Source organism: Protomyctophum parallelum (assembly GCF_964188405.1).
Source record: "Protomyctophum parallelum genome assembly, chromosome: 10".
In the NCBI taxonomy this organism is placed as follows: domain Eukaryota; kingdom Metazoa; phylum Chordata; class Actinopteri; order Myctophiformes; family Myctophidae; genus Protomyctophum; species Protomyctophum parallelum.
Genome location: NC_139704.1, coordinates 42563873 through 43067298, shown reverse-complemented (window position 1 = coordinate 43067298; position 503426 = coordinate 42563873). Strand labels below are relative to the sequence as shown.

The 503426-nt window shown below is 42.6% G+C and overlaps 1 protein-coding gene across 2 annotated transcripts; it reads left to right on the top strand.

Moving 5' to 3' along the window:
* Positions 1 to 139082: 139082 nt before the first annotated feature.
* grid1a (glutamate receptor, ionotropic, delta 1a) lies at positions 139083 to 467109 on the top strand. 2 transcript variants are annotated; one of them, XM_083775212.1, is made up of 15 exons: positions 139083 to 139136; positions 301813 to 302097; positions 333739 to 333944; positions 390550 to 390603; positions 404486 to 404659; positions 409230 to 409391; positions 410694 to 410816; positions 427199 to 427300; positions 428798 to 428995; positions 430623 to 430947; positions 433520 to 433658; positions 444641 to 444836; positions 451694 to 451860; positions 463626 to 463866; positions 466348 to 467109. In XM_083775212.1, exons 2-15 carry the CDS (start codon positions 301824 to 301826, stop codon positions 466783 to 466785), a joined length of 2799 nt encoding a protein of 932 aa, XP_083631338.1. In that variant the 5' UTR covers positions 139083 to 139136; positions 301813 to 301823; the 3' UTR covers positions 466786 to 467109. The 2 variants fall into 2 exon arrangements, with proteins under 2 accessions (XP_083631338.1, XP_083631337.1); XM_083775211.1 differs by having other exon boundaries at positions 433517 to 433658.
* The last annotated feature ends 36317 nt before the right edge of the window (positions 467110 to 503426 follow it).

Sequence of the window (503426 nt, the reverse complement as noted above, 5' to 3'; positions counted from 1 at the left end):
GTAGGGACAAGGGTACTACTGGCCAATTCTTTTATTTGTCTTTAAATCTATAAATGGTCTGGCTCCTCTTTATCTGTCTGACCTTATTGAGGTTTATACTCCTGCTAGATCACTGCGGTCTGAGGGCCAGCTAAACCTCAGGGTCACAAAGAAGACCCGCTTAAAGTCCAGAGGTGACCGAGCCTTTTCTGTTGTAGCCCCTAAACTATGGAACGCACTCCCCTCCCACGTCAAATTGGCCCCCTCCATCGAGACCTTTAAATCCCGCCTGAAGACCCACCTCTTTACCTTGGCTTTTAACCCCGCCTGAGTTCCTTTGGTCCTTGTATATGTTTCGTCTCACTGTGATGCTGTTGTTTTTCTGTTGTTTTCTGTAATGTGTCTCAGTTGTTGTCACTGTTTGTACTTTGTTTTCTCGCTGTTGTTTTTCTGTGTGGTAGCTTTAGTGCACTTGTTTTTATTTTATTTTATTCTCCTGTACAGCACTTTGTAAACTCTGAGTTTTAAAACGTGCTATATAAATAAAGTGGATTGGATTGGATTGGAGGGGCACAAAATCTAATCTGCTGCCATGTTGCATTATTCTGGGCTCTTTTGGTGTCAGCTGATGAACACGACCAGTAAATTCCCTTTGAGAGCTTCAACAGTTGACGGACGAGGCGAGTTTTCAGACCGATATCTCATTGTATTTTATTACGCCCTAGGTTTACCGACCTGCCTCTTACATAGTACTAGGACAACATTCCCCTCTGCATGGCTGTGTGTGGGCCCAGTATTGTGACTTAATTCAAATTCCTGAACATCTCTGAAAACCTTGCCTGTTCTTCTTTCCCCTCACAGCCCCAGTTAAACCTACAGACAGGTGAACAGCTGGGAATAGAGCTGATTACACTGGGGAAATGTCAGTTTACTTTTTGTGTTAAAGTAAGGGGTATTAATTGTATGCTTAAGATAATGTTCTGAATTGTAAATGTTGCCATAGGCACATTGCTCACAAACAGTTATAGACCATTTATCATATCTCATTTTGTAGCTCATTATGAGAAAGTCTTCAACCCTTTCCTGGTTTTATCCTCGTAGCAGTTTTTGCATTGGCCTTCACTTTCGTTGAACTGTACCGCCCTATGCGGTCTTCATCAGATTCAGCACCAAAACGTTAGTCGTTCTGTGTACTAGCCTAATAAAAGGCTCAAAATGTCCTCTCCTCCTTCTGCATTGTCCTTGTTCCTGTGATGCACCGGACCATCCGTTCCAGGCTTGAGGCGCATTGGTAGACTCTCATTTGTTATGAATCAATAGAAGTCAGTAAGTTTCTCACCTAAAATGTTAGCAAAAACTATTTTGTACTACTGGTATGTTAAATTGAGATTGCTTCCAGACTGCTATTGCTATTGCTCTTTTGTTTTGTTTTTGTTTTTTATTACGTATATCATATATTCACATTTATATCTCTGCTCTAGTGCTGCCCTGCACTGGTCAAGATTCCCACACAAAGGTTATCAAAAAACGAATAGACTAATTGCCATGAAACTTGCTAGTGCATGCCTTCTCCCTGGACGATAACGCCTACTGATTTTGTTGACCCTTGGCCTTTCCTTAGGCCAAACTTTCCAATTGCACTCAAGGTAGGCCTATCTCAAACACGAATCGTCACGTTGCCACTCAAACTTGCTGAGTGCATTCGTGCTTCCTGGAAGATGACCCTAACTATACTCTAGCGTCATTTTCACACAAGTTGAAAACTTATCTTATAAGCAGATTCTAGGATGAACCTATACTGATTTTGGTGATTATATGGCTTTCCTTCCAGTTGGCCACCTTTTGGCCAATTTACAGTTGGGTTGGGTGTGAGGAGCAGTACTGCTTGCAGTGATTTAGGAGAATAATAATTCTCATTGCAAAGTTTAACCTACAGAATAGCCTTCCACAAAGTCAATAACAGCCCTATGGATGGCCATGTTCCATGTAGAAGCTGTCAGACATGTAACTGATTGAACCCTTGAACCATGTAGCTTTGAGTGGTTTTCAAGTTATTTTAGTGTGGAGGGAATCTTAAATCAATAACTCACATCACATAACATGTCACGGCAAGGCATCTGAAATGAAACATGCAACACATCATGCGACACATCATGGGATGAGTAGCCTTGCACGTAAGTTGAATAGAATCTAGAAACAGTCAGACAAGTAGTTTGACAAGTTGACAACTGTACAACCAAACAGGCGTTATGTGCCCTTCCACACATAGCCGGCTATTTTTATAAACGTAGGTTTTAAAATCTCCGGCCACAGTGTAGATTTTAAAAAACACAACCCTGTGTGGAAAAGATAAACTGAGGTTTTGGTTGTCTCTGCCAGATACTGCTGGCTAAAGTAAAGTATTCTGGGGTTTGATTAGAGCACAGAAGTCCTGACGTGACTCGCTCATCCCCTGGTTCCCGGAAGTATTTTCTCTATGGAGAATTACATTGAGTTTCTTAAAATCGTCTCATATAAGCGTTGTGGTCCAAAAATAAACAAGGCGATGTCTCTGCGATATTGTCGGGGTGGTGTCTATGTATCGTTTACGATAGTCAGTTAGTCATATTTGATACAATATGTTTATAACGATTTCTTTTACTAATTCGGCGGCAGTCACATTAGCGATATTTCTCAGTCAGTTGATTCTTCATATCCATATGAGTAAAACCGACAGGATAATTTGTTTATTTTTTTGGAACATATACAGTTCTTATTGGCGCAATATAAGAAAAGTCTATGGGAATTCAGAATGGGGGGAAAAAAACGACACTCAGGTACGATGTGTAAATTACGTCAGACTTCGGTGCTCTATAAACCTATAATAGATGATGGGCCCATTGAGGGAACTGATGAAACCACAAAGATCTTTCAAGGTAGAGGAAGTTGGAATGATGTCACCGTTGGGATGAACAGTGGAGCTGAGAATAAATGTTATTTATCTTTTCAAGAATATCAACTTTTAAAGTAGTGTAGCATATCCCCACCCGATCAAGGTAAGCGAATATAATAGAAGCTGACACTCGATTGTTGTACCTATTGAAATAAGAGGTGAGGCATCTGGGCATAGAAAGAGTTTTTTATACAGAGGTTGCGAGTCTTAAAATGGCTTTTCTATGCATGACTAAAAATATTTGCATGGTGAATCCTAAACAACAATGTGTGACTCCCTAGTGCTTGCTAAGCTCTTGGTTGTATTAAATGCGCTTGGTAAAATATGGAAAGTTCACTTAGAGTTTCCCGCATTTCTGTCTGGTCCAATTTACATTCTTCCTTCAGGCGCAGCCAGACCTGAGACACAGAATTGCCTCTTGCACAAAGGAATTAGCCATAGGGGAGGAGAATGCACTTTATTCTCCTCATAACTATTGCTTTTATTCCTGTCTTTCTGTCTTTCTGTCTGTATTCTCAGTCATTCGCTTACTGACCCTGTCTGTGCCCTTCTGTCCTCGTTCTTAGTTCTTAGTGTTTACACAGACTTTACACTAACAGACGTAGACTGCTGAAATAGAAGCTTCTTGTTAAAAGAGTACAGTAGTTCACCCAAAAAATGCCTTATTTTCTTTTAATTATGCACCCTACGAAACCTTGAATTCACGGATATTGGACATCAATAACTTGATGACCGATGGAGTCTCCGGTAGAATGTTTTGTGCAGACTGCAGATCAAATCATTATAAAGAAGAAAAAAAGGCAGGGTGCAACACTTTTTGATTTGTTTTTCTTCTTACTAATTATTTGATTTGATTTGATTTGACCAAAACATTGTGTTTGTTGTCATGATTTGTCACAACTCGAGTTGGCTTTGTACGAGACTAAGGGTCTTTAAATAAATACTTTTTGAAATGTCTATGGTGAAAATGAATGGGGAATTATTTCCTGGGTCCTTGTCATTCTGAAAGGGGGCGGGACTGCGACACTCTATTGGCTGCCGGACTATTGGTTGTCGGGCTATGTAGTCTGTAGTGCACTGTACTGCCTCATCATCAGTCTCATCATGCACCTGTGCATGTGCTACACCGTAGTACACCAGTGCAAGCAGAGGAAAACTACAGCTGAGCCAGTCATAATAGAACTTCTGAACACAATATACCGGGTGCCACATTTTGAGTCACTCAAAGGAGGCTGGAGTCATTCAAGGACTTCAAAGTGTACTTTTTAAATTTCAAATCAGCATGAGTGTGTCGATTGTCAGTAACTGGGGCGAACAGTGTGAGTCAGGGGGTGTTCTAGTAGAATCAACTTTACTCCATCCCCTAGGCTTCCTCCATGCAACGCCTTCTCATACACTATTAATAGAACACGCTCTTCTATTTTAATTACCCTATCCATCAGAGCAGTGACGGCCTATCAGCACAGCAATCAGCTTAGGGATCACGTACCTCTGGGGCGTCTATAGCTGCATGGCATTGGCCAGCGGTGCACCCTGGGAGGATGCTGCTTCTAATTTTAGGCTGTCGGGGAGAGGCAGCAGTGACAGTGTGTTGTGGCCCAGTGTGGAGGTGAGGCACAGCAATAATACACCTGGCCAATGGATGGTGCTCTGACCCCAGGAAATCAGGTCCCTGTAGTTTTGATGCATCATGGAAAAAAAAGAATAAGCGAGAGCGAATTGGGTTTTAAATATGAGTCAGTACCAGGGGAACTATTATTCATGAAGGCCTTTCATTTGGCACAGCAGTCGATTCATTAGTCCCTTTTAACGAGACAGAAACAGAAAATGCACTATAGCCTATTTCATGAGTATCACTAATCAAGCGGCTAATTTCCCCAAAGTTTGCCATAATAACTTCCTGATCCAAGTGGAAAATTGAATCGGATCACTGTTGTTTCCTGGGAGTGGAATTTAATGGGGTTTACTGTAAACTAAAGACTTCCCTTTATGTCGAGACCTGACATGTTTCAATCCGCAAAACCACTTGACATGGAGGCCAACGTTAATCACTAAGAAAGAACCCGGCACGTGTAATTCAGCAGAGTCTCCCAGTGAGCCATGCTGCTGGTGTAAAAGATTAATTCACTTCAAGGGATTTGAAGCAATACAATCAAGTGAACACAGATTATTGTAAAGATAGTTTTCCCACCATGGCCCATTATTTTTGAAAGTGTAATCCCGGCCAGTGGCCACAAAGCCTGTATAACAAGTAGGATTTTACCAAAAATCTGAACAATCTATAGACTAGTAGCTGTGGCCCACTGGAAGTGGGTGGTGTCTGAATCTGCCTATAGACGAATTCAGAAACGGGTATAAAGTACAGCAGACTTGTGTTCATAAAACAGAAAGATTGGGTATTGAGTAAGGGCCGATTCATACTCCTATTTTACCGCTGTTTCGGCGCTGTAGTGCCGAAATGATTTCGGCTCATCAGAAATTTTCAGTAGCACCGAAGAGCCGACTTTAGGATGGTACCAGCCCCCCCCCCGAACCTCAAATGACGTCACATTGTAGGCTCTACAGCGCCGAACCGACTTTTATTCGGCTCTAAAATAGGAGTATGAATCGGCCCTTAGACTGTGTCTTTCAGGACCTTTCACTGCTTCGTCTCAACCATTACTCTATGGCTCTGGTCTCAGCCACCGCGGTGGATATTTTTGACATTCCGTTTTTTTACTACTACTGTTGGAGCAGCCATAAACTACACAGGTTCATCCCGATGTTCTGGGCATCTTTGTAATGTTAGGTTAGTGTTAGTAAAAAGCAGGTAAAAGAGTAACATTTGAGGCAGACTGACATCAGTCAATTTACCATTCACTGTAGTAGAAGAAGTGCAGGTTTACCCCACAGCTATGTCGACTCCGCCTACAGGAAATATGTAAGCTGTGACCATGAGACCAGTTTCTGAATTCGTCTATAGTCTTGTGTTGCCAGATGATTGGACTGGATATGAACGCCTATATCGAGAAAACACTGACCTGTATAGTCTAATATCTGCCTGTATTTAAATATTTGGAGCGTTTCTAGGCATCAACCTTTGGGCAGTACGTGCACCTTTTGGTGCACGTACTAGGAGGCTAGGTAGGGGCGAGCTGTGGTGGTAGAATGAGATGGCCACACACACACACACACACGGCAGCTACATCTTGTTGTGCATTCTAGCCCCTATGATTATAGCACCTGGTGCAAGTTGAGGTCATGGGATGTTGAGTATATTATTGATCCACCATGCAGTGTTAACAATGAATTTTCCTTGTTGCCATGGAATCAGAAAAGCTAAAGAAAAAAAGAAGTAAACTTGATTGCTATGGAGAAGTGGATAGTTTCGGTTGGCAAACTTTTAATTCTCACACATTCATATCATCCCATCACTCCCCCCTCACTAATTCTCAATTTGTATGATTCCTCTCTCGCTGTCTCTTTGTATTCCTGTGCTCTGCTCTGGAGCTCTCTCAGTATGCCTATCACAACACTGCTTGTGGTATCTAGTCCATACCTGAAGCCAGAACAAAGAAAGGGATCTCTTCAACCTGGTCTTCAGCCATGCATGCTCTTTGAAATGCAATGTGCAATGTGCATAACAAAAAAAAATCGAGCATGAAAGGAGAAAAAAAAGAATTCTTTTTCATGTTGATAGTTCAGAGACAGTGATTGTAATTTCCAGCCACTGGTAAACTGGGATTTGATTGTAAAGAAGAAGGCACTCTCCGTTGTATTTGATATATAGTAGAGAGAATCAGGTTTGCTGTGATCAAGATGCTTTGGAGTCAAATCAAACATGCCAACTCCAACCTTTGTCATGGAATTCATTGGGATGCTCAGGACCCTTTGATTCAGGGATTTTATAGTCTCACTATAGAGCAATTATTTGCTTACAAACATTGGGACTGGGCGCACGGGTGACCGTTTCATGTAATCAATTCCCAAAAGATCTCCAAACCTGTTGATTTAGGGAGCGCTGCTTTCAGTTCATTCAACCTCCTCTCGTGTGTTGGCTAGTGAGATGCACTCTAGGAGACATTTATACTTCAAAGCGCAACAGTATTGCGCACAATGAGATGACCACCGTTTCAAACAGTGGTCACCTAATGAGATGACCACCGTTTCGGTCGTCACCTCATCACCAAATACTGGAGTATGAATAAGCCTAATAATCAAGACTCCCTTGATCGATTAGTCGACTAATCAAGGTCAGCCCTGGTTCATCATAGCCAATATGAAGTGCTGAATTAATGCAATGGTAAAATTATGTGAAAATGTACTTTGCAAAAGAGTTCTTTGTTCAGGCTGGCACCCCTTCATTCCATTTGTAACACTGTATTTGTAATTTAATTATTCTAAAGGGAATATTTCTCTACATTTATAAATGGTCTTGGCAACAGTCATGTGCATGAGGCTGAAACAAATGGTCAAAATTCTGGTCTGTTTCTTCTTTGTACATAATTATGGCAACGTTGGAGCCACTGTATTCCAAATATGTGGTTAATTATATATTTGCAACACCATTGGTTTGTTTGTCTGTCTGTCTGTCTGTGAGCAGCTAATACCGGGCACTGCCAGTCCAATTGGCGTGAAACGTTGCATGCACACTCACTCCCAGTAGGTCAAACTACCACTACACCTAATCTTTCAAATCTGTTTGATTGCCATATAACAGGCTGCTTCATGTTTTGGCCTATAACTCTTGAATTGTAGGTCTTACAATCAAAACTTATGACTGTAAGAACACTGCCACATACAGTATGTGTGAAGAAATGTATTTCCTGTATAGGCCTACAGTAGTATTGAAATAAAATTAAACATAACATACTGAGTGATAAGGGAATATATTGGTTAAAATATGGTTGAATATTTAACAAATGTTTTGTTTTGTGTAGTTGAATATGGTCATAATATATATAACACGTTATTTTAGGCTGTCTTATTTTTTTATGTGCATACTACTTAATGTGATTTATTTTTTCAAAGAGCAGAGAGCAGCCCAGGCAGAAAACTTACTATGTGCTCTTCTATAAATACCTCAATAGAAATAAATAGTTATTAAGTCGAAAAACAACCACTCGGAAAAAACGTGTGATATCACTTATGTCTTCTTTCATATTCCTGAACCAATTATATGACAAAGCTCGCAATCGTTCATGTATAATGTTTGTTATGAGCTGGTTCAGCCGGCTCCATTCACTGCCATGTATTCATTGCACTACTGGTGTGAGTTTGGCTCCCATGAAAGTGTCCATGAAAGTGTCATGGCGCAGCCCAGTCACGTGACCACTTCACTTCCTTCTAAGAGCTTCCTTGATAAGTACAAGGAAGCTCGTATAAGTACAGGAAGTGAGGCAGCCGGGGGTTCCATTTTAGGTATAAAAAAAAAGAGTGTTTGGTCTTTGGTGGTGGTTTGTCAACCAAGGCCAATACTAAACCATAATCAGAAAATGATAAACCACAGAGTAGTGGGGTGGCTGGGGAATAGGGATGGAAAACTTTGAGATCTGAAGATGAAATGTTTGGTCAAGGACATTTCTGAGGGTTTAGCTATATATCTTTTGGACAAAGGGGAGTACCTGCTGTGGCCTCCTGACTTGAAGTTTGGGTGAGGAATATATTTTTTCCCCCTTTTTGAGCAATGCTTTGCCTTTTTATTTGTTGACTTTATGGGTAACTTGATTTTTGGAAAATAGAAGATCTACGATTTATGGTTTGATTACTTTTGTATTACTTTTGGGATAACTTTTTCATACTTTGTAACTTAACTCATTGGAGACATTTAAAGGAACTTTGTGGCGGACTTAAAAAATCTGATTTTGAACATTAACATTTGTGTTTTGAAATCTTGATTCTTAATTTAAATATTATTATTTTGTTTGATCCAGTCAGATAAAGTTATTCAATTTTAAACGGAACAGTTTTGTGTTTTCTTGTTGGTCTGCAATACAGTTTGGTTACAGTATAAATAATTACTGATGCAGGTACAGGACCTTTATTTCTTTACTATAATGGAGGTTTGCATTTCATTTTATAGTAAAAACTGAAAACATCCGATTTATTCGTGCACTGATTTCCTGCCTCGGATAGCTCTGTCAACACACTCAAATGCATCATTTGCAAGTATGATGTAAACACTGGAGGCCTACGCATTGCCTGTGTGAATTGTAAATAAAAGATTCGTATAGAGAAATCCAATTGAAATGCTCTCATGTCATTGGCATAATATTTCAAATACATTTTAGCTGCTGGTGACGGTGACGGCTGAGAGAGTAGGTTGTTCAGATAACTGCTTTGTGTTGCTACTGGTTTTGAATGCACATGAGGGGATAGCAAAGCTTGGAGAAGCAGCCAGCCATATCCCTCTCCTAAAATGTCTGTTTGTTTTGCTTCCCATTCCCCCCACCACCTCCACCTCCCTCTTTCTCCCTCAGATCATCTCAGGCTGCCAAAATGAAAGGGGCACGCCAATCTCTGGGCTCATTGGCTGCAGGGCCTGAGGGGTTTCGCGGTAAAAGTCTAAGCACGTATTAGCTCTGCGGTGTTGGCTGACCCAGGCCACTCCGTCGTCATCTCATGCCTACTCAGAGGGCCTCTGTGGCGGAGTGTGTGGGCAAGGCGCCTGGCCCCTCGAGACCTGCATCCATGGAACACTCAGAGCTGGCAGGCTGTCAGGCAGCCCAGGTATGTAAGCACAAGGTGTCTGGAAGACTGCCAAACTGCACTGAAGAGGTCCTTGAGAGGATCCGTTTGGCTCTGTCAGCATCTCTTTTCCATTTAGTTTGACCACGTTTCTGCATGTGTGAACTTCTCTTCCTCTTTAGGTTGTCTTCCTGTGTATCCATCTCTTCCCTCAACGTTCCCAAATTTTCCCCCTCTCTGTCCCCCTCCCGCTTTCCTTCTCTGCTTCGCCCCTGATGATCAGTTCTCCTCATGCATAATTAATAAGTCCCTGATCCACTTCTTGCCTTCCCTCCTTCCGACTCACACCCCCTCTTCATCTACCTCTTCTTCTGCTTCCTCTTCAATCCAAACCCCAGTTTGTGTACGTCTCTCCACTTCCCTCAGTAACCCTCCTCTCAGCCCACCCCCTACTCCAAGTGTTGTGCCGTTTCCTGGCCTAATTAGGACTCCCTGTAGGTTTTGGTTACACAGCATAAACTTTACTGCGAGCAGTTCAGCTGTGGGTTTCTGGGTCATGCAAGGGGGGATGAATTATATCTGCTCACATGGTGAGACCTTTGTCACATTGATTTTTGGTTTTCTGTCTGCAGAAAAGTGTTCCAACTTCAAAAGCTGCAGCCCTGAGCACCAAGAAATGCAAATGTCATCACCAGCATCCTGTGCCTGGGAGAGAGAGCCATAATAATTGTATTCAAGTGTGTGTGCCCTGCCACTGATTGCCTGTCACCATATCCAAGGTAAGATGTTTACGAGTTAATGAGAAAGCTTACAGTAGGCTACACTGGTTTAGCATTGTGTTATTCTTTTTTTATTGGACACCTTTTTGTTTGTGGATGACTGGCAGGCAGCAGGGGTAAAGCACAGTGAAATTAATTTGAAAAAGAAAAAACACTCATCTCATCAAAAGGGATCAGAACATGCTGTGACCACTGAGTGGCATAATTAAAGAACCCCCAGTGAATGGGCCACCTGATGTGCAGAATACAGTTTCTGACAACTGCTCAGGAAGCAAAGGGTCTTAACAAAGTGGACCAGCTATGAGAACCAAATATATTTTTCATGGCAGGGACATGCTCCAACCTCAGTGTTTAATGAAAGCCCTGGGTCCATCCCTGTGTCCGAGCACCGAAGTAGCATATTGTCACCAGTAAGTGTCACTGTTGTGCAGCCTAACACACAGACAGAGGCCAGGGAGGAGAGCAGTACAGTACAGTACAGTACAAAACAAAATAATCTGACCCGTCTGAAGTGAGTGGTACTGTACTGTACTGTACTGTACTGTACTGTACTGTACTGTACAGCACCACTCACTTCAGACAGGTCTGATTTTGTTGTTTTAAAGTTGAATTTCATATGACCTTAAACGACGTTACACTTTACTTGGTAATGTCTACAAATATGCAACAAGAACTTACTTAGCGCAAGTAACCGTGTGAGCAAAACAAGCATGGTTATTTCAGATACAGTTTTTGTTTTATATATATATTTTTTTAATTTATTCCATGTCCCTGTTCTGGGCTCTGACAGCCACAGGGGAAAAAAACACTATCTAAGCATTGAGCCCCAGGCTGAGTCATCCCTAGCGCCAACACCCACTTCAGGCTGTTGTTGATGGAGATCTACAGGAAGTTGAATGACTCGTTGATTTGCAAGTGGGTGTAGACAGTTTGTGGGCGATGCAATTTTACCGACCTCTTTTCAGTGGTGGGTTACAGCTACAGTAGCTGGGTTTGCTTGTTGTTTAGTGTGTTGTGTGTTTGTGTTGAGTAGTGTTGAAAGCAGTGCTAAAATCCACTATTCTGACAAATACAAATATTTCATTCATTTATGACTGTGGCCCTAATGCTGACTGTTTGTGAGACTGTGGTTAATTGGGGAGGCATACTATCATCCGACAGAGCATTGCTCCGAAGGAGCAATGCTCCGAGGTGCGCTGCGGGTCGGGAGAGGGTTGCGGTTAGGTTTAGGTGTCTGCCCCGGGGGAGGTTAGGGTTAGGGTGAGGGAGGAGGTAGGTTGTCGTTCGGACCAATGCTCCGTCGGATGAAAGTACTGCACTCGGTTAATTGTGGTTGTATGCCTACACAGCTGTAGTCGGCACCTCACCAACACAAGGTGTGCATTCTGTTTTGCCTTCCTTCGTACAACACAACAGCTGATTTGAATTAGAGATCAAACTGAGCTGAGGAGGGGGAGTAAGCGCTGGAAGGAAAATATGTTGAAGGGAATTGTTCAGTCCCTACTCGGCACAGGAGGGGATCTTTTGTGGCTATTAATTCTCTCTTGAATGCACCGTGGATTGATCAGTCATTTGCTTGTAATGAGGAGGATTTGGAATGGGGAGTGACATTGCTTGTGTGAACATTGGGAGTTGTCAGAGGCTGACTGCTGTTTAGGGCAACCATTGACTTTGCCGCTAGCTTACATGCTGTTGAATATTTCCCCCAAAGCAATATTAGTCTGTACTCTGTATCAGCCCACTGAGCCCAGCAACAGTCCAACCCTACACAGGCAATAGTTTCTTATTCAGCTGTGCCGTGGCCACATCTTGGTTCCCAGCAGTTGCCAGGCCTGTTATTTTTACCACAAACTTCTGCCACCCCCGCAATAGCGATTGTTCAATGCTAGATTATTAGTAACTGTTGCAATTCGCCATAGACTTCGATGACATTCCCATTCATACCATAGAAGTGGCACACATACAGTATAGACATACTGATGATGATGTTGATAAAACATCTCCCCAACTAAAAACGGCGCTGACAAATATAGTCTGTGGCTGTGTTGTCAAACACATATTGTTTCCACAAACAGAAAGTTTGGGATTCCAGGATCCAGTGCACACAAATACTCCAGCTGACTGTTGCGTTCGCACCCTGATTAACCCAATTTGTGGACGTCTCCAGACGTCCTAGGAATTATCCCATGGTGTGCCCAAGACGTCTGTACACATCTTAGGGGGAAATCGGATGGGCACCCCACATTGCTATTTTGAAAGAATACAAGGGTACACAACTGTGTACAATGTTCTGCTCAAACATCTTTGCTTAGGAGTCAGGGTTTCTCTGCTTTGCCTGCAATATGCATAGTTCAAATAAATACAGTGGATTCGTTTTTACGTCCGGATACCCCATCCAGGACAGGCTTCAGAATCAGACGTGCCTCCTCAAGAGATTTAATTACTCAGATCTGAACCGATTCGATTTGGCCCATTCCGACCGCATGCCCTTGCTGACGACGACCCTAGGCAGGGTTCGAACCCACAACTTTCCGCATGAAAGGCATATGCTCCGAGTCTAACGACTACACTAGGGTGGCCCTAGTTCAAATAAATAGTGTCATTGTCTCCACCAGGCCGAAGGCATGGGGGGAGAGTATGTTTAGTATGTTTTGCACTCCGTCCGTCCGTCCGTCCGTCCGTGTGTCCGTCCGTCCGTGTGTCCGTGAGCAGCTAATCTCGGCCACCGTTAACCCGGTCGATGCCAAATTTTGCACACACACTCCCTGGATGCCAACGATGAACCTCTGCCCCAAACTTTCCAGAACGGCCTGTTATAGCGCCACCAGGAGGCCGCTTTGTGCAAAACAAGTTTTTGCACAGTACACCTACAGATTTTGTCCAAACATCACGCAAATTGGTACACAGTCTCTCTAGAGCCATTCAACGAAACAGGTCTTTCAGATTTCTCAGACTCCATCCTGATTGGTTAAGATTGGCTTCCAAAGTTCACAGGAGTGCTCATTTTCAAACAAAATGCTGCAAATCATGAACACATCGCGTGATTTCCGTGAAATTGTGCACCCACATTCCCACTAGGCCGAGGACGAAATGCCACATGAACAATTTCAACTCAGCCTCAAGGTGGCGCTATAACTGGCCGAAAAGTGTTTTTACCTCTAACTGCACGGATCTGTGGATAACTTTGTATGCCAACTCCCTAGAGGCCAAGGAAAAACCTTTGCCTGGAATTTTTCACATCTGCTCTTTATAGCGCCACCAGGAGGCCGACATATGTAAAACACATTTTCTATTATTACTCCTTCAGATTTTATCCAAATTTCACGCAAATCGGTACACATGATCTCCATAGTCATGTGATAAAGACAGGTTTGTTTGATTTCTCATATTCCATCCTGATTGGCCACGATTGGCTCCTACAGTTTTCAGGAGTAGCCCGCTTTGTACAAATCGCCACAACTCCTCAACGCAGCGTCCGATTGCGATGAAACTGTGCACGCATATTCCCACTAGGCTGAGGAAGAAATGCCACTTGACAGTTTTCAACAGCCTGATGGTGGCGCTACAACAAGCCAAGTCGCGTCATGCACACACACACACACACACACACACACACACACACACACACACACACACACACACACACACACACACACACACACACACACACACACGCCAGGGAGCAGGGCTAACTAGACCCCCCACTGGTCAAAAACTGTGCTTGAACAACCTTTGGCAATTCTCATTTTAAATCTATACATTTACACTTACATTCCTATCCTGGTGGAGACCTGTGCCCAGAAGGGCACTTTTTCTAGTTTTGAAATGTACTGTAGGTGCTCCAAATTACTTTGATGCCAGTGTGCAGGTCTGTGAGGCTTGAAGGAGCTTTTTGGAGTTTAGAAGCCCTAAAGCTATGTTCTGTCTGAGCCATATGATTATTTTTAAATGGGATTTTGTACAGTCAAAGGTCCATGTCTGGTCCAGTAATCCTTTCAGTATGTCACCTACATGTATATTGTGCAGTGGGCTTTCTCACAAATCTGCACATGCAATTGTAATTGTACACACAAGTCCCCAATTGCATCTTTTAAAGCATGGTCCAGATGCAGCTTGTGGTTAAGAAGTGAATATATACATACTTGTTGTAGGGCACCTCTCATTTCAACAGTTACTGCAAAAGCTCTTGTACACCTACATCTTTCTCGACGCTTCCCACATTGTAACACATTGTTCCCACATTGAGTGAATTGTTGCTGTGCTAAGCAAGCCCTGCATTGTAAGCTCTGTAATGACTACATTTGTAAGTCGTATACTGCAGAGGATCCCAATCACTGGTACATGTCCCTTGGACCAGTGCCGGTCCACGGGACATGTGTTCCACGTTTTCCTGGCCGTGCGTAAATCTATATCCTTCCGTCAGCCATTGTCATGTCAGCGTGGAGCCAGAAACGCAGAATATTTTAAGTCACTAACTGAATGTCATTGGGGAAAAAAACAACACGGTGACAATGAATGATTTTAGACCAGTGGCACTGACCTGAGTGGCAATGAAGTGCATGGAAAAGCAGGTTCTACAGTCTGTGAACCCCCTACAGTTTTCCTACCGCAAAAATAGGTCTGTGGACGACGAGGTGGCACTGCCACTGGCACTTCATTCCACACTGGAACACCTGGACAAAAGCAAGACATATGCACTTATGCTCTTTCTGGATTACAGCTCGGCTTTTAAGTTACAATACGGCCTGAAATTGGAAAACCTTGGTGTATATCAACACCCACCTGCAACTGGATATTGGACTTCCTAATAGACAGGCCACAAGTGGTGAGAATGGGAAGTAAGACCTCAGCCGAGCTCACAGTTAGTACTGGAACACCCCAGGGCTGCTGCTTACAGTAAGTCCTAGACTCTACTCCCTGTACACGCATGACTGCGTTTCCACCCAGAAGAGTAACATCATAATAAAGTATGCCGAAAACACTGTTGCTACAGTGAAAAAAGCACAGCAGCGGCTGTACTTTATTAGGATGCTGAAGAAGGCCGGACTTGGTCCTCTGACAGCCCCTTACCCTGGCCTACAGAGGACTCGTTGAAAGCATCCTCACCAGCGGCATCACAGTGTGGTTTGGAAACACTACCCAAGCTGAGAGGAAATCTTTGCAACGAGTTGTCAAAAGTGCGGAGAGAATTATTGGATTAAATCTCCCTGCCATGGACACAATCTACACGCAGCGCTGTAGGAGGAGAGCACAGAGCATCCTTAAGGATCCACCACCATCCTGCTCACTCTCTGTTCGTGTGGAGGGACTCAGGACACAACCTGAGACACCACCGGCCAGAGAGCATCTCCACCCACACAACACGCTTTCTCCAACAGTTTTTTCCCTGCTAAATACTGTGCGACTATAGTAGCCCAGGACATTAGGGACGGAAATCGATATGATGGATGAACTGAATCAAGAAAGATGAATTGTATTATGCAGATTTTAGGCAGATTTATGAAGCACTTTATTTGATAGATGAACTGAATATGCATTGTTTTTAGGTAGACTATGAAGCACTTATTTATTCTAGGATTGTATTTTCTGTTTCTTTTCTCACCTGACCCTCCCTTTTTTAATGCTGACCCTGGGAGCTGCGCTCCAAGATTTCCTATGCACTTGTGCAAATGGCAAATAAAGTCTATTCTATTCGATATAGTCATTCTCAAATGTACCAATAAGCCTCCCTGAGGGCGTGCACGCATCCGCCTGGGTGACGGCAGACTGCTGGCGCTTTGGCATGGGGGCCAGCTCCACATATGGAATGAGGTCAGATGTAGAGTTGCTGGCCAATATTGATGACATCATGGATCTCCATCTTTGACGATGTCATGTGATGTCACGTGATGTCACGAGGCATGACCATATATGGAGGCATGGGGTGACGGACGGACAGACAGACTGACTGACGGGAAATGCACGTTTTTCTCAACCGTTTCGGACCCGGGGCGGCTCGCCGGAACCGGGCCAGCCCCCTGGACACGTTCCTGGTGGTCTGGATGTTCCCGGGGACCCCCAAGGACCCCCCGGGGACCCCCATATGGTAACTGTCATTTCTCGACGGTTTCAGACACGGGGCGGCTCGCCTCAAACGGCCTGGCCCCCTGCCCGCATTTCTGGGGGTCTGGATGTTCCAGGGACCCCCAGAGACCCCTACACGTTAACTCTGTCATTTCTCGACCGTTTCGGACACGAGGTGGCTCACCAGAACCAGGCCAGCCCCCTGGGCACGTTCCTGGTGGTCTGGATGTTCCAGGGACCCCCCCGGGGACCCCCAAGAACCCCCTGGGGACCCCCACATGGTAACTGTCATTTCTCGACCATTTCGGACACGGGGCGGCTCGCCGGAACTGGGCCAGCACCCTTCCGCGGACCCCCGGGGACCCTCACACGGAGTTGCACCACTCACTTAACACGGGTGTGATTTTCTTTGAAACAATATGTTCTTTTGTGGCATTAACGGTCAGTGGAAGTGCTCCTAGGCTGCAAATACAGTATGAATATTGAATCGGTGCCCACTTGGGTTGGAGAGGGAAATTAATGCAATAATATTTCTTGGTTGACAGGGCAGGGAGAGATGAGGAATAGGTGTGGCTGTCTTACAATAGGTCAGATTTAGGTAGGTCTGATTTTTCATGTTATTCACCAAACCCCACCTTGTGAATAATGCAGCGCCTTTGGTTGAAATACAGCCTTGGGCATTTCTTGCTTCCAGCATGAGTATCCTGGGAATTTGCATTTCAGCCAGTTATTTTGAGTGGAATTGTGGCGCAGAGTGGAATAAACAAGTGTTTGTGTAGCTACTATAGTGTACAACTGCACGTTTTACAGTTTTTCCTTAAAGACAGATCTGTTATGATAAGGCATTGCTTCGGTAGCAGGCGACGTGTTGCTACACGACACACAACATGAGGTTTCTAGAAGTACACAGATAAAGTCATGATTTATGACAATATACTGACATTAAATTCATATTGAGGCAAAACGCATGCATACACACAGACACACACACACACACACACACACACACACACACACACACACTCTATTCTGCATTATGCTGGCCATTTGTGGTCAGGTGTTGTTTCTTTTTTCTTTTTTCAATAGCACACTTCTGATTCAATTAAGAACATGCTCTCAGCACTTCCTCAGAATTCAGGAGAGATTTCCGCTGAGCATCTCGACCTCTCGACCTAATCACCAGATCTAAAACTCAAGCAGAGCTACGGGCCCCACTGATAGGGATAACACCCCCCCCCCCCCCCCCCCACTGCATCTTCCTCTGCCCCCCACATGCCAGGATACAATTACCACTGCCTGCCTCTGCTGTCTCAATAGCACTACTTGCAGCCGTTGCACTCATTTTCCGTTCGTATTTGCATAATATCAATTTGGTTTGTAATGCATAAGCAGGAGTGTTGGGGGGGGGGGGGCACAGAAAGACTTCAGTGCACTGTGCCTTTCGGTCGCAACATGTGTGTAGGCACAATGCAAGGAATGAATGCATTCGCCATGTATCCGAAGGAAGTCTGATCCAATCACTTTTAGATTTACTCCAGTTTAATCCTGAGTTTAACTTTTGTTGTATTCAAGATCTGATTTTAGGCATGTTTAAGCCTCCAGGAAAATCCGTGTTGAGGTTCTTAATCCAATGTTTTTCATTAAAACGTCTTTGTCCTACTGTCCAGTTGGGATTGTGTTGAAGTCCAGCGCCTTTTAGGGCTTCAATGCCGTGAGCCATGAAATGTTGAACCAACCTTGTGGTTGTCTTTTTTGCATTGTTAATATTGTATCTGTGTTGTCCCAGCCTTGTAGCTATTGTTTTACCCGTTTCTCCGACATATTGTAAACCACATTTTTCACGTTCTGGCTGTTATTTGTTGTTTAATCTCCAACACGCGTTTTGTAGTTCTATTTTTGACTAATTGTTTGGGTTTGAAGTATTCTGGTCCCTGGCGTGCTGGTGTGTTTTCTTTTAGGGGGGGTTCACAGGCCGTTAATGCAAAGTTGTGAGGTATAAACTCGCATCTGCAAACGGTACTACTGCGGTAACGTGGTGGGTGAAGGACAGAGTAGATTCCCACCAAACTGTTTTGTGTGTGCACTGTGTGCATTTCGAACTGTGGGGGAGAGGGACCTCATAGGAGACTATAGCGAGTTGTTGTTGAATGTAATCATAGGTAGGTCAAACCGGCCTGTGTGCTGAAGCGAGCGGAAGCTCACTGTGTTTCCTTGGATAAATAATCATATTGTGCACTGCTGGACCCGCTGGTACACTTAGTACTCTGTTGGCTGCTGAAGAGGAGCGCCAGAGAGAGAGAGAGAGAGAGAGAGAGAGAGAGAGAGAGAGACAGACGGGAAGGAACAATGAAGGAAAGGGTCCAAAATAGAAGTAAGAAGAGATTCACATCTCCCCCGACAGGCTTTGACAGTGAGCCAGATGAATATAAATAAACCTTCTGAGAGTACGATTGGTGATTTAAGATTACTAGATGACGGAAGCATCTGGAGCAATGTATAGAACATCAGATCATTTGGGCTATTTTATCTATAGATAGATGGACTATATGCACAACTGGTTACAGTGGGAGAGACGAGAGGCAGTGATTGCCTTTGATTTCCTCTGCACCCCCCCCCCCCCCCCTCCCCCTCCCCTACACTATTGGGTATCTCTGTGTACTGAGCCGGGTATTTGGATCTGCAGATGAAAAGTACCCCATGGGAATAACCCCTAGAGGAGGAATAATAAAGGGAGCAGAGTGTGACTGATCCATGTCCTCAAACACACACACGCACGCACGCACGCACGCACCCACACTCGGGCACACACACAGACCAAGTGGGGGCCCTGATCTTATCCCCCATGGAAAAGCTTGTCTCCTCGCCCGATCAACGATCCGACTCCCATTCGAATACATCGTTATGAAAGCCAGTTATGGCAGAACATCATCCATTTCACAGTTTACGGTGAAGGTGATTGTTTCAATGTCTCCGTCACATTATCCACATGGCCGAGATCCATAAAGCAGGTGACTGAGTTTAACACCGTGCCCTAAGCAGTAAGCAGCGTCCTGTCAAAGTGCATATAACCGCCGACATTGACATTTTATGGCACTAATGCATGCAGGCTAATGTGGATTGCTGTGGGAGTGGTGCATTGTAAGCATTTAGAAGTAGCATTCTTCTTTCAGGTACTCCAGTCATGGGTATTGGGTTATATGACCTCATCTTCACCTGAATCTTTGCTATGCCACTGTGCGCCACTATCGATGCAAAATAACACACTTTTCCTATAAAGCACCAGGCAGGTTTGAATGACACACTCCAATATGTTAAACAGACATTTGTAGCGGCTTACTGATGCACAAGTTCCAATTGAGGCTGTGATTACTTGCGCTAATTATGTAAATAGTAGCACGATGTTTCTCCATCTCAATATGAGACTTCTGATGGGGTAAATCGGTTATGGTATAGTGTGTCTGTGCACATACTTGTGAGCTGGTTTGGTCAGATAATATAAAATGGTATTATGCACATAATGATGGCTATTTTCAAAAGGACGATAATCAGCATTACCACAGTATTCTTTTGTCCTTGACCTTGCTAAATATCTCCATCCTTGTTACGTAACGTCAGGCAGGATGAGTATATCCTGTATACAGTGTCTTCTTGCTGTGCACCAGGCAGGATATGATTGTATATGTATACCTTTATTAATAATTGTTTGAGGGTGTGATTATTGTGATGTTATTCTTTTGTACTACTAGAGGGCAGGAGAAACATGACCATATATACATTTGATTCTGTGTGAATATTATATTGAAAACCAAAAGAAGGTATTTATTCATTAAATGTATCAAATATTTATTTTTACATCAAATGTTATATGGTCATGATTCACCAGTAACCAGATTCACCAATAAATTATATAAATATAAGTATAAATCTTTATGGGGTTTCTATCTGTGGCACCACAACTGCTATTCCCTACTGTCTCTGCGTCCTGAATTCCCCCCGTGGGATTTTGGTGACCTTTCGTCTAGCATCATCAATTTCCACTTTCACACAAGACATTCTTAAAATCTAATTGGTGGATTAACATTAAACTTGTTGAGTGCACAGCACTCATGCTCTCCGGAGGATGAACCTGAACCATTTGAGTCGCCCCATGAAGTTTCCCCCCGTGACACCCTCGAGATAAAATTATTCTTTGCACACACTATCTCCCAATCTGATTGAAGGAGGACCTCTACAGATTTTGAGGACCCCAATTGGCCCCTCGGAGAGGCATACATGAGTACAATATCAAGGCAGAGGTGAGTTAAAAATCACTCACTTATTCCCTACTCCATCCCTACCCCAATATAAGTAGTTCTGTAGGGAACTACTGTATTAGCCTGGCTAATAAGCCAGACCGAATCAGCCGTTGGCAAAAAAGAATTGCCTGCCGGCAGTGTTGTGTGATATTAGTCTGGCTTATTAGCCAGGCTACTACTGTATATCTGCCCATAAATAAGGCCAGACCAGCCAGTAATTGGCTTTACATAATGTTGCCTGTTTTTAGGTCTAGTAGTGGTGGGTTCTTTCTTTAGCGGGATCTGTTACTGAAATGAATATTATATATATATATATATATATATATATATATATATATATATATATATATATATATATATATATATGCAAAACAGTACAGTAGTTTATCAATAATGTTCAGGAATGCCAAGCAGTGTACCATGCTGTGTATGGATGGATCTCTTTGATGTGCTGCAGCACACTAGAAACGTTGTAGCAACTCATAATGTAATAGCAACTCATAATGTAATAAGGGCTCAAAAAGGCTCATAATGTAATAAGTTAAATGTAATAAAAACGCATAATGTAATAATCAGCTCATAATGTAATAAAATCATGAGCGCATAACGTAATAACAGATTTTTCAAAAAAGACGTGTTACATTATGAGTTGCCTTAATAGGCAGCCCATAATGTAATAAAAGTTCATAATGTAATAATGGCCCATATTGGTGAGAAAAGTCTTACACTGTCATTGTTATTACCTCTGTTGACAAATGTAGACTTTCATATGGCCCATATAGTCTTACACTGTCATTGTTATTACCCATGTTGACAAATGTAGACTTTCATATGGCCCATATAGTCTTACACTGTCATTGTTATTACCTCTGTTGACATTTCTTTTTGGCCTAAATCACCACCTGGTGATGCTGGCCACCTCTGGTAAAATCGCCCTAGCCCTAATGTAATAGGCCTTCCTGTTACACCCTATTAAAACAATGGCCTATGACGTCAAGAGGGAGATATTATTTTGCCTAAGTCATAATAAAATGTGACTTAGGCCATTTTAACACACCTTTCAAAATGGGACTGAATGGGACTGAATGGGAGGTACTGTTACTATGGGACTGATAGAATGGGAGTGAATGGGACTGAATGGGAGTGAAAGGGAGGTACTGTTACTATGGGACTGATACTATGGGAGTGCATGGGACCGAATGGGAGTGAATGGGAGGTACTGTTACTATGGGACTGATATAATGGGACTGAATGGGAGTGAAAGGGAGGTACTGTTACTATGGGACTGATACTATGGGAGTGAATGGGACTGAATGGGAGTGAAAGGGAGGTACTTTTACTATGGGACTGATAGAATGGGAGTGAATGGAACTGAATGGGAGGTACTGTTACTATGGGACTGATAGAATGGGAGTGAATGGGACTGAATGGGAGTGAAAGGGAGGTACTGTTACTATGGGACTGATACTATGGGAGTGAATAGGACTGAATGGGAGTGAATGGGACTGAATGGGAGTGAAAGGGAGGTACTGTTACTATGGGTAACAGTACCCGGCCAGGAGACAACCCACAGAGACTAGTCCCTCCATGTGCCAGAAGTGTACCTCCCAGCCTTGGCAGAGTAGTTCTGGAGTAGTTCCAACATATTGTGTGCCCCTGGTTTTTCCCTAGTGGGACTGATTGAGGGTAGCTACCATACCATGGGACTGATACTATGGGAGTGAATGGGAGTTACTGATACTATGGGACTGAATGGGATTGAATGGGAGTGAACGGGAGGTACTGTTACTATGGGACTGATACTATGGGAGTGAATGGGAGGTATTGTTACTATGAGACTGATACTATGGGAGTGAATGGGACTGAATGGGAGTGAATGGGAGGGAATGTGACTGAATGGGAGGTACTGTTACTATGGGACTGACACGATAGGAGTGAATGGGACTGAATGGTAGTCAATGGGGTGTACTGTTACTATGTGACTGAATGGGAGTGAATGGGGGAGTGAATGGGAGTGAATGGGAGGTACTGTTACTATGGGACTGTCACTCCCATTCAGAGTGAATGGGAGTGAATGGTAGGTACTGTTACTATGGGTCTGTCACTCCCATTCAGAGTGAAAGGGAGTGAATGGGACTGAATGGGACTGAATGGGAGTGAGGGAGTGAATGGGAGGTACTGTTACTATGGGACTGTCACTCCCATTCAGTCCCATTCACTCCCATAGTATCAGTCCCATAGTAACAGTACCTACCATTCAGTCCCATTCAGTCCCATAGTATCAGTCCCATAGTAACAGTACCTCCCATTCAGTCCCATTCAGTACCATTCACTCCCATTCAGTCCATTCAGTCCCATAGTAACAGTACCTCCCATTCAGTCCCATTCACTCCAAATTCACTCCCATTCACTCCCCTTCAGTGTCAAATGTCTTTGTTCTCTGATATTATTTTAAACACTGTGGCTGACCCTAAACCATAGTTTATTAAAAATAATTGGAATAAAACATTTTGCCTAAGTCACTTACTGCATAAGTAATTTGGCCTAAATAACGTTTATAATTGCCTAAGTTAAAATGGCATGTTCAGATATTGGCCCAAGTCATTTAATCCTTACATGTTACATGATTGACATACACCTTTATTTGTATGTCAATAGTCATATTTATTCATATTTTTAGTTTAATTGGTTTAATAAGGTGACAATATGAAAGTCTACATTTGTCAACAGAGGTAATACAAATGACAGTGTAAGACTATATGGGCCATATGAAAGTCTACATTTGTCAACAGAGGTAATACAAATGACAGTGTAAGACTATATGGGCCATATGGAAGTCTACATTTGTCAACAGAGGTAATAACAATGACTGTGTAAGACTATATGGGCCATATGAAAGTCTACATTTGTCAACAGAGGTAATAACAATGACAGTGTAAGACTATATGGGCCATATGAAAGTCTACATTTGTCAACAGAGGTAATAACAATGACAGTGTAAGACTATATGGGCCATATGAAAGTCTACATTTGTCAACAGAGGTAATAACAATGACAGTGTAAGACTATATGGGCCATATGAAAGTCTACATTTGTCAACAGAGGTAATAACAATGACAGTGTAAGACTATATGGGCCATATGAAAGTCTACATTTGTCAACAGAGGTAATAACAATGACAGTGTAAGACTTTTCTCACCAATATGGGCCATTATTACATTATGAACTTATTACATTATGAGCTGCCTATTAAGGCAACTCATAATGTAACACGTCTTTTTTTTTTTAATTTGTTATTACGTTATGCGCTCATGATTTTATTACATTATGAGCTGATTATTACATTGTGAGTTTTTATTACATTTAACTTATTACATTATGAGCCTTTTTGAGCCCTTATTACATTATGAGTTGCTATTACATTATGAGTTGCTACAAACGTGACTTTACATACTATTGCCTGTTTTTAGTTCTAGGGGGTTCTATTACTAAAGAATCTTTATATATATATATATATATATATAAAAAACATATATGAAATCATGAAAGCCACACCTTTGTACTTTGTGTATATAAAGTTGTCATTTCATGTTTCTTGTTCATACTTGAAAAAGATAGAAAGGTCGAAACGTTGTTTATTGCTGCTGTGCTGTGAATACAATTGGAGCATTTTAAAGTGAGTTGCGAGCCCCCAATTTGTTTATAGCGAACACATCAAAAAAATAAAAAGTTAAATACATGATGCTATACTGTATGTATGTAGGGTTTGCAATAGTGCCCATTAGTTGTACCCTACTTTTCATGTTTTGTGGGATATACAATTTATGATTTCACTATATTATAGGGTATAATTATCACTATACTTTTGGACACCACTACAAAATGCTGTAATCACTATATAGAGCACTATGTAGTGAGTAGAGCGTGATTTCAGACACAGCCCAAGGCTTTTATAGCCTTATTTATACCGTCATCAATCTGGTGCCTCCCCTCACAAGTTCCTTTTACTCTAAGCTGCTTTTGAACAACACAATTTCCAATCTAAGTGGTGATGATGATGATAAACACATGTGAACGCCCCAGAGTTAGTTAAACTGAGCGTGGGACTCGACCGCTGGAGGCCACAGACTCTCCTCTCCGTCCGCTGATGTTTATAGGGTATGGCGAAGACCCAGCCAGTCGGCACACAGTGGCAGTGGAAGAAAATGTCATCATGGCTGGCCTTAGGGGTGAAGAAAGACATACAGAGCACATAAATCCCTCATGCAGGTTTGACTTCATAGAGCAAATGGGAACGTCTGAGGACAAAGATGACACAAAAGACTTGCTGATCAAATCCCGGAGGCTGCTTGACACTGCAGCGATGGAATATGAGTCCTCAGAAGGACATCGTCTGCTTCAGGGTGTATGGACTTCCACAGCGCTACGTAATTGTGTTCAACATCAGAAGGGTCTGTAAATGGAGAACGAGAACACCATTCGAAACCAAATTGAACATGGTAGCCCTTTGAGTTCAATAATGGAGTGAAGTGGCACCCTGTTCTATTTGGTTCCTCAAGCTAGGTGGCAATTATAAATGAAAGGAGGTGACTTTATTCAACTGATCCTCAAGGGACATTTTACTATCAGACTGTGATACAGACAAGCAGGGCGGAGTTCTGCTTGAACAACGGTTGCTTTCCTGCCATGCTGCCATTTATCCACCAGTTTGGATTAATATGAATATGCCTTTGTTTAGATATGCAAAAGGAATGATTGAGATTCGGAAAATCTGCAACATTGGTGAAAGTCTGTTGTGGGAGAAATGTTAATATTACGGGGAGAAACGGATGGGGCCATGAAAATGATTGACAGTCACCTTCCTTCTAACCTGATTACAGTCTGTAAACTGACAGCGCACACACACCCGCAGACACTAGTGTATTAGATGGCCAACGTTTGAGCTGCTGCAGCTTGTTTCATACGTATGTTACATACATGTATACTCACCCTTCCTAATGGACACTGCAAGTGGGAATGAGAATTCCCACTTGATGAATTATGCATTAAGTTTGATGTGTAAACATACAGTCCCTCTCTCTCTCACTCTCTCTCAGACTGCCTGTCTGTCTGTACTGTACACGTACACATACACGCACGTGTGTACACACACACACACACACACACACACACACACACACACACACACACACACACACACACACACACACACACACACACACACACACTGTATAATGGCTACCTTTAATTCAAGGTAGAACTATTCCTCATCGCTGTTATCTGTTCCCACTCTGGCACCTCCAAATCCACCTGGGAAATCTAAATGATGTACACTCAACCTGATCATATGCTTTGCAAGCAGGTTGTCATGATTGTGTTAGTGGTCTGTCATTATGCAGATAACTCTTCTTTATAATACTCTATGGAGATTTCAAGCAAACTGCTGTAAAGGGGGAATTCCAAAGGGAACCCAGTGTGTGAAGTGTCCCCATTTGATGTTCTTGACTATACAGTAATCATGGGTATGAGCCCACATGAGCTGTGGTCTGATATTGATGATGATACAGTATGTTGAGGACAATTTCACTGCGCACACTTTCTACTCTCACATCCTTGGCACTCTGAATCCATTCACAAACAGACTGAGTATACGCACTTTTAGCTTGGCAAAGTGACACCAGCCCACAAAGTGTAATTCAGGCTTTTTATGGGCTGAATGGCTTGTGACAAATGTTGTCTTTGCGATAGAGAAACCCACATGTCATCCGTGTGAGTGCCGTGAACACGCATTCACCTGGCTGCATGCACTCACTCACACAATGACACAACTCGAGTAAACATGCACGCACACATCCCCACACAAAATGTGCACACAGCACTCGCATGCAGTCCAGTCACACGCACACAATTGCCTACATGTAGGCCTATGTGCATGCTCAAATTCACATCACTCACACACAGTAACACGCACACACTTTACGTCTGTGTACACAAACCACACACACATGCATTCACATGAAGTGGAGATGAGGTGAGGCAGGATTAGAAGACAGCAGTGTCCCGCTGGGGACGCTCCTCCGCGTCATCAGTGCCCGAGGCGTGGTTGGCGAAAGGGCCTTTCTGTGTGGAGTTTGCATGTTCTCCCCGTGTCCCCTAGGGTAGGTACCCTCACAAAAACATGCAGTAATCCTGGTCTCTAAACTGCCTCCCCCTGGCAAGCCTGATGGAGGGGAATGGAACTGGTTGGAATAACGTGTTCCTTCCACGCGCTACGTCCAACCAGGGAAACTCTCCCCTGTCAGGTGTAAAGGAGCAAATTGGACACTAATGCATGAAGGCATGAGTTCAAGTCCATTGCTCTCCCCAGGTTGGCGGAGGGTGTGTAGAGCCCAGGATCACATTAGATAATTGACACAGGGGTGAAAAATGAGTTACAAAATCGTGGGATAAAAATTATAATAAAAAAAAGAAGACAGCAGTGTGCACAGAGTAATGACGGGAGGTGACAGTCTATACTACGCTACACAATTTGAGTGATGGGTGCGTCACAAGCCAGGAGGCTCTCTGTAGAGAACTCGTTAATGCTGAAAGCCTCCTCCATGTCTACTCATTAGTGGAGATGCACATGGATGTATATTATAAGATTGGACCTTTTATTGATCCCCATAATGAGATTCAGGTGTCATAGCAGCATGCAATAGCATTGAGAATGAAACGGGTTAAAGGAGAGTCAAGAACCGAACCAAAATTAAATAAGAACTAGAACTGCACTCTGTCGAGTGCATACTTGCTTGTTGCACACTATGGCCTACTAGTACTTTAGACCGCTACAAACTGTCAAATCTGGTCTGGTGCCAGATTACATACATGTATACATGATAGGAGCATTACCTTTAATCCTCCCAACACTAAAACATATCGTCATTACGTCACCATCGAAAACCAATTACACCAATTACATTGGGTCCTTTAATCCACAACGTCATCATTGAGAGCTAGTTATTAGCGGTATACTGTGGTTACTTTGCGCCGTATGCACCGTCCCAGCATTTTCGATGCGTATGCACCGTCACAGCATTTTCGATGCGTATGCACCGTCCCAGCATTTTCGATGTGTATGCACCGTCCCAGCAAATTACGTAATGACTATACTTGTGCCTGATAAAACCAATGGTTTTCGATGGTGGTGAGGTAATGACAATATGTTTTAGTGTCGGGAGGATTAAAGGTAATGCTCCTATGTATACATGTATGTAATCTGGCACCACTGCCGTATCAGGCACAAGTAGTCATTACGTCATTTGCTGGGACGGTGCATACGCATCAAAAGTGCTGGGACGGTGCATACGCATCAAAAGTGCTGGGACGGTGCATACGGGCCCTGGGCGAAACTTATACTTGCGCGCTCTGCTTGCGCAAGTAATAAAGATATATAACATAACATATAAATAATATGACATTAGCTGCTGGCCCAAGGCATCTGTCAAAGTTTGGCAATGCACATCCTATTAGTTCATGTGCATGTGCGCCAGAGTCCAAGCAGGAATCAGTAGTAAAAAAAGAAAACCGTACAGGTCTTGCAAAGTTTTGAACGGGGTCAAGCTTGGTTATGGAGCCTATAGTGGCTACTGGCAAAATGGACTGGCCAATGCCCTTTGCGTGCTGAGGAGGGATAAGTCTGTGGCTAAACCTGCTCCTCACCACCTTCGGCTCACCTTCAGCCCCCTCGCCAACCCCCCCCCCCCCCCCCCCCCCCCTCCAACATACCACTGCAAAGTAGAGGACATCGCAGCAGCCTCCTTCCAACAACTTGTTCTGCCCCTTCCTCATAGAGCAGTGCATGTTCTCAAACTTTGTTGGGTTCAGTTGATTTATTTATTTTTGGCTTTTTCTGCCTTTATTGATAGGATGAAAGTAGTCTGACAGCCAGGAAATGGGGAGAGAGATGGGGGGGGGGAAGACACACAGCATTTGCCTTTGGTTACACAGACACACAGCATTTGCCTTTGGTTACACACCGGAATTCCGATGCATCGCCATTCCGACGTGCCGCATTACTAACCCTGTCCCTGACCCTAACCGTAAGTGGAAGCCACGTAGTCGGAATGGCGGTGCGTCAGAATGCTACTCTGTCCCCACCCTCTTCACCCGACTAGTGTGACTACAACATTTTGCTTCTGCAAGATATAACCGGCAAGATATAACCGGCAAGCTATAACCTTAGCTATAGTACCCTAAGAATGAATAGTAACCCATTTTTTTGTATAATATGACATTGCAAATAAGTAATGGAGAGTAGCTGTAGCTACTGCTGCTATAGCAGTTGTATTTCATTTGGTTTAACACAACAGTTCCACACAAAGTTTTACAATATTTTTTATCGTTAACCAGTTATGTCGTATATTTTATTCGTCAGCTATTTCAAAACGGATAGCTTTCAGGTTGTTTATAATCACAGCAGCTTCAGAGAGTTCAGTTGAGGACTAGAGGGCCTTGTGTGTATTAATCAAAAGCAGTATCCGTAGGCTATGCTCAGGGTTGGCTCATGTATATAATAATATAGGCCACATATAGGCTATGGCGGGGGGAATGGCGGGGGGAAATAAACGTAGTCCCAATACTTGTGATTGGCTGGTTACCGCCACGTGACCGGTGTACATTTCACCGATAACCCACACCTTCAATCACTTTATATCATTCGCAAGCTGATTCCGCATCTCTGTAGCTGTACTGGGGAAGGGGAGCGCTTGATTTCCTTACAAAATGTCTAAGCACCGCCCGGCTCATGCCTGTGGGGCCATGGACATTTTTCTGCTTTCTACACATTATGAAACTACAGAATGTAAGCTTTCATATGATGTATTGTTGTTCTCGTTACTTATTTCTCTCAGGCACCCTGTGATTTATTTGTTATACCTTTTAGAGTAGCCAATCATTCCCCCCCCCCCCTCCCCCTTTTTTGTCATCCCCAATTGAATTCTTATGCCACTCACATTCAAAGCCGCAAATCTAAAGTAATTTCACTCCCTGTTTCCACAAATAGGCAATCCCAATTTAGACAGTAGCCTCACGATTATGATCTGTTCTTCTCAATGGCAGCTTTATGGCTTTCTGAAAGCTTAGCCACTGAAAATGAACTCTCTTTAAACTTATCCTATTTAACCTTGCAGTTTAGATGGGCCAAGTAGTTTGCATTTTTGTTGTGTTGTAAACCCTGGAAAAACATTTTCCCTTTACTAATTTATGCATGTGTGTGCGTGCAGCGTGCGTGTGTGCGTGCGTGCGTGCGTGCATGCATGCATACACACCTACATAATAGGTCATTGTTGTGAACCATGGATGGAACAAGAAGGTTATTGGCTCTGGTCTCTTATGGAGGCAGTAAACATCACCTGTAGCAGATATATGGTGTTGGTGGGAGTAATGCAATAATTTTGTCAGGCCTCAGGGGAGATATAGAGGCACTGTCTCACTCAGACCATGCAGGCTGTATAGGCTTTATATGTGGCATATGGAAGGGGAAACGTATGCACGGTCTGGCACCCATCGTTAGCCCTGTCTACTGTGCTGGCGGCCATGTTGCTTTGGCAGAGATGGATGGCACTTTCTGGAATAATACAGCTCGCGGTCTGCCAGAACAAGGGACTGCAACCCGGCAGCACATGTGGCTTCTCACTGTCCGTATCGATGCATTTAAAGTAATGTTTGGTTAAGGACAGTGCAGGGATGTCCATTTCCCCCTTGTTTGTATTTAAGATGCTACAGTATGCATTATGCAGTAGAGCCCGTCCAATGCCATATTTTGTGGGACTGATCCCAATTTTGGAGAGTCCTAGCCCTAGCCCCCCCGATTTGTTATGAATTTCAAATGTATATTTGAAAAACCTTTTTTTTTCATTTGGTCCGAGAGGCAGTCTATCCCCGCTACAATGCGCTGTTAGACCCCATGGGAGGTGTAATGGAGGTGGAGTGGCACACCTATATCATCAGACAGGACGCTACCAGTACTTATACTGCATGACTTGCTGCACCCAAGCTGTGCTAATCATGTGCTGCATGAGTTGGCGGTGCCTGGGATCAAATCCATGACTGTGGTCCAATGGCTCTACCAACTGAGCTACCCGGACACCAACGAAGAATTGACTAGTGAACTAATTAATAATGCATAGCCACTTAAGCCATTAAAAAAATGTAATAAATGAATAAAACATCTACAAGCTTACACAATGCATTGCAATGCAAGGTGTTGTGAGTTTGTACTAGATGCCATTATTAAAGTATTTGAAAATGTATGTTCACGTACAGTATAATGATTTGGACACATCGACTGCATAATTGCAGATAAAAATAAATAAAAAGAGAGACTTGATCCTAGGCCAGCAACGGTGCGTGGGGTTCTAAAGGAGAGTGCCTTAGCATAGAAACCTGATGTAATATTTGCATTTTCCATGTTTCCAGTCAGATTTGGTTAGCCTTCGTCTCCCACTGACTTCAATACCTCTATCTGTATTTGCGCACCAGTGAATTATTTCCCAACACTCTTTGTGGATGATGGACAAGCAAAATGGCATCTTGAATTAAATAAAGGATCACAGGGGAGAGAATAAATCAACATGCATTAGAATTATGATTTTCAGACTGTAGAGAAGAAAACAGCAGTCAGTAGTCGGCTGCCGAACTGCTCAGGAATTTCTCTTTGAGTTTGCAATTCTGAAATGATATAGATGTTTAATTGAAATATCTGCTTTAATGATCAACTCATTTCAATGCATCCTGTTTAGCTGTTTTGTACTGTATTGACTCTTAATGAAGACCATTACTTTATTGGCACAGATAGTTTGAGTACCGCAGTTGATCTATTCATATTTTCTTGCAGACATCTTTCATTTGTAACACTGCGCAAAAAGCTTGGAATACGGATGTGTATATTACAGGAAACTCCTGTTAATCTTTCCAACAAACTCTCGAATTGTACCATCACATCTGTATATTACCGTATATTACATGTATATGCCCGCTAAACTTGAGGTTTATGGGCAAAATACAGTTCCCGTAATTGCCCGTTAATGCAGTGTAATTTACACCAAAGGATGACCATGAAGTCAAAGAACAGATACTAGACCAGTGCCTGTCTGTAGGGCACCGAGTCGGTAACGATGGAAGTTGGATATCCATGTCCCCTATGTAATACCCGTGTCAGAGTACCCGTTCCACCCATCTGTCTGTCTCCCATATATGGAGATTTCTGTATCTGCCTATCTCCACTCATGAAACGAGGGACTCCCCGCCTTTCCAACCCCTCATCAAAACCTGTCTACCAATCATGATAACCGTGAGGATGAAACCCATCAAATCAAATCAAATCAAACTTTATTTATAAAGCACATTTAAAAACGACTGTCATCGACCAAAGTGCTGTACAAGTCACGAAAAAACATATAGCAACAGCAATACAATCAAATAAAAACAATACATCAATATCAAGTGCTCAAAATGAAAGGTTGGAAATTAAACTGGGTTGTGATTAAAAGCTAGGTCGAAAAAATGGTTTTAAGCAGAGACTTAAAAGTCTCAATGGACTGGGCGGATCTGATGTAAAGAGGAAGGCTATTCCAGGGCCTATGGGCAGCCACAGTAAAAGCACGGTCTCCCCTGGTTTTAAGTAGGGCTGTTTTGGGGGTTAGAAACCCATGGTTTGTGTTAAACATGTCTGTACATTAGTGTTGCTCTTCAAGGCAATTAAGTGAGGGAAGTGTGAACCCATCACAAGGTGTAGTCATTACATCTCTGCTTGAGTACGATTTCTCATACTGATGAAGACCCATTCCATATACTGCTTGATGTGAAAAGAGATTGTAGCGCAAAAAGGCCACAGGAATCACTTTTAAAAACATGCATCCATATTTCAAATAGTTGAAATAGTTCAAAGTGAAGTTCAAAGTTTATTGCACACAGTGTGTACCCTTTGATCTGCCTCATGAAAATGGAGGTGAAGGAATTTTTATTAATTTTCACTTGCATTGAATGTGTAACCTTCAAATACCAGCAAGTCAACTGGAGTAAAATACAAGCGTGTTTTGCATTCCCTTCCAAGGAAATAGCTTGTTTAGGCAAAATTTACAACTGACTGTTGTACATTGCAATGTGTGGACTTTTATATTTTGTAATCATAATTTGTCTTTATTTTTTGGTCCTGTGTCTGCCCTACATTTTGGAAGTACGTGTTCTATTTATTTTGTTAACAGTTTTATCGGTTAAATGTTTGCCGTGGTGCATAGGGAGTTAGTCAAGCATTACTAAAGGATAATTGCTTTGCTCTCATTTGTTGCCATATGCTGCACGCACGCACACACACACGCACGCACTCACACATGTGTGCACACAAAGTTCAAAACATTACCTATAGGCTCTGCATTTGACTCATCATTCTTTTGTGATTTTCATAAAAAAAGGGAAAAAAAGAAAAATAACATCGGGCACCTTGGGTCTCTATTTTTAAAGTGTTGTGTGGGCACACAAAGCGTTGCTGTTTTTGTCGTCTGTCTGTCTGTCTGTTGTAAAATGTATGTTTTTTTGTTTGTTTTAGTCTCCCTTTGGCTCATTTACTTTTTTGCCTGGAGAAGGGAATCAACATGAAAGACTGTGTGTGTGTGTGTGTGTGTGTGTGTGTGTGTGTGTGTGTGTGTGTGTGTGTGTGTGTGTGTGTGTGTGTGTGTGTGTGTGTTCGACTTTCGTCCTCAATATTCACCCCTTTTCTAATTAGCAAGTTGCCTGATTATTGCATAATGGGTTTCGGCATAGGCATTCACACACTGGAACTTGGAAGCTATTCTTTGCCCATAGCCCAGTACAGCTTAAACGCTGTTTGATCTCAGTGGAGATTGAATGAGGCCACTCCATGTGAGTCTTCTCTCCAAGTATTTCATTCATGCTTCAGGCTTTTTTTCATAGTCTACCAACCAACTAATCTTTCTTTCACATTCATGTACAGCACTTTGGTGTGCAGCTTCCCGCTGTGGCTACTTCACATCTTAAAGTCCTTATTCCCTTAAAACAACAGTGTGCCGCGTGCCACTTGGGTGGAATGAAAATGTAGTCAAACATTAGACATAAATCGCTGGTTTTCTTTTCTCTCTGAAATGCTTGGTGGATGAGCAGCGGTTGTATGCATGTTAAGGCCTCTAATCCTGCCTATGAGGCCATGGAGCAAGGCTCTGTATAGTCTATTAGTCAGTGTATGTGGTGGACAAAAAGTACTCAACTCCAGTACTTTGTTTCAAAGTATGAAAGTATAGATACTCTTGGTCAAATATTAAAATCTTTTGAAAACATTATGACACATTATGAGAATACATTTGGAAATTGTGCTATTCTGCTTAAGTTATTGCTAACCCGACTGGGAGCAAATTATTCTTAGCTCCATCTCGAAAGTGATGGAAAAAATTGTCTATGAACAGGTTGAAAAGTATCTTGCCGCAAAAAGAAATAAGGGTTAGAGCTCTGAACTCTGTAGAATCTGTACCTGGCTCGCTGATAACAAACTATCTTTACACATGGAAAAAACTGAATCAATTATGGTTAGAGTGGGTGACAATATTATCACACGAAAAGATGAAATTGAAGATTGAAAGATGAAGGTTCCATCCTGGAGGCAAATCTTTCCGTGATAAAATGGCCACCAACGTAATCAAAAAAGTCAACCAAAGAACGAGATTCCTATACAGGATCTCCTCACTGGTCAACAAAAACACCTTGAAGACCCTAACAGGAGCCCTCGTACAAGGTTTCTACGACTATGCATGCACCTCTTGGAACCACAGCACCTTAAAGGCCCTTAAAACAAGGCTCCAGACTTCCCAAAACAAACTGGTCAGGCTACTACTGGGCCTCACCCCCCGAACCCACCTCACCCCTGCCCACTTTGACAGGCTGGAATGGCTTAGGGTTGACGACAGAGTACAGCATCTTGCAATGGGTCTGGTCCACAAGATTCGATACACCACCAAGATACCCATGTACCTGTTCTAAATACTTCCTTAATGTCAATGAAGTCCACACCCACAACACCAGGGAGTTCAACAAACCATGTGCAACCCAGATTCGGCACAAACAAGGGACCAGATTAATTTTGCTCCTATGCGACAAAAATGTGGAACTCCCTACCAACTGTCATTAAGACATGTTGACTCCTTCAAAACTGCTCTCAAAGGGCACCTACGGACGGCTGCAATTCGAAACTGGCCCCCGTAAATCACCTAATCCCCCACCCACCCCTTTTTCCCCTCACTGTACAGTATATATTTTTCCCCCTTTTTACCTCCTTTATGATGATTTCCTGCTTTTGGCTTGTTTTTAGTTTATTCGCACAATAACAGTACAAAAAAGGTAACATCAATAAAAGAGAAGTGTGTGCAGGTGAGAAAAGAAACCCAGGGAGGGCTTATATGTGGTTCTCACCAAAGATACTATACAAATAATAATGTATACAAATAGTAAGACAAAGTAATCAAACATAGGTATGGAAAATAACAACAACAAATACATTATTTACACTTGTGAAGTGTGTGTGTGTGTGTGTGTGTGTGTGTGTGTGTGTGTCTCTAAATGTTATGATTAATTGAAAACAGTGGACCCTCTTGTAAACGAGTGTAATGCTTTATGTCGTCCACTCACAGTTGAAATGTACTGTAATTCTGCAAAATGTTAATAAATACTTAAATCAATCAACTCAAGGACCTCTGGGGCTTCCCAGACTCCACTTTGAGAACCACTGTAATAAAACATAAATCTGTCTGAATGTAGTATTATCCAGTTGAGATATATAGGTGAGAAGAAACTTATTACACACAACAGACAAATGAATCCTCAAAATGTCAATGATGAGTTTAGTAGCTTGCTAACGCTACAGTTGGTGGATAGCTGGTGGGTGTTTTGTTGGGAGAATTTTACAAGCAGAAGGGGGAGTATTTATGACAAATTCTGTCATCCACGCTTTATCCTGATGATAAATATCCGGTGTGTCAGACTAGTGATGACAAGCATGTCTATGACCCCCTAGTATAGTAACCAGCCAGCTCATATACTGTATGCCTGTGCTGCATAAAACGATCAGGAGTCGTCTCCCAACAGACACAGGCTCTGGGTAGCTGTCTGACTGCAATATCTCTTTCTCCTTAGAAGCGTTCATTATCTGCCTACAGTACAGTATACAGTACTGATATTCTGCTTCTCTGTTCTCTCTATTGGTCTTCTTTAATGCATAGCCTACTTAAAGTAAACCATTCAGTACCCAAGTGTGTAATATGATCACACATGATCTGAGGCAGTGGTGGAAAGTAACTAAGTACATTTACTGGTGACCAACAGAGAGACGGGTGACAGCCGGAATGTAGACGGCAACCGGGTGAGCAGTATGGGCCAGCGCCCCAGCCTGTGTCCTCCGTGAGGAGGAAGCCCAACAAACCCTCGGTGAGGCCTTTAGGTGGGCCATTCAAGCCGCAAGCGGAGCCTGCAGCACCACCTTCTCGCTCGGGTGGAGTCTGCACTCTGCAGAACCATTGTGGCTTAGGAATCCACCACTCCTGAATGAAGTGTCGGGTGCTGGTAGCCTGGTTAATAAACCAGACTAATATCGCACGGACCGCGGGATATTAGTCTGGGGAGGCTCAGCTTGGATTTCATTTCCAGGGGAGCGGGTTGAAACATTTTCTCTTTGACGCAATTGGTCAGAGCTACTGTCAGTCAAAGGTCTCAAGCATTGAAAGTCACTGTACCAAAGCCCGCCCATATTGCATACCGTGTCCCGATTGGCCGCCCCATTTCTCTGGTGTAGGAAATGGGCGTACAATTGAGCCTCTCCAGACCGTAATCCGCCGGCAGGCAATTAATTTTTGCCAACGGCTGATTCGGTCTGGTTTATTAACCAGGCTAGGGTGCTGGGACTCTGGTGCAACGCACAGGTCCTGGGCCTGGTGAGAGCAGGAGTGGACCTGGTGAGACGTAGGAGGGGCCCGGACAGGAGTCAACCCACAGAGCCTAGTCCTTCCATGCGCCAGAAGCGTACCTTTACCTCCCAGCCCTGGCAGAGTAGTTCTGGAGTAGTTCCAACGGATTGTGTTTCTGTCTTTCCCTAATGGGACTGAACAAGGGTATACTGTAGCTTAGCTACTGGGACGTAAGTCGGGACTTGATCACCCCGGCTGTGTCGCCTGAGTGAGGGGTATGATGTTCGAGAGACCCGAAACCCCGATGACCTTGGGATACATCACTGAGGATATATCCTGATGCACCTGGGACGTATGCATCCATGCAATGTTTTTTGTTATATATAATTTTTAGATATTTGTAGGCCTACTTGAGTATTTCGAATTTCCAATACTTTTACTTCTACTCCACTACATCTCTGATCCAAATATTTTACTTTTACTCCACTACATTTATTTGACAGCTTTAGATCTACAAGCTTGAGTCACAATGCTTCGCTATGCACTGCATTGTGAGCTTGTAGATCTGCTATTTTCAACAACAAAAAAATGATACATTTGAAAACTTTAAATGACCTTCTGCATAAACAGTACTTCTTCTTTTGGTACTTAAGTACATTTTGATATCAATACTTTTGTACTTTTACTTTTGAGTATTTCTGTATTGCAGAATTGATACTCGAGTACAAAATGTCTGTACTTTTTCCACCACTGATCAGAGGAGCCACACCACATCACACTCGATATCAAATGATAATTGGGGGCGCATTGAATCTTTCTGACCTTTTCAACTAGCTGTAATCAGCACCAGTGTGCCCAGGCATCACATTGCAACTTTATATATGCAAATGATTTCTCCCCCTTTCTCCCAATTTAATCATGCAAATCCCTGAATTCCCCCACTGGTTCACCTGCCACTGGTTCACCTGCCACTGGTTCACCTGCCAGTGAGGAGCCTCCCCTGGAGAACACAGAGTGTGTTGCATGGCAGCACAACCTTCTCTTCACAGTTCAAGCCCAGGATGCAAAGCCTTGGTTTCTACATGCGGTAAATGGACAGGAACCCACCTGAGTGCCAGCCATCACATTTCTGAAAGAAAAAGTTCTCTCTCTCTCCCTGTCTGTCCTCACTGGCAAAGATGTATACATGCCTGTGAAGTCTGATACAGAATTACAAGTGAACCACATACTGTACTGTACATCTTCTTGCCCCAGGTGGGACACGTGAGGCTGGGAACAGGAGCCTGCGATAGTGCTGGATCAGCACGATGTCGCAGTGTCTTCGCTGGTGCTGCACCATCCATTGTTTCATGCGCTTCTCCTCAAGGTGTGCGACCTCGTTATGGCATGAGGACCGCCAACGTGGCCAATTTGCTGCAGCTATAACTCCGGGTCATTGTCACTGTGCACCTCTTTAGTGTCCCTTTCAGCTGATCTTTCTACCGCAGCTTTGACCACAGCGACCAGGAGCTGTACGCAAAGCACCTGAGTGGGCAAAAGACAGCCAGGCATCAATCAGGACCTTAGACCTTATTCTGCAAGGGTTTTGGGGTGGGGGATGGGAGGAATGTCAAGCCTTCTTCAGCGATATGCGCATTATGAATTTAAAGTATACCAGAAGCTATTTCTTTCTTATGCTGGGATACATAGTTCACTCATTCCAGGAAGTAATCATCATTCGCAATGATTTATTGGAGCGCAGTTTCAGCATTTTTGAAAAAAAAATATAGGCCTATACACAGTGTTTTACCCTACTACCCTGCCCTTTTTGAGTGGTGCAACCACTCCATTTCACAGCTATGTGGGTCCCTGGGTCTGGGTCTGTCTGTCCCTGGGTCTGTCTGTCTGTCCCTGGGTCTGTCTGTCTGTCACTGGGTCTGAAACTTCCGCGGACCCCCCGGGTACCCCCACACAGAGTTGCATCACTCATTTCACACGGGTGTGATTTTTTTCTCCCTTTTTTTTTTTTGTGTTTGTCATGATTTGTCAGGACGCGAGTTGGCTTTGTCTGAGGCTTAACTCATTGACTGGAGAAAGAAATAACTCATTGACTCCCAGAATTGTTTCATTCTGTGTCCGTTCCCTGCCAAAGGTCCTTTCAGCAAGGTACCTTATTCCAGGGTTCTCAACATTTTTGGCTGGAGACCCCCGGAAATGCTTTGGCCATGTCTCGTGACCCCCGCCCCGCCCCGCCCCCTCCCCACCACCAATACAAACTGACTGCAAAAATAACCTTAAAGGGATTGTGACATTAAAAAAAAGGTTTTGGAATTGTTCTTGTTTTTTTTAGGTTTTCTAATCTCAATTGCACCCAAAAAACATGAACTTTTAACATTCAGTAGATTTTCTGTGATCTGGGGTTTTCTGGCTCAAACAGGTGCTCTGATTTGCCGGCAGTAAGTGACATCACTTACTGCAAATCCCATATATGTCAATGGGATTTGCCAGCAGATGTCACTGTTTTCACTGTGTTGCCTGTTTTCATTGTAGCTCAAAAGGCCCAAAAAACCCCAAAGAAAACTTCAGACCACAGAAAATCCACTGAATGTTCAAAGTTCAGGTTTTTTGGGTGTAATTGAGGTCATAAAACCTAAAAGAAAAAAGAAAAGGAAATGAAAATGAATGTCACAAAACCTTTAATAATAGAGAAAATGTATCGTACTGATATATCATACTGGTTCTCAACCCACGGTTTCTTGCCTTATTCAAGGGGCAAAAATGACCCTGGGTTTTAACCTTAAGTTATAGTGAACGGCTAAGCGATCCTCCCGGTGCATGAATGTTTCCATTGTGGTACTCAACTCATCATCATGAAATACACTACATTACATAATTATCAGCAATAACAACACTATAGCAATCAATAATTGATATATTTAGAGAAGTGTGTGTGTGTGTGTGTGTGTGTGTGTGTGTGTGTGTGTGTGTGTGTGTGTGTGTCAAGTGGCATTTCTTCCTCAGCCTATAGTGGGAATAGGCCGTGGATATGCACGGCTTGGGATATCCGTGGATATGCACCTGTAATAAATCGCTAATGGGGTAATAGCTGACAGGACGTAATATTTAATATATCAATATTCATAATTTATGAATTTTGAATTATTAAAATATTACAATATAATAATTATATTGCTCACGTCACTGTATAATGTAACATGAGTTATTGGACAGACTTGTAATAAATATTCCAATCGGTACTTGTACTGTAAATATTTAGATAGAATACAACACAACGACTTCTTAATGAAAATCATATAAATTTATTAAAAATCAAAATGTGTACAAACAATCCCAAAATTGACAAAGGTTTAAATGAACCCTTTTGATCATAGTAAGGTCAGGTAAAAGTAAATAGTGATATCTCATGAAACAAATAAAGAAAGAGAAACATGAAATAATAAAGAGGTTTCAAAATTAGCAGATCTACATTCAAAAATAATAATCTACCCTGCCCTGAACGCTACACTCAGTTGCCATTTTTCATGTGAGATATGCTCGCCTGTGTTGTGGAGGAGACGTCAGCAGTGGATGGCAGGCCCGGGATGATGTAGCTGCATGTTTCTAGCCAGGGATGCTAGTGGCTGGCGCCAGCCATTGTCTGTAGCTGTACATCATGTGGTAGCTGGGGCCGTGTGCTGCTGAGCTCGCCCGGGCGGCTAGGGGCAGCGGATGGCAGGCCCAGAAGGATGTAGCTGGGCGGTGGTTTTGTAGTCGTCAGAGGCAGCTTGCTTCCCCGGTTTCCCTCATCGGGATCAGCTGTGCGTTCTTGGTGACGCTTAGCTTAAGCTGACCCTCTTGAAGATTTGAGCGGTAGAGAAGACTTGAGGTGTCTTGTCCTCGCTGTGGTGTTGAGAGGCGTGTAGAGAGGAGCTGTAGTCAGTTCAGTTCTGGGTTGCCTCACGGTCTCTGGGAACCGGCCGCTGTGGCACTGAGTCTACCCAGAATGGCTCCTCTGGTGTGGGGACAGAAGTCGACCCCGGGCCTGGTCAGTGAAGGAGAGCTGTGGGGGGAAGGGACATGTGTCTACCTTCCCTACTCCTTCGCCAGTAGTTGAGAGGTAGAGAGAGCCTGAAGAGAGAGCGATGGCTGCTTGGACAGCCATCACTTTTCAGCATCTTGCATTCCAATGGCAAATAAAACTCACATTACGTAGGGGTCCTGGTTCAGCCCCCTCCCTTTCTTTTCTAGGAGGGTTTGTTTAGATTGGTGGAACTTAGACGACTTATTCTCAGCACGCCAAGCAGTGTCCCTGAGAACATGGGGGGGGGGGGGGGGGGGGGGTTGTGTACCGTGCCTGTAATGTGTTCATTGGTTATGAACAAAATCCATCTGTGTTCATATCTGTCCCGGCCACGCTACACACGGCTTGGGATACACTGCCATGTCTTCTTTCTCAGAATGCATTTCTTTCATGTGGATTCCAAGGGATTCAATTTCCTAAAAGTTGCGTAACTGATCTGACAGTGCCTGTTCCTCTCCGACGCTGATGTGCACTTCAATGTCCACAACTTCAGTTATGATATTTAGCGTGGTGACTTCTCCTTGCACCAGCCATCCAAATACACTTTCCAGTGCAACTAGTCCTTCATTCAGTCTCTCCATTTTTCCTGTGACCATTTTCCAATATTGGTCTCCGCCAATTAGGACTCCTAATTGCACTGCATCCATCCCTATGATGGGTACATCTGCTATGGGCATTCCTTTTGCTTCCAAGTCCCTCCTTATCTTTCCGTTTGCTTTAATCATAGAAGAGCTCAACTTGGGTGTTTCCAATAAATCAATGCTTTGATTGTTCTTAATATTTCTCAAACGAGCCTTCACTTTCCTGCAGGTAATTCTCTGGGGTGTTTTGGAACCAAACACATAGCCTACATTTTCAACGTTTCTTTACCTATAACTGGCAGGTTAAGTGCTCTGGAAATATCCTCTTTAATGAAACTGCGGGTGCTACCCCCATCTAATAGGCACCTGGCTATACTTGGCTTTGCGTTGGTGCATCTATCCAAATCGTAGCTGTCTGCAGTAATACTGTACTATTGTTGAGTTATTATTATTATTATTATTATTGAGTTGCTTGCTACACTACTAACTGCATCTGCAACACTGTGGTCAGCCTGTCTGTCGTTGCCGTGGTCGGCGCGTCTATCATGCGCTGTAGGCCTATATTGACTGGCTGTTTGATTGTAAACTGTTTTGTGGTGTCTGCGCCCGCACTCTTCACAGTGAATGCCCTGCGTTCTACAATTACGCGCGACATGCCTGCCTAGCATTTTAATGGCATTGTCATAATTCTGGTCTGATGATAAAGCCAATCCCGCGACTACATAGCCGCTGTGCCACTTAAGAATGACTGTAAATATGTGAATTTATCAGACTTACTGAGACTCGTGTTTTTGTCTATTGCTGTCTCAAATTGACTCCAAAAGCTTTGCCATTGACTCTCATCTCCAGTGAACTTCTCCATGGTCAGTTTAGGCAGTTTGACGGACTGTTGTCTTGTCACTGTATTTCCCGAGGCCGTGGATGCGATTTCTCCTTCCTCATTTCTCACATAAAATAACTATAGCTAAAAATGCATCACAATTCATTTTGAGTTTGTAGAAGCATATTAAGTCATCTCACTCATCTGGTATCTGGCATGACTAACGTGTAAACAATATAGTGCTATTTGGCACCTCTGGTGCTATAGCGACTTTTGGTTCCATTTAGCACCATTTTTCTTAAAGGTGCTATATAGCACCCTTTACCAAAGGGTGCTATTTAGCCCCTGTCATTAAAGGTGTTAAATAGCACCCTGCAAAGGGTGCTATTTAGCCCCTATCATTAAAGGTGCTATACCCTTTGGCAAAGGTACTATATAGCACCTTTAAAGACCTATAAATGGTTCCCCTGTGTGTGTGTGTGTGTGTGTGTGGGGGGGGGGGGGGGGGTGGTCTCCCATGGAGCTTGCTGAGGGGGTTATTTCTCTGGGGTCAAGTTAGTAGGCGATCAATTTAGTGTATGTAAGTCCAATTATAAATTATTTATTTAAGTCCAATTAGAGCTATAAATCAAATAGTCATCTCTGCCAGCCCCCCTCCCCCCTCTCTCTGTCTGTTTCTCTGTGAAACTACTCTCCGTTAGACCGACCGGTGTGAAACCTTGCAGGTATACACTCTCAGTAGGCCAATGAGGACACTCCACCCCAGGTATACACACTCAGTAGGCCAATGAGGACACTCCAACCCAGGTATATACACTCTCAGTAGGCCAATGAGGACACTCCACCCCAGGTATACACTCTCAGTAGGCCAATGAGGACACTCCACCCCAGGTATACACTCTCAGTAGGCCAATGAGGACACTCCACCCCAGGTATACACTCTCAGTAGGCCAATGAGGATACTCTACCCCAGGTATACACTCTCAGTAGGCCAATGAGGACACTCCACCATATTTTGGCCTATAGCCGTAGGTTGTGCAATTAAAATAATGTGAATTTACCCATTTCTTACTCAATATACAGTAACTCTGAGTACACATTATCTCTGAAATTTGATAAACATGCCTCATTCAGGTTTTTCATGTTCCGTTCTGAATATAGCGAAATACAATTCTACACAAATGCTGCAGAAACATGCTTTTTCCACCAAAGAATGCTCCAAATAGAATGTCATGTCTGGGGCAACACTAATGTGAAAACATATTTCATAGAAATGCTACTCCCTTCAGCTTCTTCATGTCCTGATGTGCAACCCTCACCTTACACAACCCTGGCTTAGCAACTATAGCGTGGTAGAGATATCTCTTGAGTGCCCTTTCCTATAGTTTATTTTTGTATCTGTGGACTCTATTCCAGGACTGCTCTCATGTTGGAACACGTGGCCCTATACTGCACTGCAGAAATGCCCATAGTCCTGACGTCACTGCCGCTAGAGTGCGCTATTTCTCTGGTTCGTGGGGTTATATTTTGTATTGAAATCCCCACAGGGGAATCATAGATCGCCTCATATAAGATCAAGAACTGTGTTTTAACTGAGGTTATATGATAACCGTGGTTATTTAACCAAAACATTTGCGATAGATACGCATGTGAGAACATCCCAATTGTTCTTATTTACAGAAAAATCCATACAATCACGAGGCCTGTACCTGTAAGGCCTCGGGCTTTTTGGGCGATGATGCGGGGCGCTCCCGTGCGAGGGCATAAAACCCTGCCGCGACTTCCGCCTCTCACCCTGGATAAACCCTTTTCTTCTGCTCAAGCAAGTGAGAAGGGCCACCCGGCGTATCTATCGTAAATGTTTTGGTTAAATAACCACGGTTATCATATAACCTCCAGTTATTTGAACCATGTGAGACTATACACTCCCTTTCGTTATCACTAAGAGCTCCGCACCATCCATGATGCCGCCCCAAGAGCGGTCCAGGGAGGCCGGGGGCCAATATAGGTCCTCCTGGGCAGGTGGTGGTTCGGCAAGAGTGCTCTGTAGAGCCGCGGCTTGCCTGCGCCATGCTAGCTGTAGCCGAAGGTTTGTCGGACTTAGTCGATTTATAGGCTTTGCGCCCAACTGAGTGTACACACTGCTCATCTGGGAGGAGGTGGTGTTAGCATTGTTTTGTAGCTTGTGGCTGGGCCACGGGGCTAACGCAGGGTGGTCTGGTCTGGGCGACGCTGCTGCTCAACATCCTCGCCAAACGTAGTCATCGAATGAGGCTAGGAAATAGCTTCGAGCACGCCTCAGATGTTTCTTTTTAGCTATAGTTAACACTAGGGCAGCGGTGGCAGTGGTGGCCGAACGGTTTGCGGAGCGGTCTTGATATCGGAAGGTCGCTAGTTCGTATCCTACTGGCACGTTAAAATTACCACCGCCGAAGTGCCCTTGGACAAGGCATTGAACCCCTACCATGAAATGTTCTATGAGCAGGGCCTGGCTGTAAACAAGTTCTTGAGCTTAGTCCAGTTACCCTGGGTAAACATAGTAACTTTGCTTTGCTACTAGCTATTGTTAACGTGGGTTAACACTAGCTATAGCTACTAGCTAGCACTGATGATAAAGCAAAGTTAAGCTAATTCCTTTAGCTAGTGTTTGACACAAACCTTAGAAACGAGTCAAACCCGAAGACTCCATTTCTGAGCTGCTGCCTGTCATCGCATACAACATACTGCTTGATATCTTGACGGAGCGTAACCAATTTTTGTAGCTTGTCTAGCGGCATTGATTTCATACCTGGAAGTGTAACTTAAGGCTGAATTAATTCAGTTTTCTCCAGAAACGGTCTGTATCAAATATGAATGGATATCATAAAGTATTCAGAGCCAGCCCCCTGATAGAAAATCCCGGCTGATTTGTTTATTTTTGGAACACTATTCTTATATGAGCCGATCTAAGATTGAATACAACAAATAACCCCACAAACCAGGGAAATTGTGCTCTCTAGCGGCAGTGATGTCAGACTTGAGTACTCTATTCTAATTGAGAACAGTGGCATAAACATGCCCCCCCCAGATGGGACTCATGGATGAATGAGAGAATAATCCCCTCGAATTTACTGTGTCCGGTGAAGTTTTGTCTGGTAATGAGTTAAGTCTAAAGCCAGAGAAAGGGGGTTGTTGGCTGCAATTGTAATTCACTGTAATCTATCTCTCTTTCTCTCTCTATCATAGGCACGCACGCACACATGCATGCACGCACGCACGCGCACATACACACACGTACATGCATGCACGCAGATGAATGAATGCACACTCATACAAAAACCTTGTGGTATTTTTCCTTCGGCTACAGCTTTATTGATATTGTTGTGTCCATACACAGTGCGAGGTCGGTTGTGGGTCGATGTGCCCCAGGCCTTTTATGGATCAGCAGAGTCTGGCTGGAGGAGCAGACCTCTCCTTCACCATCATCTACTCTGGGAAGGACTTGTTGGACAGGCCTCCTGGCACACCAACACACAGAAATGTAGAGCAATTTAAGCTGTATATGCATAAACAGGGTTGGGTTAGGGTGATGAGGGCGGTGTCTGGTTTGCTGCTCTGTCTTGTCCGTGGAATACCATTATAGTTATAAAGATGAAGCTGCTCACCCAGTGCATATACTCCCTTTTTCCTTCTGCTTCCGTGTTTGGGCGAGGGCCCCATGTTGCATGGCATGCGTAGTAGTGTCTAGGTCCCCTTCACATTCATAGTTGCGTCCTTTTTTTGTCTACATCACAAAGTACCTCTGTGCACAAGCCCGTGGGTCGAGCCCACTGGTCGAGACTGTTTTCCCTCCTTCATGTAATGGGTTCACGATCACGTCATCACAGTAATAGACAGGCAACGGCTTCTGTTGTGTCTGACGTCACAATTTCCACTAACGTCTGTATTGGCAGATGTTAGTGGGAATTGATTATACCTAAATACGGACATAGTGAGATTGAGAGTGTGTGTGTGTGTGTGTGTGTGTGTGTGTGTGTGTGTGTGTGTGGGGGGGGGGGGGGGGTGCTCGATCAGTGTGCAAGAGAGAGTGGGGGAGGTATGGAGTGAGGGCTAGAGCTACTAGAAGGAGAGGAATCTGAGAACCCATCGTCAAAACATAAAGAATGGCACCCTCTCTTACAACAGTCTTCACAAGAGAAGGAGAGAGGCAGGATGGTACCGAAACCTGAACACGTTGATCAATCAAGCGCAATAACCCCTGCCTCATGACATCAGCCTGCAGTTCACGTCGGTCCATATGCAGATCTGCGCACCCACGACAGACACCACACACCTGCCACAACTGGAACTTTAAATTGTATACAATACATATTGTATACTGCCTATGCACGCACGCACGCACGCACGCAAACACACACACATGTACACACACACACACACACACACACACACACACACACACACACACACACACACACACACACACACACACACACATGTGCACACATCATAGCCAAGTGGGATGTCTGGCTGTCAGTGTCTAGTGTAAGGGTGGGTGGCTCTGCAGGTCTGTCAACTCAGCTAGTGCCTATAGGGTGAAGGGCTGCACAGCAGAGATAGCAGCAGTCACGCACGCGCACACACACACACACACACACACACACACACACACACACACACACACACACACACACACACACACACACACACACACACACACACACACAGACTTTGATCTGCACAACACAGCTGACCTCGTGCTGAGTCACTGGCCAAGCTTCAGTGGAGGTTTATAACACTGTCTAGAAAGATTATGGCTAGTGTATGCATACAGTATATTGTAATGAGTATGTTCTCTGGCTACGCTATGAATTTGAATAATCTTCAGTGCTCATATTCATGTTCTTCCATAGCCTCTGTATTATTTCTATAGTTCATTATTTGTTGCTGCTGTTGACAGGCACCAGCCTCAGTCAAATTTCTTATGTGTAAACACACTTAAATACACATAACACGCACTCTACCAAACGCTATTATAAATATCGTATTATCTATTGCTTACCTGCAATATATGATTGCTTTTGCCAAGGTTGTATGCACAGTGATTTAAACTAAATTACATGTATTATCATATTTGTCTATTGCACAATTTGCCCCCTCTATACTCCATACTCCTGGATACTGTGCGGATATAAGTCACTTTATAAAATAGTTCACTCAGCATTTTTTTATTTGCAGGTGATGAGATTACATAAAGTATATAAATAAGATATGTTCCCCATGAGTCAAGGCACATGCTGTATAAACAAGGTCCATATGGGGCTTTTGGCCAAACGAGGCATGAGTTATGCCTGTTAAAAGTTTTCATTTTCAAACGATTGCTATAGCGTATATCCCCTTTGGCCAATTGGAGTAAGACTGGTTTCAGCGCTATTTGGCATGACCCTTGTATATTATTTTAAAGGACACCCTAGTCCTACCATGCAAAAGAGACTTGCCAAAAACTGGAGAGCACAGAGAAAGTTGAGACACAGCAGATGGCAGATGGAGTAATGTTCGCTCATGATGGTTTATTTCACAAAGTACAGCAGCAAAGGTTAAGGCTCACGCCAGCCAGAGTGGCCGACGTGCACCACACAGGGATAACCGGCCAACTGACAAAGTAATCGTATTCTGGTACCTTATTTAATCCGTTAGGCTACATGAGTAGAGGGTGTGGACAGAAAATGCATACAGTTGAGAGATAAATCCTTTTCATCTACAGTCTGTTCCTATGTCAACAAACTCCTTTTTCACATAAATCGAAGTGTTATTTATTGCTGATGGTTCATGAGCTATGTCTGTTCAAAGTTTGCATTTTCAGTGCTATAGCGCCAATGCGCCATCCTTTGGCCAATAGTTGTGGGCTTTGCGTCCATCGTTTGGCATAGCCCTCTACCATACCAGCACCCTCTCTCCTCTCATTCAAAACCTCACTCAAAACCCACCTCTTCAGGATAGCTTTCCCTAGCTGAGGTTAGGATGTCCCCCTTCCCTCGTTTATCCTTTTATCTTTTTAACCTTGTACTGTTGTTGTATCTGCTATGTTTTGCTTTGTTTTTTTCCTAATAAAGTCTATCCTAGTGTTCTTATCTAAAGCCCTTTGGGTATTTAGAAAAGCGCTATATAAATTTGAGCTATTATTATTAGTAGTAGTTTCAAGGTAGCAATTTTTGGCGGAAGAAGAAGATGAAGGAGAAGAAAACATTCACATAAACTTTCTGTAGCAGCACTCTTTTATTTGTAACACCAAGCTCAATCAACTCAATACTCCCTTCATCACTTGCGGGTTCCCCCAAACGGAATGACACATTAATGAATGACACATTAATCCTCCAAAAACACATTCCCCATGTCAATTATCAACACAATAATATTAACATAAGAATAGAACAATTTGTGTGTCCTGAAGCACGCTACAGTATTTGAATGCTCTGTAATTGACTCGACACATTTAAACTAATGGAGGATTCATTCAGGATTCAGATATGCTTTCCTACACTCATCTTTGCTTCTTTCTCCTTCTGATGAAGTTGTACTCCATCATCTGTACATGATTTGCATCTGCTATGCTTTAAAGATGGATTGCCATAATCTTTACATCTGAATATGTAAAATATTCCATTAAAGATATTTCTCAAGTACAGCAATACCTGGCAACTTGAGGTACTTCATCATTACGTTTCACACACAAATAGATATCATGGGGGGGCAAAATCTGAAAAAGTTGCATATTTAAAAAATCACACCAGTGTGAACCAAGTGGTGCAACTCCCGTGCGTCCAGCAGGTGGCAGCCATGTCACATACTTCTCTCGTTCCATGCTCACACAGACACACACACAAACACGTACAGGGCATTGTAAGCTGGATGTAGAAGTGGTTTGCACCACTTAATAAAAATATCCCTAAAAAAATAAATGGAGCTGGGAACTTCTCCACTCAATTCCTGAGACATGTGAGAATGGTTCAGTGAAGAAGAGAAAGACAAAAGAGGGGGGGGGGGAAGTCCATTGTGGGTGTATGGGATTTTTATCTTATCAGCAACATTATGAATATCACAAAAATATAATTGTTTGGGTGAAAATCACCCGTGTTTAGTGTTCTAGGGTTAATCATGCTGGTGTTCTCGTCATAGTCCGGCAGCACAGGGGTCTGGAGTGGAACATTTTTATTTTATTGGCCTAAAATATTGTCTATATACTGTACTGTACATACAGTACATTCATGAATCAACTTGCTGACCGGCTGTCAGCATTGAGCAATTTGTTTTATAGGGGTTTATATAGTATGTGACCATATACCATAAGGCAAAAAGCATGTAAAAAATGACAAAACTTCATTATGCTTTAAGTAGCATTTGACGTGTCAAACTATGGGGGTTTCATGATTCTGAATCCATTCCAAGCATTATTAGTTTGCCCAAACGACACTCTTTGGGCTATAAATGGCCATAGCCGTCATCACAAATATGAGGTCAGCACATTTTGGGCACATTTGGGCAAGTGGCTATGGCCGGAGTGTTTTTTGTGATTATGCCACCTCCGCTTGTGTTGGTGGTTAATCACCCTGTCGGTGATTTATTTATGAACAATGACCAACTAGCCATTAATCTCTTGCTTGCATTGACCTCTTTTTCTTTTTTGTAAATAGTGCTTGTATAATTGCCTATCTTTGCTGAATGTTCGCCTATTTCCGCTGTATGTTCCCCAGACTCTAGGGATCATGTGGCTACATTTTAAGACAGAAATGTGTTTTTGTGATTCTTTCAGTTCCTCAGTACTGGGGAGAGTTACAAGAGCAAGTTGAAGGGAAAAAGTAAACCCTTTGATGCAGAGACAATTCATGACTCAAACTTCTCTTTACTTTGCAGTTTATCCATATTCTTTTCTCCCTTTTGTTCAGTGAGATAGAAGATCTCCAGAGCAAAATGAATAGGACATAATGGACATTGCAGTAGTTCAGACAGGCACGTTGAAAGTGAAACATTCACACACCCTCCAATCACATACAGGCACACATTCATACACCCTCCAATCACATACAGGCACACATTCATACACCCTCCAATCACATACAGGCACACATTCATACACCCTCCAATCTCATACAGGCACGTTGAAACAGTCACACATTCATACACCCTCCAATCACATACAGTCCACAGTGGCGGTGCCATGGGAGTGGGCCGTGGACAAAGGCCTGCCCGTTTTTGAGGGCCACTAGTCCCTCCTATGTCCAGCTTTCTGTGTTTGTGTAAACACAAACATTGAAGTCAAAAGTGATAAGATAAGTGAAGAGCGCCCTTCACAAGTGTGATTAAAAAAAAATGTGTACCCACGTCTACACAATGTCTCTGTGTGTGTGTTTGTGTGTGTGTGTGTGTGTGTGTGTGTGTGTGTGTGTGTGTGTGTGTGTGTGTGTGTGTGTGTGTGTGTGTGTGTGTTTTTATACTTCAGCAGTCTACCAGTGCCAAATTATAGTGACAGATTTAATTCAAGGTCTCAAGCAATCCCTTTCAGATATTGGGTCAAATGACAGCTGCCATAACATATACAGTAGGCTATATAAGCATGCTATGGCAAAATCAAATGAGATATTGAGGGATAATAACATTGGGACTTTGCCAGTCCGATCGTTACAGCTCGACTCTTGATAACAGCATTATTCTTCTTTGCTGGGAAAGTCAACTAGAGACAGTTGCATCAATGAGACTGTCAGGATAATGAGTTGAATGCCATCAGGTTCCAAAATGACACATGATTTCATGAAATCGGCTAGTCTTTCCCTAACACTGCCAATCTCTGACATGACAAATAGTCCAGGCTTTTAGGTGCAAGTAAACTCGACAGAAACCGAGCGTTTTATATTTGCAAAAGGTCTTGCCATTAAAGAAAGCAATTTCTTTTGGAGCCTAATTGCCGTTATGGACACACGTGTAGAGGATGTTTCCCCCATTTCTTAACCCATTCTGACCTGAGATCAGATTCATACGAGGTTTCCGCCGGACACACACTGGTCTGACGAACCCATTTTGATCTGAGATCAGATTCTAAAAATGTCAGTCGTTCTTCGATTTCTTTCAAAAATAGCAGACCTACAAGCTCGTATCGCGCCACTCGGTGGCGCGATATGAGCTTGTAGATCTGCTATTTTTCAATAGCTAAAGCATGACATGATGCTGACACCAAAATGGGTGCCCGGTCAGAATGCATTAAAAATGCATTAATTAATGATGAACGTGTAGTGTTGAACGCCTATTTTCCACTGTTAAAAGAATACAAACTTTTATGTCTCCTCACGTTTGAGAGATATATCTAATTGCATTGAAGGTTTGGACTATGATGCAATTGTAGATGTAGATTTTCCGGAAGTGCATTATTTGTCAATGGGACCCGGCAACTACTGGCGATAGCTGGTGATAGCAGGCGAACAGGTGATGGTCGAAGTGGGTGGAGGAACGTCGGCCGAAAAGATGAAAATAATTCATCTTTTGGGCGACGTCGTCCGGCGATAGCGGGCGATTAGGCGATAGCCAATGACATTCAAGTGTCGCTTGCCGTTGTTCTCCCGCTGTTAAAACGAACTGTAAACTCTCTAGACTATTTGGGTTTATGGGTCTTATTTCACGTTAGAAAGAAACAGCACAGCTTTGCCTGCAGCCAAAGGCAGCGAGGTGTGCACACTGCACAGCCATCATGTCATGATTTTGCTAATGAGCATCAATATCGAGAATGATTAGGGAAAATCGGCACAGCGGCCTCCGGCCTGTCATTTCTGTAGGCAAGTAGGCTACTTACCACATTTGGCACAAGCTTTATAGAAATAATTTTCACTTCATGTATCATGTGGGTTGTCCCATGATTTAGTTGGACTTTAGTTGGAATACAGCATAACACAGTGTTATATTTGCTGGCACATTACACTTTTTGCTTGAACCATCATTTATTGTGTTTGTCTCGTGTTTGAATGATACGACATTCACACACAGTCACACACTTTACTGTGTCTGCCAACATATACGTACACATATGGGGTGCATATAGACAAAATACTGTATACATTTACCACCAGCTGCCTCCATATTGCATCTTTGGAAGCAAGCTCGAAGGTCAACACCGACTGAGCTTGCTGGGTCGGTGACGTCTCACTGCAACTAATGACCCAACACGCCAGTGAACACCACGCCTATTCAACAACAGATTTTTGGCTACAGATGCTTTCGCAAAACACTAATCGCTGCCAACTTCGGTTTGGTGTCTTGCAGCCTTATTTACACACATGGCGATTATTTATGCCTGCAATCTAGAAATAATTTAATAAATGTACACTTTAACCTATGTGTATGGTACAGTATGGTTAATACAATAACGACGTGTAGCCCATGCCTGAAGCCCATAATCCCAATCAATATCTTCCCTGCCCAAGGGAGATCCTTCTAGCACGAGTGGTAATCCCAGCTGCAACTCATCTCCACTAACTAACCAAACATCAAGTCTACAGGTTGTTCAGCAAGGAGCTAATCTAGTTTGTTCCTCCACAGGTGTTGTCCTACCGGTGGAACTTCTGTGTGTCCGGTGAAAATGTAAATGTCTAGTGACTTCATAGGTATCGGAGGAGATGTGATTGTCTCTAGGCAGTCGGGGTTGGCTGTATAGGGAGGAGTATACAGTACATGGGTAAATTGGCAATGACTGGGGAGAAAATGAAAAACTAAAGGAAGCAACACTTGTGGGGTTTCTCTTAATTTGGATTTCCACTGTCCTATCACTAAACGACACCCCTGCTGAGGTGATTTATGACAAATCTCACATGGCGATGGTTGGTATTGCTACCCCAATTCAGTGCTATGCAGTGCCTCTGTTAACAGTTTGACTGTTTTTTACGATTAACCCGCATTTTAATCAACCCCCCTTCACTGCCGAGATTGTTGTATTACCTTTAGAGCATACGCTGAATTATTTGGGCTTTTAATCCGCGAAAATCCATCAAAAAAAGCTCCCGTGGTTTGTTATGATCTGTGTGTAGCATCCACCATCTTGGTGCACCCGGAAGACGCACACAAGATTGGTTTCAATGAGGCGTTGCATCCAATGCATTTCCATTGGCCTCAATTTCCCAGAAGCCCTAGCAGCCCACAGCATGTGACGATTTCCGGTTTTGTCATCACAGCGAAGGCATCCAGTCTCATACTCCGCGACGAAGACGGATTTTCTTTTGATTCATTACATTACGGCGGATTAAACACATAAAACAAAAGGCGGGTATGTCCGATACGGCAGCGACATTAACCTGGAGTAATCCATTCCAGGCACGGAAACTGTTAAGACAGCCTGCTAAAAACCCATCATCCAGACATGGCACAATAAATCTTTTGACATGTTATTGCCTTGTTATATCAAGATTACATATTTTTTTATATAAGGCCTCTGGGGGAGAAAGGGGTTGACAGCTCAGGCAGCGCCAGACAACACAACCCCCCTCCCCAAGAGGAATGACTCGTGAGACTTCAGAAATCTCATTGCTCTCGGGTGATCCTAACTGTGACAGGCTTCTCGACGTAGTTTTGGTCCAAAGCCTCTCAATCCTCTCTACTCCCTAACTGCACATCACAGCCACAGATGGCAAGCAAGTGGGTTGAAAACCACCAGACTGATTTGAAACAAATCGATTATTTATGCAAGGTATTTCATGAGCAGGAATCTCAGGGCCACGCTTACGGCGGAAGCCCCATAATCTCTGGAGACTTGTCGGGGCTTTTAGTCGGCCCACGCTATTCGTTTCATTTCCATTCACTATTGAATCCTTTCAGTTTCCATGTCAAACCACCAAGTTTCCACCACATTGGGATAAGGGATGTTTGGCACCTCTTTAGTCAGAATAGCTTGATGGGATGGACACCTCAGGGCTTGGGTCGATAAGGTTTTAGGACAATTACAAAGTGAAACACACTTCCTCGACTCTTCACAGAAGCGTGTCTATTAAGGCTGAGATTTGATGTGTTTTTAGTGTTGTGTTTTACACTTTTCTTTTCATGCTGCCTCTCACCCTACACTTGCACGCGCGTGTGTGCGCGCGCACACACACACACACACACACACACATACACACACATACACATACATACACACAGCGTTTGTTGGAGTATGCATTTATCTTTACCCTCTCTCGATCTTTAATGTCTTCTCTTACGTTATATGCTCAAGAGAAGCAAAGATTTAAAGAGCGCACAATGTATATGATGGCCTCAGGGCAGAGACGTAGCTGTGTTTCAACCGTTCTGTTCAAGTACAGCAGCTTCTGTACATCAAATACAAGGTCGACTGATCTGCGTAGCAGAACTATAGACTACATAATTTTTCACTTTATACTAACACTGATTGCAACAAGGATTGGCTGTGGTGAGTAGAGGCAAGTGTAGTGGATGGATACAGGAGGCTGTGAAAGGGGAGTGGCTATAAGTGAAGGAAGATGAGGTATAAGGAAGCGATTGAGAACAGGGAATGCCAGTGATAAGCAGAGGGTGGTCTCCATAGACATATATAAAGGCTAGATGGCTCAATGCGGAGTCTCCGACGTAGTTCACCCGGCGGCCATCTTGCTTTGGAGCTACAGTACAGTATGTTCCATGGCATACTCATAACTCGCTTACATCTTGACGGATTTACAAATGGGTTGGTTTATTACAAACGTTATCAATGTGGCTACTGTATATTCAGGATGTTTATCTGCTTATAATTTTTTATATGAACGGATATAAAACCATTGACATTTATACTGACATTTATAACAAACCAAACCGTTTGAAAATTGGTTGAAAATTTAGCAAGTTATGGTTATCTAAAAAGTAAATGCCCCATAGACACAATGTTATGCTGAACCGAAGTCAGATGGCCGCCACATAGTGTCGTCGCTCTCCATTGGCCAGCAGCGCGGGTGAGGCATCTAGGCTCTGGCTTTTCCTATAATGGTATATCTATGGTGGTCTCTACTCCTGAACTTGCGTTGAACACAACTTCATAAGTTGCACTGTCTATCGTATAAACTCTATTTCAACCTGCTAGCTTCCTCATGTCCTGAAGGCTGCAGCCCACAACTAATGCTGCCGTGGCCGGCCAGGCAGAAATCTGCGCTCAGACGAACACATTTTTCTAGTTTTGTACCATTGAGCACGTACATTATGTGATATGTGCTGATCCTGATGAAATTGAGAGTTATTAAATACGTCTCAAAAGATTGTTTCCAGCAAGACCACGGCACTGTCTGTTCGCCTGGCAAAGCAAAGCAAACATTCATCCCTCCTAATCTACAAAATGTACTGTTTTGCAATACTTTGTGTTTGTTTCATTTGTTTATCTCTAACTATGTGCACAATATGACTCAAACCAGAGTACAAAATCCTCAGTTGCAGTCATCAGATAACAGAACTGATAGTAGGAACACTTAGTACATATAACTCATCAAGTGCACAACTCAATGGGAAAATGGATTTATTGAAGTTATTATTTAACAAAAAATATATATTTAGTAGGTCTAAAAAAGATAATAACGTGCCCATGCCTCAGTCTCACTGGTACACTCATCCTGCATTAGAAATAACCTTAATAATAGAGAAAACATATCATAAATTAATACTGAAACCAGATATAATCATATAATCATGCATGCACCACGTACTATGTAAACTTTTAATTTCCATTTTCCAGCCATTCAGTTGCTTTTCTTTTTCTTTCTTTTTTTCTTTGAGGACCCCCCAAAATATTTTGGCGACCCCCAGAGTGGTCGCAACCCATGGGTTGAAAACCCCTGCCCTAGCAGATTTATCCAGACTCAGATCCAGCCTGTGCCAGGTGTGGTCAGGTTTATATAAGTTCTTGGCGTTTGAGATGTGACACCCAGTGTTTGTGAGATGGTGGGCTGCCTTTTTTCAATTAAATAATATCAAGCGTCTGGCAAGTAAAGAGGAGAACGCTATAACTTCAGCCTGATGAGTATAGATATATATAGATATGTACATCAAAAGAGCGAAAAACCTTCCAAGGAAGGGACTGCACACTCCGGGAACAGAGACGGACAACTTACTGCATCAACTTATTTATTAGTGCTAATAGATAAGTTGATGCCGTAAGTTGTCCGTCTCTGTTCCCTGGAGTGTGCAGTCCCTTCCTTGGAAGGTTTTTCTGTTTTTGATGTCTATGCCTGCTAACTATAGACTTGCACCTCCTACGGGTCTTTTTGGATGTGCAGGAGTCCCTTTTTGTCTCATATATAGATCTGTTGTCTGTCCTAAAATTTGCAAACTTCAATACAAATATTTGAATAGTAAATGTGCCCATATGCCTCAAGCCCCACGCTGGCCTGGACTAGGGATCCCCTTTCAGAGCTTGCTAATGTGGCCACTGAGAAAGAGAAGTCTGGGGTCCCCTGCTGGAACTAAGTGCTATATTTGCAACCTAGCTAAGCGGTTGAAGATGAATGGATGGATGAATGAAAAACCATGTGTGCTTTAACGGCGATAAACCAAAAATCACTTGAAGCATTATAGGCCTGTTTCGTTCGTGGTAATTTCCCCCTGATAAATAGGCTGATGACACATTGCAGATGAAACGAGGCACTGCTCATGGAAATTTCATTGCCTGAAACCAATATAGGCTACACTTAAAATTGCCTGCCGATGTTAGATTTCTCGTTACCTCGGAATAACAAGGGCATTAATCAAATTGGTCCACTGATCTACTCCTTACTCAACTATGTGCTGTGTGTGTATGGTCTGACGAACATGAATAGATTTTGCAGTGATAAAAATCTGCAATGGGCTCCCCTGCCGTCTGCTGTCACAGAGATAGCACACCAAAGTGAAGGACGATTTGGCATTCCCCAGGTGGTCAACCAGTGTTTATGCATAATGACACTTTCTAAACAATCATCTGCTGTGCTCTCATTAACAGTCTCAGTATTAATTAAAATTGTTCAACTTTAGGTTAAACATTTATCGGCAAAAGATGCAAAATGACAAATAATCAAACAAATCAATTGTAATATATCCACAAAAGTTCAGGTGTCAAACACACTATTCAAAGAATGGATCTATAAAAATTCCTCCTTCACATTTCTCACATGCCCAGGGCCAATGTGCAGTATTAGCGGTAGAGCAGGTTGAATGCCTGAGGACATTCAGTCGTGAGTTGCATTGATATAAAATATTGATCCCTTTGGGTCCACTCATGCCTACAGTGATCGCTCAAGAACTATTGCAGGCATGTAAAGCAGACTGCAGCTTGCCCCATTAGACACGTCAAGAGGTTACGGTTACTGACATGACATCTATGAAGTTGCTTATTTAAGCTGCTCTTACTCACTTAAGATGGAAAGGTTAATTGCACAAATATCGAAACCCTGCATAAAGCTCATTATTCAAAGACGGTGTGTGGGGGCAGTACGTGCTCTGAGCACATTCCTGCATGTACAGTACGTGGGTGTGCGCCTACACAAGCATGCACGATATGCACGTACACGGGCAAGTACATGTGCGTCCGTGCAAACAATTGGGTGATGGGGTACAACTACTTTTTTATTTCTTACTACCACTCTGTCAACCGCCCCCACAGCCATAAAATCCTATTTCATGACCACAGCCCTCCCAGCATGGGATGGAAGGAGGAAATTGCATGCCTGGGGACTTCTTTGCAGGGAGTCGGTGTAACTGTCTCCTTATTGGATGGCAGGAGCAGTGACTTGTGGAGAATATGCATGAGTTCCTTCATAATCTGCCATGTCCTTTGGCAGGAGGGCAAGACTGCGCTTATCTCTACCGTGTTCTGACACAAACACACACACACAGAGACACACAGACACACACACACACACACACACACACACACACACACACACACACACACACACACACACACACACACACACACACACACACACACAGAGACACACAGACACACGCACGCACATCACTGGCTGCTGCCTGCGAGCCACCTGCTGCCCAATTTGTTACTGTCAGGGAGGCTGTCAAGTGAAACACTTTTCTAAATAGACATAGTTGTTAGTCGTATGATTTAAAATGTGTGTATGTCCAGGGTTCATTCTTAGTTTCTTTTTTTTCACGAATTAGTTGGGCAGGGCAAATTCTCTCCTGAGGAAATTACAACTGGAATATGCATAAATTTGTGTTTGAATACGCTTGAGTTTTTCATCTGGTGTATGCTTGTTAACCAAGTCACACTTTGTTATGATTCTGCAAAACTTTATATTCTTGTATAGCAATGAAGGTTATGCAATAAAAAGAGACCTACCTGACCCCACTTAAAACTGCACATCAGTCATCTTGGTTTTGATATCTCAAGCACTGGATGGTTTTATGAAGTGCGGAAAATAGCATGTTGTGAATTAATGTATCTAAATAAATAGTGATCGTAAAGATCCAAACTGTCTCGTAATAGTTATTGCCAAGCAATGAGCACGTTGTAAAGATAGCATCTGTAACGGGTGGTGCAACTTGTGGAGTATAAAAACTAGTGGTTCATGGTTATGCGAGAAGGGCTGATGTGTTACAATTACAACAGAGCCTCAAAGAACTGCTGAAAATACACCCTTACTGATAATGTTCAGTGTTAAATTAACACTTTATTGTGAATACCTCTCCTTCACGTTCTGTCTTTCAGCCATACCATACCATTTCTTCCATATACCACCTGCCTCGTACACTCCAGCCTAGTATGGCTGGAGTCTTAAACTCAGCTTAGGTATACATTATCTATAGTGTTATCTATAATTATCCAGTGTCTGCCAAAGACATTTTAATAACGGTAATTACCTAATGCAATTCCCATCTTTTTGTTTTTCATCTACAGTATAGGCTACTGCTGCCAATGAACCCCCTCTAAAGAGTAGACTGGACCGAAGGTTTATATCCATTGTCACCTCCTTTTCTCTCCCTCTTAACCTTCTTGCTCTCTGTCTGCTCCCCCCCACTCTATCTCTCTCTCTCTCTCTCTATCTCTCTCTCTCTCTCTCTCTCTCTCTCTCTCTCTCTCTCTCTCCTAATGGAGTGATGATTTGGAGTGTAGGCCTATTACAGGGGCTCAAACCTAGCTCAGTGAGCTGCACATGGCTGCATGGGCGGTCCTGTGATGGATATCGTTGTTCTGATTGCCTGAGCCCGTCTGCAGCCTGCCACTGTATAGAGAATATTTGCAGCAGGCCTCCAAAGAAGAGTGTGATGCAAGAGGCAGACTATCTATAGCTGCTTGTGTGTGTGTGTGTGTGTGTGTGTGTGTGTGTGTGTGTGTGTGTGTGTGTGTGTGTGTGTGTGTGTGTGTGTGTGTGTGTGTGTGTGTGTGTGTGTGTGTGTGATATTAATGACTGGATAATGAAACTCTGCTGCAAGCGAGTGCACAGGCGTAGAAGGCATAGACAGCAAAAAAGACGGACAGGAACACACACACATCATCATTTTTCGACCGCGGTCGAGATCATGGATTTCACAATGCCCCACCAGACTTCCCGGTCCTTCATTACCGTCCCCAGTTCCTGCTTACTGATGCACCTAGCGATGACATCAGGGAACGACAGTTTTCTACCTCTGGTCTGCTTTGAGGCAGGACTCCAGAGAAGAAGGAAAGATAATAACCTCATTGTCAGCTCTGTAGCAGTGGCCGGCAAACTGTGTTAGTAGTGTTAAGGGGCACACTTTTGAAGACCGGAAGTGGATTACAGCATTCGCAGCCCCGGGGGCACTATGGGCGTGGCCTAACCAAGCCTAGGGCACTTTTGGGGGCGTGGCACTACCTCATTTGGTGAAGTCATCAGATTTTTGTGTTCGAGTGCACTTTCAGTTTTGATAGTTAGTGTCAGCATAATTCTAGTTCCGCTTTCTCATTTCCGCTATGTGGTTTCCTCTTGTGTTGTCCAGGAAACAGATGGTCTTACAGTTGAGTGTGTCTGCCCTGTTGTGTGCATGTGCGAACATGATACTTTGTGAACTAGCATCAGTTGTTATTTTAGTTCCTCATTTTCTCAATTACGGTTCTTATCTATACCTCGCAGTCAGACTGGCCGATTGATTCTGTGTGTGTGAATATGATACTTCCTCTTATGTGTTGGGGGGCCATTTGTAGCCCACAAACAGTATGTATGTGTGTGTGTGTGTGTGTGTGTGTGTGTGTGTGTGTGTGTGTGTGTGTGTGTGTGTGTGTGTGTGTGTGTGTGTGTGTGTGTGTGTGTGAGTGGGTGGGTGTGTGTGTGTGTGGGGACTGGACTACGTCTGCAAGGGAAGCTTGCATGCCTCCAGTCAGCTGAGCACTATGTGTCCCCCTCAATACTAAACTCATAGAAGTACATTTTCACAGTAAAGGCACACCTCCATGTGCCGCCAACCAAACTGAACCTATCAATATGGTATCCCATTAATCATGACCCTCGCTGTCTGCCTTCATTGGTTTGCTTTTCGGCATGCCTGTATCAACTATGATCCTATGAGCTCTGTAAATACCAAATACTTCAACCTGTTTCAGAGGAGTGTTAAGTGTTTTTATAATGTGGTTATTGTTGGATTTGCATATATATATTTACGTATTCAGTTTTCGTCTCGTTGAGATAAAGACCTTAACACAGTTGGAGGCCTGCTCAAGAGACTGAAGGAGAGCCTGAGCATATCACACACACACACACACACACACACACACACACACACACACACACACACACACACACACACACACACACACACACACACACACCTGGTCCAGGTATTTATGAACTCTGCCCAGCAGAGTTCAGAAATACCTGATGACTATATATGATTACAGGGCTGATGACAGCCCTGTAATATAGGCCTACACTCCAATCATTGCATAACATAATGCATTCACTGCATTCAATTTAGCTAAATATGGCAGTGGGTGTATTATTATTCATCTTTTCCTATTTGGAAACGACGCCACTGGCACTGCCTAGTTTGTCCATCTGTACCTGCAGATTGATTGGTCATGCCTGCCTGATGCCTGTCATCATGTGCTTGTTTCTAGAATGCAGCAGATTTGTTTTTCTTCACACCAGAAACGTTTGTCTTTGTTCCTGAGGACTTTACTGGGCAACTCCACAACAGCGTCCGCCCTTGATTATGGATTACTACATGATTGAAGACATCAAAGGTCATAATTTAATTGTAATCTTTGCTGAATGGATTTCATTGTTTGTGCCAATGTTGTCTGCTGCTATGCTATGGGGTGATATCTTGCTAATTTGGAAGTGAGTTGAAAGAAACTAGCCTTTGTTACACTCTGCAGTCTTCAATACTCAACACTACTACTTCAATACTAGTAGTCTGCCTGGGAGAGTGTGCATGTTGTTGTTTTATACTAGTAGGCTGCCTGGGAGAGTGTGCATGTTGTTGTTTTATATTAGTAGGCTGCCTGGGAGAGTGTGCATGTTGTTGTTTTATACTAGTAGGCTGCCTGGGAGAGTGTGCATGTTGTTGTTTTATATTAGTAGGCTGCCTGGGAGAGTGTGCATGTTGTTGTTTTATGGTTGTTGAGGAGTGGTCCCATGTCCAGCTGAGGGTTTGTGTAAACACAAACATTGTGTAAACACAAACATTGAGTAAACACAAACATTGAAGATGAAGGTGTGATTTTTTTTGAGTGGTGCAACCACTCCAAGGAACAGCTTTGTCCCTATGTCCCAACCTATGTCCTAATCTACAGTATGTGACTATGTCTGTTTAGAGTACCAATAGGGGTTGCTGTTGCACCACTCGCTTCAGACTGGTCTGATTTTATAGTGGTGCAACCACTCCAAGGAACAGCAATGTCTGTGACTATGTTACTATGTTTAGAGTAGAGCAAAAGTGGCGCTGTTGCCTGCTAATGAGAGAGAGAGAGAGAGAGAGAGAGAGAGAGAGAGAGAGATGCACCACTCAGTTCACACGGGTGTGATTTTGTTTACATTTGGGAATGTGATGGGATGAAGTGTCTTGTAACAGCCTGACATTACACCTGTCAATCTCTAAGACACCTGACTTAATACTTTTAGGAAATTGAAGGCAATTTATTTAATTAATTAATTAATGCCAATATTTTGTGTAGTGTAGTGTGCCCAGGCAGATTTTCCCAGGCCACGGTTATAATTAATTCCTGCATACAAATAATTTCTGAAAATTGAATGAAAAAAAAGCATGATTCGACTGAAAGAGTGGCCTAATTAATGAACTAATAGTTTGCCAAAAATAGGATATGCCAACAGTATATCATGATTTAAGTATACTGTATGTTATCATCATCATCATCATCCTTCGAGTGCCCTCGAGATCTCGTCACAAGCTGCTTCCACTGGTCTCTGTTGCTCATCGCCACACCAAGTTCATTCACAGTCAGTCCTGTGTCCCTACTCAGAACATCTGGAAATGTGAGAGGTCTTGTTCCTCTTGATGGGCAGGGTAGTCTCCACAGAAGAATATCCAAAATGGCAGTGTCCAGCAAAGTGGAGTCTTCTCAACTGAGATGGGGGGGGGGGGGGGGGGGTGCCTCCATAAATCTGAGCGGGATGGGATGGTCCTTCCATGAGATGTTCTGGACACGCATGAGGAGTCTTGTGTATGTTCCGTCAAGACGAGCCCGAAACTCCTTATTCATTGTCCATGTTTTGGCACCATAAAGAAGGATACTTTCCACACAGGCTTTGAACAGGTTGATCTTGGTAGCTCTTGAGATGTCTGACTGCCATATAAGATGTAGCTTATTGCAAGCGCTCCATGACTGTCCTTTCCTTGTCAGGAAGTCCTTTCTGCTACTGACTACGTATGATCCAAGATATTTGAAATCCTCAGTTTCTTTGATGTCACTGCCGTCCATGGAGCGGATGGTTGGGTGAACAGTCATTCATTTAGAAGCAGGCATACTGACTTTTTGGCAATAGACCAACTTTGGCTGATGACACTTCTAGTGATGTTAAAAGCTCTTGAGCAGAATTTATGTGTTCAGCAAACGATGCGATGTCATCCGCTTCTGACTTTGACGAAAGTGAAAAAGGAAAAACTGCCAACACATTTAGCCAACTATAGAAATTCTTAGTCGGGGACAGGCCTACTACACGTACACACACACACACACACACACACACACACACACACACACACACACACACACACACACACACACACACACACACACACACACACACACACACAGACACACACACACACACACACACACACACACACACACACACACACACACACACACACACACACACACACACACACACACACACACACACATACAATCACCTTTATGCACACATGGACGCGTGCACACGTACACGCGCACACAGAGTGCAGAGTGTGGAGTTGGGTGGGAGACGGAGTGAGTAAGAGTCTTCTTGTACCTGGTCCTGAACAATATCACTGCATTCAGGGGTTCCTTTGGGGTGCTGTGAGTGTGACTTTGGTGACGGTAAACTCTAACCCTTACTACCTGACAAAAACATAATTATGACCAACTGAACAATATCACTCAAATTGTTGGAAAACTGTCACACAAAAATGTGTATTCAAGGTTCAAGGTTCAAGGTTCACGGTTAGCTTTATTGTCCCTTGCGGGAAATTGGTTTTCAGCCAGATCATAGTAAAAATACACACAAAATACACACAACAACATTCAATACAGGACTAAGAACGGGGCACTAGAGACAGAGAATTCATGACATACAGTAGTAGCAAAGTCAGCAAAAGTGCATTAGTGGGCAGTAGGCCTATGTGCAAAAGGGCAAGAATAAAGTGCTATTTGCTGTTCAGCAGTTGAATAGCAGCTGGGACAAAGGATAGTTTGAACCGATTGGTCTTTGTGGCGGGCACCCTCAGCCGACGACCTGAGGGCAACAGTTCAATCTCAGACCGAAGTGGCTCCCTCAACAGAAACACTGGAAATAGTTTTCATTTCAAGCCTTTGTTTTTTCTGAAAATGACAGCTGAGGGTTCCCTCATTTCCAATGTTCAAGATTAGGGCACATTACAGGCATTGAAAACGAGATGGTTCATCTCAAGGGATTGTTCCTAATAAAGAAATTTCAGACATTAAAACAAGCAAAAGAACAAACATCAGTTATAGAACAGCAACATTAAATTAATTAACATTGAAATTAAATTGAAACGGTTGCAATGTGAAACACAGTGGGTAGACGTCTTAATTGGCTAATTACTGGCTAATTGGGGGGGGGGGAAACTGTGATATGCTACCGTACAAAGACCAATCTCCCTATTTCCCATCTTTGAACTTTAAACGTTTCATGTTATAGTTTGTATCTCGTAGGCAGGCCTTATAAGCCTTAATTGTCCCCAGAAAGTCTGCCACTCCTGATGAACTACATTCATTCTTGCATATCATTGTCTCCACCAGGCCGAAGGCATGGGGAGAGAGTATGTTTTGCACTCTGTCCGTTTGTCCGTGTGTGTGTGTGTGTGTCCGTGTGTGTGTGTCCGTCTGTCTATGTACAGCTAGATGGGTCCACCTATGCTTTCTATGGCATAGGCAGCTGCCGGCAGGATCCGCCGGGAGAATCTAGACACAGCTGCGCGTCATGAGACTAATTAATTAGAGCGACAGAGAGAGAGAGGTGTGTGTGTGCGCATGTGTGTACTGTGTACGTGTGCGTGTGCGTGTGCGTGTACGTGTGCGTGTATGATGCGAAGCCTGCGGAACTAGTTCAGGGTTCAGGCAGGCAACTCGTGAGCGAGCCTACCTGATCAGGTGACTAGTCTCATGCCTACCTGATCAGGTGACTAGTCTCATGCACTCTTTACCTGATCAGAGCGGCTATTTAAACCTGTGTGCCTACCTGCTCATTCCTGGCTTCTCTCCTGCTGCTGCTGTCTCCCGGCCTATAGGGTGTAAAAACGTCACCAAGAGGGGGGCGGCGTCTGAAAAGCTAGCGGCGCCATTCTTGTGGGTAGTTTAAAAAAAGAACGTACGTATACAAGCACACCGGATAGTCACTCAATGTAAACAAACCAGACAAGCCAACAAGTATGGCGGTCGCTACCACATGACACATAGGTTGACGCCCCCTCAAGGATCTATGCTCAATAAATATATATATTTTAAATTCACTCTTAAGAGTTGTCTGACTGAAAATTTAACAAAGGTGCAGACGATCAGAAATCAGCAGAGAGTGATCGACGTTTTTTTGCACTACTATGCCGTATTGAAGTTGTCTATATGGCGTATTGAAGTGGGAACCTCTGCCCCAAATTCCGCTTCCGGTGTGGTATTTCCGAACGCGCCCTTTATAGCACCACCAGGCCACAACCTGACCTGCCCTGGTGGAGACCCCTCAGGGCACTTTATCTAGTTCACATTTGAATCTCTCAATGGCAATAAATATGTTACCAGTTGCATGGAACAAGAAAGCTTATGTCACTGCTAAAAGCTGGTGATGTATCTGATGTGAATGAACTACAGACCAATCTAAAATTTGCAGTCTTAAGCAAAAATCACGCAGTCTTTAATTCATAATGATATAATATGACATGCCATCTGGTTTTAGAAGCAAGTACTGTACAGTATAACTGCAATTCTTAAGTTTATACAGCATATATTGTTTAAAAATGGTAAAATGGTAAATGGTGCATTTATATAGCGCCTTTATCCAAGGCGCTTTACAGAGATTGTGCATTATATATTATTGACCCATTCACACACACATTCATACACTGATGGCAGCGGAAACCATGCAAGGCACCAACTAGCACATCGGGAGCAATTAGGGGTTCAGTGTCTTGCTCAAGGACACTTCGACAGTAACTCTGGGGGAGCCCGGGTTCGAACTGGCAACCTTACGGTTACCATCCAGGCACTCTACCCCTGAGCCGCCGCCGCCCGAGAGGTGTCCACCCGTGTTTATATTCTTGAAGGTATAGTCACAATCGCAAAAGTGGCTGCAGTCTATGGTACCTGTTGTCTGATATGAGCAATATACAAGCAATGCTTATTTTATCAATAGTGTCAAGGCCCATCTATCAAGGCCCATTTTCAAAGAAGTGCAGGCTAAACTCAAACTTATGTATATATTTTTTTTTTATAAGATATTTTTTTGCGGCTTACGCCTTTTATTGATTTTTTAAGGGACAGACAGTAGGCTGACAGGAAACGGGAGAGAGATGGGGGGATGACATGCGGTAAAGGCCGTGTCGGGCTCGGGAGTCGAACCCGCGGCACACCGCGACTGGATCACCAGTCCGGTGCCCAGACCGTTACGCTACGGCCTGGGCCCAAACTTATGTATTTACCAGATTTTAAAAGGTAGATTGTCTATGACGCTATTTAACACTACTTTACTTTAAACAAAAACAAGGTTTTAGAAGTCACAATCTAATTGTGACCTTCTAGTCAACAATACATAACATGTCTCATAGTAGCTACACATTCCCTCACACTCACATTAACTAAATTCATTGTGTTAAAGGTATATTCAGTGATTTCACTTAATTCAAATATCACTTATTTTTTGGATAATCCTCCCTACTATAGAGTGTGCTGACCATAAAGGAGTTCCTCCCTGTCCCCAGTGAGCCCCTGGGGTCAAAAAACCCTAGTTTCAGTTTGGGCTTTGGGTGGCAAAGCCCGTCATCCAATCAGGATGAGAGGGGCATTCCTCAAATCATGATTGAGTGGAACGGGCCTTGGTGCACGTGCTGTTGGTCTGTTGTACTTCCCCCACTGTAGTTGCGTGCATGTGCACATCTTGTTACCGGGGCAGACCGGGTTATTTTCCAAATCACTGAATGCTCCTTTAAGTGTGCATTAACATTAGAGCACAGTAAATTAGTTACTTGCCTGAGAGTCAGACATAAAGTGCATTGTCAGTTGATAGGATTGAATACATTTAGAACATGTATGACGATCCCTGATTACTGTGTCAAAGCCAGTCAAAGCTAACACTCTAAATGAGTTGGCTATAATCACATGAATCGCTCACATATTCTCCTTGCTCAGTTTGTAGGCTATGCATAATCTCAACCTGTTTATCACTCCTGTGCCGCGGGCTGGCAATCAGTGATTTTAAATGATGTGATGTGGTTATTACAGTAGCTTTCCAAAATGCAAAACAACAGCCTTTTTTATATTTCTTTTACTTTTAGATGTTTTGGTTCAAGATTTGCTTCAACAGTAAACATTTATCAGTAATAGGGTTGTTGGTTGTTCACTGTTTTGCAAACAGAGGTCTGCCTGAGCCAGTAGAAATGTCTAATGGAATCTACCGTATCACTGCATTGCATTTCTTAAGATTGCAACACTTTATTTCCCCGGCTTTGTCTTCGGAGGTGGGGAGGTTCAGTGAGCATGGTTTCTCTGTGGAGAAATCCAGTTAATTGAACTTTGACAGACACAGTTCTGTCTTTAAGGTTCCTTTAAGGTTAAATCTAGGAAAATATAACTTCAGGAAAGGATTTAAGCATGTCTACAGGTACCAGAATCAAGTAAAGAAATAATCATTCGTATCATTTTCCTCTATTGAGCTATTAGGCCAGTCAATCTAAGCTAAAAAGGAGTGTGACCCAAAATAAATTGCAATAATAATGCAATATAGTTTTTTATTGGTCCTAATACCCTCCTACGTCATACAGTAGGCCTATATTAAAAGTTTTCCTTCATGGATTTAGTGGAACATTTTTTCTTTCAGGTCAAAAGTTGGGGTACCATTAACAACCTATATAAGGCAACATTTTCAACTTTTCATTATGCTTTAAGTAGCATATGTGACATGTCAAACTAGGTGGTTTTCATGATTCTGAACCCATTCCATGCATCAGTTTTACACTCATTGGGCTAATTTTGGCCATATTGTCCTCATCACTGTGATGACGGCTATGCACGGCTATGTATTTTGATGATAAGATAAGATGATAAGATGTACCATGATAATGTATCATGATAAGAGCGCCCTTCACTTCACACAGGTGTGATTTTTAATATGTTATTTTGATGACTAAGGATCATAAAAAACCTTGAACGATTGCTTTTTTCCTTTGGATCAAACCTTCGATTGACTGGCCTACAGTATAGCCATCTTTAAGCTTGGCTGACTGCCATTTTGAACACCATCTTGGAAATGATGCCTTTCCAGAAGGTGTATTTTAATAACTTTGTATGTTCTTTTAAGCATGTCCAGAGGCACCAGAATCAGTTGAAAAATCCTTTGCAACATTTCTTTCCATTTGGGATATCACCATTTTAAGCTCCCCGCAGCCACCTGGGACGCCATCTTGAAAGTATATTTTGGTAGACTTTTAGTATGTTATTTAGCATGCCCAATACTACCAGAATCCATTGAAAACCAGCTTTTTGTATCATTTTGGGGGGTTAAGTGATATTTTTTCATATATTGACTCACCTACATGCTGATGAGCCCAGATTTTCTGACCCAGGGAATTGATGATTCAATTTATGTTGAGATTGATTTAAAGAAGCTTTTGGAAACTCTTATAACTCCTCCTGACACTTTTATCATGCTAACTGTAACTGTATCGGTCCATCTGGCTGTCAAACTTGAGTTGTTTTATTTCCCCCCCCCAGAAATAGCAGTTCTGGCTGAACCGTGCAGTCTGTTTTCGTGAAACTTGGCAATATGGTAGAGAGGGGCGGGCTATGCCAACAGTCCATGACCATTAGCCAAAGGGTGGCACTTAGTACTCAATTGAAAATGCAGACTTTAGGGTTGGCGAAAGGGCCTTTCTGTGTACTGTAGGTACCCTAACAAAAAACATGCAGTAATCCTGGTCTCCTCCCCCTGGCCAGCCTGATGGAGGGGAAAGGAACTGGTCGGAATAACGTGTTCCTTCCATGCGCTACGTCCGGCTGGTGAAACTCCCCCCTGTCGGGTGAAAAGAAGCAGCTTGGACTCATGCATAGAAGGAAGCATGAGCTCAGACTGCTGCCCCCCCAGGTTGGCAGAGGAAGTGTAACGACCAGGATTACATTAGATAATTGACACTGGGTGAAAAAAGTGGGTTGCAAAATCGTGGGATAAAAATTATAAAAAAGAAAAAGCAGACTTTGAACCTCGGCAATAGAACTTTGATATGCATGCGTCTACTCAACAACTTTCGTGTTCTGACTTTTGACCTCTGACCTTTAGATCTTCCACCATTTTGAATTATAACAGTTAAAATCTATCTCCTCCTGCGATCTTTGATCAAAATGCACGAAACTTGCTACAAGTGAACTTTGCTACACGTGACTCCGTAGTCTGGTCGCGGGGGCAACGGCTCCACCAGAGTGCTCCAGACTTCCCTCTCCAGAGCAACATTAGTGACTTCCTCCTGGGGGATTCCGAGACGTTCCAAGGCCAGTGAATCGATGTGTTTCCTCCAACTGCGCCTTGGTCTGCCCCGGGGTCTCCTACCTCAGTGGGACGTGCGTACAGGACCTCCCTATAGGGAGACGCCCGAGAGGCATCCTAACCAGATGCGAACCACCTAAGCTGGCTCCTTTCCAGGCGAAGGAGGTTCTACTCCGAGTCTCTCTCGTGTGACTGAACTTCTCACCCTATCTCTAAGGGAACAACACAACCTCTGGGCGATAGTTAGCCGTAATTTGCAACACTTTTGTGATTTATATGAGCAAAAGGGAACGCAGGCTGCGGGCAGGTCAGGAATTCCCTTCACAATCATATAATATAAAAGTGTGGGCATCCTGGCACTTATTCACTATTTCAGGATAGCCTTGCACATGTTACCATACACATTGACTTCGGTTACATGAAACAATGATGAATTGTCTATTCTGTAGAATGTACGGCTCTGGGTTCGGAGTTCCAGTGATCCAGCTGTGTGACACTGTAAATTGTTCCACCACTTTTGTTTTGGCAATGTAAACGTATGTTTTCCCATGCCAATAAAGCCCTTTGAATTGAACGCGAGGGGAGTGGGCGAGTGTGAAAGTTGCGTTATTGGAATTTGGCTTAGGATTGTGATTGTACCTGTAGCCCCTTGTTCACTTTGCATTGGAGTCAGTTTCCCAGGCCAGAAGCCCTTGCAAGCCGGCGGTTGGTTGATTTCCGGTAACGTCATCATAATGTGTCCGCCTCGTCACAATGTCTGTGACAAAAGCAGATTTTCATAATAACAATAAATGTTGTGGAATGCCGGTTATGCGTTAAACTCACCAACCTTGCAGCTGTAAGGCAAACTTGAATTATCCTTTCAATCTGCAAAGCGGTTGTTTTATAGAAATCCACTGTAGACATGTTATGAGCTACTTTCTGCAAGAAAGTGGTGTAGGTTTGGGACTTTGGGAGCGCTCGTCGCAACGGCCCTGGGTAGAGCGTACTGTACCACCTGTTTAGAATTTGCACATAATACAGGAAGCAGCATGAGCACAATGCGTTAATGAAATCTATTTGGATGAATGGCTGTCAATGGAGGATGTTGCAACTCTAGATTCAACCTGTCACGGGGCAACCCGTGCCCTATAGACACTAGAAGACTCCAAAAGGTGAAACTGAACATTACAAACGCACACTGCACAGCTGCTTCCATTAATTGACTGTCATCAAGCTCCTTGGAGGTGTGGCTATGTGTAGCATCGTATACTACTTATCTGTGTTGCCTAATGCTATCATAATTGTTTTGTGTTTGATGTGATGCCTTGGAAAACATTCAGACTATGAAGAAAATGTGTAATTGTATAGTTGGTCTATAACTCATGGGTCATGGTTTACCTAATTGTTTGAGTAGATTCAGATTGGTCCAATTACTAAACATTGTGGGTGGGGTCTCACCTGGTATATAAGGGAGGCTTGTGGAAATGTTTGGGAGGGAATCCTGAGTGGAAAATGTTCAGTTTAGCTTGAGACTAACAAAGGAGACAACTCCAGGGGAGAGCTGCCAGGGCCAGGAAGGCATAGCCGGTTTTCAGTTTCTTGGTTTGTTGTTTTTCCTTAGTTTAGTTGTCAAGTGTTAATTTCTTACTTTCTGTTATTTGAAAGTGTATTGTTAAGTCGTTATTCTGGAAGTATTATTTTTGCCTGCACAGTCAAATCCAGCATGGGTCGTTCACTCTGTGTTTTGAGGTAAATAAAATACCAAAAAAGATCTACATTCTTGGACTGTCGATTCATGGAGCCTTGGCCGTTCGGGCAACTTTACACAACCCATTATAAAATAAATAGTGTTGCAAATTGTGGCTAGGTTCTAGTCAGTGAAACTTTAAAACTAGCTAACATTTTTCAAGCCTTGGATGGCCTCCGATTATTTTGAACCTCTGCAGCAACATGCTGCAACACATGTTTGTTTGTGTGTGTACAGTATGTTATCGTTATCAGGCTGTACAGCATTTCCCTAGACAATTACATAGAAATATGTATGCACTCTGTGAGTGTTTGTATTCTCTGCCCCGACTGAGTGTAGTTGGGATGCAACAGCTGGGAGAGTCTCAGTGCGTAAAGAGACTGCCTGCATACAAAGCAGTCGACACTCTGTCTGCTTATTTTACTAAATAAACCTAGTACACACACACACGCACGCACGCACGCACGCACGCACGCACGCACGCACGCACGCACGCACGCACACACACACACACACACACACACACACACACACACACACACACACACACACACACACACACACAGCACGTGACTGTCAGGCATGGACACACAATCGCAGAACCTACACATGTTCCCTCAAGCCCTGCATGTGTGTATAATGTTAAACAGTCCAGGACTCCTAGCCTCAAAAGTGTATCCTACGTAGGTGCTGCAGGTGTAAGAGAGGCGTGTCTTATGCACTCACACCACATATATCGTCTAACAACCGAATGCTCTGAACATAATACACTTCATGTTAGGGATACTATCTGAGGGTTCTATGGATGGCTGTGTCGGTCACAGTCAGTGGGTCCATCCAGAACTTTGGTCCTAAACTACATATCTAGAAGATTACTGGCTGCAACTACCATTACATTTTCTGTGCATCTTTAAGAACTCCAGAGAGTGGCCCCTAATGATTTGTGAACTCGTGGACCTTCCTTTAGAGCCACCATTAGGTCTACAAATGCTACATTTACTTCCAAACACAATTCATTAAAAAAATAACATGCTGGGTTGCCATGGTACTGTATTTATTATGCGCCATTTCTTCAGAGGATGCCCTCCACTGATTTTATTGACCCAAAGTTTCATGAAAATTCATGCAAATAATGACTTTTGGTATGATTTGATATGAGTTTACCATAATCCAGCATTCAATTTGAGAAACGAGGAGCAATTGATACTCTTGGTTTAAAATGTACTCCCATTCTCTGGCAGTCATTCATCTGAACAGTGTGCATGCATAAACTTAAACTTGGCAGGAGTACAGCCCACTGGCGCGTATCAAACTAATACTTATGGACTGAAAGTACCGCATCGTCTGTTCATGAGGAAGAGACCTGGGACCTGACTCCCCCCACCTCATCCCCTCTCTCTCTCTCATAAGTGCCTTTAATTGTTATACCTGCATTAGTATAACTTGTGTTTTTGGACTGATGTTCTCTCTTTACAAAAATCTGTAAATTGAGACTCATTACTAGCTATTAGATAATTGCCTAATGAAGTAATTCGATTTGATTGTATTGTCCTAGGGGGATATTTGGTTTCACAGCCTGTTCAACATAGAGCACATAAGGAACAGTAGCATACAACACAACATACAGTACAGAGTACAGACAATACATATAATCTCCTATCCAAACACAACATGTCAGCGAGGCAGTTTGTTTAATGCGGCAATGCACAGAGTGGACACAACACAGTGACTTTTCCCATTTCAAAGGACCTATCACAGGAAGAGGGGGGTTGTCTGACCCTTGGTTCAAAGGAGGCCGACTGACCAAACTTTCAATTGCAAAGAATATCTCAAAATCTCATCCGCTCCCCAAGCAATGCCCCTTACTGACTTTTACATTTTGGCCTTTCCGCTAGTCTTTGCCATACATTCCACTTGCATGCAAGGTATCTAAAGGTCTAAGGGGCGGATTGCCATGACAACAGGGTGGCCTCTAGTCTAGGGGCTGCTAGCGGGGTTTACAAACTTATTTGAAGTTTCATGCCAATCTGCCTTATTACTAGCCTGGGGGAGTGGTTAACCAGGCTACCTTATTACTAGGTATAAGCTAGCAATTAAACAAACGGGTAGATAGCAGCAATCATGAATATGAATACATTTCACATACATTTTGAGCAAGTGAGATGTGTGAAAAATTACCAGTTCACTGATGTGAGGCACTGAGTACCAGAGTGGAAAGATAACGGCTTCTGAGTTAAACAGTGTTATTTTCACATTCTGTTTTTCATGAGTTTCAACTTGGTCATTTCAAAGTAAAATGAAGGTCAATTTTCAAGCTATTGATTATGCCCCCAGATTATATGCCCCCAGATTATGCCCCCAGATTATGCCCCCTGCAGGTGACTGTAATGCTCACATCTCATCTGAGCCTTAATTCATAATGGAATGTCAAATGTAATGGGACACCCCCCAAGAGAACTAGAATCGGATATTAACTCAGGGCGTGTTGTAAATGTAAATAATCTAAGACACACGCACGCACGCACGCGTGCGCGCGCAGCGCGCGCGCACACACACACACACACGTACACATACACATACACACACACACGACACACAGAGAGATTTCCCTGTCACGTCCACAAACCCATTGTGAGTAATGCTGTCATCATCTTCATGCGAGAGGCAAGCCGCCTGCAGCCAAGGTAGAATCAAGTATTTTCTTCCTCCCATAGAGCGTGCAGCCAGCCAAAAACAAGAGAGCCATGTTCTAAATACAAAGATAAATCCCCAGCACTCTTTTCATTTCTCTTATATACATGGCAGTAAATTCTATATTTGCATTGTCTCACAGCCAACGGCTGTGGCCATAAGCGTGCTTTGAAGATGAGCTATGCCGTGCATTATATGTTGTAATAGGTAATAGCATAGTGTACATGCAAGCCGCTCCAATATATTAGATTTAATTCAGATCTGATTGGTAACATTTTATAGATTTCCTTTCTTTCTTTTTTTTTCCTTTCTTTTTAATGAGCTTTGATAAGTTATAAATTGCAGCCCCCCCAGGGCTTACTTGGCCCTTCCCTTTCATCTGTCTGTCATGTATTATTCATCACATGTCAGTATAATGATCAAATAAAGGAAAACGGAGGTATGGTTCAAGGGAGACCAGCTTTGAATATTTCATGTTCAATCCCCCCCCCCCCCCCCCTTTTTGTTTTAACAAACCTTTCTTTTTCTTGAATGTGTATTGTATAATTTGTTTTTTTTTAGTGTGGTTGTTAACCTTTTGTTATGTGGTCTGCATTTCAAATCAGAATTTGCATCTGGCTCTTTTGCTGGTCTCTGCTGGGAAACCCACCTTTATTTATGCAGCAACTTGAACACCCACCTTCCACATAGAGCAAAGTCCTTTCCTGGACTTGCCCCATGGCCTAGCCTCGTCTGGTGAAGGCTGCTCAGATTTATAGAGAAAACAAAGGATTCGGAGGAAAGAAAAAAGCACAGGAGTGGTAGCCCTTATAAGCCTGATTTATTCCATGTTGTACAATGGTGTGGTGCACTGTAAATAGCTGATCTTAAAGGGCCACTTCACCCCTTTTGCCACCATATCTTATTTTAATGATGTTTGGGAGACAAGAAACACTTTCCTGGGGTTTTTATGTGATATATTTCAGTATTTCAAAGTGTCCATGGGCTCCATGATGTCATGGACACTGGGCTCATTTATTTCCTGGACTACATGGTAGTAAGACAGCCCTCCCCTATCCACAAGGAGGAGCAGTGGACCAAAGCATTATGGGAATTGTAGTCCAGGAAGGAAAGTGAGCCCAGTGTCCATGACCTCATGGAGACCTGCATGGCCGAAATATCTAAAAACACATACCCACATAAAAACCCCAGGAAAGTGTTTCTTGTCTCCCATTAAAATAAGATCTGGTTGCAAAAGGGGTGAAGTGGCCCTTTAAGCTCACAATGTGTCACTGACACGACACGTTGTGAGCTTGTAGATTTATTATTTGTGACGCACAACACTGTCTGTCGTCAATGGAACATAACTCAACAGTCTCTGGGAAGTCTATTTCATGATCGAATGAGATGAAATGGCACAGCAGCAAGCATTGTGCTGTGGGAGTTTTCATGACTTGAAATAGCGAATAAAAGGCCTATACCACACAGTCATTGTAGCTCCATTTTGATTATTTACGAATCCATGAGCTGTCTTCATCAGGATATAGACAGCTTATTGAAGTGTTATTATGTAATTATTAAAATTATATGAATTGAGCTACATTGAGTGGGTGGTTCTCATCCCTAGGCTCATGCTACACTACAAAAATGGTGTTAAATAGCACAAAAATAGATTTGGCTCATGAGCAAGGTAACCTTTTGGTGATATTTAGCTCCTATTTACTATATCACACCATTCTTTAGAAATAATCATTGATGCCTTTTTGCAGGCTAATATATTTCAATCATGTTTGTGTCGATGAATGGATCACCCACCATCTTGTCACCATGAAGTGCAGTGTGATGATTAATGCAATGGGTTTACAACACAAGGCCATATCATCTGTCAATTAATAAAATATAGCCTGGCTAGGACCATTAAATCCTAATTAATCAGTTGCCACCACAATGCTCTCTCACGTACCCCAAATTGTAAGGATAATTACGAAAAATGAAGGTTGCTGCTATAACTGAAGGGATTTCTTCAAGATAAATCTCTCTTAAATAAGAAAATGGGGCATATTCTTTCCTTACTTCTGGTCCAAAATGTACAGACTTCCTGGTAGCTGTGTCCCAATTCGTCCGAAATCAACAAGATCGTGCACTTGGTGACAAGTTTTTGATTTTTGGCAAGGTGTTAGGTATGGTTATAGCCTATGGGTTTTCAAAAACCATCGTAAACGAGTTGGGCTCGCCCCCTAGTGGTCTGTTTGCAATGAATCTAAATTTAAAGTATACAGTTAAAGGTATATTCAGTGATTTCACTTAATTCAAATATCACTTCTTTTTTTGTTTTGTTGTGATAATCCTCCCTACTATAAAGTGCTGACCATATAAGGAGTTCCTCCCTGTCCCCATACCCCTGTGGGTTAAAATAACTTCTGAAAGGTATATTTTCAAGATTGTCCATGATGGCTGCGGTGAGTTTAAAATGCCTATAAACTGGGATTTAATATATAAAAACAATTATGCACTTGCACACAAGTTTTAGATTTTTGGGTAAACCATCGCAAACGAGTTGGGCTCGCCCCCTAGTGGTCTGTTTGCAATGAATCCTATGTTTTTGTTTTGTTTTTAATTTATATTTTTTGTCCCACGATTTTGTAACCCATTTTTCACCCCTGTGTCAATCATCCTGTGATGCGATCCTGGGCTCTACACACCCTCCGCCAACCTAGGGAGAGCAACGGACTTAACTCATGCTTCTTTCATGCTTGAGTGTCCAAGTTGCTCCTTTACACCTGACAGAGGGGAGTTTCCCTGGTTGGACGTAGTGCGTGGAAGGAACACGTTATTCCAACCAGTTCCTTTCCCCTCCATCAGGCGTCCCGGCTGGCCAGGGGGAGGCAGTTTAGAGACCATGATTACTGCATGTTTTTGTGAGGGTACCTACCCTAGGGGACACGGGGAGAACATGCAAACTCCACACAGAAAGGCCCTTTCGCCAACCCCGCCTTCGGGTATGGGCACTGATGACGCAGAGGAGGAAACACGCCGCCAGCACCCACAGCGCCTCGAGCGGGAATCGAACCCAGGACCTTCTAGCTGTGAGGCGACAGCACTACCAACTGTGCCACCGTGCCCCCTAATCCTATGTTAAATAGGCCAGCATTGGATTCATTGCAAACGGACCACTAGGGGGCGAGCCCAACTTGTTTGTGATGGTTTTTTAAAACATTATGCCCATACCTAACATCATGCCAAATATCTAAAACGTGTCACCAAGTGCATAATTGATGTGATTTTTTACATATTAAATCCCAGCTTTATAGGCATTTTGCAGCTATCGTGGAAGCAATCTTGAAAATGATGCCTTTCCAGAAGTTATTTCCTACATTTTTAGTATGTTATTTAGCATACCCAATACTAATAGACTCGTTTGCGATGGTTTTTAAAAACCTTATAACCATATACCACCATGCCAAAAATCAAAAACAAGTGCACGATTTTAAACGAATTGGGACCCAGCTATGGTATGTTAATTATCTTGGTTATGAGTGGTATAACAGACGGAGGGGAGGGGGAGAAACAATTCTGGAAAGCATAAATTCAACACGGTGGCTGGTAAATTCAATTTGGTTTCGTAACAGCACTGCTTATTGTGGTGAATTTTGTTATTAAAGGCCGACAGGACAAGGCTTTACCTTCTTGAAAGCAAGCCCTGAGGGAGGGAGGCACGGCGAGGGGTGGAGACTGGAGAGCCACCCTGTAGAGTTAAGAGAAGACAGGGGAATGAGCTGAATACCAACACTCTCATCATCTCTACCACACGCACAGAGAGAGAGAGAGAGAGAGAGATGCACACTTAAGTTTGATAATTCAGTGGACAGGGCCAACTTTTCAGGAGGCTCTCTCCAACTAGGACCTCATCATAAATAGATTACAAGCTGCAAACTTGTTAGAAGTCACACTGACTTTTCCCTCTCCCCACAGCACACTGTAATGTTATTGAATTTTTTATGGTGTGTACACGCACACTCACAAACACTGATAGCTTCCACAACCGCAGACTATCGCTTACAGTCCTTATAGCTGTTGTTATGGCAGTGTGCTCCACATAGCGCAGATGCTACCAAAGCAGAAATGTCATCGCTACCATATGTCCCAATTAGTTGGGGACGGATGTGTGTTCTTTTAGAGTGTATCGCATACATGGTGATTGGGCCGTACACAATGTCTTGTTGTGGCTGGTAGACAAGGGCATTGGCATTATAAGGAAACTATAACGGGTTACAATACAAGGCAACTGTCTTATTGGACTATAATTTGGACCAGCAGCCGTTTGTGTTGTATTATCTATCTATCTGTATCTGTATCTCTCTCTCTCTCTCTCTCTCTCTCTCTCTCTCTCTCTCTCTCTCTCAAAGTCAGTGATGCTTTAACAGCAATATTTTCTCTAATGGTTTTCTCTAATAGTTTCTTAGTGAAATAGCAGATCTACAAGCTCACAATGCAGTTCGAAATAATAAAATACACTATTATAGAGCCCTGAGGGACTCCGGTCAACCAAGCACTTTGAGATTTGTTTCAAATGTAAAGTGCGTTATAAATAAAATTTATTATTATTTATTATTATTATTATTATTATTAAGTATAGGGTTGAGCTGGTTGAGCATGCGGGTGTTTTCACCCCTCAGCACCTCCTGACGGAAAGGGGTTGGGCCATGCATCCAGCAAGCCCAACCCAGTATGTCACTTTGAGTGGCACAACAGAATGAAGAAAATGCCAGTAACTCAATATATATGTCCTATATTCAGATGATTGTATTTACCTCTGACGAGCAGACAACGAGGAGTGGCAACAGACAATGATTCGCTGCGTTCTGTGATTTGTTTTGTTACTTCGCTTGACAAAAGAAATCACAGAAAATCAGGCTGGAAACCAGATTCTTGACAGAGCTGTAGCATTGTCCTGACCAGGAGTACTATTCCACTATATTTAAATGTATTCACCAAAAATACGTTTTAGTCTATGGAACATAGACTAAACGTTTTAGGGGACTTTTTCTTCCTATAACCCGGCCCAGAAACCACTCACTGTTTTGGTTCTCATAATATGCCTGGGTTCAAGAGGACCAGTCAGTGATGTACAGTACAGTACAGTACAGTACAGTACAGTACAGTACAGTACAGTACAGTACAGTACAGTACAGTACAGTACAGTACAGTACAGTACAGTACAGTACAGTTACGTATGTGGCTGTACAGTAAGTCATTCTGGGGGTGAGTTCTACAAAGCAGAAATCCCCATGATAGTCTATTTATAGAATGTCACTCCTTTGACTTCAATGTGTTTTGTGTCACCAGGAGCCTAATGTATACTTTACTTTGCCCTAAAACATCTGCTCGAAAGGTAAACTGGGAGCCTTATTTAACCTGCATACAGTGGATTCTTATTTGGGACACATTCAACTTTAAAAAAACCTGACTATTCTTAGAAAGTTTTTGGTGTTTGTGTTTTCCCAGACACCTCTGTGAGCGTGTCGATTTCCAGTGTGTTCCAGTTAACTGGCATCCCCTTAAACAACCTCATCCTCTAACGACTGTCTTGCAGGCACAGCTGGAGTGAAATGTAGCTGACACACAGCCGAGGCTCAATAACACTGCTCTGGGCACCCTAAACAAACAGATGAAAAATCACTATTAGGTCTATACACAGTAAACATCACTGCAGGCAAAAGCAGGCTCTGCTCTTCCACGATAATTTGCGACGACACGTTTGTGTTAAAAGCAACAGTCTCGTCAATTATTATTTCCTATAGGCAATTTTCCAGATGAATACTTAGCTTAATGGATAAAGGGGTTTCCATTAACTGTCCTAGTGTTGGGGATGGGATAAGACTTGAGTTTGTTGTGTCTGTTGGGGGTATCCTTGGTTCTTTCTTGTTTGCCAGTGGGGCTTTTTCCATTAAGTCTTCAATGAACAATGAGAGCACAATCCATGTTCATCTAAACCTTGCGCCTTAATTGTTTTATTGCTCGCCCTTCTCACCAAGTCCCTCGTCATGGCCAGCTGATTGGTAAATAGTCTGCCTTTCTTTTCTTCTTTTTTTTTCTGCATTTCTATAGAGCCTTTATCCAAAGCGATTTACAATGGGCGTTACATTCACCCCATTCAACAGCAGTAAGAGCAATTTGTAGTGTGGTGGATGCAGCTGCAAGAGTGCAAGACTGCAGTGACGGTGTGACGCCACCATGCGGCATGCGGCAGCAGCACAAATTGCTCTACTGTCTCCCCGGAGCAGTTAGGGGGGTTCAGTGACTTGCACTTGCTCAAGGAGCAGTTAGGGGGCTTCAGTGACAAACAGACATGAATTTCAGAGCAGTGGAAAAAGACAGATCTGCTCACATGTTCACACTCATCCATATCCCTCTAAGACCCAGCGTTGCTTTTTAGCAACACTTTTATTTAATTTAATTACTACATTATTATATATTATATTTTTTTCTGTTCTTTTTTCACCTAAACGTCATCAGTGATGTTCATTGCAATGCCATTTCAATGCCATTGGTCATGATATTTGCATATAAATACCCCCCACAGAGGCTGAAATTCACACAAATAAAAAATGTCTGGACTTTTGACCTTTACCCTAATAAAAGTAGGTAAAATAATTGTAATATATGTTTTTTTGTGATCATTAGAATGTCTAGAACATGTTTTATTCATTATTGTGAAAGATATCCCCAAAATGTAAATTATTCATTTATTATATTATTATATAATTATTATATAATTATTATAAATGTTTCATCAAACTTTTTTTATTTATTTTTTTAACATATTTTTTAGTCTTAGTCCTAGTAGTACAAAGTAGTAGTAAGGTTGAAATCTATTTTTTGCAAGTAGAAATTAATGCGGGTGTGGATGAACCAGACATAGATGGATACAGTATACATGCAGGGAGACAGACAGTAACTCTTCTTGTCTTATTTGATATTATTTTGTACAACCAGTACATCCTAGACCTCGCACGCACGCACACACACACACACACACACACACACACACACACACACACACCTAGAAGCATATGCATGCACAATTGCACATGCGCACTAGTCTTGGTGTTCCAGGGATGACATGGTGTGGGGCCTACGTTTCCTTCCTTTACTATCATGGCGATATATTCATTACTCCATGCATATTTCACCAAGGTGACAGTTTGGTACAATGTTGAAATATGTAATGATGCATGATGATGGCAGCCAATGATCCCTCCACTCTTATTGAGATGCAGGAACTGTGATGGAGGCTGTGTTTATTCCTCCATAACATGATTAATCTATAATGTTACCCCGGGCTATGTATTGGAAAGGAGAGTCTTGCTTGTTCACCCACAGTGCCGGAGACAGATATTGCTATTCCTCACACATTCCTGCCTGACATGAATGGATTTTCAACCTGTCTGTGCACCCCCCACACACACGCGCGCACTCTCTCTCTCTCTCTCTCTCACTCTCACTCTCACTCTCACTCTCACTCTCACACTCACTCTCACTCTCACACTCACACTCACACTCACACTCACTCACTCACACTTTGCCCCAACCTCTCTCCAAATTGGTAGCAAGGGGCTGATCCAATTATATCCAGGTTCACAATGCGACATACAGGTTCCGGACTCTTCCCAATCCACTTTTGTCATCTGCCTTTGTAGAGGTTGCACTTTTCCACTGAGTACAGCAGACAAGTTAGTGTATAAATAGGCTAATGCGCTTCTATCTATCGATGTGTTGCAATTACGCTTTGCTCTGTGTGATTCCTTACTGGTAATATCTGGCAATACAAACGTATGCCAGGTACCTACTGCAGTAGTGTGATATTTATATCTAATTTTGTTAACTTGGAGAACACCTGTAGTCAATTGTATAATTCCTCTCTTTAGCACAATGATAAAAGTTACTGTCCGGATACAGCCAGAATGTGGATTATTGTAGCACTTCACATATCAACTGACACATCATGCCAGAAGCAGAGCTTTCACAAGTCAAAACAGTTCTATAGGCAAAACAAGGTATTTATTAAATTTTAAGTCACTGCTCACATTATACAATACGCTAATATTACCATTATTTATCTTATTGTGTGGAGGTCTGGGGAAATACTTACAAAGGATGTTCTGTTGTAGGATAGGCATTTATAAGCTTTTAGCTTCTGCCTATTCCTTTTGATCATCTTCATGTTTAGTTTAGTTTTTGTAACAGCTTCCATTCATTGTCTTTAAAAGTTTAAATATTGTATTTTAAACTGAAGGATGATCAAATAAACTAAACTAAACTAAAACTAAATGGAACAGCGTGATTTGAATAGTTTTTTCCTCTAGTTTATATATACACAACAAGCCATTAAGGCAGAGATCAGTGGACCATGTAGTAGATTTGTAAACAATTATTATTTGAATTTATTTCATATGCAGCTATCTGCTCTGCTTCAAGCAGTGCATAAGAAGAAAAAACCTACTAAGGACTGAATTGAGAAAAGGAAAACATGCATTAAGAGGTGTGAGGGCCATGAAACCAAGGGCCCAGGAAGCAATTAATTATGCCTGGACTTTCTTCCACTTTTGTTGCCTGAAGCTGTTAGCATGATGAGCATTATGTTTATTTGGGATATAATGGGAGGTAGTTTAATGAAGGACAATAGGCTACGAGAAAGGGTCTACTGTGTAATGGTCTATCTACTCATGTGTAGTGTGGATAATGACAGGATTTATTTGTGCCAGCTGACATGCCTCGATGCTTCTGTTCTTCATCTAAAATCAACTTTTTGACCTTCCCCTATAGGGAAAACATTGACATTAGTTGTGTCAAACGTCACATTTGTGAGACAAAATAAAATATTTTGCCTTAAACTACCAGTAAGACGCCTGAGTGACAGCAGACTGCTGGGCGAGCGCTGGGGCTTTGGCATGGGGGGGGTCAGATCAACATATTAACCCAAAAAAGACAGAAGAGATTATTTTTGGTGCACCACTAGAGACACACAGATCCCCCATCACTATTCATAATGAACAGATCAACCAGGTATGTTCATATAAATATCTAGGAGTAGAAATAGATCACCTCCTGTCAGGGAAAGATCAGACTGAATCAGTGTGTAAGAAAACAAAGCAAAGAATCTATTTCCTTCGCCGTTTTAAGATCATTTAATGCTAATAGACGGATTATTCTTTTGTTTTTCACTTCTGTTATTATGAGTGTTCTTCAGTACTGTAGTACCACCTGGTATGGATGTTTGTCTGTAGCCTTAAAGTCACAAATGCTGCAACAAATAAACATTTGTTCAAAGATTGTTGGACAACCACTTCAGAGGCTCTATAAATCCATGCATGATAACAGCATCCTATAAGGTTAGCAAGGAATATCACCTCTAATACTAGCCATGTCTTGTATGGAGAGTATAGGTTGCTACCTTCAGGAAGGAGATATGGTGGTAAATGGTGCATTTATATAGCGCCTTTATCCAAGGCGCTTTACAAAACAAATGATGGAATTTCGAGGAAGTGATTTTGCTGCATGAACAAAGCAGGCGCATGTCAATATAAATAAACATATTGGTGGGATTATCCACTGGGTGGCCTAGCTATATACGTTCACTGAAAGGTATCTTCTCTGTCACGGTACATTTCCCTCTAAATACATAGACTTTGCCAGAGCATGGCATAAAGGGCTGTTCATTTAGATGCAATACCTCGAGAATACTGGACTATACAGTACATGTGTAGTTTAGTATAGGCCTACAAATCCCCTGTTCTCAATTGGAATTCACAAGGAACATCAAAACGATGTACTGTATGTCATGTCACGTCACGCACATTCCTTTCATTTGCAATTGGCTAATTATAAAGTTTAAAAGGCATGTTTGCTGTAGAATACACACAGCAATAGACAAGGAGTTGAAATATGTATTCAAGACATTTGTTACTTGTTTCTGTTCAATAATATTTTTGTGACTAAGAATCCCTTAAAAATGACGTGTTTTTTAAACTCAGCACATTGTTTTAATGAATAAAATGTATTTTTGTCCAATCTCTATGGTATATGTTAATACAATATAAATGTATACATTTGGGGTGGTTGTATTTAGTCTCCTTGCACTTCTATTGAGACATTTAGATTGTGTCAAAGGTCATGTCTCACTATATACACAGGATCTGCCACAAATGTTGACCTGATGGCCAAGATTCAATTCATCCCCTGAGCAAGCAGGCAGGCTATATAGTCTCAATTGCAAAACTTACAGCACAGGAAACTGGGTTCAAATAGGCTAATAATGCTTCCATAATCTAACAGTATTCCTAAGAATTCAAGGCTCCCCTTAAATGCTATATTAAAAGGGGCATGGTTATAAGACAAAGTGTTGGTTTGTAATTGGCCTATTCTATTGACCGTATAAATAAATAAGTTGACCCACATAGTAAATTGGCTTTATTATACATTTTAACTTTGTTACATTATGTAGAAAACTGAAGCTATTAAGAATATATTGTTTAAAAATAAATTACAAGTTTTTCCGTATATTTGACTCTATACACACCTGCATAAAGGTTGAAATTTCGCCAACCTATAGTTAAAACTGTTACCATCAAGACAGTCAATCTGCAAAACTTTATAAACTTTATCAGCGTATCATTTTCATTATTATGGGCAAAGTTTCTGTATTGCAACTGACAGATGCAAAACAGGCGCAATATCTACAGGTGTCCAGTAGGGGTGGTATGTGAACTATGATTCTACTAACTACATGGATGTTTCTTTCTGCTCAAATGATAGCATGATGATTCATATGGTTAGAACTTTTAAATGGAAGGTGTGATGGGATGCGAATTTTAGATAAATGGGTTATTTAATTTAGTTGATAGATAAATAAATACACGCACGCACAATTTCACTGACATTGAAAGCATATAGTTGATAAGGCCCTATATATATATATCTTTCTTTGCAGTCATGGATTATAACAGTTCCTTCATGCATGCGAGGAAATCACACAGTCCCATTTCCAGTCGTATATGTGCTACAGTTTCACATCCGTGCGTCGCCTGTCCATGTCGTCAAAGACAGTTTATGTTGAAATTGTCAGTCGTCGTATTATACCATTTTCCTGCGTAGCCTGCACAGCTGTGTTCTTGTTGCAGTTCTCTTGCCTTGGACTTCTTGGTAGTTCTGAGGACTGCTGTCCACTTTCGCCGTGGTGCTGAAAGTTTGCGCCCCTGACAGACCTAACCAAACAATTAAGAGATATTTCCGCTTATTGGCAGTCACGAGAAATATCCTTTAATTGTAAGATTATGCCTGTCATGTCTTCCTCTTTCCCACGAGCTTTATTTCTCTATAGGTTATAGTTGTTGAGACGTTATGGCGTACAACTGGATTCAGCGGCATTGGGAGCAGTCTATCATAATTGGCACCCTGAACGCTATTTCAGCACAACGTATAGCCTACCGACAAAATTGCCCGACAATTAGTATAGCAGTCTAAACACAGAAATGATTTACATCAATTCGTTTGTTCAGCATTCTGCAAAGGGATCAATCAATTAATTGAGCGAGTCGAAATATACGGACATATAATCGATCGATCAATATTAGGCTACGTGCCTTATTCCACTCAAATCTCTCGTTTCAGTCTCATGTTATGGTCAATCGGTCAACCTTGCTGTCCATCATCCATCACCCCTCGCGAACCAACAGGTCAGGGAAAGCCGTTCCTCCAGCACGTCCGTTGCACTTCGCTGTCGTTGTAGAAGAGAAAATGTGACTCGACCGCTCTCACACATGTTGCGCAAAAATAAAAAACTTCTCAAAAAGTAGCCTTTTTTTTTTTACACTGCGGCCGGCGTCGATATCTTTTTTTACAGGGTGTGTGGGGGTTGCATGCCCGTGTAGCTGTCCATGGTCTGTTCCTTTCTGTATAGGCAAGGCTATGAAGGCTTTTCCCAGCATATTTGGTTTATCAGCTCTCCTCGCGTCTTTCTCAGCCAGAACACACTCCATTTCTCCCCAGCTTGCCGGGACAGCAGCCGAGTCAAGTCTCTGCAGTCACGTGGTGGAGACAGGACTGAACCAGTGTGTATGTGGACGTCTCTCTCTCTCTCTCTCTCTCTCTCTGCCTCTCTGTAGTTAGGGGGTGTCCCTCCTCCCCATTTCTGCTGCTTGCCGTGCTTTAGACTCTGAGCGCAGGAAAGAGGAGACGTTCACTGGGCTACCTGTCTTTCTGAACCGAACCTCGGGTTCCCGACGTTTCTGCCTCTATTCTGATTCCGCCTTACTGTCCAATACGGTTGTTTTCCGCTTCTCAAATCACAGTTGCTACTTTTTACGTATCTTGCGGTTGTAAGGCTTTCTGAAAGACTGATTTAGATTCGCCGGGGTTTGCTCAGCTTCTGGTGGTGCTCCATTTGGATAGTAGGACAGCCGAGCGAGAGCTTGGATGAGCTGTTTCGCCGAAATCCTGAGATGGAGTTGCTGTTGATCTGTGTTTCCCTGTGGATACTGCAATGCAATTCTGCCAGAGCGGACTCCATCATACACATTGGTAAGGGTCCTACATTATCTGCGCCTTTTAGCACAGACAAGTGAAAAGGCAAAGCATGCGGGGATGCGCTAAGGCGCATTCTGCGTCGCCCGCGGATTTTGGGTAGGGGAGGGTTAAATTGACTGTTCCGTTTGCACCCTATTGCGTATATTATTTTAACTCGTAAATGAATTATAAAGTTCGTGCTCCTCAGTACAATAAACCTATTTTTGATATGTTCGTGTTATTCAGTGAAGACACTTGCAGTAGCAATTTTAGCCACTGCAGTACCCTGTAACCAATGCACTAATAATGTGTAATTAATAACTAATTTTGTTGAAGCAACGGCGAAATGAGTGCCCTACAGAGAAATGGCCGAAGCTTTGCTAAAGCAACCTACCCCATTTCCTTACCCGCAAGCCTCAACTTTCACCAGAACGTGACCGCAATGTCAATAACAGCATTGAGGGAACGTCAATGGGGGTTTCGTTAGAGATGCAAACGCATATAGTGCCCTTTTGTGTCCAAACTTCTGACCAGCACTGACATTTCCAAGGTGTATATTGATTCGTTTAGACCCGTCATTACACAACGAGACTCTGAAATCTGAGTATTTTCATTACATTTTGAATTCGGGGGACCCTTTCTTATAGGACTAGACTATATGGCCATTTAAAATGTCACGGGTAATGAAATTGATGACCGATCCACCGACACACACGCACGCATGCGCGCGCACATACTGTGCGCATTCACACACACACACACACACACACACACACACACACACACACACACACACACACACACACACACACACACACACACACACACACACACACACACACACACACACGACTATAATTGCATACAACAAGTCACCATAGCCGTGGAGTCTTTTTGGTCGACGCACAGGAGCTAATTCATGGCATTTCAGTCACACATATAGTGGATGTCAATGCGATTCTTATCAAATTTGTCGCGGTCTTTGCAAGCACATTGTTGCTGTACTGCACAGTTTACCGCAACAGCCTGGCACGCAGCAGCAGGATCTCAATCACGAGCCAGCAATACAGCAGCGGGACTTCATCCAGATAATACTGGCTGATGCTTCCTGTAATGAGAGCGACCTCCATTATGGTTCAACAAACTTTTTTCAATAAGGGCCTGGCTGCCATCCGAAGAAGCTTTTTTCATCTCGACGCGCGCGCACACACACACACACACACACACACACACACACACACACACACACACACACACACACACACACACACACACACACACACACACACACACACACACACACACACACACACACACACGTGACTCATAAAGGGAAAGAGAGAGGCCAGTATAGAATCGACCAAACGGGGCCTCCAGTGTGACTATACTTGACGATCGCACAGGCTATTTTAAAGTAGTCTAACACTGACTCCAGTGCCAAATGTGTGCGTAAATGAGTCCCGATAAGCAGTGTTTTTAGGCGAGTTCGTTGGTATTCCTCACAATAGCTGCTGTTTTGTCGCTGACCATGGTGCTGAAACTTTGGAAAAGGCCCCGCTTACCGGGTCAATGCGCACATAATGTTGCACAACTTAAGTCATGAATCTAAGCGGTGAATAATAGAAAGAATAGGCCAAATTGCTGCCTAATTAAGGCAGTCTTTCACTTTGACTTTGGCTATTAGGCCTAGTAATATCCCAGCTGGTAGCTGGTAGGCCAAGGCCAAGGCTAACCGAACCTCTTAAGAGTTATTAAACACACCTCGCTTTTTTTTGGTTCTTCGCCAGTTAAGTATTAATCTCTGTGTTCTACAGGTGCCATATTCGAGGATAACGGCGCGAAGGATGACGAAATTTTCCAGCTTGCCATATCAGACCTAAGTCTGAACGATGACATTCTGCAGAGCGAGAAAATCACCCACTCGGTAAAACTGATTGAGCCTAATAACCCCTTCCAGGCTGTGCAAGAAGGTAAGTGCTATTCGATGGAATCATTTTTGCAATCGATTGGCTTTTTGTTTCATTACTCGGGGCCGCGGGGCCCCAATAGGGATCTCAGTCGCTAAAGGGCGTTGTGCGTTGTGCGCTCCGGCAAAGGGCCTTTACTGTATGTTCATTGGGGTAGACTTTAATTATATTGTATTCCTTCATGGGCTTTGGCCATTTCCCGTTGTGTAGCCTATAGACGGGTTATAAACAATTAAACATACAACGAGCGATCATTATAATCATTCTTTCTCTGAGAGATATGGGGCTTGTGTGTGTGTGTGTGTGTGTGTGTGTGTGTGTGTGTGTGTGTGTGTGTGTGTGTGTGTGTGTGTGTGTGTGTGTGTGTGTGTGTGTGTGTGTGTGTGTGTGTGTGTGTGTGTGTGTGTGTGTGCGTGCGTGCGTGCGTGTGTCCAACCTGTGCAGTATGCATTGCAAGCCCTACTTGGTGGAGAAACAAGGTGTCTTCTGTGGTTGAAAAGCTAGGTGGAAGCATTGAGTTAGCACACAGCATGACTGATAATGATCTCTATAGCCTATGTCAGGAAATCATTTGAGAATTAAGCAAAAGTTCTCCAGAAGTGCCTGCACCAAATTCACAATCTCGTTTGTTTTATGAAATGTCTTCAAATAGAGAACAGCTAGGAACACATTATATTTTGTGTTTGGTTCACTGAGTAACCAACACTGCAACTGAAATTCACACATTCCTCCTCAGCTACAGGTCTCTGAAAATGGATTTTCTATATTTCACTTTTCTCTGCTCTCAAATCCCAAGCCAAAGCCTCAAAGCATAACATTTATGATGAAATATGAATGTAGGCTGCATGGGAAAAGTCATGTAGTTGTATATTTGTGTTACTACTACTAGTACAACACCAAAACATTTGTTGAAATTCACTTTGTAATTTACTTGTAATCTATTCATTGAGATTTTAAAGTATGTTTCTGGCCTTTATTCTCAGCACCTATACCATCAGTTTCAGAGCAGACTGCTTTTTTCTTTTTTTTTTTAAGATATTTTTTTTTGCGGCTTACGCCTTTTATTGATTTTTTAAGGGACAGATAGTAGGCTGACAGGAAACGGGAGAGAGATGGGGGGATGACATGCGGTAAAGGCCGTGTCGGGTTCGGGAGTCGAACCCGCGGCACACCGCGACTGGATCACCAGTCCGGTGCCCAGACCGTTACGCTACGGCCTGGGCGAGCAGACTGCTTTTCATAGCTCATCAGAGAAGCGAGTGCTAAAATTCCTTTTGATAGTTGGGTCCCTTTCATTCAGTTATCGTCATTTCCACAGTCACCAGTACATATTTTATTTCACATCACACCTGCGACCTTAAGGTTGTTGAGAGGTGCAGAGCATATAGCACTGCAGGGATTCTTCTACTTTATGTGTCAAAGAGCTTTAAATGTCTTGGCTACTTTAGGGTTTGTATGTATGCATGCATGCATGCAGAACCACCTCCAGCCGTAATGAATGCATGGAAATAGCCTTCTTTATTGATCCCCGGGAGGGAGTTCAGGATAGGAGTGACAGAAGTTAAGAGTGAAACACAGGAGAGTTACAAGTATGAGTGCTTTGTCTGTAAAACATGCAACATTATAATGACAGTCAATCTCTGCTTGCAGTAGTGATGAGCTTTGAATATTATTATTTTTTATCTCTGAAAAGAATGCTGGCTACAATATTGGCCTGAACTATGATGACCTCTATTGTCTTCACAATGGGCCAAAGAAAAAACAACTAAAAAAGAAAACTTAAGCACTTTTTTTTCTGGATTGTCTCAAAATATTGAACAGCTGTTGGCAAAAGCAACAAGGTACTACAAACAATATTGTTTGTAGTTCTTCACATTATTAGCTGTTGACAGGTGGTTAGCGTTCCTTTTCCATATTGCTTCTCTATTTAGAATACCCTGCAGGCTCGCAAAGCACACCTCATCTGTATTCATTTTGTTTCTATCGTTAACAGAAATAATTCATAGCAGGGAACATGTGTGGGATGTATTGAAAATGAATAAATGATGGACGAAGTGAAATAGTTTTGTAATAGTTCAATCAGGTCAAAGGTGAGCTTGCCTAACTACTTATTTTGTCTAGGCAAAATTCCAAACATAAAAAAATAAATAGTGAAAAGAAGCTCCGTGAGCGTTTTGCTCTATACCATGGTTTCACCCCTGAACTGCATACATATTACATACAGTAATAATGTCTTAATTGTCCTCAACTGTTGGCTCCAGCAAACTGTATAAAAATAGAAAATATATAGGTCAAACAATTCCTGGCAAATGCAGCGATTTTGCTGCATTGTGTTGTGCTACACACATTGTGTTGTGCTACACAAGTGACTGACCTACACTATCGCACGCACGCACACACACACACACACACACACACACACACACACACACACACACACACACACACACACACACACACACACACACACACACACACACACACACACAGTATATGTTGTTGCTGTCGGGCAGAAACCTCCATATTCTAACTTTTTGTTATATACTCAGTTAAATAAAAATGTGGCATTACATACATAACACTTTAAATTATGTAAATAGTAACAATGATGGTTATAAATAGGGTTGTCCTGATCGGATTGGGTGATCGGAAATCGGCTACGATCTCATGATTTTCAAAAGATCAGAATCGGGGAGAAAAGATCGGATTTGTAATTGTCTAATGTAAATCTCAAATAAAGTTGTATAAGCAATGAGATTTTGTAAAAACTGTTGTGTTTATGCTAGTGGTTTTCTTTCGGGTCCCAGTCAGAGATCATCAAACAAAGACTAGTCACACTCAGAGGCGTGAAAGACACCTATGATGAAAACAAAAGGAAATGCAACCCCCGCTATGATGGGATAGGTGTCTGTAGTACTCTCTGAATGAGAGAGATACTCTTTAAGAGTTGACTTCAGTTCTATAAGCTGTATAACTGTATCCACTCTAATTAACCAATACATCATTATTTTGCTATGATTCCATGCTTTCATAGAAAAAACACAATGATAAAAGTATAGTCAAATTTTGCCTTTCAATAATTGAAAGGCAACACAACAGACTACACCATGACATACATTAAGATATTTGCTATTGTGATAATATGGCATAAGTATAAATATAAAGATCGGATCAGGAAAGATCGGTATATCTCAAAATCAAATGATCGGAATCGGACCGGGAGCATAAAACGTGATTGGGACATCCCTAGTTATAAAACATTTAAAAAATAGTATTTATTTATATACAACTCAGGCAAGCATATTTCTTGCATTGAACGTATGGCAAGCTGACCCAGCTAATATGTCAGCGATGTTGACACGGCCCTAGTGGCCACAGCATTCCATGTCTATGCACAGGAGCGTCAGGCACATGGGCTGACATTTGGAAATGGCGTATGCTGTGATCTGTGAAGGTCGTCCTAAAAGTGGCAGAGCCCATAGCTATTTTAGTATAGTAATGTTTGTACTTTGGAATAACAGTTTATATATATACCTTCCCTAATGAGTACACCTGTGCAATAGGCCTCCACCATCAGACTCATCTTAATTTACAGTTTGCTCTGTTTTGACAGTCTCTTGCAGGAACACTTAGGACAATCTATTGGAACAAATCCATGCCATACTAACAATTATCATCTTCAGGGTAATTGGCATGGATTGGTGGCGGGGACTTGCTGATTGCTCATTCCTCACCGCATTTGTTCCAAAGCGCATGTCCTCCCATTGAACTTGTTAGCCTTAATTGGGTCTTCTTTAATTTGCTTATAATCACCGATAGCAGTTCAGTCCCCTCCTAATCTAATATTCTCTGAAGCGGATGATTAAGGGCCATATATACACTCTGGGGGTGGTAGGGACCTAATACGAGGTCGATAACACCAGGATCGATGGGCGTCTCCGGACTCTTGGTGCGTGAGACCCATGGGAGGCTGGAGAGTGTTGAGTGACAATGGGGATGAGTTGACCTTTAGCTTTGCTCTTTAGTTCACTGCCACCCCACTGTGACTGGCAGCCAGCGCCCTGCCGATGCCTGGCGAGGAGAGGGAAAGAAGGGTGGAGCAGGTGGCAAGAATAAGAAGAATGGGGATGAGACGATAGAGGATGGCTATACTGCTGGTGCTGGTCGCCTAAGAAAGGGGGAGTGTGGGTGGGTGAAAAACCTGGGAACCCATTCTGTAAACAAATAGTTTGCCTCTGCGGGCAGCACCTGCTTTTTGGGGGCACCACCATTTTAAATTTGATGTGGCTCCTCTATAGTCCACTTCCCCCCGGGTGCCTCTGTCTTTATTCAGTGTTGAGTTAAATGAGCCCTCAGAGCCTTCTGTCAGAAATATGGAGGAGATGGGGAGGGCTCCCCCCATCTCCTCCCATACTGGCCGGGGCTTTTCTTACCCCTCCCCTACTGTGCATAGTTTTTCTTTTTACTTGAGTTAGACGTTGTTATAATCTACTAGTGTCTGGAAAAGCATTCCAGCAGCCAACTCTACCTACTGTAAGGAGGCTTCACAGACATCTATAGACGAATAACAGTTTAAGTCCAAATTTTATTCTGACCCCTCCACGAAAAGGCCTCGTTGTCCTGACCCCTTATCCATCATTTATACATTATGGATAATTAGTGAAGACTTAAACTGTTATTTGTCTATAGTATTTTACTGACCATTCACGGAAGGAGGGCTTCATTAACTGACCATTCTTGGGCTCCGGGCTTCATTTACTGACAATTCACAGAGCTCCTGGCTTCATTAGCTTCATTAACAGGCCAATGGAATAGCCCCCCCTCCGCATTTTCCTTACTTGTTAGTCAATGAAAACCAGACCCTCGCAAATCAACATGAAATTTGCTGTGCTGTGGTCCGCACCAGCCCGCTTACGCCCATTATCTTTATGTCAACCTCAACCGTTCCAATCACCTGTGGATGTTTTAGACCATGGTCGGTTAGTAGTCCGATCACCCGTGGAAGTTTTAGACCATGGCTGGTTAGTCTGATCAAACGTGGATTCCTGTGAGGTTAGGTTAGGTTTTGGGAATTGTTAGTAATGTCCAACATACAGACAGTACACGTGGCTTTGTGTGGTGCCACTCAAAGTGACTACTGGGTTGGGCTTGCTGGATGCATGGGCCAACCCCTTGTATTTCTATTAGAAGCAGCTGAGCGCTGTTACAATCACTATAGTCTGGTTGCTCTCCTCCCAGTAACACGTGCGTACAACGAGACACTCCGGAGTCCCAGTGCCTTCCATCCAACTGCTGGCAGCAGCCCCACTCGGCCAGGGCCGGCCACTGCTGGTGACGGTCCCTCGATACAATCCGTGAAGTTGTGATCTCGTTTGTTAGTTATCTTGTTTGTTCGTAGTAGTATTAAGAAGGAAAGGAGACATGAATCTGACCGCCTTCTGTCCATGGGTCTGTTATTCAAGGCTGCTCCGATGGTGGTGGCATCTATGGGTGCCGCCATTATGTTCCGAAAATACACACAAGACCGTCACCTCATCCCCTCCCCTGAAACAGGAGGGGAGGGGGGAGGCAAGCTGATCCTGGGTGTTCATGCAGTGTGACGTGTGATTCAGGCTGACTGGAGTGTTTACGATCGTATACAGGGCATAGACGCCGCCATTAGGAATACTCTAAACACAAAGCGCCCCTCCCGTCCTGTTTCAGGAGGGGAGGGGGAGAGGCAAGCAGAAGTTGATCACGTGACCGAAGTGTTGTGGCATGGATCGGGGCTGCTTGATCTATTGTCCGGGTGGGTAGAAAGGTGATTGAAAGTAATCAATAAAGAAATGGGCTAAACGTACATTTACGGGTCCTGCATTCTGTGTGTTAACAATATTCACAGTTTTTTCACCATTACATCACCTAATCAACATGAGTCAGGCTGCAGGTCCATCTCAAGTAATTAGAATATTTTGTAAAAGTTAATTTTCTTCCGTAAGTGAAACTTTAATATATTTTCAATTAATTGTGCATAAAGTGAAGTATTTAAAACCTTTCTTTGTTTTAATCTTGATGATTATGGCTCATGAAAATCTAAAAATCCTATCTCAATGAATTTGAATATTTTACGAGACCACTAAAAAAAAGATTTTTTTAAACGAGAAATGTCGACCATCTCAAAAGTATATTAATGTAGGCAGTTAATACTTGGTCTGGGCTACTTTTGAACAAATCATTTCATCAATGGGGCGTGGCATGGAGGTGATCAGCCAGTGGCACTGTTGAGGTGTTATGGAAGCCCAGGTTTGCTTTGATAACAGCCGTAAATTAATTTGTATTGTTCAGTCTTATGTCTCACACCTTTCTCTTGACAATACAACCTATAGATTCTCTGTGGGGTTCAGGTCAGGCCAGTTGGCTTGTCAGTTAAGTACAGTGATACACCAGGCTCAGTCATGTGTCTCTAATTCAATCCTTCAATAAACATAAACATACTAGTAGTTTTGGCTCTGTGGGCAGGTGCCAAATCGAGCTGGAAAGGAAAATTTGTATCTCCATGAAGCTTGTCAACATACTGAAACACAATGTACTCTAAAAAGATGGCTGTGTTGAAACCAGTATTAAGTTTTCTCTGTCAGTGGATCAACACCATAGCAGATAACATGTCCAGAGTCTCAACACAACCATCTATTATGGTATTTTACAGCACTGTGTACCTCCGTACATTGACAAGCTTTATGTTGATGCTGAACTTCCTTTTCCAGCAGCATTTGTTGAGCCTCACTCAGGGCGTCTTATACTAGCCTGGTTAATAAACCAGAACGAATCAGCCGTTGGCAAAAAAAAATTGCCTACCAATCCAAGCTGAGCCTCCCCACTGTCCCCAGACTAATATCCCGCGGATCCGTGCGATATTAGTCTGGTTTATTAACCAGGCTAGTCTTATACTGCTACAGTATTATAGATACCGGTATGTAATGTTGGACAATAACAGGCCTACATTATGTTGGAAGCATTTATCCAACACGATAAAGTTTGCAGCTCCTGTTCTGACTTCTGACACAGTGCAGTTCAATCACTGGGACAGAGCTTCCTCCCGGAGACCTCGGTACATCAGAGGCAGAGGCAGAGGCACGGCTGCAAAGGGCTTGTTTATTAATGGCTGAGAACTCCCAATGCCTGGTTACACACTTTACACATGCACACATGGGGCTCCTCCTCGCATCACCCGAAAAGCATACAACCTTACATATAGATGCGATTAGAACGATTTGTATTAAAAACCTGTCAATCAAAGTCATTCAGACCATTTCATAGTCAAGCATCACTATAGGCTATTCAAACTAAATTGTTCTATCTTAGAATAGATGCACCTATTTGACAGTGCAGAAACATATTTGCCTTCCTTGATGCATTAACGAGCGTCAACGAAGACACAGTGTAACTGAAAGTGACTGGAATCTCTAAATTCTATCCAAAAGCCCTTGAATATGATGAAATATGATTAAGAATTACTGTGATTATGGTAAGCTCACATTTCATATTTCAAAAAAACAAACCGAGTTATTTTGTGGAATCCCTGGCTATGGGACAGGGGGTCCGCACATTGCCAGGGGGTAGCCTTAGCACCACTAAGCCTTAGCACTGCTCAAAATAGGGGGGGGGGGGGGGGAGAGTTTAATATACAGGAGGTAAAGGTTGTCTCATGAGGGGAGAAGTTGCTGTGTCATGACTGTCCTTATTTGGCTCCGGGTGTCCTTGAACTGGAAATGCAATGGATGTCAAACAAGCAGCCATCCACAATGCGATAAAATGCAATGTTGTCCTCTCATTCTTTGATCACTCCATGTTGGTTGCTCAAGGTTGTCTAGATGCTCTTCCTGTCTAGGCAGAAAGCTGTCCGGTACTTGTAATGTGATATGTTGTTTCCAATCCTTAATGATGTTGGTGGTAATAGTGTAGATGGGTGAGCCAAATGAGGTAGAAAGGAAATAATGATAGGTTGAATAAATGACTGTATTAACTGGTTGAGAATGTAATTTAGACTAACAACGCAACAGATTGCGTTAGATTCAGATTCAGTTAGACTGAGAATCAGCTATTTTCCACAAGCACACTATCGCGTGACGGTTTGCACACGTTAGGCTTTAGCCAGCTGGCCAGGGTGTTTTGTAGCCCCCTGTAGTCAAAACGTGCGGCAATTTGTTGAGTGCATCTGTGCGCCTTCCCACATCACACCCACCAGTAGACCCTCCATTTTCATCGCAACTCATGCCAAGGTAAGGTCAAGGAGAATTTAATTGTCAGCACGTTGTGCCCTAAGCCCAGAGACTGAGAATGCCTCACCATGTCATTCGTCCTCATTTTTCTTTTTCCACTCTTTTCACTTTTCTCATTCTGCATGGTAAACACCGCAATTATAGCTCCTCTTAACCCATTCTGACCTGAGATCAGATTCATACGAGGTTTCCGCCAGACACACACTGGTCTGATGAACCCATTCTGACCTGAGATCAGATTAAAAAAATGTCAGTCGTTCTTCGATTTTTCAAAAATAGCAGACCTACAAGCTCGTATCGCGCCACTCGGTGGCGCGATATGAGCTTGTAGATCTGCTATTTTTCAATAGCTAAAGCATAACATGATGCCAACACCAAAATGGGTGCCCGTTCAGAATGGGTTAAAGTGTTGGCCTGGGTGATGCAATATCCTCCACCTGATTCCATGCTTATGACAACTCATTACTCGCCGCGCTCTAAACGTGATGGAATGCTGGCCTTTGACTATTATTGTCCCGCTGGTTTTAATAATGCTGCGTAAATCATGGTAATGGATTTGTTTGTGTTTTCATGTCTATTTACCGGTGCTACACAGAAGGGGGATGATCAGGCCATTTTGCCAGGCCCTGTTAATTACCCAATGGCTATTTTTAATCCGTCATAAGCTCCTCGATGGGCTGTATAGCAGGCCTTGCTGGCACCTTAATCAGCTAAGTGAGGTTGCGGCAGACGTATACCTTTCACATTTTAATCCCTTTCGTTAGCATGAACCCCATTGCTCAGCATCCTCCCTGGAGTCGGCTTCAGTGGAAAGGTTTCTGCGGGTTTATGGTGCAGTGTGAGGTTTGAAACTGTGCAGTATGTGGTCCAATCTAGCATTTCATAGGATATGAACTTGCAGATCGGCTATTTTTGCTATGTGACACAATCGTACAACACACTTGAAATGGGACTTAAGCAGTTGATAATGACCTTCTAAAAAGTGATAATTTAAATAAATGTGACTCTTTCTCAAACGAAAGAGGCCGTAACACGCTCCAAGGCCGTCCAGAGAAGCTGTCTGAGCCTGATACACAACTAGTTCCAGCCTCGCCAGTGAAGCGAGTGAATGTTATCATGTGCATTTCTGTATACTAAAAATATATCTCCTGACTTAGAACAACCCGACAAGCTTGGTACTTACAGTATGCCTTCCAGCTACATTGGAGGTAACTCGATAACAGCAACCAAACAAGATATACTGTATCTGCATTAGTGCTGAGGCTGTGTAGATGTGGCATGACTGGGGGCAGTTTATGTGCTCGCAATTGCTGCGGTGCAATGGAGCATGCATGATTCCGAATACTCCAGTTTGCGAATGTGTAGATATCTACTCAATTTATGGTGTGTGTGTGTGTGTGTGTGTGTGTGTGTGTGTGTGTGTGTGTGTGTGTGTGTGTGTGTGTGTGTGTGTGTGTGTGTGTGTGTGTGTGTGTGTGTGTGTGTGTGTGTGTGTGTGTGTGTGTGTGTGTGTGTGTGTGTGTGTGTGTGTCAGTGATTTAGCCCCCCTGCTGACTACTTACATTAAATACACTCAGGAGCCATAATAATTTCTTACCTTACGTATTTTGCTCCTCCTGGCATGCAGGTTGGGTACCGTTCACATTTGAACCGATTCAGGTACTGGTACATGTACCTGTATTTCTGTATTTTAGTTGTGAAAATAAGTCCAAACTTCTCGCTCTATTTTTTCCCTTTTTTTATATATACTTTTGAATGTAGAACACTTTAATTGTAACACGCCTATAATGATATATGCCCAAAATAGATATGTCAGGTTGAAAGTGGTTAACTGAGTTTGGTACCCGAGTGACATTGTAAAAGACAATGTCACCGTCCTGCAGACAGTAAACGACAGACAGTAAAATGCTGGGTTCTCTGTGACAGCATACGTGACAGCTCATCAGGACCTATCACTGAGATGGAAGGCGGTGGACGGGTCACTGAGATGGAAGGGAGTGGAAGGGTCACTGAGATGGAAGGGAGTGGAAGGGTCACTGAGATGGAAGGGGTGGAAGGGTCACTGAGATGGAAGGGAGTGGAAGGGTCACTGAGATGGAAGGGGGTGGAAGGGTCACTGAGATGGAAGGGAGTGGAAGGGTCACTGAGATGGAAGGGGGTGGACGGGTCACTGAGATGGAAGGGGGTGGAAGGGTCACTGAGATGGAAGGGGGTGGAAGGGTCACTGAGATGGAAGGGAGTGGAAGGGTCACTGAGATGGAAGGGAGTGGAAGGGTCACTGAGATGGAAGGGAGTGAAAGGGTCACTGAGATGGAAGGGGGTGGAAGGGTCACTGAGATGGAAGGGAGTGGAAGGGTCACTGAGATGGAAGGGAGTGAAAGGGTCACTGAGATGGAAGGGGGTGGACGGGTCACTGAGATGGAAGGGAGTGGAAGGGTCACTGAGATGGAAGGGAGTGGACAGGGTCAGACGGAGTAGAATGGAATATACAACAAACAAACAAACAGATGCCCTATTAACCACATTAATCCTGGTGTCCCTATTTGGGTACTGGTATATGTCATTATAGGTGTTTCTTTCAATGAGGAGATTGTCTCGGCTTGTTGTGCTATTCATCGTACGATGAAGTATAGGGCTTATGACAAACTCAGACATGGACACGCAGTAAACACAAGTTTATCTTACTATTTCAAACCCAAATTTTCACTTCATTAATATTAACTTGCTGGTCCCACATAACTTCTACCCTATAACTCTAACCTAACCACAAACTAACCCTGAGCTCATGAAATACCTTAACAGGAAATGTACCATAAACCAGTTGCACCCAATGATATGAATACAAGTATGCATGTACTTCTGGGCATTTCTCATAGTTATCTAACATGCAGTATAATCTAACGTATAATTATGTCTGTTTCTGTCTGTTTGAAACACTGTCGCTGCTCCTCACTGGCTGCACCAATTGCTCTGAAATTTCACACAGGCATTGACCATTAAATTATGGAGGTCTTTTCAATTTAACAAATTTATGCTGTTTAATTAATTAATTAATTACTTTTCTCCATAGACTTATAATGGGAAAATGCGAAAACTCACATTCAAGTATTTCTCTCTCAAAAACTGCAAGGGCTACAGTTACAACACTTGGAGAGGAGATTCATAATAATTATTAAATGAAAGACACACCTTCCGGTTCATGGAGTGAGGACGTGAGGACGTGAGGACACGCCAGAGAGCCCCTGACAAACATTTTGAAAAATGAATTAAAATATTCTAATCGCCTGAACCAACGCCAATACAATTGGCTAAATTAAATATACTAACTGTAGTGGGTAATGCCACCCAAGAAAGACGCTTTGAGGAGTGTATAATACGAAAATAACGCTGAGAAGCCGCACCGTCGAAATGACTGCTCCGATCAACAAAGCAGATCTAGCCGTCCTAATACGCAATATAATAAGAGAAGAACACCAAGCGGAGCTGACAGCACTTCGCACAGTTATACGTGAGGAAGTGGGCACAGCTATCGAGAGCATTCGGCCTCAATTAAAAGCTGTAGAAGACGCTGTCACGGAATGCAAGGGGAAACTCAGCGAGGTGGAGGACGCCGTTTCTAATGTGGACGGACGGGTATCGGACCTGGAGTGTTCTAATACTACACTCCAGGAAGAAAATGACAAACTCAGTGACAAGATCGAACGACTGGAGATGTACAGTAGGAGATTCAATGTACGTGTAGTCGGATTAAAAAATGGCATCGAGAAAGGCAATCCCACGGCATTCATGACTAACTTTTTTAAGGAGTCATTCCAGGCCGCGGACCTGCCCTGTGAGCCTCTTGTTGAAATTGCCCACCGAGTTGGACCAGAGACAACTAAAGGCAGCAGAACCATGATCGCTAGAATGCAGCGGCTCCAAGTGAAACAAGCGGTGGTACAAATCTCAAAACAAAAAGGTGCTATTAATTTCCACGGGATGAACGTGAGGATATACGCAGACGAGACAGCAGAAGAAAACAAAAGAAGATCCAAGTTCAAGGAAATAAGGCGAAAACTATTCAACGCCAAAGTGAAGACTGGATACAGACAACCTTCACAGCTTCTCATCACTTTCAACGGAAAGACAACAATATTCAAGACCCCGGACGAGGCTGAGACCTTCTATGCTGCTGTGATACAGCCCGCTCTGAGCTATGGCCCTGCGCCGCCGGCCGAGGATGGTGATGGTGGGCCCGCCGCGCCCGCGGAGGCCGGGGGCGGCGAGCCAGCCCTGCCAACCCTGCCCGCTGAGACCAGGGACGACGCGTAACACGCGCAATGGTGTCGGGTGAGACAACGAGACGTTTCTTCTGCTGGCAATGTAAGGTAGACCACTATCGCTCTCACATCGAATGGAGATACATTTACTTATGAAAAGAGAGACTACCTATGACTATTGTAAATCTCCAGAAAACGAACTGATCAGTGACATATACCTCAGGGCGCTGCCTAATTACAAAGAGCACGGCCCATTATGGTATTTAAAATAAAAGGACATAAATGAGTTTAAATTTAAAAGAAAGGGGGGGGGGGGGGCGAAGAAAGGAGAGAGAGAACTATGGAAATTAAATGATCGATATTGGAGGAACTGCCGTCTAAGCGCTGAATAACAGACTGAAGGGCTGTCTAACACATCAGGCCTAGTAAGCCAAGCGCACTCAAGACTGAGAGAACCATGCACAATGACGGCTAAACATTCTACTATATACATATATGCCGACGGCTAAACATTCTACTATATACTCATGTGCCGATGGCTAAACATTCTATACTTTTGTGTCGACGTAGATCTGAATAACAATGGGTTGTGATACTCTTTATGTTCATGGGCCGCATAATTTCTTTGTCTTTTTATTAACCCACTGGGCCTAATAATAAATGTGAAGATATCTAATTATAATAAGTATAGCAACAGACCGCTCTTATCACTCACTCACACCGCTGCTTAAGTTTAACTATGAATGTAATATGTAAAAAAAAAAAAAAAAAAGAAGAACGGTGTAATGACGCTGTGAATATGGTTTAACCAGATAAACGAACAAAAAACACTTACACAGACTAACGAATATGGACGGGGACACTTTAATATTCTATCTGGTGTGGAGGCTCTTCGTGGTACTGAAGCCTATAATAGGCCTATAGGGCTGTGTCAGCGCGACCCTGAGGGAAACTAATAGGTGTATATATATTATATAGGCCTAGTAATAGCTTTCATTTCTGCTGAATTCTATTATTTTTTTTGTATTCTTTATCTTCTTCATTTTGTCAATGTATTTTCCATGAAGAGCGCAAAAGCAGGAGGCCTATATACACCTCCATAGACTGTTGTTTAGAAGGGTGTTCCCTCTCTCTCTCTCTCTCTCTCTCTCTCTCTCTCTCTCTCTCTCTCTCTCTCTCTCTCTCTCTCTCTCTCTCTCTCTCTCTCGTTCTCTTTCTTCTCTACATAAGCAAAGGCTGTTATATAACAAAATATCACTTGTTTGAGAAGTGTTAAAAAGCTCAATACCAATAATAAAAAATAATGGACACAGTAACTGACGCTAACTCATGTAATCTAGTTATTTGAGCTCAACGGCCCTTATAGAAGAGCCTCAGCCTATACGGTAGGCCTACTCGGCCTATTTATTCTTCTTCCACCATGCATTAAGACTGGAGGGAGAGGGAGGGGGCTGCATGGGGGAGCGAAATCGGCTAATGCTTTTTATTTATTTTTGGGGGGGGGGGGAGGGGGGCAGACAGAAAATGTGTATATATTTTGATGGAAATAACAGCCCATACGAAACGAAAACCATTATCACTAATATGGCTGTTGTATTATTATTTTTTCATTTTATTTTTCAATCTCGTTTCTTCAGATTTTTGTGGGTGCTACTCTGTGATTAATGGAGCTATACTGCATGGCTAACGGGGTCAGCACCGATAAGGGCGGCAATGACGGTGATAATGAGGATTTTTATTATTGTCATAGACTGCAATTGAAAGAGCTGGGACCTTCTTACTTTTCTACTTCCATCCTAGGCTCAGGATAATTAAATTATCTTTATTGAGCTAAAGGACGTAGGCAATATTATTATTTAAAAAAAAAAGTGTGGTTCCCACTAAGATCTACGGCAGTAGACAACTAGCAGTACAATACCCAGTATTGTTTTAGCTTTCTCCTTTTTTTCCCCTTTTTTTCTCTCCGCTCTGTCATTATCATCACTACTAGAACTAATGTTGTTGTTGTTGTTATTCTTGTTTGTATTGGCATCGATAATGGTAGTAATAATAATAATTATCCACATCTTTTCCCATTTTCTTTCCTATATATATATATACATATTACTCTTGTTTTTGCTTTTTTTTTTTTTCTCCTTCTCCCACGACTGCCCACCGCTTTTGGGTTTAAGAATGGGTATTACAATTCATTTTCCACTACAAAACAAACGATTAGAATATGGATAAAGATTCAAATGGGGGGAAAGGTATTTTGTTGGTTCCATGATAGACTGTGATATCAACGCAGTCCTTTATAGTGATAGGTTTTTGGGGTTGACATGCCTTCACTGGGAGGGCATTCGGGGAGGGTGGGAGGGTCCCTGGGGCAGAGACCTGTGTGCCTTTTTATTTATTTTTTGTTCTGTCTATCCTAGTTTCTTTTTTTCACCTTTCCCCCACCTGTGTGTGCATAGCAGGATCACTGGTTCGGTCGCAACATCAATGCGTTATGGCTTGCTTCATCCAAATCCTATATGACTAATTTAAATACTATTCCAAATAATATTCGCTTCATCTCTTGGAATGTCAAAGGGTCAAACAAGGCCACTAAAGTAAACAAAATAATATCTCACTTACAACATCTGAAGGCCGACATAGCCTTCCTTCAGGAAACACATCTGAAGCCAGGCGACGTTCTAAGACTTAAAAAGGGTTGGGTCGGGCACCTATTTCACTCAAAGTTCAATGGTAGGGCCAGGGGAGCGGCCATTTTAATTAATAAAAACATTTCTTTTGACCCACATAATGTTACTGCAGACTCCAACGGCCGATATGTCATTGTGTCAGGCTTAATTTATAATACTCCTGTAATTCTAGCTTGTGTGTACGCCCCTAACTGGGACGACACTCAGTTTATCTCAAACTTTTTTTCCAAATTACCAGTTATTGATAACAGTTTCTTAATTATCGGTGGTGACTTTAATATGGTCCAAAATGGCACTCTGGATAGGTCGTCTACCAGAGTTGCAATCCCCTCTACCTCTGCTAATGCTCTCGCTACTTACATGGAGCAGATGGGATTGTCTGACCCCTGGAGGTTTCTCTTTCCTACAGCCAAAGCATACTCATTTTTTTCGCACCCACACCATACATTTTCCAGAATCGACTTTTTTCTTATGGACAACAGACTCTTAGGCAAGGTTAAAACATGTGAATACCATAGCATTGTAATATCAGACCACGCTCCCACCTCACTGGAGATTAATTTATCCAGAAGTTACACTCCAAGTAGACAATGGCGCTTTAATTCTCAGATGCTTGCACGCAATGACTTCAAAGAGTTCCTGTCATCTCAAATTGAATCCTATTTCGAAATTAACAAAACCCCAGACGTCTCTTGCTCCACTGTGTGGGAAGCACTCAAAGCTAGCTTACGCGGCCAGATAATCTCCTATACTTCACATGCCAGAAAGTCAGAAACTTTGAAACTTTCCGAGATCTCTGAAGAAGTCTTAAGAATAGACAACCTATATGCAATGGCTCCCACGCCGATTTTGTACAATAGGCGCCTTCAACTTCAGGCAGAATTTGACATGCTTTCAACAAGTCAGGCTGAACGCCTCCTGCTTAAATCTAGACAACGCATTTTTGAGATGGGAGACAAAGCCAGTAAACTCCTGGCACACCAGGCCCGCTCGGCTGCGGCCTCTAGATTAATCACCCAAATAAAATCTGCCACAGGTGTAGTCCTCTCAGACACAAAAGACATAAATGAAACTTTTGTTAAATTTTACTCCGAACTCTACTCCTCTGAATGCCCTCCAGCTCTCTGGGAAAATGACAACCCTCTGGATAATCTACCCTATCCGGTAATAGACCAAACACTATCCCAGAATCTGGGCAACCCAATTTCCTTGTCGGAGATCCAAGAAGCTATACAATCAATGCAAAACGGAAAATCCCCAGGCCCCGATGGATACACTGCAGAGTTTTATAAAACATTTTCTAACCTTATTTGTCCGGAACTGCAAAGTATGTACAATGAGTCATTTCTGAAAGGCAAACTACCCGAAACCCTATATCAAGCATCTATCTCACTGTTACTTAAGAAAGACAAAGACCCACTTCTCTGTGGCAGCAGGAGACCAATTTCTCTCTTAAACGTGGACCAAAAAATCCTAGCTAAAGTTCTTTATAACCGTTTACTTACTGTGGTCCCTGATATAATAGCAACCGACCAAACTGGTTTCATTCAAGGGAGGCACTCCTTCTCAAATACCAGGCGCCTGCTGGATATAATTCAAACACCACCTTCTGAACTCCCTGAAGTTGTCCTTTCGTTGGACGCGGAAAAGGCCTTTGATAGGGTCGAGTGGACCTACCTTTTCTTCGTATTGGAGAAAATGGGTTTCAACTCAGATTTCATTTCATGGATTAAACTCTTATACGCAGCTCCAGTGGCTTCAATCATTACAAACGACCTCCACTCACACTTCTTCCCCCTTAAACGGGGTACGAAACAAGGCTGTCCATTATCTCCTTTGCTCTTTGCGATCGCCATTGAGCCTTTAGCTATCTGGCTCCGCACTGAAGCAAGGTTTGAGGGTATTGCGAGAGGCGGGATCACTCACAAGGTATCATTATACGCAGACGACCTACTTCTATACATATCAAACCCAACGTCTTCCATTCCTGTCATTATGTCCATACTGGAGCAGTTTGGCAGATATTCAGGGTATAAACTTAACTTTCAAAAAAGTGAACTATTCCCAATAACTCCAGCAGCTAAAAGAATCCCCCAGTCACTCCTCCCTTTTAAATGGGTGGACACTGGGTTTAAATATCTGGGTATATTTATTACTAATTCACTCCCGCACATGTTTAAGGAAAATTTTCTTCCACTACTAGAACGCTGTAAGAAAGATTTAAATCGCTGGTCTATTCTGCCATTGTCACTAGCCGGCCGCATCAACCTTGTCAAGATGGCTGTCCTACCTAAATTCCTATATCTTTTTCAGCATATCCCAGTATTTATTCGGAAGAGCTTTTTTATAAAACTCGATCAGATGATAACATCTTTTCTATGGGGCAGCAAACCACATCGCATTAAGAAGTCTTATCTTCAACGGCCTAAACTGCTGGGTGGGATGGCTCTTCCAAATGTCATCAATTATTACTGGGCATGCAACATTTTAAAGATTATCCACTGGGTCAACCCAGATAACACTTCTCTGTGGACCCAAATGGAGATATCTTCCAGTCAACACTCTCTTTCTTCACTAATATGCTCAGGCCTTCCACTTATCCCTGTAGTCAGCTCCATGCCCTCCGTCATACACACTATTAAAATTTGGACACAATTCAGGAGGCATTTCGGTCTTAAAAGCTTATCTTACCTAACTCCAATATACCGTAATCATTTGTTTGAGCCCTCATGTTCGGACCCTGTCTTCCGTAACTGGTTGGACAAGGGGATCAGAACTATTAAAGATCTGTACAGCAACGGGACTATGGCACCATTCTCATACTTAACAGAGCAATTCCATTTACCTGCCTCTCACCTATTTCGCTACTTTCAGATCAGACACTTTGCACAAAGACAATTCCCAAACTTTCCAAACCAACCCAACCATTCTGCAGTGGACTCTTTACTTTCTCTGAACCCCAATACAAAGGGCTTAACTTCAACAATATATAATGAACTCAACTCAATAAACCCAGAAACTCTCAACCATCTTAGGACGGCATGGGAGCAGGACCTGGGACTAGAACTGCCCGACCCGACATGGAAGACAGCTCTGAGACTGGTTCATAGTTCCTCAATCTGTGCTAGACATAATCTTATCCAATGTAAAATCATTCACCGGGTTCATTACACAAATGCAAGATTAGCACAGATATTTCCAGACATTAGTGATGCATGCAACCGGTGCAGACAACCCGCTGCTAGCCTGTCACACATGTTTTGGTCATGCCCTAGACTGGTGGACTTTTGGACAGCCATATTTCAATCATATTCTGACATATTGGGTGTACCTATCCCACCCAACCCGTTAACGGCCTTGTTTGGTATTCCCCCAGGGACTAACACTCCCCCACACCTTAAAAGAATAATGTCCTTTACTTCTCTTTTAGCCAGACGTCTCATACTCCTGAAATGGAAACAAGTTTCCCCACCCACACATAACGGATGGATAAAGGACGTACTATTCTATCTTAAACTTGAAAAGATCAGATTCGCACTTAATGGCTCCATGACAACTTTCCAGCAAACATGGACGCCCTTTGTTGACCACGTAAGAACCCTGACAGTTGTCCCAGAGATGAGCGATATTTGAAATATTACTATACTATTACTATTACTATTACTATACTATTACTATAAATATTACTAATATTAACTATATAATGGTGAACGCATTATGCCTATGCATTGCATATGCTTCGTGCAAACCGGTGGCTGCGCGCACACACAGGTGGTCCCCCCCCCCCCCCCCCCCCCCTCTCCTCCTTTTTTTTTTTTTTTTTTTTTTGTTGTTGTTGTAATTTTCTGTATTGTCTCTGCATTGGGGAAGAGTGGGTGGGCTCAGGGGGTGGACGGGAGGAAAATGAGGGGTGCCTTAAGATCTATGTACTGTATTAACAAATGTATCTGACAGTGACATGTATAAGGACTCCACATGGGAGGGGAAAAAATGTAAAAAACCCAATAAAAATATATTAAAAAAATAAAAAAATAAAATGAATGTAATAAATAATTACACCAGTCAGCCTCATGGTGACTCTATAACAGCCCACTTTACATCTTGCCTTTTAACTATTATATTTCTCAACACATTTTTATAGTTCGTATCTTTCGGCCATAATCGGCTTCCAAAGTTAGTGGAATTTCCCCAGAATTGCACCTTTCCTGTACGACTTGCACCACGGGCAAGTGCCTCTGACAACAGACTGATTATACCTCAAAATACATACATCAATAATATGATCTATTAAATCGCATTACCGACACTGTACATAATTTGGTGTTCATATAGGCTATTCGAACGGGTAAGGACTAGTATACCTAACTATGAAAAATATGAAATAGAATATTTAGAACATGCAGTAGTCCCTGTCACTACTAAATCCTTACAATTGCTCAAGTGCGAAGGTACAAGCATGAGTCTCCTCCGATACCTGAATGAAGTCACCAGTCGGATCCTTTCACTGCAGGGTGTAAATGTGTGTGGAGGAAGAAACTAGTCCTAGTCCTTCCCTCCAACCTGTAGGAGTCACTGCAGTGAGAGTCTCTGCCAGGCTTCTCACCCTCAAAGCACAGTTGTTCTAGACAAGCTGAGATTTGAACCCTTAGTCTCCATGGTGGAATTGGCAATAACCTTTGTAAAAACATGTTTTAAATCATAATAATTACCCTTTTCCAATGTCACCACAAGGTCAATTGGGTTAATATAGCAAAATTAATGAAGGTAATAAAACATGGTCAGGCGCGCATGTATACACACACATGCACACACGTGAGCATGCGCATGTGCGCGCACACACACACACACACACACACACACACACACACACACACACACACACACACACACACACACACACACACACACACACGAGTGTTTGTCATTTCCAATTCAATTATCTTTTTTTCTGTAATTTTTAGATACTGTATATGCCTTAGCAATACTGCCCTACACCTAATATACATAGAGAGACAGCGAGAGAACAGGGACACACAAAGAACAGAGACATGCATGCAAAGATTTATTGCTTATAGGTCAGTGATCCAAAACGCTATTTTTTGCTCTTCATCTCTTCTCTCACAAAGAAGATCGAATGCTTCAATGAAGCCTCGTGAGCTGGGCTTTGTCCCCTGTCTGTGCCTGAACCTCCGGGCAGTGAGCTGGGCTTTGTCCCCTCGTGAGCTGGGCTTTGTCCCCTAGCTGTGCCTGAACCTCCGGGCAGTGCCTGCGGTCCGTCCGTCCGTTTACTTGCTTTGGAACACCTCTGTGTCACCTACACCCACAGTACGCCTCGTGCTGGCACCAGATGTCTCTTTTTGGCGCTTTTCCTGATAACCTCTTAAAAACAAGCGAATGGACCTGTAAGGTTCCATTTGGATACATTTGTGGATAAATGAACACTGAGGATTTCACTGCACACATACTTCAAAGTGGCTCTTTCACTGCACACATACTTCAAAGTGGCTCATCACAAAGAAGAAATAACGAACACACTTTTAAACACTTTGAATGTAATTTTGGGGCGTCTTGGATGTTGATTAACTAATTAATTAAAGACCAGAATTGCCAAACTTAATCTGCATTCAAACACAGTGAACCCCTGAGTGTTAATTTAGCTCTGAGTGTACAAATAACCATATTTGTACACACTCTGCATTGCAAATAGGATTTCACTGTGAAGGTTAGTCCTGGCATGCAAATGTCACCACTAGTTGAAATTAATTAGATTTGTTTAAACACAGCAAAGTCCCTTTTTGTTACTTTTTAATACAAATACAGCTGGGCCCCTAGCTGTGAGTGAGTTAATGATTGAGTGACTCAGAGTGAGTCTGCAGTCCGTGAGTGCCGTGAGAGCATACAGAGCTGAAATCGACTTGTAAATCAGAAATGAATGCTTAATCATGTAGCTAGGTGTGAAGTGAACCTTTCCAGCCAAAAAGAAAATCAATGACTTAGAAAAGGTCACATATGCATATTTAATTATATAATGGAAGTTAAGGGTGGTCAGATCGGGTTGAAGCCTTGCCCAAATATGGAGTCATATATCATATAGCCTCGGAAACCCAGACATTTTTATTTCCAGGGAGAAAAAAAAAGTCTGGGTCCGAGTCCACTTCAATACGGCATACAGTAGCACAAACGTCGATCACTCTCTGCTGATTTCTGATCGTCTGCACTTTGTTTTAAATTGACGCACACACGTACACACACAGTCCTCTCTCTCTGTCACGCTAATTAATTAGTCTCATGTCGCGCAGCTGCATCTAGATTCTCCCGGCGGATCTTGCCGGGAGCTGCCTATGCCATAGAAAGCATAGGTGGACCCCAGGCTATATAGCCTAACATATAGCGTCACAGATATTTCAGGCTGTCAACATGAAGCCAGAGGTCAGAGGTAAGCCATGCTGTTATTAGACCTTGTCTTGTTCAAGAAATAGTCGGACGGTTTATTGTGTATTGGGCTGACTAATAGGTACTTAATGGCAGGTTAGGGGAAGTCTGTGCCCTCAGGAATATGTGTAGAAAAACGCAGATCCAATAATTGGATCAGTTATGTTAAATGGGGCAAAGGGCATAAACATGGCAACCGTCTAGACGGATATTTCTCAGCACTCGTGCTATTCATTAAACTCACGGGAGACTCACAAGACTATGAAATATTATTGGTGGAAAGGGACATCAAGCTAGGTGCACAGGGAATATACACCCAGGTTAGTCTGTGACTGTTATTCTAATTTGAAGGACAGTGGGCTCCCGCATATTGATTTTCCAATATGGCAGTGGCATTATGGTGTATGGTTAATGGCTAAATGAGCACAGGGATTTACAGTCAGCAGACTATGACAGACAGGACCGATATACAGCCACCTTTTATACATACACATGAATACGAAACATGGCTTTCTCTCTGACAGGTCATGCAGCCCCATGTCTTATTCATGTCCCCGGCCCTCGTTGGTGTGACATATTTACAATGAGCCAGTCGGAGAACACTGTGACAGATGTTAGGGCTTCATACCCCGACCCCAAACAGCCCACAAGCACTGGGGACTCAGCATCAATACCACACTCTACCTGTATGTGTGTGTGTGAGCGAATGAGGGAGAGAGGAGAGAGAGGGGGAGGGGGAGAGAAGGAGAGAGAAGGAAAAAGTGAGTGAGGTAGCCCAAAGGAAACGTTCTGTCTGATCGGATTGATGCTGATGAGGCCCTCGGCCTCCACTGCAATCCATTGTGATCCCACACGTCTGCGCTGTCATCTCTCTTTGTACACACTGTTATGCTTCAACGTTATTGAACCACCCAGTGTCCCTGAGAAATGACAGGCATATAAAGGGGGGGGGGGGGGGGGGGGACTAGGAGACTTATCGCTTCGTGTGTGCTAGACTGTGTGCAACTGTGCATGCATATGTGGTTGTATGCCCAGATGTACTGTATACAGTATGCATACGTGTGATTGTATTCTTACTATTGAGTGCAAGTGTCTGTATTGTCTGCTTGGCTGTCGGTGCATTGTTTTCCCTTGCTGTTCTTAACTGGATTCCCTACATTTAAATTCGGAAGGTAAAGTTCTGGTCTTCATGATATCACATTGTATTGAGAACACCTGTGACAAAAGTGAAAAGTTCTGTAAACTGTTATGGCTTTTAAGTTCAACTGAAAATTTGTCAAAATTGTGTGTGGAACTTTTTGCCGGGTCAAGTGGCCGGCACGAAACTGTCAATTGGTAGTAACTGGTAGACGGAGCTTCTACAGTATGAGGAAAATCCAGCACCATTAGTGATGGATTTTGTATTCATTTTTAACACTTTAGTGTTTATACTTATGCAATGGCTTCAAATGTATAAATAAACACTGTGTCGTCAGTACTTGAATGTCATTCATCTTTCTGGAAAATGTTTTCCAGTGCCTAGTGGTGTGCTAGTTTCTGCTACAGTTTCAGAGCAAACATTTGGTTTATTTTGAAACCAAAGCCATTAAAAAAACCGAAAGTGAAGCTCAAGTGAAGCTTACTGGGGATTATGTAGAATTCAAAGAAGCATCCCCCCTTAAGACCCCGCTTGTCTTGATGTTAATATTCTGTGGGCAGCCAGGATATTTCATACGATTTTCAGGCTGCTATGCTGCCTTCAAATCTAGTCTATATTGGGCTGATCAGAGAAATGGCACTGCTGTTAGTTTCCACAGTGTCTCTCTGTCTACGCTGTCAAAATGAAATTCTATGAAATTCATGTATAAGGGAGAGTTCCATTCTATTGATTGTTCTATAATGATGCGCAGAGTGCCAATCTGGTCTGTACATGATCTATTACTCCGAAATCCTGCCTTTTGGTCTTGAAGGAGGGGGTCAACTGCTGAACTCATCCTGTCCAGTAGGATTCTGTTGAGAACTTTACCAGGTATTGAGAGAAGCATTATTCCTCTGTAGTTGTTGCAGTTGGTAAGATCTCCCTTTTTTGGGAGTTTGATGAGGATTCCCTCTCTCCATTCTTCTGGAATGATCTCTTCCTCCCAGATCCTAGTGAAGAGGCTGTGGAGCATATTGACAGCTGTATGGATGTCCGCCTTAATAGCTTCTGCTGGTATTCCATCCGGTCCAACAGCTTTGCCATCCTTCATGGACATGATGGCCTTTTTGATCTCTGCTTTGCTGGGCTTGTGACCAACCCTGCTGGTGGTTCAACAGCGGCGCATGTCAGCACTACGTTGTGGTAGAAAAAGCAATGTGTCCCATATTAGAACCATGCCCTTCTATAGCCTTCAAACACAGAACAAGCAAGCACTGCTAGAGTAGCACATTATTGTATGAGTTGTAACTTGTAATTATTACTTTATTAATAACAATAATCTGCAATAATTACGTTGGTTCACCCATAGACACAAATTCTGAGCAAGAGTTTCACTAACTATGGGCGAGCAACCCACTCCTGCATTGCTGGTAAAGAAGAAAACAATTGTTGGATAGAGCACACTGTCAAACTAGAATGGAAATAGTAAAAGTTCAGTCAGACAACTCAAGGAGGATGTAATATATATATTTATTGAATATGAGATAATCAATGCAATATGTTTATTATGGTTTGGCGATGTATTGGATCTGCTTTTTTAGGTACTCAGGTCAAGCGCATCAGTCCCAACCATAGGGACTCTGAATCCCCCGTACCTAAACAGCAGATCCAAAACGACAGGTGGTAGCTGGGGTGGAGGTGGGAGCGCACTTGTATACAGCAGCACGAGTATACAGTATAGCAGCAGCAGCAGCAGAATTGAGCGCAGGTTGTATGACAGCAGCACTCTGATACAACAGCAGTGTAAGCAAGCAAGAAGGCAGAGGAATTCAAACCTCTGGTTCAAGTAGCCGGTATGAGATGGGGTGAGCGTGTGATTGGCTGAGTGAATCATGTGGATGAGAGCTTGATGCTGCGGTGGCCCAATTAACGGCCGGCGCGCTGACTGAGGTCCCCTGACTGAACTTGCTCTGCGCATGTCTACGACAGGCGCAAATGCTCATTTGTTTCTGCTGTACAGTAGTGTGTCTGTGGATTTTTTGCAAACTGGAATCCTTAAGTTACAATTGTATTGTATTACTGAAGGAACAAAAAGACAAAAAAACTGCTTTGAAGAGAAATTAAGATTGTTAATCATCAATGTCAATTGGACGTAACTTGGCTAATAGCAGCAAAACGGTTCACCCTACAGTAATTGAGTCTAAAAATGCAACAAAATGACATTCAAATCCTGGTCTCTAAACTGCCTCCCCCTGGTCAGCCGGGGCGCCTGATGGAGGGGAAAGGAACTGGTTGGAATAACGTGCTCCTTCCACACGCTACGTCCAACCAGGGAAACTCCCCCCTGTCAGGTGTAAAGGAGCGGCTTGGACACTCAAGCATGAAGGAAGCATGAGTTCAAGTCCGTTGCTCTCCCCAGGTTGGCGGAGGGTGTGTAGAGCCCAGGATCACATTAGATAATTGACACAGGGGTGAAAAATGGGTTACAAAATCGTAAAAAGACATTCAATCTCATTGAATTTCATGAATAAACAGCATTTTTATGCCTCAACAAATCCAACCTTTCTTGCTTTGGCGGCCTGACATTTCACTTTCCCAATACAGGAAAAACCCATTGTGTACGTGTTGATGCGTGCATATGCAGGCACATGCATGTGTGTGACGGAGAATGTTGTGGTTTAACATCCACTTGAGAAGCTGAGGAGCGAGGAGGGCAGCATGTATAATTTACTGCCTGCCACCCGTGCCGTTGCCGGCCAGAAGACTCCATTCCAGGGCGGAAGACAAGCAGCAGAAAATCAGCCCCCAAGTAAATCCTATTAGAGGACTAAACAGGACCCAGCCAAAGAAATGCTGCTTGACTGCCTCCCCTCAGACTGAGGGGTGGGTGGGGGAGATTATGGGACAGGGGAGAGAGGGAGTGAGGGAGAGAGTTGGGGCGAGTGAGTGAGAGAGAGAGTTGGGGCGAGTGAGCGATACAGTAAAAGAGAGGCAGGGGGTGAAACAGAGTGGGTGGGGTGAGCTAGGGCAAGAGAGAGGAGCGGGAGCAGGGTGATGGAGATGGCAAAAATAACGACGGAAAAGAGAATTAAAAAGAGCAAGAGACTGTGAAATATCAACCTCCACGGCTCCACCCCTCGACAAGAGAGATGAGGTCATTTGAGTCGGTGGACTCAGCTCGCTGGCCACATTGACTAACGGATGGAGCAAGAGATGCCATCGTATATTTGGAAGGCATTGTTTGTATTATTGCCCAAGGACACAAATGCCGAGTGCTACCATCTGTCACCAGAATTGCACCATACAAGCTCTCTCAATATCTTTCCTCCCTGCCACGGGTCTTCTGCCATGCCCTAGCAACATGGATTTTATCTGGAGATGAGGCTAATCTAGTGTGTAAGCCTTCTCTGAGTGAAACCAAAGCCCTGCTTAAACCTGTGAGTGAAGGCTTGAATGGATACAAAGAGGCAACCGTGAAGTCATCACTAAATGTGACTCACTTGACTGATTCTCACTTTTTCCACGATATGAGGACGTTATGATCATCACATCTAACGTTGCTTTTACTAAAGCGACAATCATCAACAACCCATTTCATGATTACACTTTTTGACCTTTTCTTTTTTTTTACCATTACATGTTGTGTCATAATGTGCCTTGTGTTTCACAAAGCAGAGATTATGCATTGTGGAATTAACTGGGCCATGATTGTTGATTAATTGTTAAGATTAATTTATATTGTGCACAGCCACAGTGCACATTCAGCCATGACTATGCATCCTAGGCTGTATAATTATTAAGAGAATTAAAGCGTTTTGAAATATTTTTCTGGAAGATTGACTTGACCTTCTTTCCCTTTTAATTAACCCCAGTCCAAAGTGCAGCTTGAGGACAGCCTCCCTCACGAGCCACTACAGGTACTCAATACTTCCATAGTGCTGGGTGGTGTGACAAGGCCAAGGCAAGCAGTCATTCAGCCAATCACACAATCACATTTACAAAAACAAATTCCAAGATAATGTGGACATCAAACTGATCAAATAGAAAAAGCCTCATGAAAAAAGAACACATTTCGTCAAATAAAAGCAAGGACTAAGATCTATAATAATCCAAATAAAATCCTCATCTTTGGATAAATGAGGAGGAATGGAATTTTTTTTACAGCTCATAAACCCATTCTTTGTTTCTGTATAGATTACCATGTCATTATAATATATTAACAATATTGTTAAGTGAAAATAATGAATTCTATTTCTGGGGCTGATCTGTCTCCTCTCTTTCGACTGCAGATGAGATACCGCACAAATTACTTCTAAGAAGCTCACGCAAGGAAACCTTTCCGCTTAATGTACTTTAATGAATCATGTGGCTTTTACAGGTGACACAAGCTTTTCAGAAGGTAGAGAAATGCAACATTTATAGAATTATGCATCCTCCAGCCTTTTTAAGCCGCAAGTCAGTGTGAAGGATTAATTATTACTCTTGAACAAAGCCAAGTACCTCCATTATTGTGTCATTCAGTCTCATACTGGCTTTGCCCACCTCAGACAAATTACGTTTCATCATTGGGCAACTCCTACTGCTGTCATTTTAATCCCTGCATATTTTCTCTCCTCTCAAAAGAATCAGAATGGTGCAGTGGTTTTATAGAACTATGCATGTGTGTGTGTCTGTATGCTATTTCATATTTTATTAGGTTAGGCACCAGACCTGTCATGTTTGTGAGGATGCATGCATATATATGTTAATTTGCTGTGTATGGGTTAATGTGTACACATGTATTAGTGTGTGTGTATATAGGCAACATATAATCATGGCCCATACGCAAAGCAATACCAGTGTTATGCAGTGTATACAGTACATACATATCATTACTATACTATTCATACAGCCACCAGGGTCTTAGGTATATACTGGCAACATTTTATGTTAAACATTTTAAGCCTATTATGGCAAGATTAACACACATACATCTTACATAATGCATGTGTATACATGCATCTATTATGTATACATGTCAGGTAAATAATTCAAGCTTGATAGTGTCCTAATCCTCATGTGGTGCATGGAAGAAAATGATGCAACATGATAGGCTCATGGATCTTTTCATCAGAAAAGTGCACCCGTTCCTTGGAGCGCTGATCTCCACTTGGTGGGGTTGCTTCTCCAGGCCTACCTGTAGGTCAGTCGTGGGATGCAGCCGTGAGCTGTGGAGGGAAATAGTTTGTTTGACTGATGGTGCAACTTTGCATGTTTGTGGTGCCATGTGGGCAGAAGACAATTAACCCATTCTGACCTGAGATCAGATTCGTGGAAAGGTTTCCACTGGACACACACTGGTCTGCGATTGACCCATTCTGACCTGAGATCATATTCTAGAAATGTCAGTCGCTCTTCGATTTTTTCAAAAATAGCAGACCTACAAGCTCTTAGCGCGCCACTCGGTGGCGCGCTATGAGCTTGTAGATCTGCTATTTTTCAATAGCTAAAGCATAACATGATGCTGACACCAAAACGGGTTCCCGTACAGAATGGGTTAAGTGCTCTTGTGCCCTAGAGCAGCAACCTTTCTATTACCACGGACTGGCTGACATTCATAAAACGTTGGCGGACCAACATGGCTGCGGGGTGGGGGAGCGTTGGTGCGTCGCGGTCGGAGCATCATCGAGAGACAATGGATCTCGTCCCTCCTGACATCATCGTACCAAAACATGCAAGACAGTTGACTGGTCTCAAGTAGCCTATATACCCGCTGCTATATTATATCACAACAAAATGTTATATCATTGTCATTGACCATATCATTGATCCTGGTGACGCACGGTTAATAGATTCACGGTCGGGAAAACTTGGGATTCCCTTCTCGCGTACCAGTAGGACATGTCCCGCGTACCAGCACAGGTACATGCACCAGTGGTTGGGAGTTATTTATTTATTTTTACATTGGAAAATCTTAGATCGCGTCTTCGTCATAAGAACTGTGTTCCAAAAATAAACAAATCGGCCGGGTGATTTTACTGCCATATTCTTTTCATATGGATATGAAACATCAAATGACGGTGAAAAAAATGAAAATGTATCCAAAGAATTTAAAATAAACATTATTTTATTCTCCAAACTGAGATATTATCAAATGTACACGTAACGTAACTATAATCAGTAAGACGGCCTGAGGGCAAGAAGCGACCTCACCCTAAAATCTGGTGGCATGACGTGTCACGAGGTGTGATAGACTGACAACCGCATATATGGAAGCCTAATGTATGGATGGACAGGCTTTTCAGGTTTTCATAGTAATCTGAGACCTACAGTCACAACAATAATAATAATTGCGACCGAAGGTCGCAGAAATCATGCATTTCCGGTCCGGCACCATACATGATCTGACCTCATCAAACCCTGTACACTCAAGACATGCTCCTTATATGCACGCAACCTCGCCATTTAGGGGCAAGGTCGCTTCTCGCCCTCAGGCGTCTTACTGGAAATAATAATAGTAATACAATATTATTATTAGAGCATTTAAAGTATTAAAGTATGTAAAGTATAAAGCAGGCTTGTGTTCATACAACAGAAAGATTAGGTAAGACCGACGTTATGTACGTATCTTTCAGGACGTTTCACTGCTTCATCTGAGACACCGCTGGGTGCAGCCTTTACCGTAATTTCACTACTTGGTGTGCAACAAAATGCAGGTGGGCGCTCGTATTTCACATTCCGTTACTCTCCAAAGTTGAATTTTGCCATTACTGTTGGAGCAGCCATAAACTACACAGGTAAGTCCTGGTCTTCTGGCGTTAGTATGTAATGCGTTAGATCATGTTTTGCAAAACACAATCCAAACAAGCTTTGAAATCCAATGATAGCCAATTGGAATGCATCTTGATCACATGATACCAGAGATAATGTGTATTGATTTGCATGCATTTTTGTGTTTACTTTGTTTTTATTCCTTTTTACAGGACAGGCAGTTCAGTCAAAACAGTTTCCTTGCAGTTTTGACAAAATCTAGAAGGGTAGACTAGACTAACCTGACGCTGCCAGATCCAAGAAGCTTGCTACACAAATTTGTTTCACAGCTTATTGGGATCTGGGATCACGGAAGCAAATTTGATGACGGGGCTGTTCCTTTTTTTCAAGATACTTGGTAGATGATTGGATGGGACCGTCTGTCTATCACCGTGTGGGCGTGCAAACACAACCAATCATATTGACGTGTCTATATAGCTTCACGTCCGGTTTCGCACATATCCCGCCCTTAGCTCACGCTGATTGGTCCGGTACGGAACGGATTTTTGTCAGCTCAACTGCCTGAGAGATCCCAGATGAATGCTGTGTTGGAGAACATGGTTACCCAATACCGCCCTCATCTGGCAGCGTCAGGTTAAGACTAGACAGTATAGGCCTATAAAAAAATGCAATATGGCAGAAGATCTTGTCAGGCGGAAAGGGCAGGGCCTATACAGAGTTGCAACATAATACAAGGAATCTAGGCTCGTTATAGTGCCACCATTAGGCATATTTGAAAGATCTGGGGTTGTAGGTTTCTTGGCCTACTGAGTGTGCCACTGTGCCCAAAGATTGGTCCAGTGGTGCCATCGTGCCAGAGATTAGCTGTTCACAGACTTAGAGACAGACACACAAAATACTGTAGACTGCAAACATAATCACCCTGCCAGAGATAATTTAATACAATAGGCCTGCACACTACAAGAAAACAGGACTAATCTAAATAGTAAATATAGTATTTATATTATTAACTTAATATAATCTTTGATCTGAGGTTATTCTCAAAATCAGCTTAAATCAGAACATTGGTTTAAACTCATTCTGGGCGGAAACCCATTTTGGTGATCTACAAGCTCATAGCGCACCACCAAGTGGCGCGCTACGAGCTTGTAGGTCTGCTATTTTTTTTAACTGTCAGGATTTAAGACATTTTTGGAATCTGATCTCAGGTCAAAATGCGTTAAAGAACCACCATTCTTCTGTGCGTTAGAATCTGATCTCAGGTCAGAATGGGTTAACAAAAACAACAGCGAAATCAATTCCTCTGCAAATACAGCCAAATTCACATTCAGTGGCTGCAGGGAGAGCAGAAAGAGGAGCGAATCAGCCTTCACCTTGGCAACAGCTACTACTGGCAACCAACACCTCTCTCTGGGCCCTCAGGTAAAGCACACTTAGCAACAGGGTTTCTGGCAGACCCCATGCATCGAGAAATTGGACTGCAGATTTGCCCATCGGGACAGGCACACAGGTGCACAGGGCGCACGCACGCACGCACGCACACACACACACACACACCCTTGCACATACTGTATACAAACATGGTTATTTGAACCCAACATTTGGCTCAAGACACGCTAGTGAGAACATCCCAATTGTTCTTCATTTATTGTCTCCACCAGGCCGAAGGCATGGGGAGAGAGTATGCTTTGCACTCCGTCCGTGTGTGTGTGTGTGTGTGTGTGTGTGTGTGTGTGTGTGTGTGTGTGTGTCCGTCCTTCCTTCTTTCCTTCCGTCCGTCCGTTACCAGCTAATCTCCGGCACCATTGGCCCCATCCATGCCAAACTTTGCACACACACTCCCTGGATGCCAACGATGAACCTCTGCCCCAAATATTCCTCAATGACCTGTTATAGCGCCAATCAGGCCAATAGCTATTGTAGCTATTGTTAATAGCTATTGTTAATAGCTATTGTTATAGCGCCATTCAGGCCGATTTAGGCAAAACACATTTCTGTAGATTACTCGTACACATTTTATCCATACATCACACAATTCGGTATACACTATCTCCATAGTCATGTGATCAACACTAATCTGCACTTCCCATCTTCCATCCTGATTGGCTAAGATTGGCTTCCAAAGCTCACATGATTGGTCCGTTTTGGAACAAAATGCCACAAATCACTGTGCAATTTCCGTGAAATTATGCACACACATTTCCACTAGGCCGAGGATGACATGCCACAATTTCTTTCGAAATCAGCCTTATGGTGGGGCTATAACAGGGCAATTCCTGTTTTTACCTATAACTGCATCGATCTGTATACAACTTATGTATGCCACTCCCTAGAGGCCATGGAAAAACATTTTCCCTGCATCCCTCCACATCTGCCGGTTATAGCGCCACCATGAGGCCGATTTCTGGAAAACACATTGTTTATGTTAGTCGCACAGATTTCATCTGAATCTCACGCAAATCGGTACACATGATCTCTGTAGTCTCTGTAGTCATGTTGGATTTATCAGATTCTACACTAATTGGCTAAGATTGCCTTCCAAAGTTTTCAGGAGTGGCCCATTTTGTACAAAATTCTGCACATGTCCTGCTCATCCAGAATTCTATCCTCAGAGATATCTGCATTTCCTCAACAAAATGAAGAAAATTCTTGCAAAAAAAAAAAAGAAAAAACATGTTGTACTCCTAAACATTTTGCCAAACATCACACACACACACACACTCTTATGTCCTGGTGGAGACCTGTGCCCAGAAGGGCACTTTTTCTAGTTGTTTCTGCATTACAGAACGAACCAAGCTCTGTTATCACTGAGAGGAAAAAGATTACTTGTCCACATAATTCAGGGGGCCAGAGGTCCGTCCACCATCAAGGTGTACGACATAGCATGGAAGGTTTTCCAGTGCTGGTGCGTTCAGTGCGCTGCACAACCTGTGCAGGTCGTGCCTTTTCAGGCCTCAATGTTTGTTTAGCGGCGAACTGGTCGCCGCCTTCAACCTTTGCAAGGTTTTACAACTTGGACGTTACTGAGCCCTCGTGGCACATGCAGTCCTGCACGTTGCTGAGGAGCGTGGGAACCGCCCTCAGGCCCCCTAGTTCTTGTCCTCAGGGACATATCAGGTAGGGGGTTGAGACCAGTATGGTCAGGTCAGAGCTTGGGCAACTTCGGTTGCCAGCTCCTGGCAAGTGTGCAAGCCCCTCTGGTCAGGGACCCGTTGGACCTTGGAATTATGAAACCTATCTCTCCAAGCAGACTGGGGTCTGAGTGGTGGATTGATAAATCCCAGGGTCGCTTGTTTGCCGTCCAAGGACGGCATTAGCCAGCGATGGTTCCTCTCTCTCTCTCTCTCTCTCTCTCTCTCTCTCTCTCTCTCTCTCTCTCTCTCTCTCGCGATAATGAAGGGAGTGTATGAGTCTTACTAGCGTGTCTTGAGCCAAATGTTGGGTTCAAATAACTGTAGGTATATATGTAGATATGCACACACAACACAGAGCACCAGGCCCGGTTCTTAGTACAGGCCGACGAAGCAGCCACTTCGAGCGCCACCTCTTAGGGGCGCCACTTATAGGAGAATTCCATACTAAAAGGCTTTCTTACCTTTCTTTGTAGTTGTTACGTCCCCACCAAAGAGGTCCAGGTGTTATTTTGTGCAAAAGCTCCTTATTGGCTATTTCCCCTACCATAAGCCCTAAATGAATTGCATTGAATTGAATGGGAATTGAATGGGGCTATGGAGTGTTATGCTAATTCGCTTGAAAAAGATAAACAACAACAAATTGGATTGGATTTCCCAAGTAAACTTAAGGCTCTGCAGACAGTGCATATATATTTACCAGGCATGACTCCAACTCCAAGCAAAATGGACTCAACAAAAAATGGTAAGTTATTAAAATGTATTAAATCCTCCACGAGGATAGATGGGTGTATAGAACCGTACCAAAACCGCGCCAGATGTCCTAAAAGTGGACTTATAACTGCATATACCGGGGGGGAAAAGTGCATGTGCGGGGGGGGGGGGGGGGCGCACTCTACAGATCTTGCTTATAGCGCCACCTAGGTGCCAACCGGCCCTGCAGAGCACACACACACACACACACACACACACACACACACACACACGAGCGTCACATGGACTTGCACATACTACTCAATCATAGACAGCAAAATGCATATGCATAGCACATAGCACACACAACATGAGCAACACACACAATCTCTTGCAGAATAGAAGATTGGCCAATTTCCAGTTATCTGCAGCCAGTTCCTTCCATACCTTTATGTTCAGCACTGCCGCAGCACTGCAGAAAGCTACCAAGCTAGAAAAAACTCTGGCAACTTCAGAATAGAACTGACTGGAATGTGAAGTAGAGAGCCATGCTATTAACAAAGAGTACACAAAAAAAATTGAGTTTGCTGAAGCCAAACTGAAGTCTGAAATGAACCATGGCATCAATATCAGATGGAATCGCCTGAATGAAAGACTCTGTGTGTGGAGAAAAAAAAGGAGGTGAGTTACAGATGAGGGGTTGATAGATGGAGAGGAGAAGGGAACGAAGAGCAGGAGGTGGTGCAGTGTTGGCGTTTCAAATGGTCTGTCCGTCTTGCTTTGTCTCATGCTCCGCGGGAGGATGCCTCTCGTGGTCAGTGTCATTGTTGGAAGCGATGTCGGCTTCCCCTTAGCAACATGTCGGCAGGCGGTAAAGGCAGGAAGAAAGACGGAGGGCCAGAGAAAATGACACATCTCCACATAATGAATAGTTTTCCCATGACTATGCCCACTCCCCATCCTAACAAAGCCTCCATTTACAAACACAACATATAATGGAAACTCTCGTGTGTGTGTGTGTGTGTGTGTGTGTGTGTGTGTGTGTGTGTGTGTGTGTGTGTGTGTGTGTGTGTGTGTGTGTGTGTGTGTGTGTGTGTGTGTGTGTGTGTGTGTGTGTGTGTGTGTGTGTGTGTGTGTGTGTCATTGTGCTATATTGTAATATGTTTGTACATTGTCTAAACAATAATTGATTTTACTCTTAGGGCCTGGCGCTACTTGTATCAGACTAATGACGCACTGTTCTTAAAACTTCCGCCCAGCAAGATAATGGCGTGTATCCTGTAATTGAATAACACTGTGCCGTAAGAGCATGATGTACTTTCATTATCTTGTTATACCATGTGCCTTATTTCAGGTTGCGCTAGGACAGGATAGTGTAGTGTGACCTACCGGTCGGTCGATAGATGGTTGATATGGCAACAGCTGTGTACAGCAGAGAGTGCACCTTGCCTGTCCACCTGTTGATTTCAGACTGGAACACATAGACAGGCAAAAGGGGAGAGAGGTTACTTAATAACCATTTAATCTAACTCTGAGTAATGTATAATATGCAGATGCCCCCCCCCCCCCCAATCAAGTGACACCATGCATGCATAGATGTTTAAACCAATTGGATAGGAAAATGTAATTTATATTCAATGGAACTTGGTCACCCAGAGCACATGCCTCAAGTGGACACCCACCTTCCAGGTGGTTCATAGAACATGCACATGAGTGTGAGTGTCTCTATGCGTCCCAAATGTTACACACTGCCATGATGAGTGAGCAATATATTGAGTATACTATACATCCATCATTAGTATTATTTAGGTAGGTACATCTTTTGTTTAGTTAGTTTAGTTAGTTAGTAAGTAAGTAAGTAAGTAGGTGATTTTCTTCTCAACACAATTTAGGACCACTTCTCCCATTTCAACCTATATTCATGTAATTGGTCCTCACTGATGCTCATTATAATATTGTAATGTACCATTTTGTCTATTCACTCAGAGGAGGGCTGTGGACAGTTCAGAAACCCGCCTACATCCGCCTACATCATCGGTAGGCAGGTTTGGTCATTTCAACCCATTCAAGTTTAGTAAATTGTGATTGATTGATTGAATACATTATTAACATGTTTGTGAACAGTAGTAGTACAGTAGTACAGTCAAAGGTTATGCTAAAATGATAACACAAAAAGCCCCATGAGCTTGTTTCCATTATGGTCCCTAAAGTATAGAGGGGTTAAGTGGTTACTGGTATGTTCTGTTTTGATTAACACTGACTTTTACACACAAACACCAAATGACAGACAACCAGTCGCTGTGTTCATGAGGTCTGAATCCTTGTACTGTGCTCGTGCACTTGGGTGTCGCATGGTGAGACCACATTACCAATGAAGAGGTGACGAGGAGGGCAGGGGTGGCGCTACTGTTTGACATGGTCTCCGGCAGGAAGAGAAAAATGTCTGGACACATACTGCGACTACCAAGAGAGCGACCAGCGAGTGTACATAGCAATGGAATGGGTACTAGAGGGCAGCAAAGGAAGGGAGCGAGTGCCAAAGAAGACTTGGAGACAAAAGTTCAAGGAAGACCTAAATGAGATGGGTGTCAGCTGGCATGGTGCAAGGAGGGTCGCCAGGGTCCAGAGCAGATGGAGGGCACTTGTCGCACCAGAGCTCAGAAAGCTTACTTGCTTGCTTACTTACTTGCGTGCACTGGGATGACGTGATTAACATCACACACAAAATGATCTCTGGTGAAAACTCATGTCATGTCCCAGGGGGCTTGGTGACACTCGTGCGACCGTAAAAAAAACCTTGGTTTCCCACTTTTTGCACACGTCAATTGACAGGACGCCCCCCCCACCCCCCCCCCCCCCCACACCTTCAGGTAAATTAACCAATCTCATTTCCTGAAAGCTCAAAGTAATTCAGACCTCTGTATCCCACAGAGACCATGGCTTAGAGAGTCAGCACTATTACTCTTCATTCTGTGTCGCGAAAATGAAACCGCGTGAGCCATAATGAGCAGGCTGGCTTCATTCCTCCACGGGGCCCAGAGGAGGGAAAACACATCAGGCTGAAAGTCTGAAAGAGTTACATCTTCGTGGCCATCGGGATTTCCTTTTCGCTCCTGCTGGTGGGTCTCCTGAGGGTGATGGTGATAGGATCTGAGTTGACTGTGTGTGTGTGTGTGTGTGTGTGTGCGCGCCTTGTTTGAATATGTTGTAGTTTACTTTTTTTACTCTCATATGCAGGGTTTGATTTCCTATGGGGGATGGAGGGAAATCCATGCCTCTGCTATTGATATCCCCTCTCAGGTCATTCATTTTGATCGCCGATGGGGATCATGTTGCGTCCTTCTTTTCAGACTTTTCAGATTCGATTCCGATTGGCTACGACTGGCTTCCCAAAAGGTGTAGGTGGTTCACTTACCAACACAAACGAATCAATCTGCCCCAAATTTGGAATTGTGTAATATATATATACCACGGAATCAAAAGTGATTTCACTTCCACCCACAGATGCCACAAATGTTTGTTGCGAAATGTGACCCATCCTGCACCATCAAATGAGGCACAAATGGTCATGTGACTTTTTGATTGGTTTAATTGAATACTAACAGTTTGCAGAAAGTACAGAGGTACAGTTATACAATAATGCAAAAAGCTCTGGGGCTTTTTTCCATTGAGCTCCTGTTTATTCAATCATCAAGACATATAAAGACATACAATATTATACAAGAAATCATCAATACTAGGAGCAGTAAAACTAATTCAGAGACCATCACAAAATGTTAACCCATTTAGGCCTGACCTCAAAATAAAAATAAAATCTTCTAAAAATAAATATTTTCACGTTTTTTCAAAAATAGCAGACCTACAAGCTATGTAGATCTGCTATTTTTCAATGGCTAAATCAATAGCTAAATTTTCAATAGCTAAATTATAACATGTTTAAACCACCAAAAGGTGCCTGTAATTGCATATTTAAACAAAATAAACATCATACAGTATTGACCGATCAGCATTGGAACTTTGCATGGACACTCCCAGTATGCCAAGGAAGAACCTCCACTCCAAATGTTTTAAATCTGCGCTATAACAGGCCGCTTCACATTTTGGCCTTTAACTCTTGAACCGTAGGTTGTACAGTCAAAATAACATGGCATTTGCCTGTAAGTCTAGCCTAATTACTGGGGCTAATGGCAGCTTTGGTGTTGTACTAAATCAGAACAATGCTGCCTATGTGTTTGTATGCTGCCTACTGTACTACATGCATATCCAAATGTGTGATCCAAATCCAATGCATGTTTTTCTCTGGGCGCGATTGTTTGCGTGTGTGTAACTTAATTCCATTGCACCAGAAGGCCTTGAAAGAACTAGGTGGGCGATATATCATCAATAATGTTAAGTTGCCAGTCCTATCCACACTTTTCCTGGGCTGTGTGTGCTCCAGTTCCTGTCGATTTGATCCAATAAAAGCCAATGAAACTGGTCAGATGACCAATGATATCCAATGAAATCAACAGGAATTGGAGCACGTACACAGCCCAGGAAAAGTGTGGATAATGCATTGAAATCCTCCAGCACTGTTATGACCTTGTAGGCTTTTTGCTAACACACTGATCTAGCCCATATATGCGGTACCTGTGCCAAAACAAATCTAATCTGGCTTCCCTTGTTATTTAGGGGCTGGGGGTGTTAGAGCCTTGTATTCTGCTGTGATCAAATAATGTATTTCTCGCTGCATGGGCGGAGCAACATACTCTGCAAAGGCAAACTTCGAAACTGTACGATGCCGCTGTCAGCATAAATGGATGACACTTGCCCCTGGCTTTGCTGGAGATCAATGGTGGCTTCCAGAGGGGGAGTGCAAAAACTCTTATACTAACAACACTGCTAGGTTTGCGATTTTTTTGTTTACCGTTAATCCTTTCTGAGGATAGTAGAAAATGCAGTCATTGGCAGGAGCCACAAAATATCTCATATACTTTTTCTGCTCCTATATATTCAGCTATTAGTGTAGATTTTCATCTTACACAAACATTAAATTCCCATTGACAATGAATGGAGAATTGACGTCATATGTGTCCTACACAAAGATTAAAGATTAAAGTCCCATTAACACTTTCAGCGCCCCCCTGCTGTTCATTTGAAATGACCGCAGGCAGCCAGCTATATCCCCATATATAGGCACCATTCTATTACCGTCAATACAGCCCAATACAACGAGAGGAGGGGCAAAAACCTTTTTCGAGCAGCAGCCGGCATGTGTCACAACAAGCGGTAACATGGCTGGCGCGATGCGATCAGAAATCACTGTTTACATCTGAACGTCGGGTGGTTTGGACTAAAACAGCAACAAAGAAATGACAATGAGTGGATCCTTATGGGAGGCGCGCGCATTGTTCCGCACGATGGAAAGAATGTAGGCGCTGTCTAGCAGCCTGGGCAGCACGGGAGGTTAGTGTTGAGCTTCGGCTGCTTGGTATTGATATAATCATAATACCTAATGATGATGATACCCCATTTTGGGGAGGGATCCATCTTTAACTTCATGGACCATGGAAATAATGTATAATGCACAGTGTAGTATTTCAAATTCAATGTAAGTCAAAGTCACACTGTATGCACAATGCATTGTTTTACATCATGACACCATACACACAGTAGTGGAGTACTGTATTAGTTTTCAGGGAGGGTTTGCTGAGTATGCATGCTTTTTTCTGTAATGCTTTGTTACACGCTCACTTACACACATCACATCAAGACCGCCCACAACCAAAGTCACAACCACCTTCTACCATTGTTCCCACTGAGCAATTACCTGTTGAGTGCCTTGCTAAAAGGCATGATCAGTATAGTAGTTAATGTTTGCTGGCTGGCTGAAGGGCCGGTGTATTCACTGCTAATCTGAAGTTTTCAACATAATATCCTAATCCTGATTAAGTTTCTAAGCTTTCAGAGTTACGTACGGTCTCCATAAAGAGAGGTGCCCCTATACAGTACCTAAGCCTTTGCACATAATGCCACATGCTCTATTGAGCCCTCCATAAATCTATCTGAGGCTTAGTCACAATTGGGTGCCAACTTTTGGCTTTTTCCTTGACTCACTGAAGGCATGTAATGATCTTGTAATCATGCTGACTGATACCCTGGTTTAGTCCCCCGTGCAGAAGTACATAGCTTTTAAATGACCCACAGGCCCATCTGTATCTGTTATTTTTTGGTATGATTATACAGTATATAGGCAAACACATTCTAGTGAGAAAAGATATATTTAAAAAAGAGATAATCTCAATTCACAGTAGGATGGAAGCTGGATCAAGAAATAACCTTGAGAAGTTGGACAGATTTTGCTGTATACGGAAGCATTGAACATTTTTGCCTGGAAACCAGAATAATCTGTCAGTTAGTCTGGCCCCGTTCGGTTGTGATTGGATTTAGCTGCCCCCAAAGTTGTGGGGCACCAATCAGGAAACACTATGCAAATATGGGGCGGATTTATCACCAGAAGCATTTTTTTATCCATGACTTCCTTGGGTCCCTGGGAGGCAACCGAGCCTGGCGGAGACCTGCGCATTTTTGAGGGGCGCTAGCCCCTCCTATATACAGAAGGTTTTTGTCCCCACAAAATGACCTCAACAACATTAAATGCCATTGACAATGGAGGGAAAGTTTACGTCATCTTGTCCCCACACGTCTCATATTTGCCAGCGACAATGAAAGGAGAAATTTGGTCAAATGTCTGCCAAATATGACATAACTTTGTGGCAAAAGGCATTCTGATTGGCCAGTATGAGATGATGCATGGTGTACGATGCTAAGAGAGCCCCTCACTTCACACGGGTGTAATTTTTCTAGTTCTGTTCTATTATTGCATTCTATATGTCCTCCTTGGATACAAGTGAATAATGAATGGCATAAACCACCAACCTTTAGTTAGAGAAACAGCCCTTTTAATCCATGTCTCCTACTCTCCTCATATCCTCTTTCTCTGAAATTATTTCATTTTCATTCATCTTCATTAGCGATGATTTGGTTGAACTGGGAGATGGAATATTATTCTTGAGAGCAATTGATGATATGAATTTGTTTTATATATTTTTTAAGGTGGGGAATTGCAGTCTCTGATTATGTCCGTATAAAGACATCATCTAGAGAGAGACATTGCAGTTCAAAATGTGCTGGATGAATTGATTTGCATGGTGGATGAAGATTTTTTTTTTGTTCAAAGAATATGCCATATAAAGAGGCAAAGCTTGCATACATTTTTGATCTCGTGGCCACTCCTGAAACAACATTAATGAAAAAGTATTTGCCATAAAGAAGAGTTTGGGGTGAGAACTTTCTTAATAAGATCCAATTTACCGTTGGTTCTATGATTAGTCAGGTCCTTGATCCAAGAATAATTTGGCAGCTATATAGGCCTCAATGGGGACATATAGGGATTCAATATCCATTGTTATTGATAGCTGTGTTTTCCCAACTTGTTGTATTGACTTGATGACTTTAATGAAATCAATTATGATATCTTGATATCTTATCCGGTATGAAGGTATAGTGCTGTAGTCAGATGTTGCAAAAATTAATCCACAAAAGCTGAGATGTTTTCTGATTCAATAGCTGTGATACTGTATAGGTCTGCCTGGGGACATACTGTACATATTTCTAAATGCTTTGAGTATAGAAGACTGGAATAATGGGGAACTCGACAGCCATGAAGTCATATATGGTTAGTGATCATTTGAGTGATGGCACTGGTATAATGTGAACAATGCTTTCTGAATGACCAATGAATAATCTTTAGATTTATATTTGCACATTAACCTTTTGTCAGATAATTGTCCACTTTATATTCCCTCATAGTTTCCACCAATCAACCATCTGTTTCTAGAGATGACGTGTACCGGTCCGGACAAGCAAGAGGTAAATTAACTCACCGTCATTATTCTAGCCAATAAGCCCACATCATCAGAATGCCCATTGGCCCTTAGTAAAGGCCTCTCCATTGTCTAATAGTTTAGGTAATGAATTCAACACAGTTATACACGTACAAAAAATATCTTGTCGTTTACGGCCCAATCCTGTCTCTATGTCCATTGACCCTCAGGAGAATGTGAACACTTATCTTTAGTGTGCAAGGTCATATTATTTTTAGCCATCCTAGCGGCGGGCCTGTAAGAATATCAGTCCATCGGTTTTCTCACAAACTACTGCCAATAGAATTGCAGCGGAGGATGACCCCTACTGATATTTGCTCAGGCTGGAAGTTGTCATCACAAAGACACAGCTTCCATAAACACTTTTAAAACAGCCTATCTTTTGTACAAAATCATTGAAGTAAAAAAAATAGGCGTAATTAATTCATGTGTTATTTATGCCGCATGGTCCTGGTCGTCTAATACTGACCTTTTGCTATGTGAAAAACAGAGCAGACACAGCAGAAGCACAATCAGTCTGCTGGCCGCCCTGGGTGCGAAATGCACCTGTCACCAGTCCACCTGCTGTGTTGAAGAGGCGCTCCACAACTCTCCACAACTAGTCCAATCACCACAGCAGTCAGTCAGTGAACTAATGGGAGATGGTCCCTTTGGCAATTACGGCAAATGCGTCATTACGTAAGAAAACATATGAGGATGGTGACCTTTTCCAGCACCCCAAGGCAATTACGCCAAAACAAGGAGAATGACTTCTCTTCTCATTCAACGCTGAAGTGGTATTATTAGCTTGGCTTTTCTTATGCCTTCCCCAGTGACTAATAGGCATACATTGAACTGCCTTCCACGATATGGAATGCACAAAGTTAGCAAAAACTGTAAACAATAAAAATGCAATTTGGCTGTAATATTTCCTGTCCTTTGTTGTCTCGTATCGACCCTCCTGAAAATTAAGAGAAATGAGCACATACATTAATCTGTTGCTGTTTATGTGCTGTGTTTTTGTTTTAACTTTTTATTTAGCCGGCAATCTTTTTTGCATGGGCTCGAGGGACAATGCCATTACTGATTGCACCCATAAATGATAAATGTAGTGTTCTACGTGTCTTCCCATTACTCCTTTCTTTCTCTTTTGTCCCCTCTGTTAATGTGCCCCACCACGTGCCCCTCTACTGGTGTATGGATTAGTTCTGGGTCGATTTCCCTGAGGATTATGGGTAATGCTAAAACCGTCAGAGGTTTCACCTGGGCGCTCACTAACTCAGCCTACCCCACATTGATCAGACACACACACACCAACTGTTTTACGGACTGCCTCAGATTCATGGGACGTAGCCAGTTCATGCTCCATTGGTTGGAATATACTGCCTGTGCAAACACCCAATATCCTTTCTGATTACAAGGGAGTATAACGTGGTTGTTTTGAACCATAGGCTTCATTGACATTATTTGGCATGTGTCTGTTGTTATGAAACTAATGATAGTTGCAGAGAAACGTGCAGTTCAACACCAACACCAATCTGTTGACTACGCCATTATGCTTCTCTACACGTGGCTTGTCAAAGGAAAATGGCAATATATTACACCGTTGTTCTTCGAGGAATAGGTTAGACATCAATTCTGAAGGCCTAAAAATACTGGTCGCATCACCAATAATGCCATATTGAACTGAATGTGAATAACTCTAATGTGCAGTCCATAAAGCTGTCTCTATGCCTGGGCAATTTCTTATTCAATATCCATGTGTCTTCCACGCATGTCTACTGGCATGCATATTATATCAGCAGAACATTTTGGTTTATGAAGGGACGGCACAGCCTTTATGGGGGCCATTAAAATGCAGAGTGCTAATGTCCATGTTATTAATGGCTCCTTTCTCCATCTGTAGTATTGCTCACAGTGCCGTTGACTTCCTCAGTATGCTTGACTCAATCAAGGCATTTTACTGTTTGGAAACGTGGAGTACCTTGAAGTTTGCAAATGTCCGTCATGTATTCATAGCTTTATATTACACGCACGCACACACGCATGCACGCACACACGCACACACAGATTCATTCTGAATTATCTACAAATCAACATTCTCCCTATACCCTTCTCGCCTTTCATGTAAACATTAATTGACATTGTTTGGAGATGTGAGACCCAGTGGGCATTAACCTCATCAAGGGCACAACTTAGCTGTGGTTGTCCTGCCGTTCAAAGTCAGCCCTTAGCTGACAGTCAGAGATTCTGATCAAACACATTAGAATAACAGAGGATTTGCACTGTAATCAAAAACCAATTAACCATTATGCCCTAAATACTTTGTGTGCCAGATAGTAGAAATGGCCGATTTATAAGCTCTCAACTCTTTGTATTTTTGAAAATGGTTCAAATAAAAATAAAATACATTTGCGGTTAATGCGGTCAACGACTGTTTTGCGACTGAGATTGCTGTTAGCTAAAAGGGAAAAGGACAGCAGGTTCTGGTCCGTTCTTGAGTAACACCAGCCAAAGGGTAAAACTAAAACCATGTCCATTTGGGTGGAGTTATTTATGTATGGATCATGTAGCCATTTGGTATGGGCTATTATCTTGCATATGATTATCATTATTCTCTTTTTGCCTGTTAATCACAGCCATCTCCCATGCAGGCAGGCGTGTGTTGGCAAGGTGATCACATTTAATCTGTCTGTGAAAAGACCAGTCAGGAGAGGTTGTTTTATCACTTAGGAGTGGAGGCCTTGCATTACCCAAATGAAAAACAAGCGAGGAAAGGGTTGGGGGGGAAGTGTGGGGGGGGGATGATTTGTCACCGGCTGATTAGAGTCCTCGACTCCTCCCTCATGCTCCTCGTTGCTCCTGTTGGAGCCCTTCAAGGGCACAACGCCACCCTGGAGAACACAAATCCGTTGGCTGTATGCTTTTACAAGGGAGGGCACAAAAAAAAGAGTAAATCCTTAAAAATGTGCCAACACTGTAAAATATTCAGTGCTTATTTAACTACGGGTGTAATTTAATGCCATTTAATTTGGATTCACTCTTATAGTTAAATGAACATTGAGGATTTTACTAGAGTATGCTACTAGCAACGGCTTAATTCCCTCCGTCTCTGCTCACTCTCTGGAGACAGCGAACGCTCCTGACCCCCTCTGCTGCTTTTTAATGTTTTCCTTTTAGAGGTTCAGTGTTTGTTGCCAGTACACAATAAGAGTCATTTGTCTTACTAACTGCTGTACGTGCCATGCTCAAATTATATTTAACCTCTATTCGATATAAGGCTTTCACAGTGGGCTGAACAATATTTAAGGAATTTCTCACTGAACAAGCTGGAAGGTATAGCATAAGTTCTCTTCATTAAAGTCACAAAACATATTCTTCTCACTTGTTTATGAATTGTACAGGCCGGGATCCCAGTATAGTTAGAATGTTTGATCTGTATTTTCTTTGTTTGCAATGAAATCTTAATTGAATAATAAGTAAGTAGGTCATAGAGACTTATTGTTTATCAGCCAGAGTGCGGGAGTATCCCCGTTTCGCAATGTGCTAGACTGGGAGATGGATTGCTGAGGTGGAGCGCAACACCTGCCATCAGCTCCCACTACTTACCACAGGCATGTACCCAAACCGTGCTACTCATACGCTGAGTTGGTGTTGCCCGGGATATAACCCATGACCTTGTGGTCAAAGGCAAGTGTTCTACCAAGTGAGATACTGTAACTGTAATATAAATTGTATTTAGATATATTAAGAATTTTCTCTATTCAGAATTATTTTGAGGGGCGGAATTAATGTTTGTCTTTAGTTGAAAATGTACGTCATGTGTCGTTTAGTCAAAATGTCTCTTTATTGTTAATGGCGTTTAATGTTTGTGTTGGCACCGTTTGTTTTACATCACCATTACATCACCTAATCAACATGAGTTAGACTTTAATATATTAGCGCCCCTCACTTCACACGGGTGTGATTTTTTTATTAAGGATGTGGAGAACAGTGAAAAAAAAGTATGGAAGTGCGTGTGCTGTGTGCATTTGTGTTGGTTCATAACATATGTATTATTTATTTAGACCATTGCTATGTTATACGTTTGACACATCTACATCTACACTACCTTGGCATCACTGGCACTGCCCCCTCCCATGGTTCAAATCCTACCTAAGTGACAGACACCATGCCAGTTACTGTAATTTGCATAAACAACTGCCAATCAGTCACAGCTCCTGTCACCCATGGTGTCCCTCAGGGCTCCATGCTCTACTTCTCCACTATCGTCTCCGGTTCCACTGATATATTGGCAACACACAGTTCTACCTCTCCTCCAACACACTACCAACACACTCCACCATCACCACCTGCCTGATATTCCATCATGGTTCAAACAAACGTTCCCAACTTCAATTCTTTGGATGTATCCTTGGTCCCTGCACCCTCTCCTTTCTGCCACATGTCATCCAGATCATAGATATTAAAAAAATAGATGCCTCATTGGCCGCTGCAGTTCGTTGGGAGCGATGTGTGAAGGAGGGGCGGAAGAATTTACACTGGGGGAGGAAGTGTAGAAGGCCACTCAAGTGATTACTGGCCAATCACAGCGCATCTTTTCCGGGACTTATCAGACATGAACATGGGCTCATGTGACGCATGCTCATGCTTCTCTGGAAAGTTTTGCCCTCCCTTCAGCACATACGCTCCAGAGCCGGAATGGGCATCTACCTTTATATGTCTATGATCCAGATCACCAAAACAGCCTTTTTCCACCGAAAACATTACCCACCACAACTGACTCAAACTGTCATACAGTGCTGCAGAAACACTCATCCATGCATGCAACAGCCTCCTTTATGGCACCAGCAAAGTCCTGAACAAACTACAGTACAAAATGTACAGTACAAAATGCTTCGCCTACTCACCAGTACCCACTCCAGAGACCACATCACCCCAGCAGTCTTCCAGAATATTATTCACTGGCCTCCAGTCAAACAGAAATTACAGAATACACACAATTCTACCCACCATATACTATAGGGTTAGGGTTACATCCTAGCTCCCCCGACCTCTCCGAACTCTTCCATCATCATGTCTCCCACTACCCTGCCGGGTGATGCCAGCCTCCTGTAAATCCCTAGGACCATGTGCCAAACCTGGGGTGATAGGGCCTTTTCAATTGCCGCCCCCTCTCTAACTCCCAACCTACATCAAACTCATATATATATTATAGATGTACATACTGTATATGCAAAATACAGTACTATATTATAGTACTGCATGTTTCCTAATGCTAGGAATGTTATTTCGATACCATGTTGTTTAGACATACTGTAATATGCTAGGTTTGATGTTTACCTGGTATCCCAGTTACTTTGTAGCACTTAATTTTTTGAGGGCCACTATAGGCCCTCCTATTCAGCTATTAGTGTAGATTTTCATCTTACACAAAACATTAAATCCCCATTGACAATGAATCGAGAATTTACATCATATGTGTCTGAGCAAATCGAGTTACTTCATGATGATGTACGATGATAAGAGCGCCTCTTCACATGCACGGGTGTGATTTAATTGCTTTACACACAATTTATTTGGCCATGCAATTATCCTGTTGTTTGTTTAGTGCAGTTCATGTTGCTTACTCTGACCTTGCAATGCTTGCATTGTGTGAAGTTGCTCTGGTTAAGAGAGTCTGCTAAATACTTAAAGTGCATGCGTGCGTGCGTGCGTGCGTGGGTGCGTGCGTGCGTGCGTGCATGAGCATACGTACCAGTGCTGCTATCGAATTCAGATTAGCACACTTGGAAGCTCCCCGACGTGATTTCACAGTGGTACAGAGCAAATGATCCAGGTGCACACTACTGGCAAATACAAGCACCTCTTTCTCCCCAGGACAACAGCCTCCTGTACATGACTTTAAAGTCATAGTGACTGTGAGTGCACGTGTCTGGGTTTGGTCTGTCCGGGTGGGGTGGATGTAGTCCAATTAAAATTCCTCTGAGGCAATCAGAAGACCAAGCCTCAGTAATTACTGTCCTCCATCCCCTTCTCGCTGCGTAGTAACAGGTGGTGATCTGGCATCATTTGTCCCCTGGTCCTCAGCGATAAATGCACATCGTCTGCCCTGCTCTTCCCATTGAAAGCCCCATGTGCACATGTGGCTGTTGGTCGATAAAGGAGGAGCAGTGTATCTTATCTATGCATTTGCAGGCCCTTGGGGCAACAGCTGGGTGGGGGCCAAAGCCATTACCCATGTCCCCTTTACCTTTGCATCTCAGCTGGGGTAAATCTCATCAACCGAATCTCTGCCATCCCATTCCGCAGAGTCTAGAGACTTCCAAGCTTCACTTCCATTTATCTTTTTGTCCCCGCTCAATCCCACATGTTCTGTTGTTTTCGAAAATGGGATGGTGAAGTCCAAAGCCAGGAGCCACACAAGGATTGTTGCTATAGGCTCTTCTTAAAGGAACTAAGTAACTGTCCATCAGTTATTGAATGTGGGCTTTTAGTTATTGATGCTGGCTGGAGATTGATCTTCTAAGCTGTGTCCCCAGCTCCTGTCTGTCTCGATGAGTTCAGAGAGAATGCTACTGTTCCTGTTGAGGCAGTCTTTGCTGTATATAGTCACTTCTATAAAAAGCATGGTTGATGAAGCCACGGAGTTGTTGAGTGCATGCACACACACACACACACACACACACACACACACACACACACACACACACACACACACACACACACACACACACACACACACACACACACACACACACACACACACACACACACACACACACACACACACACACACACACACTTTTACCTGTTTGTGCATTATGTACTGTACTACATACACACAATCACTTGCAAATATATCAGTCCTGACACCTCACTCATACTACGCAAACATTTGCATATTCTATTCAGTATAGACGCTAACACAGATAAACAGATAATAGACACTAACACAATAATAAGCAGCACACACTGCTACTGTATCTCTATACTTGCAGGTAATTGTCAGGATGTGGGTGTTCTAGCCATGGAGGTAGACATCAGATTCCGTTAGCTTTTGTGCGTGTGTGTGTGTGTGTGTGTGTGGCCATGTGTGCGGCCATGTGTGCAATAGTAAGTGGGAGGCTGTACTTATATGCCTATTATTTGCATGCTAATATCGTAGAGCATCTGCTAATGATGTGTAAAGATAAGAAAACCCCTGAGGAAACTAATGTCATACTCGATAGGCGAAAAAATACAACACAATTAATGTGGAAAGTATACACATGTTTTGCTTGTGCAAATGTCTGTGTTGTTGTTGAACAGCTATTCCAAACGAGTTATTGATCAGTGTGCCTTTTGTTCGTTTACCCCATGCCCCATTCACTATGACTCGCAATATACTTGACGTTACTGCTGACCATTTTCCAAAGCATACGACCTCTTTTCAATTAAACCTTTCCGCTGATGAACCCACATTGATCCGCTTCTCCATCTGTAGGAAGGAAGCCGAGGACATTTTGAATTACATAAAAGACCTGTGCCCGTCGGCCACCGGCCTACTTGGGAACCAAGCAAGTTGGGAACCTTGTATGCAATACCCGTTGTCTTAGCACCCATTTTAACCGACTGTCTGTGTCCCTTTTGTGCCCATATGGAGAGCTCTGTATCTGTCTCTGCCTGTGTCTGAAGAGTGCAAACTGACTGTGAAAAGTGGACTGGTTAAGTAATCAAACGGCAGGTCACAGGTGTGTGGCAGAGGCTGGAAATTGGACAGCTGTCAATTGGCTACTTTAGGCCCTGTCCAGTGCCCAGAGCCAGCTGGGCAGAGGCTTTTGTGCTGGTCGGACTCAACACCGGGGCACTGCACTCCCTGTGGTGGTGTGGAACGCGTGTCAAATTTGAAATTGGTGGGGTGAACGACTCTCGAGTTATGTGGATTACAGACGTACACACACACACACACACACACACACACACACACACACACACACACACACACACACACACACACACACACACACACACACACACACACACACACACACACAGACAAGTTAATCAGTCGTATATCTCGTATATCTCTATGCCTATACTATAGGCATATAGTGCGATAATTACTGACTCCAGAATGACTATGAACTGAATATTGAACTGAATGTAACGGATAATGTTATAAGCATACAGAATCCAATCACATAACAGAGGGAAGAGATGAGGTGTAAAGAGTTATGGTGTGACCATGGCCTTCTTGGGGACGGGGATGATGGTCGAGGCCTTGAAGCACACTGGGACATGGCACAGCTCCAACGAGGCATTAAAGAGGCGAGCTGGTCAGTGCAGTGCTTCAGGACGGAGGGGGAGACAGAATCCGGGCCGGCCGCCTTCCGGGGGTTCTGGCTCCTCAGCAGAGAGGGGGATAGTGGTTGTGGCAGGGGGGTGGGTGGAGGAAGAGGGCGGGGGAACCTCTCTTTCTCAAATCTGCAGTAGAACTCATTGAGCTCATTTGCAAGGGGGAGGTTGTCAGACACCTTTGGGGACTTGGGCTTGTAGTAAATGGAAGCCATCGTTCTCACGATAATTAAAAAATCTGCCTAATGATGATGTCCACTGGTGGACGGGTTTCTAAACTGCCCACAACCCTCCTATGAGACACACAATTTGTGCCATTTTATCATGATTATTATTAGTGAGGACTGAGGACCTATTATATGAAGATAAGTTGAAAAGTGGTGAAGTGGTCCTTTATTTTCTGCCCTACCTGTCAGGTCAGCTCCGGTACCTTTAGGGGGCGCTCCGCCACAACAAATGCACATTGGGGGTGCAACTAGGCTTCTTCCTCGTCATAGCTACTTCTATTTCCAGTACAATTCCAAAATAAAACATGGCTTGAATGATGGACCCTCTTGTAAACAAGTATAGTGCTTTATTGGGTCGTCCACTCACAGTTAACAGTTTTTTGTATTGAGTTGTGCTTGAAATGTACTGTAATTCTGCAAACTGTTAATAAATACTTCAATCAACAATCAAATACTCTTATTTTGAAATGTGCGACCGCTTTGAGAGGAAATAGGTGGCTACTGGCTATGGAACCCCGGCGTTGACAAGCCTCACTGTTGACAGTGCGTAACTACAAACAATTGTCTCGACTTTTGCAGCTGTTGTCGTTCATTGCATAATGGAATATGGAACATATACTTTTATGAAGCAATAGTTTAACTGCTACTGTTAGTTTAGCATGCGTTTTGTTTTGTTTTCTGAACAGAACTGAGTCTGACTTTTATTGCCATCGTGAAATCTCGTAAAGACACTCGGCTTTACAGCATGGCTCAGAATAGCCAGTACGAGCGTCATGTGAACCATGGCTATAGTCTCAGAATTGCATACCAGATTTTTTTTGGTAAAATAAAAAATAAAAAAGACTATTACAGAATTAGTAGCGTTATCGAGTTGTCGTCGGAGGAGGCGGAGGAGGAACTTGGAAGACAACAACAACGCGCATGCAGCTGCAGGTATTTAACATTGCGTGCTGTTCTGAATGGGCCGCCATAACTTGTTATAGGCCCCTACTGTATTTTATACAGTGTCTAATGTTATACAGTACTGTAGTATTCTCAGTTGCGCCGCTGTGCCAACTGAACTGCAAATGCCTACTGTGTAGTGTGTACTTTTCTTATACGGCCCGGCGGGTCCCTGCTGTTGCAAATGTTATTGATTGATTGATTGGACATTTTATTCAGTTTGTAGAATGGGAAAGTAGCCTACACAGGTGAATACAAAATCTGACTGCTACGACTACGAGTATAAAACCAGAAAAAGCTCAAGACTTATATCAGGGTCCTCCATTTTCAATTAATCAGAACATTTAAGTCATTAGAAAAACGTACATGCCTACACTGTTCTGACGGGCACTGACACTGGCCATTGGTTGTGTTAAAACACATTTTTAACACACACATTTTGCGTAGCTTGCATGCTTACCAGCCAAACATACGTTTGTGGTGTCACTGAAGATGACACAGGGACTGAGCTGGATGGCTACACTTCACAGCAAAGAAAATGTAATGTAATAATACAGAATACAACATGCCATAATAGTATGGGTGCAGGTAGCCCCTTTCGGGACCCTACGTAAAACTTTTTTGATATTTTGTTTAGTTTTACGTTGGGTCCCTGCTCGCTAGTGTATTTTCGTATGGAAATTCCTAAATGCGGATGTGGAGATTCTCTCTAAAATAGGACCCGCGGCATGTGACGCCATTATTTTCCTTGAGTTATTCTGAATTCGGTAACTTTAAGTAGCTATACATCCCGGTGCGAATATCTCCTGTGGCGCGGAAGCCGTTAAGTATTTTTAATCTTTGTTTGACCGATTTGGTCGCTTTATTTCTTCTTGTTTGTTTACCGTTTATTGTACCGCCTCCCGGTGTGCGGTTGGCTTGTGAGGCTACGTCCCTGCCTCTGATCTGCTGTGTCATAGCTATAGCGCCACTAGCTAGCCAGATAGGCGGTACAATGAGGTGTCAATAAACAAGAAGAATCCAAGCTTCCAAATCGGGCAAACATATATTAAAAATACTTAACGGCTTCCGCGCCACAGGAGATATTCGCACCGGGATGTATAGCTACTTAAAGTTACCGAATTCAGAATAACTCAAGGAAAATAATGGCGTCACATGCCGCGGGGAGGCGTTTTAACATGTAAACATGAGCCAGTAAATGTTTTAATCAGGTGGCATGGACGACATGGAACAGGACCCAATGCACTGGGTCGAACAAATGTCAGAAACTTCAGTAGCATTTGGGTTCTGCTTGGAGGGCTAGGGTGCAGGGAGGGACAGACAGAAGAATACACAAAGAATGCTGCATTCTTTTAGGTACAATGTCTTGCACAATGCACATAGAAGTACATTTGACTTGGTGAGGTTGGTGTACTGTATTGTAATAATACCTGTCACCACTGTTCAATCTTTTCAAACATGGCAGATCTACAAGATCACAACACGATGTGACTGGTTGTTTAGGTAGATAATCCATTTTCAAACACTATGCAATATGACAATTATCATAATAATTTACAGTGTGCGTGTACAGATAAAATAAATACATTGATCTAATGGCCAAGTGTACTGTACACATATCATTTTACATCCTAGACCTAGATCATCCATACACTTTAAATGTGTATCTATCTAGTAACAACGTTGTGTTTTTAAAAACACAGAAAGCATGCAGACTCCATTACATGCAGGTAAACAACAGTATGCAGCTAACATAATAACAAACACCAATGAATTGATAATAGTCTCATATCAAGCTCTGATATATATATGCATAAACAAATGAGAATATAGGCTAAGCTAAGCCAACAGCTGCCTTACCAGATCAACACCCATACCCATACATGCCGCTGCGAATATCTCCTGTGGCGCGGAAGCCATTAAGTATTTTTAATCTTTGTTTGACCGATTTGGTCGCTTTGATTCTTCTCTTCCTTCCTTGTTTATTGACACCTCATTGTACCGCCTATCTGGCTAGCTAGTGGCGCTATAGCTATGACAGAGCAGATCAGAGGCAGGGACGTAGCCGCACAAGCCAACCGCACACCGGGAGGCGGTACAATAAACGGTAAACAAACAAGAAGAAATAAAGCGACCAAATCGGTCAAACAAAGATTAAAAATACTTAACGGCTTCCGCGCCACAGGAGATATTCACAGCGGTTTGTATAGGTACTTATAGTTCACGATTTCAGAAGCCCTCAAAGGAAAACAGGCCGTCAAACGCTGCAGATACGATGTTAGAGAGCATATTTATGTCCGCGTTCCAAAATTCCCATACGAAAATATAGTTATGAACAGGGACCCTACAATAAAGCGACATCAACATTTCAGAAAAGCTTTATGGAGGGTTCCGAGAGGGGCTAGTCTACGGTCAACGTGGGTCTCACCGTCTAACAGATCCCACGTTGATACTAATGGTTTTTATTTGTACATGAAATACAGCCTGCCCTAAAAGCCTTAAAAGACCCCGCTGACAAACACAGAACAAGAACGTTTACTTAGCAAATAAGTTGTATTATTTCTTTACCTCTCTCACTCCAGCCTCGGTCCCAGGCTTACTTATCTGCGAAAAGAAAGCTCTCAGCCTCTCACTCTGGGCAGCAGACTGAACCCCACTCAGCCGGAACTACTCCTTGTCCAATGAGCTTCCATCTAGGCTTCCATACGTAATCGGCTTCTCAGCGATCTGTTGCTTTGGTTTGAATGGGTGATAAATGTAGACCCCGCCCATGAACCCGCCCCATTCTTGTTGATTGACAGACGGCGATGTCGACCATGATTCGGTAAATGGAAGCCATTATGAAAAGTCAGCATGAAATAAAAAACACAATGATATATATAACACAGTTAAATAAAAAACTCTATGAAATAAGTAAAGACACAATGATATAAATAAAAAGCACAGTTAAATTAAAAACACAACAAAAATAAATAAATGTATTTATTATTAAATTGCATTTTGTATTTATTTCATCGCGTTTTTTACATATTTCATTGCAATATTAATTTTTTAATTTTTAGGCTTATGGACTTGATTAAATAGCTAAAAGTGGCATCATGTAATATAAGTGGACATTAAAAGTCACAATGAAATAAATAAGAAACACAAAGAAATAAATAGAAACCCCAATGATATAAAAAACATTACACAATAAATAAATACATTTATTTATAAAATTGTATTTCTTATTTATTTAATTGTATTTTGTATTAATATAATTAAGTTTTTTATGTATTAATAAATACAAATTAAAAATAAAAACAATTCATTTTTAGACCTATGGACTTCCATACTGTAGAGCCTACAATGTAACGTCATTTGAGGTTCGGGGGGGGGGGGGGTACTGTCCTAAAGTCGGCTCTTCGGTGCTACTGAAAATTTCTGACGAGCCGAAATCATTTCGGCACTACAGCGCCGAAACAGCGGTATAATAGGAGTATGAATCGTCCCTAAATCTCCTAACCTCATAACGGGCCACATAAGTCAGTTTCATGCTGTTTTCGCGTTGGCGGCAGTAATTTCACTTCCGTGTTTCCTGATGGCAGCCATGTATAGGCTCTAGAGCCTGCTGGCTCGATTGCAGTCTTCATAGGTAGCTTTTCTGGTGATTATCGGTTGATAACATTTGAAGCGGGTGCTCAGTTTTTGTCGGGTATAAGGACGGGGGTTCCAAGTAATACCACTGGTCTATACGTCTCCACGAGTGAGAATCTGATCGAGTTGTGTCATCGCTGGGCACAGGGCCGTGATGGCGGGCTGTTTTTTCAAAGCTGTGCAGTGATCTGCCGCATATGATTCCAACACATCTATCCCTATTCACTGGAGCCATATTTTATAACCACTACTGGCTGCCAAGAGCTGAGAAGCTACCAATGGCTCATCCCTTTCCCTCTCTCTGTGTTGATTCCACTGCTGGAACCCCTAATCGTCGGGATGGCTGGATTTACTAGGATTAACCTATTGCCAGCCAATCACGCTGGCACGTACACTTTTGCACACGCGTAAATGCATGTACACACACACACACACACACACACACACACACACACACACACACACACACACACACACACACACACACACACACACACACAGTCACACACACACAATCACACATAAGTGGGCATGCATGTGCCCAGGCATGCACACGCCCAGAGTCCACAGGTTTAGACTTTAAGGGGCGATTCACACGGCTGCGCACTCGGGACCACTTGGCAGATGTTGTGGTAGTGTGAATGATGCGTACCGTTCCCGGGAGCGGATCGCCCAACCGTCCCCGGGACCGCATGGGGGGCGGGTCTCTGGACCGTTGAAGTGTATTCAGATACGGATCGTTCCAATGTGAATGCATGCATACCTAAAGAAGGAACGTGACATAATCTCTTCTAGTCGACGAGCCAAGCGTCAACAACAAAAACACACAGACGCTGCACGACGCGTAACACCAGCGCATTTCTCAACGCCGCCCGTCTCCTGTTGAATCTGCGTATATGCGCTGATCTTATTCTGCGGACTACACGTGGCTCAGAACTGACCGACACAGTGAATAGCAGGGAGGCTGACAGTGAAGTAGTATAACGGCAAAGAGGCAATGCAATGTGTGTCTGGATTTATTGGAGACAATGTCGCAGAGTTGATGGTCAGTGTCCGGGCGCGCCAGCCATCAAGCACACCGCCATCTGGAGGATTAAAGTGTGTTATGCAAGTGTACCCGGGTGCGCTGTTGAATCTCGGGCAATGTGAATCATGGCCATCGGGGACCAGGCAACCGTATTCGGAAACGGTTCCAATGAAACGGATTCAGTCCGTCTCATTGTGAATCGCCTATTAGTTTGCATGCACACACACAGTCTTGCTCACACATAGTCGCATGCGCAGTTGCGCGCACACACGTGCATGCTCACACACACACGCACGCACGCGCGCGCACACACACTTGCCCAGGAGATAAATTATTGCCAACCATAGCTGTTTACTCTCTGTTCTCTCTCTTAATGTGCCTCAACCACTGTAAAATATTGCTACTAAGTGCATAAAGTGTGACAGGTGCGAACAGCTTCCAAAACACCTTTTAAAAACTAATTAGGGAGTAATATATTGCAGCATCAGACAGCCAGCTCAAATCAAAGATAAGCCTAAAATAACTTATCATCGTAATTGAGCATATTTTATGAGGCAGTGGTTTTCAACCCTTTTCATATCAAGGTCCATTGTTTAGTCGACATTTGAGCCACAGACCACCATTTGATGAGATTACCCCTCTCAGACATGCACAAAACGAAATAATATGTTGTTATTGTTGTATGAGATTCACATTTCCATGCTGTATTGATGTTGGTATACCATTAGGAGAGGTAAAAGGCAAACGTTGATCAAAATAACAATAGAAATGTACATTCTGGGCCGGTAGCCCAGGTCTGGCAGTGTACCGCAGGTTCGACTCCATCTCTCGTCAGCCTACTTTCTGTTCCTCTGTACAGGGGCGTGCCCACATAAAAACAACATTTTAACAAATACTGTACACTTTTTTGAAAAAATTATACTTCCTTATATAACAATAAGACCTGATGATCATGTTTTAGGGTGGAAAGAAATCACGGCACTCGTACGGGTCCATTTGGTTTCATTTGACTCTCAAGAGTTAATTTAATAAGGGTCCATTTGGTCACCAACTCCATCTGGTTGAAAACCACCGATCTAACGTTACACATTAAACACTTAAACCCTCTATTCTCAGTCAAACGGATCTGAGCTATACAACTGTATATACTTGAGCCACTTCTTTCCATCTTCACCAAATCTCTTCTCTCTCTCCTCTTTCTGTCTCCCAATTACTTTCTCCTCAACTCTATAAATCTGCTGTCCACTCCTCGCTCTTAATCTCTTCCTCTCTCTGTCTAACCCCCCACCAATCCTCTCTCTATCATTCCCTCATTCCAGGCTTTCCCGAGCTATACTCTGCCACTTGGCACACAGTCAAGCCGTGTGTGTGTGTGTGTGTGTGTGTGTGTGTGTGTGTGTGTGTGTGTGTGTGTGTGTGTGTGTGTGTGTGTGTGTGTGTGTGTGTGTGTGTGTGTGTGTGTGTGTGTGTGTGTGTGTGTGTGTGTGTGTGTGTGTGTGTGTGTGTGTGTGTGTGTGTGTGTGTGTGTGTGTGTGTGTGTGTGTGTGTGTGTGTGCAATGTACATGGGTGGGCCAAGATCATTCAGCGTGTTTCTAATGTGGCGCTTTAGCATTCAAACAATGCTTTGTAGTGGTTAATGTCCATGGGGAATGCATCGCATCTGATGCACTCTTGCATAAGCATAGTAGATCTCACAGTCAGCAAGCGCTTTACATACAGTAGGCGCACTCTCATACCAAAGTGCTATTAATAAGCATGCGATGTGCAACGCAGAGAAGAAATGCACAAGTACCGTTTGTCACGCTTTTATCACGCGTTATTACATAATACACAGTGAAATCACCAGTGTTCATTTAACCCTGAAAAGTGTACAAATGCACCCAAAATGAATAGACCGAGAAACTGTATTTCCTCGTGAATATCTCCATCGTGTTATGTCGATAACCAACTTGTTCGGGTGGGTGGTGATGAGCCCTTTTGAAAGCCAAACTCATCTATAAGCCGATATACCACCTTGGGTTTTATTTCTGAAGTCCTGGCAACCGGTGTCTCTATTCGCCAGAGATGACATTTATTTCCATTCTGACCTTTTCCCCAAAAGATGGCCGAAGAACCAGATCATTACACCTTAAATCTCTGGGCTCCGCTCCTCGATGCTGATAAATCACCTGCCTCGGAAGGAACCGCCTCCCGTGTTTGTCGTGTGCGGGGACCATCTGAGCCGATGAGCAGGATGCGTCACATATCCTCCTAGCTGTTGATTTAACTCTGAAAGAGTTCAAAATAATGTAACTAAATGGGTCCATTTGGTAGGAGTTACAAATCTAAATTATAAACTAACACGGAGGGTTTGATGTATTCTTCAGGCCCTTAACTATATTAAAATATGTGGGCATTGTAACCCATAGGAATGAATGGGGGAACTTTAAGATCCTTTCCATTGAGGTCCTTTCTACTCAGAGCGCCCTGGCTGACCAAAGCCTCCTCTTTTTCAGTGAATTCAACGATTTAATGGCAAGATCTGGAGCACTGGTCGTTGACATCTTTGTACTCAGGGGTCGTATCAGCCACGTATGGGCTTTCCCACCAGGTTAAACTTTCAAGGTGCCAATTACGGCTCTAGCTAGATGCGGTCCTGTCCATTCTTGAATCTTTATAGATTTCCTGTTGCTGTGTTGGCCCTTAATTGATCACATCCAGCTGAGATGCTTAGAGATAGCAGCGGGCGTCTAGACACGTGTAGGGAAAACGATGTACACACACACATCAACACACACATACATACACACACACACACACACACACACACACACACACACACACACACACACACACACACACACACACACACACACACACACACACAACACACAACACACACACAATTTAACAATTTATTTATTTATTCATATGGTGTTAAAGCGCCCCCCGCAGTTGCTCGGTTGGCCTGGAGGTCCACCGCAGGAAGGCCCGGTCTGCAGCCTCTTCTCCATCAGCTGTCCACGGAAGGGGCCGTCGGGTGGCGTCGGCCGCCGGTAGTCTACATCGGTGATGATCGTGATCAAGCACACATATTAGGCGGGAGTTGCGAATGCTCTTAAATCTGCCCCTACTACTACTACTACATTAGCGCTGGTATAGTTGCATCGGGTGCGTCAGTGTGTGTAGTTGTTAGACATTTCAGAAAACAACACGGGAGTGTGACGTCAACTGGCTTCTCACCTCCTGCGCCGCCACACGCACGCACGCACACACACACACACACACACACACACACACACACACACACACACACACACACACACACACACTGTTTTATTACTTATTTGGGTCTCTGCAAAGAGATTGACAGTCAAACTAATCAGGGGCCTGCAGGTGTGTGTGCCCCTCCACACTCCATCTAGCAACCCACTAGGCCATGCCGCCAAGCCAGAAAGGCTAGTCCTATAACCTTGTCTTACCCTACAGGTAATTTTGCATCTAGCCACCAAATGGCTTGTATGTTTACACAAGATATGGCTTTGTGTCTAACATATGTGCAGCGCTCGATTGGTTTCAGGCTTGTATGTGCTGCATGGGTGCAGATAATGCTAACTGCACATTAGTGTGTGTGTGTGTGTGTGTGTGTGTGTGTGTGTGTGTGTGTGTGTGTGTGTGTGTGTGTGTGTGTGTGTGTGTGTGTGTGTGTGTGTGTGTGTGTGTGTGTGTGTGTGTGTGTGTGTGTGTGTGTGTGTGTGTGTGTGTGTGTGTGTGTGTGTGTGTGTGTGTGTGTCAGATTATTCACAGGGTGAATGACCGGGCATCCAGTACATTCTGAGCCCTGTGTGTCGTGATCATGAATCCCATCCATTGAGCTCTCTCGGTTTCATATTTACAGGAAAACCGCTGAGAGACACCTCTGTCAACAGCGACTCCTGGAACTGCAACTTGATAAATATTCGTAATTTCCTCATGAGAGCTCAATTTGGCATTAGTGGCATTTAGTAAAGGTTGAGTATTTATCACAGCTTGATCGCCTGCACGTGTTTGCGCACACACATTTGTGTGTGCTATCCCCACATGCATGGCGCCATTCTGAACGTAATACGTTGGTTCAGGCGGCTATTCGGTTCACCTGCATGCACATCCTGTGTGGAGGAGGCTCTGCATACAAAATGGCCCCTGTCTTAGCCTACACACTTAGCCTCGCCTCCCCTGTTTGAAGTCAGTTGGCTCTCTAGTTATCCCCGTTTAGCCCAACATGGCTTCTCCCCGCATCAGGCTGCATCACATGAAAAGGCTCCATTGTAGCAGTCATCGGCGTCGCTAGACCCAGCTGGCCTCACTCAGACAGAGAGGGGGAAGAGTGACGGAGGAAGGGAGTGAAAACGGATAGATTCAGAGAGATATGAGAGACAGAGACAGAATGATGTTTTATCACCTGCCTCCACTACTTTGTCCAGCGTGGCTCAGTAAGGAGGGGCTGATTGAACCGGCAGTCCGACACGATGACTCATCCACCACTAAAAGGGCTCTATATCTGTGCATCAGTTTTTTAAAGCAGTTGGACCCCCAGGCGCCCTTGAGGGGGTTCCAGGGGGTCCCCATATTTAGAAAATATATAGCATCAAAATCTGTTGAACCACAACTTATTTACATACATCAGCTATTTGAAATCCCATACAAGCTCACGACGCGTCACATTGCGATACGTTGTGAGCTTGTAGATCTGCTATTTAAAAAAAACATGTTAACACAAATCTTGCAGGGCACAGAAATATTTTCAGAAGGGGGTCAGCGGCCATATGCATACGTAACGTCGCTGTCGGGAGGAAACCACCTACACTTAACCCATTCTGACCTGAGATCAGATTCATACGAGGTTTCCGCCGGACACACACTGGTCTGATGAACCCATTCTGACCTGAGATCAGATTCTAAAAATGTCAGTCGCTCTTCGATTTTTCAAAAATAGCAGACCTACAAGCTCGTATCGCGCCACTCGGTGGCGCGATATGAGCTTGTAGATCTGCTATTTTTAAATAGCTAAAGCATAACATGATGCTGACACCAAAATGGGTGCCCGTTCAGAATGGGTTAACTCCATCTTTTAGGTTTTTTCATAAATCAATGCTATGCTATGGTAGGGTAGTATAACAAAAAAAACTCAACAAAAATAACTCCACCACCTCTCCCCCTCTCATGCAAGTAATTGATAATATATAAAGTCACAGTACAAACTTTGATGTGGAAGTATTGCATTGTTTTATAAATAAATAAAAGGTTTTCTTCATTTCCTGAAAAAAAAAAAAAAATATTTTTTTTTCATTTCCTGAAAAAAAAAAAGAGAACATTTTGGAGTTAGGTGGTTTCTCCACGACAGCAAAGATATCAAAGAGTTATATCAAGGTCTGGTGAAGGCGGAGAGAGGTAGAAGGCATAAATAATGAATGATCGCCATTCCCTGAGGAGACTCCTGGACAGACAAAGAGTGAAGAGTGTTCCCAGAGACTCCTTTCATTGCACCGCGTGTGACTGTGGCAGGGTGTGGGGAAGGCGCTGCCACGGGCCTCAAGTTCTGATAGAATCTTAATTGAGGGATGAATCGGTCAAAATAGTTCAAGTAACCATTGGTCAGTCTGATGATATCTATTATCTTACCAGACATTTTCCGAGAGTAGAAATGTCTTTTCGTGTTATTCGTGCTATTTGTGTGGTTCTCATTTCTGTTTTTGTGTCAGAGAAACTGACCCTTGACAATGTACAATATCATAAACATATTGTGTCACACATGGTCTTACATGAGTTGATTTGACTTCTTAAAGGCGCAGTGAAACGGAAATGGTGAACAACATGAAAATGGTGTTTCAACAAGAAACACCGGTCTGAAGTTTCTGAACCAATCAGAGCGTCGCATCCCTTCAGGCGATGGGACGGTAGCTAGGGACGGTGGCTATGCTATACGCAACACGCATGGTGTATGTTTGTTTACAAATGAGATAGTCGGCCAGCTAATCCAGTTTACTGTTATGTGGCTTATTTCTACCCTATAATGTTTTCGGATACATATTTTAGCGTGATGATTAAGTTGAAACCGAGTAATACACTGTCTGGATCTTATTTTGAATGGGAATAAAAACGGAGGATTTCTGCAATCAGTATCAGCTGTGATGGACGGAGGCGCAAATATGGGGAATTAAACGGGTGAGCTTCATTTTTATTGGCTTTTATCGATGTGTATCTCTACACGTCATCACGCAGCACGTTTTCGTTTTAATAAATAAATAATACAATCGTTGTTCACCATTTCCGTTTCACTGCGCCTTTAAATGTCAAACCCATTTGCATGTCAGAGCAACCTGTGACACCACACGGTACACTTTCATTCATGTGAGTTGTGTACCTGTATGTACAGTAGGCCTACATTATACAGTCCTGCCCTCCTGGTGCTTATACATGAGATAGTGCCCCAGGGTTGTCCTCAACACTCAACACTGATTTGTCGCGTGCTCGGAGACAAGCATGCAGCGGGGCAGCTCTGTTTCATTGACCTCTGCCTGCAATTACAGTGAGAAAATATCAGCTGTGCTCTCACATAAATGTCTTACCGGAGTGAGCAAAGTTTAATCAGAAACTGAACCCGCCGACCATTCCAATGCGTGCATGTTAGGAATGTTGATGGCTGCGTTGGCCCAGGGTTACATATTTCCTGCTCTAATCAAGATGTCAAAACGGGGAAATGTAGTGTAAATCGGAGATGGCAACTGGCATGTGAAATATGTGGGTGGTTGGGATGGGCGGTGTTGTGTAGCTGACATAGGTAAATGAGAGTGACTGTAATACACTGTATAGTTATTCGGGTGATAATCGAGCCAAAGCCAAATATACCGCTGATTTCAAAGCTGTCCGTGGAATTCCCAACCATCCACGGAATAGTAGAAATTCCATGGAATATTCGGACGTGTCCGGAAATTCACCATAATGAAATTATCTGCACCCCTACTGACAGCCTGACAGGTAATACGATTCTCCTTATTATTCACTTTAAGCTGGCATTTGGAGAAGACTGTAAAATACTGTACGTATTGCATGCCAATATCAAATTCCACTGCAAAGCTACATACCAAACCTCCATTTACATTCAGGCATGCAGGAGCAGGAGGCAGTACAAGTTTAGAGAATTTGTACTTTTATTCAGTATTTTTCTTTTCCTGTACTTTTACTTTTACTTCGTTACATTTACAAGGAAAAGATCTTACTCGCTACAAATTCAAATCTTAATTAATCGCATATTTCCGAGCACAATATGCAAAATATGCAGGGCTCGCTTGATTTCACAATTCCTGCATTTTCAGCATTAAGTTTATAAAGTCATCGCCTCACTCATTCGTTCACATTCACACAGAGAAGGATGGTGGTGCGGTGAAAAAGCTGGACAGAAGCGCCCGTCTCTCTTTCTCTCTCTCTCTCTCTCTCTCGCTCTGGTGCGCTGAATAAACAGCGAGCACACTGTGTGTGTGCGTGTGCACTGTATAAATTGTGTGTGTGCGTGTTGTATAACTATAAGTAGAGGCCGTTGCAACCTCACAATTGACATCTATGTAGCACATAAACCAACAAACAAACAAATCCTTGAGTATCAAAGGCAATCTCTCTCACAAGCACACAAATGCACGCACGTCGCACGGTCACACACACACACACACACACACACACACACACACAGTTTACATTTTCTTCTGTTGAAATGCGTATCCAGTTGGTGTACATCTTTCACCTTATGAGTGAGACTGACGAACAGAAACGTATACCACCCACATTCTCTTTGTGAGTTTGAGTGCACTAATGTGTCATCACCTAATGACATTCTTGCTGCTGAAATATATAGCTACTAGCTGTCACGTGTGGACGCACAGAAACACCCACATTCTCTCACCTACTACTCGTTCTTTTCCATTTCGGCAAGTAAATCAGCGATCTTTACCAATCCTATGAAATGTCTACCTGCAAAGCTATAATCATCATGCTAAAAAAAGAGCAAGTGAGTCGGAACTCGCACAATAAAACCCTCAGTGGTAATTTAACTCAGAGTGTAAAAATGGTACAACTTCTATACTCTCAGAGTTAAATTAAAACTGATGTTTTTACTGTGAAGTGAAAAGAAGTGCCAGAGGTACTCTGGGGGGTTCGTACACGTTACTAGCTTCAATCACATTTCTTCCACTTCAAGAACCTGCCTGTCGAGCACCATGAAACACGAGCCTTTCCTTTTATATGAGGTTTCACTACTGAAAATATTTTCGATCCAGAGTAGCAATTCTCATGCATATCAATGAGACCACCCTTTTGAAATGCAGGATCTATCGGAAAAGCCGTCATTGTTTGAACATGCTTAAACAAATGTCATCTTTCTTAGCACAGCATCCCTGAGCAAAGAGTAACAGGGCTTAGTCATGGCACAGATACAAGCTTCAAAATCCTGGCTCTGGTCCATGGCTGTATCAGTTTTGCACTTGCAGAAACAAGGCACCGGGCACACTTATCTTGGCCCAGGTTGTGAACTAACACAGAACAGCTTGGGAATCGATGCACAGTAAACCCTCTCTGCCATCAGGAATCCCCCACATCCGCGGTCTCTGCCACCTTCGTGCTTCACTGCTTTGCTGAGTAGTTTGTATCGCTACAGAGCCACAGAACGTTGCGATGTACTCCAGGATGTAATAGGAGGAAATTTAAACTGCTGCACACAGAGTGGTAACGGCTGGAAAGAATCCACTCTGAGCGAGAGGCATCAGTTGTATTTAGGGTGCACATCCTGCCCATTTGCCCAGTGGAGCGCTTATCGATGATAGACCATGCATCAACACCTCCTACAGAACCAGCTGATGAAGATCTCGCAGCAGTTCTCAGCGTGTTGAACATCATGTTGCTCCCACATTGCCTTCCATTCCAATTAGCTCGAACCGAGAGCAGTTGTGTGCATCAGTCTCAGCTGATTAATGAGTGCACGCACTATTGAATGTTTGTAATGTGAGCCTTATTCTTAAGTCCAGGGTTGTCGATTGGATGGAGAGAGGTGAAGGGATAAGAAAACAATGATTTACTTTCGAGGTCAGGCAGAGAAAGCCTCTCCCCATAAGGAAGAAGGCTCAGTTCAAGTGGCTATTTTCATGGGTCACATTGAAATGGGTGAAAATCTTGTTGGGTCTTGAATGTCAGAATTTGATTCTTTTGTTGTATCTGTTCCTCTCGCAGTTTTATTCCCTTGAAATAAAAAAAGGTTGAGTCACTGCCGTAGTAGAGGCATGGTTTGAGCAGGCTCCTCAGCTAGGGGTTGTATAACAGTAGAGTCATGAAGAGCAGTGATGGGGTCATTGCGTGATAATGATAAAAGTAGTCTACTGTGACCGATTGGGCCTGCAGTGCCATGAGGCCAGAAAAGGTCGTATTGGTTGATTTCAATCATGAAATCAACCAGCCAGCACAGTAGAGTCAGCTCGCTAATGAACATGGTTTAGCCGCCCCCTCCCCCCGTCTCATATAAGAGTCGGTTCGTTAATGAACATGGTTATCCCCCCCCCCCCCGTCTCCCCCGTCTCCCCCGTCTCATATCACTTGAAGAGAGGACAACGCGCCAGTGGTGGAAAAAGTACTCACATTAGTACTTGAGTAAAAGTATCAATACTGCAGTGTAGAAATGCTCTGTCACAAGTAAATGTGCGGAATTCAAAATTTACTTGAGTACTAAAAAGTACAAAAGTATTGCCATCAGAATACATACCAAAAGTAAAAATGCAGAATGTCCCGTTTCAAGTTTTTAAATGTATCTTTAGAATATAGCAGATGTAGATCTATCCGCAGCCCACTGGGTATAGGCCAACTAGGGATGCACCGATCCGATACTCGTATCGGAGATCGGCGCCGATCCAGGCTAAAATTCTAGATCGGGTATCGGATCGGTGGCCGATCCATTATCCGATCCGATAATTATGTGTAATTACAGTATGAAAACAACTCTACCTCCTCTGTGACACAGCAGTGTAGTATTGACAGTATAACATGTGGAATGCAGCCAGGCTAGCCTGCGCACACATTAACCTGGTCTAATTGTTGCACAGTTATTTAATAAATAATTCAGTGCATTTATATCTGTGTTTGTTACATTTTGTTTTACAAAGTTGGGAAAGTAATGTTTAAGTCAAGCCTTGATGTTGCCTTACACAAAATAATGATTCCAGACTCCACACAGTGAGGCATACAGCTTAATAGGTTATTACGTTTCTTTGTGGGGGGTATCGGATCGGTACTCTGTATCGGCAGATACTGGACCCCCATGTATCGAAATCGGTATCGAATGCCAAAAAGCCGGATCGGTGCATCCCTAAGGCCAACGTGTGTGTTCAGTTCACGGGTCTCTGTTTGTGTGCATGTTCTATGTATCTGTTCTGTTGAAACCACTGTAAACAAAATGCTGGCAAACATGCATGAGCATATCCACATAATTGATGGAACTTTATGCATGCACACATGCATGCTGGACACAATGGCAAACATTTGGTGCGAAGATATTGTATAATGTATTTTCACACACAGCTACATTCACACATACAACATAATGTTGTGTGTAACTGTGTATGGTGTATACATGTACGTACACACGCGCGCGCGCACACATGTGCACACACGCGCATACACACGCACACACACACACACACACACACACACACACACACACACATGCACGCGCACACACACGCGCACATGCACACGCACATGCACACATCATGTCATTCTAATATGCACACACACATGCAATAGGCACCCAGACTCACTGTTCTATACATAAACACACTCTTTTGTTAATTTAAAAACGTTAACCCTGATATCCCTATTTTGGCCATGTCATAGGCAAAAATATATAAATAAAGAAAGTAAAAAAAAATAGCAAGAATAGCATATCAACAAGGTCACAACACATGGCATTGGTTATATCTTCGCTATTCTAAGTCTTAAGTGTTAAACTCTCAGTGTAAAAATATAAGGGTCATGAAGATATGTCCCTAATAATAAGTTGCGCATCTGCTGTCTGTCTGTGGCAGGCATTCAGAATGATATGAGAATAAAAAAGAAAATACTCGCACACTGAGGGCTCAGATGCTACAGTATAATAGAGGCCTTTATTGCACCAATACTGACTGATGTGTCATGCTTAGTTTTAGATTAGTTTTATTTATTTTCTTCGTACTTTGATTTATTTGTCAGGTATAGGATTCAAAAAGCGTAGAGTAAGTATTATGTAATAAAAACTCAAAAGATACCATTTAAAAATATAAACTCGGCAATAAAAGTTCGAAAACTTAACTTTGGTCCTCCATTATAATACCAATGGGATTTATGTTTTATATCATTTTAATCGTTGATCGTTGTCACCTGTACAACGAGGTATAGATTGTAAGGATCGGGCATTCGTTACTCGTTAGTGGATTAGATGATTGCACTCTCCCATAGTAATAAGGAAAAAACAACACAATTTTTACACTCAGTGTTATGGAACTCAGTAGTGGGTAGAATATCCACAATCAGCCGCACCTCCTCCTCATCCTGGTCACCAACCTAGACACATTTTGCTGTGGGATGGCATCCCATTCCTCAACCAGGTTTTGTTGCAAGTTAGTTAGTTAGTTTAATTTATTGTCCATGTGTGGAAATTTGTCTTCGGTCTCAACAACAGTAAAAACAAACAGCAACAACAACAGCAAAAATGCAGGTCCACAGTGGCAAATACATTTAAAAAGAAATCTAGCGAGACATGGTATAATTTAGTGCCTTAATGGTATGAATTACAGGTTTTTTGAGCAAGGAGGAGGCCGAAATGTATAATCATGTTTTTTTATGCTCTGGTAATTAAAGTTTTTTTGGGAGCTTTTAAAACGGTGTGCAGACTTTCTCTTTTTTCAGTTTATTTCTTTTGTTCGAGCTCCCGTTGAATTTACTGGGATGTGCTTGTAGCCATCCATCAGCTGTTTTTGGATGAACATGGAGAAGAAAAAAACTAAAACATACGAGCTAATGGATGCATTAGGTGATTCATTTATTTGGACATGGATGAACAACATCCACTCAAGAGAGCCAAAAAAAGACCCAGAAATAGCTCAAACGTGATAGTTTGTGAAAGAGGAAATGCACTCAGAGCTTTATGTTGATGTGCCACTGACGCAAGCTTGCTCACTCGCTCCAAAACATTGTCCAATTTGTCCCCAACCCTAACCGCACGCAATGCCACGTGTCGGACCCATGTGGCTCTATGGCTCAAAACAGCTGGAATGACAAAATATTGTTCTATAAGCCTTCTATGATAAGTACAATACACTACTGTGTGACATTCTAAATCAATACTTAATGAATCAATTAGCAGCTTATTCTCAATTTCATGTATTTATTTACTTTTTTGAACAGTGTGTGGCGATTTTGACTGACTGGAGCCAAATTGTTTTCCATGTAGACGGTAGACAACCATCGAACAAGGTTGTCTTGTCAAAACCATGTGACTCCCATTGAAAATGAATTGTCTATGATTCAACAATATACAAAAAAGGCCATAGATCTACATGTTGATTACTAGTGGGTAGTATAAAGATGTGTTCCTCTGTGATCACCTTTAAGGCTCATACATAGTCTGGATTTACGGTGGTGGGGTGACCACCGAACTACAACATGACGTCACAAGAGCAAACCACCGCCACCGCTCCAGCCCTTCTCTCTGTTTTTACTCACCACCGCTCAACGTTATTTCAGCTCCGGTGGTCAGCTCACCACCGGAGCGGTGGTCACCTTACCACCGAAAATCCAGACTATGAATAGGCCTTTAGTCTGAGGAAGAGCTTTGTGCTCCAAACGTCACAGTCAGTTTTGGTGCAATAAAGGCATCTATTATAGCATCGGAGCCCTCAGTGTGCGAGTGTTTACTTTATGAGTGGCCCCTCCTATATACAGGTTTAGTGTTTGTTTTTCCTTAAACAAACATTAAAAATGCCATTGACAATGAAGGGAAATTTACGTTATTTTGTCCCTAACACAAACTGCCATTGACAATAAAGAGAATTTAATGTTTGTTTTGTCCATGTTTGTTTTACATCACCATCACCTAATCATAGCAACATGAGTTAGACTTTAATATATTAGCACCTCTCACTTCACACAGGTGTGATTTTTTTTATTATTCTATACTACTCGTCGCTCAGCACCTGACCACGTTTGGGTTGAGGATGTGCATGTCTTTGCTCTTTGCAGCCATGCCCATATGGATTGGACATAACCTACGACATTGCAAACCGGCAAATTGGTGGACAGCCTATTTCCACCATGCAATAAGAATTCCGCAATCTGATCAACACTTTGCTACGTCAGCGCAATAATCCCAGCAATGCCGTTCAAGTTGCCAACACAGTGCTTCTATCTATATACTGTAATACCTGCACAATAACCGCTCTGGCCGACATGTGGGATTTTGTTATGTGATGTAGAAGAAAGGATCAGCCACCGAAGAGGTCAGTTTAGTCAGAGAGAGAAAGACAGACAACGGAAAGAGAGACTGGGACAGAGACATAGAGTAGAGAAAATAAATACAGGCAAACTATAGACCTATAGACCTATGAAATATGGGATTCAATTCCCAACTCATAACAACAAGAATCCCTAGCCTACTTAATGCAGTTTACTGAACCACTGCTCCCTGTTCAATTGTATATGAGGGCGTGTGTGCGCACGCGTGCGTGTGTGTGTGTGTTGGGAGGGGGTGGGAGGCATTTTTGGATGAGTATACTTTTAGTGCGTCTGCTGCTTCTGGGTATATGTGAATGTGCAAGCATGTGCACAATTGCAGTGGTATCTGATGGTGGTGATGCAGTGCTGAACATTCATTGCAGGAAATTTGGTGTGAAGATACAGTGATGTGAAAGTCTCCTCTCCTCTCCTCTCCTCTCCTCTCCTCTCCTCTCCTCTCCTCTCCTCTCCTCACTGCTGTGGCTGCTGCTGAAGACAGATAAGGGGATCTGGAGGTTTATATTTGCTTTATTGAGCGTTAGATTCACTAGTATGTATACAGCGTTGATGGATGCTTCTTGTGAGCCATGACCTGTGTGTGTGTGTGTGTGTGTGTGTGTGTGTGTGAGTGAGAGTTGTCTACTGTACGTTGCTGTCGTGAGGAAACCATCTAACTCCATTCTTTAGTTTTTTTTTTGCATAAATCAGTGCTACTGAACACCCTTCACGTCTGTGGGTTGGTTAAAATAATATTGATGACGCAGTATTGCTTTGTTTTAAACATACATTTTGAAGTTAGGTGGTTTCTTTCCGACAGCAGAGATATAGTAATCTGTTTGTATAATTTAGAGGGTGAAAGGAAACCAAACTAAGAGCATCTGATGTGGCGTATAGTATGGACTAGAGGCAAATTGCTTCACATGCAAATGTGAAATGAAATGCTGGCCCATTATATGGAACAGTGAGATAATAACACAATGTCAGAAATTTCTAATGCTCTTTATTCCGGTTCACTCCTTTTCTGTCATGTCATGTTATATCGATTTATTTTGAATTTATACCTCATATAAACTGAGCTTACTAGGGCTACTGTAGAGTGTAGACTAGATAGTACATCATTAAATGTCTCCCTATAGGCTGACATTAGCCTTTGATCGGATGATGCTTCCTCATCCCTTCTGTGATTCTCTTTTGATCCGTGTCCACACCGAGGAATCATGTATAATTGAGAAGCAGGGAAATAACTTTTGGTCAGATTTTGTTCGGCTGTCCCCCCTTGACCTTCTGCGCTTCGTTTCTCTCTACGTCGTCCACAGAAGGAGGTTGAGCCAGTCACGGCCGTCCCGGACTCACAGCGGCATGCTCTCGCTCTCCTTGACATTTATCACGTATCACCGCAGCACACAATGTGACATCTGAGGATATGTATACATTATGTCATGTGAGAGATAATATCTGCCCAGTATCGCCCTATAGACAAGAAAGACACCCCCGCCCTGCATGGCCGCTCTGCTGGACTCGGATTGCAACAGTTGGTATAACATGGGAGGGAAGTCTATTGGCGGCTGGGGTCTACTTTGTATGCAAGGGCCACACATCATTCAGATGTTTTGTGATGGCAGGGGCCAATGGAGGGTTGCTATGGCCAGCAGAAATCAACAAGGAACCAGAAGAGCTATTTATTTGAAACTGCACTGCTGTGCTGATGACTCACCCTTCTGGGCAACGAGATGTGAAATGGATTTACCAAGTTATTGTTGTGGGATGGATTTCATAGTCTGGATAATGAGAAATCTTGGACTGGCCATGTTTGGCCCTTGCAATAGATTCCCACCCTTCATTTTCCTCAAGCATAGACATTTGGGAGCTGTTACTGCCAGTGATATGCCAATTAGAGACATACATAAGCCTTCCCTCTCATGTCCCACAAGTCTTTTTTTTTTAGTTTTCACATTTTAATTGAGGGGTGCAGATCAAAATGTAATAACACAGTTTGAGCCTGTCACCGCTGATAAGCAATGGTTAATGGTTTGAAATTGAGATAGCAGAAGTCTTCCTTTTTTGTTGTTATCAGATTGAGCAGGGAGAGTGGGGAGTTTGACAGAGACGCTGTTAGGGTTGGAAAAGAAGCAACATATATAAATTATTATGAATGAGATATAATTACAAAATATGATACAAATGAGTACCTGACTGGCTGACATCATTGTCCATGGGTATAATTGTCTCCACCAGGCCGAAGGCATGGGGGGAGAGTATGTTTTGCACTCCGTCCGTCCGTCCGTGTGTGTGTGTGTCCGTGAGCAGCTAATCTCGGCCACCGTTAACCCGGTCGATGCCAAATTTTGCACACACACTCCCTGGATGCCAACGATGAACCTCTGCCCCAAACTTTCCAGAACGGCCTGTTATAGCGCCACCAGGAGGCCGCTTTGTGCAAAACAAGTTTTTGCACAGTACACCTACAGATTTTGTCCAAACATCACGCAAATTGGTACACAGTCTCTCTAGAGCCATTCAACGAAACCGGTCTTTCAGATTTCTCACACTCCATCCTGATTGGTTAACACTTACAGCACGTAGGACGCCTGAGAACGTCATAGGATAGAGTAGAGTAGAGTTCTAAGGACGTCTGAGGACGTCCTAGCGACATCCCAGCGATGCGGGGCGAGATATTAATATTCAGAATTTTTCCTATTTATTTTTTTGGCATTTCGCTTTTCGCTTGCCGTATGCTAACGCTCAGTGCAACTATTAGCTTATTATTGACTCCCACGTTAGCGAGACGGAAAGAATGACTCGTAGCTCCTAATCCAGGGCGCTCTCCGTGGTGATGAATAGAGCGATATGCTGGCGCTTATTTTCTGCTCCTCATCCGTCTCTCCCGCAAAATATGAACGCTTTTTGGAGCGTAAAACAATATATTAAGATGATCGGGGATGTTGAGGTCACTTTGTAAAGTCAACTTTTTTAGGAAAGTGTTTCCGGTTCATGGCTTTCAAAGTAAAAGCGATCAGACACCTCCGGTATTCTATAGCCTATATTTTGAAGGCAGTCGGCGTACTCAATGTGTTAAGATTGGCTTCCAAAGTTCACAGGAGTGCTCAGTTTCAAACAAAATGCTGCAAATCATGAACACATCGCGTGATTTCCGTGAAATTGTGCACCCACATTCCCACTAGGCCGAGGACGAAATGCCACATGAACAATTTCAACTCAGCCTCAAGGTGGCGCTATAACTGGCCAAAAAGTGTTTTTACCTCTAACTGCACGGATCTGTGGATAACTTTGTATGCCAACTCCCTAGGAAAAACCTTTGTCTGGAATTTTTCACATCTGCTCTTTATAGCGCCACCAGGAGGCCGACATATGTAAAACACATTTTCTATTATTACTCCTTCAGATTTTATAAAAATTTCACGCAAATCGGTACACATGATCTCCATAGTCATGTGATCAAGACAGGTTTGTTTGATTTCTCATATTCCATCCTGATTGGCCACGATTGGCTCCTACAGTTTTCAGGAGTAGCCCGCTTTGTACAAATCGCCACAACTCCTCAACGCAGCGTCCGATTGCGATGAAACTGTGCACGCATATTCCCACTAGGCTGAGGAAGAATCCTGGTGGAGACCTGTGCCCAGAAGGGCACTTTTTCTAGTTTGTAATGCTTTAGTGGTAACCTGCTCCTTTAAGTCCCCTCCTTATACCCTGTATAGACCCCTGTGTATTTCCATATTGGAACGAGGTGGGTGATAACACATTTTATGGAGTCAATGCACTAAAGCCAAATTAACCTTCAGATGTGTTTTGTGTCATTCTGTGTCGGGTACCGTACGTTGGGGATTACTTTTATGGCCTCTGCCAAGGGCAGAAGTTGTGGCCGAGACTATGGTTTTGACCCCTGTGTGTGTGTGTGTGTGTGTGTGTGTGTGTGTGTGTGTGTGTGTGTGTGTGTGTGTGTGTGTGTGAGACTGTGACTGTGACTGTGTGTGACTGACTGTGTGTGTGTGCACTGTGCAGTACAGCTAATCTCCGTCAGCATGAAACTGCACACACACTCCCTGGATGCCAGAGCATGTGCCAAATCTTTCACATTAGTGTGTTTTAGTCAGAAGGCCGATTTTTCATTTAAATATTTCATATTCAAGCCTGATTGGCTTAACCTGACTCCGCCAGAAGGGGCAGCAGAGAGTACAATGGGTTCCCCCCCCTCCAGTGTACTCTCTGCTGCCCAATCTGGCGGAGTCAGGTGGTTATGATTGGCTAAGAATGGCTTCCAAAGTTTGCAGGAGTGTCGTGTTTTGAATAAAATGCCTCAAATCATGAATGCAGTGCATGTCCGATTGCTATACGGCAAGGAATTGGCTTTGTCCTGTTATAGCACCACTAGGAAACCGATTTTTGCACAGCACCTTTTTCGCTATCACTCTATAGGGCCTATATGGAGCTTACGTGGTATACCTACTGTATGTCCTTCTACAGATTTTGTGCCATCAAATTATTGTCATACCCTGAGATTCCTACATGGGTCTGTCTTAAGGGCTTCACACACCGTCTGCGCGTTCACGCCTCGCCTGAAGCTCCGATACGCCACTGTTCTATTTTCCAGGCGTTGTCGCGCGGCAACGCCTGTGCTGCGTCGCTGCGCACCCGGTGTGTGTGTGTTGGGCTTTATCCATTCAACACAACACAGGGATAGAGGCTACAGGTCAGTAATGGCAACCGAAAGGGGAGGAACATGCTGAATAATTTCACAGCTCGATGTCTTTCATGCTCGTACATTAAACCACCAGACACTGAACAGTCTGAGGACCATAGCACCACAGATAATAACATTTAACTATACGTGAACCCTACAGTAGTGGTTCTCAAAGTTTTTCATGTCAAGCACCCCCAAATTGACACTGCGGACCCCCATTTGAAAAGATATGCCAATGACCCCCATAAGAGATGATATTTGTATGGCTCTAGCAGTGATTCTCAACCCGTTCAATTTCAAGGACCCTCAGTTTTAGCCTACGGACCCCCAAATAATGGCATTTATTTTCTATCTCTGGGACCCTCAATTTATATTGTAAAATCAATGTAATTGTTTTCCATTTGTACACTCTCAAAGTTACAGACCCATAATGGTCCATTTGGTTCTAAGCTATCATTTAGCTGGGGACCCAATTGAACTCCCTCAAGGACCCCTGTGGGTCCTCGGACCCCACTTTGGGAACTACTTCCCTATAGTACCTATTCTGACGTTGGACATTCAGCAAGAAGACATTTGAAGAAAAAAGGTGAAGGAATTTGGGGTGTACGACTGTACTGTACAATCACAAATGGCCGTACCGCCACTGACATGGACATGGCGGTACAGAAATGGAAATAGCTGCCTGTTCTTGGTACTTCAATGTGGAACATTGTCGGCTAAATGTCCGGAGTCATACAGTAGCTTCAGAGCTGTTTCCATATTGCATGAAAGCATTTCTATTGTGCCTTTAGTGCTGCTCTGGGAGATGTGCTAATCTCTGAGACACTCCGCTCACTCCCTACCGATTGCAATGAGACCACGCGCCCACAAAGTGACAGGGATAAACAGTGCATGAGGGGGAAACAGATAAGCAAGAACAGAAAATCACACGCAATGTTTGATTGGAACCGACATGTACTTTATTTCACCACATGTAGTCTGTTCACTTTCACTGCCAAACAACTGGAGAGACGTGTGTATGTGTATGTGTATGTGTATGTGTATGTGTATGTGTATGTGTATGTGTATGTGTATGTGTATGTGTATGTGTATGTGTATGTGTATGTGTGTGTGTGTGTGTGTGTATGTGTATGTGTATGTGTGAGGATAGAAAGGATATAAGCTATACAGTAGGCACTAATCCAACTTTGTGCCTCTGTTTCCTATCTCTTGTGATTTCTCAGTGGCTAATCTGTTATTAATTACAAAGACACAGATGCCAGGCCCTCAGAGTACCCCCCACGTGCACGCACGCATGGCGCACGCAGAGAGAAACGGGCACACGCATACACTCACTCGCTCTTTCCCTCTTTCCTGGTCCCCTCTCGCTCGTGCGTATACACGCCCCGCAGACACACATGCACAAATCACAGCAGGATACGCTGCGGTGCAGCACCAGTCACGCCCCTGGGCATAAACACAAAATTTGACTGAGTCCCCAGTGTGACGTACAGCGGCTGGCTCCCAACTTTTCTTAAGGGCGTTTTTCGTTTCCTTCTTATGGTAAACGAGGTATACGGTAATGTTGAGCCTGATGGTTCACACTGTAGCTGGCTTACAGGGTACTTGTTCCTGTGGAGGTGTCAGAGGTGGCTGGCGTACAGGGTACCTCTTCCTGTGGTGGTGTCAGAGGTGGCTGGCGTACAGGGTACCTCTTCCTGTGGGGGTGTCAGAGGTGGCTGGCGTACAGGGTACCTCTCCCTGTGGGGGTGTCAGAGGTGGCTGGCGTACAGGGTACCTCTTCCTGTGGGGGTGTCAGAGGTGGCTGGCGTACAGGGTACCTCTTCCTGTGGGGGTGTCAGAGGTGGCTGGCGTACAGGGTACCTCTCCCTGTGGTGTCAGAGGTGGCTGGCGTACAGGGTACCTCTCCCTGTGGGGGTGTCAGAGGTGGCTGGCATACAGGGTACCTCTTCCTGTGGGGGTGTCAGAGGTGGCTGGCGTACAGGGTACCTCTCCCTGTGGTGTCAGAGGTGGCTGGCGTACAGGGTACCTCTTCCTGTGGGGGTGTCAGAGGTGGCTGGCATACAGGGTACCTCTTCCTGTGGGGGTGTCAGAGGTGGCTGGCGTACAGGGTACCTCTTCCTGTGGGGGTGTCAGAGGTGGCTGGCGTACAGGGTACCTCTTCCTGTGGGGGTGTCAGAGGTGGCTGGCATACAGGGTACTTGTTCCTGTGGAGGTGTCAGAGGTGGCTGGCGTACAGGGTACCTCTTCCTGTGGGGGTGTCAGAGGTGGCGGGCGTACAGGGTACCTCTTCCTGTGGGGGTGGCAGAGGTGGCGGGCGTACAGGGTACCTCTCCCTGTGGTGCCAGAGGTGGCTGGTGTACAGGGTACCTCTCCCTGTGGGGGTGTCAGAGGTGGCTGGCGTACAGGGTACCTCTCCCTATGGTGTCAGAGGTGGCTGGCGTACAGGGTACCTCTCCCTATGGTGTCAGAGGTGGCTGGCGTACAGGGTACCTCTTCCTGTGGTGGTGTCAGAGGTGGCTGGCGTACAGGGTACCTCTTCCTGTGGGGGTGTCAGAGGTGGCTGGCGTACAGGGTACCTCTCCCTGTGGTGCCAGAGGTGGCTGGTGTACAGGGTACCTCTTCCTGTGGGGGTGTCAGAGGTGGCTGGCGTACAGGGTACCTCTTCCTGTGGGGGTGTCAGAGGTGGCTGGCGTACAGGGTACCTCCTCCTGTGGGGGTGTCAGAGGTGGCGGGCGTACAGGGTACCTCTTCCTGTGGGGGTGTCAGAGGTGGCTGGCGTACAGGGTACCTCTCCCTGTGGTGGTGTCAGAGGTGGCGGGCGTACAGGGTACCTCTCCCTGTGGTGTCAGAGGTGGCGGGCGTACAGGGTACCTCCTCCTGTGGTGTCAGAGGTGGCGGGCGTACAGGGTACCTCTTCCTGTGGAGGTGTCAGAGGTGGCGGGCATACAGGGTACCTCTCCCTGTGGTGTCAGAGGTGGCTGGCGTACAGGGTACCTCCTCCTGTGGTGGCATGCTGCATTGCCATTGCGCCGAGCCCTGTAGTCGTTAACCCCCGGGACAGTTTTATATGACTGAAGATGACATTATTGATGTGGCCCCATTACTCTATTAAAAGCTTTTGCTTTTGCCAGGGGAGAATTGTGTCAATTCCATTAGGACATGTTGAGCCCCGACAGAGATGCCATTGTCTATTGGGGACACCAAGAGCTGAGTGCAAAATAGACTCAGCATCTGTTAATCATTTATATATTTTATTGATAGTCATGATTTTATATATTTTTGTGTAAGTGTCCCTTGATTGATTGTGTACTTCAATGTGAGTGGTTGCACTCTGAGGGCTACTTTGACGGTAGACTTTTCAGTACTTAGTGTAAAATCATTACCATATCTCCCTTGCCAAGTGTTTCAAAGTGTTGTATACACCTCAAGTCCTAAAGGTGCTATAATATACTCGAGTGCCCCTGGAGGTATTGTAGAAGTCCTAATTTCACAAATTTACCCTACTGTACATCTGCTCGGAAATTAATACTGCAATATTGTAGCACTCAGCCGTAGCGCATTGCTTTCTCAGCCATCTATCTATACTTTCAAAGCAATTAGACCTACTGGTGCGGTAAAGTCTGCAGTTTATTCTACGTATCAATTATGCTGGATTCTGGGTTGGTTTTCCTCAAAGCTCTTGTGCAAACGAAGCGTTTTGCTCAAACACCACTTCCGCCCCAACATAATCACAGCATTATCAGCGGAATACATGCCAGTTCCAATATTAGTAAAAATGGCCTTATAACAACATCACTGCTTTGATTTATCTCTGTTACCAGCGGCAAAATCCCTCATTTCCCATGTTGATGTAAATTACCCATTCAGAAAGCCAACACTAGTTAGTCAACGGCTGTCACTCCGTCCCTCTGATGTGCATTTGGAGCCTCAGTGGTAGCCGCCATGACGCTCGGATGGAAAATGAGTTCACTCTAATCTACTCATTCATATTGCACATTATAATATCGGGCCTGCTTAACCCATTCTGACCTGAGATCAGATTCATACGAGGTTTCTCCACTGGACACACACTGGTCTGATTAACCCATTCTGACCTGAGATCAGATTCTAAAAATGTCAGTCGTTCTTCGATTTTTTTCAAAAATAGCAGACCTACAAGCTCGTATCGCGCCACTCGGTGGCGCGATATGAGCTTGTAGATCTGCTATTTTTCAATAGCTAAAGCATAACATGATGCTGACACCAAAATGGGTGCCCGTTCAGAATGGGTTAAAGCATAAATCATCACACCATCTAAAGTAGTTGCAAGGTCGCTCTGGGTAAAGCCTGTGACACCAGTGAGGAAAAACAGCATGAGCAAAAGATGGCGTGCTACACATGATTTAGTTTGTTGTCATAAACACTATTGGGAAGAGAGGGGGATCGAAATGGAGCGAGAGACAAACTGATATACTGATAGCTGTATATGTCACCCAAGCCACGCAGGCCAGGCAAAACTGACCATGTGGGCATCTCGAGAAGGCAAAGCAGCTCAGCCACGACTCTGTGAAGCCCAATTGACATTTTTCTATCAGACGTGTTTCAAAGTGAAATACACCTTTAAGCACCGTTATGACAGCTGCCGTCATGGGGTGTTGCCATGGCTACGTGGTGGGGGAGGGGGCCATCCCGGAAGATGCACTGAATGTTTGCCGAAGTGCCACCATCCATGCCCTGTCTCCCCGCCCTACACACCTCCTCCCCCCATTCCAATCCTCCTGGTAGCATTTAGGCTGAGTGAAGTGGGCACCTGGCCATGCCAGGTTTTTCGTGCGGCTTGACGAGCGCTCTTGGCATATCATTTGGCTGTGGAAGCGCAGCTGTGGGGAAGTGCTCTCCCACTGTTTGCACCGCTTCGCGTCCACCCAGACGGCACACAAGTGCGTACAGGTGTAGACTAGCATGGGGGCGCACGCACACACACAAGCCTACGGTATATGGAATTAGGCAAATTGCCTCTCGTCCCCAGACTTGAAGATGAACTTGTGATAAACACGTTTAATAAAATCACAGTAATCCTCTTGCCTGATTGTACAATTGATTTCATTATTCACTGCTCACCCACACGTAACAATAATCTACAGTATGTATTTATATTGATATAATTATTCACTGCTCACCCACATGTGACAATCTATGTATTTATATTGATATAATTAATCACTGCTCACCCACAATCTATGTATTTATATTGATATAATTATTCACTGCTCACCCACAATCTATGTATTTATCTCACTCACGTCCAGCCACTCTGGGAAATTTAATCCTTGTGACAAATGGGAATAATTTACATCTAAAAATAAAGTCAGGACATCCTTACTTAAACCAGCAGTCACTTCTGAAATGTAGCCAGTTGCTATGATATTTACCAATGCAGCCACTCCTGAAAGGTTGCCAGTTGCAGCTACAGTATATTTTACAAAGATATTTACAAAGCCTAAAGTGGTCGTCATGGCGGTCATGGTCGTCTCTGTGGTTCATGCATCATTCTTTTTTTTTTTTTATATATATATTTTTTTGCGGCTTACGCCTTTTATTGATTTTTTGAAGGGACAGACAGTAGGCTGACAGGAAACGGGAGAGAGATGGGGGGATGACATGCAGTAAAGGCCGTGTCGGGCTCGGGAGTCGAACCCGCGGCACACTGCGACTGGATTACCAGTCAGGTGCCCAGACCGTTACGCCACGGCCTGGGCCCATCATTCTTTATACTGTACATGATGGGACAGAACCACAGCGTTTCTGTATCCTCCATGTTTCACAGTAGTTTTTTGGCTTTTGTGTTGATTTAACAAATATTGCGTAAACTTCCGCAAACCATACCACAGTTATTCTACAATAGTACAGGGCTGACTACAGACCAAGAAGCCAGCATTTAACCACTAAGACATCGATTTTATACTTTTTTTTTTTACAAATGTCAAAGAACACAAAAATAGCTTTTATATCTGCTATCTTTGAAATGTTTAGATTATTTTCTTCCTATGATGACATGCACAAAATAGAGACGCCATTGAAAGTGGTTAACACATTCTGACCGGGCACCCATTTTGGTGTCAGCATCATGTTATGCTTTAGCTATTTAAAAATAGCAGATCTACAAGCTCATATCGCGCCACCGAGTGGCGCGATACGAGCTTGTAGGTCTGCTATTTTTGAAAAATCGAAGAGCGAATGACATTTTTAGAATCTGATCTCAGGTCAGAATGGGTTCATCAGACCAGTGTGTGTCCGGCGGAAACCTCGTATGAATCTGATCTCAGGTCAGAATGTGTTAATCTCTGGTGTACATCAAAGGGGACACTGCTGTGCCAAACTTGCCGCTACAGACAGGTGGTGGCTGTGGGTTCGGTGAACAGGGGCCTCCTGCTGTAGGCATTTGACAGGAGGTTTTTTTTTTTTTTTTTTTTTTTTGTGATTTCGGCAAGGGAAGGGCCTTCTATTTTAGGGAAAGTGAGAGAGCTCTGGAAGAACAGAGGTTGGTGTCGGATGGGGAGGTGTTTGAATCGAGAAAATGGAAACTCAGCATTTGTGAGTGAGGGGTGGTGGTGTGCAAAGGGAGCGGTGGGGTGGGGTGGCATATAGGGGCTGTCTGGTGTGTCAAGGGGAGACAAGTATGGCATCTGGCAGCAAAACAAATGAGCAGGTACTCTGAGTCTGATACGTACATGGCTCTGGCATGGTCCCCCGTGTGTGTCGCGGCATAAACCACCCGTTTATACAGTGCATGATGGGACGGAGTGACGGCGAGGAGCTGCCATGAGGGGTTTTATTTGCTTTTTATTCCTCCTGAGACATGACATGTGTGGCTACGTTTCAGGGCATTTCTGCATTCCCACAAACTGAGTGTGTTCATGTGTCTGTCTGACTGAGAGGTGTGTGTGTGTGTGTGTGTGTGTGTGTGTGCGCTCACATGTTCAGCTCAAATCATTTTACTATTACTGATTACTATTACTGTCATGTGGCCAATCAATCAATCTTTGTTTGTCACGTCACATTACAGGTAACATCTCTGAAATTCCTGGTTGTGCAGACCCATCATTGCAGAGAATAAGAGCATAAAGAGGAGAGGGGGAGAGCTGACGCATAAAGTAGTGCATGATGTGTAACTAATCTGCATAATATGTTAAGGATGTATCTTAAGTGCATAGTAAAATAAGAGACATGCACGTGTGCTTCTCATGTAAGCATGGAAGCACGCACACTTGTACAGATCCATTTTGTTCCATATGTACAGTCTCAGAGTTAAAGGAACACTTTTTACAGTGTTTGTTTGAGACTCTAGCTCTTCCCTCAGAAAGAGAGTTAGGTTTATTAGGTTTAGGAGAATGACTGTCCTTGGGCCCCCCCTGTACAGCTCCTTCCGGTCCTTGCCCTCCTTTACTATCTTATCTTCCTCCAGAATGCTAATCAAAACAGGCCCTATAGGCTTGCTATCTGTTCCTGGTAGCATTCTTTAAGCTCTTAATTACCATTCTAAAAAAAAAAGAAAAGAATAAACGTAAAGATCACCTTTGCTGTATCAACATACCACACACAATCCAACATATAGAGCAGTAAGACGCCCTGAGGGCGAGAAGTGAGGTCGCGCTGAAACAACAGCTTCTGCAGCAACAGTGACGGACGCGAGATGCAGGTTTTCATAGTGATGGCTGCTCTGACAATATTGCTGCACTTTTTCAGTGTTTGTCTCTTTCTGCGTGTGTGTGCGCGTGTGTGTCAGTGTCATATCATAGATGACTGGCATAATGGCTGATGTGCAGCGTCACAGGCTGGTCACATGGAGTCCGAGATCCACATACCACATCAGAGTCACGTTATGTGGATCCCGAGATCCGCTCCACATAGGTTTCTAGTTTATATTGGTGAGACATACAGTAGCTCTCTTGGATTATTCTAATAACTGCCCTTTTGAGGTTGTAGACGAGAAAACACAATATGTTTATCTAAATAATATACATGTGAACAAAAGAAAAACATACCTCTACAATACCTGATAGTATACTGTAACTAGCATATCAAAATAGGCACGAAGAAATGGACATAATGAGTGCTAGATGGTTTTCACATGGTTCTTTAGAGAATTCAGACAAACAACTCTTTTCTCTCCAAACCATGATCACTTGACATTACATTCCAATGAGAGTCTCAAGTAGGGCCTACTGTCAACTAGGTTAGCCTTCAGTATATTTTTAACAAATGTAGTTTTGAGTGACTGGTTCTTAGCGAGGCCACGAGAAACATGAATAGTATTCTAACAACGCAAACACATCCGTTTGATGCATATTTCATTTTGGCTGGTGTCTGCGTGCCAGCTTCATCTTCTCACATCGCTCCTGGCATGGTGCCTGCTGTGTGCAGCGCTACACATTCCCCTTTGAGAAATCTATAATAGGAAACTTTATAACCCCTGCAACTTTTGAAAATAAAAAAAGCTCTGTGGTGAATCGCCGAGCGTGGATCTGTGTATGAGTAGCATTGCAGCGCTTGAGGTTTCACCTCAGGTGTCAAACAAATTGCATTCGTTGTTTTGTTTTTACAAGCAGCTCCTCTTTTATTTCCACCATCTCCAGCGGGTCACCACTACACAATAACAGACAGAAATATGTTGGTGCAGTGCGCAGCGCATCGGTGTATATAGTGACAAAGTGATGTTTGAAGACAGTTGCCACTGCCAGAAGTGCAGGCTGTTTATGCGGGACTTGAAGGAAAAAAAAACCTGCCCACATCTGCAGTTATTTTTTTCTCCAACCACCCACACCCCCCCCACCCCTTTCTTCCACATGATGAGCTTGTCACAGCGTGCACGTTAAGGGATAAAAGGGACGGCTCTGGCTTTATGAGGGCTTTGCCGAAAGATGGAGACAGGGAGAGAGAGTGGGAGAGTGATTGAGGGAAGCGCCGGCCGGCTTTCAAAACATCTGCTCCTGACGGCATGCTCTGTCTTCTCCAGCACTGCTTCCATATCACTATCTCCACAATGGGTCGTCCCCCTCCCCCCCCCCCCCCCCCCCCCCCCCCTCTGCGTTTTGGTCACGTTATATTTTGTTTTTCTTTCCTTTATCACTCGCTCGCTCCTTTTTTTGCCAGCCCCTTTTTCCATCTCCCTTTCCTTTCCTGTGCCACCGTGGTTCTCTCGTCCTTCCATCATCATAACCCCCTAATTTATACCTCACACTCATTATCCCATCATTCCTCTTTACAGGACCATCTCTATTTTTCCCCACCTCTTTTATTTCCACTCTTTCTGTTTTTACAGCCCCCCCAGTCCCCTATGACCATCAATCTCCATCTCTCCGGCAGGCTTGGTTTTTTTTACATCGCCCCCCCCCCCCCCCCCCCTCCACTCACCTTCACCTTCCCTTCTCATTTATTCCATCTTGACTCACACCTCCATTCATGTATAACTCAATCCTTCCTGCCCTCTGAGGAATTTTATTGCCACAGGTTTCCAGAGGATAGGAGCAGAAAGACTAGAGAGTAGAGAGGGAGAGTATGAAAGTCTACTGGAGGATATTGAGCCACAGGGACAGAGGGAAGAACGGCAAGGAAGGGATAAATGGAGGGAGAAAGAAACGGCAGAACTACAGAGAGAGAGAGAGAGAGAGAGAGCTCCCCAGGCCAGACTAATTGAATTCCGATCTCCCCTTTGAGATTGGTTTGCAGCAGGCAGGCAGGCCAGCAGATAGCCAGCCTCCGGCGAAGATTCGCTTTATCCAACCAATCACACTAATACAGTCTACAGGTCCAATCCAGTTCAGTCCAGTCTAGTCCAATCCAGTTGATAGTCCGCTTCTCCAGAGAAAGTCAGGCCATGTGCTCAGGTAATTTTTTACACTTTAGGACTAAAATATCACTCCCAGAGTTACTGTGCAGTAGCAAATACAGTATGGGCTATATAGCTCTGCTGTGGTTCTGCCTTCTAGTAAAATCTTCAGTGTTCATTTAACTCAGAGTGTACAAATGTAACCTTATGGGTTTGCACACTCTCTGAGTTCCAATGGATAAATTAACAAGATCTTTCTTGTAGCTGTAGCTGAAGAAAGGCTTCGGGGTGCGAGCCATGTAATCTGATAGTGTGGCGTTTGTTTATCATTGTAATGGCGGTGCAGTCTCTCTGATGGCAGAGCACAGCCGAAACTCCACAACTAATTAAACTCATTTTTTTTGCCACAAGCAATCCTCACAAGGTTACACAGATATTTTTTTCCGAAGGCGTGGCTGAGACCGTTTCGTCTGTCTGTCTGTCCGTCAGTCCGTCCGACTGTGAACAACCAACCTACCGGTATGACCAATCGGCGTGAAACTGTGCAGACACACTCCCTGGATGCCAGAGCAGAACCTCTGCCCCATTCTTCTTTAAATTGGCCTATTATAGCGCCACCAGGAAGTCCATTTTTGCATAAAGACTTTTGGAAATAATACTCCAACAGATTTAGTCCAAACATCATGCAAATCTGGAGTTTGCAGGTACTGGGTAGGCAACCCGGGTGTGTAGCGTTAGTCCGATTTATATTAGTAATTTGTATGCACTGTTGGGTAGATTAGCAGATATTTACTTGTGATTTACTCTGTGTGTGTGTGTGTGTGTGTGTGTGTGTGTGTGTGTGAATATATGAGCATTTCTGACTGTTTGAGTTACGTGTGTGCATGACATGTCCGTGTATTTGTCGCTGTACATCAATATGTGTGAATTGCTCTTTGTATGTGAACCGTGTGCGTGTTTGCGTGCATGGGTGTTTGTGTTACGCCTGTCTGTCTGTCTGTCTGTGTGTCTCTGTACATCAATATGTGTCAACTGTATGTGCACAGTGCGTGAGTGTTTGAGTTGTGCCATGGTTTGCCTCGGTATAATTGTGCGTGTTTGTATTTGTGAGGGCGTCTGTGCGTAGAGCGCCGCTGTGCCTCTGGCCATATGGTAAAACGCAGGGAAGAGATTTCTCTCGATCCCTCTCCATGCGTATAGGCTCATTATTCTCTGCTCCTCCGTTGGCTCGTGGCTCACGGTGCTCACCCCTTCCCTCTATCCTCTTTCCATCTCTCCTCCGTTGGCTCGTGGCTCACCCCTTCCCTATATCCTCTTTCCATCTCTCCTCCGTTGGCTCGTGGCTCACCCCTTCCCTCTATCCTCTTTCCATCTCTCCTCTAACATCTCCAGTCGTCCCTGTGTTTCGTTTATAAATATTTAAGCACTCCTACTCTTCCTCAAGCGTCAGTCTTTCTTGTCTCCTCCATCTCGACTCATCCCTCATTCAGTTGTTTGAGTGTGGTGGCTCGTCTTTATGGCTCCTCTGGTCTATAGCTGTCACCTCTGGCCAGTGCTGGAAAGTAACTAAGTACATTTACTTAAGTACTCTACTTAACCCATTCTGACCTGAGATCAGATTCTAAAAATGTCTTCTACATCTGAACATCTGAAAAAGCTGTGTTTCTATGTCAGTCGTTCTTCGATTTTTCAAAAATAGCAGACCTACTAGCTCGTAGCGTGCCACTCGGTGGCACGCTATGAGCGTGTAGATGTGCTATTTTTCAATAGCTAAAGCATAACATAGTGCTAACACCAAAATGGGTTCCAGCCCAGAATGGGTTAAGTACTCTACTTAAGTACAATGTTGAGGTATTTTACTTTACTGGATTAATTCAAGATTTCTGTACTTTTACTTCTACTCCCCTGAGAGACAAAATTATTTGAAAACTTTAGTTATACTAGTTATTACTCTTATCGGCAGATATATTATTATATTATAAAACATTCATTAACCAACTTTAGCCTTATTTTATACATAGGCTATTCGAAAATCGACAAGCACACGTGTCACAATGCATTGGCGTTGTGAGCTTGTAGATCTACTATTTTCAAACATTTCAAACAAGTACATATTTTGATTTTGAATACTTTTACTCACGTAACATTTTGAACGCTAGTTTTTTTTTACTAGTAACACAGAATTTTTATATTGTAGTATTGCTACTTTTACTTAAGTAAAATAATATCTCTAGTACTTATTCCACCACTGCTTCTGGCTACCATTCTGCTCTCTGCCATTTCCTGCTGGGACGTCTCTCTCTCTCTCTCTCTCTCTCTCTCTCTCTCTCTGCATGTCTCTTATCTCTCTACCTCTCTCACTTGTTTCTTTCCACCAGTGGTGGGGGGGGCATGTTTGTTTCTTATTTCATCTGTTACGCTTTATTGAGTTTAATTATTTCTAAATGATTAACTGGGGACTTCAGAGGGAGGAGGCCCAGAAGAACAATTGTTGTGAGATTCCGAGGGGGGGGGGGGGGGGGGGGGGGCAGGGGGGCTGTGGGGAAGGGGGGGGGGGGGCGGGAGGGTGACACTGGTTAAGAAGATAGCAGGTGCCTTGGCCTTTCTGTTCTGCAGGCGACGACAGTAAATAGACAGGTTCACACACTCATCACTCTTCAATTCCATTACATTGGTACAGCAAGTTGTGTGTGTGTGTGTGTGTGTGTGTGTGTGTGTGTGTGTGTGTGTGTGTGTGTGTGTGTGTGTGTGTGTGTGTGTGTGTGTGTGTGTGTGTGTGTGTGTGTGTGTGTGTGTGTGTGTGTGTGTGTGTGTGTGTGTGTGAGAGAACAGCTACAGGTGCCAAATCAAGCTATTGTTTCATGTGTGTGTGAAATTGTGAATGTGTTGTGTGTGTGTGACAGGTGTAAAAAGACCAGCGGGCAATGTTTTCTCTCTCTCTCTCTCTCTCTCTCTCTCTCTCTCTCTCTCTCTCTCTCTCTCTCTCTCGCTCAAAGACAAGCATTCATTATGGAGCCAGGAGGCATCAGAACCTGCCGGTAATGATGTCCAATAGGCAGTTATCTACTTATCTCCTTATGGAAATGTGGCTGGCAGAGAAGGGTAGAAAGCAGACTGTGTGGCTTTTCACAATGCCTATAATCACCATGGAAATATGCATATAGACTGGCATTAGGCATGCAGGGAAGATGGAAATGGAAATGCACAAAATATGCATTACTCATTCTCTCTCTCTCTCTCTCTCTCTCTCTCTCTCTCTCTCTCTCTCTCTCTCTCTCTCTCACACACACACAATGTGCATATCCAAACAGTCAAACAAGCGAACAAGAGATAAACGGGCATGCAGTATTGGCATGTTATGTTGACAATAACTAATATTATTGAAATACTGTGCTAGTGCCTCACTACATTTTGCCAGGCAACATAATGTGACACCTACGTATATTTATAAACAATATTTACAGTATATTACAAATTTGACGTGTTTTTCTGAAGTGAAAACAAATACAAAAGGCTCTATTATTCCCTGTAGTTCAGCAGTCGTCAACATTCAAAATGCGCTGTCAATCAAGCGCCGGGAAGCGCTTCTGCGTACCAACAGCCGGGGCCGCCTAGAATGATTATTATGGCCAGAATACTAGTACATTCTGTGGCGAGAGCATTTCCCACCGACTGCCACTCAAAGTGGCTACTGGCCAATCACAGCGCGTCCTTACTCAAAAGGGGGAGGATTCCATGCTGCTTTCTGCTGGGAGCCTGGGAGGAGGCGGAGGGCGGTTGACAGGAAAACCTGACACAAATAGTTTTGTCTTCTCCGTTTCAGATAGCAAACTACTGTAGTCCCCGGTGTAAAAGGGCATGCTTTGGATGCTTTGCACTCTTCCCATTTGCCGCTGTGCTTGTGTTTGTTTTCCGGCTGCTGGAGCAGCATGGTTGCTCGTGTGCGATGCCGTCTCAGAACCCGAATCCGAGGCAGAAACCATATTAGCGTCTCTCACAGCCTAGGCACCGGCCACCGACTTTTTACGGGTACTAACGTTTTAGTTCCGACATAGTGGAGTGGGAAGAGTTTAAAGCATTGCGGACTGGCACTGCTGCTGCCCAACATGAACACCGTGTCTCGACATACTGTCCCTTATTATCGTAAAGTCGGGTAGTGTACACTGTTTATTTTTGCACCGAGGAGCCATGTGTGTCTGACTGTCTGACTACGTACGTCGCCTCAACTAAAAACAAAAGGGAACTAGGGAAGCCTGATGTATGCTTCTCCGTACGATGTGTTGCATGTTAAACAAATAACTGATCTGCAAGCTCACAACGTGTCGCAACACGTTGTGAGCTAGTAGATCGGTTATTTAAATACAAAATAATAAAAAATCTAAATATTGCTTTGATGCTCATATTATCCTTAGGAAGTGTTAAGTTGTTTTTATTATAATATGCATTCCATAGGGCTGGACCACACATGGACCTAGATTTTAGCAAATTTAGATTTTTTAAATAATGGGATGAATCTACAACAAGAGCCATTCTAGGGCTAAATCTAGAGTTGCAATACCCTCCATTGACTCCCCACTCATCCAATAAATATTGTTTTGCTATAAGTTATTCATCCCTCTTTTATCCATCCGGCGAGACGGGTCGCCGCATTTTAGGAGCACCAAGAAACTCCTCCAGGTGCTCCTCTGAGTACTAGACCAAAAAAGTTGTGTGCAGCCCTGAATATAATGCATCCTTCTATTCAACGTCTGAAAAGACTATTCAGGTGAGTCAGGCACTATGAAAGCAGGCAAGATGAAAACCCATTTACTGCAGTGCTATTGCATTGTGTACAGTTTGACGGTGTGGCCCTGTGATACTCCAGAACAGTCTCTGGGAGCATCACACAGAATCCGCGATCACAACCCCTCTGAAGCAGAGCCTATACATGCACAGTTATGATAATAGACAGATGAGATGAACCCCTATTATGATAGAATGTAGAGATACACGGATATTATGAATGAACCTGATACAATACTGAGCGCTCGGGTGGCGACCTCTCATGTTTTCACTCAATGTTTTAAGTTGGATCAGATGCTCTGCATATACATTAACAATGTTCACACACTGGCAAACCTGTTTGCACACGCATAGACACACAAGTGTCTATTATGCACTTGCACATTTACAACTGCAAGCACATGTACTGTACCAAATGTACACATCCATGACATATTCCAAAACCCCCCCTACACGGACACAATACGTACGTTGTACACAGGCATGCACACAATGTCTAGGCAACATCAACAATACTGCAATGTAGAAATACTCTGTTACAAGTAAAAGCCTGGAATACAAAGTTTACTTGTGTAAAAGTAGAAAAGTAGACTATTGTACTTAAGTATCAAAAGTAGAAAGTACTCATTATGCAGAATGTCCCATTTCACACATTTTCAAATATAAATTGTGTAAAAATCTTTTGAAAATAGCAGATCTACAAGCCCACAGTGTATTCATGTATAGGGCTGAAGTGGTTAATTCATCCTCTGAGTGGAGTAAGTAAAAGTTCTGAAAACTGGAAATACTCCAATAAAGTAAAGAATACCTAAAAAAAAAAGTCCGTAAGTACAGTACTTGAGTAAATGTATACTTACTTTACACCACTGCAAAACCTGCATGATTGTGAACGCACGCACGCGCAAACGCACACATACAGTACACACACACACACACACACACACACACACACACACACACACACACACACACACACACACACACACACACACACACACACACACACACACACACATACACAAATCAAAAAGTGTCTACTGTACAACGTTGACCAATGTTAGCCGACTGTGAGGCCCTCGGGGGGGGCAACAACAACACTGGGCCTGGCTGTTTGTGTGTGCAGCCCAACTAACGACTGAGACACCCTGCGCCGGCCCTCTGGCCAGCCTGCTGTGTTTTCATCCATACCTTACCTGGGAATTATAATTTGGCAGCTGTTGCTGGACTTCGTGTCAACCTAATTAATGTTAAAAAAAAAGAAAAGAAAAAAAACCTGCAGAGTTGGAGACTGTGATTGACAGCGGGGAAAAAAAGAACATTGTTTATGGGATTTTCCAAACGATGAACTAATTAGCCACCACCTAATTGCCATGAAAGGCACTCTCTTTGATGATCCTTGCACGCTGCTTGACAGATTTGTTCTATGCACAGATGTGCGGTGAACTCATGTGCACTTTTTAATAGACTATTACGCACACAGGGAAATACAGTATTCTGGTCAGGGACAACACACGCACAGATGCACAACATGCAGGCGCAAGACAGTTGGCCTCACAGGGCCTATGGTAAATGGAAACAAGACCGCAATGACTTTTTTTGTGCTATCCCTTTTAGACGTATAAGTGTTTAACTCTACTGTACTGCTACATGCTGCACACACACACACACACACGCACACAATGTGGATGAATTAGGAGAAATTGAAGGCATTTTGTTCCCTTTCTACACCCTGCTTGGAAGTTGGAAGCACTTGGACTATATAGATTGTTAACTTTCCAACATAATGGCTTTTTCACACTCACAGGAAGTGTTTTTGAGTGCTTTGGGTGTCACGACCAGAGCGCTGCACATGAGCCAGACACCTCCACTCAATTTGTCCCGCTACGCTAGTGGGTGTTCCGCTCCAACCCAGCTCTGCACAGGCTTATCTCAGTTCAACAGAGCGGTATATTAAATCTATCATTACTTGCAATGTAGACCTTATTGATTCTGTGTGAAGATTAATTAAGAAGAGTGCAGATACTAAGACAAAATCACACCCGTGTGAACTGAGTGGTGCAACTCCTCTCCCCCCTCCTCCCTCCCTCTCTCTCTCTCTCTCTCTCTCATTAGCAGGCAACAGTGCAGCACTATCTGTCTCTCTGTTTCTGGCACAACAGCGCCCCTACTGGTACTAATAGTCATACTCGTGATCATTAACGTCACATAGGCGGACACATAGGTACATAGGTGAACACGGACATTGCTGTTCCTTGGAATGGTTGCACCACTCAAAAAAACATCACCATGGGAGTTGTATGTTCTTAAAGACAGACTTATTAATATAATATTGCTGTTAATGAGCAAATCATGATCCAATATGCACCCCACTGCTGCAGACGGGCCGGCACAAGGTGCTCCTATTATTATTGAGCTGCGCTCATAATAAAGTCTATGGACTTTTTACAGAACAATTTCTTCCGTACAAACTTTTAGGCCATTTTACAGAACAATTTCTTCCGTACAAACTTTTAGGCCATTTTACAGAACAATTTCTTCCGTACAAACTTTTAGGCCATTTTACAGAACAATTTCTTCCGTACAAACTTTTAGGCAATAAGCCAACCGCAAAATAAATTTACTATAACACAAGTTCCACAGTGGAATTTTCTTTTTACGTGGTATCTCAAATAATTTAAAACCCCCTTATTGCTAGATTTAATAACATCTTATTGTGCATTGGGCCAGATTTGGCGACTTTTTGAATGGCAATCGAAAAATGTGAGATATGACCACAATGTCACGAAATGTCTCATTTTAAAGCCCCACTTCTATAGTTTACACCGAAAAAGGAATTATGATTCTAGCTTGTTCCATCGTTTACTTATAAGCATTTTAGTACACCTTGGTTTGACTTATCACTGAAACCAAGGTCTACTAAAAATCTTATAAGTAAACGATGGAACAAGCTATAATCATAATTATTTTTTCATTGTAAAGTAGTGACTTGGAGCTATAAAATGAGACATTTCATGACATTGTGGTCATATCTCACATTTTTCGATTGCCATTCAAAAAGTCGCCAAATTTGGCCAATGCCCCATTTCTTAATTTGTCATTTTAATGCAAATCGCAGATCAGCAATCTAAATAAAATACATCACGTTTTACTTTCACTTTCAAAGTAATACCCAGAATTGCCACCAGATGGCGGGAACGTACCATTATGCTGATTTTGGCTAAAGTGTCAAATCTGGCTAAATCACTTCCTGTCAAACGGAGGTAAACAACTGAGGCTAGTTTGACCCCAAGCAGATAGCTTGGCTGTCCGGATTGCTAAGCTAACGATTAGCTTTTTCATAACTTAGTCAAATTAAGCTTAAAAACGGCCAGGAACATCCAAAAATATCACATTTTTTGCCGCGAATCACATAGAGACGGCGCACGTGCACGATAGAGCACGATCGCGGGTTTCGGCCGGTTTTTGGTAGATTACATTTTTTTTTTTTTTTTAAAGTCACAAAATTCCATTATTTTGTTATAATAAGACGTACTGACAGGGCAGTACGTCTATTACGTCAATTACGCCATTGGCCACGAGGGATTTGTTGATTTAACACGCAGATAACGTCATTGGCCACTAGGGGGTTTAAATCTAGAAACTGTGCTTTCAAACACTTAAGATTAACATAAACAACATTAGCTAAAAAGAAGGCTATTTTCACATTTTCATATGCTTTGTAAGTTCAATTGGAGAAAATATGTGTAATTATGAGACACTCATCTAGAACTTGTTTTAACACATTTTCAGAGCACTGTAGGTATAGCTTCGCTTCACCCCGAGCCATCCGCAGAGACTGAGCAAAGTGTATACCTCTCTAATTCCCTTAATTACCGCACCATTCAGTCAAATCCTAATTGCCATGCCACACCAGGGTGGGTATAATGACTAGCGGAGATAATTATTGTACTCCCGACCTCGCAGAAGCATACTTTTTGGTGGTTCCCTCCCCTCCCTCTGTCCCTGGTTTGTTTTGTTAATTGAGGGGGGGTTGGAGACATTACCGGTCAGATTGAATAGTGCTCATGATAGGATCCTTTACGGGTTAATTTGGTGTCATTTGTACTCTCTTCAGATTTAAATAAACACTAGGAGTTTTACGTGCACTCACTGACTCATCTTTCCACTGATTTGTTGAAATCTTCCCTCTTTCGATGTGGCGCCAGCACAAGGAGGTGGTAAAGGTGTGTGTGTGTAGGTGTGTGACTGTGTGTGTGTTTGTGTGTGTGTGGGGTCTTTAATTGTGCACCTGTAGAGAATAGACATTCAAGCACAGCCCGGGACTGCGATGGAGATGAATGCCCATACGTGGGAGTTATTTATCTCTGCTATGTCTTAATGACCTAACAGCCATTTTGCATCATTAAATGCTGACTGTTGGAGCTTTAACTGTGGACCCTGACCCGAGCCAGGCGCTGTAAATGATAGCGCACGTGAGTGGAGATCCTTGCGGGTCCAGCCAGCCTCCTACTCCTCCTCCCACCTGAACAATAACCCATCGTTAGTGCCCCCCGGCATCCCTGTGGGAGCCCATCCATTATAGATGGTCACGGAGCTTCCGCTCGTTACTCGCGTGGAATGGACACAGCAGGGTCACTTCCACAAAATGTCAACAGCTCAGCGTGATGGCTCAATGTGACACGGCCTTCTCATTTCATAAGGTAGGATCCTTGTCGCCGTGTATATAGAGGCGTGGGATCCAAATGGGCCCTCCTCCCACTCTCACCTGCAAGTTTAAGTGGAAAGGAGAAGCATTTAGTCGGGCAATACTTCATCTAATGGGCTCCGCACTCTGCAGCCTACCTCCCAGCCATGCAAGAGGAGCTAATGTCTCCTGAGCCTGGTGAGGCCCCAATCCTCCCCCCTAACACATACCGCGGTGAATCCAAAAGGCCAATCAGTGTTAAATGTTCCCCTTTAATTCAGCTCCCTCCCCCATATAATCTCCTATGCTTGATCACAAATAAAAGCCAGGAACCTGTAGTTAATCACCACAACAGCCCTGATGTTCACCGCTCCCACCTAACCTGCGACATCGACTCAGCAGGCACCAATAATCAGCCCACTAAGCTTCTAATCTAGAACACAATTACCACCTATGACTTGGCAGTTTCAACACGATAGTGGCTGCAATTGCTCTAATTTGCACAGTGGAGTGGGGCAGAGGTGGCCTGAAAAGTGTAGAAAAGCATGGCAATTATTTATTGGTAAATGTAAACACATTAAATTACCTCGCACATATTTGCATTCTTACGGTGCACGACGCGCTGCCTGTGACAATAAACAAGAAAGCACATGCACCATTGGGTCGTTGCTATTAGCCACAGTTCACGGTATGAATAGTATATAAGCAGGAGTGAATAGAATGACCGCACGATGATCAGTAATTCCATAAAAGAATGAAATGTTTTTTAAGGGGGGAGTGGTTGACCAGACTAATAAAAGACTGCCTGATATCGTTAGACACAGCCAAATGCCCTCTCACAACCATACTTTCACAACCACAGTATAGTTTTCATATACATTTTTTTTTTAATCTCCCTGCCTTTGTGTTCCTGCTCGTGTAGAGGTGACAGGCCTGTTTGCAGAGGTCCCCTGGTTCCTTGTTATTTGCAGAGACAAGCGACACTGATGCTAGATTGGATAGTCCCGGTATGCCGTGTATGTATGCACCCTGTCTCTCTTCACCAGCACCCCCCCCCCACGCCTCCTCACCTTATCACCAGGTAACTGGCCCCCCTCCAAACGTGTCTCCCCCAGCTTCCTGTTCCTCGCTGGCCCTTCATCATACAGTAAAGGAGCTGTCCAAACGTTTACACGGGGCCGAGTGGGGAGAGGCAGTGCGGCTGCCAGAATGCTGCAGTCCAATTAATCTGACCAGCCCCCTGGATATAGAAACACATCACTGAGGCCAGATAGCATGTGGTCATAACTGTGTGTGTGTGTGTGTGTGTGTGTGTGTGTGTGTGTGTGTGTGTGTGTGTGTGTGTGTGTGTGTGTGTGTGTGTGTGTGTGTGTGTGTGTGTGTGTGTGTGTGTGTGTGTGTGTGTGCACACATGCGCTCTTGCATGTACAGTATGTGTGTATGCTGAATTAGCGAGGTGTGTGTCTGCCAGTGTGTTATGTGTGTTTTATTGAATGAGTATTGATGAATCAATGTGTGCATGTGTGTGGTGCACAATCAATTTGTGTGTGTGTGTGTGTGTGTGTGTGTGTGTGTGTGTGTGTGTGTGTGTGTGTGTGTGTGTGTGTGTGTGTGTGTGTGTGTGTGTGTGTGTGTGTGTGGTTGATGTTTGCTCTTTGAATGCACACACTCTTCGCACAAATGAAAGTGTGCCATTTCCTTCTGGAAAGCAGCACACACCATTTGCCATGGCTATTATTTCCACAGAGTGTGGACAAGCTATTTCAGCAACATCACAATGATTGTGAGGAAAAATGCCCAACCCTTAGCCTGGAAATTACAGTTATTGACCAGCTCATTTGAATGAGGTTAATGAGGCTCTCTGGGATTTCTAGATGACCAGATTATGTATGTACAGTACTGTAAATTGGTGAATATTTATGAGGCATCAGAGGTATAGATTCACTCAACACATGGCAAGAAACCCAAAGCCACAACAGCTACGTAGCTATTGCAACACCCACAACACCATCTTACACACTACACACACTCACACGGTAGTGACGTCACACACTTACCTTTGCAGTGTTGCAACGCTATCTCCTCCTATCGCGCCGAACGCCAAAACTCGACACCACCCGCCAAACACTGGCACTGGCACTGCCACCAAAAATGCCTCCCGTCCACACTCACGCTGCCAATGCATTTGTTTACTACAAACATTATCGCCCGAAGCACCCACACCCCCGGAACACTGTTGCCCTTTCACCACGCTAAATTCGCCAGGTCTATGCAAGTGAGCACAAATTACATGTGAGAAAATTCATTCACAAGCCCACAAATGCCATTCAAATGCCATTCAACACACACTACGACTCGCTTACAATTCGCGAACCTGGCAACTACTACTCCGTCTTTTAATTGGCTACTAGCTCTGCCTGTCAGCCTCTGCTGCTCTCCGACTCTCCCTGACAGTCCTGTCCACTGTCCGGACCCGCAGGAGAAAAAAACGAGGAAGGAGAGGAATTTTCGCCTCACGATTTTGCTTATTCCTTCTAAATCTCTGTATATTAAATATCGATCTCTCAGCGAATCTCTTAGTTACATCAACATTGGTGTTTGACATATTTTGGTTTCTTCCAAACTATTACAATTACACCGTTCGAAATCGCCATTTCGCCTGCCAGCCATACTGCCGAGTACATTTGATTGCGCACACACACACGCACGCCTGGAAGCCACGATCTCTCTCTCTCTCTCGCCACGCCACGCACGCACGCACACACACACACACACACAGGAATAGCCGTGCAGCCTATACACGGCGTCAGTGAGACAGGACGTTATAATCTTGAATTTCAGTAAATAACTGTCTTTCTCCGCACGCGCACGTGCGCACACAACATTATTCAAGTGAAATGCGTAACGACAATATTGGGCTAATATAGGCTACCAATATGTGGGTAGCCTACAGGGATTAATGCATATATATATATATATATATATATATATATATATATATATAATCATCTATACCAGGGCTGCACACACTTTTTTTTAGCTACTTTCAAAACGACCAGCCCATATACCCACCAAATAAAACTATCATCCCATTGCTGAAAATAGTTACAAAATGTAATTGAGGAGCCTTTCATAGGCTACATACAGTGGTGTCCCGTTCGTCTGTACCAGGCTGACTTCTATAGGTTTTGAAAGGTACCTTTCATTTTTTTATTCTTTATTTACCCAGGGAAGTAGCTGAGCACAGGTGCTCATTTTCAGCAACGCCCTGCACATCGAAACACACACACACACACACACACACACACACACACACACACACACACACAGGTGGCAGTAGTACAGAGGCCAGAGAACTATAAGACAAACGCACATGGAATGGGAAATAGAGGGGGGAAATGGAAATGGTAGGGTTTTTATTTTTGGTATTTGACTTTGCTACTGATGATTGTACGCAACAACAAGTATTGCATTGTGTGTTTGAACTGACAGGCCCTTTTTGATGTCAATCAATCAAGTCATCTCAGGTCATCTCAAGCGGCAGATGCAAAAATCGTTTTTTATATTAAAATTATATATATTTTTAGGGCCATGTCATGTGGTCTAACTGCAAAGCCTTTGTGATCTATACTGGTAGATCCTGATCTACCTTTTGGGCACCGCTTAACGTCAGATCAGCGTTTTTGTCGGCCAGTGCCAAAAATGCTCCCCGACAACATAATCGGAGCAAATACCGGGCAGTGTGTATGAGCCATAACGTGTTGACTACACTACACTACACTAATAAGGACACATAATAATAACTAATAACCCATCCGTTACTACATGTGGAGTCAACTCCCGCAATTTCCTTCTTCCCATAGTGCGCGGCAACGTAACTCTGGGATGAGCGGCCGCAAAGCGGCCGCGAAATTCTAGTGGTCTATATGCCTGGTCTCAAAATCACACTTTTTGCACTTCAACAGATTCAAAATTTCAATTTAATCACTTTCAACCTTACATCCCCATTTTGGGCATTTAAATGTGAGAAAATACATAATTATATAATTACAATTTATTAACCACTTATAGAGTGGCTAATGTCAATGGAGTATGTAAGGCTTAATGCTTAAACCTGGAATAATTGGAATCATGTTGCTCCACTAAAATTACAATTTCAGCTTGGGATTCATTTTAAACGGTGGTTTCAAATATCACAAATGGCAGCACACTGTATATTAGATGACATGATGAAAGCCAAAGTGTTCCTTAAAGGACCACTTCACCACTTTTCAACCTATCTTCTATTTGTCTTCACTAATGATCATGCATAAAATAGAAAACACAAAACCTACTCAGTCTGTGTCTCATAGGAGGGCTGTGGGCCATTCAGAAACCTGACCACCAGTGACATCATCGATGGGGAATCCAAGCTAATAGAAAATGGAAGCCATCGTTCTCACGATAATACAAATCAAAATATAATATATATTTTCAAATGTTGTTTAAAAGTATATCTGCCTAATGATGTCACTGGTGGACGGGTTTCTGAACTGCCCACAGCCCTCCTATGAGACACAGACAAAGTAGGAGAAGAATTGTGCTATTTTATCATGAACATTAGTGAGGACCAATTATATGAAGATAGGTTGAAAAGTGGTGAAGTGGTCCTTTTAATGGAAAATAAGGGACCTTCTCAACCCTGTTGGGTTTTATGATCATGATGATGATGCATTTTTCTAAAGACCTGGTCCCTTGTGCTGCAGTTTATGTAATACAGTCACAATCTCGGCCCCATGCCACATGGCATGGCAATTGCCCCTGCAGTGATGATGTGTGGCATGGGGCTGGGAGGGGGCATGGGTTCCACACTCTGTTCTCTCAATTCAATTTGTCTCTCAATTCTGTCTGTCTGTCTGTCTGTCTGTCTGTCTGTCTGTCTGTCTGTCTGTCTGTCTGTCTGTCTGTCTGTGACAGTGGGGGGGGGGGGGGGGGGGTGTCCATTCTGAGTGGACGTACTGTATAGATGTATGCAGTTGTGTGTGCAACGTGCATGTCTGTAAAACATGTGTCTGTCAATGTAGGGAGGGGAAAATTTGTGATTTGTGAGAAGGAAAAAAAACGTAGCTTAATTTGTACATGTTTTAGTAGCTTGTAGATGTTTGTAGTAGCTTGTATGTTTGTAGTATCTTGTAGAACTGTTCCTTTTGGCGAGCGACACTGTCATACTACGGAGTTAATGGTATGTAGGCGGTTTAACCCATTCTGACCTGAGATCAGATTCACACGAGGTTTCCGCCGGACACACACTGGTCTGATGAACCCATTCTGACCTGAGATCAGATTCTAGAAATGTCAGTCGCTCTTCGATTTTTCAAAAATAGCAGACCTACAAGCTCGTATCGCGCCACTCGGTGGCGCGATATGAGCTTGTAGATCTGCTATTTTTAAATAGCTAAAGCATAACATGATGCTGACACCAAAATGGGTGCCCGGTCAGAATGGGTTAAATAATGTATTATTTGGCTGCACAGTTAACAATATAGGTCTACAGTAGCCATTATTCTCTCAAATGGGAATAAAAAAGCAACATTAATTATTATCCTCCGGAGAGTGACATTGTTGCTGCTTGTTTATTTACAGTGCATGGAAATCCATCAAGGCAGACGTACAATAAAAATGACTCATTCCATAAATCATCAAACACAGGTCAAGTTTATTCACAGGTTAAGGTTTTAATCGCTGATTTGTTGAGCAATATTTAAAATTAAGTGGTACAACTCAAAACAAATCCTTGATTAGCCCTAACCTACAGTGTAGCACAACGGCGTCAACTCCGCGGGTGCGCAGGAGCTGGCAAAATAATAAGCCGTAATAATATGCAGTATATGCACAGTGCACCCACTGAAATTTCTGGTGAGCACTCGCTAACGTTATACAAAGATGACGTCGCTGGTGTAGCATATGGTTAATTGAATCCCTGTCCATGTAACTGAGCCTTACCGTAATAACTGTCACACTGTAGTGAATCTACATCACTAGTGACACTGATAAAGAAACTGCTGTGGATATCAGTTTACCGTAGGAGTTATTTCAATGCTGATGAAGCTGACAAGACCGAATGCTGAACCATTGTTGGCTGGACTGCAACACTGACTGACTGACTGACTGACTGACTGAATTAATTGCAGTGCAATTGTCTCTCTGGGGTATGGGATATATATATATAACATGCACACCCGTGGGAGGTGCAAGTCTAGTTGGCAGGCATAGAAAAAACCTTCCAAGGAAGGGACTGCACACTCCAGGGAACAGAGACGGACAACTTACTGCATTAACTTATTTATTAGCACTGTTAATACATACGTGCTAATAAATAAGTTAATGCAGTAGTTGTCCGTCTCTGTTCCCTGGAGTGTGCAGTCCCTTCCTTGGAAGTTTTTTTCTCCCTTTTTTGATGTCTATGCCTGCTAACTAGACTTGCACCTCCCACGGGTCTTTTTGGATGTGCAGGAGTCCCCTTTTTTGTCATATATAGATGCCTCATTGGCCGCTGCAGATCGTTGGATCGATTTGTCTCCAACGAAGGCGGAAGTCAAGCGGAAGTACGGAAGGCCATGCGGAAGGCATTGGCTCAAGTGACTACTGGCCAATGCCGTCTTTTCTGGGACTTATCAATTCAACCCAAAGGAGCTTTATTGGCAGTGAGTGCATCAGAAAACAAAGTGCCTCTGATTAGCCTACCGAACGTCCGCTTCTGAGACGCACGCTCATGCTTCGCAAGGAATCTGGGAAAAGCTTGCCGCCATGTTGCCTGCAAGAGAGACACATGCCCCAGAGCCGACGGAGGCATCTACCTTTTTATGTCTGCGTAGCTACTGTAGTCTATAACAGACCTTTCACTGACATTGGCCCCTAAAATAGATAAGCTATCAGAAATAATGAGAAATAATGTATGTGCACAGTATGATATTACAACCTAGCTCCTGTAATCTTTTCAATAATGAGAATTTGTTTGAGGAAATTCAAACATTTCTGTAATCAAAATCCTCTATTATAACCCCAGACCTCAATCATTGTCATGGGTTTTGATAGTTGGAATTGCATATGAGAGATAGGTATATTTGCGACAGTGAGTGAGCGTGCGTGCGCACACACTATTCAGGCACTTAATGAACACCCTTATTTTTACAGTCTATGGAACAGACTTATTTCTGGTGACTGAACATCATGATTGAGAAGATGACAGGCAATAGGATATAGCTCCTGTGGCGGATTTTGTAACCATATGAAGTTAGTTACACATCAAAAAGTTATACTGGCCAAGTGTCACTTCTTCCTGTATCCATCATTTCAAAGCAAAAGCCCCCCAGTGTTTCATACATGGTCCTCCTATATGCTAGGTTTCGACCTATTCTTGTTTCGAGTGATTACTGTGATGGATTGTCATACCTAAATGCAAGTCGCTTGGGCGGAAGCCACTATGCTCGCGACTTGTCAGTGAGTTACAGCTTAGCCCTGGAGGCCCATTGTGTTGAACTCTAATGAAGAGCAGGATGGCAGTGGCCATATGGAAGGAGCCATGGTATTAGTATTACCACTGAGTGCCAGTAGAGATGTGTGTGTGTGTGTGTGTGTGTGTGTGTGTGTGTGTGTGTGTGTGTGTGTGTGTGTGTGTGTGTGTGTGTGTGTGTGTGTGTGTGTGTGTGTGTGTGTGTGTGTGTGTGTGTGTGTGTGTGTGTGTGTGTGTGTGTGTGTGTGTGTGTGTGTGTGTGTGTGTGTGTGTGTGCGTGCGCGCCCCCTTGAGTGAAACTCTGTGTATGTCCTAATGATTGTGAACTCGTGTCTCTTGTCTTCGTCCTGTTGAGCTTTTTTGTGCATGGCATACTTTTGTGTAAGTGCTGGCAACAATGTTTGTTCCCCACTACTTGGGCTTGTGTGCCAACAAGGTTGGCTTGGAAAAGGCCAACAGACGGCCTGGTTTTCCGGTGTGGGTCAGTGGTTCAGAGTAAGCCTAGGAGGACATGCTGGGAAGACTGTCGGCTGCATCAAGTAGACAAATGGGGCTTCGTAGGGCCTGCCGCCGGTGGCATCCAGCAAAATGAAAGGTTATTAGCAAAGCATAGATAAGAATGTGACACCAGACACCAGACATGAAGCCATTTCTGTTTGCAGATTGTTTTATCAAAAATACAATAACCTAAAGCCTGCATTCCGTATCAGTGGTTTGAGATTGAAATAATAGTTTCAGTAAGCAAGACATACCGTACCAGAGGGTCCCAATAAGTCCCTATGACTTCAATTTATACAAATGACACCTGATGCCTTCTGTATTTTATATTATTTGATAAAGTAAAGTCCAGAAAAACAGTACTATGCCAAAATGGTCCTAAATCCCTATGATGAGTTCAACAAAGTAATCCTCATAACTCAGCAGCATTATTGTAAACAGGAAAAGAACTAATTGTTAAAAAAGTAAGCCATCTGTTTTTTTTGTACAGCATATTCAAGTGATGCAAATTTGCACTTTGCCCCTATTGTGTCATAATCCAGACATATAGCCCGAGTGCATAATGACGTGACAAATATACTGTAATTCCCTGAAGACATTAACAGTAATTACCATATTCATATCACACCACTATTACCCAGCAAAGAGGCTTGGGAGCCACTGTTTCCATCTCTCTCTCTTGTGTTTCAGCATCAACAGTTGCTTATCACGTCTACATCGCCCCTGCGAGACAAATCATCTTCATCAGGCATTCACTAACGGGTGGAGAGGCACACAAACAAACAACAATGGTGCCGTCACATTCATATCGGAATACCTTGGGAAATTCGAGGAGGGGTGCGAACATACTGCAGCAAATTGCCACAAAACTGGATGGAACTAATTAACCACCGTGCTGCCGAGGGAGGCAGGGAGGAGGCAAAGGAGTCATAGATACTAGATAGAGAGAAAGGGAGATAGCGATTGAGAGAGTATTAGCGGCAGTGAGAGAGAGCGAGTGAGATGAGATGTGTTTAACAGATGATGTATTTGCTGGGCGCACCATGGTGATAACCTCCCATTGAGAGAAATTATGGCCATAAACATACGCTCACATCTCATGAATGCATCTGCATTCATTTGAGCTGGGGTGGAAGGGGGGGGGGGGGGGGGGGGTAGGAGTGAGAGCCGACTCTGGGCCTCGCCATCTGGTGTGAATTCAAGGCCTGAGAGTGGCGGCACCACTACGACCTGGGCGCCGTCCACACCTGGCGTCTCCTCTCTCACCCATACAAAATGCCGTGTCACTTTTAGCACGGACAAAAAACCAAAACAAACACGAACAGAGCAGGGGGAAGAATGACCCCAACCTTGCTGCAAGGCAACTCATGAATATGCAGCAGCGGAAGCTCAGAGCTGCGGCAATAATTCTGCCATAATGGGTCGAGCTGTTCCGACAGTTCTGCATATGCACATGGAGCCACCCCTGTGTGTGTGCACCGCATGCAGAAGCACTTAACTGCTTCCATTATGAAGGTCTCACTATTCGCTAGTCTATCCTAAGCCAGATCCTAATAACTTACATAGAATGTATTCATAATAAGCAATATTCACATTTGATGAGCAGGCCAACTGCCAAGGGAGAGTAGTAGGTAATGGAATTATGGCTCTGTAATTTTCTCGATGAGGGGAATATTCCATTTTACAATAGCTTCAATCAGAACTATTTTTCAGAGGCGCGTGTGTGCATGAGTGTGTGTGTGTGTGTGTGTGTGTGTGTGTGTGTGCGCGTGAAAAATGGAATTTTCTCTCTAAATGTGTACAATATAGGTGTCTGTCCACAGCAGGTCATAAATGAATGCCAACAGTATGGACGGAATGGGGACTCACTGACACTGTCTTAACTTGTGTGGTTGAATTATAGGGAAAGGAATGCTGACATGGTAATCATTATATTAGATATCGTTAAATAAATTGGTACAGACAATACTATTTATATGTATCATCGGTGGATGGTGCAAGTCAGAATCCAATGTACAAAATACATACAAATTACATATTTTCAGAAGTTTTTTACTTTAGCTCAACAGGAATCAATAGGTCACCAGCAGTGTAAACATAAATTGCCAATAAGGGAAATAGGCTGTATGGTGGTATCAGGATTTCTTTCTTTCTTTAGAATCTGGTGATGTAAAGGTAAAACACGTGTCCACCACAACAGAGGCCAGGGTTTACTTCCTGTCAGCAGTAAGGCCCAACAAACACTTGGCAGTGGAACACTGGCAGGTGATTGTGTTCTTGACACCTACTGGTTGGTCAGGACACCTGCTCAGCGAGGAGACGTATTATAGCTTGAAGCTTTGCGAGTGCGGGTGTGCACTGTGCAGTGCTCTCCCAGTGATACTGTGAGAGCTGCCAAGTTGTCCGGTGAAAAGAAGTGGCTGGTGTGTATTGTAGGACTAGGAGGTGCGCAGGTCTCTATCCTCCCCAGGCCAACATTGGGAATTAGCAGCAGCGACAGGGACCATGGTACACATGGGGCTAATTGGCAAGGACTAAAATTGTGAGAACCAAGGACAGTTTTTAGAAACAATGTCCTAGTCTAATAGTCTACAGCACATAGTCTACGGGAATACTTAAACTCAGTATAACATAATTAAACGGAAAAGGACATTTATTTCCCAAAGTATTAATAGAATTTACAGTCTTAATTGCATTTTTGAGTAGTGTAACCACTCATATAGACAGCTATGTGAGTATGTGTGTCTCTGGGTCGCTGGCTGGCTGGCTGGCTGGCTGGGTCTGTCTGAACACGAAAATAACATGTGTGTGTCACTGTTGTGCAGCCTAACACACACACACACACACACACACTGTATTAACTGTATTATGATGATTTGGGGTGTTACAGTACAGTAGAGGGACCCCCTGGGGACCCGCCCCACACGGTAACTGTTATTTATCAACCAATTCGGACAAGGGGCGGGCAACCGGGGCGGCCCCCCGCAACCGGGGCGGCCCCCTGGGCGTGTTCCTGGGGGTCTGGAACTTCCGGGGACCCCCACACGGAGTTGCACTAATCACTTCACACGGGTGTGATTTTTATTAGAGAATTAACCCCCTAATTTTCTTAGATATTGTGTGGCCTTATTTTTGCCATTATTGATAGATTAAGTGGAGACATACTGGAAACTAAGAGAAAGAGACGGCATAGACGGCATAGTTTGTTGGGAGCCTCCGTAGGTGCTCGGCTGGCCCAGAGGCCACATCTCACTTCCAAGGGGGTCCGCAGGCACAATACATATACTGTAAATTACTAGAAATACTGCATCGTGGTTGTACGCCACCACCAACCAGTTGCAGTTTGCGTAGATCTCAGTCTGTACAACTACAGACCAAGGGGAAAACCCCCTTCACTGGAATTAGCCCTTCGCTGTGTCCCGGCCCAACCCGTCCTTGTCCCACAGGCACGTTAGCCGAGAGCAGACAGGGCAAGCTGTCCTTCTCCCCCATTGTATAATATATATTGTATCATATAAATCATCGGTCATTTCAGTAGCAAAAGCTTCAAAATGTGTTCCAAATCCGTCAATCAGGCCTGCAGTAGGCTATGCACTGGACAAATGTGTATGACTTTATTTCAATAAATAAACTAGAAATACGAGGATATGACAGAGGGAGAAACAGTATCCAATAATCAACTTTAACGACGACTGTCCGTGAGGTTTCATGTTGCACGGTAAGACTACAGTTAGTATTATTGCCATCACCTGGGTGGCTCAGTGGTGTAAACTTTCCTGACGTTAAGCTGTGTATGTGTTCAATAACACAGCCATGCAAAATAACATTGGCAGCTTTAAGGTGGTATAAAGCTTTCCCTGCATAGCAACAGTTGCTAAACTAATTGGATTGGCATTGGACAATCTTTTTTCGGGTGGGGTTTAGCAAGGGGCTAATTGATTCGTTCAGCCTGCTGTTCCTATTAATGGCCCAGCAGATGTCGCTATTTCACCTTCTACCGTTTGCAATACTTTAGAATCCCAATGTATCTCAATGAAGTTTGGAGAAACCTTATACTTGATTTTATTACCTTAGTAAACCTTTTCGAAAACACTTTGTTTTCAAGTATTTTGGTAGGGTTAGTTTCTAGGGTTTCTACACTGCGGTCACAGCCAATAGCATTCATTTATTTTTCCATTTTGGATCGGATATAGAAATATGGCGGATTTGAAATTGCTGCAAAATAGGCTTAATTTATGGTCTGTAGAAACCAATTGCGAGACTTAGTCCATATGGTCCACACCTATAAGTAGGGACAACCTGGAAACATAATGCCTCGGCTGAGTCATAGGCTGCTTAAAATAGAATATCAAGAACAACAATAAAAAAACATGTAAAAAATACTGAGTATATTTAGAAGCTATAAATTAAGGTACAGTCAAAGACGAGAACAAATTTACTGCAAACGAGAAAATAAGAATTTTTGGAAGACATTAAAATAAATAAGCGATCTAAATTAGTTAGGTAGTAGGTACATTATTCATATCAAGTCTCATGGTACTTTGAAGTTAACATCTCTCCCAATTAATTTGAAGATATAGGCACAATAAATAATCACTCCAGCTTCTTTCTTGCTGTTTGAAGTCCACATAGACGTGAGAGTCAGATGACTCAGTCTGTTTTGTTTCAGGGTCGTTTACAAGTGAAGGGGGAGGGGAGACTATGGATTGGATCAGTCTGCATTCAACTGCCTGTCACATTGTAATGATGACTTTGTGCCACTGGGGCACCATAATAATAATAATAATAACTTGCATTTTTATAGCGCCTTTCAAGAAACCCAAAGCGCTTTACAACACAGTACAACAAAACATAATTAAATTCCAAAAGCCTGGACGAACAAGTGTCGCTTCAGTGCAGACTTGAAAGAGTAGGGCATGCATGGGCAACTGGCAGCCCCCACCTTCACTTAATGCGGCCCGCAGGTTAATATCAGAATACTGATATATTATTGATTGCAGCTGTTACAATTCCAAACATGCAAACATGACGGTCCACTTTAATTACTTCAGCCTATATTAGTAGCTTAAGGAGTATTATTAAAATGCTTAATAGGAAAAAAGAAAAACTAACCAGGTGCTCGATGGAGATATAAACATGTGATGATGATAAAAAGGTGCTCACATGGATCAAACGGGATCAAGGCAACTGCCAACATGTTTCGACCTAACCGGTCTTCATCAGGGCAAGAATGAACAGTATTAACCCATTCTGACCTGAGATCAGATTCATACGAGGTTTTCCACTGGACACACACTGGTCTGATTAACCCATTCTGACCTGAGATCAGATTTTAAAAATGTCAGTCGTTCTTCGATTTTTCAAAAATAGCAGACCTACAAGCTCGTATCGCGCCACTCGGTGGCGCGATATGAGCTTGTAGATCTGCTATTTTTCAATAGCTAAAGCATAACATGATGCCAACACCAAAATGGGTGCCCGTTCAGAATGGGTTAAAATGCTATTGTCTTTTTTATGTTCATAAAGTCAACATAACTATAGCTAACTAAATACATTTGAAATTAAATAAAATGTTACTTTTCAGGATTCCAATTAAAAGATAGCGAAAAATTATTCAGAATTTTAATTGAAATATAGCAAAAATAGCGTTTTGAGCTTGTAGATCGGCTATTTTTGCTACGACAGTAATATGCAATGTGGCCCTCTGGAGTGAGTGTGGAACTATAGTGGCCATCTTCAAAGTTGCCCACCCCTGCCATAGGGAACCCCAGTTCTCTCCACTGGTGGCCACCACACCGCCTAAAGTAGAGAAGGCAACATGAATCTTTCTTTTCTTTCTCCCATACTTAAATGGGCCTACGCTGACCAATAACTGTCTGCGGAACAGTCCTGGAGCTCTTGCCTGCAGCCACATGAGCCTGTGCAATGTGCATTCACCTGGGACTGATCATGAAGCCAAGTTTTTTTTAGAGTCCATTTCCTTACCATGCATGGAAGGAGTTCCATTCAATAACTCTGTCATTCTTGTTTATGTCTGCTCATCCCTAACCCTGGACTTTGGGTCAGAACAAGCACACGGAAAAGCCAGTATTTATGCCTCGCCAGAGATTTGACTGAATTAATGAGAAATAGTGTGAACCTGTCATATTTGCAGCATGGAAGCTTGGCTGTGAATACATCAAATTTATTTCCATTTTGGTGATAAAATTGAACATAAATTATTCATATATTGTAATTAACTCTAACTTATTTGACAACATCAAGAGTGACAGTCAAATACCACAGGCTGTCTCCACAGACTTCTCCAAAAACCTGGTAAAAAAAAAGGCCACAATGGGGGCAACCTTTCTGCTCAACACAGCAACAGAAACATCCGGCAGGAATTGATACATCAATATCTTGTCCTCCTTAACTTTAATAGTAAAATACAGTACTGCAATTTCTAATACACTGTGTTAGTCATTGCAAAGAAAGAAAGTGGCACTCCAAAATAACTGCTAGCTACGAGGCAGCGCGAGGAGATTATGTTGGTAAAAAGTGTATGTTAATTTCAATGATCATTCATGTAAAAACAAATCACACCGTGTGTGTGTGTGTGTGTGTGTGTGTGTGTGTGTGTGTGTGTGTGTTCGGGGGGGGGGGTTGTGTGTGTGTGTGCGTGCGTGTGCGTGCTGCCTAATACATAGGGACATATGCCACTCAACAGTGCCACTTTACCCAGCGGTATTGCAGCTGTCCGTACTCGGACATACATAAATACAGACGTACTATAGGGACACATTGTTCATTGGAGTGCTTAGGCACCGCTCAAAAATACTTAAACCTACTGTCCGACTTCTAGAATATTTGCTATATTTTTGTATGGTACTTCTTTGTACATGCTGTAGACGTGCACCATCCTCTGTTCCTGCAGACGCAGTATTTATAGAGGCCCTTGCTTACATAATGTTGACTGAGATTGAAACTGATTTTCTGTCATCTTTATCAGTTAGCCACCCATAACAACATTTGATCTCTGTATTTAAACTTGTCCAACAAAATCAGTCTACCAATCTAATATTTGATATTGATTGATTGATTGAATACTTTGTCAGAAATGTAAACAGCGAAACAGACAAAAGTCCTGGGGACTTGTTTCCATTGTGGTCCTATGTATGCAATTCATCAACACGCAGCACACTCGTGTGCTGTGGGAGTGCTGCAAGGAGAAAAGGGAAGTGGAGAAAATGTGGTGAATGACACCTCGATCCTTTCTATGTGAAATTGCATTTACCTCCCCTTTTGATCTCCTTGAGTATGTTCTTCCTTGTGTGGTTTATTGTTTATCGGTATTTGTGACTACTGTTCAAAATACAGTTACTAAGACTGCTTCAACCGGGTCAGCCACATTATTCCGACGGCGCGTTGGTCCGACTCACCCCATTACTAACCCTGTCCCTAACCGCACGCAAAGCCACTTTGTTGGAAGTATGAGTGAATCCCACTTCAACCATGCTTCTCTATAGCTTCACATAACTACTTGTGTATGGCATGGCAACAGGCTGGTTAATCTGCAAGAGTTATTATTCACAACCCTGTAGCTTTGGCACATTTGATTTAACACATTTAGGAAAACACATACTGGAACTTATTTACTTTGTTGAGCTCAAATTGCTCATGTTCTCTTTAATATTTAATTTTCATTGTAGATCTCTCTTTGAGGTTTGCCAATGACCCCTCTGCTCTCGGAGTATAGCTTCTGGTCTTTAAGCCCCGGAAAACATGTACTGTAGGTTTCAAATGGATACAGATTACACACAATACTGCAGTCGCTGATCTTGTCAAATAGGTTTGTGGAGGGCAAACTTTGGACAAGGAACTATTCATATCAATGTCAGTAGGAGGTGGATAGTCTAATTAAACGTCCACCTGGTGGTCTACGTCATCTGTGGACTGTCTTAACTTGAGGCATTTGTCCGTCTTCACCAGGGGACATGGCTGGTGATGTGGAGCGGACGATCTCTCCCTGATGTCTCATTGACTATTTTAGGAGTCCCTGTCCCAGTTCTGCTATTAAAAGTCCACACAGTTTCCACGTGACTAAAGAATAGCTTAGGCAGCTGTTTCGAGTACTATTAAACAATTCCTGCCATGCACATGAGGTCAGCAGTGCTATTTTGTACAGCTTGCAGGAAATAGAAAGAGACTAATTTGACACAGGTTAAGAAGTAATGAATAAATAGTACAATATAATACAATTAAATGTTAAAAAGGGCACTCTTTCTTACCGTATTTTTCAATTGCACAACCTGCAAAAAAAACACCTGCACATGTATTCTACGCATCTGAAAATACGAAACATCACTTTGGGGATTTTATCGACATATACAATCACAAAAGTTACGTTTCATATGTCATGCGTAGAGTACATGTGCACCTGGCAGTTCATTTGTCCTCCATTTGATGAGCACAAAAACCTGGATTGGGGCTCCGGTGTCCCTGAACATAACATCATGGCATTCTGGGACTATGTGCCGAGGGGAGTGTGGGATGGATGCTATACAAGCAAGGTCATCCACCCCAGGCTTATCTCACAGAGCTGCAACCTTGGCATCGCTTCCTGTTACTGCCTGCTGCTGCTGACTGTTCGCGCTGTATTGTTCTTTTACTTTACGGGCTGAATAATTCATCAACCGTTGCTAAATACAGGAGCTAAACATTTAAGCTGTTGGCTTAATTGCAATAAAAAAAAGTGTTAATACATTTGTCCTTTTTTTTTAATCATCCTGATGCCAGTGTTGTGTATAGCTAGAGGACTAAAATCATCTCATAGCAACATGTCTCGAGCTGCACAAAGAGATACGTAACCTGAATTGTGAGGTGGAAATGTATCACTCTTCCAGAAATAATTCTGCTCCTAATAAACATTTAAATGAAACATCAATAATACAATAATAAATAACTAAATACTTTCTGTGGTTCAGTCACTTGTTGGAAGAGGGAAAACTGTCAGTTGTGTGACATTTTAAGCAGCTCTGATGGATTGTGGGGAATATTAGCCATTGGACTTTTAATTGATCAGTCATTTTTAGTATTCAGGCAAAGCAGCAAATAAAGTGTGATACTTGCATGACATCACATCGGCACATACAAACTTCAGCGATATAAACCAGTAAGACACCTAAGGGCGAGAAGTGGTGTGCAGGCATCGGCCTCGTTGACAGCAGACTGTTGGGCGAGGGCTGGCACTTTGGCATGGGGGGTCAGATCAACATGGAATTAATTCTGTACTAGCCATATAAGGAGCATGTCTTACTCAACTTCGACTTTACTGTCTGACAAGTCGACTTGGAAAAATCTCAACTCGTTAATGCCCTACTTTGGCATGGGATCAACTTGGACCAAGAAATGCACAATGCAAAATGGACCATATACTATGGGGACATTCCTATATATGGGTTTAATATTGATCAGGGATCTCCATCCCTGATGGTGGCACCATATGGGGGCATTCCCAATCCCATACATATATGGGGATAATAAGTCACTGACTGACTGACTGACAGGAAATTTACTTTTTCATAGTAAATGCAACCTGCAGTCACAATTACCCAGCAGACTTCTTTTTAACATGTAACTCTTTCTACTAATATAGCATAATCTGATTACTCTAATTGTCACATAACATAACATAACATAACATCCATCACTTATTTATACATGTAGTTCTCAACCTGTTAATAATTATGTATTATAATTATGACTCTTTTGAAATGAAAATTGTGATGCCAACTCAACATGCGCGTGTGCGTGCGCACACACACACACACACACACACACACACACACACACACACACACACACACACACACACACACACACACACACACACACACACACACACACACACACACACACACACACACACACACACACACAGAGAAGATAAACACATCCATGTACCTAAACAGAGCCTGCATACTTTCACAAACCTTAACAGTCATGATTTAGTCTCTCTCAACTCATACACATACATGTGCGGGGAATATGAACTCACCCAATCTTCAACTAACTAATTATAAGCAGTCAGAATCTCTTGTAAAAATGTAACCATATGCACTGGAAAACAACAAGATTTAACTACGTTACCTCAACCACGGTCCAATGAGGCACGGGCAATTTAAACCACAAAGTGCAAGAATTAAAGGTGAAGTTAACCATAAAGCTCTTAACACAGTGAGTAGGTGGAACTAAAGTGCTATAAACAATGCCAGGCCATGGTGGCGCATTGGGCCGTGAAAACTGCACCGCAAAATAGGCAGGGTCCCAAAAGCACTCTAAGTCCAACTGATGCTTAACAAACCCCATGAACTTTTATCTTGTACTAGGTCATACCAAGGCAAGCCAAGTCATAACTCCCCATAGTTAACCTTAAATACAGCAGCAATCACTGCTCTCGGCACAGGGACAACACTGTAATGAAATCTTACCACATACTGATTTGAGGAAAGACAAATTCTTGGTGTCATGATTGTCATCATTTAATCTCTTTTATCTTTTTTTCTCCAAGATGTTTTTCAGGGCAGAAGAGTATAGTGAGAATGAGAAGATAATATCTTTATCTCATCTCATTATGTGAAACAGGATCTGGACTTAAAGGTATAGTGTAGGTGATTTTCTTTGGTTAAAATATTTGTTAAATAACTCTATTCTGATAGTGTTTCTTTGGTAACAGGAGTCTGTCTTTCCAGCTCTTTATTAACCCATTCTGACCTGAGATCAGATTCTAAAAATGTCTATTACATCCTGACAGTTTCATTATTAACCCATTCTGACCTGAGATCAGATTCTAAAAGTGTCTTCGATTTTTCAAAAATAGCAGACCTACAAGCTCGTATCGCGCCACTCGGTGGCGCGATATGAGCTTGTAGATCTGCTATTTTTCAATAGCTAAAGCATAACATGATGCCAACACCAAAATGGGTGCCCGTTCAGAAAAAATGCATTTTCAGGTTGTGATACCAATTTTATCCAATCAGGATGGAGAACTCGGACTCAGAATACAGATTTGAACTGAAGCTGATAAATGATTCTGTCTGAAATTGAAGAACTGGAGAGATTACTCCTGTTATTGAACAAACACACTATAGCCATGATTACTATCAGAAAATAGTTCTTTATAACAAAAAAGCCTTTATTTTAACCAAACAATATAACTTACCCATACCTTAGTTGAACCCTGCCTATTTTAGGCATGTCATTCATTATAGGCAAATATTTCCGAAGTAGCTAAATTACTGCGACGTCTTGTGAACTTGTAGGTTGGCTATTTCCACACAAGTATAAGTGTTTATACTCAGGATGTCATGATGGCATGCAGTCAGTGCAATAACGAACAATTCCAGCCACCCAGTCCACCCAGTGTGCAAATGTATTGAAATGCATGTCGTTTTTAACAATAGCTTGTAAGTTAACAATTATTTATTGGAGATTCGAAAATGATGCACACCTTCTGGCTAATTATTATTCTCGTGACACACTCTTTGATATAAATTAAGTCACGTTTGAAACTTTACCTATTTAAAGAATGATGTACACGAGAGAGTGCAATATCATAGTTATTATACAGGCACAGATCTACTGTGTGACACATTGGTGTCCAATTAGTTTGTTTTGTACTTCTCTGTTGGCAGATTGTTGGAGTTTTGAAATTAACATAATTAGACTGCGCTATTTTTTTGACAATTGATTGTTTTCTTCCCCTAAACACTGATTTGCATTTTGCGTTTGCGTTTCTATTGGTTAATTAGAGTGGATACAGTCAAGTTAAAACTCTTAAAGAGTACTACAGACACCTATCCCATCATAGCGGGGGTTGCATTTCCTTTTGTTTTCATCATAGGTGTTTTTCACGCCTCTGAGTGTGACTAGTCTTTGTTTGATGATCTCTGACTGGGATCAGAAGGAAAACAACTAGCATAAACACAACAGTTTTTAACAAAATCTCATTGCTTATGCATCTTTATTTGAGATTTACATTACACAATTACAAATACGATCTTTTCTCCCCGATTCTGATCTTTTGAAAATCATGAGATCGGAGCCGATCTCCGATCTCCCGATCCGATCAGGACAACTATTGATAACCATGACATTTATCAAGCCGTTATTGTCACTATTGGCTAATGGAACAATATAATTACCAGTAAGACACCCTGAGGGCGAGAAGCAACCTTGCCCTAAAGGGCGAGGTCGTGTGCACGCATCCGCCTGGGTGACTGCTGGGCGAGCACTGGGCACTGGCATGGGGGGTCAGATCAACATATGGAATGAATTCTGTACTGGCCATATATGGAGCGTGTCTTGAGTGCAGGGTTTGATGAGGTCAGATCAACACATGGAATGTCAGAACAGGTCAGCTCCATACATGAAGATAAGGGTGGCAGCGGGGGCAGTGTCTTGAGTGTACAGTGTCTGATGAGGGCCCAGGTAGGGCCGGGCCTTCATTTTCAGGCCTGATGAGAACTCTAGTTTTCGGCAGCTGCCGGGCGCGGCTGCACTAATAACTGTCTAGACTGTCTAGAGTTTGAATGGACGGGTATCAGTCAAAAGGGAGACATCAAAGAAGAAGGACGGGTGGAGAGGGATCAACATATGCTATGTCATTACAGTTCAACTCCATATATGGAGATCTAGGTAATGATCCAGTCTTCTCCATGTATAGCTATCCAGGGTTTGATGAGGTCAGTGTCTTCATATATGGAGACGGCCATATATGGTGGTGTGATGTGTCATGAGGCGTGATGTCATGAGACATGACCATATATGGAGGCGGCGTGATGTCACGAGGAGTGACCTTATACGGAGGCGTGATGACATAAGGCGTGACCATATATGGGGGTGTGACGTACCAACGGGAGATGCAGGTTTTCATAGTAAACTGCGCCCTACGGTCACAAATAATAACCAGTAAGACGCCGTGAGGGACTGCTGGGCGAGCGCTGGCGCATGTATCCATGTATGGTTATCCAGGATTACATGAGGTCAATGTCGTGATCTTCATATATGGAGATGGCCATATTTGGTGACGTGACATGCATTTGCATTAGTATCTGCATTTCTGTTTGTGCACAAGTACTGAATGCAAATGCCTCTCTGTGTGCATGTGCATAATGTATTTGCTTTTTCTCATACTGTATGTCCATGGGGGTCAGCATGTCCATTCGTGTTGATGTTGGTGTCTCAGTGTGTGGGTCTGCTTGAGATTCTGCGACTGTGGTAAATTCAATCAGACTCCACGGAGGTGCAGCGGACATTTACGAAGTGGCCATTATGCCAGTATGTTTATTTCTTCCACCCGCTACGGATGGCGGTGGAAGAGCAGCACATGGGCGGACATTCTCGACTCTTTTCAAAAGCTCCGATTTGTGCTAGTGTGGCACAGTGAATGGAGAGACGCCTACCCACATACAGTACAAATGACTAAAGTGAAGAAAAACAGTGAAAGTCAATGCAGATCTGTGTGAAATAATGCATGTCATTTATTCATAGCGTTCCTCAGTGTTGGCCATTCTTTGGTTGTGTTGAATTACAGAGGACCGCTATGATGTCATGTGGCATTTCCCTCGTTCTCTCCGCCTCTCTTTTTACTGCGTTTTTCTTTTCTTTTTTTTCTTTTTCTGCAGCAGGAGTCAGGACAGACTGCATGAAAAGCCATTCCAAACGTCGAAGGCAACAGTGTTGGCTTATGTTATGTTATCTTTCACAGGGGTTGATGATTTGTTTCCATGTCTGTGTTGGATCGAATAAATCTTCATAATGCTTTCACATACCACATTGTGCCATTGATAATAGGATCCAGCAAGCAGTGCTCAGGGTCGAAATACAACCATAATGTGCTGAAGATATTGGCTCTCATGCATGTTCATGCACAGATCAGTTTAGTATTGGCGGTATGGCTGTTCAGTGGATTGGTCTCATTTTGTTATGCAGTACAGTACTGTATGCAAAGACAAGACCCTTTCTTATGTTCTTGAATAATTATGCCCAGTGCATGCTTCATGTTTTTTTTTGTTTCGTTGTATAATCATTCTGCAGTTACTCGCATCTCTAAATCAGTAATTATGTTTTGCAACTAAATCTGTTCTTTAGACATACAGTAGTAGTGTCACAAGTCAGAGCCGCACTAAATGCAGTGTTAAGCTTGTTATGTTTATACCACTGAGCATTTGGTGTTTTAGATGGATACTTGCTGGATTACACATGCACACATATTGTACATGTTGATACTGTAGATACTGGAATATTAAATTAGGGCCAAGATAAGACAAAGTAGACTCTGCTGGGGACATGACCTGAACAATATTTGATGTGTTCAATACATTTATTAAACTGAGATGAGCATTGGACTGTAATAATTTAATTTTCAAACGTGTATCCTATCCTATGAGAAAAAAATTAACTTTTCAGTATGCATCTAAAATTCTTACATTTTCTTAGATAGCCTTTCTGTACATCTATTATTAACCCATTCTGACCTGAGATCAGATTCATACGAGGTTTCCACTGGACACACATTGGTCTGATTGACCCATTCTGACCTGAGATCAGATTCTAAAAATGTCAGTCGTTCTTCGATTTTTCAAAAAATAGCAGACCTACAAGCTCGTATCGCGCCACTCGGTGGCGCGATATGAGCTTGTAGATCTGCTATTTTTCAATAGCTAAAGCATAACATGATGCCGACACCAAAATGGGTGCCCGTTCAGAATGGGTTAATTTTACACCACTGCTTCACAAGCACGCTCACTGGCAGTGAACACTTCCAGCTACAGTATACTGTATAAAGGCTCTGGAGTCAATGAGCATGCATGTTGTGCCATGTATACTTAGTTTAATCTAGTGTGAGAATTATTCATCTCAAAATGTCTCAAACATTGCACACAAGCCTGTGAGTATGATGAAGTGATTAAGTGAAACTAAATGAAAAGTGCATTCGCTATAGTCTTTCACATGGCGTGTGATAATGAAAGTGCTCCATAACTCCCATAACATATGACACCAGCGACAAAGGTGATTGTGATTGAGCACAAAGCATAACATCATACTGTTTTTAATGCACTTGACATTTGGATACCAAGCTGTAGGAAGCAACAGCACATGACTGCAAAATGTGCCATAGATATGGCTTGTAAATTGCATATTGTTTGACATTTGAAGAACAGTGTATGTATTATTGAAGTGAGGCCAGGTCTATAAATGGTGTGTGTGTGTGTGTGTGTGTGTGTGTGTGTGTGTGTGTGTGTGTGTGTGTGTGTGTGCGTGTGTGCGTGTGTGCGTGTGTGCGTGCGTGCGTGCGGACAGAAACTTACAGCACGGTATTCAATATCAGTTGTGTATCAATCAATACTGTTTCTGACCAAAGGGCCAAATAGCATTTTACTTATTTAGTTATTAACATCCATCAGTCAGCCTAACAACCCTCTGACGGCACAACAAAACATTTTTCAGTTCGGCCTCGAAGGAAATGTGACACGCAGCCCATACTTTTTCGCCACCCTTCTCTCTGTCTCTTAGGGCCGATTCATACTCCTATTTTACCGCTGTTTCGGTGCTGTAGTGCCGAAATGATTTCGGCTCGTCAGAAATTTTCAGTAGCACCGAAGAGCCGACTTTAGGATGGTACCCGCCCCCCCAAACCTCAAATGACGTCAAATTGTAGGCTCTACAGAGCCGAACCGACTTTTATTCGGCTCTAAAATAGGAGTATGAATCGGCCCTTACTCTGTCTATGGACGAGGAGCGGGAGCCAAACAATGTTGGGTAATCTGGAGATCTTTGGGTGAGTCACAGCCAATGGTAATTAGCTCCCCTGTCAAGCGGACGCAGCTAGATGAACGAGTGCTCCGCCGCCCCAAATGGAATGGAAGTGTAGCCATGGATGGAGTTCTATGAAATTAACGTCTGAGCCAATCAGTCAACCACGCCTGTTTGTTTGTGACTGCTGGAGTATAGGCCCCAGTGCGCCAATGAGAGATGGCCTGCCGGAGGGACCCACGCTGGCCCGATACAAGAACCACAATTAAATCCCTGTGTCGCTGGCATGAATGATGCCGCAGTATTCATCTCTCCTGGAGATCTTCCGGCCACATCGCAGCGAGGTTCAGAATCACTTCTTGGAGCCTGGTGAGCTGTTGAAGCCACTGCTCATAAATTACCGTAGTTGAAGGCCCGCCGCACTAGGGATGCCGATATTATTCCACACGGATTCACTCTGCCGTTCCAATTAATTATGGAAATTTGAATGGATTTCTTTCTGTATTTTGGTCACAGCTCAGCATGCCTTCCATTCAGTCATGTTTAAGGTCCTTTACATATTTTGTCTTGTTTTCGGAAAAACAATAATTATGATATTGTTGTCAGTAATTATAGTTTCTTCAGAAACTTGAGGATAGCAATCTAAAGTCAAAACATTTCTGTTAGATGGGTATTTGTTTTACAGAAAATAAGATTTTATGGCCAATTCTATGAGATTTATAAGAAAGAAATCCACAGACTGTTGCCAAGGCATCCAATGCCTTCAATGGAACACAGCTTGTCTTTATGTAAATGTGTCCTGTGCTATGAGATTATTCAAATGAGGCTGTTTAAGACTCTGCTACTTTTGTCCATTGTACTGTACAAGGCAATGGGTAAAGTAATTGAATTACCATGTAGTGTCAATCAAGCTTTTTGCTTGGCCTATGTCACCCTTACACTCTTGCTTCCATGTGATCCATCTCTTACCCGATAGATCGTGATCAATCCCTTCTGTGGTGTTTTGAGTCTGTAATGATTTTGGTCATTACTAAATCAAGGGTTTGTTTGTGTCTTTACAAACTTTACTAGCGGTGTAACCCACCCAGTGGAAAATGAAACGTTACTGCGTTACTTCTGTGGCCTGCTGGCAGTGTGTGATCAAATGTGTTTGAGATTATCTCGGGAGAAACACACAGACAGACCAGACCCTCTTATAAACGGCAAGCCTCAGAGCCATGCCATAAAATTCTCTCACCGTCTCTCCCCAGGTGACAAACAAGAGGCTTAAGTACAAGAGCAGAATGTAATTAAGCAGCCAGTCTGATGAATGAACACAGAACACCACATAGCGGATGTGAGAAGGTAGAGGGAGTAAATGATACAGGAATGGATGGGGAATTGTAGGCATTGTGGGACAGTAGTTAGAGAGCCAGAGACAGCTGGTGAGGAGGAGAGAGAGGGAGACAGGGGAAATCACAGATGCAACGGCTCTTGTTGGAACGGTGCATTTAGAATGCACGCAATTAACCCTTTTCTGTTTGCATGTTTATAAACCTTTTAAGTTAATGGAGTACAGGCAGTTATACATTTGGATACCACCCGGGAATTTGTCGTAGAGGTACTACTACTATCATCATACTAGTAAGACGCCTGAGGGTGGCAAGCAACCTCGTGAGGTCACTTGCACTGGCCATATATGGAGTGTGTCTTGAGTGTATACAGGGTTTGATGTGGTCAGATCAACATATGGGATGTCAGAACAGGTCAGCTCCATATATGGAGATCTAAGGGTGGCAGCGGGGGCAGTGTCTTGAGTGTACAGGGTTTGATGAGGGCCCGGGTAGGGCCAGGACTTAATTTGCGGGCCTGTTGAGAACTCTAGTTTTCGCCGGCTGCCGGGCGCAGCTGCACAGATAACTTTGGGGCGGGCCCGCCTAGAGTTTAAATGTACAGGTATGAGTCAAAAGGGACACATCGAAGAGGAAGGATGGATGGGGAAGAATCAACATATGGAATGTCAGAACAGATTCTGACTATATACACTAATATTGATGACATCAGGGATCTCCATATATATGGGCTTAATTGCGACAGCAGTCTCATTTACTATAATCTCTGATTTACTATTATCCTTGATGATGTCATACTTGTCATAGTGATGTCACGAGACATGGGCACAATATATGGGGGCTTTCCCCACAGACAGACAGACAGACAAATTGTAGGCTCAGAACACCCGCTGATCCATCTGAATTCCCACTCAGCTTAACACACCCTTGGATCCTCTGTAATAAATCGATCGGTTGAACGATGCTCGACAAGACAGGCAGCCTTGTCTGCCGCCGCACGCACGCACGCACGCACGCACGCACGCACACATTACACACACACACACACACACACACACACACACATTACAATAGGGCCAGGTATAAATAGGGCCAAACTCTAATGTGTTGGCTTCACTGGATACTAGTTCACTTCAGATGGCATCTGCTGCATGCTATGTCTTGTTGGCATAGTTATTATTTTTTTTAATGTTTTTTTGTGGCTTTCGCCTTTATTTTATATTTTTTATCGGGGGACAGACAGTAGGCTGACAGGAAATGGGGAGAGAGCTGGAGGGAAGACCTTAGAGTATAGATCCGGGTGCCGTCTCTATTCATATATTATATGAATAGAGACGGCACCCGGAGGAAACCCTGAGGCGAAATGGACACAGTGGCCGTATTTGGTATTGCAGCGCTGGGCCAAACTCATGAACGCGCTGGTCCGTTGACTATCATTGTGCACGTTCATGATGACACGTGAACGCTGTTTCATAATGTGAACGCGTGCAATGATAGTCAACAGACAGCGCGTTCATGTGTTTGGGGCAAATCCATCCCAGAATGCACTCTGTTCCTACCCGGAAGGAGGAGTGAAATCGCCTCATGCGCTTTTGAGCAACTTAATGCAAGTGGATGGGAGGAGATATCCGGCGTCTCTATTCATTATACTCTAAGGGGAAGACATGCAGTAAAGGCCGTCTGGATCGGGAGTTGAACCCGCGGCACACTGCCACGCTGGATTACCAGCCAAGGTGCCTGGACCATTGAGCCATGGACCAGGCCTGTTGGCATAGTTTTAACCAAATCAACCTAATTTCACACATGAGCTAGGCAAGCTGAAAATACGTGGACCTCGCCAAAAGTATTTGGATAGCAAATCTGTGTAACCCCCTATACGGCATGTTTATTTTGTCACTTAGTTCCAGTACTGAGAGTTGTGCTCTCTGCTGCAGGTGTGAAAATGTGTTGCAGGTCCCAGCTACTGTTGGTTATGTGATGGCTGGACAAGCACTGGGGTCCCCCTAGTCCTTACTTATATGCTACAAGCTCCCCTCCAGTCAGTTACCTCAAGGCATGCAGCTGCAGCAGAGGGCTATTCTGTAGCTGTGTAAAACAAATACAGAATGGTGTTACTGTTACTCTTATGTGGAACGTATCCCTACTCTCTGCAGCTCATTTAGCTGTCTCAGATGACCCTAGGAGAAGCTTTTTTGAGTGGTGCAACCACTCCATTTGCAGGAGGGCCTCTTCATCTCTTGTGATTGTCATCTGAGATACTAAGATGCACAGTGAAATCCTCAGATTGAATATAACTTAATTACAACTTTCTTGTACACTCTCAGAGTTTAACAAGCGGATAAATTCACACTGAGGATTTTACTGTGCATGTCAGTTCTGAGCCGTGCTTGCTAACTGGAAGCACGGCAGGCTTCTTGAGTTGTCTGCTTTTATGTGTGTGTGTGGGTTAGTGTGCATTTGTTTGTGCATGCATGTGAGATGTGTGAGTGAAGGTCGTTTACATTACGTGTGCGGTGTACGGTCAAGTGTTAATGCTTGTTTCTTTAATAACTATCACAGCAGGAATCTTTCAACCCACCGGCTGAAAAGCCACGACCTCGTTATGATTGCCCATTTGACCTGCTGATATTTCGACAACTGGCCGTCCCGTCGTTAGTAATTGCCAGTATTCTATTAGTCATAAAATCAATGGGGGGAAAGTATGTGTCTCTAGTCTATAGGGCCAGATCGTAGGGAGGAGTTTAGCTCAGAACGGGTTATTCTTGTTGCCATTTTCCTGCCTACCAGTAGGCTATAGTAGTAGGCTGCTAGGCTACATTTTCCATCCTCACTGTGGAGACATATACCACTGTAGATATAAAATAATTAAATAAACACTGTAAGGTTAGGGTGTCAGATGACAAAATAACTTAAACTTGATACCCTAACTTGTCCATTCCACGCAGGCCGTCAGAATTATGCTTCCATAAGTTCCATTGTAGCCTCGCAGTGCGTTAACGGATATATCAAATAATTAAATACACGCTGTATGGTTTCTTTGATTTGGGTGTCAGCTGACAAAATAACATAACCTTCAGCAACATTCCCAAACACATGCATGCTCTGCTCTCTACCTGTCCTCAAACGAGCATGACAGTGTAATCAAAATAATAATGGTCAGATCGCATACATACAGATTATTTATTTACTGCGGACTCACCGAGAGAACACGTTTGACTGATCACTCTTCACTCTCGTGGTGTTTTTCCCCCTCTCCCTGGTTCCATTATTCCAAGGATATGTCCACATGTTTTCTCATCAAGTAAGATGTAAACATTGAGAACTGTTTTGATGTGAGGGGAGGGGAGGCGACTATCAGATCAGAACACCCGAACATTTTCTAACGGCGAATAATAATAATTCCACCGTCGATCCAGAGCCATAGAGTAGAAGAGTTGCGACAAGTCAAAGATAGGAGAGATGGAAGATGGTGCATTGCAGTGACAGTGACACAACACAGCGTCACTGACAAGCAAATTTACGAACTACAGACTGGCAGCCAAGTAGCCTAGCATCCTACTAGCCAGGCAGGAAGATGGCTCCCAAATAAGCCATCCCCCTATAGTAACCTAACATGGAATGCAGGCTACACCGCAAAATCTAGGGATAATGAACTATGAAAGCGTAAAACAATTTCTACACTTTTTCTGTGGTCTTAATCTAACCATTGCAAATGCGGATTCACACTTGCCTAGTTGCCTGCCCCATAATGGTCTGTTTTTAGTGGATGGATGAATAGATGGATGGATAGCTGTTGGTTTCTCGGGTAGATATCAGGGTGCAATGACCATGTATTATTCTCTGTATGATTAATATACTGTACAGAAGCATTTCCTACTCATGCTATTGCTGTATACATGTATGTAAGGATGTCTTGTATACTGTAGGTGGTGTAGCCACTCATCAGGTTGTATATGCACGCACGCACGCACGCACGCAACCACACACACACACACACACACACACACACACACACACACACACACACACACACATACACACACACACACACACACACACACATACACTCTAGTATAACACTGTATATATTATCCCATCATGCATCATTTAGAAGATAAAGAACATGGCATATATCTGTCACTCATATACTGTAGTGGGAATGACTGTTATTTCTTTTCCTTTTGATGATATGCAAATTATATGGTGTGGGCGCGGGCTTGCCTGAACATATATAAGATTGCCATTTTACACTTGTATCTCAGTTGATTGCTCTCGTTGGTCATTAGAGGGAAGTCGGCCAAAGCAATGACGGCAAGAGCTTAGAGCAGTCTCAGATCCTTTTTGTGGGTGTTTGAGTGTTGATGATAATGTGGGGGCGCCTTTTGTGACTGCAAACTAAATTGCTGTGGTTTTTACTGTGACATACTTTGTAATCATGTATACGATGATTGGCTCAGTGGCAGGATTGTCCTTCCCACTCCAGCTGACTGAGTCAGCCCGCCGTCTCTGCTGTATTCCCCTGTGGCTGTATTTATTTGCACTGAAACACACAGACTACAGAAGCAAGCATAAGCCAGCATAATATCGCTGATGTTGGGTGGAAACCTTGCGTGTCCAAAACCATTATCTTTCAGGAAATTTGAGAAAGAAAAAAACCTGGGTTCCAATGGTTCCAATGCAGTTATTATTTAGTCACAATAGCTGAAATACAGGTTCAATAAGAATTGAGAATAAAAAGCAGACAGATACAGACAGACGAGACAAAACGCAACAAAACATCAGTCAAACAGTACATGTCCATGACACACCCATGATCAGCGTGACGGCACAGCACCCTGGCCACAGCAAACCTTCAAATCAACGCTCCAGCAGACCTCACATATCCTCAATCAGATATGGGTTACATTTCCGGGCGAATTGAAAGAATGGATGGACCCCTTATCCTCGCAGACACAGAACACTTTCAACTCGGCAATGATATCCGTATTTTGGGCATATCATTACAGGCAAAAAGTTAAAAATAGTGGAAATAGCTCACAATGCTAAATGCAGCACATTGTGAGCTTGTAGATCGGCTATTTTCACAACTTTTATTTATGAGTCCCATAGCTCCCCAAAAAACGAAGGAAAAGCCCTGCATTTCTGCACATGTGCATGTTTATACATGTACTTGGTATGATGATTGGTGGCAGTGATTCTGACAGACAGTGAGTCACTGTACAGTGGTCAGAGCCAGACTGGTAGTGGTAGGTGGGCGCCTCCTGTTTCCTTTCTCAACTTTCCTGGCTGTGAATGCACTGAAGGCGAACCTGAACAAGGGCAATGACAGCAATGTGACAATGTACCCATAGTCAAAAGAGCTGTCTTTTAGCTTTTTTTTCTCTGTAATCCCTGCAAGTAAAGTTGCCTCAGTGTCTGTCTGTCTCTGTACAATGGCAAGGAGAATGAGCCACAGAGGAGGAGGAGCGAAATCAGCAAATTCAGGTATACGTATAGGATTGCAAATGAGAATCGCGCCGATCCGATTCCTCCCCCACACACGCCGGCTTAGGCTTACGTACTGCGCTGGATTTCTCTGGCTTCACAGAGGTATAGGCTTGTGCAGTTCTGTGAAGCGTGCTTGGAGAAGAGCCAGACTGGAAGGAATCTTCTCCTCCATTCCCCCCTCTGTTCATTTGCTTGTTCGCCGTGCCCTTTTCCCCTCTGCGCTCGGCTAATCCGGCCTGACAGGGAGTGTAATGTTACACCAACCCTACAGCCATCCCGCTGCTCCATAATTAACTCTTCTCATTAGCTCCTGCACTATGGAGAAGCACGTTCATAAGGCACAGTTATGAGTTCATGGAATATCATGGCCTTGGGGAGTATCCATCGTTATCCATCCATAATGAGATGTAGACTCACTGTTCCTTAACAGTTAATCCCTCAAGATGTTTGTATTGCGACCATAGGTCACAGTTTACTATGAAAACCTGCATCTGCATCAGTCGGTCGGTCGGTCGGTCGGTCGGTCATGCCTCCATGTATGGTCACGCCTCATGACATCACGCCTCCGGTCACGATTCGTGACATCACGCTTCCGTATATGGTCACCCCTCGTGACATCACGCCTCGTGACACGTCACGACACCATATATGGCCGTCTCCATATTTGAAGATCACGACACTAACCTCATCAAACCCTGTATAGCCGTACGTCAGGATCATCATGGAAGACAGGATCATCACCTAGATCTGCATATATGGAGCCGGCCAGCAACTCTTTATATGACCTCAAACCTTAAACCCGTAGATCTCCATATATGGAGCTGACCTGTTCTGAACATATGTCGATCCTACCCCACCCGTCCTTCTTCTTCGATATCTCCCTTTTGACTTATACCTGTCCATTCAAACTCGGACCCGCCCCAAAGTTATTAGTGCAGCCGCGCCCGGCAGCTGGCTCGAAAATGAAGGCCTGTCCCTATCTGGGCCCTCTATCAAACCCTGTACACTCAAGACACAGCCCCCGCTGCCACCCTTAGATCTCCATATACAGTATGGAGCTTACCTGTTCTGACATTCCATATGTTGATCTGCTCACCCAGCAGTCTGCCCGGCGTCCCCCAGGTGGATGCGTGCATGCGACCTCGCCCTTTAGAGCGAGGTCGCTTCTCCCCCTCAGGGCGTCTAACTATATCATTTCATCTTCATGTTTACTTCAGACAGATTTGTCATAACTTAAGTTATGACTGTAGCCTAAAACTGTCAGGCAGGTGTACTCCAATAACCTGCTATTGTGGAAGACGTTGAGGGAAGATGTTTAAATGTTTGTATTCTGAACTCCTAGTTCTTGTGCAGTGTTTTCTCACTTTTGGATTTGGCTGTCAAGCTTGAAACAGCTGCACACACGCAACCTGCTCATAGTACGTATGCACGCACGCAGGCATGCACTCAGGCAGGCAGGCACGCACACACACACCTCCTGAGGGGTTTGACTAGGTGGATTATGAGAGCAGAAAAACAAACAGAAAAGACAAACCCTCCCTGTCACATGTACAGTACCACATAGCCTATGTATGCATGCATGGCATGCACGCACATACACGTGCGTGCGCGAACACACCCACACACACACCCACACACACACACACACACACACACACACACACACACACACACACACACACACACACACACACACTGATTCTCTCTCTCTCTCTCTCTCTCTCTCTCACATTATGTGTACCTCATGCTGCTTTGGAAATCGTTTACAGAAAGAAATTAAAATTAAATCTCTGGGAGCTTCAGAGAAAAGAGAGCTCGATACAAATTGACGATAAACAATACCTATTGTTGTCCAAATACCAGTCCTCTGCTACCTTAAAAAGGAAAATTGCTATCGACAAACCTGAATGGTGTCTAAGAAATGTGTCGCAATTACTGCGCTACTATTATGAAAATTGGCAGGATGATGGCTTATTGTTCATCGGTTCTCAGAGGTCTGCACGTATTTGATGCAACCCATTCATTCGTACAGTAATGGAGTATTCACTTCAATCTACCAGTGTCTCCAGCGGGTCAGACAATGGAAATAAGCTGGAAAAAGTGAAATAATTGGAGCATTGATGTTTAAAGTTTTTCTGAATTGCTAAAGCACTAAAACCCCATTCTCTGAACCAAAAATGTTCAGTGGCCTATAATAGCATTTTGTATTTAAACTCCCAATTGTAATTAAATAGTCTTTAAAAACTGAAAGTGAGACGCGGACACCATAGAATAAGTTTGCAAGTTAGAATAAATGTAGTAATAAGTTGTAGTTCAAGATTCAGAAATACATAGCAAGAGGTAGAGCAGGTCGTCCAATGATCCATGGGTCGGCAGTTCGAATCCCGGCTCCTCCATGTCGAAGTGTCCTTGGGCAAGACACTGAACCCCAAATTGCTCCCGATGTGCTGGTTGGTACCTTGCATGCGGCTTCCGCCGCAATCGGTGTATGAATGTGTGTGTGAATGGGTGAATATAATGCACAATCTATGTAAAGCGCCTTGGATAAAGGCGCTATATAAATGCACCATTTACCATTTACAAACATTATATTGAGGAAATGTTCCATATGGTAGTCAGATTCCTAATATTTCCTATAGGTAAAAATCTCGTAACAATAATGGGCTGTCATCAAGCAGACAGACAGCCTGTCTCCAGATTGTTTTGGGGAAAGTCTGACGGCTGTGTCACTGAATCTGACAGTGGACTACTGAATCGATGACGTATCATCAACTACGTAACAGTTGACTTTATGAGATGCAAGTCAAGCAGCCTCTGTCCAGGGAGTGACAAATCAGAATCACGGAACGCAGCGATTCAGGCTGGAACCCAGGCTAGGTTGAAGCAGTCACGTTGGGCTTTATCTGAGACATTTGGTTCTGAGTTGTTCCACTGTCTCCAGAGAGGTATTGTTGTGGCTCTCCTAATCAGTGGCAGTACACAATCTCCTTCTTGTCAATAACATTATCCAGAGAGAGAGAGAGGAAAGAAATCTAGAGGAAAGTGCTACATTCTGATACTAGAATAAATGAAGCAGTACAGAAACATACATAATTTGGGCTTATGTAAATTGTTACACATGCGTACAAACAATTATTGATCGATAAAGCAGATCAAAGCGCTTCCATCAGCCTAAACCCATTTGTCAAATGTTGTCCACTCTTTATTGCAAAAAACATTCTCACTCAGACACAAACACATTTTACACTTGTAAGAATAAACTCAGATTTCCACTGTCATGAACACGTAGCCCTGGAGTCATGTAACCGTTTGAAAATCGTACATTTTGATGTGCTCTTCTGGATTTTTTTGTTGAGTACGAGCAGCATTATCATCCGTAGCAGGCAACGCATAATGTGCCCTATCTTGCACGCCCTTATCCCTAAACCTTTTATTTTTTATTTTTCACTATTTTGATAAACATTTAAAAATAGTCCAAATAGTCAATCTACAATCTCACTACGTGTCAATGTAGATCGGCTAGTTGAACCATAATATAGTTCAGTTGATACAATAATAATCAATCACTGTGTGAATTCCATACTTTGAATTTCTTACTACAATAGTAACTAGAGCGGACGTAGAATATGCACATCGACAGGCTGGGTGCTGGGCTAAAGAAACTTTAGTAGATAGTGGATGGAGCCCGCACACCACAGGTACAAGAAAGACGTTCTTTATTGAAAATGATCTGACAACGTTTCGATCTATTTGATCTTCATCAGATCATGACCTGATGAAGATCAAATATATCGAAACGTTGTCAGAGAATTTTCAATAAAGAACGTCTTTCTTACTACAATAGTAAGAAATACAATTACATTTTGTAAATGGATTTGAGGCGATTGATTTTGCCACAATAGTCAGGGGTATTTGTTTCAAGTTTTGAGAAGATGGGTGAAGGTTTTTCCAAGCATCATGTCTAAGCAATTATGGAAAAACTGTAACCTTTTTGTGTGCGTCGCTATACATGGCCTTCTTCTTATACTGTAAATCATTGCGAAAGGCAATTCATGCTTGAAAATCTATAGTATAATGCACTGACTTGCAGTATTGATAGACCTGGCATATTGCAGTAAACGTGCTATTGAGCACAAAATCGTTTTTCCTGCATATAAGCCGGTGAACAGTGACCAAAACAACAATGCGGCGGCTGAGGCAGTGCAGCTGCATCCCCAGTGGCCGGCTGTCAAAACAGCCAGGTGTGGGACATGACATATTGTAATATGAGGCTGAGGCAGCGCCGCAACATTCGCTAAAGCATTCTGCCTCTTGCTTATTGCCTCGACCAGGGAGGCTCTTCAGGTGCAAAGCTACGGGTAAATTGGCATCCGCACGCACGCGCACACACACACACACACACACACACACACACACACACACACACACACACACACTGACCCCCCTGGTGGCCCCGGCCAACCTGTAGAATACAGCATGTTGTTGCCTCTGCTTACCATTGGTCTCTCACACCTGTCATCACATTTTCAATTATATAGTGTTCTTGAATGTGAGCATAGCAAACAAACAAAACATTGAACCAGGTATTTCCGGTTCCTAGGCACCTGAGCCACTGCCAGCACTGCAGTGGACAGTGTTGTGTATTAAATAACTTCAAGATTGTCTTTCTTTTTTATTTGGCTATCCATTGGTTTTCTTCCCACCCTGCTTGAAGCTGGGGGCATGCAATTTGTTTTGACCATTTCCTCCCCATTGTGAGTGTTATCGAATGAGGTTATCGAATGACAGGCTATGAGAGATGATGAGGTAAAACAGTACTACCAGCAGAGAGCCAAAGTGCATAAGGGCTTTCTCAGAGAAAAGCTTACTTACTTACTTACGCCTATCGCCCAACCTTGGGCATAGCGGCTAGTAGCGGCTCTTGGTGATGTTGGGTGGAGGGTCTGCCTAAGAAATCTTATGCTACGGGCCAATATACGATCGTATATGCTGATTGATTGATTTATTAACAGTTTGCAGAATTACAGTACAACTCAATACAAAAACATGCTATCCGTTGTTCACCCTATACTACAGCATGTTCACAGAATACTGGTCTACAGCAACAACAGCATCATCATCACATTCCACAACAACCCAGTACCCATGCAGTGCTACTCAGAAAATCTATTACACTATGCTACCCAACTAGTTCAACCTGCAGCAATAGCATCATATTCCAGATATCAAAGTACAGCAATGACACTACTACAGGCCTATACTTTGTTACAGCAAATGCTCCACAACAACATAAGTGCATGCCCACAACAAACACTCCACTGAACATTGTTTGTATTTGTATGTACAGATAGCTGCTCTTATACTGTCATTAATAATAACAGTACGCATGCACTCACGCACACACACGCACGCGCGTGCGTAACTGGCGCAAACGGGCCGTTTGCGCCAGTTGTGTTGCGCGCGCCGTTTTGAAACAAGCAACTTGCAAGGCACACACACATGCACGCACGCAGCTTAATTTTTCCCCTCAACTGTTCCACTATTTAATTCTTACTGCTATTCCTGCTATGAGACCTGAATTCATCCCAGGTTTATCTTATCTTATCTTATATTATCTTATCTCTTTGACAAAGACATGTAGGCATTGGGCAAGGCAGTGATGTGATATGAACGCAGTAGGATGGTGAGAGATCCTTTATAGAAGGTAAGTGCCTTTAGCTAGCCTGAGGGGAGAAGACAACAACTCGGCAGTCGGAATGGCATTTTCCATTTTCCTGGGCTTTACCTGACAGAGAGGGGGTAGATGGTGATGTAGGGCTGCGGGCATTGTAACTGGATTAGAATTTTGAGCATCTTAACTTTTAAGTTTATCCTGAATGACAAGACCTCTTTTGCATGTATAAATCTCACCCAGGAGAATCAAGGCTCCTTTTTGCACTGCCAAAAGTCAGCTAGCAATTGTGCTTGCGAATAATATATGAGACCAAAGCTGGCTCACAAAGACACCAGTCTTAGTATAGCCTTTAGTCAAACAGCCAAATGCAATGTCTTTCCTTTCAAAGCAGCCTTTGATAATAAAAGGAAAACCAAAGAAAAAGAAGAGAAAATACTCTCGCCAGTCACAATACGAACGCATAGAATTCTGAAACCTTTTCCACCAACTCATCTCTTACCACTTAATAACCCCGGAGTCCATATTCTGGACAAACCTTTGGCAATTTTCAAACAATTTCAAATATTTTCAAGAAGTACAGTATATAGGGCTTAAGTGTTTAACCCATTCTGACCTGAGATCAGATTCATACGAGGTTTCCGCCGGACACACACTGGTCTGATGAACCCATTCTGACCTGAGATCAGATTCTAAAAATGTCAGTCGTTCTTCGACTTTTCAAAAAATAGCAGACCTACAAGCTCGTATCGCGCCACTCGGTGGCGCGATATGAGCTTGTAGATCTGCTATTTTTAAATAGCTAAAGCATAACATGATGCTAACACCAAAATGGGTGCCCGTTCAGAATGGGTTAACAATGATGTGGAATCTCTACTTCAAACCAAGGCAGATAAGGCTTCCATCTTTTGCTGCATCCGAAAAGTGCAAAAATAATGAGCATCCAGCAGCAGGAGAAGTTGGCACCTCGGCCTGACCGCAATCCAGTGAATCCACTAATACTGCGCTTACTCATCTGTGTTCGCCGGAGGCAGAGGAGAGAGTCCTGTGAATAACTATATTAACTATAGCTCTTCTTCTGGCTCACCTCCGCTTTCCACAGCTTCTCTACTGTTCACATGAACCTAGCCACAGTAAACCACTTAATCCCTTAAAGGCCTATTATATCATATTTTCTAGTGAATAAAATGTTACTTTGTCCAACCTGTATGACATGAGTATGTTAATACAATATAACTTATACAGTTAAGGTGGTAACGTATGCAGTTAGAGACGGTTTGTGTCCAGGTTGGAAACTAACTTTGGCATAAATCCTGTTTCTGGTTTCACAATCATTTTGATCTGACGATCAAGGTCAACATTTAATTTATCCCCAGAGCAAGCAGGCATAATTATACTTATAATGATATTCTAAATGATGCCTTACGCCATGTCCGGCTGGGGAGACTCTCCCCCGTCAGGTGAAAAGAAGCCCCCCAGGTCGCCTAGGATTACATTAGATAATTGACAAAAAATGGCTTGCAAAATCATGGGATATATACAGTATATATATTTTTTTAAAGAAAATATGCCTAAATTGTAAAACATCATATCTACAAGCTCACAATACATCGTGTTATGAGCTTGTAGATCTGCTTTTTTGCTAGTTTTTTATTAAAAAAATAAATCCTGTATCCCTATAATGATATACCCCAAAATTGGGACGCGACCCCCAATTCCAGGTATATGTTAAATTGTTAATACATTCTGAACGGGAACCCATTTTGGTGTTAGCATCATGTTATGCTTTATCTATTGAAAAAATAGCAGATCTACAAGCTCATATCGCGCCACCGAGTGGCGCGATACGAGCTTGTAGGTCTGCTATTTTCTTGAAAAATCGAAGAACGACTGACATTTTTAGAATCTGATCTCAGGTCAGAATGGGTTCATCAGACCAGTGTGTGTCCGGTGGAAAACCTCGTATGAATCTGATCTCAGGTCAGAATGGGTTAATACATAGCGGTACTTAGGCATGGCTTGCCTTGACACAGAGCTATCCTTCCATCAGCTCTCTGAGGCTGTAGTCTTTAGGCTTTATTCTCACTCGCTTTGGTGGTTGTTGTGAATTTCAGCATTATCAGAAATGTATGCAAATGTTTGTAAGCCCAGTGGTGCTGCCGAATGACAAACGTGAGACAAGGCTGTTCAGTGGAGGCCCTTTTACTGTGTGAGAGAGATACAAGAACAACAACAAGAATATATATTCAATGAAACTTTTCTTCTTTAAAAAAGTGTTTGTTAGTGGTGATAAAGACACTTGGCAGTGGCACGAGAGGGCTTTGTTCTAGTGCTGTTGACGGATGAGAATCAATGCATGATGTGGGCACCTTTTCTTCTTTAAGGATCTGTTTGATTTGCTCGTGTGTTTTGTTTGTTAGCGGTGATGAAGAAATATAGCAGCCAACTGTCTAAGGCACCTGGGGCAAAATGGCATAAGATGAGTCTTTTTTCCTAGTGCTCTGTAAGTCTGTGCCATTCACATACAACCCCATGCGTGTAACTAGCTCATAGTGTTGAGAACCAAGGAAGGAGGTTAGGCAGTAGCGTTGGAGGAGACCGCTGTGTTGATATATGGACATGTGGGAGGACTAAACCATGATGTAACAGAAGGAAAGTCAGATGCAGCAGAGATGAGAATGATGGCAGAGAGGCGTTTTTGCGTTAGTTTGCACACGGTAGGTCAATCAAGCAATATCGCGTGTGAGTCTGACAGGTAGCCGTTGCGGTGCCAAGTGAGGAGGCGGATGCAGAGTGGCCCAAGGAAACACACATTCTGCATTTATTCACTTCAAGTTTCAAAATGTTACAATAAGCAAGAGCACAGGATAGCTGCAGCACCAATAGTTAACACTGAGTTTCAGTCTGGGGCTTTTAGACTCTGTCCCAGGGTGCTACCATCTAATATTAATTAAGTTTAATAATAAAACAAACAATTCGACCAAAATACTATATGCACCCCAGGGTAAATGTATTTAACAAAAGGAATACACACATATTCACACAGGACCCGTATGAGGTAGAAGGAAGGCAGTTCCTTCCTTTTATACCACATTAAAATAAGATAGCGGTATTTGGCATCTGTGGACAATTACATAACTAGAATGTACTGTATGTAAAAAGGCAGAGTTTTCAGATTTCAGAGTAAGATGGGGAGTGATAGGCCTGGGCCATGGCTCAATGGTCCAGGCACCTTGGCTGGTAATACAGTCTGGCAGTGTGCCACGGGTTCGACCTGTCAGCCTAATGTCTGTCCCAGTCCCTCCATAAAAAATATAAAATAAAGGCGAAAGCCACAAAAAAAAACAGATGGGGAGTGATGCCTTCTCTGCACAGTCACTAGTGTTATATAAACACGGGTGGGGCATTCATTATCAACTTGCATCATTCCTGAGTAGGCCGGTACCCATTTATAACTGTGCTAAATGGGTACGGCACTAGGTACTCAACGTAACAACGTGTACATGTACAGCAAGTACTCTGACAACAGGTAGGCCTACAACGGGCTGCATTCCCAACTTGCATGATGTAAATCGGGAGATGTACATCATGTACTTTCTAGAAGGAAGGACTGACTCCCCATTACAGAGCACTACTAATAGTACTTTAGCTGGACTATACCACACCAACAATAGTGCAACATCATGTGTGCACTATATAGAAGTACAGTACCCTTATGGTATACGGCGGGGAAATGCAGCTATGATACATTCTGCACGTATAACGATTAACCCATTCTGACTTGAGATCAGGATTCTACAAATGTCTTCTACATCCTGACAGTTTTCTGAAAAAGCTTTCCATGTCAGTGGTTCTTTGATTTTTCAAAAATAGCAGACCTACAAGCTCGTAGCGCGCCACTCGGTGGCGCGCTATGAGCTTGTAGATCTGCTATTTTTCAATAGCTAAAGCATAACACAATGCTAACACCCAAAATGGGTTCCCACCCAAAATGGGTTAAAATGACATTATATGAAGGTCAAGCCCTCATTATTTGCACTAAAATATTAATAATATTTTTAATAATATTTCACCGTAATTTCACCGTAATAGCAGCCTCCCACAGACGCCCCACCCCCTTCCCCCACACACACAAAGCTGTCCTGTCTTCTGGCAGCACCAGCTGGCCAAAGTGTTGCGCCACACCTTCTGATCATCCTCCACAGCTATAGTCACACGCCTTCTGGTGCCTCGGTACTGCATCCCTTGCCACCTGGCTTAGTGGACGACCCTGTACTACAGGTGACCGCGTGCGACATGGCCTGAAATGGGTTTCAATGTATGACCTGCTGCTATAAAAACCGGGGACGGGAGATGATATTGCAAAATGGGAAGCGTTTGTCATCACACCGTGGTGAAAGGTGTTTGATTATCTCAACAGAAGGAGTGTGTCAGCACGGCCGCTCGTGGCACTGCAATGTGACCTCGCTGATTTGATTCTGGGGTTTTATGGGCTATTGTTCTTTTTGGATGCCATGAGATTATGCATTGTCTTCAGCCAATTTACTAAAGTGGTATAGATGTGGCAGGTGACAAAGGGCTCAGGTGTCCCTTTGTTTTGTTTGTCTTTGTGAATGTAAGTCTGTATGGGGACGGTGTGGAATGGAGTGTGTTCCTGGTGCTTGTGTGCAGTCGGGGCATGTTTGATTTTGTATCTCACTTTGATATTATTAATGATGGAGGAGTAGTAGGTGATCAAGCAGCAACTAATAATAGACGTTTCATCTGTAATGCAACTCGTTATCTTTTGAAACAAGTGCACTGCATTGACTGAATTTAACTGATATAACTAGCTGTGTCAGATATCCTCTGTAATGCACAATTATTTATACAAAACACCCTGGCTCTCTCACACACACACGCACGCACTCACTCACACGTGCACTAACCCTGCTGCAGAAAACTTCCACAGCTAAAAGAGAATTTACTTTTCATTTAAAACAAACTGAAAGCCCAAATATTTCTGGCACCATGTCGGTGTTTGCAGAGTAGCTAATTTAATTATTACTCATGAGGCACAGCTGTGTGTATTTTGACATTTCCTGGCAGTATATTTTTCAGTGCTCTGCTCAATCAAATTAAAAAATAAAGTATACATTTTCTCGATGGTGCCTGGAATAAAGGCTTAGCAATATAAAACATTTAAATTCAACATGCAGACTATTCAGCTGGCACACAGCAGTCTATTTTATCAAAATTAACTTGGCTACGTTTTATTAATTTCTCAAAATATTGCGAAGCAGTTCAGAGACAGGTGGTATATGGGACACAAAGAGCAGGATATTTGAGATCGCATCATTGTGAGTACAAGGTATACTATGTGCCGATTACAAAGTACTATGTACCGAGTACAAAGTACTATGTGCCGAGTACAAAGTACTATGTACCGAGTACAAAGTAATATGTGCCGAGTACAAAGTATACAATGTGCTGAGTACAGATTACTACCGGTATGTGCTCCTCCAGAGCACCGTCTGGTACTTGAACCCCAATCCATAGGTTGTGGATTCATTACACAAGAAACTCCTCAACCCACTGGGCCTTTTTACAGGTCAAAAGCTGGGAGGGCGATATGACGCCATCTCCGTTCTGTCTCTGAAACCGTCTTGAGGGGTCAAGGTGTCAGTGGCAGCTATCTCCACAGGGCCCATTGGGAGATGAGATTGCGGTTGGGGAGCGGGGTCACAGGTTAGAGCAATCAAAGAAACACACCCACACCAGAATGCTGATAGTCAGTCAGTCAGACAGTGTGCGTGCGTGCGCGCGCGCGTGCGTGCGTGCGTACATGAAGCCATGGGTCCTGTTATGGCAGCTCGTCAGGCTGTGGGCTAGGTCACAGTCAAGGGGGTCAGACATGCCTGCGGCGAGGGCTAAATGCGTCCTGAATCGTGGGCCTGCAGGGCATTAATGGAGCACTGCAATGACAGGGCAAAGGTGCAGAGAACGGGGCAAGGGGCATTTCGCTTTGAGGCCGCCCATTTTAAAAGACCTGTGATTAGACGTGCCGATAAGAGGCACAGCCTGGTCCAAATAAGAGGTGCATCTTATCGCTGCTCTGATCGATGCAGGGTGTATAGGACAGAGCAGAGTGGAAGGAAGGTATAGAGCGCCGAAGTCCTGATGTCACTTACTCATCCCCTGGTTCATGGACCTTTTTCTCTATGGAGAATAACATGGGGTCCAATTAAAATGGTCTCATATAAGAATTGTGGTCTAAAAATAAACAAACTGTCCCGGCGATATTGGTGGAGGTGGAGTGTCTGTATTATTTACGACAGTCAGTCAGTCATATATGATACAGTCTGTTTCTAGCGAAAATGCAACTAATTCTGCAGCACTAACATACCGTTTTCTCTTAGTCAGTTGATTCTTCATATATATGAGTGAAACGGCTGGGTTGATTTGTTTATTTTTCCAACACAATTCTTATATAAGACGATCCCCTATGGGGATTCCAATGCAAATAATTACATGAACCCGTGGACTTAGCGCCCTCTACCGATATTGACGTCAGATTTCGGTTCTCTGTGTTCTTTCAAATTAAAAAGTAAAACATATTTTTGTTGCTTTTTTTCAGTCAGCTGACTTGTAAGCACAATTTGTTTGGTTAAATTGTCCCTTATTTGGGTAACCGTGCAAAACATGGCTGCCACACTTATCCACCCTGTGGAGTATCAACCTGGAAAATTCAGCACCATGGAGAGTGCTTAGCACCTACAGTACAGAAAGATCAGCACCATGGAGAGTGCTGAGCACCTACAGTACAGAAAGATCAGCACCATGGAGAGTGCTGAGCACCTACAGTACAGAAAGATCAGCACCATGGAGAGTGCTGAGCACCTACAGTACAGAGAGTTCAGCACCATGGAGAGTGCTTAGCACCTACAGTACAGAAAGATCAGCACCATGGAGAGTGCTTAGCACCTACAGTACAGAAAGATCAGCACCATGGAGAGTGCTGAGCACCTACAGTACAGAAAGTTCAGCACCATGGAGAGTGCTGAGCACCTACATAGCGAGAAAGATCAGCACCAGGGACAGCGACCTCTCCCTCTGCAGGAGACAGCCTAGGAAAATGACCCCCTACAGGCCTATACACTAACTGATTCACTAGAATTCATTAGCTATTCGCTAAGCCCCACCCCCCCTACAGCAATTGTCCAATGCTAGCTTTGCAACCGTTAGCCTGGCACGCTTCCGTCACCTGTCAATGTGAAATACCCTCACATGCACAATAATTTGCAACATTAATAGCAAGAGTATAGGAATGATAATGACCAGAAAGTGGTTGGAGGGTGCATTTTTCATCCCTTTGATAGCAGATGTGTATTTGTTATGGAGACCGTCAGTAACTTCAGAGGGAGTCTTGGGTCTAGTTCAAGTTCTAAATTAAACACACCAAAATCACATGCAACACGTATTGCACCACCTCTTGTTAAAGTGTTTATTAATGTTTTGGTCTATTTAACTGCTACTATTTGTAGTCTTATACTTACATGTGTACAGGTATAGTAAGTATAGTTGATTGATATTAGCTATTTTGTTTCTCCCTATTTTTAGTGTTAAAGGTTTTATGACATTCATTTTCATTTCTTTTTCTTTTCTTTTAGGGTTTATGACCTCAATTACACCCAAAAACCCTGAACTTTGAACATTCAGTGGATTTTCTCTGGTCTGAAGTTTTCTTTGGGGTTTGGAAGCCTTTTGAGCTACAATGAAAACAGGCAACACAGTGAAAACAGTGACATCTGCTGGCAAATCCCATTGACATATATGGGATTTGCAGGGTCTTACATCACTTACTGCTGGCAAATCAGAGCACCTGTTTGAGCCAGAAAACCCCAGATCACAGAAAATCTACTGAATGTTAAAAGTTCATGTTTTTTGTTTGCAATTGAGATTAGAAAACCTAAAAAAAATAAGAACAATTCCAAAACCTTTTTTTTAATGTCACAATCCCTTTAACATTTGTCTGTTTGTTTGTTGAAATAGTCATGACATGGAAACATTTCCAATGCATAGGCTACTGCAGGCCTTGTTGACGAGGGTGATATCTGTGATATTCCATTCAAGTCAATGGGTGAGCAGTGCTGTTAGTGCTTAGCAAATTCATTGCCCTGAATTTGGTGTTATATGCTTATATAGCATTGCTCACAGCTTGCTGGCCTGCACCATGGAAACTAGCTGACAGTCTCTTCACAGTTTTAGAGAAGGTGGCCCGCTGTGCTGGAAGCACATTTTGGCATTAAAGGGCCAATGGACTCATTACAAAGAATGAATGGTCATGTTTGATTCTTGTTAGGTAGCTATTTATGGAGGCAGTCAGTGGATTTATTGTACTACTCCAGTCCAGGAAACCCCTACATTTCGGTTCATAGTGTACACCACAACTCCCTACCCCCTACTACTATGTACTGTATGTTGTAAATACACTTTTTGTTTGTTTTGCCATCTACTGTAGAATTCAGTGCATTGTGATCCTTCATATTGGGGCAATGACAGGATTGGTTAAGTCTCCGGACTACTCTAATCATCTGGGTTATAGATTAGGGAGAATGTTCTCTCAAGATCATGCACCATACAATGCATCTTTCTAGTGTGAGAGGGACTTGTACATACTTGAGATTGTGTGATCGCACACTTCAGCTTGTGTGCTTGCGTGTTTCAGTGAAAACATCAGGATTTCACACCTCTGGAGACGTCTGAGCAATTGTTATCAGAATCCATGCGTATATTAATGCAGCCCACTGATGACAAGGAAAAATTACAATTACATTGCATCTACAGTATCTTTACTGCAAGAAATTAATGTGAACTAGTTAATTTTGGGGGACTGTCAAACATTTCAAAACATTTTCAAACTAAATGTGAAATTGTGAACTATGTACAGTATTTCATTTTTTGGTTTTTCCCAATTTAGTTTGTTAAAACATCACTTTTGGTGGAAGTTGCTATAGTGCAGTGGCAGAGAACACCCTCCCCTGACAGCCTTCCACCCACACCACAAGCACAGTTGTTATTTGTTGGAGCACCGGCCCGGCCAAGCCAGAGGCTTCACAGATGTCTCCTCGGTGGTGGGTAGGAGTTTGTCACCCAGATGCCTCCTGAACTACTGTACTTCATTTTAATCGTTGTGAACTGAACTTTGAGCTATCGCTTATGAAGTGTGTTCTTGCAAGCGTGACGCACGTACGCACACACACACACACACACACACACACACACACACACACACACACACACACACACACACACACACACACACACACACACACACACACACACACACACACACACACACACACACACACACACAAACAAACACACACTCTCTCTCTCTCTCTCTCTCTCTCTCTCTGACATTCAGCCAGAGATTGTTTGAATATTGCATGAGTGCAGAAGCCAGCATGCTTCTAGGGATCTATGGTGAAAAGGCTACAGGGTTTGCTGCTCTGGTAGAAGAGCGGTCGCTTCGGCAGTTGAAACTGTACTGTAGCTGCAAGCAAAGTACTTTAACCCTTTTTGACTGATCTATAATTGCTTGGATTCTCTTTTATCAATATCATATGCACACTTTGTGTGCCCCTGCTCGTTTTTTAATGATGAACGTTTACTACCGCAATGCTGAGGTCCAAGTGACTTGGCCAGTCACAGAACTGACTTTGCAATTTCAACCCAGATCCTCCAGTAAGCCATTAGCATATGACAATCTATTCATTTGGGTTCTCAATATGTGCCTAGATGCGCACCATTTCAAATTACTTGATTACAACCATCCACTCTGCAGGCATTATCAAGACATTTATCGTCTGTTTAGCCTTGTATGAAAATCACTTATATATATATCAACTAAAATGCTAATCACAGCGGTTGTCGTTCAGACCTGCGCTGGCTCCGAGGCTATTGGTTGACTAATGGGTTTATGAAAGTTGCCTCTCAACATGAGTTTACCCAGGGGTCTCTTTGAGCTCAAACCTAGCATTGGTGCCAATCTTAATCAAGGCCTGGGACTGGCATGTGTCAGCATGGCCCACATCACTGCATGCTATGATTAATGTGGGAACAGTGACGTTGATAGATGTCACTTGCCAATGGAGCTTTTAACCAGCTCCCTAAATTGAACGGTAGTGTAAAGATTGATGCCTGACTCAACTGCTGTTCTTTTTTCTCCCTCTTCCTCCCACCTTTTATCCATCTCTCTCTCTCTCTCTCTCTCTCTCTCTCTCTCTCTCTCTCTCTCTCTCTATCCCTTGTTTGTCTGTATCTGTCTCATTATCTCTTCTGTCTCATTATCTTTTCTCGTGTTCATCGTCGCATCCCAACATATTATGCCAACACCAGGTAAGGAAAACCATGTTCTCTGCTTTTTCTGCATACACAGTTTGCACACGCACGCACGCACACGCACATGCACATGCACATGCACACGCACACGCACACACACACGCTCTCCTCTCCTCTCCTCTCCTCTCCTCTCCTCTCCTCTCCTCTCCTCTCCTCTCCTCTCCTCTCCTCTCCTCTCCTCTCCTCTCCTCTCCTCTCCTCTCCTCTCCTCTCCTCTCCTCTCCTCTCCTCTCCTCTCCTCTCCCCTATCTCTCTCTCCTCTCTCCTCTCTCTCTCTGGATCACCATGGATATTTAGCACGACTGGTAACGTATGCAGGTTTGCCTCCCGGCCGAGGCTACACTTGCACATGTAATTAATACATTTTTGAATGGCTACAGACCAACCTTGGATGTCTCTCACTGTTTAATGAGATGCCTGATCTCATGGGTCAGTGAGAGAATTGGTGTTGAGTGACACTGCAGATTCAGAGCCCCTAAAACAACCCTTCCCGCTGTGTGCATAAAAGCCTTTTTGGCTGTGTACTCATTATGGCGGCACATCGGTTCGGTCCATCAATTATCTAGTGCAGCGGTTGTTGTTGCCGATGAATGCAAGGCCAGAGGAACTTCTGAAGGATTCGAGAGCGCTCCCAGTGTATGCCTATATACTGGGAGCTCTGGGCTTTAGGAGCAGCTAGAGAGGGAGAGAGTGTCTTGCATGAATCTGGTTTCTTTAGGTAATTTGCAGCAAAGGGTATTGCTCAATTCTCCGGTGCCTGGCAGAAACTTGGCAGAGTTTGCAACTATGTTTGTTAACTAAGTACATTTACTTGAGTATTGTACACTGTCCCCACTGCCACCCTTAGATCTCCATATATGGAGCTGACCTGTTCTGACATTCCATATGTTGATCTGACCTCATCAAACTCAAGGCATGCTCCATGGCCAGTACAGGGCGTCTTACTGGTAATTTTGACTTGAGTATATACTATACTTTGTCCATCACTGTGTGTGTGTGTGTGTGTGTGTGTGTGTGTGTGTGTGTGTGTGTGTGTGTGTGTGTGTGTGTGTGTGTGTGTGTGTGTGTGTGTGTGTGTGTGTGTGTGTGTGTGTGTGGGTGGTGGTGAGTAGGTGGGGCGTTGTTACTCCTCGCCAAGGGTTACTGGCTCAACGAATGAGCCGGGGGTGCCTAATTGAGATGGAAAAGCTGGGGGGACTCCAGAGTCTCGCTTTAGCAAACAAGGATTCAGAGACAGCGGGAGAAGAGGCGATGGGGAGAGCGAGGCAGCTGGATATTGAGATATGGGGAGAGAGCGAGGGAGGTATATGGAGAGAGGGAGGTGGCTATTGAGATTTGAGAGAGAGAGAGAGAGAGAATTGGAGGGGATTTAGGGAAAATGGTGGATATGGAAAAAGAGAAAGGTGGAAAGCTTAGGGATTTTTTTTTTAGTGCGGCGGGAAAATAAAGGATACAGATTGATAGAGGAGGAAAACCGTGAGGAAGGAAAGGGATGGGATGAGTGATGGAAGAAGAGAAGCAAGCCGGTGGAGTAGATGGAGAGATACAGTGGCTAGTGGAGTGTGAAGACTGGATTTCTCTATCAGTATTAGCTGTCTCTGTGACTGAGCTCTCGGGGTCTTAAGCGTCCATGTTCAACTGCTGCTCCATCTCACTTCTTATTTTCTACACAGTCAAATCCTCAGTTCATTTAACTCTGAGAGAGGTAGACATTTCCTATTATGTTGTAGAATTCTCACTCTGTTACTCCCCTCTCTGTCCCTTTGCTTACTTTCAGAAAAAATAACCACTTTATTGACCCAAAAAAAAACATAAGAGGGCACATTTTCTTTGCCACTTAAGCCCTATACATGTTTGTATGACAAATAGCGAAAATAGCTAATCTTGCAATCCTAAAACTCTCTCTCTCTCTCTCTCTTGATTATTGTCCTCAGTGATGGAAACCCTAAAAAGAATGCAATTAATGGTCTATCGACCTTTCTCAGAGGGAAAACCAGACTCTGATTTATTGCAGTGTCTTTAGGATTATGCTAAAGAAAGTTTGCCACACAGATGGACATGCATAATTAGATTATCATATAATTATTTGTCTGTGTTAGTTTCCTTGTTTGTTTTTAAGCAGATGTTTACTTAGAGGTCGACTTGTAGCATTACTCAGAAGATGCATTTTTCTTACTCTCATGCTACAAGTTTGAAATTGACTTGCTTCGCCGAGTCCTGAGAGATTTATTTTGTTTCTGACTTCCTTGTAGAACAGTATTAATAAGAACTTATATTGTGGCTGCTATATTGAAAGTGTGGTTTTGAATGAGGCTTTTCTGATGTGTGTGGGGGGGATGAGAGGCCGGGAAAATAGACTTTCCGTCCACTTTCCAAACTTGTGTTTTCATTATCTGTGCTGTCTACGTATTGATCCCCCTCTGCTATGTGATTGTCATATGGCACAAAATGCCAAAATGAAACAGAGTGGAAAAGTATTTTCTGGGCATGTGATATCTAGCGTATCATTGGGTAAATAATGCTTGGGAAGGTGAACCAAGATTGCATTATTCAAAGGACAGTTACATACACACGTATTCCCTTATACCCATGGGAGGCTTGTATGCCATTGAATGTTTTGGTAGGGAGCGCTCAGGCAATGTCTTGCGTATGAGCAAGGATTCACTAACACTGCAGGTGTACAAACTCATGTTTCCTTTCATGGCCTAAGAAACCTTTCCGTTTTCTACTTCCTTCCCTGCACTCACCATTGCAATGCATTTTATAAGTGATCAAAGGTTTCTTCCCACAATTATAATGTGTCTTTTCAGTCCAATGAACTTCATGAATGCGCCGTTCAAACTCATGGCAGTTAATTAAAGTAATTTAGTGACTCATACAACCTCTCTAACCTACATTTCTCTCATGATTATGATAGCATTTCATTTTATTTTAATGAGTAAAACCCCATTACCCCAGTAGTCCAAATGTATCCAGGCAGTTGCACTGTTATAAATTTTGAAATAATAACTGGTGTGATTCCAGACAGTGTCTAAAAGACAAAAACATGACACAAAAATGTGTGTTACTGTGCAAAACCACAATTTATTATGTACTGTTTAAGTGGGGACCGACAGGATTAGAGTGCTCATTTAGAATCATTTATTTTGCCTGCACATGCCATGTGGTTAGACTTGACACCATGGACCTTGCAGAGCCTTGCAGAGCTGTTTGTGTATAGCAATGTGGATTGCTATACATGCTAAAAATAACTACAAATGATGGTCTTAAAAAACAACAAGCAACACTAAAATACTGCAAGTTAGCCGCACAATTTATCTCCCTTTCCTCTCCAGCTATTTCAAGATTTATATTTATCTGCCAGAAGAGTCCCTAGCAACCAACACCAATACAGTATTATGCCACGACATTGGATCAATAGCTTTGGTGCAGATTTGTTTTAGTGCAAAAGATATGGCCAAAAGTAAAAACCTAATGTTCATGTTTACACAGCCCATTGTAAAGAGCTCTTATTGACTCAATTGCCAATGCCTTGTTGTCTACAGATGGTACTGAATGTTGGCAGAGTTAGATTAGTAATAATCGGTGACTTAAATAACCTTAATCTACATGTCTATTAAGGATTCCATCTTTAGCACCAAATAACAGCATGGCAATTCAGAATGCTAATTTAAGATCTGGATGCTGAAACTTGCTACTGCTTAAATGTAATTACTATACTCTCATAATCAAACTAAGGACCCAATGCATCACGGACAGATCCTTGAGTGTGTTTACAACATGCACACTAATACCCGCACTTACTTGGAATAATCAGGTTACGCTATGGCAATAATTTGATTGAAGCATTAGTATGAGTACAGTAATATCCTGTATTTGCATGTTTAACTCAAAAGTCAGTGAGGTTTTACTCCTTACTGTGTATTCAGACATTAAAGCAGCACTATGTAACTTTTTCACAACTATATAGCTCTTAAGCAATAACAAACTAGGGGCTTTACTGTATTGCTATGTATAGCAGAGACAAGGAGAGACATTTACGTTTCATCTGGGCATTCGAGCTTCACACAAGTAGGAACGTCAAACATGAAGCTTGTAGATCTGCTAATTCAATTATTCTGGCACTGAATTGAGCTGAACAGATGTAAACAGAGTGACGTTGATGTAAACAATGTATCTTTGGGAACTTTTTCAAGCTATCAAAAGTAAAGAGTCCATATGAAGATGCAATAGCCTACATTGACTACATTGATAGAGTCACTGAATATAAATATATAAAATATGAAATTTGCATTTAAATATCCCATTGCTGACCTCACTACAGAAAATTGCTTTCTTTACAGAAACAAAGCTAACTCCCCGATGATCTGTAGGAAAAGCGTTGTTGAAGCTGTCTTTATGTCAGTTTTGGATTTTGGTGATGTAATTTATAGAAACGCTGCCTATACAGTACCACTCTTTTACCCCTATAGGCACAGTCTACCACTCACCACTGGGCACTATCTTTAAGGCTATTGATGGGAATTACCACTCTACTCTCTACACTCTACATCAATTTGCTGCCGAATGGAAAAAGCACTCACCTAATACAAGTGACCGGCTGCTTTCTGCTTCGATGCCCCTATTTCATGGAACACTCTACAGCAAACTCTAAACATTAATACCCCAATATCATATCGACAATATAATAACCTGATCTTAAACCTCCCCACCTCACTGTGTAATTGTTTTTTTTACTTATTATTCACCCCCTCCCACAGGAAGGGTAAAGAGCCATGCTGTGTCTGGTGCATTGCATGCGTCCATCCAGGGTATGACTATATTATGCTTGTTTTGTGATATAAGCCACAACCATTGGCTCATTCAGGAAAAAGAGTCAAACTTGCAGTGTCACGTCACTAGCGCGACTGGGTAATTAAGTCAAAGACGTTGCTGCCATGTTATTTGTGTCCAAAGTGGCCACTGATACCAGAAAATAATAGTGCGACTTTAAGAAACCCAACAATTGCCGATTGACAAGCCATCGATTGACAAGCCATCGTGTTGTGGTGCATTGCGAGCTTGTAGATCTGTTATATTCGCAGAATGTTTGCCTCTTTGCACCAAATTTTGACAAAGTGTATATATGTATATACTATGTATATAACTTTAGTAGTTAACAGTAACACCATCTGTTTCACTGTACATGAGATACACTTCCTGACCGCTGACCGCCTCCTCCCTCAGCTAATTGCAGAGAAGCAACCATACATATTCTTCATCCATTTATTTCACATAATGTCTTGTTAAAAATAAGTGCATGACCGATCATGCAAGTATGGCCTTTCTATTAATATCTGCACTCTTTGGCAGAGTGATTATAGCAGATCTTGGGGGGAATGGGGCAGAAGAAAAGCAGTTAAATAGAAACATTTTGATTTAGCATGCCATGCGCATAATTTACCATGTCTCCAACTCTCTCGTCATGCTTTATCTTGCTTTCTGTTTCTGTCTCAGTTACCATTGAAGGAAAAATCCCGACACCGCCTTTGTCATTGAGATGCAGAAAACTGTGAAATTCAATCAAAAATGTTATCAGTAAAACTCCAATTGGTAATTAAGCCCCTGTCCCAAGGCTTTTTCAGTCTGAATCTTATGAAAATTAATCAAAGTGAAAAGAACGTTTATTTCTAAAATGTAATGGAAGATGCTGAATGCTAAAATGGCCATATGGGACAACCTGTCAAGTAGCTTCTTCATAGGCTGATGAGGGATCAAAACCTGACAGTGCTTTTATTGCACCACTATCCTACAAAAGAGAGGTTTTAATGGTCATCTCTCTACAAGATGATCTCCATTAGTCCATTACATGCTTGAATGTCGCATAGTTTTAATTAAAATCCTGTATTCCTTTTTCATTTCACAATGACACCTGCATTCATATGATGACAGCACTTGATGACAAACTTATTGTTTTTATTGTCATTGCCGGGGTAGACAATACATTTGATATACAAGCATCATATAGCATCATTCAGTTCTGAGTACAAAATTGTCTCACCAAGGAGACAGCAGTAATAACAACAATAATAATAAAGTGAAGAAATGTAAACATGAAAGACAACATCTGATCGAGTAGTTCAGTCAACGGACATGAAAGAGAAAACAATAAAAAATACAAAAATAAAGAAAAGGAAAGAGGGGATAGGGGGTCCATCAATCAAAGAGTATGATAAATAGTATATGCGAGAACGTACCATACATATTTTGTATAAATACTGTCACAATCTACCCACATATTGTACAATCATATCACATTAAACATTCATGATCTCTTTGTAGAAATACATCTTTGTAATGTTAAATCTCGATGCGTGCGAAGGGCGTCCATTTCTTAATAAATTGCTCATTTTGTAGCCTCACCAAATACGTAATTTCTTCCATGTCTCTAATTTCTGTTACTTTATTCAGCCATTGTTCGTGGGTTGGAGGGTGTTTTCCTAGCCAGTTTATTGTGATAGTCTTTTTGGCCGCTATTAACAGTATCTGGAGGAGGTACACCTTTTTCCTATGCGTATGATTACCGATCTGTTCACCACATTCCCGCCAGCACTCCGTTGTAGGAGTAGTGCCTGCTCTCCAGGGATGTATTTTAATGGTGTTCTTTGAAGAGATTGTGATTGCTGAGTCTGCAGGTTGTGGTGGCCTGTCAGTCATAGGTCACGTGCAGTTCCAGGCCAGAACAGAAACAGGTCCCTTAACAAAGATAGTTATTCACTGTGTCAAGTATGTGTCACATAACCTACAGTACATCTGATCAGAGCCAGGCCCTCTGTGACCTAGCCAAAGGTTTTCATCATGACAGAGGGAGGGGGGGGGGGGGGGGGAGATAGAGAAAGAGAGAGAGAGAGAGAGAGAGAGAGAGAGGGGGAGATTGAGCACATAATGGATTCTGGCTTTATCTTCAAATGGCCTCCCTCTGTTGTGGTGAATTCAAAGTCAGAAAGTGAAATGGGTAAACAAATATGTAGGCCTTGGGACTGGAGGTTGTTTGGACAGGCAGGGCGTGGAGGTTCTTATTCTCCCTTTAGGTGTTGTGTGTGTGCTGAAAACACATGCTCATCTCCTGCTGAGGCTTTCTTGACACATTTTGCACTATGTTGGTGTTATGTTTGCATCGTAAAATAGAGGGACTCTGCATGGTTCCTGAACTTCATTCCTCTGTCTTCAGTAGACAAATATACAAGGATATTATTTTAGTTCACACTCATAGTTCATTCATCTTTCTGCAGTTCCCAAACGGGACTAGTGAAAATAGCAGATCTACAAGCTCACACATTCATAGATTTCTAAGCTACAAGCTCTCTAACCTCACTATTTTAACTATAGTATTATTATTATTTTATGTAGGAACATAATAAAATATATAAACACAATCCAAAATACTACTAAACTACTATCCCATGCAGTGACTGCAGCACTGCAGCTTCCCTGCGTTGTGATAATGTAAATATTCATGGTCCTGTCGGGTTAAATGAGCCATGGAGGAGGTGCTGCTGAGCTAGCCGTTGTCTCGTGGTCGAGCATGACTCGTCTAGAGGAGGCAGCGATGGTGGCTGTTTAACCCATTCTGAACGGGCACCCATTTTGGTGTTGGCATCATGTTATGCTTTCGCTATTGAAAAATAGCAGATCTACAAGCTCATATCGCGCCACCGAGTGGCGCGATACGAGCTTGTAGGTCTGCTATTTTTGAAAAAAATCGAAGAACGACTGACATTTTTAGAATCTGATCTCAGGTCAGAATGGGTTCATCAGACCAGTGTGTGTCCGGCGGAAACCTTGTATGAATCTGATCTCAGGTCAGAATGGGTTAATGAGGATTTGGTTGTTCTGAGTCCCAGCTGTGTGTGTATTACATACTGTACATAGACATATGTGAGTGTGTGAGTGTGTGAGTGTGTGTGTGTGTGTGTGTGTGTGTGTGCGTGCGTGCGTGCTTGTATGTTTACTTGTTTACCCAAGCGGCTGATCAGTCCAGGGGGGTTGTTTCTGGTTCAGCCGGCCATCCTGGCCATCCACTCTCAGAGCACCTCATTTGCACAGAGTCATGATCTCATTTACAAACCTGGAGGGTCCATTAGCACAGTGTGACGTGGCCCAGTCACCATCAAGCTGGCTGAACTGCCTGACTGACAGCTGTGTGTGCATGTGTGAGTGTGCATGTGCGACTGTGCGTGCGTACGCGCCTCGTGATGTTTACCAAACACACCCCGTATCTCATTATTACACATGCATTGTACTGTGATGGGAAGCCGCCATTCGGAAAAAAGCTTGATGTCTCTGGTGGGTGTGGGTTGGAACGCTGGATTAGTCCGTCCCTTGCTGGCTGCCTGTCCTTATGCCATGTTTCCATGGCTCTCTATGCATAGCTAGTCTTCTTAATAGAACTGGAAATAACTCATTACAGGACTATATTGCCCTGGGGTTGATGTTTGAATGCTGTACACTTTAGTCATTGCTGCTGGTCCAGGGGCCATATATATGTATGTATGAAGGTTTGCACGTACATGTACACACACAAAATGGATCCGTATACGCATTGTTCTGCATTTTCCATTTATACAGATGTTTTGCTTCAAAAACTAATGTTTTTCATCATCATGGCAGAGAAGTCAGTGTTGAAAATACTGAGGAAAATAACTGAGCCCAGCAAGTGTCACAGTATCACTATCAGTGTCTAGATACAATAATGTAAGATACAGCATATACCCAGCATTTATTAGCCGTGTGTGTGTGTGTGTGTGTGTGTGTGTGTGTGTGTGTGTGTGTGTGTGTGTGTGTGTGTGTGTGTGTGTGTGTGTGTGTGTGTGTGTGTGTGTGTGTGTGTGTGTGTGTGTGTGTGTGTGTGTGTGTGTGTGTGTGTGTGTGTGTCTGTGTGTGTGTGTGTGTGGAGGGGGGGGGGGGGGGGGTGAATGGACAGAGAGAGTGACATATAGCCCCTAGGGCTGATACAGTAGCTTCAGTGCAAGCAAAAGCCGTATCAGTGGTTATAAAGCTGGCCAATCAGTTCAAGCTAAGCTGCCTCCACATGCTACATTGGCACCATGAACATACCCCACTCACAAAGTATTTTGAATGCCAATACTGTACCCCAGTAGGCCAGTACTACTGATCATACATACCAGTACAGTACATAGCGTGTATGCGTGCGCGCGTGCGACTAGGGCCACCTACTGTATGAAGCCTGATGTGACAAGACACATTTTACATCTGTAAAAATAGTCATCACCTTTTGCACAGCAAAAGATGAAGAAGCATCAATTGTGATAAAAGGTTCCAGGAATAGACTACTGTTGTTTCTACTGTATATCATTCTTGAAGGTAGCGACTACACTGTGGTACTGCATCAAAGACCACATTACTGTATCTATAACTGCATGATGATGGACAGATTGAGAATAGGCACATCATTGATATGCACACTCTCCTCTGATCCTGCATATGTCAGAGACATGGCTATGTTCTTGGCTCGCTACATGAGGTCTAATCTGGCGGTCAGCTGTATAAACTACTTCATATCATTGTGATCTTATGCCGCTTCTGGCAATGCTCTGAACAAAGCGGCACACGTTAAGAGCAGTATGTGCTTGCCCCGCCTTCCAAGCTAGTGTGATAGCGTGTGATATTCAATTAATAATTGACCGCTGTGAGGCGGAGCAGAGCACAAAATTCTATTTAAATGCCACAGGTTGACATGGAGCTCAGCTGTGGGCCAATTAAGCTTCACTAGATAGAGAGAGAGAGAGAGAGAGAGAGAGAGCATGACGAGTAGAGAACTTAAAGAGTGTCTGACACACTGTTTATTTGAATACATTAGAAGATGCAGAAGGAAACGCTCTTCTGTTATTCTCTCACACTCTCTGACATATTAGAAATACTCACCTGCTGTTTTCTCAGTTTGCCTTATTTGCTTTTTCTATGCATGGATTTGTTTTGAGAAATCACCTGCTGGCCTGCTTTGTTTAAATATAAAATAACACACACACACACACACACACACACACACACACACACACACACACACACACACACACACACACACACACACACACACAAGCCACTCCATTCTGACCTTTTTCTTCTAGACTCACTCTGATTAGTAAAATTGGAAACATCCTGTGTCCTCTCAAGGGCTTGTGGGTCTGTGCAAAAATGCCAGAATCGATCGTTTGAAAACACGGACAAATAGCCAATTCTATTATTCTTCTTTTATTTATATATATGCAGAACAACTTGAACATTATCTCTTTACTCTAGCCAATGAGTCCCACCATCACAAAACCTGGGAGCAGTTAGCCCATAAATATTGATGAGGGAATCATTGGGGACATAAGCGGAATGGACCGAGATTAAAAGCCATTAATGAATTTCCTTTAAAGTTATTAATTATACTGAGTTATCACCCTGACACTTGTTGGGCTGAGACCAATTCGTTTATGACCATATGTTGCAATGGGGAGCCGGAGTGAATCCGTGTGGTGAGCTGGAAATGTCATGACTGAGAGATGGCTGCCCTACCCTCCATAGATAGGTATGCGGTCTAGCTTAAACTTGGACTCAGGGGGGTGGACGCCTCTGCCTTGCATAGTCCCCAGTGAATAGGCAGTTGGCCCTTCACTGGTAACCCTATTTTGGACTCAAATATATGAAGGTATTGCGGGCAGGGATTTTTACCAAAAAGCCCCCCCTTTTAAAATACATACACACATACATACATACATTTCAGAAGTTTTGGCAGTTTTTAAGGAACCACTTTTAGCCCAGTGCACCAGAGCAAACTCTTGCCTTTTTTTAAACCCTACCCATTTTAACCAAATACATACATACATACATACATACATAGGTATGCGGTCTAGCTTAAACTTGGACTCAGGGGGGTGGACACTGACACTGACATACATACATACATACATACATACATACATTACATACATACAACATACATACATACATACATGCATGCATACATACATACATACAAACACACATACAAACACACATACACATGCAGTACTTGCACGCTCTGCTTGCGCAAGTAATAATAGAAGTGAATAAAATACAGTGAGAACACGAATAACAAGGATTTTAAAAGGTCAACTAAGTAGGTCTTGAGGAAATGTCTACAGAGGCTGCCTGTCGAAGGTATAGTGGGAGTTTGTTCCATGCTGTCTGCCAGTAGAAGCTGCTTTACTGTGTGTTTTAGTTGCCATTTATTAGGTACATGGAGCAGGCCAGGAGTGGAGGACCTGAGCGGGCGGTTTGGGAGTCGGGACATATATAGGCAGGCAGTCATGTAGGTAGGAAGGTGCAACATGTCAGCAAGTCAGCCTAGCAGTTTAAAATATAATAGCATAATCCATGTCTCTGTTAGGCTATTTTCACCTACATATAATGACCAAACTTGGGACGTGAAAGCCTGTGTTAAACATAATTGTGAAGTTATACAATAACTGTCTGAACCACCAGGGCTACACCTGCCCACATTTAGCTGTCGAGTTCAAAATTTGATCATCTAAAACTGGTATCTAGAAAGGGCTTTAGAGCACTTCCTGTTAGGGAGAGAAAGGAAAGATCCATTTTAAAGGTCCAAATTCTGCCCAGTGAAGTGATTGATGGTTTCAAGTCTTTCTACCATGTACAGTACTTATTCATGATGCATATGAGATCACAGTTCCTTAGGGTACCAGGCATTGTGATAAATCAGAGGATAATCGTAGACCAGAGGTTCTTGCAAGAGCACACGCTTTGTGTGTCAAAACATACATTAGGAACTGCTGCATTTTCTGCAAAAACAAGATTGGACGTTGACAAGGTGCATGGAAAACTCCATTGCTATCAGCCAATAGTTTAGGCTATGTAGTATCTTGGTTGGATCAGAATGTTGGACGGAAAGATGGACCGGCCCTGCCCACAGCCCACCATCCAAAGCAGGCTTAATAATAACATTATTTTAATTTAATTTCAATGGACTTTGTGGATCCGTGAATACATAAAATATATCAGATTCAAAGGGAACCATCATTTTTTATATATCAATGGGGGGGTAGTCTCCAGTCTACCAACCGTAGACTGGAGACGAACGGGCGCCAAGCAGCAGGCAGGCATGGCTCTTGTAGCCTCTGGAGCTGATTGCTGACGCCGAACAGGAGTGGAGATTGGAGCTGGGAAACACCTGTGCCGAGGTGTGCTGTGGAGTCCCTCTGGTGTCGCTGACGGGCACAGAACACTCACAGCACAGCACATAGATGTGGAGTCGAGTCGATGGGGTGTGAGACGCAACAATCAATTTGTAATTGATGAGTACATTTAAAATAGGTTAACTGTCTCCCTATAAAGATGCATAATTAGCAACGATGACATTTGTAGGTGGACATGACATTTTGTGGTAAACACAGGAAGTAAATCACCGGTCAAAATGCCGTTTACTTTCTAGATAAAGACAGTGCCGTGTTTGTGGTACTTTTTCTGTTTTCATTTGTCTATGGAGTCAACATAGACAAACAATGTGTGTGGTTTAAATGTCTACGGATGTTTAGCCTTTGGTTTCCTCATTGTAAGCTGCAGGCTTCTCTGACAAACGGGTAAATAGGAATAGACTGGACTTCTGACATGTCAGTAAATACAGCTAAAATGTTTTGTTTTTGGAAGGAAGAAAGGGCTATAGCAATAATACCAATGAATGGATCATTATTTTTTAGGAAATAGGCCTGTGGCACTCTACCTGTAAGGTCAGCCATTCCACGTTTGTGCTACTCAGGTGTGAAAAGTGCTTTCCATTTCTTAAAGCAGCACTCAGCAGCAAGGACTGCCATGAGCCACAAGCACATGGCCACTGCCTATTGTGAATTTCATTCACGCTTAAATCTGGGCCTCTTTCACCGTGAAGGTGAATTTCTGGTTCTTTTATGTTACCCCCTCCAACAAGTTCTACAATACAACAAAAAGCTCAGAGTAAATCCACTTTGATAGCTGAAGGAGGTTTAGACTTAGAGGACCAAATAGAAGCCAGTAGCAGTACAACTTCAAACTCTTCCAGTATACAGTGACTATAAAAGAAACATCGTTTCAAAGACAAGGCTATTGATTGATTGATTGATTGATTGATTTGAATATTTTATTATGGACAGAAATACAAAACAGCACAAGTACAGTCAAACACTTGGTCTAAAAGATAAAAGGTCCCTGCGGTCGTTATTCCATTCAGGTCCTATGCTATAGAGCGTCGCAGTCCCGCCCACTTTCATGACGACGCCAGGCCCAGGAAATAATTCCCAATGCATTTTTCCCATAGACATTTCGAAACGTATTTATTTAAAGACCTTATAAGCATCGTACAAAGCCAACTCTTGTGACAAATCATGACAACAAACACAATATTTTGGACCAAACAAATAATTACAAAGAAGAAAAACAACAAAAAAAGTGTTGTAACCTGCCGTTTTTTCTAATTTCTAATTCTTTGTTTGGCCCAAAACACAACTCTTGTCACGCCAATAGTTGTCTTTGTCCATGGCGTAAACGTCTTTAAATAAATACTTTTTGTACTATGAGGAAAATGAACGGGGATTTCTTTTCCGGGTCTCTCGAGGGGGTGGGACTGCGACGCTCTATTGCGGCTACAAAAACGAGACAGTGTACAAGAGAGCCAGGCGCACAGACCACACAGCAAGGTCAAACAAAGCATGTGAAGAGCATACAAATGTAACTCTGTGATCCCTACGCCCGCCCACATCCGTGTCACCAAGTACAAGAAGAACCCATGGCCAGGAATGTGTCCTCGTCTGTGCCTGCCTATACGGTATACCCTACCCTTTCAACAAAGCAGCTTAACTTTGTGTTGTCTTTCACAGTGCTCAGCCCGCACTAATTTGTGTTGGCAAGGTGCTGCAGATTTATTGTTCACTGCTTGTGGTGGGCTGGCCTCCACGTGCGGGTCCCTTCACAAACAAGGCTGATGCAAACCGTGACACAACGCTATTCATCTTTGCTAATTAAGTCAGACAACGCGTTAGTCACAGTTACGTTGACTATCAATCATATGGCAGGGCTGTAAAACTGGGGGTGGATGGAAAAGGAGCATGATAAATGTTGCGGCTTGAGTGTCATTGCGTTGGTCATACAGTGTGTGTATGGGTGTCTTGGCTGCCTGTTAAAACAGTTTCCCCCCAAAAAAGTAGCCTGCGTTATTTGTCTGGAAGTGACACCGTCAAAATACGTAGCCTAGGCTACGTTTATTCAGTTGTATAAACGTGTTTGATCCGATGTAGTGGAAAGGCTACTCACATTAGCTTCGAATGGCTATCTGTTGTTAGCTTACACACTGGACCGCTTTCAGTCGCTTTAGACTCCAAATCCCACCCCAGGCGGCATTTCTGGTCAAAACAACGCTTATTGCACGGAGTCTGGCGGTTGCAGTAATGGCGCCGGGCCACCGGCCTGTACTTCTCAAGCTCCAGGCAGAGAACAACAACCGGTCGAGAGTCAACACACACCATTAAGCACCGGTCGCTGTGTTTTGGATCTTCAAAAATAGTGGTTGAACGGAGCGATATCCTGGCATATAATAATCATTCTTTAATTAAACGCGGCTGGGATTGTGTTAAATGTGTGGTGTTACTACAGTATCTGACTCTAAATAAATTATAACAAGTTACAATGTGAGCAAATCTAAAGATTTAGTGTTATCGCTGGCATCAGCATACACAGCGCAAAAACACTTTGTCATAATGCTTTATTTTTATAGTTACTTTAGATAAAGAATTTATAGCCTAAAGCCACATACGCGCCTATTTTAATTGCTATCTGCTGGATTCCTTACAGTCGAGTCAAGTTGGTTGACTAAAAGCTTTTGAATACTTGAAGTTAGATATACTGTAAGCTGCACAATAGCTGCAAGCTAGCTGAAATCTTGTCATGGCTGAAGAATGAGGCAATTGATCAGTCTACCAATAGTCGCCACGTTAAATGAGGCCTGCATCGCAATGTTGTCGTTTCCTGTTTCATCTCTCAGCATTCACAGAGTCAGGTCCTGTCTGCCGAAATAAAGGACACATTCATCTCGTGAGTTCAAAGCCTTGGAGTGCCGAAGGTCTGTGCTAAAATGAGGAAATAGCACTTTTAATACTAGTCTCACCTCTACCTGACTTGTGAAAGGACTATTAAAAAATTGCTCTTTTATTTTTGTCAGCTTGTATGGCTTGCATGTGCCCGAAGCAACACTCCCAATTTAATTTTTTATCTATTTCATTCAGTGCAGTAAAGTCCCAACCCCGCCTTTTCATTACCCGTTTTACATTTCTATACAGATTTACAGTATTATACATTTGTATCCAGGACTGACGGCGCGTGCAATCGAAGAAACTAAATTTTTTCTGGTTAAATTAATCTCCCTCAAATCACTATTTGTGTCTGACCAGCATCTGTGGTCGGTTCAGTTTCTTCCTGTATCGGTCAGTTCATGTCCCTTTTATGCCTGCATATGGAGATTACTAATCATCAGTATATGCCCATATATTGGAATGCCCATTTGTTTATGGTTATGTCTGAGTCATAGTGTCGTGTCATCTGTGGTCTTAGGCCCTATATGTAGGAACAGTTTGGATCTGGTCACCCTATATTATAGGGTGACCCGATCCAAACTGTTCTTTTGAGGGACAGAAGTATCGCTTGTGTGGGACAAGTGGGACACTGGGACGGGGTTAGCAATTTATCACTTAAGTTACTATAAAAAATTCCCTGTGTCATATTCGCCCATAGGCCTAATGTTGCCTATCATTTTGTTATTAAACCCCTCTGGAGTCTCACATTTTTATTTAAAATGCTAATTCTGGTCATAGGTGTTATGGCCGACTTGGTACTGTAGCCTAGGGATATTTTTCACGTTATTTTAACAGGCTTAAAAACACATCTAGCAGAAGAAGAGACAATGAGAAATACGGACGGAATGTGTTAATGATGATGTATGGTGGTGATGTCTTTTTTCCCCCTTTTTTATGATGATGTATTGACCCACATGATATCAGAGGGGGTGGAATTATAAGGAATAGACACACATACCCACTTAGTCACATGTTGGAGTGGTTAGCACCGCTCAAAAAATTTAAATGTCCCAAAATAACGTTTAATGTGGTTGAATCAGTGCTGAAAATTGTTTGGGCAGAGTGCCATCACTGGGGAATTTGCAGGAAGAATCTTATCTTGCCAGGGGTGGTTTACCAGTGTGTATCAACTGCTCCCCTTCCTCCTGACAAGGCTTTCATCCCATGCCGTGCAAACAACTTGAAGCTCATTTAAAAGTGGAAGGCCTTCAAAGAGTAATAGATACACAAGTAATGAATACTATAGTTGGGAGTCAACTTTGCCCTTTTGGACATGGCTTTGGAGAGGTACCTTGTACTTTGAGTGTACGAGATTGAGAGGTCCAGGTTCAATCCCTGGCTTAGTCGTACCAAAGAGAAATGAAGGCTACCCAATGCCACCCTGCTTGGCACTCAGCATCAAGGGTTGGATTAAGCGTAAATTCCTGCGACATACTAGTGTCATGTCCACAGGGTGTAATAGTACATCAAGCTGTCTGACTCTAAGGAAACAGGAGATTAGCTCTATGGGCAACATGGCTTGTATTGGGAACTGTTGGTTTCGAGGCTTACTTAATAATAATAATAATCTTTATTGTCCCGAAGGATATTCATCTTCACAGGTCTGTTCAACACCAACAACAAAAAGCCACACATAGTACAGAAAAACATTACACTAAGACAAAAATACAAAAACATGAGTTCCCCACTGTGTACAGAAACCCTCCTATCGGCGGGGCAGTTTGTTTAATAACTTTGGAGAGGAAAATGTGTTGTGACAAATCTGATCTTTTAGACTGTATGCAGACACTGTTAATGTTTGAACACTAACACTTTGAGTGTGAGAGAAGTGGTACACAGAAGTTTTGCTGAAACAGAGCCATCGTTTCTCCACCTCTCATCTTGGTATCTTATCTTATTTCTCTATCTCTCCTTTTCACTGAGCACACATCAATCTTAAAATTAGCTCAAGGTCAGCCCAACAACTCTGATAGAGAGAGGGAAAGAGGCACATTAATGAGAAAAAGAGTGAAAAGCTAATGAGATTAAGTAGAGGCAAAGAAACATCAAAGGAGACATAAAATAACACTATTAAAGGGATGTGGAAATTGTAATGAAGATCCAAATACAAGGAAAATACAGACCTCAGTCCGCACACTGGATGATGCTCCAAAAGTTAGTCTTTTCTTCCACCATAGTATGTGACATTTCGAGCCCAATTGACTCCTCTACATATTATGACCTTAGACACTGCAGCCTCCTAATCTTTTTTTAATTTGAATTGAAATGATTTTTTTAATTTATATTTCTCTTTTATTTATTTAAAGTTTTCCTCTCATTCCAATTGTCCCGGTCACAGTGTCCATAATTTGAAAACCTGTTCAACTATGGTCACTACTGTGACATCACAGTGGGAGGAGAGGCCCACTCCATCTATCACAGCTAAAGTGGCCATGAGAGGCCCTTTAATATTTTACTAATTAAGGTTCTTGAGTGTTTCTGCCATCATTCACTCCCGCTAAAGTGGACCGGGTTCACCAGCAAGTGTTAAGTGACATTGATTGCCTGACTGTAGTGTGCCTTCTATAATGGCCTTCAAGCGCATTGCCCTCCTTGCCTGTCCTGCTATGGTTGATCAAGGAGATGCATTAGTAGTCTGCACAAGCTGTAATGATGTATTACTTTCTGTCCTCTATCCATTTATCTCTGATCTTTGGCCTTACAGTAAGTTTGGCCATTGTTCCAATTCTGGGTGGGTTGAACCTGTCCGTTTATGAGCCATTTAGATAATTCATGTCACCTTGAATGTGCTTAGGTTGTACTTGCGTGCGTGTGTGCGTGCGTGCAAAATTAGCATTAGGCGCAGTAACTTCTATGATGACGAGAAGGGAAGGCACCTGTTAACACTTACTGTAGGTATTCCATTGGAAAGAGTGGCAACGCAACCATCTTCACGAAAAGCACTAAGCCAGCTTGGCTCAGTGATGCCCAAGCTACTTTGGCTTTGTTTCAGAGGATCGACAGTCATGCCTCTCACCAGGAATTGAATGAGAGTTCACGCACCCTCAGGCTTTCACACTCAAATCCTCGGCTTAGCATTCACCTCTCATCCCTGATACAAATGACAGGACAAGCAACGATGTGTCTCATTCCAGGGAAGGGCGGACGGTAAGCCAGTGAAATCAGAATGAATACATTATTGGCAGCGACAAGAAATGCCTAACAATTGAGATGGAAAATGAGGCAAAGGATTATTGCAGTGTCAATCTGACCTGCGTGACCTCTTACTTTTTCGATTTCCACTGCAGAGGAAGTCCGAACTGCAAGACAGTGTCCTATTGCAAGTCAGTAATTGGCAACATCTAGGCCTAAGATATTTTACCATTCAGCAGCTTCAAGTACTCACGTAATATGTTTTAGCCTGGCTCCAGACCATAGACCCCGCCCACTCACTGAGTGGACTGCCTCTCTTGAAGCTTCAGTCTGATAATCAGGCTAATAATACTGTTTAACGTTTTCAATTAAGTTATTGATGTAATCTTTCACTTGATGTAAAGTAGGCAGTGGCACTGGAAATTTAACTGGAATGTAATTACCGGTACTTATGTATTTTTGCGTTATCTTAATACATTTCTTTTTTTGTCAAATAGGTTTTTATTGAGAACAGATTATAAATGGTTGTAGATTAAACATTGTGATATGAATTACATTTTTATTGCTTATTGCTTATTGTTGCATTCCAAAATATCCTTGGGAGCAACGACCGCGTAGCATACTGTACATTTCTGAGCGTTCCTTCTCTATAGACACATGCTGTAATGACAACGGAGCAATGACCACATGAGCTTTTGCCAAAATAGAAACATTTTACTGTGACTACACTTGGGAGGTTTCATGTTCCATGCGAACTATTTTGTTCTAGAAAGGAGGTACAGTATTAGCTTATTATCCCTCTTCCTGTCACATAATCGGTATAGGGGAAATGATCTCCTCCCAGAGAAGAGGGTGATGCGACATAATCCTCGCCTGTTATGTTTGAGGCCAAGGAAAGTTGATCTCATAAGCAAGTTACTCAGTTCAGTGAAAAACCATCAAGCAGCAAGGCAGGCCCCATAATTACATTTCTGAAAATAGTTCAGTCACACAAAATGCCGTTTGGAAATCCAGAGGGGGCACTTTAAAGTGAGTCTTTTGACTCAAAATTAGCATCTTTTGCTCTCCATCAGTAATTTGATTCTTCTCCCACAGAGAGGCAACACGAAGGGATTTCTTGTTGATGGGAAGGTACAGACATCTTCATGTTTGGGTGTCGGCTTTCTTTAGTTTGTATTGTCAAAAGTAACATATATTTCAGTTCCAGTTTGTTTGATGGACTGTTATAATAATACCCTTCCCATTTCTGTTGAGGGAACACAAGTCCCCTGAGTTCATAAGGAGATTTAGGCATATTTTTTGCAAGTCATGTTGACAGGAGTCTACAATTTAATTATGCTTGTGCAATTCAGTGTTGAAAGAGGATCACGCTCTGGAAGTGTCAAATGGTTAATTCTCCCATAGAATAATGGTTCAAGATGAGCGTATCATTTGCGACCTGCATGTTCTGCCTTCGGGGCCCAATTGAGGGAGGGCCATTGATGAGAGTCACCCAGCTTCTGCCTTAATTGTTAGACCTCTGATTCTCTTCTAATTACTACACTTAGACAGCATAGACTCAGAGAAAGGGTTGGGGTGGGCCGGGGGTTGTAAGTTAAAGAGGGAAAAGGAATGGAGGGGAGAGTGAGGGGGATTAATTGTTTGTCGTCCTAGGATTGGCTCTCCGCTTTCAGCTTCCTGTCTCGCATTTTTACGAGGTGGAGATGAAAAGGGGCCCTTGTGAGCCACATCTCCATGCTGATGAAATTAAAGCACTAGAGACAGAGATGGAATGAGAGAGAGAGAGAGAGAGACAGATACAAGAGTGTGAGTGCATGAACGATGAATGTAAGACTCAAAGACCAGGAATGTAAGGACAGATGTGAAGCAGAGCCAAAAAATGGACAAAAGAAAGCTTATTGTTGCATTCCAAAATATCCTTGGGAGCAACGACCACGTAGCATACAGTTCCTTAAACACATGCTGTAATGACAACGGAGCAGAGACAAAAAATGGACAAAAGAAAGGAGACGATAGGAAGTGAACCAGAGAAAAGAGGAAGGAGGTCGGCAACTTTGGGCGCACTCGTATTCCAGCTTGAACCACTCGGCGTGAACGAGACCAATAATTTAAACCAGCATCTGTAAAACAAGTGGTCACATATTATTCATTATTAAAGCTGTAATCCTTACAATTTACAATTTACAATTTAGGCATTTAGCGGACGCTCTTAATCCAGAGCGACTTACATTAAGCAAAAACAATAGCATGGGAATACATCACATAAAAGCATTTATCATAAAACATGCGTAAGCTAAGAAAGTAACAGTGGAATATCTATATAATGAAACTATACATATTTACTACTATGCTATACATATGTACTATGGCGTGCTATGACTATATACAATGCAATTATAGTGCTGTCTACATAACATGCTATAAGTCTGTATCAAATGCTATCTAAGTCTACGGAAGTGCTATCTAAGGGGGTAGGGTAAGTGCTATGGGCCATGATGGAGTCTGAAAAGGTGGGTTTTCAGACTACGGCGGAAGATTGGGAGTGATGCTGCAGTTCTGACTGCAATGGGAAGTGCATTCCACAGTTTTGGAGCCAGAAGGGAGAAGAGTCTGGGACGTGTGGAGCGTTGTCCCGGTGTTTTTAGTGAGGGTACTTCCAGCTTCCCTGCGTTGGCTGATCTGAGTGCGCGGGAGGGTTTGTAGGGTTCAATCATACTTGCAAGATATGGGGGAGCCATACCTTTGGTTGCTTTGAATGCCAGCATCAGAGTTTAATATTCTGTGCGGGCAGCGACCGGGAGCCAGTGGAGGGAGCGGAGCAGGGGGGAGACATGTGAGAATTTTGGCTGGTTGAAGACCAAGCGAGCTGCAGCATTTTGGATCAGCTGGAGAGCCTTAAGTGCGCATGCTGGTAGGCCATTAAGGAGGGAGTTACAATAGTCGAGTTTTGACAAGACTGTTGTCTGGATTAGGAGCTGGGCTGATTCCTGGGTGAGGAACGGTCTAATTCGTCGTATGTTATAGTGTGTGAACCTACAGGATCGAGTGACAGCTGTGATGTGAGTTTTGAACGAGAGCTGACTGTCCAGGACAACACCAAGATTCCTGGCTGTTGGGACAGACGTTACCAGGGCGTTGTCTACGGAAATAGTTAGCTCCCGCATAGGGCAGGACTTAGCTGGGAAGAAGAGAAGCTCAGTCTTGTCTGGGTTCAGCTTGAGGTGGTTGGAGGACATCCACTGTGAGATGTCAGCCAGGCATGCAGTGATGCGCTCTTCCACCTGAGTGGCAGAGGGGGGGAAGGATAGAAACAGTTGTGTGTCATCGGCGTAGCAGTGATAGGATATATTGTGAGCAGAGATGATAGTGCCAAGGGATTTAGTGTACAGTGAGAAAAGGAGGGGACCAAGTACAGATCCCTGTGGGACCCCAGTTTGGAGGGTTCGGGGGGATGATAACAGACCTTTCCAGGAAACCTGGTAGGTCCGGTCGGTGAGAACCACTTTAGTGCCGTTCCACCGTGCCTAGATCCGCTAGGGTGTCTAGGAGCAGCTGGTGGTTCACTGTGTCAAATGCTGCCGATAGGTCTAGGAGAATCAGTACTGCAGAGTGGGAAGCAGCTTGGGCAGCATGTAGTGCTTCTGTGACTGCCAGCAGGGCAGTTTCTGTGGAGTGGGCTTTCTTGAATCCGGACTGGTTGGGATCCAGCAGGTTGTTCTGTGAGAGATGGAGAGAGAGCTGGTTGGAGACAACACGTTCAATGGTTTTAGAAATAAATGAAAGGAGTGATACCGGTCTGTAGTTCTTGACATCTGAGGGGTCAAGGGTTGGTTTCTTGAGGAGTGGTGTTACTCTGGCTGACTTGAGGGCAGATGGGACGCAGCCTGAGGTTACTGAGGTGTTGATGATGGAGGTGATGAAGGGGAGCAGATCAGGTGCGATGGTCTGGAAGATTGGAGACGGGACAGGGTCAAGAGGACAGGTGGTAGGTCTAGAGGATGTCACTAGTTGTAGAACCTCGTCTGGGGAAAGAGGAGAGAAGGAGGACATGCATGGTATGTTGGGGTTAGTGTTGGTTGAATCAGATGCCACTTTATGTGGGAGGGGAGGAAAGGAGCTGCTGATATCATCAACCTTCTTCTCGAAGTAGTTGACAAAAACATCAGCAGTGAGGGATGAAGGTTGAGTGGGGGGAGGGGGTTTAAGGAGGGAGGAGAAAGTGGAGAAGAGCTTCCTTGGGTTAGAAGTACAGGATTGGATTTTGGTGTGGTAGAAAGAGGTTTTAGCAGTGGTTAGTGAGTGGGCGAAGGCAGAGAGGAGTGAGTGAAAGTGGGAAAGGTCATCTGGTAGCTTTGTGCCACTTTCTTTCGGCTGCCCTTAGAGGTGTTCGTTCAGATCTGAGAGTTTCAGATAGCCAGGGAGCCGGTGGACATGAGCGAGCTGGCCTGGATGAGAGCGGGCAGTGTTGGTCGAATGCAGATGAGATAGAGGAGAGGAAGGATGAGGTTGCAGTGTCAGGTGAGAGGGAGAGGAAGGACTCCAGGGAGGGTAGAGAGGAGAGAATAGAGGATGAGAGGGAGGAGGGGTTTAGGGACTTGAGATTGCGTCGGGAGGTGACGTTCGGAGGGTTAATAGGTTTAGGCGGGAGGGTGGAGAGAGAGAGGGAGAAGGTTATGAAGTGGTGGTCAGACCTATTTAAGGGGGTAACCGAGAGTGTGGAGGGAGAGCAGGCTCTGGAGAACACAAGGTCCAAAACATTACCAGCCTTGTGAGTGGGAGGGGAGGGAGATAGGGAGAGGTCAAATGAGGCCAGAAGGGATGTAACGGGAAGATACTTCTCTGCGGTAGGAAGGTTGAAGTCACCCAGTAGAATCAGAGGGGTGCCATCTTCCGGGAACGAGCTGATCAGAGAGTCTAGTTCTTCCAGGAAGTTCCTGAGAGTTCCTGGAGGGCGATAGAGCACAATGAGGGTGAGGGGGACTGGCTGTGATATTGAGATAGCATGAAATCCACATGTGGACAGAGAAAGGTGAGAGAGATTTAAGGGGATGTTAGTAGCCCTGTACCACCCCCTGTACCTGTTTGGCAAGGGGTGTGGGTGAACTTGTGTGAAACAGAGAGGGCGGCGGGAGTTGCAGTGTTATCTGGGGTGATCCAGGTTTCAGTCAGAGCAAGGAAATGCAGAGACTTGAGGGAGGCGTGGCCTGAAATGAATTCAGGCATATTCTTTTTGGTAGCTGCGTGGCAGTTCCATAGGCCTCCCTCCACCACAATGTGGTGACTGGGTGAACGAGCTGGATAGATGAGATTTGAGGGATCTCTGTGACTGGAGAGGTAGTGTCTAGGGCGCCATGAGGAGGACAGTGTAGGGACGGTGGGAAAGCACATTCTAAACAGGTATAAGAGATAATAATATCTCAATCCTTAAGTTTCATGTCCTACCCTGGAAACTTTTTGTATTATAACATATTGTTTTACAATATATGTAAAGGTAAGAAGGGGGTCGGACAATATAAGCATTGCTTCTCTCTGTCCCTTCTTGAACAAAAAATAGTTGTGATTTGTTGTTGTGTTGATGAGGTACTGTTATTTGTACTTTTTATGTTCAAGATAAATAAAGATCAAACCCCGGTATCCCACGTGGGAGACAAGTTTCTACCGCTCTTCGAAGATTGAATCGCTGCTTGTCCAGCGGAGATATTACACTTATGAGCTTTAGGCAGTACTAGTTGTCAACCCGTAGTTGTCATACCTGACACCAAGATCTACATTTCTCAAAGGAGGAGTATGGATTGAGACCAGCCCAAACGCTGCAGATGTGCTAGTACAGTTTGGGTTCCGGATCTAGTATCTTTGTATTCGTGATATGATCCCTCCCTTTTCATTTATGTTTGTTATGGCAGACCTCTTGCCGGTCCAGACACAGTGTCCTATTAGGATTGATCCTCTGTCAGACAAAGATATTGATTAAAACGCTGATGACAGTGTCCATCTCACCTATGGGTCTGCAAGGCGAAAGGGAGATCTGTGATGATACAAGTCAAATGGAAGCATGCATCAATGCAATGGACGTCCCTTAATGTTCACACTGCCATCACACCGAGAGTCTCGTACAAATGAAGTCATCCGGGGTAGAAAAAGGTAGGCAAGGGATGAAAGATTTGTCTGTGTGGATGTGATTTGATTAAACGTGAGTCTGTGCAGGGGTGAGAGCGCGCGTGTGTTTGTGGTGTGTGTGTGTGTGTGTGTGTGTGTGTGTGTGTGTGTGTGTGTGTGTGTGTGTGTGTGTGTGTGTGTGTGTGTGTGTGTGTGTGTGTGTGTGTGTGTGTGTGTGTGTGTGTGTGTGTGTGTGTGTGTGTGTGTGTGTGTGTGTGTGTGTGTGTTTGTGTTCGTTCTGCGGGCAATCACATTACATGGCCACATCAGTTGCTGCCATCATTCAAACCTCAAAGGGCTCTGGCATACAACAAAAACTACCCACAGGTGCGGGGTTCTCACGATTACTCTTAGAAACAGGAGAAATTCAATTATGGCTGTGCATGCATGCGTGAAGGGATTTGGTGCTTACGCACTTGAAACATTTCAGTGGTAGCCGTAAGCTCCAAACTTCAGAGGTAAGGTGAATAAAACATTAATGATAAGATAAATTAAATGACATGTATTCACACATGCGTGCAGGGCAGCACAGCATGCACACAAATTTATTTCTTAAATGCAAATTTGGTTTCTTGGTCTCTTTAATAGAAAAATATATACTAATGTGATCCCACTTCAGACACCTTGTAATCATTGAAATTTCCATCCGGTTTAATCCTTTTAAATGGAAATGTTAAGCGACTGATGATCCAAGCATTTGTTGAAATGTATGTGGCATAGGCAGACACAACAGGTTGCTGGCCTTTCAATTAACATCCGTCTATTGATTATGGACAGAGGGTGGGGTAATTCACTCATCATTGTTAGCCTGCTGATCTGCTTAATCTGGCCTGGGTAACCTTTAGAGAAGACCTTTCAATGCCCCAAAGTCCCCTCCATCACCACTATCTTCCACCACACACGCACACACACACACACACCACAGAATTTCTTCTTTAGTTTTCAACGTGAGGCCTTTACTGCGGTGAGTGGGTTCTTGCTTGGCTGTGTAAACACTTGGGTAACCGTAGGAGACAGACCCCTGGTGTTTAACGTTCTGTACGAGAGCAGAGAATGTCATGAGTGACTGCTACGTCTTGTGGGGTAAATTATTTCTCTTTGCACTTGAGCGACACTAGATGAATAATAAGCACTGATATGCAGCTTTTAAAAATAACCTCCACCTCCACACAGACAGACACACACAACACCCCCCACCCTGTCTCCCTGACACCCGCTGATTTCCCACACACCCACAGAGAGAGAGAGATGAAAATACCACTGCATGCTTCACTTTGCAGATAGGCTATGCAGTAAAATGTTACACTGAGAGTGTACAAATATAACCTAATGGGCCCTGATATGGGTCCACTCTCTGAGTTGCAAATGGACACTGAGGACTTTACTGTATAACTTTGTGGACTTAAAGTTGAGAAATCAAATCAGCCGAACAAAATGAACTTGCACACAAGGGGGGGTTAATTGTGCTATTGGATGAGGCTGTGATTGTATTGAGATGAAGCCCAACCTCATTCTAAAGTAAGTGTGTCAGAGTTCCCTTACAGCCGGGAGCGTATGGGCAATAAATGGCTCCCAGAGTCAAGGTGCTAGATTAGCATATGAATAGCATCCCTGGCTCTTATGTCGGCAGCAATAGGTGAGTGTCCAGGGACCAGCCTTTGATGGAAAATGGTCAGTTTTCTTGCCTAGACTGCCTCAGACCACAGGCCTTTTTCATCTAACATATTGTTCCCTCTTTTTTTCTCCCATTTTCCCCCAGCACTTTAATTAACTCAACTTTGATAACTCCAACATCAGTGTATTAGAATGTATAGTACCTCAATCTGCCTGGGTTTCCGCGCTAAGGTCTCATTCCCAAGCACACATCATGGTCAAGACAGCGCTGACAACTTCAGCTTGAGGGGCGGGTGGCCGGGTAGAGTAATCGTGATGGACTGCTGCATTTGCAGTATAACTTCGGGCTCACGCTTTCGAGATCACGGGTCATGTTCGCCGGGAGGGCCGAGATTAAACGGCGAAAAACATTAAATGAGCGCCTGTGAGAAGTCTATTTTTAGTCACTGGAACGTGTTAACCTCAGCTTGGCCCCTGCCAGCAGTTATTAATTTCAATTCTACTTATGGGTTTACATTTGACATATGTTACGACTGATTAGCGTATATATAAGTATATAAATGACCTCCCCTTTCGTTTTATTTTGTATTCTGCCAGATTGTTTTGACAGAAGTCATCTTGCTGATTTAAGCTCCGGTTAATGCTGATGACTGCTTTAAATGAAATGTCAGTAACGAATGTTTATTGAATTCCTTTCCCTTCACTTTCCACTGCGGTGCCATGAGTGTTAAAAGAGTGGAACCAAATGGATTTTACTGTGTATCTCTACTGCTTAACCCATTCTGAACGGGCACCCATTTTGGTGTTAGCATCATGTTATGCTTTAGCTATTTAAAAATAGCAGATCTACAAGCTCATATCGCGCCACCGAGTGGCGCGATACGAGCTTGTAGGTCTGCTATTTTTGAAAAATCGAAGAGCGACTGACATTTCTAGAATCTGATCTCAGGTCAGAATGGGTTCATCAGACCAGTGTGTGTCGTCCGGCGGAAACCTCGTATGAATCTGATCTCAGGTCAGAATGGGTTAAAGGCAGGGCTGCCTCCAAATAGAGAACATCCTCGTGTTCCACATCCAGCCCACTCTGTGTCTCTGTTTTTGGTAGTCTGAGGAAACACACACAAACAGCACAGAGTTATGCACATCACCATCACCGCCATAGAGGAAACACACACAAACAGCACAGAGTATAGACACATCACCATCACCGCCATAGAGGAAACACACACAAACAGCACAGCAGAGTATAGGCACATCACCATCACCGCCATAGAGGAAACACACACAAACAGCACAGAGTTATGCACATCACCATCACCGCCATAGAAACACACACAAACAGCACAGAGTTAGGCACATCACCATCACCGCCATAGAGGAAACACACACAAACAGCACAGAGTATAGACACATCACCATCACCGCCATAGAGGAAACACACACAAACAGCACAGCAGAGTATAGACACATCACCATCACCGCCATAGAGGAAACACACACAAACAGCACAGAGTTATGCACATCACCATCACCGCCATAGAGGAAACACACACAAACAGCACAGAGTTATGCACATCACCATCACCGCCATAGAGGAAACACACACAAACAGCACAGAGTTATGCACATCACCATCACCGCCATAGAAACACACACAAACAGCACAGAGTTAGGCACATCACCATCACCGCCATAGAGGAAACACACACAAACAGCACAGAGTATAGACACATCACCATCACCGCCATAGAGGAAACACACACAAACAGCACAGCAGAGTATAGACACATCACCATCACCGCCATAGAGGAAACACACACAAACAGCACAGAGTTATGCACATCACCATCACCGCCATAGAGGAAACACACACAAACAGCACAGAGTTATGCACATCACCATCACCGCCATAGAGGAAACACACACAAACAGCACAGAGTATAGACACATCACCATCACCGCCATAGAGGAAACACACACAAACAGCACAGCAGAGTATAGGCACATCACCATCACCGCCATAGAGGAAACACACACAAACAGCACAGAGTTATGCACATCACCATCACCGCCATAGAGGAAACACACACAAACAGCACAGCAGAGTATAGACACATCACTATCAGTGCCATAGCTTTCCTGGCTCTGTGTGTAATTGAGTTTTGGGGATGCAGCCTGGCGTCTCCTCCTTAGACGCAGCTCCCCCTCATTACCGAGGCCTAATTGGAATTAGTGCAGTGTTTTGTTTTGGCGTTGTTAATGAGGCCTGTGGTCAGTGCCAATATCTGGCTTGCTCTTAGTGTGAGTACGTGTGTGTGTGTGTGTGCACTGTGCTCGCATGCGATCACACACGCACGCATGCACACACACACATGCACACACACACACACACACTACACAGGTAGGAGTTGTATGGTACGCATGCACACACACACACACACACACACACACACACACACACACACACACACACACACACTACACAGGTAGGAGTTGTATGGTACATGTATAAATGTGCATGTGTGCACGCTTTTATGTGTATGTAAGCTAGCCATTATTATTCCCAGTCTTATATCAACTTAATACACTGGCTATACAGTCTGCTACTATGCCAGTTTTCTTTAAAACTTTTACAGTTGGTAAAAAAAATGCCTCCTCTCACATGCCATAGCGTAAAATATATCCCTTGTGTGCATAGACTGCCAGATTATTTCTGAATGTGAGAGAACAGATCCCGTAGTCCATGGAGAGCCAGCTACTGTCTACACCGTCTACTGCTATTCCAGCTTTCTTGAAAAGCTGACATTCTTTGCTGGACAGTTGGTAAAAAAGGCCGCCTCGCACATGCCGTACATCCTTTGTGTGCATACAGAAATATGGTATAAAGTATATACTGAATATGGGGAACAGTTCACGTAGTCTAGGGTGCTTGCTGTCCAAGCCATTCTTCTGTGCAGTAGTTGGCCAAAACATTGGTGATGCAGCGCATTAACCCATTCTGGGCGGGCACCCATTTTGGTGTCAGCATCATGTTATGATCTGCTATTTAAAAATAGCAGATCTACAAGCTCATATCGCGCCACCGAGTGGCGCGATACGAGCTTGTAGGTCTGCTATTTTTGAAAAATCGAAGAGCGACTGACATTTTTAGAATCTGATCTCAGGTCAGAATGGGTTCATCAGACCAGTGTGTGTCCGGCGGAAACCTCGTATGAATCTGATCTCATTTCAGAATGGGTTAAACACCCATCCTGCATACCGAGTGCAAGGCTTCCAGGGCGACCATCTCCAAGGCCTCTAGAAGTCTCCATCTAAACCTTTGGGGTGGTGGGTGAGGATCAACACACAGTGATGCGTTACATATACATTCTAAAGTGTATTACACACACAGAGAATATATACAGTAGGACAGTGGATCTATGACGTCCCTAGTAGATTACAGATCTCCACCATAACACTGAGCTGCACTAAGAAAGCTGACACTTTACATAGAGAGCAGAAAACCGACACAGATCGGTTTTCTGCTCTCTATGTAAAGTGAGAGCAGGGAGAAGATACAGGCAAATACAAGTAGTAGCAATAACAATAATAATGCACGTAATAGTGTAAGATTATATAATATGGTATATCAATGTCCGATAATATATACGAATATTTAAGATATAGTGTAGTGGTGTAATACTATGATAGCAGTCCATGGTCGTGCTCTGTGAGGAGGCCGGGTAGACTTTTGATGGGCTCCGTTAAGAGGCCCGTATGGTCCACGATCACACTCGACAGTCAGCTGGGGGTCCAAATTCGGGGTCCACGGAAGTTGGAACTGTAGAGTAGGAAAACAAAAGAAACTCCTGGGAGTGGCTCCCCGGAAGTTCAGTTAGTGGCAGGCCTTACTGGAGCCTATAGTGTTAATTACAAGCACTGCTGGGAAACGAACACACACACACACACACACACACACACACACACACACACACACACACACACACACACACACACACACACACACACACACACACACACAGAGGGAGGGGTCGGGTCCCCTTACTCAGTTCTCACCCTTTTAACTTCGGGTTAGGTGGCAGAGTACTGAAAACAAGTACAAGAACTGGTTTTTAATCTAGTCTTAAATATGCAGAGTGTCAGCCCCACGGACCGAAGCCAGGAGAAGTTTGATTACCTGTTGCTATTGAATGGCAAAGAACACGCATGCTGGATACGTATTCTAGAAATGCTCTCTTTTTGAGAATATGTGAACCAGCAACAAATTACACATAATTGTGTAGGGTAGTCTGTTTATGATCCTTTGCTATGTCATCCTGCTGACTGAAGCTACAATTGGTGAGGTGTGGGTAGAAGTAGTAGTATTAAAGATATTAAAGATAACAAGAAAAAGAAAATATGGGTAATGGAACGCACACAGTGGCAAGAGTCAATTTAAATTCTATTTATTTTCTACATAGCAGAGACAGATGTTTCGGCTATCGAGCCTTCAGACACTGTATCCAGTAGGTTTATTATATCCAGTATAGTATCCAGACACTGATGACGGCTGGATAGCCGAAATGTCTGTCTCTGCTATGTAGAAATTAAATATAATTCAATTTGACAATTTCACACTGTGTGCGATCCATTACCCTCTATTTTCTATTATGTTATTTTGAGTGGATACCGCGCCAGCAGTCAGAGTATGGTGGTCACAAGAAAAGTCAAAGATAAGAAGATAAAAGGTGTTTTCATAAAACATGTCGGTGTGATATAACATATATGTTTTTTTATGATAAGAGAGTTGCCCGCCCAGATCCCAAACGAAATGTAGTCATCATTGTGCTGATCGTGTTCGTGTTCAGTTCATCCACCTCACAAATAATTATAGCCTCAAGTGTCAGTCATGTGAGAATACAAAATGTCACTAATGAAGCTGACCCCCCCCCCCCCACACACAAACACACACACACAGACACACACACACACACACACACACACACACACACACACACACACACACACACACCTTGCCTCCCTTCACACATAGGGGAATCACATAGTCTACACTTACAAAAGGATATCCAATCATGCGTATCCATTTGTAGATAAGGGCGTCCATTCTTTGATGGGCTTTTAGCGTACAGCAGGGAAAATCGCATTTACTCTATCATTTGCCAACAACACGTGACTGAGGAAAGAGCACTTTCTCCCATTTTACATGATACTGTTGTAACCCTACACTCCCGTGTCATTGTCTATTGTTGTTCACGGAAAATAATAACTCTTACGACCCCTTTATGTGAAATGAATGTTTTATTCATCTAACACCTCCAGCCCTCCACAAGTCCTTCCATCCATCTACTCATCATCCATCCATCTACTATATCTATCCAAATAACCCTGACCAGTTATTACACTGCTTTAAGTTGATGCATTAGATAACGGGATCATTTTTTCCCAGATGTGGGCTGTGTTATCCGTCAGCCTGTGTCCGTTGAGTTGCTTTCTGACGGCGCTCGGATCCATCACTGGATATGGCATGTTACTTTCTGTTCAGTTAATGGTGGCTGGTTTTCAGCACTAACTAGTGGACTTTTTTCATCACCTATACAAAGGCCATTTGGACAGAAGCACGAATCATGACAAAGAGGAAAAATGGTGGAGATGGTGTGACATGCGGAGAAGAATTGGCCAGAAAAATACAAGCGTGCATGAGCACAGACACACGCAGGGGCATATGTCTGAGAATGTACAAATGGAACAGAATACATGCTTACGGATCCATTTGGTTCCATTTTGTACACTATATGCTAAAAGGATGAAAACAAAACGACCAGAGAGCTTGTTTCCATTGTGGTCCTATGTATTCAGTTAAATTCAACTGGTTAGATTAAATTGTCACACCAACTATTTATTTATTTCATTGTGGTCGTTTTCATTTATTTTAACGACACACTGGTTTACAACATTCGAGAGGTTTATCTCTCTAAATGTTTTCCATATGCGACGAAAAAAACTAAAGTTAAGATGATAGACGGTGGGCAATCCATTCCTTTGTCGATAACTTCTTGTCGATAGCAACCGCTCACTGCAGTGCACTGGACATGATGATGATGATGTTCCCCAGCTCCATGATTACCCTGGGGCCCTCTTCTGCTGGACCGGGATCAATGGCTGCTCCCTGCTATTTGATTGGGATCAATCTGTGCAGCCATTCACATGAAATCCATGTTTTTCGTCTGAGGGCCCGGGCCCCCCATGGAAACGAGATGTGCATCTCAAAAGATTCAAGCGCTCATTAAATGTTGAAATAAATAATAATAAATAAGTACACTTACTGTGTACGCATTGGCATTGATTGCCGAGCCAGCATGAAAATGAATGACCTTAAGATGACATCTGACGTTCCCGCTTTGCAGTAATGGAGTGATAGTGAGGCTGAGAACTGGTTGCAGAACAAACGGAAATAGAAATATAGCTGCATGCAGCGATAAGCGATCGGGTATAAGCATTTTTCAAACTGCTCAAAGTGGCGGAAAATCTGAGGGCGAAGCTTACTGGTCAAAGTCAAGGAAGTTAGGAACATGTGGAAACAAGTGCCATGACTTATGGCCAAATGAGGCATGAGTTAAGCCTGTTCAAAGGTTTACCTTTGGCCAATTGGAGTAAGACTGCTTTCAGTGCTATTTGGCATGACCCTCTACTATACTGTAAAGTGACATAAGCATATGACGCTGCATGTATGTATTATAGGCAGAAGAACAATTTTCACAAACCAGCAATTTTCATTGGCTCATAAAAATGTACTACAATTTTTTGTACCTTTGGGACGTACTTGGTCCCTTTAAAATGAGTGGAATAAGGGAGGCTCTGGCTGCATATTGCACATTGCACGGGTTAATTTAAGCATATTTAGCGTTTTAACGTTGTCCAGTAGCAAAGTGCATTGATTACATGTCAACATATACCATTTTTGAAGGGTTAAGCTAATCACTTTACGCTGCTGTTAAAGGACCACTTCACCACTTTTCAACCTATCTTCATATAATAGGTCCTCACTAATAATCATGAAAAAATGGCGAAGTTTTCTTCTACTCGGTCTGTGTCTCATAGGAGGGCTGTGGGCAGTTCAGAAACCGTCCTCCATTGACATCATCGATGGGGAATACAAGCTAATAGAAACTGCAGGCTTTCTAGTCCTGGAAAGTTGCAATGTGAAAATGGAAGCCATGGTTCTGAAAATCTAAACATTTTTGTAAAAAAGAAATCTGCCTAATGATGTCACTGGAGGACGGTTTCTAAACTGCCCACAGCCCTCCTATGAGACACAGACTGAGAGAAACAAATCATGCCATTTTATCATGATTATTAGTAAGGACCTATTGTATTTTGGCTAAAAGGACTACAGTTTATTTCATTTTATTGTGGCTTCCGAGTTGGTTGTCAAATCTATAGGTTGTACTGTTTATTATATTTACCAGTAAGACGCCTGGGGGTGAGAGCAGAGGTCGCGTACACGCATCTGCCTCGTTGAGGGCAGACTGCTGGGCGAGCACTGGCACTTTGGAATGGGGGGCATCAGCTATAGCCTATAGCTATATAGGTTGTCTCCAGATATTCGTTATTTCACCTACTGTAGAGCTCCATATATGGAGACAACCTATAGCTCCATGAGTTGTCGCTTGCAATCACTTTTTTGTTGTTGAATATTTTGCTTTTATTTTCAAATTTTCACAAAATACACAGAACACCCGTCCACAGCCCTCCCCCCTCCCCACTTACAAACCCACATACATAGAAAACAACACAGCTAAAGCATAATAACAATAATAATATTATACAAAAAACGTGGAAAACAAACTAAAAACTAAACTAAACAAAACAAGAAGAGACAAAAAAAGAAAATTGTTTCCGGAAGCAATCGATCCAGACTGAGATAGCTATAACAATACTGATACAGGTAAAGACAAAGTCTCCATGTAATTCAAATAGGGCTGCCAAATCTTCAAAAAATTCTCAAAACCCCTTGAACTTCTCAAAATATATGTAATCTTCTCAAGAGGGACACAACTGTTCAATTCTGAGAACCATCTTGCGCTTGCAATCACTTTGACGTAGCTTCCCTGTTGCCATAGCAGCATGAATTTCAAACCACAGCTGTACGCAGTTTGGCAATACAATTAGAGGAAAAGAGCTGGCCGGGTGGCCTCCTTAGCCTAATGTATACTTTGTTGTACACCAATCGGAACTGATTTCCCCCAATAATCACGACACAAGAAATGTGACATTTTTGGCAAGTGACACGGTCATACAACAAAGTATAGATTCGACTTTAGGTACCCTTTATAATAAAAGCGCGACAGGGATGAATGGGGACACAGCAAGATGAGAGATGGAGAGCGTGGGGCTCATTAGCGGCCTTTGATTAGAGTGGGGTGTTGTTTTCATCACAGAGGGCAGTGTGTTTTCATCACGCCTGCATGCTCTCCACATGCAGATGAGGCTGACGGTTGAAAACGATGAGCGAAGCCCTCCAAACAAGAACCCACAAGGAGAGCCTTTGCCACTGTCACATCTGATCTGATTGTTATCATTGCGGACAGAACAACAGCCTTGTGTGCTTTTCTATGTTTCACTTTAGTGTGGGTTAGCAGTTAGTTATTACTGCCCTTCTTGTGGTTTCTACAATTAAATGTGAACTGACATCTCAATTCGAAATTGGGTACACGCATGCGTGCGTGTGCACATGCAGGCAAAGACACAAAGCAACCACCTTCTCAAGGTGGCAGCTGACAGGCCTGTCAATCAGTTTATGGTTGATTGTCATCCATTGATGCTGCTATATTCGCTGTAGTCTTCATAGTTTGTGTGTGGCCTGGGCCCTGCCTCAGCGGTCCAGGCACCCTGGCTGGTAATCCAGTCTGGCAGTGTGCCGTGGGTTCAACTCCCGATCCCGACGGCCTTTACTGCATGTCACCCCCCCATCTCTCTTCCCATTTCCTGTCAGCCTACTGTCTGTCCCTCCATAAAAAATATAAAATAAAGGCGAAAGCCACAAAAAAGTTACCAAATTGGTTCCAAAAAAAGAGTGCATGTGTGCGTGCGTGCAAGCGAGCGTGTGTATTAATCTATATCTCTAGATCTCTCGATTACCCCCTCCACAATCGCCTATATTTACTTCAGCCTCTCCAATACCCGCTCTGTATGAATTTCACAAATGTATCTTCTTCCATCCTTTTGCTAAGGCTTTGTGTTTCACCGCATGTCAATTCCTGCTTTATTATGGTTATAATCCCTTGCAAGGACGTCAAGATAACAGGGATCACATTCATTCTCACCTTTCTTTTTACATAGCGGTGAGGTGAACACCTCCCCATGACCCGTCAACATCATTTCAAGCAAGGTTTTTTCTTTTTTCTATTAAGAATGTGCTGATTAGGGAAGTCTGGGCACTGAACCTTCTCATTACTCTAAGATCTCTGGATCAACGACAACCCCTACGGCTGTTACCCTGTCCCATGCTTTTAACCCGTCTGTCCGTCCGTCTTCTCTTTTAAACTAAGTGTCTATAACGATTCAAAGCCCAAACCTGAAAGAGTGGCCTAATTTCTACATAAAGGACACATATTTCAGAATGCTGCAATGTTCTGTAAGCAGTATGGTAAGCAAAAGTAAGAATTTTTATGCAATTCGTGCATCCAAGCATCCAAATGAGCCACACAGCCAAATTGTGGGTGTTAATTAACTGTGACATAACCACTCTGGATCGTACTGTAAATACGCCAAGCAAATCCTACTGTTTATACTGTACTGTCAGTTACAGAGTAACCTCGACAGATCCTGTTGTTGTTAATTCAGTGCCACCTGGTTGATGCCAAAGTGTAGAAGTCGTGCCATTTCCGCCCATTGTGACAAATACAAGCAAATTAAAATCCGTTGTGCACGTCATGTGCACCGTATTAGATCAATTTAAAAAAAAAAAAGAATATTTACAGGATATTTACATTTCATAGCACAATTCTGGAGATATAAGGCTATACTGGTAATTAACTGATAATTGATCAGTTCTTGTTTTTTTTTAATCAAAATTTTCCTCCCACGATTTTGCAACCCATTTTTTCACCCAGTGTCAATTATCTAATGTAATCCTGGGCACTACACACTCTTCCTCTGTCAACCTGGGGGGGGGGGGGGGGCAGTGGACTGAAGAGACTCAAGGGTGACTTGCCCAAAATATGGCACATTGGGCAAAATTCTTTCTTGGCGCAGCGGAAAAGGACATTTTGATTCTAAAGCATATACTTACATGCGTAACAGGCATACATAAAGTGGCCTGTTATAGCACCACCATGAGGCCAACTTGTGTAAGTATTTTTTTTCCTGTATAGGCAGGAGCCTCTCTACCAAGCATGGTAACTGTATCCCTTGGCTTACAGTTTCAATTATGTTGGGCATGTCATTAAAGGCATTATAGTCGTATGATTAATTTATACATATGTCATATGGCACACTTAAACAGTGAAAACAGCCAATGGCCATACACATGATCTGTTTTCGACCTATGGCAGTATCAGGCTTAGGTTGTTTTAAGCATAATGTTGGCTACAGAGCTGCAACCACCCTCGCTAATCACATCAGCGTTTTGGCAGGCACCGTGGCACGTACAGTGCATGTTCAGTGATTTAAGATAAAGGGGATGAGTCATTTCAGAGTGCAAGCCACAGAGTTGGAATATATTCTTGTACACCCATTTGGGATGACCAGATGGCGACCGTGGAATGTCTGATAACGTCGTCATGGAAATAAGCATTAATTGGAACAGCGAGTGGGAGACTCCAAAAACCTGATGTGTTACCAGGGCCAAAGGCAGAGATTTGGCAGATTGGCCCACTGGCCCTTGGCGCTGAAAATCCACAAATATTCCCCAAATATTTCTTAACGAAAAGAGCTAGAATCTGAATATTTTCGTATTGCCAGGCATGTTTGCACATACTGTATGAGGAACTTCTCTCGCTGAGCTTGGTGCATTACACTGAATCAACAGTATACAAAATGTTCAATTATGCACAACTAGGTACTCAAATATAATAGATGTAGTACAGCCGATGTTGATCTTCCATTCCTATGATATGGTTTAAACTGTGGTACCCATTAAAATAGATGGGAATGCAGATGCATCTGGAATGGACGCCCGCTGATAGCCTGGAAACCCTAATGGCGTAGCTGATAGCTGTGCCATTAGGGTTTCCAGGGGCTTGCCAGTGGAGTCTCGAGGCATTTGTTTTGACCGAGCGAATTAAAATGTCTGATCTTATCATTGCCCTTGAGAGAGAGAGAGAGAGAGGCGCAGTTTCTCTGCCTATCCTTGTCACGTCCGCAGTTATTCTACCCCTACCAACCTGCTGTCAGACAGAATAGCACCCAGCCCTCTGAATGTGTGTCTTCATGTGGATGTGCATGAGAAAGCTAGAAAACAATGACTGCAGTGTAGGTACACTGTGTTGTGAGTGAACGGGCAGCTGTCGTACTCTTTGTCATGAAGGCGAGCGTTCTGCATAAAAAAAGGGTAAAGGTTCGTTTGGTTGGCAATGTGAACCACCAACTCTATTGGGATTGACAACCCCTGTGACCCCATCCCACCCCAACCTAAATCTTTTTGAGAGGTGACTCGTGAACTGTTCCAGTTTTATTGTTGTCTGGCTGACGTGTTCAAGGTCCATTTCTGTAATGTTTGCCAACTCACGTCGACACCTACTGTTCTCCCGGCTTACTGGCTCGTGGCTCCCTCTGCACATCTGTGTCCTTCCGTGTGTGTGCATGCGTGTGTGTGTGTGTGTGTGTGTGCGTGCGTGCGTGCGTGCGTGCGTGCGTGCGTGCGTGCGTGCGTGCGTGCGTGCGTGCGTGCGTGCGTGCGTGCGTGCGTGCGTGCGTGTGTGTGTGTGTGCGTGCATGCTCATTCTGCTGACGTATGTGTAAGGCAGCAGCAGAGTCCCTAATGAGGATGTATGGCCTTAGCGTTGAATACCATGTCCCACAACCCTGCTCTGGACATTCCCCATCTCTCTCTCTCTCGCCCCACCCCTTTCTCTTTTTTGTTGTTCCCACCTGTCCAGGGTTGTGCTCTCACTCTCGCTTTCCCTTTTTGTGTGTCACTGTGTGTTTCCCACAGAGACAGACTCACCGACAAGGTGTGTGTGTGTGTGTGTGTGTGTGTGTGTGTGTGTGTGTGTGTGTGTGTGTGTGTGTGTGTGTGTGTGTGTGTGTGTGTGTGTGTGTGTGTGTGTGTGTGTGTGTGTGTGTGTGTGTGTGTGCGCGTGTGCGTGCGTGCATGTCCCTAGTTCTGTCTGTTCTGTGTCTCTCTCTCTCCATCTCGCCCTCTCCTGCTCTACACATCCCTGCCTTCATCCCTTCAGCTTTCCCCCGGTCAGCCATCTGTTTGTCAGGGGAGAACTCGTTTGCATGGACTGTGTCCCCTAGTTTTGCATCCCTCTGCACATTGAAACATCATCTAGTGGTGGTTATTTAACCCTCACACTTAGGGCTTTTAGAGTCTTGCTCAGGTACACTTCGACACAGACCGGGGCCATCTTACCAGGCGGCCTCTCTGTCTCTATACCCACTAAGCTAATGGCTAGCTTAGTTGAAGGAACACTGTGTACTCCCTCTGTCCAGAGCCTGTCGTCTGCCCCTACCCAACACCATCCTCTAACTATAGCTTATCTTAGCTGGGCTGTTATCCCTCTCCTCGTCTCTCCCATTCTCTCTCTCTCCCCGCCCCTTTTCCCTCCCCAGTCTCTCTTTATGCGTCTCCGGCGGTCGATTTAACAAAATGTCGAGCTCTACTATTACCCTATAGGGACGGCCATTTGATGGATCCCGTTTCTGCAGGCATGAGCAGGCAAACACAATGGGTCACACACGGAGGTAGATAGTCACTGACAGCTAACAAATAGGCCCCAGAGACTTGACAGGATAAGACACCCGAGTCCCACACGCATTTAAGCACCAGATCCCTTCGCTGATAAGGGAGAATGAGTCCCGATATGCTGGTGAATAAAGGCAGATGTGGTGGTTGATAGAGGAATGCCTTATGTGTAGCGATGTGCCACACTGGGAGCAGATGTGAGCACGAGCAGGGTCTTTTTTGACAGAATGAATCAAAGGATCTTTTCTCTCTCCTTCATGGACATAGTCGTTTTTCACTTGGGTATTTGACAAAGCGATCTTGATTCTGAGCCCTCCCATGAGTCAGCCTTGAGCAGTACAAGTTGTTGGGAACTGTCATGTGTTCAGAGATCTTGTAAAATGAAATCCCAGCAGCTAAAAGACTTGATAGGGATTAAGTAGAGTCTTGTCCTCCTTTCAGCAAGGCAATAGAGACCGTAGTTTTACCCTTGTCAGACACTTCTTTGTAAAAGCTTAAACGGATGTGTGCCAAAAAGGTCTTAAGTTGTTACAGACTGGTAAGCCGAGAGAGAGCGAGAGAGCGTGAGCGTGTACAATTCTATATGTATATTATATCAAATGTACTATGCTGAGAAATCTTCCATGCGTTCCAATGGTAAACATGATGCCCTTGAATAGTATCATGTTTCAGTATTCTCCCTCACTTTGCTCACTCTTAAGAGTGAACAAAGGGAATTCACTGGAAATTCACAGGATTTCACAGGAATTCCGGTGAAACAGATCGCCTGTAGTCGGGATATATGAGAAAGCTGTCCCAATGGGGCACTAACTTCAACTCATCAATCACAGCTGAGAGGCGTTTCACCCGCCACTCAGCCACAAAGACCCTGGATGAGACTTCAGATCTGGGTTGTTTTGTTGAAAGCACTGACAGGCGTGGTTAAGTCAATCACTCTCTGTCTAATGCTAATGCCTCTGCCTCGATCTGCCTCTGTGCCACCCGCCCTCCAAAGCTACGTCAGACATATTGGCTTCCAGACTCTAAACTGCACTCTGGTTGTTGTGGGCTCGTGCCTGTCTCATGGATACAGGTCAAGGGGCTGATTCTACATGTGCTTTTTGAGCCTGTCTGTAGGCTGTCTGTAGCTACACAGACAGCTGTAGCATGTCTGGAGCCAAGGGTTAGTTTTATCCTGGCCACGTGTTAGTTGTAACCGGCGACGCATGTCGGGAGCGACGGTGTTGTCAAGACTATTAGTTTAGTATGTCTAACCAACGTATGCACCCCCCTTTGTAAGACATTTATTCTAGAACAAGTCTTTCAGCTTGATGTTTGCAATGCTGAAATGCTAACCCTGACTTATATTTACTTTGCGCAATTTTTTTATAAATTATTTGCACCTTATTATTTGATTGTCGTTCTGTTGCTGTTAGCTGTCCTTCGCTGTGAAGCACTTGTTTATTGTTATATTTATTTATGTATTAGTGTAATACAAAGTATTCCAGTGATGCAGTGCAGTGATGTTGACTTGCATGAACAGCACAATTGGGCCATGCACTTATGCCCCTAAATACAGTATGTCATGCGAGATATGACGAATAGTGAAAATAGCCGCTCTGCTATCTCGCAATGCAACCCAGTCGCGTCGTGACTGTGAGCTTGCAGATCTGATATTTTTGCTATTTTTGAATTGTACGTTTTTATATATCACACACAGTACACAGTTTGGTCTACTCTGCATTCGGCTAGATAGGAGTGCACTCTTGCACCATCTGTTGTAATTCTCCTGCAGTTCATCTTCATTTCATTGTGCATACCAGGGTTCAGTTTGCTGTGCGTACGTGCGTGTGTGCGCGCGCGAGTGTGTGTGTGGTGTGTGTGTGTGTGTGTGTGTGTGTGTGTGTGGGGGGGGGGGGTTAAACCTGTGTCTGAGCTTTTGATATCCCCCTCTGGTGATTTGCCTGTGGGATATTACATTTTGTTCCTGCTTTTGGCAGACTGAATTCAATACACTGTCTGATATTTATTTTTGTTCATAATATCATAAATAATAAATATCAGACAGTGTATTTAATTGTAAAAACTCTGTAATGTTATTACAATTAAACAATTTTAGCTGATTTTCAGAATACTTCAAGTTGTTAGAAATATCAATCATCATTCATGATTGAGTCTGCAAAGATATTTGTACTCCAAATAATTGTATACATCACCAATGCATGCAATTAAGACTACCAATCCCAATTTTTCTTGTTTGGGTAACAAATTGGCATATTTTTAATTCATCATTTTAACATTAATAGAAAGATCTGGTGGTTTGAACAGATGTTTTTTTTATTTTTTTCATTGCTAGTGTATTCTCTCGAATTGCCACCAGATGGCCATTATGCTGATTTTGGCCAAAATAGACGAATCTTCCTAAGTCACTTCCGGTTCAACAATCAACAACATCCGGTAGTATTTTGACCCTAGTCACTAGCTTGGCTGGTCCGGATTGCTAAGCTAATGCTATATTTTTCATAACTAAGTCAAATTAACCTCAAATCAACCCCAAAACATCGCAAAATATCAAATTTTTTACAGCGACGCACATAGAGACGGCGCGCGTGCACGATAGCGCACGATCACGCAGATTTCTGCCGTTTTCTGGTAAATTACATCCAACATTAGCGATATTAGCGAAAAAATGCTCATTTTTGCTCCATTGAACCCCCGATAACTGACATTGATTGACATTCCGTTAATTCCGTGAACGGGAGGCCAGGGGTTAAAGAATGTCTTGCATTCACAAAGGAAGAAAAAAAAGTCTTCTGAAAGCACTGTTTTCCACTGCAGGGGTTCTTTAAGACAAGTGTTGGAAACAAAGGGGCCTTAATCATTTCTGCATCAAAGGGTTAAGGACCAAAGGCAAGATCTACTGTATATGCAGAGGCCTCCACACAACCAGTGCAGCTTTATACTGCAGCTGAAGTGTGTGCTATTGGCCAATTAGGCACCCTAGGCCGATATAAAGAGCGCCTTAGAGGCTTGTAAGTCTAATAAAATGAGCAGGGAAGTAGGATATGGTTTATGAGGAGGAGGGCATCTCTTTTTATCTGTGGTTTGAAGCAGCCTAAGTACGAGGATGTTCCAAATGATCATTACCATCCCCACCGTCGCGTGTTAAGGAATAACTGCCACCAGATACATTGGTGATTAACCTTCTCTACAGTGTAGAGAAGGTTCCAGAAGTAGGATTAGCTTGTCTTAGAAGACTTGTGTATTTGTATTATGATATTTTATAATGATAGGGATACGGTAGGCCTATGTGTAGAGTATATACTGTAGCTGCCTCTAGATATATTGCACCAACCTGTGGGTGTAGTGAGGCCACGTTGGTGAAAGATTATGGATGAAATATAAAATTCATATTAGGTTGTAGCCTCTTTGGAATTCTACTTTTCTTTTCAGCAAGTCATGTCTAGAAAACCTACAATACGTTCCTGTTATTTACAAACATGGGTCTAAATTATTACATTAGATTATTTAGATTCACTGAGGCTTTAGTTTCTGAAGACAGTGGGTTTGTACTGTAGTTAGACTTGCGATAGTGATTTTTAATAATGACACGATGACGGTACGGTGCTGTATACTGAGAAGGGAAGTTATATTTTCCACCATATCTTAACACACTGATTTAATACTCTACAGTTTTTCTTTCCACAACACAATAACGATGACGCTCTCTAGACAATAAAACGTTTGTGAGCACAGACGTGAACAAACATGGCTAATAAACTTGTATGTCATCGGCTCCCAGGGCGATGGTGGAACGCGGCTGACCTAAAGGCTGGATGCATTGCTCTTGACCTCGAGGCCAAATAACCACTGGGCCAGTGGGAAATCTAACCATTGCCAGCATGCTTGTATGGTCACAACGCCCACTCAGCTACTGTACTTTACATTACAAGGTACTGTATAAGGAAACAGACGTTCTCTGAGGTTCATCGAACACAGAGAGGGAATTAGTGAATGAGCGAAAGAGTGGGTGGAAAGGAGAGAGAGAGAGCAGGGCATAACCTAAACATTCAAGTTGGGTTATAAAAATAACTAGAAAAAGTAGGCCAGGTCAGGTTGTGGCCTCCTGGTGGCGCTATAATAGGCCAAAAGGGTGAAAAGGGTGCCATTTGTTCTTACTAGCCCTTACCCGTTGTGAGACGGGCACAGTAACCCCCTTGTGGCCGCGGGGGGTACTGCTCCCTGGGTGTGTTTTCACTTTTTTAATTCACTAATAAATTAATTATTAATTTATAATTTGTTATTGGAAAAATATTTAATATTTATTTATAAAATATTCCATATTATTATGGTCAATGCCTGTGTGAAAAGTGGGAGCGATTGGTGCAGGCGGTGAGGAGATATGGCGGTGTTTCTGACACACAGACAGACACACACACAGACACACGTATGATGATGATGATGATGATGATACCTGTTGGTGGGGCTATAACATGCCAATGTGAAAAAGGTGGGATATATTCCTCAGCCTAGTAGGAAAGTCTGTGAAAGATTTCACGTAAATTGCACACTGCGTTCATGATTTGAGGCTTTTTGTTTCAAAAGGGCCAATCCTGCAAACTTTGAAAGCCAATGTTAGCCAATTAGGATGGAATATGAAATATTGGACAGATCCATATTGAACACATGACTATAGAGATAGTGTGTAACGATTTGCGGGATTTTTGGACATAATCTGGAGGAGTAATAAAAAAAATGTTTTTCAAAAGTCGGTCTCCTGGTGGCGCTATAACAGGCCGTTCTGGAAATTTAGGGGCAGAGGTTCATCGTTGGCATCCAGGAGTGTGTGTGCAAAATTTGGCATCGACCGGGTTAACGGTGCCGGAGATTAGCTGTTCACAGACGGACGGACGGACGGAGTGCAAAGCATACTCTCTCCCCATGCCTTTGGCCTGGTGGAGACAATAATCACACTCAGAGAGAGAGAGAACGCACGCTAAGAATAACAGTGATCCATTTGGACCTGTAGTAGTGAGTGTGTGTGGGAGGCATGGCTGGACAAGTGGATGGAAGAATAGACTATACCCTGTGATACGTCTACCACCTTTTCACACTCCCCGTTTAATTCTGACAAATGTAGCACAGATGTAGCAGCCTCTGCAGGGACAAAATCCATAGCCTATATCGTAAAAAATCTCGATAGCTCAGTCAGTAGAACAAGGTCATGGGTTCAATCCTGGGCACCGCCAACTCAGCATATGAGTAGCACGTACGGCTTGATGTCGTGTGGTAAGTACTGGGAGGCGGGAGCTGATAGGTGTTGAGCTCTCCCATCTCCCATCTCTAGCGCATTGAAACAGGGATAGACTCCTGCACCCTGGCTGATATCGACAATAAGCCTCTCTGACTGACTTACTTTACATATTGTAAAAAATAAATAAAAAATAAAACGCATATGTGTGCTTTGCACACACATGGAATGCATATGCACACATCAAGTCATGAAGTGAACTATAGACTTGATGAATTCCCAAGTGAGTCTTGAGCACTTAACGATACCCTTGAGTGTACATCTCCCATAGAAGAAACACATGTAGAGCTGGGGAGCGATTAGCAGTGAAATGCGTCTATATTGTCTGACAGGTTAAAGGCTCAATATGTTATTTCTTGCTTCAGTTGCATACTAGTATATTATTATGCTAGTTTGTTTGTATGTGCATGCTGGCAGAACATTCATTAGATTGCTATAAAAATAAATTTAAGTTTCCCACTGTTGAAAACACTGAAGTTAGTAACTAGTAAATTGGGTATATGGCCTTCATTTGCTGTATAAATAACTTAAGCCACAGCTCCTTTGATTTTTTTTAGTTTTGCTGCATCAAATTGATTTCTTCCTCAATCCACATATACTGTAGCTGATTTTATGGTGGAGAACAGCTCATTGGACTAAAAACCGAGGGAAGAAAGTGGTGAAAGTAGCAATATGTTTAGAAGCATCTTCCATGAAATCTTAATAGTCTCTGATATTTCATATAGTAAAAGCAAAGGTTAAAGGCTCAATATGTTATTTCTTCACATGGTTGGCAGTATGTAGAACAGCCTAAAACATCATACTTTTACATATTGTGTTAATTGTTTAGGAATCGGCGCTGGTGTGGGTGGCTCCTTTCATAATGTTTTGCAAATCGCGAAACCTTGGGGTTCGTGATTAGGCCATGGGTCATACAAACATTTTCAGTTGTGAGATTTTATTTTGTTTATTTATTTTGAGGACTGTTCATACAGGCATTAAGTGACGAGGTTGAGGAGAATCAGAAAAATGTTATGATCCGAGAGTCTTTGACATGATCCTGGAGCAGATGGTACTGTAGCTCAGGTCCACTGGGTCACTCAGATCAGCGATCAGGGGCAGCACAGCATATAGAATCCACTGATTCAGCAACACAAGCCAGCTGTATCCCTTGTACTGACAATAGAACAAAGGAGTACAAGGCTTTCTCTGAGATAACTCATGTAACCGGAAAATTTCTGTGTGGCCACTTTCCTGCATACAGTATATCCCATATTATTGATGTACAGCCATTATGTACTCGTATATCGGTCCAGCACACTCGCATGCATCAACCACACATGCATGCATCAACACTTTCACACGTGCGTGCGCACACACACACACACACACACACACACACACACACACACACACACACACACACACACACACACTTATTTTTATGTAAGTTAGGATGTAGTGACTTTGAACTATTAATTCCTAGATCGTTTTTTCTTTCTTTCTTGCCTTTCCCTGCACTATACTTATTAGTATATTTCTACGTTTGTTGGACGTTTGAATTTTCACATTCACCCTATAAAATAAGTCTGCTGTTTAACATTCTGTCAGTTTTCCATGCCATCTTGTAGACTATAGTACAATACTATAAACAAACTACAGTAGTACAAACTGCTGCATAAACGCCAAGCAGCCTGGTTCACAGTGAGTCCGTTGTGAGACAGGATTCTAATCATTATAGTACAAATATTGAATTTATGTTTAATTTCCCATTTGTTCAACAAGGAAGCATGTACAAGTATTTCACTGGCTGCAATTTGATCTACTGGCTGTATTGTTTGCATGGGACAAATAAAGAACCTGATTTTTTTCTGCTGCCACACAGAAATGTGATATATTGTGAATATATCTTTCTGCACTACGGTACTTATCTGACTATGTTGTTGTTGTTTGTTGACTAGAGTTCATGCTTACTCTGCTATTCCGAGCTTGCAAGTCGATCTGGAAAAGTGCGTCTGCTAAATACCTGAATTGTAATTGTACTTAACATCACATTTTGCAATGTGAAATGAGCATAGGTCATGTTTACATGGAGAAATGTGCGTTTAGTCGTTCGGCATAAAGTAAGTTGATGACTCACTTACAAACTTGGCACTGTTGGGGCGTGTTTTTGCCCATGATGATGTGACAAGCTCACAATGCGTCATACTGTACAATACATGTTCTATTTTTGCTATGTTTGAAACAGGACTTAAGTGGCTTAACAGCAACTAATGAGCAGAGGAGGTCATCAACATGCAAGAGCTACTGTATATTCCATTGCCAGCTCATCTTGAGGAGTAACATATTAAAGCCAAGCTCTTTGTTTTCTGATACTGATCTGTCTCATACCGTGTACCAAATTGAAGCTAATGTGGTTGCACTAAACCAGACCATGCACCTGTCTGTGGCTCTGAATTGTTGATATACAGCAGTAGGCAGGCATCACAGAGAAACACAGATTTTGTTTAAGGACATGTTCATGCTTCAGTTGCATACTAGTATATTATTATGCTAGTTTGTTTGTATGTGCATGCTGGCAGAACATTCATTAGATTGCTATAAAAAATTATTTAAGTTTCCCACTGTTGAAAACACTGAAGTTAGTTAACTAGTAAATTGGGTATATGGCCTTCATTTGCTGTATAAATAACTTAAGCCACAGCTCCTTTGATCTTTTTTGTTTTGCTGCATCAAATTGATTTCTTCCTCAATCCACATATATCTGATTTTATGGTGGAGAACAGCTCATTGGACTAAAAACCGAGGGAAGAAACTCAGCGTTCCCACATTTTACACTCTAAAAGTGAATGACTTTGAAAGTATACTTAATAAATAATGATATTCCAAGTGTCAGTCTGTCAGGATGCATACTGTATGGATGCATAAAGTTTAGATAATCAATTATTAAACAGCTGCGCGCGCGTGTGTGTGTGTGCGTGCGTGCGTGCGTGCGTGCGTGCGTGTCTGTGTGCGTGCGTGCGTGTGTGTGTTTTCCCATTGGCTCCCTCAATTTATTTCTTGACAAATCCTGCCTCCTCCGATATAATGTGGTGCAGTACCAATGAGACCTGGAGAGTGCAACCTGTTTTGCAGATTTACTGTATTATTTTGTATCATCCCCAGATCCCCTCCCTGCTGAACAGGCTCCCCGACCGGCCAGCAGGAGTCACTAGTACAGCGACAAGGACACAGTCTCCTGCTGGTCTCATTCTGTGATGCCAACCATGGGAGAATTATTTTTACATGACCCTGGAAAGCCCAAAGTAAATTCATTTCAAGGTCACTCTGTTTACATCCTAGTTAACGAACCAACATCCCTGTCCAGGAAAGCATTCCCCCTTATCTCCATACAACCAATGACATCTCTCATTTGATCTGCCATGGATTAGGATACATTATTTCCATCAGAACCACAAAACAGTATAATCCACCACATCACATGCAGTTCTGTCACATGCAGTTCTGTAAGTACTCCTTGAACACTTTATGAATATTCTGGAAATGTCTTGATAAGTGGTTTTCTGAGAAGAGCTTGACACCCCATGGGAGGCAGGGAAAACTGTTTTGTTTACAGAGTTTCCTGCAGATAAATGTCACTTTTATGCTCAGCAGCTCTCTATGATTTTCAGTTTTCTCAAAAGAAATTGCAGGATTATTGTTTCTTAAATGTAACAATTATTCAAAGACTGTTGAGGCCCACAGGATGTCTGAGACCATACTGGTATTTAAATGAGAGACCAAGTTGGTATCACACAGCAAGGTACAAGCGTAGTCTGACAGGAGCCTATTAATACCTGACCATACATGGCCTTTCACCAGCTCCCACCATGCCTGTAATAACCTACTGAACCTACTGTCCAACTCATTAACATCACAAACGATAACAGTCACAATCTATAAAAACCCTGGGTGACATTTCTGCAAGAGCACACAGACGCAGACGGTCGCACGTGACAAAAGTGAGTCGAGAAATCAGCTCGGGGGAACGTTAAATAAACATTATTGCCGTCGGTGGTGCTGGGTGGCTGGTGCTGTGGAAGAATGACTGTTTGGGGATTGTAATCAAAGCAGAAACCCTGCAGCTGAGGAGAGGAGAGGGCAGTCTTGCGGGACGGGTATTAGCTCACCCCCGTGCTGACACTCCAAATTGATGTTATCAACATGGTAATGGGCCAGCTTTAGACTGCTCCCATCATGCATTACGGGCAATGACAGCTTACTTAGGGACTACATAAACTAAATCATATTTCCACTAGAGCCACTGTCTGCTCAAATCTACCTCAGTATCCACGAGCAGATGGTTTGGCCTGCGTGCACCTCCCTCAATGCTCGTCTGTGTTTGGCACGCTGTGAGCCGCAACGTGACATTCAGTCTGTTGAAGTGAGTGATACTTGTAGATAAACACTGTATGAAAAGGTCAATCTCTGATAGCAACATGTGTTGATGATGCCAGGATGCTCCAACCCCCTTAGAGAATATCACTGAAATATAATTTACTCACATTGTTGTTGCTCTGACTATAAGCATCTCTTAATAGGGTAAAAATGCTTGCTAAAATACAAATCCACACTTGCCTATCAAATTTTTCAATAAATTATCTTAAATTAGCGGTAAACCCGTCTGAAAATCATCATGCTTTCTATAGCCCTTACTGGACTGAGGGCAGAAGTAGGGAGTGTTTTTTCCCCCCAGAAAATGCTTTTATAGCGTCACCCAGCTGATGGTGAGCACAGGGAGAGCTATTATGGGTGAGCCGAGGGTCGAATCAGTGACCTTTTGATTACCAGACAACCTCATGAGCTCATAAACCTCCACCAGCCCCTGTCCAAATGCACGGGTTGTGTAACAGCAACATGTACTGTTAGTGTTTTGGGCCATGTACTTCGTTGACCGGATCTATCCGTGGCACCCTCATTTTCTACACCAAATCTATGTTTGGATGCTGCACGTATAATGCACGCACGCAAACACTCTAGCATCTTGAAAGTGCCTGCCCTGTTACTTCCACCATGGTTGCTAGGCTGCACATAGTAGATGAACACATCCACCATTCCATGTGTAAGAGTTTCAATACTGTGTTATATTAAAGCAATAAGCCACGAGAGGTCTCAGGTTACCGGGTATTTTACAATTTTACGTAGGCAGACCCGACGCGCAGCAGAGGGTCTTCTACCCTCCCAGCCATTGTAAAATACCCGGTAAGCTGGGGCCTCGAGTGGCTTATTGCTTTTCTAAAACGGTTACAAACATAGAAATTCTAACCTAATAAAACTATTAAATTCACAAAAGTAGCTACGCTTTGCGCCACCAGAGCAAGCCACATCACTTCCTTGTTTTGCTCGGCAAGTAGGCTTTGATGTGACGGGAGAATAGCTTGATGTCTCTACGGGGCTGCCTGGAGCCACACATTCACAGTCATATGAGCCGGGCGGTGCTTAGACGCCCGCACGGCATGGGTTTGTAAGGCAATCAAGCCTCCTTCCCCAGTACAGCTACAGATAATATGTAACTTGAGTAACTTAAGTAAAAGTAATTGTGATATCCAGTGTCACTGGCAATTTCCTTTGTACAAATCCACTAGCATCTTCATAAGGCTTCCCATGATTCCCCATGGGATGACCAAAGCTTACAGCTTAGTACATCCAGTATTGTTATTATTATTGTCTTGTTGTTATATTGTATTGTTGTGTTATCACAGTCTTTGCAGAGCATGTCCCACCAGCATTACACTGTTTATATCTGTCTGAGTGAGTGACAAATAAGCTCATCTTGATTCTTGATCATTGATTCTTAAAACCACTATGCACTTCAGATATGAGCTTACAGACAGACAGACAGACAGACAGACAGACAGACAGACAGACAGACAGACAGACAGACAGACAGACAGACAGACAGACAGACAGACAGACAGACAGACAGACAGACAGACAGACAGACAGACAGACAGACAGACAGACAGACAGGGTCACTCTGACAGTGAGTACAAGAAGTATTGCATAACTGTGTTGGGCATATATTTCCATGTATGGAAAAGGTAAACTATACTGTTCAATGGCACAAGTTCAGAATTCTGAATATTTAAATGTTTGCCCTGGTGAGAAAACCATTGTATTATGCCTAAAGAGACAAAAGAAATAAAGAGAAGAAGAGTAAAGCACTAAAACGCTACGAGTCATTTGATTGATCTTACAAGAAATAATCCCACCTCCGCTCGCGTGGGTGACAACACAGAAGTTTAAACTGGTTCAGCTCTCGCAGGGTGGGCAGCTGGTGGGCCTTTGGCACAAACACGTTGGCAGAAGTTTATAAGTTTAATGGTTTGCGCAAAAAACAATGTAAGTAGAATGTTGATCATTGTGTTAATTTAACTTAACTAAATGGATAGGAGGATTGTACTGTGTATAGCTATAGGGAGAGAGAGAGAGAGAGAGTGGGGTGTCGGAGGGGGGCGTTTGAAGTTATATGAATGCATTTATGTATCGTCATATTTTTTTGCACAGGTGTGCCGATTTGACCTTGCACACACATACTGTACTGTACACCCACATAGAAAGCGAGTAATAATCTTGTATCTTGTTCCTACACATACAGTACAGTACAGATCAGTGGTCACCCATGGCGAATATGCCTGTCCTCTCCAATGGGTCATCTTACTTGTGTGTCCTCAAATGGCCTTCAGTGTCATCTTTTTTCAGTAGTCTTCTTTTAGTGTTCTGAAATGTGGCCTTGGAGGCCAACTCGGGAACCACATGCTGCATTATAACCCATTTTAGGCGGGAACCCATTTTTGGTGTTAGCATTACGTTATGCTTTAGCTATTTAAAAATAGCAGATCTACAAGCTCATAGCGCGCCACCGAGTGGCGCGCTACGAGCTTGTAGGTCTGCTATTTTTTTAATCGAAGAACGACTGACATAGAAACTTTTTCAGAAAACTGTCATTTTCAAACAGACATTTTTAGAATCTGATCTGAGGTCAGAATGGGATAATTGAGCAGGACTGGTGGCGGTTTATGAGACTTTTCTCTCCTTCTGCGTAGTTACATTTCATGATGTGTAGCTCCTTCCTGCACACGCCCGTCGACTGCAATGGAATGGAATTTCTTTGGGCTAGTCTTGATATTTGAGGGCTCGCTGACCATTCTTCAGCTGAGAGTACACTACAGAAAGATGGCGATTTACAATTCAAGGACTGACAGGCTTCATCTTACGTCCACATCAGACCCGGAGAACGCTTTGTCCATATTTTTTTACAGTCTATGGTCCAACTCCATACAGCAGGGTGGGACTGGGGAGGACAATTTACAATTTACAATTTAGACATTTACCAGACGCTCTTAATCCAGAGTTATTTACACTAGTCCTTACCCGTTGTGAGATATTTGCCCCCCCCCCCCGTGGGGGGTACTGCGCCCGGGTGTGTTTGTAATTGACTAATACATTAATTAATAATCATTAATGTGTCAAATCAAAAAAAGGGCTTTGTTACGCCCTCCATATTCATATGGTCAATGCCTGTGTGAAAAGGGGAGTGATTGGTGCAGGCAGTAAGGAGCTACGGCAGTGTTTCTGACACACACACACACACACACACAGACACTCAGACATTGTCAGAATTATAGTATGATTATAGTATGATTATAGGCAAGAACAAAAAAGCATGGGAATGGAATACATCACATATATAGAATGCATTTATGATTTATCATGAAACATGCGTAAGCTAAGAACGTAACTAGAACATATCTATATAATGACACTATACATATAAACTAGAATACTATACTATGCTATACATATGTACTATGAAGTGCTATGACTACATACAATGCAATTATTGTGCTGTCTACATGACATGCTATAAGTCTGTTTCAAATGCTATCTACGTCTAAAAAGTGCTATCTAAGTGCTAAGGGCCATGATGGAGTCTGAAAAGGTGGGTTTTCAGACTACGGCGGAAGATAGGGAGTGATGCTGCAGTTCTGATTGCAACGGGAAGTGCATTCCACAGTTTTGGGGCCAGAAGGGAGAAGAGTTTGGGACGTGTGGAGCGTTGTCCCGGCGTTTTTAGTGAGGGTACTTCCAGCATTCCTGCGTTGGCTGATCTGAGTGAGCGGGAGGGTTTGTAGGGTTCAGTCATGCTTGCAAGATATGGGGGAGCCAGTGCAGGGAGCGGAGCAGGGGGGAGACATGTGAGAATTTTGGCTGGTTGAAGACCAAGCGAGCTGCGGCATTTTGGATCAGTTGGAGAGGCTTAAGTGCACACGCCGGTAGGCCAGTAAGGAGGGAGTTACAATAGTCAAGTTTTGACAAGATTATTGTCTGGATTAGGAGCTGGGCTGATTCCTAATTCGTCGTATGTTATAGTAATATAGAATGTGAACCTACAGGATCGAGCGACAGCTGTGATGTGGGTTTTAAACGAGAGCTGACTGTCCAGGACAACACCAAGGTTCCGTTCCTGGCTGTTGGGACAACAGCTCTTGAGACCAGAGTTTTATTTTGTTCAGGTCCTTTTACTCCTTTGGTCTCGGATTTTCAAAGACCAGGGTTCAATTAGCTGGGGTCGCGGGGTCTGCTTTTAATATTGATTAGATAAGATTGAATACTTTATTAGACAGAAATGCAAACATCAACAGAGTACAGTCAAACACCTGGTCTAAAAGGATAGCACCAAAAAGGTGCTATCCCCATCTGGTTTGGCTCTGAAACAATGTTTCAGAGCCAAGCTATCATGGGGATGATCTCTCAAAGTTGAGAGAATAAGAATTATGTTTTGTTAGGACCCGTTCAAATTAAATATGTTTTCCAGCACGCTGTACACTCCTAAGTGTACAAAGAGAGAGAGAGAGAGAGAGAGAGAGGAGAAGCAGACGGATGCGACCGTAGTTAAATGGCACTTGGGAGTCATAATTCATTATTAGGTATTCTCTGTTTTACCACAATATCACGTTGCGTTATTGCTGCTCACACAGATGCATACATTATAGTGTATACCCACATGTTCCTACACATACATAGTACATACACAATTACACATACATATTAATAAGCATGATCTCAGTGTCTGCTATGCATGCGTCACCTTGGTATCCCAGCATAGGCTGTTTATTCACTTAGGCCCATTCAACCACTTTCAACCTGCCGTCCCTGTTATGGGCATGTATGTGATTATAAGCGAAGATTTTCAAAAACGATGTTTTAAAAAGTTACACATTTTGATAGAGCTTAAGTGGTTAAAATTCCTAATGATTTCTTAACCCATTCTGAACGGGCACCCATTTTGGTGTCAGCATCATGTTATGCTTTAGCTATTTAAAAATAGCAGATCTACAAGCTCATATCGCGCCACCGAGTGGCGCGATACGAGCTTGTAGGTCTGCTATTTTTGAAAAAAATCGAAGAACGAATGACATTTTTAGAATCTGATCTCAGGTCAGAATGGGTTAATCAGACCAGTGTGTGTCCGGCGTAAACCTCGTATGAATCTGATCTCAGGTCAGAATGGGTTAAGTGTTTATCCTTTTAAATCGAAGGTGCGGTGGCAGCAGGTGGGCTGGCTTGGAGTATTAACACCTTAATGGATTTGAATCTGATGATGGAGATCCGTCTTGTGAGCCATTATCACCAGGGTTTAATGTGCACTCTGGAAGGTAGCATGTTGACATTTCCAAGCTTGGCACATGCAAAGGCTTGGCTCGTCACGCCTGCTGCGCCGCAGTGTCCGGTCTTCCAAGGATAACGAGCTAATTTGTTTTTCAAGTAGACAGCGTCACCGTTAACAGCAGGGAACAGGCTGGCCTGTTAAAATTAGTCGTCCTGTTTGTCAGCTTTAGAGGTATATCGGAGCAGGAGGTGGAAACATCGGTGGAACGGGACACGCAGGTGCTTCAAATTGGACCTCCAAGCAAATTCGTGGGTAAATAAATAGGACATGGAAACTAGGTTGAGACAAGAAGACACAACCTGTCCTGTATGTTTTTTTCCACTGACTTTCCACATTAAAAAATAATAAGGTGCACAGTAAAATTATTAATTATTAATTATTAATGTAATGTATTTGAAACTCTGAGAATGTACAAATGTAATCGGTTAAATGAGGATTTTACTGTGTGTGTGGATGCAATATGATATTACTCACAAGGACCGATCTGCATATTATGTTTATGAATTAATTATTAAAAACAAGTCATTTGAGGTCTATCCCCCAGGAAAATTGCATGTACAATCTGATTATTAACAACTTAAGCCAAAGACATTTTTAATTAGAGCATTCAATTCACAGACAGCAGATGGGTGACAGATAATAGCTGCCGGCTGATTGGCAACCGTCTTTATAGCACAAACGGAAGGTGCATCTAAATTTCTGTTTTTGACAAAAGGCTTGTTCAAAATGAGATTCAAAATTCAAGGTAGGCTACCGCTGAGTCTCTGACAATGGGAATTTGAAAACAGATTATCACTCCTCAGAGCTAGGGGAACCAGGAGCCTGGAAACATAGACTGTTGTCTGCATCAATAAGTTGGTCGATGCACAATTTACTTAAGACATTCCAAATAACATAAATACGCCAACTCCCCCAGGTGCCAGGCATTAGTCAGACTGAGCAAAATCGAAATGAATATCCTTCTTTCTGCCTCTATTGTGTTTGTTTACTTGTGCCTCCACCATTACCCACTGACTCACCCCCAAGTAGAGAGCTTACTCTTCTTAATTGCGATTGCATTTACATTCACCCCGGTTAAAGCAAGGTGACAAGCCTGCAGTTAAACCCTCTCTCTCTCTCTCTGAAACACAAACACATAACATAAACCTTTAATTCCATACTGTACGTATCGTATATGTTCTTTTTTCTGCCTAATACTTACAATAGTGTGGGTTGAGACTCTCGAGAGGCAAGAAAGAAACCCTGGGGGGTTTTAATCAGTGCAGACCATATAGTTACCATGGTTGAGCTCAAAATCTGCAAGCTCAATCTTTTCTCATTAAGTAAAGAAGGCAGGGTTGCTGCAGTCTTAAGAAGGGGCCTTATAGAGCTGAGAGAAGACAGCCTTAGTAATAGAACACAGGAGAAGACAGCCATAGTAATAGAGCCGAGACAGAGACTGACAACCTCCACTTAGCCCTTTGATTGACAGGCTTCCCACCCTGCTGGCCTTCTCTACCTCTCTCATCGATCCTTAAAACTGAACGTCGGCTGATGTCAGTGGCTAAATTTAGCACTGCGTAGCAAATTATACATTTGGCAGCTCTCTGCTGGTCTATTTTGCATTTTTCTGAATGCGGGCATATCCTGATGGGGTCACCAATTTTCACCCGAATCAGCAGAGCGTCCAGATGCTGGGCCAATGGGTCATCCATCGTTACAGTACCTCCACAGTATGAGTGGAGCTGTGTGTACAGTATATGAATGTTTGTGCAGCACAACACTCGCAAATAAAATAATTATGCACAAAGTTCAGCTTTTTTTTTTTTATGTTTATCCTACGATTTGGTTTCACCTGGTGCCAATTCCCTAAAGTGTAAATGCTACTCTCCCTCTGCCAACCTTGGGAGAGCCGTGAACTGAGCTCATGCTTCCTTCAATGCATGAGGAGTGTGCCACAGGCCGCTTCTTATTGCCTGACAAGGGGGAGTTTCCCCGGTAGGACATATAGCACGTGGAAGGAACACGTTATTCCAATTAGTTCCTTTCCCCTCCATATCAGGTAGCGCCCCGGCTGACCAGGGGGAGGCAGAATAGAGACCATTTGGGAGGGTATCTACCATAGGCGACCATGCAAAGTTCTGCTTTTCTCCATACATCATCATTTCACCATTCATCAGATGTATTGGGAAAAGTTCATAATAGTGTAGTTTAAATGTCTAGGACAATGGCTGAGAAAACTGTGAAAATGATAACATACTGTGAAATCAAAAACATAAGCTGTGGAGGCAAACAAACAGTATTTGGCCGCGTGTAGTACTGGCGTATTTAAACAAAGCACAAAAGAAGAGTGGGAGAAAATGGCTTGTGCTATGTTGGTGCAGAGCAGCAATTTAAGGAAAAAAAAATACAAAAGTGGTGGGACTTCAAAAGGGAGGCCAAAAAATGGATCATTGCCCACAAGCCACGTGTCATAACTAGTGGAGGAGGAGATGACACTGTAGCACTCCCTCCACTGGACCAGCTCATAACTGCTCTCCTGGGCCACACTGTCTAGGGGCAATCGTCAGATTCATCACTAATGTCCAGGGAGAAAGAGCTGCTGAAATGTTTTTCTTTTCTTTTTTCTTTGAGACAAACGTAGGATATTGGCCCATTCATTCATAATGACTTGCACCAGCGGGAGGAAAAGTGCACTGAACCGAAAATGTATTTCCTTCAGCCTAAATATAATGGGCAAAAAAACTATATAATTATTCTTATCTGATCTTGAGCATTTTAACAAACATTAATGTTACTATGAAATCTTATAGTACTCAGAACACAGATTATTATGCTATAAGACTAAAGGACAGAAAGATAATTACGGTATTATTGTCTCCACCAGGCCGAAGGCATGGGGGGAGAGTATGTTTTGCACTCCGTCCGTCCGTCCGTCCGTCCGTCCGTCCGTCCGTGAGCAGCTAATCTCGGCCACCGTTAACCCGGTCGATGCCAAATTTTGCACACACACTCCCTGGATGCCAACGATGAACCTCTGCCCCAAACCTTCCAGAACGGCCTGTTATAGCGCCACCAGGAGGCCGCTTTGTGCAAAACAAGTTTTTGCACAGTACACCTACAGATTTTGTCCAAACATCACGCAAATTGGTACACAGTCTTCAACGAAACCGGTCTTTCAGATTTCTCAGACTCCATCCTGATTGGTTAAGATTGGCTTCCAAAGTTCACAGGAGTGCTCAGTTTCAAACAAAATGCTGCAAATCATGAACACATCGCGTGATTTCCGTGAAATTGTGCACCCACATTCCCACTAGGCCGAGGACAAAATGCCACATGAACAATTTCAACTCAGCCTCAAGGTGGCGCTATAACTGGCCGAAAAGTATTTTTACCTCTAACTGCACGGATCTGTGGATAACTTTGTATGCCAACTCCCTAGACGCCAAGGAAAAACCTTTGCCTGGAATTTCACATCTGCTCTTTATAGCGCCACCAGGAGGCCGACATATGTAAAACACATTTTCTATTATTACTCCTTCAGATTTTATCCAAATTTCACGCAAATCGGTACACATGATCTCCATAGTCATGTGATCAAGACAGGTTTGTTTGATTTCTCATATTCCATCCTGATTGGCCACGATTGGCTCCTACAGTTTTCAGGAGTAGCCCGCTTTTTTACTTTTGTTGCCCTTTTATCCAACCACCAGATAAAGGCAAGCTGCAATGTCCTACATTCCTATCCTGGTGGAGACCTGTGGCCAGAAGGGCACTTTTTCTAGTTCACCATACTTCTGCGAAATTCTGCGTACATCATCTGCACCTCCACCTAAAAATACGTAAACATCACGTTTTCTTTTTATACATACTTGGAACGATGCAAGTTGGAAATGCATGCCCCACCCAGTTATTACTTGCGCGAGCAGAGCACAAGTACTGTTTTCGGCTGCATATGTCTGACTCCTTCGGCCAATCGTGGATTGTGAATTGTCTTTGGTGGCGTTGCTCGGCCAATCCAATCAGGTATTGTCAATCCAATCAGGGATTGTGTACAGTATTTATGGTGACGTCACTCGGCCAATCAGAGCGTAAGTTGGCAGCTTGCTGCGTATGTCGGTGGACCCTCGACCGATTGGATTGGGTCCGTGTGTTGGTTGTGTCGCTCGGCCAATCAGGGATTGGGTGATGACGTAACTATGTATGTTTATCTAAAAACTGGCATATGTGTATGACGTAATCTTTTTAAATTAGTTTCGAAGTTATATATAGGGAACTTAAAATATAGCTTAAAGTCCATGTCCGAACAGTTCCCAAGTTATGTGGATTATAGACGTGCATACTGTACGTGCACACAGAGATTTGGTGCATTTATAGATACACAGATACTTTGGTGCATTTATGGATAGATATTCTTTCTTTCTTTTTTTTGCTCTGCATCATTTTGAATGTGTACACACCCACATACAGTATGGCTGCTGTCTTTTGCACCACTCTGCAGGGCAGTGGAAGGTCTTCTGTGAAAGAGTAGCCAAGTCTTAATCTGTCATCTTGAATTGCCATTGCCATAGACACTACCACAATATCTTTTGACTTACTGTCACAACGAGCGACGAAGGCTTGACATGTCATGTTGAATTGCCATTGAGTAGAAGGATGATACATGTTCTTCAGTCCATCAGCATCATGTTCTAAGTGAATTATAATGTGATGGATCCTGGCCCAGTTGCTCTGCTCAGTTACCCTTTTAGATGGCAAACCACCATCGGCCTGTACCTGTCAACACATGTCTGCCATCAAGCTGCATGTGAAACTTCTGATATTATATGCATGTGACACTGATGTGCAAAAAATTATAAATCAGGCATACTGTAAAGCTGGCATGTTGCAAATCAGTCGTGCATTAATGCTACTCATACTAATTTCAATTGTTACTTAAAAATCACACCCGTGTGAAGTGAGGGACGCTCATCCATCACCCATTTTTCCTTTGACAGTAGGCTAGTGTGAACTAAAAGAAACCTTTGTGAAAGTCTTATCCCTCTCATCTCTACAGAGATTAGTCACCCTGATGAAATGCAGCTATATCTCTCACTGGCGTTTGAGCCACCTACCAAAAAGGAAGTCATGTAACTATCTGCCAATCATGACAAATTCAGCAGTGTCTCTGCTATGGTAGCTATAAGGCATGTCCATTTTCAAAGCAACAGGGTTGACGTGTTTGGTTTTTCAGTGGAGTAGCTAGGAGACCTCCAACCACAGCACTGCAGACTGGTTAAAATATAAATTGACAACGAAATGCACCCAAAGATGCTTCACCAGCTGCAGGATAGTATAACTATAGGGATAATGATTGACCTTGCACTGTGACCTTGACCGTTGACTGATTAAACTTAAAGCAAATCAATAGTGCAGCTCCTGAGTCCTGACCCCTTGCCTCCATGCTAAAGAGAGTTGGATTCAAATGGTCTGTGTTATGTCTGTGTGGAGTATATTTAACCCGTCATCACCACAGAGGTCTACAGTAGGTTTCATGAACCTTGTGATTTGGAGGTTTGTGAACCTCCGTTTACCGTGTGTTATGCTCACCCAATGAAATTCCTCACTGATAAGAAGCCTCTGACTACTCCATGAGGACGATGGGGGATATGGCAGCATGCCATATCTAAATCGGGACAATGACAAAAACGTATCACTGTAACAGACAAACACACAGATGCTGGCGAGCGATTACAAAACACTCGCTCCGCTATAGGTGCGGCTGTAAAAATAATTCTCACAGATTACAGATAATAACTGTCCCCTCTGTCAGTATCTGATCCCATTGGTGGCTTTGCTGTACCACCCTGGGGGGCCGTTCACTCATGCCCACCTATGTGGGGAGCCACACCTCTTAGAGGAGTATCTGCTGATGCTAGTGAAAACATTACCTGCCATGGGCAATTTAGCTGCTTTTTTAAGTGGCCTAAGGAGGGAGGGACACACAAAATAAAATACTTTTGTCTGTGTAAGCTGTCTGAGGACAACTTCAGAGCATTTATATTCATGTAAGGGCCTAAGGGGTGACAAAAGAATGAAAAATATTGTTGTCTCTGTAGGCTGTCTGAGGAGAACCACACAGCAATTTACAGAAAGTGTACCCCTGCTCCTTCCCTACACCATTACCACAGCAACTGCATGTTATTAAATGAGCCAAAGAATGGGGGTTGGCAGGGCAGAGAGAGGAGCTGTGACTTTATAATGCTGTTTCTACTTCAACCCCAGATTTATCATGAGAATGCATGAGCTTGCAGAAGTGTTTTGTGTAATTCCTTTTACTTGGTTATTGTTGACTTGCCTTCCCCATTAGACATGATTTGAATAGGTCCCTGTTCTCCGCAGTTGAATTTCACATTATTAAAATTCCGCCCGCTGAGGGAACATGACCTTATTATAAAAGATAATTAAATGCATGTACTGTAATCCTCTAACCTATACTCTCACATCACATACAGCAACGGTAGCAAAATGAGAGCAGGCATTGCCGGATGAACTTGATACATTATTTATATTGTATGTTTGACGTATTGCTCTCAACATAGTCACAGATGGGCTGGGACCGAGAAGGGTGTCATAAGAAAGGCACATGATAAGAAGGTTGTCTGGGGTGAGACAGATACAGAGACATAGACAGGAGGGAGACAAGAGTTTGACGGGGTGAGTGGGACTGACAGAGAAAACAAGAAATGGAAAGAAAGCGAGACAAAGGAACAGATGATATCAGCGTGTACGTGAGAGGTTTCCTAACATCTGCAAATGAGCAAACAACGTGGCTGTCCACCGTCCCAGAGGCAAATGAGACCCAATTATCCTCCCAAAAATGCTATCCAATCTCTTTCAATAACACCGTCCAAATCAATCATCCCAAAGCCCAAATAGGTGTAAGGCAAATCAGAAGTAGGCTCCCTGTTCCCCCTTGTTTCAACATTCAGCATAGCACAACAGTCGACGGACTACCTTGTCCCCAATGGCACTGCTGCATATTAATCTTAAGACATGCAGCTAATGAAGACTTAAGGAGGGGAGAAAAAAAATACATTGCATATTCAAAGGATTGTGCCAAACATATTAGCCCGGAGGGGTCTTGGAGAAGGAAAAAAAAGGTGTAGCCTATGCCATGGTGAAAAAATGACATTGAGAGAGACATAGAAGTCAGAGAGAGAGAGAGAGAGAGAGAGAGAGAGAGAGAGGAAAAAGCATATAGCTGTGTGAAAATAGCAGGTCCAAGTTCATGATTATTGTTAATGGAAAGTGCAAAAGTTAATGTCAGCTAGTCTTTAAGTCCTAATCAAGGCATTTTGACAGTGTTAGCAATACAAGTGGAACTTTTGTTGTTGGCTGAGAAGCCTATACAACAATGCTTGCCAAAGACTGAGGGAAAGGGCAAATTAGGTCAACACCAATTGCTCTGCCGCTGAAACTAATGTCAACAGGCAGGGTGGCAACGTATGGCTGGATTACATGTTGTGGTTGTTATTTATATCATAAATAGCAGCATTAGTTTCACAGAGCGGAGTAACTGTGTTTGCCTCTGTACTCAAACAACATCAGGGTCTTTAATTTGTTTGCTAAATCCGATTGCATCCTATAGGTTATGAGCAGTCAAAACTATACTCCAGGTTACATTATATTCATGCCAATTTGGACATCTTATTTAGTCATTGTCACTGAATTCTTCTAGCCCCTATGGTATAGTTAACATGGAGATGACAGAGAACATGATACCTCAGAGAAAACTGGTCCTCTTTGTCAAACCACGATCCATTTTTATGTTCTCTAAGTTATACATAATAGATCCTGATCGATTTCAGCTTGTGCAGTGAAGAGCAAAATAGCAGCGGCGCTTAGTATAAGGCCTCAGACAAGAAGAGTGGCAGAAAATCCCTTCTCTTTGTTAAGCGACAAAGACCTCATGGTGCTTTACACTACAGTACACACTACAGATATTCATTCAACTTCAACTTGCCCAACTCGTAGTAGCGGCAGAGCAGTGGCTCTTTTGCCACTGTGCATGAACATAATGAGTTTGGCAGGTCTTCCATGGCCAGCCTGTGCATGGTGCAGGTCAGATAACAGTTATTAATGCCTCAGCGAGCAACTCACTCTCAACATATGTGCATGAAGTGAGAAGGAAAATTAAATCTATTATACATCAGAAAGGCGAGCAATGGCATGGGAGTTAAAATGTGTTGCAGAGGTGGAGTGTGGGTGTGTGGAGGGCTCATGTTTAATCACCTTATGCCTCAGAATGGCATAAGTGGAATGAGCAAGTGGCAGAGCCATTGAAGTTTGAGTACAGAGATGCTGGCAGATCTCACCGCGTGTGCTGCTGTACCTTCTGCATCATTCCGCGAGAGCATACCGTGCGTACCTTAGAGATTAATGAAGCAATAAAGTCAAGTGATGAGTCAAAAGTTAAGAGCCATATTTGCATGATACAACTGTCTACCAATAACATTGGTGCCTATACTAGTATACTGACATCCCACCTGCCTGTTGTCAAGAAGACGGCACGTACAACAGCCAAACACAGAGTGTAACACGAAGACAACCTTATCATGGCCTGACAGCAGGAGTGTAGGCAAGAGAAAATGCCATGGATGTTTATATTGTGAAAAAGAAAGAGCATGGGTCAGAGACAGAGCGAGGGGGAGAGAGAGAGGACGGGATGCGTCATTAGAGTCTTGCACAAGGCGGAGGTGGCAGTGATGCGGATACTTTACTTTTTACTTAGGCCTTTGAATTCCTTTCGGAACATAGGCCATTGATGAGTCGTTTCCACCCTCGTCTGTCTTGCGCCATCCTCTCCAGCTGTTTCCACGTCAGTCCCTTCTGTTTGACATCTAGCTCCGTGCTCCTTCTCCAGGTGTTTTTGGGTCTCCCTCTGCTCCGTTTTCCTTGTGGGTTCCACGTTAGTGCCTGTTTAGTTATTGCTGTGTTGTTTTTTCTTAGTGTGTGACCAATCCAGCTCCACTTTCTCCTTATCAGCTGTATCTCTATTGCTTCTTGTTTGGTGCGTTCCCATAGGTTGATGTTGTTGATGCGGTTTGGCCAGAAGATCCTGAGGATGCGTCTTAGGCAGTGGTTGATGAAAGTCTGCAGTTTATTGGTGATGTAGTTGGTGGTCCTCCAGGTTTCTGATCCGTACAGAAGTACGGATTTGACATTGGAGTTGAAGATTTTGAGTTTTGTGTTGAGTGAGATGTTTTTGGTTTTCCAGATCTTATTTAAAATGTTGAATGTTGCTCTTGCTTTCCCTATTCGTGACTTCACATCTTCCTCTGTCCCACCGTCCACTGCTATCACACTTCCCAGATATGTGAATTTGTCGACCTCTTCCAGTGTCTGGCCTCCCATGTTTATTGGATTTGTGCTTTTGTTGTTTATCTGTATTATTTTGGTTTTTGGTCCGTTTATTTTAAACCCCAATCCGGCTGCTGTTGTTTCCAGGAGTTGGCATTTCTCTTGCATCTGTTTGTGGGTGTGTGAGAGTAGTGCAATGTCATCCGCGAAGTCGAGGTCTTCCAGGTGTTCTGTGAGACTCCATTGGATGCCGGTCTTTTTATTGTGGGTTGTTTGTTTCATGGTCCAGTCGATGCACAGGAGGAAAAGGAAAGGGGATGCCATGTTGAAATATATATATCTGTGTAGTGAAGGGCTATTATATAGTAGAACGCTGCCAAAACCAATGTGGAAATAAGGGCCCATTCATAACCAGGCGATGACACAACATTCATCTCCTTTCAGCCGACTGCGATATGGATCATTTAGGTCCACTTGGGATAACTTTCCACTGTCTAATACTCAAAGTGCACAGTCAGTGTGGGCCAATTTTACCTGCTGAGATTCTGAGTGACAGTTTAAGACTAATTCACTGTACTGTAATGGTGGGCTATACAGTATCATGTCTGCTATACTGTAATCGATAACATAGGGAAAATGTGGCATCTTCACTGTGTAAAAAAAACTTTGCTGCAAGTATCTTTTCAACAATCCCTCCGGTATTGTTGGTGCTTCTACAATTTCATGTAATACCTCTCCGTGAATGCTGGATCGTTTATTTGGAGTGTGCGCACCCACCCACCCACTGGTTGTGGTTGAGGATCAAATGTTGAATCAAAGGTGGATTACCTCTTGAACCTAATCTCTTTTATTCAGGCCCAGAATACGGAATGAAAGCACTCTATATTTGGGAAGACATGACTCATCCTGAATATAACCTGGCCCAACACAGACAATAGTCAAAGGAGCAACAGATTTACTGTAACAACTTATTTACTGTAACATTTTCTCAAGTGACTGCTGATGATGTAGTGTGTGTTAAGGTTTCAGTGTGAGCATTACGTGTTTGATTATATATATTCAATAAGGATAACATAACAGAGACACATGAATCATACTCATAATATCCCCTAAATATCCCCCCCCCCCCCACACACCTCTCTCTCTCTCTCTCTCTCTCTCATTAGCAGGCAGCAGGCACAGCACTATCTCTGTTTCTGGCTCCCCCTACTGGTACTAATAAGTCATATACTCGTGCTCATGACCACTGCTACATAGATACGCACATAGATATGCACACGGCTACATAGATACGCGCGGACATTGCTGGTTGTAGGAGTGGTTGCACCACTCAAAAAAAAGAAAATAAATTAAAAAAAAAGGAAACTGTGTGCCATGTATGAACTGTATGTCCTCCTTTCCGAAAATAAAACGGAACTGAACTGAACTGAGGTTGTCTGCAAGAGTTGCAATACCGCTCCCAGCATTTCTGCAGGCTAGAAAAATTATCTCGACAGCACTGGCACTGCAGCGCCATTCTCAGCGCTAACTCCCAGGATTGTGCTCTGAGTCAGCGTTGCCAAATGAGACAGTGTTATTTAGACTGTGAAATTTTTGAGACAGCCCCAATTTGTGTGATTCTTTCACTACGGCATGCAGTGTGGTGATTTGCTGCATTCTATACCGTGGCTCAACAAGGGTTAGAATGTGCGGTATCCTCTTGCCAAGCAGATTGCTTGGCAAAAAGTTGTGATACCTCTTTTCCTGGCCTGGTGGATTGATGATAATTTCTCCCTCCTCCATTCCAGTCTCTCCCCTCAGTGCTGAACTGGCCTGATGAGGCGAGCACATCTGCGGTGGAACACTGTATTTCAAAACACTATGCACAGTGCGTGTTGATTGGCCTTAATCCGCGTGGCAGATGCCTTTTTAATGGTTTTCAATTATGAGCGCGGAGGAGCGGAGGAGAAATTCGGCTTATAACACCCGCGACCGACCCCCATTCGCTTCTCCCATTTGAATGACAATTTGAATGATCTCATTGTGTTGGTAATCCAATCGTCGGTTAATGATATGCAAAGTGTTGATTAGGTGCGTTAAAAATGTATCCACCTACGCTGGATCCATCATTCATCATACCGCCGCTGAGCCGCTAATATGGATCAACCACAAAGGGTTGAGTTGATGAGACCAGATGAGTTCTTTGAACTCCAAAACAACTGTTGCTCACATCAACCCCGTTGCGTAATATGCAAGTCCTTTCCTTTTTAAATATACTTTATTTAAATTAAATGGCCATCCATCCAAACATTCAAGCATTCAAACAGCCTTTAACGATGACAACATACAGGCCTACTGTAGACCACTATGATTTGGCGCAGCGGACCCCTCCTCCATGGTGTGTGTGTGTGTGTGTGTGTGTGTGTGTGTGGCTGGGGCAAGGCTGACATTAGGTGTCAGATACATGCAGAGGATGAGTGATGAGCACTGTCCACTTCGGGGGGAACATTTAGGAGTCATTATTCCATCATTATCATCCTTGCCAATGACTTCAGAGCCTTCCCCTCTCCCTGTCAGAGGGTTGTCTGCCACCTAATGGGCTTGGAATATCCAGTATGAAGCCAAAATGGAAGCAGACACACTTTGGCCACAGTCTGTTAAGATTAGGTACAAGGTAGGGGGTAAAGGATCCCCAAAGTGCGTGTGTGTGTGTGTGTGTGTGTGTGTGTGTGTGTGTGCGTGTGTGCGTGTGTGCGTGCGTGTGTGCGTGTGTGCGTGCGTGCGTGCGTGCGTGCGTGTGTGCGTGCGTGCGTGCGCACGCATGCGTGAAACATCCAGGACATGCATTCCATGTCGTTTTTATTGAAACGTAATAAGATGAATGTGAAACGGGATGATGAGGAACCCAAGGTAGGGCGAGGCCTAAGGCCTGTAGACGAATTCAGAAACGGGTCTCATGGTCGCAGCAAACGTATTACCTGTAGGCGGAGACGACATATCTGCGGTGTAAACTCGCTGGTCTTCTACTACATTGAATGGAGGAATGGTAGAGTGACTGATGTTAGGCTGCTCAAACGTTACTCTTTTACCTGCCTTTTTACTAACACTAACTTTACAAAGATGCCCAAAACATATCGGTATGAACCTGTGTAGTTTATGGCTTCTACAACAGTAGTGGCAACATTCAACTTTGGAGAGAAACGGAATGTCAAAAGATACACTGTGGTGGCTGAGACCAGAGCCATAGAGTAAAATAAATACAAGTTATGAAACACGAGTACGAATAATAATGGCACTAAATTCATTCCATAAGTAATGGTTGAGACGAAGCAGTGAAAGGTCCTGAAAGATACATAACGTCAGTCTTACCCAATACCCAATCTTTCTGTTGTATGAACCCAAGGCTGCTGTACTTTATACCTCATACTTTAAATGCTTAGTTAAATGCTTTCTGAATTTGTCTATTCATACTCTAGTTTTAGATGATAAGGTGGTTAGTAAAAACAGAGAGATGTGTTTGGGTGAGCGGTTAGTCGCTTACCACCGCGGCGTGACGTCATGTTGTAGTTTTCAGTGATCACCTTATCACCTTCAGTTCAATTTCCCCTCGGGGATTAATAAAGTATATCTCATCTCATCTCATCACCTAAAACTGGAGTATGAATAGACCTTCAGGGTGCATGGCGTAGTCAGGAAATGGCAGCTCTGCTCTGGGATCAGTCGGTCATCTCTGCACCGTCTCTGCCCCCTGTGGGTAGACAGAAGGAGTGGGTGATGATGATGTGTGAAGGCATAATATGTGTGGTAGATAAGGAGGTGATTGTGAATGAGGAGTGGCTGTGATAAGTAGAGGGTGGTCACCTGAACTTGCTTTAATCACAACTTCATAAAAGGACCATTTTCAACCTAATTGGTCATTAATGTTCATCCTATGAGACACAGACAGAGTAGAAAAAATATGGACCTCAGGACCATGATCATGTGAGAACCTATGAAGATTGAAAAGTGGTGAAGTGGTCCTTTAAGAGTGTACAGTATAGACTATAGAGTGTCGCAGTCCCGCCCCCTTTCATGACGATGCCAGGCCCAGGAAATGAATCCCAATGCATTATTTAAAGACCTTTTAAGGGTCGTATGAAGCCAACTCTTGTCGTGACAAATCATGACAACACACATAATATTTTGGACCAAACCAATAATTACAAAGAAGAAAAACAACAAAAAAAGTGTTGTAACCTGCCGTTTTTTTCTACTTTCTAATTCTTTGGTGTTTGTTGTCATGATTTGTCACGACAAGAGTTGGCTTTGTCCACGGCGTAAACGTCTTTAAATAAATACTTTATGAAAAGTCTATGAGGAAAATGAACGGGATTTATTTTCCGGGTCTCTCGAGGGGGCGGGACTGCGACGCTCTATATGGAATGCAGCTTTTGCTTTGACCACAGTGAGTTTACCCATGCCTTCAGTGTGCCTTCAAGAGTTTGTATTAAAATAACAATGATAATACAAATACCATTCAGAGGACATTGGCAAATATGAAGTGGAATGCAGGTCCTCCACTAGTTGTTTGCTTGACTGTTGTCAATACTGATACAGCAGGACTTTGAGACCTTTAAGTAAAGTGGCAACATTCTTTCATGGTTAGCAGTTGTATCATTAAATAATACCCTATAGCATGACTTTGTGACCTTTAAGTAAAGTGACAAAACTTTGTATAATATGCTATAGTATATTATTGATGTTCATAAGACATTATTCCATTTAATAAACACATTGGTTATAATGCATTATGAATTTATGACACAGACATTACAGCACTTCTCTATGTGCCTTTATAACCACCTAAGTTATAATAGTTATAATGTGCTGTTCCACTGAGCATACTAATGCATTATGACCAGCACTACTTTTTATTTTAATTACTAGCCTTAAATAAAACAACTGTTGACCTGAAACTTAAATGTTCTTGACTTGGCAAGTATCCTGTCTGCCCATATCTATGAGATATAGCCGATGCCTTTTAAAACGTCACCCATCATTATCCTGGTCATGTTTAATGCACTGCAGTGTGTGAGGGCTGTGACTCTGGCTGTGTGTTGCTGTCCGTCACCGGGCTCAGTGGGCTTTCATCCGGAGCTGGGCGGTTTGAGGCCAGCCTAACAGAATTCCACGGAGAAGAGTATTAGCATTTTACGGTGCACTGGGGAATAGCTGCCAAATAGCCTGTTGCACATCCCCAGTATCTGCAGTATCTCTCTGTCTCTCTCTCTCTCCCCATCTTTCTCATTCTATGTACTGAGCATCCTTGCAAAAGGCTACAATGATCCCCTTTCTTTTTGATCCACTTTGTCCCCCCACCCCCCCATCTCTCTGATGTCGTTGTCCCCCCACCCCCTCTCTCTGATATCGTCCTCATCTCTGCGTTATTGTTATTTAGTTGCCCCTGTGCTCTCGATTTACGCTGCCTTAATGTAGTCCTGTGCAGGAAGTCAACTGATGAATTCCTCGTTTGTCACGTTAATAGTCCTTTCTTCTCTGCACGCATGCACGCACGCACGCATGCACACACGCACACGCACACACGCACACACACACACACACACACACACACACACACACACACACACACACACACACACACACACACACACACACACACACACACACACACACACACACACACACTTATCCCAGTATGAGTCTATTCACAGAACAACCAAGTCTTATTCTCCATCCTTACTAACACCCTCCTCCTCTCAGATCCTCCTGCCTCATTCTCTCATCCCTGATGACTCTCTTCTCCTTCACCCCCCTTCTGTTCATCCTTTACATCTCCTCACACCCCCTTTAATGCTACAGTGGATACAAATCAAATACCATCGCAATGCAGCCTTGAATTATTGTGTTCCCCCTTGATGTTGATCATACTGTATAGTTTTCCAATACATTTTGTGTGAGATCAAAGCTTACACGCCACAAGACCATATATTGGTCAGCGCTGTTGCCATGCACTTGATTTACACTACAAAGATGTGTAATAAACCTTTTGGAGTTTTATTTATTTGCACACACACAAAAAAAGGAAACACCAGAAGTGCATTTCTCTCTCACTAGGTTGGGGCCCTCCAAATTCGGAAGGCAGTTATAGTATGGTATTATGACAAATGTGAGTGATTTTTCTTGATCACTTTACTTCAGATGTGTACAGTGTACCAATTTATGTGAGTTTTGGACAAAGGTTATAGCCAAAAGCCCAAATAACCAAAATGGAGTTTTTGTCAGACCTGGAGCCTACATGGGGAGTCGCATTGTGATTCAAATAATCCAGGAAAATATATCATCTGTAAACTACAGTTCAACAGTGATAGGCCAAAATATGAAGCGGCTTGAATTGCCACCGTTATGCTGATTAAAAGATTTGTGGCCGAGGTTTGTTTATTTGTATGGATCCCCATTAGCTGTGCCCTAAAGCAGCTATAGTCTTCCTATAGGGTCCACATACAGTATGTTCTGTCTTGGCCTACTGGGAGTGTGTGTGAAAAGATTCACGGCAATCTGCCCAATGGAGATTAGCTGCTCACAGACATAGGCTACTGACACACGGAGGCAAAAACATAGTCTCTAGCCTTGGCGGAGACAAACATGATTAAAAACGTTGTTCATACTTCATAGTTGTTCATAGGTGTTGTGTTGTTCATACTTTTTCATGGCAGCCATTTTGACATGAAACACAGGCGTTTTTAATGATTCTAATTATCTCCACCAGCCAAAGGCAGGCAGCAAGATAAAAGTATTGGTTCCGTTCCATTTAATGTAACAGGGCCATTCAGAGAACATCATGACTCTGTTTGAACTTAATGGAACACAATTTTAATTAGTATAATTGGTAACACCTTTGTTAATGGTCCCATATTACATTTGTACACTCTGATTTAGGAAGAATAGTAATATAATAGAACCCACACACTTGTATGCTACAAAAACGTTAAAAAAAAAAAATTGCGCCTGGGCAGAGCCCACCCAAACGTGAGTCCTGCACACCCAATCAATATTTATGGGGAATATATATATTTTTAGCCAATATAAAATAATACCACAAAATATCTGTACCATTTATCATTTCTGATTAGGTGGGCAGACTTTTTTGAGAAATCTAGACCCACCTGAACAGGGGCTGATGGAAATTGGGTTACTGTTGGTAAAAGGAGAAGATACAGTAGATAGATGGATAGATAAACTCACATGATGATAGCATAGTTTTCTATGCATTTCGGGGGGCTACAGGGATTTGACTCGCCAGAAATTCATTCATTCATTCATTCATTTTGAATGAATGAATGGATTTTTTTTGTATAGCACCTTTCCAAACATATAGTTTCAAAGTGCTTTACAGACAGGTTATAAAACAGTAATCATAAAAAAAACATAAAACAACAAAGCATCAAGACATCAGAGACAATAAAACACGCGCTTGCATACCCCCATACTGTATATATTCATCCTGCCCACCTTAGTGGATAGAACCAGCCCTGAGGTGCATTATAGTGGCTCTTGGGGTCCTGGTTTCGGATACCACATATTAAACAGTGTAGTTTACCGTAACTCAGGCAAGAAATATGCTATACTGTATGTAGTATGTAGATTAGATTTTTTCTGTTTCATAGCAATTACTTTCTAGTTACTATCTATGTAAGACATTGGATTTTAGTATGAAAACCCTCATTTTTTGTAATAGGGGATGTCAAACTCAAATACACAGTGGGCCAAAACAACCAGGCCGGACTGGTTCAATGTTTATTTAAAAGCATTAATCACTAAATTAATTGAGATAAAAATCAGTTGCAATATTTCCTTATGGCTCTGTCAATAATTTCAAGTATAATTAAATATCATCCCACCGGCCAGAGATAATTCATTCATGGGCCTGATTTGGCCCCTGGGCCTTGAGTTTGACATACAGTATAATATATAACATAATTACATGTCAGATTTGTAACAAACCAATCCTCATAGAAATCGCTTGAGAATTCAGCACATTTGCAATGGTATAAATTGTGGAGATACCCCCTGCCTCCACACACACAGCATGGGGCCTACATGCATTACGTGGCATCTAAATCTGGCAGCCGCGAATGGATGACGCATAGTGAACAGAGGCCAGTTCGTGTATACTGTATATCTATGGCGGATACAGCATCTATGTTCGGAAATGAACATGTTCACTCTCTGATTTACAAAAGGATCATTTAATATTAAGGATTTCACTGTGTAGTATTGGGTGGGATACAATAATGTTTAACTGCTGTTTGTTTTGTACATTATGCTCGGCTGTTAAATTAAAGCTGTTAAATAAAAAGCACCCCACAGATGTTTAGGCTATTTTGGACTTTCCTTTACCGCATGCTCTGCCATAATCATAATATGCTAAATTAGGCAAACCCCGTAGTCATAGTGGGATCCTTATTATGCAGCTGATGCTCATCATTAAATATAGATAGATTATTTTTTTATCAAATCTTCAAAAGAGAAAATGGAACTATTTTCTGTAGTTTTTTTTTTCTTTTCATTTTGGATCAACTGTCAAGTTTGTTTTCGGTAAATTGATTAACCACTCGAACCCCAGCATCCATGATACTCTGTGGGGAACTTTAGCTAAAAATAGCAGATGTACAAGCTCACAACAACATGACGCATTGCGAAGCGTTGTGAGCGTATAGATCGTCTATTTTTGGCCAAGAGATTTAGTGTAGAGGGGGGACAAAGCGGTATAGATGCACTCCCCCACATGTCAAGTGCTGCTCTTCTACATGGTGCTGCAGTTAATGATAGAGAGAGGCTTCTGTTTGTTCAGAGTGATTCGGTGTCTAATTATAATTGCACAGGCGTCTGATGTAGCCTACTGTTTGGTTTAGTCAGTGTGTTTGTCTGAGGGTGTGAAATTTGAACTTTGAATGTGTAAACGTTGCAAATAATGCATGTCAAACAGTGGCAGGTAGATGTTTGCGTATGGGTTTATAGGACATACAAATTAATGTGTGTTCATGTGATATTTCTGTTTTATGTATTAATCTGTTCGTCCAGTTACAGTATATATAACTGGACAAATTGGTAGCCATGGTTCACATGACACTCACGCTATGACACTCATGTCATAGTGTCAGGGCTAGTCAATTAAATGGGTAAGCCAATACATCCTGTATTGTGAATGAGGCAGGCTGGGCAGAAATGTCTTGTTGCAGATGTCCAGTAAAAATTCTAAAATCAAACCACACTGATAATGGTGAACTCGTTTCTTTATTGAAGTGTGTAATGTACATGTCTTCCCCAGCTGTATCTCATTATGTAATCAGCAGCCATCATGTGTAAATTAGTCTTGTTTCACAATCAGTCCATATCGGGTCATTGATCAGTGTTTCATCAGTTTGTGATTGTGAAGTAGTCTCTGTTTATTGAAACATCCATTGGTTTTGAACTCTGCCTGCCTTGCTGCATTTGGGCCCTCACCACACTATAGCTAGTACTGTACTGTACAGTATGTGACACATAATATGATAGTCATTGCACAAGTCATGTAATGTAATGTAATGTTGACTGTCAGAGGTCTTAACTCAAACATCAACAACGTAAATGGTGGACATATCAACCTGCAAGGGCATGAAATATTGTCCTTTTAACTGCTTGTTATGTTGCTGTTGATGTTTGAGCTAATTGGATGCGTCATGTTGTTTTTAAGTGACTAAATATTTGAGCATGCATCTTGGCATTTGGTTCTAGACGCCAATGTTGACCTTGTCTAAAAGGATGGAAAACAAGGTTTTCCAGAGATTATATGCATGGGCAAGCACGCGGGGAAAAGGGGCCAACTAACAGAAGCATTGGCACGAGTCTTAATTGCTGTCGATAAAAAGCAGTGTGTCCACAGGCGTGTGTGCGTGGGGGGGATTTCAGAATTCACCAAAACCAATTAAGACTTCTGTCTATCCATTTGATATTTTTCTTTAAAAATATATATGAATTCATATCACTTACCTACAGTATACCTTTCTGTCACGAAACTCCTAAAATTGAACGGAGCGTGTCAACCTCTGTCGTGCTGCTTTTCCATCTCTTTGGTTTTATGTTTCTTCTCATTTTGAGGTCACAACAATCACATTTATGTCTGGGATTCCATTTCTCTTTAAAGGATTAATGTGAGACCCCCTGCCCCCCCAATGCATCTTTCATCGTGATGCAAAGGATTCTGTCTCATTGAGCCCAGCATGTGTTAGGCCTGCCCTAACACACGCTTAGAACTTGCCATTAAAAGTTGTAACTTATTCTTTTCCCTCATTTCCATAACATTTTCAAAAATGTTTTCAAAATGTTGTCCCCCATATTTCTGATTCTATTGCCCTCACCTTCTGCCTTCTACCCAGTCACTCTTGTGCTCGGTTCCTCCAGTCCCCACACTTTCTTTCCTCCTCTTTCTCATCCTCTTCCTTCATCCACGCCCTCCTCCCACCTCGAGTTTGTTCCTCCGTGTCATCTCTGAACCGCTCTTTTCTGGTTCAGACTCGGCCGTTCCTCTGTTTCCGTATCGTTGTCCTTAATCACTTCCGTCCTCTCCTCCACAGCCTGTGAACTGATGAACCAGGGGATCCTGGCTCTGGTGACGTCCACGGGGTGCGCGGCAGCCAGCGCCCTGCAGTCGCTGACGGACGCCATGCACATCCCCCACCTGTTCATCCAGAGGAACGGGGACGGGTCTCCTCGCACCGCCTGCCACCTCAACCCCAGCCCGGACGGGGAGAGCTACACTCTGGCCGCCCGGCCACCGGTGCGCATCAACGATGTCCTGCTCACCCTGGTGTCCGAGCTCCGCTGGCTAAAGTTCATCGTCTTCTATGAGAGCGACTATGGTGAGTACTTCCCGCACGACTTGCTGCACCAAGTCGTATTCGCTGAGTTGGCGGTGCCCGGGATCGAACCCATGAAGTTGTGGTCCAAAGGCGAGAGCTCTACCGACTGAGCTACCCGGTCACAGAGGTCTGCCTGCCGGCCGGCTGGACGACCCTCCCTCCAATTGGCCAATTTTAATATAGCGTAGGAAGATATATGACTGTAAAAATACAGTGGGTCAGTGGTCATTTTAGTAACAAGCATCTTTATGCCAAATCGTTATCAGTTATCGTGGTGGGCCTCAGAATCAGAGTGACATACATTTTAAGACATGCTGCTTAACCCATTCTGTACGGGCACCCATTTTGGTGTCAGCATCATGTTATGCTTTAGCTATTGAAAAATAGCAGATCTACAAGCTCATATCGCGACACCGAGTGGCGCGATATGAGCTTGTAGGTCTGCTATTTTTGAAAAATCGAAGAGCGACTGACATTTTTAGAATCTGATCTCAGGTCAGAATGGGTTAATCAGACCAGTGTGTGTCCAGTGGAAACCTTGTGTGAATCTGATCTCAGGTCAGAATGGGTTAACAATCAACAGCACGTCGATTGCTAATATAGAGACTTGATGACTGTGTGTTTCACATGGATACGTGTGTGAGTGCTTATGTAAAACCCCAGCTTGATTTACTGGTCAGTCATCAGTGCATATTGCACACAAAAGCAACACGTCTGCATTGTCCTCACTCCGTTAAAAACAGTCTTGCCTCAGAGCTCCTGCTTAATTACAGTCCCTGTCACTAAATCATTTTTCTCTTGCAAAATCCCTTCAAGCATCTACAGTAGATGAAATGTTCACAGTCAACATTTACATGTGGAAAACTACCCAATGTGCTAATGTGCAGTAATTAATTTTCTTGCACTTTTCTCCCCTTTTTGAGGGGCGCCAGCCCCTCCTGCTCTCCTATATTCAGCTATTAGTGTAGATTTTCGTCTTACACAAACATTAAATTCCCGAATTAATGGAGAATTTACGTCATATGTGTCTGAGCCAATCGACATGTTAAAGGACCACTTCACCCTTTTTGCAACCAGATCTTATTTTAATGATGTTTGGGAGACAAGAAACACTTTCCTGGGGTTTTTATGTGTCTTTGGATATTTTAGTATTTCAAAGTGTCCATGGGCTCCATGATGTCATGGACATGTTCTCTCAGTAAGACAGCCCTCCCCTATCCACAAGGAGGAGCAGTGCATCAAAGCATTATGGGAAGTGTAGTCCAGGAAGGAAGTGAGCATGACATCATGGAGTCCATGGACACTTTGAAATACTGAAATATCTAAAAAAAAAAACAGGAAAGTGTTTCTTGGCTCCCAAACATCATTAAAATAAGATCTGGTTGCAATAGGGGTGAAGTACTGCCCTTTAAGTCATGATTATGTATGATGATAAGAGTGCCGCTCACTTCATACGGGTGTGATTATTTTCCCACTTAAGCCTTATTAAACTATCTTTACTGAACATTTCTTTCTATAATGACATAATATCCAAAATAGGGATTCTAGGTTAAGACGTATTTTTTCCTCTCAAGCAGGCAGGCCGTAATTCATGATGAAATTATCCCATTAAGATATACAATGTTCTAAAAAGTATCTTCAATGGCAGCATGCATAGTTGCAGACACATGAAAGCAACGTACTGTAGATCAGGATTCAGGATGCGTGTGCCTTATTTTGATTCGGCTTTGATCGTATCGAAAGAAAACACACACGCACGCACGCACGCACGCACGCACGCACACACACACGCACACACAGTCACACACACACACACACACACACACACACACACACACACACACACACACACACACACACACTTTATTTACACACACTCCCAGACACACGCACAGCCCAAGTTAAAAATACATCAAAGTTGAGGGATAAAACAAGATCTGCATTCACCATAAGCACTATTCTTCTCATCATGAAGTCCCACCCGCACTGAAAGTAGTAAATCCACTGCCAGCATTAAATATTAGTGTAATGTGGGAACAGGAGCCAGGCCGTTTCTATGTGGATCCTGAGGCCGAGATACATCATTTACTAGTTGTTGCTTTTCACATGCATACCTACCGTATTTCAACAGTTGGCCTAAGTAAGTTTCGCATTCTCTTTGATAGACACGTCTTTATTTAACAGGTTGATTTATGGATGCCAGGAAGATAGAGAGCGGGTACTGGATACTGCAATAAAGAGAGTACTGTATGTATTCACAGATGTGCCCCATTCCTATATCTTGCCCAGAGGTCCCCACAGGTCAGACCTTTCTCCACCCACGCTTGGCAGTTGGCACAAAGCAACCGGCTTTAGAGCACAAGGGCAGAGAGATGGAGGGAGTTGCCTTACTGCATTGACATTCCTCAGAGGACACTCTGCCACCGCTGGCTAATCTCTTTACCACTTAGACGAGAGCAATCTACTGTAGAGAGGGAGTGCAATTCTGTGGCTGTCCATCTCGCAGAGAGATGTACACACACAGTGCAGAATAAACTGTGGTAGATGTAGTGTCCAGTGAGGCAGGCAGGCTGATATTGTGCCTGCAACCCCACTGCCATCCCACATGCCTAATGTGGGATGGGTCCACATAGACAAAGACACACGCGTACACGCACACCCGTTTCAGTTTTAATGCAGCTATATCCCTGATGCAGACGGTGATGTGACTTTAACCCATTCTGACCGGGCACCCATTTTGGTGTTGGCATCATGTCATGCTTTAGCTATTGAAAAATAGCAGATCTACAAGCTCATATCGCGCCACCGAGTGGCGCGATACGAGCTTGTAGGTCTGCTATTTTTGAAAAATCTAAAAAAACGACTGACATTTTTAGAATCTGATCTCAGGTCAGAATGGGTTCATCAGGACCAGTGTGTGTCCGGCGGAAACCTCGTATGAATCTGATCTCAGGTCAGAATGGGTTAAGAGTCCCCCAAGTGGATATATGTGACAAGCTGTTTCACTTATCCCGAGATCCCTCCTTGGATTGGCCTCTTCAGCGGCTCTCCCTGTGTAGAAAGTAGAAAGAGCCGACTCAGCAGTGCTGTGCTGGATCGATTAAAATGCCAGTGCAACGCAGCAGAACACTTTTGCCACCCAGTGAAAAATGCAGGGTTTTTCTTTTTCTCCATATAGAAATTCCCACAAACCACAATATTTCACAACGCAGTTCCAGCTAGTTTTATCTTGGCATACAATAGTGTTGTTTTGTGGAACCAATTGTAAATTGTATTCATATTACATAAACAGTACAGTATAGAAGTATTTCGTTGTAAGTCCTTCGAGACTATGTCCAACGTGTCAAGTCTAACCAGGCACGGCAGGTTAGAAATAATGCCTCGGGTACAAGTTCTAAGGAGGCAGCCCATTTTTAAGGCTGCCAAATTAGGTGCTATATAGTCGGCACTGCTCACATTTGTTCCTGTGTTACAGTGTTTAACTCCGTACTCATTTAATTAAACTGATGTAGCAGGTAATTAGCGTCCTCATTATAGAACAGTCAAAATACACAGTGCATGCCTCAAAGCAGCATTGCTGTGATGCTTGCTACCAAGCACTGCATGCAAACATAAGCAGATTTGCAGTGCATTAAGAAGCATAGATGCCAAAGTAGCATCTGCCCCCAAGGTGAGAGAGTGTGGGAAAGGATAAATGGCCCTCCTACGCCAGTTAATATTACTGTATACTGTATAATTACACTTGTAATCTACATATTATGCTAATCAAATCACCTACTAATGGTAACTCATGGGTTAGGCTCAGATTGTCAAAGCCATACTGTACACATACAACATAGAACACATTGTTTACCCATTTCCTTTTGGTAAAAGTCTTCTTTCAGGTTCCAAAACAAACAGCAGAGACTACAGCGAAAGCATTGTGTGCCGTTTGCCTCCAAGCTATGATTCAATGCAATCGTTTTTGTTTGTTTGTGAGAAAACAAACACATTAAGATAAAGCTATCTGATTTGTTGCACATTCCGAATGAGAATACATTCAAGATACAATTGTAGCAAGAACAGAAAATTGGAATTAAAATAAACAATAATGATAGATAGATAGATAGATAGATAGATAGATAGATAGATAGATAGATAGATAGATAGATAGATAGATAGATAGATAGATAGATATAACTAGCTTAGTATAATAACAATAGCAGGTGCCTTTGTCAGATGTGTGTACAAAGTCAAAGTCATACGATTTGTCACACACGTTACCACAGTGAAATGTGTTCTCCGCATTTGACCCATCTCTTGGAGCGGTGAGCCGCAGCCAAGGAGCGGTGAGCCGCAGCCGTGCTACGCACGGGAATCATTTGATTAGTTGATTTGACCCCCCAATACAACCCAAGGCAACCCATTGATGCTGAGTGCCAAACAGGGAGGCATTGGGTCCCATTTTTACAGTCTTTGGTATGACCCGTACTACAATACCTCTAAATATTGTTGGATACCTGTATGTGTGAAATCTACCTATTAATCATGAGATGTCTGTCTGTCCTTATTGCCCGCTTCTCCTCAGAGCCTGGAGCAATTGATCTGAATTTGCACACAGGCATTGACCATTAGATTCTGCACTTTTATCACTTTCCCAAATTGTACGCTGTTTATTAGCGTTTTTTGGAAGCTATTTAACTCTATGACCACAGTTTTCACCGTTACTGAGCATGCATGCCCACGTGAGCATGCATGCCTGGCCACGTAATGTACTGTGTGTGCGTGTCCCCAGAGGAGTATAGCTCAGCGTTAGCAACATGTTGTTTAGTCACTGATGGAGCAGAACGCATCCTGTGTGTGTCTTTGCTCGAGTGTGTGTGTGTGTGTGTGCGTTTGTGCATGCATGTGTGTGTTGGAACTGTTTAGGAGCGGATGTTTGTTCTTTGCGGCACCGTGAGCGAGCATGTGTGTACACCAGGTATACAGTAGACTAGTGTAAAATGTGTGTAAGGTGCTGTTTATGTAGGCCTACTGTAGGAGCTGCCTTATTCACATGAACCCTAGCATCCCTATGCTGGGCATGTCATAATAGTGAAAATAGCAATCTATTTTCGGTGAATAGAGTTTGTGTAGTGGGCAGACTGGCAACAGGCCGTTAGTTGTCAGCACCACTGCCTTAAACATGTAATGTTGTTTTAAACAAAGAATAAACAAAGAAGCACAAAAACGAGGGGAAAACAAGAGATGATCACATAGTGATAATTATGTCAGGTGAAAGCAAGCGCTGTCTATAGCCTAAGCCTATATTGTTGAATAGAGATTGTGTGTCACAATCTCGCACTTCGCGGCCATTTGTGTTTGAGTGCACTGTCTCCGTTCTGTTCCCCCCCCCCCTCATATTAGTATGATTATTATTATTTTTAGCAGCTGCGTTTGGTTTGAAGTTATATGGAGTGACTATTGCAAACATGTCTTCCCCGTCAAGCCGTGAGTGTGACTGTGAGTGATCATGCTTGTCTTCTGCGTTGCGAGTGTGCACTGTTAGTCTGCTTCCCATGGCCCAGAGGCCGCTTTGCTGTCCCTTTGGCTAAAAGCAGCCCATCACAAGGTTGTTGGCAGTGTTGCCAGAAATAAGCTAAACCAGGCAAGCAACTGTGGGGAAAAAAAGTTTTGCTGGAAATAAGCGTACTTGGCAACCCTGGAGTCGACTAGGTGGCGAACATGTCGTCTGAGTTTCACAAGTAGATATTAGTCAGGTCAAAAACCCAGGCCTTGAGGCTTTGAGGTATGCCAGTAACGCTTGCCACACAGTAGAAGGTGAAAAAGTCCATGGTCAGGGTGGCTAGGGTCTTTAGTGTTCGTATGAGCTTTGCTCACACAATCCACTTCTAACACACCCAGAACCTCACTAATATTATGCTATTGACTATTGCACGTACTCTCTAAGATGAAAATCAGCATACATTAGAGCATCTAAAGGTCATTCAATCCATCATCCCGTCCTGAGCATGGTTGTTGCTGCTATAAAGGTCTAGCTTACAAGATATCACTCCGGATATTAACATATTTTGGGCGGGAACCCCTTTTGGTGTTTTAAACATTATGTTATAATTTAGCTATTGAAAAATAGCAGATCTACAAGCTCATAGCGCGCCACCGAGTGGCGCGCTACGAGCTTGTAGGTCTGCTATTTTTGAAAAAATCGTGAAAATGTGGCACAAATCTTGACAGAAAACTGTCAGGATTTAGAAGACATTTTATACATTTCGACGTCGGGCCTAAATGGGTTAAGACGTTTTCTTTCATAACATTACTATCACGAGACCGAGATGAAAAATGCATTATAGCGGCGTGTCAAAAACAAGATGGCTCTGTCAACATGGTGTCCGTGTCTCCGTGCAGGAATAGCTGTTTTGCTGCTGCCATATACTTCTCACCGGCTGATGTTCCAATAATTAAAATGCCCACGCGTGCTGACAACCCCTGGCATATGTGGTGTCAGAACTGTATTACTGAACCATCAGTCGGCATCAGTTAACATGTTGCATGACAGACCAGACGACAGTGAGTGACGGGCACTAAGACTGGAGCTGCAGACAGGTTGGCAATTTAAAGGAAAAACCTCTGAATAATTGAAATTTAGAAACATAATGAATGCAGATGCTTCTATACTGTACAGGTGTACTGCAGTATAGAAAATGCTGAGCAGTTCCGTTGACCTCAATTTTGGATCAAGATGGTAAGTGAAAAAGATCTGTGTGACTATGAAAGAGGGTTATTTTTGGGGGGCACAGATGGCAGGAGCTTCACATATTTTTTTAGTTCAGTGGTGCAGAAACCTGTAGGCAATGTTCTACAGAGATGTGGGGAAAACATCATCCGTCACTATATTCTGGACAAGTGGCATACTGTACACCAAGAGAAAAGTATGCTGGTTTCACAGCCTCACAGTAAAAGATAGAAACAGCCTGTTCAGCATTGTCATGATCTGTTCTAAGATAACTGAGCAAAACAAGGAGACAGACCTTAGTTCTTTTTGCAAAGCTGCAAGCATTTTTTGGCTTCTCCTGGACATGTTTTGTCAGGTGACATTTCTCTGATGCTATCAGGGCATCATCATGTTGTGCCCGCTTAGATAACCTACCGTTATTCTAAATCGTTCGTCCCCTCAGCAATATTACTTTTTAAATGTTTTTAATGTATTTTTACCCTTTTACTTTATTTGACCTTGAGTATATTTGAGATCATTATTCCACAGAGTGCTTGTTTGTTTATGTTGTTGTATGCAGTTTTTGTGCTCTCCGTTACAAGCTGCTTGAAGCTAATTGCCCCTAGTGGGATTAATAAAGTAGTTTGAATTGGTATGAAAAGCTTAGCCGCTTCAATGTGGTGCTTTCTTCCAAGATGAAAATGCCCCCCCATCCATAGGGTTATTGAATGGTTTGAAGTATGGAAATGATGTGAATTATAATTATGCTTTCGCAGTTGAAAGATCTAAACGCAATTGAACACGATTTTGGACCGACAGGTTAGACAGCGATCCCTGCTACCACCATCATCAAAACACCAGAATGTTAGATTAAAGCAATAAGCCACAAGAGGTCTGCGCCTCGGGTCTGCCTACGCCCCCAGCCATTGTAAAATACCCGGTAAGCTGGGGCCTCGAGTGGCTTATTGCTTTTCTAAAACGGTTACAAACATATAATAATAATAATAATAGCTCAAATTTATATAGCGCTTTTCTAAATACCCAAAGCGCTTTACATGGGAACACTAGGAACAGACTTTATTAAGAAAAGAAAAAAAGAGAAACATAAGGAGATACAACAACAGTACATGGTTAAAAAGATAAAAGGATAGACGAGACCTCAGCTGGGGAAAGCTATCCTGAAGAGGTGGGTTTTGAGTGAGGTTTTGAAAGAGAGGAGAGAGGGAGCAGCTCTGAGATGGTTAGGGAGTTCATTCCAGAGTTTGGGGGCCGAAACATAGAAGACCCTGTCCCCCCAGATGCGGTACTTGGCCTTGCGGACCTTCAGGAGGTTGGCTTCACTGGACCTGAGGGAGCGGGGGGGACATTATGGTTCGAGAAGATCGGAGACCTTGCTAAGACACTTAGCAAGGTCTGTCAGCCATGGAATTGCCACACTTGTGAGCTAAACTGTCTGTCTGTGACTGAAGCCTGGTAGAGGCAACAGATTTGACCAGCTGCCACTCTGAGACTTTTGAGCTGTGACAGTTGAATGTCCTTTTTTTTGCTATATAACAGACATACAGTAGCCTACTGCCTGCAGCAGTTTTCCATTAGTTTTGAGATGTGACGAGGTGAAAATGTCTATGTTGACACATTTGCCCAATTTTAAAACTGTGGTTAAATGTGAAATAAAATGAGTACAGTACAGTATATCACTCTGATCATGGCGGAGCACTTTGAATATCAAAAAGGGCCAGAGTGCTTCCAAAGTGCATAGAACCCTCCCAGCAAGCACGGTCAGGACCTGGACCAATTAGTGACGTCTCGATTGGGGCCAGATCAAGTCAAACCAAGACTAGTCAGATCTGGCCCAGAATATCACCCGATTTCAACCAACATAAATGTTGCCCACTAAGACGGACGTCCCTGGATGAATCAGAGAGACTGATCGAGGCCAGATCAACTTAAGTCATATCATGACTAGTCAGATCTGGCCCAGAATAAGCTATATTATTTAACCTGGAGAAAACGTCTTGGAAAAGACGTAAAGATCATCCCCATATGGGCTGTGATCTGGCCTAGTCCTCCTGAACGTCACCGGAGTCACTGGAGGACGCTGGCACGTTTGTTGATTTATTTTTTGTCCTTCCTTGATTTTCATTGGATGGTCAAAAAAGGTGATATTGTTGAGCAGCACTCTTTTTCAAACTTGAGAAGAGACTAAATCATTAAATGTGCAGCACTATTTACCATATAAATGCATGCATGGCAGAATGGTGCTGGCAGTTAAAAAAAAAAAAAAACGAAACTGTGGACACAGCACATGTAATCAATGTCCTGGAAAAACACTCCAGGTGTTTGGGTGCGTTTGACTCCTCCGCCCCAAGGTTTTTGTTTCTCGGGTGAGAGAGAGCAAACATTAAGTGCTGCAGTTGGTTGAGCGCTGTGCTATTTTGCTTTTGTATCACAACTCCCAACAGCTGGTTCTCCTGGCCTTGGGGAGGCGTAGCGTGGCTGGGTGTAATGAAGTGTGTCAGGGAAGCTGATTCACTCAAATCTCCACCAATGCATCAGTCGCATCAAAAACACATTGCAAAGACAACTCCTGGAGCTCCCCATCTTGTTAAGTTAGTCATCTAGGATTCAAAAAACCTTTGACGTTGGACCATAAGTGTTTCAAGAGATCATGTTCCATTAATCCTTTCATTTAAGTAATAGTGACTGCTTCATCCTGTGGGGGAAGCAGCACATGGTTTCAGTTGAATGTTTGACATGTTAGGTAACTGCTGACTCCTGCTTGGTTAAGATTTAGGTATGCATACCTAAACACCTCAAATGCGGCATACGATTAATGGCAATGAATGAGGTGGGAAAACATGAGGAGTCTTGGGTGACAGCTGTGAGGTGAGAGGCATAGGAACCTATGAGAGTATTAATAGCTATGTATGTCATTAAATGTCTTGATGAATTGAATCCATAGAGTAGGACAATGGAATCAATTCACAATTTACCTAATCCAGGTCAAGTGACTTACAGTAAGCAACACATGGTAATACATCAAATACAGTACATAAAAATAGTCATCAAGAATCATGGCATTTTGTGTCATCCTTTTAGCATCCTTGTAGTATGCTACCTGTATGTTAACTGTTTTTTTAATAACAAATGTGCCCTTGCTTTAATGTTCTCAACATTGAATCCTTTAAATTATATGGACACACTTGGAGGACCTTGCCAAATTGCCATAACGCCTTCCCACATAGTCTACTCAGACGTTAATGCTGCTTAATTTTCTTATGCACTTTTGGCCCCACTATAACTTCGCTCTACTAAATCCGAAAGTGACAAATTGTAAACTATTAACCTGCTGCTGTGATTTCAGCCACTTCATTTTCTCATATGAAAACGCTTCACAGAACTCAGAGCCAGAGGTAGTGGAAAGATTAATCAATTCCACAAAGTCACCATTTTACTCCAGAGCAAATAGTTCTCAAAAACGGCACCCACTTTATTTTACTTAAATCAGTAAATTGTCGGGGAGTCCACCTTAATTGCTAATTAACACTGTTAATGATAAATCATTGTGTTACTCATTAGTCTGAAAGTACAGGAAGAACAGTTATAGAGTTTCATCACAATTGCTATTGCTACAGTATTTAGTATAAAATGTACACACAAAATACACACAGTATTGACTGATTCTGTTATATTGTGACTGACAGTTAAGTTAAAGGTCAAGCAGGTGTTCAGGCATCATACCAGCGAGAAAACAGCAAAGAAGGTGGACGAAAGTAATAAAAAAGCAGTGACATGTGAGCTTGTAGATCTGCTATTTTTGGTGTGCTACAATACACTCATGCAAGTGTAACTCAGGCTTACGGGCCATTACCCAGTACCTGGGTAAAAACAATAGTGGTAACTAAGGTAGCAGATAATTAAGACCCAAGTCTATAACAATTTTACAATTTGGGCATTTAGCAGACGCTCTTAATCCAGAGCGACTTACATTTAAGCAAGAACAAAAGCATGGGAATACATCACATAAAAGCATTTATCATGAAACATGCGTAAGCTAAGAAAGTAACAGTGGAATATCTATATAATGAAACTATACATACACTATACATATAAACTATACATATTTACTACTATGCTATACATATGTACTATGGCGTGCTATGACTATATACAATACAATTATAGTGCTGTCTACATAACATGCTATAAGTCTGTGTCAAATGCTATCTAAGCCAACAGAAATGCTATCTAAGGGGTTAGGGTAAGTGCTACGGGCCATGATGGAGTCTGAAAAGGTGGGTTTTCAGGCTACGGCGGAAGATTGGGAGTGATGCTGCAGTTCTGACTGCGATGGGAAGTGCATCTATGAACCTAGATAGTGGCTAGAGGTTGTACACCACCGCTAGAGGTTTGAACCAAAGTTCTGCAAAGCCTAACCGGTGCTGCGGGTGCCAGTGCCATACGATATGCCTTTACACAAGGCTATTCAGAAGCGGACGGATGAACTAGAGAGCTGTGTGCACTGTACACACTTGAGAATTCCACTGTTTACAAAGGCTCATCTTTGGACGTGGAACACAAGATTTGTTTACGACAGCTTTAACTTAACTGAGGCAGTTTGCTGAACTGAATTTGACATAGGCTTGTCAGCAGCCTGTGTTAGATGAGGAAGCAGAGGAACAGCTAGGAATCCTGGGTCACCACTGACACCGCTAATAGTATGTTTAAAACTGACACGATTGATGGTGCACCCGGTGTACCACTTGTTCATTTAATTAGATTTATTTCCAAAGGCTACACAGAAGGTAATCAAGGATTTAAAAAAAAGTTACAGACTCTTGTCCCCTTACACAGAATTACATAGACATAGTCTGACGTCAATATCTGTAGAGGGTGCAAATCCACGGGTTCATGCACTTTTTATTTGCATTGTAATCCCCATAGGGGGATTTTAGATCGTACTGTGTTTGGAAAATAAACATGTCATCCCGGCCGCTTCACTCATATGGATATGAAGAATCAACTGGCTGAGATAAAATGCTATTGTTACTGCTACTGAATTCATTACATTTTCGCTAGAAGCAGACTGCAGCATATATGACTGACTGACTGACTGTCGCAAACGATACAGAGACACCTCCCTGACAATAACGCAGAGACAGCTTGTTTATTTTTGGACCACAATACTTATATGAAACGATTTTAAGATGAGCCCATAGAGAAATTACTTCCGTGAACCGGGCAGAACCAGGGGATGAGCGAGTAACGTCAGGACTTCGGCACTCTATACTGTACATGAATAAAATAGAGAACACAACATTTTAAACGGTAAAAAATGAATTACAGCAGATGTCTTGCATTATTTGTTCAAACAATAGCCTCTCAAGTAACCAGGATTTAGTTCTACCTTTAAAAGTACTCAGGCTATAGACTTCATTCAGCTTGGACACTTTGTGTCCAAGCTGTACATGCACCTAAATATAGTAAAGACCCTTTACCAATCTAATTTCTAAATTTAAAGATGTGTAGTTTGTACTGCCCACTGTGGGCCTCTCTGGCCAAAACATTAGAGATTAAGGAACCATTAGGCTACAGGAGGAAGGCTTGATTTAGACCGCACCAGCACGGCATGTGGCCCACCTCATTTCCATGTGAACAGAGAGCTACTGTTACAGAGAGCTACTGTTACTCCGTGTCTCCTGACGTCATTTTATCACATCATTAATGCTGCTCGCGTAGATGTTCAAATGCAATCATTTTCCTCAGCAGAAACTCGTGTGCGTATCCTCCAATTGCTGAATCAGACATTAAATAGCAATGGGCATCGAGTAGGCACTCCTGCTATTTAAGGGTAACGGGAACAGACAGTTTGATTGGTTGAATTAATGTAACGCCCAAAACACACCCATGACTACCATAATTCACATTGCACTCAGGCAATGCACACAATTACTACCACAATTGGAGTTGAACAACACCCCGACACATTTGCGCTGTGTTATAGACTGTTTCATTGATCATCTACAGTAAATAGGGCTCAGAGAGTGTACACATAATTTGTAAACTATTTTTCAGTATGAGTGAAGTGAGAGTTGCTTATAGTCAAGGGTTAAAGACGGGGTGAAATGGCTAATTTGGGCATTTTATTTGATGACCAAATATATGGTCTAAAAGTGTGAAAAAAACGTATTTTTCATTTCACTAGGTCTTTAAATATACTTTACTGAAAAGTACATGTTTACAAATTGTGTACACTTTACAAAGTATGTTTTATTATCAATGTATTACAAATGCTGTATTAAAAATAGAGCTTTAAATAGCAGATATACAAGCTCACTTGTATTTTCACTATATTGGAAATTAATTCCAAAGCCCATTTACCACCACTGCGAGGACACAGCATTGTAGTGGTTACACCCTCATAAAGAGGCCACTGAAAAGGCATCACAGAGCCGAACTGAAAGGGCATTTTTGATTGCTAAATAGTATATACAATAGTGCTGTTGTATAATTACAGTACACATTCATGCAATCAAAGTCTAACAAAAACAAAACGGCATGAAACTGTTATGACCTCACCTCGCACTTGTCTCCCTTTATTTGCACCTTTATGCTCAACAGCCTGGTTTTAACAACTTTATGTTATACAAACTCATCCCTAGACCCAAAAGGGTTTCATAACAAAGCCAGATTCAAATTGGCCTTGAGAAGTTTCAAAAGGATCATCTTAACTGTACAATCCAACACCTGCACATGAATGGGTCTCTTGAGTCTTGACTGATACAGTAAGTGTCAGCAGGTGTTTAAACAATGAAAGCACAGCTGTTACAGTATCATCACCAGTGTTGGTCCATTATAACCCTGATAATGGCTGATAATGAATTGTGATGCAACATTATGTTACCCAGAGGCTGTAAACACTCAGTTCCCTGTCTAAAGCCCATTGCATATGAGGAAGGTAAAGACGGGTAAAACCAATATACTCTATGGGAAGCAATAGTAGCAGGGATTCTTCATCATTACACTTGGGTCTAAGGGATCAGTTTATTTTTGCCAGGTGAAGCCTGGCCTATTTTTTTCTCGGGTTGGCTTTAAGGACCTAGTCATGATTGGCTGCCCCGAGTCTGAACACATACTCTGAAACGTCGCCTAAGCCAATGGGAGTGCCTTACAGCAAGTAGTTATATAAATGCCAGTCATACTTTGGTACAGTTTATAGTAGTTCATAGTCTGCACTATTCCTAGTCCATTTTGACGTGGGTTTTATTTTACTGAGAATATGGGAGCCTCTGTTGAATAAGTGGTTGGTTTCTTGTGTGATAGGGCTATCAGGGAGAGAGAGAGAAATCTCATTCATTTACTGCCTACTCCCCTGTCACATGTGTTCAAAATTTCCTTAACAATGTATATTGTATCACATAGTATATTACGTTAGTTGTCAAATCTGATGATATTCTTCTGGCTTTGTTTTCATCCTTCTCCTTTCTCCTACCCCTACTTTTTAATGGAATGAAATTGCTATTCTATTGGTATTTTTCTATTGTATTAAATACAAATATAAGATTTACAACAGCCAAATAATAAATTCATGAAGCCTATAGAATATACAAATAACCAGTTACAAGAACATTTGTAGGCTACACGAACACCCAAGTACATTTATGGACGGGAACAAAAAAAACAATAACTAGAAAAAGTGCCCTTCTGGGCACAGGTCTCCACCAGGTTATCCACAGATCCGTGCAGTTAGAGGTAAAAACACTTTTGGGGCAGTTATAGCGCCACCTTGAGGCTGAGTTGAAATTGTTCATGTGGCATTTCGTCCTTGGCCTAGTGGGAATGTGGGTGCACAATTTCACGGAAATCACGCGATGTGTTCATGATTTGCAGCATTCTGTTTGAAACTGAGCACTCCTGTGAACTTTGGAAGCCAATCTTAACCAATCAGGATGGAGTCTGAGAAATGTGAAAGAGCGGTTTCGTTGAATGGCTGTAGAGAGACTGTGTACCAATTTGCGTGATGTTTGGACAAAATGTGTAGGTGTACTGTGCAAAAACTTGTTTTGCACAAAGCGGCCTCCTGGTGGCGCTATAACAGGCCGTTGTGGAAAGTTTGGGGCAGAGGTTCATCGTTGGCATCCAGGGAGTGTGTGTGCAAAATGTGGCATGGACCGGGTTAACGGTGGCCGAGATTAGCTGCTAACGGACGGACGGACGGACACACGGACACACGGACGGACGGACGCAGTGCAAAACATACTCTCTCCCCATGCCTTCGGCCTGGTGGAGACAACTATATGGACATATGCGAGGGCTAGTATTCAATAACATCCTGCATACTGTACATGTGCAGGTGTTGGATTGTACAGTTAAGATGATCCTTTTGAAACTTCTCAAGGGAACTTTCGAGGGGGGGGGGGGGGGCAGCGGCGATGCGATATGTGATGCGATGATATACAGTATAAATATTCATTCAATCTGTATGTATGTTTACATCAATTTGCATGTTTCACTTTCAATCAATCAGGCTATCAGAAATGACTTTGCAAGTTTAACTAAAGTTTTTTCCATCTGTCCAGAGTGACAGATTACTTTACCTGGGTTACATCTTCTGATAGTGCTGACAGCTGAGTGCTGACATGACATAATAATCCCATAGTGTTTCATTAGCGCGACGGAACGTGACAAAATAGTCTACAGCTGTTGTGCTGATGACAGGCAGCGCGCCATGAACACACGTTGAAACAAGGTGGTGAAGATAACAAGGAGTGGACAGTGATGTCACTGTTATGCAACACGGAAGTAGTATGGACTTGAAGCTGTTTATAAACCAGTCAGTCAGTGACATCACTGACTAATCCTTGGTGTTACTCTTCCTGCGACCGATAGCCCCTGAAACCAGGCTTTCACCGTCGTCTCGTCCTGACTATTTTTTTCTCTTCTTCTTCCCCCTTCATGGGCCCCTTGGGGGTGCTGGGCCCCGGTGCATCGCACCGGTTGCACCGTCGATATTTCCGCCAATGAAGCTCAGGTGGAACTGAGCCTTTTATAGACAGCAGGTGGTGGTGATTGAATGAGGGTGGAGTCAGTTAACAGGCTGATTGGCAGATGAGGTGACTCAGGACTTCAAAGTTCAAACCTGCAGAGAATGACAAGGTGGGGGGAAGGAGAGACAGGGGAGGAATACAGAGCAACCCTAGACAAACTACACTACGTGGCACGTAACAGGTTTGCAGGCCAAAGAAAGTAAGACACTTTTTACACCCCTCAGATTTAAAGGCTAGTACTACACACCGTAGCCAGGCATTTGATCTGAGGTTTAGACCATTTACTCTAGGCGGCCCTAGGGCATGTAGAGGTGTTCCTAATTGCTAGATTACATAGATGGGCACTTATTCTGACAGTGTATCAGTAGGGGATGATTAGATACAAGACATCCCTCACCCATGGGAATTTAATGCTTTATCTAGATTAGTTGTGCAGGCAGGTTGAGGCCATTTTTACCAAACCAACAGATTATAAATTGTTAAACATTATGATATGAAATACATTTTATTTATTTTTTATGAAACAAAAAAGAGAGAGAAATCCCTTATAGTAAGAGAAATCTATGAAAATCTGGGAACTAAATCGTTACCAAGAAATGTATTAACCAATGTGTTTCTAAATGTGTCTAATAACATGTAATAAAAGTTTGAAATTCAACTCCTGTGGGAAATTGAGTTAGCATAATATGTGACCATACCCATAACATCCTATATAAGGCCAAAAAGTCAAAATTTCATCATTCTTTAAGTAGCATGTGACATATGAAACTAGGGTTTTTTTATGATTCTGAATCCATTCCAAGCATTAGTTTTGCACAAAAAAACACTCCTTGGGCTAAATTAGGCCATATCCACTTGACCAAATGTGCTGACCTCATCACGTTTGTGATGACGGCTATGGCCGTTTTCCTCCCAAGGAGTGTTTTTTGTGCAAAACTAATGCTTGGAATGGATTCAGAATCATGAAAACCCCCTAGTTTCATAATTATGTCACATGCTACTGAAAGAATGATGAAATTTGGACGTTTTTTTTCTTTATATAGGATGTTATGGGTATGGTCACATATTATGCTAATAACTCAATTTCCCACAGGAGTTGAATTTCAAACTTTTAGTACATGTTATTAGACACCTTTAGAAACACATTGGTGAAGAAATTTCTTGGTAACAATTTAGTTCCCAGATTGGTCAAATACTTGATAAAATGCCCTTACTATTAACCCTCCCACCCATACTGCTCAGTGACACTGCATACTATATAATAAGATGATAGAAAGCTCATGGAAAACGTCTGAAAAGAAAATGGCGTACAGTCAACCATATCAATGGTATCCTGTCTATTAATTGTTTCTACTCGGGTAATGGACAAGGGGCAGCCAAACCTTATCAAACTGTCTGCAGGAGCCTCCTCCTTCTTCCAGTGTGTCAAAATTAGTTTATTCGCTGTAATCAGACCATATGTCGAGAAGAGTTGTTTCTGTGCTCTCGTCAACATAGGCATGGAGTCTGACAAACCCAGAATAATTAGTACAGGATCGGGGTCAATATGAATACTCAAAATATCAGAGAGCGTCTCAAATATCTTAATCCAATATCTTTGTATCCAAGGGCAAAGGGCAAAGCTATGAAGAAGATTTGCATCTATTGTATTACATTTGTCACAATGCGAAGAAATATCTGGGTATATGTTATGTAATTTTAATTTGGAATAATGGAGTCTATGTATGACTCGAAACTGGATAAGGCAATGTCTGGAATTGATAGAGCACACATTCATTTCTTCAAGGCTGTCTTCCCAGAGCTCATCTGAAATTGAAGTCCCCAGCTCATTTTCATGCCAGCTTAATAGCTGATGTAGGTTGAGGCCATTTTAACAAAGGTGAAATCCTATATGCTAGATGGGTGGGCTAAACATGATGCAACTAAAACCCTAGGAATTGAGACAAACTGAACTGTCTGGAAAGTGATTGTATTAATTATATGTTGAGAAAGTGGCTTCTTAGCCACTTTGGTAAATACGGTATGGTGAAGGCTGAGGCACACATGCCATTTTCTGTGGTCTAATTAGACAGGGACATAAAAATCCCTATGAGCAATTGTCAAACATATGTCCACCCAGTGGGACCATGGCAAAGAGTAGGCCTACATGTTGATTTCACTGAAAAGGGGAAAACCAAGTTTATAGTAGAGATTGACTGCTACTGCCTGACGTGGTGCTAATAACAAAAAACTGGAGGTTTTTAGAGTCTTTTTTTGTATCCTACTGTAAATACTGTACAGTAACTCTTAAAATAGTGGGAACAATTCAGACTGTGATGGATTTTAGACAAGGTCTGAGCTATGGGAAGCCGTTTAGGCCATAAATGCATAGTCAACTCGCACATACATGTATACTTCTCTTGCACATACATATATATTGGTACTTCACTTGCACATACATGCATATCTCACATACACGTACATGCATACTTCACTTGCACATACATACATACTTCACTTGTATACATACATACTTCATTCACACATATATAAATACTTCATTCGCACATACATACATACTTCATTTGCACATACATACATATTTCACTTCCACATACATACACTTCACTTGCACATATGTACATACTTCACTTGTACATGCATACATACTGCATTCGCACATATAAATACTTCACTTGCACATACATATACATACTTCACTACATGCAGGCATCACTTTAGGGGTAAAAATTTACCATCTTGCGAGCTTCCTGTTCCAGGAATTGCCTTCCTGTTATATACATACTTTTGTGCATATACATTCATACTTTCTCACACACACGCATAGGCACACACACACACGCGCACACACACACACACACACACACACACACACACACACACACACACACACACACACACACACACACACACACACACACACACACACACACACACACACACACACACACACACACACACACACACACACACACACACGTCACACACACACACACACATAATGTGCAAATTAAGTATTTATATATGTGTGAATGAAGTATGTATGTATGTACAAGTGAAGTATGTATGTATGTGCAAGTGAAGTACCTAAATGTATGTATGTGCAAGTGAAGTATGCATGTATGTGTATGTGAGATATGCATGTATGTGCAAGTGAAGTACCAATATATATGTATGTGCAAGAGAAGTATACATGTATGTGCGAGTTGACTATGCATTTATGGCCTAGACGGCTTCCCATACTGAGCTGTTCTAAAGCGCAAACACATTCTGACGTTTGTCACTCCCACTAAGATAGCAGATGGATACTTAAACGAGTTGTGTGCTGAGTGTGAAAATGCCATGTCGGTTGTAAATTTCCAATGGCACTTGCACCGTGCTTGGCATGTAAGATAGAGCCATTGAATACAAACATATCTGTATTGATCATTCTGCAATCTGCCTTTTAGATTAGAAGATATCTTGAATACGAAGTTGAGTAAAGTCATGTGCCGTACGTGGTTACTAAAATAGTTAGAACTCTCTCTCCAGGGAGCGTGCACTCAGTAAATGTCATGGTGATCTGCCCAATAGATTATAAGATAACTGAGCCGCTGAAAAGGTGACCATTATGGTGACCATTAACCAGCCTAGGCCATGCTTAATTTATACACTGGCGTTGAGCACCAAAATAGCAGATCACTGCTATTTTATATTTATAACTCTTTGTAGTTATGCTTGTATAAAGATAAGTGGGTTCATTGTTTTGAATGGCCAGTTGGGGGGCACTGTGCGCAAATTGTGCAAGGTGTTGCATATTGTTTCATTAATGGTCGACACTCAACAGCCAGGAGAAAACTGTAAATGTGAAACTAATGAACTAATGTATCCTGCTTGGACAATAAAGAAACAATCAACTTTGTGTGTCGGTTCTTATTGTGAATAATAAGACACAACAGCTATAAAAAGTAGTCACTCCTTGACTATTACAGTACTGAAGTTAATTCAAAATGCCTTTAATGGACATTTACAGTATTGTTTGATTTATATATGCAGAGGATACAGTATAGTATAAAATGAACAATGTGTTCTGAGTGTGGCAGTTAAAACCAAATGAAGCAAACGCGGCATATACTGTTTATGCAAACTAGATGTATCTGTAATTATATTTTTACACTTTCACATTTCTAATTTTCTTTCATTAGGACAGAATACAGTCCAAACAATAAACCTACAATAAATTAGCTTTAATTTCCATGGAATCATCATTTTCAATGGTAGTGACTAACAATTCAGAAGTTGGAGCCAAAACATTGATTTGATCAAATACATTTTCTTTTTTTAAAGCATAATTTGATTAATTATCATGGGAGTTTATATATTTTTAGTAAATGCTGAGTCAATACATTTACTTTCACTGTATACCATAACTTTAAAGGGCTTGCCTTATAGACAATTTATGGTGCAGGACGCAATTGCATTGGGCGTGTGTCCAAAGATCTACACTAGGCGCAAAGGTGTTGTCTGAATTAGTACGTAATTATTGGCATGTATTGGCAATAATCTAAATTACACCAATCAGAGTGTATTCTCCCATTCCCTTTGTGTGCTTTAGCTAGATGGATTGAAGGAGCTGCGAACATTTTTCAGCTGAGAAAATATTTAAAGGTATTATGACATTATTTATAACATAATTTTAACAACATTAAAAGTCTTGGCCATGGTCCTTCAAACGTGTCTAAAAAGTTTGAACACTCAACTCCACTCCAGTATTTCTTGCCAGGAGTTTTTGTGTATGTGTAATCTGCATCCTGAGAAGCCATGGAAAAACACATTATTTTAGCCTGTAGATGTCGGTAATTCCCCCTTTCCTGTCAACCCAAGATGCGCTTCTTTGACAACTTAGTAGGAACGTCACCGTCAAAAATAAAAGAGTCATCTAGGCCAGTTGGTATCCAGTGTAAGGACTTGTGTTGATTGACACAGCCAACAACAGAGCAGATTGATTTTTCTCTAGAAGCCATACATTAGTAAGTATTACAAAGAAACAAAGTCGCGGTCACAATGAGGAAGCGGAGAGGAGAGGGGCGGAGAAGAGAGGGTAGGCAGGGAGCAGAGGGGAGGCGGGCGGAGGTTTAGCAGGGATCTACGTATATGCCTGCCGTCCAACCAGATGAGACATTTTTGCATAATTATTCACAAAAGTCCAGACAGCAGAGAATACACTGAATGTTCAAACTTCGTTTCTTTTTGGTGAAATTGATGTCAAGAAAAGCCAAAAAAGCCAAAAAATCTACAAAAATGTGTTTTAAATGTCACAATCCCTTTAAGCTTGTGACCATCTAGCAGTCGGACTGTAGCAGTATTGATAATGTGGTATAATGATTTCAGGAGATGGAGAAAACAGGCATTTTGGGCATAGAAAGAATCACACCGTCCTCCAGAAATGTCTCTTCATTTACTCTATTACAGGTGCAATATCTTGTCATCAACTTAATAATCACATGCTCATTCTCAGTTATTTTTGAGTGCTGCAACCACTCCATCACACAGCTATACAGTGTCTGTCCCTGGGTCTGTCTGTCCGAGCACGAAAATAGCTTGGTTGGTTTTCACCATTTCTCAACCATTTTGGACGCAGGGTGGCTTGCCGGAAACTGCTTTTCGATTGCAAGCAGTGCATGTGCGCACGTTGTGAACCCACCACATACATCGGCATGCACCTTGATCTGAATAATTCACTCTCTAAATGGTAAAGACATATCTGTGCTGTCACAGCCCTGGATTTAACCAGCTTAGTCCTGCTAAAAGCGTAAGCTATTTTTGTCTTTTCTCACAGTGCTTAAGATAGCATTGCGCCAGACCACACCTAATTTTAAGACCCATTAGTGCACAAGGGTACATTAGGTAATTGTACAACCTTGGGTACTGGGCGTAATAAAATACTATATTAATGTTCTGATATGCTGCACCTAGCTCCGTTTAGCACCCGGTGTAGAATAGGTTATTCTGAGTTTATCTGCATTTAAATAATAATTTTCATAGATGGATTAGCCCATGTTTTCTGTATCTGTCAACTACTCAAGTACTTAAACTAAACCAAACCAAACCAAACCGTACTTACACCAGCAACATCAGGTCTCTGGTTTAACATAATGTTTTGGGATCTTATTCATTTCATGAACTTACAGGATTTCTTTCTTATTTCTTGTTTTCGTATTTTCACTGCCTGAGGGCACCAATAATAGAAAAAAATGTAGTCTTGTCATATCAAAGCCCACAGCTAACTCATTGGTACAGTTCTTTGAAAAACTGTTGTTTTGAAGGTTATAATAAAATAAAAACTCTTATTTCAGTGTACTGCTACTATTTCTAATTAAACTTGATTTAATTAGAGAGCGTTTAGTGCTGTACACTACAGAACAGAAGAAAAACAATCAAAGAAAAAAACAGTGTCGACAAAAAGACATATATGCATGACAAAAAAATAATTAAACAAACATTGGATGAGCTCAGATGCAATTGAGCAGAGACTTAAAAACATTGATGGACTGGGCAGAACTAATATGGAAGGGCAGGCTGTGGGCTGGACATTTATTTGTTATTAAAGCAAATTATTTTTCAGCCTTGCCAAAACACCCTGACCTCAGCCCTGTTCTCGCCTCGGACAGTGCTGAAGTTACACTGATGCCTGATCTCTTTATTACAAACACAACATAATGGCATCAACACACATCAAGGACAGGAGAAAATAACTCATGTTTTCTGCTGAAACACAAATACTGTTTGTCTTCAAGGATCATGTAGCCTCTTGTGCACCACATCTCCAAAAGCTGTGTGCTTAGTTATGCCCAGTATACGTATATACTCCGTCGTTATGACAGCACTGCACGCTGATAATAGCTGATATGCAAGCTCACACTGCGGTTGCATCGTAATATGTTGTGGTCTTGTAGACCTTTTCAAACCGTGCATGATGCATTTAAGTTTGCCTGCAGTTGAATGACCTTGATGAAGTTATGGGACGAGATCCTGCAGTGAGTTGATTGTTGCATTTGAATGTGACCAGACTCAGCCGTGGCCCATATTTCCCACCACTCCTGTGGTGTCTGGAGAAACTGTGCGCCTGTAGTCTGTTCAAAGATATGACAAAGTCAATCACATTACACACTTTGTTATGGGGCTTATTTATAAAAGTCACTGGCGGGTCATGTGTGATATTGGGGACACAGAGAGTCCCATAGGTATTGTGTTGTAGTGAGTACACAGACAAATCCACATTGCCATTACTAATATGGGTGCATTCTACTTGTTTGTGTCTGTACATGCCATGTGTTGCTAGCCTCTGACAATGTCAAATGAAGTTTATTTCCTGCAAAGTACAGTATTCTGATTTGCTAATATATTTTTATTTCCGCCTTTATAGGTGTTCCATTTTCTTTTAGCTTTCATTTTTTCTTTCTCCACTGAAAGGTTTTTTTGGTCATGATTCACCAGGATCCTGGATGGCTTGATTCTAGGCTTAAATATAACTTTTTTTGTAAATCTCTATGGGAAAATGGAATGGCTGATGAAAAATAAATTATAGTTAAAGTAACACTGTTACAGTTTTACTACAGTGTTGGCTTGGTAAGCTGTACGATATGGTGCACCATGGCCAGCTCAGGGTAACAGATATCTTGGTGGTAATGCAGTAGGCTGCATACCTTAAACAGTTTTAATAACCCGCAATCCAATCCATATGCTTTATGTTGTATGAATCTGAAACTTCACTTTTGCATGAATGAAATATACACCTTTTCAACACATTTTACACATGCTACTTCATTATTTCATTGTAATTCTAAATAGTTGGGGTCATATTTTCAGAGACTGTTGTTGGAACAAGATACATTAGACATAGTTTCATACGATCTGCTGTAGTTAGCAGTTGATATATTTATTTAATAAGAGTTTATTCGATCATCATGTATGATGATACATGATGCGCATCATGCTGATACATGATGTGCGACACTTGGTGGGCTGGGTCTGTCTTTCGGAATGCATCTGTGTTCAATGGTAGTCAGCCTTTTTTGTTTGTCTTTGGTTCTGAACTGTTGATGTCACCTCCGGTGGGGGAAGTTACTACGCTTTTTTTTTTAATATACGTCTGTTAAAGTCACACTACTAAATGCTAGCAAATACACCAGCCAGTCATACTGAGACTATCGACAGCTGCCTTAGCTCCCGGGTAGGAAATGGTTCTAATACGTTGGAGTCTCTTTATAACTCACAGGCAGCAGGGGCTGTGCATAGACAAACACAGGTAAGGTGACACTGTGTAAAATAGAATGCCAAAATATGGAGTCTATGCAGACGTCAGAATGATGTCAGAAAAGGCCAGCTCCATATATGGACCATGGGCAGGGGCCCTGTCCAGATCTCGGGCAGAGACCAGTTTCGAATTTCAGCCGTCCGTAGGTGCCCTTTCAGAGCAGTTTTGAAGGAGTCAAGGGATTTGCATGTCTTAATGACTGTTGGTAGGGCGTTCCACATTTTGGTGGCATAGGAGCTAAATTAATTTAGACCCTTGTTTGTGCCGAATCTGGGTTGCACATGGTTTGTTGAACACCCTCTGGTGTTGGGTGTGGACTTCGTTGACATTAAGGAAGTATTTAGACAGGTACATGGGTATCTTGTGGTATAGCGAATCTTGTGGACCAGACCCATTGCAAGGTGCTGTACTCTGTCGTCAACCCTAAGCCATTCCAGCCTGTCAAAGTGGGCAGGGAGTGAGGCCAAGTAGTTGCCTAACCAGGGAAGTTTTGGGAAGTCTGGAGCCTTGTTTTAAGGGCCTTAGAGGTGCTGTGGTACCAGGAGGTGCAAGCGTAGTCGAAACCTTGTAGGAGGGATCCTGTTAGAAAGACTACAGTCATTTTCCAAAGTTCATGTCTATTTTGATCCAGACATAGTACGCACCTCATGTCTCAATTATATGTAACATTTAACCCATAATGTCTAGCTGCTGCCAACTCACATGTCAGGTAATTTCGCAAGACATACAAGTGACCTTCTATTAATTGGCTTTTCATAACGATGGAGAGCAGGGGCGAGTAAGAGAGAGCGGGAGATAATTATGTGGAGATGGTGAAATAAAAACAGCAGGTAGAGGACAGGTAGAGGAGGTAGGGATAGAGAGAGAAACAGAGAGGGAAGGTGTGTGCACGCAAACATTATTATTACTGGTATGCTAACTGTATTTATCTTATTTTACCCTGTTGTCTGTGCTAAATGTGACCAACATTGGATGAAAGAAAATTACAAGGAATTGTTCTGAAAATATTTAGCGTCATTCTATAAGTAAGCGGTAGATATTGCTGCATTCTTCTCATTCATAGCTCACTGCCGTGTTGGAAACAAAGAAAACCACATGGTGCTCTGGATGTTACCTTTACCTCAGAGCATATAAGAGGATAAATAAGGCAGAAAGTCAACAAAATAAAACACGTTAACAACCAACTCATGTCATGGGGATAATTTCAAAGAACTTGATTAAGCCAGTTTTATTTCTCTGTGGAGGTGGAAACAATATTTTTAGTGTAAGCAAAGCAACAAACTACTTTTGTGTAGCTTCCTAGTCCTTGTGAGCTTCCTTCTAGGCATGCAAATTGATAATATTGAAATAGCATTGTAGCAAAACTCAATTAGTGAGATCAATTTCGAAGAGAACTTGATTGGACTGACATTTGCAAGGCATGGTTCCATGCCAACAATGCAATCGATGCACACTATTTTTTTAGGCCTTGGGCATTATATTGCCAGTGGTCTTGGATATATGACGTTTATATGATAGACAGGATTATGTTAAAGGTATATTCAGTGATTTCACTTAATTCAAATATCACTTATTTTTTTGTTTTGTTGTGATAATCCTCTCTACTATAGAGTGTGCTGGCCATATAAGGAGTTCCTCCCTGTCCCCAGTTAACCCCTGGGGGTCAAAAAACCTTAGGTTTCGTTTTTGACTCTCTATCCTGATTGGACGAAAGGCTGGGTCCCACAGCCAAAAACGAAACCTAAGGTTTTTTGAGTGAAATCACTGAATATACATTTAAGTCACTGCATGACAGTAAGTACAGTATATGATTATGTGTGTCTATTCATATTGTGGTTTGTATCGAGTATAATAATTTCTCTGAATGATTTGGTAGCTTTGTTCTTACAGCCAGCTTTATCGCATTATTATTGTAATATGATGTGCATTCAGTCAGATACAAATGCATGAAATTACTACCATGGCATCAAGACACAGATATCAGTTGACTGGAAAATGACATTGTTTAGTTTAATTATTACATTCTGTTATCTTCTTCTACTGCATTGTTCTTATTGCCACTGTCCCATTCACTGCAGGTTAGAAGCATAACCTAATGTAAGCTAAAAAGGGGCGTGACCCAACATAAATTGCAATAGTAGCCCAATCACACCAAAAGGCACGTTGACCCTAGTGATACAACGCATGGAATTCAATGGCCCAAACCACACCAAAGGGTCGAGACGGTTTTAGCGTTAACTCCTTGCAACCGTTTGGACCCAAGGAGTTGCATGGTGACCCTTTGGTGTGGTTAGGGCTTAATTAGGGTCATCCAAATAACATATTAAAAATCACACCTGTGTGAAGTAAGGGGCACTAATATATTAAAGTCTAACTCATGTTGATTAGGTGATGCAATGGTGCGAACACAGACATTAACATTAACAATAAAGAGACTATGACGTAATGAGTTACATAATGACGTAAAGTTTCCCTTCATTGTCAATGGCGTTACAAAACAAACATTGAACTAAAGATAAAACCTGTGTATAGGAATGGCTAGCGCCCCTCAAAAATGTATTATTGCTCATTTGATCATTTACTATGAAATCGTACATTGTTGTCCGTCAGTGTATCACTCAAAATTCCCTTACATGAGAAACCCCCCATATATGGTGCCCAGGTCTCGTGACATCACGTGACATCTTCAGGGATGGAGATCCCTGATGTCATCAATATTGGCCAGCAACTCTACATCTGACCTCAAACCCTTAGATCTACATATATGGATTATGTCAGAACCTTCCCCATCCATCCTTCCTGACTTCGATGTATCCCTTTTGACTGATACATGTCCATTTAAACTCTAGACGGGCCTTCCCCAAAGTTATTAATGCAGCCGCGCCCGGCAGCCGGCGAAAACTAGAGTTCACAACAGGCCTGAAAATTAAGACCCAGCACTACCTGGGCCCTCATCAAACCCTGTACACTCAAGACACTGCCCCCGCTGCCACCCTTAGATCTCCATATATGAAGCTGAGCTGTTCTGACATTCCATATGTTGACCTGACCTCATCAAATGTTGTACACTCAAGACACTTCTCGCCATCAGGGCGTCTTACTGGTAATAATAACGATGATGATGATGTGCCCTTTAGTTGTCATTTTACTTACTGTACATTGTACATGAAATGTGGCTTCTGCATTTACCCATCCTAGCTATAAGGAGCTGTAGGTGCAGGTAAAAGAAAATAAAGGCAGTTAGAGAAACGATGGGAACTATGCACAAAACCAAAGTACAGTAGAATGATCAGGGGCCGGGGTGAACCGTAGCCTTCCAATTCCCAGACAGCCTCTCTCTACCCACTCATTGCCACCACTTAAAGCGCAAAAAGATTTTTCTTTTCTCCATGAGAAGTGGGATGTCTCTTGTCTCTCTCTCTCCCTATCTCTGTATTTCTCTCCTTCATTCTTGTGGAAGCCTGTATGGCTTAGCTGCTGGGGCTGATGTGTTGAAAATATTATATATCCTATCCTATTTATCTATTATTGTCTTTGCTTTAATAGTCTCGTCTCAGTGGTGAGTAAACAGGGCTTTGTGGCATAGCCGTTTCCTTTATTTTTCGGCTTGGTTTGTGGCAGAGCTTGACAGCTATAGTGAAAAATGTTGGATCCATTTGTTCATGATATGCTCATGTCTACAGTACACTACAGCACTTCAATGCACGTTCTCCAATCCGAGCACAAGATGTGTTGAAACCGATTTTGGTGGGAATGAATTCCACCCCTCTTATCCTCCTATACTGCCTATACTACCTCCTATATACTGCCTCCCTCACTGTCAAGCAAGAAAGCAAATGGCAATCGCAGGAGAGGGCATGTTCGATACTGCTCGCCTGGGGAGGCACAGAGCCAGAGAGAGGCTCAGACTTGATATCTAAAACTTTCAGAGACAGATTTGTGTAGCGAAGTGATGCTCAGGCGAACATGTCCAGGAATCAGACCTATAATTCCATGTTAATCCCTTTTTCCGTGGCACTGTCACAGCCACCCCCTGGAAGTGGCCACCGTAGCTTCTCCATGGACGTCTGGCTTTGAAGTCAGATATGCTGCCAGGCAGGGTCCTAGAATGGTTGTAGTGTGGCAGCTTCCCCTGGCCTCCTCCCAGGATTTATAGCTGTGCTTGTTTGTATTCACATGACAAGATGTTATAAAAGACAACTGAGAATTTGGTTTCTTGGCCTTTTTCATTTTCATAATTTTCTCTGGAAAGAATGATCAAATTAAATGAGCTTGGATTAGTTCTAATGACGGTGGGGGAGTTGGTGTTATTAAGCACACTGTCACACTGTGCTATTATAAATTAGACCATAGCACGCAGGTAATACGTAAAGTACATCTTACTCCTGTTTATTTTGTAATGTGTGTAATCAAGGAGTGCTTGTCTCAGGTCTAATGTTTAGGTAATGTTCTACAATGTTAAGTTTCACTATACATCCTGTATGTAATTGTTGTCATTTGTTCTGCACTAGCCGTTTTCACTGGCGCCATCACAGCACATGCGCCAAAGCTGGAGCAATACTTGCATGGAGCTTGCCAATATGTTTCTTCTTCGTGCCCAGCTCAGCAGCAGTTATTTAGTACAGCTTATTTAGTAGAGAGATTTGATGGAAACCATAAACTAAAATATGAATACAGAATTACAGTAGATTTGATGTTTTGTTGTAGGCGTTTTAGTTTGTGGAAGTGGAAATAGTGTTGAGTTACCATTTGAGTTTGATGAACATATTAATTTGCTTTTTCTGTTGGAAGCCTCACCTCAGCCCTATACTCTCCAAAATTACTTATTTTTTTTGCTCGAGTTTTGTCATCACAATACAGTAAAATAATGCAGGCACAAAATGAATTGCAATAGTTTAATGGTGCCAAGGGAAATCGGGGGGGAAAGCTATCTACAATAATTGTTCAGTGGTCAAACTATTGCCCATTGTAGGAATAGGGTACTACCTAGAGTAATGTACAATGTCCTCGTTCCAGGAAACAATTTGGAAACTAACGAAAGGGTCCTTTCATCAACGCAAACCCAAGAGTTGCAAATTAGGTGTTGCATGGAGAGGAGAGAGAGGCCTCAAAGAGCCCTGAAATGAAAGACTTTGGCAGTGTTTCAAAATGATTAATGCTTTAATTTCATGTTTTGTTCTGCCCTTTGAACATTTTTATTCGGAAGAGAATCCACCAACAACAGTATTTTTGTTGGCCGAATTTTTTTTTTTTGTTGGCCGGCAAGAAAAATAGACTATTCTAAATCACTCTGCATGGTTCATGTCTTATTGTACTTACACAGTATAAATCCTCAGTGTCAGGTGACTATTTAGTTACATGTGTACACTCTCAGAGTTAAATTAACACTACTATTCCTTACCCGTTCTGATAGATCAACTTGTATAATATATTTGTGTGGTTTTTTTATGAAAAAAAACAGCAGTATAACATGAAAGTATTCTTACAAATGAATGGTAGGGAAACGTTTTCATGGCAAGGACCGCACCATTTACACTAGCCCACAGACCCCCATTTGAAATCAAGGATGTGCGCAAAGGTAGTTTGCGCACACACACACAAAGGTGATGCAGGGCGATTCTGAATCCATTCCAAGCATTAGTTTTGGACAAAATGCACTCCTTGGGCTAAAAATGTGACAAATGTGATGAGGTCAGCCCATTTTTTGGCACATTTGGGCAAGTGGTTATGGCTGCTTTTAGCCCAAGGAGTGTATTTTGTGCAAAACTAATGCTTGGAAACCATGAAATCATGACAACCCCCTAGTTTGACACGTCACATGCTACTTAAAGCAAAAGGAAAGTTTGACATGTGTTGCCTGCCACAGATGATGAATCTACCATTAACATCCTGGCAGGCAGGCAAAAATGTCAAACTTTCCTCCCAAAAAAAAGCCCAATAGTGACAGCCGGTCAGTAAGTAGATCCATGAATGTATGTACAGTATAGACAATATTTTAGGCCAGTAATAAATACTACCTGTAGGCCTATACCAAATTTCCCACTTTAAACAAAAGAAGCCTGTCGGCTGCCGGACTAATGGGGCAATTTTAATTCACTAATAAAGTCATTATTAATTTATAATTTGTTAAATGGGAAAAAGGGCTTCGTTAAGACCTCCATAATATTATGGTCAATGTCTGTGTGAAAAGTGGGAGCGATTGGTGCAAGCAGTGAGGAGCTACGACAGTGTTTCTGACATACATTCAGACATTGAGTGAATTATAGTGTGACGTGATGACGTGATAAGTTATATAATAATATAGTCAACATGTGAAACATAATGCTTCACTGCTCAAGCAAGGTCAAGGACTTTCTTATCAGAATTTCCTATTTTGGCCTTGAGCCACTATACCAATCAATAAAGGCATGTTTTCTTAGACATAGGGCAGGCTATCCCCATGGGATGTATGAGGATACGCACGCACACACGCCTGCAGTAGGCAATTTGTGTGTGTGCGTGCGTGCGTGCGTGCGTGCGTGCGTGCGTGCGTGCGTGCGTGCGTGCGTGCGTGCGATTGTGATTCTCTGCATGCTTGTAGAGCCAGTATGTGTACCGTCTGATGTGAGCACCAAAGCTCTGGTCCTCTGAATGAGTCATCAAGGTTCTGCAGATGCAACAGGAGGAAATCTGAACATGCACATGCGTGGATAAACATACGCACAACACACACACACACACACACACACACACACACACACACACACACACAAAACACCCGCCTCCCATACATTACATAGCAGGGGAGTACATTTGCCAGAGCTTCCATTGTGATCAGAGAAAGGCTCTGCTGTTGCACCACCGCCTCTCCTCCCCTTGACAATGCAGCACTGACTTGGCACTTGCTGGGCTCCTGCTCCCCTGGTGTGTGCCGGGAGCGTAGAGCTTAGCGACGGGTCTCCGCCCTGCATCACCTTTGATTGTCTGCTGCGCAGACTCTCTTTGGCTTGTTTCATTGAAATGAAGGCTCATATGCCCGGGCGCACCAAGTTCTCTGGGGGAAGCAACACCTGCCACCAATCTCATATCCTAGTGTGCTTGTTTTGTCTCTCGCTTTAGATCAAGAGCAGAGCGTGAATATTGCCTTGAAGCAGGTGGATGAGTGGGTGTTCAGATGTTGGAAGTGCTTGTTCATTTGCCAGTCTCGTGGAAGAAATCCTTTGGGAATGAAGTACCGTCTAAGTTCGCACCTGTTTAAAGATCTGTTCTATGTTTTCCTCTACTCTCTCTGATTCTTGGACCTTTTCTCCCTCATTCTCTCTTTATCTCTGTCTCTCCTCTTCGTCCCTCTTACCATGGACACCCTCCTATCCTCCTCAGTTTTTTGTAAATTATTTATTTTAATACTTTTAATATTCAAGAATTTCTTGTAAGCATCATGGATGTTTTTATTGACAACAGACTGTGATGACTTGACTTGACTTGACTTAACTATGACGATGATGTGGTTTTGCTCCATCAGTGTTTCTTTCTTTCTTTGTTGATACTTTGTATGGATGCTCAAAACAAAGTTTTGTCGTATATCTCACACAGTGACAAATACAGATCTTATCTCATCCTCCTCCCAGATATCCGGGGTCTGCAGAACTTCATGGACCAGGCATCTCGACTGGGACTGGACGTCTCCCTGCAGAGGGTGGACCGTAACGTCAGCCGCGTCTTCACCGACCTCTTCAACACCATGCGTACCGAGGAGCTCAACCGCTACCGGGACACGCTGCGGCGGGCCGTGCTGCTCATGAGCCCTCGGGGAGCCCAGGTGTTCATTCATCAGGTAAGCTCAGCCTCTGCGACCTCTGTTTTACCAATGCAACGAGTGTGTGCAAGCTTCTATGGTCATCACAGATGAAAAGCCATGAATTGAAAGGCAGGGTTGGACCACATTCTGTGTAGGTGGATAACAACACAGAAAATAGCATAATAGCTGAACTGACCGGTGGTTCGTTGGTCCATTATAATCCTCCCGGTAAAGAGTGATGGAACATGACGAAACGGCCTGTTCCTTCCGGCCCCATGTGAAATGTTTGCATGTTCATGTAGCTTATCTTATATGTTCTGCACATGCAGGCCTACTTGTTAATTACATGTAGCTGGCGTCGGGGAGCTTGAACGCATCCCAGCATCGATTTTAACCCACAATGATCCCTTACATCACCCAGGGTGCAAAACATGGCGGAGCTGAAAGAGACATGAGCTCCCATTTGGCTTTTGTTAATCTAGACTATAGACTATAGATTCATATTGAACTCACATTTTTAATTTTATATATTTTTTGCTGGTGAAAACCGCTTAAATAATCTGTATTATTTTGAGACCGTTCCGATATGGCATTTTTATGGCCGATTCCGATTATGCTACCGATTATATCGTGCATCACTAATATAATATAACTAATATAATATTTTATTTAATATATATATATATATATATATATATATATATATATATATATATATCCTGAAATAAATAATTGCAGAATATTAGAAATTTACAATAATGTGTGTCTAATAATAAACCAATGTTGCTGTTGCTGTGGCCATACATCAAAGCACATTTTTTTGAGGCTGTGAGCATGTTCATAATTGTCATGGGATTTAACATACAGCAGGTTTGGCTGGCCAGTTTAAACAAGTAAAGCAAACCACAGCCTCATCACTGTGTTGGAATTATTGTTTCTTATCAGAGAAACTTGCAGTGAAATATGTTCTTTGTTGTCCAGGTGTTCTTTGTTGTCCAGGCCTAAATAGTGTCTGTATGGATTGAAATGTTTTGATATAACCTATTTTTGCACGTCTTTCAATGTAGTGCTTTGGCACAACTAGAAACCATGAAAACAGTTAAAAACAGAATGACTAAACTAGAATTAAAGTGACTGGTTTACATACAGTAATCGTGTCTGTTACTGCACAAGGGCACTAAAGCATTGTGCCATACAATAGGTATTACAATCAAAGCTTTTTAAAATTGCATTTATCTTTGCAAATCTGCTTAATCACTTAAACCCTATTCAGAGCTAGAAGGTCACAATTGTGATGCCCTGTGAGCTTGTAGATCTGCTATCCAAGAATCCAAGAATACGGACCCAAGGGTCCATGTGGTTAAAAGGACTGTAAAGGACTGTTAAATGCCTCACCTCACCCTCACCTTTTCTATAACTGGTCCTCAACGAAGTTCAATTAAAAGACGGTATGTGTCTACTCTCTGCCGTGTATCAGAGGTGGTTCCGTGGACAGTTCAGAAACCAGCTGCATGGCTTCTTTTTCAGTGTGTTGTCTTTCCAGTATGAGAAAGGCTGCAGTTTCTATTAGCTTGGAATCCCCATCAATGATGTAATTAGACAGGTTTCTGAAATGTCCAGCAGACGGAAATGGTGGCAACTTAGTATTAGTGAGAACCAATTACAGTATATGCAGATCAAGTTTGAAAATGTGCTTCTTTACATATTTGGTGCTAATCACAGTTATACTCGTCCTATAAATTAATTGCGTTGGGCGCTCATGACGAGTATAGGCTCGTCTTAAGGCCCTGCTGTGTTTCATCTTTGGAATCGCTCTGGTTGCTACGGACGCTTGCTAAGGCCTTGCCAGCAGTGCTTCTGTTTCTCCATAGTCATTAGCTTCTGTATTAGCCGCAGCCTTTGCACGCTCTTTTCTCAGTGCTAACACAGTTCAGTTCAGAGGCGTGAGTAGAGATTATTGAGTGTGACATTCCGCCGGTCAAAGTACACATGGATATCTTATGGTCTAAAATATGACACCTTTGAATGATGTGATTTTGACCTGCAGTCTGACACTGGCCATGAAAAGACATACTCGACATACTCGAATATTGAGTGTTAAATTAACTCTGAGTCTATATAAATGCAACCAAATAGCCCCTTCGGTGTGTGTGGAACGGAATGAGATGAGGTTAAAATGGGTGAATGAGTAAGAGAGTCCATTTGCTTCCATTTATACACTCTGAATTGTGAATGAACTCTCATAATTGTACAGTGTACTGTATGCAATATTTGAGAAGGGAGATTTCAGCAGAACAGTGAGAGTAATTTCCTCCATCCTCACCAGCTCCATTGAAGGAGATGAGCCTTAAAACGAAATAAAAAAAGAAGAAATGAATTGTGATGATTTCTTGAAATACCTTTTCAACAGAGTTCAAATGGAGTATGTCTGTGTTTTCCTTATCCCTTTTTGGTTTAATATCAATTGAGGAAAGGTGGGGCATATTACTTTGACAGAGCACTATGTGTAATCTCCACTCATCCATTCACCTATCCATCTTCAACCGCTCATCCAAAGTCACGGCACGGCAGGAGCCGTTCCCCCAGGCTCACTTCTCTTTACCTGGCCAAATTATCCAGCTCTGACTGGGGGGGGATATCAAGGCATTCCCAGGCCAGTGTGGATATATAATCCCTCCACCTGGTCCTGGTCCTCATCCCAGATGGACATGCCTGGAAAATCTCCCTCGGGAGTTGACCGCGAGGCATCTTTACTTGAGATTATCAGATCTTTCTAAACAAAGGAGCAGCGACTCAACTTCCGAGTCCTTCACGGACGGCTGAGTTTCTCACATTATCCTTAAGGGAGATGCCAGCGACCCTCATGGGTAAACCCATTTTGGATGCTTGTAATATTTCAAAAGAATTCAAGCAAAATGATGCTTTACCTTGTGATCAGATCACGCAATATAAACCACTTTGAATGTTTTGATTTATAACCAAGAACGGGAGTTAATTAGCAGCCATCTTGTGGAAGTCTGTGTTCAGTACTTGGTTTACGTCTCACTATTATTCTGAAACTGCAGCACTCATGGACAAAATACATCAAAGATTGATGTATTTTTGAGGGGCGAAATGATGTAATGTGCCATCCAAGTCTATGGACTTTGATGCCCCCTCAAAAAATCGACACATGACCTGATGTCGGGTGGCAGCCAAGTCTATGGACTTTTAAGTCTATGGACTTTTAATGTTTGCTTTAACCCATTCTGACCGGGCACCCATTTTGGTGTCGGCATCATGTTATGCTTTATCTATTGAAAAATAGCAGATCTACAAGCTCATATCGCGCCACCGAGTGGCGCGATACGAGCTTGTAGGTCTGCTATTTTTGAAAAATCGAAGAGCGACTGACATTTTTAGAATCTGATCTCAGGTCAGAATGGGTTCATCAGACCAGTGTGTGTCCGGCGGAAACCTCGTATGAATCTGATCTCAGGTCAGAATGGGTTAAGCAGTGACGTCTGAGCTGTCGATTGATTCGCTAACAACGGCCATCGTCTTCTTTGATTGAACGATGACAACACGGGTGTGATTTTATTAATGACATGCCGCTTTGATCTTCCTACCCTTGTGAATTCTACTACTACTACTACTACCACACACACACACACACGCACGTGCGCGCGCACGCACACGCACGCACACACCTACACACAGCTTCTCATGAGATTGCTTTTAATCTACCTGATTATATTCTATGCATATCTTTTATCTTCCCTCAAAACTGAGAAAAAAAGCAAAGCTTCAACCACTCCCAGTGCAATGCCCAAGCACCCTTGATGTACCTGCAATGAATATGGTAATATATTAAAAGTACAGGGGATTCGTTAATCCTTCAGAGGTTCATTAACTCATTTTGGGCGGGAACCCCTTTTGGTGTTAGCATTATGTTATGCTTTAGCTATTGAAAAATAGCAGATCTACAAGCTCATAGCGCGCCACTCGGTGGCGCGCTATGAGCCTGTAGGTCTGCTATTTTTGAAAAATCGAAGAACCACTGACATAGAAACGTAGCTTTTTCAGAAAACTGTCGGGTTGTAGAAGACATTTTTATAATCTGATCCCACGTCAAAATGGGTTAATATCATCGTAACCATGCGGTCACAGACCCTGCCCACTCCCCAGTAGAGATAGTGTGGTAGAAAATGTAAATGTGCTAATATCTAAATGGAGAGTGATGATGATGCTCTGGAGGATAAAGCACCCATGAATACTTGCAGCCTCGGGGTGGGGGGGGGGGGGGGAGAACTGTCCAGAAAGTTGCCATGGTGACTAAAGGACCACAGTAAATGCTGGAGCAAATATTCATCACCCACAGCCAATCCGTTTTCATCACGGTAATGGAAATGTAAAGAAATTCGGTTAATTAGCAGGATTGATGGGGACAGTCATCTTGTTCACTGAAATGAGACACGGTTAAATCTATTTACAATAATACCGTAGCAGCACCCTAAGAGGAAAAAGCTGTGTGAAGTCAATGAAGCAGTATCATATGAGATGGGAGTGTTGTTATAGGCCACTGTATATCAATACGGACAGCATGATTCGGTCATAGATATGGACTTTAGACCTATAATATAACACACACACACACACACACACACACACACACACACACACACACACGTTTGTGTGCAGTGCATGCTTCAATGTCACTAACATTGAAGCATGCACTGCACACAAACGTGGATGGTAGGAATTTGGTAGGAAATTGGCAAACAAAAATGTATTATTATCATCGCTCTTGAACTATCCAAATCAAACTAGAAAAAGTGCCCTTCTGGGCACAGGTCTCCACCAGGATAGGAATGTAGGACATTGCAGCTTGCCTTCATCTGGTGGTTGGATAAAAGGGCAACAAAAGTAAATAATATAACATCTAACAGTATATTAATAATGCTTAGTAATGTTATAAAGATGAATGGCATGCATTATACAAATGGCATGTTATTGACAAAGGTACGTCATTGTAATGGCAAAACAGTGACCTTGCTACATAGTCTATTCACAATTAGTCCATGAAAGTTTCGGATACAAATAAACTGTTTGCTGTTTTATAATAAAGGCATTCATATTAGGATAGGAACATTGCCTTATTATTGTGTCAATAACACAATATACATGAGTATAAAGATTGAAACTCCCAACAGTTACAAAAGGCAATGGCAAGTCAATGAAAAGTTTGTATACAATTATTTTATTGAAGTAAATATTTGCGATGATACTTGATCAAAGGTTGTGCATGGACACGTCTGGAAGAGAGAAAACAAGCCACACCATATTCACGGATGTATAGTGATGCATTTTTATTATAAGTATAATCACTGTTGTGTTAAGTGAAAAGTTTGACTTACTTTTGTACTTAAGTAAAGTACAAATATCTCAAAATTGTATTTAAGTAGGCCTACAGTACTTAAGTAAACTTAGTTACTTTCCACCACTATGAAAAGGGTTGCATACGATTAAGGCAAACAAACCTTTTAGGGCTGTGGACTACAGATTGTCAGATACTGAAACGTGTGGTAAGCTGCACCATTAGGCTCCTTCAGACTTTGTGTGAACTGTACAGTATGGTATATGTGGGGGAAGAAAATAAAATATTGATATATACACAATAAGTAATTGCTGAAATATAAAAGGAATATATAACACCAAAATGTATTTAAACAGAGGAGCAGAGGCAATATCTTTAATTGTGTTATTTACACAAATAATTCTTTTTCAAGAAGCAACATCAAGCATCAGAATAAAAATAACTATAAATGCAAATAATCTGGAGTATATGCTTGCAACAAAGAAAAGAGTAGAGGGAGAGAGCATGGAAGAGATAATGGCACGCAGTTAGACGTACAAACAGGGAAAGAATAAAATAAAATACCCAATAGAAATAAAATAGAAGCAGAGCCACTCAAACTAACCTCTTGCTGGCAGTTCCTTGCAAAGGCACTGTGGTCAAGAAACAGTTGTGAAGTCTTTTGTGATGTTTGGGTAAATGCACATTCCTGCTCAACTTTACAATAGCCAATCTCCTGCTGGGTGAGAGTTGACACACCCACTCTCCTGGCTGTTGAGTAGAAGAAGCCCCCTTGGACAATACCCCAATCCAACCCTTGATGCTGAGTGCAAAGCAGGCAGAGAGGCATTCCATGTTATTTTCTATATGTCCCCTTGTTGTATTTTTTTTTTTAATAGGCTATTGTGCTAAAGAAATCAAAACAAATATTGTATTAAGTGTAAATGTATAGATTTAAAATGAGAATTGCCAAAGGTTGTTCAAGCACAGTTTTTGACCAGTGGGGGGTCTAGTTAGCCCTGCTCCCTGGCGTGTGTGTGTGTGTGTGTGTGTGTGTGTGTGTGTGTGTGTGTGTGTGTGTGTGTGTGTGTGTGTGTGTGTGTGTGTGTGTGTGTGTGTGTGTGTGTGTGTGTGTGTGTGTGTGTGTGTGTGTGTGTGTGTGTGTGTGTGTGTGTGTGGGTGTGTGTGTGTGTGTGTGTGTATGTGCGAGTGCATGACGCGACTTGGCTTGTTGTAGCGCCACCATCAGGCTGTTGAAAACTGTCAAGTGGCATTTCTTCCTCAGCCTAGTGGGAATATGCGTGCACAGTTTCATCGCAACCGGACGCTGCGTTGAGGAGTTGTGGCGATTTGTACAAAGCGGGCTACTCCTGAAAACTGTAGGAGCCAATCGTGGCCAATCAGGATGGAATATGAGAAATCAAACAAACCTGTCTTGATCACATGACTATGGAGATCATGTGTACCGATTTGAGTGAAATTTGGATAAAATCTGAAGGAGTAATAATAGAAAATGTGTTTTACATATGTCGGCCTCCTGGTGGCGCTATAAAGAGCAGATGTGAAAAATTCCAGGCAAAGGTTTTTCCTTGGCCTCTAGGGAGTTGGCATACAAAGTTATCCACAGATCCGTGCAGTTAGAGGTAAAAACACTTTTCGGCCAGTTATAGCGCCACCTTGAGGCTGAGTTGAAATTGTTCATGTGGCATTTCGTCCTCGGCCTAGTGGGAATGTGCGTGCACAATTTCACGGAAATCACGCGATGTGTTCATGATTTGCAGCATTTTGTTTGAAACTGAGCACTCCTGTGAACTTTGGAAGCCAATCTTAACCAATCAGGATGGAGTCTGAGAAATCTGAAAGACCGGTTTCGTCGAATGGCTCTAGAGAGACTGTGTACCAATTTGCGTGATGTTTGGACAAAATATGTAGGTGTACTGTGCAAAAACTTGTTTTGCACAAAGCGGCCTCCTGGTGGCGCTATAACAGGCCGTTCTGGAAAGTTTGGGGCAGAGGTTCATCGTTGGCATCCAGGAAGTGTGTGTGCAAAATTTGGCATCGACCGGGTTAACGGTGGCCGAGATTAGCTGCTCACGGACGGACGGACACACACACACACGGACGGATGGACGGACACACGGACGGACGGAGTGCAAAACATACTCTCCCCCCATGCCTTCGGCCTGGTGGAGACAATGACTCATGAATGACTCAATCATGTTATCTGCTGCATGTGTAATTTAGTTTTGGGTAATCTATTATTTTGTTTGTCTGTGCTATTCTATCTTTCCCTAACCAGCATCCATTGCATCCCAGATCAATTGGCTGAACTTTTACAATCCTCGGGTTATGTGTCATATTGTTTAGCTAATGTGCAGGTTACTGACACCGCCGTGGCGTCGTCACCTGTCAGATGGTTCTTCGCTTCCACGTCATGGTTTCAAATCCTTTAATGCACACCTGTGTGGTTACAGTATGGGTCATCCTTTACTTATGTGACCGTTCTGCATTCTGTGGTCAGGACTTTCCACTCTTGACCATGAGGGATCGTTGACGTACCAACTCCTGTCAGCTCGGTGCTTCCTTATTCCACACACGCAGCTGCTCTGTGCTTCCTCCACCTTTACATGAGTCACACACGCCTGACGCCTCTAAAAGGAGAACACGGGCAATGTCATGTAATTTATGTGTCCTTGGATAGATTATATTAGTAAGCATTCCCTGATTCACTCATGCAGTAAAATCATGCTCATTTGGGTGTAAAGACTTGGAACAGTTTATGGGTTTCCAAAGTCACTCTTCAATTCTGTCAATGGAACAGCTCCAGGCTGTAGATCCTGAAGACAGCTTTGGCTCTCAAACTTCTGGCTTTGGGAACCGGTCATTCATTTTCTCTAAAATGAACGAAGAGGTAGTCATATCCTATTTCATGTAAATTTGGTACACAATTTACAAAATGAGTATTCCTTGTTTAAAGTGCCGTGATTTTCTTCCACCCTGAAACATGATCATCAGGTCTTATTGTTATATAAGGAGGTATAATTTTTTTTTTTAAGTGTACAGTATTTGTTAAAATGTTGGTTTTGTGTGGGCATGCCCACCAGTTCATTAAGTATGCCTGGTTTGCCTGGTGGGTGGTAATGGGTGGTGATCCACCTGAACTGAAGCCGCACCCACAGCTGTAGTTGTATGATAAAGGAGGAGGGGTTAGGGGAGGGGCTGATAGTGTGATGTCACTATATTACTGTTTATTTCACAGGCCCGTTTGACTGTCAAGGGTTCAGCCTCCAGGAAGAAACCCTTAATACAAAGTTAATACACCATTGCACAAAAAAACGACTCCAGGGTGTCTAATGAAGTACTGTCACCTCATAGACGCATGAAAAACTGGAAAAATACAAAAATTGTGGCACTCCCTCTTTCAATATTTGCGTTATTGAGACTTCTGATACTACAAGCTACATTGGGCCTGCCCTTTCCCATAACTCCTCCTCATGCCTCATGGGCAGTAGACGGCTAATAGTTGTGTTGTTGGTGGAAACAGATTGAGGTGTGTCAGTTCATATGCCAGCGCCATGATGAAGCCCAGTGGCCGGGTGAGTGGTGCCTCCCTGTGTGGCTGCCATCATGCCAAGCTAGGAGGGTGACAGAAACTGCTGCCACGTTCCAGGGAATATGAGGTGTCTCTGGGTGATCACAGTGGAAGGAGGGTGGAAAGAATAACTGGTGAAAAAAGAAAGATTAAAAAGAGTATGAGAGGTGGCGACGGAGGGAAAGAAACAGTGAGCGTGAGAGTGACAGACGAGAGAGAGCTAGTCAACCTTAGGGAAAATGTAACGAACAGAGGGGAAGCATCCCCTCTACTCCATGAAGTAGAACTGAAAAAACAAGAGACAACATCTGTGGAAAAGGATGAACGAAGCGCTCAAGAGGAGAACACTAAGAGATTGAATTAAAAGTACAATACTTGAGGGACACAAAGTACTCGGGAGGGAGTGTTTGTATATGGTAGGAAGGGCCAGCCACTCTGTTTTAAGAGACTATTCTGTGGCACACAAGGCACGGAAGAGCCATAGATGCAGATCATGTGGAGTCGGGATCGCCTTAAGCTATGCAAAATAATGCAGATTGTAAAACAGTGTTTTAATTTAAACGACCGACAATTGCAAAACCCACACGGGTTGCAACACATTTTACTTGAGAATGCAGATGGAAATGTCCTTAGACGTTTGGCAAGGATTGCTCTAGCGCCATCATACTCATAAGAGTGAAATGAGGGGGAGTCTGGGTGTCACAAGAGTAAAGTTCCTTCCTACCACCGTGGAGAATTCACTGAACCGAATTAGCAACTTCTACAGCTTACATCCTCCTGGTGAAACTCCTCACTGTTAGGTGAAAAGAAGCGACTGTTCTTGTGCACCAAGAGACACTTCTACGCTATACACCCTCCCACATGACTAACTGTAAGGGGTTAGTTGTGACAGGCGGGACTACACATGGGAAGATTTTGGAATTGGCATAAAAACTAAAATGGGAGAAAATGGGAAGAAGAGGAAGAGGAGGAAGAAGAAGAACTAAATTGGAGTGCAGTACAGTTATTTTTCCCATTATCAAACACTAGTCCCTTAACCTCTAATGCATGCGACCCAGCAGCATAATCTTTTTGAGTGGTGCAACCACTCCATTGAACAGCAATGTGTGTCTGTTTGTATGCGTGCATGTATGTCTGTTTAGAGTACCAACAGATGACAAAGTGGCGCTGTTGAGCTTCACACTGCACAGTTGCATGAGCATGACGGGAAGCTGAGTTTATAGCAGCCATGCCGTGATTTCGGGTGTGACAGTACAGTACAGTGACAGTACAGTACAGTAGAGAGACCCCCACGCAGTAACCAAATTTTCTCAACGCCCCCCTGGGCGTGTTCATGGGGTCTTGATGTTCCAGGGACCCCCACACTGTAACTCTGTCATTTCTCGAGCCGGCACCCTGTGGGTCACTCAGTTCACAGTCACACGTGTGTGATTGTTTTATGAACACACGGACACATATGGAATCCAAATCATATTTATTTCACTATTCATTTGTTGCAGTCCTTTCAGACGGGGAGCGAGTGTTGCAGGGGTTATCCCCTGGATCACCGCAGGTCTGCTCCAAGTCTGCTCACGACCGCAATCCAGGTCTAGTTCACGGAACGAGCACGCGCACGACAATTTCACGGGACCGCGTCCGTGAACATACGCTTGGGTAATCATCGCGCGTCCAAAATAAACGTACGCCTCAATTACAAGGCGTGTCAGTCGCTCCCCGTCTGAAAAGGCCTTTAGTTTGTCACTCACGTCTTCTCTGTTTGCTCTGTCCATGTCCCCCATGTGAGTTCTGCTCCCTGTCTGCCTGGCCAACAATGCTAATAAGCAGCTTAAATTTGGGGCCATTGACAAATCTGCTTTGCCAGTGTACAATGCATGTGCAATTTCAGATCGATCGGTCAACCCATTGAGACAAAATATGGATGCACGCTGAGTTTTCAGATATAGGATTGGATTGTTGCTTCCATTAAACTTGTAAAATCAATGCCGACTTTGTATGTAACTGCAGAATGTATTTATGCCGTAAAATACCACACAAATGTCATTTGGGCCTCTTTACAACTGATTTAGTGAGTAGCTGCTTGCTCACTGCTCTTCACATTCTACAGAAGCCTATTTTACTTCAACTCATCCTCCAACCTCCAAATACACTGCTTATTTTGGTGCCAATATTATTTGACGGTGGAAAAAGTGGTTATTCTTCTGAGGGGCATAGTCCCAGCCCCTGAAAAGAATAACAACTTACTATGTATACTATTATACAGGGCCTGCCTGACAGAGAATATTGTCAGTGTGTGCCAAAAGGCAAACAAACTGCAAAATGTGTCACCTTAATGATAAAAACAGATTTTCTTGCTTCGTGTTTTAAGTTTTGCACAGGAAATTAAATCAATTCTTTAAACATACTGCAGTACATGATTGTTAGTGGCTCCCCTGCTAGCCCTCCGAGATGTGCCCGGTGATTTGAGACACTGAGGCAATAAATCGGCTCCTGTCCAGGTGACCTTGACTAGCCAGGCTGGCTTGAAGTGCATTACGAGAACATGCCATTGTAGTTTCCTAATGCACCCGTGATAAATCTTGGACAATTTTCTTTGATGTAGGTGAGTCACTGTACACGGTAACAGTTGTTTCATGCTGCATTGAGGTTCATTACCAATTTCTCCTATACTAGGACCCTTCACTGTACTCTGTACGCCTTAGTGGGTTGGTGCTCCTTAACGGTTCGCAGGTTGCTACATTGGTATACTCTTACTTACAAAGCCATTCTTGGTAATCTCCCACCTTACATTTGTTCTAGATTTGACCTTGTCCCCCAACAAAATCTGAGGCTGGGAAAAAGATAATTATGTGCATTCTTTTGGACCCTGGTCATGGAATGACCTACAGACCAGACTAAAGATATGTGCATTCTTTTGGACCCTGGTCATGGAATGACCTACAGACCAGACTCAAACTGGACCCTGGTCAAGGAATGACCTACAGACCAGACTCAAACTGGACCCTGGTCATGGAATGACCTACAGACCAGACTCAAACTGGACCCTGGTCAAATAATGACCTACAGACCAGACTCAAACTGGACCCTGGTCATGGAATGACCTACAGACCAGACTCAAACTGGACCCTGGTCAAGGAATGACCTACAGACCAGACTCAAACTGGACCCTGGTCATGGAATGACCTACAGACCAGACTCAAACTGGACCCTGGTCATGGAATGACCTACAGACCAGACTCAAACTGGACCCTGGTCATGGAATGACCTACAGACCATAATATCTTTAGTCTGGTCTGTAGGTCATGCACATATTATGTGCATTATTTTGGACCCTGACTCAAACTGGCTTGGCTTCTGTGATCCCCTAGTGAGTATCAAAAGGATTGCCATGGGCACACTTCCCAGACATTGCTCCTGCTTTGACGTATAGCAAATGTTGATTCTCTTGCTTTTTAGTGTATTAACAAATTCCGTTGCTTAGTTTTTATATATTTGCCTTTATTGGACTTGTTAGACTTTCCTGTTCTTCCTTGAGCTTCTTAGTTTGTGGGTTCTGTGTTTATGAATATGAATGTTACATGTCTGTCCTGTTATTGTCTTTATTTATTGTTACTGGCAGAGCTGTGTTAGTTATTTTGCCTCTTCTCTTGGCCAGTTCACACTTGTAAAAGAGACTTTAGTCTCAATGTGGTTTTTACTGGTTAAAAATAAGGTTAAACTACATAAAGTGCCCCTCGGGCTCGGGCACAGGTCTCCACCAGGGCAGGTTAGGTTTTGTCCTCCTGGTGGTCCTATAATAGGCCAATGTGAAAAGGGTGGGATATATTCCTCAGCCTAGTAGGAAAGTCTGTGAAAGATTTCAAGTAAAATTGCACGCTGCGTTCATGATTTGAGGCTTTTTGTTCAAAACGGGCCAATCCTGCAAACTTTGAAAGCCAATGTTAGCCAATTAGGATGGAATATGAAATATCGGACAGATCCGTCTTGAACACATGACTATAGAGACACTGTGTAACGATTTGCGGGATTTTTGGACAGAATCTGGAGGAGTAATATAAAAAAAAATGTTTTACAAAAGTCGGCCTCCTGGTGGCGCTATAACAGGCCATTCTGGACAATTTGGGGCAGTGGTTCATCGTTAGCATCCAGGGAGTGTGTGCAAAGTTTGGCATCGACTGGGTTAACGGTGCCGCAGATTAGCTGGTAACAGACAGACGGACGGACGGACGGACGGAGTGCAAAACATACTCTCTCCCTATGCCTTCGGCCTGGTGGAGACAATAAGAAATAAATAAAACATCAGTAGTGTTCATTTAACTCAGGGGAGTGTAGAAAATGTATGTAACACTTATGTTTCCATTTAGTTACATTTGTACTATCTGGGTTAGATGAACAGTGAGTATGAACAGATCTACTGTTACATACAGTAGATCGCAAGCTACCTCTTGGGCACCCATCATGTAAATAATATGGATCAGCTTGCAGTCTTTTGCAAAACATTTTACTCTTCATCGCTCCAGTATTCATCAGATTGCTTTATGGTGTCACTGTCAAATAGGAAAGAGGACAAATCTAACACAGAAGTAGATTTATGCCTAATTCATACTCCCTCACTCCGATCGTCTCTTTGTGCACTTGTATAAATCAAGCTATATTGTAGTTTTTTGTTTACTCCGAAGTCAAGCTCTTTACTATTCAGCACAGCCAATAGCAAAGACTTCTTTAAGCCTGTTCTTTTTTTCACCACCATGAACTGAAGTTCTGCAGCTTGAATCGCTGGTTATATTTTCTTCAGTAGACACTTCCTAAATCCTCTCACTTTTCAAATGCCCAAATGCCCAAGCTTTGTCTAGTCTAGAAACAGTGGATTTAGCCATCGCTCTCCCCAAAATAAATAAGCATTTCAGTTGCCTGTAAGGAATTGTGTGGGTGTACCACGCGTGTGCAGAGAATTTTGTTTATATGTAGTGGAGAGCCGCCAAGGATGTGACACTTTGCACGTTTCATTTCTTTACTCAGAGATCCTTTTATCTACACATAATACACGTAATATTTTCAGGCAACAGACCTACACATGTCTGCTACCATAAACCACTTCAAGTTATTTTTTTTTATGAAACAGGTCGGGAGTTATTAAACCGAACGTGGACGCTGTTCCAGTGTTACATTTGCTGCGCATATCGGATTAATTGTAACGGCATGCATGATAAATGTAACAACGCTAAAAAACACCATTAAACATATCGTTTTCAGCTTAAAGCAATTATATTTCATTGAAGCAACTCCTTAGCATTGTTTTCATACCATGGATGTGATAAGAAAATGTATCAAACATAAGGGAAATATTAAATAGTATCGGGTGTACCAGTTTGGGCGTTTGAGTCAGTTCAATGGGAAAATACATTGATTAAACAAACGTTTGATTGATTGAGTTGTACAATGTTATACAACCCTAAACTAATTTTAGAATACACTCAGTAATGAAGACAGCTGACTGAACATATAATATTGGCCAATATGTCAAATATGTAAATATTGAATGGAAAGTGGACCATTTGTAACATGTTACAAATGGCCCACTTTTGCAAGTTTTCTTTGCCGTTGCTTACAGACCAGAATGAACGTGAATTCCGTCTAAACACAATGCAAACTAATGAAGAACATAAGCATGAAGACATCCATGTGGATTTCTATTCACCAACACCAAAGAAAAAAATTGTAGCACACATATACTCCAGGTGTACAATTTTACGCTTTTTGAGAAAAGTCAGTTTTTCGCCAATAACTCCCCGTAGGATGAAGGTAAACACTTTGTTGCTGTACACATACTGACGCGATGGCGTCATGGTGGCGTTGACCAATCAAGAGATAACGTTCATGTTACAACCATGAAGCGTTACAATCGTGGCGGCTCTCCCCTACTATATCCGTTAGACATTTAGCAGGCTGGGCGGGTTTGCATTCCACCACTGAAAGCAGATTATCTTGTCAAGAGTTTTAACCCATGAATTGTTGATTAAAAATAGGTCCTACTGACACTTCAGTGTGAGATGTAATAAAGACATTTGCCCTTGCTAGGAATTGTGTTTTGATGCCAAGGACTCCTCCGCCTGACTGTCACAAGCACCCGTGAACTATGATTTAAAAGCATCTCAATCTGACTTTCCATTATGGAAAGACTGGTGCATAACAGGTGCTTTAGAGACATACAGTGGCAATGTCTAGCTAGGGAAATACAGTGCCATTGAAATGACAACCTGTAGCGGCCACAACCCTAACCCTCAACACACACAAATACAATACATACATTTATACATATTGTCCACAGGCACGCACGCATAGCCTTACATGCACTTCAACCACATCGTCCTGAATTGAAAGCAATAGATGTCTTTTGACAGTTAACTCCCACTCGATAAAAAAAGGCTTTTGTCAAAGTCAGTCACAGGTATAAAGGAGTTAGCTGGAGAAATGAGTTCTTGAAAACTGTGTCAGCTTCTGTCTTGTGATGTCTGAACGTGTGTCATTCTCAATTGATGCACCAAAAAGAGACTGCAGTCTTACGTGAGAGACAGAACAATGTAGCACCCTCACGTACTCAAGTTACACTCCAGACAACCGACTCCCTGTGTTACTTTGCAAGTATTATGATATGTGACCCTATAAATCATTCTAATTAAGGCTTTATAATGTGTTATGATCGCATTATGAGTACGTATCATGGCTCGGCAAGGCTTACTTACTACTTACTCACTATGAGAGTGCTTATAACTGTATTTTATAGTTATACAGTGTCAGCTGATTGCATTGCATTTATACTTAACGTTATACGTTTATAAAATTCTAATGTGTAATAATTATTGTTGTATAGTATTAGGAGTATTTAGTCCTAATACTCTTAGTGTTATAAGTAGATTGTAATGCATAAGTATGAAATGAAGCCTATGGCATGCATAGAAAGTGTCTCGCATCCCGCATCTATTTGGGCCGCTACGTGGCCCCCACGTCTACATCACACGACCAATCCAACCGATATGCCCATATATGAGTGTATCAGAGGATGTTGAAAATACTCAAAATATGTTGAAAAGTACTCCTCATACTGTATGTGCATGTTGTGTATGGCATGTTGATCTCCATGTTTGTGCATTTGACATGACATACATTGACGTACATGACTTTTGGTTGACGTGGAGCTTCTTATATGGATCCTTATTGCGACTGTAGGTCGCAGATCACTATGAAAACCTGCAAAACCCGCCTGTCACTCCATCAGTCACGCCTCCATATATGGTTGTCAGTCCATCACGCCTCGTGACATCACGCCTCGTGAGTCGTGACACACTCCATATATGTACGTCTGTCTCCATAGATGAAGATCACAACGCCTTGTGACACGCTCCTGAAAGCTATCAGTCTGTCACACCTCTGACACGCTCAATATATGAAGATCACGACCATATCAATGTGACATCATCAAACCCTCTACTCAAGACACGCTATGGCCATGAACCCTGGCCATACCTGTTTTTCATTGTGCTTGTTTTGGTCAATGCGGGGAGGCGGGGCTGCGGGGGGGGGGGGGATTGATCAAACTCTTCGGCTCTGCTGTTATGAATCGTCAAAGCAGCGGGAAACACAAATCCATCTCGCAAAAATGCTAAAGTAAGTCCCAAAACACATCCCTCTCCATCTTACCTTGGTCTGGCTTTCTCCAGACATGGACAAACCACCTGACAACGAAGCTTGTGTGAGCGTGATTCATCTCTCCAGACAGCGGGACAGCTAAAGATAAATCGAGCACCTCACGTGTTTCTTTAACCCATTCTGAACTGAGATCAGATTCATACGAGGTTTCTGCCGGACACACACTGGTCTGATGAACCCATTCTGACCTGAGATCAGATTCTAAAAAAATGTCAGTCGTTCTTCGATTTTTCAAAAATAGCAGACCTACAAGCTCGTATCGCGCCACTCGGTGGCGCGATATGAGCTTGTAGATCTGCTATTTTTAAATAGCTAAAGCACGACACGATGCCAACACCAAAATGGGTGCCCGTTCAGAATGGGTTAAACTCACACAATGCATTCAGCCACACTTCTTTTGCCCCCTGTCGGTTTTCCCCTGCACATTACTGTCACATTACAGCCTGCATCAGACCTGCGTCTTGGCACCTTGACTCCCTGCCCCTCTGAGAAGGAAAGGGCCTGGCTGTGACCTGTGTTTATCCCAGCATGACTCATTACCCCGACACAGAGAGCACTGTGTCGGTGCAAGGAGCACAGCGCTGGCACAAATAGTGCTCCACATACGCACGTGCAGTCGTGCACACACACACACACACACACACACACACACACACACACACACACACACACACACACACACACATACAATACACGTGCACACACATACACATTCACACACAGACAAACAAAATCAGGCACAACATGCAATGGCGTAAACACTATACACACAAACATGCACATACCTGTACATACTGGCACACACTAACGCATTCATAGTGCTCAACCCCTGTGCGTTCCCCTGATCCATCAATGCCAGGCCTTTATACCCCCCCCCTCCCTTAGCACTAATGCGTGAGGCCAGGTATAATTAAACTGCTCTTGGCCCCCTTTTTTAATGCAAAAGCAAAACTTCCTTGCAGCCACCCAGGCTATGAAAGCCCACAATGCTTTGTGCTCAAGTGGCATCATGTGGATGCGGAAGGAGGAGAGAGTCTTCATTTTCTGGAGTTGACGATCAGAGCAATACTCTGGGGGTTGTTCAGCGGGTCTCAGGAAATAAAATTACAACAACACAACAATAGCATCTGCACAGAGGAGTAGGTACTGTAGAGCTTGCTACTGATAATTGACAATATGAGGAACATATCTCTATGACCCTTCTCAAAAGAGGATCACTGTGGATCACTGTGGGAAAGTCATTTATTGGGACGTTATGAATTGGTTGCAATATTGTCGCTGTCGCTGTAGCTCCATATTTCATTTTCATTTTAGTTAAATTTTTATGCTTTTCATAAATGAATGCCCTATTTTATACTTTGTCGTATGACAATGTAATGTAAAACTAGAACAAATTTCAAATCTAGACGGTCACAACGTGCCGTGAGTTGGTAGAGCTTATATTTGACCTATTTTTATATTTCTTTTTTGATAATTGTGGAACAGTTTTGCCTAGAAAATTTAAAGTGGTTAAGTCTGTCTGTTTTATATTTAAACTAGAAAAAGTGCCCTTCCGGGCACAGGTCTCCACCAGGTTATCCACAGATCCGTGCAGTTAGAGGTAAAAACACTTTTGGGCCAGTTATAGCGCCACCTTGAGGCTGAGTTGAAATTGTTCATGTGGCATTTCTTCCTCGGCCTAGTGGGAATGTGGGTGCACAATTTCACGGAAATCACGCGATGTGTTCATGATTTGCAGCATTTTGTTTGAAACTGAGCAGTCCTGTGAACTTTGGAAGCCAATCTTAACCAATCAGGATGGAGTCTGATAAATCTGAAAGACCCGTTTCGTTGAATGGCTCTAGAGAGACTGTGTACCAATTTGCGTGATGTTTGGACAAAATCTGTAGGTGTACTGTGCAAAAACTTGTTTTGCACAAAGCGGCCTCCTGGTGGCGCTATAACAGGCCGTTCTGGAAAGTTTGGGGCAGAGGTTCATGGTTGGCATCCAGGGAGTGTGTGTGCAAAATATGGCATCGACCGGGTTAACAGTGGCCGAGATTAGCTGTTCACGGACACACGGACGGACGGACACACGGACGGACGGACACACGGACGGACACGCGGACGGACGGAGTGCAAAACATACTCTCCCCACATGCCTTCGGCCTGGTGGAGACAACAATGAAAATAAGAGCTTGTTACTAAAGAATAACTACATTGGATCCATTGAAACACGTCCTTTTGTCAGTTCCTGAAAAGTAATGATTTTGGACATAAAAGGTTTCCGCTCAACCGTGATTAAATGCTTCCCACTTTGTACAATGAGATTCATATCTCCATTTATAAACCAAGGATATTTAATGTATGTATGGGCTAACCCTCTTAGTATGGTGCATCTTGAACTCACTGGTTACACATGCATAGCCAAATCCATCCATCCACAATGACTGGAGCTTATCATTTATCTAGTTGCGGTAAAACAAGTCCATCCATAAACACTGGTGTAGAAAGAAAATATCAATCAAATAACATCCCAGCTTCAGTAATGAATGGTCTAGAGATATGGGTTATAGGGCATTGGTTAGTGGGATTTAGAGTTGGCACTGGGCATCTGCTTCCCTGATCACCAGGACGGGGCCAGAGGTGAAGAGGGGTGAGGAGTTTATCTCCCTTAGCGTCCACTGGTATTGCTCCCTCCTGGCTTAGCGCTCCCACCCCTGGCCCCTCTACCCTCTCCCGGTGACCCTCTCTGTTACTCTTCAATTCCATTTTCCTCACAATAACACCATGACAAATTGAGCCTGCCAGCGAGCGATCTATCATTGTCCTACATCACATCCTCCTATGCCCTCTGTCTCTCTCACCCCTTCTGTCTCTCTTGGTCTCTCTCTCCTTCTCTCCGTTTCTCCTCTTCTCTGCTCTGTGTTTTCTTCGTCCTAATGGTTTCGTGTCTCTCTCTGTGCGGCCACTTTATCTTTCTGCCCTTCTCCTTTTCCCACCATAACCTCATCCATTTTTGTCTTGTTTCTTATTGTACTTTATACTTTTGTCACCAACCATGTACTTCTTCTCTGTCTCTCTTCCACATGGCGTATTATTTATTATTGTAATTTTTTTTAATTAATTTTCTATCTCTCTTGCCCCTTTTCTCTGCATCGTTCTCTTAACGATTCATCCGTCAGATTTCCATGTCCATATACTGTACAAACGTTACCGTACTTTGTATCCCCAGGCAGGCTCAGCCAGTTAGTACACAGAACATGTGTTTTTGTAAATATGCTTTGAGAATCTGCTCTGATTTAGAACACTCTGGTTTTGACATCATAGACAGGGCTGCACACAACTTTTTTGGTCTAGTACTCAGAGGAGCACCTGGAGGAGTTTCTTGGTGCTCCTAAAATGTGGCGACCCGTCTCGCCGGATGGATAAAAGAGGGATGAATAACTTATAGCAAAACGATATTTATTGGATGAGTGGGGAGTCAATGGAGGGTATTGCAACTCTAGATTTAGCCCTAGAATGGCTCTTGTTGTAGATTCATCCCATTATTAAAATAATCTAAATTTGCTAAAATCTAGGTCCATGTGTGGTCCAGCCCTCTGGAATGCATATTCTAATAAAAACAACTTAATACTTCCTAAGGATAATATGAGCATCAAAGCAATATTTAGATTTTGTATTATTTTGTATTTAAATAACCAATCTACTAGCTCACAACGTGTTGCGACACGTTGTGAGCTTGCAGATCAGCTATTTTTGAGTGGTGCAACCACTCCTACATCCAGCATGCAATGTCCGTGTACCTGTGTGTGTGTGTGTGTGTGTGTGTGTGTGTGTGTACCTATGAGCACGAGTATGTTACTTATTTATACGAGTAGGGGGCACCAGAGTACAGAGAAGAAATTGGAACGATACAGAAGAAATTGGACGATACAAATTGGAATGATACAGAGAACCAATAGACGGGAGTTGCACCACTCGGTTCACACTGGTGTGATTTTTTTTTAACATGCGACACATCGTACGGCGAAGCATACATCAGGCTTCCCTTTTGTTTACTTTTTAGCTGAGGCGACGTAGTCAGACACACATGGCTCCTCTGTGCAAAAATAAACAGTGTACACTACCCGACTTTACGATAATAAGAGACAGTATGTCGAGACACAGTGTTCATGTTGGGCAGCAGCAGTGCTTTAAACTCTTCCCACTCCACTATGTCGGAACTAAAACCTTAGTACCCGTAAAAAGTCGGTGGCCGGTGCCTAGGCTCCCAGCAGAAAGCAGCATGAAATCCTCCCCCTTTTTAGTAAGGACGCGCTGTGATTGGCCACAATGGCCAGTGCACTTGTGCAAGACGTGCTGTGATTGGCCAGTAGCCACTTTGAGTGGCAGTCGGTGGAAAATGCTCTCGCCACAGAATTGACTAGTATTCTGGCCATAATAATCATTCTAGGCGGCCCCGGCTGTTGGTACGCAGAAGCGCTTCCCGGCGCTTGATTGACAGCGCATTTTGAATTTTGACGACGCATGTGCGCTGGCGCACCGCTTATGTGCAGCCCTGATCATAGAGTGATTTGATATCAGTAACGAATTTACGAATGGTCATAATAGATTCTCGTATGTCGCTGCCATTGATATGCTTTAAAATTAATTCAAATTAATGTTAATTATTTTTACCTGTTTTGTTACACATGCATGTTTAATACTTCCTGGCCTAGCGTATCAAATCTGAATCAGAACAACCTTTACTGTCACATCGTAACTATACAGGTGTAAAACAGTGGGTGAAATTAGTTTTTGTGCAAGCTCAGTTTTTTTGTTTTGTTTGTTTGTTTTTGTATCAAAAAGGAGAGTATCTGCATATTTACACAAAGCATATCCATCCAAACATTAATGTACACAAGGTTTCAAAATAAGGTGCATGCGGGCATAAGAGCTCTACGTGAGAAGTTCAACCACATAGTCAAAAGGGTTGCTTTACTTTAGGTTGCTTTTTCAAACAAGCCGCCACCATTGCGGTATGTGATATGACTTCAAGCCATTGTCCAGTTGCTCTGACAACACGGCTCTACTCTCAGAGTGGTCAGTGTGTGCCCACTGCAGGGGTCATCGCCATGCTGGCTGCTGGTGGACATTTTTGTCAAACATCCATTTTTGCCACAGACATGTACAAAATAATGAGCACACAATAATATCACCGGAAACGCATACTGTAAGGAGCTAGCCCTGCATGATCATAACAGGTCTGTAACTCTGAGAGTTTACAAACTCTCATTTGTACACTCTCAGTGTAAAGTCCACGCAAATAAAACCTTTGAGAACCACATTTGAGTTGGGCTCCTAATTAAATAGTGTCATATCATAGTTAATTATTCTCATACATATTCTGAAGAAAACCTGGAGACGTGTCATTCAGTAATTGGGTCTTGTGATCAAAATTAGAACATTATAATGGTGTGTGAAAAATAAAATAAATGTGCCACATACTGTACAAGACCAAGTCTTTGCCACAGACGGACACATTTTGTCCGTGTACGGACATATTGATTGATGACCCCTGGCCCGCTGAGCTCTCCCAGAGCACAGTGGTCAGTCAGTCAGTGTGCCGCTCTGAGCTCTCCCAGAACACAGGTCAGAACTTCTGAATGACCAGAGAGAACCCCAGGTGACCTCCAGTGCATATTTCCCAACACAACCCATATCATTATGCTCCTAGTAAGAGCAGGGACCTGGGTCCGAATCCATAATGTCCCTCTATCTCTGCCCTTGCAAAAATAAAAATAAATAAAGGATGGGGAAAAGAACATTACCGTACTTGCCAAGACACCCTCTATGACTACCTGCAAGAGGAATATTCCATCTAATTCATCCAAACACATTAGTGATGAACTTTTATTTCCATTAGCCCTCGTGTCAGTTATTCTTCTCAGGCTTGACGCAAAACAATTTTACATCGCGACAAAATTCTGAAGCTTAACCCATTTTGGGGCGGGAGCCCCTTTTGGTGTTTTAAACATTATGTTATAATTTAGCTATTGAAAAATAGCAGATCTACAAGCTCATAGAGAGCTTTTGGTCTGCTATTTTTGAAAAATCGTAAAAAGTGTGGCGCAAATCTTTGAATATATATTCTTTCAAAGTGAATGTTTTTAACTCGGGTCTAAATGGTTTAATGGCCATTTTCCCCTACAACAAAACAACAATATTTGTCTGCCAGATTAGTAAACCACGCAATTGGACATAATAGATAATTCCCCCACCTTGCTCGTTTACGCATACTGTAAATGGACTGTCCATTCTGACCTGAGATCAGATTCTAAAAATGTCTGTTACATCCTGACAGTTTCATTATTAACCCATTCTGACCTGAGATCAGATTCTAAAAGTGTCTTCGATTTTTCAAAAATAGCAGACCTACAAGCTTGTATCGCGCCACTCGGTGGCGCGATATGAGCTTGTAGATCTGCTATTTTTCAATAGCTAAAGCACAACGTAATGCTAACACCAAAATGGGTTCCCGTCTAGAATGGGTTAATCAAATAATTGTACTGTAGGCAGCCTGTGTGAACCTCAGCAATGTTGCATGGCAGGTTTGAAATATTTAGGATGCGTTTGCTGTTTGCACACAGCAGGTGATAGCAAACAACACAGCACGTTTTCACAAAGTAGTTCACACCGGAAATATCAAAATGAAACCACCTCCACCAGGTGCATATTTCACAGCGGTAACCAAGAGAAATGGCTGTATATCCAAACTGTGTTATTAAAATTGAAACCAGGGCAGTTGGCGAGCTCTTTACGTGATGGATTGTTATTACTTGCAGTCATATGAATCATCTACTGAAGTTAAAGAGCTTTTCATTAATAATTTGCCTTTTCATGAGTAATAACAGAGAACTAAAAAAAGGGTGGCATTCACTGTACTGTATGTAAAGTGGTGGCATATTCCCCAGCATTTGTCAGGGGATATACTGTAGTCAAACCTGGGAAATGGCCTTTGAAAATAACTTTGCCATTGTAATTATGTTGACAATGATGATGAAGATAAAAATGATAGCTTTGGAGGTGATGAAGACGATAAGTATCGATAATGATGATGAAGATCACTGCAGTGCAATAGTGATGGTGAGAGTGTCAGGCAATGTTGGCAGCAAGAGAAATGAATCACAGATTCGGCCTTCTTTGTCTCAACAGACACTTCTCAACCTCATTTTCATGCCAGCATAAGAATATGGTACTTTTAGCCTCCACCATAAACACTAGCAGCATAAATCCATGCATCCATGCGCTCACTCATCGATAGAGATAAATGTCACTATAGGTAAAGAAAATGTTTAATACAGTCAGGTGCATGGAGTAAAAACCCACATCCCATTAATCTATACTATGTCAATGTTTTTTCTGAGAGAAACCTCAAAAAATGTATCCAGGGCTTGACAGAGAGTGATAAACGTTGATGGATGTTTTTGATTTTCAGATATGCTTAGCTTTATTGTATAACAGTAAACTCCCCTGGGCAATTTTTATACCTTTTGGCTGGATGCACCTCAAGGGAAGCAAAATGGTTAACCTCGTAAAAGGCGTCCAGTCAAGTCTGTCTCATTTATCTGTGACCTCAAAAACCTGTCCATAAAGACTTAGATTTATTGGACCTAAGCACAATCTGCAAGTTAGTTGTATGAACTACATTACTACAATATGTTTCAATTCAATTCAATTCTTATGGTATGTGTTGCAGAGCCATTTGACTTAAGGATCTTTTGTGCGCTACGGTGTTTTGGTGATATTGGATGCACGGTATTGGTATACCCAAAATATATTGTTCTTTTAAAGGCACTTTATAACCCCCTCAACTCATCTTTCTCCTGCATAATACCAAATGCAATTACACTAAAACTTTTAGATATTTTTGTCAGAAAGTTTTGAGTGTTCCTGAGGTTGTTGCTGTGGGCTCTAGATTATTGCACGCTTCCCAAGTGGCAGACTCGGAATACTGTTTTAAGCATTTTTAAGGGGTAATTGCAAAGGCAGCCGTTTGGAACACACAAAAATGCACGACATATTGCACTGTGAGAGCTCTGGAGGAAAATTTGATTTAAATAATAGCCCATGTGGAAACAATAGTAATACAAACTACTGTTATACCCTTTTCTTTACCACCTTTTCCCCAGGTGCCTTCCTCCTTTACAAATTATGTGCCCGCCCCACATTCAGCATGGTGTGCATTCATATTCAAATAGATGTTCCTTTGATGTTTCATTGACAACTCCCAATGTGAACACCCACGTTCCGAAAGTCAGCCTGCTTGTGTGCATCCCTGAATATGCACCATATTACTATTTTAACCACATACTGGGGACAGATGCCAAAACATTTCAAGAAATTAAATGTGTGTATTTTTTATATCAAAAGTCCCTAAAAGTCCAATTTGTTAATTAATCAAACAACATAATGAGTCATTACATACTCAGGGTGTTGTTCGACTCTGTTGGCAAGATGGTAGGGAGTAGGATTAAAAGAACAAATGTACTTTGAGGGCAGCCATGTTTTTGTTAGTTTTAAGTGTGAATAGGGAATCAAGTTTTTTATTCGATGTTAGTAGGGGATTCCACATTTTGGTTCAGCATGCCGGCAGTGACCTAAGGGTTGAATCACTGCTTTTTGCAGATGATGTGGTCCTGATGGCACCATCGGTCCAAGACCTTCAGCTCTCACTGGACCGGTTCGCAGCCGAGTGTACGGCGGCTGGGATGAGGATCAGCGTCTCCAAATCTGAGGCCATGGTTCTCAGCAGGAAACCGGTGGATTGTGCAGTCCGGGTAGGGAATGAGGCATTACCCCAGGTGAAGGAGTTCAAGTATCTCGGGGTCTTGTTCACGAGTGAGGGGAGAACGGAGAAGGAGATCAGCCGGAGAATCGGAGCGGCAGGGGCGGTATTGCAGTCGCTGTACCGCACTGTTGTGACGAAAAGAGAGTTGAGCCAGAAGGCAAAGCTCTCTGTCTACCGAGCAATCTTCGTTCCTACTCTCATCTATGGTCATGAAGTGTGGGTCATGACCGAAAGAATAAGGTCACGAATACAAGCGGCTGAAATGAGTTTTCTTCGTCGGGTGGCTGGCATCTCCCTTAGAGATAGGGTGAGAAGTTCAGTCACACGAGAGAGACTCGGAGTAGAACCGCTGCTCCTTCGCCTGGAAAGGAGCCAGCTGAGGTGGTTCGGGCATCTGGTTAGGATGCCACTCGGGCGCCTCCCTAGGGAGGTCCTCGACACATGTCCCACTGGGAGGAGACCCCGGGGCAGACCAAGGCGCAGTTGGAGGAAATACATCGACTCTCTGGCCTTGGAACGTCTCGGAATCCCCCAGGAGGAAGTCACTAATGTTGCTCGGGAGAGGGAAGTCTGGAGCTCTCTGGTGGAGCTGTTGCCCCCGCGACCCGACTACGGATAAGCGGTTGAAGATGGATGGATGGATGGATGCCGGCATTCTAACAGGGTTTTATTTATATCTACTGTATATTATGATTTCATTTCATTCAAATTTGTATTTCTACTTTCAGGTTATTGGTTCCCAGTGGAACTGTCCTCCGGAGCCCCTAGAGGTCTACACTATAGGGCCCCACCTTTGTTCCCTCTACACACCAAAACGGCAGAGTTGATTGATTGTGCTTTTGTAAATACATTTTTCGATTCACGTACAGTAGGAAGAGCAGTATGTGGAATGAAATAGTTTTGGTTAGAAACATGAGAACCCATGAAATTCGCTAGAAGGATTCACTGTAAATGCAAATATGGAAGCAGGAAGGTGAATACAGTAGTTGAGACACAGATTTCACCCTCCACCGAGGATTACTCTTCCATTCAGTATGCAAGGAATTATGATACTTGCAATCTAGTGATTCTCCCGTCCAGGACAGCCTCAGATCTGAACCCATTTGACGTTAGGGACCCATTGCGACCACATGTCGCCGTCCGTCCCCCCCCCCCCCCCGTCCGTCCCCCCCGTCCCCCCCCCGTTATTATTGTATTTGGCCGAAAATGATACATGTTTGAATATGATTATGGCAAATAATCACAGAATGTCACTGCACTGAGAGACCTGCAGCTGCTGTATACTGCCACAGCTGCTCTATACATCTCCTTACAACAGTGGTTTACTGGATTTGGCTGCTTGTGCTAAATAACACCATAAAACCGCCATTACCCTTTCATGTCACGCACCCCCTAGAGGGCGTTCGCGCAGTTTGGGAACCCCTGCAGTAGAGGCTATACAGTAGAGGGACCGCCACGCGGTAACTCTGTCATTTCTCACGCCGGCACGCTGGAACTGGCCCGGCCCCCTGGCCGTGTTCCTGGGGGTCTGGAACTCCCCCCAACCCCACCCCTGGGGACCCCCACATGGTCATTCTGTCATTTCTCTCCCGTTTACGGTTTGCGGGGCGGCACCCTGGGTGCGTTCCTGTGGGTCTGGAACCCCCCTATAGGCTATACATATAATTTGTTTTTTTATTCCAATTCATTTTTACATCTCATGCACGTGCAGGATGCTGTGATACAAGAGCGAGACCGACACAGGAGGACGCCTCTCCCTCTCTCTCTCTCTCTCTCTCTCTCTCTCTCTCTCTCTCTCTGCGTGCACGCCACACACACACAGGATAGCCAGGCTACACAGGGCGAAATGTTTGTGATAGTGTGTAGCCTATATGGGCTGCAGTTAAATCTTGATTTTCATGAAATAACTCCGTCTCACACACACTCACACACACACACACACACACACACACACACACACACACACTCACACACAGAGAGAGAGAGCGCACAAGGTCCAAAAGTTTGCTCCGATGCGGTTTTATCAACATTCAAGTTAAATGAGTTTGTTTTATAGACTATTTAACAGCATCATTGGGCTAATATAGCTATACCATTGTACGACACAGGACAGGTATTTACCCAAGGGATTAAAGTTGTATATATTATTATCATCTGATCATCTATCGATACAGTCGACGACCGACAGACAGACAGTGTCAGTGAGTGCTCTCATTGGCTGCAATACAGGACTTCTCGGGATGCGCTCGCAACCCATTTCATACTGTACGATGTCCAGTCGGCGACAGAGCCAAATATCAAACCTGCTTGATATTCAGAAACGGTCGGGTAGGCGTCATTTATTGGCGCTATATCTTCTCGCAGAGCCTTTCACACACAGCGAGCAAAACCTCGGTGATCAAAGCCCGATCTTGCGTCAGATCGGAAGTTTTGTCGGCAAGCGCCAAAAATGGTCCCCGGCAACATAATCGGAGCAAATATCGTGCAGTGTTTACGAACCATTAGTTACCACCTGAGTTGTATCATGATCCTGAGCTGCATATTTGTATAATCATTATACTGGCCATGCACAACTGAGATGTTTTCCCCCTCTCTGGGGCTGGAATCACTATCCACCTCCAGGCCACAACCCAAATTAAAGATTAACCAACAGATTGTAAATAAATAAATTAAATGCATTCATGTATGTGGCATGGGAGTAAATCCACTTCTTAAAAACATTCAAGTTGGGTTTGTCAACTAAGTAACATTGTGTTTTGTTTATCTTTTTTTTATTCCTTTATAATTATTACAGTATGTTAGTCTCACTTATCTTCTCTTTGCTTCTCTCTCTCCCCCTCTCTCCCTCCATACCTCTGTCTCTCTCTCTCTCTCTCTCTCTCTCTCTCTCTCTCTCTCTCTCCCTCCATACATACCTCTCTTTTTCTCTCTATCTCTCTCTCTCTCTCCCTCCATACATACCTCTCTTTTTCTCTCTATCTCTCTCTCTCTCTCTCTCTCCAACATCTCCTCCTGTCTCTGCCCAGCCCCATTCCAGGGTTTTTTATAGTAGCCCTGTCATGATGGCCCTGATCAGTAGCCTTTAGTGTGTCCCTCCCCTAGTCTGGCTGCTCTAGCTCTGGCATTCAGAGCTGAACTATAAAACAGCATATTATTACTCTGCTACTGTCCACCCGAGGCACAATATTTATTCTAAAGCGTACCTTAAGTCATGCCTGGGGGGAAAACAAGGCTCCTTTGAGTGATACATTGGAAGTCTATAAAGGGACTGTCCAGAAGGGGCCGTCGCATTTCTTTTTTTACGGTCTTCATCCCACACTGTCTTTTTATGAGGTAGCACACGCCTGGTTTGTTCCTTTGTAGTAATTACAGCTTGCGGCAGTTCGATCACTAACTCACTCACTCAGTCTCACTGCGGGGTCAGCTCTATCTGGACCCCCACCGACGGCACACCGACTCTCTCAACTCACACTGCATAAAAATACTCCATATGGTCCATAATGGTTTCATTTGTATCCTATTCTGAGTTAAATTAACGCCAAGTATTATTTACAAAGTCCCTTTTATTGTGTTCATACAGTACGATGGCTCTGGATGCAACAATGAAAAATGCGAGTGAGTGTGGCAGCTTCCTTTGTCGCCATGTCTTATGTAATTAGTTCCGCCCAATTAAAGTGGAAAGGATTTGAAAAGGCTTCATAGATGCAGTAATTGTCATTATGTCTCATTACGTCTTTGTCCATATTAAGCAACTCTTGAAACGCACTAATACAGCCATCTGCACGAACCATCTTTTTTTTCTCCATCTATTCGACCACAGGACCAGTAAAATTACAGATGCCAAAATGACATTCACATATAACTACGGGGGAAGAAAGTCGAGTAAATAAAGCAAAACGTTGAGGGAACGGGAGTGGATGGTATGTAAATATGAAAATGGGAGAGACGGCGGAAAACACGGAAAGAGGCGGCAGATACATATTCATCACTATTTAGAATGCAGTCCCCTGGCCTATAGGAGGACCAGTCAAGCATGCCGGCGAGCCTGATGAAAGAGAAGCCTCGCAGGGAACCATGGGGTGGCAGGAGCTCCAGCAGGGGGGGCACCGCTGGTGGGCTGCAGGAGAGATGAGAGGAGGAGGGAGAGGTGAGGAGAGATGGATGAAGAGGAGGGAAGGGGAAGTCCGCTGTCCAGGACGCCCCACGTCGTAGAATCTCCTCCAGATCCTTCTCTCATACGGGCCCCTTTTTTCAGTCCCCCCTATTCAAAAAGCAGTAATTGCATCATTTTTCAAGGCCCTCGCCTATGTCTGACTGCGAGCCTGGACCCATTAATCAAACTAATGGAGAAGTAAGTGATTTCAAAATATAGGCTTTGATCACGCACCCCCCCCCCCCCCTCCCCCCCTCCCCTAACACCCCCACCCTTCCCTCAGCTCCCGCACCTTAAGAACGTACTCTCCTCCTCCCTCCAGTCTCTCTTTCTCCCACGCAGTCCTCACATGCTCCTCATGCACATTATGGAGATGGCTTCACTACGTGAGAAGTAGAGTATAAATGATGTGCAGTATCATGAGAGTCACTTATTTCACTTAAACATTAACTATGTCCACTATTTGGGGCATATCATTATACAGTTATCCAAAAAATCCGGAAAATGTACAAACATGTCACAGTGATATGTTATAAGCATATGTTACACCGGGCAACACCGGGGCTCCACCGGGCGCGTTGCGTCTCCGTCGCGTGCGTCAAAAAACGAACCGGGCAATATTAATGCAGTCACGCAACGCAACACGGGCAGTGGAGCCACGGTGATATACATAATTAATGTATGGGTCCATTTGGGTCACTTTGTACACTAACTGTTAAATTAGAGTGAAATCCTCTTTGTATTAAACTCTTCTGAGTTTCTGTTGAATGTGGGGGATGGCTATGCTGCGCCCTGCACTTGTGTGGCCATTGGCTTAATTGGAGTTGATTGGTGCAGGGGAATACAGTGCATATGTGGGCTTGCAGCAAATGGTCACTCTAAAAGCATTGTGGCCCATTATGGGCCACTATGTCCTGAGGAGACACAGCTCAGACGCATTTATTGATCCTGATGAGCTAGATTAAATTAAAGTGCTCCTCAGGTGTATTGAAAAGGCTTCTGCCAGCCATATAACCATTATTTACCACCACCACAAACACACTGCAATTATAATTATTTTCCGAACAACATGGCTGGGAATACAGCAAAGCACACATTACACACAAAAGGGTCTGTCTATATGCCACTCATTTATATGCATGTGTCAATGTGGCTCATTCAGACGTTGCCCCAGAGTGTCGTTTGCTGGAGGCTAATATGGCCATAAAAGGGCCGTAAGAGTGCTCATGGCCTTGAACAAGCACCATTGGTGGCAGGGTGGCTCTCCGTCCCCTATCTGCACGGTCAGTGGTGACTCAACAGAACTCTCCAAAAATAGAGCCCGCACAACAACCCCACTTTATTAAAAAAAGAAGTGAAAAAGAAACTCATAAAACACATTTATTTCAAAAGCTGGATGTGGGCCATCTCTTAACACCACCGGGCACTGTAACTGGCAGGGTGCCAATAACAGCTCTATAACCTCCCTTCCTCCGTGCCCCTATATCGCCCCCCTGTGGACCTTCTCCTCGGCCTCCACACACGCCCACCCGCCTCCAGTATACTGCCTTGTTTCCTGCAGTGATCAGCGAGCACACGTCTCGTGCCACGCAGACATTAATTAGGATAAGATTCATGTGAATCTCTGGCCCTGCTGGCCTCCCACAGTTACCTCTTCTTCTGCATGCTCAGTCATTTCTTCATTACGTCGTCCCATTTTTATTTGCCTGCCTACTTATTTCTTGCTTGGTTTACGCCTATCGGGCAACGTTTGACATGCACGTCCTGCCTACTTACTTTGACCTGTAATACTCGCCAGCATGAGGAAATCTATGATTTCTCAGAAGAGAGGAGAAATAGCATTAATGTAGGCGGCGGTGGCTCAGGGGTAGAGTGCCTGGATGGCAACTGTAAGGTTGCCAGTTCGAACCCGGGCTCCCCCGGTGTTACTGTCGAAGTGTCCTTGAGCAAGACACTGAACCCCTAATTGCTCCCGATGTGCTAGTTGGTGCCTTGCATGGTTTCCGCTGCCATCGGTGTATGAATGTGTGTGTGAATGGGTGAATGTAATGCACAATCTCTGTAAAGCGCCTTGGATAAAGGAGCTATATAAATGCACCATTTACCATTTAATGTAGACCTGCAGGTCACATCACAGTGATTTATAATGGAGCTTAAATGTTGGATTCAAGGTTGTCTCTTTTTAGGCACAAAACAAAGCAGTACACCATGTTCCCGGTGTACTCATTTGTAATGGACTGGGTTCCTGTACCTCTGTCTTGTTTTTTTCTCATTTATATCGTCAAATGAACTCAATCTCCCCTCCCATAACAGTTTTGGCATTATGTTATGAAGTGGGGGAAATGTGATGGTTTTCTTTCCTCCTTTCATTAGTAGCTTGGGGTCATCATCAATCCTGATAATGTGTTTTTCCAGCGGACCTCACATTTTCTGAAGTGGATTCAGTATTGAGTTCAAATATTTGAGGTAAATAAAGGTTAGATAACGGTGCTATTATGTTGTTGAGGGGCTCCCTCCTATGTATAGCTTTGAGGGTTTGTGTAAACACAAACATTGATGACAAAAGTGAGGACGCAAATTGTGGTTGGCCAGAATTAGATGATGATAAGAGCACCCTTCACTTCACTGTGATTTTTGAGTGGTGCACACACACACACGCACACACGCACGCACGCACGCACGCACGCACGCACACACACACACACACACACACACACACACACACACACACACACACCCCACACACACACACACACTCTGTCATTTCTCAACCGTTTCAGACGCAAATTTAACGATATATAAAGAATCTTATTAGTTGTGTTTTAGAATTGAATACTTAAATTAAAGCCTCACTACAGTACGTAACATTTTTATTGACTACAATGTAATGTTGTCTAATCTGTATGGTAGAGTATGTTAATATTACAATTGTATGTTAAAATACAATTTATCCCACAAGCAAGCAGGCCGGCTCTATTACCTCAATGGTAAAAATGGCAACACCTGCACAGGAAACCTGGTTCATATCCAGGGTAGAAGAGGACAGTTGCATACAGTAGTGCTGCTTTAAGCCGCTATGGAGACACAATTAATGTCAGGTTACTTATTTTATTCAGTGGAAGAAAATTGTCTACTTGCCAGCCCATTGAGCCCCATAGTGAACCCGGACATGTTGAGTAGCCTACACCAAGGTTTTATGTTAGAAATGTTGAGTATGGGTCACCAGTAGGGTGGGTAATATGTGACCATACCATTAACAACCTATTGAAGGCAAAAAAAAATCAAAATGCCATCATGCTTTATAGCATGTGATGTGTCAAACTAGGGGGTTTTCATGATGTTGACATGTTGATGTCATTGGGCTAAAAACGGCCATAGACACTTTTATCCCACGTTTTATGACCAAGGAGTGTTTTTTATGCAAAACTAATGCTTGGAATGGATTGAACATCATGAAAACCCCTAGTTTGACAGGTCACAGGCTACTTAAAGCATGATGCAATTTAGATTGTTTTAATGTTTTCCTTATAGGCTGTTAATGGTATGGTTACATATTATGCCAATTATGAAAATTGCTCAACATATATGCAAGGTAGCATCCGGCAGTTTCTACATACTGGGGACCCATAGCCATACTCGACATTTCTAACATAAAACTTTGGTGTACTGAACATGCCTGGGTTCACATCCTGGTAAGTGGACTAAAATGTCATGGCACTACAAAAACCAACAGAGGCCAAAGTATTAACACTGATTAGTCAAAGATTGTAATTAATCTATGCCTACACAATGCCTTTTTTCCTTGCTTGTTCAAATTTCACATAGTGCCTGGCCCCAAGTGCCCCTATCACATAGACTAGCTTCTGACTTTTTAGTCCCGCTAGCAAGAGCATGGATGGCAATGTCCTTCTGTTGGTCTGTTCAAACCACTTTAATTTCGTTGCAAGTAACGAGCAGCCATACTGTCCTAGGCCTCTAGGGGTCACTAAACAGGCCTTTTAATTTGCTTTTAGACTAATTTTAAGGGGTAGCCATACTCTTTCCCCTTGCTGAAATGGATACCAATTGAAAAAGATAACTATCTTACCGCTATGCCGAAAACTGTCCCCAGAAAAGCAGGGGCTGGGGCCTAATGACTGTACCATCGATGGGCACTAATAGTACGATCTACTTGCACTCCATTAATTCTGCGAGACAAGCCAATGTGTCTTACTAGATTGGCTATCGTGGACATCCGAAAAGTTTTGTCTCAAGGAGAGGAGTGGGGGGTGGAGGGAGAGAAAGGTGTGCATGGCGCATGCTGCACAGGGGGAGTTGGGGAGTTGGCACTCTTCCACCTGATTCACACCCGATACGACATGTTGTGAGCTTGTATGGTGCTTGTCCTCAGCCGTTGTTGTCCGACCGAGCATAAATTAGGCTTTCCTCTCCTCATCATGCCCCAACTAAGCTGTCTCACCTTAATACCACCTTAAATTTTCTTCCAGTTTCTCGGCTCATTTTTGTTTTCCTCTCCACTCCTGACAACCCCTCAGGTGAATATTGACTTTCAGACTGTGTTTCCACTGGAGGTGTGTGAGAATGTTTTGCCTGAAGCCTGGATTACAGGCACACATTGTGTGTGTGTGTGTGTGTGTGTGTGTGTACTGTGTGCGCGCGCACGCGTACACATTTTGTATTGTTGCTACATGGCGGGCAGTGATGTCTTCTCGGAAGCGTTGTGGGGTGGGGTGGGGGGGATGCAAAGGTTCTGAGAGACATGCAGCCTTGAGCGTTGCACAAGGACTCTGCAATGTAGGGGGCTTTAGGGAAAGATAACTGCTTCCTCACAACGTGATTGGGCCGAGATACTATTCCATCTCAAGCGATACAAAAAGGAGCATGCATCAGTGTGATGTAAGCATTGCTGTTTTTCTTTCTGCAGAACAAAAGCACTTCCCAGCACGCCGTCATCACTTACAAAACATTCTTCATGAAGCACTCTTGTTCATTGAGTTGGAATAAAAAATATTGTTCCAGGTCCAGTAAAATAAGTTATACTGCTACAGTATATGCACTAGACCGTTTTTTATCCTCACGCTTATTATTCATAAATGTAGTGAATGTTTGAGCTTCTGAGCTGAATGTTAGAAGTATTGAGTTTTGGTTTGTTCCTGGACATTAAGACCTTTTTTGTATAGTATTCTTTATGTTTGTAATATAATGAGAGGGCCTCGGAAGCATAGCTACTACTTCTCCCTTCAGCAGCAGTTGCACTTACTGAATTAAGAAAACCTAAACATTGTATAATGCTTACAATGCAAAAATGGAAACAGTAATTGTTTATTGAAGCCCACCTTGTGCAGTGAATGAGAGTAATATCAATCACATGGTGCCATATGGTCAATACAATCAGGAGGCTTTTTCAGCGGAGTAGAATAGTCCAAAGATTTGCAACCAAAAATCTAATTGCCTTCATTGCCGTCTCCAATTGCAAAGTGTTTGGGTACTGCGAAGAGTTGCTCCCATGTGTGCTAGAGCATTTAAAAATACCCACCGTCGCCACTCAGATATGCACTGCAGAAACAGGTATAGGAATGGTGGCACTATAAAAGGCAGATGTGAAAAATGCAGGTCAAAGGTTTTTTTCTTGACCTATAGGGACTGTGCATGCAATGTTTCACACAGATCGGTGCAGTCAAATTTACAAAAAATGCTGAATATTGCATGTCTATGGTGCAGTAAATGGAGACTTTCGATTAACAGAGAGAAAACTCAGATTATACACTTCAGAAGGAAGGCTGTACAGCAAAGTAACCACAGTTTTATGTTCGGGTCAATATCTTTGACTTATTCCCCCTCATACAAATACTTAGGTTTTGTTTTTCATGAATATATGAGTTTCTCTGAGGGAAAGAATGTATTGGCTGACTCAGCAGGTAGAGCATTAGGTGCCATATTAAGTAAAATGAAATTTTGCCCTGATTTAGGTTTTGCTACATTTACCAAGCTCTATGACGCCATGGTCTCTTCCATTCTGTTTTATGCAGCAGGTGTGTGGGGCTTTGAGGAGGCTACCGAATGTAAAAACATTCAGAGTAGAGCGTTGAGGTGTTTTCTCGGGGTGCATAAGTATACCACTAAGTTGGCCATTGAAGGTGACACAGGTTGGGAAAGCTGCCTGACAAAGCAGAGATGTGAGATGATCAGGTTATGGAATCGCCTTATCCAACTGCCAGAAGAGAGGCTTACAAAAATTATATTTAATTGGAATAAGAGATGTAATCATCCGTGGATAAGAGAGGTCTCCTCAATTTTCTCAATTTCTGACTTAAACCCATATTTTTTTAAATAACCTTCATTGTAACATTAATACAGTCAAATATAAACTGTCAGTGTTACATCAGCAGAAATGGAGAGTGGACATTGTGAAGAAGGCGAAATTGAGAAGTTATATTCAATTTAAAGAGGATTACATGACTGAACCTTATGTTGCATTTAATTTAAAAAGAGGACGGAGGTCCTTCTGTGCCCAATTAAGATCTGGTGCTTTGCCTCTGGCAGTTGAGGTTGGCAGATATACTGGCGTTCCTGAGGAGCAGCGACTGTGTGCTCTTTGTGACCTGGGAGTTGTAGAGGATGAGTTTCATTTTGTTTTCTACTGTCCACTATACCATGATTTAAGAACCGTTTTATTTGAAATAATTCAGGATAAGAACCCAGATCTGTTTTGGATGTCTGAGTGTTTTATGTTAAATTGGTTGTTCAGTAATGAAGTTTTTGTTTTTGGAAAATTCATAGAGAAGGCATGGCAGTTACGTTGGAGAACGATGTATCCATGAGTAACTGCCTATTTGTTTATATGTATTATTATATATGTACAATTTTGTGAGTGTCTTGTAAGCCTGTGCGGGCTGGGCATCTTATGATGTAGGACACTTTAATAAAAACTCTATCTATCTATCTATCTATCTATAGGTAAAAATGTGAAACTCTGCCTCATTGTGGCGCTATAACAGGCCGTTCTGGAAAATTTGGGGCAGAGGTTCGTCGTTCTAGGGAGTGTGTGTGTGTGTGTGTGTGTGTGTGTGTGTGTGTGTGTGTGTGTGCAAAGTTTGGCATAGACCGGGTTAACGGTGCCGGAGATTAGCTGTTAACGGACGGACGAACGGACATTCGGACGGAGTTCAAAACATACTCTCCCCATCTCCCCAAAAACGTGAATTGCAATGACATTGCATTGTATTTTGTGGTGTGGAGGAGGATGCTGGGGAGGTGGGATGAGTGTATAGATGGAGTTCTCCTTAACGCTATGTTACTTTTCAGCTGTTGTGAGCACAGTGCACACCCACAGTAGTGCAGGCTGCACAGCTCCTTGTAGTAAAAAAATTAAATACACTTTCGCCACTCACCAAACCAAATACAGGTTTAAGATGTTGTAAAGGCTCATACATAGTCTGGATTTTCGGTGGTTAGGTGACCACCGAACTACAACATGACGTCACGAGCCACGGTGAAGAGCAAACCACCGCCATCTCTCTGTTTTTACTCACCACCGCTCAATGTTATTTCAGCTCCGTCGATCAGCTCACCACCGGAGCGGTGGTCACCTCATCACCGAAAATCCAGACTATGAATAGGCCTTAAGTCTACTTCCCTAACTAACTCTGGACCAGCGCTAGGGTGGTGTCCACTGACAAGCTGGCAGTTTTAGTGGCAAGCTATGCTGAGCAGGTAAGAGTGAGTGTCCCCATAGTCGGTCTACTTAACCACTTAAACCTGTGGTTCTCAAGGACACCCACATTTAGACATATTGGCCACAGACCCCATTTGAAAAGATTTTGTGCTAGGGACCCCCGCTAGATTAGATTTAGAACATAATTCTACCACTCTCTACTGTAGATGAGTGATCTGAATGATCTATGATCTGAATAGTCATCTTTTACCTGAAATAATAATGAAATTAACCAGTTTTTTGTCTTGCTGAGGACCCCTTAGGCTTAACACCTCCTCAAGGTCACTGGAAGTCCCCAAACGCTAGTTTGGGGGCCAACATAAATCCTATATACAGTAGTTAGTTGACCGGGATCCTGCAGGTCTCTCGTTTTGTTCCCTGTACACCAAGGGATCTATTTTCGTCAGTGCCTTACCCCTTATCCCTAAACTTCTTTGTCTTGAGCTTGTAGATCGGCTCTTTGAACTATTCAAAATTGTTCTTTTCAGAATAGTAAAAAAGACAAAGAAGTTTAGGGACAATGGATATTTAAGACACTGACGAAAATAGGGCCCCAAATCTCTTTGCAGAAAATGGCACGTTTAAAAGATCACAACAAGGCCCGAGTGCTTAGCTCAACCGTCTGGGCACCTAGGCTGCTGAGCCAGCCTGACGGTTAGCTCAACCGTCTGGGCACCTAGGCTGCTGAGCCAGCCTGACGGTTAGCTCAACCGTCTGGGCACCTAGGCTGCTGAGCCAGCCTGACGGTTAGCTCAACCGTCTGGGCACCTAGGCTGCTGAGCCAGCCTGACGGCATGCCGCAGGTTCGACTCCCGATCCCGACAGCCTTTGCCGCGTGTCTTCCCCCCCATCTCTCCCCCCATTTCCTGTCAGTCTACTATCAATCTATCAATAAAGGCAGAAAAAAAAGCTCACATGTGAGCTTTTCAATGTGCTATTTTTGCTGAATGTTTGCCCCCATATAGAGACACTATAGGGTTCAAGTGTTTAAGTAGACTGCGGAAGGACTGAAAATAATGCTACACGACTATAAATGTATTTACACTTAAACACTTTAATTGCCCGGGGTTATTTAATCCATTCAATTATGTATATAGCGCCCAGTCGATTTATAAACACGGGGCACTTTTACCGACGGACCGGATGTTGTTCCGGATGTGGCTGTATAGCAGCTAGATATAGCCACACTACTCTAGCCCATTCTGACCGGGCACCCATTTTGGTGTCAGCATCATGCTATGCTTTAGCTATTGAAAAATAGCAGATCTACAAGCTCGTATCGCGCCACCGAGTGGCGCGATACAAGCTTGTAGGTCTGCTATTTTTTGAAAAATCGAAGAACGACTGACATTTTTAGAATCTGATCTCAGGTCAGAATGGGTTGATCAGACCAGTGTGTGTCCAGTGGAAAACTCGTATGAATCTGATCTCAGGTCAGAATGGGCTTGAGGCGATCCACAACAACGGGAGGTAAGAATAAATCTATCGTGACTAGCGACTGGACCACGGAGGGCCGTCTAACACAGGATCCTTTTTTATAATTAGACGGGATGATTTAGATCGCGAGTTATTAAGATATTTTAAGATTTTCGTTGTCGTCGGCTAAACAGGGGAGGAACATTTTCGATGACATCTCACTGTTGCGCAACATTGAGGATTGCACAACAGGCGCTCCCAGGCTGTGGAGCGATGCGATCCGTTTTCATATCAATAAACTTCGTCTTTTGGATCAAACTTCGTCTTGGGCGTCGGGCGTTACTACCGTAAATCCTCAAATACATTCCTTCCTTCAATAAAAAGACAGCTATTAATTACCGGGGGTGGCGTTTAATTAAGTATATAAAAACCTTCTTTCTTTTATTAGCCGTTGCTCGCTTATAGCTGCCTCCTTCCAATAAAATAATCAGAATCAGTTGAGACAAATAAAAGCCCCGGATTATAAATGAGGATTTACGGTAATACAAAGGACAAAGAACTTCGTCCTGGGCGATGGGGGTGTTAATGTGTGTGTGTGACCTGCAAGAAACATGTTATACCGCATGAATTTATTAAACATAATCTTCCCATTACTGCAAGGGTACAGTCACTGGGTTTGTTCATGTAACATCAAGGCTGTAATAAGGTTACGTATTGTCTGCATAATGGTTGCAATGTTCTCTCCCTTAATGCGTCAAAGTACAGTAACAATAGCATTTAATTTTTTCTCTTTTCTGATATTAATGTGGATGTTCTATGCAGTAGCTTTCCAGTGTATTTGTGTTGCAGCGCTAGTCATAGTGGCAGAACAGAATGTTTAGTGTAGTAATTAGTTTCTTCTCTTAATCCATTTTGACCTGAGATCAGATTTTCTACATCCTGACAGTTTTCTGAAAAAGCTATGTTTCTATGTCAGTCGTTCTCTGCTATTTTTCAATAGCTAAAGCATAACATAATGCTAACACCAAAAGGGGTTCCCGCCCAAAATGCGTTAATTACTATTGCATTCATCGCTTGGGACAATACAAAATTCTGTTACAGTTTTGAATTGTCCCAGGCACTGCTGTTAAATTTAACCGAAGGGCACCTTGTAGAAATGCAAAAATAATGTTTAATGTCCTATGTACAATGATGTAGCCTATTGTTCAAGGTGTGCTGTTCAAGGTGTGCACCTTGGCACCTTGTTAAAATGGTGGCTGAGTTTGTGTTTGCAAATGGTAAATGGACTGCATTTATATAGCAGCTTCCTTTATAGTCTTTCCGACTATTTAAAGCACTTTAATGTACTTCACAACCACTCTTTCACACACACACACACACACACACACACACACCGCAACAGCACAGATACACTATTACACATTATATGATTATGCGGTACACATTCACACACACTGACAGCACTGAGGCAACCATGCAATGCACCAACCTGCTCATCAGGAGTAGTTAGGGTTTCACTGTCTTGCCCAAGGACACTTTGACACACAGCCAGGAGTAACCAGGAATCTTCTGGCTCCCAGGTGGCCGCTCTACCTCCTGAGCCACTACTGCCCCATGTACATATAGCCATTTGTGTCCTAAAGCTTTTAAAAACCTGTAAGGAGGGAATATTTGAAGGACCATGCGGTAATATAACTGCTGCACTGTCAATAAATGTAATTGCCTATTCACAGCTTCGGTGATACAATATATCACACATAGATTACTTTAGACTTAATGGCTTTTTAAAATGTCTCCATAATTAAAAAGTTACCAATTCTTGCCTTGGATCACCACGTCTGGTTATTTGATGTCTTGTGGAATGATATTTAGGGGACTACAATCTCAAGCAGGTTTGAAGTCCCTGAAAATTGTTCTTTCATGCTGCACTTAAATTAATGGAATCGAATTGGCTGTTTTGTCTTATCCATGTGGATTGTGGACTATAGACCATTGACTAGTGTCAGATGAAATACAATATAAATGCATATGGGTGTCTACTAAGGTTCAGTGGAATTACTTTGCATTTGTTTCAAATGTATTATTATCAATTCTTATTCTTAACAAATGCTGTGATCATGTGCTGGTAATGAGTTCAGTCAGGCTTCAGTGTATAGGGCAACCTACATGCAATAAAACCTTTCTGTGATGTAATGAAATCTAAGCGAGGGCCTGCCCGGTTGACAGTTGCTTTATTAGAAAAGCAGCAGCAAGGAGGCTATTCAGAAACCCCTCTCCCTGAAGACTTATTTTCTAATGACCATCTGAAATGCAAAGGGAGTACTCGCACAGAAGTACTTTTTTTAGTTTCCGAAGACTCTTCAACCTTTGCAGTGGTATATTCATGAAGTGTCATAGCCTACTGCTTTTCAAGAACTCCCCAAGAATCTCAATGACAACATTACAGCCATGGAACAGGAGGGGAAAATGAATATTCATGCCCTTTAGACCCCCATTAAGAAGGAGACAGGTATTGGAGCAAGAAATATACACAAATGGACCCGCCAATTTAGGTTGCTGACCTCCCATCTGTTTGAGGGAGTGAATGTTCTATTCAATCCAAGATTTGCTACACACACAGCGTCAGAGGAGTTTGGTGTCTTTCGTCCACTCACATTATCACTGTCAGGCAGAAACCTTTTATCTCCATATTCTTTTATGTTTTATTCATGCATTGACATCCTATTTTATACTTTGGCTTACAGTTTTGAGCAAAATAATGGAAAATAGCCAATCTACAGGTGCAGTCAAATCTGCTATTTTCTTCACTTTTTAATGTTTGCCTTCATCGCCTGTTATACCATGTCAAAATGGGTTGACAGGTTTAAAGTGTTTCAATCTGAGTGTGTTTTAGAAATATTCAAGTATCAACAAGAGCTTGTTGCGACTAAATAATAACTATCCATTGGAGCACAGGTTTTTGTTTTCCATTTCCGTGAAAAGTAAGGGTTTTGGACATGCAAGGTTTCCGTCGGACTGTGACAATATATAATGCACAATGCAAGCACACAAAGGCATCTCCAGCCAGCATTCACCCTGGGGCTACGTCTAATTTTGTTTCATATGATGAGGCCAATGTGCCAACTGGTGAATTTCCAAGTGGAGGCATTAGCTATTCCACTCATGGCTAGTGCAGCCTGTGGGAAGCCAACCGCAAGCTGAGAGGAGCTAGTGGTCTCGGCGCCATGACAGATGGAAGCAGTGATTCTGTTTAATGTCACACACGTGTGCCGTCTTCTTGGGACCGCCTGACAGAGGAAGGGGAGGGAGAGATATGTCATTAGTTGACAGCTATCATTTGTGACTAACTCAAAGCTGACTGAAGACGACGCAGAATCCCTCTCGGCTTCATCAATCGTTATAACTAACAGAAGCTAGACTCCCGGCCCTGCTTTGATCATGGGAGGATAGAAGGAACTGGAGTGACTGAGTGAGCCCAGAGCATTTGGAATGTTTTCACAGGTTTTCACATGTTCACATACTCATGTTTATACTGTAACTACATGTACATTTGAAGCAACAGCCATGTTCGTCCACGTCTCAAGCTTAATTTATAATTCGTCGTATGATGGTGTCACTTGTTGAGGTGTTTTCTCGGGGTGCATAAGTATACCACTAAGTTGGCCATTGAAGGTGACACAGGTTGGGAAAGCTGCCTGACAAAGCAGAGATGTGAGATGATCAGGTTATGGAATCGCCTTATCCAACTGCCAGAAGAGAGGCTTACAAAAATTATATTCAATTGGAATAAGAGATGTAATCATCCATGGATAAGAGAGGTCTCCTCAATTTTCTCAATTTCTGACTTAAACCCATATTTTTTAAATAACCTTCATTGTAACATTAATACAGTCAAATATAAACTGTCAGTGTTACATCAGCAGAAATGGAGGGTGGACATTGTGAAGAAGGCGAAATTGAGAAGTTATATTCAATTTAAAGAGGATTACATGACTGAACCTTATGTTGCATTTAATTTAAAAAGAGGACAGAGGTCCTTCTGTGCCCAATTAAGATCTGGTGCTTTGCCTCTGGCAGTTGAGGTTGGCAGATATACTGGCGTTCCTGAGGAGCAGCGACTGTGTGCTCTTTGTGACCTGGGAGTTGTAGAGGATGAGTTTCATTTTGTTTTCTACTGTCCACTATACCATGATTTAAGAACAGTTTTATTTGAAAAAATTCAGGATAAGAACCCAGATCTGTTTTGGATGTCTGAGTGTTTTATGTTAAATTGGTTGTTCAGTAATGAAGTTTTTGTTTTTGGAAAATTCATAGAGAAGGCATGGCAGTTACGTTGGAGAACGATGTATCCATGAGTAACTGCCTATTTGTGTATATGTATTATTATATATGTACAATTTTGTGAGTGTCTTGTAAGCCCGTGCGGGCTGGGCATCTTATGATGTAGGACACTTAAATAAAAACTCTATCTATCTATCTATCTATCTATGTTCTGTACTGTACAGGAGTGCATAAAGTAGGCTAGTGTCACAGAGTAGCAATGAACAGAGAGCCAACTTACCCGGATTTGTGTGAGAGTGCCACACATATAAATCATTAGCCCGACACTCACCCTAATTTTTCATTTCGTTTCACTTCCTTGAAAGCCTGAAAGCCCTTCCCAAGACAGCAGTTTCTGTGATGGGTGTTGCCAATGCAGCAGTCTTTGGCGATTGGTTCTCACCAACCAGTCAATGTGGCTAACCAGGTTGCTACTGACCAAACAAACACGGTCAATGACTAGCATGTGTCGTATCTGGACTCGATAATTCTGTACTATAGCATGCTATAATCAACTCTAAGTTGATTGTCTAGTCTGTCTGTCTGCAAGTTTGAAAGCAATCACTCAGTCAAGTACTCTGCATTGTTCATTACTCCTTTGAAGCTTCTCTCAGGTGTGAATCAAAACACACGTAGCAGCCATATGCTATTCCTATGCACGTTGTTGATCTTTATGTTAAATCCCAACCCCTCCCAGAACTCAACTGTTTGATGTAAACTATATATATGTCTGTAAATACAATGGAAGGGAGTCTTGTTGGGGGCAGTGTGACCGTACGGTCATGTGCCCTGGGCTCCGCGGCTCAACTCAAGGGCCGCGGAAAGCCCTCTGTCTTTGTCTGACTTACTGCAAATAAATACATCGATGAATATTCAGCTCATCTCTCTGCCTGCGTGATTTTCCTCATCCGACCGTCTAAGAGTTTACCGTCTATACTCTTCGTTACTTTGTCTATTTTAGTCCAGTTTAGATGAGTGTACTTGTTGAATTTACACGACAAGTTGGAGCCTGAAAAAACTGCTTTTGGGATGGTTTTCCATTCCAGGTAAAACGAACCGTGGACCACTGGACAATTTGGACAATTTGGCGTTGAGTTGAATTTTATTTTTTCGGCGAACGGCGGTCGGCGGAACAAAGGGATGCGGGGACCAACAGCACGTGCGGTGCTCTCCGACATGGACGGCGACGCAGCGGGAGGAAGCGCCTCTACAGCGCAACGACGGGCGACCTGCGGATCTCCAACAAATCGGCGGGACGCGGCGGAGTTCCCATGCGGGGGAAGGCGACACTACAAGCGGCGGGCGGATGCGTCTCTTCACGGCAAGCAAGCAACGGCGAGGAGGGAGGCGTTCTACAAGGGCCCTTCAACGAGTGAGTCTTCCACCGAGGGGGGTCTCCGACCAAGCGGCGGCCGAGAGCTTTCATGACGGCATGCGGCGAGAGGACGGCACGGCGCGATTCATCTCATCAGCGATCGCGAGCGGAGAAAACGTTTTTCATTCATTCTTCATTCTTCAAACAGCAGATCTGCAAGCTCACGATGTTGCGTTTATTTTTCTTTCCAGTCATTATGTGATATTTTATATTCATAGTGTCTGGAAGGGGGGAGGGAATATGTGTGTTGGACGGACATGGAAGGACAAAGGACACGTGAGTGCGCGGAAAAAGCAACAAGGTTTTCTTCATAACATGATGCAGTTCTCAGTTTGACCACAAAAGGTACGTCATACAAGTCACATGTTTAGAAAGGGGAATTATATTTGAGAAAGATTTAAAATACAGTATGAATAAGTACTGTGTCGAATTGTGGGCTAAAGTAACCAGAACGAAAATGGTGGTCAGAATAGTTAAATCTATTAACCTTACTCGGTCTGTAGGCCTAGTATGGGGCTAAAAGTAAGTTTGGTGAAAGAGTAGCATTGATATTGGTTTATCGCTTCATTTTTGAGCAGTGACTGTGTTTTTACGGTAGATTGACTTTTTCTCAAACGAATAATAGATATTAAACAAAGTTAAGAGACAATGTTTTGCGACACCAAAAGAGTTCATTTATAACAGATGGAAGAGATTCAACAATCTATCTGTATTCAAAACGTTTGTGTAACGTAAGTTTATTCAACATATAATGTAGGCATGTGTTGGATGTGTGTTTTGTCGAAGTTTAAATTAGTTAGAAAGTTGATTAAAGAGCCTATGGGTCTTGGAAATGATTAAATAATGTTTAGCTCGATTGAAACAATTGTATGTGGCTGTGTCAGGCGGACGATAGTGGCCCTATCAATACGCGTCAGTACGTAATTCGTCTTGGTATTAATAGAGCTAATTATGGTTTTCTCGTATGAAATTTAGTGTGCGAATATAGTCAACTATGAAAAGGCAGTTAGTTGCCAGCGATGTGCGAGATTTTGCTGTTAATATCGAGATAACTTGGACCTTTGGACGTGAGTGAGTAAACAGTAGTAGCATAGGTCGATTCGTCATTTACCCAGGCCCTTAAAGGTGGGTACTGGGATAATGTAATTGCAGCGTGCTGTCATCAAGATCAAACTTTTGAAGGGAAATAGTTTCAAAATATAAATGGATTATTGAGCGTGTCTGAAAAAGCTTGTGTGTTTAAAACTGAAACACAGGGTAAGACAAAGTTGTGGTGTGTTTAAATGTCAGTTAATTGTGAAGTGCAAATGTAAATTTTCATATATGCATGATGCCTGGAATTATTTTTTGGGAACTTTTAAAGTGGAACGTTCTGTTGTTTCTTTCCTAATGTTTAGTATAGTACATGTGATTGGGTCAAGGGGGGTGTAATAGAATTATTGTTCCATATTTTTATGTGACCATCATCATGGTAATGGTCAAGGGGGGAATGTCGTATCTGGACTCGATAATTCTGTACTATAGCATGCTATAATCAACTCTAAGTTGATTGTCTAGTCTGTCTGTCTGCAAGTTTGAAAGCAATCACTCAGTCAAGTACTCTGCATTGTTCATTACTCCTTTGAAGCTTCTCTCAGGTGTGAATCAAAACACACGTAGCAGCCATATGCTATTCCTATGCACGTTGTTGATCTTTATGTTAAATCCCAACCCCTCCCAGAACTCAACTGTTTGATGTAAACTATATATATGTCTGTAAATACAATGGAAGGGAGTCTTGTTGGGGGCAGTGTGACCGTACGGTCATGTGCCCTGGGCTCCGCGGCTCAACTCAAGGGCCGCGGAAAGCCCTCTGTCTTTGTCTGACTTACTGCAAATAAATACATCGATGAATATTCAGCTCATCTCTCTGCCTGCGTGATTTTCCTCATCCGACCGTCTAAGAGTTTACCGTCTATACTCTTCGTTACTTTGTCTATTTTAGTCCAGTTTAGATGAGTGTACTTGTTGAATTTACACGACACATGTAATCAAACTCGGTAAAATATATGTCAGATGATGATGTTTCTCAAAACCTGTAGTTTTGTCATAGGCCGATTTAATTGCCAGATCGATACGGTCTCATGTTAAAACAGCGGGGACAGCCATGTTTGTTTTTTGACGTCATCGAGTTAAAATGGAGCTGATTGGCCGTAGCCGTAGTGTCAGATTTTCAACCGAGGCTGCCATAGAGTCAACAGACCTGAATCGCCAAGAACCTATTTTTTTATGGCCGTGGCTAGCGATTCAGGGGCTGGAGCCAGGCTAGTGACACATTGTAATGACCTATGACATATCAAGCATTCCACGCATTCAGATGTATGCTCAAATGTATGACAAATGTATGCTTCGTCACACGCTACACGTTGTGAGCTTGTCGGTCAACTATTTTGTATGAATCAGGCTTTCTACAGGGGCAATGGAAGCTGTCCCTCGTTTCTCCTCTGTGGTAGTGGGAAGTTGCGTTTCCACAGCAACCATGCTCTGTGTGTGTGATAGAGCCGGGGGTTACGCAAGACCATTGTGAATATTTTATGACAGACCTCATTACTCCTCTCCAGCCCCTTTGTGAGAGCCCAGCGCTGATAGAACGCAGAAGGTATGACAGCTCAAAAATACCATTTATTGTCCACCCCCTTATTTCAGATTATAAAGCCTCCATGTGAAAGGCACCCTCTTCAAACAGACTGAACCCTCTGGTTGCTATATGCAGCCACACCTGACCTCCAACACTTTGGTGTGTATTTATCCGTCCTCTCTATAAGAGTTTTCACACACGCACACACACGCACGCACACATGCATGCACAAAACACAGGAGAAGAAAATGTGAGGCAGCATATACTACTGTAAGACGAACATACAGTGTTTTCAAATGCCTCCCTGGTGAGTGCCACTCCTTATCTGAAGAATGGCTAGATCTATTCATGCTTATCTTTCCTACAGTATGTCTGGAAATAGAAGCTATGAACATCTACACATGTCAAATCTCATTCTTATTTTGGTCATGTCATTATAGGCGAAGAATTGCAGATGTGAGTTTATAGATCCAATATTTTAGTCATTAACCCATTCTGACCGGGCACCCATTTTGGTGTTGGCATCATGTTATGCTTTAGCTATTGAAAAATAGCAGACCTACAAGCTCATATCGCGCCACCGAGTGGCGCGATACGAGCTTGTAGGTCTGCTATTTTTTGAAAAATCGAAGAGCGACTGACATTTTTAGAATCTGATCTCAGGTCAGAATGGGTTCATCAGGACCAGTGTGTGTCCGGCGGAAACCTCGTATGAATCTGATCTCAGGTCAGAATGGGTTAAACTCCATCATACGATGTAGTATAAGAAATTAAGGTTAAGTGGTTCCCTTCCTGTGTTGCTCCAACTCATTTCAGATTGTCTGTATCGCTCCAAAATAGAACTGAGCTCTAAGAGACACGTCAACAGGCTTTGACGCCTCCAATCGCCTGCAGCTATTGCAAACAATGTGTGCGTTTGATAACGCATGCATCTGAAGCTTGTAGTGGGGATTTAGAGTGTTGTGCACACACATGTACCAGGGTCAGTTTTTACACTCTCAGTAAGTCAAATGAACACTGGGGATGGCAGTGCTGCTTAGAAATTGGTGTGCTATAAAGATAGAAAGCTAATAGCTAATACTATTTATGAAGCCCAGTAGAACTTACTTACTTATGCCTATTACGCCTTCTGGGGCTTAGGCTGTCTACAAGAGTTTTCCAAGCATCTCGGTCCTGAGCCAACACCTCCAGCTGTCCCCAAGTGTGGCCCATTTTCTTGGCATCTGCCTCCAGGTCTCTGCGCCAGGTGTTTCGTGAGCGACCTCTTTCTTTTCCCTTGGAGGTTCCACTTGAGCGACTGTCTTGAGGTGTTTGAGCCTGGTTTACGGAGAGTATGGCCTATCCATCTCCAACGCTGTTTGCGGATCTCTTCCTCTGCTGGGTTGCAATGCAACCCATGCAAGACAGATTCAAACTTCTCGTCCTTGCAACTCACAGGGACATGTGCTCAGTGTAATAATTGGCTGTGGCACTGGCAACAAGCATCCGATCCCTCAATGTTAATTATTTATGGAACATACAGCAATGAAGTGCATAGGTTTTCAATGTGGGGCCACCAGGGGGTGCAACTGGAAATGACAGGAAAAGAAGAGAAAGAAAATGTATTTCTTTCCACAAAAAAGGTGGTAAGTTCTGGGCATTACATAGCCAAACCATTCTCCAGTATATGGACTTTTGCATTTTGTACAATAAGTCCTTACCCGTTTGAATATATGAATACCAAATACGCAAACAGTGTGGGTAATGCGACGGGCATGTTAGTTACTTCCCTTTATGCCGGCTGGCATGTAGGGCAGCAACAAAGGACTTCAGTCTGTCCTGGGCCAGCGTCTTTATAAGATCCCCAGGTGTGATGCAGGGCATGTCGTGTGTTTGTATCTCACAGAGACACGCACTGCAGACTGCATGTATGTGCGTCACGTGATCAGCATGTGGTCAGTCTAACCAATCACAGCTTTCTGTCGTGTAAAATGCCGGTGCAGTAAAATTCTATAGGTTAGTACGTTTGGTCAAAGAGATTTAGCAAGAGTCGCGATCTTCGGTTTACTTCCCGTATCTGCGTGGGCGGACACATTATTAGGAGACGGGAAGCAGGTTGGAGTCTGTTCATTTCCAATGGGAGAATGAACAAGACCACAGCTTATGAAACATTCCTTAACTCCATGGTCTAAATACTGGACCCAATCATCACAAGGCACACAATATTTCCAAGATGTTCATACTAAAATTACATTTTTTACTTGTTATCAACCTTTCTTTATCCCAGCGAGATTTTAGAGGAGTCCGGAAGAGTCTCTCTGTCCATCTGCAGTCTGACGGACGACACATAGAGGGATTCATGAGATTCATATTTGAATGTGAAATTAATGGACATATTAAAAGTGAAATTGATTGAAATGTTTATTTCAGGTGAATCCAATTGAGACCAAGGTCTCTTTTTCAACATTTACAGCAAGGATTTTACATACATGACAAACACACAAAAAGATATAATACAAAAAACACACATACACCAGAAAACAGAAACAGAATCAGAATCTTAAAAACACATATTACAAAAAGCAGGTGCATACGCCTTCTTCTAGTGTGAGGTCAGTTAAACATCTTTTAAAAATATCATATGAAACGAGGACATCCAGCTTCAACTTGTTTTGACATATATTCCATAGACGTGGAGCATGTACCCTGAAGGCAGTATCTCCCCATTTAGAAGAGGTTAGACAAGTAATGCATACACACAAGAATCAACATCATGTAATTTCTCATCCTGGATCCTGGATTCCCTGCACTAAATTGTGAAGGACAAGCTATTTTCCAACACAAGGGCATGTTCTAAAAATAATGGTGTAATGTGCTATAAGCTGCAGTAAGGAGATTGCATATACAACACAGCTTCAATCACAGTCACTGTATCCAAGGCAGGTATCTAGGCAAACCTCGTCATTCGACGATAACATGACAAATTATTATCACACTATTTCTACCTCAGTTGGAGAAAACACTAAAGCTCATTAACTCATTTCACAGGCATGTTATTAATAAGCTGGTGTAAATAGTGATGTAATAGATTGAACTTCAAGATCCTGATTGCATTCCAATTAGATTAAGCGGACTGCATTTAATTATCAAAATCGTTCTCATTATTTCGACCATAATGAGAACAATCAAATCTGGTAGGCTACATCTAATCGTTCTTTAAAAGTACAAGCCAGCGGCATAAGTTCAAGATGTTGGAACTACAGTACAGGTTGTGTGTACAACAAATATATTTCATATACAGAAGCATATTTTGCAGATGCAGTCTCATTTTTAAGATCTTAAATGGACTGAAACAGTTCATAGATGGAATTAAGGTACAGTGGTGATAGAGCAACAAGGGCAACTCCCAGAGGGGACTGCGAAGTGCCAACCAGAGTAGTGTGTTTGGTAAAACAGTCTTCTCTGTTAGAGCCTCCCATCACTGGAACAGTCTCCCTACAGGCCTCATTCACACGTACCAAAAATTAAGCAATGTTTGGTCGTTTTTTTGTATTTTTGGGCCACCACAATGCTTTTCCAATGGGAGTCACATGGTTTGGTCAAACATTTGTGTTTGATTGCTGATTGCTCCCCCCCCCATCAAACAAAAATGTTTGGTCAAACCATGTGACTCCCATTGAAAATGAATTGGAGCAGCAATCAAACAGCAATCAGACATCGCACACGGACCGAACATTTGTTGTGTAGGTGTGTACGAAGCCACAGAAGTAAGAGAGACCTCCAACTATTTGACCTTCAAAATCCACCTGAAGTGGTGGCTAAAAACAATCAAATATGTAATCATGAGTAATTATCATCCCTATTTATCACTGGTGGCATTTCTCACTTCACTCACTTGTTCTGTCCCCTGTGCAATGTTTTATTGTTATTGTATCGTATTGTATAGCGAAATTGTCGGGGAGGTGTCTCTGTATCGTTTACGACCGTCAGTCAGTCATATTTGATAAAGTCTGTTTCTAGCGAAAATGTAACTAATTCAGAAGCAGTTTTCTCTCAGTCAGTTGACTCTACATATCCATATGAGTGAAACGACCTGGATGATTTGTTTATTTTCAAACACATGAGTACTTATATGAGGCGATCTAAGCCTTACAATGCAAGTACATGAACCAGTGGACTTAGCGCCCTCTACCGATATTGACGCCAGACTTCGGTGCTCTATAAGCTTAACTCGTTGGCTCATTTACATGGATGTGAAAACTGACATGTTGATTAATGAGCATTGTCCCTGTCTAATAAATAAATAAACCCAAGTTTATATGAAATAAATGAAGAAAATGTGTTGGTAAGGTATATTAAACGTAAACAATAGATTTCTAACAAATTATATGTTATTGTTATTGTTTTGTTATGTATTGTGTGTGTGTGTGTGTGTGTGTGTGTGTGTGTGTGTGTGTGTGTGTGTGTGTGTGTGTGTGTGTGTGTGTGTGAGGCACATTGCTATCTTGGGGCAGCAGAAAGGGGCCGACAATAACCTGATCTACATCCCAGGGCAGTATATTCCTGCTGTGTAAAGCATGCATTAATCAGTATGTCTGTCAACATTAAACTGAATTAAAATTCTTGCCAGCTCTCGCATACAAACAGGTGGGGCGCATGCCAACATAGGGAGGTTCACAATGTGCCTATACTGCCTACTCTACTTGCAATCAAAACCCATCCGAATTTACAGAGAGCCACATTCAATACATCACGTTCAGCACATTCCTCGCCTTCAACATATCAGATGACATTGCCGAGAGACTCATCATTGAGGTTCAAAAAATAGCAACACAGAGGCGGGGAGAGTAGGAAGGCGAGAGATAGATAGGGCAAATGGGCTGCCTGACAGATACAGTTGTCCGTGTAATACATGTCATGTGCTCTGTCACTTACTGCAAGTTATTGCATCAAGATATCAAAATATGTCTTTGAACCAATCTAATGAACATTTCAAAGGCAGTGGTATGTAGGTTGAAAGTGCCGCAACAGGTGGCATACTGGCAATCCACTCCTATTTTCAAAGGTGCCCTCTCAGCTAATCTTTTTTATTTTCATGTCAAAATATCAGACACATAAAATGTGATTATATTTAGTTGTGGACCAGTTTCATCTTTTCAGTCTGAAGGTCACTGGTTTGACCCTCGGCTTGCCTAGTGGGCCTGCCAAAGTGTCCCCTGACAAAGACACTTAAATGCTTTGCCCATGCATGCGCTCATCTGAGTCATCAGCTGAGCAAGCTGCAAAAAACATTCACCCCTCTTCTGGGGACCAAACAAAGTACTCCCTTTCCCCTTAAATCTCTCTCTCTCTCACACGCACGCATGCATGCACGCACGTACACACACCAAGTCTCACCATATGTGACTTATGGCAACCCATCACCTCCTAACTTTGACATTTTAACATCGCAAACATGAAATGTATTGATCTGCTAGTATTAATCTAATCTATGTGATTCAGACCAAAGGGATTTTTTTTGCTTGAGAAACCCACATCAATTGCATTGATCTGCATCAATGGGAAAACAAATCCATACCATAATGATTCTAATTTCAGCACCCACCACTTTTCTTAAAATCTGCAATCCCTTCTTAACTATAATGTTTGAATTGGAGGTGGCGTTCTCTGGCAGTCTTCAACTCTCTGTAGCACTGTTCCTACAGTACTGTACGAAAGATGCCTGGCAGGCTGCTTTCGCTTCTCTGGTTATAGATCTGACTGTTGCTGGGCCTTGTCTGCACCAACATTATAGGATATTCCTTTGATGTTGCTCCTGCCTCTTGTCTATCGCTCCTTCTTTGAAAAAAATGTATCGCTCTCTAGAGGTTCACTATTACATCTTCTGCCGAGGGAGAATGGAAAGAGAAAGAGAGAAATAAAATAAAATAATAAAACTGAAATTACACCGCCAGTCTGTTCCAGGATCTTGATAACATTTAAGGCCTCAAATGGATTTTGAGGCTTTGGTGTGATAACACATTTTTTGACTGGGAGAAAAAAACAAGCTTAGCTCAATTGAAATAGGTCTAGGTGTAATTAGAAAAAGGAATGCTGAGGCAGAGTAATATCGGAGCTGAACTGGCACACAAGGGGCTTTTTGTACTTAAGTATGGCTAGTCTTGAATCCTGATGAGCAACTCCCCTAAGTACCATAAGCATTGGATTTTTATGTCCCTTCAAAGATTCTCAGTTTCCAGCTGCCATGCCCAGTTCAATTATAACCTTAATTCATGATTTAAGTGCAGCGGTGCAGAAACAAGCTTATGTCAGTCATACATAACTGAACAGCCCATCGTGTCATGAGCCCGGAGTATAGACTTCATGTCCACTTGGACCTTTTTTCAAACAACATACCGTAGGATGTCTAAAAAAAAAAGTGTAAATAATGTCACTCTTCAATTTAGAGTTGTGAACATGAGAGATGTAACAATGACTGACTCCCAGTGAGTCTAATGAGGTTGGTTTCCTTTGTCAGCTACAGTACAATCACTAGCTATTTCCAGCACTAAACCAATTCCGGAGTGCTCGGCTCCAACACGCCTATGGCTTAATCAAAACACTCATTCGTGGCTTGGACACATTAACCGAGCCTTGCTACTTGACTTGTCATATTCATTATGGTGTGCGTTTGTCTGGGACACTGTATATACAGTCTACCACCGGTCTCTTCTTTTGATCATCAAGGTCATCCTTCAAGGCAGACAATATCGTTCCCGCTGTCAGACTCTCGCGAGCAAACACACATTATGCTATTTGAATAAATGGATTGTTCACAGACGCACAACAAGGCACATAACATAACAAGGCATTTGTGGATAACTCTCTACAGTGCCGTTAATAAGATTTCTCATGCTTTTGTTGTTTTTGCCTGGTGGAGTTACAAGTTTATAGCGACGTGAACTCTGTTCACCCGATGTACTGTAAAATATATTATGTACCTCTTATTGCGCCTGGAAGGGGAAAGAATCTAAAGAAATTGAACCCGGTTTGGTTCATTTTGAAAATATGTCAGTGTAGGATTTCAATAGAATTTCCATTTGAAAACATTATAAGCAAAAACACATATAGAATTGAACCATGATGGTAGCTATGGACATTTCAGTGGCAGAAATAATGCTAGTATTAAACATTTAAACCTTATTTTGTTGACCCTAGCGGTCTACCAGCTCATGCCCCGTTGCAAGGCGAGGTTGTGAGCTTGTAGATTGGCCTAGAATTGGTTCACTATAGGCTTCAAGTGGTTAAATCAAACTCTGTTTGGTGCTTTCTCTCCCTAAACTTGCTGCACTGCTGTTGTGTTATGCTTAGAAACATACTGTATGTCATATAGTTAATCAAAAGGCATGGTGTGTGATTTTTTTGACCAGTTAACCCTCATAACCCTCCAGACTACCATTGCCCACATGAAACCCTCCTCCTGCCCCCTAGATATTGTTCCCACCTCCCTTCTCAAGGAATTTTTCCCACTGTTGGTCCCCACATTCTATCCATCATCAATAGCTCTCTGTCCTCTGGATCTGTTCCCCCATCTTTCAAAACCGCACTAGTCTCTCCCCTGCTCAAAAAACCCAACCTCGATCCGTCTACACTCAGCAATTACAGACCAATTTCCAAACTCCCATTTCTATCCAAGGTCTTAGAAAGGGTTGTTTTTTACAAACTCCTAGGCCACTTAAACACAAACAATCTCTTCGAAAAAGAGAGAAGTCAGGCTTCGGCAACATCATACGCAAACACAATCTCAACTTCCACTGCTACGCCGATGATACCCAGCTATATCTCCCCATCAACCCGGACGACACCAACAGCCTAGCCAAACTGCACTCCTGCCTTTCCGACATTCAAGTTTGGATGGGCAATAACTTTCTCCATAACTTTCTTTGGCCCACCTTCTGATAGAGCACGCTTAGAAAGCAACCTTGGTTCCCTACGCCAGCACATCACACCCGCAGCTAGAAACCTAGGTTTCACCCTAGATTCCAAACTCTCCCTGGAGGGCCACGTAAAAAAGGTTGTCCAGTCCTCATTCTACCACCTTCGCAACATTTCAAAAATTTAACCCTTCCTCTCACGCCCCGACTTAACTAAAGTTATCCACGCTTTCATCTACTCACGCCTCGACTACTGCAACTCCCTTTACTCATGTCTTTCAAAAAAATCCATTCACCGGCTACAATTGGTCCAGAACGCAGCCCGACTCCTAACAGGGGCAAAAAGTTTGACCATATTACCACTATCCTGGCCTCCCTCCACTGGTTACCAATCTCATTCAGAATTGATTTTAAGATTCTGCTCTTCACATTCACATTCAGCCTCGACCGGCCTTGCTCCATCCTACATCTCCGACCTACTCGTTCCCTATGAGCCTGCCCGCGAGCTGAGATCCTCAGGCAAGGCTCTACTTACCATTAAAACTTGTGTACAAAAAACTATAGGAGACCGGGCCTTTGAAGTCCGTGCACCCTTACTCTGGAATGCCCTGCCCCTAGAAATTAGAATTGCCGACTCAGTTCCCCGTTTTAAGTCACTCCTGAAGACCCATTTTTATAAAGCTGCTTTTAATCATTTATAGTTTTGAATGTTATGTATTTTCCTATGTTATTGTTTTCCTTCTGTTATCCAATGTTTTATTATCATTGTGTTCTTTATTGTGTTCTCTTTTGTTGTTAAGCACTCGTGACCTGTTCTTGAAAGGTGCTATATAAATAAAGCTTTATTATTATATTATTATTATTACCGGTATACAGTGTGAATGGACTTGTCTAAAGGGTTTGGACCCTGAAAGCTATAGGAATAAAAAAACTTTTGTCCCAAAGGAAATTAGTTTTGGGCACATACGTACAGCGTCTGCTGTATAAAAATACAAAAAGTAACATGCAGTACAAACACATAATTTCTCATCAATCCACAATACAAAGAAATGCACACAGCAGCTGTTTGATATATTGTGATTTCTCCGTTACTGACAACGGGAGAAGTGTACTGAACATATGTGCTGCGTTTTCAACTGTGCGGTAGATATTACACGAACGCCATTGGGAGGGGCCCTCTTAAATTTTAATGAGATAAGCGAGAGGGGCAGGCATAACAAATCAAAGCAGGACTCCTCCAAGGTCAGAAGATCGATGGTGAGTTTTTGGTGCTGTACTACACGCAGGCTATTACTGATGAATGTGGTGCTTTACGGTGGAAAGGCCGCTATAAAAACGCTATGGTCCTGGCACAACGAAGAGCAATCAGTCTCCATTTCTTTGTTTGAAAAAGACACTATATCATCTGGAGTCTGGACACTATATGATAACTGTTTTCCTTTTTTTTTTTATCCTAAAGGGGGGGGGGGGGCTTTGAGAGATGGTAAGCAAGATGTCAAATGTGTGACAGGTACTTTTTCCCCATTCAGCTGTTGCCAAATGTTTGTTTGGTCAGCGAGAAAGACAAAGGGACACCTGCACAGACAAGTGGAACTATTTAAGGCTGTCACGTCGATTAAACAGGTTACTTTAGTTGGCTTTCATGATTCTGACATCTGCCTTCCCTTCTTCGTCTCTCTCCCTCTCTCTGTATGTCTCTCTCTAACTGCAGGCCGTTGAGACGAACCTGGCATCCAAGGATAGCCACTGGGTGTATGCCAATGAGGTGAGGCCAACCACACACACACTGCTGCAGCAGAACACACTCACTCAGCACACTCAGAATGTCTCGCTGGCAAGACACACACACGGTTGAAACCCAATAACACTGTCACTCACTGTGCGAGCAAGATGTCACTACACAGTCTACATTAATGGGAGAGTGGGACGTTGTAAGTTATAAGTTGGACATTTCCGTCAACCCTATTTCCGTAGATTTACCCCTTTTCTGTAGATTTACAAGACTTAGTCTGTCACAGGTCCCATAATAAGACATAACGCACAATTTCACAATGATTGTCCTTCATTTTATGGATTTATTTTCACAGTGTACGTTTGTATTGTAGCAGGCTACTCATCTCCCTGTTTGTTTCATATTATTTAACTGAATTCACATTGAACGTTGCATGCCTTTCCCTACTCTGTCTGTTTCTGACATTGGCCTAAATGGTTCTCAAGTGGCTTTAGCAGCATAACATGCGGTGATGGACACTTTGTGAATGCAGAAACAGAGGCACTCTCTTTTTTTCTCTCTGTCGCCATAGTGCTTCAATGCTGCTGCATTTGCATTGATTCTCTCTGATTTGGGGCTCAGATTGGCCAAATGGTAAAAGCATTGGCTAAAAGGCCTGAGATGAAAGGATGTGCGCAGGTGGTTTTCCAGTAATATTTGTTTTGCCGCTCAGTATCGGAGCACTTTGGAGCAACATATTTCTCATCATCACACAACACAAATGCAGCTCTCTCCCTCCCCTCCTTTTTCTCATTGTCTATCGCCTGTGCACTTTCAGACACACACACGCAAGCACACGCACAGATTTTTACGATCAAATGTGCACGCACGCACGCACGCACGCACGCACGCACGCACGCACGCACGCACGCACGCACGCACGCCACACACACACACACACACACACACACACACACACACACACACACACACACACACACACACACACACCAGGCTGTGTCTATGCATCTTAATTAAATCTCATTATATGATTTATGACAACCCAACACCTCCTAACTTTGAACAAAATCCTAAACACGTATTGATCTGCTATTAATCTAAGCAATATGATTCATACCTAATGGAATCTGCTTAAGAAACACACACCAATTGTATTGATCTGCATCGGTGAAAGTATGATTCTAATTTGTAACAATTCTAACAAAGGATAATCTACCATAGTGTATAATCTGGATCTTTTTGTAATGTCTATATAATCTGTTTTAGGATAGGAGTTAATCAACTGGAAATTAAACCGTAACTATATTTTGTTGAAATGTGGAAAGGATTTGTTGTTCAGTAAATGGGATGTGGCCCAGTATTTCAGGTTTGAGCTGTTTGCACGTACAGAAATATTGATTTTTATCCTCAGCAAATGAGTTTCTGAAGCCTTTTTCCCCCCACATGTTCGGCAGCTTAATTCAAGTGCAGTACAGCTCATCTCATTCAGATGTGTGAGAACATTTCAAAACTGGATTTTGTAGACATCGAGACATCATGGTTAATTCAAAGAGGTATACTCACAAACACATCGCATGGCTTATGGACAATTACCAACGAGTGCCACTGTGTCATTAGATTTAATAGCGTCAGAGTCTGGGATATAGAGCTAATGGCATGTTAATATCTCAGTCACTCCCTTAATGGTTTGACGCGGTCTGGCATATTGTACAGTTATCTTTTCTAGTACACTGTTAATGGGGAAGGATGTGACTTGTCTGTGTCTGTGCTTTGAAATGCATGTGTTCGCTTCTCTCTCTTAACTCCAACTATTTTCCTTTCTCCTTCAGTCATACATTTATCACTAAAGGCACATTGTTCGTAGGAGTTGAGGATCCCTTTAACAGGGAATGAGACAGGCATGTTGAAAAGACAATTTTATGTTTACTCATCTGGAGTTGCATGCAGGCATTTGCCCCAAGATTCCACATCACACATCTGAATAATATGAATTTACTTAAAAAAATATGTCCGCTTCATCTGTATATCCCTTAAGGCAGAGCACATTGTATGACTTTTAAAGTGGTCTGGGTTGATCAGATTTTTAAGCATTTCCAAAAAAAGAAAACTGGCAAAAAAGATTGATTGATTGATTGAATACTTTATTAGCAGTTTGCAGAAATAAGCACAGGAAAGTACAGTTCAATAAGAGGATTTTAAACCCAAGAAAGCCCATGGCTTGTTTCCATTGAGGTCCTTTGTACTTAATTAATCTTCAACAACAGCTATGTTATGATGTCATCTCAAGCAACACAAAATAATTCATATTTCATCATATCCTAATACTGACCTGTAAGACTGAATACTGAGAGAGCATGTTTGTCAAGCTCCCAAGCTGCGAGGGGCGTGACCATTTGACTCAAACTCGTGGTGAAATCATTACTCGCATCTATGATCCATCTATCTGTCTGTTAAAACATGCTCGCACACGCACGCACACACTGGGCTCTCATTTTCTTCACGGATCTCCTCGCAGAGTGATCGTAAAACCATTTAGAAATAGAGGAATGGAAGCGCTGCAGGGATCTGTTAGTGGCTCTTAGATGGGTGCTCTTTGGTGATACAGGTAAAACCATATAGACAAAAGGTATCCTTCCTCCAAGTTGTACTGCTTGTAAAAATGTGAATTGCAGACTTGAAAAGAAAAGAATCCAAGGCACTCCGTCTTTGGTGAAAAAATCACCCTTAAATACAGCCAGGTGGTGGGTGTGAACCAATCATATCATTGCATCGTTATTATTTCATTGTCATATAAACTATTTCATTTTAGTTACATTATTGTGTTGTATATATATATCATCTTGATTATACATCAAAAGATGTTCAATAAATCAAAATATAACAAAACACCCAAAGTGACCAGCACCAAGTGAAAAGAAAAAGACAATAAATGGGAAAAACAGAGGGAAAAATATAAAGTAAATATTGACATTTAGATAGTAACCCAAATCTCAATATATATATATATAAATGCAGGACCATCAGAGGAAAGGCAGGAAATCAACTTCATCATTAAGGCCAGGAAACGTTGTGGCTTTTAGAGTAACTATCCAATATGTTTCTCTTTGGAGCAGTTTGTTAAGTCTGTCACCACCTCTGATGTCGCTTTGAATAGCTTCTATTGCTGTAGCTTTCAGAGAGGAGGGGCTCCCGTGCCCTTTTTCATGATAGTGGACAGCCATCGGGTAGTTTGGGTTGTTTGTACGAATAGCCGTTTTATGTTCTCCCAGCCTGTCTTTGAATCTGCGTTTGGTTCTGCCTATATAGAAACGACCACAGGGACATTCGAGGCGATAAACAATGATCGTAAAACCATTCATACTGTATGATGTTGGCGACAAAGCCAAATATCGAACGTGCTAGATATATAGAAATGCTCGGAAAGAAAGGCATCGCCGAATGCTGGGACCTTTCACACACATTGAGCAAAGCCTGATCTTGGGTCAGATGGGGGTAGTTGCCGGCCAGCCCCTAAAAAAGGTCCCTGACAGTATTATCGGAGCAAATATCTTGCAGTGTGTAGTAGCCGTATACGCAGAATATGGTGCCATCATCATATAGCTTTCATTACATTACTTCAGGTTCCTAACAATTAATAAAGAGGATGTACATTACAACATGTTATTCCCAGCATGTATCTGTGCTGCAAGGAACACCCATGGGGATTAATAAAGGTAATCTTCTCTCAAATTCCAGTTTAGCTCTAAAGGAGGAACATGCTTCTGGAGCTCTAAAGACTATTTGATTTGATTCCTCATAAGCTCATAATCTGTTCACATGACTGTCGCCCCTATTTGTTTGTTCGCCTTTGTAATGGAATCTATTGTCTCTGCTGAGAGAAGATAAATACATTGTAGAAAAAGATACCATGATCTTCATGTTTGTTTTGTGTCGTGTATTGCATTTTTTTTAATGTTTCTTTCAAACTGGTTCTACCGCTCCTGAGGCCAGGACAGAGGAGCAGAGGCCAGTGAAAAGCACATGGATAGAAGGAATCTAGCATTATCAAACGGGTGCAATTTGTGGTGGCCTCAAAAACACATCAAAGGAGAGATTCCAATAACACTTAACGCTAAACATTGCCAGAAAAACAACTTGTCTCTCTGTATTATCTATTTGTACCCTGAATGAGCCAGTAGTCGATTTGTAGACTACTGGCTGACTGTGACTCAACTGCACCATGATCCCTATGACTTGTGACAGTTATTTTAACAAGATAATGTTCAGGGCTAGTATATGCTTTGCCCTTAGCACCCTCCAGGCTTTTGCCATGCATCAGAGCTGTCTGCTGTCAGGAGACCAGCCACCATTAGCCAGCATGCCTCAACGATGCTAACAAGGACAAGGAAGCTCAGGGAGCCCTCATGTTTCATTCAAATTCCCATAATTAGCCTCCGATGCTAATCGACCATAGGGGGCAACAACGCAACAACGCGTCTCCAAAGAAAAGAGATGTGGTCATGCTTGGCCGGCAGCTTGGCGAGTGATGAAAAAAAAAAAGCTTAGGAGGGGAGAAAGATAGTTAAACACAATCCATGCTACCTGTTACAATAGAAACGCTGGCCAGGTGCCAGCGTTTCTATTGTAATAAATAAATAAATAAATCGCACACCCCCTTATGTTCGTGCTCCGAGCCAAATGTAGAACACAGTGAAACAATATTTAAAGGCTGACAAATGACTAATCTGTCTATGTATATATACTGGGCGAACCCGAAATTTGGGGACAATGTAAGTTGGAAATGATGCACTGCAGGCAATGCCTGACCCTCTTACAGTAAAGGTATAACAGACAGACAGACAGACAGACAGACAGACAGACCCTCCTGCAGAGCCACACCACAAAAAACATAATGCACCAAAAAGCCAAGTATTTCTCCCCCTATCGTAGCCACAGTCCAATTTCAACCTTGGATCTCTTAAAGGTCAACTTGTCTGGCTTTGCAAGGAGATGTTTCAGATTGGCGCGCCGCTCATGCATTTTTAAAACTCTCCAATGGCTTTTGAATGGGTTCTGTGAACCTGTGGGCCATGGAAAGTACTAGAAACCATGTGATATTTAGGTTCAAGAACAAAATTGGAAAACATAAAAAAAAGAAAAGAACCCTCCACCACTAGATGTGAACAGCCTTGAGGGCATTTAGGTGACAGGCAGGCATCCCGCTCGCTAAATCACTGGCTAAACTAGGGCGCTATAGTGCCGCCGCTGCTGCTGGCGCACAGCCTGGCGTCAGAATCTGACACTGTCTAGTGGGTCTGGATGGATGGTGCACCCTGGGAGATTTTTTTTTCTCCCTCTGAAAGAGAGGAGGGTGACACCTGAGAATGTGTGATGGATTAGGTGCGAGAAACCCTGCCTGACAGACGGAGTTGGGGAGGACAGTCGTGATATGACTGATGTCTGGGGTAACTGCCCGTCAAGATAGAACCCTATCCTGTTGACACTATCTCCGCACCACCAGACTTGGGTGGAGGGGGGCAGATTGGAAAAGAAAGCATATCTTACTGTACTGTAGAGAAAGACTTGTATATTTTATTATTCAATAGTTGCAGGGTTATTGACTTCAGGATATGGCGGGTAAAAGGAATGTCACTCTTGAAGGTGACCTGAAATGTTTTAACAACACTGAGTATAGTACTTTAACAAATTTGCCCTGAATTGGTATTGCTCACCACACTGTAGTTTTCCTGTATAGTATGTCAAGGGTTATCAAGACAAACTTAAAGGACCATACCATTTAATAGTCATGAAAAACATTACCATTAACTTCAAGTCAATGTTGGCTAAATATAATTGTTGCCATAATTGTGCGAGAAGTCATGGACATCAATTAATCAATCTTTGCTCCAGAGACTATTTAGCGTGAACATTTTAAATCAGTCTGCACTTTTAAGGGCATTAAAACACAATGATCTCTAACTTTGACAAAAATTGGGCACACTTTAATTTAATTATGAATAAGTGATGCATCAACCCACTGTGCTCAAGCAAGTTCATTTTCAGATAATGATGAAATTAATGGAATCCAATGGCTTCCTGGAGAGTAACTACTGTATGCTTTGGTACATGATTGGCAGTATTGTAATGTAAAGTATACTGGGAGTCATTGTCTGGTGACTTTTTGGCACATTACATTACTCCAACGGATTGTGTGGCCCTAGTCTTTCCCTAGTGGGTCTGATCGAGGGTAGCTAGTAAGTCGGGACTTGATCACCCCGGCTGGGTCACCCGAGTGAGGGGTATGATGTCCGCAAGACCCGAAACCTGGTTGGGATACATCACTGTTGCATCCAAGCGATGTATTTTCATTCTATATACATAATATTACAGATTATGATTATGTGCAGTATGCAGTGTAGCAGCCGTGGGCGTGGGCGACTGTGGCTCAGGAGGTAGAGCAGGTCGTCCAATGATCCATGGGTCGGCGGTTCGAATCCCGGCTCCTCCTGTCTACATGTCGAAGTGTCCTTGGGCAAGACACTGAACCCCAAATTGCTCCCGATGTGCTGGTTGGTACCTTGCATGGCTTCCGCCGCAATCGGTGTATGAATGGGTGAATGTAATGCACAATCTATGTAAAGCGCCTTGGATAAAGGCGCTATATAAATGCACCATTTACCATTTACCAGCCGTAGAACAGATTTGACATTCAGTACCTTGCTCATGGCCATTTTATCAGCTCACAAAAATTGAACCTGCTACAACTATATGCACTTACTTGGACTATCTAGAGTAGCTCACGGCCAATCCATCACCCATACGCATACACTACTATTAAATCAGCACTGTGTAATATTCCTCATTGCTCTACCTTTAGTCATTGAAGAGCCATTTAGTGTTGAACTCACAGTTGAAAGAGGATCTCATGCTATCTATTTCAGGACATACTTGGTAGCCCATTACAATTGGTGGCCCATTACATAGGCTACTATAATGGCTATTTTACACTGCTTTATGATCCATTTAAAGTAATATGATGAAATGTTATATTATGCTGAGTGAAGTGCACACTTTCAACTTTTTAAAAGTATATATTATAGTCTTAGCCCGGTGCATGGATGTAACATTAGCTTGACTTACTCATTTGTAATTTCTAATGCCCATGCAGAAAAACAACATCAGCTCAACTGACAAATAACATTGAAAACATATTAAGAGCAATTCTTGTCATATCCAATTTCACAAGTGAAAGCAATTTAAAAGTCTTAGCTATTTGGCCGTAGGCTAAAGTCAGACGTATTAATTGCCTTTACCGTCATGCTCTTCTGCATCAATTTTGTTTCACAGGAATGACAAGTCATGTCTGTCCCCGCTATGGAGATGAAAATGTAATTGAAACATTCTTTATCATGCTCATGGTTTACTCATTATGCATGTGTGTTCAAGGAAGAATTAACTAAAAACTGACCAGCTTTTACTGGACAAATGTAAATCTCTTTGGTTTTGCATGATTTATATATTGATATATCTCGATATAGTCAGTCTATCTATCTATCTATCTATCTATCTATCTATCTATCTATCTATCTATCTATCTATCTATCTATCTATCTATCTATCTATCTATCTATCTATCTATCTATCTATCTATCTATCTATCTATCTATCTATCTATCGTAAATGGTGCACTTATATAGCGCTAGTGCCTTAACCAAGGCGCTTACATAGACCATACATACAGTACATACATACATACATACATACACCAATGACGGAGGAAACCATGCAAGGCACCAACCAGCACATCGGGAGCAATTAGGGGTTCAGTGTCTTGCTCAAGGACGTAGCGCGTGGAAGGAACACGTTATTCCGACCAGTTCCTTTCCCCTCCATCATCTTTCTTTAATATTAATAGTTATTACAGGAAGAGTTAGAATAGGCAGAGAAGGCACGAAGGCCCCCTCGGGGGACAGGTCTCCACCAGGGGACAGGTCTCCACCAGGGCAGGATGCATTTTGTTCCAAAAATGTGCTTTGCAAAAATCCACCTGTTGGTGGAGCTATAACAGGCCAATGTGAAAAGGGTGGGATATATTCCTCAGCCTAGTAGGAAAGTGTGTGAAAGATTTCACGTAAATTGCACACACACACACACACACACACACACACGCACACACACACACACACACACACACACACACACACACACACACACACACACGCAGGCATGCACATGCGCATGCATGTACATTTCTTTACTCAAAAGATTTTCCTGCTACTATTGTAAGAATAACTGTTAATCCACACACAGTACATCTACTATTTGCTCCCAGACTCCCAGTTTCGTAGCAAACACGCCTCTAGCTTAAAAAGACCACCTTAACTTCTAATTAAATCTCCATAGTGATTACCGGTAAATTCTTTATTTATTTCTCTTGAAAGATTAATAACGTTGACTGAGCAGCACAAAGAGGATAATTCGCCCTATCTGTCAGCCAAGCCTGATTTGATTAATGTATTTTGGTGCTTGTCTGTCATTGAAACATCGCTGTGTGCTATCTGGCACTTCTAGGATTGAGTAGTTTAGCTCAGGACCCCCGGGACGTTTACCACACAAATATGGTCACTGTCGGATGGAAACCTTGCATGTCCATGTTACTTTTCAGGATATGAAAATAGTCTTGATACATTTAATAAAGTATAAATACATATAACACATATTTAATAAAATATGGAATTGTGCATTCCAAAAACAAAAAGATTAAATATGGAGATACAACTGTTTGACCATAAAGACAACCTTGATGTCATGATGACCATGATGACTAATACTACACCATTGGGATGAATACTATAAGCATGCATATGTGTAAATATGCATGTGATTGGTCTCCCCCTGGTATGGAAAGTGGCTCATGATTTTTATACTGTTAAGAGGGTGTGGCTCAGGAGGTAGAGCAGCTGATCCCCGGCTCCTCCTCGCTTCATATGTCCTGGAGCAAGGCACTGAAGCCCCTCATATCACTCCTCCCGATGAGCAGGCTGCATGGTGCCTTCCATGGTTGCCTCCTTCACCCAAGTTCTTTGGGTGAAGGAACTATAGAATTGAAGAACTTTTCAGGTTGTGTCACTTGTTGTCTCTAGCTGTATGCCTCTTATCTGTGGCAGTGGGGATTCATTTGGGGAATGGAAATTTGCTATTGGCTTTGAAGAGAGTACATGGGCGCGCTCCAGAGCAGCAGTTTAACACCTGTGGTTGATTGAATTGATTGGATGCCGAGCTTTTAAGTAGTACCCAGTCGGCCCTATAAGCCTGTTATGTCTATTTGTACAGGTGGGTTATGCCACTGGACTCCCAGAGAGGTGATTTGGGTTAACCTAGCTGTTTGAACTTACCAGTCTGGTGATTTTATTGTTTATTTGTTCTGTGTTATCTGACGGACACTTTATGTTTAATCCTGGCATCCTCATTTTGGGCATGCCAATCAACTTTATTGTCACATCATGTGATTACAGGGTGTTTTTTGAGCAGTGCTAACCGATCCAACATGTGATGTTGTGTGTATGTGTGTTTATTAGTCGTGTATGTGTGTCTGTTAGTTGTGTATGTGTGTCTATAAAGCCCTAACCACACCAAAGGGTCGCCATGTAACTCCTTGGGTCTAAACGGTTGCAAGAATTCACATGGAATTTGGTGTGGTTTGGGCTGTTGAATTCAACCAGTTGAATCACTTGGGACGACGTGGGTCAATGTGCAACAGGACAAATCACACCGCTGGGACAGCGCTTAAACCGACTCCACCCTTTGGTGTGGCACTGCTTAGGGCTTTAGTCGTTTATGGGTGTCTTATTAGTCAGTAGCAGCATGGTTACTGTGGTTAGTGCATCTATACATCATCATAATTTGTGCATACTCTTTCTTCAATATAGTTATTACAGGAAGAGTTAGAATAGGCAGAGAAGGAACTAGAAAAAGTGCCCCTCGGGGCACAGGTCTCAGGGCAGGTCAGGTTGTGGCCTCCTGGTGGCGCTATAATAGGCCAATGTGAAAAGGGTGCCATTTCATTATACGCCTTGGATGATTTGATGCATTTTGTTCCAAAAATGTGTTTTGCAAAAATCCACCTGTTGGTGGCGCTATAACAGGCCAATGTGAAACAGGCCTTGTATGAAAGTCTGTGAAAGATTTCCCGTAAATTACACGCTGCGTTCATGATTTGAGGCTTTTTGTTCAAAACGGGGCAATCCTGCCAACTTTGAAAGCCAATGTTAGCCAATTAGGATGGCATATGAAATATCGGACAGAGCCGTCTTGGACACATGACTATAGAGATAGTGTGTAAGGATTTGCGGGATCTTTGGACAGAATCTGGAGGAGCAATATCAAAAAATGTTTTTTCAAAAGTCGGCCTCCTGATGGCGCTATAACAGGCCGTTCTGGAAAATCGGCGGGTTAACGGTGCCGGAGTTTAGCTGTACAGACGGACAGACGGATGGAAACACACACACACACACACACACACACACACACACACACACACACACACACACACACACACACACACACACACACACACACGGAAAAACGTACTCTCTCCCCATGCCTTCAGCCTGGTGGAGACAATAAGAATATAGAAAGGAACACCACAAAATAATTCAAATAAACAGGAAGGCACAGTCAAATCAAATGTAAACAATAGCACTGGATAGATGGAAAGCAGATGTTATTTTTGTGCAGGTGGAAAACATCTATCTAGCAGATAGAAATAGCGGCAGGTACCGGTATATAATATCACAGTGTCATGAAAGTTAAAGTGACATACAGTATGGTTAAACGAAATGGAAATAGTTTTCACCTATGTACATAAAAAGGAAATGCAAATGTGTATCAAATGCATTATAAATGCTGTCATTCTGTCCTCTGAGCCCCATCCCATATATATGTAAAGAAGTGACATTTCCATACATAGCAACGTTAGCTTCCATGTCAAACACAGCAGATGGAGACCCCATAGATGGGATGGTAACTGTTATTTATTTTCTTTATATACGGTACTTTACTGTCCAATATTATTGTGTGTGGGTATGACTGTGTGTGTGTGTGTGTGTGTGTGTGTGTGTGTGTGTGTGTGTGTGTGTGTGTGTGTGTGTGTGTGTGTGTGTGTGTGTGTGTGTGTGTGTGTGTGTGTGTGTGTGTGTGTGTGTGTGTGTGTGTGTGTGTGTGTGTGTGTGTGTGTGTGCGCGCGCGCGTGTGTATGTGTGTGTGTGTGTGTGCGTGTGTACGCTCACATATTGTTTACATTTCATTATTATCCTGTCTGTGTGTACATACTGTAATGTTCAATTGTTTGTCTTTTTGCTTTCTGTATGTCCTTAAAATACAGCAGATGGAGTAATCAATCCATTGGGGTCTCAGTGATGCAGTGATTTGTTCAATATGAAGCAGCTTTGGTGATGGTATCCATAGCGATAATCATAATCGGATCCTCCTGCTGCAGTAGGTGGCTGTGAATATGGAAGTAGGGCCATCATGGCTTATCTATACTTTTATATCTATACTATGGTAATGAATATCTGTTGCATCCAGACTGTCACTGACAGGCATTGGCTTTGCACTGTATGTGGGATGGGTAGTGCCATCAGATCAGCTTTCTGTTGTTGTCCTTTATACAGTAAATAAATCCCTTTGGCCATGGTTACACTTTAAATCTATTTCTGTATACACGTGGACAAAGAAAAACACATCTACTGTTTCTACAGCTTAATGATCTGTCTTTTCCTCAAAAACAAAAGGACTAAAAGGAGGTTGAAAGGGCTGCCTTTGTTCGGCCATATCCCATTGGTCAGTGTCAGGTTATGACACGTGACGGAGGTCACCCACGGTGGCGGGCAAGCACTTGGAATGTGTTGGCACCTGGCACAGGAAGTTATTAGCTTGGACGTGGGGTTGTGGCTCTGTGAACCGTGCGGTAAAACGTCGCCTGATTAATGTGCCCATGAATGTGCTCATGAATATTCATGCTTAACAGCTGACTGACTGTCAGGAGTTAGAGACTCGAGAGAAATATGAGGCTATGTGAGCAAACAGAATCACCGGACGAGACATTATCTGCACATATAATCATGCCGTGGTTTGTTTGTGCACACATTAAAGACAAATGTGGGAATAGTATATCCTCTTTATCGGCCGTGTCTAGTCTACTTGCGTGCTGCAATTTCATGTTCTGCACTCCTTGAAATTTGTATTTCCTATGACATTGGATGATAAGGCCTGAGACAAAAGGCTGTCAGGAATGAGTCAAGACATGCAGAGACACAAAATAATGTGAGATAAAAACAGAGGCCAAGACTGAATGTGCCAGCATAAGGGAGGAGCAGAGAAAAATTTAGACTCAAATCGAGAGAGAGAGGGTAAAGATAAGAAATTAGTAAAAGAGCAGATTAAGCATGCAGAGAAATGTTCTGTGGGCACTGGGCAGAGAGACAGATGTGGGTGGGGGCGTGGAAAGACATAGAGTAGAAGAAATATAAAGTACAGTACATGAGAGCTGTAATAAAACAAGAAAACCTAGAGAAACGGACAGTGAGATAGAGAGAGAGAGAGAGATCGGGGCAAGGGAGCGAGGGCAGTATCGGTGGGGAAGGCGGATATCCACCCCATGAGAGATGTTGAGAGTGTTGTCAGACAGCATGTGACCTCAGTGTTTCCAGGCGGGCCCTCTGTCTGCCTAAACAATGACCACTGTCCGGCTCCAGAGACTAGCCAGCAGCCTGGTGTCTCATCGCTATTGATCTGCACTCCACAGGCCAGACCTCACACTCAGACACTCAACTCTTACGCTCCCTGCGCCGTGGGTGGGCTTGTACATGCATGCATGCAGACGCAGGCTATGGGTCACAACAACAACAACTCCAAAGAATAACATCGTGGAAGAGAGTCTCGGGATCACACAAGTGGCATTAAATATGCAGGAGGCCTACAATATAAGCACCTCGTCTGCATTTGGTCTACCTATTATTCCTGATTACTTATGCATGCATTAGTCATTATTATGGCAACTGAAATCAGGCGCATTCTGTTCAAGTCATTAAAAAACATGCGTTGGATAAAATAAAATAAAATTCATGCATGGGTTCTGATCTTTTATGTCTTTATTTTCCTTATCCCAAGTCCCACTCAGGTCAAGAGCTTTTCACCACGCAATACAAAAAAAACAGCCTCATCCAAAACAGACGCCTCAACTCATCACTGCTGCAATACACTGGAAACTCCTGAATGTCCATATCAACACTCAAGGTTTTACTGTGGGGAATGGGATCTCAAATGCACCCCCCCCCCCCCCCACACACACACACAGTCGCTCCGGTTTAAGAGCATCTGCTAGATGTCTAAATTGTAAACACAGGTGTTGCCGTGATTTATTATGCCAGCCAGCCTCCCAAGATGCATGCAAACAATGATAATAATAATCAGAAAAACATTACTCAACATACAAGGGTACAACTCAAATAAAAACAAAAAAAATGTTTATAAATGTTTATAAAATGTTTATAAAATTTATTATGCCAGCCAGCCTCCCAAGATGCATGCAAACAATGATAATAATAATCAGAAAAACATTACTCAACATACAAGGGTACAACTCAAATAAAAACAAAAAAAAAGTGTACTACGGTCGCTAGTAGAGGTAGGTAACCATGTAGTCCAGGTGCTTATCAAGCACCTGGCAAAAATACGGAACAAAAAGTGCCATAATGACAAGTGATGACTACTCTTAGTCTCGCCTTGACGTTGTGAGTTGATTGCAATCGCTTAGATCTAAATCGATCTCATGCGGGGTGTGTGTGTGTGTGTGTGTGTGTGTGTGTGTGTGTGTGTGTGTGTGTGTGTGTGTGTGTGTGAGGGTGTGTGTGTGTGTGTGTGTGTGTGTCCTCAGGAGGTGAGTGATGCAGAGATCATGGAGCTGGTTCACAGCTCTCTGGGGAGGATGACGATCATACGACAGATCTTCCCAGTGTGGAGGGACAGCAACGTCCGCTGCATGAGAAACAATCACCGCATCCCCTCCCTGCTCTGTGACCCACAGGAGGGCTACCTGCAGTCCCTGGAGGTATGCTTTCAGTATATCTACAGCCGTGTTTCTTAAACATTTGGCATGTCAAGGACCCCCATATCAACTAATTAACTGCCAGAGTTAAAACGTCGCTGTTTGCCAGCATTTTTACTAACCTTTCGGGACTGCCTGACTCCCTGACGATGCAGACCGAGTGCCTCAAACTAAAGACGAGGGTCTCTACTTTCGGAGTAAAAAAAAGTGTGTTACTGCGATGCTCGGTTCCCCAGATATTGTCAGTTGAATGTAGCTTGTTTTCACCAAGATGCTGGCTAGCAACAGAAAGCAGAGATTTTTTTTTTTATAAATCATTTAACATTGTGCTAAACCAGCTTGTAAATAATGTGACGATGTTATTTCCGGGTGTAATCTTCTTTCGAGGTACTGGATCGACATGTTTCGGAAGAGCGAAAAAAGAGAGTCCTCATTCCTGACCGGTTGTAACCAGGATTCAGCAGATTTAGGCTCTCCTGGCCTATATGCTTATTACTATAGTCCATCATACTCTGGTGTCGTGCAGCAAAAATAGCCCATGTATAAGTTGACAACGTGGCACACGCTATTTTTACAGTGCGAACATCATTGCACGATGAAGTCTACTGTAGATTAGGGTTAAGTGTTTAATTACTGTAGTATGTCACACACACAACTACATTGTCCTCAAGGTACAAAACATGTACAAAATAATAATAATATGGGTTTCACAATAATGGTATGATTGATAAAGCTCTGCCCCAGTGGCAAGGCGGTGTAATAATGTGAGCAGAATGTTTTATGGGTGGGACAAGCACCATATGTCTGTGTTCTCACAGCCAACAGCTGTCTAGCTGTCTATGAGACAGAGGCGAAGAACAAATGTGCTGTGGTGCTGTTTAGTTCAATGTGTAATAACAGTAATCGCCATAAGGCTACAGGCCCTGCTTGGACAAAATGGACCACCACATTATTCTCCCATGGACACAAGCATCTGCCAAGTGACGTATGAATACAAATATGAAGTATGTATGCTATTGAATATGGATGAAATAGTAACAGCAATAATTATGAGTGCAATTCATGTCCATGAATATAAATGAACTGAATTTAGTATGACCGGAGAGGAAGGAATAGATCAAACCAGACTTGAATATAATTATTTGAATTAACCCCAGAACAGTAGGAGACCTTTATGAAATATGTATATATATATATACACACACACACACACACACGCTGTGGCAATTAGTTACTTGTACGTGTTAGTGTACACACCACAGTGGCGAATCTCCAGCGGAGATAGACATCACAAGAAGCTATCCTGCAGGTCATCTCATGTATTGAGATGACACTGCGGAGGCTTCGCCCATTCCAAGGTGAAGTCATCAGTGAAGGTTAGAGAGACATGGACATGCCCTGTGGCGCTGTCAGAGAATCCTTATCGCTCTTTTCCTGGCCAGTTTTGTTACCTTGCATGGCCTGTCCCTGCCAGTCCTCGCGATGTAGGACGGTAACCTGAGAGTAACCTCTTACATGTCCTGGAGTTGTTCCGTTGATCCATGCATCCAGATTGTGCTGTGTAGCTCCTCTGACATACTCAAATTCCATTTCATCCATAGTCGGGACAGATGGCGAAACCATGTGTCGTGTGCAGCCAGTGATCTCAATAATTCATGTGAAAGTGGGTTAACTTCCGGCTAATGCCAGTTAAAGTAGTCATCAGAGTAATGAGGACACAAAAGACAGATTGCTTTCCTTTACTAATGCCTCTTTCAGAAGCACCAAAATGCTGTATAATCTTAGAAAACCCAGATCTTGCAAAGTTATTTCACACTGGGACTGCCATCATACACTTGTGTACACTGTGTATGATTTTATGATGGCATTTTTCCACTCAAAAGTTTTGATCTAATTCTACACTTGACCAAATACGTTGAATGTCTGGAGCAGCAACTAACGCAAGCTTAAATAGTGTTTAGATCTCAGCTGAAGATGATGTGGCAGCAAAGGTGCTATAGCCATCTAGAGATGTGTCTGCTTGTTGGAAAATTCACCCTGAGAATCTCCTCAAGTGCCCTGGTGATGATGTCACAGACTGCTCTGATATCAGTTGGTCAGAGCAGATACTGTACTTGTTATTACTGATGTTGCCATTTTTGTCTTTTATTTGAAATGATTGGTAATTATAATTGCTATAAACAGTTACTGTAGACAGTATTATAGCCTGTTTACACTTTCCAATTACTTCATTATTGTCACAAATGGTCATACTTTTGCACAACCCGGCTTTTCACTCAGAGCAGCCAGTTGTAGTACAGGTATGCCCTCTGAGTGCATGCTGGCAACACATATAAATGCAGCTCAGCTGACACTGCTAATCCAATCACAGTCCCCACAAAAGTGAACTGTGGTGCAGGAAAGGTGATTGCTGATTGTTTGAGTTAAACAAATTAGACTGAGCTGGGTGTGATTACACACCTTGTGCATCAACGCACACCAGACCCCCAGAGAGCGGCTGGGAAATGTTGAAGCACATGCACGGGCAAAAGAGTGCGCAGCTGGGGTTTACAGAGCGTTCGTTCATGAATCAATTCAGGCCATAGAGTATTAAAAGGATAGAGACTGATCTGGCGCACGAGCATGCGCGTGCGTGCGTGCGTGCGTGTATTTGCGTGTGTGTATTTGCATGTGTGTATTTGCGTGCATGTCTGTGCAATCCAATCCAATCCACTTTATTTATATAGCACATTTCAAAACTCAGAGTTTACAAAGTGCTGTTACAGGAGAAGAATAAAAACAAATGCACTAAAGCTACCACACAGAAAAACAACAGCGAGAAAACAAAGTACAAACAGTGAAAACAACTGAGACACATTACAGAAAAACAACAGAAAAGCAACAGTATCACAGTGAGTGTTTGTCTGTGAACAGCTAATCTTCTGCACTGTTGTGTTGGACCTATCAGTGTGAAACGGTGCATGCAGATTGCAGACTCCAAAGAGGCCAAGGAAGAAGAACCTCCGTTACACAGAAAAATTATTTGTTACTACTACAACAGATTGTTATCCAAACCTCATGCAATTTGGTACACATTATCTGTAGCCTGCATGTGATCAAGACATAATCTGTGAGATTTATCATATTCCATTTCCACCACAAGTAATGAATGCAGCCCCTGATTACCGTGAAACTTTGGATGCTCACTCACAGTAGGCCATGGAAGAACCTCCCCCCAAATCGGCCTCATGGTGGCGCTACACCAGCCTACTTGGATCATCACTATATATATACGGCGCGGTGCCCTGTGGGCCAGCTGTAGGCTATCAGTGCCACCGCAGCACAGATTGCACTACTGGGCACTACTGGGATTTGTCTATATAGACCCGTTTGTGCCAGATTCCATTTCCTACCATATACAGTACGTAGCATTTTCTTCAAAACACACTTTTTGCTACTATTCCTACAGATTTTGTCCAAAATTCAAAATGTTCTGATCCGATTCTAATTGGCTACGACTGCCTTCCAGAATGGGTGGGCGTGGGCCGCAAGAACCGTGGTATATCAAAGTTGCTTCATTTGGTCGTCAAATTTGGTATTGCAGGACTTCCACATTTAAACTCTACTGCGCTTGCGTCTACCAATTGAAACCCTAGTGCGCCTGCTCGGTGCTCAAGTCTTTCTATTTGGGCACCATATTTGGTGCTCACATCAACAACAATGCGGAAGGGCCATCCGCCCTATAACTCTATGCATTGGGTAGGCAACCTGGCCTGGCAGAAACCCGAGCACACTTTTCTTGTTTGGATCTTATTTCTGTGTGGAGACAACTATAACTTGGCAAGCAGAATCCCAAATCCCAAATCGTTATTTGGGATATTGATCTTCTTTTCATTTAGTGCTTCCAGTCTTGCAAATCAACATTCCAAACAGTTACACAGGATGTGGTGTGCTTGCTAACTTTCCTGCCACACGATTGGCTGATTGTCACTCTGATTTGACAACGATTTACTGCATGCAATTTGTCCATCCACGCGTGGAAAAAATACATTGAACATTTTCATATCGTGGCAAAACATTTTATCAATTTGTCGCCAAACCACGATAATCAAATCCATGTCAACGTGACACCAATGCCGGTGGCAATGCACATGATCACCATGCTAATGAGGGCAACGGCTGAGGAGGGAGTTGATCATCTTTCTGTCTCGTCACTGTCCTTGTTTATCACTGTTTATCATTATCTTTGCTGGAGATGGAAAGTTCTCTCGTATAACCTTCCATAGTGTATGGTAGTGTCTGCTGTGAGATGCACAAATCCATGGTCACACAAATAAAAAATGCACAAGGTTATCTCTGTGTGGCTTAAAGGTGGCTTTGTAATCAAAGTGTGTGTGTGTGTGTGTGTGTGTGTGTGTGTGTGTGTGTGTGTGTGTGTGTGTGTGTGTGTGTGTGTGTGTGTGTGTGTGCGTGTGCGTGTGCGTGTGTGCAAGAGAGAGAGAGTATACAAAAAAACGTAAGAACTACCCCTGGGAGAGAAATCCCCTTTCCATCCAAACCTTCTAATCTCTCTGTGATCCTCCACACCTGCCAGGTGTCCAACCTGTATCTGTACGACAGCGTTCTGATGCTGGCCAACGCCTTCTACAGGAAGCTGGAGGACAGGAAGTGGCACAGCATGGCCAGCCTCAACTGTATGAGGAAGTCCACCAAGCCATGGAATGGAGGATGGTCCATGTTAGACACCATACAGAAGGTAGTCTGTCTGTCTGTCTGTCTGTCTGTCTGTCTGTCTGTCTGTCTGTCTGTCTGTCTGTCTGTCTGTCTGACTGACTGACTGACTGACTGACTGACTGACTGACTGATCCATGCTGATGCTGCATCTGCAGGAGATACAAATCATGTTTTTTGGGTGGGGGGGTTTTACTTCTTCTTCGACAATGGCACATTAATATTTGTCGTCGTCACTGACATATTGGCTCCATAGCATCAACATTATGCTGCAAGATAGTGTTCTGTGATTACAGTGCAATGTCTTCATGGATTTCCTATTGAAAATCTCACATCATTGATATGGTTTTCATTTTATAACCGGCCCATTCATCTTGAAAGCTATGTGAGTCGTGCCATTTGCGGACTAACACAAAGTAGTTTTATTAAAATGTGTAAAAGAGAGAGCGGAACAATAGCAAAAGGACATGCTGTCACCGCACTCCGCCTCGTCTGTTATTCTAAATGTCATTTCCATAGACTGAATAGGACACGAGGTTGACTCCAAGGCAAGCCGCACCCACATGCTGTTACCCTTCCTGTCCTCAAGTGTGTTGTCAGACGAAGCAGAAGTGACATTCACATAACACTTAAAATACAGTATATTTACAATTGCATTATGTTATGGAAAGAACTATAAGAATGTGCATAGAATGTAATTTCATTGTACCAAGTGTATTAGTCTATTTTCTTTTGTCAACATGCATGTATATACTGTAGTGTACACTGTAAAGTCCTGAGTGTTCATTTAATTTATTTTACTGGTCCATTTGGTTCGATTCATACACCCTCAGAGTTTAATGAACACTGAAGATTGTACAGTGTATGCGCAACACACTGTACACACACCCTGTGCACATAGCGTCACTGTCGGGTGGAAAGTTACTGGAAACCTTGTTTCTCCATATTTCAAACGTTTTGTTTGTTTTTTTCATAAATTAAAGCCCTACTTCATTGAATGACAGTGTTGGGGGGAAAAGCCCTGGAAAAATAGCTGATCTATAAGCTTACGACGTGAGCTTGTAGATTTAGATACTTGTGTGTCTGATATTGAACCACTGAAAAGTATTAACAAGAGTTTGTGACTAAAACTACATTGGATCCATTGGAACACAAGTCATTTTTTCAAAACGTTTTTGGTCAATCGAGGTTCCCGGCCGACAGTGACTACAATATATGCTCACGCTGACAAATGCACACAGAGACAAGCACAAGAACACAGCAGCCTTTCTAATCCTTGTCCTGGCCCATGGCGGTTCAATGACTGTTCTGCATGCTGTTGCCATAGGGACGGATCAGCGGCCTGACAGGGATGATGGACTTCCGCGCCGAGGGAGGAACCAATTCCCATGTTCAGTTTGAGATCCTCGGGACCAGCTACAGCGAGACCTTTGGGAAGGATGTGAAACGGGTCAGTACGCACGCAGACTGCAGAAGGCAGGAAGTTTCAGCCTATATTTCCCCTGCATGAAAAGACCGCTACAAAAATGTGTCGAGTACATCACAGCTTATTCCTGCAAATAATAATAACTTGAATTTATATAGCGCCTTTCAAGAAACAAAAACAAAACAAACAAACTACCGGTAGTTGCCAAAAGCCAGAGTAAAGAAATGTCTTTTCAGTGCAGACTTGAAAGAGTCCAATGTAGGAGTCTGGTGAATCTCCAAGGGGAGAGAGTTCCAAAGGGCAGGGGCTGGCAGTGCCACATAGAAGGCTCTATCGCTGAGGGTCCACTTTTTCACATGACGGATGGTGAGGAGTTCCATGTCCGAAGACCTCAGGTTTCCGCTCAGGGGTGTAGTCCTTGAGGAGGTCTGTCAAATACTGTGGGGCAAGGGCATGGGGGGGGATTTGTAGGTGAGGAGGAGCAGCAGGGCTTCCCTAAGTTACCTAATGCAATTTGCTCATGGGTGCTGTGCCTCTGGCTGTATGTGTCTCCTTTCAAACGGTCATCATTCAGCCCAATAACAGTCAAAGAAATCAGGACATGATGACACACTGTCAGAACTGCAAGCAAGTGCACAGCAGGGATAGTAATTGCATCGCAACTGAGTATTAATTTATTTCCTCTCATGATCAAAGTAAGACACCAGACCAAAGGTGTTCTAGCTTATATATTTTGGTTAAAAAAAGCTCCATATTCTGATAGTAGAGTGTTGGGTCTCCCCATCTCTCCAACTCATTATTAAACAGAAAATACATTTTCAGCTTTGATTTTATAATGTTCCAGTTCCATTATTGTCTGCTCATTGTTTTGTTTCATGATTTCCAACTGGAAATATATTTTCAGAGAGAACGCTGTAGACCACTGTCACTGCAAACACACTATTACTATATAGATTTACGTCACCTTTTTGTCTGCATGTTTATTTCAGGGGTAACTGAAATAAAGTCAGTCATGCCTACAATAAACGTGCAGACATTAATATTAAATTAATGAGTATACTGATACTCATGACTCTACTCTGACTACTTTTGTACAGTCTACTCTGTTTGATATGCACAGGTAAAGGGTTTTTAGTACTTACTTACTGTCCTTTACTGTTGAAAGCTGTTGAAAGAAATGAAAGCCCTTTCATTCAAAGGTGGCTGAAGCATGTTGGACTTCACTTTTGGGACATAATTATTATTCATTTTGTCTCATTATCTGAGAGCTTGCTTCTGAACTGTGTGGAGTCGTTGCCTGACGGGTGATGCAACGAGATACAATGAGAAAGAAAGTTTCGACTGCATTGTGCACTCTGCAATTCTCTAAAGTTTAGAGAATTGCAGAGTGCACAATGCAGTCAAAACTTTCTTTCTCATTGAAGAGTTTAGAGTCTAAAATGATCAGTTCTCTTGATAGAATAGTCACCCTACCTATCTGCTGTTCCATATATATTAACCACATGAACCCTATAGCGTCCCTATTCTGGAGCTGTAGAAATGTGCTAACATTCTGTGACAATACAGTAGCAGCGCGCAGCGCATTGTAAAGCAACACGTTGTGAGCTTGTGCATTATTGGCTATATGTTTAGCTATTTACATAAAACAAGGTATATACTGTAGGGTTTAGGTTGTTATAACTAGGCTACAGTAACACTGTGTATTTGCACTTTTGCATTATAAGTCTGGTGCTTCCACAGTGGCAGACCATACCCCACTTGGCTAGCAACTGCTTCAAATGACACCTAGACAACTCATTAGATAGTTCTACTTCTACAGCAGTACGAGGAGTTGAAGAAGGCCTCTCTGACCTTTTACTGTGCCAGCCTGCAGCAAAATGGAGGCAAAACCGCAATACTTGTTGGCACTTCATGCTCTAGAGAACAGGGAAGGTCTGTCTATCATTATTTGCATAGCTGATATTTATGCAACACTTACAGTAGCTAGGGATTTCTGATATAGTTGTCAGGATGTTTTTTCCGTCAGGGATGTCAGGAGGGAGGGTGCCCTCTACTGGTGTTCTTGGGCTAAAAGATGGGTGTGTTTTACTAGTTTTTACATGCTGTCTTCCATTTTGCAATTCCACCACTGGCTTACAAAAAGCGCACTTGCAGCCATAATGGCATTAGCAAGAAACTCATGAAAGCATTATTTTACAGTAGGCCTACATCATACAGTATTGTAAAATTTATTTAGAACTATAGTTTTTAGTCTTTCCATAGTGTCATCTAGGACGGAAGCATTTGCATAATCATTGTGCTGTACAACTTCAGCCTGTCAGCTTTTATCATGGGTTGTTTGCTAGTGTATGCAAGAAATGAATAGGCTACTCCCAATACTAACCTGTTTGACTGTAGTTAGAGGATGGGTTGTGCTTTCAGAACAGAGCAGTCTATATATCTCTTTTTTGCCTTAAGCAGAGCACGCAGTGTGACATAAGCAGTGATTCAACGTTAATTCTTTATTGAGGGGAGCTTTTGGAAATCGCTCCCTGGTAGCTGTTACAGTCTTCAAGTGTCATTGTCTCTAAATGAGAGATTGAGAGCTTTGTTTGTGCACTCCCAGCAGTAGTTTGTTTGTTGCCGTTGGTGTCCTGATTCCGTCAGGGACCTAGTGCAGAAATTAAGAGGAATTGAGTTTCCTGGCAATCTATGTGGAGCAGGGCTGACCAGAAGCGGTAATGAAGATTTAATCACCACTCAGCCTAACTGGAATCATGAAGCCAATTCATCATAATGTGCCATTAACATTAGCTGGAAAAAGACACATGCAGCACACACACTAGGCAGTGTAGGCACAGGCACGTGTGTGTGCACTACTGCACTGTACATGTACAGGCATGCGTAGGGATTAGGGATGCACCGAAGGGGAAATTCTTGGCCGAAACCGAATATAGGAAACAGTTGGCCGAAAACCGAATATCCGAATATGATTAATATTATATATCTTTTTTCCTACCTTTGCTGTCATGGCCGTACCTAAAAGCTACCTGATTTATGGCAAAATAAATGGTTATGGCAAAACTTTACTTAAATAATAATCACTATTATGGGTCCATAATAAAAAAAATCAGCTCTTTTGAATGCATCAATTGCATATACTATTCGGTGATACATGTTCTGCCTATTAGGGCCGAAACCGAATGGGCCGAAAATGCATTTTTAGCCATTTTCTGACAAATATTTTCTGCGGCCGAATATTCACTAGTAAGGATGCAAACACAAACAAACATGCACATATTATGATTCTATGCACATATTCACCATTGGATGAATAAACGCTGAAAACTGAAAATGTATCTGAGCTGAGCAGTACATTATTTCTACCTGTGTATATTTATAGTTTAGAGGTCTGAGCTTATGCACATACATGCATTATACACATGCTGCTTGCTTTGGCCCTGAGCTACTGAGAAACATGTCTAAAACTCAAAGTGATCAGTCAGGCACACAAGGAACAGAGGGCAGGGTACGCGCCAATGTGTGGGCTCTCTCGTATTCCCAAATCATTAGAGGCAAAAGGGGACAGCAAGGCCAGTTAATGTGATGCCAAATGCATTCAGGGCTGCTGTTCATTACCAGGCGTGGCTATCTTTTTGTCTGCTCGCCACACGCCATGGCCATTTACTGGGGGAAAATAGACACAAATACAAGTACCTCGCTTCCATGTTCTACCTGTAATAGGATGTACCCATATGTGTTCCTGCTCCCTGCATTGTGTGGAGCTGATGCAATTTAGTTGCGCAACATGACTGTTATTATATAGAAGGCCACCCCATTACAAGGTTTCCTCCCCAATACAATGTCATGTAGCACTACATAGATCTGTTGAGTGGTCTAAGTATGTTGCGTACATCTTCAACCCCTGTGCTGAACTCGGTTTCATTTGTGATTTCTTTTCCTCAGCTCGCCTGCCGCCCCCCGACACCCGCTCCATTTCCTAATCCTCTTGACACCTCTCCTCACCTCCTCCGCTCATCTCTCTGGCTCCTTTCTCCCTTTTACATCCGCCAGCCCTCCTAGTTTGGTCCCTCTCCATCATCGTTTATATGCATTCAGTCCATTTTCTGCCAGGCCTGATGGCTCTCAGATGAGGCGTCCTTTTGGTTAGAAACTATAATGAAGACTGAAATACTATTTCCTGGGCGGCTACTGAGTTTTTTCCACCGAGCACTGCTGCAGAGTGATCGATGTTGTTGTTGTTGTTGTTAAAAAAGGCCTACTAGTTTGCTCATATTGACGTGCCAACTCGTCTCAGCGCCACTAGACATCGCTAATGACTTATACAAAGATCTTCGGGTCTTATCATTTGAATGTGAATCCTGCCTCCCCCTCACCCGTCATAAACATCCTGCCAAGTGTGCAGGACATTATAAAAATGGTCCACATTATTGAAAGTACCGTGGTGATATTTGATTAGAACTTAATTGAGCAGAGTCGAGAACATTTGTTAAAGTCCTTGAGGAAGTGCATTTGCATAATGCAGTATTATAATTTGGCTACAATTCCATTATATGTGTCGCTCTAATTGTAATCGTGTATGATGATAAAACCAGAAACAAAGGGCGCTGCTGTCCTTTTCAAGTCATGGACCTTTACTTATATGCGAAACTGCCGTTCCGCCTGTGCTTTCTGGTCGTGATACTGTACGAGTGTACTGTACGTCACTGGCTTCCCCTCCGCGTTTTCAACCCAGCTCAGTGGCTCTTACACTACTGGCCAATCACAGCTCTTACACTACTGGCCAATCACAGCTCTTACACTACTGGCCAATCACAGCGGGCCTACAAGCTGCTCCAAATCAGCAAGCGAAATCCGCCATTACTAAGTCCGTCTATTAAACTTTCTTTCTCTTCAGAAGCGTTCATATTACCCATGCACGATGCAGCATAACGTCAGAAATGAGCCCAGAACGTCTGCGTTCTTGAACAGAACACCGCAGATGAAAAAAAGGGGTTTAAAGGCGGCGCTTAAACAGGAAGTGGACTGCGGGGAAATCCGAAACAGGTTGGGCGGGGCTGAGGCAGGCGTTGCCTAGCAACTGGGACGATGCTGAAAAATTAACCCCTGCGATATTTCATATGTATATAGGTTAGTCTGAATGCCTCAGCTTTAATCAGCTGTCAGTCAGTCAGCTGATTGTACTAATCAGCCTAGCTATTCATCATTCACATCTCAGCTGACCATTATATCACACATCCATACTCCAGTCAGAGCTCACGCTCTTAACAGAGCGTTCCTTTAAATACAGCTGCTTCATCACTCACAGGCAGCTGCTGCTGCACGGCTGCTGGCAAAGCTTGCCTCTTTCAGTTCCCCACCCCAGCCTCCACCTTTTGATCATAAGTCTGACTCTGGCATAGGCTCAAATACTTGAGAAATATGTCTGTTTATTCAAGCTAAATATCAATGTCAATGTATTGCTTACGTATTGCTCAAACGTGTAAACTGAATGTTGAACTGAAACTCTCGTGTGCATGGCTCTAAGTAAACTAGAATTCAATGTTGATATAGCTCTAATCTGATTCATGGCTTTAACGTTAAAATGCATTCAAGTTGTATGTTTTAATTTTGCATGACTCAAGTTAATCTCATTAGTCCCTGTTCTTGTATTCACATGGTTGGTTTTGCTAATGTTCTCTGATTTTGCTTACAGTAGCATGCTGCTTCGACAAAATTCTGAGATTATTTCCCTGAGCGCAGAGCCTTTAACGGCAAGTTTAACTGCATTTGTTGCAATAAATGGTTAATTGCGACGGCAGGTCGCAGTGAACTATGAAATCGTGCATTTCCCGTTAGTCAGTTAGTTGGTCACACGCCATATATGGTCATGCCATGTCCTCTTTTTGGTTATTCAGAATATGGTAACCCTAGATACTAGCCTGGCTAATAAGCCAGCAGATTCGCGTCTGGCTTATTTGCCAGGCTAGATAGATACATCTCTATTGTTGTAACAGAGCCAAATTCCATTCACATTCAATGTGGAAATATTATGCACATGACCTTCAAAAGCATGCAAAGGTGGTACATCTTAGCAGGTTTTAGGCAGCTGTACACCGCAGCAAAGATGAACTCAGCCCAGCACATTATGTTAGAGATTAGATTGTGCGTGCAGTGCTGGAGGATTTTCATCATCTGTCGTCATTCACTTACAGATGTGTTAATTGTGATTGCTGTCAATTACACTGGGTAATCTATTTTTAAAATTGCTTTAGAAACCCACTGCTAATAGGGTCAGGAGATGCATAATGAGGATCATAGATTTCTTTTTTTCTAAATTTTTATCCCACGATTTTGTAACCCAGTTTTTCTTTTTCACCCAGTGCCAATTATCTAATGTAATCCTGGGCGCTACACTTCCTCTGCCAACCTGGGGGGGCAGCGGACTGACCTCATGCCTCCTTCTATGCATGAGGAGTCCAAGCTGCTTCTTTTCACCTGACAGAGGGGAATTTCCCCGGCCGGACGTAGCGCGTGGAAGGGACACCTTATTCCGACCAGTTCCTTTCCCCTCCATCAGGCGCCCCGGCTGGCCAGGGGGAGGTAGTTTTAGAGACCAGGATTATGGCATGTTTTTGTGAGGGTATCTACCCTAGGGGACATGGGGAGAACATGCAAACTCCACACAGAAAGGCCCTATCGCCAACCCCCGCCTCGGGTATGGGCACTGATGACGCGGAGGAGGGAACACACCGCCAGCACCCACAGCGTTCCCAGTGGGAATCGAACCCAGGACCTTCTAGCTGTGAGGCGACAGCACTACCAACTGTGCCACCGTGCCCCTGAAATCATAGATTTCATGATTATTATTTTGTTCCTGCTAAAAATGAAATTGAAAGATATAATAAAATATCAGAGTTTGCATACAGTATGTTAATACCACTTTAAAGTGGCTTCATTGTCAAGGAACATGAGATTATGCAATAATAACATTAGTTTTAGGTTATATAGAAAATGAGCTCTGAGAATGTCTCTAGGAAATGACATGTTTTTGGTTTTCTGTCCCAGAATCCACAGTCATTTGTAATTCATGGTGCAATATCACACAGTAAAACCCTCAATAGTATTTAACTTTGAGAGGGTGGGTAATTACAGGCTAAGTTAAATTAACATTGAATCTTTTATTGTTTGTTTTAGAATTGTCTCATTGCCTTTTCCGAACCATCCTCTGTGGGCTCCTTGTAAATGCAAGTAATTGTGCAGAAAGGATATTCCACTCTTGTGGAATAATTGCCTACTGATATATGGGGTGAATATCCGTTAGCTTTGTCATTTGTACTTTTGCATGTACGTACATTCCTAAAATATAAATTATTCCTGCGGCACTCAAAATAAGATATATGCTAGTTTAACTATTTATAGTAACTCACATGGAATACAGAGACTATAGTCAAAGTGTCCCACTTTACTTAATATGTAAAGCTGCACTGGTAAGATGTAAATAGAAGTTGATAAAGACAGAGGAGAAAAAGTATATGTAATGTAAAGACTACATTGTTGCTGAAGATTATACATAGCAATACAATCTGTCTTCCTTCATATCTTCGTCCTCTCTTTACTTGGTCTCTTTGTCCCTGAGTGTGACAGTAGAGCTGCATGTTGTTGCTATATGGGAGTGACAGACAGTCTGTCTGGATCATCTCGGGTGCATCAGGGCAGATAAGCTTTCACTTGTTTTTATTCATTCAAACGGCATGCTGGTTTATCGCTGTGCTCCAGGTGGGATGAGATAAGGGTGCCAGCTCTGCATCCCTCTGGGATTCAGGTGCTCATGTAAAAATAAAAAGAACTGAGCAAGACATCTTTCCACGTGCAACATGCATGCTTGCTATGTGCATAAGCAGAAAAACTCCATTGTTCACATGCATCCGGGGAGGCACATATACCGTACAGACATTGATACACATACAATACAATAACAGTTATTCTGGTATTCTTTGATAATGGAAACCTCAGGATATCTGATGCTGCATGGCCTATACCTGTTGTTGAGATTGGTGGTAGTCTACCACCAATCTCAACAATACTAATTCTCTAAGTGAGCTCCAGGGACCCCCAGGGGTTCTTCGGGAGGTTCCAGGGCGTCCCCTATTTTACCAATCTACAAGCTTGCAACGTGTCACAATCATAGACTGTAAAAAATATGGACAAAGCGTTCGCCGGGTCTAACATGGACGTAAAATGAAGCCTGTTATTCCTGCACTGTAAATCGCCATCTTTCTAGATCCGTTTGGTACCAGCTGGCCATTGGCTGGCTCCGTTTTGGACCAGCTGGCTGCCCAGCCCGGGACTTCCCCCCTTCTTCTCCGTTGGTTTTTATTTTGACTCGAGTGGGAGGGGAATCCCGATCATAGACTGTAACGGTAGCCACGCCCCTCAGAACATACGCGATGTTTTTTTTTCTTTATGGTCATTTTTTTAATTAATGGGACCATAATTTTCCAAAAAGAATATTATGACATTAGAAATGAGACTTTAAACTAGTGACTGGAAGAAGAAAGTATTCATGACCATGTTTATTAAGGTAATACAGTCTAGGTGAAGTTGGGCCAAAATACATGGGCCTCTATGGAGCTATGGGGCTTTTTGGGTCCAGTCCAGCGCCACAACAGGCACATTATATGAACTACCGATTTCAAATGAGGCTTCACGAAATATCTGGCTGACTGCCCCCCTGGTCACAATGCATCATATCGTGACATATGAGCTTGTAGACCTGCTCCTTTCAAAAAGTGTTGACAAATCTTGACAAACTGTTCTCTTAAAGGGTGATCCCTGGCACACAGTGATGGCACACATTCTTGACATTCATTATTTTGAGAAACCACCACTACAGTTTCCTTAGAAAGCAAACTGCTCAGTCTTGGATGCAGAAAGCTTCGTCCACATTCTCCAACATCTACAGTACAGCATCTTGTTTGTGGATTTCATCATCTCTGCCTTAACACTGTTCCTCAGTTGCTACACAGCAAGATAACCCTGCTAGCTTTAACCTCCAGCACCTGTCAATAGATCACCATGCTTCCTGACAGGCAGGAGACTGGGGCCCCGTCTGTCCGACCCAATGTCTATCAGCCCTCAGGGCTGTGTTCTCACTCCCATCACTCTACTGTAAATCAATAGTTCCCAAACACTTTCATGTAGTCAGGGAATATTATCAGAATAATGTCAAATCTGGGAATACATTTCTTACCAAGACTTTTCTTCACCAATATGTTTGTAAAGGTGTCTACTAACATATCCCACATTGCTTTCTATTCAACCACCCCAGGGGACAGCTGCTGAAAGTTGGGGTACCATCAACAACCAAGCATTAGTTTTGCACGAAAAACACTGATTGGGCTAAAAACGGCCATAGCCGTCATCACAAATGTGATGAGGTCAGCACATTTGGGCAACTTACCCCAACTTTCAGCAGCTGTCAAAGATTCGCCTAGGGTGGTTGAATATAAATCAATGTTACTAGACACCCTTACCAACACATTGGTGAAGAAAATTCTTGGTAAGAAATGTATTCCCAGATTTTATTAATATCCCCTGACTACATGTCAAGGACCGCAAAATTGATAATGTATTTGGCCATAGTCCCCCTGGAACCCCCTGAAGACCTCTGGGGATCCCTGAACCCCACTTTGAGAACCAGTGCTCTCCATGAATGACTCTGCAGATCGTGGCTGTCAGGTGGAAACCTCATACTGTATGTCCAAAACTGTGACTTTTCAGGATTCAAATAAAAAAATACAAAAAGACCGATCTGCACGCTCAAAGCTGGTCACGATGCGACGTGTTGTGAGCTTGTAGATCGCCTATGTTGGCTACTTTTCTGTGACACTGTAAAGTAGGCCATTATTTTGCAATTAAAAATAAATAAAAATACAATTGTTGAAATATGGAGATACAAGGTTCTGCCTGATAGCGTCAAAATGACGCGTGTGACCTTCCAACATTTTGGATCATGGTATGTTCATAACCACCTTGAGCTCCACCTTGAGCTCAGTAACAAGACAGAGAAATATATATCATCATCAGATTGTCTGTCCTATCTGTCTTATAAACAAACTATTAAAACATTTTCATGTCGATGTATTGACATCAATCAATCAGTGTATTTCATATAATTATATAAAAAAATACTTCTCGTTATTCGATTAACCTACAATTGTCATGAGCAAGATTAAGTCAGTCATTGAACATATTTTCTGTTAATTGCCCAGTCCTACATCATCAGTAAAGCCCACCAGAAATGCTCATGAAGAGCTTTTGATTTCCTTGAGTCCCTGGCATGAGTTGTAAACAGCTGCCAGATGGAAGTGCCATAAACTGGAGACGCATAATAGTTGGATTAGTTGGAAGTTCCTTAATTAGGCAGCATACAGTAGATAGCCCCAATTTTAGGTGATAATGTAATTGAGACCATTGTTCGGGTACAAATGCAGGACTGTTTGATTCCATCCCTGTCCAGGAGGTTTCAGAGTCCCATTAAAAAGTGTTAATATAACATGTCAGGCACTCTTTCCTGTTCCCAGTGTGTTTTTAAAACAACCATATTGCAAAGCCTCATTAGCTCAATATTCTCTGCTGTGGAAGGGCTCAAAAGGTTATTCATGCATCATATTTTTGAGCTCATCCTATTGCAGGGGCTACTTGTCAGTATTGGCTCGTTAAATTCACTCCTGAACCTCCATTGAGGCACACGATGGATCCTCATGCATGGCATGAGCACACCTTAGAAAACTTTAAGTGGAAATATTAAAAGATAATACATCCACTGAGGAAAAAACACCAAGTTGTATTGAAGATGTGGTAATGGTAGAAAAGAAAGAAAAATCAATATGTCATCCAGGTATTTCTTAGCACCTCTTCAGAAATGTTTTCTCAGGCGAACTGTCGAATCAATAGAATTCTCTGTTTCTGTTATGTGAAAGGAAGAGGATAGAAGAAGAGGTGCTTTAACACCTGCATGCTAATCACTGTCTATGGCAAGCAAACATAATTAAATAGAACATAGTACTGTAATGTTTCTGTCAGGCGGAAACCCTGTAAAGTATGTTCAAAACTGTTCATTTTCAGGAAATGTGCTTGAAGGTTCTGTGTGCATGTTTCTGTTGCTCCTCGGTTGTAGACATCTATTATAAACATACTGTTTGAGTGAGTGTAAAACCTCCTCAAGCTTTCTCTAAAACCTTCTCTTTACAACTTCTCTACATAGGAGACAGGAGACAGATGCATTGCAAAGACAGTAGTGTCGGACAAGTGAGCAGTGGCGTGCACAGATAGACACTAGGGGGTGCTACACCTGCCCAATGTGCACTTTTGAAGAAGAGGGGGGGGTTCACAGTGTAAACCCCCCCCCCTTTTTTTCTGTACAGTATGTGGACCATGGTGACATTGATCAATTCTTGATAAAAAAGCTTCTAATATATTATTTAGGCCCAAAAGTCTCACACTATTAAGGCAACCGGCCGGTTCCCACCCTTTTTTCACTTGAGCACCTGCCCCTCTAAATGTCTGTGCACGCCACTGCAAGTGGGCAGTATGGGCACATTTCAATTAATAATGAGTGTGTAAGTGTACACTCACACTAAAGTAATGCCACTTTGTCATTGCCTTTTGCACATTATGGAATTGGCTTTACTGGATATATAGTCTCACAGTAGCTAGACTGTTTTGATATCTAATGTCTGGGCCACAGCTATATTGAAAAGTAGTTAAGGGCCCTAAAGTTAAATGTATTATTTGCACAACAAGTGTCACTATACACGTCACAATGTGTCGAGTATCACAACATTCTGTGTTTTGAGCATTCATACCGTCTTCAACTCGCAGTCAGCGATGGAACAACTTTTAAACATGGAAGTGATGGAGTTTACTTTATCTCTGTCTTCCTGCTGGCTAATTGTTATGTCATATGGGATTTGTTTGAGCCAGAATTCCCCAGACTACACAATATCTACTGAATGTTAAAAGGTTTGTTGGGTTACAATTGAGCTCAGAAGACAAAAAAAAGAAAAATTACAAAAACCTTTTTTTTGTTCACCAGACCTTTAAATATTAACCTATTGATTTGATTTTGATTTTATTTAGCATAGTATTGAGCATATAAAAATATATAAAAAATGGAAAGTGCCGGGTGGAGGCAAAAAGCCCTGGGGGCTTATACGAGGCCTCTACCTACAGTATATAAGATACAATAAAGACATTATAACAGGATATAAATAATTCCCAAAAGACATGATTGCAGTATATTAAAATAAATATATAAAATCATGATTCAAAATACTTCATAATCTAAGACATGATTAGAGAGGAGAAGAGAATACAAACTATGATAATTAAGTGATTTGGTCAATCAGAACAACCTTCAGTTTGTTCTTAAACAAGTTCAGAGAAGAAAGTTATAAACCAGTAGAATATTTGTCCCAGAGTGTAGTATTTAATAGAAAACTGAGCATATAGTATGATAAAGGGAGAGATGAGTAGCCTGTCTAGTGTTGTATTTGTGAACTTGAGAATTTGTTTGAAAGTAATTACTAAAATGCTTGGGGATGGAGTTGGGCGTATATTTGAGCTTGTAAATAAAAATGCTAATTTGTGTTTCTGTTTATCTGGAAAACAGTAAGTAAGTTTAGCTTTTTGAAAAGTGGAGCAGAGTGATCGAGTCGTTAGCAGTTCTAACAAATCTCTTCTGGAGTAGATAGATAGATAGATGTGTTGAATGAATAATTGACCAACCAAACCACAGACCTCCTCAGTCCAACCGCGGACCAACCACAGACTACCGCTATACCCCAGCCAGAGCCGAGGCTTACCTGCATGGGTTTTTCTGTTTTTCTCTAAGTGAGATTAGTGGAGGGGTGTGTGTGACCTTGTCAGTTCTCTGCGCCAACCACCCATACCCCACCCCAATTTCCTCCCACATGTGTTAAGTCCCTTGAAGTCGAATTATTCCTCGTTAGTGTTGTTCTTACAAGGCAGGAACTCGGAGAGAGAGAGAGAGAGAGAGAAAGCAAACTGTGCCCTCCTGACAACAAAGCCACTCAGGAGGAAAATGGCCCCATGTGAGGCAGGCAATGCCTCCATCAATTGCAGCATGCACACGCACGCACGCACACACGCACGCACGCACGCATGCACATACATACATACATACATACATACATACATACATACATACATACATACATACATACATACATACATACATACATACATACAGTACATACATACAGTACATAGTTACAGACAGACAGACCGAACAACACTTTTATCTTCCTGTCAGTTCGAATCTAATACCATTGTAGCCCCTCACGTCACATAGAATCCAAGACATTCTTAATATAGACACAGTCACGCTACATTAAGTACATACACTTGTGTAAATGTATAGTACATACATTCCCGTCATCTTAGCAGGAAGCATGCATTGTGATCAGGCTAATCTTGATATCAGTGACATACAGGCAGCGCTGTAGATAAAAAGCCATAAAACGCACACTGTGTGATTAACACAGCATGGGACAAGCAGGGCTCCATTTGACTGTACAGTTGGATAATACTCTTTCTGTACGCCCACATGAGAAGGAAAATATAATTCACGAGCAGTCTGTAGCAAGTTGTGAAACTGTGTATATACTGTGTATGGCCCTGTAAACTGCAAGACTGTGCAGGAATATACCCAGTGGATCAGAAGCTCTGCAATTATCAAAAACAAAAGACATTGATCGCTGATAACAAGCTAGTTCTCTTCTCAGATGAATGTGACTCATCTCACTGCCTTGTTCGCCTTTGTTCCATTCACTGTTGTTCGTCTATGTTGCATTTACCACCTGGTGAATGTTATATCATCGCGGCATCCATTGTGTGCCGACTTTTTCTGTCATCTGTCTCTGTCATTTCAAGTTGGCACAGAGACCACACGGAATCCAATTTGGTTGGAGGGGATTAACAGAACATACATTAGCATCAGTGATTGAGAATATTTCCTTTTTGTGGGATCCCGCCTGCTGGTACACTAATCCAGGCCTTTGTGAAAGATTTAATTACAAAATGTTATATATCCACTTAAATAAAACAAATAACGGAAGTTCATAATGGATAATTCCACCCTGCCAAATGTTAGCCTTTTATAAACAAATCTTGTTGTGTGGATACTATATGAATTGAATGGCATTCCACTACATTCTTTTTTTGTATTCAAGTAGTTAATCCCATTATGCATGATCTCAGCTGCTCAGCAGTACTGGCATCTTGTTGTTCCAAAAATCCAAAAGAGAGTCTTGCTATTTCATAAGGCAATCAGCTTTGTATAACTCTATGAGCTTCTAAAGTCCAGAACAAGACCTAGTAAAAAGAAAGAAAATCATATGTCACATGTGGCTGGGAGTGGGGTTGATCATGCTTTGAGTTGGTCTTTGTGGAAGGTCCAAGACCATCCTATAAGGGGGAGTGGCACTGTACTGCTTCCATCAACTGCCGGGCTGTACTAGTTCAAAGTGGGGCATAGTACGTACACCACATCTTGTTAAATCACATCCACTGAATGTCCACTGGTTTTGCAGCACAAACAGTGCAAGTCACACACAGTACGTACAGAACATACAGTATAATAGTTTGTAATTGTAGTTTGTAGGAAAGCAAAAATACTGTATAGAGTGAATAAAGTACATAAGATGACCTGCATATCTCGAAACTTTACTCCGTGAACAAAAGAGTAAAGGTCCCCAGCAAAACCTTCTTTCTTTTATTTATATTTTCTCCACTTCTTGTACTTTCCGCTTCATTGTCTCAGACAGTGCTTTGGAGAGCACAATGCATACTGTAGTATGTCTGTGGGCGGTGTGGGTATGGGGCCCTGTGTAGCAGCAAGGGCAAGACTGTCCTGCAGGAAAACAGGTCTGCTGTTTGGCCATGAAGATCGCTCTCGGTTTGTCTGCTCTTCGCAAATTATTTGTCTGGCAGAAGATAAGGTATGGCTCAGAGGGTTCATGGTGTGGAAAGAGACTTATTAGAAGATGTCTCTGAGAGGGCCAGCTGCTCCGTTCCATGGCCACTGTTTCACTGTAAAGTTGACGTTCCTGTGAAGCCATTCAATGCTCAACATCTACTTCTTATTGTCTCCACCAGGCCGAAGGCCTAGGGAGAGAGTATGTTTTGCACTCCGTCCGTCCTTCCGTCCGTGTGTCCGTCCTTCCGTCCGTCCGTTATCAGCTAATCTCCGGCACCGTTGGCCCGATCCATGCAACTTTGCACACACACTCCCTGGATGCCAACGACAAACCTCTGCCCCAAATATTCCTCAACGGCCTGTTATAGCGCCACCATGAGGCCCATTTAGGCAAAACACACTTCCGTTATCAGCTAATCTCCGGCACCGTTGGCCCGATCCATGCCAAACTTTGCACACACACTCCCTGGATGCCAACCACGAACCTCTGCCCCAAATATTCCTCAACGGCCTGTTATAGCGCCACCATGAGGCCGATTTAGGCAGAACACACGTCCGTTATAAGCTAATCTCCGGCACCGTTGGCCCGATCCATGCCAAACTTTGCACACACACTCCCTGGATGCCAACGACGAACCTCTGCCCCAAATATTCCTCAACGGGCTGTTATAGCGCCACCAGGAGGCCAACACCTGACCTGCCCTGGTGGAGTCCTGTGCCGATTGGCACTTTATTTCCTTCTACTTCTGATCTTCCTCTTATCAAAATCATCATCTTCCTCATCATCACAATCATCACCATCATGATCATCATGTTACCCTTGCCACCGACGTCTCAGCCACATTGCTCCATTATCTTTATTCTTTGGCATTTCCAAGCATAGTACTGTAAAGCACTTTGGTACAATGTTGTTGTTATTTATATGTGCTATATAAATAAAGGTGGTATGGTATGGTATTGATGGTAACGTCTAAGAGTGTTTTTGTCACTATTGTGGCTAAAAGCAGCACTAACGCTGCATGCTTCTCTCCCTCTCTCTCGCTCTCTCTTGCTGCGGGTAGGAGAATGAATAGAGGGTCCTGATCGCATGCTAATGGCCTCTACTTGTTGCCTTGGTGACTGGCTCAAGTGTTTGTACGACCAGTGCAGTGTCCGATCGCAGCACAAATTGAGACACAAAGTATCAGATACGATGATTAGTTCAGTCATGATTAAGCCCCTCCTTTGATTCCACTGAACAACAATTGATTGTTTAATTATGTCTGTGATAAGTTTGACGACGAGATGTTTTGTACCTTTTTTCATCACAGCGACGTGCCTCTGCTGCAAATGATTTCCTGCTCACGTGTGCTCTCCTTTTCTCCCCCCCCCCCTCCCCTCCCCTCCCCTGCTCTCTGCTTATTTGATTCTTTCATCTACTCAGCTGGCGACTTGGGATTCCACGCGTGGCTTGAATGGCAGCCTAAAGGAGAATCGGATCGAGAGTGGGATGCAGGGAGTAACACTAAAGATTGTAACACTGCTGGTACGTTTTCTTAGTTCACTGTATCTATATACACCTGAACTGTGTAATTGGTTCACTGTATCTATATACACCTGACCTGTGTAAGTAAACAACCGAGTACACACATGAACATTAGCATATGCATGATATTTACTGTCGAGCTCATATCGGCCATTAACCAGATTTTAAGTTTTCAAGCATCTGTGCTTCGAGACGTTTAATCAAATCAAAATAACATAAAATACAGAGTGTCTTTTCTATAGCTTCTTTTATCCATAACAATTTGAAAGAGCATTTGAGTGCCCCCCCAGCCCCAGTTTGTTGAACCCAGTTTATATTGGACATCTTGGTCCAATTTAAACTGGTTCAATGAGCTCTTATTCAATCTGCAGGCTAGGCTTATCACAGGTGAATGGAAGACTGATAAAGGGCAATATACAATCCTGAAGCACCAGACCGCTCTTTATCCACTCACCACTGCTTGGTCACAGTCTCTGGTCATTTCTCCCTGGCAAGTGGGATTTCTAAGATCCTCTTCTCCATCTCGCCCTGTGAATCTACAGCATCAAGAAGCCATTAAATTCACCGCCGCAGCACTGCGGCTTATCCTTGACTCCGCTAGTACCACAAGCAACAGTTTCTGACCCCTGTTCTCTTCCCTCGCACCTCTTTTTCCATCTACCTTCATCTCTCTCTCTCTGTTCATCCTCTTCTTCACACATGATTTACCTTCACCATATTTATTCACATAAGTTCTGCTCGGCTCCCCCTTGGCAGTGCCGTTTAATCAAGTCGTTTTCCCAACCCCACTTTCACAGCCCACCCCCTCTCTTTCTCTTGCTCGGTCCCCTTCATCTTCAGGTCTTCTCTCTCTCTCTCTCTCTCTCTCTCTCTCTCTCTCTCTCTCTCTCTCTCTCTCTCTGTGTGTGCCACTGTGCCCCCCCCCCTCCTCTCATGCTCATTCCCTCTCTCCTCTTCCACCCATTTAATTCCACCCTGACAATTCCAACCCATAAAGAAGAGACATGCTTGGGTGCAGTAAATTTACAGTGGCAATTGCTGGCTTATGAAGCATCATCGTCATCGCCATCATCACGGCGCCACCCATGTGTTACAGGTCAACAGTCACTCACAAAACCATTTTTTTAACATAAATTTGTAGTTGGAGATTCACTTGGAGCACCACAGATGCTCCACCCCCACCCCACCCCACCCTTCTCTCTGAGTTTGAAAGATGATGGAATGTATGCTCACCGTCGATCAGATGCCGAGGATATTATGGAGCAGCGTGACAAATAGCGTGCTCGTGATTAAGTACACTGCACTTGTCTTCCGAGGCCTGAGGATAAATGAAGGGGCTCTGAGACGAAAATGCACGTTCACATCACTCTGCATTATTCTTGTGCCATAATGCCTCGAGCTTACTCGCCAGAATAATATACTCTGCCGAAACAGTAATGCATTCCCCAAAAGCTAAACCCCCTTCTCCTGCTCCCTGCTTTGTATTTGGTTGAACAGGAAGAGCCGTTTGTTATGGTGGCAGAGAACATTCTGGGCCAACCCAAAAGATACAAGGGATTCTCCATCGATGTGCTGGATGCCCTCGCCAAGATCCTGGGCTTCAAGTATGACATCTACCAGGTGGGAGATGGCAAGTATGGGACAGCTCTCCCCAACGGATCCTGGAATGGCATGATCGGAGAGCTCATTGGCAAGGTCGGTTGTTATTTGAAACCAGTCATGTTCATGTTCAGATGTCAGTTTAGAACGAAAAGCATCATAATAATGCTCAGATACTGTAGATGATGGTCTGAGCCCAGAGTATAACAGTTTTTGAAGAAAACTGTTACTGTAGCCTTACAGTACATGCAAGTGTCTCTAATGATTTGTGGCATTTGTGCATATGAATACATTGTGAGCCAGCGGGGGGGGGGAAACTAAGTGACAGAACGGCCACTCTCCTTCTCCTTCGCCTCGTCTCATCCATTATTTTTCAATAGACTATGTATTTATTTAATCAAATATTACGCATTACTACATGTCATCAACTAATATAAACAGCTTAGAGAGAAGGGGGAAGAAATAACGGCAGTGGTTGCCTCATTTCAAAGGGAAATAGAACTAGCTCCCCTTATGCCCTCCTGACAGATGGTTTTCAGACCAATAGAAACCAGTGATACACATCGTTTAATGGATGGTGTCGTCAGGTCATTCCATATTGTGGTGGCGGAGTAGTAGAGTTTTAATTTTAGTTTGTTCTAAAATGTAGGGAGAACCAGATCGTGGTCGCTCCCTCTGGTCGTTGTGGCTATGGGTGTCACTCACCTTTTGAAGTAGTTAGACAGGTATGAGAATGGATTACAATACACCTACACAGTGGGCATGTTAATTTATTGACTTGTAACTCAGAAAATGTAAAAACATGCAACAAATGTACACACAGAGTTAAATTGACACATATTATTTCAGTGTCCTGAAGGATGTCTGCATTTTCCCTTCATATAGACCTATCTTAAATCTTACCCTGTGGCTAATAGGAGAAATGGCATGGTGGCACCCCATGTGAACTGTCAGAGCTGTCAACCCTACAATCTCATGCTAATCTGGCTCAGCTAGGGGGGGAAGCCTATCACTCTTCCTGTGACGGAGTGTCTCTGATTATGGACCAAGTGAGGAGGGTGCTGTTTCACTCAACAATCGCAATGTGATTAGTGTCACTGGGACTTTCCACAGCAGCAGGTGTCCACAGATATGCCCGTGCGAGATGGATGATGTGTGCTTATATAGAAAGAGAGAGAGAGAGAGAGAGAGAGAGAGATGATAGCTATAGTCTTGTGCATGCCAGTTGAAGGGACTCTTTTTAGAGAGCTCCAAGGGAGTCAGCGGATGATGAACCACAGATCTGACCATGGGGGTTATCATTGCATATCAAATGAACATATTATTCATAGCCACACCACCACTGTTGGAACCCAAATTCATCATATTCACTTTATGACACGGTGATTTATGTGGAACCTGATAGTTTCTGACAGTAAAATGACGAGACACAATATCATGGATCTAATACAGATTCAATTTCAGGATTATATATATATGCATTGTGTGCGCATGCGACGTGCGTGTACTGCATGTGTGTGAGTTGATCTCGACAGATTAAATTTCAAGATTAAACCGTATGCATGTTAACTGAACATGCCAGATTTCATTCCAAGATGAAACATCGATTGAACACACAGCAGAGGAGAGAGGCTGTGCGAATAATGTGGGCAGAGTTAAAAAATGTACTACTTTACAGTTGCTCTCTCTCTCTCTCTCTCTCTCTCTCCCCCATGCACTGCAGAGAGCAGACCTGGCCATATCAGCCATCACCATCACCCCGGAGCGAGAGAGCGTGGTGGACTTCAGTAAGCGATACCTGGACTATTCGGTGGGGATCCTGATGCGCAAGTCAGAGGAAAAGATCAACATCTTCTCCCTGCTGGCTCCGTTTGACCTGGCAGTGTGGGCGTGCATCGCGGCCGCCATCCCCGTGGTGGGCATCATGATCTTCCTGCTCAGGCGCATCCAGTCGAGGCGCTCCCAGAACACTGCGGGAGGCCACCCGTCCGTCTCCACCTCACTCCAGAGCGCCATCTGGATCGTTTATGGTGCCTTCGTGCAACAAGGTGGGTGGTGACAAAGAGGGATGATGGGTGAGGTGTCAGACAGATCTTGGTCTTTCTAAAGACAATATATAGAATCAAAACATGCACAAAAAAAGCCTGAACTACCACTGAATACTAGTGCCTATAGGATTAGTTATATCATTCAGGACATTTGCATCAAGCTACAGTAGTACAGATATAGTATATGCTATACAGCATGGCTTTGTTTGGTAGAACCGGGAAGGGTATACAGTATATCTTCTGAGACGATGCACATGAAACTGATAAGGTGGAAAAGTGCCTCCACTAGTAGAATAACCATGTATGCCAACACAGTCATATAAATATCCCATCAACACATTTCTTTCTAAAGACTACACAGCCACAGGACTAGTGATACAATTTCAGATACTGTATGACAGCCACCCTGGCCTTTCCTAAAGGTGCCCTTGTCTGGGAGAATATCATGCCTTTTGGCTCTGGTTGTGATCCAGGTATTTCCAATGCGGATAAATGACTAGCTCAGCAACTGACGTTAAAGCCTTGGCTACATTTATCAAAGTCTGGCTCTCTTCCCGACAGCCTTTTTGAGCCCAACAGCGACTGTATTTTGAGAAAAGCTGAATTCTTTCATTTTTTTCTTTTTTTGGCTCGCATGCCTCCACTGGCATTTCTTGATTCACAAGGGCATAGCGTTTTCCATGGCGCAAGGCCCTTTGATGTGGATCTGACTGCTGATGTTTAGCAAAGCATAGTTCGACACCAGAAACTTGGCACGCACATTTTCCCTGATGACTTGATAATGATATTCTGGCACGTGATCGAGCTTCGTTTTAAGGTTAGCACAGATGAGACTGACCGCCCACACATACATGCTCACACAGATTTTCCTCGAAAGGCAGTTATCTTGGACAATGATTGCCCTTCCTTCATCCCATGAGGAGGTCAGGGAGACGTACCCTTTCGATTTGCCCTTCACTAATCAGTAACTAATCTGAACCTTGCCAGGAGAGCGCTTTGCCTTATAATCAGAGGCATTAATCAATCAATTACAGAGCTGACAGAATTGTGGGCCAAACGTGTGGGCCAAACGGTTGGATATAAGATCAAGATCCAAAAGTTTTACATCCAAAACCCCCCTAAAACTCACATGCTGTGATGTTAGCACAGAGTTAAAATGCACATAATGACTATATGACATATGTGGCCAAATTTGACTGAGGGACTGCCATTAGATTTTTTTTTCATGTCATATGAAGGGAATCATAGTCAGGACTATCCCCTAATGGTGCAGAGCCATCAATTGACTGACACTGACACAAATAATGTTTTCATTACCTTTCAGTCTCACACATCTTTCAGAAGCAATTTTCTGATCAGTTAAATCCTCAACATTTTAATTCATGCCGAATTTGTTTTTGTAGGGGGAGACTTATTTAAGAGGAAGTGAGAAAGGAACAGAACAGCTATGTGATAGTCAATGTTAGTCATAATTAGTTGAACAGATCTGGCTTCGTACACACAAAACAAATGTTCGGTCCGTGTGCGATGTCTGATTGCTGTTTGATTGCTGCTCCAATTCATTTTCAATGGGAGTCACATGGTTTGACCAACCATTTTTGTTTGATGAGGGGGGAGCAATCAGCAATCAGCAATCAAACACAAATGTTTGATCAAACCATGTGACTCCCATTGGAAAAGCATTGTGGTGGCCCAAAAAACCCACCAAACATTGCTTGATTGGTGTTTGGTACGTGTGAATGAGGCCTAACAGAGCAAACAGATGGAGCGTTTATATGGAGGCTTAAGACATGAAAGAATGCTGATTAATGAGTACATTGCCAACACAGATTGAGAGATTTTTGAGGTATTGTTCAAAAACACAAGCATTTTATAGCCTGTTTGAGGATCCTTTGGTCTACAATGTACCATGTAGACTCTACATGGTACTGATTAGCAGGATCACAATGAAAGTGTTCTGGAATTTACCCCAGATTAGGACATAAGGCTGTGCCTTAGCCACATAATATGTGGCTAAGGCAATTGGAACAATTGGAATGCAACCCCGACATATTATGTCGGGGTTGCATTCCAATTGTATCCAAGCCAACCCATTTACTTGGAGAGAACTTGTTTATTTCACTTGTTTATCCTGCATGGGTTCTTTCTCCTGAAATTGGTATCCTGACCTGAAAATCGTAATTTGCTTACTGTAAATTAACCCTAAATTGTAATTGTAAAATTGTAAGAGAGAGAGCTATTACTGAACTTTTTTTTTCTTTCCAAACATATATAACACATAATTATAAGAGTTCTATTGTCTATTCTCAGTGCCTGCAGATGCTTGCTTGTGTTTCTGTGCGTATACTGTAGTATGCCCATACGTGTGGGTGTTTGTACCTGTGAGTATACTGTAGTATGCCCATACTTGTGGGTGTTTGTACCTGTGAGTATACTGTAGTATGCCCATACGTGTGGGTGTTTGTACCTGTGAGTATACTGTAGTATTCCCATACGTGTGGGTGTTTGTACCTGTGAGTATACTGTAGTATTCCCATACGTGTGGGTGTTTGTACCTCCTGCGTTTCAGCAGGCAGCGACTCCATTCTGGGATCGGTGGCGCTGCGGATCGTCATGGGCAGCTGGTGGCTCTTTACACTCATCGTGTGCTCCTCCTACACGGCCAATCTGGCGGCCTACCTCACCGTGTCACGCATGGACAGCACCGTGCGGTAAGGCTCACCGTCCTCGTAGGTCTGTCACCATTACACATTTAAGTTGACGATTGGTTGTCACACAAGTAATTGCGATTAACGATTTAACTGTGTTTTTGGCATTGGAAATTGGAATATTCTGAATAGAAATTACAATTTCGTTTGCCTTTTAGGCTTCCTGATAAGAAAAATGCATGGGCCATGACAAATAAATGAAACATACCAACAAATTACTGGCATTTAAAAACAATAAAAAATAAATAGCGGAAATAGCTCTGCTATTGCTACAGCTGATCTAGATTAGCTTTTTTAATGTATGAACATTTTTCAACATGGACACGATTATGACGATTATCACAAAATAATTGCAATTACCTCAAATTATTGCAATTAAATGATTATGTAATTATTGAGACAACCCTACATCCTCGTTAGTCAAACACTGAATTACTTCTAGTTCATTTTGATTTGAACTGCTTAAACCTTATATATTCCCATAATTCATACATTCAGAGTTGACTCACGTACTGTATGTTATGTATGCAGCTTAGTACTATGACATTGTACAAATTACAGCCACAATTTAAAATCATCAGTATTCATTTAGCTCTGAGAGTGTAAGAAGTATATTTTTACACAGGCATCTGGGAGAAATGCGGAGGGAGGAACAATGTGCAAGCTTCACTTTCCTACAAATATTATGCCAGGTTCTCATCTCCAATGAGTAAGAAATTGACATGCACTGGCCAATTTAGCAGCTTGCAGCTTTTAACAGTGTGAATGCACTTTCTTGTGGTCCAGGTCCACATTATGTTATTTTATTTGTTGTAAGGAAGCTATAGTTAACATGACATGAGTCATGTCAAGCAAGCTGTCACAGGAGGGGTCTCTGGGGCTGACACTGTCTGATGATCTATATGAGCAATTTAACATGGCTATGTATTACTCTACAACGAATACCGATGGAACACAAACCTGTTGCCCTGATCATAACTGATATAATCAGAAACCACCACCCAACCAGTCTGCCCTGCAGTGCAGCTCAAATTACTGGTTATAAAAGTAAACAGCTGCTCTTGTTGTTGCTGTTATTTGTTGGCCCCAAACCGACCGCAGCTTAAATAGGTGAAAAATCAACTGCGACAGAACAGGCTGCGATGCAATATTTTTCAGGGAGAACTCTCGGGGCCTCTAGCTGCCGTGCGTAGCGCTAATAACCGCCACTGCCTATTTTAGCTCTGACTCTGAGATGGAAAGTGTTTCTTAAAAAAAAGGTGAAAAAAAGGCCCTGTGCGGCGGCACCATTCGCATTTCGCACTACCTAAAAAAAACGGCCCTGTCTGGGAGGTGCAGGGTAAAGGTTCCTGTTGGGGTTATGGTTCCACCAGGGGAGGGCATCTCGGTTGTTGAACTACTGAGGTTTGATGGGGTCCTAAAAAAGTCAAATAATGGCCAATATACAGACAGACAGACCGATACAGTATATCAGTCTGGCTCTATAAAGTAAGTTATTACTAAATGCCTAGGGCAAGCAGATAAATGTTAAGTGACTTGGCCAAGCACTTAAAAATTGCACATATTGCTCCCTGCAACACCACTCTTTAGATGAAAACCTTTTCAGCTCAGCTGCTAGAAAACAGTCTGTCATCTACACTGTATAGCTGAAATGGTGTCAGGACTCAGAGCATTGTGTCTTTATAAAACACACATAGTTTGCACATTGAACATTAGCAAGCTTGCTGCCTTGCTTGTTGGTTAATTAATAATTGGTAGCCTATGCTGGAAAAATGGTCACCTTTTCCTAAAGCATTTTGCACCTGCATGTGGGTGAATGTTCATTCATTCATTCAAATTCATGTATTTATTCTCAAAGACATTAAGGTCACCCTCATTTGCAGTGTCGTCGAGATACACATAATACAACATTTAATAGCAATAAACAAAAACCGAACAGAACAGCAACATTTCCTCATCGTGTGATGTAGCACGTATGTTTAAAAACAGTTGCAGACACTTGGGGGTAAGTCTGCAATAAAATATTTAAATTATTAGTATTATGGGAGAACAGATCTTTAATTTAACCCATTCTGACCGGGCACCCATTTTGGTGTTGGCATCATGTTATGCTTTAGCTATTGAAAAATAGCAGATCTACAAGCTCATATCGCGCCACCGAGTGGCGCGATACGAGCTTGTAGGTCTGCTTTTTTTGAAAAAAATCGAAGAACAACTGAATTTTTTTAAATCTGATCTCAGGTCAGAATGGGTTTAATCAGACCAGTGTGTGTCCGGCGGAAACCTCGTATGAATCTGATCTCAGGTCAGAATGTGTTAATATAAGCTGTAGGTAATTCCACGTGGTTGGGGCACTAAAATGAAAGGCTGTTTTCCCCAGTTCTGTGTTTACATTTGGGACCTTTAGTGTGAGCCATGTGACTGGAGCGTGTCCTATATATTACAGGGTTCCAATCCAGCAGAGCTTTAATATACAACGGTAAAGTTCCATCAATTGCTTTAAAAATAAACAGATACCAATGTTTATTTCGCCTGTCGGCCAAGTAGGGCCTACCCACTCTGTCATATAGTTTAGTTTAGTTTATTTGCACATGTAAAATAACAACAACAATATGGTAAAATAAAATAAAAATACAGAAAGCAAATATTTCAAATAGGAAACAAGATTCGTTACATGCATGATGTGCTGGAAGTGCCAAAAAAACCCAAAGGGGCTTATCGAGTGGCCTTCCCATATGGAAGCTACACAGTTGAGCTTAAATAACAGAAATTAAGGTATGAATAATATTGGTAAAACCTAAGGATTGTAAATAATAATGAAAAAATAAAAAATATTCTAAAAATAAAATATCAAATAATAACATGACTAGGGCGTGTTGCCCAAGCTTGTTAATAAAAATAGCAGTAATTGTCTCTTAAAGGAGCAGAGACTAGTACAGATTCTGATATGAGACGGTAAGTTATTCCAAAAGTGTGGTCCTCTGAACTTGATGGAAAATTGGGCCGATGTTGTCCTGAAGAAAGCAGAATGAAGATCAATGGATGCTCTGGTGTAATGATTGTGGATTTCATTATTAAAATGGAATACATTTTGAAAACAGGCTGGGAGTAGTTTATGAATTGATTGAAATAAAAAAAATGCATATTTGGAGTTTGTTTATATCAAAAATGGGAAGAATTTTCAAAGACTGAAACAGAGGAGTGGAACTGGTGAATTTGCTAGAAAAAGTAATCATTTTGATAAAACGTTTTTGTAATAAAAAAATACAATTAAGATTAGTCGTGAAATTACTAGCCCAAACCATGTTACAGTATGAAATAGGATAAATCATTGTATAATATAAATTAATAAGGATTTTTCTAGACACAAGGTGGCGTATTCTGCAAATTCTTATTCTTACTTATCTTGTTAGAAATAAGGGCTATATGATTTTTCCAGCTGAGTTTCTCATCAATTAGGACTCCAAGAAATTTGGTAACGGTGACCCTTTCTAATATATTGTTATCAATATCCAATATAGGATGCAGTGATGAGTTCTGTAAGGTTCACCAGATATAAATTGCAAAGCAGAATGATAAACTGCATCCAAGGGCTTGAGGACAGAAGGAGCAGCTTTTGCATATATGACATCTCCATAGTCCAACACAGAAAGAAATAACCCCTCAATAACCCTTTTCCTACATGGAGTTGGGAAACTAGCTCTGTTCCGCTAAAGAAAAGCCTATTTTTTGCCTTCGTTTACAGACAAGATGTAAAGCCATATTCAAGCCATATTCCAAGGTACTTGTATTCAGCAACCCTTTCTATGTTAGATCCATTCGAGGTACAGTAGTAATATAAAAGTTATTAAAATCAATTCCCCTGGCCCTAGAGAACATAGCATCAATTTAGTTTTTCCAGCATTTAGAACACGCTTCAGCTCTCTAAGGGAAGTATATGAAGTATATTAAATTAATGCTGCAAGTTGTCTATTGGAATCAGCAATGAAATAAATAATGGTGTCATCTGCATCGAAGTGTGCTTGACAACCATCTAAAGTCAAAGTTATTTATAAGGTAAATAAAACAGGGTCCAGGATCTGATCCTTGTGGGACACCTTGTCCCACAAGGATCTGGGCTCTCACAGCTTTCACACATTGAGATCTCTCAGTAGCTCTGAAACCACCTGCAAGTATTTCCAGGCTTTCAATAAATCTATAAATAATGCAGCACATTGTTTTCTTTTGTCCATGGCAGAAGCTTGTCATTTACAATTAAGGTAGTGATTGTGCTATGTTTAGCTCTAAAACCAGACTGAAGTGGGGTTAATACAAAGGCTCCTTTTCCACTGGTTGGTTCCCAATAGGAACCGGTTCAGTTCTTTTCGGTTCTTAGTCCATGAGCCAGGGCTCCAAGATTGGAACGTTAATTTTGAATTGAGTGGGCAAAGCCATACCTATATTAGATTGTTATCACCATGAAACTTCCCCAGTGTATTACTTACACGAAGACAATGATTTGTATTAAATTAATTATGTTTTTACATTTTGAAATATGCTACACATTATGTAGGAAAATATGCAAAATACTAGAAAATATGAAAAAGCTACTACTGTGGAATGTATTAATTTACTTTTGATCCTATATAAACAATTCTTTCCCACCAATTTTGGAGCTCTGCTCATGGACTAAGAACCAAAAAGAACTGCACCAGTTCCCATTGGGAACCAACCAGTGGAAACGGGGTCAGACTGAGTTGATAGGAAGATTTTGAGCTGATTATTTACTAATGACTCCAGTGTTTTCGCCAGGCAGGACAGCTTGGGGATTGGGTAATAATGATTTGGATCATTAACATTTCCACCTTTTATGTAGTGGAGAAATATGTGGCATTTTTCATATATTGGGAACTATGCATGTTGACACAAAAAAAATTGTCATATGCTCTGCAATTAATGGAGCAACTAATTTAAGAAAAAAGGGGTCCAAACCATCCTCCCCTGTTGACTTTCTGGAGTCAATGGAGAGCAGAGCGGTAAGAACATCGTTACAAGAAAAAGGTTCCAGGGAGAAGTGAGAGCAGTGCCAAAATAAGTCTTACACTGTTTCTGTTATTCATCTCTGTTGGGTATGCTTTCCAATAATTTCTGACCCACAACACCACCTAACGAGTAGGTTCTCTTCAGTCCAAATGTTATTTGTCAGTAAATCCAATTTGGTTCCCTCTATCTCTGTCCCCCTCCCAAAGGGTAGAAAAATTGGTATTTGATTACATTGAGTCAGCCTACCTCTGAGCAAATGGCCACATGTGGACATGGAAGGAGAGAGATGGAATGCTAAGCAGCAGTTTGGTTACGTGTGTGTGTGTGTGTGTGTGTGTGTGTGTGTGTGCGCGTGTGTGTGTGTGCGCAAGTGGGTGGGTGCGTGTGCAAGTGGGTGTGCATATACTGTACATAATGTGTACCTGTGTAGATAGACATAATGGGCCAGATTGCCGTTTACGCTCATATCGTGAGTGTACGGACATTTACGAGCATTCCCACGTTACGTGTGGAATACATGAACTTGAACTTGGCGGATGTTGGTCGTAAAATCCGCTCATTTCCAAGTTAGCTCAGAGGGTGCCATACCAGTGATCAAGGCATGCGTATATGTATTTAGAATGCATTAGTCTTCATGCTGAATCAATTTATAGTCCCCAAAAAGATATGTATGTGCCCAGCATTTGTCAACCACACCAACATACATAAAAGAAGAGAATGTGTCAACTGCTTAGCTTATGTTATGCTGATGCAAATTCCACTGGTTTGTATTTATTTTGTAGGCTATGTAATTGCATTCAGAGCTGAATTATTAGGTTGCTCGGCAAGTTGACAGACTGCAGCCAATAAAGTTTCACATAATGGTTTAAATAGACTATCATGCCTTTGCTGCATGAGCACCCATCTGCCTCCATTTGCGTCGTGCTATTTATAATATATTGAGCACATGGATGCCACACACAGAATAGCCTGATAAATGGATCGGATGAAATCTAGCTTTTCCGACATCCAAAAACGGTTTAATCCCTCGTTTTAATGAACGAAATAAAGGTATAACTGGTCCGGGATGGAATAAATCTGTCCTGTGATGCATGTCCATTATTCAATTTGCTTTCCAAATCCGATGTAGTGGGACAGCAGGGCAGGGAATCAATCACACCAGTAATCAATAAACCAAATAATAAAAATGATCAGATTAAAATTTTACCTCTGCAAAGGAGTGAAGCAATCACGTGCCAAAATAAGTTGTCAAGTTGACAAGTTTCTATACGGTGTTTCCGTCCGTTTCGTTTATAATTATAACTTGCGCTGTTTGCTTGAAGATCTGTCCGTGCGAGAGACCCGCCTGTCAAAATCAGCTGGTGATCCGATTAAGCTACGTGTCCAGAACAAATTAATTCCCCATAGGCATGATTCAGATAGCCTATACAACAGTGATCTGATAGTCAAGTCAAGTCAATTTTATTTCTAGAGCACATTTAAAACAACCAAGGTTGACCAAAGTGCTGGACAGCATAAAAAACAAACATATACAGTAGGCAAAATGCACAAAAAGATACAGTAAAAACATTTTTCACGAGTAAAATAAAAGAAGTACAGAACAAGACTGTAGAATGGGAGAGCACAGCAACACATGATTAATAATAAGTGGGGAGGCATGTGGTGTTAAAAGGCCAGGGAGAACATGTGTGTTTTTAGACGAAGGACCGTCTTCCCCCCATTAATCAATGCAACTCTAACATTATCATTTTTACCTCGAGTGTGCAACTGTAGGTAATATAAGTGCCAAGTATAGCCTTGGTCCTGAGCTTGAACTTAAATCAATAAATGAACGAGTTGGTTATGAGAGTAGCCTAAACTTTATAACGTTCAGTCCGTTGACATTGCGAGAGACTCGCCTGTCAAAATAAACTGCTTTACAAGCTTGTGCGGTGCGGTGCATCGCGGAGCACCGTGTTCACTGTTGTAAGCTTGGGATCTGTGCATTTTGCAGGCTGTGATGACGTTTTTCACCTGAGGAAAGATATTTCCTGTTGCCTTATATGGCGTGGAATGGGCGTGGATGTTCAATTAAACCAGGCGACACCAGGCGAATCGCTTGGGAAAGAGGCAAAATGAGATAGACGGGTGATCCGCACAAATGAAGTCATTACGCCACCTTTGGTGAATGACATGAAGTAAATATTCCTACTTCAAGTACACTAACTAACTGGACTAAAATAGACAAAGGACGAAGAGTATTTCGGCATCAAAAACCTCAGACGATCGGAATGAAGGGAACAAGCAGGCAGAGATGAGATGAAGTGTAGAGTTTGTATTTATTGCAACAACCGAGACAAACAGCAGAGCGCTTCCCCGTGGACCAGGCGAGCTGGCCCACGGGAGCAGGACAGCCTAACCACTCTCGTGGCTAGGCCGCTATAAGACTCCCTTTCACTTACAAAAGAGACACTTTATACAAAGTTCTGTCCAACATAGGTGTTTCACACATTTTACATATCAACAGTGGGGCAATGTATATATAGTGACGTCTGATTTAATCAACTGCCCTCTTGGTGGAAACAATAGCATGCTAATTCCTGTCACACCCGGCAGAGCCAGGCCACTTACTATCTATGCATGATGGCTCCAGCTAGACTACAGATTCCCACATTGACTTTAGCATAGTAGAATTATACGTCCAGATACGACAGACACGTGAGCTTGATCGGCCGAATTAATATGCTCTCATTACGCACTTCAATTACACCTGGTCGTAAATCTCCGTTGTGAATCTGGCCCAATGTGTGCACACACATTTGTTTGCACGCTTATTTATTTATTTTTATTTTACAAAACCCGAGCTGCAGTGTACAGCAGCAGAGACCAGTGTGCGTGCGTGCGTGCGTGTGTGAGCATGAGTGTGTGCTGAATAATGTGCACAGTAGCAAGACATGATAATAATTAATAAATTATTTGTTAAGGACATAATATTAAGAACTATGTTCCATCTCCTTTTTGAATGATTAAACATTCCTGTTATGCCTTCCCTGTTAAAACGAAGCAGTATATTGAATGTTATTTCAACGAATACACCGGATGTTGTATTGTTAATGAGTGGTATAAGGAAGTGAATGTTTTGGTTAGGCTATACTTTTGACAAGAGCTTGGAGGATTCATTCCTCCTTCGTGAGGAATCATTTCACATCCAACCTGTCTCGCATGCAGCTTGGATATGAAATCTATATCAAAGCTGTCTACTTTAATGTAGACTGATTGTGTTGTCAGTCTCTTTTCTACTGGGTTGTGTTTGCTGCACCTCTTTCAATATTGGTTAGAGACCATTATAGCTAATGAACAAAGGGGTAGAGGTTTGACCCCAATATATTGATCTGGACTTCTCAATGCTATGGTAAGAAAGGATGTCGAGAGAGGTGAACAAGAGAGACATCTAAAGGAAGTGGATATATCCCAGATAGATGTTCCTAGTGCATTTACACTATATAGTTTGACATGAACTCTACAGTACGAGCTCTATGTTGGTACAGTAGGACAACATCCTCACACACAATCTGTTCGTTATGATCAATTCATTTGGATATCCGTTTTACAAGCTCAGAGCTTGTAGAACGCCTATCTTTTGCGGCTTCCTTTGCGAATATAATAGTGACACTGAGGGATAGGAATTAATTTATGTCAAAATAACAAGATGAATGGAGATAAGTATGTGTTTTGCCTGACAGCGACATAATGATACTGTATTATCTGGGATTGGTTCCTAGCAATGCTTTAGAAAGCACAAGTTGACAGCTTTGCCCTATCTTTCCACCCCAGGTTGTGAATCACTTGATTTATGTTAAATCTATAGACCGGCCAAAAGTGCATGCACAAAAGAAGCCACAGTAAACACACACAGCCCCAATAAATATAGCTTTAAGAAAAGTACTGTGGAATATCACACACTGGATGAATGCCTGGCCCATACCTCCAGCTGTCAGACTGAACTGTAATCTGTGAAATAATATCTCTCTCTCTCTCTCTCTCTCTGCATTCTCTTTCTTTTTCTACGACAACAGCAGATAGACTGCTAATTAAATGACTGAATTAGTCTAACATTGTTATCTCAAGATGAGCCATTCGATTCTCTCACCTTTTAGGTAATTGGATGGAAGCCAGTCTTGGCTACGTGTACACAGACATTTCAGTGCTGTCCACATGTGCCAATTTACTGAAAGGATGAAGCGAATGCACGGATCAACATGTCAAGCATCAGCTGAACAACAGTCAGGGAGGCAGCTATAATCTTCACAGTATATTGGTATTCAAATTCTATTGGAAGTGAACCCTAATTGGAAGCGTATCATAACATTTGGTTCGAAATGAAACAAAAAAAAACCCAAAAAGAAAACGGAAGACATATTCTGTGAAATTGCCAATTATCTTTGCAGGACTTTATGCCTTGCAGCATTGAGCATTGGTGAGGCTGCAATACATGATTATGCCCACGTACAGTAGCCTATAGAGAACATCCACATCTTTTTACATGCAAGACCTTAACTGGAGCGATATTAGTCTGAGTCTTACCCTGGTCGAGGCTGCATCAGAATAATTTGCATCTCATATAAGAATGATCATAATCAATACCTAAGGTCAATGAAATCTTCAACCCCCCTTAAACAACTTGAACCTAGTCTTTATTCTGGGCATGTCATAACAGTCAAACATTTGGCAAAAAAATATCTGCTACTTTCAGCGAAGAGATTTTGTGTAGAGGGAAAAATAGAGCCTAGACCCCTGGGGGATGCCGGTCAACTGAAGTATAAAGTGGTTAACACGCCTCATGATTCCATAGTGCACTATGATACCATGATATTGGCACTGTCTGCATTGGTTTTCACTGTTACCTGCCTTGAATTTGAAGTAACTTGGGTTGTGGGTTACTTCTCTAGCTTGCCAGATTTAAGAAAAACTTTTTCTTGGGTAGTTAGTTTTTACAGTTGCAACTTAAATTCAAGGTTTGTGCATGCAGTTTATAGTTCAGCCCACGTTGTTTTAATTGAATCCCCATGCTTTGCAGTGCAGTAACCTGAGTTAATCAGCCTTATGGTGCCATGGGGGGAAATGTTTATTTATTTTTAGCCTATTCCTCACTAGCAGCCATAAAAGCAGACCTAATCCCCCCCAAAACTATGAACTATTTTTAAACAAATCTATCAATACATTAGTTGTCCTGATGGAATTGTCTTAATTTACAGAATCCCCATGTCTGTGAAGCACCTCTACTGTATGTGTCAGTGATTGCACTGCATTTAGCCGAGAACAGTTTTAGCTACATGTTACAGATTTAGATTATGACGGCTGACCATTGTGGGTGGTGCACTTCCATCTAACTTATATCCAAGCTTTTGAACAAAATGTGAAAAGTGTTTGTAAGAAAGCAAAAACACATGTGTGTTACTACAATGCAAACCATGGGGATTAAATTCAAATAGTGTATGAGCTGAACTCCAAACAGCATTCGGGAACCTAGGTGTTTCACTTAGAGTATTCGTTTTATTCTTCTTTCTTTTAATCTGGCAAGCTTGAAACATTGTTATAATGAGACACGAATTATTGTGATAGTGTCCATTAGAGTTGATAAATGAGGCAAATGGGCAACTTACTCAAGAATCAGACTAATTATGTAAAAGAACGCATGAGTGAACATCAATCAGTAATGTGCAGTACCTGTGTGAAAAAACAAATTATCGGCATGAACATTGTGTTAATTGCCTGTCAAATCATTGCCGTACACAGTTCTTAATAGAAAAAACCCTTTCATCGGAAGAGTTTTTAGTTAGGAGAAAATTCAATGTTTTCACCATTCTCCCCGAAAAGAAAACGTTAGCTTTGATTTGGTTCTTCCAATTTATTTATTTTTCTCACACTTTCACTGCGATCACATTCTTTCTGTCAAGTCTCACCAAGCAGCGTGGTCTCTCCAGGTCCTTCCAGGACCTGTCCAAGCAGGTGGACCAGGTATACGGGACAGTGAGGGACTCTGCTGTCTATGACTACTTCCGGGCCAAAGGCACCAACCCTCTGGAGCAGGACAGCACCTTCGCTGAGCTTTGGAGGACCATCAACAGGAACAATGGCCACGAGAACTCTGTCCCCAGCGCCTCTGATGGTATTAAAAAGGTTAGTGCCCGATATTACTATAGTTCTTGGTCAACGTTCTGGAGCAAACCTTTAAGAGTTTAATTAAGTCGAGCCATCCTGATTTTAAACATGATAACATTATTATATTTGTTCTGCGGCTAACGTTGCAGTTAGTTGCTGTCAAGTTATTCGGGATTTTTTCCAGAAACCTTTATGCCCAATCTTGAAAAACGGCTTGGCCGACAGGGGGAACTGTGGTCAACTCAAAAAGACAACTTCTTTCCTCTTTTAATAATGATAATAATAAAACTTTATTTGTAGGCCTATAGCACCTTTCATGACATGAAATGCAGCTCAAAGTGCTTTACAGAACAATGTAAAAAGCAAGGCAACGACATTAAAAAACAAGCAGTAATGCAGTACAGTGAGGACATGAAAAATAAAAAATAAAATAATTGTTTGTTTTTACTTTGAAATTGGTTGTGGTACAGGTAAGTACAGTTGTAAGGTATAGGTATTAGGTTGAAAACCTTAAACAGAGAAAGAGACAAAAACAAAATACAAGCTGTCATTAACTATGTAAGGTCATAATCAAACAATAACTGAAATGCACTCATTTCACTTCAATAACCATAGTTGCATCAGTAACCTACAGCACTGAATCACTAGTCACTTCAGTAATCTAAATAAACAGGTTGTTTTAACTCATATTTCTTCCTAGCCCCTTTCGGGACCCTACGTAAAACTTTTATGATATTTTGTTGAGTTTTACGTTGGGTCCCTGCTCACTACTGTATTTTCGTATGGAAATTCCTATATGCGGAAGTGGAGATTCTCTCTAAAATAGGACCCGCGGCATGTGACGCCATTATTTTCCTTGAGTTATTCTGAATTCGGTAACTTTAAGTAGCTATACATCCAGCTGCGAATATCTCCTGTGGCGCGGAAGCCGTTAAGTATTTTTAATCTTTGTTTGACCGATTTGGTCGCTTTATTTCTTCTTGTTTGTTTACCGTTTATTGTACCGCCTCCCGGTGTGCGGTTGGCTTGTGAGGCTACGTCCCTGCCTCTGATCTGCTGTGTCATAGCTATAGCGCCACTAGCTAGCCAGATAGGCGGTACAATGAGGTGTCAATAAACAAGGAAGGAAAAGAAGAATCCAAGCTTCCAAATCGGGCAAACATATATTAAAAATACTTAACGGCTTCCGCACCACAGGAGATATTCGCAGCGGCATGTATGGGTACTTATACTTTACATATTCAGAAAGCCTCATACTGAAGAATATCGTCAAAGAGCGCGGGGAGGCGGTAAACATGTAAACATGAGCCAGTAAATGTTTTAATCAGGTGGCATGGACGACGTGGAACAGGACCCAATGCACTGGGTCGAACAAATGTCAGAAACTTCAGTAGCATTTGGGTTCTGCTTGGAGGGCTAATTTCTTCCATATTCAATTAAAGATCATCACATCAACTTAGCAAGCCTATATGCAACTTAAATCAAACTATTATAGATAATTATAGCAGTTAAATTTGGCCTAGCAGCACAAAAAACATAAATAACTTTTAGAACAAATTTAAGCAACAAAAATAAACTGCAATGCAGAAACAATTAACGCACCAGTGGCATTCCCCTTGATGGCTTGAGGTTTCAGTCTTCCCAGCTCCAATGTTTTCAATTAGTCTTTCAGTTCTTCTGCTTTCTTCTGCTTCTCTCCATGCAGTGTTCTCCACTGCTGCTGCTCTCATACTGAACAAACACTTCCTGTTTTCAGTGCCTCTCCCCAATCAGTGATTGTCAGCAGGTGCTGACTCATGATCAGTGATTGACACAATGACACCAATGATTGATGCCAATTAGGCCTTCTTTTTTTGTGTGTCTTAATTGAACGTTTATTAAAACAAAAATCAGTTACATGGGACAGTTACATTGCAACTGGAGCATGAAAAACTATGCAAACCAATAAAAAAGGAATATGTGTAAACAGCTGGCACACATTCATAAAAAATGAGCTAAATGGATTGAATTGTATATTCAATGTTCCTATGTATTCAATGAGATGTGTATCTGTAAGATATACATCTGAGATACACATACGATATTTACATCGGTCAAAAACACCTATAACACGTGATACTGCGAGTGCCAACGCATGTTCCACACTCCATACGGTGACATTTGTGACATGACGTTGTGGTTTTGTTTCCGCATCTGTCCAGCTGACACTGCCTTCTCTTCTTTGACGGTGGCTCTGTGCAGGGTGTGTGGGCAGCGCCATGTTTCTCTGTGAGGGGTGTGTGGGCAGCACAGCACAGTTGCCTCATTGTCTATGAAACACCACCAAAACTGTGCTGAAAGGTTGCTGTCAGTAGGGGGAGTGGGGACTACCTTTTTGCAGAGCGCGGGACACCTGATGGGCGCTTGTTTTACCCCACCGGGCCAGGTGGGGAATTGTTCATTTGGACTGGTTATATAACCTCACGGAAACTATGCCTAAACCTAACCTTAACCCTAACCTCACAAAAACTATGCCTAAATCTAATCTTAATCCTTAATACTACAATATATCGTCCGAAAGTACAGAATTCATTCCATATGTTGACCTGACCTCATCAAACTCTTAGATCTCCATATTTGGAGCTGACCTGTTCTGACATTTCATATGTTGATCCATATATGGGTATTCCCAGACGATGCCCTGTTAGAGGCATCGTCCTGTTAGGGGAATCGGAACACAATCCCTTTATGCCCATAATGGAGATCCCTGATGTCATCAATAACATCCATATATGGACATATTGTGTCTGTCTCATGATAACCAGTGTGGTTGCCGCGACGCGAGTCACACTTGCAATTGAACCAAGTTGGTACAACACATGGATCTCCATATGTGGAGCTGACCATCATCACCTGGATCACGAAGATCACGACACTGACCTCATCAAACCCTGGATAGCCATACATGGAGAAGACTGGATTATCGTCTAGATCTGCATATATGGAGCCACTCTACATCTGACCTCACGGACACCAGATTAATAGTTTAACTCCTGCTTTTTAACTGTGCTGGATTAAGCAGCTCTGTTTTTTCAGCGCGACCACACCCTTCAGGGCGAGGACACTTCTCGCCCTCAGGGCGTCTAAACTGGTTATTATACATTCTGGATTTGCACTCCATTGGCTCATTGGTAGAACATATTTTTAAAGTCATTGTACATGTGAATGCAGATGCTTGGTGGTTGTGCACATCTTATTATCTCCCATACAGTCTGCGCAGGGTCTGCGCTCGACGCACGCATGCACGCACGCGGAGCTCTGGATGAATCCATTCATTGTCAATTGGAATTTAATGTTTGTGTAGGACAAGGTTTGTGGACAGACACCAAAAGCTGGACATTTTCCCTTGGAGTCATATGTAGTCAAGTCATAGATGACTGGATGGCCACATGAATCCACATTGGAGTGATGGAACCCAAGATCCACATTATTTCCTAGTGGTTCATTATTAGATCACTTGGTTGTGCATGTAAACCCATTCCCCAGGACCAACATGCTGTTTTGCCCGATGTGCTGTTTTGCCAATGTCTTTTTTTTATGCACCTCTAGCAAATTAGCAATGCGTCTTGGTGCAATCACCCCCTAATGGTGTTGTTTTTATCAAATAGACTGTAATAATCAGCACCAATGTGGGGAGTTTCAGCATTACTGTTTTCCCTTTAGTAAGAAAATGAGGCAAATGTGGCCTCAGACATGGGGTCATAACAACTCATTTAATATGATCAATGTTATAATATCTTCCCGGTCTGTGTACCATTATCTGAAATGAATGTTCTCAAACTTCCACATTCTTAAAAAGTGTTTTGCATTTGACTTGATTTATACTTTTTTATGCGTGCCAGGCAGTTTCACCCACTGAAAATAACTGTCTACTGTCCATGTAAAAGCTCACAATGTGTCTGCATTGCTTATAAAGTATATACTTTTATGTACAAATCAGGTTTAAGAGCAATCCAAGGGGAATAATCTGAATGTCTGAATTTATCAAATTGGTGGGTGATTTAAATCACTTCAGCTACCGGTACTTAAATTAGCAGTTGATTTGAGAACCTAGTTTGACACATTATGCCACAATATATATTGATCACAGAATCAATTAACCATTATTTTCAGTTGCAAAATCAGCTACATTGATTCCATTTTGATACATATTTTTAATTACTGTTGAACAATACTAAATCTGGGCAATCTTTGTTATTATTATGTGCGTCAGTGATTGCCCTGCATTTGAAGTTATTATTATGTATAACTTCTCAAGACACAGGCATGCAGGCTGACACTGTGTCATTCATAGTGCACAGATTCACTGAGGTGTTGGATTGAAATGACATTCTTAAGCTCTTCAATTATAATCTGTTTTCATTCTCTCTCCCTTTTGTCACACACACAGGTCTAGTTTTGTCACATAATGCTATTATGGCCAAGAGCTCAAGCTGTGTTCTGTCACTGTGTGGGAGGTTTATCGGTATGGTGGTCATCCTGCTTTTCAGGAGTCAACAGGTGCTCTGTTGAACACATTATCACATAACGCTAGTATGGCCAGTGTCTGATCCAAGAGCACAGCTGTGTTCTGTCTCCATGCGGACGGATATCTATATGGTCTTCCTGTTTCAGGAATCAACAGGTGTTGAACACATAGCTTAAGGTTGGTGCTGAACGGTCTGCTTTATGGGGGATTCTGATGATTCTGATGAATGAGCATCGCGGCCTGTCATAGACATGCACAGAGCAAGTTCTGTCAGGGAACTCAGTGCAGTTGTTGGCGGCCGCCCATTGGGTCGCCTCAATTCCACGTCCACATCCACTCATCCAATCACACACTCATATAATTCTTAGGCTTCGTACAGTATCAGCAATCGGCAATCAAACACAAAAGTTTGATGAAAACAATGTGACTCCCATTGGAAAAGCATTGTGGTGGCCCAAAAAAACGACCAAACATTGCTTGATTGGTGTTTGGTACGTGTGAATGAGGCCTCAGACCGCTCTATTTAATCTGGAAATTTGCACTGCTCATTCCTTTTTGCTTGTGCTGCTGCTCATGCTGCTGCTGCTAGGCTCACCACTCGCTGTCTTTCAGAGTACATAAAAGCAGATCCAATTAATCGCCAAACCATAATAAATATATTGCTCATTTTATATTCAACACACACACACACACACACACACACACACACACACACACACACACACACACACACACACACACACACACACACACACACACACACAAGAATCATCCAGTAATTAAACACATTATATTCAGTGAACTAGATTTAGATATACACACTTGTCTTTGAGCCTCCTTATTATTTAAACGGCTAATTGCATGGTGTGCATGGCGTAGATCAGTCAATATAAAATGGCACTTTTCAGCCTTTACCTCCTCCAGCTCCCGACAAGTTTGACTGAGCCCTTTATTCAAAAATGGGGGAAAAACAAGACTTAATCATTACTTGATTGCCGCACTCTTCATCGCCAATGAAGCAGGATAATTAGCACCGTTATGCATTTCATTACAATTTTACCATGATTTGAAGGAGAATAAATGACAACCTGCCATGTGCTGCTATTCCAGGCATGGGTTTGAACTGTGTGTGAGAGACAACAAGTGACTAAGGGAGGGAGGGAGGCGAGATAGATTTCTTTCTAAATCCTGATGGCTGTCTTAAAGCAGCTGAACAGTCAGGACATATTGTGCAGTTGAAATGGCCTGTTCACAGTTTTCTTCACGGACAGCACAGCATTACCTTGGAAGACACTAGAGACATTGGGGGTAGAGGGAGGGGGACAGGACAGGACAGGACAGGACAGGACAGGCAGAACAACAAACAAGCTCACGCTCTGAAAGCATTTCAGACAGTCAGAGGTCGACCTTGCTCTACAGAGATTCCTACTGTGAGAGCCCAAGGCTAGAACATACATGACATGTGTCCATATGTGGAGTCTAGAATGCTTCACACTCAGGACATGCTAAGAAAATTATGCTAACCTTATTCCAAACAATATGGATGAGAATTTGCATCAGTTTTGAACGGATAAAGTATTGTCTTGGTGTTTTTCACTTTTTCAGCCTAACTATACACTATTGTGCATTACACATTCCATAATTTATTATGCAACCAATTACCTTCATCTACATTTTAGTTTTAATTCATGTCATGTCAGACATTTCTGATTGTTATTGCAGTCACTAGCCTACACCATGCATGAATATATGAATACATAAACATAATTAAATTAATTGATAAGCTACAATATGTGGGTTTTATGTCCATTTTATGTCTCCCTCACACAATGGACAGAGATAATTGCGACAATGCCTGAATTAAATTAAAGACGGTGTCTGCTTAAACTTTATTGGCATTGTCAATTATCAGGTGTCCGGCCTGACTACCTGAAACCACTGCAGCTGCTGTGCTAGGGTATTTGTATTATCATGCAGATTGGTCAAAATAAAGTCTTATTCATTAAAAAGCAGCTTTGATTAATACATGAATAATGAATCTAAAACACATAACTTCTTTCTAAAACTTGCCAGCCTTGCTTTGCATATCAAAGTAGCGCCCTGGGCATGATCTGTCTACCACTGACCTGTCTACCGCTAAACATCGTGCCTCGCGGTGCTTTTTCTTGCTTTTAAAGAGTTTGAAGTAGCAATAGAGATAACTGCCTGGGACAATTTGATTAAGTAGCATGGTCAAGATGTCATGATAGGCCCCCCACACGCGACATGTGCGCTGAACGCAAAATTCCAGTCGTCTTTCAAAGACTTGTGTTCAAGTAATTTGTGTGTCTGTGCATTTGTGCGGGTGAACTGTTGTATACTTGTCCAGGTGAAGAGGGAGTCCTTTGCGTTCCTGTGGGACATGGCGGTGGTGGAGTATGCGGCACTGACAGATGATGACTGCACGCTGACGGTGACGGGCAACAGCCTGAGCACCAGAGGCTACGGGATGGCCCTTCAGCATGGCAGCCCTTACAGAGACCTTTTCTCCCAGAAGTAAGTATAGGACACCATGTTACATAGGCGGCGGGTGCGTTTTACCTTTGGGTAGGCTATAGAATTGCGTTGGGGGGGGGATAGCCTGACCTAAGCAGAGACATTTCTGGCCTAGATGGGAGGGTCGCGCCTCAGAAATGCGCGCACCCTGATTGGATCTCATCGATCTGTCCGTCACCCCCGGCCCCTCCTCTCCCCCCTAGTGCAGCGCTACGTCACATCATTTAGAGCGACGCCCACCCGGAAGGGTTGACTCCCACTTTTAGACTGGTTCAGCCCACGGCTTTTTCCAGGCTTTCATCTTTCGCGCAGACGAAATGAAAGCCTGGGTATCGAGGCTAGGGGGGGGACTCTCGCGGCCGAGCGAAGCGAGGCCGCCGCCGCGGATTTATTTATTTATTTATTTCCCAGATGGTCTAAAAATGAGTTATTTAGCATACTTTAACCAATGAATTAGCCTATACACAGACAACGACTTTTTCTCAAGTCTCGAGTCAGTCAGTCAGTGTAGATTACCCGGCGGTGTTGCTGCCCCTCCGGGAGTCGCGGCTCATGGCTCTTGAAAGACGGCACAGAGACAGCAGTCACTCCGCTGAACGTGTCAGTGTTGCTGCAGTGGTGTGAACTGTGAACCGTGCGGACATTGACTGGTGGTGCTGAGTTCTGACAGCCACTCACTCTTGCTGTTTCCCAAAACAAACCAGCGCGCGCTACTTTTTGCTACAAAGCGACTGGAAGGACGAGGTTTACAGACATACCAATAGTAGTCAATCATATGCTGATTAGGCCAGTTGCTGTATAGTGTATAGCTATAGCCTATCCGATCAGCGATCACCAGGGGGCAGCGACAACACACACACACACACACAATAGCCTTCTATAATGCTGCGCACATATATTATATATATTTAAAAAAATACCCAGCATAATTTTTGGGAAGGCTAAGCCTTCCCTAGCCTTATGCACCCGCCGCCTATGCCATGTTAGTATTGTACCGGTACAATAATGAGGCTGTTACATTTGTTTGCAGCAAGCCACATCTGACCTTCTCTTTGACCTCTTCCAACCTACTTCCTTATTTTATAAACACATCTTCAAAACGTTGATATATTTTTAACCCAGACACCTGCAGACAACAGACCTACAAGCTAACAAAAAGCTTGTGGGCCGTCTATTTGCCATCACAAAATGTAAAACAGGGGGTTAAAGCATGATCCCACCATAGCAACGTTGCACTCCACTGACTACAAGCATCTCCCTTTGGGTCATGCTGCCTCTATATACACCCCCTGCCCTCTGTCTATTCCCGTTCTTATTAGGCCCAGACAACCTTTACTCAATCTCATACCTCGCACAGTCACCCCATCAAATCTCATTCATACAGTATTCCCTGTAGACCCAAGACTCCTCCCACTAAATGTGATAACAAGCTTAACCTTGCCTTGTTTAACATCAGGTCACTAACAAATAAGTCCTCCTCTGTAAATGATATAATCTGTAAAGAGAAGCTAGATATAATCTTTCTAACAGAGACATGGCTTGGCTCGGATGGAGCTGTTCTCCTAGCGCCAGCCTGTCCCGCAAACTACAGTTTCATTCACTCTGTTCGCGAGGCTAAGAAAGGAGGTGGACTGGCAATAATTTTTTCAGACACATTAAAATTCAAGGCTCTGACCCTGGGCAGCTTTACATCCTTTGAATACCAGGCCACTATATTACTTGGTCAATCCTCTATGCCAATGATTAGCATTTATCGCCCGCCAAAATGCAGTAAAGCAATATTTCTAACAGAAATATCAGAACTTTTATCTATCTGCTCCGCTAACTATGACAGAACTCTTATCTCAGGTGATCTTAATCTGCACCTGGATGATGCTACAGATGCTGTGGCTATGGGTTTCTTAGAGTTATTGCACATGTTGTTGGGCCTACACATAAACATGGGCACACTCTGGACCTGGTGATTTCTAGAGGGATGAACATCACTGTGGAAAGGACTATTGAAAGGCCTGAGCTATCAGACCACTATTTGCTGTGTTTTAATATGACTGTCTCTGATCTAGAGAAAAACATCACTGAATATACAAAGCGTTTTTTTAGCTCTTCTGCAGCCGACGAGTTCTCTCGTCATCTGGCCCCCCCCTGCCCGATACTCCCCCAGTAAATGATATGGTTCAAACTTTTTTATCTTAAACTAGAGTCAGCTCTTTATATAGTGGCTCCCTTTAAAACAAAAAAGAAACATAACACCAGAGTAACGCCCTGGTTAAATGAGCATACACGCTCACTGAAGCAAGAATGTCGTAGAGCTGAGCGAGCTTGGAGAAAAAATAAACTCACCATCCTCTTAGAGATTCTTAAAAAGTCAACAGTCGCCTATAACAAAGCCTTGTGTCTAGCAAGGCAGGCATATTTCTCTGGCATTATCAATGAGAACAAGAAAAATGTCAGAGTCCTATTCTCTACCATTGAACGACTTTTAACCCCCCCCCCCAGTCCTACAAGCAGTCATTCGCGGCCTCTAAAGCTAAGTGTAATGAGTTTGCATGCTTTTTTGATAACAAAATCTTTAACATTAGAGCTGATATTATGAATGGTGCTGCTGCTAGCGCAAACCTTCAAACAGCAGCTAATGGTCCCGGGTAGATCTCTCCAAGGGGAGCCTATTATCGTTCTGCGCAATTGATGAAGACGAACTCCGCAAAACCATTTCACAGATGACATCATCCTCCTGTTCATTGGATACAATTCCCACCACCTTTCTCAAAGAGGTCTTAGACAGTGTGATTGGAGATATCCTTAAAATTGTAAACAGCTCTCTACAATCAGGCGTCTTCCCAGACTCACTGAAGACTGCCGTAGTTAGGCCCCTACTCAAGAAACACAATCTTGATCCCTCTGTTTTGGGTAACTATCGACCCATTTCAAATCTACCCTTTCTGGGCAAGGTTTTAGAAAAATGCATCTCTCATCAATTGGATGTATTTCTACAGAACAATAATGTGCACAACAAATTCCAATCTGTCTTTAGGAAAGGGCACAGCACAGAAACAGCACTTATCATTCATTACACAGCAAAAGTAATGAATGATCTTAGGGTGTCTGCTGACAAGAAACATGTATCCGTTCTCTTACTTCTAGATTTAACGGCTGCATTTGACACGATTGATCATTCAATTTTAATACAGAGTTTGGAGCACTGGATAGGCCTGTCCTGGTTCACCTCCTACCTATCAAACAGAAGTTACTTTGTCAATCTAGCCGAGTTTGATTCAGACAAACACGACATCAGTTCTGGTATTCCACAGGGCTCGATTCTTGGTCCTCTGCTTTTCTCCTTGTACATACTGCCATTGGGCGAACTCATTACCAATCACGGAGTCAATTTTCATTTCTATGCTGATGATACCCAACTATATCTCTCTGTGGCCCCAGATGATCCCTGTGCTTTAGACCCACTGTTGACCTGTCTGTCTAGCATCAAATGTTGGATGAGTGAGAACTTTCTCAAGCTAAATGAGGATAAGACAGAAGTTCTCATAATCGGTTTTAGCGAGCAGAAAGAATCAATCAATCAATAAGCAGACTTGGCAACCTGACTGTAGAAAGTAACAGTACAGTAAAGAACCTGGGGGTTATTATTGATTCTGAATTGAATTTTAATTCACACATTAATAAGTTACCAAGATTGCCTTTTTTCACCTTAGAAATATTGCACGAATCAGAGCCTATTTGTCCTTGGACGATGCTAAAACGCTAATCCACGCCTTTGTTTTTTCTCGGCTTGACTACTGCAATGCACTCTTTTCAGGACTGCCTAAGAAAACAACTGACAGACTACAACTTGTCCAAAATGCAGCAGCTAGAGTTTTAACTAGAACTAAGATGAGAGAACATTATTACCCCAGTTTTGGCATCACTGCACTGGCTTCCGGTTGTTTTTAGGATTGATTTTAAAATTATTTTACTTGTCTATAAAGCTCTCAATGGTCTCGCACCTTCCTACCTACGTACATGACTGCCTGCCTAAATATGTCCCAAACCGGCCCCTAAGGTCTTCCACTGCTGGCCTGCTCGCTTTGCCTAAAAAAATGGCAACTAAAAAATACGGGGAAGCAGCTTTTTGCTTCTACGGGCCGTCGGCATGGAACAAGCTCCCACTGTACCTTCGTCAGGCAGCCTCTGTAGACATTTTTAAAGCTCAGCTCAAGACCCACGTCTACAACATTGCTTTTAAGTGATCTTTTATTTTATTTTATTATTATTCATGTTCTCACTGTATTTTATTACTGCTTGTTTCTTTTAATGTCGTTGCCTTGCTTTATCTGTTCTTATCTTTGTACCACTGCCTTCTCCTGATTTGACACGGGAACAGCGCATGTTCGCCAACCTTAATGCATGTTCGCCAACCTTAATGCATGTTGGGACTAACGGGACTTTGGATCTATGGGCAGTCTACCATCTCTTTTGAAAACATTGATACTTCAGCCCCACCTGAATTTCTTACCGTGTCATTTAACTTTCTCTGAGAGTAGCCTACAATGCGAATTAGGTCCCCCAGGGGCCTGTACTTGGTTCCCTACTTTTTTCACACTACACCAAATGTCTTTGCTGGGGGGCGTGGTTATGGCTCTGAGCTAGGTGCACGTCTTTTCGTTGAGCTCCTGGTATAAAGTGCTTAAATTCCTGTAAACTATCCTTTTATAAACAAACCAACCCGATTTCCGACGGCTGAGGCGTAAGCAGTACTCTTGTACAACATTATGACAAAAAGAAAGACAGCGACGAAGAAACCTGAGGCGTCGCCGACCGAGGAAGATGTCGAGCTGGCTAGTACTCCTAGTAGCCCTGCTAGCTCACATGTTAGCCCAGCAGTCTCTGCTACTGCTAGTCCTGTAGCTAATTCTGCTAGCTTGGCTAACTCTGCTAGCACTAGTGCTACTACTCCCCAGAGGGACCTGCCTGCGGCTAAAGAGACCCAAAACATGGACATTATTCAGAGACTTGATTCGATGAAGAATGACTTTGCTTCAAAGTTCGAGGGAGTCCTGCAGGCGATTCAGGAGGTTAAAGCAGACGTGCGGGGGTTCACTAGCCGTATGGATGAGGCGGAACAACGCATTAGTGACATTGAAGACTTTGTTAACTCTGAGAAGAACAAAACTGCCACACTAATCGAACAGGTCAATTTCCTTACAGACAAAGTTGATATGCTTGAAAATCGCTCAAGGAGATGTAACCTACGTTTGATAAATCTACCGGTGAATATCGAGAAGAACGATCCAATTGGGTTTATTACCAAATGGTTGCCTGAAGCCTTGGGGGCCGCTACCTTTCCTTCACCATTAATCATCGAGGCAGCTCACAGGCTCCCGGCGGGACGTCGAAATAGGCAACCCAACCGACCTCCACCACCAAGAGCCTTCATCATGAAGTTTCTGAACTTCCAAGATAAAGTCAGAGCAATGAAAGCAGCGAGGACCTTGGGGAAGATCATGTGTGGAGACCGGGAGGTGATGTTTTTCCCGGACCTATCGGCTGAGCTACATCGACGAAGAAGAAGATTTGATCCAGCAAAACAACAATTGAAAGCCCTGAATGTTCGTTATGGGTTAATGTTCCCCGCAAGACTACGGGTGTGGATGTCGGATGGACAGACTTGTGAATTCGAAACACCAGAAGAGGCAGATAAGTTTGTCCAAGACATTCAACGAAAAGAGGGATCCAGGAAGAAATAAGTCTGACGCAGCTACGGTCTATTGCTTCATACAAGAAAGAAGGTGAAGAAATAATGTAACGTGTTAACTCGGTGTTTTGTCTGTCTGTCTGTCTGTCTGTCTGTCTGTCTGTCTGTCTGTGTCTGTCTATGTGTATATTATTATCTGTCTCTACTCCTTTATCTTACTTCCATATTTTTGTTATCTTTTTTTAGAGCAGATATGTTTTTCTTGCCAGGCCAAGTTATGGCATCATGTTTTCCTTCACGCTCAAGAGGGGTCTTGGTATTGATTCATAAAAATGTTCCATTCCAGGTGACTAATACTATTAAAGGGATTGTGACATTAAAAAAAAAGGTTTTGGAATTGTTCTTGTTTTTTTTAGGTTTTCTAATCTCAATTGCACCCAAAAAACATGAACTTTTAACATTCAGTAGATTTTCTGTGATCTGGGGTTTTCTGGCTCAAACAGGTGCTCTGATTTGCCGGCAGTAAGTGACATCACTTACTGCAAATCCCATATATGTCAATGGGATTTGCCAGCAGATGTCACTGTTTTACTGTGTTGCCTGTTTTCATTGTAGCTCAAAAGGCCCAAAAAACCCCAAAGAAAACTTCAGACCACAGAAAATCCACTGAATGTTCAAAGTTCAGGTTTTTTGGGTGTAATTGAGGTCATAAAACCTAAAATCAAAAATCAAAATCAAAATAAATGAAAATGAATGTCATAAAACCTTTAAAGATACAGCCGGTAGATATTTGATAGTGCAGGGCACTCTGTTAAATGAAAAGATTCATCTGGTGAATGCTTATTGTCCAAACGATGATAATCCCTCATTTTTTGAGAATTTATTTTTACTAATTGCCTCATTGGCGGGTAAAGTATTAATGGCAGCTGACTTCAACCTTACGTTGGATCCGCTGGACCGTTCTTCAGGGCTAGATACTTCTCATCCACAAAGTAGGAAAAAAGTAAAACAATTCATGAAAGACCTATCTTTATGTGACCCATGGAGGATGCAAAACCCAACAAAAAAGGAATTCTCATGTCGTTCTGCAACATATAAAACGTACAGTAGGATCGATTTTTTTCTCATTTCTACCTCCTTATTACCGAATGTCAGATCATGCTCCCAGTTCCCTCATTTACAAGCACCCGCAGCTAATTAGAGGCTCCACAAGATGGCGCCTACACCCTAGATGGTTGCAAGACCCTGACTTTATAAAATATGTGGAAACCCACATTGACAATTACTTCATTACAAATACAAATGAAACTTCTGCAAGTATTAGGTGGGAAGCTTTCAAAGCATTTATTAGAGGGCAAATGATTAGTTACACTAATTCAAAAAGTAATACATTTAGACAACAAATGAAGGAATTAGAGTCTAAAATTAGAGAATTGGAAAGTGCAGCTATTTTAGACAATTCAACACAAACAAAACAAGAATTGTTAGCTCTTAAGACAGAATATGAGGGGCTTTCTACAGTAAAAGTGGAGAACAGTCTATTAAGACTTAGGCAAACCTTTTATGACCAAGGGGAGAAATCTGGAAGATTGCTTGCCTGGCAGATTAAGAAACTGGACTCTCAAAGAGCAATAAGCACGATCAGAAATGAACAGGGTGATTTAACATCAAATCCTAAAGAGATTAATCAAACTTTTGCTTCTTTTTATAAGGGTGTATACTCCCAATCTAATATAAATAGTGTAAATCAGACAGTTTTCCTAGATGGTTTGGATATCCCCTGTATTTCTGAAAATGATAAGCAAGCCCTAGATAAATCATTGGGTTTAGAAGATGTTTCCAATGCCATTCTTAGTATGAGAGGTAGTAAAGCACCTGGCCCTGATGGGATTCCAATCGATATTTATAAAGCATTTAGGGAAAAGTTAATCCCTCCTTTGCTGGATATGTATAGAGAATCGTATGAACAGGGCCGCCTCCCGCCTTCACTTCAGAATGCCCAGATTACTCTTATTCTGAAGCCGGGGAAGGAACCAACTGAATGTGGCTCTTACAGAAGTTTTACCATCGATAATTAAAAATGATCAAAATGGCTTTGTCATGAATCGTCAAGGATTCCACAATGTGAGAAGGGTGCTCAATATAATCAATACATATGAAGGGTCTCCGGATAAGGCTATATTGTCGCTGGATGCCCAGCGTGCCTTTGATGAGGTCCAGTGGCCTTATCTGCTGGAGGTGCTTAAGCGTTTTGGAATAGGAGAGTATTTTTGTAGATGGATTGATATCCTTTCTGTTGACTCCTCTGCCTCGGTTTGTTCAAATGATTTGACCTCTTTACCATTCAACTTATTTCGTGGGGTCCGTCAGGGTTCGTCAATTTTGCCTTTGCTCTTCGTAATTTCTCTGGAACCACTTGCTATAGCAATAAGGTCACATCCCTTGATCAGTGGTATAAAAGTTGGAGACCTAGAGCATCACTTGTCTTTATATGATGATTGTATTTTATTCTTATCAGATCTTGCTAGATCGATTCCATCTCTCTTAGATCTGATTAGTCTGTACGGTGGCTTCTCTGGGTTCAAGGTGAATAAAAATAAGTCATATATTATGTTTCTGAATGAACAGGAGAGAAGAAATCCAAAAGTACCATCTACAGCATTTGCAAACGGATTGCAAATGCTGTAGATGGCTTTGTTTATCTTGGGGTTAAAATTACGCCAATGATAAAACAACTCAGCTCAACTAATTATGAGCCTATGCTAACTAAGGTGTCGGAAGATATCACTAGATGGTCATCTTTACCTCTCTCCATAATAGGACGAATAAATACAATTAAAATGAATGTACTTCCAAAATTCCTATATCTTTTCCAGTCAATTCCATTGGCTCCACCACTACATTTTTTCAATAGAATAAAAAAGTTTTTTACAAATCTTATTTGGAATAACAGAAAGCCCAGGCTTAGACTCTCTCTTTTATATTTGCCATATGATAGAGGGGGTTTACAGTTCCCAAATTTGCAGTGTTACTATTGGGCGTCTCAACTACGCGCTTCAATGTTTTGGTTCACTGGAAATGTTAAGCCATCCTGGGTCCAAATTGAACAACTATCCGCAAGAGATCTATCTCTGGATTCCTTGCTATACTCAGCTCCAGTTAAAAACCTAAGGAAAAGTGTGTCTTTTGTCATCAATACTATAAATATATGGTTTGAAATCCATAAATTCATGGGAAACACCCCAGAGCTGTCCTGCTTTGCACCGATTTGGGGAAATTAACATTTTATTCCAGCTAGAAGGGATATGGGATTTAAATTATGGTTCAATAAAGGCTTAAAGAAAGTGGTGATCTATACGAGAATGGCAATCTAATGTCTTTTGTGGGGCTGAGGAGGAGATACGAGGTACCGCAAAACCACTTCTTTAAATACTTGCAAATCAGAAACCTTATTATTATTATGTGTCAAAAATACAAAACTACCTCTAACCGTGCTTGAGAGGTTTTCCAAACAGGATTGTATTGGAAAGGGGTTGGTCCCACAAATGTATGGTATACTAGAAGGGTTTCATAAAGATGACTCAGAGAAAATAAGACAAAAATGGACACAGGACCTTCAAGTGGAAATCTCTGAAATTGATTGGGGTTTAATATGTCCCAAGGCACAAACACAAACTATCAATACTAGATTAAGACTAATTCAGTATAATTGGATAATGAGAACTTACATAACCCCGGAGAAAGTAAATACATTTGATCCAAACATTCCTGATTTATGTTATAAATGTGGGGAACATAAAGGTACACTGTTCCACTGCTTATGGGAATGTGAGGAGATTAAAACATTCTGGAGGTCTGTGGTCCATTATGTCTCTCAGATTACGTCAGGTCCAGTTCCTCTTTGTCCTAAATTATGTATACTCAGTATTTATCCATTAAATTGTACACTAAATAGTAATGAAAAAATAATGACCGACCTTTGCCTGTTACAGGCCAGACGCTCAATTGCACTATGTTGGAAGAATGTCAATGCCCCTACGATCGGCTTTTGGCTGAGGAACTTAACAACAAGTTTGGCACATGAGAAACTAACATATGTAATTAGGAAGAAACCTGCGGTATTCTATAAGATATGGGAGAAGTTCTTGGACTTCATTAAGCGAGGTGATATTGAAGAGGCTTTGGATGTATAGTGGTTAACTGAGTAGTCAGCTGTGGGGTGGGGGTAGGGAACTGTGACGGACATTGGGCATTTGTTTGTTTAACTGTATGTAATGTGTTTTATTTTCGTTTTATTTTTCTTTATGTCATTATTTATTTATTTTTGTTCTGTATTTATTATTGTCAAAACATTTTGTGATAAGATTTTGTTTGTATGTGTGCTGCCATGCACACATACAATTCAATTGTTTTGAAAATACTTATTTGTACTGTAAAGAAAATGAATAAACATATGTTTAAAAAAAAATGTCTTTGCTGAAAATACGCAATGTGCAAGGTAGATTCATTTTATACAAGAATGTGATTCAGGGCTCACTGTATGGGAGAAAATAAAAGGTCAAAATGTACTGGCATAAGTGTGTGTCTGTCAGTCACACAGACAGAGTGTGTCAGACACACTACAGTGTGCACGAGCGACACGAGCAGAGGGCATCAATAATGACTCCGTGGAACGCCGGCCTCCCCAGGGAAGAGATTCAGAGTCTTGCTGCTGTTTCCAGTCAGCCATCATTATTCTCCACCACAGCATCCATCCATACCTCTCCATGGCCCCATCACCCACCCACTCCACCACAGCATCCATCCATACCTCTCCATGGCCCCATCACCCACCCACTCTCCGTATGCTAACTAATGGGTTGGCTTTAGCATTCGCTCATCTCTGTGGCAGCGATTATTCGACTTGATATAAAACTCATTTGTTCTGAAGCTGCTTTTGTTTTTCTCTTGCCCGTGTTTACGTGGGACTGTGCTCATGATTCTTGTAGAGTTTAGTAATAGATGCAACAAGTCAATATTTTGTCTTCCCCCTCTGCTAACCTACAGTACAAACTAAACTATTGACAGCACTCTTTGACTATGGTTGCTAAATGCTAATGAGATGAAAATCAATGCTAACACATTACTAGTGTGCATTATGGATTGTGTTTTCGCTGTCTGAAATGAATTATATTTATCGTCGCCATCGGTGTATGAATGGGTGAATGTAATGCACAATCTCTGTAAAGTGCCTTGGATAAAAGCGCTATATACTGTAAATGCATTTTTAAAGCAAGGACGCCCGCAAGACTCCAATGTCTTAGTTTCTCTGAACAGTCTTACCGGGTGCGTGGTCGAGGAAAGTTAACTTTACAAGAAATTCTCTAAGGAGAGAATACCAGCACTAGTATAACGCTGACGAAGGCTATACGCCGAAACGCATACGTTGTGCTGTCTGCTCTGCAGCATACTGTGCGAATATAAAATAATAAAAGTGCCTTAAACCAAATGTCCGTGAGTGCTGGTATTCTCTCCTTAGATAATTTCTTGTAAAGCTATATAAATGCACCATTTACCATTTATATCACACTGGTCCTCCACGACCTCTACTGGCTGCCTGTCAAACAAAGAATCCAGTTCACAAAACCACAACATTCTCCTCACCTATAGGGCACTCCACAAGGTGGTTCCCCCCTCCTCAAGCCCCATGTTCCCCCTCCTCAAGCCACATGTTCCGTCCCGTTCCCTCAGGTCCAGTGATGCCGGCCTCCTATTTTAAGAGCAGGCTCCGAACCTGAGGCCTGGAGGCAGCCTTCTCTGTGGCTGCCCCATCCTTCTGGAATGCACTCCCCAAACATATCGGAGATGCCCCCTCCCTCCCTAGGAGTCCCTACATTCAAAACCGCCCTGAAGACCAGAATTGCCTTTCCGAGTTGACTCAGTTTCATCCATCCATCCAGCCATCCATCCATCCGTCCGTCTTCAACCGTTTATCCGTAGTCTGGTCACAGGAGCAACAGCTCCACCAGAGAGCTCCAGACTTCCCTCTCCAGTGTCATTATTCTTTTGACATTTTGTATGTTCTTTTTCCCGTTCTCAGGATCCTGGAGCTGCAGGAGAAAGGAGACCTGGACATCCTGAAACAGAAGTGGTGGCCAAGGAAAGGCCGCTGTGACCTGGACAGCCATGCAGAAGCCCACCCCGAGGGGAGGGCCCTTCGGCTCCACAGCTTTGCGGGGGTCTTTTGCATCCTGGCAGCAGGGCTTCTGCTGGCCCTCCTGGTGGCCGCCCTGGAGACCTGGTGGAATAGCAACCACTGCCGGAGAGAGCAGCCCAAAGAGGTGACCACCGACAACTCGCCAGGCCAGTGCCCTGGCCCATGCCCAACCCTGCTAACCCCGAACCGGGCCGTGGTGGTGGCCGCGGGCCACCCGGCCGCGTCAAGGCCCCGGTCAAGACCCAGACCCCCGGGCCCCCCGGTCCTGCCCAGAGATGCCACTGCCACACTCTACTTTATGGATCCAGCAGGCAGTGACGCCAGCCCCGATTTAGTAGAGCTGCAGTACACCCAGTTATAATAGGTGTGCCCCTGCCCGGACCATGATAGTCCAAACATCATTTCAACTATCTACTCATGCCTTCTCATGTTGGGAGAGAGGTGGGGGTGATTTGTCAGGGACTTATTCGAGGTTTCGGTCCCAAGAAACCGTGACTGTGATTCTTTCTCATACTGAATTTGATCAATTATTCAAATTTTTGGCTAATACCAGATTTATAATCACTGAGTGATATATTATAGATTATAGTGAGAGAACCACAGTCCCAATGATGACAGCCGATAGTGTGGCAAATTCACAAATATAATGATTGAAATTGTACTATGAGCTATGGCGATGTGTACTTCAGTTGTGCAATATAGCTATATTTAGCTCATCCATTCAAGTCTTAACATTAGAACACTGAATTAATCTAGTTGCCGTGGAATGGGCAGCCCTTTTGCATGAGGTGTCCAGACAACTAAGGCTTGACATGGATCCCTAAACTAAAGTGTGAGCACAAACAATCGCTCCATAACTCTAAGCCTTGTGTCGCCTGTTTGACTTGAACGTCCCATAATGCAGAGCCACTGGACAAGGACACACACATGAAAAGTGCAAATCTATCCTGAAATCTGCTAACCTATGGTCATTCAAACTTCCTTCCAAGTTTGAATTGCTGATACAGATTTCAGATTAACATCCAGTCTTGTTTATTGCTGCTCTCATAATGGCCACATAATGCTGTAATATTTCCAACCTAACTGCTGCTGTTATTGGCAGCATATTTTAACTAAATGTGTTTGTAGCCTACAACAGATATTCCATCATTATTGTGTCAGTAGACTTGTCTTGAGATGTGGTACCTTCCTAACCCCTACAACAGCACAATCATATGTAGACATTATGACAGCCATTGCAAGTGAAAACCTACTGTAAACCTATACACCTATGAGCCATTTTAGCAGAGTAACGGCTTATTACAATTATATGTCAATGTCCGGATAAGCACAAAGGGACCTTTTTGGTTATACATGGTTGTCTATGATCTTTGGCAGGTGACTAAGGATTACAGTCTGGAAAGGGTCTCTGGTCCATTGACATATAATGACATAACAAGTACTTCACCGGAAGGCAGGCGGGACATATGGACAGACAGAGAGGGAGACTGGGAGGAGGCAGAGGCTCTTGACACAGGTCAGGATAGGCCTAATATACTGGATGATCATTGGCTTTGACGAACAGAAGGGGGTGGGGGCATGGGGCTCTGCGGTGTGGGTGTTAGATTTTGGTTGCTTCATAAATCATCTCACCCCATGATCTCTGCTGTTTGCTCATTGTCTTGTCTGTCTACTGTATGGCTTTGGTTCTATAGGTGCATGGGGGATAGAGTTTGTTGACTGAACTGCAGTATGGAGGACAGAGAGCAGCTAAACAATCTTCCATATGATATGATTTGCCTGAGAATTTTATTTCAACATAGAACTACTGTTTTCTGACCTTTTGTCCTCCCCTCACTCATACCGTGTTTGTGTCACTCATGGATGCCCATTCTGATGGTAGAAAGAACAAAGTCTTAGATGAATGATGCTTATGATTTAGGTGGAAAGGCACGCAATATTTCCACCTTTTCCTCTTCATTTGGATCACATTTTCTCATGACGTCTGATCCACTGGCATTTCATTTCAACCTGTCTTGTGAACAAAAGGTGCTCTTCATGCAGTAGTATCCTGTTTGGCACCTTAAGGCACATACTGTAGACACTAGACAACACACTATTGCATGAAGAGGCTCCGTTTTAAGTGAGAGATCTTACCTCATAAGATCCTCTATTTGAGATTCTGTTCTTAAGGTAATGTCTCAGCAGTATAATTGGCTGTTTGCTGCTGTATCGTTTGAGTTTCTTGAATGAAGCTGGACTTAATGTATGTATGTGTCATTTTGGCATCATTCAACTTGACACGTTAATGAAGAAAAATAGACTAACTATACCTAACTGGATATTGATTGTTGGATTGACGATGTTAAAGTAACTGTTAATGACCTATATCTTTCTCCCACGTCTGTCCCACCTCTGTTGTTTTCAATTCCTCATTTTACCATATCCACCCATCTATTACTCGCTTCTCACCTTTACTTCCACTCTGTACTTTTTCCACCACCTTCTAAAATCTGCATCTTCCTCATTCTTCAACTAAAAACCCTGTCCACTATCATTTCTCAATCTGTCCTGATCATTCCACTTCCTCTCTCCCTCACGCTCATCCATCCATCCATGCATCCAGGACAAAGAGATGAATCTGGAGCAGGTGCACCAGCGTTTGAACAGCCTCCTGGACGAGGACATGGCCCACAAGCAGCTGCCCGGCCAATCTATCGAGATCTCTGCCCTGGACATCGGCAGCATGCAGCCCAGCCAGTCCCTGGAGGGCTTGTCTGTACGGGACTACCAGACCCACCGGGGGGTGCCTCCGCTCTCTGTGACAACCTTCCTCCAGGAGGGTCGTGGGGCAGGAAGGACACTGGGCGCGTCCGGTGGCAGGACCTTGCCCCTGCCCCTCAGCAGCGCCACCATGCCCTCTATCCGCTGCAAGCACAGGGCGCCCAACGGGGGGCTCTTCCGCCAGAGCCCCGTCAAGACACCCATGCCAATGTCCTACCAGTCAGTGCCAGGAGGACCCATCCCAGAAGCCATTGAGCCCAGCCACGGGACGTCCATCTGAGCACGTTGGAACCTCGAAAGACACTCAAAGCTCAAACTGAACGGTGGAGAGCGACGTAGGGTGAATATGGACTGGAGGGATATTCATAAAACATGGACAAAAAAAGAGGCTTTTTATTATCAGTGAAGAGGAATCGGTGTGGCCACAGGAAAGGACAGTAAAGGACTTCTGTGTACATATTTGTAAGTACAAAGAAAGAGGTGATGTTAAAAAACAAAGTGTATTTTGAATATTCTCAAAAGTTGAGTTTAAAAAAACAGCTATAAAAGTATTAAAAAAATGACTGTTTGAATGGCTTTGTAAATTTTGTTCTAAATGAATAAAGGTGACAATTCTTTGTGGTTGTTTTCTAAGTGCCAAGTTCAAAGATGTTTTCTTTCAAATGAACATTTAACTGAATGTACTATGAGAATCTATGAAAAAAATATATACATTTCACACTTCAAAGACACTGAAAGAATTGATCTGTTTCATATGAAAAAAATAAAAAGATTATAGAAAAAGTGTGAAATGTGTGCTTGTGTCTCACTTTGAATGTCTTCAGGTTGAATACAAAGTGTGTGTGTGTGTGTGTGTGTGTGTGTGTGTGTGTGTGTGTGTGTGTGTGTGTGTGTGTGTGTGTGTGTGTGTGTGTGTGTGTGTGTGTGTGTGTGTGTGTGTGTGTGTGTGTGTGTGTGTGTGTGTGTGTGTGTGTGTGTGTGTGTGTGCACGCGTGCGTTCTGTTTTCTTTTGCTATGTGAAAGAAGATCAGATCAGTTTACCAGGCAACAAGCCACACTTGCTCAACCAGTCAAAATACCATTGAACAATTTTACAATTAATTGTCAATCAGAAATGATCTAGCTTCCTATCAAACAACTTTATACAAAGCATCTGTTTCCAAAGATCTCTCCAAAAATCTCATAACTTATCGAATAGACCAATTTACGGCAGCTATATATTGAAATGAAATGGCTAGACATAGGCCTATGTAAACATCTGCATATGATGCTATTGTTCTAAACATGTATCTTTTTGATCATTTGTCACGGTAAATATCATGTGTTTTCTCCTGGGAAAAAAACCACCCACTTCTTTATACCTGTGACAGTAAAGCTGTCATATGTCACAAAATTCTGATTCTGAATATCACAAACCATGCCCCCGGGCCCGTCACTGTGAGATTTCATATCACTTGACAACAAGGCAATCGCCCTGACAACGAGGCTTGAGACCGTGGGCGCTGGATAGAGAGTATGCACATGCATGATTTTCCCATCAGGACACGCCCCCCTAATCTAGACTGAGTGGCAAAACATTGAGCAGCATGGAGTGTTTGGAGTTTGGAAGCGCTTGTTGGAAATCACTCAACCGTGCTGTGTACCACCTGTTTCTAAATGTCACATCATGCAGGAGGCAGCAAAATGTTGTGTTATTGAAAACAAGCACTTCCAAACTCTTGACACAAGAGAAAAATAATCAAATGCAGGGCATTTCTTGACAGAAAGTAGCTACGTTTCTATGGTGGATTTTCATGAAACAAAAACCTTGCAGATAGAAAGAGGATAATTCAAGCTTTTCATACAGCTGCAATGTTGGTGAGTTTAATCAGACAGGACTTTTCTGTTTGGATGAATGGGCTGTCAAGGCCAGAAAGTAGTTTTTTGCCACTCAGTGGCGTAGCCAGATGGTGAGATCACAAAGTGTTTGGCCTCACCTCAGTGTTGGTTTTAATAGCTCATAAGAATGTACAAATGTCCAGGAGGGGCGAGATCCAATCGCCGACCGACATTGCCGTCGGTCCCGTCTGTAGGTCGGTCGGTCTCTCCAAATGCAACCAATCTGTACAATTAGTTACATTTGTACATCGGAATGGCTGACTAGTAGCCTACATACTATCCACAATAAGTTGGGCTGTCATGTATTCCTTCTCCACCTTATACACCATGAAATACTGTAGATAGACGAGAAACAAGGTTCACAAAGACTGTAAAACTATAAAAGTTTTAAAACTTTCAAAATCATCCAATGAAATATCACATTTCATTTCATTTGCATTTGATGGATTGATGAGAATGAGTTTATGGCAAGACACCAATGACTTAATTTGCAACCAGTAAATTAATTACAGTTCAACATAGTGTAAAGACAGCCAAGAAGTGATTGAATTATGGTGAAACCATGCTGAATAGATCCATAGACTAACACGATTAAAATAGCTCAGTGCATAAATGCATAGATAATCACACAAGTAACATTGACATAGACAGTGGCAATACAAAACAGTTCATGAACCTTTCTTTGATAGAAATATATATATATATATATACTTTTTAAAGAATCACTGAGCAAGACAAGAGCTAAGCGTGGCTATAACGAGCTCTATTTCCTTGCGTAGCATAGCGGGAGCATCGCTTTAGCTCGCTCGTGGTGTCTCTCGTGGCTCAACTTCGCTTGAGACGGGGCCCCTCCGGCATGGTCTAAAACTATAGGGCGAAAGTCCCTCCCTTCGTGGTGCAGAAAAGTCCCTGACGCGTTTTGTGTTGAGCCTCCAGTCCAAAGCATCCATCTGTATTGTCCCTCATTGCTCCATGTACCAGTCGTCTTCCACACTGGCAGCTGGCAGAAAATAAACAGCCCACTGTAGCACTTTTCCTCCGAGGTGGTGGAAAGCCTGGTGAGGCGAGGTTACTGTAGCACTCATCTGGTCCGTGTGTCATTGCATATTAATACAGGCTTTTGAACGTATCGATCCAAATTAAATGAGATAAGGTATGTACCAGAATGCACACTCTGAACTGTGCTCTGTCGTTCCATTATCTTGGTCTGGTCTGTGCAAATGCTCCAAAAATATTATCATATTTCCTGTCTCTGTTTCCAGTCTGTTCCCTCTGAGCCATCATTTTCCTTGCAAATATCCCACATAATATCCCCATTTATTACAATTTCCCTCGTTTTCTTTTGCCACAAAACAGCATGCACACCGATTACACTGTATCCAAACAATACAAACATAAAAGAAAAAGAAAAAAACACACTAGTCTAGACAGACATTCATGTAACCGGGTGTGATTTTGACAGTGGACACTTCCTGGGATGCGTACTATATTAGACCCGCCAGGCCGCCAACAGACCAACAACTACCGCTCGAACTGTGCTGCTTCCGTGCTTATGAACGGTTATGTTTAGGTTAGGGTTAGAGATAGGTTGTCGATGTCGGACTAATGACTGGTCACCCCACTCTTTTGCCTACACACATGCGTGGTCTGTGCCATTTTGAAATAGGGCTAAACAGTCAGTTGAAACCATTGGCAAACGGTGCAGAAGTCTTGCAAAGTTAGCGTTTTCTGTGACAATTCCTAGTTTCCGTTGTTAGTTTCATTGAACTGTTGTTTTATCATATTTATTTTCAGTTTTAAATATCAGCTGACTACTTTTAAGGGCTTGATGGGGCCACATACTCACATACAATGTGGTTCAATAGGTTTTGACACATTCATACCTTCTTATTGTGTGTGTGTTGCGGCAAACCAGAGAAACCGCCAGGCCTATTCCCCACAGAAGGAGGCTGGGGGAGGTGATAGAGGGAGTATATCACCCTGTACAGGTATTGCAGCCAATGGGAGCCTGGACATGGACGCACCTGCAGCCAGTAAGGCAATCACCAGAAGCTTTTAAATAGCCGACGCCCAAGCTGTCTGGTGGGTCAGTTTGGACTAATGGAGGAGTGAGGAAGCAGGAATCACTCTGTCCATGAGGAGGCTGGTATGAGGGAGATCTATGGAATTAGATGGCACTAATCTAATTCCATAGTGATCTCACAAGCCGACTGAACTCCACAAAGGAGAGCCTACACAGCACTCTCCCCCAACTGAATAAAGTAGTCACTAGCTCTCTCTCTGCTCTGCCCACAGGACTGCATGTGAATAGAAGCCCAAGCCCCTGACAGGAGGAACCCTATGTTGACGTTTTGCCCTTCCCTGAACAATTTAATAAAAGACAATTTAAGTTTGTTGAATCTGACTCTGAGCCTCTTATTTTGTTGTGAATCTGTGCCTATTCTCCCCTGGGTTGCCACATTTGGTGGAGAATTGGGTAGCCTCGGTCCAGCATTGACAGATTCACAACAAAATAAGAGGCTCAGCGTCAGATTCAACATAAACTTAAATTGTCTTATTAAATTGTTCAGGAAAGGGGAAAACGGGGCAAAACGTCAACATAGGGTTCCTCCTGTCAGGGGCTTGGGCTTCTATTCACATGCAGTCCTGTGGGAAGTGCAGAGAGTGAGCTAGTGACTACTTTATTCAGTTGGGGGAGAGTGCTGTAGGATCTCCCTTGTGGAGTTCAGTTAGGTTTAGGTGTAGGCTGTCAATCACAGCGACTGGCCAGTCACAGCGCACCATTTACTCAAACCCGCAGATGAAACCATGGTAGCCTCCCACATACCAGCCTCCTCATGGACAGAGTGATTCCTGCTTCCTCACTCCTCCAGCTTCTAGTGATTGCCTTACTGGCTGCAGGTGCGTCCATGTCCAGGCTCCCATTGGCTGCAATACCTGTACAGGGTGATATTTTGTCTTACAATTTACAATTACCATTTACATTTTAGGCATTTAGCAGCTTAGCATCATCCCCACATTCCTTTCCACATCAGCTCATTTCTTCTCCCCATATCCTGTTAATTGTTCATTGTGTTCACCTGTGTAATTGTGTTAGCCCTTTGTTTGTACACTCCAACTGTGTCTAGGCCAACTTCTTTGGCACCTTATGCTAGCTAGACTTCGGTTTTAAATTTTATAGCCTATATTTCGGAGTTAATTGCGCCTCAGATTCAGTTATGGTAGATTCAGACTTTTGTGGACTGTTGTACTGCTTCTAAACCATGTCCCGTGTAGTGTGACACTGTCGCTGGTTGTCCTGCATTTGGGGCCTACTTGACGCATATGTAAAAAGAGAGCTAAGAAGAGTCTGCAACACTGACTTTGTTGCTGCAAAAAGGACCGAAGACCCTCAAGCAGGATTACTTAAACACAATGAAGACATTATATAGAGATCTACAGTGTTTTGAAAAAACATTACCATGTGAACAACCTGCCATTCACGGTTTACCATCTGGAGTCCGACTTAAAGAAAATAATGGTGTTGACCTGCTGGGAGTACAGCATCACATGGACTGCATGGCATCTCACAGGCAAGTGAATTCATTTGAATTGCAGTATATGGTTATAGTAAATACATGTAGCCTAGTTGTCTTTTCTTTTTAAGGTAGGATTAAGGTAACTTTGAAAAAAGCACCCTATGCCTATGGTGCATATCATACATCATACGTGACCATAATTACCCCCATACCCTCTACCCCCCCCTACTCCCCCACCTCCCACTGGCACAACTCCCAACCCTCAACCCCAACTAGGAATTGTATTCCATCTGCAGGCTTTATTTTAGGTAGGCTACCAAACCAGTTAAGGATGCAGTGCCTGAAGAAGCAATTGGCCTATCCCACTAGTGAAAATAGCAATATTTAGCAGATATAGCAGATATACGTGTAGAACATATTTTCACTTCCGCTTAAAAGTTTTTGTTTGTGGAATTTATTTAATTATTATATGAATTAAATTATTTAGAAAAAGGGTTAGGCTTGTTAAATATTTTGTATTACAAAAAAGGGGGATATTTAGACCCACACAAATAAATGGATCCCGACCCAGTGTTTGGGAAACAGCTCTAATGCTCTCAATCAAGAAAAGCAAGAGTGGCGTGTTTCTAGCCTGGCTACAGCCCCTGAATCGCTAGCCACGGCACGCCCATTAAAAAATGTGTTCTGGGCGATGTGAAACGAATTGAAAATTCAGGCGTCCGGCTTTAAATTGTTCCTCTTCTAAGCTCTCTCCTTTACATTCTTTTAAAATAAATATTAGCCTTTCAGTATGCTAGCGATAGTGTGAGCAAGTGTCTGCACTTGCAGAGGCACCAGTAAGTGGATCTCTCTGCTTTTTATAATTCTGCAGTGACTTGTTTATTTGCTCTCTTAACTTTCCGCTGTCCCTGTGACTCCAACTTGTCAGTCAGAATAGAATGATATAGTTGTAAAGTCACTGTGGTCACTGCATAGTCATGCCCAAAGGAACAGCATCGGCATTCTGAGAGGACCACATTGATCCCTGTCGGGGACACGTTTCCCATTCCACCAAATGCAGATGGTCCACTGCCAACATTCTAGGTTAAGATTCATCTGATGGCATGGCCTTCTTCACCAAGTGAAGTTACATCACACTGATGTACTGATGCACTGAACCAAATGAAGCCTCCCCGATGAGAGTAGTATCTGCAAAGATGTCTTATGTATTACTCTTGCATGAGAGTGCTGTTGGCCAACACAATGGATTTAGTCGACTTCAAAAACTATCAAACAGCCTTTTTTATATCTACTAAAATTGCACATTTATCTTATAATTACTTCATGATGTCTTCACTTAAGGTTTCCATGTGCTATCAGAGACAAAGACCACCCTTTTCACCCATGATTTGTGCAATTACTGGGTATAACAATGAGATACAATAAGATAATATACTGCGTGTCTGGATGTCAACATCTCCCTCAAACCACTTTGTGGTAGTTCTGTACATCAAGCTTCCTCACGCCACAGAAACACGAGAGTATGTAGAATCCTGAACTATGGGTCACATGGCTCAGGCATCCTTTGTTCCCAAGGCTACTTAATTGTGGGCTCGCCACAGCGAGCACACACTAGTTATTGTCAGTTTATATTTATTCTTATTCTTTATTCCAATTTCCGCTCTTTTTTTGTCACGTAACTACTTCCACATACTTTATGCTAGACATTTAGTTCAAACTTCATTTGCATTCGACTTTAACTTTTTGCGATAGAGCAATTTGTTCGGGCATAGTTTTCCCCCATTCAGGATCATTGAAATCTCCCAGTCATAGATGGCAGACCTACAAGCTTGTAGCGCGCCACCGAGTTGCGCGCTACGAGCTTGTAGGTCTGGCAAGTAGTAGAACTCTTTTTACTTCCACAGCTGAGACATATAAGGGCTTAATTACAGGGCTTGACATTACAAGATCTCAATGACTTGCTCTGCGATACCTTGTGAGCTTGTAGGTCTGCTATTTGTGCAATTGGCTGGCCTTTACACAGCTCTCGCAAGAGCACGCACACACGCACACACACACCCTGTCTTCCTATTGGCTGGCCTTTACACAGCTCTCGCAAGTGCACGCACGCACGCACGCACCCACGCACGTTTATAAAAAATTAACTTTAATTAAAAAAAAAATATATATATATATATATATAAATAAAATAAAAAATGAAAAACATTACTTTAATTTTTTTTTAAACCTTAAAAAAGAAAACTTCAAAATTAAAAACTTAATTAAGATTTTTTTTTTTTTTTTACATTTAAAGAAAAATCTTAGACCATTATCAATAATCATTGTGTTTATGCTTTTAAAGATAGGCCTATATGCTATTTGAACCTTCTTTTTACATGTAAAAGTATGCTATTCAATACAATTTCTGTTAAGCTCATGAATGCTTTTATATGTATACTGGATTGACTCTTTTTTTTTTCTTTTTCTTTTTTACCTTTTCTTAATTATTCAATAATACATTGTAGTGCATTATTCATACATTACAAATCATTAGCAGACAGTAATACTTTACTTACTTTATTCTGCCAGTTTTTGGGCATCATACTACTTCCACATACTTTATTTCCGCTTAATGCAGTTATTTATGCTTATTCGTTTTACAAATTTGTATACATTCTTTTTTTTAACTTTACCTTCAGCTTTAATACATTTTCTACTGTACATTATATACATTGCGTCTTTTGGCGAGCCCACGCAGTTTCTGCAGGGAACTGCTTTCTAGTTACTTACTGAAACAGGCTTACCTCCTGCAGCTATAGGCCCCCTCCTTGTAGTTTGAGAGTCTAATAATAATGATTATTTTATAATGAGATAATTATAGAGATTATCCCAGGGAAAGTTATGCATTTCTATATTAAGAATGAACGACCCAGGGGCACAGTCGGTAGTGCTGTCAAGGTGTCACCTCACAGCTAGAAGGTCCTGGGCCCGATTCCCACTCGGGACACTGTGGGCGCTGGCGGCGTGTCCTCTCCTCCTTATCAGTGCCCATACCCGAGGCGGGGTTGGCGAAAGGGCCTTTCTGTATGGAGTTTGCATGTTCTCCCCGTGTCCCCTAGGGTAGGTACCCTCACAAAAACATGCAGTAATCTATCTTGTTCTCTAAACTGATGGAGGGGAAAGGAACTGGTTGGAATAATGTGTTCCTTCCACGCACTACAACCAGGGAAACTCCCCCGTGTCAGGTGTAAAGGAGCGACTTGGACACTCATGCATGAAGGAAGCATGAGTTCAAGTCCGTTGCTCTCCCCAGGTTGGCGGAGGGTGTGTAGAGCCCAGGATCACATTAGATAATTGACACAATTTGCCTGGCTAATAAGACAGACCGAATCAGCCGTTGGCAAAAAAATAGCCTGTTATTAGTCTGGCTTATTAGCCAGGCTAGTGAAAAATGGGTTACAAAATCGTGGGATAAAGATTATAGAAAGAATGAACGACCCCCATCTTCTACATAGACTTCTATTGAGCAAGGGGATAACCGGCATAGGCGGCGGGTGCATAAGGCTAGGGAAGGCTTAGCCTTCCCAAAAATTATGCTGGGTATTTTTTTTATATATATAATATATGTGCGCAGCATTATAGAAGGTGTCAGAACTCAGCAGCGCCAGTGCCCGCACGGTTCACAGTTCACACCACTGCAGCAACACTGGCACGTTCAGTGGAGTGACTGCTGTCTCTGTGCCGTCTGTGGAGAGCCATGAGCCGCGACTCCCGGAGGGGCAGCAACACGCCAACACCGCCGGGTAATCTACACTGTCACTGACTGACTGACTCGAGACTTGAGAAAAAGACGTCCAAAAGTCGTTGTCTGTGTATAGGCTAATTCATTGGTAAAAGTATGCTAAATAACTCATTTTTAGACCATCTGGGAAATAAATAAATAAATAAATCCGCGGCGGCGGCCTCGCTCCGCTCGGCCGCGAGAATCCCCCCCCAACGCAATTCTATAGCCTACCCAAAGGTAAAACGCACCCGCCGCCTATGATAACCGGCAGTTTACGAACTGCATTGGAGTCTATGGGCTCGCTCGAGTACATGAACCACGTGACCGGGCTGTTTTCTTCCCCCTCAATATCGCAACTCTTCTATTAGATGGCTCTCCATAACCCTAAGCCTAACCCCTCCCCTCACCCACAACAGCTGTGGGTGAGGCTTAAGTTCAGGTGGGTGGTGTTAAGGTGAAAACCAGGTATACTTAATGAACTGGTGGGTGTGGCCACATAAAAACATATTTTTTTGAAAGAAATCTTCCTCCTAGTATAATCCTGATGATCATGTTTTAGGGGGGGGGGGAGAGATAACAGCACTCCATCTTTAAGTTGCTTGATTCAGTATTTAGATATTTGATATTAATTTTATCAGAACATTGTAACTTCTCAATTTTAGAATAAGATAATATAAAGCACATCCTCCAGTCTTGGTGCTGAGCCTAACTGTTATACTATACAGATATCATAAACAAAAGCAACGGCTCACAACTCACTTTGTAATGCTCCAGGTATATGTATTCACGAACACAGCAGGCAGGATGTCCTGCCTGCTGTGTTCGCACAGCAGGCAGGCAGGTTTGATTCCCAGCGGGAATCAAACCCAGCGGGAATCAAACCCAGGACCTTCTAGCTGTGAGGCGGCATCGCTACCGACAGCTTGTTTTTCCATTTCTGACAGACTGAATATAGGAGGCAAATGTATTTATTTATTTAACTTTTTCAAGCTTTCAGGAAAAGATCCAGCTGTATGGTTGAGTACTAATAAAAGGGATTTTAATTCACTGCATGAAGTCCAAAGTCCAGATTTTATAACATGCATTAATATACAGCCCATCCCCACATTCTCTGTGGTGAGACTATGCCCTACGCCTCTTCAAAAACCTGGGAAATATATAACATTTGTTTAATCTATGATCATCATCAATAATGTATGTATGCAATGGATGCAGCCCCACTTATATAAGCTTACATCACACACGTTCCACCAATGTGCCGAAGGGACCATGGGCATAAAAGTGTTGCAGTTATAGGGGGTTGTGGTTGTGGCAAGCTGCCACATGCGTCTCCCATAGTCATGCAGCTGCTATAGTGACCATGTGTGCAGTCTGTAATAGTGTTATTCAGCATGGGTCTGTCTAGCTGGCGTCAATGTGCAAAGGCATCATGTTTTATCTGTGGATTTTTAGGGTCTTCATGTCACTCCACTTATAGGCCCTTTCTCAATTCTATTTTTAAACCCTACCGCTTATCCCTTGCCCCTTCCCCCTACATAATGAGTGTCAAGGGGAATCATCCCCCTAGGAATTGGAACCTAAATATTGAACGTCCCTTAATTGTAGATATTGATATTTGACAAGTGACATGAATCCCCCCCCCACCCCATTTTCCCTCACTGTATATTGTATCTTTTCCCTTTTTTGCTTCCCATATGATGAATTTAGCTACATAGAAATGTCTATTTGTATGTCTCTAAATGTTTGTATGTCTTTAAATGTTTTGATGAATTGAACAATGTGGACCCTGTTGTAAACAAGTGTAATGCTTAATTGGGTCGTCCACTCACAGTTGACAGTCTTTGTATTGAGTTTGTGCTTAAAATGTACTGTAAATTCTACAAACTGTTAATAAATATTTCAATCAATCAAAAACATAATATATTGATATACAACCTGTTCTCAGAAAATAGCTGATCTGCAAGCTCACTATAGGCCAGTGGTTCCCAAACCTTTTCATGTCAAAGACCCTCAAATTGACACTAATTAGCCCGCAGACCGCCATTTGAAGAGATATGCCAGGGACCCCATAGATCTTTACGGCTCTAGCAGTGTCAAGGACCACCAGTGTAACATGCATTAGTCCATGGACCCCCATTTGATGGCATTTCTGTCTCTGGCACCCCCAATTTAGATTGTAAAATCAATGTTAATTTAACTCTGAGAGTGTACAAATGGACCCATTTGGTTACAAACTATTTAGCTGGGGACCCCCTGTGACTCTCTCAAGGACTCCTGGGGGTCCCCATAACCCTTTGGAAACCACTGCTATAAGCTGTAGATCGGCTATTTTGGGAGAAGAGATGGAACGTAAATGTATTTATTCATTAACAGTTTGCAGAATTACAGTACATTTCAAGCACAACTCAATACAAAGACTGTTAACTGTGAGTGGACGACCCAATAAAGCATTACACTTGTTTACAAGAGGGTCCACCATGTTCAAATCATCAAAACATTTAGAGACGTACAAATAGACACTTCTATATAGCCAAAGAACAGAACAGGAGGTATCATAAAGGAGGTAAAAAAGGGAAAAGAAACATATATCGTGAGGGGAAAAAGGGGATTCAGATAATACGGGGGCCAGTTTAGAATTGCAGACGTCCGTACGTTCCCTTTTTTTTTTCTTTTTTTTTTTTTTTTTTTTGCGGCTTACGCCTTTTATTGGTTTTTGAAGGGACAGACAGTAGGCTGACAGGAAACGGGAGAGAGAGATGGGGGAAGACATGCAGTAAAGGCCGTGTCGGGCTCGGGAGTCGAACCCGCGGCACACTGCGACTGGATTACCAGTCAGGTGCCCAGACCGTTACGCCACGGCCTGGGCCGTACATTCCCTTTGAGAGTGGTTTTGAAGGAGTCAAGGGATTTGCATGTCTTAATGACTGTTGGTAGGGCTATAACCTCTGTGCCCAGAGTCACATTGTTGTATTTTGTATTTGCAATGTTTCAACTTTCATGTACTTTATTATTTTCCACCAAACCGCTACTCTATGAGATTTTCCTATTTATCCGCTGGACTATATGCCACAAGTATCTCAAGAAGTGAGATACATGTGTTGCTATGGCAACAGGCAGTGATTGTGAAGCCCCGCCCACAGCTCACCTGGCTGATGGAGTGATGGGCAATCACAATGTTTGGGCCACCTGGAGAGTTTGACTCTGTCAGTCCAGAGTGGAGGTGAACAGAGAGACAGACAGGCTACTGGAGAAGCAAGAGCAATATTTCCCAAGTCTTGCCATATTTCCTTTCTGGAGTACTTCCCTGAACATTGGATATACGCCATTGGATTTAGAGACCTTCTTTCCATTTTGGATTAGTTCCCTGGAGTTTGGATTTCGATTGAGGACGGACTTTGCGGAACAGTGTAAAGGGTGGTAAGAGGAGACTTACCACTACACACAGCATTGACTGGGTTCCATTTGGATTTATTTTTGGGATATTTAAGTGTAGTTTTGGACAGTGCCAGGACACTTGAGCTTTACACCCATCCCTTTTGAGGCAGTTTTATTTTATTTTGATTTCATTAAGTGAACATTTTGTTATGGAAAACTTTATTTTGCTTTTGATTTAATAAATTGCAGTAAACGTATTTACTGATTCTTTAGTTATTCTTATTCTGAACTGGCCCACCACCTCCCTCATCTTTGCTGTAATTGGTTCTGCCATTGTTGTTATTGCAACCGTTATAGGGCGTTCCACATTTTGGTGGCATAGGAGCGGAAATAATTTAGTCCCTTGTTTGTGCCAAATCTGGGTTGCACATGAATTGTTGCACTCGGTGTGCATGGTGTGTTGTGGGTGTGGACTTCGTTAACATTAAGGAAGTATTTAGACGGGTACATGGGTATCTTGGTGGTGTAGCGAATCTTGTGGACCAGACCCATTGCAAGATGCTGTACTCTGTCATCGACCCTAAGCCATTCCAGCCTGTCAAAGTGGGCAGGGGTGAGGTGGGTTCGGGGGGGGTGAGGCCAAGTAGGAGCCTGACCAGTTTGTTTTGGGAAGTCTGGAGCCTTGTTTTAAGGGCCTTTTGAGGTGCTGTGGTACCAAGAGGTGCATGCATAGTCAAAGAAACCTTGTACGAGGGCTCCTGTTAGGGTCCTCAAGGTGTTTTGTTGACCAGTGAGGAGATCCTGTAAAGGAATCTTGTTCTTTGGTTGACTTTTGTGATTACGTTGGTGGCCATTTTATCACCGGAAAGATTAGCCTCCAGGATGGAACCTTGGTTATTATCATATTTTTACATAAAAACGGACAAAAGAGGCTGCTTACCTCGTCCGCCTTCCACCCTCTGCGATGTCCCTCCGTTTTAAGTCAGGTCGCGATGTCCCTTCGTTTGAAGGGGATTCTAGCCCTAACCCTCGGCCCTAACCCTCGCTCCAAAGATAATAAAGAAAACCCATCCTCCTCACGTGAACGCGCATCAGCAAAGGAAAGGGCTATAAATTAAGGGCCAGGGAGAAGGGAGGAATTGAGAAAGGGCCTACTCTTCATTGGACTGTTGGGGTGGCAGTGGCTCAGGGGTAGAGTGACCGGATGGCAACCACAAGGTTCCCAGTTCGAACCCAGACTCCCCTAGAGTTAATGTCGAAGTGCCCTTGAGCAAGACTGAACCCCAAATTGCTCCCGATGTGCAGGTTGTACACACACTTGTACCGCGCGGTGACTTGTTTTCTGCCCGGTGGTAAATACAAATAACAAACAAACGCAGACTACGTTTTGGGTCACTTCAGTGACAAACTGAAAAAGCGTTTAGCCACAAATAGCCAATCTTTGCTATTTGCACAACCTGTGTATCTACTGCCTGGCCCATGCCCAGTCGGCTCTAGAGGAGCAGAATGTCGTTAAATGTGCAGAGCTATCACGAAAATACAAAAAGAAGCGTCTGAGACGACGAATTTGACCAGGATATCGAGCAAAAACGTCGCCCAGAACCGCCTGTAGTAGACCCGTGGCCCAGCCACGTGCTACAAATACTTAATAAAAAGAGACAAAACACAGACGAAACAATACAACAACAAACCCGAACCCATATGAACTCATCGCTGGGGGCGGCTGCCTTCAAGCGGTGCATCTCCCTGTTCAGGGTGGGCCGCAGGATTCAGTTCAAAATGTCCCAACGCATGGCAGGTCTTATGGCCTCAGCTCGTCTAGCCAGGCTCCACATGAGGCCCTTCCAGGCATGGATGTTGTCTCTGCGGATCCCGAACGAGCACGCACACCACAAAGTCCTGATCACACAAGAATGTGTAGACTCACTCCAGTGGTGGAGAACAGACGACGCTCTCACAAAAGGCCCTTCTCGCTTTGCTTTTGCAGAAGAAAGGGGTTTACCGGGGGTGAGAAGCGGAAGTCTCACCAGGGTTTTATCCCCTCATGCGCGGGAGCGCACTGCGTCATCAAGCACATAGCCCGTGGTCTTAAAGTGACAGGCCACAGGAGTGCATCAATTGGGATGTTCTCACTGCGATCTATCGCAGATGTTGTGGTTAGATAACCACGGTTATGACTTATGATATAACCTCCAGTTTATCACATGCTATACATTTATGTCTATAGGCTATGTATCATCCATTTCCCTTTCGTTATTAAGCCAATGTGTATGAAGTACAGTACAGCCAGTTGTCGGGATTCCATTTTAAAGTACATATAGTGGAGGCACTTTCTAACACCAAATACTAGGTTTTGACCTAGTCTTGTGACACCAGCTGCAACGAAACAGCAAATCTGCATACATATATTTGATGTGAATATCTCACAATATATATATTTTTTTTTATAAAGTATATTTATTGTTTTTTTAAAGACAAACAGACATTACACAACGAGAACATAATAACAAACAACAAAATAAAATAAAGAGAAGAAAAGAAAAACAGCTCAGGCACAACACTATTATAAATAAAAATATTGAATATACAAAGATATGACAAGGACAATGAACCATAATGACAAGTGGCTTTTGAATTTTGATAGACTCCCATTCAGGAAATCCATCCATACAGTACATAAATACATACCGGTATATTAAAAAGGCAGACAATGGTTATCATAGGCACCAAATTATTACAAAAAGAGCAGACCCATGCATGCTCCACTCAAAGGCGGATCTCACTTCTCTTAAATAATTTATGCCACCTGTTTTTGCAAGCAACATCGGTGGAAGAGGTGACGAGGAGTTCATCTCATGTCTAGGTCAAATGAATGTGTACCCGTCTATTTTTCCTGCCTTGAAAATAAATTAATATTTATTATGATGCCTAATATATGTGGAGTCATACCACCAGGCTCCTACCTGAGCAGAGCAGTATTAGCGCGGTGTGATAAACAACTTCTTGCCATTTGATAAATAATCCAGGAGAAACACAGCACCCCGACAGAGCCATGAAAGTTTTATGGCCTGCGCCACAGAGCCCACCCTCCCCCCGTCTCTCTCTCTGTATCTCTCTCTCTCTCTCTCTCTCTCTCTCTCTCTCTCTATCTCTCTCTGTCTCTCTCCCTGTATCTCTCTCTCTCTCCCTCTCTGCAAGTCAGCCCTGACTCAGAGAGCGAACAGAATTCCAATATTCCTCTAGCCCCTCCTTCTACTGTCCAATGCTGTTGAACTCACCACCAATATCTCTAGTGTCCCAATTTGCTTTTCAAATTGTGAAAATGAATGCATCACTTCTGTGTTGCAGTAATGTGTATTTTGCACCCATACAGTATGCACTAATAGCCATGGCCGATTAAGTGTCATTTGATTGCTGTTTGCCACAATGAGAATAGTGGAGATATGACCTGCTCAAGCTGGTGTGTGTGTGTGTGTGTGTGTGTGAGACAGATTGTGACTTATTTTTAATGTGACAGCTTGTAATGCCATCTGGTCAAAACGAGAGGCACTGAATTCAGTTTCTCATTAAGTATGTTATTGAATGCAAATAAATCAATTAAATTCTACAAAGTAACCAGGTAAACATCACGCCTATAGTATCTGAACAACATGTTAACTCACCTAGCATTTGTTGTACAAACAGTATATCTAAATGGCATATTGTTGCTGTGTATGATAATAATGTAGATAAATGGTGCATTTATCGAAGGCACTTTACATAGATTGTGCATTACATTCACCCATTCACACACACGGCAGCGGAAACCATGCAAGGCACCAACCAGCACATCAGGAGCAATTAGGGGTTGCTCAAGGACACTTCGACACTAACTCTGGGGGAGCCTGGGTTCGAACTGGCAGCCTTGCGGTTACCATCCAGCCACTCTAACCCTGAGCCAACGCCACCGCCGCCCGGTAGATGGGAGGTTTCTGCCCGACAGCAGCAATGTGAATAAGTAACCAACATACATCGGTATCACCCTGGGCAAGACCTTAACTGAAAAGACTATCAGCGGAAGTGCAGGATTTTAGCAGAAGTATCGCCGAAGGAAATGGCGTTGATGCTTTACAAATCAGTGTACATTCTCCGCGAATGAAACAAGTGTTGTCATTGGTCGGGAAAATATCGTATCCGGGGGAAATACATCTGACGGATATTCCGGAGGATACAATACCGCCGATAGCTTCTCTGCCTTAGGTTGTGACCAGGCTTTTCTTTTCGCAGATAAGTAAGCCTGGGACCGAGGCTACATCGGTATAGTATAGTAGGTTATCTATCAGAAATAGGCAACAAGAAGTGGTACACATAATGAGGAGTGCTAGTCTGAAGAGGTGTAGTCTGAAGAGGTGAATTTTCAGACTGCGGCAGAAAAGATGAGTGAGTCTGCAGTCCTGACTGAAGGGGGAGGTCATTCACAGCTTTGGAGCCAGGAGAGATAAGAGTCTTGGCGGTGTTGGGAAGGGAGCAGTGTTGATGGACATTTCAGAAACCCGTCTACATCATCATCAATGGGGAATCCACGCTAAGAAACTGTTTCTGTTCCTGGAAAAAAGAAATCTTAAAAAAAAGCATTAATGAGGACCAATTATATGAAGATAAATTGAAAACTGGTCTTCCTTTAATTTTTTACAGCAAATTCTGATTTAGTCTTAGTCTTTTGAATACACCATTTAGTTGTAGTCCTCTATAGTCACCTGAAATGGTTTAGTCTTTGTCTAGTCTTAGTTGAATCAAATATCATAAACTACAGTTTTTTTGTCAGTCTGGGAGGGGGTGTAGGTGTGAAACATGTCTTGAATGTAACATGCTCTTCCTTGTACATGTAGGTCATGACCAGTCTTGAATTGGAATATTGGATTGTGAACATCTTTGGAGGTTGAACACCACAGCTCAACTTTTTTGGTTGTCGTCACAGGTGTTCAGGTGTAAAAGACAGTGTATGAAATGTTACGTCCGTACAAGCTCCATCATTGTAGTTTCAAGAGATAGAAAGAAACCGAACAATGGGTCAAATCAATCTGAAAAGTGTAACATACTTAAGCTGTGTGGTGAAACATGGCAGTGAAATGAGGCAGTTCAATGGCAGCAGATGTAAAATATCATAAGTTGTGTGCTGGATCCAAGAGTTTGAGTGAGTAGTACTGTACTGTATATGCCGGCAGACCAGCAAGTAGGGAGTTGTAATAATTAAGCAGTGAGATGACCGGCTTTCATGGTTAAGGAGTTGGGCAGACTCCTCCAGTAGAGATACTAGGATAAATTACAAAGGAACTTTATGCAGAACAACCAGTCAATCAAATAAAATAATTCAATTGAAGCAGGAGCAATCGTGGTGAAAAAAGGTTTGGAGCATTCCTTTGAACTGACCGAAAGATGTCAGGGAGCTCAGTTTTAAAGAGTTTTGGAGTTCATTCCACTAAGTTGGGCCACTGACAGAGAAAGCTGTCTTGCCCAAATAACGTGGTTATTATAGCACTCACGTCAGCTCTGTATCTTGGAGCCCGGAAATGTGGGCACTGGTCCCAGAGGCCTGTTTATGTTTACACGCCAGCTGCTGCTCACTAAGTGGCCAACAACACACAGAACGAAAAGTACAATACAGCGACCCATGGCTGAAAGAAACAAGGGACGACTGGCACTTCATCAGATTCACATGTTTACCACTCCTGCATTGTCTTTTGTGTGTGTGATAGAGACTCTCAAAGACGTCTGGGGACATCAAATTCTAATTTGATTTGGGGCAAAAACTGGATGGAAATGATTCTGATTAATCCTTCATATTGGGACGGTGATGTGATATGTTTTGTAGGCAAGGATTTATAAGCGTAGGTTTACTCCAGGGCCGGATTTAGTGCTGGGCTAGGGTTGGCTGCAGCCCACCCTCAGATCGTCTGGCTCGCACAACTAGTTCGGAAGCTGTCAGAGTTCTCCAACCATCATGTGCCCCCAGTTACTAATTCAAACCACAAGAACCTGCTAACGTCAAATTAAAATAATACATTTAGAAACTTGATTTCAGAATCAACTTAGGACTAATGTTGGCATATTCTTGTGAGAACATCAACTATGTACATATAAATGTATTGGTGGCATTCAAACGCCCACTGCATTGTAGTCCTTAATTGACCTTTGGCTCAATTACAGTTCCTTATGGTGCTGCACACCTGCTTAGAAAAATATGCACCATTTGCTCACTTGGTACCTGATCAACAGGATCCACATGAGCACCGTTGTATGCCAAGCAGACTCATTATGACTGCAATAACATGGCTGGCACCCCACCCACCCCACCCCGCTGCCTGCCATTGCATTCTTGCTGACTATGTAGTTTTGCCCGTATTGTCCTTGGTCTGGACACCAACTCTCCTGAGAACTGTCTACTTTTTACTAGTGTGTGAACATAACCCATGGCATTGGCTTTTAAATATATATGTGAGTTTGTATTTCCTTCAATTGCACTGTGAAGTCTAGAGACGATTAATATATATTTTTTAAAGAAGTGATATTTATTTACACTAAAGCAGTGTCTAAGGCACATGTGATGGATTGATTGGGGAGCTGTAGAAATAATTGGTATGCTCTGAGTAGTTCTGTTAGACCTTGCAATGGAAACCGGGCAATAGATTTCTCATGAATAATAGTTTTAGGCAGACCTGCATCACTTGAATATTAATCTCAAAGCATGGCCATTCTGCTAGAAGGACACAACAGACACTGAAGCTGTTTTGTTTTTTTTGTGGTTTAAAATTGCAGAGGCTACAACAATTGCACAAGAAGCACACACACATGCATGTTTTAAAACCGTCTTGCAAACACCTAGTTGACAGCATGAGTGAGACACTCGGTCCACTGAAGGGAGGAGACAAGGACTTGTTTGGGATAGGTTGACTCATATATAAAGGCTAGATGGCTCAAGGCGGAGTCTCTGACATGCACCCGGCGGCCATCTTGCTGAGGGGCTACAGTACAGTAGGTTCAATGGCAGTTCAAACAAACATAGTCATAACAACCTCAAATCTTGACTGATTTACAAACGGGTTTGGTTTATTACAAACATTGTCAACGTGGTTATGATTCAGGATGCTTATCTGCATAATTTAGGTTTTTTTTTGCTGGTCAATTTGAGAAAAGGGTTAGTGAAAACACACTCTCTGTGTGTGTGTGTGTGTGTGTGTGTGTGTGTGTGTGTGTGTGTGTGTGTGTGTGTGTGTGTGTGTGTGTGTGTGTGTGTGTGTGTGTGTGTGTGTGTGTGTGTGTGTGTGTGTGTGTGTGTGTGTGTGTGTGTGTGTGTGTGTGTGTGTGTGTGTGTGTGTGTGTGTGTGTGTGTGTGTGTGTGTGCGTGTGCGTGTGCGCGTGCGCGTGCGTGCGTGCGTGCGGGACCCTTTATCTTATCACTTGTACAACAAAATAAAGGACAATGTGGAAACTGACTTTACTTTGCACTCAGCCATGTTGTTTTGTTGACTTTGCGATTTGCGCTCCGTCTGTCATGTCTTTTTGTTTACTTTACGTTGAGCTAGCTATCTGCCAATGCACTTTTGTTGACTGTATACTTTTCACGGTTTGCAATCTTTTTGTTGACTATATTTAGCACTCTGTCTGCCATTATGTCTTCTTGTTGACTTCACTTTGAAATTGAACTCTGCGTGTCTACCATGTCTTTTTCTTTCTGCGGCACATGGGGGGGGGGGAAGAAAAAGCATGGGCCTACTTCTCAGCAACTCATACCATACAAAGCTTGACAGAATGGTCCTGTGTTTAACTCCTGCACTGTAAGTTAGAGTGTTAGACCATAGCCAAATAATGGCTAAAACATGCACATGAATGTGTGGGTTTTTTGTGAGTGCGGTGTTCTTGAATTCCCCTGCAGTTCTCCACAAGCATAATGCCGTTGTGTGGTACATTTTACATGTAATCACTCACTGTACTGTCTGTTTATAATGCGTGAGCATCAAATACAAAGCTCTTTGTAGTCAAACAAGTCTCATAACAGAATAAATATACAGTAGCTGCTGACAAGTCGTGGATGATCACTTGTTACTTTACTTTACTGACTATTCAAAATGTCTTGTAATAAATTGAAGATGAGATGTATTACCACACTCATACGGAGCCCCTAAGGGGACATGTTGTGTGTATCTCAGTATTAGTCAATGAAATATTGAGTTGAATATGAGCTACTGAGAATAAGGCTTTTTATTATGTTACTAAATACTATATAAATAATTAAGTTATAAGCTCATGTAAGCTCTATGAATAATTTGTTTTCAAAATGGCATTGCTATTCACATCCAAGGAAGCCGATAGTCAATCTTTATAGAATATAGTTTAGTTTATTTCGATCTTTATAGAGAGGGAGACATTACACAAAAAAAACAGTTTACTTTTAGGTGATCGAAAAGGCATAGGCAGAAGCTTAAAGCTTATTAGTGCCTATCCTTATCTCAACGTATTCCAAAATACTGTTGAAGATACAATCAACATATAAACAAAACAAACAAATGCCATTTAACGAAGGAGAATAGAAAATTAAACAAACAGAAAACAAAACAGACAACGAGAAAAACAAAACAAGGAGGGAAAAAAAGACAAAAAAAACAGACAAAGCTACAATGTTATACCTTAGTCCAACACTACATGGCATAAACATGGCTCAGCTCCCCACTCATTCCAGGTTATATCTATGCAATAATTCCTGTTTGAGCCTCTTTTTAAATTGTTTTAGGTTGTTGCTTTGCTTTATTGGCTCAGACAAGCTGTTCCACAGCTTAACTCCATGAACAGAAACACACATACTCTTTAAGGTAGATCCAACACTTATTTGTTTGAAGTTTAGTTCCCCTCTCAGCTCATACCTCCCATCCCTATCTCTAAACCTTTTTTGTATATTTCCAGGAAGCAGATTATGTCTTGCTTTATATAATAATTGTGCTGTTTTAAAATCAACTAAATCAAAAAACTTTAATGTATGTGAATTTAGAAACAGTGGATTTGTGTGTTCATAGTAATTTACTTTATTGACTATTCTTATTGCTTTTTTCTGCAGTAAATATATTGGCTGAAGGTTGCTTTTGTATGTGTTACCCCACACTTCCACACAGTAGGTGAGATATGGTGTTATAAGGGTGCAATAGATCTGTAGTTGCAGAAGACATAGCCTGACCTAAGCAGAGACATTTCTGGCCTAGATGGGAGGGTCGCGCCTCAGAAATGTGCGCACCCTGATTGGATCTCATCGATCTGTCCGTCACCCCCGGCCCCTCCTCTCCCCCCTAGTGCAGCGCTACGTCACATCATTTAGAGCGACGCCCACCCGGAAGGGTTGACTCCCACTTTTAGACTGGTTCAGCCCACGGATTTTTCCAGGCTTTCATCTTTCGCGCAGACGAAATGAAAGCCTGGGTATCGAGGCTACAGAAGACATAACATTTAGTCCAATCGTAAGAAGATAAAAAGAAAACAATCTCTTCTGATTGCCTATACCTAATGGTGCTTCTGAGTAATATCAACTTGCATACTAGCCAGTCCCACTGCACAGCCCCATTTACATGTTTGCTTGTAAACAGTGAATTCATTAGCAGCATAACCAACAGTTGTACACACTCATCAGCCATTTCAATCTCCAAGGGGTTTTATTTGCTGCCCGTGTTTTCATCGGCCAAGACATTTGTTAAACATGTAATTCAAACAGGTTGTCCACCATTTCTCAGGCTCTCCTTTCAAGTACACAAGAACAAAGGTACTGATGCAGAGTAAGATTGATCTTATATGCTGTGCCTTCAGATCAAGATTTTAATTGACTTACCATACATTATCCTCCTTATGAATAGACAACTGACTCTTTTGTAGAAAACACTTTCACTGTTATTCACAAATCCTTTTTTTTCTTTTTTTCCATAAGTCACATCAACACTACATTCCACTGTTACTCTCGTCAGTGTGCTCATTTTTCTCTCATTTCTCACATTTTTGTCTCCACCAGCCGAAGGCATGGGGGAGAGTATGTTTTGCACTCCGTCCGTGTGTCCGTCCGTCCGTCCGTCCGTGTGTCCGTCCGTGAGCAGCTAATCTCGGTCACCGTTAACCCGGTCGATGCCAAATTTTGCACACACACTCCCTGGATGCCAACCATGAACCTCTGCCCCAAACTTTCCAGAACGGCCTGTTATAGCGCCACCAGGAGGCCGCTTTGTGCAAAACAAGTTTTTGCACAATACACCTACAGATTTTGTCCAAACATCACGCAAATTGGTACACAGTCTCTCTAGAGCCATTCAACCAAACCGGTCTTTCAGATTTCTCAGACTCCATCCTGATTGGTTAAGATTGGCTTCCAAAATTCACAGTGTGCTCAGTTTCAAACAAAATGCTGCAAATCATGAACACATCGCGTGATTTCCGTGAAATTGTGCACCCACATTCCCACTAGGCCGAGGACGAAATGCCACATGAACAATTTCAACTCAGCCTCAAGGTGGCGCTATAACTGGCCCAAAAGTGTTTTTACGTCTCTAACTGCACGGATCTGTGGATAACTTTGTATGCCAACTCCCTAGAGGCCAAGGAAAAACCTTTGCCTGGAATTTTTCACATCTGCTCTTTATAGCGCCACCAGGAGGCCGACATATGTAAAACACATTTTCTATTATTACTCCTTCACATTTTATCCAAATTTCACGCAAATCGGTACACATGATCTCCATAGTCATGTGATCAAGACAGGTTTGTTTGATTTCTCATATTCATCCTGATTGGCCACGATTGGCTCCTACAGTTTTCAGGAGTAGCAAATGGCCACAACTCCGCGTCCGATTGCGATGAAACTGTGCATGCATATTCCCACTAGGCTGAGGAAGAATCCTGGTGGAGACCTGTGCCGATTGGCACTTTATTCTCTCCTAAATCTATAGTCTTTTTCTTTTACCCCTTTTTCACTCTTCCAATTCAGTTCATTATGCCAACTAATCCTCCCCACACATTGATGTACAGTCATTTGCCACTGCTGTCATACTCTACTGGCTCACCTGCCAGTTAGGAGCCCCCAGGAGGACTCCGTTCTCCTCCCGTTCAACACCCCCCACTGACGGGTGTCGACCCAGCCCGTCAGAGAGGCTGCCGTCGCGACAAACATCTCCCTCCCTGCCCGGCTTCCCTCAGTCCGTGTCCCCAGACACTTGGCCAAGCCAGACGCACAACAGTGTATTTGAGCCCCCTTAGGCACATTTTGGATGGGGATAGATGTGTATGCTGTTTTGGCTTCTGTTGCAAATGAGCCCAGAATGCCAAACTCCATTCTACAGAAGCCTAAGTGACCGTGATCATGTGAGTTGTTTATCTCCCGTGTCCAATTGGAGCTCTCCATCGATTCCTTCTACCTATCACTAAGGCTCTGGCAGCTCCAATCGTCCCCTGTCTCTTTACCAATCTACCCGGAGAATCCAACCTGTGTCTTCGTGTCAAAATGATGTATCCGAGAGAAAAAACTGCTCTCAGCTAGCTAAGCAAGAATGAGACATACATCAGATATGGCCTTTATCTAAAAGTTAAATTACATTGTTGTGGAATAAATTTGCTACAGTGGTTGTTTGAGCATAAACACTTTGATATAACTTTCCTTTCCTCTACCTACTGTAGTATGGCGTTAGAGAAATTAAGCTCTCTTCTGTTGTTAAAATATAATTTGTAATGCTATTGGCGATGACCTGATTCACAATTGAGACTGCAGCCACGAAAGGCCAACAGTTTTCTCATTAAGCAAAATGCAATTAAAACTTAATTGCTTTCTGATCCAGAAGCATACAGTCTTCTCATAACATTTATCTGTATTTCAGAGAATGGATAGTACACATTTGTAGTATTTGTCGTTCGTCTCCCCCCCCCCCCCCCCCCCTCCATAGTTATGACAAATCTGTTTAATTAGCTAATGCAATTGAATAAACTCTTTGGGGATTAGGGACACTGAGCATGAAAATTATTTAATTCATTGGTCACAGATTTGGCTCCTGCCTCAAACAGAAAATCAAACAAATACAAACCTGACTCGCCTGGTCTGCATGCATTCATACATCACCAATGCGTGGACTATTTAGCACACCCCAGGGGGTGCTGACACATTTACTTGCAGTAATACTACTACCGCTAAAGAAATGTCACAGAAGAATGTTTCTTTTGGGAAGTGTTTGGCCACTTTCTCCTCTCCCATTGACAGTGCAGAAAAGGTGTATAATGTCCTATAAACAGCTGTTGCAAGCAGAGCTCCAATTCCTGGACTGAAAAGAGAGGGCTACTGTGAATATAAATGGTTGTTGCTGTTGTAGTCCTGTTTAGTTTCTTACAGTCGCTTCATCTTCCTCAACATCTTGCTACATTGACCAAATCTTCCTTTACATCTTATTCTGGAAGAAACATCAACAACAACCTAATTGTTTTTTAGTTAACAAGATTAATGACTACTTTTGAAGGGGGTGGCAGGGAGCATGTTAGAAGCAACCTGATTTCCAGCAGTCGATTGTCTGGTATACAGATGGGTTTATTTCGCTTGAACAAAACCATTCATTTTCAATGTGAGAGCACATATAGGATCTTTAGTTCTTTACAAGCACAGACCAATATATAATCACTTGACAGTGACCAGGAAAGAATGTCTCAGGGTCTCAGGGACCCCCAGGTGGGTCATAGTTTTCATATTAGTTAATCATTTAATCGACTTACTGCAAGTGTTCATTTATTATTATAATGCATTTGTTCGGATTTCGGGAGATTAACCGAGTATCCGACGGACTCAGCAACCGGCAAGACTTTAACTAAGATTCAACACGCATAGACTGAACTAAAATGTTCCAATAATCGCTTCTCTTTACAAACGCATGCTTTTTATAAGGTTTTATTCACTCATTATTACACATAAACACTCATACATACACACTGTTTGTTTCCCCCTCCCGCTGACACAGGTGGATACAGTACCCCGGATCTTTGCCTAATAGCCTGTTCCTATCCTATCTGTCGGCTGGGAGTTCAGCTCTCATTGAAACATTCTAAGCTGGCCCAGACCGGCCACTTGAGAGCCATTCTTCGCTCTCTCGATCTGGTACAACTTAGCTGTTGGTATTAGATTAGTTCAACACTACCACCTTTGCATCACCTATGCTCATGTTTACCTATGGTTTCTCTATGTTACCTCTATGGTTTTAAATCTGATTTGGGAGACAAACAAGAGGCACAATACATACTCTGTTACAATCTAAACACATTACAACACAACATGTTATTATAAATGCACATTAATATGTATATTCACCATTGGCCTCTCGCCTGTTGCTCTCACGATCTTCTCCTTGAATCTACCCCACTGTTGGTTTACACACATGAATACAGCAGGCCCTGACTGGGGTCACACCTCCCTGGCAAAGTTATCAGCCAATCGAAAGCCCAGACTGCTCCTTATCTGCCTGAGAGAGGTGGTTCTGTTTCCACCACACTTCCTGTGGTGTAAGGCTAGCTGCTATTTCAGACTAGCATAAACTGGTCGACTCTTAGATATTATACAGGTGTTTTGCTAACCCAATATCTAGGTGTGGACCCTAGAACACGTATCGATACACATTACAGGAATTGAAATGGTAAGCTACTTCATACATTGCTCCCCTGCTATCAACATGTGTGTAATCAGTGAGTCAGCCCCCCTTCCTCTGTAGAATTGTAAAACACCCCACACTCTACAGGAAGGTAGCCTCTACCCAACCCCACTGGAGTTGCATGCAGCTCATTTATTGCCCCACGGAATGTGCTTAGAGACCTTATCTATAGACAGTTCCCTCTCCTCTCTCCCTGATGAGAGCACATGTCCAGATCACCTAATACATCCCCAATCTTGATCATAATCTCGTCCATTGATAATTGGACAGTACAGCATTAATTAATGATAATGTACTGTGGTGGGTTAATGTCCACAGCATTAACACAATGAATGCCCATGCATAATTTCATGAGAGGAAATGTCATAAAATCCAAAGGTACAGTAACATAATATAATCCTGAACCTGTTTGTACACATAAGGGTAGTAGGGAACAGCTGTGTTTATCACATTGCAGGCCTAATAATGATAGTTGTGGTCAGATAATACCATCAACCATTAACATAATAAAAGTTCAACTCTTTACTCTTTGTGGTGTTATGGTAGGGTTCATGTGTTTTTTAATATTTTGTCAGAATGTGTTGTGGTGATGTAGGCTACATTGAGTGTTGAGCATTATTGTGCTTCAGCCATAATAATGTCTGTTACTTTGGGGCATGCATGTTTTGTTTGCATGTGATGTTATACACCAAAAATAGCAGAAACACTAGCTCGCTATGCATGAAATGAGAATGTGCTGTGAGCTTGTAGTTGTTGGGGGAACCACACTAATGACATACTAGAAGGTACAAATATCATTTAAAAGACACATAATTGTGTCGTTAAAAAGAGGGATAGACACAGGGTTGGGCAGTTTGAGTGATTATTTGCAGCTTATTCCAATCAGTGGCAGCATAGGATTGGAATGAGCTGTGACCTATTGGGGGTACTATAGGCTTATGTGCTGAGAGGGTGCTGAAGCCTGATTTATAGTTAGTCGTACAACAGTGTCTCATTCCCTACGAACTCAGCACTGCATTGCGAGCGTCTAAGAGTTCTGGGTGAAGTGCAATAGGTTTCGGTTGGTGGACGTCTACCAAGAATGTCTTTGTAAATAAACGTATCAGTTGCATCTGTTTAATGATGGCCAATTTACAGAAGCGTAATGTTGCAGTGTGCGTTGAGTGGTAATCGTGGAGGCTGATTCGCATTGTCAGGGACTACAGATGAAATTTAGCTTTGGCTAACTCTGGCCCATTTACATTGATGTGAAAACTGACATGTTGATTAATGAGTGCTGTCCCTGTCAAATAAATAAATAAAATAAATGTGGGGAGAATGGTATTTGAACTAAAAGAGCAATTAAAAAATCTGTCTCAAACCACAAAACACATTTGAGCTTTAGAATGAAGATAACACAAGCTATTAAGCGTATATTACTAGACTATATCAACATTACTAATACGTCTAAATGAGCATTAATTGTCTCCACCAGGCCGAAGGCATGTGGGGAGAGTATGTTTTGCACTCCGTCCGTCCGTGTGTGTGTCCGTGTGTGTGTCCGTGTGTGTGTCCGTGAACAGCTAATCTCGGCCACCGTTAACCCGGTCGATGCCATATTTTGCACACACACTCCCTGGATGCCAACGATGAACCTCTGCCCCAAACTTTCCAGAACGGCCTGTTATAGCGCCACCAGGAGGCCGCTTTGTGCAAAACAAGTTTTTGCACAGTACACCTACAGATTTTGTCCAAACATCACGCAAATTGGTACACAGTCTCTCTAGAGCCATTCAACGAAAAGGGTCTTTCAGATTTATCAGACTCCATCCTGATTGGTTAAGATTGGCTTCCAAAGTTCACAGGAGTGCTCAGTTTCAAACAAAATGCTGCAAATCATGAACACATCGCGTGATTTCCGTGAAATTGTGCACCCACATTCCCACTAGGCCGAGGATGAAATGCCACATGAACAATTTCAACTCAGCCTCAAGGTGGCGCTATAACTGGCCGAAAAGTGTTTTTACCTCTAACTGCACGGATCTGTGGATAACCTGGTGGAGACCTGTGCCCGGAAGGGCACTTTTTCTAGTTTACTCATGATTTGATCACGCAGGCGTGAATGGCGACTTAATAATTTATATTTTTCTCAGAATAATTATGCTTCAAGCAGCAGGATTCAGCACCTTGGAGAGCGCCACAGGGCACTCAGTCCTGACGGTTTTATCACATGTGTCCGGCTGTTTATTTGGTACTTTAATTTCCATTAAAGTAATATTAGGCTTTGTTGCATTCATGAAATATAAATATAAGGGAAGTCTGCAGGCTCTCGTCTGTGAAGCAGGAGCAATATTTAGACTTTATGTAGTTCATGCTCAGACAAATGCATTGATCCAAAGATGTGCAGGACTGCATGCATCATGTTCATATATGATGGGTGACATGATTCACTAAGCTGTGTTTTTTACGGAGGCCCGATGTTATGTATACTTAAGGATACATATTTACTAATTATGAATATTAATAGCCCAACACTTTTAATGTATAGCTCCGTTGTGAGGGGAGCATTGTAAGAATGTAATAGAGTAAAAGTACTCAAGTCAAAGGTACCAGCCTTACCAAAAATGGTGATAAAGTGAATATTAAACTTTATCTTTAATGTTATAATGTTAGACTGTAATCCTATATTAATAACCTTTTAAGGATAAATACGTTTAGAGGGAAAACTACAATACTTAAAGAGTAAAAAAGTAAAAGTATTTCAGCGTATACCAGAATACCTTATAATGATTTTGACACAGACACGAAAGAAGCTAAGGATTTTCCATTTGATATATTCCAAGTTACATCGGGAGAGAAATGGTAAATGTCCTACAGCGTTCAAAATATCTCTCACTGACACATCATCAGTGAAAACAATTTAAAGGGCATAAGTCATAACATCCCTTTGACATGGGGAAGTATTCAATTTGAGTTCAGAGGTTAACACAAAAGTGAATCATAGCGACACCTATAGCTGGGAGGTTTACTTGGATATGTGGCATTTTACACTTCTGGTAAAATGTAACTGTGTAACTGATGGGAATCGTAGTTCTTTTTAAGTCAATGTAGTTCACAATTCAAGTCACTGGCTACTAGTCGGAGACGGGTTGTCTCAACTCTGGGCGCCAGCGACGTAGAGTCTGTGGGGGCCACGGGGCCATGGCCCCCATGAAGAATCCTAGGGCCCCTTTCGGCCCCCATGAAGATTTTCGTGGACATTTTACATTTACATTACATATTTTCTGGGAATTCCGAACATTTTGGACCTCTCCGCCGGCAATCTGAGAATCCCATCGTCAAATATTCGGGAAAACAGCGCCTCCCCTGTTGTTCCTCAGGCAACAGTCTGTCTTGAGAGACACCGGCCGTCCAAGAGGTGTTAAAAAGTGCTAATCGGGTTTCTTTTGTATAGTTGTTCTTGAGGCGTGACATAATAACACTGATCAAGAATTCACCAAAGAGACCTAACCACAGACTAGTGAGACTACACACTGACTCGAGAAAAGACCCATATCGTCCAAAATAGGCTGATCAGTCGCTGTCTGTGTATAGGCTAATTCATTGGTAAAAGTATGCTAAAGAACTCATTTTTAGACCATTTGGGAAATAAATAAATAAATAAATCCGCGGCGACAGTCCCCCCCAACGCTATTCTGTAGCCTACCCAAAGGTAAAACGCACCCGCCGCCTATGATCTCTCTCTCTCTTATCTCCCTCTCTCTCTCTCTCTCTCTCTCTCTCTCTCTCTCTCATAATAATAATAATATAGTCCTGAAAGTCCTCACATTGGCTTGGACATTGGCCTATAGAAGCTGCTTTAAAAGTACCAGCGAAAACAACTTATTTTTTTCCGCGCTGCGGCGGGGGGGGGGGGGGGTGCGGGGAGGCGGGGCTGCGGGGGGACGGGGGGGGGCCCCCTTGAGGATTGATCAAACTCTTCGGCTCTGCTGGGCGCATAGAGACCAAGGCCAAATAACATGCTTTTCACAGAGGGGCAGATAAACAGGCGCCACTGAATGTAGTTACACCGGGCATATGAAGAATAAGTCATTGGGAACATGTAAAAAAATCTACAAACAACAAATCTACAAATAAGTCTCAAAATAACACCCGCTCGGAGACAGACTTATATGGGACCAAAGCTCCCCCCCCCCGCCACACACACACACACATACACACACGTCACACACACACACACAACCCCACCCCAACAGTCATTGGATTTTGTTATGCAGCAGGTGATTCCAATTATGTGCCGTCAGTGGTTTAAAGGTTTTATGACATTCATTTTCATTTATTTTTCTTTTAGGTTTTATGACCTCAATTACACCCAAAAAACCTGAACTTTGAACATTCAGTGGATTTTCTGTGGTCTGAAGTTTTCTTTGGGGTTTGGAAGCCTTTTGAGCTACAATGAAAACGGGCAAAACAGTGACATCTGCTGGCAAATCCCATTGACATATATGGGATTTGCAGGGTCTTACATCACTTACTGCCGGCAAATCAGAGCACCTGTTTGAGCCAGAAAACCCCAGATCACAGAAAATCTACTGAATGTTAAAAGTTCATGTTTTTTGGGTGCAATTGAGATTAGAAAACCTAAAAAAAATAAGAACAATTCCAAAACCTTTTTTTTAATGTCACAATCCCTTTAAAGCCTTTTGCCATTATTTTGTTACTATAAGGTTCATCACCTCCATAATACACTCAGGGCGGAATGTTTGAGCACACAGTTCTGCTTTGTGCAAGATGCAGTGAAACTTAAGCAGCTTTAAATCCAACAAAGTCTGTAGTAAAGTCAAAGCCCTTCTGTGTCCTTCCCATGCTAGGTGCCCCATCTGTAGCTACTGACACCATGTGGGTGTGTTTATTTATTTGGCATTTAACTAGTTCATAATAGCCTCACAAATGTTATCCCTCCATGTGTTTGGCCTTCAGCTGTATCACTATAATATATCTTTTCTTCCTCCTTGGCCTATCAGAGTTCACATACCTTCATACCAGCACTGTCTGCTCAATGTTGTTCACATCACAGGCAATTTAAGGCTGGCACTGATGTCCTTGATTGTTGCTATTTTCATGGCCCTGTCTTTGATGGACTTTGTGGAGAGAGGCATATCTTTATTCAATCCCTCAAAGGATGTTGGAAATGATTTGATAATGTCAGAATGAAAATACATCGCATGGATGCAACTGGGACGTATCCTCTGGGATGTATCCCAAGGTCATCGGGGTTACGGGTCTCGCGAACATCATGCCCCTCACTCGGGTGACCCAGTCGGGGTGATCAAGTCCCAGTAGCTACCCTCGATCAGACCCACTAGGGAAAGACCAGGGCCACACAATCCGTTGGAACCACTCCGGAACTACTATGCCGGGACTGAGAGGTACAATTCTGGCATGTGGAGGGACTAGGTTGTACTACATTTGTATAGTCATAGGGTACACGTAGGCTACACTCATCTCATGTAAATATTTGCCATGACAAATATACCACAGAGCACAACAGAACAGACTTGCAGAAATGCAATGCTATAAATATTGTATTATTATATTATATTATATGTAATGCAGCCTATACATTGTGCACAACAAATGTAACAACTAACAAGAGTACTATTGGGCACTTAAAAACGGTAGCAGGGAGGATAGTGTATGGAGATTGAGCATCCAAGGAATACAGGGGGGGGGGGGGGGAATAGTTGTATTGTACAACCTATTGTTCAACAGTTACTGGCCAAAACTTTAAGTGGGCTGTTGTAGCAAACCTCTGGAACTCTCTCCCCATGGAGATTTGAATAGGTACCTACATTGTCTGCATTGTCGGCATTTGGCAAATAGTACATTTTTATGGGGCCTATGTCCAGCTTTGAGGGTCTGTGTAAACACAAACATTGAAGACAAAAGTGTGTAAACACAAACATTGAAGACAAAAGTGTGTAAACGCAAACATTGAAGACAAAAGTGTGTAAACGCAAACATTGAAGACAAAAGTGAGAACGCAAATTGTGATTGGCCAGAATGAGATAATGTATGATGACTTATGATGATAAGAGTGCCCCTCACTTCACATGGGTGTTACTATGTGTTACTATTTGTATTTAGTCTATTTAGTCTACATAAATTGATTTAATTTGCATGCATGTCAGACTTTCTGAGTCCTCAATGTAACAATACATAATGTACACTTTTAAATGTGTGAGCAATACAAATATGTTAATATTTAACTTTAACCCTAAAACATGATCATCAGGTCTTATTGTTATATAAGGAGGTATCATTTTTTCCAAAAAAAGTGTACAGTATTTGTTAAAATGTTTTTATGTGGGCACGCCCACCAGTTCATTAAGTATGCCTGGTTTGCCTGGTGGGTGGTGATGGGTGGTGAATGTGATCCACCTGAACTGAAGCCGCACGCACAGCTGTAGTTGTATGATAAAGGGGGAGGGGTTAGGGGAGGGGCTGATAGTGTGATGTCACTATATTACTGTTTATTTCATTGGCCCATTTGACTGTCAAGGGTTCAGCCTCCAGGAATGAAGTACTGTCACCTCATAGACACATGAAAACCTGGAAAAATAAAGATTAATTGGCACCCCCTCCCCTATTTAAATAAATCTGGTGGCCTTAAACGTGTTTTGTGTGTGGGACAAGAATATTCAGAGCTTATTTTGATACTTTAACAGTCATTCACACATTTACACTATTCTGAGGGTTACAAATGGAACCATGTGGACAAATTTGTTTCCATTTGTACGTACATTCAGAGTTAAATTAACACCCAGGATTTTACTGTGTGAGCTTCAGTGACAAGCCATTAAATGCATTATAATGAAACACTTTTCATTTTGGTGGTGTGAGTGGGATTTGAAAGAGGCTACATGCACCCATTTTCTTGGAATTGTGTACTGGGGATCAGAGGAATTAATCAAATATGATGAGCAGACAATGGGAGGCAGACAGGCAACAGTTTGAGTGGTGCCTCATTTTGAGTGTAATGTATTAAGGTGATTGTTATTCTTGGTGTGTGTGTGTGTGTGTGTGTGTGTGTGTGTGTGTGTGTGTGTGTGTGTGTGTGTGTGTGTGTGTGTGTGTGTGTGTGTGCAATTTCAGCTGCATTTCTGTGTGCTATATAAACAAAGCTCATTATCATTCTATGGCTTTGTCTATCTATTAAGCATGTCTGGTACTAGTTTGCCTAATTAATGGTCTTTTATCTCCTATTGTCTTTACTTAGCCAAATCAATAAATGGTACCTTCAATCTTCCACCTGGGGGAATGAATGCCATCATTTGTAAGATTGATTGAAATCAAACAATAAATGTGGACAAAGAAACAGCACATTTTTCTGAACCACTAATTCTCTCTCCTATTAGGATACAAGATACTCCCAGACACTCTCTCGTATCTGGAAATAAAATCATTGTTCTCCAAGAATTTGAATACAAAGACTACTTATAATTATGTTGCACACACATTTTGTCGACTGTTCAGCACTTCAGAGATGTCAACTTTCAGATGCTTAGCTTGAGAGATTACAGAGATGTAGACTTGGATAAGCATGCCGTATACCTACAGTATACCTTAATTTCATTTTTAAATGCAAAAGTTTCAATGGTGCATTACAGTGTCTGTGAAAATGCACCAGCATGTTGATATTGTGCATCATGCGGCATAAATTATTTCAGTATAGCAGGGGATATGAAGGCAGCATTGGCCTTTTTTCAGTCACAAGCTCAGAACAGTGATCATTATAGCATTGTGGATTTATGAAATAATAATTAATTCAAATTGTACAGCACCTCTCATCTGTGCTAGGCAAAACCCTAGCACAGACAAATAAATAAAAATAAAAACTAGTACACTTCTGGAATCTCACTTTTATAGATCTTATTTTACCTGTTTTATTTCACACTTTGAGTTGAACTTCCAACGAGGGAAGAAGAATATGTCACTGCATCCAAACTTAACTTGCAGTGACATTTTATTTAGACCTCGACGCAATATCACTGTTTCTGGTAAAGGATCATCATCAATCAAAAAGATGAATTAACTATAGAAAGATAACCAAGGGGAGATGAGAAACCTTTGCACAGCATGTTTCTAATTTGAATGCTGATAATTTCTTTTGAAGTCTTTTTCTCAAGGCAAAGGAGCCCATTAGCAAAGCATGCCTCTCAGAATAGTTGATGTACAAATAAGTATTTCTATACCTTTTTAACTGCTTCTCATGTATGCAAACTGAGACCTTTTAGCAGGGGATACAGATTTATTATACATCAAAGTATAAAAGAAAAGAAAAAATACACTATAATAAAAATGAAAAAAAGGAAACTATAATTAACATCGAATTACCATTTGTGAGGGGGACATTTACTGTTGTAATCTAGGTATTTCTAGGCACACACTTACATAATCACTGCAGGCTTGTCCCATTTAACTGCTTAAACCCTCTATACTTAAAATATTAATACTGTGTTGACTGGTTCGGCTCTGTACTTTTTTCCCCCACCTCTACACAAAATCTATTTCCCGAAAATAGCCCATCTACAAGCTCACAACATGTTCCCCCAGAATAGGAATGCTAGAGGTCAAGTGATTAAATATTGAGATAGTATCAGTCATCTCCGAGTCCAAGCTATGTTAAAAGAAATGTAGGCCTATACCGTTGCACCAAAATGTTAAACAGTATTTTCTGTCCATGTTAAATGATCATGAAGGGACTGCACTGTTGCCACCACAGCCATTACATATATGGAATTAAATGTGTTACCATTTACCATTTCAAATTCCATTAAATACCCCATGGCATATCATTAAGTTCCATGTACATACTTTATGATGACTGAAAGTAATACCTTAACTTTGGATTAGCTTCTCCAATGAACCATGTTCAGCGTTAATTACGTAAATGCTCCACACATCCTTGCAAAATGGGTTCTGGTTGTCGAGTCTAAGCTCTTTGTAATGAAAACACGCTCTGGGTGAGTTTCATTGAAAACGTCACAAATCGTGGCAAAGGCTGAATGTGAGCTTTGTCTAAATAATCTAAAGCCACTCTTACAGTATCTCGTCAGCCATCAATAATGATGGCTGAAGAAGGAATATAAACGTCTAGTTAATGTGAAAGGGTAGAATCGTGAAGAGGTGACTCATACTTTCTTAATTGAAGCACCACGTATTCTGATTTCTCTAACTTTCTTAGCAGAATAGATTGTAAATGAAAAAAGGCAAGCAACGCCTCAACTGCAATCTGAACAAACTAGCAACAAGACAAAAATGCCAAACGACGCTTCAAAGAACTATACCAACCTAGTCCAACAGAGTTTAAGTACTGGTCACAGACATGAAGGAAATGATTAAGAGCTTGATTGAAAGCCACTCGAGGAGCATTTAGATTCTGTTCAATAAGCCTTGTCTGCCTTGATCAATGATCCATGGTTTATTATTGGGGAAACAGTCTACTGTACAGTCCTGGCTGGTATAACAGTTAATGTAGTCAATGGTGCAGTCAACCATTCTGTCAATGTCAGTGTCCATGTTGTTCCCCTGTGACTCCTGTAGGCCTATAGTATGTTCCAATGCATGCATTCACAACAGGCCTTTAAAAACTCTGGATTACCTGTAGATATCCGCAATGAACAAAACCTCCATCACAATCACCGCTAAGGGCATATTGTTTGGAGCGTATATGCCCATGTAAAATATCACAACTTGTTTTCTAATCAGTTGCTTTTCGATGTGCACAGTAGGCCTACATCATTTTATTTGAGGATTTAAACATCAGCAGGTATCGTTTCTGTTCCCGGGGGTATCGTGAGATTTGGCTGCCAGACAGGAAACGGTGGACAGTCTCGCAATACTTGGCACGTTCAGAAACATACTTTTTGCTTGTTTCTTCTGTTATTTGCCAGAAGCGATTGCTTTACAAAAGATCTCAGTCATTCAGAAATAGTGTTCATGAGCTGGTCACTGGGCTCTCATTGACTCCAGTGCATTCTGCCGAACTTCCGGGTGCAGTTCGGCTCCCATGGTGCGATGAATCTGACGTCTGGAATTGCGTGATAGCGAAAATGACGTTGGTAACTTTACCTCCATTTAATATACCTTGCCTTCCTCTGCATATGGTTCCTTGTTGTTATGTTTGCTGTGATGTTTGCTGTTCCTCGTGGTTGTTGCAGCTGCTATTGTTGTCCATGCTGCTACTGCTGCTTAAATCATGCTTCTCAGCTGCTGTCCATGCTGTGATAAGGGCCAGGTTGTATGGCAAAATATTGAGTTTGGTATGATTCTGCTAATGCTGCTGAGTTCTATTGTATGGCTTCAACAAGCTACAGCCTGTTTTGATGATTAAGCTGGATGCTGCAGACAGTGCTGCAGCTTCTAATGTAATGTGGTATGTGTTCTATAGTTAAAGCCAAGTTATCATTTGCTAATGGTTTGCCAGCCAAGTTAGCTCAGAAGCAGTGGTTATGTGCATTGTGTTGCCACGTTGGGCTTGTTTTCTGTAGTCACTTGTTTGTTTCTGGTGTCTGCCACGGATCCATAATGAACTTTCAGAATCTTCGTAGTCATTTAAGGGTAAGGTATATATAGTACTGTAGTTTTAAAGTGGCGAGTCCTAGTCTGGCTCGAGCTCGAGCTTGAGATATTTATGTTCCCCATGGGGGGTTTATTATATCTATCT

What these genes read in the sequence shown, in the direction of transcription:
- grid1a (XM_083775211.1), top strand. Translation starts at nt 301,824, where the DNA reads ATGAACCAGGGGATCCTGGCTCTGGTGACGTCCACGGGGTGCGCGGCA. An exon ending in CCCAGGTGTTCATTCATCAG is followed by an intron (nt 333,945 to 390,549) that starts GTAAGCTCAGCC and finishes CTCTAACTGCAG; the next exon opens with GCCGTTGAGACGAACCTGGC. An exon ending in TTGGGAAGGATGTGAAACGG is followed by an intron (nt 410,817 to 427,198) that starts GTCAGTACGCAC and finishes TCATCTACTCAG; the next exon opens with CTGGCGACTTGGGATTCCAC.